Source organism: Vidua chalybeata, chromosome 9, assembly GCF_026979565.1.
Source record: "Vidua chalybeata isolate OUT-0048 chromosome 9, bVidCha1 merged haplotype, whole genome shotgun sequence".
In the NCBI taxonomy this organism is placed as follows: domain Eukaryota; kingdom Metazoa; phylum Chordata; class Aves; order Passeriformes; family Viduidae; genus Vidua; species Vidua chalybeata.
In genome coordinates, this window is record NC_071538.1 from 14,688,905 (window position 1) to 15,176,082 (window position 487,178).

Here is a 487,178-nt window from a genome sequence, read left to right on the forward strand (position 1 = left end):
GTGGAGAAAACAGCAGTGACCACTGGTTATAAGTGTAAAACCCACTTGCTAATCAGCCTGCAAAGAAACGCGCTCATATGCAAGCACATGCACACCCCATACACAGCCACCAGATCTGCAAATCTTTTACTAAATGTTACTCAGAGTTCCTATTACTAAATCACCTCTCTGCTATCGATTAAAATAAATAAAACACACCACTCTGGTTTCTACAACAGGTTGCATTTTTGTGGTCTCTCAACCATTTCCAAATGCTAGAGATTAAAGTAATGGGGCAAATTAACGTCTTTCTCCCTCCAGGAAAAAAAAAAAAAAAGAAAAAAAAAGTTTTCTTGGGGAAAAAATTAATTAACAAGCTATAGGGGAGGAAAAAAGATTAAAACATTAGGAAATCCAGGAAAATTGATGATGCATGTAAATTAGGAAACACCCAGGAAAAAAAAATTCCCAGTATCCATTTACATTAAAAAGTTTTTCCCCATAAATGTCAAATAGGAATTTAGAAATATGCTCTGCGCAGAAAAGCCAAAGATTATAAAACAAAATAATGCCAGCTGTTTGGGGATTTAAGTGCTCAAATGGATTATATATTTGAACCAAACTGGATTTCCTTATAATAAATAAAACAAATGCAAGCTAGAAAGCCAACAAAGGATAGCTCTCATCACTGGATTAAGATACAAAGGAAAAACAGTTAATTTTTTTCCCAACGCGTGAAATATGCCAACTGCAGCCGCACACACGGACAGCTGCCGTGGAAACCGGTTTAAGGGGGAAAGGAAAAAAAATTAGGAGCTCTGTGAGCGGAGGAGGCGGCGGCGGGGCCGGGCGGAGTGGCTCCGGTCCCGGTGCCGGTGCCGGTGCCGGTCCCGGCCCTGGACTGCGCCCCGCTTCTGTTTGGCTGTAAACTTCTTCTTCAAAAATTATATAGAAAAAAAAATATAAACCCTTTTTATTTTGATTTTTTTTTTTAGGAAAAAAAAAACGCGGGGAAAAGCCCCCGGGCCTGGAGGGCGCTCCCGCGGCGGCGGCTGCCGGAGGGAGGAAGCGCCGGGGGTTTGGGAAGAGGAAAACAGCGAAAGAAGAAAAAAAATCCCAACCCACAGCCTACCCATGGGTTTGCTGCCGCTTTGCCCCCGGTCCGCATTCCCGGCCCCGCTCCCGACTTCGCGAAATCCGAACGAAAACCGCGGGCAGCGTCGCTCCGGGGGCAGCCCCGCTCCGCCGGGCAGCGCGGGCGGCGGGCGCGCCCCGGCCCCGGGCACCGGCCCCTCACGGCCCCTCACGCCCCCCGCGGCCGGCCAAGCGGGCTGGCACCCGCCCGCCGCCCCCGGTTTTTCTCTCCCGCCCGAGGAGATTGTTCAGTAAACCCAAATAAAATAAAATCCGTCGGGGGTGAGCCCCGGGCTGGAGCCTACCAACATCGCCAAGCGCCGCCGCTCCGCGCTCCCCGCCGGCGCACTAAACAGGTGTTTGGCGGGGCCGGGGCTGAGGGCCCGGCCCGACCCGGCCCGGTTCGGCTCGGCTCGCTCCCGCCCGGCCCCGCGGGTCCCGCCGGGAAGCCGCGATCGGGACGTAGCCGGGGCCGCTTCTCTGCTGCCGCCTCGGGAATTATTCACTCCCGGGGAGGGCAGCGGGAGGGGGCACCGCCAGCCCTGTCCGTACACAGCCCGTTAAGTCGCCTTTCCACCCCTCCACTTTTTCTTCCTTTTTAAAACCCGAGTTACAAAGATCATCAAACGCGAAGATGCCCAGAGTTGTTTGGATTTATTGCAACAATCACTTACCATACACATTTCCTGTGTGGAAGGATAAGCATTCAATACAACTCTTTAAGTAGACAGTTCCTAATGATTTCATTGTGGTCAACCAGATGTTTTTTATGTATTTAGATCTGAAGGTGAAGAATTATTTTCCATGCTTCCAACCTATTTACAGACTTCCCTGGTCTAGAGCTGGGGTTGTTGGTTAAAAGAAAGAAAATCCTGCAATTTCTCGATCGCATCGCTGGATGATCCAGAAAGTTTTCTAAAGAACCTAAAGCAAAAACAGGGATAATTCCTTTCACCTCTTCTGGCTTTCCAGTTCATTCATATGAGGAGTAATTTTAGCTCATTCGTTGAATAACGCTGCCAATTTAAACCGCCTCTCTACCTTTGTTTTATCTGCAATAATAAAACCAGAACAACACCGCATGTGAGATCCAGGCACTTGGTTCCTACCTGGAAGCAGCCAGGGGCAAGGGCGGCAATCTTTTAGAGATGAAGGACCCGAAGAGGGGCGAGGATGTTGGACAAACTTCAGCCGCGTCCAAAATAGAGCTAAGTACGACTTAACGAGTGGTCAAAAAAAAAATATTATCGGTCTTTGAGCGGGGATCGCGCATTTTGGGGACGGCTTAAAACTAAAGTTTACCCGGGGACTGCACGATCGCAAAAATGAAAGCTTCGGAGTAAATAAAATTACTGTCTGGGCAGTGTTGTTTGAACGCACAGAAACCCTGGCGGGTGTTTTGGATTTTGGTTGGTTTTTAGATTTTGTATTCCCCCCCCCCCCGATACTTTTATTGCAAAATAAAAGACTAAGTTTGTATGTTTTAAAGGAAAAGAAAAAACCACAAACAAACAAAAAAAAAAAAAAAAAAAAAAAAAAAAAAATCCCAAACCAACGAAGCCCTGGGTGGGTGCGTGGATCTGTTTATTTCCTTTGAAAAAAGTTTTTGTTTTGCAGCTGCTGTGAAATGAAATTGTCGCTGCCCAGAGCGACCGCGGAGACAGCAAGCGCCGGGAGCAGCGGAGGGAAGCGAGGAAATAACTGCCTGACTTGCCCCACCGAAAAATATGGAAGAAAAAGGAAAAGGGAAAAATAAAAAAGAGTTTAAAAATGCTATATATTTGGGAGCGAGGGATCAGTGCCGTTCTCCGGGTCCGGCCGGGCTCCCCCTCGCCGTGCGCGGTCCCCAGCCGGGCTGCCGCGGCGGTCCCCGGCACCTGATCCCCCTGGTGGCTACCGGTCCCCCTCGGAAAGCCACCGGGGGGGGAGGATCCGGGCAGCTCGGGGCTCGCCGAGGGTGCGGGGGGGGGCCCCTTTTATCTGCCTTTCCCCTCGGCATTACCATGCCGATCCCCACCCACCCGGCCCTCCCCGCGGCCGGCGCGGCTCCCTGCCGCCGCCGAGCTGCCCGGCTTCCCCGGCGCTGGGGAGGGAGAAGGAGGAAGAGGGAAAGGGCGCGGGGGCTGGGATAGAGGTAGGAGAGGGGGGTTGAAACTTGCCCTGCAAAGTTTGCGTGTGGCCGGGCGGGCGCGGTGGCCGGTACTCACGGTGCGGCTGGCGGCGGGCGCTGCGCGGAGCTGGCGGCGTGCGGGGAGCGGGGCAGTCCCGGGCGTGCTGGCCCCGCTGCCCGCCCGCCGCTCGCATGAAGCAGCGCGGGAGGCGGCGGGGGTGCGAGGGAAGGAGCAGTGCTGCCTCTCAGTGCCGGCTCTCATCAGTGAATGAGCCTCCACTCTCCGAGGGGCTCCCGCCGCACACACACACGCACACACGCGCACACACACACACGCACACATACACTCTCACACACACGGAGCCGGGCTGAGCACTGCATACATTAGGGCACTCGGGCAGTATGGGAAATGCAGTCCAGGACCGGCGCCCACCCGCCGGCTGCCCGCCAGCCGTGGGCCCCCGGAGTTGCCCAAACGAGGCGTCGGGAGCTGCTCCTCTCCCAGGGGCGCCGCTTCTCCTCCCAGCCCCGCCGTGCTGGCTTCGCCCACCCGCCTGGCATCGGTTGTATTTTCCACCGGGCAGCTCCCTCCCAAATTGCAGCGGGACGCTGCTGGGCCCCCTGAGCGGCAGCTTCCCCGCTTCGGGGCAGCCCCGTACCCTTCCTGCCCTGAGGCAGCCGACTCCCCTCGGGATGCCCATGGGGACGCAGCCTTCCCTCACGTACCCTGCGGCATCTTCTGGCATGGGATGGGCATGATTTCCAGGGGTGGTCATCATCCCCAAACTTGCCTTAGACAGCCACAGCAGAGCCAGAGAGCAAATTAGGGACTTAACACTCCTAGTGTTTCCCAACTGCGGCACGCACGCACGGCACTCACACTGCTATTTTAATGTTTCCTGGATGCATGTCGCAGCTCTGCACAAACCCTTCTGCACACACGCTCCACCTCGGCCACAGGCAACTTCCCTGCCAATCCTAGGAGTGTCCAGAGCAAAAACTGCCTGTCATAGGAAATGGAAGAGCCAGTTTTAGATGGGGACTCAAAAGAAACACTTGTCTCATTGTTTCTTGTGAAGTACACCAAACATTGATCCAAGAGACTTATTTATTTAGCTCAAGAGCAAAATGGTTTGTGTTTTTTTCTTCAACTGCTAAATAATTTCAAGTTGTTCTTAAAAATAGTAGGGGTAGCATTTTATGGCTCTTCTCTAACTCTGCACTGGCATTCTCAAAATACGATTGTGCTATGTGACATACACTGAAAAAAGAAGTCCTGTCTGTCAGCATCATCAACCACTTGGGCTGTATTCTGTGTATGACAGCAAGAGGGATCACATGCTTGTGTCATCCAACAATTTTTGTGTAAGCAGTGACTCATCACTAAAGTATATGGGCTGGCTTTACCTGTTACTCCAGGATCACTGAATGTACCAGCCCCTATAAAAACATCCACAGGCACAACATGAAGAGTGTCCTCAGGCCTTAACTGGGCGCAGACCGTGATGGTTTGCTCCTTGCTGCACTGAAACTCACCCATCTTTCCTGTAGCATTTCAGAGACAGGTCTTACACACAGTGCTTGCATGACTTTTGAATGATAAAATTTTTGGAAATAATAATAATAATAATAATAATAATAATAATAATAATAATAATAATAATAGTAGTAACAACAACAACACCAACAATAAAGAACTTCCTTATTGTCACACTTATTTCAAAATAAAACAATGTGGATTTCAAGCTTCTGAACTCAGGAAGAAAGCACCTGGGTGAAGGAGCTTAATGTACTTTCTTGACACAATCACCAGAAGCCCTGTTCCTTGCCCTTGCCTGCAGCTCAGCCACTCAGAGGCTGATGATACCCACCAAAAAGAGCCTGCTTCCCTTCAATGCATCTACTCCACTGTTGCATTCCTGCACGCCATTTACAAGAGCAAGGAGGATGGCAAAGCAGGCAGCAAGTGCTGCCTTCTCCCATGGATCAGCCATGGCGCAATGGTAAATGTGGGCTCAGATTCCAGAACTCCTTTTCTGCTTTGTGTAAAAACTGGCATTTGGATAGTCCAGGTAAAAATCTCTCACAAATGGGAGCCAACATTATGGTACATGTATTTTGCTCATCAATAACACCTTGTAGTTACCCTCTGATTGACCAAAGTTACAATTTTTTTTGCACTGGTGATTTCAAACAGCTCTCTGGATACAGCTACCCCACAGGCCGTGCATAAAGACATGTCTCAACACCTGAGTCCTGCCATTTTGTCTGGGGACCCTGAATTAGTTGGCACCACACACATTTCCAAGACACTCATCCTGCAGCATGCTTCTCACCAAAATCATCAACAGTTAGGACTTCAGTAAATATTCCACAGGGTAGTGTAGATGAGCCACATTTTAAATAACATCAGAGTTTGACACACTTCAGGAAGCCACATTAAAAACCATCCTTTATCTCCCAGGGATCCTGGAGAAAACATTCAGTCACAGCCCAGCTTGTGCTGCAGCTTCACCATCAAAATTACAGAATTCCAGGGGAAAGAAAGTGCTCTTATTATAAAGCTGTGTTTTCAGTACTTACAACATCATGAAAAATGATCCTTCAGATTTAAACTTCTTTCTTTTGTTCTTAGCCAAAAAGCTTTTTTTTTTTTTTTTTTTTTACTCTTTCAGTTTCTTAGTATGGAAAAAGGGATCTGAATCCTGCACCAGTGTCCAATTTATGCTAGCTGAGAACCAAGCTCCGTGTTTTGAGGCTTGGAAAAAAGAGGCAGCTTTATTTAACTTTATGTTACTGCATCGTCACACACACACTTAATACGGCTTGGATTCAGGGAACAAATCTGGCATTTAGCTAGCTTCTGTGAGCAATGTCTTCAGAGGAAAATAAGAAGATACACTCAAGTTATTTATATTTGTAATTACCATTAATCTGTATTACTAATGAGGATTTTGATCCTGAAAATGGATCCATAAACATGGACTCCTGCACCACTATGGAGCTGTGATATGCACAGAGGCCCATAGGAAAAATTTCCACTGAAATATATATGCTACACTGATTACTTGGACCTTAAAATAACTTTGAACATCTGATTTAACTTTTACTGTAAGAGTAATCATCTCTAAGAGTAATGGGGTACACCTCCAGTTGTGGTTTTTTTTTCACTTAATATTAAAACAAAATTTGAGATTGTTACAGACTATCACAGTGCTGTCCCTTCCCATTGCAAACACTGTTCTAAATACTGAAATCTAAATTAATATATACAATTCTGAACCTACAGGGTTGATTGGATGCACTTAACTTTATGCATACAGATTTCAGTAGGATTACTAATAATACATATAGTCAAGTACACATGTAAATTCTACCATGAACAGTGCCTTGACTGGAAGTCTGCTGTATTCTTACAGTACCAAGGTGCATTCTTAAAACAAGAGACCCCCTCACCCATCGTTATCTCCTCTAGCTGCTACTGTATAAAATAAGATTGAGAAATGTGATAAACTGTAGCAGCAGCTGCAGAAAGCAAGGGGCAGACTGTGTTGCCTGTGTACCTGCAGCACATTGGGATCCTATGACAGGGAGCTGTGTTGGGAGCTGCCCTGTTGTGTGCCCTATTCAATCCCCCAAAAAGTGACACCTCAAGAAAGTGCTGAAATTCTCCAGTTGTGGAACTACGTCCTGAAGTCACTGGCACCATCACCACCGACAGCTAGACCCAGATCATTCCTTGCATCCCTTCATCTGCAGTACGGGTGGAAGATGGAAAGATGGCAAACGAATTACTTAACTAATTAAAACTAAACTTTTTCTCGCAATTAGTCTCGGAGGCGGCAGCCGCTCCCAGCGGGGTGTGGGTGGCTGGCTGCCGTGTGTAATGTCCATGCCCTCTGCTGGCTACAGCCAGCGCGTCTCAGCTGCGTGCCACCGCCACCCTGCCCTCGCCGCTGCGACAGCGGCCACTCCGGGGAGGAGGTGCTGGCCGGGGCTGCCAGTGCCAGAAGTCCCTGCTGTCCAAATGATTTTATCCCCTGGTTTTGTCAGAGCTGTGGCCCTGGTTTAAGCATCCCTAAGCTGGTGGCTACACTCCAGGAGGACAGGAGCTTGGAGGCTCTGCACTTAGCCATGTCTCACTCAGATGCTATTAGCAAGGACATCTGAGATGAAGATTGACCTATGAGTTTGGGAGCATTATTCTGGTCTTAGCAGCTGATCTGGGCTTTACTCTAGTGGTTGGTGTAAGGATTGTCCCCGAGCTCAGGAGAGCTAATATGGGATCTCTTCATCTTCTGAGCCATCTGTGGCTGCCCTCTGCCAGAGCCCTCTCTCTTCATAGGAAGAATCTGGCAGAGGCAGGGCTGAAATCATACTATCTGCCAGAAAATGGAAATTTAGAGCTGGCGCACTCTCAGTGACTAGTCTTCCCAGAATGAGAAAACAGTCCTTTAAATGACTTGTTGACTCATATGACTAGTAGTAAGAAAATTTTCTTCAGCCTACAAAAATTTTCTATGGCTGAGAGATAAACTAATTGACTTGTTCTTCTTAATCATAATCATCATCACCATTGTCATTATCAGCATCACTATCTTCACCATCACCTAGATCTCTTCCAAAGTCTGCTGACTAACACAGAAGAACCTCTTGTTTTTGCTTTTCATAACACGCTGCAAGATCTCAGTATAATTTTAAACTTTGCTCATCACCGAATCTCTACATTGGAATGGAGACCACACCTGGGATTTTAAAAACAAGTACGATGTATTCTTTATATATCATTGTCCTGCAGTATCACTTCCTATACAACCTTTCCCTTGGAAAATTCCTTCACCAAAAAAGATGTTGTACACTGGATGGCAGATGTCAGACAAGTAACTGTATCAACTGTTTGAGGAAGACTGCTCTTATGTGAACATCAACCACATTATCATTTCTACAGCTGAAGCCTAATACAGCTAGAGCCCTAAAAGAGGCACTTCTGGGACCTGGGCTCCTGAGGAAAGTTCTCTCCAAAACTCTGGTAGCCACGGTGTGTGATTTGAGCACATGCATGCAAAAACACCCTTTTCTATCAACTGTTTCTAAAATTTGATTACAGCACTGGACACTTGTTTTCTGTACAAGCATCCACTCTTTTTTTCAGGGCTTTTTAAAATCCCTCTCTGAGTGATATCCTGTAGCTAGGAGTTCCACAGGCTAATGGTGTGGAAAAATATTTCCCTGTGAGAAGAGCTACACCTGTCCAACCCCCCTTCTGTGCACCATCCATCACACTGACAGCATAGGTAACTTGCCCGGGATCATGTCAAAGCGTGAAATAGCTATAAAGGCAACGCATATGTGTTTGTCATTTTTACCTTTAATGGGATCAAGCAAAACTAAGGCAGAGCTATTGAACTGTGCCACAGAAGCCAGGGGAAGCTGGAGCCATGTCCGAGAGCAGTTCAGAGTGGTGGCTCCTGCTTTGGCCCACGAAAAGTGCAGAGGGTGAGCAACACTTTGATCTTCTTATTTATTTGTGTTTGATGTGACTGTACTTCAGGAAGAATGTGGGGTTCGTTTTTAGAGCCCAAACAAGCTACATAGCCTGGGGCAGGGGAGCACTACCTCCACAGCCTGGACCTGTGGCTCCAGGCTCCTCCTCCTCCCTTCCCAGTTCAGCAGGGAAGCCCAGTTCAGCAGAGGATGGGAAAAAATACCCACCTCCCCTTTTAGCCAGGCAAGCAAACCTGAGCAGGACAGATCTAGTGAGCTTTTAAGGCAGCTCTCTACTGTGATTAGTTAGAGCTTAACATGAGATAAAATCAATTGGAAACTTGTGTGAGTTAGGGCTGCTCTCATCAGTCAGAGTTTGCAGCAGCCAAGTGCAGCATGATTGTTATTAATATCTACTACAGATGTATAAGCTGAAATGGGGCTTTACAGTAAAAAGGAAGACAAGTTGCTCTTTCCCAAGAACATACAGATTGTGAGTGTAATTCAGGGCTGTGGTGAGCACCCTTAACATCTGTAGTGGTGGGAACTGCCTGTTCTTAGGAGAAAATACACTGGTATCTTATATGCATGTGCATTCTCTCACGAACTGCATAACACACAAGGATGTTGTTTAGGAGTTTAAAGCCCTGAGTATTACGATGTTTGTAGTCCATCCCAGTAGCTGCATTAGATGTGAGGCAGCCCACACACCATGGGTGACTTCAATCCTGTGCTTTGTGCCTGCCTTCTTTCAAAGGAAAAATGCTTTCTGCCAATGCAGTAAGTAATTCTGTATAAGGCTGGACCTCAGCATCAGCTGTAGTGCTCACTACTGTGACTGCTGTGATAATTCCCATGCTGTCACATGAATGGGATTGCACCATAAACTCACACACCTTAGCCGTGCTGATGGCCAAGCCTACATAATGGTCCAATGCATTGGTGCTAATGATCCAGTGTTTATGGTGGCCCACAGCACCGTTGTCATGCCAACGAGATAGTATTCCTCTCTAGAAAAAACAGTAATAACCAAATAAATAAATACTTTCTTTCTCTAGACTGATCTGTCTGTTTAATAGGAGTTGGAGATTAAAGCTGAAGGGAGAAAAATCCTGGCTGAAATACAAACCAGTCTCTGTTTAGATGAGAGCAGAGCAAAACATCTTTCTCCCTCTCCATCCCCTCTGTGCTGTGCAGAACACTCTGTTCAAAGCTTTCTCTCCAGCGAAGCAAACCCCTCCTGTGGCAGGACAGGGGAGCAGGAATTTCTGCCTAACCAGTCCCTCTCTGGGGATTTGAGTCAGGCTCAGGACTTCCATGCTGAGCTCCCCTATCCTTGTCTCACAGCAGTGTGGCCCCAGCAGGGATATGGCACGAGGAAAGCCCATCCCTATGGCTGCCACACTGCCCATGACACCCAGCCTGCCTAACCTGCCTTCCACTCCGCCCCAGCACATGTGGTGCCTCAGCTCTGAAGCAGAGTACTCGCAGTAAGGAAGGGTGATGCTACAGACCCAGCTGAGCATTGCTCCTCAGGATCATCCCTTCCCTCTCTGGGAGGCTGATGTGCTTCAGAGCTTCAGCTCTTGCTTACCTCAGTCACCAAACCTGGCTCCAGTGCCCATTTTCACAATCTCTTCTTAAAATTTTGGATATGTTGTTTGTTTTTTTTTTTTTTTTAATTTCATACAGAAATAAACTCCTGCTGCTGAATTCCAGGACTGGTGCCTGGCTCTCACTATTCCCCTCCCAGGAAGTTATCCATCTTCCTCTGAGAAATATCTGTCTTCTTTCTACCAGTCTTTTTCACAAGCCACTTCTCACATGCATTTCCCATTCTGTTTTCTTGCTCCTCTCTTGTCCTTTAATCCAGCTCACATTACTCTAGCAGTAAATTATTTAAAGCAGGCAAATACGTGCAACAAGCCAGCTTTCTGTCAGACACGAGCCTGTTCAGAAACTGATACACTCAAAATTTCTTTATCTTGGCCCAGCTTTATCTTGAGCTAGCCTTTTCTGCCATCCAGTTCAAATGCCTCGTATCCCATCACACAGTCCCCGTGCCCTACATATCATGGCCCTTCAGATTCCTGCCTTGATTGTTGGAGGAACATCTTATTGCTTCTGCAGTTTTCCTCATGGAGACTCAACCCCTCCATGGGATCAATAAGGTAGAACTTACTGTAATTCAGAAAATTATTCAGATAACAAGAATAGCTTGAATTTTAAGAGCAAATAACAACAATTAAACTTGGAAGAGGCATAAGCCCTTACAGTACAGGTAGAACCAGCAGCTGGTGTGAAGAGGAAACTGGCACAGGGAATGTCTTATCCTGCCAGTGTAGTTTTCCCTTGCAAAGTTTCTTGCATGGCTGCTGTGCCCTCTGCCACCAGGGGTAAGAAGACATGGATTAGGTGAGCTCTAGGTCTGGTCCATCTCCACACTCCTGCATTTTTTACTCTAGTAAAAATTCAAAAATGTGATGGCAACACCCCAAATTGGGCATCTCACAGCTGAGAGCCTTCACCTGCACTCACCATGTCAGCCACTTTCCTTTGTTAGCAGTGAGACAGTGAGTTGGTTAAGGCAAATGCACAAATTTTCTGGTGCCTGCAATGCATCATGTATATCCAGTCAGGCTGCATGTAGTAATTTCTCCCTGTTGTATGTGAAATATGTGAAAGGTCACTTCTTCCAGTCCTGTGTTCTAGGCTGGTTTTCAGGAGACTCCTTTGCATCCACCTTCTAGCAGTTCATCAAGCCACCCAGGCACAGCACTGTTCTCCCTCCATAGGCTGTGACAGTGAGAGACAGTGGGAAGGTTTGACCAAAAGGTGTTAAATAGACCTGACAATTTGTGTGCTTTTGTAGAAAATCTTGAACTTCAGTAGCATCTGGGTCTTTCTCCAGTTATGTTCTTGAAGCTGTCATGTTTGAATTGTCCTGGAGATGTTCAGTGTCTCTCTCTTATGTCTTCAGAGCGTGTGGGTAGTTGACCCTGTTGAGTAATGTCATCTCATTAGACAGAAACACATGTTCATTGAGATAAGGATGAGCTGTCTCCCATAAGGTTTAGAATCAGATCTCAGTTGGTCTTTCTGTTACACATCCAACTGGCATGATTCCTCCCTTCACTGAAATCCTGCAGGGATATATTTCAGTGGGCTAATTATAAATTCCTTCTGTCTTGCAATAGCTGGATACAGCATGCCTGGTGGCATGAACCTCCCCTCTTTCATTTGTGTTGTGCACCTCTCTTGCTGCAGGCAAAAGTAATTTCCCCAGCCTGGAAATGTGATTTAATTTGACCTTGTTCACACAGGTTCTGCATCTTTTACATTCCCACCCCCAATAATAAAACAGGATCAGAGGAAATTGCAATGATTCACAGTGATGCTCTGCCTCAGCCTCCAATTCTTCTTGTTCCTTCCTCTCACTGCCATCTCTGCTCTGCCTACCCATTACAGCTACAAGGTACTTCTGACGTAGGTGGAGGATGTAAGAAGGATGTAAAGATGTGAAACCACATGCTTGTGTCATATCTCCTCTGTCAGGAGAGGCAAATTGCATGTCCTTACTTATGAGACACTTCAGAAGTGAAAGGAAAAGAAATGGAGAGCCAGAGTTAAGAGGGAATATTAGCAGAAACAAGGGGAGTGCTCTAGCACTCTGTTTGTCAACTGTTTCTCTAGCAGATCCTTACTTGCAGTTCCTGCCTGCCTGGATCCACTCCTTCAGCCACCCTCTGCCTGCCTCAAGGCTGCTGTCCTAAACTGCAGAGTTTTACTGTCCAGTGGCTGCTGTCCCCAGTCTCCTCACTTACTCTTCCTTGACATGGTAAGAATAAATTGTCCAACTTAAATACCTCAACCCTGGACTCCTAGTGGCCCTGTTTAGAGGAACATCTATGGAAATCTTTGTGCTCCCCCTGGTTCAGAAGGTCTTGTTCGTGGGATTCTCTCTCCCTTGTCTTTAATTTGATGCTCAGCAGTGAGATGTAATGGTGACCTTCTCTAGAAGACAGTCTGTCTAGCTGTGCCTGAGGAGTGTTAACAATACACTTGCTACTTTGCAGAGTCCCAAAGCATACAAGATGGTTGGAGAGGCACATTCTGGCTGTGCAGTGACTGCCTCCACCAGTAAACTTGGGCTCAGCAAGCCTTTTTACACCAGCTCACAGAAGCTGTAAGCCATGACAAGAAACTGGCTATCCAAAGAAATAAGCTGCCGAGCATTAGGGAAGCATGCTTACAGGATTTTTCCAGTAATAGGGATGGCATCAATTGTCAGCAAAGCAGACAATCTGGCTGCATGTGTCATTCAGACTCGTTAATGCTCTGTTTCTCACCTGCTGCCTTTCCCTTTTGTGCTGAACTGTTACCAGAGCCCAGGGAAACCTGCTGTGTCCAGTGCCAAATTGTGTAGATCCTTTCCCTCCAAACACAGATTTTTGTCTCATTTTAGTTGTGTAAGACTGCTATTCTTACAGGAAGTTTCTGAAGGGGATGAGAAATGTTTGAGATCCCTTAAGAGATCAGGGCTACACTTAATATTACAATAGCTTTACTTAGCGAAGCTCATACTTGCTCTTTCTGTTTATACCTCACTTCAGCAATTCACATCAAATGGAATATGATCTAAAAAGGTATTTTCTAACCCTAGGTTGTAGTGGGGAATCTTGGGTCAGATGGGAAGGACCACAAGTGGTCTCTAAACTGTTGGTAGCTGCAAGTGTTCAATATTGAGCTTTTGCACTAAGAAGAGAGTGGGAAGGGGCAGGATGGAGGAGAAGGAGAGTATGTCCTCTCATCAGCCCTCTGTGAAGCTGGGAAACAGCTGCCGGAGCTGGACACCACAGTGGATAAAGGACAAAGCACTTGCATGTTTTGCAGCCAGTTGGTACAGACTGATAAAGAGTAGGAGGATTTTGACCTGGAGTGAGTTCCTCCAGGGTGTAGACTTTAAGGCCCAAAGGTTCAATTCTGAGCATGGGGTGGGTTGTCTGCATATCAGTGGGCTGACCAGTGAATCAGTCCAGGGGATGGAGCAGTTTTATTGCTCTCCATCGTCTCTGTCAACCGAAGCAAGATGCCTTGCTCCCTGGAGCCACCAAAATGATGGCTTGCATCTCTCACATGAAGAAAAATGTTCACACAGAGTAGCCTGGTCTAAAAACCCACAGCCTGACTTAAAGAAGTGGCAGTAGGTGCTCATTCCCAGTGAACTGGATGTTGTTTGCAGGGCACAGGGCAAGGCTCAGTGAGATCCAAGCACTGCCCACTGCCGAGTAATGTTGTTTTGAGCAAGAGACTCATATAAACCATCCATGGTTTCTGTTCATTTTCTACCACTCCCCTCCCAGGCAGCTTGTGTGAGGTTGAGCAAGTCGCTTGCTCTTTTTGGCTGCAACTAAACTTATCATCATTATTGCACATTTTGGCTCACTTTTATCCTCTTCTATCGTGAGGAGTTTGTCTCCAACCCTGATCTTCAAGCAGGGATGAGCATGCTGATGCTCCTTTCATCCTCTCACAGTCTCATGTCTATTTAAACTGTAATGTTTTAGGAGCAGGGACATTAACCCTCATCTAGATTAGCATTGCTCTAATGTAAATAATATTAGTTACATTATAGATGTTTCTGTAATTAGAGTTCCTGTTTCTATAGGCATTTAAACACCCGTCTCCTCATTTGACAGTTATGTTATTTGATTTGTGTTCTCCTGATGTGGAGATCAGTACAGAAACCCTTTTATCTCTTCTGATGAGCGGGTTTAGACTATGATTGGATTTGATTTTTTTAGAACCGTGTGTAGGGAGGAGCCCACAGATACCAGGTATGATGTGTGTAAGGTGAGATACAGCCACGGAATTTAAATGGAGGTTAAATAACATGGCAAGAAGCAGGGCTTTAATCAGTAGAGTTTTTTCAAGGAGCATGAGGTAAGGACAAACCTTTTCAAAAGGAGGGGAGGGAAAAAAGAGCTGGCCTAGGTGGCAAACCCTTGGAAAAATTGGCCTCCCTGTCTCCATTTGCCTGCATTTTAAGTGGGACACAACAGTATTTGCTTGCACTCTGAGGGAAGCCCACTCATGAAAAGGTTTACCAGAGATTATTTTATCAGAGACGCTTGCCTCAGCAGGTGTCTGTATGCTTTAAATTTAAACAGAGAGGCATAAATAGTAGAAAAGAAAAGAGGGTAATAAGAAAAATATTAAACTGCCCAGTGCAAATCCTTGGGGAACTTCTATTGCAATAACTGACCTCCCATATAGCACCATTTATTTCATACGCTGGCAGCTTTATAGGTGCTTGTACAGCTACAGACGAACACCAATTTGCCAGTGCAGTTTGTTTTGATAACTGTTGTTTTCAATAAATCTATATTAAAATCAAAGGGAAAATTAAATAGACTGAAGTCAGTGGCACTAGAGATAAGGTAGCACATTACTACACTGGTCTCTTCAGCTGGAGGAGCTTTCCCTACCATCCAGTGTGGGTCACAGGTGTGAAAGATTTCAGTGGTCTCAGCTGTGCTTTCTGATGGCAGCCAGCATGAGTGAGAATTTTGGTGGGGGAAAGGAATTTGGATATTTCCAAGGCCAGTTACTTTCGGGGCTGTAACAAAGGAGGAGGTTGGGGGAGGATGCACCACTCACTTTCACAGGCTCTTTCTCTTGGGTTTCAAAGGACAATTGCAAGCACACAGGTCAAGGTCTCCAGCCTTTGAACTCTATGCTGTGTCTCCCAGGACCCCTTAGGTGTTCCCACTCCTGTGTGACACTCCACACAGCTGATACCTGTGCACTGAAAGCAGCAGCAGAAGCAGGATCTGTGAAGGGTCCCCTGGCAAACAGGATGTCTGTGTCTCAGATTTTTCTGGACATGGCATGTCCTTCTCCTCTCCACCCCTGTCAGTCTAGATACCTCCTGCAGCATTAGGGGAAGTCCTGATGGAAGAGAGGGAGGAGAGAAGAGAGAATAGAAACTCCAGGGAGAGTGCCGAGAAGGAAGGAAAGAAGAAAGAAAGGAAGGAAGGAGTGAGCTAGGGGAAATGATGGGAGGAAGAGAGAGGCTGGAAAAGGAAAGAGGGTCTGCAAACACTGCAGACGAAAGACAAAGAGGCAGAAAATAGAATAAACAGAGGGGGAGATAGTGGGGAAATTAAAACAGTGTAGGCAGAAGGTATGTGAGAGCAAGGGTCTGACTCCCAGACCAGGCAGCAACCCTCTACTCCCCTCCCTGGTGAATTTAGCTATCCATTGGAGGTGTGTGTTTCTGGAGACAAGGGTGAGACATAAGTTTGGTGAAAGGAGCTGCATTGGTCAGGAGTTTAGAACTACTTCAACAACACAGCTCTGGACACTTGGAGTAGCAGGGGCTAAAGGTATCCAAGTAATTATTTAGTTTCAATGGAGCAGTTTAGACCAATGTTGAATCCAGAAAGTTTTCCATAGCACAAAGTATCACAACTGAGTCCAAATAAATAATGAACTTTAGAGATTTCATGGTAGAGTAAGTAATTTTTTTTCCTAGTTCCCAGTTACTCCAATCAGTGTTTTCTGGTAGAAAATTTGTCTTTTTCTACCAGAAAACACTAATTGGAGTAACTGGGAACATTTACTAGATTGTATCAACATTATCCAAGCTTTTGCTGCGAAATTATTAAAAATATTAATATGTGCAGGTTTCCCTTTTTTTCCCCTTCATCTCCTTCTGACAGTATTGTTTTATTCCTGTTCTACATTTATACCAAATTTGGTCCAAGCATTTGGCCTAAAACATGGGATCTCCTGAGCTGGGGGGAAACCAGGTGCTCTCTGGGTAAAATATTTTTCCTTTGTGAAGTTTTGCTTCCCTGCCCACAGCAAAAAAAAAAAGACAAACCATGAGCAATAACAGGCTTGTGCCAGGCCCTTTGCCTGCCAGCCTCAGACCAAGAGCTAGTTCAGGTTTTTCAGGAACAATCATGTTCCCTGGGGTTGTTCAGACTGTGCCAGGCACTTCTCCCCCTGCTCCAGTCTCTTATGTCCATCTTTTAAAGGCACATTTGAAAAAATAATTGTTAAAATCCACTGTTGCCCCAGCTTAGGGCAGGGATCCTTGTTGTTTCTGATATTGAGTTTCACAAAGACATTTAGCTGGTTTAATAGGAATCTTAAAAAAGGGTGGGGATTATGCCTGTCAATGTAATGTACAGTATGAGGAAAGGAAACATTGTGGTGTAATGGATGGTTTGGGCTTCTAGAATGATGTAAAAATAAAACAAAAGAAATGTCAAAGTGGTAAAGTGAAAATAAATACACTTTTGTATTTGGGAATGTGTCATTAAACAACAACAAAAAAAAAAATCCAAGCACTAAACTGTTTCTCCCAACTTAGGTCAAAAATCATAATTTTGAAACCTCAGAATTTCCCAAGGGACACAAATTCCTCTGTTATTATTTTTGGCCAGCTGTCTTCCATATGACTACCCGTGAAAAGTATTTTATCTCAAAATCCCACACATAAAAATGTCTCTCTACCTTCCAGCAGGTGTTGCTTGTCCTATGGGAAGATTTGCTTTATCAGCAATGTGTTCCTCCAGGAGAAATGCTTAATTTTAGATGTTTTTTCCATTTACACTTAGAGTTCAAGACACTTGAGGAGTGGCTCAGTATTGGGTGGCCTGAGCAGGCGTCAGAACCCTTCCTTTATACACTGCAACCCTATTAGCTAAAATACTGGCAAAGACATTTTGGTGAAGTGGTTGGTTTTTTTTTTTTTTTTTTTTTTTTTTTTTTAATCACATTAAAAATGTTTAAAATGTTTTAAAATTTCCCATTTCACTGCTGTTGATGCCCTCACTTTGAAATACAGCTTTCCCATGACAACATAGCTGTAAAACACACTCAATTTTTTTTTCCTTTTTTCTTTCTTTTTCTTTTTTTACTGGTTAGCAGTGGAGTTTTGCTATAGCTATTAAAATATAAAGAATAAACTGCACCCAATTGCACAATATTTTTTTCCAGGGTTAAGCCTGAATTTCTTTGTGGATGGCATTGGAATATCAAGATTAAGTATACAGTGCGAGCACAAGGGTTTTACGACATACAATAATGTAGAAAAGCTTGTATTTCTTTAGCAAATTGACATCACTGTTTGCCCTTCTTTCTTTGTACTTGTTGGGTCTGATTTTTAGGAGCAAGAGTTGGAAAAGGCATGGTCGATGATTCAGTGCAGCTCCCTTGAACTGAAGTCACGCTGGCACCAATGGGACATTTTACAGTGCTGTAAGTGGCTGGTTTCATGGTTCCCACCGCTCCTCTCGGAAGGTGATCCCACAGTTTAATGCATCATAGCCTTAGGAAATGTCTCCTGATGTTCAGCCTATGTTTTCCTTTGGTCAAATATCTTGGGGAAATCCTTTGCTGATGGGTCATTTTATTTTGTGTTTTGGTGCTGATGCCTTCCTGACACCCAGTTCTTCTGCTCATCCCACGTACAAAGTGGGAGTGAGGGGCAAAAACTGGATTCACTGGGACCCACACAAAGGGCAAGAGCACTGATCTACAGCCCGAGCAACACAGTTGTTTATGTTTGCTTTGCATTTCACTGCATCCTCTTGCACTCGTGGTTGAAGTGGGATTTCTTGGAGACCAGCCTGTCTGACTAGCATTGTGTGCTCAGTCAATATAAGGTCCACCAGGGACCATTCTGACCATTCCAGCACAGCACACACTAGAGAAATAAAATGCTCACATTCATCAAACCCCAGAAGTTTGCTCAAATCCAAGCAGATCTCCTATGGAGACATCCCATCCTGATGTGAAATGTCCAAGACTCCCTTGTCCTCTGTTAACATAGCCCAGTCAATAGCCACTTTCTGCTGTCCTGCAATGTTTTTCTAATGCACTTTATTTCCTAGCCTGCCAAAGGCTGTCCCTCTCACCTCTGTTTTAACTGGAAAAGGATTTCCACCCCATGGCCCTGATTCTGGCTGAATTAATGGTTTTCAAACTGAATCAGCACATTTGAAGTTAAAACAGATCCCCACTGAGTCTGTACATTTTTATTACTGCGCAAGGAGTGCTTAGGAAAATAAAAGGAACGAGAAAGCCCTGAGAGTGGACCACCCTGTTGAGGGGGAAATGTAGAAATCAAGCATGTTTATATGAGTGATATTTATAGGGTCAAGTGACATATATTGTACGAGGCCTTGGAGCCCAGCTCAGGAATACCACATACCAGTCTGGGCACTCATGCTCAAGAAAATTTAATTGAAATTGAAGCAGGTGCAGAGGAGGTCTACTAAGATGGAGTGGGAAATGGAAAGATAAGATACTAAGGAGACATGAGAAAAAATGGCTTGTTTAGGCCACCGAAGCAAGGATGGCAAAATGGCTGGGATCTGAGAGCTGCCTATGAATACACCAGGAGAGGGGAAGAAACCAACAAGCTAAATCAAAGGATCATTTTTCCAGAATAAATTAGAGTAAACTAGCTATAATTACATTTTGTCGGGGAATTAGAGGTTTTTCCATCTATCAGGTAGAGAAATGCTGAAGAAGCCTTCTACTTGGGTTAGCATGGGAAAGTAAAAAGACATATTTGAAGATGGAGGCTGATAAATTGGGATGTTGGAGAGGAAATTATATTACAAGATGGAGGAGAATGGTTCAGTATCCCTGGGACTTCTTTCCTGACCAGTACTCCTACCTGTGGATTGTTTTTATCATCTGAAATACTCTTTTGCCTTTTCTTTGCTGAGGACATCAGCACCTTTAAAATATCCTGTCATTGTCATCCAAGAGCCTCGTGCTGCATCTGCAAAGCTCTGAGCCCCACAGAACTGCTGTTGCTCCCAAATTCATCAAGGGGGTCACTGTCAGACAATGAGACACACTTGCTCCCACAGGGTTTGAATGAGCTGCTTTCTTTCAAAACACCCTTTAATTGACAGCTAGAAATAGCTTTCCATGATGACAGGCTGTCATTAATATCATTCACCAGAATGATACCCCAGTGATAGTCTCTGTGTTTAGAGGAAAAGAGAGAGAGAAATCCTCTGCAAACAAATGTTTCAACAGAATACATGAACTGAGCCGTGGTTTCAAGAATGACAACATGAATATAAAAATGTACATTGTGAATATTAGTATTCCCTTAAATATGTACTCACGTCGGTTAATGAGTCCCACCGGTGGCGTTAGTAACTGAAGGATTTGGGTTGGCACGTTATTAACTTGTTAAGTAGAAAACAGTGATACAAAACTACTTGTCATGTGTATTATAAGACATTTAAAAGTTTCACTCAGCATAAGCAGCTTAACAGTATTAACAGAGTTGCCTTTAAAATGATGTGATGTCTCTTTGTGCCATAATAATGTAAAATCCTATTGCTTTAAAAGGAGCTGTGCTCCATGGACCCTTGGGAGGGAGGCACTGGGAGAAGAGCTGGGGAATGTTCCTCCTTCTCTGTGCTGACCCAGCAGCAGGCAGAGACCTGACAGTTGACCTTGGGTTAGGATAAGCTCAGCCCTGTCTTCGCACAGAGGATCCCTTGCAGCTGCCACATGGGGCCAGGGGGGGTTATTCTGTATTTTCTGCCTTGCCCTGCCTCACTGGTTTACTACTTTCTAATCAAGCTCTGTCCATCCATCAGCCCAGTGGTGGCTTAACATCTGTGCTGAATTAAATGATGCCTTGCAAAGAAACTTTTGGGGCTTTAAAACAAATAAAACTTCAGGTAACTGTAGACCAGGTTGCTGCATCTGCTGGCAGCAGCAGAGGGATCCAGCCATAGGAGAGAAGGTCACAGCTGGGATCTGAGCTGATTTCCACCCAAGGTTTGAAGATAGTCTTTCATGTAAATTAGGTCAGAGCAGACACTGGCCCAGCATGGACCCTATTTCCTATGGGCTTCTTCTAGCCATCTCAAAATCTGTAAAGTAGGGCAAGCAATTAAGACACCAGAGTGACTCCTGAAACATGCTCACTTGCTCTCAGATAGAGCTGGTTCTCAGGCAATGGGGTCACGGGACTGACTGGCTGTGCTACCTGGAATAAATAAGGTGGCCCTAACGAGCAACTATCAGCTTTTGACCACTGTTCCCCACCTGCATGACCCAGTTTGTCAGCATTCCTTGCCTAGGGCCCCATGGCAATTGACTGCCTTTACTGGCAGAGTCCCTTGGGGAGGGGAGCTGTTCCCAGTGAGGATGCTACAGGGGCCATGTGCATTGAAGGGCACGCCACAGGATATCTATCGATCACCCTCATTTATTTTTTCAGAAGCCTGGAGTGAGCCTGATTAATCTGTAGGTGACATTTTCAATGGCCTGCAGTGCTCATTTGAGGCATAAGACAGGCTCAGACATGAACAATACAGAAACAGTGACAATATTTCATAAAACATGGCTCTCTTTGAACTGATTTGGGTGCTGATAGTTGTGCCAGAAAAAAGGCCCTCTGAAAGTGCAGTTGCTGAAGGGAATCTCATTGCTGTCCTGCAGTCTTTGGTGGACAACTTGTGTGGATCTCACAGGGGTCATAGAGGCTGGCAGAAGCCAGGTGTGGCCCTGGTTACTGCAGATAACTCAGCTGGAAAAAGGGGTTTTCCCCAAAGAACTGGGCAGGAGGAAATCCGCCTGCTGTACTGCCTGGGAAACCTGGGAAACAGCACAAGGCTTGGCTGATGAAAAAAGGATATGCACACATCCATGAGCCATTCATCGTTTGTCTAGACCAAGGAATTTTTACTGCAAGATGCAGAGGTCAGCAGAGGAAAGGCCTCTTCTCTTTCATCCTCTTCGAAACACAGGCAGGCTGTGAGCCCTAAATTTCAAGCTTTGGGACTGCAGTGTAATTTCAGCCAGTTTCCATCCCTGCTAAGGGAGGGCCAGGGACAGATTGCTCAAGGAACACCACAGTGCAAAGGCCTTCAATTCAGTATCCTGGGCTCCTCGCAAACCATACATCAGTCACCAATGACTTGACAAATCGCAGCAACATAGCTAAGCTTAGAAGTAAAATTTCACATTATCCTTGCTTATGTGGGTGGGAAGCTGAGAGATGCCAAATCTAAGAAGGCTTAAAGGAACTCTTACTATTATTAAATGGTTTGCTGTTGGTATTTTTATAGTTCTGACATGATACTTTCATGGTTCAGGCCTCTCAAGTTCAAGGCCGCATACAAACAGAGTAAAGGATAAATCCAGCCTGAAAATCCAGCAACTCAATTGAAGGCAGGAGAACAAGGCAGATTCAGTCAGGCAGCCAGCCTACCTTGCACAGAGCATCAGTCAGTGATCTCTGCATTCTGGTACTTATCTTTGTCAAGTATTTTAAGACATGGAGCCAGAGAAAGGCTTAAGGAATGATTTGAAGAGGAGAGCAAGATGACAGGTAGGATTGCTCCTGCCTGCAGGCAAAGGATGGGTAAGGCGGCCTCTAGAATCCCTCACAGTCCTATTTGCATGAGTCAGTGCTCTGAGTTTGTTCATCACACATATGAGGAGTATCAGGGGTGTGCAAAGGAGCTGCTGGCTTGAAGTGTGGAGGTGTGAGTTAATGTGAGAAGTGGGGAAGGAAGCAATGTATAGCAGGGAATGACCCCAGCTAGAACACTTGTCATCGCAGCTGAGATTCCTCGCAAGAGTTATGGATGCGTCAGTAGGCTAAAGATTAGGTATCACTGCAGGTAAATTCAGAGAATCACAGAACTGTTAGGGTTGGAAGGGATCCCTGGAGATCATCCAGTCCAATCCCCTTGCCAAGGCAGGGTCACCAGGGCAGGTGACAGAGGAACGCTTCCAGGTAGGTGTTGAATGTCTCCAGAGAGGGACAATCCATGACCTCCCTGGGCAGCCCGTTCCGTATTCCTTGCCGTGCTGTCCGGTGGCAGCGCAGCACCGGCTGCTGTTCCCTGCGCAGTTGGCAGGGATGGGGGCTCAGAACCCTTGCAGAGTGTGACAGCCAGTGAGATCTGACACACCCTGGCTCAGGGTGCCAGCCGTGTGAGTGGGGAGGAGGTGCCACAGCTCAGGGGTGTCAAGCAAAGACCACGCACGGTTCAGACACAGGTTTCGGCTAAGAGACACGAGTGAACACAGAAGCGTGGAGGCATCAGGAGCTGGAGGAGGTGTCCTGGCGACACGGCGGGATGGCCCTTGAGGACACAAGGCGGGTAAGTGGTGGCCCCGGGGCAGACGAGGAGTCGGCTCTGCGGGGAGAGGATGAGATTCCGCCGGGCACGGGTGGGAATCAGCGCCCGGGGACCCGGCGCGGCGTCGAGGCGCGGCCACGCGGCGGGGCCGGCCGGAGAGAACTACGACCCCCAGCGTGCCCCGCGGGGCGGCGCGAGGCACGCGCCTGCGCGAGGGGGCGCGGCGGGTCGGAAGCCCCGCCCCCGGCGGCGGCGGGCGGCGCTGCGGTTGGGCGGCGGCGCTGCCGCTCAGCGCGGGGTCGGGGGTCAGAGTGCGGGCGGTGAGTGGCGGTGCCGGGCACTCGTGGTGCGGAGTGCGGGGCGCGGGGCCCGGCCGGGCCGGGGCGGCTCCTCCGCGGGGGTGGTGCGGAAGGCGGGCGGCGGCTCGGCCCAGCCCTCCGGGGCCCGGCCGGCGCGGGGGGCCCCGCAGGCCTGGCGGAGACGTGGGGCCGCCGTGGCCCTGGGGCGGGGGGTAAAGGCCCGGCGCGGAGCGGGGCCGCGGCCCGGCCCCCCGCGGCCGTGGGGCTCGAACCGGGGGCGTGGGGCTGCGGGCCGGGCCGGGCCGGGCGGGGCGGAACGGAGCGGAGCAGGGCGGGGGTGCCGGTGAGGACCGGGGCCGGCCCCGGCCCGAGAGGAGGGCGCGGGGTGGCGGCGCCTCGTCCGCTCGACGCCGGGGTTGCCGGGCCCTCCGCGCCCCGGTGCGGCCCTGAGGGGAGGTCTTGGGGGTGGCTGTGGCAGCAGCCCCCCGGATCCCAGCTGGAGCGGGATCAGTTGCTTTCAGGGCTTGAGGAAGAGAAAACAGCCCGTCTGCCCAGGGGATGGGCACGGGCTGAGCTGGAGGCAGCAGCAGCAAGGATTTTTTTTTTAATGTTTTGGGATGTGGAGGTTCATAGGTGGAGGTAATGAGGGAGTAGGAGGTTTGTTTTGGTGTTGGGTTTTTTTATATTTTTTACACTGTGAGATTGAACTATTCACCTGTTTCAGATCTGGAGAGTGAAGTAAACTTGAGGAAGCTTAGGAGTACCGTCTGTTTACTTGTTTCCTCATTGGCAGTAGGAATTTCTTCTCCTTTTCTTTTCTTGCTGCTATACTGTTAGAGGTATTTCTTCCAAACTGAGGTGTATGAAGAGGTGTTGTCATTTACTGCTTATGTTCTGTCTTTTACAAGTCCTGTGTCTGGTGGATTTACGTAGTCATTGCTGGCCTGTTTGCTAATAAGTGTGACATTTGTTTTGCCACTTCTTTACCTACCTATTTTCTTTATTGAGCTTTTGGTTCCAGAGATGGTAGATTGGCAGTTGCTATTTAGTCTAAACTCTTGATATTCTTTCAGCTGTGATGCAAGGGGACCAGCAAGTTTTCTAATATGTTAATGCTTGCACTGTGTCTCAGGAAGGATGAGGTATACAGGGTTCCAGAAAGGTACATCTCCAAAGCACTTGTCCCATCAGATGCTGTTAACAGCTGTTTGATGATTTTACCTGATTTCTTTCTAATGGTAACTTGAATCGATTTTGTCCTGTAGTGTCTTTTTGCAACATTGTAGCATCTCATATAGCTTGATATTAAAGTTGGCATCTGAACTTTTATCCAAGAATGAATTATACTGAAATTCAGTAGTATGTTAAAAGTCTAGTTGGTTAGTCCCCACTGTGTAGGCTTGGGAAATTTGATTTCAGATGGTGTTTTTTATTTCAGATACTTTTGTTTCCATTTTGAAGCACTGAATTCTGCCCTTTGCAACTGAATTTTCACATTAATTTACAATGTGGACTAAATATTTGCTTTGTTTCAAAGAGTGGCCCTGTGGCCCTTTTATGCATTCTTGTTCCTCTCAAACTTTGGGTTGCTCTAACATGAATAGTGTGTGTGGTTTGATTTTTTTTTTGTAAAGTTAGCGTGTCTAAACAGATTTGAGTGGTACCAAAATCCAAAAGAAGAAAGTGATTAAAGCCTTTTAAAAAATGCCTATGTCCCTGATGCTAAGTAAAGAAGACCTTGGATTGAATAAACACTGATAGGACCTAAAGTTTCTGTTCTACACTTGAGAGATGCGAGATGCTTCAGTTTGGTTTCTTTAGAGGGCCTGATTACAGCTGGTTATGTACTTATCCTGTTTTGATTCTGTTGACTTTGGTAGGCCTTGATTTTATTTTTTTTTTTAACCCCCTTAAATTTTGGAAATAGAGTTCTGGAAGATACTTAAATGTGTGAAGTATTTGCATTTCACCCTGTCTCTGTGTCAGTCCTGTGGCCACCTGCAGTGGAGGGCCCAAGGCTGTAGAGTGCAGGTATGGTGACATCCAGGTAAATGGTGCAGGACTGCCCACTGTGCCTGGGCTTACAGGAGAGCACGTAAGGCTGTAAGCAACTGTGCTTTTGCTACGAGTCTGTATTGAATCTGAAGCAGGTATATTTGCTAGAAATGGTCCTGCTGAGGCACCTGGTGTTTCACTCTAGTAGTGATGAGCTAACACACCAGTATGGTGCCATGGCAAGCAGGGGAATAAGGGAAGAACTGGACGAGTTCAGGCTGTCAAGACATAACCTAGAGCAGAGGTGCTGGCTGTGCTAGGGGCCATTTGGACCATTTCCCTGCCCTAAGAGAAGTGATCTCAGCTGGCCTGAGGCCAGCTGAAAAGTTATGTTCTCCCTAGATGTGTTGTAAAGATACTTCTCTTCTAACCAAAAAAAAAAAAAAAATTAAAATTTCAACTCTATTTGTTACAATCATTATTTTTTTTTCTGTGGTTAAATGTTAGGGTCAACATCTTCCTTGGCAGATTTTCTGGGCTGAGACTGGGTTGTGTGGAAACCATGCCCCACTGTAGCTGCTACCCTGCTTGGAGCCTTTGCCAGTGTACCAGGACAGAGCTTTGCCAGGGTACCGGCTTTCTTTTAACACTTTTGGAGCGCATTTGTGAAGATCAAAAGTTACCAGTGTACTGAGCAATGCAAATCTTCTTTTCCCGAATCCAGGCTGAGATTCATTTGGCACTCTCAGGTATTAAGCTTCATTTTTCTGATAATGAAGGTGTGTAGCTGTATAAGTGGTTTGAACAACTGTGGCATTCATGTGTATGAAAATGAAGTAATTATGCGTGCCAGATACCATTAAACAAAGGGCAGCCTGCTATGTCTCCACTAAATTAGGCCAATGTGCAATAGTGGCTTTTACTGACTAGATGTGTAGTAGCTACAAATCTCTAGCTCCTGGCACTGGGAGCTGTGCTGAGCATTGAGAGCACTGAAGTGCCATAAATTTCAAAACTTATCTCAAAGACCAGGGCTGGGAAAGTTTGCATGAAAACTAAGATGTGTTATTTTTTGACAGCGAATGGATTGACCATTGGAACGAGCTGTCTGAAGGTAGAGGGGAACCTCCATTCTTCATGCTGCAATTCAAGGCCAGAAACTTTTCTGAAAGACGTTCAAGCCTTTGGGCTCGACTAAGGAAATGGAAACTTTAGGGCCAGCATTACATGAGGTTCAGGCAGGATGGTCTGATGGGCTTTGTGAATTCAAGTTTAATGTGTCTGTGTTGCTAGAGCCAAGATAACTTCTCCATTCTCTGCAAAGTGCCATGCCATCCCAGGTGTCTCTGTCCTGGTCTGAGTACATGGTTTGGTGAGTGGCTGAGCTGACCAACAGCCCCAGTGGCTCATCTCGTTCCTGCTTCTGCCAGTGTGGGCTCATCCTCTTCTTTAAACTTTGTTACTCATCCAGTCTGGCCCTGAGCGAATTTGTCTCACTAAACTAGCCAGAAACTATCTTGTTTTAATTGTGTTCTATTCTGGCCGTGTTAGTCCTTTTATAGGTTCTTGTGGTTGAATCGGCTCACAGAAGGGCCAGGCAAGCTCTGGAACTGGTGTAATGTAATCAGCAGGAGAGTAAGACTAAGAGGGAAGGACAGGCCTGCCTCCTTTTGTCCTCCCAGAACTGTTGGCTTGGTTAACCTCATTTTGTGTAGTTTCACACTGGTGCATTTTCTTATGGTTCCCAGGCAGAGGCAGAAAACTGGACTAGAGGATTTTTGGTCTGATCCTGTGCAACTGTTCTTTTCCTTAATAGCAAATCTGTTCTTCCTCTTTGGCTTTTGCTGTATGTGTCCCTGTTATTGCTTCTTTGTTTTAATTTTTGTTCTTTCCTTTCTCTACATTTCTTCTAAGTGACCAGTCCTTTGCTGTGTGGAACTACTTCAGACTCCAGCTTAGACCCGTTTGCTCATCTGCAGTTACTCTTGGAGAAGGTTTAAAAATACACAGCAAAGCCTGTCTTAGGAGACCAGTCAAGGAGCTGACGAAAGTGGGTTGCCTAGCAGAGGTGGCCTAATAAAATTGGAGTGGAATTGTACTGTGCATCTTTGGGACGGCTTCTGGGTGGTCTGTTCAGACAAATTTGTGTCCTGCTGGTGTGGAGTCTCATGTGGGTTTCACTGTGTTGTCAAGTGAACTGAGATGTGTTTGTTTCCCAGCTTTGTAGGGTGCCATAGCTCCAGCAAGCGCTTCTCTAAGTAATCAGCGCCTTCGGCCTTGCACATTGTGATCTCACAAGCCATCGCGTCTGTGATGTCACAATGGAAGAGATTCTGGTGCTCTGACATGTGTGGGGCGTGCCTTTGACAAATCAGCCAAGGAACCCAGCGGCAAGAATGAGCTCAAGAAATGGGAGAGACCTTCCTTAACCCAAGAGTGCCCTCCGTCCTTTAGTCAGCCTTTTCCATGTTCACTTATTTCTTCCATAATGACCATACAGAGGGAAACCAGTGCCTGTATAGGGTGAATTACTTTTTTCAGTTGACCTACCAAGATGCATGTTTCTCCCAGATGAGCAGTTGCCCAACTCTCCTCCTGTACCCCTCATTCTTTTCTGTTGTTCCCCTCACTTGTATTGCTTCTAATTTTAGACTGTAAGTTCTTGAGAACAGGGACCTCCTCATCTGTAGTGGGAAGAGCCTGGGTGTGATTGTGGAGTACTGTAAAAACAAAATGATGAATGCCAAGTTGTATCTGAGCTGAGTGATGATGGGGCAGCATACAAATGTGCCATGACATTATAAATTTTCCAAAACACAGGCGTGGTTGTCTAGCAGTGCTGGAGACAAACCCAGCCAAACACGAAGGGAGTGCAGCCATGAAGTGTACTGTTCTCATGTTCAAGTGATGATACTGTGAGGTTAACAAATTAAAGAAAGAAGCAAATCTACCTGTCTAAAATTGTGTTACTTTATTAAACAGTTCTAAAAGCTTTGTCTTTTGTTATTTGTTTTACTTTATGTTGGTTTTTTTTTTTTTTGCCAGTTTGAGTGGTGAGAGTGGATAAGTTGGTCTTGTTCATAGTCTCTTGTTTCCTGCCTCACAGGCTAGCCAGGTGCTGTCATTTTTGTACTGTAGTTCATCTAATGAAATATTTGGGTTTAGATTAAGGTTGATTAAAAAACACCCTGAGTTATCTCTATTGTTCTTCAGTTATATTTTCACACAAGTGAAATATGGGCTCACATATGACCTCTGAGTATGCATTTGAACAGCTACCAAAATTGAAGTCCTGCATTTTTTTGTTATACTGTGTTCCAGGTGTTGCTAAATGTGTGCAATTTTGTTCTACAGAAAGCATCTCTATTACCCTAACTTTTTTTTCCTCCATAATTCAATAAAATAGAGAAACCTGACTTACTTTTTTGATTGGTTTTCGTTGCTCTAGCCTTGAGTTCAGTTGTCTGTTGGAGGCCAGGAGTCACAGTTGCCCCTACCCAGGTTTTGCACAAATAATAAACTGAAGCATTTTACTCCCAGAGCTTGCTTGCTTTTATTATTTAATTTCAGTTTCTCTTATAGATTAGGTTAGTGGGGGTTTTCTTGTTTGTTTGTTTTGTAATATGGTGGAGGGCTGTCTTGTAATAACAAAGTAATTTAATATGTAAGTGAAGGCTCTCATAAAATGTAATTTCTTGGGTCACCCCACCAATGTGAAGTTAGGTGTTGTCCTCCTGCCCCTTCCCTACTCAGCTCATCAAACTGGAAAGTAAAAGGGAATATTTTGGGCTCAAAGGCAAACTGTAATTTTAATTAGATGTAGTTGTAAAAAGTTCCTATTTATCTTATGTACCAGGAGTCAGTAAGCTCAAGTTCTTAGTAGGCTAATTTGTCCTGCCATTGATGAATTTGACTCCTCTGGAGCTTGTGTGGTGCACATCTCTCTCTGGCTTTGGGGCTGCCCTGCAGGGAGGGGACGGCATTTGTGCTGCCCTGCTGGCTCTTGTCACCAGCATTCTTCACGTGGCAGGAGTTCCCTGTCTTGTTCCTTGCCGCTTTGGTTGTCCCTAAGCAACTTTCCCAGTAGGAAGCCTGGCGTGCAACAGGCGCCAGTGCAGATTCTCCACTTCACACTCAGTGGGGCCTCTGGCAAAGCTGATGGCTACAGCTGACACTTGCTTTTCTCTTGGCTTTCCTTCCTTACTGGTGATCAAACTGTTGTGCTTTAGTACCATGTGCTTGGACTGCTAAAGAAGCAAGAGCTGTGGTCTGAACTTGTCTTGGTACCTGCAGCTGATGTCCAGAGAACATTTTTTTCTTAATTTAGTTTTAAAATTTAGATGCTGTTTTTAGCCAGTACTGTCATATGGGACACACAGTGTTACACAGCACAGAACACAAACTATGTTCCAGTTGAAACCCACCACATATGGCCATTTCCCATCTTACTGGGTGTAGCAAATGTAAAGTGCTGTCACATTTTCCTAGGTCTGTGTACAATCTGTCAAAATAATTCCTGAGGTCCAACCTCAGTTCATGGTCCCATTACATTTCATACGTATCTGTGTGAGGAATTTGAGCTGTGTGATATGAAATATTAACCTAGTAGGGTTGACTGCCAGATGTGACAGCTTGCACTGTCTGAGATTATAATCTGATCCTGTGTGTATAAGAAATATATATATGGTGTTTTATGTAGGTTTGGAAATGGAATCACTGAACATGTGGATTTATATGGCTAGAGCTGGGTTTTTAATTTTTGAAGCTGCGTTGCTTGCATCGTTTTCTCTTGGAAAAAAGTACAGGATAATTACTAGTGCTTTGCATTGTCATAGCCATTATAAATGCTTTACATGACATCTAATAAAGTGTGTTTGCTCACCAGCTATCTTGTGCTCTAAGGCACTCTGACCTTGCCAAAGAAGATGATGTGAGGTCTTCCCAGGGCACCCAGCACAGTGGCTGGGTAAACATACCGTTAAAACTTCATTTGGCTGAAGATGCGGAGTTTGCAGTGGGGTTGCCCTTGTTTGTATGCTGCCTGTGTAGGGAAATCCACATGCAATACCCCACTCACACACCTTTGTTCAGAGCACTGCTCCCTCTGCTACAGGAGAGTGAGGAAGGCTGCTTTTAGGATGGGAAGCCTGATCCTGCTGCTAGATGTGGACCACTGCAGAAACTGTTAGAGTAAACAGGCACTGGATATTGGCTGTTAATTTCCTCCACGGATGTCACGTGGTACTTTTGTGACCCTGACCTGCCATGCCAGGGTCTGGCATGGTGCTGCTGTGTCTGCGTGGGGACATGCCTGAATCCTGCCAAGGCGGCTGGTTTACTTTTGCCCTGGACTCAGTGGCTTGGAAACCTCTGGACCACTGTGTGTAGTGCAACCCAGCCTGAAGATTCATGGGGTCCATGTCAGATACCCTGGTCTTGCCAGTTAAGATGCATTAGAGAAGAGATCTTGCTGTGGGTGGGTGGATAATGCACGTTTTATTGCTGTGTTTGATATAGGGGTTGAAGCCTGTCTGCCTCCCCCACTCCAACTGTATGTTTTATTTGATGCAGTAGGCTAAAGACCAGGTTTTCCTGCAATTAACTTACAAGCTGCTTTATTCTGAGAGATATTTGTTGTGATGGGCCTTTAGACTCATAGTAGTTAGAAGATTTAAAGCATTAAATATCTTTTATCTGGCACATGTTAGAAGAAAATATCAGTAACATCTATTTGGCTGTAATGCGTTTATGAATGACAGCCAAAGCTGTAGATGAAAAGGCAATAGGTAGAACTGAGCCCATTTAAGATAAATGCTACGTTGGGTTCTTCATTTTTGGTTTTGCAACTTGACTTTTCAGTTTTTGAGGTACCTGCTGTCTGGTGCAATGCTTTGATGAAGCAAACAGCTTCAAAACATGAAAGCCTTGAGGCAGGGGCAATGCATATATGCCATGGAATTGGCAGTGTGGGGACTGGCTTGGTCTTAAACATTTCAACTTCTTTGATTTTTGCCTTTCACTCAAAAGCTTGGAAAGGGAAGGTTACCAAATGCATGTTTACTCAAAGCACACAACCTGCTTAGCTGCAATTATCTCCTAATCTGGTCCTTCCGAGTTTCACTGGTCTCGCAGGTAAATACAGATTTAGCCGTTATTCAAGGCATATTATTTACCTCATTAAGTGTGTGTTTTGGCACGTGCATTATTTACCTGATGGACTAACGGATGGGAAAGAGCAAATGCTGTCTTTTGTGCAAACAGTGACTTTGTTCATGAGCAGCAAGTCCCGTTTTGCTGTGGCCACTTTGTCTCATGGTGGGTGCTTCCATCCCTTCATGGCAGAGCAAAAAGTCAGCACAGGTGTGGGGGGGCCATGCTCATAAAGGGGCAGGTGGGTGGCATGTCAAGTGATGGAGTTCTTCCATGAGCAGTGGGACCAGCTGTGGGGATAGATTTAAATATCTTATGTAGCATTATGTGTATGTATATATATATATATATATGCATACACAATTAGAGGGGGTACTCCTATCCTTGTTCAGGAGGACTGAGTTGGTGCTATTTGCTTGTTTAGCTATCAGTCCCTGTACCCACCCATGTAACACCATGAACTGGTCTTGAATTCTCAGCCCTGAGGCTGACACATCCTGCGTAGTGACAATCCTGGCAGCTTTTTCCTGCAAAGTTTTAGAAGAAAAGTAGCAGGAGGCGAAATCCAGGTAGTCTCCACACGGATAATGCCATTTATTTAATAGTGTTTGTTAGATGAAAGTATCAGAAGGTGATGGCTGAATGAGATATTTCTTTGGGAGGAAGACTAGCCTATAGAGTCCTGCTTGCATTTTACACTTCCTGCAGTCCCTGCATGTGATTAGTTGAACTGATAGCCTCCTCTGAGAGAAATACCTGAAATCAGAAGTGGAGTGTAGCACTAAAATCACATAGCTGAGAAACCTTGTATACAGAGCAAACAAGAACTTTCCTGGGGAGGAGTCTTCCAGTCACCAGCCACCTGGATTTGTAATGGAAGTGCCATGTTTTGATGCAACTGGCAGACGTTTCAGGGTCAAGCTATTTGGATAAGTTGTAGTGTTGGTATGTGCATTGCTGTGTTTAATTTTTACCATGTATCAGAAACTGCATTGTATATGAACAGATAAAAGGCCTCAGAAATTTCAACAGGGCTTAGATTGGATATTCTGTGTTTTAGTTGGTTTGTGTTGGTTTTTTGTTCTGCTATAATGAGGTTAAGCAGTGGGGTGTCATCTGGTGCCTGGAGCCATGACTGTTGTTTATCTCATAGTTCTTAATTTAGAGTCGTTTGCAGAGGTTAATTTTCAGTTGCCTGTGATTCTGGACACCTTAAGCTCAATCCAAATGTCATCTGTTGTGCTTAGAGCAGGTTACTGTATTATTTCAGGTTTGTGATGCTGGAACCTCTACTGGGAAGCACAAAGGGAATCCCTGTCAGAGGAGGATAGCGAACAGATACCAGTAAAGATAAGATGTATGTGTGCATGAGTAACATGAGTCTCTCTTCAGTTTCAGATGCCTCTGGATGTTCAATGATAGCACTTCTCCATACTGGAGCAGCAAAGTTTCCCCCAAACTTACTTTCAAGGTCAAGACAAGCTGTGTCCCCCCTCTTCCCATCTGGTGTTCTCGAAGGGTTCCACTCCATCCTAAGCAGGAAACTGGCGTCCCACGGCTTTGGAGCTTCCATGGCAGCAATGTCATCCTTCCCTCCACAGAGATATCACTACTTCTTAGTGCTGGATTTTGAGGCTACATGTGATAAACCGCAGATTCATCCTCAGGTAAATAGTTAATCCTGTTAATTATTGCCTTGCAAGTTGCTGCTGCTCTTCTGAGAGGTAAAAGGAAAAAACACAGTGCTGGCTCACTAACTTTTTCTGGTTTATCCCACCTCCTTTCTATTGCTGGTTCTCCAGGGCTCTTGCCAGTCACCTGCTGTCTCAGGAGCAATGCCAGGACTGTTTGGTGGGAATGAATAAAGGAGTCTGATTTCCATCAAGGAAGTGACAGTTCATGTGTTATTGAAAACAACTTTAAGTCATGAATACTTGTAATTTGTCTGAACTGGGAAGGGTCTAGAAATTTTTGGCTGGAAACTTGCATTAATAGATGGCAGCCGTGTTTGATTCTGCAAGGAAAAATTCTACTGTTGGTAGCAAACAGCTTTAGGAAAAGAATATTTTGAATGATGGGAATATGTGCAACATAATGGTATTTTTAAGTAGAGAAGAAATTGTAGATAATTTCAGCAAGATCAGATATCTTGCCTGGGTTTTAACTCTGGAGTGTAATGAGAGGAAGAGTTCAGCTTCAGAGAGATCTTCCAGTGCTCTACCGCTTGAGACATACAGAGATCCAGATGAAGTACAGAACTTTTCTGCAAACAGTTCTTCCACAGTACTGTAGAGCAGATTAGTAAAAATATTCACAGTTGTCATCAGGATGGGCCTAGGTTTTTAACTGGAAAACAGTACTAAAAAGAAAAAAACCCCTGATATTAGGTTGGTTGCGAACAAACAGAATTTCTGGGTCAAAAGTGGACTCAACCTCCTCTGCCAAGTAATTGGTCTGGATGTGTTGGTAATACCTGCATTGGGTCACAACAACTTCCTTTTGCTTTGTTTCAACTATATGAAAGGCTTAAGCAGTTTTCAGCATCGTGTCTCATTACTGAAGTGACTCAATGCAGCATTTCCCAGTGCCGCTGTGGTATCCCTTGCACTTGTCCTAACAAAGGGTTGCTGCAAGTTGGGATTAAACTTCCCCACTAGTGCCTTGGTGTGGTGCTGCCTGTTCTTCCTGTTTCTTGAAGAATGGATAGCAAATTCCCTGCTCTTTTGCTGGCTCTTTGTGGGAGGCTGTTGTGGCTCTGCATCCAGTTCTACTAGCAGGCTCTTAACCGCTCCCCAAGTGAGATATCAGGCTATTTCCTGCATGCTCCGCCTCGGGTGCACAGACCTGTCAAAGCTGTAAATTGGATCTACCTTGTCCCTTTGGATATGGGCTTGGTCTGTGCACATTTTGATGCAAAACCATGATGCATGTGGAGCTAGTTTACAGCTGGCAGTAAAAAGGAGCATGAGTGGAATATGATTACTACTGTTTTAAGGAGCTTTGTCCCCAAGTCCTTGCCAGGGAAAGTAATGGTCTGGGCCAATGCAGATCTGCTATATATTTTGTTGGTGAGATAGCACCTTTAAGGTGGAGATGTTCTTCAGTGTTGTTTTTCCAGTCTGCTGTGTTCAGTGCCTGTCTGCATCATATAATGTCTTGAAAGGGCTGTCAGTCCCTCACATCCCCTCACCAACAAATTAGTTTGACAAATAAAGAAATTACTTTTGCTACATGGGTCTCAGTGTAGCTGTAAAGGCTGAAGATGCCTGCCAAAATCTGGAAACTTTATAAAATGAGACTTCAGTTGATGCCCTTACTTACCTCTTATGTCTTTGCTGACCAGCATGGCTTTTGTCCTCTTCACTGCTAGGCTGTATGTCATGATGAGCAAACTGTGCCATGCATTTCAGTGATGTTTTCTGCAAAGTTTTAGTGACAAGCTCTTTCTCTGCAGGATTGATAGACAGGTTTTGGAGGTTTGGTCAGAGCTAGGAGCTAGAAATGGTCACGTGCTGATCTTCACTGTGATACTGATAATTTTTTTGCTTTTCTTTTAATACCTGCCTAGATACAATGAAATTCAAGTGCAGTGGGATTTGATGAGAAGGCAGCGTATACAGAGCTAAGCTAAGCTGTGATCCACATTACTTTAAGTGGATAGGCATAGCTGTAAGTTTAGCCAATTCAGCCTAAAAATCTTGCAAGAGTTCACTTGCCACCATACAGCACATTTCATGTTTCTCACTCACTGTTCTTCAAAATATTCTGGCTTCTTACAACAAACTACTGAAAGAGCTATCTTTTTATGTACACTAAGATATGTGACTGCCACATCTGCTCCCCCCTCCCGTTGTATTTAGTTGTGCTCCTCTGTAACTGGCAGCCTTGCTGGCTTTATCCCTGGGGAAGTTCTTCATGCTTATTCGTGAGCCTTGAAGACCCCTTCATTTCCATTCCCTTTCACGTTGCCCGATCTCTCTCTGAGGTCTCGTGGTATGGCCTCTGTAATGGGGATCAAGGAGGGTCAAGGACAGTGGTATTCCCCTGGGAAGCCATCTGCATCGTGGCTCCGGTGGCCGAGACTGCTGGCTGAGTGCCTTGTGGCTGCTGCCCTGTGCTTTACCACTCACTCCTGTGTCAGGCATCGAGGGTCCTTCATGTTCCCTGCCCTATACCCACAAAGGAATGGGAACATCCTTGCAGCCCTGACTTCTGACTGTTTTCAGAAGATATGACCCTCCATCAGAGTGCTTGTTTATATACGCACAGAAACCGCTTAGCTTTATTGGTTTTCTGGATGTATGCATGAATAATGGGACCATCCCAGAGAGGAAATAAGGTGTGGGGGGTTTTAACTGCACAGTCTGTGTCATGTAGTGTTTTAGCCAGCCAAAGGTCATTAGAGGTTGGCAGTAAGAGATGTTTATGGCTGGCCTCTTGCATCTCTTTAAAGCTTACCTTGTGCCTTTGGAATGTGATCCGAAGCCCAGTGGGGTCAGCTGGGAGCTGTCATTCTGCGGAGGTCGGTGGACCCTGAACGGTGGTGGTGTATTTCATTTTTCAGCTCTCAGTTTTTTCTTTTACTGTCTGGTAAGAGTTTATAAGTACCTGCTTTTATACATTGTCAGCCCATAGAGCTGGATGCATATGGAGCTTTAGCTTCATTAATAAGTGAGAGTCTTGCTCTTTTGTCCCTTTGTCCTTGTAGACACCAATGTTTATGATGGTCAGTGCTTTCAATGTCTGTGTTAAGCAGCTCCACAGACTCAGATCTGTGGCTGCCTTTATTAATGCAGTAAGAAGGTGTGCCTCTTTCAGTCAGCAAGCCAAGAATCTTGCCTTCAACTTCAGCCGAGTGGATGAAAATAAATTATTTGTTTCAAATATAAAAAGTCTGAAGGTAGAAATCAGATCGGTTCAAAGCTGAATTTGAAATTAGCCTTCTATATATGATGTTAATCTCTAATCTATTAAAGCCACTTAAACGAAAATCAAATAAAATTCAAGCTCTGTATGTCTGCTGCCTGGAAGTGTAGAAGAGCATCAGATCTCTGACCTGGTAGAAGGAGCTGGATCTAGGAGTAGCTGAGCTGCTAAATGAGCTTTTGGTAATGATAAAGCTGCATTTTTTCATGTCAGTTTTTTCAGGTGTTCATTGTCTCAGATTCACTCAAATTGGTAATCATTTGGGAGGTAGTAATTTGCCTCTTTCAAACTCTCTGTAAAGGGAAAATACTAAATGTTCAGATCTTCTCATTGCTGAAGAAGGTTGTGACTAGAAGCAGAAGAATAGTTTAAGACAATGTTTTCTGTGTCCTCCTAAACAGTACTTTTAAAATGCAAAAATAACTTGATACTTTTTGTTAGTGTATCCTAGATACTTCAACTCTGTTTAGCATGCATTTAGATTGTTATTTTGGGAGAATTTTTAATTATAATTCCTGACAAATGAAACTGGGTATACTAATAAATATAAAACATCACTCACCATTTCAACATAAAACCATAAACACTGACACAGACTAAGCAGATGTTCAGTTACTAATTTATTTTTAGGTGTTCAAACAAATCTGGATGATCATAGTACATATTGTGATGGGCAAAAGTGTATTAACAAATAGGAGCCAGTCTTTCTGTAAGATGATATTACATACAAATGCAGGAGAAGGTTATATCAGATTCAGTCTGTATTTCCTTGAGTGCTGCTGTAAAAGAGTATTACATGTGTTTTCCCTTGACCATCCATCTCACAGTCATCCAGCTCACAGTCATGGGCGGGTACAGCTGGAGTGGCTGTGGTGATCTGTACAGCTGCCTGTCCTGCTCTGTCCGTGATCTTGTTACCTCAGCAGGGACAGCTGAGTCGTGTGTCTCTGCTCCTGCGCTGCTGTGATTTATAGACTGACTTTGTAATGGGAATGGATGTTGATTTCCACCAAATTTAAGCCATATCAACAGATGTGCAGTCCCTGCCAAGCTCTCTGCATAGGGTGACTAGATAGAGGACAGGGAAGCTGCCTTGGGAGCCATAGCTGAAGCTACTTTGTAGGAGGAATATGTTCTTGAAATCTCAAACTTGCTGCAGGAGGAGGCAGTGGAGGGATCGCTGGGGAGGGGGCTGCAAGGTACCTTCTGTGTGCTTTCTGCATCATTTTCTGTGGAGACTGCATCAAGGCAATCCCAGCTGAAGGCCAGGATGGGAGTGCAGGTGTTTCACACAGTAACAGACATTGTTACAATCCTACCCAGAAGCGGATGAAGGATGCGTGTGCATCTGTGCCTGCCTGTTCTATCTAGACATATCCACATAGCAGCTTTCTTCTTGCACTGTTTTTGTGTGGCTGTTAAGCTCAATGCATTAGAAATCACCTGCCAAAATCTTTATTGAGGATGATTATGAGTTGCTGAAAAATAAAGAAATTCAGGTTTGTTTCCCATGGCAACTTTAACTCAGCATAAGTATTACAGTGGAATATTAATCTGCAATTACTGATGTTCATGCATCTTAGGCTTGGGTGTAGTTTTAATTACCTACTTCTCAATTCAGCTTCTTACAATGCTGTTTCTAGAGAAATGCTGTTAAAATGCATGTAACTAAGTGACTTAAAAGTATTTTTTTTCCTTTTTACTACAAGTAAGTAAATATATATATATTTATCATCCCTTTGCTAGTTATGGCTATTATGCCATTGTTCTTACATCAGAATGCTTTAAATTCCTAGAGTGGCAGGAAACAGTTCATATAAGAGCTCTTTTAAATAGATTTTCCTGTTTGCATTGAGTTTTTGAACAAACTTCTTTAGGCCTTGTAGCTTTAGAAGGTTACACTGCACCTGGTGTCTCAGACCTGCCCTCACTTTGCCTTGGAGACCTCCCTCATTCTCCCAGTAAGTGGGAACAGCCTTGCTGTGACCCATATCAATCTGACAGGGTGGGTTATGACTTCAGGCAACAGAATGAGCTGTATTTATTTTAAACCTGATGAGCTAGAGCACATGAACAGTTATTGAACCCAAATCTCCTGGAGAGCACAACCATGAGACCACCAGGCAAGACATCTGATGTACGAAAAAAAAATCAAAGCAATTTTTAATTTAAAGATATAAATCCAGCATTATTATAGCAACAAGTCTAAAATACCAAGGCACTCGGGTGGCCAATGGCTGCAGTCCTAACCTGACCTAACCTGCTCAGCTTTTGGCTGGTTATTGACAGTCTGATGAGATGACTGCTTTAAAGCAATCAGTCACGTTGCCCTTTCCCTCACAGTGTGCTGACACCCCACATCAGTTATGCATCCCGGCGTGCAGTTTCCCACCTGTGCTGTTTGAACACTGTATCCTTAGCTGTGCAAACATTACACATCGTTTAGGTGACAAGTTGCAAAGTTAAGTAGACTTGTTGTTACAGCAGAAAGTAGTTGAGCGGCAGTCACCCTGAAAAGAAAAGATCCAGGCTAGCTCAGGAATGTGCAAGTCTGCTGGATTGTTTGCCTCTCCATAAAGCCACTGATGAGGGCTATGTGTGCTCCTTGAAATACTCCCATCATGTGCATTTCTGAAGTGAAGGGGATGGGTGTCCCAGGTTTGTATATTTGCTGTGCTTGTCCTGCCATGTGCGTGGCCCCGTGTGGTTGTCGATGATCGGTGTGTGCCTGCTGCTCTTTTGCAGCCTCTGAGGTACGGGAAGTATTTTGCATTGCTCCCAGCATAATGTTTTAAAACTAGGCAGTATTCTTTCATGGCATGGTGCCCAGCTAGTGCTACTTGGGAATGGTGCTTTTCAAGCTGCTGTGGTTCCTGGGAAATAGTCTTTGCTGTGTTAAAGTGGTCTTGTCTTAGCTTTGAACAAAACCTTCCTGATAAAGAAGCAATGCAACTCAGCTCTTTTAGTGAGAAGGACATGGAACATGCCTAAATCTTGTGGGCTTTTTCGCCTTTATGCCAAGCTTGCTGTGCAACCATCCCTGTGTTGTCTTTGTTGGTCTGTGCACTTGTTAGCTGGCAAAATAATTCTTCGTAACATTATTTTAATTCCTCTCTGTCAGGCAAAAATGTGCTGTCATCAGCAGCTAGTTGTGATGTCTGTAAAACCCTGGGTATTCATTTACATGCACTAATGTGCCCTTTCTACCCATCCCAGATGTTTTAGTGTCGTTGGGAACATTGATCATTTGTCCTGCTCAATATCAGGTGAAGAGGTTGGGACTTGAAATGATCTGATAATTCTGCAACAGGGACTGCACGGACTGTTTGTCTGCCATAGAGAGGAGTGGATGTGAAAAAGGATATAGTGTAGTTGCCATCTTGTAGTGGAAAGGTAATACTTGGAAATGTGTGTGTGTGCTTTTTTTAACTTGGTCTGAGTGCTAAACTTCCCCCAAACTGTCAAGCTTAAGTTGTTGTTGGCTGTGTCAGTAGAGTGTTCTGGGTGGTTAAATATATGTCAATAGTGCTTAAAGAAACACATTGAAGTGTTGATGCCTGATGGTCTATATTTCTCATCCCATGTGTGAAAAGAGGGAGATTCTTCCTTATTCTTGATTATTTTCACTAAAGCTAAATAGCTTTAGTGGGTTTTGGCAGGGAGAGATGATGCTGGTCGTGAGAGGTAGGAACCAGCCTGGGAAGAAACTGAAAGTTTTGTTAAGAATGGCAGGACAAGGGTTGTGAGCCTGCTGTCAAGATTTTAGGTGCAATGGCAGGCATGAAAACCTCCCAAGGACCACAGTGGTAAGTTTAGGAGAAAAGTGTCATCTGTGAGACATGGATCCTCCTTTTGTTGGCCCTGTAAGAAGGGACTTGAGCTGATGAAGTACTTAACTTTGTATTCCATACTATTTAGAAGAAGAAAAAGATACTATTTCAAGGGAGTGAATAAGAGAATCAGTGAGTGTGACCAGCTGTGAGTGCAGGCTGGATGGTATTGGGGTTGTGTTTAATGCAGTGATGAGAGGTGTATATAAGATGAGGTCTTTGTTACAAAAATGAGAAAGGCAATGTTCTGGCCTGTGTCTGCTGTGGGTAAGAAGAGCAGACGGGAATTTAAACAACAGCAAGGGAAATTCAGATTAGACATTAGGAAAAACTTTCCAATGATAAGACTAATGAAACAGGAGGATAGAGTGAGTGCCTGGGGAGTATGTGAGTCTCTCTTATTGGAGTCGGTAAAAACAGCCTAGACAAAGTCAGAAATTATTTAGGGGGTGATGATGCTGCCCTCAGGCAGGTGCATGGACTAGATGTCTCTTTTAAAGCTGAAGCTCCTGGAGGCATGTGATTAGATGGGGATTTCAGCTTCTATTAAAGAAAGAGAAATGGTCCCTCACCCTCAGAGTTGTAAGGCAACACTGGGAAATAAGAGCCACGTTTGATGTCAGTGCAGAACCCAAAATGCAACTCAAACTTTATCTTTGAGGAAATCCAGCTTTTGACATGGGGCTTCAGTGCCTGAATGTTGGGGGTAGGCAGTGTGATTCACCTGAGAGCAGGGGGAAGAAGAAACATTGGATAATCAATGGTCAGGCAGCAGAATTTTTCTTCATGTCATCTTATCCCAGTGTTTCATGATCTTCCCATATTCCTTCCAGTTCTCTTGTGTTTTGTTTTTGATGTGTATTTCCCTTCATGCTTTTCTAGGATATAGTAATACTTTTAAATGTATCAAATTGTTAGGTGTGTGCTTATGTGTATTTTAAGCTAGGTAGTGATGGAAAAAAGAAATTTGGAGGTCAGCTGCTTCCCCAAAGACCTTTTGATAGGTTTAATCAGTACACAGAGTAACTTAGCCAGGACTGAGGCGCTGAGAGGCAGGCAGACATCCTTTGGAAAACCAGCATAGCCCTGATTCAGCAGAAGTCCTGCTGTTCTGCACTGGAGAGGTGTTGCCTTTATGGTACTTGTTTTGGTTAGTTTAATAAAAATTTAGAAGTGGGGAAAAGACCTATGAGGTCATCTTGGTTACTGCCCCTGAGGGCCAGTGCAAGGCTGCTCACTTGGAAATGGCTTTAGTTAAAATAATAATTAAGGCAGAGGATGGAAACTGGGGAGGCAGATCTGTTAGGCTAGTGCTGTCCTTACTATGTCCCTTTTCGATTTTAATTGCCTTGGAAAAAAAAAGAAAATCACAAGGCTTTAAAAGCTCTGATTCTCTCTGCTCTTCAACGCCCCCACACCCTCTCCCCGATCTTGGAGGCATCAACTCTCATCTGTCAAAGTGTAAATCAGCAATTAAAACACAAACAGCGAAATGCCAAAGATGACCCGAAGCACAAAGCAACTGACAAACAAGTCCGGACAAATCGGCGGATAATTTATAAGCATTGCCCTAAAATCTAATTATTTGGCAATTCGAATTTGCAGCCGGCCAGGGCTGTGCAATAAATTTAACCCGCCATAAATTATTTAGGAGCAGCCCGTGGTGTAAATCAAAAACACGAGTGTTTGTTTAAGAAATAAGCTCCTTGTGCATAAAATGACTTTTTTTTTCTTTAAAGAGGAGGGGGGTAAAAACCGTCCCTGAACAAAATAAGCTGGTGCTGAAGCTCTGTCCCTCCACAGACACTCCCTTGCCTTTTCTGCCTTTACTTTTTTGAAGGTGTAAACAGTTCTTTTGGTAAGAAGTTTTATGCTTTTCCTTATCAGACAAAATCCGTTTCTCTCAACAGCCTCTGCTTGTTTTTATTGCATTTTGAACAGTCAGCTCTGATTTTTATGGGCATCTTTTATTCTTGTGTTTATTAAACTTCTTCACATGGGGGTTAGAGTGAGGGATAATTTATTCTCTGGTAGTTTTTGAACTGAAGAGGCCATACGGTCTTCCTCAAATATATAACTCTGTGTCCTGAAGCGTGCCCTGTCCACTTGGTACATAGGTGTCTGGATTAAAAGGTTTTGAGAGCTGGGAAGTGTTTGCTGGGCACTTTGTTCTTTCTCTATAATGGTAAGCAAAAAGGATAAGCAAAAAGATTCCTCTATGGGAATTAAGATAATTTCAGGTGCTTTCTTCTCTGACCAGAAATTGTTTAGCAAGTATAGTCTTGTGCTTGTTCATTTCTTTTATTAGCAAGAAGATCAAGACAGCTAAATTGGTGCATCCCTGCTCAGGTGTCAAAGGGAAGGGAGTTTTCTGTAGGACAACTGGGTAGGGAAAGGCTGGGTTTATAGCAGTGGTTTCACATGCCATTAAGAATTTTTCGAATCCCTCTTAGAAGAAAGTCCCTAGCCATTCCACAGTTACCCTGCTGCTGCTCAACCCACTGGCTGGGGACAGCCAGGTTGCACAGGAGACTTCTACCTGGAACTTTTTTTTAAACCCTTGATTTTTCAGAAAGACAAAAGTTCTGAGGAAGCTGTCACATAGATTTGCTTGGAGTACCTTGAAATAGTAAATGTCGGAGTGTTATAAAGAGTGGACTTGGTAATGGATCTGTATAAGCCTCTGGCTCTGTAGGTTCCTATTGTTACTGTGTTTGGGGGCACAGCTGAGGGGAGGGATAGGGTGCCGATGTTTTTTTCTTTAAGTGTGTTAATATTGATTTTAGAAGCTCTGTGTTCCAACAATATAAATGCAAATGCCTGTAATTGGGAGCCTTGTGCAGAATTTCTCAACAGAAAACATGTTCAACTTCTCTGACAATGAAAGGAAAATAAAAAGCCGCTTATTTATTGGTGTTGGTTTGAATCCTGGATTTCCTTTCAAGTTACTTTGCAGTGCTAAATAAAATACCTAATTGCAGTGCTCACAAAATTCAAATGAGTACATTTGTTCTTCTGGTAGCTTGCGGCTATTTGCAGCCGCTGGACACCCTCAGCATTATTTTAGCACATCCATAACTCCTGGTTGTGCTATAAGGAAAAGCTGGCGCTGGGGGCAGAGGGAAGGCTTAGAAGCCCCAAATGCTGCCAGCACAAATCACTGCCAAAGTTGGAACATTTACTCGGTGTTGGAGTGGATACATGTGGGGATCTCAAGGTAACACTTAGGGATGATCAGGCTCTGATGGAAGAAAAGAAGTATCAGTGAATCTCTGCCCTGAACTCCCTCCTGCTGCTTTCCTCCACCTTTCCTGCCTGGGAAGAAGCAGTGAATGTCCTTGAATGGTGGAGATAGAGCTGAGCATGTTGAGCTCAGTGGGCTGCTGTGAAACATGAGAGAGCACCCGGCTGCCTTCCTGCATCACAGTCTCTTGGGGGGTTGTGTGTATGAGTGTCTAAGTGCTCACCGTTTCATAATAATTACTAATGAAATTCTAGATCTGTAATAACATTTCAGATATCTAAAACAAACCATATGCTTGTTAAAAAAAAAAGAGAGAGAAAAGAAGTGGAAACAGATCTACTTTAAGCCATAAATTCTTGGTAATAGAGGCCTCTTTTCTCCCCCCTTTCTGTTTATGTTTGATAGATATTTTTGTTTCTGCAGGAATGTCAACTCTTAATTTCATGATGTATCATGGGCTTAAGAAAATTGAATTTAATAAAGGCAAAAGATGAATGGCACCTTTAAAGGTCCCAACACTTGTCTTTATTAGCAGGACAAACTGCAGGGTCTCCAAACACTGCTTCTCTCCAAATGAAAGTTTAAATGAAAAGTACAGCAGTGTCACAGGTTAAATTTCATTGCAGGACTGGCTAACGTCGTTAGTGAGGAGTGGGGCTGATTTCATGGGGCTGGTATCTGTTGCCTTAGATACCAGTGGAGCAAACACTGCCAGAGACTGGAAAAGTCTCTGCTATAGGAAGCGTGCAGATAAACAGCCTTTTGGGAAAGGTTCTTTACCACTTGCTTCAAAAACTGACCCAACAAGCCCAAGAGAGTGGCTGCACTTTCTCCTGAGACACTCTAGTTGCCTCTGGGGCTCCACCCTGCTCCTGGCCATGCACTTCCCACAGACCTACAGTAATTCTGGATATTGTTACATTTTCCACATTTTTTAAGTATGGCTTTTTATTTCCTCCGTCTGTCTTAATCTGACCCTCCTGAAAGTGCTTTTTGCCTTTGGATCTGGAAGGCGAGCATGCCTTTGTGTATCAGATCAGCAGCAGGCTGTCTTTCAGTCTCACTTTGCATCCAGCCAGCTGATGGCCCCTGAGGATGTTTGTGGTTCCTTAGGGCACATCCCAGGATTGCAACACAGCCCTGCTATGAAATCCAGCCGGTGTGTGTCCTGCTCTGGAAAGGGAAATGTTTGTCTTGCCTTGCCATGAGCTTGCCTGATTCTATGATCACCCTCTGACCCTAAGGGTCAGTGAGATGCCCCAGACCAGTTTGAAAGATAGAATGGTGTTATTCCGAGGTTAAGCCTGGCTCTGTTATGGCAGCCTGTCCATTGACTTCAAACTTTGCAGTCTGTTTTCCTTCTGAACAGAAGTTTGGTGCTTTCAGAGCCTGTCTGTGGTAGCCCTTTTGAGGAGAGGATCATCTGTATCCAGCATTTCTTACTCTCTTGGGTTTCCATGGGTTCTTCTGGGTTGCTGAAGCTGGTGAATTTGGGCTGCACAACAACAGGCAATCTGGCTAATACTCAAGTGTTTGGCATGTGTCTTCCCCTTCCCTTAGAACCCCTGGGTCAAGTTTGCTCTCTTTCCTGGGAAAACTTGGTGACTCCCAGTGGGGTGGTATGGCAGTAGGGAAGGATGTGCCCAGCCATCTGCTCGGCCTCATCCAGCACAGCATGCACAGGGAGTGGCACAGCGGACCACAAGGAAATGCTTAAGCCATGCGTCCTGTGCAGCTTCACTGCTCAATGTCTACACCTGGGCACTTCCACACTGTTAACACTTTATTTGATTTTTACATTTTTTTCTCAATTTCCATCTCAGCAGCATGCTGCTGTGCCCCTGCTGCACTGGGGAGCTGCTCTGCTCTGTCTCTGGGCTGTGCCCACCATGGAAATTGGGTGTTTCTCCTGGCTATTTAAATTATCTGTTGTTTCCATTTACCCACCCAGCTTCTTGCCCTCCCGCTGCCTAGTGGGGTGGTGATGTCATCAGCTCATATGTGTAACCTCACGATAATTTCCGCCTGCAGGTCATGAGGGTTGCAACCCTGGTTCAAAAAAGTGTGTTAGTTCCTCTGCAGCGGCTGCATTTTTCACATGCTAATTTTACTCACAGGAGTTGGATTTTTTTTTCATTTTTTATTATTTCTTATTTGTCTCTTCCAGATGTTTTCAGGCAGTTTTTTTGTTGTTAAACTAATTCCGTTCATGTTTTAAAAATTTATGAAAGCACTAATAAAAATGTCAAAGTGGTAAAAATGTTAGCTTTTGCTCTGCTTTGATTAAATTTTGCAAACTGTTTTTGAATATTAAAAAGCAATATTTTTTTTATTCTCTCTCCCTCTCTGTGTTTTTCTCCAGAAGTGATTTGAGAGGCTTGTTGCATGGATATCACTCAGCAGGCTCATTTGCACTCCAGAACCTTGGTGCCATGGATCTCTATTAAATAACATAGACAAATTATTCTTTAAAGACACCAAACAAATTGTCACTTCTCCTCTTACATTAAACTAGAAGGAAGAAAGGGAGTGGAGAAGGAGGGGGGTGAACACAAAGGATTTTATCGCTTTTATTCAGTGGGCGGCTTTTTTAATTTCATGTATATTTTTTAATAATTGAGAAATCCATCGCAACTGGATTTGTTTAAACTTTTTATTAACAGGTTCATGTAAATTTTTGATTGCTGATTATTCAAATAATTGAACATTCTTCTGATGAAGGAATGTTTTTATTTCCCTATCAGCATAAATTGGCTACAAAGAGGAAAATGAAGCAGGGCTTGCTACTGTGCTGTATCCCATAGGGATGGATTTGGAGGGAGCTTTCAGCTCCTCTTCTCAGTCTGTTGGAGGAGGGCAGTCCTCCTCAGCCTCTCCAGAGAAGGAAGTGCTTCATGCAGTAGTCCCTGTTGTCTGTGTGATGGTGTCTTCTAAAAGGATGGTGGCTGGAAAGGTTGAGACTGGTCTTGGGGAGGGCACATCCTCTGCGATGTCCTTGCTAAACAGCTGTGAGCCCATTGCAAGTACAGCTTCATATTCCCCGGGTAGCACATGGGAGTGGTGTGAGACCACCTCCCTTAGGTTCAGCTTCGGCAGCTGCAGTGCTGAGCACAGAGACTTCCTTGCAGCCTGTCCTGGCTGTGATGAGCATCAGCACCATCCTCATCTGTTCTGGGAGTGTTGGATGTGCTCTGTGCTGTGGCATCACCTTCCCACTTCTGCAGAGCTTTGTGTTGAGTTTATTTTTGTTTGGGACTATCAGGCCACCTTGCTAGATGGGATAATTTCCAGCTTCATTTCTTGTTTGTTTTAAATGAACAGCTGCTTTTCTTTTTGCCCTATTCAGGAAATCATCGAATTCCCTATCCTGAAGCTGAATGGCAGGACGATGGAGATCGAATCCACCTTTCACATGTATGTTCAGCCTGTGGTGCATCCCCAGCTTACGCCCTTCTGTACAGAGGTAAAGTGCAAAGGTTCCCTGGTGCTCCAAGAGTCTCTCTGGGAAGCAGGTTTCCATTGCACCGGGGACTCAGGTCGCCTCTTCATGGTGCAGCTGCAAGGCAGCGTGTCATGCCAGCCTTGAGTTAATGACAAAGAGAATAATTTTTTGTTACTGCAGTAGTGTGTAAAGGCCTCAGTTTGGATTCATAAATAACTCTAGCTGTGATCTGCTAACTAAGATAATTGTATTTACAGCTAACAGATGTCTCCATTGGGTGACCACCAAATGAACACACTCATGTTAGCTGATGTTCAAAATCTTGTAACCTCTTTATGAGCTCTTGCGATTTGGCTGTTCTCCTCTGTGGTGGGGAAGGTTGAAGAGAGCATGGACTGAGGAAAAACAGTGCTGTGCAGATGTGTGGTTCAGAGGCAGTAAATGACTCTCCTGTGGGCCTGCATTTTAGGATTTGGGGAGTCCTTCAGAGTGGTAGGATAATTCATGTTTGTATTTTTAAGACTTTCTTTTTGATGTTGTAATTGTGGGCCACTTGAAACGATTGATGGAGAAGAAATGATTGCTCTTTACTTGCTTACTCTGCTGAGGACAGCTGCTCTTGAGCTGTGTCCACCTTTCCCCAGATATGGAATGAAGGTGGTAAATGCAATCCCTGAGGGTTCAGAGGAGTTGAGGAGCAGGGGTTTGGTTTTGTTGTTGATTTGTGGGGGTTTTTTTAGGTATTTTTTAATTCAACCCAAAAAGTTAACTGTTTTTCCAAGTGTGTTTTCCCTCCTTGCCATAATCATCCAAAGAAACTTTAAGTACCTTTTGCTTTGAGCTTTTTTTTCCTGTCAGTCCACTGGTTCAATTTTGGCCAGCTCAATGACTAAAATACTGACTGTGAGAATCAGTGTATTCAAGTTCTTCATTCTGTCCTTGTCTTGTCATCAACACTATGGTGTGTTTTCCCCTACCTCTATGGCTACAGGCTTAAGCCCATGGAAGGCTTGTCCCACCTGTACTAGCCTGATGAAAAATGACTCCTCTGTGTTAGGTGGAGTCCCCTCCAGAACCAACCAGCCCCTTCCATATTTTCACATTGTAAAAACAAACACTTATTTTTATTCTCCTGTAACTCAAAACCATCTGAAGGTATTTTATTTAAACTTAAAAAAAAAAAAAAGACTAAGCACAGAAAACGTTATTCCCCAGAGAAGAGCTTTCAGAAAGCTATAAATGTGTGAGAACAGAGGGTTATAATGGAAATGGTTTTGCAACCTTAGTGCTAGAAGGCTGGGCAACTACTTTGGCTGTCCTTATCCCCATGAGACTTGCTGGACATATGCTTTTACAAATGTGATAAATCTCACAGTTTGCACCTGATCTTTGCTAAAGACAACGTCATCTTCTAGAGCTGAGCCCAAAATGTTGGCCTTGCAAGTCACCTAAATTCTGGAGAGAAGCTGTCTCATTAACTCGCACCAAACCTCCTTTTTCTGGAAATCTCTCCATTGCGTCCTTTCCCCTGTTTCTAAAGACTGCACTTCTGTTCTTGCCCAAGAGCCTGCATGACTTGCTTGGTGCATACTTGTGGTTCAGCTTCGTGAGCTGAACAGAGCCTCCAGCTTGCTGCAATCTGGGGATATTCAGAGGTTCTGTAGATGATGACCTTGTGACCAACAGTCAGCCCATCTAATTCTTCTGTACTGCAGTGGTGGTTTCTTCGTTTTCTCTTGCTCCAGGGGGTCTGGAACAGATGTTTGTGCTTCCTGTGTGGAACCTTGAAGCAAGTGAAGCTGAGCGTGTCTGTGTGTTTGTAATGGCTCTGCTTTTGCAGGATGGGCACAGGTGTCCCAGATCAGCATTCTGCTGCAGACTCTGCTGTGTACCTCGGTCTGGCATCATGTCCAGAGTTGGGTGAAAATGGGCAGTATTGAGGCCAGCAGGCAAAATGATTGCAGAATCCCCCCCAGGGGATTGCAGTCCCCTGGCCTGTTGCAGGGGGCTGCCAAGAGGTCCAAGAGTGGGATCATGGCTGGAGGTTTAACTTGACTTGTTCCTGGGGCCTGTGTATGGGGCTGAGTTTGAAACCCTACCCTGAGAGCCACTGGTGAACATTACTAAACAGTGGGGTGCTGCTAGGTAGGTGCAGAGATCATCCCTGTGCCACTGGTGTAGGTTCGCTTTAGACCCCAGGGACACAGCCAGGATGTGCTCTTGCAGAGCTGCTGCCTGAACTGCTCCAGCACTTGTTATCGACTTTCTGCAGGTTTATGTTTTTTGAAAAATACTAATTTTGCTAAATGCCAGTAAAGGGCTTTGTCTAGACACCTCTACTTACAAAGGTTGAGATTTATTGGCCTCTTTGTCTACAAAGAAAGACCAGGCCTGATTATCAGATGGTACACCAGAGACAAGTGCTTAGGTAATCAGAAAACTGTCTTGGAGTAGAAATACAATGATTTTCTAGATAAACTCTCTAGGAAAAGCACTGGTGTTGACATTACATAGGAGCCTGTCTGCTGTGCTGCTGATTTCCCCTCTTTCCTCTGCCTTTGCTAAGCAGTAGAACTGCTTGGTGTAGACTCTGTGTTGGAAGGGTTACTGGCGTTGTTTGACATTACTCCTTGGGTTTGGATTACCTCTTCCATCCCTCTTCCTTCTTGGAGACAAGCGTGGGAAGGTGCCTGGAAGGGTGGAGAGCTTGTTGCCTCCCTCAAGACATCGCTTTGCTGACCTTTTGGTGTGTCTGTGCTCTCCCCTGGCTGTAGGATGTTTCTCCAACTCCCCACATCAATGGCCAGGAGCTGTCTTCCAGTGCTGGCTCACTCTGAGACCTCATCTTGTCCCCTTTCTCCTGACCTGCTTCTGTAAAACAACAGGTCGTGAACCTTGGTTATTGTGAGGGGTGAGCTGAATGCTTAGGCAGAGAAGTTGTTAAAAGCTGTTATTAGGTGTATAAAGCTCATCATGCCTTTTTGGAAGATGCAGATGATTTTTCTGGTGCCCAAGAAAATTCTTGCCAGGAGTTTAAGGAGAGGTTCCCTCTATATGCAAGGTGCTTGTACAGATCTTTTCACAATACTTTGCTCTCTTTTTATGACTAATTTTTATTGATTTTTTCCCTGAAGGAATAGCCAATAAAAATACAAAAAGATAAAGGCATTATAGCTTTCTATGTTCCCAAGTACCTCATGCTTCTTGGGATAACCAGTGAAATTTACAATTGTGCAGTTTTATATTTTCATACTTTTTCAAAGCTGCAAGACCAGATAATGCTGCAGAGATCCAATGCACTAGGTTGGATGTGGCAGATGGACATAACTGATAGCAAAAAATATCAGAAAGAATGAGAGAGTAGAAATCTGATCCAGTTTGAGTACTCTGACCTGTATTGAAATGTACCTATGGAACAAATACATTCCTTTGTATTCATGTGTGTGATTTCTGCAACATGAATCTTGTGCGTGTATGCTTGGTGATGTGTCCTTGTACAGACAGGCTGGTACTTTGCTTGGCCTGGCAGGGAAGGACAGAAGGAGTTTTGGGCAAGAATAAGCAGTGACTCTTGGTGGCACCTCTGCATCCACCTTCATATCCCTCCCTCCTCCTGATGGGAAATGTCTGGATGAGGCCATTATACCCTCTCCTCCCATGGCATCAAGGGTGCAGTGCTCCACAGATACAGTCCTGAGGGTGCCTGGAACAGCAGAAATCATTTGCATCAGCACTGGCTGAGATAGTGAAAGGTTGCCTGTCATACTTAGCACAGAAAAGACTTGGACATCTTGAAACAGGTTCAGAGGAGGGCCATGAAGATGAGCAGAGGGATGAAACACCTCTTCTGTGAGGAAAGGCTGAGAGCTTTGGAGTTGTTCAGCTTGGAGAAGAGAAGACTCCTAAGAGACTTTATTGTGACCTTTTAGTACTTAAGAGGGCCTATAAGATAGACTTTTCAGCTTGGCCCCATTGTGACAGGACAAGGAATAATGACTTTAAACTAGTCAACTAAGTGTACAAAAAAAGATTTTTACATTGAGGGTGGAGAAACAGTGGCACAGGTTGCCAAAGAGGTAACATTCAAGGTCAGGTTGGATGGGGCTGTGAGCAGCCTGATCTAGTTGAAGATGTCACTGCTGACTTGCGAGGGAGGTTGGACTGGATGAACTTTAAAAGTCCCTGCAAAAACAAACTATTCTATGATTTTGTGTTCCTTTCCAAACACACCTTTCAGTCACTTCCAAAAATTTGGGTTGAGCTGCTGCCTGAAAGGCAGAAAGCAATAGGTGAGCTGTCCACCTGTGCCAGAAGAATACATGGAGAGAAAGATGGCAAGAAAAGCAAAAACCATGTCAGTGAGCTTTAAAAACTGCTGTAAAGAGCCATGCATTAGTTCCTCAAATCTATTTGCTTCTCAGAGTATGGAAGTCTGTAGGTAGCAGCTGTTAACCCAATTAAAATAGAGATTAATATAAAAACAATTTCTGAAATATAAGAGAGTGTCTGTGTCCCTCCACTTTCCTAAAATTCCACTTCATAATGGCTTGATGAAGTTGAGAAACACACCTAGAGGAGCTCTACATTCTTAAAATTAAAATACTTTCCCTAAAAGGTATGTATTGCCATTTCATGGGAGTCACTATGAGAAAATAATTTTTCCACTTACAGTTTATTCAGTGAGTCAGGTATTTGGTATTCATTAAATGTAATTACAGTTTAATTGGAGTTAAATGTAATTTCTTTTTCTATCCTCCAAGTTCAGTGCTGTAAGCCAAGCAGTCAAAGAAACAGAGATAGAAACCATTTAGCTTCCTTCAGTTGCCACATACTTAATAAAGCAGAGCCCTCTGGTTTGTGAGAGGACTTATGTTGTACGAGTAGGGGTTGAGCTGGTCTGTGTGGAAGAGTTACTCCTGGGTGATGGTGGGGCCATCAGTATCTCTCAGCTGGGTGTTATAGCTTCCAGAGGCATGGATGCTTCTAGGTTGTGCTTGACCTTTATTTTATGAAAACGTGTGAGACGTGTAGCTTCAGGAAAGTGCCATATGAAGTGAAATCCCATAGTGTGCAGTTGTTTTAATAATGATTTTTTTAATTACTTGGGTGCATTGATGGCAAGCTACTGAACTACGATATTCAATATGTTAAAAGACAGTTTTGTCACTTGGAAGGCAGACAGAAAAATTATCTGTTTTCCATGTGCCTCAAGCTCTCCTGGGCAGACACAGGCAGAGGCCCATGAGACTGCATCTTTTAATGCATGTGTTTAGCTTTGAACAGCTGAGCAGTCTAGGAGCAGTCAGTAGGAGTATCTATTGGCAGGATCTCTTTTAAGGAACCTACTGGAAAGCAGACTAGACAGGGCTCTGGAAGAAAGTGCTTTTCTTCAGATTTCATTCCATTATTTTAAATACAATTTTGAACTGCTGAGGAATGCTGTGATGGACTATGGGAACATGCACTTGCTGTCTGCCCAGCTCAGGGGAGGATGACTGGGTCCACTCCAGGTCTCACTTACTAATACTTCTCTGTTTGGTTCATCTAACACTGAAATTTTGGTGTCACTGTGATAGCAGAGGAATGTTCAGAGACCTTGGTAGTTACTGCTGCCTGTGTACATCGAGGCAACACCAAAATTGCTGAAGGGCATGTTGAAAAAGGGCTGGTACATGACACTGCTCCCCAAGTGGACCCTTCCATGCTGAGAATTTGCAGTTTTGTGGTGTGGGTAGGAGCCCTGCTACATTTCTGTGTTTGAGATGAAGCTGTGCCCTTGCCTGTGGCTGGGGAGCTACCAGGGTCACTTTGCTGTGGCTGGTTCCTCATCAACACCCATATGGGTCACAGGAGCATGTTTTGGTTGCAGAAAGATGGACAGGAGAGTAGACCTCTCTAATGATCTTTTGAGTGCTGCTCTGGTGACTGCTTTCCATTTGTCTCTGTTTCAGCTGACTGGGATTATTCAAGGCATGGTGGATGGGCAGCCAAGCCTCCAGCAAGTGCTTGAGGTAAGCAGAGTAACCTTTAGTTCTCAAACTCTGACCTCTGGTCTTGTAGTCCCCTCTTCATCTCTTTCCCTGCACCCTCCCCTTGCTGAGAATCGAACCGCGTAATTTGACTATGATTACAGCTTCATTAGAATAACATTTGCTGTCACACTGGTGACACACTGCTGAGATTATTGAACCATTGATCTGTCATCTCCAGCTGTTCATGTCAAGGGTGCTGACAAGATATCCAAACTCCTGCCAGTAGATAGGAGAAGAGGCGATTCTTTCTTGAGCCAGTTTTAAAGCATCAAGACATTGCTCAAGACCACTGCTCCTGGAGATTCTGCTTTCATTTCTTTTCCCCTCCCATAGCATTTATTAAATTATTTTTTCTACCTATTTAAATGCTAAATAATATGCTATAGAAAGAAAATGCCTCTGAAATCTAATCTAAAGGATGTGTGAATGCAGTACAGCCCTAATAATACCTTCTGTTTAATGTGGAATTCCTAGAGCATTTAAGGCTTAATTAGCTTGGAAGTATTTCTCCATCAATAGCTTTCATTGGTAGTCAGATAGTGAAGGAAACCTCCTCAAGCAGAGCCTGCTTGGGCTGCTGGTTGGTATTTGATGCGTTGTCTCTGTCAGTATTTCCATGGCTCTGTTGCCTAATTGTTCCTAATCAGAAAAATTGCAACAATTGTTTATCTGAGGAAATCAAATTAAAGGTGTTAAAATCCTCCATGGAGACAGCACTTGACGGGCATTCACATCAGGGAGTTTAGAAAGCTTACCACTGCTGTCCCCAACTCCAGGCAGGTTCATGTGAGACTGACTGGGAGATCCTGTCAGCCAAAGGGAGTGTGGCTGAGATGCTGGATGCTGCTTTTCTGGGGAGTTTTACTCAGAGGGAAGTTGTACAATCAGTCACAGGAAGAAGCATCGACCCCTGGCAGGAAAGGCTGTGTCAGTGACATGAGGGTGAAGATGGTGCTCTGCAGAGGTGGTGCCTCACATCCGTGCAAACCCCCAGCTATCCAGGGAGCATATAGCAGTCTTGCTTGTCCATAAACATATGGATGCATGTACCTGTTCTCCCCAGGAGGGAGAGCCCTCTTTTCCTGGGTGAATGTAGATCACCACTGGAGTATTCCAGAAAATTACTCATTCTGTTTCTATGGAAGCTTCTTAGAGTGTGGAAACAGTTATGTAGATTTTTTTTTTTTTTTTTTGGACAGAAAAGGTGTTCATACAGCAGCATGTTTCTAGGTTAAAATGAGATTCAGGTCAGGCAGCTTCTGAGGCATGCTGGTTTACTCAGGAGTCAAAGGTGTCAAGCAAGGGAAAAGAGGAGGGATTTCTGGGAAAATGCTGCTAGTGAAGTTGCTTAATAACAGTTGATTGCCTGCCACTGCAAGCTTTTGGGCATGCCATTTGCTAGTTTTAGCTGGAATAAGTGTCTATGCAGGGCTTCTAGTCTAGGTTAGTTTCTTAATCCCTGAGGAGGATTGCATCCTCCAGGTTAACATGGCCCAGGACCCAAAACATCTGTGGGAAGTTGATCAGGAATAGTGGATCCACTTTAAATGCACACTACTCTGAACAAGCACTTCTTCAGAACTGTAAGAAGGAAGGAAGGATCCAGCCTGGAGAGGAAGGGGACACCTGGCTTTGCTTGTTTCTGCCACACAGTGCCTGTGTGTGCCCAGCCCTTCCATTTTTTTCCCCTTCCCATATCCCCCTGGTTCTGTATGAATTAGTGTGTGTGAGAAATGCTGTAGGGGAAGGATGCCATCTCAATATACCTGTCTTTTCTCCTCGCTGGAGGGGACAAAAGTTGTGTTTCCTACGAGCCTCTTTGGTACAGGGAGAGGAGAAATGCCAGGTAGCAGCACAGTTGTATAGTCCCATTAACGCTGCACAACTTTCATCCCTCCACAAGCAGAGCTGCTGCGGTGTCTGATAAGATCATCTCTCCTCTGGTTGCCTGATGTCTCCTATCAGAAATCTTCAAAGGTCCAAACGTGCTGTTGTTGAGATGGCAAGCAAAGAGAGAAGAGAGAGAGAGAGGTTGGATAAGATCACAATTTTCTTCTCTCTTGATTGCAAGCAGCTTATCTGAGTTTAACTCTTGTGGCTCGGCCTGTCTCTGCAAAACTCATCCCCTTTTCTTGCCTTCTTTCAGAGGGTTGACGAGTGGATGGCAAAGGAAGGCCTCTTAGATCCCAGCGTCAAGTCGATTTTTGTGACCTGTGGAGACTGGGATTTGAAAGTGATGTGAGTATGGGAGGGGAGGGAGATTTTCCTGGGCTTTATTGCTCCATGCTTGCTTGTAGTGCATATGTCTTTGTCCTTGCAAGCCTCCAACTGTCCCTAGTCATTGTTTCTTAGTGAAATTGTTGTTTGCCATGCATAATTGGGAGAGGAGAGATGTTTCAGAAGACAGGTAGGTGCTGGGCATGGTGCAAGATCACTGCCTAGGATATTCCCTATAGTGAGTGAAGCCTTCCAGAACCCCAAGAAAAGTATAAACTGGAGCTTTGTGATGTTTTGCCTTTTACCCAATATACTTTCCAAAGGGCTGGATATTTCTGAGTGCATACGTGGATGATCAAGTGATGATCCGTACCTGACTTCCTGCATTTAAGAGTTTTGCTGTCATCTTGGCACGGTAATTCAATGTGAATCACAGAGTAGTCTTTGGAACAGAATACAAGCAGAATACAAGCCAGGTCTGGCATGCTCCAGTGGTGTTCTTATCGTTAAGGTCATCTTCATCAGCTGGGTGAATATCTGGCAAGTGCCAGGTGGGGTCCTGCACTGGGATCTGCAAATGTTAGTGTATGTGCATGTTTTGTTAGAAAAATAGCTGGGCCACAACCTAGAAATGTTACCGTAAGAATGGAACTAAATGTCCAAAAATTAAGTTAGTTCAATCTCCAAAATGTTTGTAGATCAGTGTCTTATAGAGCTGAATTCCCTTGGATTTGTATAATCTTGCTTCAGCTTTTCATTTCCCTGTGGTGCTGGATAAAGATTCCTGTTGTTATCACACCAGTAAAGCATGGGCTTGACACATCCCATCCTAAACTGACAGCCACAACTCGTTAGTAGTGTTACTTGGTTTTCACTGTGACATTGGTTTCCCCAAGCTGGAAGCCTAAATAACTACACATAGTCTAGGAGCAATCAGCACCAGTTCTTCCCTGACAAGTAGTCTTTGCAGAGTGGCAGCTCCTTGCCTTTTCTTTGTGTAATTAGTGAAACATGAAATATGGGGTCCAAAGCTCAGCACAAGCACTAGTGGTGATGAGAAATTGGCTCCAGACAGAAACAGAGGGGTGGTATTTGAATTTTTGAGTCAGGATCTCAGTCTTTGCTCAGGCTGTGTCCAAGGCTCATACATATTGCAAGTTCCTGTGTTAGTTGCTTAAATTAGGAGTGAGTTATTTTTCATTATATATCATGTTTAAGCTTCTGTTAGAGACCAGTTGCTGTGCTAAACTTCTGTTTCTCATGTGTTCTATTTTCTCTGTTCTTCACTCCTGTATTGCTGTTGTGAGAATCCAATTTACCACTTTGTTGAGGGTTGTGAGAAACAGTTATCTTTGCTCCAAGCCCATCTTTCCATCGCTTTCACAGTGGGCTGACAAGATTCCCAGGTAATGACATCCTAACTTGGTGTTCATATGGAAAGAACAACCTGGATGTGTTGGGTGGCTTTTTATTTTTTTTTTTCTTCAGAGCTCTACAGCGGGCAAATAGAGGTAAAGATGAGCCCCATTTGTGGTGAGCCACAGGGGTTGTGAGGTGAGCTGGCTCAGAGGGACATGCTGTTCTGAAGTGGAGATACACTCACTATTCACCGTTTGCAGTGGTCTCCCGCATGGATTGTCCCTCACTAGTCAGCTGGAAAAGAAGACTCCACTCCTGACCATGAGGTTGTTGAGAGTGGTTCATTTCTCCCTCTTCCTTTTAAATTTTTTTTTTTAAACCATTAACTCCAGAATTCAATCCTGAAGCATCTTCAGGGCAAAGCAGAAAATACATTCTGTGTTTCCAAGCACATGGGTAGCAGGAGTCTGGCTGCAGCCGCCTGGTGAGTAACAGCACATCGTGCTGCTCCATCGCCGATTGGGTGCTGCAGCGTGCAGCATCACATCTGATTAGCACCATGCCAGTGGATGAGGCTCGAGTGAGGACTCCCTGCCAGCTCTGACTTGTCTCATTTCCCATTACTTTTATCCGTCACCACAAATGCCGAGTCTCCCTCCTGAACTAATTAAGTTTGCGTGTGTTTAGACACATTGCCAAATAGGGTTTAGCAAAGCAGAACTGAGCATCTCTTTTTAAAGAGAGAAAGCAGAGAGCTGAAACAAGGCTGCTCAGACAGGGAGACAGAGCCTCAGAGACATGGAACATCCATGAGGTATTCCAGGGATTCACTCCATGCTTCTCTACAAGACCTGTGGTGTATCTGATGCCCTTTGCTACCACGTTGAGACCACACACTGGTACAAAAGGCACTAGGAAGGGAGGTGGTGCTGTTTGTCCACATTTGGAGGAGTGTTGTTGGAACATTGCATGGTAGAAACCTGGCTGGGTTCCAGAGGAATGAGGACACTGAGGTGAGTGCAGTGCTTCCTGGCTTAAGGAGCCACAACTTGTGACAAGTTTATTCCTAACTCTACCCTTTCTTTTCTCAGCTTCCTTAGTAATGACAGCTGCTTGCATAGCTGCAGTCCTCTTACCCAGATCTTGAGTAGTTTGGAGTTCTTGTCTTCCACTGTCCTTAGCTTGGCTGGTAAACCATGCACCTTTGTTCCTGACTTCTCCAGCAGTGACCTGGGCATTTAGTTTGGCTTCTGTCTACATGTGCTGTTCTAGAGCTGAGATATGGTGTCTTCTGAACTGGTCTGTCTACTGTGAGGACTTCTAGTAGATACCACTGGTAGGTGCCAGGGAGGCACAGTGGAATGAGCAAGCTGGATGTGAGGAAGTGGCTGTAACAAGGAGGAGGAATCTTCAAGCCTGTCAGTGTTGGATATAGGGATAAGGTGGGGAAATAGCCCTGCCTAAGCCAGGAGTTGCAATGTGTGTAGCATTCCTAGCTCAAAAAAAAAAAAAACACCAGAGAAATGGTGATTATCAGGGTGCTGCTCTCTGCTGATGGTGACTGGCACTGCTGAGTCTGCAGGATTCAAGATGTAAACTCAGCTGCTAAAGGATCCGTAAAGCTTCTGCTTGGCTCAGGGATCTTCAGGAAATGAGGCACTGTGTGGCTACAGACTTGATTGCTCTGGAACACTGGAGCTTTCTTGGCAGACCACAGAGCTGTTTGTCTGTCTTCTCTCAGACAACAGGGAGCACTAGTCACAAGGAGCTGGGTGCCCAGAACAGGAAGCTCTTCTACCAAAGGCTTTGTCATGGGTGTGGTGCACCATCAGAAGGTGCACCTGTTGGAGGGATTTGGTTGCTGCTGGAGAGAGTCCATTGTGTGAGAGGGCTCCTAAATGGAGCGCTGATCCTCTGCTGGCTGTGCTTGGATCAACCTGCTTTCAGTTCTTGGTGTGTGTGAATCAGGCTGGAGTTGGGGAGACAGCAGCTCTCCTGCCAGCCCTCCCCTTCCCTCTTGTTAAGATGCAATTTCTTTAATGAGGAAAACCTCTTGAGTAGGAACATCACCTTTCTTGAAGGCTTGTCCTGACAAGGCAGTTCAAGCCGACAGAGTCGCATATCAACTTCAGCAAATATCAGTCACTCATTACAGAGACTCTTCTCCCCCCCACCCCCCAGCAACACCCTCATTCCCAGACAAGGGAATGAATCACACTTCTGCTCTTGAATACATCATGACAAGTCATGGTTCTAATGAGAGAGGGCCATTCATTCTGGGTGGAAAGTTCCCTGTGTCGACTCAGAAATGTTATTAATTAAAGAGAGCTACCTGAAGCAAAAGATGAAAGGAGCACCAGACCTGCCAAGCTAAAATACGAGTGGGGATACAGCCTTGTTATACACACGGTCCTCAGGCCTCTGCATGCTCAGTGGGAGGATTCCTTTAGCCTGTTGCAAGGAGCTATAGTCCAAGTTTAACAGCTCCAGGGATGGATTTAGATACCTGATGTCGTCTGCTTTAGTGCTTGGACCTCATTCTGCACCTAGGTTGGAACTGACACTAGTCATTAAGCAAATAGCATTGATGTGGCATTGGGTGGCGAGGGTAACGTGCCTCTGAAGGGGCTGAGGGAGCTGCTGACTGCAGGAGACGGGTTTAGTGGAAAAGAGGGTACTTAGTATCTGCCAGAGTTGAGCCCTTGTAATATAAGCTCTTTAGTGTAGTTTATCTCTGCTGAAATGTCAAATTGCTTTCCCCTGTGTGTGGAACCAGTTTGTGGGCTCTTAAACACAATGTGAATTAATCTTGGCAATGAAAGAGGCATTTTTACCATGTGTTCATAGATACAGAGTTGAAATACAGTGAGGTTAAGTGAAATGCCTGTGGCTGTGCAGGCAGGCAGAGGCAGAGCTGAAGTCTTATGTCCCAAATCTCAGATGTCCCAAATCTGCACCATAATGTCAGAAGCATCAGTTAATCCTTCTCCTTCCAGATTTGGATTATTCTGTAAATGTACTGAGCATAGCCAAAAGTACATGTAGGCTTTGGTCTATATAACTCTGACATGAAGGTGCTTTAACTGCACTTACTGTGGCTGATCAGAGCATGCTAATTTATGTCTCCACAGGAAACTACTGCTCAGAAGTTTTTTATTTTCTTAAATAAGTGTTAAAAGGCAAGTACTCTCTAATATAGTGATAAAACATAGTGAAGTGTCTTGAAATGTTTATAGCCCTTGGTGCTCTTCCTAGGTTGGATATTAGTAAATTCTGAGCAGTAAATTATACCATTGCTTAATTTTGTCTTACTGTTTTAATTCTTTCTTGCAAGTTACACAGACTGGGAGGATTCTTGTCTTCTCCAACCAGCTCCAAATGTGTCAATGGGTTGCTCTTTCCAGGCTTCTGTCCTGGATGTTTTTGAGATCAGAATTAGGTCATGAATAGAAAAGAATTGTTGGTGTTAGTGTCCTCTGTATATGCTGTTCTTTATCACAGGACCAGGAGGGGGCCAGTAGCCTCTATCTCAGAGAGAAATTGCAGATGGCCACTGACTGGAGTGAGTGGGAACACTTGGGTAGTCATGAGGAAAGGCAGGAGAAGGTGTGGGGTGGGCTGGCTGTGTGGCAGCAGGGCAAGAGGTATGTTCAGAGTTGAGAGTAACAAGAAAGATCTGGTAACTGAAAGATAATGTAGTCATCTGCATTTAAAGCTGATAAAACAATTACTTTCCAACTAAGATCTTTAGATTAGCTTGGTGGTGTTTTTTTTAGTTTTTTAGTTTTGGGGATCATTTTGCTGAACAAGCCTATGCTGTATCTCTTCACATTGGCTGAACAAAGACTGTGGTGTGAACTACAGTGAAGGGATGGGACTGAATATCCAGGGTCAGGAACCTTTTGAGTCAGCTTTGCTGATGGAGTTGTTCATGTAATTACATCCTAAAGTGCTTTGCCAGAGGTAAGCAAGGGAGCCTTGTGAGCACTTACAGGGAATAGCACTGACCCCATTCACTTCTGTGACCCTGCAGTCCAGCTTTTTGTTTTTAAAGAAAATGATATCACTTATGCAAAAAAAATTTGGATTTTAAGATTCCCTCTCTGTACACTCTTATTTAAAATTAATATACCAGACTTGACTTTTGTTATCCTTATGTGCCAGTTACCCTGGCTGACTCCTGTTCTTGTCTTTATTTGAAATAATTGGTAACTTGCTTCTGCAAGTTACATTGTCCTAGATGCCTGGGAATGTCTTTGGGTTAAGTTTTGGATATTAAATCTTTGCATAGGGATCATCGTGCAATGGACTGTCACGTTCAGGTCTATTCCTTATCTGGCACATCATAGCAAAGACATTTGCCAGAGTCAGGGCCGTAGTGGCTACAGATTTACTGAGCTGTGGTGCCCAGTGGACTCTGGTGAGCAGGACTCTTCTACCTGGGAATTAAGACTAAAGAAGCTGGAAGCAGCATGAAAGACGCTGGAGAAACTTAGAAATAAATTTACAGTGTAGGGGAGAGTGAGACAGGCATTGCATCATGTACTTTATTTCCAGCACTGAACCTTTGGGATGGAGTAATAAGTGGGTAGAATTTTTACCCCTGGGTAACTTAACTCAAGCTGTTTGAAAACAGTCACACTGAACTGGATGTAAATCAATGGTCTCAATGTCATCTACTCACAGAGTAGGGAACCATAATTCCCTCTGCACCAGGAATCACTAGGGTGAATTCTGTGTCCAGGGTTTTAGTGAATTCAGGCAAAATGGTTTCAAAATCAATGGATCTATAATGGGTACTTGGTAAATGGGTACCTAGCCTCTGTCTGTATGAGAGCCCTCTAATAGCAGTTCAGGATTGTGGTGATTCTGTGCCTTGGGGAGTTGATAAGCTGGTTGTCTTGGGACTGCAGAGGACGATCACTGGAGGGCTGGAGGGCTATTTGCCATCTGAATTTTGTTGTTGGTGGCATGTGTGAAAAACAGGATTAGCTCCACAAAATGTTCATTTCCTCTTAAAATAGCTTAATTTTTCTAGTGTTAGACAGCCATAGGGTTTCCTTCTGGGTCTGAAATGTCAGCTTCCTTTGGATCCCAGCTCTTCTTACTTTGCAGCTGAAGCAAAGCAGTTGTGTGTTGGCACCAGTGCTGCCCTCTCAGTGGCTTGGCTGGGAGGGATGTGCTTATGGCTTCTTTGCCTAGAGAGCTCTGCTTGAAGAATACTACCGGCCTGGGAACAGCATCCTTCCTCTTTCACTTGCTCTACTGTGTGAATCTATAGCTTTCTTGAAAATGTTTTATTTTGTTGGAATGTTTGTTTCCTGTTGGGAGCCATTTTCCTGGATGGGTTCAGTCCCTTTCCTCTTGAAGCTCCTGGCTGGCAAAGACCTACTGGGCCATCTTGAGGTCATCCCTGGTATTTTTCCTTCAGCATATTCTCATGTGCCTTGTCCAGTGACACTCTCTATCCTCAGGAGTGGATGATGGGGTCTGTGCAGGACTTGGGAGGACAGTGGAGCTGCAGACTAACTTTTTGAGCTGAATCTATTTCATGTGGGAATCATCTTTTTCCGTGTTTGGCCCAGGTGCTGCCGTCGGCAGCCTGGCACCCCAAAGGCAGTGTCACGTGCTCAGACACTGATGTGGACCAGGTGTTAGTAATGATGTGAGGCATATGGAGGTGGTAGTAGAAGAAAGCAGAATAGAGAAGTCTGTGGGAAGAAGACAGAGGAAGCAGGGCGATGTCCTGTCAGGGTTGTGTCCGGGAAGCTCATACTGCCCAGGACTTCATCCTGCCAAGGTTCTACCTAGCTTTTCCTCTCTTGGAGCAAGAATTTCTCCTTCTCTCTGCCTGGCACCTACACTCTGGGACACCCTTTGTTTTTCCTCTGTAGGTGTGTCTTGGTCAGCTCTAATTTCCTTGCTTCCTTTTTTCCATGTGAATGTTGAACCAGGTCTCAGTGTTGACTGTTGGCCAGCATGCCCAAGGTGCCTGGGCACCGGCTGAGTTCAGTTCCTCATCCCTGCCTGGAGTCAAGTCTGTCCCTGCAAACCGGGTGGATGGTGTAGGCTGGTGGGAGCTTGCCAAGACCTCTCCTCCAGCTCACAATGCTCCCAGCTCTGAAGAGAACTTTTACATTTTATGGACCATTTAGCTTCCCAATGGTGATCCTAATTCTTCACAGCATGTATATGCCATTTCTTGGTTATTAAAAGGACCCCTGAAAAGGAGCTGCCCTCTGAGTCAGAGCTCTTCCATGCAGTTAATTGCAGGAAGGTTTTCCTTAGACTGTGAGGCTTAATATCTCCAAACTCTCCCTATGCTAAGAGGGTGAATTAGTACCCAGGTTTCCCCACGGCTGCAGACCCTTGTGCACCATCAGTAAGCAGGCACAGGAAGAACACTTATGCTGGGAGTAGTTCAGACTTGAAATTGCTATGGAGGAAGTTCACTTGATTTCTGCACAAAGCTCAAGATTGCTTTAAAGGTTGTCTGGACAGGTGTCTCAGTCTTCCATCTCTATATCCTTATTTCGTGTGACACTTCAGGTGCCAAAGTAGCCTCCATTCCTTGGGAGCCCAAGCAAGCACCATGTTTACTGAGAAAGGAGTGATTACCTTGGACTGACTGACAGGTCAGGCAAAGGATGGATGGATGGATGGATGGATGGATGGATGGATGGATGGATGGATGGATGGATGGATGGATGGATGGACGGATGGACTGGAGGTGATTCAAGCAGGGAAGTTCTTTGTCAAGTCACTGTGCTGTGTATGAGAAAACAGAGGCAGCAAGCCATTTGACTGTGTATTTCAGGTGTGAGGAAGCTTCTGAGGTCTCCTGGCATTGTGAAATGCCAAGTGAAAGCACAGCAGTGTGTTGTAATTAATGAGTGGTGTAGGAAGAGCACATGTGAACAGTCTGGAGGGTTAATGTGTGAGGATGATAGACTTAGGCAGGGGTTTGTCATCAGGATTGCTGTGTTTAGGAAGCACGTTCTAATGGCAAGACCACATAAAAAGAAATTGAGACTTGCAAGGAGAGCACTAAAAGTCATCAATTGCCAAAGTTGTTTTGCATCTGCTGCAGGCCTGAAGCAAATTGCTGGCTTAAGGGGCTCTGAGCACCTGGGTCTTGCACTGGATTTACAGGTATGGTGAAATTGAGAAGGGGCTAAGTAATTAATTCCTCTTCCTGTGACCAGGATGGGAGATGGTTCTGACTTGCCACTTCTGCTCAGAAGTTGCTTCAGAAGCTAGTAAGGACTCTGGTTGTGAAACCCAGGAAGCAAAGAGGATCCCTGGGTGCCTGACAATTGCTTTTCTCTGTTGGTTCTTTCTTGCAGGCAGCCTCAGGCTGCCTGTCTCTTTGTTAAGAGAGTGACAGCAATGTGACACCGTGAAAATAATTACTAACAAATCACGGTGGTGACTGCAAACAGCTCGCTGTCTTCAGAGGCATGTCAGGGAGCATTAGAGCAGGGCCGTGGGAGCAGCAGAGCGGCTAGGGGCTCTTTCTGTGCTCTAGGCTGAAGGAAGATCTTCGGAGACCTTTGGCGCCTGCCACCCCCACATCATTCCTTCCTCGTTGGCTCTTTCTTTCCTCCTTTCCCTGCATTTGCCATCAATAATTAAGCCCATTAATTGCACAGTGAGTTTAGAAAAGCTGCTAATGTTAAGACAGGGCTTCTGCCTTCCCTTGATTCAGCAACCAGACACAGAACAATGAAAAAAAATTCTGGAGAGGTATCATGGGCAGTAACACATCCAAGCTGTGTTTTCCATCTTGTAGCTCTCATGTGTTGCCCTGGGCAGTAATGTTTATTAGCAACATGGCCCTAGGAATTCATGGGCTGCTGGTACAGTTGGAGAATGGCCCATGTCCTTGTCCTCAGGAGCCTTCAGTCTTGATGAATCTGAGATAGGTGTGTATTTGTGCAGAACATCACAGCAAATGTGCAATTACCTGGCATGTCCAGCAAAAAAGTGGGCAGAAGAATGAGGATGTTCCAGGATACAGTAGAGATGGTGTCGTTCAGTGTGACTGAAGCTGCAGGTGAAGACAATCCTTCAGGGAATAAGGAGTGAACAGGTCACATTGTGAGGAAGGTGGCTGGTACCAAATAGAGCATCTGGGGGAGTTTCTGCAGGTATGAGCCCCTGTGGCTGTGTTGGAGTGGGGACCCTTCTGCAGGTCTGCACAGAATCTGAGGGAAGCTCCCTCTAAAGCCTCTCATTATATGGATAAAAAGCTCCTTCCAAAGGGCGGGTCTAACAGAGGTACTGATAGGAAACTGGAAGGCAGCTGCTGGCTGAAGTGTCCTTCAGCAGCATTGATAATCAAACCCCTGGGCAAGCTCTGAGAGGGAGCTCACAGCCTCCCTTCCCCTCCCCTCCCCTCCTTGTTCCTGGTGGTTTGTCATGCACCAGTTTGAGAACAGGCCGTGCCGTTTGGCAGGGCTGTAAGGGGAAGCAGAAGGTGCGGATGGGAGCCTGCTCCCAGGCGTCTGCTCTACTGTGCAGTCTTCATTCCCATTCCCTTAGTTACTAAAGTGATTTTCCTGACTGTCACATCTGTAAATAATGTTGCTGGCGTATCTAGCTGGATACAGAGTGGCGATGGATGGGGGAGGGCTGGCGCTGAGGGTGGCCTTAACAGCCCCTCTCCCCGACTCATACAATATTAATGCAGGGCTGGGAGTCGGCGGCACTGACCTCTGGGTCGTGCTGTTAAACAGCTCCCGCAGCCCCTGCATCCTAATTGCTGCACTTGTCCTTTGCTCTGGAGGATTCGCTGCTCCTTCTCTCCGGCGAAGCAAATACTAATGGCAGCTTGTGCTTGGAGGTGGGAGCGGTCTCTTCCCCACAAGGAAGACACAAACTCGTTTTCCCCTGTGCATGTGTAATTTGCACAGAAACCTGTGCTCAGACCCTGTAACCCTGCATGCCAGCCTCCCCAGTGCTGACAGCATGAGAGCCCATGAAGCTGCTGTGTGTGCAGTTTTGGGTTGTGTATCATCAGAGGGCAGAGGAAAGCAGTTTACCCCATCCCACTGGCTCCTATTAGGATTTCTCTCTTCCCTTTAGTGAGGAATGGGAAGAAGAAGCAATCTCAGAAGTCAGTTGAGAGAGTAGAACTGGGTGATGTGGTGCCAGAAGAAGACAGAGATGATGCCAGGAAAGAAGAGGGGTTCAAACAGAGTCACAAAACAGAATGGCATCTTTTCTTGTAGATAAATGGTCTACTTCAGTGAGTGGAAAGAGAGGTGATGCAGAAGGCTGGAGGCTCCCTCTGTGGATGAGGGGCTCTTCCCCTTGCAAGTGGTACAACCTTGGCTGAAGGTGGAGACAGACCTGGCAGACAGGTTTTCAGCTGATTCGAGTGATTCAAGAAAGCACAAAAGACAAAATTTTTGATTGCTAGAGCTGCCATGGTTTTCCCCCGTGCCTTCTGGCCAGACTCTGTCCTGCTTGGGATTTCATGTCAGGTGTCTGCAAGTCCAGTGACCTGACTGACCACCCACGTCCCTTATCCTGCCTTCCTGGGTTGGCAGGTCTGGAAAAGTGCTGTTTAGACTGGAGACTAATGGCCTTTAAGTGACATGATTGTATTATGTTAAGCGTCTATAGGCTTTACCATTAGGCACTAACCAGTTTATGACTCATAGCAGAGAAGCCCTTTTCCTAAAGAGTTCATACGCTAAATGGTCCAGACAGACAAGGCTTGGAAGAGGCAAGGTTTCCTCCTGCCTGTTGGAGAGCAGATCTAAGGAAGGCCTGGCACAGGACATGTCTTCTTAGTTTAGAGAAGCACCTTGGCTCTAGGTCTTGCATGTTCAGGTTTCCTGGGGAGAAGTACTTCTGCAATGGGATTTGTACAGTGGGAGGAGAATCATACTTAATTTTAGCTTCGTTTTTGTGCATGTTTTGGTTTTAAGGGGACTTAGACACGATGTGTTGTGGGTACATCCGTTTCATCAGATATATTCCCTTACTCAGTGCATAATTGCAGTATTCTGCAGCAGGAGTCTGAATGCTCCCTCTTAAAGCAGCTTGTATGCAGAGAACCAGTTCATACAGACACTGCATTAGTGTCTGTATGAAAAGCTTATTAAGAGACCCTGTAGTCAGAGAAAGGACACATGCTATGTGTAATCAGGATCTGCTGGAACATGATTCACAGAATAATTTAAATAGAGATTTCTAATCCAATCACCTGTTCAAAGTAGAGCTAACTTCAAACTTAGATTGGGTTGCTCTGGGTCTTCTCCATAAGAGTTTGAATGTCTCCAGGGGAGGAGATTTTTCCACCAATCTATTCCAGAGCTTTATTACCTGCATAGTGAAGAGTTTTTCCTGATGACAAATTGGACGTTCACCTGCTGCAGCCTGTGGTCGTGATGCATGACTTTCACTGAGAACACAGTATGCAATTTTGTATACTTCTCTTCATAAGATGCTGTATAATGTCATGTTTAATAAGCAGACAGACTCTCCCACCAAGGTTATGTGTAAATATGTGTTTCATAGGGTCCGGTTCCCAAGGCTGAGGAGGTGACCTCAGCCTTGGGGACTTTGCAGTTTCTCTTTTCTTGGGAGCAGTGTCATACATTTCTGATGTCAAAGGGAAGTCCACCTAATTGTTCTCCATGTCTGGAAGGGATGGTGAGAGCATTTGCTCTACCCCTCCACCAATCGGGAGTAGTGCAAATCTTCCACCTGCTGCATTTCTAATCTCAGCTGAACCATGGAGCCAGCAAGCTCTGGTTTCCTGCATGGTAATTAAGTACTTACTTAAAAATCGAGAAGCTCAGTTCTGATCCTACTATCCCTGGCTGTTTACAAACTCCAGGTAGAGTTACTCTAGATTTACTCCCACATGCCTAGCAGCGGAATCAGGCCCAGTAAATAGAGCTATGAATCTTTTTAAGAGAAGCTGTTAAGAAGTAGCACACAGATTTATTGTAGCATCATGTGTGTGCAATTGTTGATGAACATCTTCTGTTGGAGGCTGAATACCTGCTGTGTTACAGCCTTGCTTTTAATGTTGAGATAGCATCTCTGCCAGCATCTTGCTGATGCACAGACAGATACCCATAAAAGGGTCAGATCTCGCTTGGTGTTAAATGCCTTCATGTTTCATTAAGGTTGATGGCAGTGGAAGGCACACAGTGCTTTGCAGGACGAGCGAGTCACAACGAGCCACTTGCCCTATGTGCTTTTTGTGGCAGAATTATGTCCCTAGTGTATACATTGCTCTGGCTGTCTGGCTGCAAAAGGCTAACACCCTTTTCCATTCACCGGCTAGTGGCCTGGAAAGCAAGGGTCTTGAGGTTCTCTCAAATTTCTTAGTACCCAGCAAAAATTTAGAGATTAGGGATCACACTGTTAGCATGTGATGGGTGTTCTGATATTTCAGCCAATGCTGCTATGAGTCTCAAGTGTTAAGGCTTGCAGTTTGCCTTTTAGGCTTCCTAGGCAGGAATTTGTCTGTTAGAGGGAAAATGCGGGTCTGTCCAGAATTGGCATCACAGAAAAAGAAAAGATCTGGAAGTGCCAGGTATTAGCCTTGCTGCTTAGCCTGTGTTTTTTGGGCTCATTACACTAATCCAATTAAAGGTTGATGGGAAAAGATAACGCACACTCCAGTGAAGGGGTTTGTGTGGCAACTGCTTTCCTTCCTGGGCATCTGGAGTGGCCTAAGTCATGTTGTGCATCACCACACCTCCTCAGGCCCTGCAGACCCACTGGTGCCTCCATGTGCCGTGGTGTGTGCTCTTCTCCTGCACTGTGTCTCTCTTATTACTAATGGAGCATGGATGCATTTTAGCTGCTGGTCAGCCCTCATTAATATCCAGAGATGACAGGTTGACATTTGTAAAGAAGACTTGCATTGACCTTCATGTTGTGCATCGGTGCGGTTGCCATACAGTGCCCTGTGCTGGATGCTTCTCCCTGTGCTGCCTCGGGACTGCATTTGTGTTAGCAAAGGGACAGACTGCTCTGTAACCCTTTGCTGCTGTCAGGAGTGCAGGCAGTGTGTCTGGATGTCTCTGCATCCCTCTGCCCATTCCAGGACTGGTTGCTGTAGAGCCTCTATCCATCCCAGTGAACAGGACTGGAGGGTGTTGGGGTTGCACTTGTGGCTCCTTGTGGAGGTTTGTTATTTGGGTACTGGGGCCTTAATGGAAGACGGCTTTATGCCAATAGCAATGACCCGTCTTCTTCCTTTTCCTGGCTCTTGTCTGGGGAAGCAGTAGAAGAAAAGGCTGTGCTGCCCAGGCATCCTGAGTGCTGTCAGTTGCCTGTCTCTCCCCCAGCCCACGCCGTCCTGGCTTGAGGACTGCTGCAGCCTGCTCGACAATGACATTTATTAACAGAGGGGGCTTTGAAAAAAGGCAGGCTGCTCCTGCAAAGGCTTCTCGCTGTAACTCTGTCTCCTCTCACCAGCCCGTCTCAGGCAATGGCTGCTGGTGTTGAAATTCATTAGTGTTACCTGACAGGCGATGGAGGCTTGCTCTGTCTGTTCCCACTTCCCTGCTCTCATGTCCCTGCTTCTTGCATGCTGATATTTAAAGCTGATGTGTGGCTCATAGGCTTGTTGCACTGTGACAAGTCTGGGGGTGGTTGAGAGAACTGAGAGGGTGGAAGGAAAGCAAAGAGGGAGGGAGATGGGACCTGTCTCAGGGTTTCTGTGAAAGCCCAGGGCTTTTCAGACCCTCTCCAGATGTACTGTCTTTCCACAACTACTTTTTGTAAATTTTAAGAACAGCCATGCAGGTGTGGTTTGTCCGGCACTGATGGGGGTAGAGAGAGATGGCACTGTGTGTGCTTGGTGAGGGCTTATCTGGTGGAAAGCAAGAGCAGGTGGGCTCCTCTGGCCTCTTGGCTGGCCTGTGGGGCTGAGAAGTTGTGAGTGGAGAGCCAGAGGTCTGGCACGGGGTTTGTACTTCATTTTGGACAGAAGCATGTTTGCATTAGTGGCAAAGAGACTCCAGCACTGAGGAGGAGACACCTCCCTGCCAAAGCTTTTGGATATACAGGAAAGTTGCCCCAGTCTAACCTGAATTACTGGGATGAGGGAGTTGGGGTTTGGGGATTTTTGTGGAGGTGTATGTCAGCATGCTTCAGTTTTTGTAGGCTGTGGTATGGCTTGGGCTGTTCTTTGTGCATGGGCCACTCTACTGTGTGTGGGTGCTGTGACATCACCCTGACAGAGGTCTCCTGGTTTGGCACTGTGGTTTCGTCAGTCTGCAGCTGCCTCTTTGGGAGGGTATGGATCTACCTAAACTGCTTTGAATTCCTAGCTTGGCCCCATGTCATGTTAGTGCAGGTCAAGTGCAGACAAGTGCAGCTTTGCCTGTTACAGTGCTGTTTCTCTGCTAAATCAGATCAGGTGCCTTAGCATAGGATGTTATTCCCTTGCTAGCTTGTGCTGTTGGGAGAGGACACCTAAGCTTTCCTCTTGGCTGGGCAGACATGCCACTCTACAACAAAACAGAGGAGCACCTCTGAGCTGTGTGGTCCAGAGTGTTGACCAGCCTTGCTTTGAATGAAGGGGCCCAGCTGAGGTGGCTTGACTGCTCCTGTCTTTCACCATGGTGCTGTTGTGTGCTTCAGCATCCAAGCAGCTTCCTTCATCAGTGAAGGATTCCCAGGGCAGGATCCTGCCAGTGCTCTCCTTTGCAGCCCAATGCACAAGTGTTGGCCAGGACACAATTAAAATGTTCTGCATCTCTTACAATGCAAGGTCTCCAGGGAATTAATTTTTTTGGAAGGTTAAGATCAGGTCTATAAACCCCAAGATTTAATGTCCCTTTATCTTCCCACAGAGGAACTTGTTCTTTTAACTGCCTCGATATCAATACCCTGTGTGTAGCAAGTGGCCCAATTTCTTTGTCTCCTGACATCCTGAACCCAGAAGCAGATGGACGTTAACCAGCTCTGATTAGTTGGGAGAATCAAGCATTAATTTTTTATATGCCAGAACCACCTGAGTGACGGAAATCAATTATGGCTGCCCCTCCCCCTTCCATATTAATGTGTTGGCTCTGAGCAGAGATGGAGGGACCTGTTGAAACGAGAAACCCCTATTTCTTCATTTGACCCTCTAGATAATTAGGGTTAAATTGATATGCTATCGCACTGGTGACACATTTTATCTGCCTCTGTTTGTACAAGAGGATACAATAGTGGAGGAAGGACCAATTTGTGCCCTGCTTTAGCTAACCAGACTGAGATAAAAGGTGTCACTAGTATGATAACATTCTTGCCTCATGCTCCTTTATTGTTGCTCAATTTGCCTTTTTTTTTTTCTTTTTTTTAATCTTGTTCTTTTTCTTTCAGTACCCTTGGTCATATTTTAACTCCATGCCATCGCATAATGACGCCCTGCTAAATGTGTGTGGAGATAGGCAACTCTGGCTGACAGCCTTCCCTGATAACCGAATTCCAGCCCATCCATCACTAGGCTGCTCTCCTTAACTTAAGGAAAGTGATAACTAAAGCAAGGCCGTTTATCACCGCCGAGCTGTGCGCTTCTTGCTGCCTTGGAGAGAGCTGGCTTCAACAGCAGAAATGCAGCCATGTCTCCTCACCTCCTATTTGCATCCCGTTCATCTCCAGGCTCCATTTACCCTGCAGGATGGTGAAGCAGAGCTGGATGGAAGTCAAGCCTGGGGTGGTGAAAGCTCTCTGAAAATGGTGCAGAGTTGCCACTGCTGACCATGGCTTAAGAACGACTTAGATGTGCTTAGCTGGTGGAGGAGAGTTTGCTACCTGATGTCACTTGCTCTTCTGAGCAAAGGTGATCTGCATTTTGGGAGTAGGCAGAAGTTATGCACTCCCATGTCTGCTTCTGGGAGGACAGAGCACCAGAGCTGCATTGGAGGCTGGAAAATCCCCAGCCATTTTCAAGTTTCTCTATATTGAATGCAGTTTGGCTGATGGGGTGGTTTTTGAAAGCCAGCTTTCTTCCCAAGGAGTGAGAAATTCAGTGTTTGGGAAGTCAGACCTCATTAAAAAACTGGAAGGATCATGGGATGTTGAATGCAGCAAAATATGCCATAATTTCTCCCTTACCTGAGGGAGGGCCAAATCCTGAGCTCTCTGCTAAAGCAAAGCTGCCCTCAGTGAGCAAGTTTGGCTCTGGCAAGAGGAAGAAGCCATACTGAGCATAAAAGCTTATTTTTCAAATAAGTGAATGCTCAAGTGAATGGTGGCTCTGATAAAGAGACATACTTCCTTACAGCCCATGGTACTTCTGTTCCCCAGGACAGCCGCAGATGTGCCTTATTCAGTCCAGCCTGGAAAAGATGGTGGAGAAACTCCTGCCTGGTCACCAGGCTGAAGAGTAGGGGGGACCACTCTAGGTGACAGTCTTGGAGCTGGGGAAAAGATTTTGAAAGGGTATTTTCCTCCTCGTAGCTATGGGGAAACCTTGGTCCTGTGCAGCGAAAGCCCCTGGTTCCCTGTGCCAGGAGTGCTGTATATTCAGACTAGACCAGACCCATATAGCAATCTTTTGCTAATCCTTGCTCAGTGGCTGTGACCCCAGTGGCCTGGAGCCACCAGGTCTGCATCTTTCAGCTCAGGGATGGACTTATGTTTTGATCTGTGCTGCTGACAGCTCGCCCAGGTTATAACGTGAGTGTTGGCCTCCTGGTGCTTGAAAAACTTGAAGCCCCTCTGCTGCTGACAAGAAATGAGGGGAGCACAAGCTTGGAGGGGGAGGGGGAATGTCCTGAGGTCACAGCTTCACAGGCAGTTTCTGGGGTTGTTACTTGTTTGCAAAAATGTGTCATTTATTTAGTTGACATATTTATTTGGAGCATTTATTTTCTCCAATTAAAGACCCACTGTCCAGCGCCCAGGGCACACTGCCATCAGTCTCAGGGTGAAAATAGAGCCAAACTGTCCAGTTTGCTGGGCCTTTTGGTCCCACAGGGATGGCAGTGCTTTAGATGTCATTCGTTGCAGTGGGTGGTTTGCTGTCAATTCCTGTGGCTAACAAGAACAATGCTGCTCTCACTTCTTCTGGGCCCTATCCAGAAGTTAGGTGAATGGATAATTTTTCTTCTAAATGGAGCTAAGCTGAGACCTGTATTAATGAAAGCCTCTTGGGTTTGGAGGAGAAACTAATTTTGTGTAACATACCTTTTGCTAACTTCTGTTATCATCTTTTCTAGCTAAATGTGAGCAGACTGAAAGAGGTTATCAAGTGCCTATATGTGGACCAGTTGTTTGTTTTAGATGGTTCCCTTTTTTGTGATCTTTCTTGATTTGGGCACCAGCAAAAAGCAGCTTTCCTGGAGAAAGAGCTTTCTCAGCATGCTGCTTGGGGCTTGTTGGGTCTGTTCGACTGAGGGACGTCATGGACATCTGCGTAATGGTTGTAAAGTGCATGGGCCAGGCTGCTGTTTGTGTGGCAGTGTGCAAGTGTGAAGAGTGACTCCAGGTGCTTTATTTCAGCACAGTGGCATCAGATGAGCTGTGCCCAGGGATTGGACTGTGCTGTCAACTTGCACTACTTGCCCTGCAAATCACTGTGGCCCTGCTCCTTTTGACAGCCTTCCTGCTTTCAAAGAGATTCCTCTGGACATTCTTATTCAAATGTGTTTGTATGACTTAAATGATCGGTCCTAAATCATCACATGTACAGCTCAGGACCAGGCATTTGACTTTGGCATAGGAAGTCTATTATTCTCTTAGCCTAAGCAGGACAAAGAGAGTACACAGGTGGGTCCCAGTGTGTGCTAGTTCTGTTGGCAATATATTCCCAGGAGATTCCTCTGGATATGTTTCCCAGCTTCCTTCCTTTTCTTTGCATAGACATGGAGGAGTCACCAAGACCAGACTGCTCTGGTACTGCACAATCCTTGGTATCACATTATCTGCAAGTGCATTATCTGTGTTGCTCCTTCATGTCCTTACTTGGGGAAATATCTGGAGAGATGTTTCCCTGTTCACCAAAGGGTTTGGAGCTGGGCTGACCACTCAGGTACTGCCTGGGATACTGATGGTGCACCTTGGGGTGTTTACCTTGTATCCACGTCTCACCAGAGCTTGTTCCTGTATTTCAGTCTTGAGTCTGAAGGCTAGTCTGGTCACTCTTTCCTCCTTGGAGAGCAAGAGAAGACTTTCTCCCTGGACATGGTGGTCTGTGTTCAGATGTTTGAGCAGCTGATGGCTGGCACTTCTAGCTCTTCCTCCTCCCCTACAATCTCCTCCTACAACCCCCATGTGCCTGAGGAAGTTGGGAGATTCCCCACCCTCTCTGTTTGCAAAAGCTGATTTCTGGGGTTGTGACTTTTAACATGCACAAACAGCACTAATTTAGTCATTTATTTAGTTGACATATTTATTTGGGATGTTCCTTTGCTTCACTTAAAGATCCTGTGGCCAGTGCCCCAGGCATGCTCAGCAGTATGTGAATGAACAAGATCCATCAATTACTCTTGATCAGATCAAAGTGGCCAGGAAATACTCACATAACTCATGTCCCTGCACTGGCTTGTCTGGAGCCACACAGTTTGCGACTCAGTGTTCCCTGGCTGAGGGGCACGTCCTCGCTCCCCTGCAAACACACTGGCATCAGTACAGTGTGGGAGAAGCAGATTTCCTGAGGTGTTGCTGTCCCTTTGGGCAAGCCGCCTCCCTTACTGGTGCTGTTTTGTTTTGAGCCCTATTCTATCGGCTTGTTGTAGGAAGGGGGCAAATCAATACATGTGCTCACAGCTCTGGCTGCTGTGCTCACATCCCTAGTGAGACAGTGTGCACCACCTTGTATCTTAAGAGTTGTGTCTGCTCTCTTTTTCCAAGCACCTGCTTGGAAAACAGCCTCTGCTTTCTTAGCCCTGCAGCATTGCTGTCTGAAAAATGAACACTTTGGTCCCTCCTTCCCTCCTTCATATCTCTTTTGATGTTTTAACCATAAAGGCCAAATGGAGAAGCACCAGGGCATGACAGGTGAATTGTCAGTCCTTCTGTCTGCCCTGTAAGCTACTGGCAGAGCAGGATGGTTTTGCAGGGATTTGTGATGCGTTTACTTAGCCAAGGAGAACCTGGATACTCCAGTTGTGTTTGTGTGTTACCAGTGTGGAGAAGAGCTGAGTGCTGCTCAGTACACAGCTGTTCAAAATGTTTAGTCTGAAAGGTTTCAGCAGCCTGGATATGCCTGGATGTATGTAAGTCTTAAGCCAAGCTGTACTCTCATGAGTTTTTTTTTGCCAAGAGCTATAGTGTTTCTGATGTGCAGCATGATGTTACAGCAGACTTGAGAGTCTTTTCCATCTCTGAACAAAATGCACTTAAGAAAACAGAGTTTGTGTTGTCAAGGCACTGATCGAATCAAACTTGCTTTCTTCTCTCTTACAGGTTACCAGGACAATGCCAGTACTTAGGGCTGCCGGTTGCTGATTACTTCAAACAGTGGATTAATCTGAAAAAGGTACTTCTGTGCAAACTGCCATGGTCCCTATCTCCCTGTCTCCCTCCTCCCCTTGTCCTTCACTTTTCCTCTTTAAGGAGATGTCAAATAACTACTGCTGTTTTGCATTGAAATGAGTTATTTTCTCAGAAGCTGGGCTGAGCGAGTCCTCCAGCTCCCTATTGTATCTCCTCTAATAGAGTCTTACTGTACTTGATGGGATGTGTTCTGCAGCTGGGGAGAATCCCATTGTGGCAGGCACAGTGCGATATCTGCATAATATTGGGACACTGTGATACCCCTTTTCAGTGAAGGTTGTGTTGTTGCCAGTATTGCTGACTTTGTTTTGTTTTGCAGCCATATAAGGCTCCTAGGAGCATGGTTCCCGTCAGATGAAATTCCGGTTAATAAATGTGGAAATACTCCAGTATAAAAATCAGCATTTCTCTTTGTGATGTGGGGAAAGGGAGCTGTCTCAGCAGCACATCAACCTAAGAGATCAGTGATCACTTTGCTAAGCAAAATGCCTTGGACTGAGTGCTGTCTGGTGCCTTGTCTTTTGCTGCACACTTTCACTGGGTGGTTAAGGAGCCGCATGCTGTGCATCCACAAGGACTCCTGGCACAGCTGCTTCATCTGCTCAGAAAAACATGGTGATTCCATAAGTCACAAACCAAAGTGGGAAGAAAAGAACAAGTGTGATTACAAGCAGGAGCAGGGTGAGGGAGGAGACTGTGGTCTGTGCACAAGAGAAATTGGGGTGGCCCTCCTGGTTAAACCTTCAGATAAGTAAGATTCCCTTCCCCCATCCAATTTAGTGCTTTATTTGGGTTTCTATGCCTTTTCCTGGTAATTAAGGGTCTCAGTAAGCGGATTTTCTTATAAACAGCTCATTGTTCTTGTGGGCTTTGCTTTTGTTCTTTTATTTATTTATTGTTTTAAATGGAAGCGTGAGTGACAGGCTGAGCAGCCGCAGAAGGACAATTTGCATGATCTGTTCCATCAAATAGGGTAGAACATGAACTTAACAAGGGATGCTGGCAGCACATTCCTGGCTGAACTTGTCAAAGGGTCTTGTATTTCCCTGCTGTCAGAGCAAATCTTTTGGCTGATTGCTGGTCCTTGGTAAATGAAATCTGAAAGCACATTGGGGCATTCTGCAGTTCAGTGACCATTAATGATCGCCATTTGAAGTTCACTAAACTTCCGGTGAATGGATAGCAGCTATATAACCAGCAGGTTGATGGCTGCAGAATAATAATACTCAAAAAAAAAAAAAAATCCCTGTGTACTGTGATGTTTGCTAAGAGGTAGGTTGATCCAGCCATGCTCCTCCTCTGGGCTTCAGGATGAAAGACTTATGGCACTTTCCCATAGTTCAAGGTTTCTGGATTTAGTATGTTAGGGGATTCCTCATTATGTAGATGTCCAGGCAAGTGTCTCTTCTTCAAGGTGAGCATTCATGTATTGCATGTCAGCAAATACTGTGATACTAAGCTGAGGACTGCTAAGCATCCATGAAGCCCCAAGCACAGAGCTAAAGGCAGGGGCAGGAGGGAAGTTGTTACAGTGAAATGTTCCCCTATCCAGCTCCCTGAAAGGGTCACATGCTGAGCATGTAGGATGGGGGCACGTGGGTTGGGTTGTCCTCCTCTGCAGATGTGTTACTTGGAAAGTAAAGCTTCAACCTCCTTCAGATTGTGCAGGAAAGGGAATGTGAGAGAGAAATGTTGATCTTCTTCCAGCCCCTCTAATCCTTTAAAAACAATGAAGTTTTTCTCTAATACCTGACACCTCTGAACACAGAATAGTTCCAGGGACCCTGTGTCCCTCTGGGAAGTGACTCATGTTGCAGAGAAGAGCAGGGGCCTCTCCTGTCTTGTGGCTAAGAGCTGCTTCTCCTGGGACTTGCTCTTACCCTGGGGTGGTGATCTTTCTATGCCATGCACTGCTTTCAGGTGCTTCTGGGGTAACTGCCTCTGTGTTTGCACAAGAGAGAATTTCCTGCCTAGATAACTAATTCTGTCAAAGCAGATGGACCCAGTGGAGACTCAGTCTCTATTGAATGAGCTCCGAGTGGACAGGTAACTAGCCCCTCCATTCCTCCCTGCATAGTTCAGGTGGCCCTTTTTCCCCTCCCTCTGGCACACTCCTGACTTAGAAATACCTCCTAGGCTGAATCTGCCTCTGACCTGATCCATGAAGTAAGTGAAGGTGTTGGAGGGTGGGTGGGGCTTGCAGTGTGAAACCGATGATTTCTAGGTCATGGATAATGCAGAGACTTGAATGTTTCAGATCTCAAGAAAACAGGCACATATGACAGAGAGCAGTTTCCTGAAGGATGGCCCCACCTGCACTTGCTGTATCTTCTTTGAGTCTTTTCTTATGAGCAGTGATAACAAGAGGACCTGTTTGAATTAGGGAGCTCCTGTTGCAACTACCTGGCAACATTGAAGAAGGATTGCACACAGACAAGTTTGTGTACCTATGTGTATGGCAGTAGCAACAAAATACATTCCAGATTCCTCTGCCAAAGCACACAAAGCTTCAGGTCCTCCTTGTCTCTGTTTTGTATCATTTTAAAAAACAGTCCTTGTCTGGACTCCTTCTGCCAGAGCGTGGGATGCTCCAGAGCTCAGCAGATCTTCTTCCTGCAGTGGTAAGAGAGTTTTTCTCAGAGTTCATTTGCCAATAAACGTCCCTTTTCACTGCTGTGCTGCAGGAACAGTTGAAGTGAGAATTTTGTGCCCGCAGGCAGCTTTCACAATTTCCAAGACCTGCCTCTTGGGCAAGCTGGAAACAGGAATTGCCCCCAGTAGCTGTCATGATTACTTTGCCTCAGGCAAACCTTGTGGGATTGATCTGGCCATTCAGATGGTGGTGAGCTCCACATTTGACTGCTGCAATGGTGGCCACAGTGTCTTGGGATCTGTAAAAAAGCCCTCTGTGGAGGAGATGGGGGGGAAAAGCTGCCGGTGCACTTGACCATGTTTGCTGAAGTTTTATTTTGCCCTGTGCCCCCCCAGCCTGCTAATGCATCCCTTCCGTCAAGCCTGGTCGGTGTTTGCTGACATTTTTAATGTCACTGAGCGATCTTGTATCTCTACTGAACTGTCAGTGTAGAGCTGACTCGGGGCAGAGAGTTTATCATGTTCTTCACTTCGATTAGTTCAGCCTTGTGGGAGGAGAGCAGAAAGCAGAGGAGGCTTTCTTTGAATGCTGCAACATTTCAGATATCCCCCTAAACCATCTCAATAGAGAGCCACCATCCCATCTGCCAGTTCTCCTTAGGGACCTGTCACGTTGATCTGTAGAGGCCCCGTGAGTTAGGACTGAGGTGCAGAACCTGAGCTACATCAGTGGAGCTGGATGCTCAGGGTGGAAATAACAGAGAGGGCTTCATGTCAGGAGAGAGGGGCACCAGTGGAGTAATGTGTGCAGAAAGCAGGAGGCCATGAGTCAAGATTTATGCAAAAAGGAAAGCTGCTGCAGCTAGCAAGATACAACCAAGCTGCTGCCCAAAGAGTATCCTCAGGTAGCCTGGGTAAACCCATTAGTGCTTATTCTAACACCAGGATGAGCTCTCACTTGTGTTCCCTCTGCTCTTTCAGGAGCCTCTGTGGTTTGTTTTCCAGGTCCCACTAGAGTTAGCAGCATGGTTGGTCCTGTGATGAATCCTCACCCCTGGGGCTGGAACCAGTGCTATATTAGGCTGAGGACACAGTGCCCACAATCACAAGGAGTCCAAGAGCTTGGGAATAGGAAACCCAGCAGGCAGTAGGAGTTGTCAGCACCATTGGGCTGGGAGTATATCACTGAAGGGAGAGCCATTTAAAGGAGGGAGGAGGTGGAAGAAGAGGGGTGAAGATAGATTTTCTTACAACGAGCTTGTGCAAGAAGAATGTTAGAAAGATCATGAGGTTATCAAAATGGCCAGACCAAATATATAACCCAGATTATCTTTATGCTGATGCTTGCAGGTGTAACAGGGAGAGAGCATGGCTTGAGTCAGCTTTCTCTGATCCCCAGCAATTGTCTCCTCCAGAACTCAGAGCTATCCCTGGACCACTGTATCTAGCACCCCCTCTTTTTACCATGTCTATCTACCAGAAACTTGTGCACCCTTTTCTGAATCTGCTCATGCTTTCAGTTTCTACAGCATCCTGCGGCAATGACTTTTGCTATTTAATTATGCATCAATTATACTCTGTTTACTCATACATTATGTGAAGATGCAGGTCCTTTTGTTTCTTTTAAACCTATTGTCAGATTATTTTCTTTGACCTAGGTCTTGCATTTTGTGAAAGAACACGTTTCTAGTTCTTCTTAATGGTGTTACTCTTGATTTGAGACCTCAGTCATATTCTTGCTCAATTGTCTTTTCCAGCACAGCAAAATTTGTTGGAGGGCTTGCACAAAGGCACTTGTGGGCTCTGTGACTCTAGAGCTTGTGGCTTGTGGAATTCTTAACATATGTGCACTATCCTTCCTGATCCTCCATTTATTCTCTGTATGTTTTGCAGTTAAAAGATAAGAGGAGTGTTTTATGTATCCACTAAGGGTTTGTTTTATTCCTTGTTTTTCAAATTATATTTAATTTATTTTTTTAAAAGAAGACAGTCTTCATACCCATCACAGAGCTGTCCCTTTCTCCGCTATCCTGGCATCTTTGACCATCTTTGATTTCTGTTCAGAGGGTGCAGCATGTCTTTGAATACAGTAATAGTGGCTGCTTTAGGAGTGAGAGAAAACTGGTCTTAGTTTGACATCCTCCTGAAATTCAGGGGAGTTTATATGAAAGGCAAGAGTTGAATGATGTGTGTGAAGGAATGCAACTTTCCCTCCTGAGGACATGATGAAACAGGCTTGACAGAGCCTTGGGGGCAGAACGTGACCATGCTGGGGTGCTGTGGCTGTGCACAGAGCTGGCCTTTCCAGGGTCAGCCTTTACTGATCTGTAGATATTCCTGTTTGGAAGTGAACTGTTAATACACATCCACAAATGTTTTAAGGTCACCTACTTGCATTGTGAAATCTGTCAGAGGAAGCATGTAATAGGATGTTTTTGTTAATATTTGGCTACTAGAAATAAACACATCTTAAACAAACAAAGATTTGCTAACAGCTTTCTGTCTCCTCTGAATTAACAATTCTTTCTGCCTTTGGGGTGGGAGGCGGGGCTGTGAGTACTTCTCAGGCACTTGGTGCTGAAGTGTCTTGAGTGCTTTAGATGAAGATCGTTGAAATGGGTGAGAAATGGTTTATGTGTTAACCCATATATTTGGAAGTTGTTTTTGTGATGTTTAACTTCTTGAGAACTTAGACTGATTGTTATCAATTTCTTGTTTATTGAGTTACTGGCTGCAGGGAATATAAAATGCCTGGTAAGATTAGAAATGCCAGAGGAGGATTCCTCAGGCAAAGTGCTTCATGGCCAAAGCATCAAGCACATGAATGAATGTTGTCTCCTAACTGCGAAGAACTGTGCCCAGGGCTTTGCTGGTTTGCAGCATGGGTGCCTGTTCTGAGACCCTGTCAAACCTTCCTTCAGTGGGACCTGGGCTTGCTTGGTTCCTCAGCCCATGGGTGAAGCTCTTGGCTTTGGAAAGTCTCAGAGGGCAGAAATGGGAGAGGTTGTGAAAGGAAACACAAGGAGAAGTGTGACTCCAGGGCTAGGGAAATAAGGGTATCTCTTTCAAGGAGATGAGGAAAGGAAAGTGTCTGTGGAATGGCATTGGTTCATAGTTGGAAGGAAATGGAAGGAATTGCTTATAACAGCAAAATGACTGTGTTTAATAAATACTTTGCTCTGTATTTACAGAAAGGCAGAGGTTGCCATGTTGCTGAGCAAGAGGTTTGCTGTTACAACACAATTTTCTGATAAAAGTCAAGTGGTGAATTGGTTGGCATTTTGCATAGCTGCTTTACAGGAGTTTTAAAGAGCTGGCTGAGATGCCCTGGACTATTAATAAGTCTTTCAACATGGGGGAAGTTCTAGAGGACTGGAAGAAAGCTAATGTTGTACCAGTAATTTAGAAGGGCAAATGGGATGACCGATGAAGTAATTATAGCCCTATCATCTTGACATTAATTCTGGGCAAAGTAATGAAAAGCCAGATATCATCGTTGATTAATAAAGAATGAAAAGAGGGTAATATAATGCCAATCAATGTGGATTTATGGAAACTAGATCTTTTTCAAACTAACTTGATATTTTTTTTATGAGAATACATGTTTGGTTGATAAAGGTAACCATGTCAATGTAATATACTTCTGGAAGGCATTTGACTTGGTACCTTATGACATTTTGATTAAGAAACAAGAGTGATACAAAATCAACATGGCACACATTACATTGATTAAGAAAGAGCAAACTGACAGCTCCTAGCATTTAATTGTAAATGGATAATCATCATGGAGTGCATGTCTTCCTAGTGGGGTCCCATAGGGACCTATTTCTCAGACCTCTTGTATTTAACACTTCTGTCAATGCCCTGAAAGAAAACATAAAAATCATTTTTGGTAATATGTGCAGATACTGTATGTAGAAGGTGGCTGCTGTTCGATTTATAAACAGGCAATGGTGAGGAGGAGCAAAGGGGCTGGATCATTTCTTTCTCTGGGTTTGGTTTGACCAGTATGGGATGTTGGATCCCATCTGCATCAGAAAGAATTCTAGAAACCTGAAGACTGGATGAGAACTGCAAGACCAGAGGAGCATTTGCCATGCAGTAACAACCCTGGGAGCCGTTTAGGGTACCAGAGAAGGGTAAGGGCTGTAGTTGCCAAATATCTAAAGGGAGAGCCAAGATGTGACAAGAGGTTCCTTCATGGACGCAGACAAAAGCATAAGCAGTTCCAGTTCCTGGAAGCCAAAGCAAGGTAATTCGGATGCAGATCTTTACAGTGTGGGGTAATTAACTGTTGGAACAACTTACCGAGGACTGTGGTGGATAATCCAGCTCAGAAAGGAAGGCTTTTTTCCTAAAAATGTCAGCTGTGGTTCAGACAGGAATTTGGGGCAGTGCTGTGGTTTGTGCAGGTCAAGCCAGCCGGTCATGGCTGTTTCATTTACTGTGATGATCTTTGCCTGTCCGTCTCGCACAGCTCTGGCTGCTCTGTTCCCTTGCAGTGAGAGCACTCTCGAGGGCTCCTGGCTTGAGGAGCACAGACAGCACGAACAACACAAGGCTGGGAATGGAGGGGGAAGCATGCTGGGGAACATGGCACCTCTGGCACGGTCAGAGGAGCCCTCTTGCTCCGGGGCTGGAGCACAGCAGCTGTCCACGACTTCTCCTTTAAATCTGTCGTGCAGCTGTCTGAACTCTGAAATTTCTTTCACTCTCTCCCTTGCCTTGTTAACATGTGTTGCCTTTGGGGTAATCAGGGAAAAAATATTATGTCCTTTTACAATTACCGGGTTTTGGAATATTAAAATGTCTCTCTGCATCGGCAGTGTTATTTTGATTGGTATTCTAACCTTTGACTAGCCCATAAAGCGAGCCGCTCTTCAAGCCAATATTGCGGGACTGAAATTTAATTCCGAAATGATTCCAGATAATAGGGAGACAGATAATATATGCATGAAGGATATTATGTTTGGACTAAATGCAGCAGGGCCAGGGCTTGGGAGTTGAATAATAGCCCAGAGTGAGTTATAATCTGTGGGACAGAAATACCTTACTGTCAGGGACAGGAGAGGAACTCTTAAATCAAAGGGAGGGAGATGAGGAGGGAGTTGAGGATAGTCATCTCAACGGGAAAGGGCATCCAGGAGAGGCCTTAAAGGAGCAGCCCTTTCCGTCCTTCTGCAGAGCAACCTCTCCTTTCTTTGTTACTTAATAAGGAGTGCTGAGTAAAAATGTACTTCCAAGGAAAACCAATAGGCAGGGCATTCTGGAAGTTCTTGGCAGTCTTTTCTCTTTTGTCTTCCTGGATTCATTAGAAGAATGTACAGCATGGGTTGATGTCTCAGTTTCTCTACAAGTTGTAACCAAATTGACCAAGAAGCTCTGCAATACATGCTAAGGTACAGTGCTCACATAATACAGAGTAATCATCAGGGTTGATTTTGACATCCTCTTTCACATAAAACAAAGCACAGGCATGGCATGTGGGCTACATGGACAGTAGTTGTTGCTCAGGGCTCTGCCCCTGACGTTTTCAGCCTGGGACTCACTGCCAGGCAAGGCTGTCTTCCTCCCTCAGAGTTGCTGCCTAAGCTGGTGACTGGAGACACAGAGTAGAAGTATCTTCTGTGACAGCAGAGGTACAAATTCAGTGACTTTTAAACATTGGAGGCTTTAAGAAACAAGACCTCCCTCTGGGCTCTCTGTATCAGGGAAGGGAACTTAAGGTTTTTGCTATTTACTCCTCTACAAGTGGCACTTTGTGCTTTGCCAGCAGCTTCCAAACGTGATGGAGTAGTCAGCAGGATACTCTCCACTCTGCAGTAGCTCAGTCCTATAACTTAACCTGCTGGGCAAGGTGTTGGGAGCTTTCTGTAGCTGGACTCTGCAGAGCATTGTGGATGACCGTGCTGCCAGCTGTCTTGGGAGGAGGAGAACTGAACAGGCAGAGATGGAGAATGATGTCTGCTGCTGGGTGACACAAACCCATGTCTTTATAACAGGCTTTGGCTCAGTGGCACAAACTTATAGTTTCACAGTAATGATCCCAGCCTCACATTTCATTTCCTTTCCTTGCAGTCTCAGGAGCTGGTCTTGCTACAGCTGAGAGGGGCTCTAGATGCAGCCTGGCGGCTTCACTAGTTTTGGATAACTTGAATGATATCATACATGCCCATCTCAGGAGAGCAGAAATAGAGTGTCCATTATTGCCTAAATCAAATGGTTTTGTGTTTCCCTCTCCTTTGGTTTTGGTTTTGGGTTTTTTTTTATAAATTATATCATCAAAACACAGGAGCAATTTTCTGTGGAACTTGTGTCTGTACAAATAGTTTGGAGAGACAGGAAAGATGTGATCCCCTGAGGGTTCATGTAAGTTATATGGAAGCTACTTAGATCTACTCCAGGGTAAAGGGGACACCTTAGTATTTTGGTCCTATTAACAACAAGCTCTTCCTGGAACATCCTTCCATCCTTCTGTCCTTCTCATAGCTATGCTGCATGTTTTCTCATGGCATCTCACACACACATTAACTTCTTTACCATCAGGGGTTCTCCTACATTCTCTTTTGATAATGCATACTAAAATGTGCTAGGTGCATGTTAAAGTTCACCTCTTTTCCTAGGCAGGGTGTTTTGCAGCCTGGTCTTAGCCTTTGGAACAAAAGAGTTTCACATTCTGCATTCAGGGAGTACCTGCCACAGGTAGAAAAACCCAGAGCGGAATAGAAGGATCAGAGAACTGGAAGACATGACCTCCAGAGAAAGAATGAGGGATTTAGAGGACAAAGCCTCCAGCTGCACCAGGGGACATTTAAGTTGGACATTATGAAGAATTTCTTCAAAGAAAGGGTGATCAGATACTGGAATGGGCTGCCCAAGGAGGTGGTGGGGTAACCGTCCTTGGAGGTGTTTGAGGAAAGATTGGATGTGGCAGTCAGTGCCATGGTCTGGTTGACAAGGTGGTGTTAGGTCATAGGTTAGACTCCATGATCTCAGAGGTCTTTTCCAACCTAATTGCTTCTATGATCTGGGATGTTCAGCCTAGAGAAGACTAAGCAGAAAAATTTTTTGAAGAATGAAAGTGCTCAGTTTCTGACTGGTTGTGGTGTATGGCTCTCAATCACATCCTTACCAGCTGCAGGAATATCAGTAAGCAGTCTCCATGGATAAGAGGAGGAATATGGGACCTCTAGCTCTTGTGAGTTCAGAAGAATGTGGTGGGGATGGTTTGGGTAGAGTTGGTCATGCCTTGAAGCAGACAGTCAGTCATCACTTCTCCCCTCCTGTTTGCCCTGTGTGCTATGATACTACTTCCTTTGCCCTTGCACTGGGGCATGGGCTGTGTGCATTCCTTGGGACACATCACTGAAACTCAAGAGTACGTGAGCAGGGAAAGAAGGGATATTTCCCTTGGATGCCATGTACAGTCTCCACTCCCCTCCTGATTCTGTCTGCCCAAATCCCAGATGTTTGAACTGGGAAAATCCCAAGGCAGACTTTATTATTTGGCAGTGCCTTTGGGCTTCAAGTAAGAACAAGGGCCTCCTGTAGCCACATGTGATACAGAGAGCTCTCAGGTAAGGTCAGAAGGTATTGATTCAAGAGAAACTGAGAAGCACAATTATGTTCCTTGGCCCCATGTAGCCTGCAGCTACTGGACAAAGCAGAGAGGAAAATTTGTTGCCTTTGAGCTTTTTTTTTAACCAGGGCAAAAGATTTGCCTTTTAAGTGAAATTCTGAGCAGCAGTTTGCTGAGCACAATGCCATGGTCACTTTACCGAAAGCATCCTTGTCTATGCAAGTGGCTGGAGGCAGGTTGGCATTTCTGATTCTTTCTATGCACATTGGTTTAGCTGCAGGCAAAAGGCAGAGGGCCAGCTGCTCAGACCTTGTGTGCTGCTCTTCCTGCTGAGTGCCATATTGCTCGGCTGCACCTCACTGTGCCTGCATTCCCCATGCTGGGGGATTTGAACATCTGTCCCCTATACCGAGGAGCCTCCTGGTTTCCATCTGGCTGTGTTTGTCTGCTGCTGTTGAGGTTAAACATACTGCTCAGACCTTTGTTCCATGGGTCTGGCTGCTGCTTGCAGGTTGAGGAAGGGGCTGGGAGTTGAAGGCACAAATATATGAAAAATGGCCTTTCCTAGAGTCCCATGGGAAAGGCAAGGGACAGAGCATCCCTGCATCCCAGCCATTCATCTAGAGCTTTACTTGAGTACCAGCACAGCTGCCTAGTGCCTGGGAGAAGAGGTTTTCTTAGCATTTATTTGAAACACAGGAGCTCCATGTAGGAGCATGAAAATAGGCTTTTGCAGTTCTCCAGGAAGGCATGATGGGCTCTCAGATTCTCTAGCCTTGGGGATTAAAACATTACCTGTTTTGGTCCTCATTTTCCTACCAAGCCAACACAGCTACAAAAGGGAGAGTGACTGCTTGCCATTACCACCAGCAACAGCAGGCTGGTTTATGGTAGCCATTGGCTTACCTGAAAGTGGGAGGAACAGATTTTTTTTTTTTTTCTTTTGTATGAGATGTTCCCAGTGCCCTGTGTTGTGTGTGATGCACTGTCCTACTGAAAGGATTGGGACTTTGCTACTGGTGTCTGGGAAAGTGTGGGTGTGCAGCCTCTGCCCCATTGTGCAGAAGCATACCAGGGCTTGGCTTTGGCTTCTCGTGGGCTCAGTATAAAGCAGCCAGAGATGGTGAGCAGTGAGATGGGAGAATTTGTATATTAATAACTTGCAGTACTTCACACTCATTAAATTAATTAATTAAATCCCTAAGAACCCCAAGGCTACTAAGGAAGTTGATTTCAGAGTTAGGATTAAAAGTCTCCTGTCACCCTTCCCCCATGCTGGCACAGCGCTTCTGGCTTCATCCTGGCTTTTGCTCTTTCACTTGCAGGTTTCCGTGCTTGAACTCTGCCTGCAGCCCAAGGATTGAATCTATCAAAGTGGCTTTTCTAAGAACTGGCTGAAAAGTCTACAGATATGATCCACTTTTGTTTAGAAAACAACCCATCTTTTGCCTGTGTTTGGGCATAAACTTCTCTTATTTTGTGCCCTCCTGCTGGGGAGGGGAGCTCTCATCACTCTGAAGCATGAGCCCAGCCAGGGTCTATCCCACAGTGGCTGGTTTTCCCAGTTTCCTAGGCACTGTCTCCTACAGACCAGGACCATTTTCTCCTTGGGTGCTCTGACATGAGTGCTGCTGCCATCTTTTTATAGGGCATCAAAGCTCCTGAGCAAATGGCCATTCCTAAGCTTGTTCAGTACCCATCAAGCTCTCAGCAGTCCCTTCTGGGTATCAGTAGGTGTGGTAGGGCAAGATGCTTTTATTTACTGACAAACATGCACCTTTCCTTCCTTGTGTTCAATGTTGTGTTGCAAAAGCTCATAATCATGTTGTTTGATACTTTCCTGGACATCCTATCCACAGCTGAAATTGTAGGTCTCACTCATGAGATCAGCTGATGGATCAGCTCCATCCACCTCACCTTTCTTTGAGCCAGGACACTGGCATTTCAACACTGCACTCAAAATACCTTAAAGCAAATGACTTACATTGAGCCGTGCAGGATGGAGTGTAGTTGAGCTGTTGTCTCTCCTCCAGGCATTGGTTGACATCCCAAATGGTTTGAGTGGTGTGGAGATGAAATGTCAGTGTACTGTTCTGCCAGTGCTCCTCCTGCATGCATCCTGCAGATGTGTTTTTAAACAAACTGTAGATATTTAGTGTATGGTTTTGTGCCAATTTCAGGAAAGCCTGTTCTCTGTGCTCTGCCAGTGTGGTAACCTCTGTCAGCCCTCTGACTGATGCTGTTAATATTTGAGAGATTATTTGGGATCTCTGCCTTGGCTGCACTACTCACTCAGGGAAGAGCTGTCCTGTGTGGATGCTGCAGCTGCCAGAGGAGTGCACTTCTTGCCTGACAGTGTATTTTGGAGGAGGCAGGTCTACCTTGACTAAGGATAGGACAAAACTTTCAAATAGCTAATTGCTAGCCTCCAGCAGGTCCTTCTGTAGGTGAAGATCTTTCAGCCTCCCTGGGACATGACATTGTGTTCTTGGCCACTGCAATGGAGGGGTATCCCTACACCTCTGCTCAGCCCTTCCAGGCTTGTCTTCCTTGTCTTGGCAGAGCTGCGAAACCAGAAACAGCTCTGAGTCTCTCCTGTGTTTTGGGTCGCCCTTTGCCATTGTACCACGTCTGTTTTGCCCGTGGAGCTCGTTCTGCTGCACCATTCCTTCCCCTGTGGGGACAGTCTGTGCAGATCAGGAGGTGACTGATCCTCTACTGGTAACTCTGCCACACGCAGTTTCCCCCAACCTCCCAGGAGCTGCACATGGACTGTCTGCTCTAAGCAGTGGAGGTGCATGGTCATTCCTCTTGGTTCAGGAGAGTTCTAGTGATACACTCCTTGCTCAGCCTTCCCTATGGGGCCCAGCTAAATCCAGTTGTAAGAATGTGGCTGATGTGCTATGGGGATAGGGGCTCTGACAGATCCAGGAGACAGGAAAGCCATGTGACTGAATACCAGACTGTGTTTGCTCTGCCTAATTATCAAAAGTATGAGTTTGTTCTGCTAGGTGCACATTATGCCTTTATTGTGCTGTAATTATGCCAGCTGCCTATGTTTAGTGTCATAAAAAGGAATAAAATGCCCATTACCCGCCTAAAGAATTCTTCTTGTGGTTTTTTTTTATTTTTATTGCTCTGGAGTACACAGTGGGGATATCTTTGGTCGGCAATTCTCCATGCAAAATAGCTAGTGAAATACTGTGCCTTTCAGAGAGCTCCTCCAGCCAGCAGCCTGCAAAGGCAGCTGGCCCACGAGCCTCACCTGGCGCTGCCTCTGTTGCTTTCTGCCAGCCCGATCTGGTAGTCAAAATGGTGAAGCCACCACAATGCCTTCCTCTGCAGGAGCTCGACTGCTTTCCAGCAGCATTTTCCTGCTGCCATCCAGGTCCCAAAGCTCCCTCCTCCTGCTGACACAGCACGTGAGAGGTGCAGGATGCTTTCCAAGCCTGGGAAAAGATGCAGCCTCTTTACCTGCTGACCTGCCCAGGAAGACACAATGGTGCCTAGGCCTGGCTGAGGTATTTTTTGGGCAGAATGCTGTGTTAAGGTGTCCCATGCCATGGGGAAGCACTTAAGGCTGTCGAGGGAGCAGCTCAGAGAGATGTGCGGGTGGGAACCATGCGTTCCTTTGCCCTGCCTTGTCTGGAAACACAAACCAAGTGTCATGAACCTGCCAACAGTCTGGTGGTGCTCCTGCAAGAGAAGGGATACCAAGCATCATACCCCAGCCAGCCCACAGCCCCTGCAATTGGGTTTTGGCTGCTTTGAGGTTTCCTGTGGTGTCTAAATATCTGAGGCCATGTTTCTGTGGTGCTGAGAGATGCCTCAAAGGAGCCACATCCTCCAAGAGCTGAGGTTCTGTGCAAACATCAATTACTGAAACACATACCCTGCCAGGGAACAGCAGCGGGGGGGCTTGCTTTGTGTGTGTAAATCCTAGGGGTATTTTGGTGATATTAAATAATTTCTGATGGAAAAAAAAACATAAAGAAAGCCCCATATCCAAATCCCACATCTTCAGAGGTTTTTAAAAGCTGCCTCTCTGCCTTTTCTTCTTCTAGTATTTCAGTCTCTAATTGGAAACTGACTTTATTAGCCTCATTAGGAATGGTTAGTGCTGGCTATAGATAGCTCTTAAATACATGGTTTTGGTGGATGTTAAATCTCTTGGGTTAGTTGGCTTATTTTTCAACTCGATGTTATGTTCAGCAGGTCCCTGATCCCTCCAGCCCAGCTGTGCCACAGATACCTCGCACAATGTCCCTTTTAATTCCCTCCACTTATTTTTTACGTCAGGTGTTCCTTGAAGTGGCCTTCACAGTTCTCCACCCTTTCAGCCAATGACTACGTCAGGGGAAGATGGACTTGTGCCTCCCCGCAGCTTCATTGCATATGCACACGCTGTCTGCCCCGGCGGCACGATTGCCTTGGTGAAGAATCCAAGGGGCTGCTGATAGCAATCATTGATTAAGAGGGTAATTGTCCTGAAAATTCAGATTGATCAAAAGGCAGAAATGATAACTTGTGTAACTGTGTTTAAAACCACGTCCTGTCAATAGGGGAGACTCAGACGTGGTGAGCAGAAAGCAGGGAGAATTGGATGTGCAAGCAGGTGAGTGTGCCTGTGGTTCAGGGAGGAGGGGGAGCCATTCTTCCTTGGGGTCCATAGCAGGATGTTTCTTGTCACTGACGCTGGGCTATTGGAGATTCAATCACTTTTATCATCCCCTCTCTCTCAATCCAAATGCCTTTTCATATTAGAAAATTAGAATCAGCTCTGCTCATGCAAGATTTATTAGCTCTGCTGAGCAATACCACAGAAGAGTAAATGATGTCGCATTTCAGGGGCTTTTTACACATTATGACCAAACTTGCAACTTCTTAAGTATTTTCCATTGAGCCACTACAGGATGTTAAAGGGATGGGGAGACAAACTTCTCTCTGGAAATAGTTCTGCACCAGTTCAGATGTGTTTTCTTTATTATCAGAATGATTAGATTTGGATTCTAATACAGATCTTTTCTTTGGGGTCAGTTTCTGTGCTTATTACTCTGGAAATCAAACTCTGAGAACTGAGCCTGTTTATCACATTTTTTTCTTGGGTCCCTTTGTAGAAACTCTTTTTGGTGCTAAAATGGGTGTCTTTGGAGCTCTGCTGCTAGCTGGCACTCATTTACATCTGAAGAAGGCAAATCTTGTTTCCTGCTCACTTTTATTCCATTGTGTTTTGCACTGGGTGGCTTCTTTTTAAAATGCCTTCTGACCTTGTGCTGTACACAGCTCATGTTTTGCGTAGTGATGGTCCTTTGGTCTTCAGGTAGTAGATGTTAAAGCTCTTTAAAGACATGAATGAATTTAGGCTCATACCACTCAACAGACATTATTGTGGAGATACTGAGGCATGGGGGATTGGGTGACTTTCCTGTGAATCCATATCAGAGATTGAAACAGAAATTAGGTCTCATCTCTCCTGCCTCTGGACTTCAGCCACAAGGCTTGTTTGTGAGGCTTTTCACTTTCAAATTGCTTTGCAGGCATTAAATCCATGCAGCATCCTCATGGGCTGGCTGCACAGGAGGGTCGCTCAGCCACAAAAGTCAGAACAACCAGTTGCTGGGAGCCTCTGCCTGAGCTGCTGTTCAGTTTTTCTCCCCATCTCAAAAATTAAAGCACTTGAGATACACAGTATTTCACTGGTGCTACCTACACAAATCCCTAGTGCTCTGCAGCATTTCACCCCTCTCAGAATGGGCATTTTGTATGTAGCCCCTACACAAAAATGGCTGTTGCCAAGGTAAACACCATTTTTCTGCTAGATCTGGTTTGGAATACTCTCAAAAAGGGAGCTATTTTTTCTCCAGCCATCATTATTTAGGAAAGTAGACAGCACCACACAGGGATACTGATGCCACTGCTCAAGTGTCTCACACCAAAACCAGCATTAAACAACAGAAGCTGGAATCAAGCTGTGGAAGGCAATAGCTCATTCATAGCTATTCATTCATTCATTCATATCATTATGGTGTGGTGGAGCCCAGCACGTGCATCTGAGCTTCTGCCAGTCTTTTGTCTATTTGGGTCTGACTTTTTCTTGACATGGCTGAGCTGCTGGGAGTGGGAGGATTGCAGTGCAGACAGGGTGGAGGAGAGGTTTGGGCAGCCTCGTGGTTGAGGCTCCAAATGCTCAGCAGCGTCCTCTGCTTGGCAGTTGTAAAGGGACTTTATTAACAGGCAGTACTGATTACATTTAAAATTACACCATATTTGGACCTGTCCAAGTTCCAGCCTAACTTGGTGCAAAGTTTTGCCATTCATTCAGCAAAAGCCATTTCTGAAGAGCTGCTTAGAACTGTGTGTGGCTGGCAGGGAGGTTTCTCATCAGGTGTCGGTGCTTGGGAGGCAGATACACTTGACAGGCAGAAGGACTTGACTTCTTCTCCTTCCATGTGCAAGCACTATGTATTATTCAGGGTCTTCTTAAGTCAATGCTGGGTTATTAATCGGTCGTTTCTCTGCATATGAAATTTGCCTACTAATTTTGAGGCTCTGGAAGAAGACTGTGGGTATGAGATTGCATAGTGTTTTCTTTCCCTCTGTGAATCTCTGAACACCCGTATGTGCAACCTGTGGCTGCTGCACCCCCTTGCTTTGAGTTCAGATGACATAGTTCTGCCTGTGCAGCAGCTGCATGGAGAGGTGAGGTCCAGGTTATTGATGTAATGTTCCTGTTTCGAGATAGTCACAGATGATGGGGGGAGCAGGGCCAGGGCTGGAGCAATAAAAGCCTTGTTAAACCTTGAGGGACCAAGCAAGACCCCCACACACCATTTCCTAAGGACTAAGGATGCTACAGTCTCACGTGTCATTCTGGTGTGGTGTCCAGGTGTGGGGCAGGCATTGTACACAGGCCAGGAAGGGTTTGATCCATGACGTAGATGCTATCCACCTCCCCTTGGCTCCTGCTCTGCTTGCAGACTGATGTAATGAGTTATTTGCAGCTGGTTTGGAGACAGCCTCTTGTCTTGGGACTCTCTCTCCCCTGTACCCCAGCCAGACTTTATGCTCTGGTCTCCTCTCCCTCCATAAGCTCTGGCGGTGCCGCCTGTGGTAGGCAAGGCACGTGGGCCAGTAGCGCCTGCACGTTCCAGGAATCACGTCAGCTGTCATTACTTACATTACCTTGATTGGGAACAGTCAGTTATGTCACCGTTCATCATCGCCTCTCTCCCAGGAGAGCCTGAGGAAGGAGGAGAGGAGCAGGAATTATAAAGCGCTTCTGCAGTGCTCTGCCAATCCCACTGCTCCGTTGGCTGAACATCTGTCATCAGGCAGCTTGAAGAGAAGGTGCTTTGTCTGATGGATCTTCCCATTGTAGCCCCACAGGGAGGAGCCTTCTGCAACACCAGGACTGCCCCACAGGAAGAGCACTGGGGACTCTTACAGAGTTTAATATGAAGGGAATAATGCTGCTGCCTGGGAAGCTCGGTGGGGTACTGCAGTAGAGCATGCTGGGCAGCTGGGGCTGCAGGATGGGCTCTCCTGGCTGAGGGCTGCTTTGAGCCAGGTAGTTACCAAAACTGTCTCCAGTCCAAATGAGTTAGAGCTTGGACTTGGACGTTGTCCCCAAGTGTGACTGTGGAGGATTTCTGCCCATGTCTCAGGTGGAATTTCATCCTCCCTTTGGCCAGGAGCTCCAAATTCCGCAGATGAGAATGAGATCTGGGTTTTGATGAAGGAAAGTTCTTCTTTCTAATGGAGAATTATCTGGAAAGTTTCCAGTCCTCTGCCCCAACTGATTTGGGAATTTGATTCCAGTTCCAGCAACAAGTCTCTTTGACTCTGGTCCCCATGGCAGGCTGGGGGACAACATGTGGCAGTAGCTGTGTCCATCTCTGGTGGCAGAACCCATGATGTCATGTATGGTGACGAAGACAGTTTGTCTGTCCAGCAGTCTCCTGTGAATGAATTTGTGACTGAACTCAGGGAAGGTTTGAGAGGGTAAGAAGAAATAGTTCTGTGGCTGTAGCCAGGAGGTGCTCCAGGGCTGTAAGGCCAGGTTCCCCAAGGCTTGTGTGACAAGGTTGTCAAGGCTGAAAGCAGGAAGGGTTCAAGAAGCACATGTAGTCCAGCAGGACACACTGGGAGGTGGGGAAGGCAGTAGTGCCTGCCTCCTTGTGTTTCATGCTATGTGTATTGGTCCTGGCACTATGACATGAGAGAAACACTTATCTGTCAAGCACAGTGCTCACATTTTAACTGCTGTTAAAGCGGAGAGCAGGGGTGGCTTGGCAGCAGCTGGACCTCAGTGAGTCCCAGTATGTGGGTATTCAACCCAGCCTGGGACCTGGCAGTGCCTCTCTGGAGATCAAGCCAGTGAAGGGGAGGAAAGCCAGGACAGGAGAGGTCTGTACCCAGGGTCCAAAGTGGGGAAGGAAAATAAGTTCTGTGTGTCTGTATGTTTCTCCTTGGAACAGCTGCATCACAGGCAAGAAGATTGTTCAAAGGGGAGTGTTAAAACAAAATGGAGGAACTGGCTGCACCAGCAGTGGCACATGGGTGCTGCACATGGGGGGTGTGTGGGTAGGTCATGGGTGGCTGAAGCAGCCTGGTCTCAGCCTGTGCAAGGCATCTTGTGGAAGTAGAACCAGCAAGGTCTGACCTGTCATCCATCCTGTCATTTAAAGAACTTGCACTCTACAGAAGTGATGCTTTCTGTGTGCCAGGGCCACCACTGCAGTTTCTCTTAGCTGAGTTTGAAGAGCTCTTGCTGTCCCCAGTTTTAGGTGTAGGTGGTGTTGTGCTGGATAGCCCAGGTGCATGGAGTTTGCTAGGCAAGGAAGAGATTGAAAAGGGTACATGGAGCAGAGGAGAATTGTTCTTGAGGAAAGGTGGGTTTCCATGGTGGGTGGATAGCTATTGAAGTGAGTAAATACTTGCTATAAACATGTTCAGAGCATCTCTGTGTGAAGAACCCAGCACAGCTTTTCCAAGTGAATAGAAAGAGAGCCTGGGTTCAGTTCATATGTCTGTTTTCATTTATTTTCTTCTTCTGGTCAACTGTGGCTGTAGATAAGAGTTTTCTATTTGAAGTTCAGAAGGGAAGGGAAACCCATTGTTAGAAGGGGAGACATTTTTTTGCTTGATATCTATCTCCAGCGACACAGCGGAGAAGGAAAAGATTTGCTATGATAAAGGTAGGTTTAAGGAGAAAAAAAAAATAGGCACATTGAGTGTTGCTTTTCTCTGTACTTCAAAGCCTGGAGTAATATGGAACAGTATAAAAGAAGAGAGGTAAAAAAAAACAACCTAGCCCAGCCTCTGCACAGGGGCTGAGAGTGCCATAATAGAGCACCATCCTGGCCAGAAATCCAGAGCTGTGCCTGAGCTGTTCGTCTGGGCTTGGCATGGTGGTGCTCAGTATGCACAGCACCTGCCAGGAGTCCACAGGGATGGGCTGCAAGGGGGATGGATGTTCCTTATGGGGAAAGCAGGGGAAATGTTTTGCAGGTATGCATCCTGTGGAAGGACTGAACCAAGGGAAGTCACTCACTGGAAAACAAATCAGGCAAATGTGGAAGCAGTACGGGAAAAATGTGCCAATAAACATTTAATTATTAAAATAACTTGGAGAGTGTATGGAGTGTTCAATACAGCGTGGTAGAGTGAAAAAGCTGAACAGCACAGCTCTGGTGAAGGCTGTGGGTGGGAAATAGCTAAATATCTCTGTCCATGTGCCTCAGGGCCAGTGGGATTGGCTTTCTGGGGCCCTGGGCTGTAGGATCAGCATTTCCCAGGGCTCAGTTGATTCTGAACAAATACGAGTAGAGGAGTGCTGGGGATGGGGTACTTGTGAGTGCCATTCCCTTGCTTGGAGCAGGCATGAGCATACAGGGGGACTGCAGCTCCACAATCATCAGCGGGACTCCAGTGCCCTAAATGTGGATTTGGGATGTGCAAGACAGGCAGGGTTAGGAGCTCCCTCCCAGGGAACAAGGCAGGGGACAGAGAAATGTAGCCTGGAGAGCTGGGGCTTGTGACACCCCCACTGCAGTTCTGCTCTGTTCATGCAGACGTCCCCTTTCCTCTGGCCCTCCAGCCAGACTGATGGCATGATGCTCCATGTCATCATGGTTTTGGTCTTCATCCCCATCCCAAGCTCCATCTAGCTTCTGGAACAGCCCTTATTATGTCAGCCCACTGCTGCTCTGCCGGCCTGTTTTGGGCTTGCTGAGCTGCTGGGACACCCCTGGAACAGACACCATCCAAGGCCTCCTGTTCCCCTCCAGGAAGCTGGTGCCTTAAATAAAGGAGAGAACAAGCCTGTGCTGGAGGCTTTGCCTCTGTGGGAGTCTGGGAAGGAGCAGAACAAGAAACCAACAAACTCATTTTCAGTGCTGACCTGAGCAGAGGTTGGAAGTAAAAAGATTTCCAGCAAACCTGGGCTGGTCAGGGTTGCTAACGAGCCTTTCCTTTGAGCAATGTTTTACATTCTTTAAGGATGGCAGGGTGCTTTTGGGGAGAATCTGCTAAAGTAAATGGCAGAGTCAAGTGTGCCGGCTTCTTTCTTTCCCTTTTCTTTTCCCTTTTTTTTTTCCTTTCCCCTTTCTTGGTTCTCTTTATTATGTGGAGTTGCTCTGGCTCTTTCTCTCACTTCTGTTTCTCCTTTTGTTCTCTCTTTGTCTATTTATCACACTGTGAAGGTTGAAAGAGATGTTATTAATCTGGGAGAATGAAGGCAGGATTAGTGGTATGAATCGGATTTTGAGAGCTGTAATGATGGAAAGACTCGCTCTGCTGGCGGGCTGCGTGAGTTTGATAAATGGGGAGCACTCCAAACTGACTCGCGCCTTCCTCCGCACTGCTCGCTTTGCCCGCTGGGGCGTGCCATGCTCTCAGATCTGCCAGCCATCCCACACCGCTCCTACCTGAACCAGAGCAAAAAGCCAAGGGTAAATCAGAGACAAATATCTCCCATTGCACTTAAAGAGATCATTTCTTTCAACATCTTTTTCAAACGGAGTCCTGTCAAGTTCTTGGACAGCCTTGTGTGGAGGTAAGATCCTTCCTTGGAGTGTGGCTTGGAGCCATGGCCGTGTGTTATTGTCTCCTGCCGTGGCTTTGCGGAGAGCAGTGACGAGTTAGTGTGGCTGCAGCAGAGCTCCCATCCTGCAAGGCACAAAGAAGCAGGATCATCTTCATAGGGCTGCACCCTGCTCTGTTTGCCTCCTGAGGACTGCGCCAGGCTTCAAAGCCCTTGTGGAGCTGGAAGAAAGCAAGGGCTATTTCATCAGAAGTTGCTTTGGAGTCTTTGCCCTGAAATCTCCTGAGTGAGGGGTTCTCCCCTTGCATAACATGAGCCAGGTTCCCTGTTACAACCTTGGGGTGGGGCAAAGTAGGCTCTGGGAATAGCCACAGAGAGTAACAGCCCGGAGCTATGGGCCAAACCAGGACTCTCTGGACAGCATCTTTAGTGAGTAGGGTTCTTTTCTGGGATTACCCATCACTGCATACTCACCCACTTGAACCCTTCTTCAACCCCACCTTTGGGTATGTGGTGGCCCACATTGCACCCTGCAGAGCCAGAAAAGTTAGGGACAAACTCATAGGTTTAGGTTATGTTGCACTTTGAAGCAAGGACAGAACTTGCTGAAGTTGTGCCACCAGGTATTCATATGTGGAGACTCTGTCTGGGACCCTTGTCCCAGGGTCCTTCATGGGAGTCCTTACTCCACTCTCTAGTATGGCCTCTGTGCACATTTTGGGCTCACTGCTTGGTCATGGCTGGGCTTGGGTCCACCTGAGAGCATGCATTTGCTGAAGTGAGATGTGGTTATGGGAAGGCCATGTGCAATATGTTGGGAAGGTTTGGGTTCTTCAGTGCCCCTTGCCCCAGAGGCTGTGGGCATAGACTTGGCCCTACAAGTCCCCATCCAGGGGGATGTACCTGATGGTGGTTGCAGGACAACCCATCACTGCAAGGTTTGCACCTTGCCTGGGTTAAGCAGGGGGCTATTGCTCAGTAGAGGAGGGGGAACAGCAGTGTGCAGGAGCAATCCTGCTTCCAAGGGGGAGTCAGACCACCAGGCATCCCAGAGCTGTCAGTGTCCCTTTAACTACAAGGTAATGGACTCCCCCATGCTCAGGCTGAGCTCTGCTCCTGCCTTGGCAGGAACAGTAATGATTGTCAAGGTAGAGCTAATGAGACGTGCACATCTTTAAAGGATCGTGGCTTCCAAGACAAAATTAAAAGGAAAAAAAAAAGAGAAATGAGGGAAGGAGAGAAAGTCCAACTGCACTGCCTTGGCCAGCAAGGTGTGCATCCATCTGTCTTGCCTGCCCTTGGCAGGATCACCCCTAAATGACTAGCACGGCCTCTTTGCTTGTTGCTGCAACTCCTGTTTGGCCCTGAGAGCTCCTTCACCTCCCTGTGACCTTCCCCCCATCCTCTCTGCAGCCTCTGGGCCCAGTGGGGAGAGAGCAGGGCATTGCTGGGTGTCACACACCTTCTGGTGTGGCTTGGCTGTGGGGACAATGGAGCTGAAAAGTGGGATAGCAGGAAGACATACAATGAGATTAAGAACACAGGACTATCCTGTCCTGGGTCAGTTGAAGATGTGGGGATGGTGGTGCTGTCATCCTGGCTCATCCCTCTTTTCATCCTTTTCTCCCAGGTCTGGGATTGATGCAGTTGGCATTTCCAAGCATACATAAAGGTACGGTCTGGATACCAGGGTTTTAATGATCTCCCAAATGCCTGTCCCATTGTGGGTAGGGAGGAAGACATGTCTCCACTTTAGTGTTGGGAAATGCTCCATGGCCACTCCTGGCACTGAAGAAGGCTGTGTCAATCAGCCTGAGCCAGGATGTGACCCTTTGGGAAGAGCTGGCAGGGGAGCTGGGACACTGTGTGCAGTGTTTGGTGTGACTGCCTGCCCACACTTTTCCTCCTGTTCTCACTATTTCAACTTCACAGGTTGAATTGGTTCAGAGCAGCCAAACTAAATGAGGAGAGAAATGATCAGTCAAATTTTTCTTAAATCCTGTCTTTAAGAGATAAGTGCTTGGCTGGAACTTTAAGGTAGGTAATGAGGCTCTCTTCAGATCAGCTTGTGATGTGGAAAGTCCTAGATTGACCAGGCTGCAACTGGAAGAAAGCTCTGTCACAGCCGGGGACGGTGCGGCACGGGACTCCCCACACTCCGGCACTCTGCACCAGCTGCCGCCCGCTGCTCCCTGCTGCCTTTGCCTTCATCCTGCAAGGAGCAGAATACAGCTAGGAGCTGTGGGGAGCAGCTTACTCACACAAAACTGACTCCCTTCCACACAAGGAATGTCAGTCAGTGCCTTGGACCCCAGCCCCAGTTTGCTCCAGCCATTCAGGCAAGAGCTTGAGTGGAGGTGGTGAGCCAGAGGACCACTGTCCCTCCAAAGGACTCTCACCAGTTTTCAGTTTTAAGCTGACAGATTTGTTTTGCTAAATAAATCAGAGTCACTTCAAGCCTTGCAAGTGCCTCTGTGAGGTGGGGTTCTCTCAATCACATCTCAAGCTGGTGCAAGGGGAGAAGGATATTGATGTCATTCTTCCAGCAGCCTGGTAAGAATGTATTGGTAGGATCATCCTTCCTTTTCAAGACACTGTCCTTCCCTCTGCAGTGGGGCACCAGCAGTGCTTGTCTGCCTCAGCATGACACCTTCACAAGGCACTTACCAGAGAAGAGGAGCTGGTTTGTTGGAGGAAAAGTGGCAGTGCAGGAGCAGCAGAAGAGAAGGGAGCAATGTTGTGCAAGATGGGATGTACAAGTGTCTCTTCTTAGTTCCAAAATACTTTCTTCTCCTTCATTCTGTGACTGGTAAAGAATCTGGCCTTACCTGCATGCTCTGCATGACAGTGCTGGTGCCAGACTCCTGTGCACTTGCTCCCTTGTGCCATGCCCACCGGGCAGCACCTTGCCATCTTGCTCTTCTCTAGGGCTCTCCTAGGCAGGAGCTGGGCACCCTCTGATCTTTCTGGTTTGTATCCAGGATTTTTAGGCCTTCTGTTGTTAATTATTGAGATGTAATAATGTGATTAGTGCACTATTAAAAAAATCGCTGATATGATTACCATGGATTTAATATCACATGATATATCATTACATTGTTACATGGTGACAGATGTAATTGAAATACACTTATTGGAGCCTGGGGTTGTGTTTCATTCAATCACAGCAGCACCTCCGGGAGGCAGAGCAGAAATGGCTAAAAAAAATAAAAAGGCATCAGGATTGGAATTTGTAATGAAAACAAAGAAACTTGCAGCCTGTTCAAGTGTGGGGCAACTGCTGCTTTGGCATTTTCTCTGTAGGAATTTAGAAAGGTACAAGTTTGGAGGATCACCTGGAGATTGGTCAGTTGAGTTGAACCTTTTTGCTCAGGGGACCTGCAGGGAGGACCTGTGCCCAGAAGGCTTCCAGCCATCTTGCAGCACATGAGCCTGGCACTGTGGACACTCTACCACTGACCTCTTGGTCCCTCGTGGCTCCTTTTTAAAAGGCAAGTGGACCCAAAGATGGTATTCACTGTGCTGTGAGAAAGCCACTCCCCGCCTTCTGCCTAACACATTTTTGGAGTCAGGGATAACTCAGTTGCCTCGTGTGTGGCTCAGGCTGTGCCACAGAGGAAGGGTAGGCAGTGGTGAGCTCACCTGCACAACTGGGTCATGTTTCCCTCCATGTCAGTGAGAAGAGGTGACATCTGTCTCTGCCACATTATCCTCGAGGGGATCTGCACATGGGCTTTGGGCAGCTGGAGTGAGGAGAGGAGCAGTTCTCATGTACCTTCTGCAGGGGCAGCCAACTAAAATGGAGCCTGGGCAGGGAAGGGACTGGGCTTTCACTGCCCATGGAGCAAGGCCTGAGCTGGAGAAATTTACCTGCAAGAGAAGCACAAAGAACCTGCCTGCTGCTGGCTCAAACCTGCAACTTCTCACAATGGTGGTCAATAAGAAACTGGTGGTGAATACAGAGGTCTCCTTTTCCTTCATCTTCTCCCCTTCCCAGGGTCACCCACCGTCCCAGTCACCCACAAGGCAAGTTTGGGGTGTTGCCTTGGACAGGATCAGAGCTGTGGCAAGACCTCAGAGATACAATACAGCATAGTTAATGCACTTTAATTGCTCTTATCATCATCATGTACTAAATTTCATCCCATAAAGGGGGCAGAGACGTGATTTTGTCTCAGGTACACGTGTTCCCACCTCTACTGCAGGTCCCAGGGCTATTTTATCTTTGCAACAGACAGTGTTTAGGTGACTGTGAAACTGAAGGGTATGTGTTTAATCTTGCCCTCATCCAAAACAAAGGAAAGAGGAAGAATTTGTGGATAGAGTGAAGGCGACTTTTCCACCAAGATGGGAATGGCAGTGTGGTGAGCTTGAGACATCTGGATGTTTGCATAATGATGTAGCAGCATCTGGCCCTGGTCACTAGCTCAGCATTCACATGTTCAGCACAGCATCACCCCCTACTCCAATGTGCCCCAAAAAACAAACCTTGCTGATGCTTGAGGGATCACGTCTATTTTAGGCTTTTGATTCTATGTCCTCCCCCAAAAAGTGCTCCCACCCCTCTTTTGTGGAGGCAGCATATCCTTGTTTTGCTGGGAGCTGTGGAAATTAATTTCCAACTGGCATGGGAGCTTTCTGGCTGGGAAGACTCTGGCAAGCATCTTTCTTTTGAGGTTAAAAACATAATTTCAGTCTGACCTCTGTGTTTTGGAGCTTTTGTTGGTTTTCTCCACCCCCAGATGGTTTTTGTGTGTGATTTTAAAATAGCCTTCTTCTCTTGGCTGAAGCTAGCTGATGCGTCCACTTCTCATTCGAGGATTGTTGTGTTTTATTAATGCTGTTATTATTCCATTACTGTCATTGTGCTCTTTTATAGCAAATAGCTTAATTTAGTTGAGATACACAGATGCTGAGAGTTTAAGTGAAATCTTCAGCACTTGGTATGCTGGGCACTGAGCAGATATTCCCTAAGCACTTCAGTATAAACCTTTCACTTAAAAACAAATAGGCTGCTGGGGCAGTGCTGGGTGACAGGAGTTTGGAAGAGGGGACAAGGGGCAGGGACTACCTGCTCAGCACTATACAGAGGACCTCATAGTTAAACGTGACTATAGGTGCTGAGGAATGAAGCTCCCACTGAGGATTTCACCCCCAAGATGGGCTGTGATGGGTCCCTCTTCCCTACCAATGCTGCAGGACAGGGGGAATTATGGCACCAGCATTGCTGGGTGCTTTGGGTTGAGATTTTTAGGGGTGTGGGGGCAAAGTGTACTGTAATTTATTCAACTGAAGCTGCCTGGCTACTGGGAGAGGGAGATGAGGACTGGACATGCTGCCACCCTGGGGTGGAAGGTACAGTGCCAGTGAAACCCAGTGAATGTTTGAAGAAAAATGTGGCTGCTGGAAAGCTGTACTGTGCTGCAAGTAGATCTTGGAGTAGAGAAGTTGAGAAATAACATTGGTGCCCAGATGACTTAAGTGCCAGGGCCCTACTGTTAGAAATTACTTGGGTGCTTAAACCTCCTGGGAAGCTGGTGCAATCCAGGCTTTGAAGTACCTTAGCTACTCCTGAAATTTTACCACTTGCTGTTGACAGATGTTTGTCTGAAATGGATGCTTCTCGCTCGGTGCCTCTGGGCATTCATTAATACTAGTGATAACAATTTCAGATTGTCTCCTACACCTCTTTCCCTCCCTCCATTCCTTGAAAATTACAAAGGTAAAGCTTGTTAGTGTCATATTATTTGTGCACTTAACTCTTACTGTCTTGGCAAAACTTGCTGATTTTGGTGCTGCCGGTGCCAAAATTTCTTTATGTGGGGCAGGGAAAGCCAAGAAGAGAGTAAAGTAAAATGGAGCAGGCATGTTGCCATACAGGTTGAGGTGGTGCTGATGGCAGTGTTGGCTCAAGTTGTCCTCTACACCTGGCCATGGCATGAAGGGTGCCATGTCCCTGCCAGGTGGTCCTTTGGGGAGCAGCAACTTTGCCTTCCCTCTCTACTACCCATAGCTCTAGGACACCCCAGTCTTCCTGGGGAGGGCTCTGTTCCTCTCTCAAGCCCCCGAGGGGCAGCTTCTTTGGGGGTGCAGGTAGCAAAGACATGCTTCCCCCCTTTATTCTGTGGCCAAGCGAGAGGAGCAGCTCCCTGTGGTCAGGCACAGTTTGGGGAGAAGAAGAGCTAACCCATGCTATCTGTCCCCAGTGTGCACTCATAATAGCTTGGGGGTCCATGGGGAGTTGCTGGGATTATTTTTATTCCCTGCTTTGTGGCAGCTTTGTGACTTTATCTGGCTTTTGAGGCATCTGGGGTAGCTAACAACATGCATGGAGCATCCTCTGCGGAGGAGGCCTGGTGCCTGGGTTTGCTAGAGGTCTGCTTTACCACTTAAGAGAAACGAGTTAACCTGCCTTTGATCTCAGTTCACAGCTAACCCTTTAACAAAGTCCGGGATGTGCAAGGAAATCAATACTCAAGGCATTGAATTTAACACCAGCCATCAACTCAAGCGTAACACACACACTGACTGACTCCGATTACAAGGAGCAGTCTGGTTTGAAGCTTGTTTGCCAGCTCTCTGGGGTGGTGCGGGGCAGCAGTGGGGAGGGCAGGCAGGCTTACATGGCTTGCTGTCATTCAGGGAGGGAGTCAGAGGGACCTGATGTACTCTGCCATGTCCTCCTGATCAGCTCTGCCTTCTGGTGCCCCATGTCTCCCTATACCTCTGATTTGCAGTCCCAGCAGCTGTTCCCTGACACTGGAGCAGAGTGCTTGGATGCTGTGTGTGATCACTGAATGCCTGTTTGTGTACACATGTAATTGTGCTTTGCTGGTGAGAAGCAATAGGACCCAAGGCAGGGCAGGTTCTGCTGAGCCAGACAAAAATCAGTACTGCAGGTTAAAAGTCTGAAAAATAAAATGCTGCAGGCGGGAGAGGTTGAGTGTCTGGTCAAGGGAGCAGCTGTGTCATTTTGCCAGCTCTAGTCCTCCCCACAGAGATCTAATTAGATTAGTGGTGAACTAATTGGGACACCTTGTTCCATACCAGCTTCTTACTCTTTGCTGGCACACTGGCAGTGGGCAGGCTGCTTGCCATGGTTCCTCATTGGGAAAGCCAAGTGGTCCACAGCCAAGTGCTTTCTGGACAGCCCATGGACCTACTCATCACATCTCAGCCCTCCAACCCCCAGCTGCAGACCAGCTCTTCTCTGGGGACATTTGTTCCTACTTGCTTTTCATCTTTCCACCACACACAGCCAGAGCCGAGACAGCACATGTAGGTTAGGGATGGGTTCAGAGGGCAGCTGAAGGATGCTGAGGGAGTGGGATGAGCATTCCATGACCCCACAGCTCTGTTCTTCTGCCACAGCTGTATGGAGGCTATTCCTCTGCTACGCATGCTCAGTGACATTGGACAGAGATCCTGGGACGTGCTCCTGAGCTCTTGTATCACCAGCAGGCAGCAAGGCAAATCCTACTAGCATTTCCCAGGCTTGCTGGCCACAAAGTGCCAGCCACGCCATAGAATCTGGGCCTCAGCAGTGGCATGCAGTGATGGCACCTTCCACAGGGAGCAGGAGCCAGGGGCATCCACGTGTCGGGGTGTCACAGCCCTCCTCAGCGCCTTACACGTGAATTGCACACACGGTTAAAAGCCACAACCAGAGAGTGTCCCAGCTTGCCCAGTAAGAAGACCCTGCTTGGCTGGCTGCAGGTGGCTCCCTGTGTCCTTGCAGGGGCCCAGTCTGGCTGGAGGTCAGTGAAGCCTGGTGGTACCAAAGAATTGTGGAGGTTCCTTAAGCTCTCTTGGAAGACATGAATTGAAGGACCCAAAGCCCTTCATTTCTGTCAACTGTGACATGATCTTCTCTGTCACCTTCTCAGGACTGTAACATGGTGCTGGTGCCCCCTTTCCAGTCCAGTTAGCCAGTCCTGCCCCAAACTCCTGCCTAGCTGTAGCTTCTGTGGTTCATCCCCCCATGCCTCCTTTAATAACCTCTTCTCAGGACCTTGGCATGTTCTCCTTGCAGGTCCCTTTATTGTCTGCTTTCATAACCTCTCTCCAAATTGATTCTCTCATGAAGTGTTGTCCAGCCCCTCAGACCATCTCCTTCTGTTTGTTCTTCCATTGAAATTGGGAAACCTCAATTTTGCCACTGGTTCCCCAGCAGGCTCTGCTAGCTGGGCTGTTTGCCTGGTGTTTGCATCCATCACAGCTCTTAGAGGCGCCTCTGCTTTAACCTCCTCAGTCTTAACCCTGACCTGAGTCAATAATCACGAGGAAGAGCTGATGCTTAGATGATCCAGTGTAAACTCTACCTTTGATTAGACAGGTATCATCCCTAGGCACTGGCGCAGCAGCACCTTGTTAGCTTTCCTTGGTGTTCCTTTACTGCAGCCATGAGAGCCTCCAATGCGGGCAGGGGACGGGCTGCTGCCCTAGTAATCTTTATTGATCTTTTCCCTGATGTCTCATGCATTGTATTTCTTGCCTTTCTCTCATTTTTCCAGCTGCCTCTCCTTTGAGCAGCTTTGCATCTTGTGGGAGTGCAGAGAAACTCTGTTTTTTTCAATTCTTGCAGAGCAGCAGCACTCAGAGACTCCAACAGCTGTTAGATTGTTGCTCTGCAATGAAAACTTGGGTTTTGCTCCTGCATGTTTGCTGTCTAGGAGGAGGAGGTAAGAAGGAGCAGGGTAGGTATCTTCCATGCCCCTCTTGTCTGTGTATGGATCAGTTTCTCTGCATTGTGCCAGAGGTGTTTTAGAGACCCCATCTCTGAGTCAAAAAAACCCTTAATCCAACAAAAGTCTGTCCCAAGAAGACCTGACCTGGTGAATGTGAAAATAGAAGGGATTGTAGGATGTGAGATGAGGGAGAGGTGTGTGATAAGACATGCACGATAGAAGTGGTGAGAAGGTCCTGAAGGATCACTCTGATTTCTTTCCCATCTTCCAGGGCCTGGGTTTTCCAAACAGATTATCAAACTGAGATGTGAACATGCTGGTCACCCAGCATCCCTCCCTTGCTGCCACCTTGCAAGCACCTAACCTTGGCAATGACAGGTAGTGGAAACCAGACAGTTGAACTGCCTTATCTGGCACCTGCACTGTGAATGGATGTGCAGCTGTACATCATCTCCCCTGTGCTCTTCTCTTGGTAACCTGTCCGTGGGTCTCTGCCCTCTATGGTCCCATCATCCCCATCTGGTATGTTTGTGCACAGCAGCTGAACCATCACCAGAGGCATCCTTGCCAAAAATGTCCAGACCACCGTATGCTGAAACATGCTCTGTGTGGTGCAAAGGGGCAGTGTGTCTGCTCTGGACAAATGGCTTTGTTTTGCACTGGGAAAACTGGAGTCAAAATGTCAAAGCAGTGTTTTGCACAGGAATAGATTGTTCCTTTCCAAAGGGCAACAGTTCTGTCACTGGCTTTTACTTTGTGGTTCCCAAGCAGAACTGTTCCCACACTGTGAAACAAGCCAATATTTTGGCTTTTCCATCCTGGCTTAGGATGAAAGGTAATGTCTTCAGTCTTTCAGTGGGGTGGACACAGTTTCCCAGCCTGTTACAGCAAGAGCACACTCCCTGCCAAGGATGTGTTGCTTCTGCTTTCAGCACGTTTGATCCAGCCCGTCTCTTTCAAGGTGTGTGGAAATGAGCTACAATCTCATCATTCCTGCGGAGGCTTCTCGGAGGAGATAGCAGAAGGGTCACAGCGCCTCTGGAAATCTCCCTTCAGGTGATGTGCCGTCGCATTTCACAGCAGACAGACAGAATAACCTTTAGGGCATGGTAAGAGGCAGCATTTTGAACTCTGAGCTGGGGAGCTCAAGAGCTCATTTCTCTGACACATCATCTGTGTCCCTGCTGGTTCCTGCATCCCCCTGAAATATCTTTGTCCTAATCCATCACTTCCTTAGCTAGAATTTAAAAAAAAAATAAGCTGGGCAGTTGGCCCCTTGTGTGCTGGCCACACAAAAGCTAGTCTCTCCTGCAGAAATGCACCCAGACCCTCTGCTGTGGCCGATTTTGCCTTAATTTGAGCTGGTCTCAGTCTGTGTGGAAGTGGGGGGCTGCCCCATCAGGCCAGCTCCTGGCAGCAGAATGGCTCTCGTGCATTCTCTCGCCTTTCCTGCATTGCACCCTCAGTATGTGGGTCCTGAGTTGGGCTTTTTGCCCACAGATTTATCTTTAGTGGGGAGATGAGCGGGCTGGAGCAAGGTGAGCTGGGGTACATGCAGGCTGGCACAGGCTGCCCCTACGAACCAGAAGCTGGGAACAGTGGGAGGAAATTGCTGGTTCTCCCTCCTTCCCGCTCTGGAGTAAATAATGGTACTTTTTATTTAGCTATTATTTCCCAGTGGCAGATATCTCCTCCGCTGTCTGTTTAACTATCTTTATCTCACCCTCCTTCTCTGTTTGATATAGTTATAGATAAACAGATAGCTACCTTATTAAATAACATGTTTTAAGAGACCAGTGGTATGGTTAACATAAAGCAGCAGCTGTTGATTTGTCTTTCACTGTTGGTTTGCTTTTTGTTTTTTTTTTTTTCTTAAGGAAATGCTTTAAATAAGGGATACTTCATCTATTAAAAAAAATACACTTGTAGCAGCTGCTAAGCCCATCCATAAGCCTGCTTTACGTTGTATTTGTGATGGGACTGACAGTGCATGGAGGAGCCTGATTATACACAATTCCATTTTAGCAAGCCCTGCGATGTAATTTCACAGGGCGATCAGTGTTTGAATGTAATAGCAGCCTGTGCTAAGGTGTCAGAATATTAAAGGCGCTAATGGAAAAGCTCCCTGGTACACAAGGGGGACAGCATTACAGGAGACGTCGCAGATGGCTGGGCACTAAACTAATGGGGCAGGATCCAAAAAGGGAAAAAAAAACCTAGAGAAGGGAGAGCTCACGGGAGCACGGGCACCTGCTTCCCTCTCACACGGAAATTAAACAGCGAGCAAGGGAGAGGCGAGCGTGTGTGTCTGTAAAGATAGAAATTGAGGGGGGAAAATACCCCCTCTTGAATGGCTTGAAGGTTTTGACAGCAAGCCCGATGCCAGCTTTGCTTGGGAAAGGTTTGGGGTTAGATTAAAGGGGTGTGTGGGGAGGTCTGAGCATCACAGCCATGGTCTGATCCTGGAAAAAGAAGAGTAATGTATGGATACTGTTACCCACCCTATTGTAATATGGCAAAACTGCAGCTCTTTGGTGGTTGTTCATCTCCAGTTAAATCCAAGGAGGGTGAGATGTATCCACTTTGCAGTTGCCCTGACATCTCAGTTCTGCAGCAAGGTGCATCTGCAGAGCCATCATGCTCATTTCTGTCTTCATGTATACAGGGGCTGATGCTGGATCTGATTACGGGGCAGTGTCAACATTTTCCTGTTTTCCAGCACAGTTAGAGGCATCTTCTCCCTCCCCATGAACTCCCAGATTCCCCAGGAGCAGCCAGAATTGGACCGATCCATTCCTGTCTGTATGGAGAGGCTTCTGTGCCTGTGGTGAATCATCCATGAAGTGTGCTTGTGGGTTTTCCTTGGTATCATACCCAGCTTCCCGCTCTGCTGGCCACAAAGCTGCAGTAGGGAAAGGCTTAGTGCTGCTTTCCTGCTTGAATTGGCCCCACAGGGGCTGGGGTGGTCAGGGGATAGCACTGCAGGATGTGAGCCTGTCCTTCCAGGGCTGGAAGGGTAAATCAGCCACATGTAGGTACTCCCTGGAAGCTGTCTGCCATGTCGTCATGTGTATCTGCCTTTCAGGCACTAATCAGGAGCTGCTTGTGTATCTTAGTGCTGGGAGCCAATTGCATACATCAGAATAACCCAGCTTGGGTCTGTCACCCTGCAGTGCCGCCAGGAACACAGGGACACCATGAGAAGTCAGCCCTGTCACTTCAGTGCCTGGGAAAGGCACTGGGCATGTGTCTCCCAGACCCTCTGATCGTGCTAGGAGCCCCCCTCCTTGGGCTGCTTTCTTAGTGGTTTATGGCTCTGCTTGTCCCCTCTCCTGGGCCACCACTGGTTTGTGCACACCCCAGCTCTATTTGCCAGCCCTCCAGGAACCCAGACCTGTAGTTTTTATTTTGCTTGTGACCAAACCCAGGGCTTTGACCCAGATCTCCACGGCATTAACCTAGTGTGTCGCCAGCCGCAGAGCACACAGCAGTCAAGAACATTTTATCCAGGATAATCCGTAGCCTGGGAGCAAGGCAAAGACTGTTCTTGTTCAAACACAGGGAAATGTGAAGCCTAAACCGCTTGGCACTTTGACACCCTGGAGTCAGGCACACCAGCGTGTTTCTATTGCAGCCTAAGCCAGGGCACATGCTAAACCTGCACAACAGCAGGGACACCTTCCTGCTGCCTGATGGGACCACAGCATCCAAATGCACCCTAGAGAGGAGCTCTTGGTGGCTGCAGGGTCCCTTCTGCCCCTCCTGAAGTTCAGACAAGTTTTAGCAGTGAATTTGTACAGCTGTGGCTGAGTTGAGATATTGCCAGGACACAAGCAGGATGAGGCTGCTCGGATGTGTCTGAATGGGAATAGGCAAGGCAAGAGATCACAGCATGCCTCAGTTTCCCTTTTGCAGAGCTCCTATGTACAGAACTCTGATGGCATGGGCTGCTTATTTTCGTAAGGAGAAAGCACATACAATTATGCTGCATCCTCTGCATCTTCTCTGACGTCTTGGCGCCTTCCCTTAAGATTGGCCTGTCCTCCTCTCATGGTCTGGGGGCACGTTGCCCTCTGTAAAGCATTTCCCAATGGTGGGCACAGCCAGGCAGCTCCTGTGTGCCCAGCGCTCACCTTTCAAAAGACAGACCATCCGTATTTTTATTTGTTTAAATTACTCCTTGATGTGACGCATAAAGTGGTTTCTGTTCTAACAAGCAGCTTTGCACATGGACTGAAGTGGACACCAGCTGGGCTTGCCAAAGGCTCCCTGCATCCAGGACATGAGGGAAGCTGGCTGTGTGGCACTGATCTGTGAAAAGCCCTTGTGTGAAGAGGGCAGTGTACCAGGCAAAGCCTCAGCACCTTAGAGGATTTTGTCCAAATCTCATTCTCTCACTGACAGGAATTTCCAATTTTCCCTTACTTCCACTCAAGTGGGGACAGACCCCATGCATGGTGTCTTCTTTTTCAGTGTGTCAGCTGCTCTCCTTCCCCCATAGCTCTCGGAGCGTTTGTGCTCTGGAGAGTGATGTTCCCTGGGAAAGGGCACTGCTCACTTCTTCCCCAGCATCCTCTCATGTCCAAACCCCAGCCAAACCATGTCCTGCAGTGGCACTGCAGATATATTTGGCAAAGGACAAAATGCTTTTGTCACCCCCACCCAGTAATGATTGGCACATATGTTTAATTCAAGGCTTAGCTTCACAGGTGCTACGTTGGTCAAAAGTTGTTTTTGTACACCCTTTACCACTCATGAGTGTTCTCAGTGCATTGAGAGAAACTAATTAAACATGAGTGGTGTTGATGCTGTACCTGGTCAGTCTGGAGACCCCTCTCGCCACTCTGTTTGTAAAAATTAAATGCCTCTTGTTAGTGGTGCAGCAGGGATCTCTAATATGCGCGGACAGAAAGGCAGGGATGGATGGAGTTGGTGTCAGGGCAGCAATTGCTTATCGTGCCTTATCTGGGAATATGAAACTGTATTGCATGACATCCAGAGGCAGGCTGAATAGATATGCCAATTCATCTCGAGCCTGGGCTTTGACAAGCTAGACTGCCCTTGTTGAAAGGCATCAGTCAAACAAGAGCTGCTGGCTGCTTTTCCCTTTTTTATACTTTCTCTCGCTCCCGCGCACCCTCTCCGTCTCTCACCACCTCCCCTCCCTCCACCTCTTTTTTCTAAGCTTTTTCCACACAAAATTGAAAAGCTTTGGAAATAATAATAATAAAAGCCCCCCAAACTAATACCATTTTAAGTACACCCCCCTCCCTCCCCAAATGGGATTGATAAGGAACCCCAGTGTATGAAGGCATGTTTAGATAACATTGAGAATATTATAGCGAGTGAGAGAAAGTAGGGAGAAAAGCTTCCTGCCGCGTCTAAGCCGGGAAAGGCGACGGCACCCTGGCTAATACGAGTGTTTAATATTTGATGTGTTGGGATAAAGCAGGATCACCTTCGAATTGAATTGAGTGTCAGAATGAGAATCTATTACTGAAATTCTTGTGTGATTTGACAGCAAAGCAGACGATGTTATTCTTCACTAGTTACCGCAATCTTCTCCCCTACATCACTTAAATATTTTTTTCTTTGCTTGAGTAAACACACATTATCCTTTTTTTCCACCTCCCTTTCCTTTTTTGTCTCCCTCTTTTATACTTATTTTTTTATTTATTTTCTTCTTAAATCAAACCTGCCTTTCACAGGGCTGATGGAGTAGATTGTTATTTCTTTATTTGTCCTATTAAATGGAATTCCTGATCATTTAATCCCGCTTTTGTAAGTGATTTAAAAATACTTGAAAAGCTGTGAATGTGGCAACACTTCTGACTAAACTGCTTAAAAGGAACACGTTACACCTGGGCTTAGCTCCTGCCTCCTGACAGCCAGTGAGGGTAGCAGGCTCCAGCACTGCAGGAGCCATCCCAGGCTCCATGCCTCCATCCTGCCAGGCAAGCTTTCCTCTGTGCCTTCCCTATGACAGAGGAGTTCTGCTGTTGTCAGCTGTGGCTTGGCAAGCTTATTCATTACCTGACTCTTCTTTAATTGCATTCAGCCCTGTTCAGGAGCCTCTAACTAAATGATTTGGCAGTGGGGTCAGCGCCTCAATGGTGCTACATTTGCCTCATATTCTGCTGGTAAATTTGCATGGCAAGAAATCCCGGCAAGAAATCCCAGCAAGAAACGTCCACCTCCCATTCCTGGACTGGCATGCAATTAAAATGAGAACACTCCGGAACCTCCAGTGTCCTGAGTGCTGTTCAGGGGTGTCCTGCAATACAGTTCCAGCCCCAAAACCTTATAGTCGCTAAAAACATTTCAAACTATGTTTAAATGCCCACTTAGTCATAGACATGACCTCTTTTTTCTTCCCACCATACAAGGTAATATAAAACCTTGACACCTCATTGTGGCAGCAGTGGAATAAGGGCAGTTAGATGGGAAATGCTTATTTTGGGTGGATGCAGTGCACAGTTGACATGACAGGAGGAGGAAGATGATTTTGTTGTTCCAAAGACATTTTCTCCATTGCAGAAATGTCAGGGGGTTCACCTTCAATTGTTAGGCAGCTATGCCCAGCCTCGTCCTGGGGGAGCACAGCTGGTACCTGCTGCTTGCCTAAGCTAAGGGCAGCTGGGAGTTCTCACACCTTCTTTCTGTGTATTTTAAACCATGTATATTTCATGTGTCATTTTGAAATTCTTAATGGAGATTTTCAGCAAAACCGACTACTTTTCATATTCCTTAGTACCCACCCTTCAGCATCTTCTCAGACTGCTTAAGCCCCTTTGCTCCTGGGAGGATTTTTTCCGAAAGGAAATATTTTCTCCCTTCCTGAAAGTGTCTGTATTAATATTAAAATTACAATTAGCAGATGAAACATAGCATTTAAAACCTCTTGGTAGGACATGTAAAATGAAATGATAGAGTTTCCCAGCTGGTCAGGGCAGGACACTCTGCCAGTCCTGGCAGTTCTTGCTGCTGTGGTTTGTGAACATGCTCATGCCCTTGCAAAGCGCAAAGGTCCACTTCCCTCCTGCCCTTCAGCTAAAGCATCCAGTGATGCAATGCCAGCAGCTGTAGGGGAGGGCAGAGGGGCCAGGAGCTGGCCAGCAGGTCACAGCATGGACACGTGTGGAAAGAACAAGGCTGGATCTGCCGACATCAGCGCTTTGCCCTAGCAGAGCTCCGGCAGCTCTGTGAGGACCAGCTCTGTTCCTCCCTCTGCATGTGGGGAGGATTTGTGGCGCTCCCTTATTCTGACTTTTGAACAGGTGGCTGTTTATACACTGATTAGTTTTGCCTTAATTTGACTGCCGAATACCAATTTTTGTGACGTGTGCTGGGCACTTCCCCATAAATAAATGATGGAGCATTATTCAGTCCACTTAGATCAATACATCAGCTTGACAAGTCCCAATTCTGGGAATTTTCTGACCCCCTAGAACATCTTCTCTGCAGCTGTGCTGCTTATAATCCATGGTATGCAGCCTAAACAAACTCCAGAGAGCAGCATGTCAGGACCCAGCTGTGTTGGTGCTGTTGCCTTGCCGGCCGCAGCGTTGCTGGGGATGGGTGCTGACGTGCACTGGATTGCAGCAAGGGCAGGTGAGCCAAACTCCATGCCAAACTGCACAAGAACCGCCACCATGGGATTGCCCAGCCTCACTGGCACACCCTCTGTCCCAGCACAGGGGACCATCTTTGTACCCCAGTGCTGTCAGAAATAGGAGACAGAGCTCTTGTTTCAGTCTCTTTGCGATCTGAGGCAGATGTGTCATAGCTACTGGGAAGGTTTGTGACCTGGTACAACAGGAGGTTGGTTTCAGACCTTTTTTTGCTCTGTTATAAAGCCAGCCTCAGATGCTGTGATTCTGCGCATGCATCATCTCCATGCCCCATGTTTTATCCCCACTTCTGGTTTTGGGATTTTTTGCAGGATATGTGGGCTGCAGATTACCTAATGACCTACCTGCCCACACCAGCACTTGTTTAACAAGGTGTGGATTATCCGTGGTGCTTGCTCTATGCATGGAAACACAGTATGTTCCTAATCTCCTGCTGCTATTAGCTCACATTTATCACAGGAATATCTGCTTACCTTTGATTCGAGATCCCTCCATCAGGGACCCAGGGTGGTATTTGTCTGTGAACTGCTGTGTATGCCTATGGGATTGCATAAGTAAATAAATAAAATTAATAATCATCTGACTTCGGAACAGCATTGGCAGGGAGGTAAATGTAGCCTTCATAGGATTACAAACAAAATCAGGAAAAAAGGAAAACCTTTCTAGGAGATGTTATGAATTAAAATAATTGTATTCAGGCTGCTTGAAAATTATTCTGTAAACAGTGTTCAAGTGGTTTTTAGCAGATCAGAAACATTGAGTTTCTCTCTAAATTGGAATTTTGGCCAGAACCACTTAAAACCAGATTTTTAAAAATATGTCTGCGTTTTTATCAATTAAAATGCAGATAAAAATAAAAAATCCACAGGGTATTGGCCCTGCTTCAGTGTCTGACCTAAAAGGGAGCAACCCAATGTCTTCAACACTAAGGCTGAACCAGAGGGAGGTATGAAGCAATGCAATTTCCTCACAGGAAGGGTTTCATGGCTTTTTAAAAAATCCTTTGGCTTACAGGCGAACCAGGGGAATCTCAGACTTTCTCACAGTTTGCCACAGGGATGAGCACTGAAGGGACAGGGGTCTGTGCCGCTGCTGGTGGCTGTGTGGTCACAGAGCTGGCAGGAAAGTGGTTGACACCAGTGTCCCAGCAGCTCCAGTGAGCCAGCAGCCACAGCCACCCCTGCAGGCTGGGTACCTCTGCAGGCTGGGGAGCCACCAGTGCTTTCTGCCTCGCTTTAACAGTCAGAGGAAGAACTTTCCTGTTTAAAGATTAAACGTTGTCTTTAAATATTAAACAGCAAAGCTTCTTGCTCTTGATTGTGTGGCTGCTGCCAGCAGGCGGCTCAAAATTGCCACTTTTAATTAAAAAACTTTATTTTCCAGCGCAGCCCAGCAGTGACTCCTCCTCTCGGCCAGCGGTGGCTGACCTCTCCCCTGCCTTCATCCCTTCATCATCGCTGCCTGCACTTCCCTCCACCTGCAGCAGTGATGGTCCCTGCCAGCCCCTGAGTGTGAGCAGCCTTGTCTGGGACTGATCAATGCCCCTGGCACTTCCTTCCAAAACCCCAGGAAAAACAATTAAAACCGGATCGATCCTGCAGGCAGCTTTGAATATGCATAAGTGCACACTTGACCTTCAGTGGTCAGGCCAACTTCCACCCCAGCTGCTTAGGTAGTTTGCTCAGGTATTGCGGCTGTACCGAATGACCTTGATCAGGAAAGCAGAACGCGATGCAGAGATGGGCCCAGTGCTGATCCGGGGGCTGGGGCACGTGTGCCAGCTCCCTGCTGCTGCTGCTGCAGAGCCAGGGGAGGCAGGCTGAGCCTGGCAGTAGCACCCAGCTGCCAGGAGCTTTCCAAAGCTGTCCCCGTGGCTTTCCCAGGTCCTGCCAGCATCCTGCTTTGCTCCCTCAGTTGCTTCTGGCCAGAGTCCAAGGGATGTCTGGGCTGGGAATGCAGCCTGCGATACGGTAGCTCCCTGGGCAGGGAACACCTCTGGTCCTTCTCCATCTGGGGATACCGCTTCCCCAGGGATGGCCCCCACTGCTATCGATCCACTGGAGCTGAGCATGGGAGCCTTCCTATGTTCTGCCAGGGTTTGCTCTGTGGGATGGAGCCCAGGAGAGGGAACAACATGTGGAACCACTTCTGCCACCCAGCAGCTGGGTGGCAGGGTCCCATCCTGCACCACAACCTCTGGCTCCCCCCACTCCGTGGCTGGCTGGCCTGCATCGTGATCATGGCAGGGAACATACCGGAGCGTGTTTGTCAAAGGCGAAGGAAATCTCCCCGTTGTGTACACAAAGTGTAATTTCAGTGAATTATGCATAGACTTAATTAGGAGTTTTAATTGCTAATCATCTCCCAACAGGATTAGCAATGCTGTCTATTAATTATCTGTGGAGCCCTCTGTTTTGCTAAGGCAGGAGTAACAAAGCAGCATGAATGGCTACATGGGCCACTAATAAATTAACTCCCCCAAGCCCCATGGTTCCCAGGGGGCTGACAGCAGAAGGGGCTGCACGGGGGCTGGACCTGCCCACTCTAGACAGAGCAGCAGGTAGCAGGAAAGAGGGGCTGGCAGGAGGTCCTAGCAGCAGGCAGGCGGCTGGTGGGGGACACCTCTCAGCTTTGGTAACCCAGTTCATCCCCATTCCTGCTGCAGAGAGCATCTCCCTGGCATTTGCAGCCTGCGGAGGGTGTTGGCAATGCCTGCCACACTGTGGCTGCAGTTAGCGATGATCCCCCGCTGCAGGAGGGAGATAGGGGCTGCTGGATTGACCTGATCTCATCTGGGGACAATGGCCCTCACGGCAGCAAAGATAGCGCCAGCATGAGCGACGCTAAGCCCACGCACCCTTCTTACTGCTCACAATGCGTTCTGAGCTTAATTCCTCAAGATGAAGAAGATACGTGGCTGTCAGGCTGTAATTACAGCTGTGTGTGTGACACGGAGGCCTGGCTGCTTTTATGTTTGCATTGTCCAGTGGGTTTTTGTGCTGCTGGGGCTCCCTGGAAGCCCTGCCAGGGGATGCTGTGGGTATGAAGCAGGCTCCCTCCAGCCAGGCTGCAGGCTCTGTGCAGTGGGGTGAGCAGTGCTCCCAGTAGGATTTGTCCCAGTCATGGAGGGAATCGAGGCAACTGGGGCCTGGGGGTGGAAAGGAGAGGGAACTGGGAGGGCTGTGCTTGCCAGAAGAGAAGGAGCCTGCTGGCCAGGCCAGCCTGGGAATGAGCATCCCTTTCCAAACTCCCTGACCCCTGTTGGTGACCCTGTTATGGCAGGAATGGGTGGATGTTTTTGGAGCAACTAAGGGACATAGGGGATGAGCTTATAGTCCCTGGCTTGCCCCCCACAGCATGGCAAAGGTGGCCTTGAGTGATGCAAACCCCTCTGTCACAAGGGTTGTCATGTGTACAGGACACCACCAGAGGCTCTGAACACCCTAAGGAGAATCAGGTGGGACAGGGCAGGCTGAGAGCACTTTGTGTGGGCAATTCCAGAAGAGCTGTGGCGAGGGTGATGTGCGGGTCCACACTGAACACGGTGAACACAGACCCACTCCAGCCCCAGGAGCAGTCAGACCTGGGCAAGTACAGATCATGCCTTCACATGGGCTGTGTCTGACCCTCTGCTTCTCTCTTCCAGGCGTACAGCTTTGCCATGGGGAGTTGGCCAAAGAACGGGCTCTTAGACATGAACAAAGGACTGAACCTACAGCACATAGGGAGGCCTCACAGCGGGATAGGTGAGTGATGCTGCCCCGTGCCATTTCCATCTCCACAGCTGCCACCCTGAGTGTGTGGGACGTGCCTCAGCTGTAAGACATTGTCCAGTCTGGAGTGCTGGGAACAAGCCAAAGGACTGAAGAGTCCCCAGCTGGTGGAAGGGATGAAGATGTGTCAGGGCAGAATGGGCACATGGATGATTTCTCTGTCCCTTGGACATGCCGGTGTGCCAGACATACCTGCCTGTCCCTCTGGCTGGGGAGCTGCTTCTCTCCTAGACTGCTCTAGCAGTGCTTGGGTTAAGGTTGGATGTGGTCAGCACTAGGTGCCTGGAGCACAGCGCAAGGGTCCCCAGGCTGGGTGGGATGCTCTCCCTGTTGGACCAATCCTCCAGTTGCTCTGGATACTGCAGTCATTGGAAAGGAGGCTGTGCTGCTTAGCTTGGGAAGTGGCTGGAAAAACACTGCAGAGTGAAGATGCGTGTTCCCAGCTGGAGAACTGAATCATTGTCCTGTTTGTTAGGACATATGACGAGTTTCATGGTCCTACAGCATGCTCCAAGATAAAGTGATCAACAGTGCTCTGAGGTAAACAGTGGCAGAGTTCCATGTATCCCCCAACTCCTCTGCACCAGGGATCAAAGTGATATGAGGGAGACCTGGCCCAGGACACTGAGGCCATATATCTGCCTGCTGCTTAACACTGGGGATGGAAGCTGGTACAGCAGCAGGCTGTGGTACAGGCAGGAGCTCAGATTTACTGGGCTGTAGACAGGGCTGTGACTCAGGGCTGCATCACTCTTGTCTGTCTTGTTTCTCTGTGGAGCAGTAGATCACCTCTTGGAGACCAGTGGTCAGGTATTTTCTCTGCCTCCCAGCCCTTCATCCACAGTGACTTTTGAGCATTAAAGTTTGCAAGGAGGTAAGATTTACTTGGAAAAGTCATTGGCTACCTGGGCCTTGAAGAGGCTGTTTAATATTGTTTCAAGACTCTAACCATTAAACTCTCCAATCAATCCAAGTTAAGGAGATGAATTATTTAAAGCTCACCAGCTTTTAATTAGCAGGGTCCTTTTGAACTATGGATCTGGTTGCATTATTGACAGAGGTAGCATTAAAATTTGCTTCCCTGCCTGGGAGCAGATTTGCCTGGATTGTGTGCCATTGTCGGGAGGATCATGGGGAGGGAGCAGGAACTGCAGGAGTTGTGTGTGCATGTCCTGCTCTGGGGACTTGCGCTTTTTCTGATGTTTTCCTAGTAGATGCAGAGTTGGTTTCTGCCTCATCATTCCTCATTTTATTTATGTGATGAGTTCTCTTGTTGCTGTCATCCCTTACTCCAACAAAGTGTCCTCATTCTCTGGAGTATCATCTGTCTGCTTTTGGTTTCTGCCCCTTTATCTCAGCACTGTTGTCTTGCAGAGGTGTGACTCCTCTGCCTGACAGAGTTCAGAGATTTGCTGTTCATGTCCTTCACCATTCCAGTCCTTTAGGAGAGTTTTGCCAAACTCCCTCTGTGGAGGAGCTCTCCAGTACAGAGTGAGCCATGGGCTAATTGCCCATGGAAAGCGAGGCCCAGCACCCAAGCTCCCTTCTTGCAGCACTCCATCCCAATGGCAAACCTGCCTTTCCCACACTGCTTGGAAGGGGTTTACATCCTCCCTGCGAAGGATGCCAGGCCAGCAGTGTGACAGTCTCCATCTCCTTGGTACTGCCAGTGGTGCACACGTGCCCTGTGTGTTACAGCCTGCTGGCTGCTCCATTTGGGCTGGCACCGTGTGCCTGGTAGCTTTACCGCAGGCTGAGTACCCCAGAGTGAGCTGGAGCTGGGGAGAAGAACTCCTCCTCCCAGCCAGCTTGGCACCACCAGGCACAGTTACTGTCAGGGCTGCTGGCTTCATGGCTTGTTGCCCCATGTCCCTCTGGGAGAAGGCTTGGGGCAATGCTGGTGTCTTGCCTGGCATTTTTCAAAGGAACAGCTTCCTGGCTTTTAGGCCACTTCATTTCCCATCCTGGCCTAGGCATGGATCAGGTGTGAGTTCTAGTGACAGCCCAAGAGGTTCCCAAGGCAAGGGCTGAGGAGGGACTACTCACTGCAGAGACAGCCTGGCTTGCTTGGGTCCAACATTGCTGCCTCATCCTGGAGAAAGTGTCTGTCCTCCACAGCCAAATCCTTCCATATTGGCCACTGGGATTGGGCATAGTCATCCCAATTGCTGATGGTCACCCTGCAGCCTCAACAGTCCTTATCTCTCTCTTCTTCATGCTTTTGACTGCTCATGCATCAGGAGCCATCCATCCCTTTCTCTGCTCAGGGCTGCCTTTCCTTTCCCTCTCTGACTGTAAGGGGCCTTGATCCCAACACAGCCCTACTTCCCAGCTGAATAAAGGACTGCAGCCTCTTGCTGCCCATAGTGAGACAAGGAGCTGGCTGTGGATCTGGGGATGGGCCCATGCCATCCAGAGCCTCCCTTCTCTTCGTGTTCAGCCTTGGCGTGCAGTCGTGTTGAGGGAATGTTCGGGAGCTGAGAGGAGTCTTCCTGGGTCGTCTAAGGGGGGGTCAGCCTCTGATTTTCATGGCCCTCATGGGTCACTGATGGCCAAAAACCTGCAAACCAAAGAGGACTGAGAAGGGAGCAGCAAGGAGATTTGAGAGCCAGTCTCCACAGTTTCACAGGTAGCATGAAGTGTAAGAGTGTCTGTGCAGCTCCTTTCCTGGCAGTCTGGGGAGCCTCAGCATGCTTATGCAGGAATGCACAACACGGATGTTTCCCTTCAAATCTGACAGAAAAATTGCAGTGGATAGCCACTTGTTTTTGCAAACAATTTGCAAGGAATTTTGCCATCTTGCCTGATGGATTCTGTATTGCTTTGTTTTCAGATCACTCTCTGTTTCACTGTCTCAGCAGGTATCTGTTCCAAATCCCTGTACTTGACATGTTCTGGGACCAGTCCTGCTCTATGCTTCATCTTCTTTCCTCCACTGTGTTCAATATCTGCAGAGTTCAGGGTGCTTGACACCCTGCAGAGCCAAGGCCAGATTCTGGATGGGAACCACCTTTAGCATGCAGTGGATACAGGCAGGATGGGCTCATGCTGGAGCACAGTGGACTCTGCCTACATCCCCTGGAACACACAGCTGCACATACAGCAAGCTGCTGTACGGAGCTCATGTTCTAGCTTTTGTCTGGTTTCTATTCATGAGCAAGTGAGCTGCAAAGCTTATTGAGAGGTTAGAAGAGTGATTTGTGTTCCCAAATACACCAAAATGTATCTGCATACACTGCAAATACAGCTGTCTTGGGGTGGGATGGGTGCAGGTCTGGTGCCATTGTGTTCTTGAGAGGGAAAAAGGAATGGAAGGGGGAAAATGTAAATATTTCAGGATAAGGAGATAGAAAAGTCCTGCTCCAGAGAGTGAGGATGCAGGAATTCCTTGGGAGATCAGAAAAGAGCAAAAGGGGTATGAAGCCTATTCTTTCATGCCCTTTCTCAGTTTGATGTTCCAGCTCTAAGGATTCCTTCTGGGCTGAATGTGTCCCTGGAGACTAGAGAGGAAATTTTTATGCAATTTCCATCTCTTCTCTAACACAGGTTAGATATGTGTCAGTTCTAGTGTGGGCTGTAGAATCTTGGGCTGAGGAACTTCTCTTTGTCTTCTGTTTTCTTGGCCCTCAGCAAAATGAAGTTGAGTCTTGCCAAGAAGTTACTCAGTCTTACATATATGGGGACATTGCCATTCTTAACACATGTGTTTGAGGCGGTGCTTGCCAAAAACAAGCTGCAGCTTTTAATGGGAATCTTGGCGCTCGCACGCAAAGAGCAGCATTCACAGCCTCCACACCAGTGGAGCTGGGTACCTGTGTTGGGGTGTCTCTGCTGAGATTCAGAGACTCATACAAATCAGAAGGATTAAAATCTCAGGTTTTAGATGTGATTTAAATCAGACAGCAGATCACCTACATTTAGAAATTGATTTTCTTCTGGTTTTGCTTTTTTTAAAATGTGTTTCCCTGAAAAAAAGGTCAAATTTTACTGAACAGCACCTATCAAACCAAATGCAGCTTTCCTTACTACTGCCCAATTGTTAAATCTGGTTATTCTTTTACTCCTCCAATACTTTATTTTTGCTACATTTATTTTTATTGATTATGTAACATAATATGCCTTCAGTCTTAGTTTTTAAATATTTTTTACAATAGAAAAATGGCGAATTACTGTTTGTTCTTGAAGAGTTGGTGATTAAATTATTACTCATGATTGCTCTTTTGGATGAAAACTGTAATACCATGCTAAAGTACCTCAGCAGTAGTTTGGATTGATTTTATTAGGAAAATCCTCTTTCCCTTGGAAATATTTACTATGGAAGGAAATGTAAATTTCAGAATATTTTTTAGGTAAAAAAAAAAAAAAAACCAAAAAAACCCTGGTACATGAAACCAGAGCAAGAAGTGATCAGTGAGCTGGAGGAGTGTTTCTGGAAACCAGCCTTTCAAGGTGTTAGAATGTGTACATCTCATCCTCTCTCACCTTAGTTGGTTGGTTTGTTTATCTTCACTGATTATGGAAAGATAAAAGACAAACCTTTTTTATTTTCAATCCTTTGTTGTTTCTTAGCTCTGAACTAGCCAGTTCTTGAACTGAAAATACACCAAAACCAGCAAAAAATTTCCTAAACTGCAAAAGTAGCAGCTCCTGCTAGGAAAGTTTTATTCTCCTTTGTCAGCTCTGCTTCCCTCTCCAGTGCATTGACTGTCTTTAAAACATGACATTACTCCTTGCTACTGATCTTTTTTGAATCTAATTGAATGTAATTGAATCTTTAAAGTTTAAGTTTTAGCACATACATTACTGTGATTTTAGATTTAGATGTAAATGTCTGGTTTGGGGTTTGTTTGGTTTTTACTTTTTAGGGGAAAGACAGTAACTAGGCTGCTGTGGCTCTTGCTAGTGAGCCCTCAGTACCCATCCCAGGTGAGCAGGAGTTCTGGTCCCATAGTAGCACCCATTGTGACATGGTGCCCTCACTGGGCTGTTTTACACCAGCTGTCATAACCCTGTGAGCTCTGAGCCTGTGCACAGATGGCTTCACCATCTTCCCTGTTGCACAGTTCCCTTGCCGGGGCGGTGCCGTGCTCCCTCTGTGGGGGGATCTCTGCCCATGCCAAACAGAAAAGCCCCACCTGCCTGGGCAGGTCAGCAGCCCATGCGGTGAGCGACGCAGCAAGTCACCGTGCCTTCCTGCCTCCATCTCTCTCTTTTCATTTACTGATTGGAAATCTCGGAAGGTTAGGGTGTGATATTGTTCCTGATCCAGAGCATTAATTAGGCCTCGGAAAGAAGAAGAGGAATTGCGTGTTTTTAACAGTGAGGTTAATGGGATGCTCGCAGAGTAGACAGTTTTAATGAGCTTCAACTCGATGTGCAGTGAGTTTACTCTTTGTGTTAAAAGGGTCACACTGCAGTAGTTTGATGTGGATTGTCTCCTGGCCCCCAATGTCATAGGTGAGCGTCTGTCAGAGTCCAGTCAGAGCGCATTTACTTAGTGACACGATTCTAATTAACTACCTCGAGCTGCCACCACCGCAGGGAGCCGGGGCAGCGCCTGCCAGGGTGCCTCCTGCCCGGCGGAGCCATCGCTCTCTCCGCCGCTCTGGCTCGGTGGCGCTGGACTGCTCCCTGCGCCGACACCGAAGGAGAGGGCGGCAAGGGCCGGGCGCGGTGGCAGGTGACGGGCCACCCGCCCTAATGGGGGCCTCGGGCTGTCAGCGCCTGCTCTCCCCCCTGGAGCTTGGCGGGGGCGGATGAGGCTGTGCATCACCCTGCGAGGTGCTGGAGGTGTGTGGTCCTGGCAGCTCGCTGGCCTTTTTTCCGCCTGCTCTCACTCTTCCCTGTTTTTCTTTCCTGTCTTTCCTGCCTCTCCCAGCATCTGTGGGATCCTCGGTCATCCTTGGTGCCCACCTGCCTCCCCTGCATCAGGGCAAGGGGAGCAAGGAGGTGGACAACGTTTTGTAGAACTTCATGTTTTTGACTATTTTTCGTCCCACCCCATGTGGCAGTGCCAGTCCCACTATCCTGGTCTGTCCCAGAGTGTGGCACAAGCCCCAGAGAACCTTGTGCTCCCCCAGAGCAGGCATACCCCATTCCTTTTGAGCTCTTTGCTTCACAGCAGAAGTGACACTTGCACAGCACCATCCTTCTGCTGAGGGATCCTGAGAGGGAGAGCTGAGAACGGAGCTCACTCCTGTGGAATGGGGCACTGCCCTGCACGCAGTGGCCCCTGCTCAAGGCAGAAGGGGAAGGACTCTGAATTAAATAATTAAAGGAGACTTAAGTAAAAATCAACAGAAATGTCACCAAATGAGCAGTGTCATTTTAAATTAGCACTCATAAAGGTCAGGCAGATCCAGAACAGGTGGAGCGCTGCGTGCTGGGTGTCGCGGCCAGGCGGCGTGTCCCGGCACCCAGGCAGGATGCAGGGACCGGCACAGCCACCCCTTGGGCCATGGGCACAGGGACAGCGCGGCTGGCGGGTGGTGAGGGGTCCTGCTGCAAGCACCGGGCCCCAAATCCCTGAGGAGCGGCGGGGAGGGAGGGCTGGCCGGGGCAGCCAGTTAGAGGACGAGCAACTGTCAGAGTCCAGTCAGAGCACATTAACGCGGTGACATGATTCTAATTAACTACCGTGAGAGGTGTCACAGCTGGAAAAGCAGTGAGCAGAGACAAGCTTTTAAAAAAAGAAAAAAGCAATGTGACAGTCTTTTTTTTTTCTCTTTCTTTTTCTTTTCTTTCCCGTTTTTTTATATATATATATTTTTTTTTTTTTTTTTTTTTTTTACTCTTGTGTGCTCTCTCCCCTCCATGTGGGAGTGGATCTAAAGATAATTAGGATGTCTGGCTGCCTGGGAACCTGAGCCGGGGCTCTTTTGCTTTCAGTCATTTAAGTTTTCGACATCTCTCTGAAGGGACTTGGTGGCGCAGTGGATTACTGCGCGCCAGAGTGACAGAACACTCTTCTAATCGTAAACCCTTTTTAGAAAGGATTCTGCTCTCCCTTTTTCCCCCGGAGCAGCAGGGGGTATGTTCTGATCACTGCAGCTCTGTTCCCATACATGCTACAATGGGAAACTCAAGGTCTTTCAGCTGTTTCCTGCAGTTAACAAAGGAGGCACAGAAGAAAGAAAGGAAGGATGATTGAGTGTTTGTGTTGACTGCTCTCACCCCTCCATCCTACTCTGCCAAAAGTTGGTCGTGTGCCCATCTGACCCCTGACTGCCTGACAGAGGTGTGATGGGTTTGTCACACCTTGCCCTTGGCTGAGGGCTCGAGGTCCCCAGAGAGCAGCCTTTGGAGGAAGTATGACGGCTGCAGGGACCTCAACTGCCTGAGAAAAGTCAGGGTGCTTCCATGTGCTTCTCCCAGCCCACAGGCAGGCAGTGGCAGTGCCTGCTCCCTGGGGATGTGTGGAAGGTATGCTCGAGTCCCTCTCTTCTGGCTGGAAGCAATTGTTACCAGCACCAGTGTTAGACTGAAGATTTAAGAGGGATTTCTGGATTGTTTGCTGTGCTGCAGTGCCTGGGAGGCCCAGCTGCAAACCGGGGCAAGTCTGTCTCAAGCCTGGATCTTGAGATCTGGATGATCCCCAGCATTGCCATCATCTCGGAACTGCCCTTTGATACAGCAGCGGCTCTACCCTCTTCCTCTGGCTTCTGGTTTTAGGAGTAGCAGTGGGGACTATCTCCCTTGGCAAGATTTGCTGTCCTTCCCTTCCTCCCTTCTACCCATGCCAGTTGTGATCCTCAGCTCAACACCTGGCCCAGTTTCTGTCCCCAGTGACAGATGAAAAATCTTTCAAATATATTTTTCATATCACTCTCAACAGTTTTAATGGGAGCACTGGGAGAGGCTGATGGTTTGTATTATATTTGTATTATATCTGCTCTGTTTTAGTGATCCGCCAGTCCCAAAAGCAGGAGTGTGCAGACCTGAACTGATTTGTGCTGTACTGACCCTTGCACTGCCATGTACCCATTGCACTCCTGGCTATTTGTCCAGTCTTTGTAGTTGTCTGTGGCTGAGCCTTGGAAAATGTCCCCCTCTCGCACTACTGGAACAACCCTTGCACTGCCCAAGCCCTGTCCAATATTGTGCTGGGCAGGTAGAACATCTTTGTTGGCATTTGTTGTCCCACCCCTGTAACAGACAGCACTTCCTAAGCACCATGATGCACCCTCTGATACAGTGAGATGTGTTAGGTGAGAAGCCTTGGAAGATCATTAACTTTCTACAGAGCTTTTTCTGTAGAAAGTAGCAACGTAAAACACCGAGTGACATTTTGATTTCCTGTAGATTCTTTTGGTGCCTTGGTGTCTCTGCAGTATGTCCCAGACGAGGCTAAATGGTAGCATGTCTTCCCTTACCTGTGAGGAGGGAAAGAGTTTCCTGTTAATGAACATAAACATCTCAGTTAATGGCACGGATTGCCTGCCCTGCTCCACACTGGACTTTGGTGGAAGGTGTCTTTTAATGTCCTACTGTCCTGCAACAGTAGTGTCCCCAAATCTGCCTTTACATGACTGCATCCGGGGGGATCACAGGCATGCTGTTGTCCCTTTCAGATTAGCCCTTGTCTCGAGTTTGGGCATCTATGTTGTCCCCTCTCTGTCCTCTCTAGAGTGTACAGGACTGGTGAGCACTGTGGTCAGCCTTTGCGAGGAGGAGAGAGACTCCTGACGAAGTTTAGTAAGGATCTACCTTTAAGGAGAGTGATGCCAGAGGTGCAGAGGGAAGGCTGTGTCAGCAAGGGACGCCAGGTTTAGAGCTGCCCCGCTTCACCTAATGAGAACCGATTGCAAGGTGCAGGAGGGCAGGGGGTAGCAGTCAGCTAGAGAGACTCCACTGCAATTTAACAAGTTTTCATTCCCCTGAGTTCCCTGATAAGACCCCCCTCGAAGTCTGTACAGGAATTCATAAGAATAGGATAATTAGGATGTTTCAAAGCTGCGACCCTCTGAGGAGTCCTTGGATTAATCTGTTTTTTCGCTTAAAGACATCTGTAACTACAATCTTTGTTTCTCTCCTCTTCTTTCCCCCCTCCTTCTTTTCCCTTCTTGTCTGTCTCTGTATCTCCTGTCAAACCGTGGCAGACGTAAATGACAAAGAAATCAGAAAGAGAGATCAATGCAGTCCAAATTAGCACTTGGAGATAGACTGTGCTGGAGATGTCAGAGCGTGACCCCAGTTGATCTGCCAGCCTCCACTGGTGATATTATGCAAATTGCATCCATCTGGCAGAGCCCAGTAAAGGACTAATGGGGCAGGGAGGGGGCCAGGACCAGGCACCTTTGGGAAGGGGAGAGAGATGGGGGTCTTTGGGGAGGGGGGCCCACGATCGACAAGGGAGATAAGGTACAGCATTGCCTTCCTTTGCACTCCTGGGTGGATTAAAAGCCAAACCCCAGATAAGAGATAACCAAACTTCATTTTGCTTTTTATTTTATTCCTTATTGCTCCCCCCACGCAACCTAGTACCAAAAAGAAGGGGGGGAAAAAAGGTGGTTCTTGGCGCTCGTTTCCTGCACGTCATTACCACTAATGGCAGTTTGAGGGGAGAGACAAAGTCAGGGAAAGAAAGCAAAAAAAAAAAGCTGTCTGCTTAAAAGACTGTTGTAATAGGAGCATGGATAATAGAAATCTCAAATTACGGTGATCGCCTTGTTAAGAAGTTTGAAAATACAGCCAGATTGTCTTTAATGAGAGAAATATGGCTGTTAGTTAGTGAAGGAGGAGGGAATGGACCTTGTTTCAAGATCTATAGCTCGCCCATCAAAGAGGCACTGTCTGTTTCATTTCAAAATCCTGCTCCTCTGCCTGATATTAAAAATAGTTGTTAAAGGCTTTGACTAGCAAGACGATTCTCTTTGACTTCCTACTCTCTTTCCACCTCCCCCAAAAGACTTCGCTAAGATAACTTCTGCTTTTAAAAAACAGCTAAGCAAGGAAAGAAAGAAAGACGAAAGTTTTGGGGGCTGCAGGATGATACTGCCCCTGGCACTCCAGGGTGCCTGGAGCCTTAAGCCTGAGCACTGCCAGCACCATGGCCATGCCCACCACGGCAGAGGGGAGCCTCCTCCATGCCAAGTGCTGCTCTGCCGGGATGAGTGCTGAGATGTGGTAGCACCACTGCTTTCCTCTTGGAAGCCCTGACCCAGGCACAGGGCAGCAGTGGCTTTTTTGGCATCTGGACCCCCATTAAGTGCCATGATGCTTCTTTCCTTTGCTCTACCCCGAGCCTGGGAAGTGGCGCCAGGCCAGGGTTGAGGATGCAGAGAAGGGCTCTGACAGAAGCCAGGTCTGGCAGCTGCCTGCCACCCCCACCTCTTGTGAAGAGCTAAGGGGCACCTCTGTGCTGTTAGGCTCTGACCCGTAACTCCTGCCTCGCTGTGGTGCTGACAGTCCCCTCTTCATTCTCCCCTGATATCAAAGGATCACATTAATTGGTTTCAGGATCGTGGCCCCATGTCCTGAGTGGCCTGTTTAAGATAACGAACTCGGAGTGTGTTAATAGCTGCTATAGCTCAGCAGAGGATCTAGGGATAAGGCCTGGATGGGGAAGATGCTGCTGGGTGGGGAAGATGAGCATTGACACATAAAGGTCTATCCAATACGGGTTTTTTCTCTGTCCTTTCGCAAATCAGTGTAATTCCCTCACTCCCAAGTTGCTTACAGTTTGAAATCCCAGGGCAAAAGGCACTGGCCAGAGGGGAGAGCTGCACCAGCCAAACTGTTGCCCTTTTCCAACATGGCCTTGCTCTTTTCATGGGTCTGCAGTGGGATCAGAGGGGATCTGCTCATATCCTCCATACCTTGAGGCTCTTCCCAAAGGCAAAGCTGCCACTGCACAGGTTGATCCCAGCTGTGCCATTAATCACCCAAGTTCTGGTTTGTTCCTGATTCTGCAGGAGAGACCCGCAGTGAGCTGCACTGTGATGACAGTGTTTCCATCTGTTCCTGAGAGTCATAAGCAATCCTGCTCCAGCTTGGAAGCTGCATTCTTCTAACACAGAAGAGCACAAGCAGCTTCTCCCAGCCTGGGCCCTGAACTGGGCTGCGAGTGTACAGGACCTGGAGGGGAGGCAGGAGGGGAGGGTCATGGTCACTGCTAAGGGTGGGTGTACTAGTCCATGCTACTGGGACCAAGATTCCATGTTCAGTACTGTAGTCTGACATGTCTGCCCTGTGTCCTTGGAGGTCTCTGAAGAGATGGCATGAAGGAAGGGCTCAAGAGCTCCTATGAGTTTTTGGCCAGTTGATGGCCCAGGGATGCAGCAGAATCAGCTGGCTGGGCTGTCATGCCGGGTGGGCTGTTGAGCTGTCCTTCCTCATCCCCCCATGGCACAGAGCTGATTTTTAACCATGGAATACCCCTACCCAGAGATGCAATCCAAACCCCACAGTGATGGAGAGTGCCTGGTAGTCCTGGGTCACTTTTCCCACTATAATTAGCCTCACTGTTAATTACTTGCAGGCCTGTGATGTGCAGGGGTAGCATCCATGCAGCCAGAAGGGCTGCCTCTGCACAGACCCTCCTGCAGTGCACCAACCCTGCATTGCCCTTTGTCTCCTGCCCACTTCAGCAGCAGCAGGCATGGCACTGGTGCTGCTGGTTGCCTTGGCTTCTCAAGGCATGCATCTCTCTGCCTGCTGCCACCTCTCAGCCAGGCTCCAGAGGGAAGGGGACCTGTGCCCTGGCAATGCCACCTCAGGAGCCTTTCTCCCATGTCTCTGTGGATGGGGTGAGCCTGCAGACAGCAGGACTCCCAGCCCTTTGCCCCAAGGAGGGCACAGCAGCACCACCTTACCAGGAAGCCCACTCCAGCCCTTCACTGCCAACTGCCCAGTGCTGGGGGTGTCTGGGCTGGGTCCCCTCTCCCATGCTGTGTGCTTTCAGCCAAGAACCACTGATTTGGCTCTATGTGCATGTCCAGGAATCTTAGGGCTTGGCAGCTGGGTCATCTCCAGCACCCACAAAGACCCCTGCTTATGCTCTCCCCCTCTGAAAGTACATACATAACAGCTGAGAGGCAGAGGGGGAGAGAAAAGGAGAGACGCCAGCTTTGCCTCTGCGCTCCCATCCAGAGCAATCTCCTAATGAGAAGAATATGGCTGCTAGTTAGCAGAGGGGTGTGTCCTGTAGGCTAAAATGAGATAGTTACACTGCACTGATTGAAGGTTGAGGTTAGAGGGCAGCACAATTATGTTCAGGAGATTCAAGGGCTCTGTTTGATGCAGCAGTTCTAAGCTCCCAGCCAGTGTCAGTAGTTTAGCTCAGGGTTTCTTTTTTTTTTTTTTTTTTTTTTTTTTTTTTTTTTTTGTGGGCTAAAGACAGGAAGGATAAAAACTATGGGAATGAGTTGTTTCTATTATTATAAAGTGGTGTGAGTTTTCTTTTTTTCAAACCACCAGTTCACCCCCCTTTTGCTTAACTGTTTCCTGATCATTATATTTTAAGCTGCTCAGAGGGAAGAAGAGCGCATCCCTTTCCCCCTGGAGAGTGGCTCTGAATTTCCCCCAGACAGGGAACGTGATTTTCTGTGTCCACTTCTGCTCAGTTCACTGACTACGGATCAGGAAAGCAATTAGCAGTTCAAATTATGCCAGCACAAAATTCTTTGTCTCAAAATCATGGGTTAAGAGTTGCAAAAGAACCTTAATTGTCTGGTGCTGAACTAGATGTTTTTTCTGAAAGTATTTCCAGTGCTTAGGGCTGTATGTGGGGGGAGCCTCTTGTGTTTCGAAAACTGTGGATCCTTCTCCCAGAGCCTGCAGCAGTGTTCAGGCACTGCAGCAGCATCTCTGGCCTCTCCAGCCTGTCTCCCATCAGCAGGCTAGCTGCCTTGCAGGCAGCCATGCATCCATCTCAAGATGATCCTAGTTGCTGTCACCCATCTCCACTGTCCTCTAACCCACGTGTAGCTCGCGGGTTGCTGCACACTGCATGCACTGCAGGGAGATGAGGACCAAAGGGACTGCTGGCCTGCAGCAGCAGCACATGGCAGCCCCGTGCTGCCCATGGAAGGAGGCTGTTGCTCTCTTGGTGACAGCACCCAGCCCTGCTGGGCTGAACACGAGGTGCTGGCCTGCCCATCTCATCCACCCCATCCTTAAGGATGAACGAAGAGTTGCCTGCCCCTTTCTCTCCTTGCCTGCTCCCCAGGGCCCGTTTTGTCCCAAGCCCACACTTTGCATTGCCTTTTGATCTGAGTGACAGCCTGGTTTATTTACTCTAATGGTTCTCAGTTTTAAATGTTAATTCCTCCCTGAAGAAAATGTCTTTTCAGGATGAGTTGCCCATCAGCAGAGACATGGAGGGTGTGTTGGCATCCCCGGCCTCTGTGCGGTGCCAGGCCTTCACCCAACAGGCAAGAGCCTGGAAGGTGATGCCCAGGGAATACATCAGTCCCTGTCACCACTGTGGCTGGGCTGTCCCAGGGATGCCTCATTGCTGGGCAGATCTAGGTGGGACGGAGGCATCCCTAGCATCGCAGTTCGTCCCTGTGCAGCCCATTTGGCACAGTGCCACACACCACTGTCACAGCCCCCCATAATCCCAGCTGCAATTAGGGGTTGATGGATTGTCCCCGGGCCAGGGTCTCAGTACAGCCCCCTAAAAGGGACAAGGCACATGCAGAGATGGGCAGGGGCCTGCTGGGCTGCTGCCATCCAACAACAATTTCTAATCTTGATTGGAGAGGAGGATGGTGGACTGGGGGGGGAAGAATCAGAGATAAATGTTAGCTCATTTCTTAAGTAATTAGTTACCTCCTCATCCCCATGTTGTAATTGTGAACAAGCTGTAATGTTTAATTAGTGTGTAAATGAAACCCCAATTTCATAATGGCTGCGGTGACAGCGCTAAGTGAGACAGGCACAGAAGGGGCCGCATTGTTTCAGCAGGAGATGAAGCTGTCGCCCAGCAAGCCAAGCGTCTCTGGGAGAAAATGGAAATGATAAACGAAGTGAGGCTAATTAGCAAAATCCTACAGGCCCCACTGATGGTTCTCATCAAGGGGAGGTAATGAAGCGGGCGGGCCAAGCTGAGGGGGGATTAATTGGAGCTGATTGCTGCACATGCAGGCACTGTAGAGCAGTGCATGTGGGGATGCAAACTTTCCTGCTTTTCTCCTCTTGCCTTTCCCCATGACCCAGCTGTGAGTAGAGCCTGTTGGGAGGACACAGGTGAGAGTCTGGTCCTGGAGCAGGCAGAACACAGATGCAGATGAATGTTCCCTGCCTGCAGGTGTCTGGGCAGAGGTATGTGGGCACCCATCCCACATGAAAAGAGTAGTATGAAGGATCTGAAACACTGGAGAGCTGCTGCAGGGCTAGTTTATAGCACAAGGAGGATTATAGCTCTTCGACAGCCCCTTTCAAGTCCCTCCTCCTGTGCTGACTGTATTTTGAGTGTAGACATTTGGAGAGTAAATAAAGCACCTCTGCATGATGGGTGCTAGGGATGGGATGGGTCCTCCGTGCTCCCCCTCTGGGTGAGAGTTTCTGCAGACCTGATACCTGTGGCAGCACAGTGTGGCAGCCGAGCCAGAGCTCGCTGTGGTGGGGGAACCTGGGGCATTGTGGAGCTGAACTTTATCCTTTCAAGCTGTGTAAGAAATGCCCTTTCTACAGCTGTTGGCACACAACCCTGATCACATTGCATTACTTAGTGACATTTCAGGGAGCACATGGAGCCCTGCTGCTAGTGGCTCGGTCCCAAATGTCCCATCCCTGCTGCGGATGGGGTTCAGCTGCCTGCAGGCCAGGTTGCCCCACAACCTGCTCTTTACCTGCTGCCAACTCAATATCAGAAGTGAGCAAAAGCCTTGCCAAGCAGAAGAGAGGACAGCAATACCTCTCTGAGCTTGCATGCATTAGTCTGTCCAAGCAAGTTATTCATGGCTGCATGTGGAACCATAGGACCATGAGCAGGTCTTTTCAGTGTCTCGGCCTCCTTTTCTGACAGAAAATGAGAGAGTGAGTTGTCTGCTTGACAAGTGCCCATACCTGGCATGTCCAGTGCCTGCCCAGAGTCATTGCATCCCTTCCTCATGGCATCTCCAAGCCCCCTGCTGCCTCTCTTGCTGAGTAATGAGAGATTTCCCTGGGCCTCCGAGGGCTCTAAAGAGGGGCTGAGCAATATTATTTATTCAGTTGTTTACAGAAGCGTTTGATCGGGAATAGTTCTTCACTGCCAGCCTGTTGTGTATTATTCATTGCAATAATCTCTGCAGATTGTGATAAACTGTAACTGTGGCGGGGCAGCGCATAGCTGGGCTGTACTGCCACCGCTGCCTGCTCCGGCCTCTAAAATATCGGCAGCTGCAATCATAAATCTCAATTTACAAGTGGGACTATTGCACGGGGAGTTATAGTTATACTAATGATTACTTCTCTGTCTTATTTTTCATGTTGCAACAGAGTAATAAATTTTTAAAAACAGCCTGGGCAAAGCGTCAGCAAAGGCTGTGCGTCCTCTCAACCGCGCTGTCACAGCAGAGAGGGGCATTCCTGTTCTCCAGCAAGCATCTCGCTGGTGAAGAGAGCTCAGCTCCCTGCATTGCTTTCCCTGCTGAGAATGGGGACTGAGCCCTTCATTTGTTGCTGACCTAGCCTTTCTCAGTCAGACTTAGGAAATCCTGGGGTTGATGGGGCCAAGAGGTGGGGATCTGATGACTGAGAGTGGAGCTGGCGTTTGAAGGGTGTATCTTATTCCTAGAGCTCACCACCCTCCCAGCACCGGGGCTTTCCCAGACAGAGAGTTGGAAGCTGCCTTTTTGCAGACAGTGTGCCCACAGTGTGGAAATGGGGTGGTGGCTTGGATGGTCCCACCTGAAGGAAAGCCCCCCTTCCTGGAGGACAGTAAGGGTCAGAAGAAAAGGCTTTGGGTTAGAGGAACTCAGACCTTGCTCCCATCCCCATCTGGGAGCAGTGACTCAGGAACACCCAGTGGCATCCCTCCAGGAGGAGTCACTATGGGGGCACCCCCCAAAGACCAAGTCTCTTGCCCAGAAGGCAGCAGTGGGATACGGGGTTCAGCGAGCATTTCCCAAGTGTTTATCACAGCTCCGAGGTCTGTGATGTGAGGCCTCTGATGGATGCCTCCGTTCACAGACTTGACATAATGATGTACAGGGAGCCTAGAGTTATATAGATTTTCAAAGTGGCCACTTTGAGCATAATTATAAATATCCAGCCTCTTTACATAGTGAATTATTGCCAGGAAAAGAAGGACCCAGGAGCTTTGAAATTTGGCATCTAGGATTTCTTGAGAAAGGAGCCTTGCCACCCATTTTGGGGCCAGGAAGGTGTGGGTGTTAAGGGGTGATGCTTTTCCCATCCTGAACCCCCCTGGCAGGTCCCCCCCGCTATTCCTCATGGTGCTGGCAGTGTCTCTCTGCAAGGAACATCTCCAAGGCACTGTCTTGGACCCTCACCTCCCCTGCTTGTCTGCACCAGCACACTGTAATATGATTTTAACTGCTTCCGAGTGGCTGGCTCCCCTTCCAGATCACGGCACAGAGCACCAGGGGCATAACGGAGCTGGGATCAGGTGCTCCTGGTCTCTGTGCCTGATCCATGGCCCCAGAGACACAGCAGAGGAGAGATACTCCCCTAGCTCATGGCTGGCTCATCTCCTTACACTAGCCTTTGGAGCATCCCAGCCCACAGAGGGCTGGGGCTCAGGACAAATGGATCAGTTTTCAGGTGACCAAAAGATCCCCCAGCTGGATGGGTGCTGGATGCAAAACCAGCAGCTGAGACTTGGGCACAGTCAGGAGCACTGCCGCGTGCCCTCCTTGGATTCACAGGCTCCTAGAAAAAAAAGGCAGCTGTCCTTTCTAGGAAACCATCTGGAAGTCCCCTTATCATGCTTTTCTCTTGCCATTTGGATGATATCAGAGCATCACCACTTCCATTTCCATGCTGGAGCTGGGGTGAGTGTGCCCTGGGGAAGGTCTCTGCAGGCACCTGTGTGCCCATCCCTGTGTGTGAGTGTCTAGGCTCAAACAGGCACCGGTTATCGCCTTCCCCACCCTGGGACTGGGGCATGCTGGAATATTGCAGGGAAAAATGAAGAGAATGTTTGAGGATTTGTGTTCTGTTTGCGAGCAGGGTCTGGAGGAGAGAAGGTCAAAGAAGAAAATTGGAGCTGAATTTAAATCAATGGCAGGTAGAGATTAGAGCAGTGGCCCAATTAACTGCAGCAAGACAGGTGGAGGCTGGGGGAAGGCTCCAGCTCTTGAGGTTAGGACCCCTCCTTGGACCCCGGTTCTGGTCCATGGAGATGTGAATGCACCAGACAAAACAGGGAGCATGGCCAAGGACTTGGGATGGAGACTTTGTGCCAAGGACTTGCTGGTGGGCAAGGGCTGGAGTAGCTGGAGGCTGGGGATGGTAGCAGGAGACCTAGGTGGTTTGGTGTTAGATTGAATCCCACTCCCTCCTTCCTTCTCTGCACATTTTGCCAAGCTCAATCTGCCTCTCCATCCACATACCAGCTCTTTGTCCTTGTTTTCTTGTCCCAATCCCTTCCCCCATGTCCAGCTATCATCTCAGCTGCTCCCACCACCAGCCCCACTAGCTCCCCATCACTGTTTCCTCCTGCTTGTCTGTGCCTTGACTCCAGCTCTTGTTGGTGCAAGTGTTTCAATGAAACAGTTTCCTCCCTCGCACTTCCTGGGGAAGTCATCGAGCACCGGGAAAGCTGGGTCCCCACTTCCCACGCAGGTGTGTAGGGTGGGTGCCAGGGCAGTTGCAGCAGCTGGAAGCAGGGGCCAGCACTGGGATGGGTGTCAGTGCACGTGCAGCTGCCCAGGGCCACACACAGCTGTCTTTGCCCAAAGTTGGCTTCATTCTGATGGGAAATCCAAAACATTCTGGGTTCCCAAAATCACCTTCCCAACAGATGTCAAGGCTTTGTTCTGAAACATCATGGCAAATACAAATAAACCTTGCACTGGCAAGTAACTGGAATTTAAGGGAAATAGTGAGATTCTTGTCATTCTTGTTGATGGCAATGTATTAATGGTTCAGGCTGGAATTTCCTGGGAAAAGAATTCAGTGTGAGTTGAACATCCAGTATGGAATGTCTCAGATGAATCATTAAATTTTGGGGGGAAATCACTGTAGGTCACATCAGAGCAAGTGGAAGCCACCAGCCCTTCCTTGTTCCCAACACACATCCCCCATGTGCTCCTGGGGTCGGGGCAGCCAGGAATGTAGCTCCCATGTCTTTGGGCCTACAAGGGGTCGGGCTTTGCTGTCTCCAGCAACCCTATGCACTGCAGCATGTTGCACATTACCCAAGGAACATTAATTAACATTGCTGGAAGATCTCAGGAAAGGTGCAATTTGAATGATCTGGCACCACAGTCATTCGGATGCTGAGTTAATTCAATCCTTGCACACAGTACTCCTACAGATTGTTGGCTTTAAACAAACAGCGGTGACAGATTTGTTGCTGCGGAAATGTGGTCATTAAGTCAGGAGCGTGTGTTTGACCTGAAAGCGATTGAGTGATGGATGCAAGTCATTTTAAAGCTGCAGCAGCCAAAGGATGCTCCTTTTGGAGAGCAATCTTGCATCTAAGGAGTGTAAATAATTTAAACAAACAAATAAAGTAAGGTGAAAGCACTGCGTGTTGTGGCACCAAATGCAAAGCAGGGCAGTGCTGCCAGTCCTGTGGTGAAGGAGAGCTCCTTTGCACAGCGCTGTCATAAAGAGGTGCAAGGTACCAGCTTAGGGGCTGTCTGTGGGGATAAATGGTACCAACCAGGCTCCCATCACTTCATAGTCACCCATGGGAGCTGTGCATCTGCCGCACTTTAAGTGTGAGCAGTGCAATCACTGTGGGATCCCCAAAAAACAGTAATCAAAGTGGATTGGTGGAGATCACCTTCATGTCGTGGAAGAGCAGGACTCTCATGTCCTGCAGTGGGGCACTGTGCCATTCCAGCTGCTCCTCTTGTCAAGCTGAAGGAGGCTGATACTCCCTTGGCTTCCAGACAAGGTCTGGCTTGTCTTGTCCAACAAGGAAGGTTTGGTGAACCAGGAGCTTGGCATGCTGCTGCTCCATACCAGCCTTGCTTGGAGCCATCCTCTCATTGCTGTTGAAGATCCTCTCACCAACAATGTGAGCAAGGAGGGCGCTTTTGATCCGCACCGGTCACGTCACACGGGTCTGCGCATTCTGCCGCTGGATGTGGCGTCCCCATAATGAGGCTGGTAGTTACTGTGCATTAGAAGCAGCCATCGCTTAAGCCTCAATATCTCGGCCATTTAATTTAATGGGGTTTTTTAAATACCAAAAGCAATTAAGTTCACATTTTGAGCTAATCACCTACAAAATTTCATTTCAAAGATGCTCAGACTGTTTGTGAGAGAATTGCTGGAAAGCAGCCCAAATATGCCACCACGTCTGTCTGTGTGTCTTTCTTTGCATTCCCTCTTTCCCAACCATAGTTAAGCTGACTTCTCAAAAGGAAATAACCACATTCTCAGTTCCTTGATTTTTCTGATAGTTTTTCTCTGGTGTGAGTTTTGCATGTCTAAGTTAAATGCCAGTGATTGGTGATGATTATAGTTCTCATCTTGTACTGCAAGAGTGGAAAACAGGGGTTTGAGGTCTGGATGATGGGCAAGAGCCAGATAGCTGTTGTTGGGAGTGAGTGGGCACACAGCTGTGTACCCAGGCCAGGAGTATATGGTGGGAGCTCTGATATTAGCTTGCGTCACCACTGCCTTGAGGCCATGTGTCTGTGCTACTGTCCCTGGGGGTGTAAGAGGTGCCTGAGCAGTAACACCCAGACCTTGCACAAGCCCTTCTCCTTTGCAAAAGTGTTCTGGGTGAGCTGTTTCAGCATGTCCACCATGTCCCATGGTGGCTTTCCCCACGTGCCTGCCTTCCTAATCTTCCTCCTGCCTTAGCAGCTCCAGCCCACGGCATTCATCCCTGGCAGTCCCTGCAAGGACCAGCTTGCCTGTAGGCTGCAAGGCTTTATCAGATCAGAGAAGAGCCAGAGGTCTTTGTCAGAGATTACTTGTTCTCCTAAACAGTCATGTTACTGAATATGGAATAATCCCCCCTCAACATCCAGCTGGGAGTTTTGTTTCCTTCACTGTGGGCTATCATGTTAACACTCTCTCCTTAAAGCACCTTTGCCAGCTGAGTCACCCACGTGATGCCTGTCACTTGACCAGCACAGTGGGCAGGTGCACACTCCACACCACTGCCCACCAAGCTGCCTGCCCCCAGTGTGTTTGGCTGAGCCATGCATGGCTGCCATCCCATTTTGGCTGTGCTGTTGCCTTCTCCATACTCCCACTGCCATCCCCCCCAGCTGGTTTCCCTGGATGGCAGTGGGGAGGTGATTTATGGAGTCCCACATGCACCTGGTGAGTCCAGCTCTCTGCTGTTTCAGGGAGATCCATCGCACAGGGAGGGGAGGTCACTGCGTTGCAGGTTTGCTAACCTTGCCCGCTTATTAAAAATGGTAAAAGCCTCCCTCAGGACTCGTGAAGTATAGATCCAAAGAGCTCCATATGCTGTTCCCCTTAATGAGATGTCTGCCTGAAGAGCAATAGCAAAACACACCATCCAGTGCAGGGTCCCTATAGCTAGATGGCCTGGCTGTAAACAGAGCCGTCCGTCTTAATGGGCTATCGTGTAAAAACTTCTCCCAGTCAATAAATCAAAGGGGCTCCATTTATATCATGTGCTGCCTTCGCTATTAGGCTGCCTCTGGATGGCATGTTCTGATACAGAGCTCCCTGGGCCTGCCAGACAAGGCCAGAGGCTCTAATAGGCATTTAATTCAGTCTTCCCCTTGCTGATACCCACGCAGAGTTCAGCATCTGGGACTCAGCAGGGGCTCCCTCGTGGTTTGGGGTCGCCCTGCTGTGCAGGAAAGGGCACCCGTGGATCGGAACCTGGCAGGCATCACCTCCCCTGCCCTGCTGGGTAGGAGCCTCTGGTGTACAGGGAACCAGACCCTCTCTGTGAAGGGGTGTGTGGGTTTGACGAGCACCCCTACTCGGTTGGGAGCAGCAGCCACAGCTTGGCGCGGTTATTTATTTTTCATCCCCTCCCTTGTGCTGCTCAGATGCCACCGGAGGAAGTTCCGCTTCAGCCACCATCCCAGGCAGAGATATTAGTCCTCATTACTAATTAAAGGAAGCAGGAGTAATTGACGGATGGTGGATGGCAGGGGAGTCAGTGTGATGAACAGCCCCTGTCCCTGTGCCGGGGACGCATGCTGAGCGCTACCTGTTAGCTACAAATAAACAAACCTGATAAATAATAAATACTTTGAGAAGAGTGGGAAAGCATTATTTAAATTAATAGGGATTAGAGGGAGAGGTCTGAAAGAGCATTCCTCCAGATGAGCTATCTCTGGACAGACAGGGACTCATTTGTTGCAGACTGGAGTAAACAAGGAGAAGGGGAGGATTCATCACAGCAGGCCCTCGCAGTGCTTCTAGGGCTGGTAGCAGCATGGCTGTACTTCTCCTGGCCCCCCCTGCATCAGGGCTCCCCTGTGTCCCTGCTGCCTCACTGGTGTCACTGTGCTGTCACACCTCTGGTGCCAGGCTGGGGCACTGGGTGCTCTGAGGGAGTCAGGGTGCTGCAGCAGAGCAGTGGGGAGCGGATGCTGGGCTCTGGCTTTTGGCAGGGTCCCACACCACGACAGGGCACCTACAAGTTTTCCCAGACAGCTTGATGGCTACCTGCAGCCTGCCTCCATCCAGGCACTCACTGTCAGCCACGGGTTGGTCCCAGCCAGCGAATCTGGCTGCAGGGGGGTCTCTCCTCACTCCCTGGCATTGGGATAGCACCCTGCCTGCTCAGGGCAGGGGGCTGGGGGTGGTGGAGGAAGGAGGAGTGCTGCGGGAGGCGAGGGAAAGAGGGGAGGACAGACGCTCTGCTCGCTATCACATCTACTCCATCTTATCACCACAGTAATTTGATGATAAAAAATAATCCGAGGCTGGAAAGGAAACATGTGTAGTGGAGTAAAGATTGAATGTAGGTGGATTGTACCCTGGGGCGGCGGCTGGGAGATAGAAGGAAATGTCCTTCTGTTTGACATACTGCCGAGTGGCAGCCGTGCCCTCGCCCTGCCCGAGGCACGGGGAGCCCGCGGGCCATGTGCCGGGCAGGACGGTGCCTGTTGCGGCCCCTCGACACCTCCTACCCCTCCGCCTGCACCTCCTGCGACCCCCAGTACCCTGTGGGGTGCTGCCCCCCACCCTTCCACCCCACAGCTCGCTCCCAGCACACTTCTGGTTATTTTTTCCCCTTTGGTTATGCTTCACAACTCATTTTATCAGCTGTCAGTAACCAAATGTCTTTTTTAAGGAGTGGGTTATAGCCACTAATGTACTGAATGCTATTGCACTGGCTGCAGTTAGTGTTCCACGGCTAAATTACTATAATTAATGTTCCACTAGAACTGTTTGTAACAGGCGGCTGCGGGAGCCCCAGGTCCGGGCTTTCACAGCCACTGAATTATCTCTCCTCCCCGGAGAAAGCGCCTCTCACAAAGGGGAGGGGTGAGGTCAGCCCTGGGACAGGCAGGCGCTAGCCGAGCAAACTCCAGCAGATGAGTGGGCCGGGAGCTGTTCCCGGGGTACAGAGTCCCTGTGTCACCCCATCTCGGCTGCTGTGCCCCGTGGGACTGCGGCAGGGAGTGCGGTGGGATTCCCGCTGGGATTGTCAGGGCGCTGCTGCATCGCCAGGGCTTCGCCTGTCGCCCTCCGCGATTGCGTTTTAAAGATAGAACACAGTGCCTAGAGAAAGGCTTTCAAAACTCGCTAAGGGCAGTCAGCAGAGATGTTTCCCTGTGCCAGGCATGGTACTTCAGCCCATATTCCACACCCAAATCTGCACCCAAAACCATCCCTGCTCTTGCCTCTCAGTGAGGCCGGAGGTGCAGGGGGAAAAAATTTGCTCGGCAGGCACACACACCCCTTGTTTCGCTAAATGCATTGTTCAATACCTGCAACAAACAGATTAGCCGAGGCTTTATCAGGGACAAGAGAAGGGAGAGCAGTGTGATAATGGTTTTCAGCAAATCCTCGGGCTGTCACAGATTAGAGCCGCGGCAGGAGCATTATCAGCCCTTTCCTCCTCTCCCCATCACCTCCCCCTTTGTCTCTTCTCACCATCGGATTTCTCGAGCCAATCTATCCCTGAGAGAGCCGGGCAGATACAAGAAGAAGTCGGTTTCCATCTGATCTGCAATTGGTTTTTCTCGGCAGCCGATCCGTGTCGCAGCATTGATCCGTGGGCCCCCCAGCGCTTGTCACCTTGCGTGTCTGGAGAGGAAGGTGGCCAAAGGAGGGGGGGCTGGGGTGGGGATGCTTTAAACTTGCTGTGTGCCATTGATCTGCAGGCGGGAGCATGGCCAGGCCAGCCCTGCCAGGCAGGAGGGCACAAGACACCATCCCTCATCAGAGGAGTTTAAATGGCTGTGACCTTCTTATTAAAGGAGAGGAATCTCTTTGGAAGGCCAGCGGAAGGAGGGGGCCAACCCCAGGCCCTGGGGCAGGTGGTTGGGAGCTGCCCAGCCCTTACCATCTCACCAAGGGACAGCTCGATGAGACTGGCACTGGGGTGCTGGGAGCCTGCAGGGCACCCTCCTCTCTCAGAGGGGTCACCCACTGCACCCACATCCCCATTTCTGCTCCGCACCTCTCCGTGCCACACTGCAGCATGGCCAGGCATGAGTGGGCACCCCTGTCTTGGCTCTGCAGCTTGTCCAAACCTGTGGGAGAGAAGCTGCCAGATGGGAGCTGTTGGGTTAACCCCAGTGGGTGGGCAGCTTTCTCAGGAGACTTGAAGCTGCAGAAAGTTGTTTTTTTCTTCTAAATGTGGGACACAAGGCTGTCTTTTGTCCCAATTACTGCAGCCAGGGTCTGCAGGCCCGATCAGGTAGGGGTTTGTTGAAATACCTGGATGCTCAGGAGCCATGGCCCAACAGGCAGGGCAGCAATGCTGTACCAGGCAGGACCCAGCATCTTTGGAGTCGGGCTGGGACATCCCGTCTGTGCAAGCTGCCCCACCCCTTACCCTTCTGCCAGGTTCCTGCTAGGGTAGAGCTGTGGCAGCTCTGCCTTGTCTCGCCTTTTCTGGCTGACCTGAGGGATGGTATGCAGGTGGGTGGGAGGGCAAGAGGGGATATAACAAGTAATGGCCCCAAGTGTGGAAACAGTGTTAATAAAGTGTATTTCACTTTTAATTTTGGCATATAATGTAATGATCTTTTTTAAGGCCCTATCATATTATCTGCATGACTAGATTATTGAGTCTTCATCATCTCCAGATAAATTTATGACCAGGATGATGTTTGGAATTTATTATCAGTCAATAGAGCTCAATACTGTAACAAGGCGTGTAATAAGATATACATATTTAATGATCCGGAGTAAAACAGCCCTGCTAATGGGCAGGATGAGACGGAGGCGGGAGCGTTAATTTCCATCCCCTGCCCCTTTCCAAGGGAGCCTGCACCATTCAGATGGGATGCAGCCCCAGGGTCCTGTGTGTTGCCTGAGGTCAGGAGCAGGGACTGGCTCGAGGGGGATACAGAGAAGCACAGCCCTCATGCTGCTGTGGCTGTGAGCACGTGGCTGCTGCACGTATGCACTTGTGCGAAGGCACATGTGCCGCCCGTCCCTGCAGAGATGTGCAGCTCTGTCTCACACAGCTCACGACTCTCTTACATGGCTTTGCAGGTCTGGCTGACATCCCTGCCTGTGCCAGGTACTGTCACACATCCACTTTGCAGGTGGCTCTATCCAGCCTAGCAGTCTGGGCAAGTCTTGCACAAAGCTACTACTCCAGCAGCTCCTGAGATGGCTGGAAAACCCACAGAGTACTTTTTATGTTCCAGGGGCAAGCCTGAAATCTTGCCTCTGGGACAGTGCAGGGCTCTCTGGCTCAACAAGGGGAGCAGAGATGGATGCACTCTGTCCACACCACATGAGGACATCTCTGGCCCAGCAAAGCCCTTGGTGGGGACACAGTCCCATGCGGCTTCACAGAGTCCCCCACACTCCAGCTCACCTGGCTGTCTCCCTGACAGGAGATCAGACAGCACCAGAGCGGGCACAGCCCAGGGAGGTAACAGTCTGTGTGCCCAAGCACCCTGGCCCTGTGTGCAGCTGCCCACAGACTGTCATGTTGAACAGGGGGCCATCTCCTTTGCCAGGTTATATTTTGAACTGCGAGTGCTGATTTTTCCAGCCTTTTGGGATGTTATTAAATTACTTTCCAAGGACTTTTAATAAGCACTTTTGATACCTTTGAACCGTGCAGCTTTGTGGGAAGATTACAGTCCCGCATCCATCTCGCTGGGAGAGAAACAATGGCAGCAGGGCTGGTGTTTGATCTCTCCTCCAGAAGGCGAGAGAGGGTTTGGGTTAGACAAAGAGGTGAGCTGCTGATTTAGAGCTAATGTTTAAAAATAGGTAGGTCTCCCTCCAAGATAGAGAGACCTGCCCTCCTCTGTGTAATCGCCTGCCTCTGCCTCGCCGGACTTGCAGAAACACAGCTCGCTTTATTTGAAGGCTTCGAGTGCAGCATCGCAGTTTGATTCTTACTCCTTTTAAAGCTATAACTAGGCCATCTGACCAAGCTTTAAAGAGCAGGAGAACTTTCCATTAGGACTTGCGACACACTCTTGGCAGCACTGGAATTGCATTCTTGCCTTTTATTTCCTTTCTCTGACATCTCATGTCACTCAGGCAGGAGAAACTCAGCTTTATAAACTCACTCATCTCTACCTTGAAATTTCTCCCTAATTAGGGTCCCAATCCCAGTGAAGGGACTGGATGTCAGGAGCTGGATGTGGAACAGAGCCAACAGCAGTGGTGGAGGTCAAACCAAACTGCTCCCTGCAGCCCAGGGACCACCCTGCCCCAGCAGCATCAGTCAGGGGCAGGGAGACAGCATCTCCCATGTCTGTGCCCACAGCTCCCACACAGGAGAAATAGAGCCACCATCCCTGCCATGCCAAGCATCTGCGTGTCTGGCCCCCGTGCTGCCTCAGGCAGGGACCATCAGATGAGTTACAACACCACGAGCACCCAGCTCCACCAGGCATGCCTTCACTGCAGGGAGAAAAGGTGTCAAGGGAGCCGAATTCCCTTTATCTGTGGATAACTACTGCTGCCTTTAACAGCCTGGAATAAACTAGCCATAAATATCATGATCATAAGTGCTTAGATATGGCAACTTTACAATGAACAGAGGTTTTAACCTTCCCTGCGGAGGCTATCCAGCTCTACATCACTGACTGTTTCCATTCAGCTGCACGGCCAAAGACAAGCTCTTGATGAGCTGCTCAGAGCAGCTGCACCAGCTACTGGCCACCTCTCAGCCCAGTCTAACTCCAGTCCTTACCCCAGTTTTGGGGTAGGACCTCCCTCCTGCTTTCAGGGCCAGACAAGAGTCCTGCTGCCCTCTCCCCCCTGACAGCATTCTTTCCTCCTCTAAGGAATCACCAGCATTGGAGCCCTTTACTGGGCTCCTCTGGGGCTTCATCTTCCATTCTCATTCCCACCCACAAGGAGGGTCTGAGCCACCAACTTCTGCAGCAACTTGTCACCATCACCTTGTCCCTGAGCCAGGCCAGGGGTCCTGTATCAGCAAGAAGGCAGTTTGCATCCTCCCTGCACCTTGCCAGTGCCCTGCCGTGACTTTATTTTGCATGGCGACTTTGAGGGGAGCTGTAAAACACTCAGACGAGTTAAATAATACACGACAGTGTACGGTATAAATTACAGGAAGCCAGCGGTGGAGCGACATTGTATGCTGAATAAATTAAAGGCTGCGTGACTTACAGGCAGGATTGATCTGCCGAGCATTTTGTTTAGTGACGTGCTTGTCATAAGGGAGAGCTAATTACAGGCGTGGAGGCGCTCAGCTCCGGCGCTGGGGAGCACAGAGCAAACTGGGCTCACCAATGTCAGCGGGGTCCCTGCACTTCCAGGATTTGCTCTTTCTGAGGCCAGCCTCATGCCAGGCCCCGTTAGCTGGATGCCTGCTGTTTTCCCAGGGCCATCCAGCACTGTCACAGGCTGGGAAAAGCACTGTGCTGCCACAGGGAGCTGCCACAATCTGGAAGTGGGTGTGCTGGTGTGGGGGACACAGGCAGCTGGTGGCTCTGGGGTCTGCCCTGGGCAAGGGCTGGTGTTGGGGCTGCCTCAGCAGCTTAAGGGAAATGGACATATTCTATCCTGAGCCCAGTCTTAATGGAGCAGAGCCATATAGGAGTGCATCCTTTGCTCCTGTGGCATTACTGAGCCCAGCACTGCTCACAAGGGTACCCAGGGCTGGCTGAGCAGCAAAGCTGAGAGCTGCGGGGGCTGATTTGGGGACTGAAGAGTGCAAAAAGGGAAGCACAATTCCGAAATTAGGTGGGGATGCTGTAATAGCAGGATGCTGCCATGAGCCACCAAAGGAGGGGGCAGTCTTCTTCAGATCACAGTTTGGACTGGATAATTTTAGGGAAGATGTGCTTTACCCACAAGGTTGTGGGAGACTGCTGAGAGGCTTGGATTCAGCTGGGTGACTTTAACCACCAAACTTGGGGCTGAGTTTGGAGGCTTGTCCTGCTGGGCTTCGGAGCAGGGATGGCTCCTGTGCCAGGAAGTCTGTCCCCGTTGCCTGCACAGCTGAGCCATGCCATGCAGGCTGTGGGCAGCTCTCGAGGTCACGGCAGAGGCTCTGCCATGGGGCTGGTGGAACGGGGACCTCCCTGGCCTGCCACAAGGGCGCCGGTGGCTGGAGACCGTGCTCCGGAGCGGGCCGGCCATCGGGATGTGCTCCCCTCCGGCTCGGCCGGCTCGGCGGTTGTCTGTCACTCGGTGGGATTATGAGTAGTGAGTGTAATGCATCGGCGTATGAATAGGGTTGTCTGGCTGATGGTGATGTATCGTTTTTCATTACTGCCTCTCAAGCCCTCCCTGCTTCACGTGTGGAAATTCTATTTATTCCCTAATTTGTAAAAATTCCCTCCTTATCTGATACCAATCAGGGAGGGGTAATTGGCTCTCCAGGGCTAGCGGCTGGGGTCCTGATGAAGAGATATGTGTGTCTGCTCTGGCTGTCCAGGCACCCTGCCCTGCTGCACCAGCGACACAGGCCACAATTAATAATGATTTGCAAATGGCAGACAAGCAATAACGCAGAAAGATGTCCAGCCAGCCTCCTGCCCGCCCCTTAATTTCCTTCTGTAATATAAATGGCACGGGAACGAAAATCCAGCGCTATAAATTCTAAAATTAGTTATTCACCGTAATAAATGGTTCCCTTTTTGGTGCACTGTTCTCCCCATCCTTCTCCCCTGACCCCCCCCACTTCCTCCTCCCCTCCCAGCCCCCTTGCCTGCTACCTACTTCATTTGAGTCCTCATATGCAAATGCTGTAATTTAACGGGATGGTGAAGTTGATTTTCATGTTAACTTAATTACTTTGATTTATGAAGGGCTGGGATGTAGACACAGCTCCATCCTTGCCCACCTCCCACCCTCACCCCTCTGCAGTCCTGCTGACCCGCTGCCTCTCTTTCTTCCCTTGGCTCAGTCCTCTTTTCCTCCACTTCCCAAGTTTAGTGTTTTATTAGCTGCCTTTAAGTGGACATAAGTCCTCGCGACAATTGCATGATGCGGAGGACAAATTCCCCGTCCTGCCTTGTTTAATCGTGCCTGGATAATGGATGTATAATTGACTCATTTGAATGCTTTTGCCTACAGGAGTGCAGAGCATTAAATGTTTGATTGCCTTAATTTCCAAACAGATCATTATCCCCTTCTTACCCGCTCTTAATAAACACTTTATGAGGATTTTTTTTGTAAAGGAAAAAAATCTCCACTCCTCGTACTTCTCTGAAGTGATAAACTCTAATTAAGTCTAATATTTAAAAATATGGTAATGGTGACTTGTTTGAATAAGTGGCCTGCATTTCCATAATTTCATTATTACGTAAAACACGCTAATTATTTGAAGTGTGCTTATTACTAAAAGAGAAATCTCCTTCTAATAAAGATGAAATTGGCTTTTTTCCCTGTATTGCTGTGCACGCCGCTCCCCTTCTCTCCTGGACGGTGAGTGGCCACAGCCAGGAGCAGGGTGATGGCAGCATTCGCTTTGTTTGCTCAGGGAAGGCTGCCAGTCAGGGGATGCTGGATATGCAGGAATAGGCACAGAAGCTGAAGGACAAGCTGAGGTCTCTGTACACCCTGGGTCACCCTTGGTCCCAGCAACATTGGTGCCCTTTGGGCTCACGAGCTCCAGGAGTTGTTGGGAACATTGCAAGCTCAGCCCCTGCTGCCCATTCCCTCCAGCAGGGATGCCCCTGCTGTCATGGTTTGCCCTAATGGCATCGCCTGTGCCAGGCTATCCAGCAGCCTGTGGGGCTGGAAGGTGTCTCAGCAGCTGGGTGTCTTGCAGTGCAGAGGCCCCAGCCACACAGGTCTGCCCTGGGAGGGGGCCAGCATGATGGGTGCGTGATGGGAAGAGTGGTTCCCAGTGCAGAGGATGGGAGAAAGCATCCTGTCTCCCACAGGGTGACAGTGGCCAGCCTTGGTGGCAGAAAGAAAGTGCCCAAGGCAGCAGGTTGATGGTCAAGACTGGTCCCCTTTTGCTGCTCTTCCTACTGACCTGGGAACTGCCAGAGATGGGCCCTCCCTGCTCCAGTGTCCCTGCTGGGATAAACTGGATTTGGAGGTTTTGCTGACCCCAGTGTGCAGGGAGTGGGACAGGCATCATGTCCCTCTGGGACAGACACAGGTTGAGGGAGGATGAGTATGAATTGTGTCCAACCCCTCTTCAGAGCCTGTGCGGGCGCTCTGTGGCGGGGCAGGCAGGGAGGCACTGGGATGAAGTCAATATAAAACTAATTTTCTTTTCTTCATGAAGAAATGAGGTGTGTGGCAGTAACGTAATTGCAGATAATGAGGTAAGTTATTCTTAATATTCTGCACGTCGCTGTCAGCTCCACCTAATATACCTGCCGGCTGTGCGGGACACACACAGCCCCTTGCCCCATGCACAGGATTATGAGGCCATTAATTTGGGAGCAGCTCGGCAGGACCATCCCTGGCATCCCTGTGGATCCCTGGGAACTGGGAGCACTTGGTTCTGACATGTCCTTGTCACCACTATGGTGGGCGTCCTGGTGTCCCCACCTTGCCCAGCATGTCATGGTGGGGATGGATTCAGATCAGACACAAACTCCCCCTAGCTCCAGTGTGGACACGGTGAGTGACACAAGAGCCTGGCTCTGTGTGCTGGGAAAATGCTGTCACTCCCTGCCCCGACAGTGACATTCCTGCTCACAGGGAGCAGCACAGCGCACTGGGGGGGAACACAGCACCCAGTGCTCCCATTCATGATTGCTGGGAACACCAGCAGCAGTGCCAGACTTCGTGAGATCTCTGAGGTCCATACAGCTGCCGCAGCTCACAAGGCCACCTGCTGTCACCCAGGGGCGGCAGTGGGGAGGCTCCGGGTGGCGGTGGCCGGGCGGGCCTGTTTCCACTTTGCAGGGAGCTGTTATACAAAGGCAGCAGTGATATTATTCATTAACAGTAATCTGCCATTAGAACATTGACAAATGGCCCCTCGGCGCCTGAGCATCAGTTCTGGTACAGCCCATAAAGCATGGGGACAGTTTAAATATGGACCTGCTCAGCTCGGGCTGGGGGTGATCTGTCTTCCCGGCCATAGCACAGGTGCAGTGGGGTTGCCTCCAAATGAGCACGTTTGGGGGGGCCCTGCAGTCCCTGACCACCCACAGCCCACCGGGGCAGCTGCTGGGATGGAAAAGCGCTCTCCTTGCTCCGGAAGCGTCTCGGCCCAGTGCACGGCAGTTGCAGCAGCGCTCAGCCCCCTGAGCCCCCGTGGTGGAGGTGTCTGTGTGGTTCGATCCTGTGGGAGAGGTGGGAGAAATGCTGGCAGGGCAGCACACATAGCCCCTACCCTTCTCCCCAGTGCCTGGGCTGGGTGTGGAGGTGATGCTGCTCCTGGCAGCCCAATCCAGCAGCACAGACTCCTGCTGATGGAATCCTTGAGCTCATGCTGGGTTCACAGCAGTGCTGCCGTGCAGTGGCTGGTGGGAGGGCACACACCAGGCAGTCAGCCCAGTGCCATGGGCTGGGGGTTTTCTGCCTCCATCTCAGCAGAGGAGTGCAATGGGAATGTCTGTGCCCCTCCAAGAACAAGGCAGCCATTGATGCTGAACGACCACAAACTCCAGCCTAAACTTAGGAGAGCGTTCTGCTGCCCCATGTGCATGCATGTGTCAATGTCCTTGGCTGTCACTGCAGTGAGAGCTTGGCAGGACATGGAGAGGGCTGAAATGAAGGTGTTGGCCCAGTGTGATGTTATAGTGGGCAATGCTGAAACACATGGGGCAGGAGTGTTAAAACCTGGTGGGCTAAGCCAGCCAGGGTGACTGGAGGCTGGGGTGTCACATTACCCCACACTGCACTGGCAGCTGGACCAAAGGAGAGTCCTGGAGGTACCAGCCCCAGAACCCAGCACCTCAGGGCAAGCTCAACCCCAGCTGTCCTGGGCCACTGTATGGGGACATGGGGCGATGCTTGGAAGCAGCATAGCAAGGTGAGGGGCACGGAGGCAGGGCAGAGCCACTGCTCTGTTTGCATGATAACCCCGGGCTCACCCCTTTCACACATACTGCACAACACCCCTAAATCAATTGCATCTTATTATTACAATATCAATATACAATATTCCTACAATAACACCATTGATTTTCTACTCAGAGGCTGCACCTAAGTCTGTTTTAAAGAGGAGGGAGTTAATAGTGCCCTCATTAAAAATCTATAGATTACCCCCCACCCCAAAAAAAAGAAAAAGCAGTTTATATTCATTAGGGCTATTGAATATAAAGTAATATGTTTGTGTAGGACATTGGAGTAATGTGATAATCCGTCCGCATATCAGGGAGAAATCCACTTAGCAACCCTGTCAGCTTGACAAGAAAAATGTGCCCATAAAGTCGGGAATACATTGAGGGAGTGAGCGGGAGGAGAGCGGGGGTGTGTGTGCATGTGTGCGCCTGTGCAGAGCCATGCTGCCCATCAGTGTGGGACCACCTTCACCCCATCACCCTGCTCAGCCCTGGGACACAGGTGGGCACCCCTCAGGCCCCTGGAGGTGTCTGGGGCTGGGACACTCAAAGTGTGCCAGGATGGGGATCAAGCTGGGGGCTCCGCAACCTGCCAGTCTCCCCGGCCCCAGGTAGGGTCACCAGATGGGACAGGTTGGTGGGTGCCAGCCTGGGTGCTGGGGCAGCACCGCCACAGCCATGTGCCCCCCAGGGAGAGCTGGGCTGGGTGGGGGCTACAGGGTGGGCAGGGCTGCCTGTGCCCTCCTGCCAGCCTCAGACTCTGCTTGTCCCCTGCCCCGTGGTCACCTTTGCGATGGATTAAGCACTGAAAAGCAGCAGAGCAATCCCGGTCGCGCTCTCTTGGGCTGTCAATTGCCATTTTTGTAATAGAAATTCCTTTCACAAGGTAACGATGGCCAGATTTAGAGGATTTCATATTGTTAATAATTCCCCAAACAGCCATCTGACTGTGTTGTTTTAAAAGCCGCTTAGTTTTTTGCTTTGGAGTTTATGAAAATCTCCCACTCTAATATCCCGAGAGCCAGCCTATAATTGTGTTATTAAATCAATCGGAGCGGATTACATTGTAAAATCAATAGATGGCTGTAATTGCATATTAGAAAGTTGTTCTGCTGTTGTTGATTTTTTTTTACATGGATAATTATAATAAGCGTGTTTACCTTAGCGCTGATTTGGAATGAGTCTCACTAAATGATGTATGACGAGCTTGGCACGCTCGCTGCCAGGGGCTGTGTCATCATTTGGGACAGCAAGGACAGCACTGGCAGCATGGGCGTGTGGGTGGCATTGACCCAACAGGGTCCCACCAGTTTTGCAGGGTGACAGCTCAGAGTTCAGGGTGTCTCCCAGCGCTGGCACCTGGCAACAGAGCACACTGGGATTTTGGGGAGGCAAATGATGGGGTGCAGGAAGCAGACAGGTGGGTCACAGATGGTATCCCCAGGGACCAGCTTGGGAGTCCCAGGACGTGCCATGGAGTCTCGCTGCCTGTCTGGCAGCTGCCCAGATCTCTGTGCAGTTCCCCCTCACCAATATGGAGCAACAGTCAAGTCCCAGTGCCCACTCAGGGCAATGCTGCAGGCTGTTAGGTTGGCAGTGGGACACCTGGGACTGTGCTTTCACATCCAAACTGCTCACTTGCCACCCACCTGCCACAGCTCCAGGATTTGCTTTGCTGTTACTTTTTGGGGGTACCAGGCCAGGGCTGGCTGGGTGGGGGTACTTTGGCCACAGACAGTTGAACTCCTCTTACCTCCGCTTCAAGCCACTGTTACCCTGTTAGATCCCACTGGCAGCTGGCTCCAAGGGCTGAGAGTTTTCCAAGGGGCTCAGTTGTCTGGGGGATGAGATGGAGCAGGTGATCCTAAGGACAGTGAGGGGATTGCTTGAGTGGGAACAAGTGACAGCAGCGGGAGCCGGCATTGTGGCTTGGCTGGGCAGGACACCTGTCACCTCCAGGGGCCTTATGCAGCAATCAGTGTCACCTTGGGCAGCAGAGAGGACAAAGGCACAGAGAGATGGGCTCACCTCTGCTCCCACACCAGCCAGTGGGCTGGGGACCCCCCTCCTTTTTTCGGCTGTCCTCATGCCCAGCTGCTGTCCCGTCTGGCACACGAGTGACAGGAAGGAGTGCCATGAGAGGGTCTTGGGGGTCACTCCAGAGGCTCATGGCACTGATGGGGACGTTACCTTTTTCACTGCCAACCATCAGCTGGGAGGGTCCTCCCTGGCAGCTCATGGCAGCCCCTTGGGGAGCTGTGCATGGGGAAAATCCTGAACCTCCAGCAGACACTGCGGAACAGGTGATGGCTTTGCCAGCGGGTCACTGGGCACAGCAGGGCTGGGCAGTGCTGCTGGTCTGTCAGGGAGCATCCAGGAGGCCGGGCAGCCCCATCCCTGCAGGCAGATGCCTGGCAGCAGGACAGTGCTGCCCGTCTGCGGGGGGCCCTCAATCCGGCACGCGGCACTGTCAGCAGGCAGCCTGCTGTCTCCTAGACAGTGAAATATGGCCACAATTAGCCCGGATACAGTTCAATTATGATAAACAGCGTTTGCACCCTTTAAGCTGTGATTAAAAGGCCTCCTCCCGTTGATAGAGAGACCTAATTTCACATTATTATCGCTGTAGCTTGATTATAAAGCACTCCCTGGATTTACAGTTGGGAGATGGATGTGGAGGCTTCTTTATCATTTACACATCAGTAATGATGCAGCCTTCCCTCCACCACAACATCCATCCAGCAGCGGCGGGGAGAGGGGGGCCTTGCCTGCACCCCCCTCCCGGGGCACCCTCTCCCCGTGTCAGCCAGGCCCCGCTGCCACACGCAAGTGGGCAAAGTCACCCTTACGGTAACAGCTTGATAAATGGGCGGGCGGTAATGAAATGGAGACATCAAGGCGTGGGGCGAGGAAGAAAGAGTGGTAATCGGAACGAGTGGAGCTGTCCCGAAACGGAGGGGAGCGGGAAGAAGGATCGCCTCTGCGCCGTGTGCTGTCAAGGGAGAAATTACACATTTACTCTTGCTTTTTCTTAAGGAGACGGCCCTCATAGATCAAAACATGGATTTACAAGCCAATTTTCAACATGAAATATAGACACTAGGAATCAATTTAAGCCCAGCTTCTATTTTAGCAAACGGTGCCTGAGTTTAGTCCCAGGTAAATAACACCAGAGCCTTCCCCTTTCCCATCTTGCTGCTCTGCCACGGCCCAGCACCAGGAGTGGCTATGGCTTGCCATCCCAGCCACCTGCCACTTGTCAAACTCTGGTCTGTGAGCATAGGGAGGCACCACAGGCTGGCTCTGATGGGGACATGGATGACCCCCGACCTTCAGGTCCAGGGCATGGATCCATCTCAGCTCAGCACTGGGTCATACTGGGATGCAGGTGGCCAGTGCTGGGACTGGGAACTCTGCAACCACACACATCACTGCAAGGTCCTTGGGACAGAGTACCTGGACTCGTGAGGACATAGGCCCAGCATGAGATTCGGAACTTGCTCCAGCACTTCTTGTTTGGATCATGCCTCTAACCCAGTATCTCTGTGCTTTCCTCTTAGATGACTGCAAGAACATTGCCAACATCATGAAGACACTGGCCCATAGAGGCTTCATCTTCAAGCAGACCTCCAAACCTTTTTGATCCCCGAGGCAAGCCAGGCAAGGGCTGCATGCGCCCGGTGCCGGCGAGGCGGGGAGGACGGGCTCCAGCATTAAAAAAAACCCCGGCAACCGAGGCCAGAGGAACCGACACAAAAAAAAATCTCAATTTCAGCTGTTAACTCCAGTAGAGGTTGTATATATGGGAAGGCAAATCTGTGTAGACCTGATGTGACTCCCTCTCTGGGCTGCTCCGGACATTATGCCATGCTAGCGGACAGCCGCGTAGGGCGCTTGCACCACATTTTAGACTTGTAGTTCGTTTTTTTCTTTGGCTCCTGATTTCCGTCCCTCCCTCCATATCCCACCCTGTTCTCCCTCTCCCACCCCGTAGCCAGAGCATCCCCCATCTCCACCCTGGCATGGGCCATACCCACCTTCCCTTCTTCTTTCTCTTCTCTGGTTTTATGTTTTCAGGCCTTGACGGCTGCTGCAGCGATGCCGGTGTGTGCCTGCACTCGGGCAGCACTCACGGAGGCTCAGTGTCGAGACGGCCCCTCGCCCTCCCCGCCAGCTCCCCCCGCCTCTCCCCTGAGCGCCTTTTCCCCTTTTTGAGTCAACACTAACCCCTCTCTGACTCCTGTATGTGACAAACGCGATCCGTCTCTTTATGTTCAAGGTGAAGTGCCTGTATTCTCCGCTGCAGAGCCCCTGGCAGCCCCACCGTGGGCTGCAGGGTCCCGGAGGGCTCCCTTCAGTGAGGCAGGGGCCCAGCGGACAGGCGGGCGGCAGGAGGGAGGTGACAGTGTCCGCATGGAGCCCCGTCCCGTCCCCGTTCCGTCTGCTTGTGCCTCTTGCGGGGCTGGGTGGGATGCCCAGCCCTGCCTCGTCCCTGCCGATCAATTCCAGCTCCATGGGGGACAGGCCCGCCACAGCACCGTGTCCGTGTCCGGTGGTGGACGTGCCAGCACGCGCTGGCCCCCGGCCCACAGGTACCTGAGCAGGGGAGCTGCAAATTGCCCCAGGCCCCTGAGCGTGCTCCCCACCAACCTCCCTCGGTTCCGAGCTGAGGCTCAGCCCCCCACGTGCTGTGCCCCTCACAGGTCCCCGCGGACGCTCAGCAGCAGCTGGCTTGTTGCCTGAGAGAGTTGCCGAGCACATCCCCTCCGGCTGGGTGGGCTCCCGGCTGGCCAGGGCGGTTGGGGGGAGCCGTGGGGCGGGCTGAGGGCGCACGTCCTCTCAGTGTCACCCAGCCCCAGGGCCCTGCTGAATGGAGCCCTCGTCCGGGCACTGACCTGCAGGGAGGCTGCAGCCCCAGGCCCGTGCATGCATGGCCTGGAGCGAAGCCGGTGACGGCAGCCAGAAGGGCAATACAGGCACTGAACTTGGCGGTACATGACTGCATGGTGTGTGGTGTTCCAGTTAAACCAACCGATAATGCAACCCCAGCATTTTCATTGTCTAGTTATTCCAATCCTTGCTGTAAATGTGCCACATGAATAAAGTTTGGGGGTAAAGGAGCCCGGGCTGTGCCCATGCACGTGCAAGTTTATATGGGGGGCAGAGGGAGGGAAGTGCCACCTGGATATGTGGGAGTAGAGTGCTCCTTGGGGTATGGCACATCCATGCTCCCCATGTTTTGGCTGTGAAAGGGCGGTCAAAGTTCCCTGCTGCTGGGAGCACTGCCCCACGCTCCAGCATGGGCACTGTGGGTGGGCACCAGCCCCACCACCACCTCGGGTTTGCCTGTACCCCAAGGCAGCTCTGCCCTGAGGATCCCACCAGTCCATCACAGCTGGGCCTTATTCATGGGTGCACCTCCTGCAGTTTTCTGCCCAGGACAGGGTGACAGCCACCACTACATCCCACTGGCACCTGTCACTCCACCCTGTAGCCTGGCACACCGTACCCACACAGCTGCCACTGCATTTGGAGCATCTTGGCTACAGAATGGAACCAATGTGGCTCTGCTGGGCCCTGGGGCACCTGCTCTGCCCCACAAGTGCAACGCTGTGGGGTGCAGGAGCCATACCCAGCTGTGCAGGAACCACCACTGCATCCGGGTGCCCAAGGAACCTGCCCTGTGCCAGAGTGCCACTGGGCGACAGGGATGCAAGTATCCAGCTAGCACCGAGTGGGTAGCTCCCAGAGGGCAGGGGCAGTCCAGCCCACTTGCTCCATGCAAAGGTCACAGGGGTTTTACCAGTTCCATCTGTGCAGCCTCTGATCAGCTTTATTGACCCTTTTTCGATGGGAGTCGTCTAATTAGTTTTTTATGAAAACTAAGAACTTGGCCTTTGCCCTCTACTCCTGCAGGCGAGAATGTGACTCAGAGAACATTGTCACGGTGGATCGATGATGGAAGGCAGGTGTAGGGGACACAGGGTGGGCAGGTGGACATCAGCCCAGGGCAGGGCACACAGCCAGGGCCACCAGTGCCCACAGTGGGCAGCACATAAGCCCAGGATCCCATTGCGATGCCTCAGCCCCTCCCACCACAGACTGAAGCCTTGGTCAGGGCAGCAGGAGGATGAACTCTACTGACAGTCAGTGCTGGGGACAACACAAGTGTTTCCAGCAGGGGCAGCCCCTTACGAAGGTAAGGCAGCACTTGCAGGTGTTGGGCACGCAAGAGTTACTGGAAGAGAGCAATTACACAAGGGCTGGGCACGTGGGATGCTGGAAGGAGCTCTCCAGCCTGGTGTGGGCAGCACAGGAGCAGCCTGGCTCAGGACATGGTAGCCTCAAAGGCAGCAGGGGCTGCAGCAACTCCAGCTGTCACCTGATGACTGAGGCAGATGGGCTCCCAACAGGGTCTGTGGCACCCAGCCTGCCTGGGATGGGGATGAGACAGCTCCATGCACCAAGGCTAGTGGTCACAGGGCAGCCATGGGTGGCTTGGGGCAGAGACTTGCACATCCCTGGGGCAGCTCTCCAGCACCTGCCACAAGTGCCTGGAGATTGCACTGCTCCAGAGGTCAGAGAGGGTCAGGACTATGGCACTGGGCAGGGGATAGCTCCCACTTTTCTCTGGAGCACTGCAGTGTTTGCCCCAGCAAGGCCCCTGTCCTGTCCCATGGCTGCAAGCTGTCCCTAGGGGCTCCAGGACAGCCAGCACTGCTCCTGCACCTCCTCATCCTCACCCTGCACAGAGTGCTCGTGGCTTCTTCACCCTCTTGATGGAGAAGGAGCTGGAGGCCAACTCCCTGCAATTTCTCTGCTTCAAAAGGGAGACAGGAAAGAAGAAAAACCCCAGGAACAGCAGGTGGAAGCACTTGGGTTGTGGCAAATACATCCACCTGTCTCGGAGCTAGCCCCAGGGCTTCAGCAGCACTCCCGGCAGTGCCAAATGGACTACGCTGCCTGGCTGAAGGCAGAGCCAGATCTTTGCATGACAGGAGGGACAGAGCTAATCCAGCAGTGACAAGGGCACCCCCACAGGGGATGTTACCTTCCTGACATGAACATGGCTTGAGAATGGTCAGGAGGAAGGGAGCTCTGTAAGAACTCGGTGGCCCCAGGAGCCCTGACCAAGCAAGCCAGCATGCACCAAGCCCTAAGGAGTAGGACACTCAGAGAGGGGCAGAACAGCTCTGTGCTATGGGCAGCTGTGCCAGGGAGGTTTGACATGGGACAGGGCAGAGCCTGGAAATGCTCCTCTGCCATCCAGACCTGCTGTGATGTGGCCCAGGAGCAGATCAGGAGGCTGACAGAAAACCAGGGCTCCTTAAAAAACCTACCCCTTGTCTGGGCAGTGCACTCCAATACGCCCAAACGAGGCTGGCAAGTTCAGGGGAACTCCCCTTCACAGAGAAGGTTCACCCAGCCCTAGGAAAGCCAGGGCCATTGCCACCAAGGGGGACATTCCCCAGCCCCAGCACTGCACTGAGACTGTGCCAGGTGCCACACGGACCCTCTGCCCACAGCCATGGTAGGGTCAGCACCCAGAGCTGGGCTGTGTGTGTGGGATGCCCCAGACACAGCACAGCTACCAGGTACCGTGTGCTGGCTGCTGCAGGGACACGAGGTGCCAGAGCCCCAGGTCCCTACGGCACAAGGCACCGCAGGCAGTGGCACAGGCCAGCGCTGCACTGGCACAGTGACTGCAGTCTGGTGCCTGCTGTGCCCAGCCCCACAGCCCTCTCCTGTCCCAGGCCTGCAGAGCCACTGCCCCAGCCCGCAAGCGCTCAGGGGACGGACAAGGCAGCAGGGACCCGGAACGAGGCAGGCCTGCCCATCCCTGCTCCTGTCTGCTCCCGGCCATCGTGGGAGGCCCCGCTGCCTCCCCTGGTGGGAAGCGGCCCCCAGTTCCCGCCGGGCAGACGGCAAACAGAGCATGGAATTTGCACGGCTGAAAGTTAAATACAACACACACACGGATTTCGTCAGAGGCCCTGGCACCGCTGCCTTCGTGGGATCCGATTAACGGGGAAATAAAAGGGCCAGAGAACCCACACAGCAGAGTGAGCAGATGCCCTATAAAAATCAAATACAGGGTAATCAAGGGGACCAAAAGGTACATTTAAAAAAACAAAAACCCACCCTGGAAACAAAGGAGCTGGGCTTTGTGGCTTTCCTGGGAGGGCTGCAGAATTAATGGGGAAGAGCACATGTGTTTGATAATCTTTATATGGCAAAAGACCCATCTTTCAAATATGTCACAAATTCATATTAATCACCTTCCTATTGCCTTCCGTGGCACAGCTATTGCAGTTGCCTCGGGCAAAATTGGGAACTGTCTGGTTAAAAAAAATGTTTTACATTATAATTTACAAGAGCTTACAAGTCTAGTTTCTTTTAATGGAAAGAACGATTAAAAAAAAGAGAAGAATATATATACACCCTGGTATATATACACTATATATATTAAAATATATATATAAAAGACAGATATTGTAACTCCATCTGGAAAGAGAGAATGTTTGATCTTAACAATGTAACTTCTAGCTTTCAAACAGGCTCAGAAAACAAGAAGTCAGCAGGAGTTCAGATAAAGGAAGCTTAAAAGTCAAATAATTCTGACTCTGAACCCGAGACTTCTTAGACTCAAGGTCCTTTCCTTTACCCATTAATGGGCTGACTTGTGAGCTCAGGAACAAAGTGCTGCAATGTGAGGATTTCTGAGAGTCACTCATTACAGATCACTGAGTGGAGTCTGAGTTGCGGAAATCAAAGGATCCAATCTGGAGTAACTGGCTGAACTTCTGCTTGGAACTAATTTGTTCCGAGTTCGGCTCACCTTTCACCTCCCAAAGGCCCCGAGTAAAGTCCCTACCGGGGTCAGCCTCAAACAGCACTGGGGGGATCCCAGCTCAGCTTTAATGGTCAGCAATGGGCACTGCAGTCCCTGGGAGAGCATGGACAGGTAGCCAGGATAGGAGAAAAGTGGTGGACACAGCAGGGCAGGACAGCACCAGGCTTCCCACTGCCCCACAGGCTCTAAGACAGATGCCTCTCCCAGCCTGGCTAACACACCCTGCTGACATGTCCTCCATCCCCACTGCTGGCCAAGACAGCAGACAGCTGCTGACAAAACCAGTATCTTGAAGGACCCTGGTGTGCCTTTGCCCATTCATTCCAGTTCCTGGGAAGGAATCCAGACATGCCAGGCAGCGCTCAGGAGTCAGGACTCCTAGTCCTATTCCTGGCTTCGCCACTCACTCCCTCCAACATCTGGAGCAAGATCTTTCTCTCCAGGGAAACAAATCTGGCTTCAGGGGAGCAGCTGGTTTGGAGGCTGAACTAATGCATGCTTAATCCAACATGTAGAGTGCCATGGACAGGCAGTGCTAGACAGCACAAAGGGATTCTCCAACTCAGAGGAATTTCAAGGAGGGAGATTAAATTATTCCCCCAAAAGCCCTGGCAGCTCAGTGACAAAGCACACACTTGAACTCTGGAGTTCAAGGCTGGTGTGGCGGGGTTAAACCACTGCAGCAGGACAAGGGCAGGTGTCATGGCCAAGCACCCACAGCTGCAGGAGGCAAGGGAAGGAATGGCCATCAAAAAGCACCGCTGTGCTCTAGAGCTGCTTGTTCCCACCACCAGCCACACTGCTGCCCTGCTGCCCATGCTATGGAGCAGGAAGAAAGCGCTGTGCTTCCACAGGCTGGTTCCTCAGCACTGTGGCCTGGCCCTGCTGTCCCCACCATGCCCTGGGACACCTTGGGGCCATCGGTGGGGACACATGCATGCACCCACTAGCCATCCCCCTTCTCAGTGCTGACCGAGCCCAACAATCTTCCAGAGGTAAATTTCAGCCATGATGCTGGACAAGAGGCACCAGAGCTACATCTGCCAGCTCTGGGCAGGGCAGGGAGGATCACCAGGACATGACCTCTACTCAGCTCAGCCTGTCTTGGGAAAAGCTGGCTGTGGGCTGCAGGGTGTTGATCTCTCTCTCCCACCACCACATAGCCCAACAACCATAGAAAGGTTCAGGGCAAGCACACTGCCAGGCCCTGCCTGACTCTCCAAACATATCTGAACCAGGCAGAACATGGTACAGCAGCCCCATTCTCTTTCTCTCCAAAATACCCCTCCAGCTGGGATGTAATTTCCCCCCCACCTCAAAAGGTAGCAAAAAATGGTCACAGTGTGAATGTGCTTGACCTTTTGTCTTGGACTAATCTAATTGTGTCGTCTTTGTGTAATCAGCCGGTAAAGGTCAGTGCTGTATTTAACATGGGGGCCCTTTAGGTACTGAATTTGCCTTGCAGTGAATTAACTTGATTATATTTCTTTCAAATATGTCAGAGACCAGGTCAGTTTAACTCTCTCTGTTCTGCCTGGGCCCATGTCTTTGTTTCCAATTCCAGGAGGTGGGACCAAGGAACAATGTGGTCAGAAATACACACATGGGCTCCCTCCTCCTACAGGTATGGCCACCACCACCATCTCTCCCACCTTCCCAACTGGCCAGTTCTCAAGGGAAACCAACTGTACTGTAAATCAGCCCGAAAAGTTTGCAAACCAGGACACTCCAGACCGCAGGGAGGGAGGGGGTGAGATTCCAGATTGAATGCAGTAGGGAAAAAAAAAATAATAATTCGAAAGACTCCTTTACAAACATGAACCTGTCTCAGTGGAACTCTTCCTTACGACTCAACATTGTCACAATCAAATAGGACATTACTCAAGTCCAGGTTAACGTGTCGCCTCTGCCGTTGACAGATAAGGTGTTCTCAATATCCTGCAATACATTATACATTTTAGAAAGTAAAGGTCTGTGCCGCTACCAGGGGCAGTGCGTCGGAGGCGTCGGGGATGCCACGGTGTGGAGATGGGCAGCTTTCATCAGGCAGTTCAGCTCAGCTGTGCCAGGGGACTGCACAGAGGGGAAAGCAGCCTCAGCTGATCCCCAGGCTTACCCTTGGCCCTGAGGCAGTGGTGAGGGGCTGGGCAACCTGCCCTCCTGGAGGCAGGGAGGAGAGGCCGGTGATTCACATCCTGCAGAGGTACATGCACAGGACATTGCCACAGGGCTCGCACTGGAAGAAGCCCTAGGCCAGGCTTTTCTTTCTTGGCACTGGAAATAGGGTATAAAAACCCTCCTTTGCTCTTCAAACACCTCTGTCCTTCCCAAGCCTCCTGCTCCAGGCAGGGCCACTGCTTGACTCCAGGGTCTTGGGCAGGTCATGTCTCATCACCTGAAGACTGCTTTCCCCACCTGCTTCCCTCTGCTGAGCAACCCTTACAAGGCTGTGTCTAGAGGGAAAATGCCTCAGGTTTGCAGCTGTACTGTTGCTGCCTTAGAACAAGCTCTCATCACCCAAAGCCTCACCGCTTTGGTCCACAGTGGCACCCACACCAAGCCATCTGCCTGCATGCAGGATGTAGAAAGCCCTGCTGACCCCACCTGTAGCACCAAGAACACTGTCCAGCACAGGAGACAAGCCCAGAGAGCAGCACTGGGACTTGGGGGGGAACAGGCGTGTTCTGCTCCCTTGGATGCGCATGCCTGGAAGGAGAGCAGGGCAGCATCCCCAGCGCTTGTCAGGGCATCTGCGTCGGAGACCTGAGTGCGCCCTGTTCTGCCCCCCCGACCTTCCTTCTCACCGAGTTGGGGGTCAGTGGTGCTCCTACTACATCAATGATCTGGTCCTTGGTATCTCCCTTGCCCTCCTCGATGCCGAGCCCTGTCTGGCCATCTGGATGGGCACCTTCCACGCTGAGGGGGCCGATGCTCCCAGCTTTAGCCAGGGCCTCGTAGCGGTGCCGTAACATCTGCAGCTCATACTCGCAGTTGGCAAAGGCTTGTTTCAGCTCGTACAGCAGCACCAGGTCGCTCCGCAGCTCGTTGAACATCTGTACAATCTCCTCTGTGGGCATAGGGTTAAGATCTAGGGAGAAAAACACCCCCTGTTAAATACCCAGACCTACAACCCTCCAATGAAAAATCCCTATAAAGGTCTCAACTGATCTTTCATTCCCACAAAGATACGCCAGGAGCCTCGCTCCAATAACATGGATCAGTAGCAAATGGTATCCCTAAGGGCTGCACTCCTATTTTTCAGGCTGTCCTTTGGTTCTGACCAAGGACTAAGGGTAAACCTGCAAAGTCCAGGACTCAGCAAGTGAAGGATGATGGAAGACCACATAACTGAATCTTGCCACCCACCACGTCACATGAAGGGAGTTCTGTCTTGCAGAGAGATTGGATCCACACTGCTGCAAAGGGCAAAAGAGCTCCTGCTGCTCCCTACACCTTCACCAACAACAGGTGGAGGGGCTGAGCTCTATTGCCTCTCTTACTGCTCCTCCCAGGGCAGGTCCAAAGCAGAGAACTGCTCTGCTGCTGTGTTACAGATCTGTTTGTAGCAGCAACTATCAGATCACCTCCCCACACCTTGCATTCTGCTGCACCCACCATGCACACACACAGAGCCAGGAAGAGCTGCAAGTTCTGCAGAAGGAAAGGATGAAGCTCTGCATGTTTGCTCTGATACACAGCAGTGGCCCCTGTCTGCAGGGCTGCCCACATGACCTCCTTCCTGCTGGCACTGTGTTCACCCCCACAAAGCCCAGGTGTGGTTCTGCACTCTTGCGAAGCCACAAGAGACCCTCAAGATATGTGAGTTCTGTGAGGCAGGAGTGGGGAGTCAGGAACCCCTCCTTACACTCATGGAAAGTGAGCTCCAAGAAGCACTCACATGCTTCCCTCAGGCTTCCCTAGCAAGCACAAACAGCAATTCCCTTAGTTCTACAGCAGAAAGAGGAAACCATCCTGGCTGAGACACTTTCACCAGCCACAGGAGCTTAGTTCCCTTAGTTCTACAGCAGAAAGAGGAAACCATCCTGGCTGAGACACTTTCACCAGCCACAGGAGCCGTTCAGAATGGCACAGTCTCCGATACAACATATCGAGCCATAAACCAGTTGGCCCAAAAAACTAACAAGACTTAACAGAAGTCAGTGGTGGGAACAGGCTCAGTAATCTCTTGTAAATCATTAATAAGGTTTCTATTTTTCTTTCTATTTTTCTCTTTTCCTACCTTTAAATGTCTCTCCAGACACAGTGGGGGGGAAAGGGATCATCAGGTGTCTAATCAAGAGACTGCATGCTGGGACCTGTAATACCTGCAAACTGTCCCCACTGCATGGAGAGCAGCCGCTGGCCATAGGCTGCACTTCTCCCCCTCTAGCCACAAGCAGGTATTGTACATGTTAAGTGAACCCTTCTTTCAGCTGCTAAGACACTCGAGTTCAAGAGTGAGGGATGTGTGTTTATTCGCCTTTCAGCAGAGATGCTCCAGATTTTCACACAGCATGCAACCTATAAAGGGGGGATGAACAGTCCCAGATGCATTTTGGACTTGCCACCGTGAGCAGTAAATTAAGAGGAAATGAAGCTTAAAAGAAAGACAGGGCAGCCCTGAACAATGCGCGTGCCGTGGTCACTAACACACTTAGAAGTACCTCTCCTGGCAAGGCTGAGATTTGCCTTCCTAATACTGCGCTGCCTCTCTTGATAGTTAAAAAGGCCCAAACAAGAGAGAAACAAAGGCTCTTTTAAAAGATTTTTCTACTGGGAGGAAAAAAAAAAAACCCTGTGCATCTTGTTCTGGCTTTTACCCTCTCTTTTTTTTTTTAACACATAAAATATTTTAAAAACCATTCACATACTGTTATTCAAGAAACTGGCTGTATTACTAGGGGAAAAAATAGCCCATCTCGAGAACAAAGGCTAGCTCTGTGTGTCTCTTTCTCTCTCGCGTGCCCCCTTTACTCACCTACTCCGAGTTCCATCAGCATCTGCTCCAGGGCTTTAATCTTCTTCTGTCCCACCGAGCTTGGCAGTTTCATCTGGAACACAAAGGTAACAGAGCCACACAGCTCAGAGATAGCCCTCACTCACAGCCGTCTAGTTCAAAAGGCAAGAGAGCTTTTCTTTTTATAGTGCAGGGGGAACAAAAAAAAGAAAGGGAGAGAAAGGAAAATCAAGTGGTAAGAGAGGGAGACAGGGGCTGAAAGTTTTCAGACTAGGTCTGAGGGCAGGTATTGAAAAGCTCGGTCGTGAGGGCTTTTATTTTCTCTCTCGTGTGTGTGCAAGACACGCTGTTTTACAGTTTCCATGTGTCACTGAATTAACAACAAAAGTTCTTCTTGGCTTCAAACCCTCTCCCGCGGTGCCCAGCCCATCAAAGGACTCATTTACACAGCGGCTAATGTGCAATGCTGCCCTACTTTATACGCTTTAGCCGGCCTGATTAGACTCATGCGCTAACAGACTCACTTCTCCTTTTACCTGCTGAGCCCCAGACCTGTGGGATTCATTTACAGAGCAGGCTTTGTAACAAAAGGGAGAGACAGAGAGAGCACAGTTACTTGACTGGCGGAAGTGTGCACACACATTTACATCGGAGCTGAGGGGCTAGGTGAGAGAGGAAGCATCAGATGTGAGCTATGAAAGGGAATTGGAGCTGGCCAGGAGAGGAAGAATCCACACACTTAGCAGGGTCCTTCCTCTGCATTCATTTGGGCTCTAGCAGGAGTGCTAGCTGCTCAGACCAAGCATTTATTAGATTACCAGCAGCACAAACGCAGCTGGCACAATATGGCAGGGAGAACAGGTTCCCAAGCCCTGCGGACATATTCAAGAAAAATTTAAAGCTCTTGGCTATGCTAGAAGATGCACCAGGAAAGAAATGGTTCTCAATACTGCATTGACAAACACCCTTCTGCACAGGCACGGGCTGCCCTTCCATATCCAACCTTGGAAAGGTGACCTCACGCCTCAACATGGGGATCCCAATCACCAACCCAAGTTGCCTGGCAGGCCATTGAGCAGCCAGGAAGCAAGAGCATCCTGCAGCCATCCTGCACCCAGCACTTACTGACCAGGGGCCCAAACCTCAGCCATGAGTCCACCAACCACGAGTCTGCAACATGGCTGGCAATGACCTGAAGGAAGAAACATTATTCACTCCACTTTAGAACTGGCCTCTGAGGAGAGCTCACTGGGAGGGCCTGTGGTCACCTTACTTCCCACAGGCTGAAGTTGCCCGAAGCAGGCAGCCCAACATCAGTCTCCCAGATTAGACCCACTGCTTTCAGTGTTTGCTGCTCCAACACAAAAATGCCAAGAGGCTCCACCTGGAACTTCCTAATTCCTCTGAATGCAGGAGCACTGCATGCACAGACACATCCCCAAATGGTGAGATCTCTAACCTTAACTCAGCTATGGCTGTGTCCCATCAGGTTGCTCCACAACACCAGTGCAGGACCTGTGTAGGACCAGAAGGATCCTGCCTTCTCCATAACACCACTTCAGCCAAGAAACCAGAGTATGGATGCCACAGAGCACCCCAGGGGAATGGGCCTTTCACGGTATATGCTGAGAAGCACCAGGACCTTTTTGACAGATATTAGCACCACAAAAAAAGACTCCAGCAAAGGACCAATAGGACTATTAGGGGAGGATTTCTAAGAAACCAGCCTGACCCAGGGAATCCAACAGGAGCACTAGAGATAAAACAAACACACACCTTCATGCAAACAGCACGGGTAAGGACTATAGGATGCCTCTGCCTTTTTTTTTTTTACCCCAAAGGTCTTTGGCTTAGTGCTGGGATTTCTGCACAGCAGTCAATTTCATACTTCTTTCCTACTTGTAAAGAAACCAATTCTTTGCAGTTCACCACAAAATTATTGTTTTAGCAGAAGAAAAGTTGTCAAAGTTATCACGTATCTGGATTTCAGTCAAGTCTTCAGCCCAGAGTCTCAACTTGAGCAGAAACTCACTAAAAAAGGTCTTCTGAGGAGCTCTGCTTCACAGACTACCTGCACAGGCTCTCCTGAAAAAGGAGAGGATAGAGCACTAAGATAAGGCAGCCCAGAGCACTGGGACAGGAGATGTTCTGTTTATTCCATGGGTGCCATGCTGCAGCTAGCAGCAGGATGCCAAGGAAGGAAAGGTCACTTTGCACAGCTTAGCAGAAGACTGAGCAGTCAGTCTAGAACATCAGGAAGTTATCCCTGAAAGCAAGAGGATTCAGCCCAAAGAACTGTTCTGCGCCATGAGGAATCATACAGAACATTTAAATTGGTGACAAACCCAGCTCTGCCACAGCTTGGGGATGTATGGACTGACCTAGTCAGAAGGTACTTCCCTTAATTTGGGGGACACAATGAGCCCAGCATCTCCCCACTGAAGAGTTCGTGGGCACAGAATACTTGTGTGACTATCACAGCCCTGAGAGTGTCTTCACTCCTGCCCCAACACCAGACATTGAAGCCTTTTTAGCCAAAGGCAGGACTACCTTCTGGCAAAAGCACGGTGGGCACCAAGCCAGCTTCAGGAACAAAGGACAAGAAAAGTTCATCCCTGGCTAGGCTAGGTAGACAGACAGGAGGTCTTGGTTTGTTGGTTAGAGGAAGAGCACAAGCTTTCCTCCTGGGAGGCCTTCACTAGTTCAAGCAACTGCTGGTAACACAAACAACCTGGCAAAGCCTTCAACTGTGATGTTGTGCACATCTGGATCACGTCCCACAGGAGTCCGGTCTTCACTGACACTCTTGAAGATTAGAGGATGGAACAGGGAGAGGTAGGACAAATTAATTTAACTTCAAAGAAAGGAACACTTAAGATGCTGAGGAAGAGTGGGACTGAGTTTAGTTTAAAACCACATCAATTAAGCTTCCCTTTAATTCAGGCAGGAGGATCTGGCCTGCAAACAGGAAGGCTTCATTGGTTTCTCAAAGCAAGAGTATATTTTAATTTTACCATCATTAAGAAAATGTTATGATTTATGTGGCTGCTGTCGGACTAATATCTTTAGAATTTAGCTGGCTAAGCCAATTCATCTCTAAGACTGATGAAGGCTGATTGCTCTCTATGCAAAATGTATTAAAACTAAATGAGCAGTCTATTACTCAAATGCTGCTGATAATCTGTTAGCCAAGGTCCGTTAGCTGGGCTGCCTTGTTGCAAGAGAGAAGTCTTCATGCTCTGTACAGCTCTGATAAGACCAAGCTAACTTCAGGAAGCCCTTCTTTGTTTTGGCCTTTCAAGCAGATACCCACAGAAGCAGCATAGTGCTGGAAGTGGTGCTCCCTTGCCCCTCATTCCCAAAGAATGAAGCAATCTGCAGAGGCCACAAGTCCCAGCCAGCAGCCCAGAGAAGAGCTCTCTGGCTCATGGTGTCTGCACTGGGATATGTGGTTTCTGTGGGCCATATCTCTGCATTAATGAAAACACCCCTTCAGGCAACCTTACTGCTGACACCACAGCTCCTGGGATGTTCTTGGTGTTGTCATGGATGGAGGCCTCCACAGGGGCTGAGGAAAATTATGTTCCTCAGAGAACTCCAGTGAGCAACCACAGCTTCTGAGGTGAATGGCATTTGCCCTTTTCTTTCCTTCCTCATAGTAGACTATTATTGTTATTTATTAGCTTTAAAGTCCCCATATAATAATAATACCTGGGAAACAGATTGCTCCCATCAGAAAACTGATTAGCTGGGATTTTTGAGGTTACTATATTTTGGATGCTCTTCTCCTTTGACAGCCTCTCCCTACAGCCCTCTTTGCAGCACCAGCCTGTGCTTATAATTATACCAACATCACTTTTGATTTAAGGACTGTAATCCTTTGTCCTTGCTATAAACAACCTGCATTAAACACATGAACTGCGTGTACCAAGAGAAAAATAAAGAGCTACAGAAAATTGTGAGTCAACACCACAAAGCCATAGTACCAGAGCCTGTCTGTGCAGAAAGAAGCCTGGGATACACAGCCTCTGCTGGAATGCACTTGGTCTGGGGGACATGGAATACAGGGCACTGCCCTGCCCTGCTCTCCCCTGAAGGAAGAGGACATTGCTCCAAAGCTGGGTCATGCAGTTTAAAAAGATCAGAACAGAGCACCCACCACACCTTCACAGCAAGGGCTGGAACTGGGGTGGATCCTCTGCAGTTCAATTTCTGTACAGGATCTCACCATGGAGTACCCTTGAGGTTTTGCATGATACAGGGTTTTTATTTAATGTTCGAGGCATTCTGCCAACAAAACCTTGCTAATTCACACTAATGACTAGGAGACCTACTGCAAATTAATTGCTAATTGGCAAAATTCATTAAATTAACAAACAGGATAAGAAATAACTGAAGATATAGCCTCCCCAAACAGACTTGGTTCATTTATTTTTGTGTTCCATTCAGTTTTCATGATTTATGCTAATACTTTTAAGCATAGTTATAAATGTATTTGAATCTATTTTAGTAGAGTAATGAAGTCAAAATAATATCAGAGCTTGCAACACAGTCCTATTATGTCTCACAGCATCACCACCTGGCAGGTAGAGGCTGTCATGGGGATCTGCAGTAGGAATGGAAGAGGTCTGCAGGATCTACAGATTCAGTCAGGGCCCTTGAGTGATTGCATTTGTGTGGTCATCTTAAATATCCTGCTCTCAATCCATCACTTTCTGATGCTCCCAACTTCCCACTCCTCCTCTAAAAATCTTCTTTTGTGCTGAAACCTTTTGTTTGGTCTACCAACAAAATACGAGGTTTTTAAAATTAATCAGTGGTTATTTAAATTTTGCGCATGTACCCTCCCTGATGCTGCACTTCATTTTAATTCAATTTTAAGGTAAGCTTTTTCTTAAAATCAGCCTTCCCCCACCCTAAAATAGAACTGTCCTAAAAACAGTAATCGTAAAATCTCCACACATCTGACTTGTGCCTGTACAGCCTGTACGGCTGTACCTGTGGCTTTATGCACCAGCACCAGTATTGTTCAGCATTATAATACAGCTCACTGACATTGAAAACCACCTTCCTTATGGATTTCAGCAGCAAGAAAACTTTCTCATTAGGCACTTTCTTCATGGATATCTTTAGAGTACTGAATGGTTTAGTGGATTTCCAGGAAGGAGTGCTAAAGTTTCAGATGAATAATGTTTTTTGCATTTTTTGCCTGAAGGTCAAGCATTCCTGAGTTCCATGGATCTACTCTGCAGGAGCAGAGAGCCTTCACTCCTGTACAGTTTTAAGACTCAAGGAAGGGAAGAACCATATTAAGCTCTGGAATTTGAAAAACCTCAGCTAAAAAATTCAGTTTTAGATATGAATTTGCACATTTCTGAAATTCTGAAGTGCTTCACTGCATGGAACTGAAGTGCTGCAGAAGAAAGAACTGCACAGGACATTTTTACTGGGGGTATTTTATGCTAAAAGCACATTACCAGAATGACATTACAGTAGTTTGCTTTAAGCAGATCTGCAGATCCCCAGATAGTCCTACCCCTGCCTCTCACTACAGGCATGAAGACCAAGCTGAGACCTGCAGAAAATGGAAATGGCTGTAGCCTCTAAGCTGCATCTGACAGAAACAAATCAAGAGCACAGCAGTGTGTGCTGTGATTGCAGGGAGGACCCTAAGACTGGCCACAGGAGGGGGAATTCCAAGGATACTCTACCATAGTACAAGAACATCATGTAAACATCCAGATCAGACACAGCAAAGTGTAGCAACACATGCATTTAGTCTTGAATTGATGTTGCTTTTCTCTTAAATAATTTAACTGAATCTCCACTTACACAAATACAAACAACCACAGTGACTAATTACAGTCCAATCATTATATTGGTTACACTAATGAAAGAAAAAAGTGATATATATATGGAGCTCTGCACGTGTTACACACAATAAAACTGGCTGATGAATGACACTCCAGACTGTGTCACTACAGGCACACAAAGGTGCTAAAAGCTTCTCAAATCCAGGACTGACAAAGGTCCCTGAGGCCTCATACTGCATGGACGCTGTTTGGTACTGGATGATTCAATAGAAGCAGCAAAATGGAGTGTCCTTTCCAGAGCTGCAATTTATTTTAAAGATCCCATTCCTGCACCCAGAGTGATCCCACTCCTGTACCCAGAGTGCTCTCCTTATACCCGAGAACCTACTATGGCTTTGGTCCAGATGCTCTCCCACATCAATTACCTCCACAAAAAAAGGTGATGGATGGATTTTCTTTCAGCAATTTAACATTAAGTGCCTTTTGGTTTAGCTAAAAACAAGAATGGAGGAAAAGATGTGTTGGATTCACCTTCTCTAGTTCATTCAAGATTTTGTATCCTTTACAGTTCTCTGTAGAAATAAATACACCAATATTTTCATCTTATTTCATTCTCTACAGACAGGAGTTTGATTAGGAAATGCACCAGCACTCTCTTGGCCCTAATTAAAGGGCATATAGTACAACAAATAGATGGCAATGCCACAACATTAATTCGATCCAGCCAGCATCATTTCTTCATAAGTTTTATTCACAGAAATGAGAGAACTACTTCCCTTCTACACCTGTCAGACTCCCTGTGGAAATTACTCCCAGCCACTCTTTTGAAGAGTGCAAAACATACAACTTCACTAATGAAAAATTGCTAGCAGAAGCAACAAGCACATCTCAGCTAACTAATCCATGGGATGTTCAGACCTGGAAACATAAACTTTCCCCACCTAATAAGGGTGTGCTGATCTCCATGAGATTGATGTCAGAACGCCTTAGAGTGCAATCAATACAAAGCAAATAAATAATTAATTGCTTCAAGTAATTAAATTTATCAAATCCAAATAAGAATAACTGGTATTTTATGGAACAGCTTCCAAAAGCTGAACCTCTGAAGGGACAGTATTGATCACAAGAGGACAGACAGATGTGTCACATGTTCACTGCCAATGAAGCCTGGGTTTGCATTAATGACAGAGCAGGAACAGAGCCAGCAGCCTCCAATGCAGGGTAAACAGCCAGTGTGCTTGGCCATGTAATTATTGGTCAGATCAAATACAGAGAATAAACATGTCTAAATACATACAAACAAGCCCATCTTCCTCGTTCACCTTGGACTTGGAGGAAGCACTTAGTTTGCACTCCAAGAAAAAAAATGGAAGAACTCAAACACATGCTTCCCCACACATCCACAGTAAATTCTTATTTATTAATCAGTGCTAAAAAAGTGCTCAGAAGCCTACTAAACATTTAAAAGCTGACGAGTGTGAATATTTGAATCTATGGGTACTAAAGTTCTACTTGTAATTTTCCATCCTTTACTTCTTTCTTAATTTGTTCAACTGGCAAATTGTCTACAAAATCCCAGTTAAGCAGATGAAGTCAGGCTGCTGGCTGGAAGCCTCTTCTGAGGGGAGGAGGCCAGCTTTGAATGACTAAGCTGGAACATCCCTTAGTCCTTTCTGAAGACTGAGAATTCTACAAACATCATTGATCATCTCTCATCACAAGGTTTTGTTTTGTTTCCAGATGAGACACCACTCAATAAATTCTCTTCCAGTTCCTTTGCTTCCAAACCCATGACAAGTGAGCAAGGACACAGACACACACCTCAACATGCAGGAGTGGGTACAAACATCCACCCTTTTCCATGCATCATCTTCTTTCCTAAAAGCACTGCTGCAACAATTCAACAGCATTACCAGAATCGAAAGTTAAAATCCACAGACAGGGCTGAGAGAGAACTTAAAACACACTGCAGAGATGTTAAGTATGCCAAAGTCAACAGCTCTGAACACAACAAAGTCAGAGGTTAAATTTAAAAGAAAGCTGAACATACGTGGTACAGAAACACTGTGGTGAAATCAGAACAAACTCAGTTCTGCCTTGCTGAAGCAACATCATGCCCAGATCACAAACATGTGGTTACTGTTTGTTTGTCTGGATCCTGGAAAAGATCCAAGTCCAAGCTCCCATTTTCCTTTCCTTCAGGCAGATCCACAGCAAAGCATTCCTTCCTCAGAGCTCCCTGCTTTCCCTTTAGTCTTTTCTTCACCTTTCCCTGTTCAAATTCCCTATGCATCTCTCTTTTCCTCTGGCTCTTTGGCAGTCTGACCTCCCAGCTGAGCAGAGCTGGTATAACAGGAAGTTTTCCAGAAGTAATGCTTAGGATTAATAATACACTTCTGATGTTATTTTCATAACACTGTTTTACTAACATCAAATACAAAGGTCTAAAATTCTTTTCAAGAAACTCTTAGAAGGCTCACCCCTTTCCAAACATCTGCTACTGCCTCCTGTTCTCAGTGGCACCAAGGCAATTCACTGCCTTGAATTAAGAGGAAGCTTTTCATAATGCCCAGCTTCCCACTGCTTAGAGAAACTTGCAGTCTGTGCTGTCAGGAGGCAGAGGGAAATCCCATGCAGAGCAAGGGCACAGGGGCTGTGGCCTTCTTTGCCTGTGGCCACAGTCCCATGGAGAACAATGGGAGACTGAGGCCAGTCTGAGAGAAGCCAGCTTGTGGAAGTCACTGCAGAAGATTACTCTTCAGCGTCTGCTGAAGGAGAAACTTTTGGTTATGAAGAATAATGGCTGTAAGTGACCATTAATCCTCACAGGAGGAAAAAAAGCCAGTCTTCAAATTCAGCCTGTCCATAAGATTGTGTAAGCTGTAATGACAGGGGGAATTTGAAGAGCCATGGCTATTGTCATAAAACCTACTGGGAACAAATTAAGTTGAATACGGATTCCTAACTTTTTCTTCAAGGACTCATTTCTATAAATTAATTTTAACTCAGATTTCAGACTAATTGTAAATCCTCAGGAAAAAAAAAATCTCTAATCAAAGAGTAAGTGCTATTATCCTGGGGATGATATGGTACATTTTTCACACATGACAGAGGTTGAGCCCTGATCTCACTGCAAAATCCAACTTCACCTAACCACGAAGGCATAAAGCACAGTAGCAAAGTATGAAATAAAGGAGGACAACAGAAGCCTTTAGGTGAGGAACTTTTTAGGTCTTCAGGCAAAAGAACTTACTGCAGGACAGCACAAGCTTTAGAAATCATTTTTCAATGTGCTAAGGGCAAAACATCTTATGCTGGATGTTGCCAGAGTATGAATTTCCAGCACTTCATTCCAATTCCTCACTTAGTTCTAGTATGCCTCCACCCTGATCAATTCCACATCACTGGAGATCAGAGGGTTTGCCATATAAATCCCACAAGTAAAATAATTTGGATTAGCATGGACTGTCAACTCCATAACACTTGGCACTTCAGCACCTCTTGCCAGTTCAAAATGCCTATACTGACCTCATCATGCATCTGTGAAGCAAGTGATTCTAATAGCTCCCGTTTTAAAAACAGAGAAGGCTTGGATAAGGAAGCCAGGTGACTGGCTAAAAGCCACAAACTAATTAGTTTTTCTGGGTTAGAGGTAGGTTTCACATTTCCAAACAGCAAAGTGTAGTTTTTTCACCTAGATCAGTGATAAACCATCTTTTTAATTCACAAACCACTGGTAATTCTAAGAACAGCATTTATCTCCTTAAAAATTTCAAGAACATAGGAAATTGCTCTAGGTCACTCCAGGAGCTTGGATACTGCAGGCTAAAAGTTGCTGAATCAGACTGCCATGCCTCAACTTAACACTGCATCTTGTGAGCATTAAAGGGAACAGATAAAAGCATGTAGCACCCATTTTCATGAAGGCTGGGATTTGAATTGCCTGTTTGGCGCACAAAAAGGCTGCTGGCTTTGCCAGACGGTTCCATCACCGATACATTATTGCTCAGCTTCTCTTCCAGAGAGAGTAAAAAAAAGAGAAAAGATCAACCATTACTTATTAGTTTCCAAAATCCAAATCAATCTCCATAAATTACTCTATTTATCTTAGTGCCAGAGAACACATCTGCCACATCTCAATACATCTCAACACCTGCACTGCAATCTTGCTTGTCTCTGGACTGTGATTTCCTCAAGGCTGTAGCCCCTCACTCAAACACGTATCCTGCGGATGGTGGCACTGGTACACTGAAGGGGCCCCTCAGCAGTGACCCTGCTGAGGCATCCTGCCTCTATCTAACACACACATGCACCAGTACATCAAAGCAGCATTATCCCAAACACATTTCTATTAACAGCCAGCAAGATCTGAAACCAGTCTGATATCAAAAGAACATTCCATAAAAACAGTCTTTTAAATTTACTATGCCAAGCAAGGATGCCAGGCAAGCAATGTACTTATCCAACTTTGCTATAATAAAGCAATTTTTTTTTTTTTTTTTTTTTTTTTTTTTTTTTTTTTTTTAGCTAGGGAAAAAAGCAAAAATAATTGTATGGGCACACAGGATTTTGCTATCAAAACTTCTCTGAAAACATTCAGCTGACCAAGCAGGTTTAAGTTACTTGATATCTCAAAACCTGTGGCTAAGAGGCAGGTGTCAAGTCCTGCTGATATAAGAAAGCAATACAAGAACAGCAAGAAAGTTCTTTACTCAGGAGAATCTCTGCAACAGACTGAACACAGGGGCTTTTCAAAAAAATATCTTCTAAGATAATGTAAATAGAAAGGCTAAAAATTCAATGTGTTTATGTGTTTCTGTTTTTTTTCAAGACACAACCTGAACATCCAGTTCTTAATCACCTTAACTAGATGATTTTTAAGGTCCTTTCCAGCCTAAACCACTCCAAAAGAACCTCTCAGCTAGTAACACACATGCTCCAAGGGGCTTATTAGATCTGGCTGTGAGCTCTGTTTGGACTAGACAGCTCCATTTGGTTCTGTTAGAGGTGTCTAACAACAGAGCAGGCACACTAGTGACAAACAGCAGCAACTTCAGGTGCCTCTGCAAGGCAATGAGTTGGCTTCCACAGAGCCAGCATTCCAGGTTCCTGAGTCTCCACATTTGTGGAATTCCTTTCTTATTTTAGAGGCAAGAACTTGACTTTCTTTAGCTATAAAAGGACGAGGAGAGAGCCAGGCAAAGTGAAAGACATTAACACAGGTCCCACGGGAACAGGACAAGAGCCTACCCTCTGGCTCCGCAGCGTGACACCTGCAGATTTGAAGTCAGGAAACTTGATGCCAGCAGTCTCAGGAACAGCCTGAAAGAGATTGAAACAGGATGTGTTGATGGAGGAAACACAAGAAACACAACATTTCATATAGAGACTATCTGAAGGGGAAACACCATTTCCTATGACAGAGAACCACCTGCCACAGCCACATGTCAGAGCTGAGGCAAGAGGAAAATCCCAGTCAATGGGATTCAGTGGTAAAATCCCAACCAATTCATTGAGAAAAATACTCCAGTTCAAGGCATCTTTGGAAAGCTCAAACATTTTTGGTCAGTTGGTTTAAATGCACTGCTCTGCACAGTGCATCTTACATCCACACACACCAAAACCCTGACCCTACAAGGTATTTATACATATTTTCACAGTATCATCTTTATCCAACTTTGACCCATTTCACTGATCAAAACAGCCCAGGACTTCCCTAAATCTTGCCTTTTGACTGTAAACTTTCGAAGGAATGAGCTGAGAAACCTCTGATCTGTACAGACATGAGGCCACTAATGAGGATGCAAGGACTGCCCCCTCCCAGGGAGGCCTGCTGTTCATACATGTTTTGTCATTTGTCCACTCATTAGACAGTTTTCTTTCTTACTTCTTATTTTAAGCACAGCATTAAAATGCAGCAAACTTTCATGTTTCTGCTGCTAACAGTAGAGCATATAGTTGCATTGCAATGAAATGGAAAAAAATAAATACAATCCCTTAAAAATCTATGCTGATGAGCAAAGCAAAAGGTGAACAGACTTTTAAACTATTAAACCAGGCTACCTGTGCACTGAATGGTTTGGGTTCCCCTGAATGGGTCAGCAATACTTGTGATTCAAGCTGAGAATAGCCACAACCTCTGCAAAACACATGCACAATTGTGTTTTTCCAAAACTAAGCCACCTCAAATCTCCCCATTTCTTTGGAGACAGCATTTGCCTTGCTGTTCCCAGATTTCTCTGCAGAGAGGCTCTGCAGCTTGCTCCTTCTTTGTTCCAGACAGGGCTGAGACAGCCAGGGCTGCCCCAAGATCATAAGAGATGCTGAAGGACAGTGACTCAATTTCTCAAGTTCCCTGCCAATAACTCTCACATCCCTATCAGTTATCTCTAGGTCTTGGTCTTGAGGTGGCACCCTGCAAACCACTCTGCATGGCCAGGCATTAAGATTATTTCAGTTATCTGCTGTCTGTCCAATAAACAGAGGACCCGGAAAAAGATTCCTAAACATGACCCTGAAGGAAAAAGTATTCTCTAACTACCAACAGGGCTAATGAACTTGTAGAGATCACTTTGATCTTTGGTAGGATATAGCCCCCCTGCTTGCCTTATTAGAGACAAACAAGGCTGCAATCAAAAACCAATCCTCTCTGCTTCTTTTGAATGAAGGCTGGTTTCCAAACTCCCTGAACTCTGTCCCTCAGCCTGTTGCTGAACACCCTGACACAAGCAGCGTGGGGAAATCAGCATCACTGCCTCAGCCAAGCCAACTCTGACTTGCATTCAGCAATAAGCAATTAAATGGGTTCTTTTGCCTCATGTGCCTGTACAGCCTGTACATGCTGTAAACGCTTCAACCTCAATTGACTCTTTGCTAAATGATTTTCCTTTGTTGAAATGATGCTGATGCAGCTCCCGATTCAAATTCTTAGTTAAAATGCAATTTTTTTCTTAACATTTCCTGGCTATAGTTGGTAATTGACTCCTAATGGACTCGGTCATGGTTGAAATGATGCTAGTGCAACAACAGAAACTGCTTCTCTGCCCACCCTGGTGTGCCTATGCACTACATGCCTGCAGACAGACCCCAGCCAACATTTAGGGGTGGATTCCCTTGCCTTGGCACCCTCAGCATCTTTCCAGCCCTGTTCTCTAGCCCTCTTTTTTTCATTCCCACCAGTGACAAACTGCTTTCTTCATAGGGAGATATACCAGCCATAGCTGAGCTTTCCCTTTAGGGAATTCAATGCACAAGGTGCCCAGTGATATTATACTCATCACACAGCAGGGACACACATGGGACACGACACACCAAAAGAGTGTTTAGAGGAAGTGGTGGCCATTAGGCACACTTCAAGCAATAACTGTCTAGAATTCACTGCTTCTCCCCCCCTCTCTGTACAGAATCTTTTGGAGAAAAATTACTCAAGTGCTCTCTGTTCACAAGGTGGAGGGACAGGAATTCCCAGGGACTCACTGGAAACATCTGAGATTTTTTAACAGCCCTTTCCTACTAAAGGTGCTGAATTTAGATCAGTCCATGCTGTCCTCCTCTTTCCAGAAAGGGAAACTGAGGTAGCACCAAAAGTGAACTGAAAGTTGTGTTCTGGGCTCCTTAGACTGCAGCTCAGCTCATGGAGAAATAGCTATAGCTCACAGAATACAAGAGTCCCACAGCAGGGCTGCTCTGATCACAGCTGAGGACCAGGAGAGGGGCATGTACTGAGCATGGGGAGATGCTGCTGAGATCCAGGAGCTGGGGAGGAAAGGAAAACTTGAACTAGAAAAATAAGGCAGGTGAAAGACAATGGGTTTGTGGGCCAACCCTACACAGCAGTAACAGAATACACTTGGAAGAAACAGGGAGACAGATGCTTCTCCTTGCCATGATGCATTAACAGTTGGCATTATTTCATCCCTTTTCTCAGGCAGAGAAAGAGAAACAGGATTTAAACCAGCATTTTTCACATGGGGGAGAGACCAAGAGCACACCAGGGGACTCTGACAATGGCTGCCTTACACCAATCTGCCTTCCAAAGATGTAACCAAAAAACATCTCCCAGAAGGCAGCCAGCAGTTACTCCCCCCACCCTAAAAAGGCCTGATCCCCATAGGACTGCTGCAGAAAACATGTTACCCAGCCAGAGCATAAATAGGGTAAAGGGAAAAAAAAAGAAAGATAAATGTTTACAGGCTTCTCTGTCTCCTTCTTCTGTGGCAGCTTCTTCTTGGGAGCCTTGCGCTCAGCACGCCTCTGCTCAGTGGTGGTGTCAGCAGCTGTGATGAGCTTCTGCAGGTCTTGGGTTCTCTTTTCTCTCTCTTTCTTCCTGGTTTCAATTTTACGGAGCTCCTGGATGAGGTATTCTTCTTCTGCCACCTGCAGACCAGAGCACGTCAGGGCAGTCAAAGAGCAGAGGAAGCCTGGCAAGGCAAGGGGGCCATCTACCGATAGCAGCTCTGCCCTGGGCCAGCCCGGGAATGATTTTATGCTCCTGCCTAAATTCTTGGATTTGTAGAGCATGTTACACTCTATAACCCTACCCTGCACCCACGGCAATGCCACTCTACAATCTGGTAGGTACTGTATCACAATATTTATGATGCACTCTTCAACAATCCATAAATTACTAATCCCCTCTTCCAGAGACCAAAAGCACAGACAGAAGGGTTGAAAAGCCCAAATATGCTGTAGTTGCAAATACAATGTTGTGAAAAGACAAAAACTCCCCTCACATATGAACTTGTCCTTGGAGGGAACTAAGTGAAAAGGATGCTCTCCCCCAGCCTATGGAGGACACACTTTCTTAATCTCTAAACTGTAGGACCATTATATAGCTTCAACATAGAGAAGAAATAAGCATGTAGATTTAGTCTTTGATGCTTTCTGGAAAGATTTTTACTCTCAAATAAATAATACTCTCTCCACGAGACTCTGGTACCCATAACATTGAGAATTTGCTTCCATCAGAGGACTAATACAGTCAGTGTCACTGAGAAGATCCTGGCAGTTACCAGAGACCATTACTCTGCTCATGTAGGCCTTTCTCCTGGATAGTCAGATTTCTCAATTATTGTCCTTTTAAACTCCTTAAAGGGAAATTAATCCAACAAAAGCTGTACTCAGGTGTTGCTTTTTTCTTGTCCAGCCCTTCTTTACCTTTCCCACCCTCTGGCCTGCATCATACACCTCCTGATTCAACTTATCAATCTTCTGGAGAAGTGATGCTCTCTTCCAAAGTTACCTGCTCTGGTGTCCTATTGTAAAGCCTTTCCAGCTGTTCCTTCCTTCGTCTCTCATGGCCAGCATCAAACACTGGGATTTTTAAGTCTGTGCCCGGAGCTGCACGAATGTTTGCCAGCTTGGCACAAATGTGGTAATACCGTTCCTTCAGATCCTCCACTGACCTTTTCTGTGGAAGACATCACAGGATGACAACATTCTGGAAGAACTAAGCAAAACCTTGTGCAGTAGCCACCTAAGGACCACAAGGATGTCACATACAGTACAAGAGACAGTGCCTGGGAGGAAGGCCTAGCAGAGACCCTTCCTCCCAGTTTCTCAGTGAGCTGCATGAATTAACTGCCACGGGTTCACAGCTACTGCTTTAAAAATACCCACCAAAAGATCCAGCAGTGCTGAGGGTTTAGAGACAATACAGCAGGGAAGCATCCCGAGCAGTGAAGATAAAAGGATGCAATAAGAGTTGAGAGGAGAAAGACTGCAAGCAGGAAACTGCAACAAATGCACAGGTCTCCAAGTTGCTCCAGACAATGGTCATTCAAGTCACAGCCAAGGTATCAGCTGCATCAATTCACTGCCCATGATTTCATGAAGTCTGAGCTGTGGTCCATTAACCCAAGCACAAAAGATGTTTGGGCTGCTCAGCTGGGCATACCCTTGTTATTTTACTTTGCTCTTCATGTGAGCATTTCAGAGGATAACAAGGAGCTGTTCTGTAGATGTCACATCATTCCCTATGTCACCAGGAGGCATGGAACCAGTATAGTAGATCATCAATCATGACACCAGGGTTGCAATTTCAAATCACTGATGGTCCCTGTTTCACAGCAGAGATGATGGAAACCTGTACCATCTCAAACCACAAGTCAGGAGCAGCACCAGGGAGAAGTCCCAGCTCCAAGGGTTCATTGACAGATCCTTCTCCAAGGGCCTAGACTGAAATCCAGAACACCTAGCCTGCTCAAACAAACTCCCCAGCTGCCTTATCTTCAAAGGAACAAGAAGCTGTTTTCCTGGCAGGTGCAAACCTAACTTTCTAATAAAACACAACAGGGAATGAGAACAAGTCACAGTGCATTTAATTACAAACAAAGCAAACAGCAGTGCCTTGTGCTGGAAATTCAATACTCCTTGATGCCAATAATTCATTATTTTCCCCTAATTAAGTTGATATAAGGGTAATTTGGTCTTTCAAGCGCAGAAAACCCTGCACATGCCATAGAAGCAGGTTGCTAGCAGCAACTTGGCCCCCAGGACTCACCTTGAACTGCTGGTGATCGTAGCGGTCATGAATGACTACAAAGCGCAGATCAAACCGCCGAGCCAGGTCAAAGAGATGGTCTGTCTCAGCTTTGGTCCACGCATCATCGTGGAGATACATCTGGTACTCCTGCTCTGAGTAGACAGGAACCTGCACTGTCTGTGGAGAGAAGAGAAAACCATGGTAGCTCTCCTGCAGCACTGCCCTCCTCACTGCCAAGATACCTGAGCCAAGAGCATGAGCACAGCACTGACAGGAGGGGGCTGCCAGGACCCGGAGCAACGCGTCCTGATAGGAAACTTGATGAGCAGGGAGAGGACTTGATATGGAGCAATGTGTGATTCCAAGGCCAAAATGTGACATTCAGGGAAGCCTACCAGGAACTACTGCCTAGGAGGCTGAAACCTATTTCAGATGGTTTACACAGGCAGAGGTCAGCAACCCACATCCTGACTCTGGGTTTCAAAATTTCAGGCTAACATGACAGTGAAACCAAGATTCAGCCAGCCTCCCTGCATTCCTCCCATACAGCAAAACCAATACCTTGGCACAAAGTACTCTGACAGTTGACTCTTTACTTGGATTGGGACATGCTCACTTGTACAGGAAGAACAGGAAAGACAAGGAGCAGTAATCCCCAGCCTTTAGCACACCTTCTGCTTTGATACTTAGACTATTTCTTTTATGTTTGGTGCAGACAGCATCATGAAGATCTGAAAGACTGTGTACTGTACAACTGAAGGCCATAAACTTGGCAAATAACTTTGTCCCTCCCTTCCCCAACAAATAACTTTGTCCCTCCCTTCCCCAGATCTTTTCCCCAGCAGAATGACAGAGCCAAATGAAAATCCAACTCTCACAGTGTCCCAGGTGCCTAAAGGACCAAGCCCACAGTACTGTCCCCAGACTGGGATTGCTCTGCAAGGGCTCTATCCAGAACACAAGTGTCACATGAGTACTAATGAAACAGCAAAAATACTTACTATATTAGGGGAAATCCTAGCATGTGGTAAAGCAAGTGTAAATAAGCCTGTGCTTTCCTCCCTTATTCCCCCTCACTCCCTTCCTCCTGCAGCAAAACTTTGCTCAGCCTGAGGAGATCCTGCCTCCAGAAGAAAACAGTGTGCATGCAAGCAGATGTGCTTCAACACCTCTGTGGTCCTGTCACCAGGAAACTCATCCTCATGAACTCCATACAGCTTGGAGGAGCATTTCTGAGCCTTCAAACAACACCTTCTTTAGGTCTACTGCCTTTCCTCTATCACTTAGACACAGAAACTCAAAGGTGAAGCAGATCTCTTGGGAATGCACTGAACCTCAACCTTCAAGTACCACTTCCACCAGGAGCAAAGCCATCTTACCAAACACTGTAAGGATGTCTCATGCATATCATGAAACAAAATTTCTAGAGGAGCACACACACATGGAGAAGAGCCAGCCAGGCTCTCTGCAGTGGATGGAAGGGAAGGTGGCAGATGCCTCATCAGACAAGAGAATGTGACAAGAGCAAAGGCAGTTCCAAAATACTTCCTCAGCCCCGTTCATGGCTGCTCAGGTGAGAACCCCTGAAAGAAATCAGAAGGTGGGAACAGATGGAAAGCTTGAGCCAACCACAGGTTGACTATACATTCAAATGCAACATAACCATGAAAAGGCAAATATGATCCCCAGAGAGGGATTTCCAGCAGAAACTGGCAGTGTTTCAACTGCACAACAAGAGTACTGGCAGGAATACCAACTACAACACTACTGATCCCTGGTCAGGAAAGATGCACTGAAATGGAAACAAGTACAGAGAAGAGCATGAGTAATGGGGTGGTGAGCCTGTCTTCCTACAGCAGACTGGAAGAGAACACAGCCTAGCAAAGGAAGTCTGAAGGAGAATCTGACTGCAGGCTTCAAGTACGCTAGATGAAATGAAAGGAATACTCACGGGAAGAAAAGAACAACTGAAATAAGAACAAAGAAATTGACTTGCAAAGAAATGCCAATTTAACACGGAAAATTTAACCTGGAAATGAAATGAAGCAAAGACAGTCTAGAAGAGCTTCCCAAGGAAGCACAGGGGCAGGATAAGCCAAGTGCTTTTCAAAAGGAACTTGATTAGTTTATGAAAAGGACTGGATTGTGGGAGGACCTGAAAGAGCCAAGAGGAGGATTCAATGGCCCAGAAAACCTCTCTCAGTCCAACATTTCACACTATAAACTCACAAAATTATGAGTATTAAATTAGCTGAACTGCTCAGGATCCTGGAGCCACAAGACAGCTCTGTGAAAACATCAGCACAATGCCTAAAGAGGTAAAAATTCAACCCAAACAGTAAAAATTATGAGGGAAATAGAGAAAAAGAGCCCACATAAATCCACCATGCTTTCATAAGTGGAACATTCACTCTTAGTCCACACATTTCAAAAGAAAGGATATTTGAGAACAAGAGAGTGCACAGGAGGGCATGTCACACTACAGAGAACACAGTACACAGCAAGGAAAATTTACTACATCATGTAACACAAGATCTCAGAGGGACTAAACCTCAAGGCAGCAGTTTGAAATGAGCAGAGGAAAGCACCTTTGCATACCACACAAAATTAACCTGAAGAACTCATTAGCATGAGTTACTCATGAAGCAGCTTTCTGCCCTGAATGTACCTAGCAAGAATTATTAAACACAGATTTCAAATTAAGAAATCCTTAAGCCAAAGACCATCAGAAAGTAGGAAAATATGTATTTGCCCCATTCTCATACTCCTTCGCCAAGCCTTTACTGATGGTAGCCAAAAAAAACAGTATTGGCTGAGAGAGGGCTTTGCTCTAACACCAGCAAAGCTGCTTTTATACTCCTATTTCACACCCTGAAACGAGGCCCAGTGTACATGGTGAAACCCAAGTTCACATTTTGGATCTCACAACAAAGAGGAGGGAATTGTATTGGAAGGAAGCACAGAGAAAAGGGAAAGCAACTGAGCAGTGACCCAGGAGCTTGGTTAAAGAGCTTGAGCAACCAACAGGACAGACTACACAGGAAAACAGGCTCATGCCAAGGGGAGGGAAAGATTCAGGCAGAGGCAGCAAGTATGTGAGCAGAAACCCACGAAAAAGCCTGGAAAAGTAAGTAAATTTCCTCTGATAAAGCAAATATCCGCAAAACTCTTCATCAGTGCCTTCAACTTTCTCAACTACAGCACCACAAGGATAACAACTTGCTCCTGATATTATGTAATTGTGCATTTGCAGATGGCAGAGGTCTGTACCACTAATCTAAAGGTTACAGCCTTCTGCCTGTCAGTTCACAGTACCTGATAATGTTAAGGCAACGAGAATCATATAATTAGAACACCCAGACGTGATGTGTGGCCCCCTCTGATAAACTCAGTTGAACTCAGCCAAAACCAGTTCCAGCAGTAGAGTCTTAGAGACAATTAGCCTCACAAAGTTTCACTCAGAGAGCTAGGTAGGTGCCTCGACTAAGTGAGTCATACTTCAGACTTCCACCCCAGACATCAGAGAAGAGATACCACAGGAGGCTCTTACCAATGTCCCAGCTACAGGAAAAGCATCAGTCAGAGCCTGAGCCTTCTAACATGTAAGGTCAACCAACCACTTAACTCTGCAGGAAGCCAAGCTTTGTTAGAGCTGATGCTCTGTGGGTTACAAACTTAAAATATTGTATACGGTTACACACAAGCAGAGCTTTTGTGGAATCACGTTTTCTCACTCTTTCATATTTGCATCATGAAGGGAGTTAAATTACATTATGGAAGCACCATAACTCCGCTCCTTCCTAACTTTGGAGGTCCTGACTTTGAAGTATAAATCTTGATGTAGTTTTCTTTGTGCATACACATAAAAGGCACAGCCACTCAAAGCAGATACATCTGGGACAAAAGACAGCAGGAGATTACAACAACACATTGTGACAATTTAATGTAAGATGCAAAGAACAGGGGACTGCACCACACTGATACCACGAGAGCAATTTCAGAGGGAACGCAAAGTAATTCAGCATCTGTGCTGGAATCTGGCCAAGAGGTTGCTAGCCACCTTTTTGGCCATCAAGCTCAAGCCATTTTTTTCATAATGAGCAAAATAGCAGAATTTCTGACTTTTATGACTCACTCAGAATAGAATACCTTTTACAACCCTGAGTCTGTAATCAGGGGGAGGGTGCTGGTCAGGAACAGAGGTAGGTATCACGAGTTCTCCTCACCAAATCCATGACTGCACACCTGAAACACCGGGGTCTGTACCAAGCTCTGACCATATACAAAGCCTGCTTTGCCTGAATGATTTGGAGACATCAGTCCATGGTCACATGGCTGTAGGTCACGCTGCAATTCAAAATGCAATTACCAAATCTAACTCAGCCTTCACGTGTTGAAAGAATCAGCTTCCTGTCTGGACAGCCAAGAAACTGACTGAAGGGTATTTTCCAGCTGCTGTATATATGCTTTTGTTTGCAAGTGCTCCCACTTACTTTATTAAATCTGGCAAAAGGGTAATCCTTCCCTTCCTCTGCTGCCCTCCTCCAGTGGTAGAACATTGCTCCATCTTTCCTTGCTGGGTTGGTGAAAGGCATCCACTTCCAAGGCCGGACTTTCTTGGAGCCCAGTTTTGCTTTGACTGTTCGATAACCCTGAGTTGTATCACTTGGCAGCAGCGGAGGTGCATCCCTGTGGTGGAGAAAAGTGCTGGTAATGAGAAGCAAGGAGCAGTCCAAGACAAACCCAAAGAGATTCCAGGCTCAGAGCTCTTTTTGCAGATACAAAAGCAGGCGCTATTCCCAGCTGAGATTAAGAAAGATACAAAGGCTAAGAGCACTGGTTTGTCTGCATTAGACTGTTTTTCCTGTATCACATTAATTTCCTAGATCAAGCAAACCCCTCAAATTTAGAAGAGAGAAAACAGACACTGTCCATGACTAAGAGAAGGGCACAAGCATGGGCTGAGCACAACAGGGTATCAATCTAAGAAGTGAGACTGCCCCTGGCTTCAATAGGATGCTGCCCTGCCACCAAAAGCCCAGGCCAACCCACAACCTGCCCAGATGACCACGTGCTCTTACTTTTTGTCAGAATAGAGAAGTGCATAAACTTCTCGGTGCATTCCTTCTGGCCTCTTAAACGTCAATGTCTCTGAAGATTTCTTGGATTTTTTCTGAAACAAAAAAATTGCACTTTAGATTCAGAGGTAGAAATTCCTCAGGGAACATTAAAATTGTATAACTTGATGCCCTGTGATGGTTTTTAATTTTATCTGGTTTTAGACACCTTGAATTTCTCCAAGAAAGTGCCTATTCCTGGTGGAAGATGCTGACAGACAAAATGTACCCACTTTCAGTGATAGGGCTCACCAGTACCCACATTTGCTCTTGCTGATAACACACTTAAATTCCAAGCTGAACATCTGGCTGTAGATTGCAGGGGCTGGTGCACTAAGTCTTTTCTTACTAGGCAAGCACTGTCCTCCCTCAGAGATATTAATGCATTTAATAAAGTGATTCTCTACATTTCGAGTAAGAAATGTCTTCCCAGTTTTTTACAGTTTTTGTCACTTTGTTCTGCAGCAGCTTCAGTTTTTACCATCTGTGATTACACCCTTGCAGTAGCCCCTTGGCAAAACCCCCAGTGTCACCTACCAAAGTTCTCTGGTCCCAGCTGTGCTCTCCCATTTACACAGCAAACAATTTTTTGACAGTTTCTTCATAAGAGGAATTCAGTGTACACAACTCAGCTTGGCCCCTAAACCCTTGACAGAATTGATGGTTTCTAAGACACAGTCCAAGTCATACCCATATACAAGTTTATCAGTAATCAACTGTATCAGGTGATCAGCTTTGGATTCAGGTAAGTACAGTAACAGCCACACTAAGAAGTTACACTTTATTTAAGAGGGAAAAGTTTACTGAGCATTTGGTTTAACTGTACCATCTTTATAACTACTACCCCAGACACTACTATTATGTACTTGCTTACTATATCACTACCAAATTTTAAATCAGAATATTTTTCAGTAGTAAAACTAACATTGCATCATAAATTGTGCTTAAATCCATACAGTCACCTTTATCAAGCAAATTCAAGATTCCACTGAAAAAATAAGTCACTATCATCTTGGACTACAACTACTTTCCATAAAACTTCATGACAGACACGCATTATATCAGCACCTTTTCATCCCCAGTCAAGCACCTTTCTCCTAGTGTGCCCATCACTTTGCCCAGCAGCAATGTAAGGCCAACCAAGGCAGTTACCCGCAGGTCACCACACACCCTGTATGAACACAGGCTTCTGGAATTCCCCCAAAGTTCCCAGATTTATTAAAAGTTAATATCAGCAGGCCAGAGATCAGCTCAGCCAGCTCTTTTAGGAGTTGAGAACAAATTACTTGGTCATGCTGATTTAAATGTTTTTATGCCTAGTAATTTTTATTTTAACATTCTCAGTCACTAATGGACTGGAAAGTACTTCATGGTTCTCTTGTGATTTCAAGACATCAATCTGTTTCTTTTCTAATTGAGAACAGATCTATTTCCTGAGTGAGAGCTGCACTGTTATTAGCAACTTTGCACTCTCCATGTGATAACAGCTTACACCTTTGGTTTGGCTTCGTTTCTGTACTTTGTAGAAATTCAGAATGTTTCGTTCAAGTGGCCTCCTGCACACCTCCCAGAACTTTTCCCTGCACCTTCCCTTCCTCTCCCTTCCCATTACAGTAAACTTGAGGAGAAAACCATCTCAGTCCCTGCTCCAAAGAGACAGCCAGCAACCAGTACTCCTCTGGCTCTCTGCTGCCCAACACACAAACACATTTAAATCAAAGAACTCACAACTCCAAACACTCAGTGGCAACACTGCAGGCTGAATCCAGCCATCAGGCTGCTCACCAGACACTGTTCACCAACACAGTCCATAACCAGCAGTTTAACATTTCAGCCTTTACATGACTGAAACTCAGTGGTTTTCCATTACCTCAATTATACTGTGTGCCCTAGCAAGGCAGTGAAACCACAGTGTTTCTCCTCGGAGACAACGTTTCAGTGGAGGCAAGCAATGACAGCCAGAAGGTGCTTTTAGGGATGGGGTGGTTGTGTATGTTTAGTTTTGTTTTGATTTTTACCCCAAATACACAGGCTTTACTTCAAATCAGACCATCTCTGTACCAGAGAGCTCCCTTGGGCTCATTTCAAAGCACCTCCACATCTCATAACTACTCCTGAATTGACCGTCCCAACACCTTGCAAAACACGGGACACCCATGACCTTGCCCAAATTTAAAACACAGAAGACAACAAGATACTGTAGCACATCACCACACAGAATGCAGCACATTATGTCACACAGCCTTAACAGAGCTTACTAACTTGCCACATTCCCCATTCCCGCAGGCAATGCATCCCAGTTGTCCCAAACCCCACCCTCACACCTTCCCCACACAGGTTGGAAGACTTCTGTCATTCATTCGAGTCAGACAATATTTTCTTTCTTCTAAAACAAGACTGTTATATTATTTCCATTTGCTTTGGGGCTAGATACTTCATAAAATGAGAGTTTTGGACACAGCTGAGAATGTCCTGGGGCCAGGCCCAGCTCAGCAGGACACGGCTTACACAGCTCCAGCTTAAATCCCACACCAGATGCCACGGCACAGGTAACTAAGAAGGTACACGCTTAATTCCATCTTTTCTTCCAACATTCACCCCAAACACCACATGCAAGGTCAGTGAGCGCCCAGAAATCACGCCGCAGCCCCTCAGGGCACTGCAGTTCACCTTATCCGAGTTGATAATGTCCTTTTTGTTGATGGTGCCCGTGTTCTCTGACTCCACGCCTCCCAGCTCCAGGATGTCCCGTACATCTGCCCCCGTCGCCATGGCTCCGCCTGCCCTCTGGCCTTCTCTGCGCCGTCCCGTCCGTCCCCTCCAGCTCTGGGAGGGCGGGAAACCGGGGGTCGGGGGTTAACTCCCGCGGGGGTATCCCGGACTCGTACAAACACGCGTAGGTGCGCGTGTATACACATACACGCACGTATATCTGCGCACACACACGCATATACATGCACACGCACACTCACACACTTATATCTACATAGACACACACCCCCCTCGGCCGCCTCCCATCCCCCCGCCAGGCCCAACAACGGGGCCTTGCACCCGGCGGGTCCCGGGGGTTCCGCACGCCGCGCCCGCGGCCCGCAGCCCCGCGGGGGGATCCCGGGAGGCCTGCGGGAGGGCGTGCGAGACGCGGCGCTCCCCGCGCGGCCGCGGCCGCCCCGCTCCGAGCGGGACCCGCGCACCCACCGGCGCCGGCTCCGCGGCCACCGGGACGTGCGGCGCATACGGCGGCCCGGGCAGCGCCGCTTCCGCTCCCGCCAAGAGGCGCCCGGAAGTGCCCGGAGCGCTTTGGGGGACGCACCACGCGGGGGTGAGGGCGAAGGATTGCGGGTTCGAGTCCCGCTCCTGGCAGTCGTGGCCGCCCGGCCCGAGGCCGCCGGCGCCGCTTTCCCCACGGCCCCGTGGCAGCGCCCGGCCCCGGCCGGGTCCCGGCACCCCTCGCCCCGCTCAGGGCGCACAGCCCGCTGCAGACGCAGCTCGCTCCCGCGCCAGGAGGTGGCAGCACCGCCGCGCCCGACGGCGCCTCCGAGCCCGGCCCGCGCGGCGGGGAGGGGGCGCCGCGAATGCGCTCGTCGCGCCCACCCGTGACCCCCAGCTGCCGTGACCCCCTTCCCTCGGGGACTCTATGATGGGTCGCCGCTCTCCCGGGGTCCCGGGGCTGACCCTAATTTTCCGCAGAGCTCATCAGGAGTTTTCCCGTCTCCTTTCCCGAGGCGCTCGCTGGCGGCTTTGCCCTGTCCCGTTCTCCCCGCCAGCCGTGCCGGGGGCCAGCCCGGTGCCAGGCACGCCTCACGGCACACTCGGGCTGCTCGGCCCGGCTTCGTGTGCCACAGCGTGTGCCCCTCGCCCTCATGCTCTATGCTCCAGGGCTGCAGCGCTCACATGAGGCAGCCCGGAATGAGAGTTTTACTAATAAGACTGTTCTGTTTCCTCTTCCCTGTGGGAAGAGATGGAGGAACGAGGAAAGGGGAGAAAACAGTGGTGCGGTGCCAGGAGAGACTTCGAGAAATCACCTTCCTGCGGGATTGAGGCAGAGCAAGGCTGCCTGGCAGAGGTTTGCCTGAAGCAGATGGTTTCTGCACAGGGCACAGAGATAACACTGGGACCTGCCAGCCACCTTGGATAGCCCAGGAGAGGGGCTGCCTCTGAGGGGAATCTCTTCTCCTTGCAACCTTGGGATGAGCTGAACCCACTTGCTGTTGCACGGAATCCCTCAATGCCAGCCAGGCTGTGCTGAAGTTACCACCATCCCCATCCTGCTGGTGAGCCCTTCCCATGACGATTGACACATCACCTCTGTATCAGGGCCCCAACAATGCCCGTGTGCCGCAATGGGAACCGGTGACACCCCCAGAGTACCATCTGTTGTCCCCAGAAATAATTGAATCCCTTTTCTGCTCCTTTCCACACTACCAGCCATGGCTTTTAGCACCCTTCCCACAAGGACAGAGCTGATCCTGAGGTTTTTCCCTGCCCTATTTGCTCTAAGCTCTGCCTTATCTAACCAAGTCCTCCTCCATCAGTCTGTCTGGACATTGCTAATAATTTCTAGCACATTTCCTTGCTCTCTTTCCACAGCTGGCCTGGAAGCGGGGTCCACACTCTCCCAATGTGGGCTTGCAGAAGGAGACAAGGCTTTCCCAGCTTTTGCAGTCTCTGCCTGCCTGGCAAGCCTGGCACAGTGGCTCCATGGAGAGCTTTGTAAGAACAAAAAAGGGGCCTCTCTTTTTGCCACTCGTGGCGGATTGTTCGGTTGTTCGCAGTCCGTTTATCCCGTTAAACGGCACTTAAAGAAAACAAAAACCAGTTCCAAAAATAAAGCCTTGAGACAGATGGGACCATTCAGTGCGTTTTTTTGATTATATCTCCCACTTGTTGGCCTGCCTCCCCCACACCTCTGTGAGCCTCTGTGTCCCACCTAGAGCTGTATGGACCTGCAGGTGAAACACATTAGCTGGGCGCTTCCGCTAATGGGCTCATCAGCGGAGCAATTAACACTGCTTCAGGGGGGGCTGCAGTTCCTGTTTCTGGCCTGGAGTTATTGTTAATGGCCACTGCATCCCAAAGCTAGCACAGAACAAAGGGGAAAGGCTGCAAAGCTGAGTCACGTACCTGGCCCACCATTGAGAGTCCAGTAGTGGGACTGTGCCCAGATCTGACCACCTGGGTCCTGCCTCGCCAGGGCACAGGGAGTATCGGGGGAACGCAGGGAATCAGGGAAAGCCAGCAGTGACGGGGAGCCCTGTGTTTCTGTGCCGTGTAACTCTGGCATCACTGTCCTGTCACTGCAACACCATCACCCACCTCCAGCTATACTGGATACCAGGGATGTCCAGGGTACCAAGCCTGGGTGATCTGCCACCAAGCAGCTGGGGGGGGAGATGTGCCCCCAGATTTAGCCCTGGCAGGAAGGCCCCCTCCAGGCCAGCTCCTCACCCACCTCAGGATGCTGGGGAAGGATGCACTTCAGGCCCTTTACCCATGCCCTGGCTGCCAGGCATGACCAAAGGTGACCCCAGGTCAGGGGTGTGCGTGCCTTCCGACCAGGGCTCAGGGTGTGTGTGTCTCCCAGCCTGGCACCAGCGGAGGAGGACAAGTGCAAACACTGTGGCCAGTGGGGCAGGAGAAGGTTATCTGGGGCCCGGCAGTGGAAACACTCTCTGTGTGTGACTAAGGCACAACAGCGCCAGGTGTGGGTCCAGGCAGGGCAAGCGAGCCGGGAGTTATCACTTCCCCGTGGGTTCAAGTGCCTGAAGCCAAATGTTTCCTAAGGGTGCGGTGACAGCCACAGCCCCGTTATCGTGGCACCTGGCCCACCCCAAGCAGCATGGACACAGGGACTGGTTGCTGGACCTTCCCGCCATGGCAGGGATGGGACACTTCGACTGCTTCTCTGATGGAAGACTCAAGCCCTGGGAGCATACTTCAGCAGGGACACCTTGGTCCTGGGGACCCAAGCTCCGACCTCACGGCGAGGAATGGTCTGTGTCAGCTTGTCCAAGCACGCCCAAACTATCCTCCCACCCTGGAGTACCCAGGTTGCATCCCACCCCCAGAACTTTTATCCCCTCCCCAGCTCTATGCTGTCCCCATGGACCACAGCATCCTGAAGGTCAAGCCCTGCCTAAGGAACCCTCAGATCTGCAACACTCCTTCTCCCTATGAATCAATAATCCCAGACCAGCTGTGGGACCTGTCAACTGTAGCATGGGGGATCCCCATGAGCTCGGTCATCCCCAGACAACAGAAACCCACTCAAGCTTCTCTTTCAGCTCCAGCTCTGAAGACCCCTCTCCAGCTCTGGAGACCCCAGGGCCCTGCTCCAACTGGCAGGCACCAGGCCCTACTGTGGCCATGACTCACACTTCTGCTGGGAGGTGTTTCTCCATACCTTACTGCTTCCTTTACTCCCTTGCCTCCTCATTGGACCAGGTCAGCTGTACCCCAAAACCATGGGGCTTAAGAGTTACAGAGGTTTCAGGGACCTCTGCACAGTTCCTGGGGTCCTTTTTGATAGGAAGTGACCAAGGTGGAAAAGGAAGGGAGTGAGACATGGCCTACCTAGCTTAGGGTTCTCCAGCTGACTGCAGGTGCAGACACCACAGGGGTTGCACCCCAGCCATGCCTCCCTCAGTGCTGCCAAAGGTGTTTTCTTGCTGCCTTCATCAATTTGCAGGGCAGGTTTGGCTGGGGACAGGACTGGCCTCCCTCCTCCAATGGAGAGTGTGTCCTGGCCCAGGCAATTGGAAGAGGGTGTTTTTTATTAACAACAAATTAACTGTAATTGTCTTTTCCACTACAGCTGCTCCTCCCCAGCCATGCTGGTCCATTTGACTGCCATGCCCCATTATGTGCCTGAAGGGAGTGCCTTGCCCCAGGCACAGGGGAGCAAACCGGGAGCAGCTCTGTTTGGAGGAGCCAAAGCACCTTCCCCTGCTCTTGTCTCCCTGTGGAGGTAGTGGCAGCAGAGCTGGACCTCACTCCTGCCCTGGCACAGCAATGATGAAAGGCGAGAAAGAACTGGTTTGTGCTCTGATCTCAGAGCTGAACCTCAAAACAGCCGTGAACTGTCACTCCAGCTCCCAGGATGCTTAGGGAGGACAGGACAGCAGAGCCAGCCTTTCCAGTGGGACAGGATGGTTGGAGAAATTCATCGTTCCCCTGGAAATAAAAATAATAATCATAATAAAAACACAAAGCCAGAGATTACTTATACGCACACAAACAGGCAGGCACGCACTCTCCCCATCTGGCTTTGCCAGCCTGACTCATCGCTAATTCAAACAGCCCACACCTTTCCCTCTCCCTCCATGTGACGTTTTGAACAAGTTTCCAGGGAAGAGGCAGAAGTTTTGCCCCAGCTATCCCCTGGCACTGTAGCCTTGTCCTTGGGTTCTGGTGGTCCCAGGAACAAGATATCCCCAGTACCTCATCACAGGCCACATGTGTCCCAGCACAGTCACCCCTGCACAAGCACCTCTCAGAAATTGGGGCAAGCAGAGGGTGGAGGCAGCGGTGAAACGCACAAGTGATTGAGCCTGATGGATCTGTGATACCTGTGGATGCAGCACCACGGTCCTGATCTCAGGCCTACAGGCAGAACACGAAGTCCCAAGCTGCTGCCACCCTGCCTGGAATCACCCACACATTTGTACCTGCTCAAGGGCAGACCACAAGGGTGAGTGCTGGTCCCAGAACGAAGAGCCCAACACCAAAATATTAGCCACACCTCAGGGGAACATCAGACCTGCTCTGCCATTCCCATCTGAGCGGGAAAGAGTGGGATCAGCCCATCTACATCCCACTTCCACTTGCAGGGCAAGCAGCCCCAGGGCACCCTCCAGCCCTGACCAGCCACTGGGAGTTGCAGAGATGAGCACAGGAGGAGGGAGCCACTGCCACCACCACCACCCTGTGCCAGGGCATCATACAGCTTGTGTGCTCCCTGCACTGCCAGCATGGTGTCAGGTCTGGACAAGTTCCTGCCTTCAGAGGGATTCGTGCATCACAGGTAATCAGCTGTGGGAGGGAGGGAGGGAGGGATGGAGCCAGACCTGCTTGCTGAGCTCCGGGACCTGCCAGCATACTTGTGCTGAGTCACCACCTATTAACGCAGGGAAACCTCAGCACCTGAACCCCGCCAAGCTGCCGGGCCATCCCCAGGAGGACAGCAGAGACAGCACCCAGGAGCAGGCAGCTGACACCAATTTCCCTCCTGGTTGTGACCACAAGGCCAGTACTGCAGAGCTTCCACTGTGAGGCACAGCGGGACAGGACTGCTCAGGAAGAATTCAGGACCAACAAGGCTCTCAGTTGAGTTTCGGCTGCCATTCTCCTTGGAGATGACTCACCGCAGGACCAGTCACACCATCCCAGTGCCGCAATTGCCCCATCTGCAGATTAGGGAAACTGAGGCACAGGGAAGTGGGGTGACTCAAGAGCTGTTGCACAGGAGATGCTACTCAGATGCCGAGGCTTGGGCGTTCCCCATCGATCCTCCGCAGCTAACTTAAGCAGAAATGAACATCGATGTAAATATTTACTGACAAACAAGCTCAGCCTCACCCTCTCCTCTTAGAAGAAACCTTTAAAGTAAACTCTCCTGGCTCTTTCATGTTTACATCTTGTTTATTTATTATACAGCAGATCACAATATTTCAACAGTTTGCATATAAAGAAAAGTAACATTTCAGAGTGCAAGAGACCTAACGTGCCCAAGCAGAGAAATGTTAATTAACAATATACACAGACGGGAACAGTGCACTTCCCAAAGCTGAGACTCATCTGTGTTCCCAGCTGGAAGAAAATATATTAAAAAAAAACCAGAAACATTATATATTACTGCTTTGTTTAATTTACAACTTGCTTTGCAGAAGCTGCACATTAAAAGACTCATTTTCTTTTGAGCTTTCTTTTTTGTCCCTCCCTCTACAAAAATTTCAAGTATAGCAGAGACCTGGGCATTCATAGCTGGACTCACTGTCCTTTACATACTAAATTTTAAAAAGCAGCATGGGGAAGGCAGCTGCAGCAGTACCTGGTGTCATCCTGAGGGGAAGAACAAGACAAAATAAAGCAGACAAGAGCCAGGAGAGACATTTTGGCTCGAGTGGAAAACTGGGAATGGCCAGGGCTGGACTGCCCAGAGGGGTCCCAGGCTGGTGACAGGATCATCCCTGTCCTCTGTGCAAGGTGACACTGTGCTGCCAACACCTGCAAACCTTTATAGCCATGAGCCAGTGAAATCCCACCCTCGCCCCATCCACTCTGGGCTTTGGGTCAGGAGGTTTGTTCTGATAATCACAACCGAGACAACCAGCAACCCATTTCCCAGCACCACAACCAACATGCCCAAATGGCATGGCTCTCCAGCCAAAAAGCAGCCAGAGTCAGCCACCATAGCCCCTAGAGCCAGGGGTGTGCCAGAATCTGGGGGAAGAAGGTTAAGCTGATGCCAAATACAAGCCAGGAGTTCTGGGTACAGATCCCTTATGCACCAGTTCCCCCACTCACTGGGTACCTGGCTGTGGGGAACCCTCCAGGCATGGGGAGCTGAGTGGTGATGCCTGGGCAGATGATTCTTGCAGCTTTGCTCCCCACATACATCCCCAAAGCAGCCCTTCCCCACCACTTGGCTGGGCCAGCTCTCACAGGAGCAGGAGGAGAAAACTAGTTATCAACTACAAGCAGACAGGGCTGGGTGGCCAGGCTGCTTCCCCACTGCCATCCCTGGCCCGACACTATTTACACCGTGAGCTGGCTTCGGGGACATCGAGTCCGGCCGCAGACACTGCTCACATGTGCCGCTTCATGTGGAGAGCGAGGTGGTCTGAGCGAGAGAAAGCCCGCTCGCAGAGGTGGCACTGGAACGGCCGGTGCCCCGTGTGCTTGCGGTAGTGGCGGGTCAGCTCATCGGAGCGGGCAAATTTCCAGCCACATCCTTCCCAGGTGCAGTGGTAGGGCTTCTCGCCTGCAGAGGAGAGGGGGTGTCAGTGGCCTTGTAGATTCTCACTCTCCCTATGCCTTTAGTTCTGTGCTACCCTATCCAGCACCCCCTTTTCAAGGGGATGGGAGGTCCATTGGCATCTCTGCCTGCCCAACTTTCCCCTTCTGTCCCCTATTTTTCTGCCCTTCCCCACATGCAAAGATCTGTTTTCTGGGCATCCCTGTCCCATTACAGCACCCCTCCTATGTGCCCCTGCTTCACTTTAAACTGTGGGTTGTCCCCTGCTCATCCTTGCTGTGGGGTGGCACCATGTGCCCTGTCCCATCTCGGCCAGAGAGTCTCACCATACAATCCCCAATCTGTCTCCCTATCCTGTTTGTCCCTAGCCCAAGTGGAGGGTTTCGCCATGTCCCCTAAGTCCTACCACCTCAGGCTCCCCCGGGCCCCAAAACCAGCAACTGGAGGTGCCACAAGAGTGGTCTCGCTACATGCCTAGGCCCTTAGGTGTCCCTGCCCAGCCCCACCACGGGGGTCCTTCTGAGCACTTCGGGGGCCATGCCCATTGCCCCCTGCGCTACACGCAGAACGCCTCCACGCGGGCTATCTCTGGGTGCCCTCACACAGCCCCACTATGGCGACCCACTGCACTCCCTGACATACCGCAGGGGTCTTCCTCAAGCGACACACGCCCCCTCCTCCTCCCCCCGTGTCACCTCTCGCGACGCCCCTTCACACCCCCGGAACCACGCTCGGAGGTCTCACCACGTGCCGCGGTTCCCCCACCCGGGACCCTCTGTGCGTGTCCCCGCCCCGGCGCACCCTTACCCGTGTGGGTCCGCATGTGCGCCTTGAGGTGGGAGCTCTTGGTGTAGGTCTTGCCGCAGCCCGGGTATTCACAGTTGTGCGTGGCCGTTCGCTTGCGCGCCCACGAGCGGCGGCCGCGCTTGGGCTTGCAGTCCTCGGGGGGAGCCCCGGTCGGGAAGTACTCCAGCACCGGGGAGTTGGGCGGCGTGACCAGCAGCCCGGGCAGCCCCGCCGGGCCCGGGCCTGGCGCCTTCAGGGGCTCCCTGAAAACACTGAAATGTCCATGAAACTGCGGTGGCGGCTGGGGGGCGAAGTGGGGCGCATAGCGGTGCGGGGCCACGGCGTAGTGGGGCGGCAGGTCGGCCAAGAGGTGGGGATCGGCGCCAGGCAGCGGCTCCTCAGGGGGCCCCAAGCGGCCGTGGGGAAAGCCCGGGTAGGACAGCGGCGGCCCCGGCACCAGTCCCGGCCCGGGACCCGGCGCCACGCGTGGCTTGTGCTCGCCGCCGCCCGGTCCCAGGTACTCGGCGGCAGACATCCCCAGCATGCAGGCGCGCTCCTCCGGCTGCTCCTTCTTGATACGGGGCCCGAAGGACTGCGCGGGGTCCAGGGGCAGTGGGCGGGCTAGGGCCGGGTGGAGGGGCGGGTGGTGATGGGGGTGAGGGTGGTGGTGGGGGCCGCCGGGCACCCGCAGCTCCGTGTACTCCCTCCGCTGTAGGTCGTAGTGGCCGGGCAGGTCCGGGGTGAGCAACTCAGCCACGTAGCTGTGGCCCTGGCCCTCGGGGTAAGGCGCCGGGAACTTGCCCGGCGTGGAGTACGAGCCGTCGCTGTCGTACGTGGTGCCACAGCTCTCGGGGGTCTCGGGCAGGGGGTAGTTGGGGCCGGTCGGCCCCTGCCCGCCACTGCTGGTGTGCGCCAGGATGAAGTCCAAGTCCACGAACTTGCCCAAGTCGTCCTCCTCCCGCTTGACGGCAGCGGGTCCATCCTGCTGTAGCATCCTCTGCGGGAAAACGAAGCGTCAGGATCGGCGGGGAGACGGTTGCGGCGGCACCCGCCGCCCCAACACCGCGGCCCGCGCCTCCTGCTCGGGGCGGCGGCTCCCCCCAACCCGTCCGACGGGTCGGCACCACTCCTGCTGCGCTGCGCCGCCCTCGGGGCGCCCTCCGACGGCGAGAAGGCGGCCCGCCCCCCACTCCATGGCCGGGCTGAGCCGCAGCCCGGGACACTCTGTCCCGTACCCACCTTGCCACCCTTTCCCCAGTGCCAGGTGCTTACGTGGAGCATGTCGGCGGGCCGCTCGTCTAGCGGCATCAAGTTGGCGAAAGTGGAGATAGAGGGCAGGGCGCTCTCGTCCACGGCCGCCGCCATGGCGAGCCGGGCCGAGGCAGCGGGGCCGGGGCGGGCTGGGGGAGCGCGGTGCGCGGAGCCCGGCACCGCTCCGCTCCCCGTGGCAGCAGCGCTGCTCTGCGCCGCCCCGCGCCCCTAAGCTGTTAACAGCATGGCTGCGCCCCGATTGGTCCGGCCCGCATTGATATTCACCGCCGCCGCTTGCCATTGGCTCTGCTGTGGCCCGAGCCACGCCCCCTCTGGCGGGGCTGCCCCGGCGGGCGGGGGTCGGCGTTTGCCGCTGCCCCGACCGCGCTCGGAGCCCGAGCGGGACGGGAGAGGACGGGGCAGAGCGGCGGGGTCTCCACGTCCGGCTTTGCCCTGCTCTGTGAGACTATGCCACGGGGGAGGACAGACAAGGGTGCTGCTGTGGATCGCGGAGGCCAGAATCCTGCCCGCGACGTGAACGGGGCAGCGGCGCCCTTAAGGCTTGCCCACACGACGAGCGGGGAGGGGGGCTGTAGGTGGCAGAGCCGGAGATCCCCCCGTACCGTGTCCCGAGTGGGGCAGGGGCAATGTCTCTGTCACATGCACCCTGTGTGGACGCAGAGGGTGCCGGAGAGGTCTGGCGCGGGGTACGGGTAAAAGCATTTCAGCCAGTGTGCCGGGCACTACGCTCGCCACGGGGGCCACCGAGCGCGTCAGCGAGCGAAGGTGCAGTCTCAAAAAGGGGCGTTTATGCCACCATAGGAGATGAACCAGATAGCCGAACCCTGGTGCCCCCACACCCCCACGCGATTCGTTTCATGTAAGCGCACCCGTGAAGCCGCGTCCTCCCGCGCCGCTGCTGTCGGTGAGGCAATCAGCAGCACAGAGCGTACCAGCTCGCATCTGGCTGCGTGCAGGGTGCGTGTGCGAGCCGAGATAACTGCTCGTCAACCCTGTAGGGGGCTGGCACCCTGCCGCCATCGCCTCATCAAGCCCCACAGCCCCCACAACACGTTTGTCTGCCCTCCCTAGGGACCAGTGCTGTGGCTGTCTCCGACCGCCCTGGCACAGGGGGACATGGGCCGGCTGTCCCACTATGCCCACCCTGAGCAGCCCTTGTGACATTGCTATCTTTCTGAGGGCTTCCCATGGCAGGGGACACAAGGACAGCAGGTTATCCTACTTTGCAGGAGACACTCAAGTCACCCACCCTATTCTGGCTAGTTGGAGACTCAGGGCATTGGGCAGGCCTCCCCAGGGGCTCTCTGCCTCCCTGTCCGGCTCACAGCAAGATCTTCTCCGTTTGGCCCCCATCCAGCCAGTACCAGGAATGGCCCTGCTGCTGTTGCGCTCAAGAAGTAATGTCCCTTATCTCTTGGAGCCTGTCTCCCTGCTTTCTGGAGCTGTCCATCTCCAGATACCTTTCTAAGAACTGAGGCTGCTGCCTGCTCTATTCAGAAGCAAGGAGTCAATTTAAAAAAAAACAAATATAAACACCAAAGGTGAGGTGTGCACACACACCACACGCACATGCCGCTTCTGAATCCAAAGCTACTCTACCAGTTGCTTTCATCACCGCGCTTTAATTATAAGGGTGGAGCATTGCAATAAATTATTTCAGTAATCCAGTGGAACAACAACAGTTCAGATCTTCCCCCTTTTACCAAGAATCCCTGCCCTGGTTTCCAGAGCACATGTTGGGCTGCTGCCTGGGTCCCATCTGCTTGTCTGGTGGCGAGGCAGCAGGTTTATTAACGGCACTTATTGGGTCAAAACACATGGGCTCCAAAGTCCTTCCCCAGAAAAAGTCACCTCCAAAGTGGCAAAGAAGCATGTGGGCATTACTTGAAATTACTTTTAGCTTGCCTACCAGAGTAGTTTATTAAAGTCACCAGTTAATCCCATTACTTGTTTCTTGGCCAAATTATAATTAATAGCAAGGTAGTTCCTGCCTCAAACTTTTACAGATAAGTGAGAGAAGATGCCATAGGAGACAAACACTAATTCCTCTTGGTTTTCCCCTTTTCCAGGCAGTTTTGGCATTTGCACCCATACTGACTTATTTTGAGAGGCGTCACCAACAGATCAGCTTAATTTTTACAGCCAATATTTCTTGAAAATGTGGGATATTCCCCAGGAAACTCTTTTTACTGATGCTCCGGTGGGAGGGCCGGCACGGCAGGGAGCGGCAGCATGCCAGGTACCGCAGCAACACGAGCACTGCCAGCGCTGAGTGTGCAGGGAGCCAGGAGTGCGTCATGGGCAGGGTTTTCCTGCTGTGAGCCATGGGGTGGGCACAGGGGGTCCCTGTCACAGCCTTGTCAGCCCCTTGGCCACTGAGGCCTCCTCTGAGGTGAGTGGGAGGCAAGCAGGAGCAGACAGGGCATGCACAGCCCACTGTTGACAGAAGCCCATTTAGGAAACATGTGTTATCTCCCACACCACTACAGCAGACTGTAAAGTCACTGGCATCCCAAGAGATCAAACAGCAGCCAGGCAAGAGAGCAAACAGAAAGTGGGAAGGGCCACCCACCCAGGTGATGGCTAAAGAGGAAAGGGTTAATGGTTATCCTTGCTTTTGGCACATCTGGCAGCAAAGGAATGAGGCGCGTGGCTTGCCCAGCATGGCGCGCCAGAGGTGGCCCCGTCAAAACAGCATTGTCAGCCCTGCCAACACTTCTGCAGTGCCATGGCACCCTCTCCAATGGCACACAGCACGGGTGGGATGGGCAGGGGTACAATGCTCTGTGGCACTGCCAGAGGTGGAATTGGTGCCCAGGTTGCTCAGCAGGGCTCCCAGGAGACCCAGAGGGGTCCCCACCCCACAAAACATTGGGGACTGAAAAACACCTGCACTGCATCCTTTTCTGTGCTGTCACCTGGAGTTGGGAGACTGGAGTAAACCCAAGGACTCTCCTTCAGAGCACCTCCAGTGCCCCCTCTCCAACACTACCTACAGCATCACAGCCCAGAGAGCTTCTGCTTCAGTGGGAGGCAAAACCCACGTCCCGAAAGCTCCACAGGGGATCCCATGAGAGGTGCCAAGGAGATCCATACTGCAGACTCTAAACAACTGTGACACTCCAGGGTTATCTCCCTGCGAGCAGAAAATGAATCTGGCTGGGTTTTACTCTCTGTCTTCCACTCTGCATGGTACTGGCCTGCCTAGAGAAGGGTCCAGGAGTCCCCAGACCGGCGTGTACCCCCAAAGCCCCCTTCCCCTCCTGAAAAGAAAAGGGGAACTGAAAATGAAATTAAAGCATAATTCAATCCGGAGCGGGTCCAGAGTAAAGTCATCTGCTCTTATCGTGTGCTGGCAGGCTCTTCCCGCTCCGCAACAAACACAATGTTATCAGGGCACAGAGGGCAGATTCGTTTGCACCGGCCGAGCAAGCTGCTGTGTCCGCCCTGCCTACCCTGGGGTCTGCGGAGCACCGGGATGCATGGCCAGGGACTGGGGCTGCCGGGGGCTCGGGGACACCCAAGGCAGCACCCTGGCAGCACCGTCAGGGAGCTCAGTCCCAGGACAGGGTGCTTTGGCTGGAGGCCATATCCAGCCTCCTTGCGCAGCTCTCTGGCCAGAGGAGACGGGTCAGGTTGCTCCCAGTGAATGTCAGCACAGAGTAAAGGCTACAGAGGAACAGGGTCCATGAGAGATGTCTTTGCCTGCGGGAATATACACAGCCTCATCTTCCATGGGTGCTGCCCAGCTGCTTGGCCAGGAGGCTGCCAAGATCTTGGCATCCCACTCCCTGGCAAAGCAGACCAGCGGTACCCCCAGACCCTGCACACAATCCCAGCCCCACTGCATCGCCTGGACCGCATCCTGCTTTGATCTCTGCCTGCTGCCTGGCTGTGCCCTGGTGGCTGCGGGGCCAGTGCAGCCCTCTCTGTCCTTCTTTATATACCCCTGTTATTTTTAACTCTGCCTACGCAAATCCCGAATCCGGAATGAGCAGCGGCCGGGGGCCAAGGGGAAATGGACATGGTGCAAATTTCCTGCCCTTTTTACCTCTCTTCCTCTATAACATACAGCAACGTTTTTCCTCCACTTCTTAACTTTCACTGGTACAGGAAAGCTGAAAGCTCCAGGCTCTGTATAGAGCCACAAGGTCCAGCACCACAGCGGACAGGGTATTCCACTCGGAAGAGACATCGCACTCAGCATGGTGCCAGGAGATAGATGTCCCTACCTGCAGCACACACCACAGGCTCCATCAGCAGTGCGATGTTCTGGAGGCATCTGGACAGCCCTCGCAGCAGCAGCCTCACGTGCAAACATGTGTGCTCACGTGCCAGCCCAGGGGCCCATCCTTCCTTCCCCCTGCCTCGGCAAGAGCCCTGGCCCCAGCCACAGCAGCTGGGACTGGACCACAGCCATGGGAGCCGTTCCTTTTTGCCACTCACAAAAGTGCTGGACAAAACCCGTGACATCCCAGCAACTCCAAGAGTAACAGCAGGAATTGCTGTTTTCCTTGTGAGCAACAAGGAGGAGGAACACAAGATATTCTTCCAACATCTCTGGTTTAATCTTTTAAAAAAAGCCACAATACAGAGTTCCACAGCAAGTTGCACAGGGAGTTTTGCAGAGGATATCATAGTATGGCTGCCGTGCTCACGGGATGTGCATGTTAGAACCCTTCTCTCACGTGCTGGAGATTAATAGCTGTACATCATGTAAAAGCAATTTATCTACAAAAGTTCAAAATTACCCAGGTATACATCTCTGTCACTCTTTTCCAAGCAGTGTCCATCCCTCCTCCCAGCTATACTCTAAGGTATTCAGTCTCCAATGAACCCGGATTCTCAGTGAGTGGGGAAAACCTCCTTTGCCATGTACAGAGGCAGGAAAAGTGTGGATGCTGAGGCCAGTACTGGTCAGACCTAATCCACTCAGATATACACCATTTCCCAGCCTGGAGAAAGCCTGGCTATCCCTGGAACCTGGGCACTGGTGTGGCTGCAATATGCAAGCACTGCTGAGCCAGTGGGGGAACAATTTTCCAATGGGAGCTGTGGGATAGGGTTGAGTGAACAGTCCTACACCATGAGTCACTGGTACCCATGGGGACACAGCTCGGTGTGAGGCAGTGGGGGACAGCCCAGGCAGCAGCAGAACAAGCAGGGAGCTGGAGAACTCTGTGTGGAAACTGTTTTCCAGGTAATTTGGTTTTGTTATTCCTCCCATGCAGCTATCTGCCCAGAGCCACCCTGCCAGTGTAAATCACACAGTAGCACATTGCATGGAAAACTCATCCTGCCACCATCCCATGCCCCTGGGACACTGCACCAAGGGCACCACTATAGCACAGGATGCTGGAATCAATCACAGTCAGCCACATGTGGCTGCTGCGGTGGTTTTACAGAAACAGCCCACAAAACTGCATCCTCCCACCCACGACACTCATGGGGTGTCTGGCAGGATCAGTGGCCACCCTGTATCGAGAGCAAACCCCTCTGCACTGGCATTACATAGGGTGCTTCATTCTGTTCCAGGAAGTGGCATTTAATTACCCAGCCTCCTGGTAGTAAATAGGTTTCCAACACATTACAAAAGGCTGTATTACATATTTTTTATCCCCAGCCTTGCTCATGCTCTGCGCCGGTGAGCTCATCCCCTGGGAATACCGTCTCCAAAATAGATTCACTCCCTTGTTGGAAATAATCAAATGGGAATCCAAGCTGCTGAGCCCAAGCCCAATTCCTCCCTTTGTTCTGGGGCTCTGGCAGTGAAGGGGTTCAGAGCAGGGTGACAGGAACTCGCCTTCTTTTAATTGACCTCCGATGATGAAACAATCAACCAAACGATTTAGAAATGTGCATCCAGTGAGATCATCAGGAAAACTTCTCCACAAAGGGGCCTGGGGAAAGGAAGGTGCAGTAATCCACCTGCCCCAGCCGCCTCGGCAGGCCTCACTGCGTGGCACAACGTGGCACAGCATGGCATGGTGTGTCACAGCCACTCAGTGCCTCTTGGGCTACCTTGCTGTGGCTTCATGCCAGAAGCTGCCTCGCTAGGTCCAACATGGGCAAAGAGTACAGCTAGACCTGTCCCAGTGAGGACATCTGCTCCCATGGTACATCTATCCTTGTTTCCAGCCCCAGCCCATCCTTAGCTACTGGGTACCCATTTATCCCAAGCCAGCACCAACTGGTAGTGCTGCCTGTCTCCACTTCCAGACTCACTGCAAGTACTGCCACCCGGATAGGCATTTTTAGGACAAGATTCCATGATGTTGTGGGGGAAAAACCCTCCCAGCCCCACGAGCAGTGCCTCCCTGGGGATTTCCATCTCTTGTACCCTTTCCCCAGCTTTTTGTAGCCTGGTGGGAGGGCAGCCACCCGGGAAGGGCTGGCATGGCTCCCTGGCCCCAGCTGCGCCACTGGGGCTGCCCTGGCTTCCCCAGCCCAGGTCAGTGCACGCTCCAGCTTGGCATGTGGCAGGCACTAATTTTGGCCCAAAGGGTTTCCCTTCAGTAGACTCTTCTGCCAGGGTGGTTTTGAAGACAATCTTAGCCAGAGTCTTCCTTCCTCGACTGCCAGCGAGCCGGAGCCAGGCTAGTGTGTTTGTGTTGTGTGTACATGTGTGTGTGTATCTCCAAACCGCAACAAATATTTCATATTCGTTTTCTTTCTTTCTCTTTTTTTTTCCCCCCTCCAAGCCCTTGGCTGTGGTATTTAAATAGTAGGTGTGGTCCCGGTGCTGTGTGCCAAAACCAACACCAGTTCCAGAGCAGATAACCCTGCGAGCAAACGCAGCAGCAAAACCACACTGAACTGCTGGGAGAGCTGTGCTGGGATGGGCAGTGCTGCTGGGTATGGCCACGGCGTGGCCCCGTGGGCAGGCGGGCAGCAAGCGGGCACAGTGGCCCGACACAAAAGCTCAGCCAAAGGGGCCAGTGAGGGGAAGAGATGGTGGAGTCAGCATGCCCAGCTGAAGAGCCATGCACTAGCTGCTCATTGTGTGCAGCCAGGAGTTGTTTGGGATGGACCCAGATGGTCTTTTGGGGTTTGTTTTTTTTTAATAAATCAAGGCAAAATGTGTTACTTAATCATCTATTTTCCATGTTATAAACAATCAAAAATATTTGTTTGTTAAAAAGGCTACATTTCTCCCCCAAAAACATAGAGTGTGAGCAAGTGGGAGGAGAAGTCCCTGCAGTGTTTTAAAAGCAGTTTGCAAAGTAACTTTCTTATGCTCTGATGTTTTTCTCATCCAAGCTGAAAGCCCTGAAATATGGTGAACGTCATGTATTTCAGCATGAGTCACCCAGAGAGAACCAGCTGCGTCACCTTCCCTGGCAGTGCTGGCTGTGCCTGTGTGTACTGGGGACAGTGAGGATGGAGGGGACCTCTGGGTGGTCTTCATCCAAGGATGGATAGAGATAAGTCAGTTCAGGCAGGAGAGGAATGAAGAAGGATTGCTGCAGACCCAGAGCTGGAATGCCACCCTCTCCTTCCCTGGGGCAACTGCCATTTTTGGGGATGGAGAGGGGTTGCCTTGGAGTAGCCATGAAGTTTTGAAGATTCATGGTGTGAGCATAATCCCCAGGAAGTCTGAAAACTCATCCACAGAGGAGTGTGCACACAGTGCCACAGGAAGTCAAGTGAGGGCCACAGCACCCCAGCTCCAGCAGAGCCTGTGCTGCTGGTGTCCCCCTAGAGCAGCATCCACATCCAAAAGGACAAAGGAAGATCCTTATTACAGCCTTCTATCCCCCAGCTTTCCACAGGGCTGGAAGGGCACCAGGTTTCTTGGAGGGCTGGTTCTCATAAGATTTTGCTCCAGATGGGCCCTATTTGCCTTCTGCAACCTGTGGGATAGTGGGCCAATGTCCTGGGACAGAGACTAGGAGAAGTCTGAGCTTTTCCAGACATGGCACTCACACTCCACTCTCCTCCTCACTCCCTGGGTGGCTCTGGTATGGCATACCCTGTTTGCTCCTGCCCTAAGCCAGTGCCTTGTGGGAAGTAGGCAGAAGGGGCAGTGCCATCCCACAATTGTGGTCCCAAGCAGAGACCACTCAGGCGAATGGTCCCTGGAACACTCATCTGCTGGGGACAAAATGCCAGGAGATGGGGATGCTCCTCTCCAGCCGAAGCCCAAGGCTCTGCGCAGAGGATGACCGGGGATGAGTGTCCCCTGGCTGGACAGTGCCTGGGGGTGGCCACAGGCTGCTTGTCCCTGAGCTGAGCTGGTGCATGGCCACGGCCAGGCGTGTGGCAGGCACAGCCAGCTCACCGCTCCCTGCCTCCCGGCCCCGCCGCAGCCACAGCTGGAGAGGAGCCGGCCAGGCGTGCAGCGCTTCTCCAGCAGCACAAGGGGCACAGCGGGGCGAGGATCCAGCCAGCCCGTGGCACAGTAGGAGGGTCCTTGGCAGACAAGGTTCTATTTGAAAATCCACAGCCAAGCCGGCTCCCTGCCCGACCTCAGCGCGTGTTCTGGCTACGGGCAATCAGCCTCGAGCCCAAACCCAACCTCTAGTGGCCTCCATTTTCCCGGCTCCATCTTCCCTGATGTGCTTCTGTCCCGCTTTGCCACTGCCTCCCACGTGTCAGCTCAGTGCGGTGTCCCATGGCTCCCCAGGGACCTCTTGGCCTTACTGGCACGTGTCTCAGCGTGGAAAGGAAAATAAAGTTCGGATGTCACCTCCCCAATCAAGAGTGGAAAAATCTTTCCCAAAAAACAACCTTTTAATCCCTCACTGATTGTACGCAATGTTGGAGTCCCCAGCCCCACAGACTCACAGCCAAACAGGGAATTTTCCACCTACATCAAAGCAGAACCACATGGTTTTACAGGAATGGACATGGAGGTTGTGTCCTGTGCACCTGCCCGCCTCTCTTCTTGTTTTGGAAAATTGCAGTGACCACGAGGCACTGTGCAGGATACTGAGGTTCTCTGCTCCACACCATGTTGTTTCAGCCCCTCCTGCCTCCCCCAGCATCCTAAGTACTGTGAGGTGTAGGGAGCCTGGGAGCTTTCCCAGTGATTACCCTAAATCCATCTCCCCTCCCAGACATGTAAAATGAATGAGGCATGACTAAACATGTGGCATATATGATGGTGAGGAGACTGCTCTGCCTACAGCATGTGAAGAATTGAAGGGGGTGGAGAGGGGATCTCAGTGGTTTAGAGCTGTAAGTCTATCCTGCCCCACTGCTGCTCCCCATGCATGACCCTGCATCCCTCCCTCTGCTCTGAAGGGGAAGATGCTGGGGGGCAGGGAGAGTTTCTAAGGGCCTGAAGTGAGGTTCTGTTGCACTGCAGACCTCTCTCCATGGAGCTGCAGGACTCCATAGGACTGTTTGTTGGGCTGTTCCTGGGTCAGCGGGCAGGGGATTACATGGGGAGAGCCCAGACCTGCATCCCAGGCTTTCCCCAACACCAAGCCCTTTGCAGAGCCTGCCCTCACAAACTTACAGCCCAGGGGTGGGGGATAGGATTCATAAGTTGGTGGGCAGCTCGCCCCCCACCCAAAGCTGCCACATCCTAGTGGCCCAGTCTTGCTCTTAGCCCTTGGGTGGATTTAGGAAGCCAGGATGCCCTAAAATTACTTGAACCCGGCTTTGCCCCAGTAAGCCTGTTCCGATTCACTTGGTGCACACGGGGCCACAACGGGCACAGGGACCTGGGGGCACCCGGCCATGCCTGGTTACCTCCCCCACACCCTGTGTGCCCTGGCAAGGGGTATCGCCTCCTCCAGCCCTCCGGTGTGGGTCAGGTGGCTGTACCTTCCCGCTAGCCCAATCTGATGCACTTCAAAGCCGGGGCAGGAGCAGGGCCGCCTGCCCCGGGGACATTAGTGTCAGGCAGGGGGACATGCAGGCAGCCCCGGCTGCCGCTGGGGATGGTAGGAGATTGGCCCGGGAATCTGCACTTCCCGTAAAGAGGCTGATTCCGGGAAGGAACCCCGGACCGGAGCCATCAGTGGGACCATTACGGGCCACTCCAGCCATCTGGATGTTTTAGTCTCCAGCCGGGTCTGCTTCCACGGACGGTGATGTGTGGGGGTTCTTCTGCCCTCCAAGTACACAATTGCAGGGTCATTTGCATCTAAAATGGGAGCTGGGCCCTTTAGCGGCTCCTCTGCTCCTGATAGGGGCTGGGAGCCTGCTCGGGCACTAAACCCGTTAATGCAATCAGCGGGGCCGGGGCTCTGCACATCAAAGATCCCCGGCTCCCTTATAGCAGCCTCCCGGTCACAAACCTCCCCTCGGCCACCTTTCACCACTGCCAGAGTGGCTGTCACCCTCTCCTGGGGAGCTGTGGCTGGGGGAAGTCCAAGGAACAGGGATGATGAAGGGCCACCGGGCCCTTGAGTGCAAGATGGGGCCACTGCTGCATCGTTGCCTGCACCCCTCTCATAGAATCATAAAATTATTTGGGTTGAAAGGGACCTTAAAGACCATCTAGTTCCAACCTGCCTGCCATAAGCAGGGATACCTTCCACTAGACCAGGCTGCTTAAAGCCCCATCCAGCATGGTCACTCCCCCACTGCTGTAGTTTCCTTCCCTACAGGACATTGTCCCTATTCATGCTGTGGAGGAACATGACCATAGAGAGACTGGGGAGGGGGCCACAGCCCCCACCACTGACCCGAGGGAGCCATGGGGCCAGCGCAGGACAGGAGCACCCACAAACACTGACTCATTAACAGGGTTACAAATAACATCTGAAAGGAAACTGGCTGAGGCAGCCCTGCCCCACATTCTCTGCACCAGGGAGTGGCACCATCTTCATCCCACTGCAAGGTGTCCCTAGAGAAAGGACTGACAGCCCTGGTGCCATGTACCAACAGGGAGAGAGCTGCTTGGCATCCATGTAACAGGGTGCTGGATGCTGGAGGCTCAGCTGGGTGGTTCAGCCAGCACCTCAGGGTGTCCTGGCTGGAGCTGCTACATTCCCCAAGGCGTGCTTGCAGACCAGCTAGCATCTCCTCCTCTTGGGAAAGTGCTTTCCTCCTTGTTCATCCTCTGCACCCCCAGGGTCACCACAGAGAACCTTCCCTGGGAGTAGAGAGGACACTGCCCAAGGTGGTATCACACTGCACCTGCAGGCAGGACAGACCTGAGCCGTCTCTGAATCCGGAGGCATGCACTGGGCACTGGGTACTCCCACACCATGGGCTGGTGGCCCTAATCCTCCTGCTCAGGCAGACCCTAGAGCCCCCTTGGTCACTGCATAATCCTTGCCACAGGCAGGTACTGGAGACCTCCCTGGATGGGCTTCTGGCTACAGCGCTCCTCGGGTCAACCTGCAGCAGGGTCTAGGTCTGCTGAAGGGACAGCACAGTGCTCCTGGAGGGACATGAGGACACCTACTCAAAGGCACAGGGGTGCTGGCTGCGCTGGCTCGGTGCCGGCCAGGGCGCTGGCCCACAGCTTCTGGCCAGCAGTCAGTGCTCATGGCAAACACAGCTGCTTCCCCATCCTTCTCCATGCCCGGCTCGTGGCGCCAGAGGCTGCTGCCATATGGTGCTGATGTGTACACAGAGCCTGGGTACACACAGTGTGCCAGGAGCGCTCGCACTGGGGTCGGCCTGGCCTCAGGGGGACACGGCACCCTCCAAATATCTGCACCTTTTGGCAAGGAGCGGGGTGGGGGCCCTCAAGTGCCTGTACAAGGGATGGGGATTCACCACTGGCCAAGCTGTGTCCGATCTGGCTTGCTGGAGATAGGGATGGGCTCCTGGCATGGTCAAGAGCTGCCCCCACCCCATGCTGGTGGGGAGCTCTTGGGGCACAGTGGTGTTTTTTCATGTTTTTTTTCACGCCTGCTGGTGGTTTGGTGCTCCCAGTGCAACCAGTGGGATGCCAGGTGGCTGTGGCAGTCCCACCCTGGCAGGGAAAGCTGGCAGTGACTCACTATCCTCACCAGCCCTGCCTGCTGGGTGACTCCTCCTGCAACCCATCCCACTGCTATTGCCAGCTCCTGGTCCCTCCATGGGCCCAGATCCTTAGGCCAGGCTGGCTGCCACCCATGGGGGATGACCCCTGAGCTTGGGGGACCCCACACCCCATGGTCAAGGCTGCACCATTGTCACCCTGTTCCTGTGCCCTGGCTTGATAGTGCCAGATTCAAGACAGGGGGAAAAGAAAGTCATCCTCCACTCCTTTTCCCCTGTTTTTCCACCCTGTCAAGGGGAATCCCCAATCTCTTCCACAGGGTCCCTCCATCCTCCTGCTCCCAACCAGTGCATGGGACAGGGAGAGGGGGAGCCCTGTTGGGACTGTTCTAGTTTCCAGAGCAGTACCTGGGGCTGAGCTGAGCCCTACTCAGCCAACACCTCACCCAGCTGCCCCAGGGCTTGCAGGGGTGTGTGCATCCTGGGGGAAGGATGCAGGCAACATTTGCATGCATCCAGGGAGAACGGAAAGTCACGTTGGCATGTGCCCCAGTTGTGAGTTGCCATTTTGGGAAAGGGGTTGTGGGTGTGGGAGGGGCAGATTGGCCCGGGTAGGGGTGAGTAGGGGTGAGGCAGTAGGCAGGAGGTGGGGAGGGGACTGGCTTTGGAGCCCTCCCCAGGAGGTTCTGTAGAGTTTAGCTCCCCTGCACAGCTGCTGTGGCAGCAAGTGGGTCCCTACAGAGCAACAGCCTCGTGCAGCGTGTGATGTGCTCTGGTCTTAACACATCCAGGGCAGCAGCAAGCCCAAGAGGAGCCCCTGAGTGTGCATGAGGCTTGGCCCCTGCACACTGATTGCAGCAGGGAGGACATGGGATGATGCCCAGGGTCTGGCAGGAGCAGGCTAGGGGCTGAGGCCAAGCCCTGCCGGACCCAACTGTCCTGCACAAGTCCTGCAGGCACGCAGCTCCAACCAAGACCCACAGGCTGCAGGAGCACTGATGAAAGACAAGAAAGCAGAGGCACCGATGCTCTGCTTCTCCCTGCACTCCCATGGCTGAAGATGCATTGCATGAACCAGTGCACAGAGCCAAGGACCCCAAAACCAGCGCTCCAGAGAAGTGTGGGGTGACAGCACAGGTGATGGCTGGGAGCTGCAGGAGACATTGTGATTCGTGGGAACTGGTGGGGTAGGCAGTGAGAGGTAGGAAGCTGGACATCAGCTCTGCTGGGTGGTGGTGATGGGGGGGGGGGTTACAGGGTGGTTTGCATTTTTGGGGGGGTCTCCCTGCAGCCCTGCTGGGAGGCTGGGCACAGAGAGGGGAGGAGTAGAGGGATCAAAGAGGTGGGGGGAGTGGAGAAGCTCGTGAGTTGGGTCATTATCTGCTATTAACATCTGTAATCTCCCAAGAGCAAACTGAGATTTACAGCCTGTTATTAGGCTGTTACTCAACCTGTTGTGCAACAGCTCAATTAAAAAAAAAAAAAAAAAAAACCCAACCTGAACGTGATTAATAGCCTGCTAATAAGGGGGAAATCTCTCCTATTTAATTCAAACAGCCTCTGCCTAGGAACTCCAGGAAGGTATGGGCTCTCAGCCCAGGTTCCCAGTCTGGCTGCTCGCCTCCTGCTGGGATTCCCCCAGGAACTGACACTGGATAGAGGTCTGGGGGGGTTGGTGGGTGCTGCTCCCCACTATAGATCTGGACTCTGGGTTCCCAAAGGCATTGGGGTGCAATAGCCACCTCCTCCCAACACTGCCTCCATGCAAAGGGGGTACCAAATAGTCCCTGGCCATTCTCTGTGGTCACCCTCTGGAAGAGGTGGAAACTCTGAGTCAGCTGCAGTTCTTATCCAAGCATCTCACCTTTTCTTTGGCCATGACTTGCACCTGAGTCACTTTGACCCCACAGCTTCCTGCCCTCCTGCCTTTCACTGCCTGTGGTCCAGAGGGTGCTCTCTGTCCCCAGATGTTCCTAACTGCTACAGCTTCACCTCTTGACTCTCATCCCCTTCTCCAGCCATCCAGACCAGTCTTCCCTGTAAACACCTCCATGCCCTTGAGACCATTCCTCTGGGAGTGCTCCCTGGTTCCTGAACTCCTCTGCTCCTGCATCTTTGTTTCTTCAAATGGTCCCTCCTTAGGAGAGGAGAAGCAGTGTCACATGGCTGTTCCCCTCATATCCAGTCTCTGGACAGTATGTGCACCCCACTGGGATCCCAAGGACTTGTCCCTTGTCCAAGATGGGGTCTTCAGCACAGGCTGAAGTAGAAGAGAAGATGCCAACAGACCCACTTACACTTTGCAGCCTGGATTCAGCCCATGCCACTAAGCAGCTGGCGTTTGACCCAGTGACTGAGCACCATGGTTAACTGGATTGCAGCCGGCCTCGTTCCTACCCCACCGCCAGCCCAAGTCCTGCCTGTGATCCTGGGATGCTTCAGGAAAGCCGCCATCCGGTCTGCAGCACTTTCCTCTCCCTGTGGCATTAAATCCCTTGGCCACTTCCCTTTGGACGTACACTGGCCCTGCCAGAGGGACTCACAAGCTCTATCCTAGGTGAAGAATTTGGCCACGCAGGAGCTGCTGCTGTCACCATCCCTGGCTGAAGGCAACATCACCTGCAAATGCCGGTGCTTCTGGTCTTGCCAGCAGCAGCTGCTCTCCAGGGCCATTCTTTGCCTGTCCTGGGGTGGTTGGAGGCAGCTGGGACCAGAGAACAGCCCGTGCCACCTCCAAATGACACCCAGGGAGGACTAAAGTGTCCCTGGGCAGCTTCTTCCAGCATCCTGATGTCTGTTTGGGAGCAAATACGCCTGGGGAGGGCTGGGCTGTGGTACCACAGGGCAGTGTGGACACAGACAGCATCCATGGGCACGAGGGCAGTGGCACATCACAGGGGGGACAAAAACATAGATCTGGGGTCACTACTCTCGACACCTGACCACCCTGCAAGGCCAGGCAGCATCTGTTCACCCAGCCCACCTGCTGGTGATCACCATTGGACCTGCTACCCACCACCACCTCCAGCACAGGGCTGCAGTGGCCAGGGCTTTGTTGGTGGCCCCTGGCCTCCCAAAGCATCCCGTCCAGCTGCTGCTGTGGGACGTGTGGGCAGCCACACTATGCCAGCTTCCCGCAGGCTTGCTCAACACTGCGGAGGAGGGTGAGCTGAGCCCGTCCTCGCGGCCCACGCGGGTAATGAGGGCCCTGGCGGTGCCTCGTCAGCAGGCGCCCTCTCTGCCCCGGCCGCGCAGCCATCACCCAGCACGGCGCACGCGGCGCTGCAGCCCAGCCGCTGGCAGGCCCAGCCCTGCCTGCTTCTCACGTGGCATTGCGGCCGGGCTGCATTTTCCACATTCTGCCCCACTCTGAGTCATCGACACCTCTGCTGCCAAAACCTGTACCTGTGCCTGGCTGTGCCAGCAGTCTGTGCTGGCTCCAGTGGCCGTGCACGGCTCCATGCAAGGTGAGGGCACCTATCCGTGTGTGTTCGCTCCAGGACACTCTCCCCTGCCTCAGAGATGAGCTTCCCACCCTTGGCCCCAGGAGAATTGCAGGAATGCTCCTGCCTTGCCCAGGGGAAGCTTTGGTGCTGGAGGTCCTGCGCTCCACAGGGAACACCCGCCTTTGTACCCTTTGCCCCAAGCATCCCAGGGAAGGGGTTTGCATCCTCTGCCACCATGCCCCAGCTCCCCAGCTCCAGGCACTGCATCACTAACCTCCTGCTGCCTCCTTCCCAGCTCACCGTGGTGCTTGACTCTTTCGAAGAGTGCAGCAGTGCCACCAGCAACCTCACCCTGCTGGCGGCCAGCCTGCCCCGGCCCCAGCCCCGGCTCAGCTCCATGTGTACTGTCCCATGTCCCCATCCAGACATGCCAGCAGTGAGTGCCACCCCCCAGCTCTGGGCCTGCAAAAGTAGCCATGACCAGGGCTCAGGCACACGGGAAGCATTTGACTAGGGGCACTGTGTGCTGGCTGTGGGGGTGGGGTGCAGAGGGAGAGATGTGTGGGGCTCCCACTCACAAAGCCCTGGCAGCACCTCGGCATGGCTCCCTGTCAGCAAGGACTGCACATGCCTCTCCCATCATCTGTCTCTTCAGTCCACTGTGGAGCCTGGCACAAGTATGCCAGGGATTGCCAAGACCCAGCACAAGAGTGATGTGTGACCCCAGCACGGGCGTGATTCCACCCACCGTGGGGCTTTTGGCTCACACCGGTACCAGTGTGTGCCGTGACTTTGCCAAGCCATGGCTGGGCCCAGGGCAGCGTGGCTGCATGGCTGCAGGAGTCCGGGTGATCAGCACACCATAGCACCCCACCAGCCCCACAGTGAGACAACGCCTGGGGGAGCAGCCAGGAGGGGAAGCAATCTAAGTGCTGCATGTACAGGAGAGTGGGGATGTGCAGCAGGAGTCTGTGTGGTCTGTGGGTGTCCATGCTGGTGGGCCATGCATGTGTATCCCAATGGGGTGTGCAGGCACAAGTGAGCCCAAACTGAGCCCATGTGGCTGGGGGCCAGGGAAGGAGTGAGGTGAAGGGGGCTGGTGAGTGGGCACATGGGGAATGTGAGGGGCATGGGGAATGTGGGGGGATACACGGTGTGGAGTCTGGGCTCACCCAGGCATGCATGGATATGGTGAGTGTGTATGTGATGTATGCATGTGTAGGGCATGTGTAGGCATGTATCGACATGTGCAGGTTGTGCATGAGTGTGAGGGGTGCACATGCATTCCCATGGGGGCATTTGTGTGGTGCAGATGTATGTGGGGGGTACTGATGTATGCACAGCATGGCTGGAGGGGTGTGGGGAGGCCCGTACAGGCCTGTGGGATCTATGTGCCTCACTCCTGGGGGGGGTGTGTGTGTACGTGGTATGTGCATTGCAAGGTGCACATGATGTCAGGTGTGTATCTGTCCACCTGTGCCACACGTAAACATGTGCAAATGTCCACAGCAGCAACTCCCAGTGCTCAGCAGTGTTCCAGGGAGCACCGCTGGCTCATTGGGTGCCAGCAGCCAGCCAGCTCTCGTGCAAGCAGGTGGCTGGGGAACAGCCCTGAGCCCTTCCTGGTGCCTCTCCCCACAGCGGTGGCTCCAAGCCGTGACACAGGGGCCAGGCTGTCTCTTTCCGGCTGTTTCCCAGCCTGTCAGGCCAGTCATGTTGGGTCTTGCTGCGATTTCCCGGATGGTTGCTTGGCACCTTCCTGTTCCCCATCCGGATGGACAAGTTCCTGGAGCATCAGGCTAGGGCAACACATCTCCTTGGCTCCTGCCCTGCCTTTCCACCTCCGTGCCCTAGCTTCAGAATCCCTCCCCAGTGCTGGCCAGCTCCCTGCCTGGGTGATTTGAGGGGGGTGGCGAGGCAGCGGGGCTGCGAGGCAGCGGGGCTGCGAGCGCTGGCTGCGGGCGGGCACTGAGTCACGGCAGGGCGGGAGGCACGGGGACAAAGCTGCCGCCTCTGCCGGGCGGTTGGGGCGGCCGGACTGGCTGGGCGAGTCGGGCTCGGGCGGGCAGCGCGGGCGCCGCTCGTTCGCCGCTGCGGCTGTAGGACGTGCCGGGAGGAGCAGCGCTGGTGGGCATGGGCACCTCCCGGTGCTGGAGCCTGGGGAGAGGTGCCCGGGGCTGGGCAGGAGGGCAAGGCCTGCCCGGGGTTGGGAGCTGGAGAGGCAGAGTTGGGCTGGGATGGCTCCAGTGAGCTCGGCTCTCCCTCCCACTGCGCTGGATGGTGCCGGCCATATGGGGATGCTCAGCCCTGGGGAGAAGCCAGATCTCACACAGCCCATGGAAAATCCCTTCCTTGCCCGGAGCCACTCGCAGCTCCGTGCCGGGGGTAAGGATGCCGTTTGGAGCAGAGGGTGTAGCCGTGGCCACAGGCAGGCTCGTGGAAGCTGCGGTGCCTTGCTGTCCCTGCAGCCTGCCCAAGGTCACTCTTGCCATGCCAGCACTCCTACCCTGGCAGCAGGACAGCTCACATGGCTACTCGCCCACCCCTCCTTCTGCACATGGGAAAAGTGAAGCAGAGAGTGTTGCAGAAAAGACATGTTTGGTTAAGCCCCAGAGAAGCTGTGGGCACTGAGCCATCAGCCCTGCCCAACCCCACACACTGCAAGAGCATCCTTTGGGGAGAGCTGGAATGTGCAGCTCAGGTACTGTGGTAATGCCAGATACATTTCAGTGTCCCCAACAGCCAAGGGACAGCCCTGGGCACATGCCCCTCAAGCCATGCTAAGCTGTGGTTCTGTGTACTCCTGGCCACACGGGCTCTTGGCTGGGGCAGGGGAAGTGCAGGCCCTCAGGCATTTGGACCTGTTCCATTTATTCCCACAACCTGTGATTAGCATTGCTGCCAGGGTCTGTAATTACCCACAGCTCTTCATGGCAGGAGCATGCTCCTGGTGGGACAATTCCCCTGCAGGGAGCCAGAGGGACCCCCAGGCTAGAAATCCCCTCTGATACCCTGCAAGACCCAGGGGCTGCATCCCCATTGGAGGGAAAAAGAGCTTTCTTCATTCCTGGTGTTTCCAGGAGCCCTTGGCTGTGGTGTCCCACCAGCCACTGCACAGGACACCAGGGGCAGAAGGCAAATGAAATGGGGATCACTGGCTCAGCCCAAGGGATGGAGGAGTGGGGCTGAGCAGTACTGCTGAGTGAGGGTCTCCTCCCTGGCAATCTAGGAGGGATAGAGCCCCTCAGTGCCCCAGGCTGGGCCACTGAGCTCTGCTCTCCATCCCTAATGAAGTCCTTCCCAGCCCTGCCATAGACATCTGGTTAATGAGCCCTGTAGTTCCTGCTGGGAAGGTGCTGGAACCTTGTCCTTCTGTGGTTGTAACCCTTCCCAGCCTGGGCTCCTACAGCCTGCCCTGTATCCTCTCCTGGCTGGCAACTGGAGGGTGAGGATGCACCAGCCATTGGGATCCCAGACTTCAGGACTATTGACAAGTCTGGGTGCCCTAGCAGAGCCAGGATATGTCCAGCTCTACAAGTATCCTGGGGGATGGTGGGGGGGGGGGGTCATGTTGGAGAGATGGTCCCAAAGGACCTTGTGGACCCCACAAGGCAGTAGGGGGGAGGTGCAGGGATGGGGCTGTGGTAAGGGCCAGGCTGCACCCTTGGTGCATATCTGGGGTGCAGGTCTGCCACCACAGCCAGTGGCAGGGCCTGCTGTGGTGTAAGGAAGCCGACTGCATTGCCCCAGAAGGGACAGCAGCAATTTTCATCACTGGGGGAACCTATTCCTGAGGGTGTCAGAGCCTGGCACACCTGTGCACAGGGCTGTACATGCCTGGCACACACATACAGGGTTCCCTGAAGATTCCCTGAAGCAGCATGTGGGCAGCTGCGACCCCTCTCCTGGCTCTTGTGTCATCAGATCAGCGTCCAGAGCAAGGGTGCTGGACACTAAGATGTAAACAAACTCACCATGTTCCTGTTGTCCCCCACATTGTCCCACCAGAGCCTTCACCCCATGAGTGATGCTTGCCCGGGGCCAGGACAGGTAGAGCAGGATCCCTCCTCTGGCCTGTCATTTTGTCTCTAATTGGATACCCTGCTGTTCCCCTTCGTCAGGAATGAATGAGGCTGGCTAATGAGGGGAATGTGATTAGCAGGGCAGGGGGCTGGCTCTGGGCACAGGAGGTTTCCCTGGGCCAGGTAATGACAGACTTTTGTCCCCTCTGGTCCTGCTCCCGATAGAGGCAGGGGGATGAGGATGCCTTGGGCAAGGAGTGGGTAGCAAAGGGGTGAACTCAGCAAGTCCTGGCTGTTCCCACTCCTCTGTACTGTCCTGCTAAGAGGATGCCTCAGCTGCTGGAGCCTGACTGGGGACCCAGAAGTCCTGGCTCCAGTTCAACTGCCCAGACCCAGTGTGTCAGCTGTGGGGACATCCCAGCACTGTCACCCCCAGGCCTGAGGATCCTGGTCCCAGCTGGGAAACTCATCTAGCTATCAGGTCCTGTCTTGGGACACCACATTTCTAGTGGCTAGGGTTTACCCAGGATGGGACAGATGCCTGGACAGCAGGCTCCAATTCACTTCAGCCCTGGGCCACAGTGCCACAGGTTGCAGAGGCACGTTGGGCCAGTTGTCCACTACGCTGCTCACCTGTGCAGGGGCCAGCATGGGGACACATCAGGCAGCACTGTTTGGGAGACACATTGGAGCCCATGGATGCTGGGAGCCAGGAACAGGGTCTGGTTCTTGTGTGGGCTGAGCTGGGTGTTGTACTTGGAAGAGGCCAGGACAGAACCAGGAGAAGAGTAGGACTGGCTCCCAATCCTGTGCATGCTGAGGGTGCTCTCAGGCCTTGGGGGAGGGAGGTGTGGGTCCCCACTTTAACCAAGGTCACACAGCCAGTGCTTGGTCATACTTCAGCCCTGCTGGGTCTTGCACCCTGTGAGGCTGCAAGGATGTGGGGAACCCAGGATGGACATGGTGTGCAGAGGCAGGACTCTGCAGTGGGATCCTGGTGCAGCCAGCACATGGGAGAGGTGCTGTGCCTGCAACCTGGCAAGTAGGAGAGTGGAGAGGCAGACAGATTGTGTGTGACAGGCCGAGAATAATTCACTGCTCCTGAGGAGAAAAACCTTCCACCTGGAAAGGAATCTGCCCCCCTCCACCCTCAGCTCAGGAGGCTGCAGGGCCCAGAGGGGCAGGGAGGGGTGTGCAGGTGGGCTGCTGCACTGTGAGCCTGGACAGGCAGGGCAGGCAGCACCCTGCACGGGGCAGGGCACCTGCAGCACTGCTGTATGTGCATGGGTCCCCTGTGCCCCACAGACACAAGTCCTGACTCTGGCGGGATGCTGAGAAGGAAGCTGGGGTTGGTGCCAGCTGCTCATCCACCCTGCAGCTGAACATTCACACCCATCACAGCCAGCACTGTCCCTGTGCTGGGTGCACATGCTGGAATGAGCTGGAGGGTGCTTCTTGATCCCACCAGCTACTGGCCATTGACAGCCTGGAACCAGCAGTTCCCGTCCTGGCATACGGGTGGGGGCATGATCCTGGTGGGGTGCTGAGAGGCCCCAACAAGGTGCAGTACAGGCACTACTTTGGAAAAAGGCTGTGCCAGGCAGTGCTGAGAGGGCTGGGAGCCAGAGCGGCTGGAGGGCTCATGGGGAGGGTATGGCCTGCGTGCCCCAGCCCATCACTGCTGTGTTAGGGAAGCCGGCTGCGTGGCAGGCCCTGGCATGAAGCAGCGTCTTTGCTGAACACCTCTCGTGTCTTAGCATCTCCCAGGAGAGGCAGCGTCTTCCTCTAAGGGTGTCCTGGCCTTCAGGCTGCTGAGTACACACAGACGTGTGTGTGTGTATGTGTGTGTGTGTGTGTGTGTGTGTACCTGTGTGCGTGTGTGTACACATGTGTCTTAGCATGAGCGTTCTGGCTGTGCATGTGACACATCTTCGGTCAGGGCTAATTAGGCAGTGAGCTGATCAGCAAATGACCCTGAAAGCATTGGCTTTCTGGGGACAGCAAAGGAGACAAAAGAGGGTCAGTGAAGACACATGCTCCCCCATAGCATCCCTCTCAGCCACACCTGAGCCACAAGCAGCCTCACACAAGGGTCTCCTGGGGGAGGATTTTCCCCACCTTCAGCCAGGTACATCCATCGCTGTTGTCCTTGTCTCCAGCTTTGCCTCGTTGGGAAATGGGCTGAGATGATGAGGACAACATGCCAGCAAGGATGCTGGAGCAGGCTGCTAGCATGGGGAAGGCTGGGCACCCATGGAGGTGGCTTTGGTTCCCCGGGGTGGACAAGCACACCAGGGGGACTCAGGGACACCGTGCTGAGCTGAGGGCACAGGTGGCCGTGCCAGGCACCCTGCCTGCAGTGGGCAGGACTGCAGCAGTGTGAGCAGTTCTTTACCCAGCGCTGTCACACTCCCCTGCTGGTCCCCGTGTCGCCTCGCCGTCCTGTCCCACACAAACATTCCCTCACTCCTGGCCATGGTAAATATTGTTACAGGGCAAACAGTGAATCAGCCCTCTTTGTTCGAGTGCTGCTGGCAGCCCCATCTTGTTCGACTGCTGTTTAATGGCCCTCCAGTTGTGTACCCTGGAGGTACTCATTAACCTTGGGCTGCAGATGGTGAGGAGGATGGATCTGAGCTAGCCAGGAATGGTTTGACAGTGCTGGGACCAGCTCTGGGCAAATTCTGGTGACCTTTTACCAGGAGCGGATGTGCCAGAGGTTTCCCCTCACACCTCTGCAAGGTGCGGCCAAGCTGCTGACAGCTCAGCATACCCACAGGTTGATGTTCTTATCACAACCCATGAGTTCTATTTTATTTTCTTTCCTGATTCTCCTCCCCATGCTGTTGGTGGAGGAATGGGAAGGGAAAGTGAGCAAGCAGTTGTATGGCAGCTGTGGTTAAACCGTGACAGCACCCCATGGTACAGCACAATGGGGCTTGACTTGAGCAGCATCCCCTTTAGAGCATCCCTCTTCAGCTCAGCCCATGTTCCTGGCATAGCTGTGTGCAGAGAAGATGCTGGCTCTTGTAGAGGGATGCTCCAGCCCCTGTGTGCTTCAGGAGGGTTTCAGAGGCCTCATGATGGGAGATGTGGGTAGGAAGGCTGTGCAGCGCAGCTTGGGAAGGTTGCTGAGGACCATGAAAGTGAACAGCGGGACATCCTGAGACATGCAGGACACAGGACAGGCGCTGGAAATGGGTAGTCAAGGAACAACTAGGAGAAACATAGTTGAGCCAACATGCTGAGCCTTCTGCCACTGCTGAGAAGCTGTTCCTGCCACTCTGCCTGGTCCTCACCTCCCATTCATGTGTTCCTGGCTCTCTGACACCACCTTGAACTCCATCCCACATTGTAGCCTGGTTCCTTCCTCCATTGTGGTCCAGGCCTCACCCCTAATGGTGGCAGTGGGTCTTGACCCACAGTGGTCCCATGGTGGTCAGTCTCCAAGGGGCAGTGCCAGCCCAGCCCAGGCACACTCCATGCACTAGCTCTGGAGCTAGACCCAGGATGCCACAGGATCCCCAGGGCTCCAGCACTGGTGGCACAGGTCCCTACAGTGGTGCTCACACCAGCAACAACAGGTGCCAGGATGCCAACCCCAGTGCCCCCACACAAACTTGTTCTTAGGGTGCCAGGAAAACAGGGCTGGTGGCAGGTGACAGCACAGGGTCTGGGGCCATCCCCACTCCCACTAGTGAACTGTAGGAGTCAGCATCCCCACAGGAGCAAGTGCCTGCTGGAACTTTACCGCTGAGGGCCTGATGGGATCAGAGCAGGGCCATGGTGTGGGGTAGGATCCTGAGACTGTGTCCCTCTAGGGCTGTGCAGGACCCAGCTGTGCTGCTGGCAGGGGGGACAGCCTGGGGAGGACCGCAGAGACTGTGTGGGGTGCCTGGCGTGTTGGATTGGGGCTGCCAGGAAGGCCCCGATAAACATCTAGCCTCTGTTTATTTATGACTGAGGATATTTATACCGCAAAGGCCTTTAAATTTAGCTGGGGACACACCCAAGCACCATCCAGTGCTGAGGGCCGTGGGGAGCTCCTGGTGCAGTCTGAGCTGGCATACCAACTCAGGCAGTGGGTACACATCAGCACCAGATGTGCCCTGGAACTGTCACCTCCAGGACTGATATCTACTGTGAGGGGTGAGGCACAGGAGCACGGCTGAGGGGACAGCAGCACTTCTCATGAAAACAGAGTGAGGCCGCACCCCAGAGGGACAGGGTCTCCAAAGATGATGGCACAAGTTCCGTGCCCATCCCTGCCCTCCATGCAGTGAGGACTCCAGTGCCACCAGGGCAGGTCCGTGTCTCCTCTGACACAAACTGGCACCTTCCTATCCCCGTGGTCAGTGCCATGTGAGGCTGGTTGTTGGGTCAGAAACAATCTTGGGGCTACATCCCGAAATTACAGCCCGGAGCTCAGCATGGTGGGCTCGGAGCAGCCCAGGGCCGTGGGGCACGCTCTGCCACCCGACTCAGCTGGCTGTGCCCCTGCGCTCCTGTCCCTCCTGCCACTGGTGCCGGGCCGGCGGGGCCGTGCGGAGCATCCCTCGCCGCCGCCGCGGTGTCTGCCTCCCTCTGCCGGCAGCGGGACACCCGGCGCTCCCCGCTGCCGCTCCCGGCTGCCGCTCCCGGCTGCCGCTCCCGGCTGTCGGGGCTCCGGGGTTTGCGGTCCCTCGGCGCCGAGGCAGCACGGTCCCCTGCCAGCCAGGCCCGCTCAACCCTTCTTCCCCTTCACCCAGCTTTGGGTTTTCCAGCTGCTCCACGTGTGGCTCTGTCCTGGTTGCTACAGCATGGTCTGGAGAGAAGAGGTTTGGCATTTCCCCTGCTCTGCAGTGAAGCACAGAGCAGCATCCAGGCACCCACAGGCCTGGCTGTCCCTTGTCCCATGTGCAGTGCCATGGACACTGAGCCGAGTCCTTTTGGCACTTGCAGCTTTGTGCTGTGTGGACGTGCCACCGTGCTCATCTTACCAGACTCCTTGCTGGTCTACTCAGTGCCTCTAACAAGTTAATTCCTTGTCTTGAAAAGGGTCTCAATAGTTTTGGATAGGCGAGGTCAAGTTTACACGAGGCAAAGGCAACGTGCATTAGGATTCCTACCCACTCAGTCTTTATTAATTAGATCCATCTCAAACTCTGCTGTTTCTCCAGGACAAATGCAATGCCCACCAGCCTGTGATTGTCCCTGACAGCTAAGACAGCCAGCCCCGTGTCTTTCCATAAATGTGCTGCTCTTCATTCTACTCTGACACCAAGCATTTTACCTCCAGCTTGTCCTAAAATCCCTGCCTCACAGATCAAAAGAAGTCCTGAACGACTCTGACCAGTGGGAGCTTAGGGCTGGCCAGCCTGCACAGTGCCTGCATGCCCATCTCTCCAGCACCTCACCCCTCCCCATGAGGACCAGGCTGGTCCCCAGGCCTGGGCCATCCTTCTCAGTCTTTTCCAGCTGTCCCCTCTGTCCCCTGCTTCCCTTACTGCTGCCAAGTCACATTAAGAGCTGCAAAGCTGCACAGTGGAGCTTGTTGGGGTGAGTGTCCCTAGGACAGGCAGCTCTGCATGGCAGAGCCTGGCCTTGCCTGGAGGCTGCTTATCCCTGTCCTCAGACATTCCAGAGCCTGTTTTCAGACTTGGGCACACTCTCGGCAGGGATAACTGGATTTTATCTGCTGTGATATCTGATTTTATCTGCTCTCCCTCCCTCCACCTTTACACACGGAGCTCCTACAAGCTCTCCACAGGGAGACATGAGCCGTTGTGGTTACAGGGGTGATGGGTGCTCGGCAGCACCGCCACACACCAGCGTGGGACACAACGCAGAGGGAGGCAACCCTCGTACCTGCCAGCAGCGAGGGCTAAGGCACCCCCGCCGGGCTGTGCCCGCCGCCTGTGGGGGACAGTATCCCTGAGAGAGCCGTAGGAGCCAGGCAGGATCGGGGTTCCGCTGGTTTGCCGGCGGCTGCAGTGAGCAGCAGCTGTCCGCAGAGGGAGCGCGGCTCCTTCCCGGCCCTCCTCCTCCTCCTTCTGCCGGCAGTTCCCCTTCAGGCCCCGGCATCTCTGCCCGTGAGTGTGAGTGCTCAGCATCCCCGGGGTCCCCTGCACTGATCGGGGCGAGCTGCGGGACAGGAGGGCAGAGAGGTGATCCTCACTGAGCAAGGCTGGGTCCCACCTGAGCTCTGTCCGTGCACCGTGGCTGCCTCCATCTCTCTGGATATGTGCTGGGGAGATCCTCCCCCCGCCCCCAGCTGCTTAGGGGGTCCCCAGCATTCAGGTCTGGACACGCCTGCTGGCAACAGCCATAGAACCCACTCATCTCTGCCAGCACCAGGAATTACATTTAAAAACACCTGTCCCGAGGTCCATGGGCTTCAACCATGGAGCTCTCTAGCCCCCTCACACTCTGGGACTCCCACTCCTAATGCAGTTAATGTCCTTTTTGCGCCAGAATGTGTTGGATTGTCGTTATTCCAGTGAGAAGGGCACTCAGATTCTTTAAGTGACATTTAAAATGCTATTTAATAGAGCTCACACTATACAGTGACTACTGTAGATAATCTTAGATCCCTTGATATGCAGGAACCCTAAGTGGCCCAGCATTGAAGAAACCTCCAGTCCACACACACAGAGCACACCATGTAGACCCTGTCAGTAGAAAGGGTTATGCCAGTTTAGTAATTTGAGCTATTATAGAATTTCCTTAGAAGAAAACAGCTCTATTCAGTATTTTACTGCCAAAAAGAAAGATGCTGATGTGGGAACTTCTTGCTGCTGTTTCAGATAAAGGCACAGATATGCACGTGGCAGGTACCAGCTATGATCTCCCTGCGGACTCCTGTCACAGGTTGGTTTCTAACCTGGATGAGCTTAGCCTGGAGCCAAGGGATGCCCACAGCATAGGTCCAGGCCTGTGCAGGCTTGCTGTTCCATGGGTCACTAACTCCTCCTGCCCAGGGCCACAGCAGCACCCTGGCTGTAGTCTGTCAGAGCTGCAGGGAATGGGCTGTTTCCTAGGGCTCCTGCCGACAGTGTCATTGTGTCCCTCCTCCACGGGGCTGATTTCCCTGAAGGGAATTTCAGCAGAAGTCAGAGGATGGGTGAGGAGAAACGTCATGGACATTCCCCAAAGGGAACTGAAACCCCTGTGTCATGCAGGGTGGAGGACTGCATGGTAAGCTGGGTGGACAGCACCTCATCCTCCTCACTTCCCTTGAGGATGCAATGGACATAGCCTTGGGGCCTCTCTCCAGGGACTTGCACAGGCAAATGTCATATGGGGCAAGTACTGGCTGCTGCTTGGCCAGGCTGCTGCAGCCATTGTCCCTTGTCCCTCAGCCCGTTCTCTGTGGGAGTGCCACTACCCCAGGGATGCTGCCCAGCCCAGCCTCAGCAGCCAGAAGTGATTTATGCCTGGGTCCGTGCCTGCCCACCACTCCCTAGGGAGGCAGCACCAGCCCCGGGCAGGGCCTCAAGGCCACCCCCTTTTGCCAGCACCCAAGAGCCAGCTGGTTAGGCTGGGGAGAGGAAGGTGCTTGAGGCAAAAGGGGAAGGGGATGGGGAAGGAGATGGGGGCTGGGAGATGGAGGGTGTGCACCCTGCAGCAGGTGGCTGGCTGCCAAGTTGCAACAGGAGATGGGAGCATTTCTGCGAGCCCTGCTGAGCTTCCAGGCACCAGCTATCCCTGTCTGGGAGGCAAAGGTGGGTTTGACAAGGCCCCGGGCTACAGCCACACACCCTCCCCAGGCAGAGTGCCCAAGTCTACACTGGGATGTGGCAAGAAGACAGGCCCTGTGGTGATGCTTGTCCCAGCCTAGGGTGCTCTGCAGCCTGTGGGTGGCAGGCTGAGCATTACAGTGATCACTTCCAGCTGGCTCCAGGTCCATGGGGCGCTGTCATGGGATAGCTTCCAGCGGCCAGGCCGTGGGGAACCAGGGACAGCTATTTTGGGCAGCCCAAGGCACCACAGCTGTCATGCTCTCTGCAGCACAGTGCACTGGGCAAGGACCTGGGCGCTGCCCTCGGAGAGGAGGACATGCTTCCCACGAGGGACCCAGCACCTTATTGCCCCCCACGCCTAGGGGAGATCCACATTCCAGGGATGAGGCAGCCCAGTGCAGGGCTGACCTGGGTGATGCTGAACCCATCCAGATGGCTCTGTGCCTCCCAGACAGGTGTCACCAGGGCAGAGGGAGGAACAACAGCCTCGGGACCTGAAGCCAAAGCATGAGCTCGCAGCAGTGAAATCCTTGTCTGTATCCAAGACTGTCCCCACCAGCCACACGTCACTGTGGTGTTAAACACAAGCTCTGTGTTGTCAGCTGGGTGCTGTGTGTGCCACCAAAGCTGCAGGGAGGGCACAATGGGGCAGTGTAGGAGCCTGGCTTCAACCCCTGTGGCTGCCCTCCCCTGGGCATCCACACCCATCTTGCTGCCCATCCAAGCCAGGGCTTCTCCCAGGCTGTCTGGGAGATACACAGATACTCTGTGAAGGAATTTTCCTAGGTCCTTAGCAGGCACGCAGGCACGGGAGTGGAAAGTCCCCAAGAGCTGTGGCTGCTGGGGATGCAGCTCCCTGTGACCACAAGCAATGATGCCTGTGGCATTTCCTCCCAATGTCACTTGCCTGTCCTGGCACTCGCCCAGGCTGTGAGAACTCAGTGGAAGCCTGGAGAGGCTGTGAGCTGCTGGTCATGCCTGGGGCAGGGCTGGGGGAAGGGCAGCCCCTGGCACAGCAGGGACAGGGGTGCCAGGATGCAGAGGGGTGCCAGAGCAGCATCATGACACTGCCCTCACAGCATTATAAACACACCAGGTCTATGCTGGGGAGCGAGGCAGCTCTCACGAGGTGGCTTCAAATTGCTGGCAAATCAGGGACAATTTGGGAGGTTTTCCAGGAGCTTTGATACTATAATGGTTGCTTTGGGGCAGGAGATGACATGCTGTCATAGAACAGTTCAGTCCCTCACATGTCAGGATGGAGAGGACATGCCAGAGGGAAAAGAAAGATGGGAAAGCTGGGAGGACAAAACACAAGCTAGTGGCTCTTCTGTGGCATTTCTGCTGCTGCTCTTGCAGCATCTTTCCTGATAATACAGGGCCAGATGTGAAATCACCAGAGTGGGCACAGCCAGCCTATGTAGGGACTTCTATCCCAATTCCTCCCATCCTGAAGGCAGAGGTTGTTCCCTGCCAGCTCACTTCCTTTCCAGGCTCCAGTGCACAATTGGAAATTTGAGGACTGAGATGACAGCCACTCCAGAGTGTATGGTCTCCCAGTCTCTGCAGCTCCTCAGGCAGCCTAATGCCTTTTGGGGCTGACCTGCAGCCTGGGGAGCTGTAAGCTGCCCCCAAGAAGTTTATTTAAAAGAAAATTGCTTGATTTTGGTGATGGACCATTGTGGCAGCAGCTCTCTAACCACAGAGAGCAGGCACAGACTTTCCCAGGCATTTTCCTGAGGAAGGCTCTGAGAAAACCAGAGGAAAGAATAAGAAACAATTCTTATCTCCACTTGTTACACCTGCTGTTGTGCACATGTAGAATGTGTCATGAAGATTTGTTTACCAAAGGGTGATTTCTTAATTGGGCACTAGATAGTGTTTAGATTGATTGACCAATTAGGTCAAAGCTGTATCGGACTGTCTGTAAGAGTTACTGAGTTTCTTAATAAGTATAGTATAATATAGTATAAGATGATATAATAAAACAATTAACCTTCTGCAGTCATAGAGTCAATACAAATTATTACCCAGCTGAAGGCCTGCAGCGACAGACCATCATAGCAAAGCTGAACTTAAACTTTCCCCTGCCTCCTACCCCAGGACACGTGCAAGCACTGGAGCTGTCATTCCAGGAGGGCTGAGTAGGGAGCCCCCACTTCTGCATGCAGCATTCCACCACAGGGAGACCTCAAGGCCAGTTCCAGACCCAGTAGCCCTGGGGAAGTGCTTGGGAAACAACTCCAGGGTCTGTCTGGGGAGGTGGAGAGCCAACCGCCATGTCAGGCATACAGCAGGGACAGCATTAAGTCCTGCTGCATTTGACGCACACCTGAACTCAAGGACAAGCCCTGGCCAACGTCAGGGCTTCAACCACTTGGGGATTATCACAAGCCTGTGCTGCAGGCCTGGTGCATGGGAAATCTTCAGAGACTGCTGGTGTTTCAACCAGCCCATCCCTCTCAAAGGTGCTGGAAGCTGGCATTTCCTCTCCACCCTTCAACCCTCTGGATCCCTGCCCGCATTTGCCCATGGTTTCCCTGGCAACAGCACCCGTGGAGATAGGAGGGGAGAGGCTGTGCTGCCTAGGCAGCCGTGCCACCTGCATGTTGACCCATGTCTCCCACAGAGATGGCACTGACGCCAGGAGGTCGCTGCACCTGCCCACAGAGGCGGAAGCTGCCAGCCTCGCAGATTTGAATGGCACTAGGATAGGGTTACCCCACCACCATGGGGGTGGTGATTTGGGGGACATTGTGACACTTGTCAGCCTGGGGTGGGGATAGTGAGGAAGGAAAGAGACAAGTGCTCCAAGATGGGGAATGGGGGGATGATTGCTACCAGATGGGGAGAGAGGGCTGAAGGGGGCACGAGTACAGGCTGGAGAACCTCTCCTAAACCCCTTTGGCACTGCAGCCTCCCACCCCACAGATCACATTTGGCCTCTGCTCCTGCTGCATCTCCGGGCACCAGGAGAGCCCAGGAAACTTCTGACTGACGTAGTAGGACCATGACCATGGGTGCACAAAGCAGCTAGGCTCCTGGGAAGGAGGTGTTTGCACCCAGGTGTATGTTGCTAGAAGACGCTGCAGCATTTGGGAGATTGCAGAGGAGAAGGAGCAGCCCCTTGCTGACCCACCTGGGGCTGCAGGGCCCCTCCTCCTCTTTCCCCATCTCCTGAGCTCCTATTGAGTGCACAGAGGAGATGCATAAAAAGTGAGAGATCCTGTGAAGGGTGTTTGAAAGCCACGAGTTTCATCCATGGAAATCCATCCCTTAAGGATCAAGTCCACAACTCCACAGCTGGCAACTCCTCTCCAAAGCTCAGACCCTGGGGCAGGGGTGTGGGTTGCAGCCACATTCTGGCTCTGACACAGGACCCTGGGTGTGGAATGCTGGTTTCAGGAAGCTGGGTGTGGGATGCTGGATTCAGGTTCTGGGTGCAGAATTTGGGCTGCAGGGTGAAGCATGAGGCCACACGCAGCCGGGAGCGAGGGTGCTAGTGAGCAACCTGGCTCCTTGTGCAGAGCAGCCATGCGTAGGTGCTGGGAGAGTGTGGGAGGACCTGAGCACCCGCCAGTTTCGCTGCTGCCTTCCCCTTCCTGCTGTGGGAGCCCTCACTCTGGCTTTACCACACTTGCAAAACGAAAGCAGTGTTGGTGCATGACTGTGCTCCCCTCCTGCAGCCCAGCACGCTGGTGAGACTGCTGCAGTGGGGCCTGGACAGACACAGCTGGGGCACCGCCCCATCCCTGCGGAGGATTTCCCTAACCAGGCAGCAATTCTCAGGGACAGAGCACGATCCGTGGAGACACAGGTAAGGGATGCTTCCCAAGTTGGTTGGAACACTGCGAGGTCAGCCCTGGGATGGTGTGCAGGGCTGTGGAGGTGGAAAGGATTCTCAGTGGGATGTGGGATGGGCTGTGCTGTTGCTGCACTTGGGGCGCTGTGCTGCAACCCTGCCACGCTCCCCTAAACAGCTCCTTCCTGAGGACGCGGGGTGCAGCGCCAAGGCCCTGGTGCAGGAACTGAAAGGGATTCAGGGAGCAGGGCAGGGTCCTGGAGAGCAGGCACACATCCCAGCACATGGGAAGCCCATCGGGATGGAGAGGGGAGGGAAGAGAGGCCTCGGCGAGAGGCCAAACAAGGGGTGGCCCCTGGCGCACTCGTCATGCATTACTGGAAACATCTGGCCTGGGATGTGGGGGCGTGCACTGGCTGCACACACATGTGTGCACAAGCATATGGGTATGGGGAGACATACACACATGTATGTATTTATGGGTACATGTGTATCAGTACATGTACACACGCCTGTGTACATGCATGCTCACGTGTACCCATACATGTGTACATATGTGCCTATACATGTACAGATACACATACACAGGCATAAGTGTTTGCACACACATGTAGATACCCCCAGACATGTGTGTGCATACAGATGTAAACATGTACAACTACATGTGTACACACCCCTAACCACATAGGGATAAGTGTACAGATTTGCATGCGTATATGTGTGAGTACATGTGCCAGCAAGCACACTTGCTGCAGCATGCACAGGCATGCACACAGCTGTGTGACACGCACGTGTGCAACAGACATCCTCACAATGCACACATGCACAATTGACAGAGTGACTTCACGCATCTTGGCTGGAGCCTGCGGCCATCCCACCGCCCGGGATTGCCATGGCACTGTGCCCTGGCAGCGTGCGCGCGCTGCGTGTGGCGCTTCCTCTGGGTGTGAAAATGCGTGTGGCAGGGATGTGTGTGTGCGGGGATGCATGCGTGCGGAGTGGGAGCCTCTGTGTGACCATACCTCCCATGTACATTCACATGTGCCACATGCCTGTGCAAGCCTGCATATGCCCCTCCACGTCCACATGCCTGTGGGATACCGGTGGCTATGTGTGCCAAGTATGCCATGTGCATGCCCAAGTGCGCCAAGTGCGGAGTGTGCCCGTGCATGTCCATGCGTGCAGCATGCCCGTGTGTGCCGCGTGTACCCGTGTGCCCACGCGTGTGTGTGCCTGCCATACGTAGCCCGTTTGCCCGGAGTACCGCGTGCGCTCTCGCCCTCCGCGGTGCCCACGGTGCCCCCGGTGCGGCGAGGCGCGGTGCGGGTGCCGAGGCGGGGCGCTGGGGAGCGCGGCGAAGCGGGGGGCGGAGCACGGCGGCGGGGGCGAGAGGCGGCGCCAGCCCCCACCGACCTCCAAACTTTCATTAACTCGGCAGCACCGGCGGCGGCGGCTCCGGGCCTGGTGGAGCACCGGCACTGACACGGACACCGGGCTGGGCGCGGCGGAGCGGCGCCCCCGCGGGCCCACCCGGCGCGGCGGGAGGGGCCGGGCGTCGGCATGGGCACGGTAAGGAGCGCGCACCTCCGCCGGCACCGAGTGCCCGGCCCTTCCAGCAGCCGTAGCAGCACTGGGGATGGGACGGGAGGAGGAGTGGGTGGGCTGCCGAAGAGGAATGAAAAGGGGACGAGGGCGGCAAGGGCCTCCGGAGAGGCGGGCTCGGGGACATCGGTAGCCGCACCGGGAGCGGCCACCCGTCAGGATGGTGTCGGGAGCGGAAGAGCGGGATAACGGGATGCGGGGCGGTCCCGCATCTGTTGCTCTCGCGGCGCGGTGCCGGGGGAGCGCGGGGGCGCGGCGCGCAGAGCGGGACCGCCGCCGCCGCTCCCGGGGACAGCGCCGGACACCGGGGCGGCCCGGCTCGGTGACGGCCGGGGGGGTTGGCGGTAATTTTCCACGGGCATGTGCCGGGGCGGGGCGGCGGAGCAGCCACCACGTGGCGGCTGATGTAACCGGGCCCCCCCCGCCACCGTACTGCACCGGGCGGCGGCGGCGGCGGGAGGGAGCCGCGCGGCGGGCGCTGCCCGCGGGGCCGGCGCCGGAGCCGCCGCCGCGGGGCGGCAGGGGAGCATGGCGGCGGCAGGCCGGCCCGCTTCCCCCCTTCCGCGGGCACCGGGGAATCCCGGTTGCGGTGGGCCCGGCGGATGCTGGCGGAAGAAATGGCCTCGCAGGTGGCAGCGGCTGTACCGGTGCGTCGGGCCGCCCTCCCGCCGGGCGAGAAGGGACGGGGGCTCCATCCTTAGGTCGGGCATCCGTGGCCTTCCGCTGGGTGCCGTGTGCTGCGTCCCCGCGCCGAGGTGTGACATGCTGTACGGGAGCCCCTGTGGGTGCCTAGGTGTCCCCATTTCCAGGGTGCCTGCCACCCGTGCCGGCTCTAGGTACGAGCTGCGCTGCCCTCTGGTCTGTCATGGCATCCCGCAGCTGTGGGAGAGCCACCCCGTGGCACCGGTGCTTTGCATCCTTGTCCCTGTTGGGCTGTCCCAGAGGACGCTGCAGCCTCGGGCATCCTTGCATCCGTCCCATTGCCACACCACCGCTGGCTTCGCGCTCGGTCCTTGTCAAGCTGGGAGCCAATACCAGCGGCATCTACGGTGCTCATGGAGGCTTATCAGCACCTGGCAGACCCCGAGGGGAGTGGCAGCCGTCCGGCCCCTTGGGCACTCCCCCTTCCCAGAGCACGGGATTAGTTCCCGGTGTGAATTCAGGGCCGCAGTGTGGGCAGCTTTTGGCTGGCTGGCAGTAGGTGTGTGACGGGAGGTCTGCTCACCGAGCCTGCACCTCCCACCTTTGAGAGGTCCCTGTGCCATGCGAGAAGCCAGGCTTGTGGCAGTGATGACATCTCAATTCCCCTGGAAATGCAGGGACTGCTGAGGAGGACATTGGCAGTGGGGTGCAGCATCTGCGGTATCTGCCGGCAGCAGCCTGTCTGCGCTGGAGGGGCTGGGGGTTCATGCCACAGCCCCTGGATTCCCGCCCCTTATCTACACTGCCCATGCTCCTTCCTTATGTCTTAAGGTCTCTGCTGATTGCTTCAGAGTCATGGCAGCCTGGGGATAGGCCCTGGGGTGTTTGCTGCTGGTGGTGGTCAGAGACCCTCAGTGCGGGTCAGGGGTCCTTCTTCAGCCGGCAAGGGTACTGAGCCCTGGTGTGGGATCTGCAAACACCAGTGCTTGTTGCACAGACAATCAAACTGGTGTTTTGCAAGAGCGTCTGTCCCTTCCAGTGAGGTCAGGCCTCAGTGTTCCCCTGGGGCCTCCGGCAGCCCCAGGCTGGGGCAGGGTGAGGGCCGGGAGACAGATGCCTGTGCCCGTGCACTGTCCAGCAGCACCTGGCACCCGGCAGAGCCCAGCGGCTCGGCCCCCCTGCGCTGCACGTGCATGCGATGCACCGGGGCAGAAGGCAATCGTTTCCCATCTGTGTCCTGCGCGGCAGCTGAGCCCTGCACTGGCCCCGCTCTGCGCCCAGTCCCGGCGCTGTCGTGTGCTGCAGCCACTTCAGCTTCATCTCTCGCTGGGGGAGAGCTCAAGGGGCCCCCGCTCCTGCCCGCGGCCCCTGACGCCCACCTGCCGGGGGGCCAGCAGCCAGCTGTCCGCAAGGTCGTCTGTCCACACCGGGTAAATCTTTAACTGCTTCTTGGGAAACACCTGGGAGCCGCCGCTCGTGTGGATGCCAGGGGGTTCAGAGACGCTGCAGGGGCTGGGAGCCAGCAGAAAGAGACCCCACCAACAACCCACCCAGCCCCAGGCCCTGCGTCCTCCCCCAGGAGTCTTGCTACCCAGTGGGCAGGTAGAGGGGATCGACTTGCCTGGCACAGCCCCCCAGTTGCTGGAGGGAGGGAGGGAGGGAGGGAGGGAGAGGCCTGGGGTGGGGATGTGCCCACCCCACCAGTCACATCTCTCTTGGTGTCTTCTCCCCTCTGCCCAGCTTGCTCTGCCAGTGGATTGAAGGACACTAGCGCTGGTGCCACAGGCAGCGTGACAGAGAGCGGGCAGGCAAAGGACCCTGCACTGGGCAGCCAGCACCGTGCTCCAGCCTCCAGGAATGGCCGATAAGTGCAGTGAGGGGCTGCTGGTAAGTGCAGGGGAGTGGGGAGCGGGCTGGTAGTGCACCACTGCCTCGGGGACCCAGAGAGCCTGGCGCAGGGAGCAAGACACTGGGGCTCCCGTAGGACTTGGTGTGCCCTCCCGGGATCTCCAGTTGGGGTTGTGGAACCATGGTGCTCTCCCAGCATGATGATTTTTGGGCTGATGCTCTCTCTCCATGAGCCTGTTGCCTGTGGGGCTCTTCGGGTGTGGTGTTTTGTTGTGCCTGGAGATGCTATCGCCTGTTTTCAGGCGCTCTGCCCAGCCTTATCACCCACCCCAGCTCTGCAGGCAGGCAATTCTACAGCCTGCTGTCGGCAAAGGGTCCAGGTGTTCCTCCAAGCCAGGTGGCTCCAGAGGGGCACATTGTGGGTGCTTCTCCTTGCCTTCACCCAGTGGGCTCTCTGAGACTGGGCTGCTAGGATGGTGCAGTGGCAGAGGAAGGTTTCTCTGGGCACTGGTGTGGTGCCTGACCTTCCATCCTCACGAGCCATGTGTTTCAGGGTGCTGTCAGCTGCCGTGCACTTGCCGTGCACCCCCTGGCACAGGGGTGGATTCGGTGTTCTGGGCAGATGTGGGATTTGCCCACTGCATGTCTTTGGAAGGCTGTGATGGCCCCATGCTTGTGGCAGCTCAGGTTCCTGTGACAGGCTGCTGTGCTGCCTTGGGCAGGTGAGCCCTCAGGCTAGGCTTGGCTGTTTCCCTTTTTCCCAAAAGATAGGAGCTGAATGCTGAAATTGACACGGTCACTGGGCCCTCCCCTTCCCGGGGGGCTTCCTGAAATAGCTGCACACTCCAGCTGGAGGGCTGGGAGCCAGCGTTTGCCTGGGAAGCCAAGAGCCAGGGGAGCGGCATGCTCCAGCAAGTGCTTCCAGCGCGCCCGCGTGCACACAGTTCCTCTGCTTGTGTGTCCCAGCATGGCCCTGCCGGCTGTGCCTGCAGCAGGGAGCCCAGCGCCCATCCTGCCCCCAGCAGAGAAGGGGCTGAGGCAGCTGGTGGGATAGGAAGGCAGATTTCTTCTGGAGAAACCCTGGGCTGGTAACAGGGAGGTGCTGAGGATATATCTGGGCACAGTCAGGGGTCTGTCCTGGCACTTCTGCACATGGCGCTTGCCATGACTCCATGCTGTTGATGTTTTCTTGCTATGACCAGAGCAGTCAGCATCGCACTGGGGCGAGGGCTGAGTCCAATACCCATGTCAGGAGCCAGACATTGGAGTGCCCACCCACTCCCCATAAATCTTTAACCCACTTCTGAGAAGTACCTGACCAGCCCACCCCAGGGTGAGGGTGTCACATGCAACAGGGCCTGACACGTGCTGTGATGGCTGCCCTGGCTCTCAGACCTCTTCCTGGGCCTCCCCTGGTTGCAGGGTGCAAGGATACTGCTGCAGGGGGCATTGCTGCTATGGGTTCTGTGGGGAGAAGGGTAGGTTCCCGTGAGAGCATCCCTGCTCCTGAAGCATCCCCATTCCTGCATCCTATGAGCACCAGGAGGAGCTGCAGTGGGCCAGGTTCTGACCACTGAGCTGCCCAAGTCCCTGGGAAAGGAACATAATCTCCTCGGCCTGCCTCCAGGGCCCTGCCAGTAACCTCGTAAAGTTTGGTTCCTGCCTGTCCTCTCATCCCTGCCTGCAGGTGCAGCTCCCACCCCCACCACCCCCAGTCCAGCTCGGCTCTCACCATGCAACCCCTGCCCAGCATTGTGTGCAGTGCCTGGGGCTGGACAAGTTTACAGTGCCTGCTGTGTCCCACCTGGGGAGGGACAGGAGTGATGGAGGCAGTAGGTGGGTAATGTCAGCTGTGCCTCAGTTTCCCCACCTGTCACCTGGGGCCTGGAGAACAAGGGTGATGTGTACTGCTTTTGCAGGATCTGTGTTTTTGGGTGCCCCTGTGAAGCTCTGAATGTTTACTCCAAAACAGAAGGCAGTTGGGAGGGGCTGTGCCCACCCTACTTCTCCCAAACCCCAGAAATGCTCTGACTGTGGATACCCAGTGGAGTGTGGGTCGGCTCCAGGGGCTGGATAAGCCCCTGTGTAGCTGGGCAGAGGGGCTCCCTGTGAGCCACAGGGGAGGGTCTGACTGCCTCTCCCTCCCAGGCCTTTAAGGACATTTTGTTTTGTTGTCCTTGGGGTGCTTTGTTCAGACTCCAACATTGCCAGTGGCTCCTGACTCCCAGGGCTGCCTTGCTGGCACGGCCAGGCAGCCTTTGGCTGCAGCTTGCCCAGCTCAGGTAGGTTCCTGCTGTCACCCAAGATCACCCTGATTACACACTGGGGCACTGCTCCCACTGCACTGCAAGGGGGGTAGGGGCCGGGGGGTCCCTTGTGTTCCAGACACCCCCAGCGGCGCAGTGCCACCGACCAGCGGCAAGAGCTGCGGAAGTGGCTTTTGGCTGCGGGAGCCCTTCCCGGAATACCAAGGGGCAGTGATGGGGGGGCTGGCGGGGGATTTTTCTGCCTGAACGCCCCGGGAGAATCATGTCTGCCCTGGTAGAATGGGGCCAGAGAAAGGCAGCCCTGTCGGGAAGCACTCAGCTAGGCGATAGTGGCACTGGAACAGGTCCCCGGGCATCATTCCTACCCCAGTCACCCTGCAGCCGTGTCAGGGGGCTGGAAGACCTGTGGACCACCCCCCATGCACCCATCGCCCCTGTCTCTCTAGTTCAGCCCCAGCACCACCAGCCAGCCAGGTTGGGGACCAGAATGCCAGGGTAGGTGAGGGTCCTTTGTTTCTAGCAGTGTGCCTCCATGCAGCTGGCTGTCTCCTCCATCTGCTGGCTGGGCTGCCAGGGAAGCAGCACTTTGCTCCCACAGGGCAAGGCTGGCACAGGGTCTGGCATCCCCAGGACAGGGCGGTGGGTCCTGCTGTGCTCACGCTGCTCTAAGGGGCAGGGGGACCAACGTGCCCAGGGCAAAACGTGGTGGTGGCACACAGGTGGCCCAGGCAAAGTGTTGCAGCTGAACTGGGTCATGGAGGGATGCCCACAAGGTGCCCACACACCTTGCAGGGTGTCTGGGCACAGAGCTGCCTGGCTGCGTGTAGGGCAGGGCTGGGGTCGCTGGGGCTGGCACAGCATGGGGTGGCTCTTGCCTTGCACGTCTTGGGGGGCACGGTTGAGTGCTGCCATCCCATGGGTAGGACATGGCGAGCTACTGGGTGGCTGGTGCAGAAGGGGACAGGAACAAGCACTGGGTGCTGGCATGTGCGAGGTTGAATGCCCACCCCGCACACGTGTGCTGTTCACGTGTGCGCCCTCGGCCGCTGCTGCCCGGACCCCAGATGGTTGCCCGAAAGCGCCGGCCCGTCCCCCCGCCCTCGGTGCATATCATGCGTCGCTGGCGCCTTGGCCACTCTCCCCAGCCAGGACGCAGGGCTGAGAGCAGCTGGGGCACCCCGAGCCTGGCTGCAGGGCACCCCCTGCCTGGCCTCCTATGGGACGCACCACCCCACCAGGGTCCCACCTCGCGCTGGCAAAGGGGTGAGCAGGGAGGCTGCGGGGTGCCTGGGCAGTGAAGGGGTCGTGGCATAGCCCTCCTGCCAGCCAGATGGTCCCCCTCGGGGCAGTGACCTTGTGAGGGTTGCCATGGAGGCCCCATGATGTCAGCAGTAGTATGACGTTGAGTGAAGTAGCATGGCACCAGGCTGGGGATGTGCCAGCAGACAGGCTTGTCCCTGTGCCCCTATCCCCAGGTAGGGCCATGCCCTGTTCCTGCAGCCCTTGAATGCCCAGGGTTCAGATTGGGCATGCAGGGCCAAGCTGCTGTGTGGATGATGGGCATGGGGGCAGGAATGCATGTGTAGGGCTTGGATGTTGAGGCATGGAAATAGAGGGCTCTGAGGGAATGTCATCTTCTGCTATGCTCCAAGAGCAGCTTCTGGCCCTGACCAGACGGGCAGCGGTGCCCGCAGGGAGGGCAGTGCTGCCCGCTGGAGCGTGCAGGGCTGTGAGCAGCTGGACCCCGCTAATGAGGCCTCATTAAGTGGGACAGGGCTGAGCCCGCTGTGCTGCCTGCTCTGCCTTGCCCTGCCTACACGAGCCAGGGAGGGCACCTGGCTCGTGGGGGTACAGCTCGTGGGGGGTAGCAGAGGCACGGCAGTGCCTGAGGGGCGGGCCAGGCAGGCATGGTGCCAGGGCAGGTGGCATGGTGGGGTGCCGGTGCTACATCGGGGCGGGCGACAGGGGGCCGAGCCTGGCTGGGAGGCAAGTGGGGAGCAGTGCCAAGCGCTGGAGGCAGTGGGCGGGGGAAGGCGGGAGGGCGGGTGGCTGCTGCTGCGCCGGAGCCCGAGGTGCCAATGAAGCTGGGGACTCACGGAGCCGTCCAGCCTGGGCCCCCGGATGGCAGCTGCGAGCAGCCAGGCCCCCTTGGACCCTCTCAGCAGGTCAGTGGGCAGGTGAGAGCAGGATCTGGGGGGCAGAGTTGGGGGTGGGCCAAGTGGAGTGGTGGCCATGCCAGCGCTGTCCCCCCACCACTCATGGGTCTCCAAAACCCTTTGTACTGTCTTTGGGGTGGTGGCTCTGCAGGGGGGAGCTGAAGCTGTAGATTTGTACCATGGCATGCTGGAGAGGTACCCACAAACCCTACAGCCTTTGATATGGGGTGCTGCAGGGAGGGAGGGCAGAGTATGGCACCAAACCCCTCCATGGCCTCAGTTGTGCTGGGAGCAAGAAGAGATTGCCTGACAGTTGTGTGTTTGGTATCCCTGGAATCTACTGATTTTGCAGAAGAGGTGCACAGCACCTGGGTTGCAACTCAGTGCTGCAGGGGCAGAATGTAGCAAAGACCCTCCTTTCCCCCCCCCCCCTTCCCTTTCATGGGCATCAGTGAGCAATGTCAAATTTGCCTCATTTCCCCCAGGGCAGTACTGGTGGCTCGCAGAGCATGCTCAGGGCTGTCACTGGGGCTAGACAGCCTTCTGCAATGAGGGGTGGTGAAGGCAGTGTAATGCTCCTGGGAGGTCCTGTGGTTTGGGTGTGCCCCTCATCACTGCATTACCCCAGCCCTGGGACTGTCCCCAGCACCGTGCCAGATGCCTTTTCTCCTGCAACATGTCTCTGCTACACTGGGATAGGGGCAAACATGGGGCTGGGCACCAAAGAGAGAGGGTAGGGAGAGTTAGGATGTGCTGGTGAGGCTGGCAGAGTCAGGATGCACAGGGCACAGCAACCTCAGATGCAGGGATGACACTTGTGGATTCATTACCCCATGTACCAGCGACAAGGAGTGCAGGGCCTGATTATAGGGCCCTCAGCACCCAGGATCAGTTGACAGTCAGCAAGGGTACCCAGGACACCCCCTCTCTAAGTGACCCCATCCCTCCATGCCTTGGGACTCCCACCTCAGGTTGGGGTTCATCTGCCTCCAGCATCCTGCACCCCACTTTCTTGCCCTGGAAGAGCCACTGTTGTGGCAAATGATGTAATTAGCATATTTTTCTATCTTTCAGCAGCCCCTGCCTAAAAAAGCTGTGAGTTTGTTGCCATTGCCATGGCAATGAGCAATGACATCAGGCTGATGACATCAGGGGTACTGGTACCCTCTGCTGGTGTTGCAGGAGCAGCCCCAGCAGCCCCCGAGTTGGAGGCTGCAGGGCACCCTCTGGAGAAATTGGGGCCCCTCACTGGTTCATGGGGGCTGGATAAGGTTTGTGCCCCACAGAGGGCTGGGCTGGCATACCCCCATGTGGACAGTTTGAATGGGGAAAAAAGAGGAGGGAGTTCGTGCTGGAGATGCCTCCCATGAGGACATCCCTTTCCAGTATTGACCCTGCCACCATCACAAGCTGACCAGCCATAAATCAGGGCCCCTTAGGGAAGTGGGGCGCATCCGGGCACCCCAGCCAAGCTGTCATTGTGTGAGTCGATGCTGCTTAGCATGAGAAAGACCTTGGTGCCAGGCAGGGTGATGGATGATGCCTGCTTTGCTGGGCTGGGGAAGTTTTGGCCGTGATGTATGGGGGGTTCCCTGGGGAAGGGGGAGGAAGGATACCCTGGGCACCCCGAATGTCCCCTTTTGGGATGTTTTGGACATTCCCTTTTGGAACTTCCCTTCTGGAGACATTTGGGGTGCCTGTGGCATCCTTCCTCCTCCCTGATGTTGTCACCCAAGCCAGGCATCCTTTGAAGCTGCATTGGGTTACATGCACAGAAAATCTGGGGCCTGGGAGCAGGACCTGGTCCCTCCAGAGACTGCACTGTTGCTGGGAGGCAGCTCTCCCTTTGCATTTCAGCTCTCTCCCTTTCCCATAGCAGGGAAGGGGGGGAGTTTCATCTTCCCAGACGTCTGGGTTCTCTCTATCCACCTCCTTTTTTATCATGTGGGGTTGGGAGGGTGGTTGATGAGTGTAAAGGACAGTATGACCTTTCTAGATTTGGGGGGGGGGGGGGCTTGTAGTGAGCTGATGGGTGAGCATGCAAGTGTTTGCGCACGTGTGCTCACTTGTGCATGCATGGACACACATGTGGCTGCCCCCTTATTGGGGACAAGTGCACCAAAGCCCAGTGCTGCAGGAAAGGAGGAGGGAGCAGCGCAGGCCTGACAGTTTCATGGCACTGGTGCCAGGCAACTCAAATTTGGGGTGCTCCATGAGGCTTGGAAGTGAAGCCGGGGGGTCACCTGAGCAGAGTGATGGCTTAGAACAGGGATGAGGTCCCCCGTGGGCACCAGGGCTCCTGGCTGAGCCAGGGCCATGTAGTGTATCTGGTCCCCTCACCAGACCTTTTGTCAGGGAGGCTGGAGCATTGCCCCCACTCCTGCTGGCTGTGCTGCTCATTAGGAGCCTTGTTAGTGCGAGCAGCTTAATCAGAGGCTTCCTGATCGGATCAGTCTGCTCGAGTGGGTAATGTGCCCTGGCATGGGGACACTGCCAGTGTCCTGTCCCCTGCTTTGGGGACCTCTGAGTCCTGCTCTTGCACAGCACCCCACAATAAGAACCTCTGCTGGAAGGGAGGTCCCCCAGCACCTGGAGCTGCTGTGAGTTTGTTTCTGATGGCCCCTTGGCTCACAGAGTCAGCTGGGGGCACTCCGGTCCCCCGGCTGGGCACGGCAGCGTATTGCCCCTACAGCCCTGCCCAAAGTGCCCTCCGATGCCCCCTCGCCCCTCTCTGCAGCCCTGCTCCCCTGCAGCCCCCCCGCAGCCCGCGGCGCGTGCGGGCCCCGCTCGCAGCAGATGGCTTTGTTTGGCAGCGCGGTGCCGGAGTCGCTGGGCATCACGTCCCGGCTGTGCCGGCCCTAATCAAATGATACGGTTAGGTGCACTGCGCCTGCTGCCCGCGCCCCGCCGGCGTGAGCAGATCCAAAGTGACGGCTCCCATTTGTGGCCCGCTCACTGCCGGGGTCAGCCGTTGTGGGGGGCAGCTGGGGGGAGAGGCATGAGGTGGGCATGGGCACTGGGGTGTCCGGGGTGGTGAGACCAGCACTGTGGAGTTCCAACAGGCTCCTAGCACCCTGTGCTGCTCCTGTAGGAGCATGGGTGCTGTGGGACTATGAACTGGCAACCAGCACCTTCACCCCATGCACCCATCCATCACCTGGCCTCAGGTGGGGAGGGGAGGGCTTGGGGCACCCCTGCATTGCAGAATGCCATCTACCTTCAGCCTAACCTGCCAGAGCTCCACACCATCCATGCAGGACATTAGTATGACCCCAGGGCTGTGCTGGGACAGAGCCATGGGGTGACGGGTGCCATCCCTGCTGGGGTGACAGGCACTCATCTCCTTTGTTGTTGTCCTCCTTGGTGTGAGCTCACATTGTGTGGCAGTCTACACAAAGTGCCCTTTCTTGCCCCCTTCTGTCCCCCTGCCCCCCCACTCCCCTGCAGTGAGAGACAGCTGGGCACTGGGGCTGTCCATTCAAGGGACCCAACTGCCTGAGACCCCCTGTGAGCTGCCCTAAGCATGGTGCCCTTGCTTAGTGCTGAGCTGGCAGCAGGACCCTGGCTGAAGCAGGGTGCTTTTTCCAGGGGGGCCTCTGCCAGTTCTAGTCACTGCACCTCACTTCCCATCGAGGGGGGCTTCTCCTTCAACGCGGGGGTCCTGCAGTTTCTCCCCTAGTCGTGGGCAGTGGCCACCCAGCAGGACCTCTCTCCCTGGGCGCAGGGAGGGGGGGCTTGAGAACAGAGGCCCCTTTGTGCTCTGGCGCCTGGACCTGCTTTGTATGAGTTGCAAGCTCTCCCTTTGCTGCAGCCGGGCTCTGGGCAGAGCCATTCATTGTGGGGGGGCGACACCGTTGCCCTCCCCCTCCTTGGCACTGGCTGTGCGTGGCGGGCGGCGGGGACAGGCAGGGGGGCGGTATGGGGAACGATGCCGGGGACCTCCCAGCCCTGCTCGGCGGCTGTCACCCTTCCAATGGGGCCAGCAGGGGGGTCCCCAATTGACACATCCCATGGCATCTCTCCGCAGAATGGCGCTGTGCCCGGGGAGCAGGGCAAGCAGGAGAAGAGCGTCAAGCGTGGCAACTGGGGCAACCAGATCGAGTTTGTGCTGACCAGCGTGGGCTATGCCGTGGGCCTAGGCAACGTCTGGCGCTTCCCATACCTCTGCTACCGCAATGGGGGAGGTGGGTGTCAGGGTGCCAGGGGAGTGGGGTTCCTCTGGGCAGGTGTGGGGGTGTGCACTCCAGCCCTGCGTGGTATTTCTTGGGGTAGTGCAGGGCATGGGAAGAACAGCTGTGCCTGGGGTTACTGCTCACTCATCCTCTGGTTCCTGCTCACTAGGTGCCTTCATGTTCCCCTATTTCATCATGCTTGTGTTCTGCGGCATCCCCCTGTTCTTCATGGAGCTCTCCTTTGGGCAGTTTGCCAGCCAGGGTTGCCTTGGCGTCTGGAGGGTCAGCCCCATGTTCAAAGGTAAGGAGATGCCTGTCCATACGGACACAGGCCAGCGTGGGACACCTGCTGTCACAGTGCCCGGCAGCTGGCGTGACCCTCACACACCTCTGGCATATCACATGGCCCAGTGCAGGCACCTGCACACACATGCCCTGCGCATAGATCACAGTCTGCATTGCCCTGGTCCCCTGTGCACATGGCCACCCTGGCTACGCTGCCCTGCACAGCCTGCCTGGCATCCCTTGCACGCATCACACGTGCCCCTGCACACACGTCGCATCTCCTGCGCAAACGCCAGCCCTGCACTGACGTCCACTGCAGGCATTACACACACATCCCTGCATATGCCACACGTGTCCCCAGCGCATCACTCTTGCAGAGGTCACTCAGGTCCCCTGAACACACTATGGCATGTCCAGCTCTGGGCCTGCTCCTGCAGTCATCTCCCTGGACCATAGGCAGAAGGTGCTGTGCCCACATGCTTGCCCTGCCATGGCTGGACCCTGCTCCAGATGCATCTCCTGGCTTACTGGTGTGCTCCTATGCTGCTGGCTCCCCTGGCTCACACCTGCAGGCTGCCTGCCAGGTGACATGCCCACAATGTCATGTCTGAGTGCAAGCAGCCCATGCACACACTTTTGTGTGCCCTGTACACTGGCATGCTGAGCCTGGGGTGCACTTCCCTGTGCTCATGTGGCCTGTCACATGCCACCAGATAACTGCAGGCCTAAAGTCACTGTAGCCAGGAGTGACCCCCATCCAGTTGTTTGCTTGGGCTGCAGACCCCAAGAGTTTGCCTGCAGTCTGTATGCATTGCCATGTGTCCAAGGGGACCCTCAGCACCACTAGGCTCGTTTGGAGTTAGAGGATCCCATGCACAGTGCTCCTCACATGTGTGGCTAAGCCAGACGCTGAGCCACAGCATGGCTGCAAGGCTTGTGACAGCATTGCATGCAGCCCACTCCTCCCATGCCACAACCCCTGGTGCTGTGCGCCGTGCCCGTGCCGCCGCACCCTGCCGCTCACCCCTCCCCGGTGCTGTTCCCAGGCGTGGGCTACGGGATGATGGTGGTGTCCACATACATCGGGATCTACTACAACGTGGTGATCTGTATTGCCTTCTACTACTTCTTTGTGTCCATGACGCGCGTGCTGCCCTGGACGTACTGCAGCAACCCCTGGAACACGCCTGACTGCGTGGGGGTGCTGGATGGGAACCTCTCCAGCCGTGCTGCCCTCAACATCACCCAGCTCCTCAACACCACCCAGAAGCGCACCAGCCCCAGCGAGGAGTACTGGAGGTACCAGGGCCTGGGATCAGGGATGGGGAAGTGACGATGGTTGGGCCCCACTGACGCTGCTGCCCCCTCCCCATACAGGAGGTATGTGCTGAACCTGTCGGATGACATCGGGAACCTGGGCGAGGTTCGGCTACCCCTCCTGGGCTGCCTTGGTGTCTCCTGGGTCGTTGTCTTCCTCTGCCTCATCAAGGGCGTGAAATCCTCGGGGAAGGTACCTGTGTGTTCCCTCTCCAGGCCCCTCCCTGGGGGTGTGGACATGCCTTCAGGATAGATGGCCATGTCCACTCTAGGCATAGCCCCACCCCTACTGGGAATGAACCTCCTGTTGTGGACATGTTCCCAATCCCTTCTGGGCACAGCTCCTCCTCTTTTAGCTTTGACCCTGCCCTCTGTGTGCTCCTCCCATTCTGGGAAAGGCCACACCCCTGTGACCTGGCCGCATCCCTTCTGGACATAGCTCCTCCCATGTGGCCATGGTCTCACCTCCTTCAGGATAGTCCCTTCTTTGGACCATATCTTCTCCTCCTGGTCTGTCACTCCACACTCTGGACCGTAACCCCAGTCTACAGCCACACCTTAGCCATACCTGCCTGTGTCCCCACCCCTGCCCCCATCCCCACCTCACTGAGGTGCTGCCCCACAGGTGGTGTATTTCACGGCCACCTTCCCCTATGTGGTGCTCACCATCCTCTTCGTGCGCGGCATCACGCTGGAGGGGGCCGTCACTGGCATCATGTACTACCTGACGCCCCAGTGGGACAAGATCCTCAATGCCAAGGTGAGCAGGGACAAAGGGTGGCAGGCAGCCAGGGCTGAGTGGGGCTGGGGGCACAGCATTGACCATCCCACTGCCACAGGTGTGGGGTGATGCGGCCTCACAGATCTTCTACTCGCTGGGCTGTGCCTGGGGCGGGCTCATCACCATGGCTTCCTACAACAAGTTCAACAACAACTGCTACCGGTAAGTGCTCGACCGCAGTCCCCCAGCCCTGCCACTGTCCTCGTGTCCACTGCCGGCCCTGACTCCTCTTCCCATAGGGACAGCATCATCATCAGCATCACCAACTGTGCTACCAGCGTCTATGCTGGCTTCGTCATCTTCTCCATCCTGGGCTTCATGGCCAACCACCTGGGTGTGGATGTCTCCAAGGTGGCTGACCACGGGCCAGGCCTGGCCTTTGTCGCCTACCCTGAGGCCCTCACCTTGCTCCCGATCTCACCACTGTGGTCCATTCTCTTCTTCTTTATGCTCATCCTCCTGGGGCTGGGTACACAGGTAGGTCGTGTTGGGGCCACCATGTTCAGATGGGGTGGCATGGTGGGGCCAAGGTGGTGACATGCTGCCCCCTCTGCCCCCTATGTAGTTCTGCCTGCTGGAGACTCTGGTCACGGCCATTGTGGATGAGGTGGGCAATGAGTGGATCATCCGCAAAAAGACCTTCGTAACGCTGGGAGTGGCTGTGGCTGGCTTCCTGCTGGGCGTCCCACTCACTACACAGGTAGGTGACCATGGGACTGTTGCTACAGGGTGCCATGGCCACTTTCATCAGCCACATCCACTGTGATGGTAGTGACAGCCAGGGCCTGGTCTTGCCATGCCAACACTGGGGACAGTACCCAGAATTAAGTGTCTCTCTGCTGACTGTGGCATCAGGCATTGCCATACCAGCTGTGGCAGTGGTATCTGAGCTGTGTGTTGCTGGCACAGTCACCATGGCTGTGCTGATGCCCTGCCAGCAGCAGTGGTACCGCAGGGGCAGCGGTGCCAATGCATCTGTCTTCCAGGCGGGCATCTACTGGCTCCTGCTAATGGACAACTACGCCGCCAGCTTCTCCCTGGTGGTCATCTCCTGCATCATGTGTGTGGCCATCATGTACATCTATGGTAGGTGCAGCTGCCCGCAGCCAATCAGACAGTAGGGCTGATGCAGCCACCCAATGGGGAAGGGTTTGCCCCAACAGCTGGCCAATCAGCAGTTTGCTCTGTTACATGGGGGAGGCTGTTGCCCAATCAGGAGCCGCGGCCTGGGGGGCTCATGGCTCCCACGACGATGGCGCTGGGGCTGGGTGGGTGGTGAGGGGGCTCAGGTCACCACCAGGGCTGATGGTCACTTTTCTCCCCAGGACACCGCAACTACTTCAAGGACATTGAGATGATGCTGGGCTTTCCTCCTCCACTCTTCTTCCAGATCTGCTGGCGCTTCATCTCACCTGCCATCATATTTGTGAGCATTGCAACTATGGGGCATTGGGCTGTGGGAGGAGGGAGTGAGGAGTTCACCTGGACACGGCACTCCCTGGAGAGGAGGATGCTGAGCTCAGGAGACCAGCAATAGGGCAGAGCAGGGAAGCTGTGGGGGCACAGAGCAAGCTGGCTGCTCCCCACTGGCTGATCCTGCCTATCCCTTCCCAGTTCATCCTGGTCTTCACTGTGATCCAGTACCGGCCCATCTCCTACAATGAGTATGTCTACCCCACTTGGGCCATCAGCATTGGCTTCCTCATGGCACTATCTTCCGTCATCTGCATCCCCATCTACGCCATCTACAAAGTGTGCCGTTCTGAGGGGGACACACTGCTTGAGGTGGGTGGCCAGGAGCTACACCCCTTTGTCTGTGTCCCACCTGGGGCTGTCCCTGATCTCACTGGAGCTGTCAGCAGTGGTTGTGTGCAGGCAGCGTGCATAGGGCACCACATGTTTGTGCATCCCTGGAAGGTGCTGGCATGTTGGTGCAGACTGGGGCAGGGGAGCATGGTGGGTGCTAATCTTGTCTCCATCCTTTCCCTTTCTAGCGCTTGAAAAATGCTACCAAGGCAAGCAAGGACTGGGGCCCAGCTCTGCCAGAGCACCGCAGCGGGCGCTACGCCCCGGCGTTCAGCCCTTCCACCGAGTCCCACCTGGAGGTGCAGCCCCTGCAGCCAGAGAAGGGCCAGAGTGAGGCAGCGGCTGCATCCCCCGTGCAGGGCAGTAACGGCTCAGCCCACAGCCAGGACTCCAGACTGTGACTCCCCACAATCCCCGCACCCCCTCTAACCCTTCTTGCACCTTCCGCTGGCGGAGCCTGGCTCCGGGCCGCACCGGACCATGGGGGCTCTCAGCACCCATCCCCGAGACCCCCTCACCTCCTCGCCGGTTAACCCCTCCCGCCCCTGCCCCCGTGGCGTTTGTTAACCCTCGTGTTTACGGTAACCTTTGTGCTCGACGCTGGGACAAGAGAGGAGGGGGCACAGCCCTGGGAGGCACTTTGCAGGAGCCTTGACCTGGGGGTATGCACAGGATGGGGGGGGTGGGATGCTCCCAGGCTCCCATCCCCCCTTCCCTAAGCCAGGCAGCCTGCCCTGCTATGGGGCACCCTCCTGACCTTCCCATGGGGAGGACATGGGGTGGGACCAGGGTTGGGCATGCCAGGATTGCCCGCGGCCTGTGTGTGCACAAGGCCATCATGGCAAGGGTTGGCACTGCAGGGATCCCCAGCCTGGGTCTCAGAGCCTACTGGGTCTCACAGGTGGTCATACCCAGGGGTGCTGCCAGGCACAAGGCCAGCACAGGGAGATGGGGACAAGCATGTTGCTTGCACCGGAAGGGGGATCTGATGGCACAAGACACAAGCACTTAGAGCACACGTGTGTACACGTGTGTGTCCTTCACAGACACAGCATGGGCACAGATGTGGCGTGCGTGGGCACGCACATATGCATGGTACGCCGGGGCTGTGCAGGCTGTGAGCTGGGATGCTCCCCTCCATGCACCCCTCCACCCTGTGGCCCCACTGGGGTCTGTGGGTGCCCTTCTGGGTGGCCAGGCATTGCCTACAAAGCTGGGCACAGCCACAAGCAGCCCAATGCTGCTGCCTGCCTCATGGTGGGGCAGGAGGCTGGGGAGTACTTAAGCCTGGCCAGGGGGTAACCAGACAGGGATGAGGTCCAGCTCTCTGTGGCAGCCCTAGCACTGGCAGGGGAGGACCCTCCGTGGTGCTAAGGGGGAGCAGGATGGACCGGCCTCCCCCAGCTGCTGCTTAGCAAGAGGTACCAGCGGAGACACGAAGGGCTGCACCAGCCCACTCGCTCCGAGCCATCTGGGGATGCTCAGTCCCCAGTCAGTATTAGTGGAACGGGATGCACTGGCAAAGGCCGGGCGGTTTTAAATCTGTCTTCCAGCTCCAGCCAAAGGGCTTGGAGCTTTTGATTTGGGGTGGATGGGATGAGATCCTCCCTACCCCAATTGCTACCCTCCCAGCCAGCACCCTGCGCTCCCTATGTTACAGCCCCGAGGCTGGCACAGGAACACGGCACAGCTTGGCACAGTGGCGGGAGGCAGTGGGCAGCGAGCCCCAGCAGGATGTTCCAGCTCCCCGTCCCGAGCCCCCCGTCGTGCCGCGGCGAGGGGCGCAGGTTCCCGCATGGTGCCCGTGCCCTGCCCCTCGAGTCACGCCGCTACTCTTCACCTCTAATTGTTAGCAATAACGCGCGCGTCCCTGGGCAGCGCTGCCTGTGCCAGTGTCCCTGGGCAGCGCTGCCTGTGCCAGTGTCTCTCCTGGTGTAGAGTTCTAAAGTATCCTAGATTTTAATGAGATTTATATTCCTGAGGTTGTGTCCTGCTGTGCCCTTCTTTGGGAACCATGTGAGGGGTGGGAGGGGTTGAAGAGTGGGGGACCACACTTAATGGGTGCAGCTCTTTTCCCCTCTGATGCCAGGTATTGGCACTCAACAGCCGGCCTCGGTCCTTTGCCCTACCTGGACGTACAAAACCAGCTGGAGGTAAGGCAGAGGATGGAGGACAGTAGTATCCCTGCAGGGGGAAAGCATTGTCCCCAGATGGACTGGAGGGCAGCAAATATCCATGGCACAGTAAGGGCAGCTGGCTTTGCCCTGTACACTTTGCCCTAGGTGGGCGCCTTGTTAGGCCCCCCTGCACTGCTGAGTGAGCGGGGGGTCCCCCAAGGGGTGGAGGGGATGAGTCAGGGGCTCTGCCTTCCAGCCAGCAGCTGGAGGTGGCAGACAGGACTTCCCCTCTGTACTCCACAATCCCACTTCCTCATCAGATGGTGTTTTCTCCCACCCCCACAAAGCCTCCCAACTTTTCAAACTTTTATTAAATACAAAACCCCCGGTCTCTACGACCGAACGCTGCATTCAACGTACGCTGAAAAAAGGGTCAGACATTCAAATGTACAAAAGTCGCCGGTGCCCCCCAGCCCTGGCAAGCTGCCCTGCTCCCAACCCCACTGCTCCTAGCCCCCATGGAGCATCAGGGGGTGCTGGGGCTCCCAGTCCCATGGAGGGGCACAGGGCTCCTGCCCTGCATGGTCCCGGCCACTCCTGCCTGCAGCCCCCCTGCCCCTGGCCTGGAAGCAGGAAGGCAGACAAGGGGAGACCTCAAGGAGAAGATTCCCTCCCTGCTGGAGGGTGCACCAGCCCCCACCAAGACGTGCTGGGGGGTTCAAATCAGCCCTATTTCCCCCACCAAAGGGGGGGAGGGCAGGTGAGGGCAGGCGCAGACAGGGGCTGCACACACACACAGCACCTGCCTTTGGGGAAGGGGGATGGGATACAGCTGCCATCCCCCCAGCCCTGGGGAAACTGAGGCACAGCGAGGGGCATTCACTAATCAGAGGTCTCTGTTTGGCAGAGCTGAGACAGGGCCCGGCTCTAAGCACCAGACTAAAGCAGAGGAAGACAGCAAGCCACGTCTGTGTGCCCAGCAGCATGGGCAGTGCCTGGCCAGGGCAGCAACCTCACCCTGATCCTGCCTGCCTGGGGGCCCCAGGCTGCTCCCATCCCCAGCTGGGGCAGCAGTGGCTCCAGCGCTGGTAAAGGGGGAAGCCTGCACCCCACTTCTCACAGCGCTGGTGGGGACCCTCCAGCTCTCACAGAGTAGTGGGATTTCACCCTCCCCACCCAGGGTGCAGCCAGGAGCTGGCATGGACTGGGGGCTCCTTGCCAGGCCTGGGCTTGCCCCCTCCCTCTGTGCCAGGAGCTGCTTGCAGGGCAGCTGGGCTCATCCACCAACACACCACGTATGGGGCAGGGGTCCTGCAAACACACTCGTGGGGATGGGGGAGATGGAGAAATCCTAGGGACCAAAGGGCCAGCTGGGGGGCAGCCGTCTCCAGAAGGCAGCAGAGTAGGCAGAAAACATCCCTGTCCAGTTCTGGCTCTTGAGCTGGGCAAAACTCGCCATGCCCAGCCAACCCCAGGCACAGGGGTTCCCAGTGACAGGAGCACTAGCCACGGGCCAGGCGGGGTGGTGGCCTGCCGATCTCCACTGTGATGTTGGTGTACATGGGCTGGCGGGAGATCTCCACCAGCCGGTACTGCAGCGAGCTGATCCCATCCCGCTTCATCGTCATTTTGGTGTTCTGGATCTTGGTGAATCTGGTGGAAAGAAGAGCAGGATGAGGATGGAGGGATGTCTTGTTGTAGTGCCAGCAGTGCTGGAGGGGTGAGCAGCCTAGTGATCGCCCAGTGTCCCAACTGCCCCAGCCCTGTGGCTCACTCACCTCTGCGGGTTGGGCTCGTTGTGTTTGTCGCGTTCATGCTTGATCATGCGGTACCTCCCAATGCGGATGTCGGGCCTCGACACCTTCATGCCATTCAGGGATATGCTGGGGGCCAGGAGAAGGGTGGGATCAGTGTGCGAGGACCAGGGTAGGACATTCCCCAGCCCAGAGACCTCCAGGGTCAGACCCCAGGCAAAATAAACCTGTCCCTGGTTAAACAAAGTTGTGCCAAGCCAAGATGAGCAAAGCCAGGTCCCATCCAGGTCAGTGTCATGACCTAGAGTGCCACATGCCCCATGGCAGTGTGCCCGAAGTGCCACTCCCATCCAGGGACCGGCAGCTGCATTCAGCCTGTGCCGCAAACAGGCAGCCGTCCATGTGCAGCCAGCCATCCCTCCCCTCCCTTCCTCCCTCCCTCTGCGGCCCCTGCCCTTTACATTCCCTGAATGCCGCTGCCTAGCCCTTCCCTTGGAGCCCTCCGCCCAGATCAAGGGCTGCCTGAAGCTCTTTCAGAACCCCACACACTTCTTGTCCCCCACCCTGAACCCACCTTGCATGGAAATCACAACTGTGCCACGTGTCCAGGACTCCTACAAGGGTGTTTTGCTAGTCTGGCTATTACAGGCTGGTTACACCCCACTGGCTGCACACTGCTTCCCTGGGCAGCACCATGGGGAAACCCATGGGAGGTGAGGTGGCCATTGTCCAGCTCTGCCACCCAAAGCAGGGTGTGGGGGAATTGGGCTTTGCTCAGCTTGCAGCTGTACTGCTGCCTGATGGCTGCTGGCAGGAATGACTCTGTGGCTGCTGCAGGGCCACCACTAAGATGCTTCCAAGTCTTTAACCTCAGCCCTGGACATATCCAAGTCTAGCATCCCAGCCCCTGTATGGAGCAGAGCCCACAGGCACACCATCCGGCGGATGCAGTGCATACCATGCCGCAGGCTTCAGCCACAAGAGAGGCAGAGGAGTGTCCTGCAGCCCCCAGCGCTCTGGGAAAGGCCAGTTTCATCCATGAGGGTAATCAGCCCCAAAGTTGGAGTGTAATTCAATCCCTCCCTGATATGTGACATAGCCCATGTACATCCCCCACAAAACTGGAAACACCAGTGCTGTAAGAGTGCTAATTCAGCACTTGGTGGGAAGCCTGGTACACCCCAACCAGTCAGTCCTAGTGAGGGGTTGGGCACCTACCGATTAAAGATGTCATCGTCCTCTCCTCCCCAGCCCCAGTACTCATTGGGAAAGCCATTGATCTTCAGGAACTGGGACTTGCTCAGCCCAGAGACACCGCCAAAGTATCCGGCATAGGGCAGCCTGCAGGTTGACAGCAAATGGGTCAGCCCCATTGACAGCAAATGGATCAGCCCCAGGAACAGGCAAAGATGGAGGTGAGCTCCATGGGGACCCCCAAGTACAAGTACTAACCCGTTCCTGTGTCACTCTCCTATCCAGGGCTCTGTGCCCTGGGTCCATCTCTACCATCTCAGGTCCACAATTTGAGCCATTGACCTTATGCCTGCCCCAGGTGGCAATCAAGGGTGGTTGCTCTGATGCCATCCCAGAGAGATATTCCCACCCTGCCTGGGCAGAAACACCCCAGCTCCCCAGGGCACCCACCTGAACCCGAATTTGTCCATGCCAACAGCAAAGTGCCGTGGCTGCTCGTAGCAGCGATAGAGGTTGCGATCGTCCATGGGGATGAGATCCACATCGCTGAAAATGAAGCAGTCATACTCCTCGTCGTCCTTGAGCGCCTCCATGAATCCCACGTTGAGCAGCTTGGCCCGGTTGAAGGTGTCTTCACCGAACTGCAGAGCAAAGCTTAGCAATGCCTGCTTGTCCACCCTAGCCCTGCCACCCCTTGCCCCTGCCCCCTCACCTGGTTGATGATGTAGATACCATAAGCCACCTTCTGCCGGCGCAGGATGGGGTGCAGGTAGTGCAGCCAGTACTTGAGGTGGTGCTCGCGGTGCCGGAAGGGGATGAGGATGGCCACCTTCTGCCGGGGCAGGCAGTCTGGGGGGGTGTACTTGCCACCCTGGCGCACATCAGGGTTCTCCCGCTGCACTCGCTCCATGCTCATGGGAGAGCTGAACTCGATGAGCAGGCGCCCAACTGTGAGAGGGAGGGCAGGGCAATGCCCACAGGACAGGACATGGTCAGGGTCATGGTCACCTGCCGCTCCTGCCCAGAGTGGTAAAGCAAACAGCGAGGGGGACCTGCAAGGGGGATCGGCACTGCTGAGGGCAGAGAGCACTCAGAACCTTTCCTAAACCGGGGCAGAGAGACTGGGCTAACAAAACCTGAAACCAGCTGTCCTTATACAGTTCCAGGCTGTGGTTTCTCTACTATTTCATGGGGAAGCCATGCCCACGGCCCAGGGGATAAGGATGTCAGCCATGAGCACCCACCTTAGCCCCATGTTCAGAGTCAGAGCCCAAATTCATCCCCAATGCTCACCCAGCATGTCTCACCTAAACCAGGAGGTGTCTCCTGGCAGGGCTGCAAGGGCTTCTCAGTGGCGGACTGGTTGGTGCTGGGCTTGGTGCTGGGGGATGGGGCCTCAGCACCGGCTGGCCCATAGCTGGGAACGGTGCCGTTGGGGCGGGAAGAGTTGGAGAAGGGGTGGGCGCGCGAGGCGTTCCTGGCGTTGAAACGGCTGAAGAAGTCCAGGTGCTGCGCGTAGACGTCAAAATAGAGGATCATGATGATGACGAAGTGGAGCAGGCAGAGCAGCAGCACGGCCTTGCAAATCCTTTCCAGGGTCACCCCCAAGAGCAGCCTGGTCATCTTCTGGGCACGGGCAGGCAGACATGTGCGCTTGGCGGGGCAGGGAGGCTGCTCCAGCCACGGTCCTGATCCTGCCAAGACACCTCACACTCAGGACACCACAAGCCTGAGCCCCCAACCCAGCCCAAATGACACTGGGACAGCAGGAGCAGCACAGGCCTGATGCAGACATGAAAGGCTTGCAGGCTGGTATGCCAGAGAGAACCTGCGGGGGAATGCTGCACCTGGATCCCTGCTCTGAAGGCACACCCATGAAGATATGAGAAGTCCTCAGCCCCACATAGCAAATCACCTCCTTGCTTTCCTAGGCCAAGACCAGAATAGGACAGATCCACTCCCCTTCCCTTTTTCCCACCCAGAGAGAATAGGCAGACACCTCCAGACATGCCACAAAGAGCCCCCACGAGGTTGAACCCTTGACAAAGGCTACGCTCTCCAAAAACATGGCCACCCTGGCATGTCCCAAGAGCACCACAGGTATTCTCACCAGCCACCCCTTTCTGAGGCACCCCACTTCCCTGCTCCCCATCCTGCTCCCTCCCCACAGAGCTACACCCCAGCAGCAGCACCAAAGCGGGGCAGCAATGACAGTCATGCTGGCAGGGGCCCTTCTCGAGGCACCCAGCGGGTGAGCAGCTGCACGGCAGACACCGAGCCAAGCCAAGCAGGACATCCCAGCCCCTCGGAATCAGGGCTCCCTGCCACATCCAGGGGGCTCTGGCGTACAGTCAGTGGTGCAGATCCTCTCCCCTCCTCCTGATGGTGAGGCCTCCTGAGACACTGGACTCTGGAAGTCAGGGTCCCCTTATCTCCCACATGACGCCTGGAGCCAGGCCAGAGCCCTGCTGGGAAGCCAGCTGGGAGAGTCACTAGAGAGTCCCAGAGAAGTCAAACCATTCAGCCCTTCCCAGCTCTGCCACTGCCAGGGCTCAGGCCACAGCACAGCCATGCACCCCAGTTCCTGCCCTGAGCCCTGCCCTGCTAGTCCCTGCTTTTAGGGAAGCTGCTAGAACATGGCAAAGCAATCACAAGGGACAGGCACCAGGGTTCACAAAGCCCTGAGGACCTGGGACAGGCCAGAGCTGCTGGGTGGTCCCTGGGGGGACCCTGGTGGCTGGGGGTCTGCAGCAGGACCCCCAGCAGGAGTGCAGGTAGCACCCAACAGTTACTGGCAGCTGCTAGTCCTGTCCAGTGGGGCTCCCCAGGAAGCCACATGGCACTGAGTCGGCAGTGATGGCCACACTGGATGGGTATGAGGATCAGAGCTGAGGTGTGAAGCAGGATCCTTCGCCCAACCCTGCTCTGGGGTGTCCTCTCCCAGTCACAGGACTGACCCTGGCAGGCAGATCCTGGAACCCACCACAGGCAGGAAGATGCTGGAAAAGGCTCTGAGCCCAACACCCCAACTATGTCTACCTTCCCTTTGCAGGATGCAGAGCATACCCCTGTGGATAGGGGTGTCCTGGCATGTGTCAGCAGCACAACTCCACATCCAGTTTTTGTCTAGAAAGTAGCCCTCTGAAGAAAAGCTAGCTTTGCTGTTATTGCTCAGACTTTTCCCCAATCACACTGCCTTGTCACCCCACACAGTCCATGATACAGGGACCTGTGTGCCCCAGCACCTGCCAGAAACCCTCCCCAAAAACCTGTGCAGTACATGGAGTGGTGGTGTCTCAACAGCCAGATGGGGATTCAATAGGGAAAAATCAGAGCTGGTTTTAGGGGCCCTTTGATAGAATGGTCCATGATGCAAGCAGAGAGTAACACTCAGCAAGAACAAAAGCAAAGCACTCCATCAAGCAGTGGCCACAGGACACCACCAACATGAGTGTGTTTAAACTGCTAAGGAGGGGGCTATGAAATATGATGTCATCTCCCCCGACCGCAGCAACTGTGCAGGGTGTGAGAGGCCAAAAGCACCCTGGGGGTGGGGAGCTGGTCCCCAGGGTTTCAAGCCAGTGCAGAATGTGCCATGGGGCTGGTGATGCTCAACCCCGTGCTCAATCCTTCTTCGCACAAGACATCCCAGGGCCGGGAGAAGGGAGGCGCGGTGGGAGCCGGTGGCCCCGATGCCCTAAAGGTGGCAACCTCCTGGCCAAAAGTGGGGCGAGGAGCCTCATTCAGCGCAACTAACACTCCCCCGCCCCCTAATTTTTCCCAGTCCCCGAGACATGCAAAAACTTGTTTTAAAAATGAGAAACAACCTCAGAATTAGGCTTTTTCCCGAGCCGGAGTGGTGCCGCCCATGAGTGACCGGGATCGCATCCCCCGGGTCGCATTCCGGGCCTCACCCGCCCGGCCAGGCCTGCCCGCGCCGCTTCACTCACCGCGGCCTCGGGGCTGCCGCGCCGCCCCGGCGCTGGTCAGCGGCCCCCGCCGCCGCTTCCTTCTCTTCCTCTTCCTTCTCTTCCTCCTCCAGCCCCGGCCGCCGGCCCGCGGGCTCCCATGCCCGGGGCTGCGGGGGGCCCAGCCGGCCGGGCCGCCGCACCGCCGAGAGCCGCAGGGAGACGGGGCCGCGCCCGCACGCCGGCTCCGCCCGCCGCCGCCGCACCGGGCGGGGCCGCCGCCGCCGCCCGCCCCGGAGCCAGGAGGGCAGTCCCGCAGGCACCGAGGCCCACGGATCCCACGGATGCAGACACAGCCGGGGGTGCGCGATGCCTCCGGCTCCACCACGGGATGCTCAGCCCTCGGCCCCAGGCGCGGCAGCGGGGACCCTCCGAGCACCTCCGGGACACAGGCACTGGATGTCGCGGCCTTTCTTCGTTCCCTTGCTGCTGGAAGGCAGCGCTTCCAGGGAGCCACCTGTGGCGACTCCCACGCTCCCGGCCGTTCGTGCTGGCTCAGCGTCCGTTGCAACCTATTTGTGGCTCCTTCCCCACCACCACCACCCTTTCCATGTTTCAGTGCGAGGAAACACTGGGAATCTCACTCTCCTTACCACAATGGCATCAGTGAAAGATCGTGGTTTGGTCCCACCACAAGTTTGGCCCGCCACAAGTAGTTTTTGCTCTGTCTGCAGCCTTTCCCTTCTGCCACCTGCTCAGCTCCCTTCCCCAGCACTTGTGCCTCTTTAGAGCAACCCTGTCCCCTGAGCACCCTCCTCCTCCCATGCCTGGCTACTCACCCAAGCCAGGGCTTTCCAGCTCCCTTCAGGAGCTCCCTTCAGCAGACAACCTTTCAGAAGAGAACTGAACGGCAGCTACCCAGCCCAGCCCTGTTCCACCCCTGCAAACAAGCCCTGCTGAAAGCAGTCCAACTTATGCCTCCAGCTCTTGGTTTGGCTCCTCAGCAGGTGCCATTTTTCTCATCAATACCTACACATGGTTACCAAAATATCTTTTAACTCCTGCTGCTGCTTCTAGGTGTAAGATCCTGGAGCCTTGTTTAAGCTTTTTTTCCTCTGCTTGAGCAGCAGGTGTTCAGCAGGTGTTTAGTCCAAGGCCTGGAACACAAGCGTGCACACCTAGAACCACAGGGCGTGCTCACCTTATCACTGCTGGCTATGGTAGGCAGGCTATGGGTCACCCTGAGAGTAGCCCTGATGGGTCTCATATCCTTGTAAGGAGCCTGTGGGCCCATTCCCCTGCCAAAGCTGTGATATACACAAGCAGGATTGAGAGAGTGGAAAAGTATCTCACCAATGCACATTTCTGACAGCAGATGCATTTCTAACTGGGCAGGGCAGGGCAGGGCAAGACCCATCCCTGAAAAACAAGTGGGTGAGTCTTTCAAGACAGCTGCTAACCAGGAAGATTATTAACCCATAAAGCAGCTTTTCTAACTCTAGCACAGCACAGCCTCTCCAGCCCCAGGCATCTCCTTCCTAAGCTTGGTGTGGGTCTGATGAAATGGCTCTGCAGCTCCCACACAGAATAGGCAAAGTCTGCTCACACCCGACGCTGTTTCTTCAAACCGGGCAGGGCCAGTTTGTGTCCTGCCACTATACAGATCTCACATTGCTCCTGTGAGAGCCTCTGGCCCCAGGGGACATCCAGCACAGCTAGCAGGGGCAGTGGCTTGGTTTTCCCCCCACAACTGTCATGCACCCAGGGCTGAAATATACACTGCAGCCCCAAAACTCATAGGACAATCTGGAACAGAGGCAGGAGAGCAGCAGATCTCAGAGGGGTCATGCAGAGGCAGCTGCCCTAGTTCAAGGGCAAGAATCAGCAGGCTCCAGTAGTGTCACTGTTGCCCCAGCCTGTAGCATCCTCATGGGAAGAGAGAAGGGCAGCTCTAAGCGAGCATCTGCTCTGAGACAGCACTGGAAGATCAGTGCTCTCTCTATGAAGGTATACTGGTAGCACAGTACGAGGGCCTTGTGTTGGATACAGCAGATGCAGCAGCCTCCAGGCTCTCTGCAGAGCACATGCAGAAGGACCTTGTTCTTTCCCTCCCCCAAGCAGCAGATGAGCTGCAGGTCCAGCTGTCTACAGCCAGCTTCTCCACACTATTCAGCACAGCCAGGGACAGGGAACAGAGCCAGCACAAAGCATCCCCACCTCTGCCTGGACAGAGGGGACACTGCAGACTGGAGCCCCAGCATGCAGCCAACAGTCACACCAGGGAGCTGCTGGCTGAAGGATGTCCTTTGAAGGGGCGAAATTTTCACTTGTCTGCCCTTCTGGTGCTCCCCAGCTGCACAATGGGGCTACGGACTGTGTACACCCTACACTAAACTATCTGGAAGGGAGGTGAAAGGCCCAAAGCAGCTTGTGTTGGGCTCACGTTGGGCTGCTAGGAGCCTCACAGAGGCAATTCAGAGCTGCCTGCTGCCTGTTCCAACAGCCTTGTACCTGCTCCAGGCAGCAAGGCACAGCTCTGCGCTCCCACAGCCCAAAGAGGGTGGCTCTTGCAGCCTGAGAAAGCAACAGAATTAACCCCACACAGTCAGGACACAACCAGGCTCCTGGAACAGGACAGGGATTTTGCCAGAGGCACAGAGAGGAATCTCTCAGCACTGGGGCAGCCCAAACCAGCACTTGCTCTCTGCAAACCTCCCTAGCATGCACAGGGAAGAGAAAGAGCTGGACAAGAACCATATTTATTTCACTGACACAGGATTGCACCGATGGTTGATCCTACACACTGGGGATAGGCAGCAGCAGGGTCCCACAAGCTGGGCCAGGCTGCTGGGGGCAGAATTCACACAGAGAAATTTGTTTCTTCCAAGGGGCCGACTGATCTGCAGGACGGGGCTCTACGTGGTCAGGCTCCTGCTGCCGATGCCAGGAATCTCCCACCCCATTCAAGTATAGAAACATTAAATAAGTATATACAGAACCTCTTGGGGTGGGCTGGAACAGGCTGAGTGCAAGAGGGCTCAGCCCATCTTTACTTTAGATGTCTAGAAAGAAAGAAGAGAGGTTAGGTTGTTGCCCACAAACCCCAGCTCACACCCCAGTCCCACCCAAGCACCCCAGGATCATCAAGAAGCTGCAGAGAGCTTATCAGTCCCACCGGTAAGACATGAGTGTCACACAAGGTGCACGCAAGGTGACACTCTCGGTGACAGAGGGGCCATCAGAAGGGTTCCCAATGTTGCAAATAGGCACAGTATGCTCTGGAAAGAGCTCTGCCACCCCAAACCTTGTAAGCAGCCTCCCCAACCCAATGAAGAAGATTGTGCTGAAACCCAGGTGTGTCTCCCTGGGGCTGGAAAGCATCCAGAGTGACAGCACCTTGTGCTCACTTAGGCCTGGTGGCCTCAGGAAGCAGGTACCTGCAGGATAGCAACGATGACCCCAAACAGCCCTATGGCACTGCCAAAGATTTCCACGATCAGGATCTTGACGAAGAGGCTGGCATTCTGGGCATCAGCCAGGGCAGCCCCGCTGCCCACGATGCCCACACAGACGCCACAGAAGAGATTGCATAAACCCACGGTCAGACCAGCTCCAAACATGGAGAAACCTGTGAGAGAGGAACGCTGCAAGAGCGGGATGTAACCTCCTTCCACCTGCACCCAGGACAAGCTGCAGAAGCTCTTTCTCAAGGTGACAGAAGACCAGGAGCTGCCAAGCCCCAGCAACACCCTATTTGGGGAGCAGGACTGCTCTGAGGTGTGCCTCAGCTCCCACAGTGCCAGGCCAATGCTCCGCCCAGGGGAGGAACAGTACTGCTGCTGGTCAGCACAGCCTGCTGGGTGCAGGGGGACCTCGAGAAGGTAAGTAAAAAGCTGCCTTTTGGCAGAAGAGTCACATGTCCTTAATACACCAGCAGCAGACCATGAGTGGGTCAGAGTGGGGGTCAGTGCTCACAGCGACTGCACCAGGGACCCAGAAGTCCTTACCTGCATGGTAGTTCCTGGCTCCAATCTCTTCTGGGGTGACTCCATTGAAAGGCTGAAAGCACAGGACCTGGGTTAGTGACAAGTCTGTGGTCTCTGGAAAAGGTACCTGTCCCTGATACAGCCAAAGGCAGCCTCATTTCGGCCAGAGCCAGTCCCTGATTCCACATCATGGCTTCATGGAATCTGCCTTGTGGGTGCTCTCCCAACCCTCTTCATCACAGGCAAGGATCACTACCAGCAGTCCAGGGGCTCCCAAAGGCACAACAGTGTTCCAAGTCCCCACAGGGCTACCCCTCACAATACTGGCCCATGACCAGCTGCCCATCCCCACCGTGGCCCCGAGGCCGGCGCAGGGATGGCACGGCAGCCATCCACTCTCCCATACCTCAGCCATGTTACTGATGACTATTGCCATGATGATCCCGTAAATGGCCACGGCCTCGCAGAAAATGATGCTGCGGGAGAAAGGCAAAGCCTGAGCACAGCGTCTCAGCCAGTCTGACCAGCAATCCAGGGGAAAGACCCCGCCCCAAGGAGCCCCTGCCACTTCATGCCCAGCCAGCCAGACCCCTCCATAGCCATATGGGAAGCTACCCACTGCTTTACTTTCAAGCTAGGGGGAGCTGCCAAACACAAAGGCTGGTTCTGTTGTGGCACCTGAGTAGGCTGCAAGGATCCTGTTGGAAGCAGGTCTAGGAAGCCTTGCCCTTCACCAGCCTGTTTCTGCTCCTTGTGGAAGGGTTGTGCAAGGAGAACCCTTGCCTAGGCAGGATGCATGATCTCAGGGTGTTTGTTTTGAACACACTGGGCTCATTCACAGTGTGATATCACACAGTGACCCTTCACAACAGCACTCTGGCTCCTTTAGGGCTCTTTGTTTTGAAAGCAAACAACATCAGCAGCTCAGCAAGGAACAGTCTGCCAGCAGCACCCAGCTAGAGAGCAGACAGAAGTCTCTTCACTGGGCTGTGACCTGCCCCACTCAGGTGCAGCACAAGAACTAACCCCAGGTCTGTGCTTACCTCACCAGATTCTTTGTTTTGATCCGCGGGGCTTTGACTCCACCACCAATGATGCTGGAACCCGTGATGTAAATCCCCCTGTAGCAGACAAGGGTGGTTGGTGGAAGGTCTGGCACTTGCAGGATTCTATACAGAAACCAGGATCTCTCAGCTGAGCAAAGAATCAGGCATGCAGCTGGGGGACACTGAGCACAGCCTAGTCACTCTCAGGGTACAAGTGGCCCCAGGCTGCACCACCTACACCAGCAGAACTGCTGGGGCACAAGAGCCACCATGGACAGCTGGGCTCAGGGGTACAGCTTCCAGAGACTTCCCTGTGGGCTGGTCCACCCAGACCCCCCAGCAGTCCAGCCCCACTGGTGTGGTGACCCACAATCCTACATGTATGCATTGTTCTACCCTGCTCTGCTGTGGGAAAACTGCAGTGTATACACAGCTACCAAGGTGGGACAGCAGGAGAATGCTGAAGAGCCTGTCCCACTCACCAGGCAGCTCCCACCACAGACAGGGAGATGGCCAAGCCAATGCCCAGGTTGGACCACATGTAGGGTGAGGTCTCTGTCAGAAACCTGGAGAGGAAGAAATGTCCTGAGTTAGCACAGAGGCTGAGCCCCCATAGTCACACCACACAACCTATCCCAAAACAGGTACCCCTCCACCAAATTATGAAGCCCAAGATGGGTTGGGCAGCCAGACAGCAGGACATGAGAACCTCTGTCTGCCAGCCAGAAACACAAGACCCTCACCTGCATGGATCAAGATCTTCCTCCCAAACCCTCACTGTGAAGCGGAAGCCTGGGCTCGGAGATGTGGAGGGCAGAGCAGCAATAGCTGCACCAGGACCTCGTACGGAGCCAGCCACAGGAACACAGGGGCTGCATCCATCCCACCTCCCAGGGAGCAGAGGCCCTGCTCACTGTAGCTCTTGTTCTCCTGCGAGGCAGTGACCGCTGCCCATCACTCAAAAGCAAGTGCTGCTCCTGGGAGGCACTGCCAGCACCACCTGCCTCCTCACACAGCCCTGAGGATGCCCGAGTTTACAGGGAACTCACCAAGCCACATCGAAGCGGAAGCCCAGGTCAAATATTGTGTAGCAGATCCCTGGAAAGCAAGAACAAGATGGAAACCTCCAGGGAGGCACCAGCTGGATCCAGCACTGCCAGTTCTCCCCCACCTGCTAAGCCTCGAGGCAAAGGCCCATGAAGGAGGGTTACTGGGAAGACTGGCATGCAGAGCTGTGGGGCAGGGTGTCCCCTCCCAATCATACCCCTGTGATCCCAACACTTCCACATCAGCACAGGACAAACAGCGTGGGTATGAGATACTGTCAGACCTCATCCCAGTCTTGCCCAGAAGATGGTCATGGTTGTTGTCACACCCATTTTCTATTCCCTGGCCCTGCTGAGCTACAGGGTCTCAAGGGCAATCCACAGCCCTGTGCCCCAGCACGGTCTCCACTGTGGCTCTCCAATGGCTGTTGGACAGCCACAGCTCCAGGGGACCAGCTGTGAGCTCTTCCCTGGCACAGGAGGGACAAGAGGAGCAAGGCTGTGCCCTGACTGACCATCACATGCTGCTACATCACCATCCCATCAGCATTTGTGTTGCTTCCCTGGAGCCCATCAACATGAGAAGCTCCAACTTTCCTCCAACTGTGGGTTCAAGACATGACTGTTGTTCTCAGCATCTCCCCCAGGGTAATTTCCAGATGTATTTATACTCCAGCACAAGTGGGAGACTCCAAAGCATCGTCCTAAGAAACTCAGAAAGCCCTACCTTTCCAAGGAGGGCTTGCCCTGCTGTGCTCATCTCCCACCAGGAACCATAGCCAAGAGTCACATTCCTGCACCGACCAGGCACATGCAGAGGTGCTTGCACCAAAACCCTGCCTTACTCTGAGCTCCTGAGTGGGAAACGTGGCTGCAGACCAGAAGAGACACTTGCTCTTTGCTGGAAAAGGAGGGTGACCCAGCCCTAAGGAACTGATAAGCACAGGCATCGTGGCACTGTGTGCTCCACGTGAGGCACAGAGGGTGAAGGGACAGCTCCACCATATCTGACTGTAACCAGTCAGTGGCCGTGTGACGCTGATCCCGCATAGAGTTGGGAAAAGAGGAAATGGGAGATTGGTGAAATGCTCGAATGCAGCAGAGGTCACTCTTCATTACGTGTCCCACTGCTCCCTTCCACCCCAGAGTAGCAGCCTGGAAGCAGGGGGTGATGGCAATCTGCCCAGCAGAACTATGGGGGCAGGACCATGCCCTTCCCTGAGCACAGCCAAGACCTGCAGGACAATTCTTCCCACTGGAAGGCCTCAGCACTGCAGGTCTCTTGCAGCAGGGATGTCCCCATTCTTGTGTGCTCACTCCTCCATGTACAGCTCAGGTCTCAGCACCCCACTCACCACCCTCAGGGGAGCACACAAGCCCTGTCAGGCAAGCCAGTGACCCCCATAATGTGAGGTGGCAATACTGATCACTCTTTCTGCCACAGATTTAGGGTGCCCCCCTCCCGTGTAACGACACACAAGAATGAAGAATGGTGCCAGCACAGCCAGGGAATACAGAGGAAAGCCTCAGCCCAGCCTGCAGGTCTGGCAATCTTCAAGGATGATCTCTAGTGCTGGGTCCAGCCAGTCTGTTACTTGTGTTTTGGCTTTGCTGCTTGGCTGTCAGAACAGGAACTGAACCCAGCCAGCCTCAGCTGCCTCCACTCCGCAGAAGTGGTAAAAGAAAGCTACAACCAGCTCAGGGCAGGTCCTCAGGGCACCTTTCACCTCTTCAAGAGTAGGTGTAAACTTAGATTTATATGCAAAAGAAACAGAGTAAAGGACACTCTCCTGTGAGCTCTTGCAGCCCTGAAGACAGAAGGACAGAAGATAGGGCAGCAGGACTGGAGGATCAAATCAGGGCTTAGGACAAAGACAGAAAACACAAAGAGACACTGCTGCAACACCACATGGAGCAAGACCACTTCCTGCTCGTGGTCTTCCTCAAAAAGGGACTGCAACAGGGCAGGGGAAGTTAAGAGTAACTGGGCTCAGCTCAGCAGGATTTTCCGACAGTCTCACCTCCAGAGGGTGAATCTGCACTGGTGTGAGCTACATGATTCAGAGAGCCCAGTGAGGCAGCCCTAGGCCCACGCTGGGTTCACCAGGCCCTGGAAACACGAGGGAGTGAGACACCCTTCACTCCGGACTCATTCTCTCCCCTCACCCAAACACTGAAGCGACGGCCAAGGTTTCCCCAGGCTCTGCCGCGTTTGTGGTCACTTCATTCTGTGCTAAGAGAAAATAACCACCAGACCCAGCACAAAATCTACCTGCTGGCCCTAGGGCATTAAATCCATCCTCCAAAAGCTCAACACCTTCAGCGGCAGTGCATGGGCTGCCATGAGCTGCAACGCGGCCGAGCAGCAGCTCCACCATCATCCAAACTTTGCACGTTCCCTCATGCTGCCACAGCTTGGCAAAGCAAGGCCATCTCTCCAGCCGAGAGACACCAACCACCAGAGCCTGAAGGACCAGGCTGCTCCTGCCTTTACCTCCCCCAGTCTACCAACCCCTGACCGGCACCAGCACCCTCCTGCTCTCGCACGCACACAGAAGCAAATCAACTGCCCAAGCCACAGGCTCAGAGCGCTGAAAGCTGCGCATCCAACAGCGACTGGGAGCTGCACGGCGCCGCCGGGGGCTCCGAGGGGGCAGCTCCGAGCCCCGAGGGGCGCTGCCCAGCCTGGGGAGCCCCACAGCAGCACGCTCGGTCGTGCCGTACACCACGGAGCAGCCCTAGAGAGCACCGCGGCAACCGGCCTGACAACACTGAATCCCTCAAAGCCCGGCTTCCTTTTCCACACCAAAGCAACCCTCCCAGCCCTCTGCAGCAAAGGAGCAGCCAGTACGGGCACAGGCAGGAACCGCAGCCTCCCCTCGGGCCCGGTAACCTCTCCTGTCCCACGGCTCATCCCGCAGCGCAGCCCCCGGACCCCCTTTCTCCGCGGCCCCGCGCCCTCCCCGGCCCCGGCGCTGACCGACGCCAAGCAGTGTGGTCCAGAAGGCGAGGCCGAGCCCCGAGTAGAGCAGGGCGAGCCCCGTCATGGCGGCGGCGGCACCGGGCGGCGCGGCGGGAGCAGATCGGGCCGGGTCACCTGACCCGCGCGCAGCACGTGACCGGAACTGCAGCGCCCGGACGGAAGTACCGGAACGCCGCCGCTGCCACCGCGCCCGGTTATTGGCTGCCTGGTTTGGCAGCGGCATAAGAACTACATACACCATAATGCAGTGCGACCAGCACGTATTTCTATTGGCTGCCGTCCCCTCTCCGCCCCGCTATGGGCGGGACCTCTGGGGGCGGGGAAGGCAGAGCCGAGCTTCCATTGGCCAGCGCCGCGCCGCAGCCCGGAAGCGGGCGCAGGGTCCCGCGTGCCGCCATGGCCACGGCCTTCAGCAGCGATGGGGAGGTTGCGCTGCGGCGGGAGCTGCGCTCGGCTGTGGCGGCGGCACCGCGGAGCGACCTCGACGGCTTCTACGAGATGGGCCGGGCCGCCGCCTTCGTACGGGATGGCGGGTTCCGCAAGGTGAGTGGGACCGAGGGTGGAGCCGGCGGAGGGCTGCGCGCCGCCCCCTCTCCCGATGCCTCACAGGATTGTTATTGTTGGGAGGCTGATCTGGAGATCATCCACTCCACCCCCCTTGCCAAGGCAGGGTCACCAGAGCAGGCTGCACAGCAACGCGCCCAGATGCGTTTGCAAGGTCTCCAGTGATGGAGACTCCACGACTTCCCTGGGCAGCTGTTCCAGTGCTCTGCCACCCACAGTGTAAAGAACTCGTTCCTCGTGTTAACATGAAACTTCTTTTGTCTTGGTTTATGGCCATTGCTCCTTCCTTTGTCCTGTTGCTGGACTCCACTTAAAAGAGTCTGGCACTGTCCTCTTGGCACCCATCTTTGAGATATTTATAGGCATTAATGAGATCCTGTCCTCGTTCCAGGCAGGAGAGGGTTAATTTCTGCAATAGCCAGGAATGGGCATGGCCACGACCCAGAGGTTATTCTACCACTTCCCATCATTTTTTGGGGACAGGGAAGGGGTCCTTCCCGGGTCCCGTGGTGTGGCATGGTCAGGTATTGTCAGAGCCCTGCGACAAGCACTCGCGTGTGACTCATTTGTCTCTTGTACATTGTTATTAATAGTGTTGCTGTTACCGTTGATTTGCTTATTTAATTTGCTATTTCCAGTAAACTGCTCTGATCTTGACCTGTGATCTTTACCCTTTGTGCCTCTGATTCTCCACTCCATCCCGCTGCAGGAAGAAGGGGAGGGGGGAGCGAATGGCAGCACAGATTGGAGAGGCTCAGAGGGAGCACTGGATCAGGGAGTACCATTCCTAAACCACAGCAGATCTCCTCTCACTCTCCTCTTGTCCCGACTAAATGATTTCTCTTCACAAGAAAGATGCTTCAGATCCCCATGTGGCCTCTGCTGGACCTTCTCCAGTAGCTCCTTGTCTTATACTGAGGAGCCCAGAACTGGAGACAGTACTCCTGACGTGCCTCACCAGGGCCAATAGAAGGGCGGGCTCATCACTCAACCTGCTGGCTACACTCTTGCCAATGTACTCCAGGATCCCATTGGCCCTCCTGGCTGTAAGGCCCTGCCAGTTCATGGTCAATTTGTCACCCACCAAGATCCCAGGTCCTTATCTGCAGAATTGCTCTCTAGTAGGTCAGCCCCCAGCCTGTGCTGGTATTTGGGGTTATTCCTCTCCCGGTGCAGTACCCTACACCTGCCCTTGTTGACCCTCATTAGGTTTCTCTCTGCTTAATTCTCCAGCCTGTCAAGGTCCTGCTGAATGGCACAGCCTTTCAGGAGCTTATCGGCCACTCCCCCCAATTTCCTATCAGCAAACTTGCTGAGGGTATATTCTATCCATTCTATCTCCTTCACCTCAGCCTCCCCAGTGCCTCATTCCCAGCTGCCTCATCCCTTGTTCCCGCCAGGTCGCCCTGCAGTTCCCTGACGAGCTCCTGGCAGACGCAGCGGAGGTGGCAGGCCGGCTGGAGGCAGCGAGCGGCGCCGGGATGTACGTGCTAGGAGACACCACGTACGGCAGGTCGGTGTGGGGCTGTGGAGGTGTCCTGGGGATCCCCTGCGGGCAGGAGTGGGGCGGTGCCTGGGAGGAGGGAGAGCTCTGTGCTGCAGAGCCTGTCTGACACCGGGTTCTCCTCGCAGCTGCTGCGTGGATGAAGTGGCTGCCGAGCACGTGGGTGCCGAGGCAGTGCTGCACTACGGCCCAGCCTGCCTCAGCCCCTGCAGAAAGCTCCCGGTGCTGCACATCTTCGGGCAGCAGCCCCTGGATGTCGGGCGCTGCACAGAGGTGTTCCGGGAGCTCTACCCCGAGCAGCAGAGCCGTGTGGTGGTGCTCAGCGATGTGGTGTACGCCCATGCGATGGGTGAGTGCTCTGGGGCAGGGAGGGGAGCTCTGGTACTGCTCTGAGCTCTGCAGAGCTGCCAGGGTCACACCAAGCAGGCATTCATTCCCCAGACATTGGCAGCTTTGATTTCTGTCTTGTCCCCTGATCTGTTGCACCTTCTCCGTGTCAGGACTATGGCCAAGTTTTGTTCTCGCTCCTCTCTTTCTTCAGGTGAGCTGGAGCAGCAATTACGTCCCGAATACCCCAATGTCATCTTCTCCAGGCTGGTGTGTGGAGATCCTCCTGGCCCCGCGGTTCCTGGCGAGGAACGCAAGTTTGGTCGCCAGTTCTTGGTGAAAGCTGCGGGAGGGCTTCAGGACTATGCCATGTTCTATGTGGGAGCTGAGGGCCTTGCTCTCACCAGCTTCATGCTGACCTGGAACTGCTGCCCTTTCAGCTCCTTCAACCCCATCACCGGCTGCGGCCGCCACGAGACCCTCAACGTCAACCGGGCCCTGATGCGCCGCCTGTACCTGGTGGAGCGGGCCCGGGATGCCAGTGTGGTGGGCATCCTGGTGGGCACCCTTGGCGTGGCGGGCTATCTGACCGTGCTGCAGCACCTCCGGGAGCTGCTGTGCCGGGCTGGCAAGCGCAGCTACACACTGGCTGTGGGGAAGCCCAACCCCGCCAAGCTGGCCAACTTCCTGGAGGTGGACATCTTCGTCCTGGTGGCCTGTGCTCAGAACTCCCTCCTGGACTCCAGTGACTTCTACCGACCTGTTGTGACCCCCTATGAGCTGGAGCTGGCCTGCAACCCAGCCCGTGAGTGGACGGGGAACTACCTCACAGACTTCCGAGACCTGCTGCCAGGTAACAGCTAGAGAGAGCTGTCCTCCCAGGCCACATTCCACGCAGCTGCCCTGGCTGTAAGCGGTGCTTGCTCCAGGGTAGATGGACCAGGCTAACGTTACCGTTTCCTGGCAGGTGCCTGTGCACATGTTGAGCTCCCACCGGCTGTTCCCGCAGCAGAGGCTGTTCCCGATGTCTCGCTGATCTCAGGGAAGATGCGTGCTACCCACCTCTGTGGCCCCCCAACCTCCCAGCTGCCCCCCAGCACTGCCCTGGCCTGCAGGGACCAGACACGGGCGCTCGCAGAGATCAGCCCTGCAGGTTTGTGTTGGTTTCATGGTGGGGCTGAGCCCTGGTACAGAGGCAGTGCCACCTTCTTGCTCTGGGTAACAATTCCCTTTCTCCTCCCAGCTTCCTTCCTGGAGTCCCGCAGCTGGCGGGGCCTGGAGCAGCAGCTGGGACAGACTCCCGTCTCCAAGGCTGTGCAGGGCCGACGAGGGATTGCCATTGCCTATGAGGATGAAGGGTGTGAGCAACCCTGATTCAGCAGCATTGGCACCCAGCCAGGAGCGGGGCTGTGTGGGGCCCCAGGCATTGCCTCCCACTGGGTGTTGGACCTGCTGGCAGCCAGCACCTTGCTGGATGTGGCCTTGGGTCAGTAATACTGCAGTGAGAGCAGTATTCCTGCACGTGTGTTCAGGAATGCCTGTGGCACACTGAGGCTCATGGCCAGGGCAGCAGCAGGACCAGGAGAGACAGCACTTGGCCCAGACCCAGTCTCTGAGGGCTCCTCATCCAGGGCAGCTTTGTCCCTACCTGGAAAGGTCACAGCTTTGCAAGAGCTGACAGTGCTGGGTCTTGGGGCTTTTGTGGACTACTGCTGCTAATTAAAGCTGAAGAGGATTTGTGATTGAACTGTTTTCTTAGAATAAAATATGGGCTGAGGAGCACAGATGTCCCAAAGTGATAAATGTATCGTGGTGCCCCCTGGGGAGCAAAGCCCTGTGTGTCAGCTACCAGCACCTGGAGGGAACAGAAAACCAGAACTAGGACCTCTGACAGTAAAAGCACAGCCTGGGCTGGGGTACTAGGGCAAGTGCAGGGGAACTCCAGGCATGAACAAGCCCCTCAGCTGCTCTTATGAATGGAATGCAAACATCCTGTGCTGCGGGAAGGACCCCGTGTTTGGCAAGGGTGGAGCCCAGCCCCTCTCACGTGAGGCAGGGCTATTTATGCTCCATGCTGGGCAAGCAGGAAAGACTGTTTTTTGCCATCCCTCCCAAAGCCAGGGAGACACTGGGGTGTCCCAGCCTTGATTTAACCCCCTCCACTCGGTTCTTCCCCAGAGGGAAGAGGCAGGCAAAGTCTGGGCACTGCAGTAATGACAGCCACAACATAGAAATATTCTTAATATAATTAGGTGCAGGGCCTCCCCCCTCCCAACCACACGTACAAATGAGCAGGGGGCAAACCCCCCCCGCCCAGCCAGCCACTGCTGCAGGCACAGGGTGGCCTCCCTGCTGCGGGGAAGGGCTGGGGAGGGGCTGGTAGCCCGGGGACGGGGCAGCTGTGCTGGGGCAGGTCTGCCCAGGCTTCCCCTGCCCCGCCACCGCCTCCTGCAGCCAGCACTCCAGTTCCCTGCGAGGAGGGAGCATGCTGGGGGAAACAAAGATGCTGACACCGAGATGCGGCCACCAAATCTAGCTGAGGAGCGTCCCGAGTGGGTTAATTCTAGGTGGAGGGTTATTCTATGAGCCGTACTGCAGCAGGGCAGGGAGGATGGGGGGGCTTTTCCTTGTGGGGAAGAGCTGGTCCAGGCAAATCGTCCGCGGTCCTGGCCAGGTGCTCAGTAGTCTGCTGTGTATTCTGTACCATGCAGCCCTCGGCACAACAAGGTGAATTCCTTCACCATCTCCTTCACTCGCCGCTTGTTCACACGCTCTCTGCTGAGACAGAAGGAGGGGACAAACATGAAGTAGGATGGCTGCACTGGGCCATGCAGGGGAGTCATTCCTGTGGGAAATGTGGGGCACAGCTGCCAGGGCAAGTGGCACGCAAACCTGAGGATCTGCTGGCTGAAGTTTTCCTTCTGCTCTGGAGTTACTCGGGCCGAGGGGAAGCCATCCTGCTGCATGGCCTCCTTGATCCAGACACTCAGGAGGCTGAAGCAGTGCTTGTTCAAGGCAAAGAGGATTTCTGCAAAGTGATCCATGAGGCTGCGGGAAGCCTGGCCACCGATGCCCTGCCACAGAGCAAACAACATGCTGAGCCCATACTGTCACTCTCCCTGCTCCCACCCACGCTGCTGGGCTCTCTGCCCCTGGTTCTGTAGGGATGCTACTCAGGAATAGAGCCCAGTGCTCCCTGGGGAGCCCGTGGCCCAGCATCTCTCACCTCCAGCACTGCCTGCAGCAGCGCTTTGCCATTCTCATGCACGACCTGTCCCACCGGGGCGATCTCTCCACAGCGGGGCAGCAGCTCCGTCTGCAACACAGAGGCCAGGCTTGCTCAGTGCCAGCACAGGCTCCACACTGCAGCACCCTGCCCAACCTCAGCCCCACTCCCAGCTCTCAGAGGATTCCACAATGGCATCATACTCACAAAAAAGCCACAGGATGCTTTGACTGTTGGGGCCTCAGGAAACTTGAGTGAAAGGACACCTGCAGGCAAAATTTACTCAGGTTAGCAGCCAGAAAACCCCCTGGTTATCCCAAATCAGCCCTGTGGTCCCCAACCCTTGGCTGTTTTGCACCCAGCTCTACAGGAGGAGCAGGCTGGCTTCTCCTCAGGGTGATCTGGAACACATGCCCATGCCCATGGTACTCACCACACTGAAACACTGCTTTGACATCCAGGTTGCTACACAGGAAGAGATCCGGCTTCCTTTTCAGAGCCTGCAAGGCACACAGACAGCAGCATGAACCCAGCGCTGCAGAGGCAGCCAGGAAGCCTCCAAGGAACCTGGTGCCCCAGACAGCCTCTGCCTGGACACACACTTACCTGAGCACACCCCCAGGAAAGGGCAGATTCACACAGTACAGCAGGAAACCATCACTTTACCCCTCCCCAAGAATATAATTCAAACAGCCAGGCAGTTTGCTATGCCCAGGATCTGCTGACCCCAGGACCTGAGGATAGGTGCTACAATGGTGTGCAAACACTCAGACACAGAGGGCTCCTGTCCCATCAGAGCAGATCAGGCAGCAGCACCGCTCCCAGGACAAGGACAGCCATGCAGGGCTCAGCAGAGACCAGCCACCTGTGTAGTTTGCTCCTCTCCTGAAGATGCTGGCATCCCTGGGGTCACAGCAACTGGTTCAAGCAGTAGCCCCGGACTGCACCAGATGATGAGATGCCAACATTTCTTAGCAGTTCCTGAGCAGCAAGTCTGAGATCAAGAAAGCTTGGTTTTTTTTAATGCCACACAATGATTCCACCAGCCTCTGTGCGGGTCAGGCACTGCTGCTGGAGACACCCTGAGCTGTGGTACCTTGTGCAATGACTTAGTCCCCCTGGTGCTGGCACCGAGCAGTTACTGGGTGGAAATGTTTCAGCCTGCACCCTCCACTCAATGGGAAGGGTTTCCAACCTGCCTCAGTGAGCCCTGCTGTATTAGGCAGCCACATCCATACCCTGACCACCATACCCACTGCTGCAGAAAAGCACTGGGAATGGCAGCCATGCCTCCTGCCCTGCTGTCACTGCAACACCAGGGACAGTAGCCATAGCACTAGAGCAGCCCCGCTGTGTGCCTGGAGCTCAGAGAGCAGCATTCCAGGGCAGGCAGCCCTTGGGCTGAGCTCTGTGTGAGGCCACTGCTGCCCTCTGAGCCTTTTCCCAGGGATAAAAGCAGGGACAGCTCTCAGTCAACAGCACCCAGGACACACAGCCATCTGCCCCTGTGGTCTCTCCTTGGTGCAAAAGAGACTTAATTCCCACCCCATCTTCTCCAGGGAGAGTCCAGAGCCATCTGCCCAGTGCAGATGCTGGAAAACAAGAAGCTGAGGAGCAGGTTTCAGTTACTCCATCTCTTTTCTGGCCTTTTCTATCACACACTGCAAAAGAGGATTCAGTTTTGGGCACCGAAGGCATCGCTGTACCAGGTGGAGAAGGCACGACTGCAGGTACCTCTCCCTGCTGGATACAAGCAGAGAGCTTCATGGGGCGACCAGGGGCCACGTTATACCTGTGTGTGTATATACAGGCTGTGCACCGTTGCTCCTGAGGCACTGGCACCAACATCAGAAGGTGAACTGCTGGCTGAGCAATGGTTTAGGAACATATTCACTCATCAAGGCTGCTGCTGTTCAGCTGGCCCCATACAGGACAAATGCTTGCAAGAGATGTTAAAGTTTTAGCCCTGGGACACTACCCCTGCTGGGGCCCTACTGTGATCTCCAGAGCATGGACTATGAGCCTTTCCCCCCAGCAGCATGTTGCTCAAGGGCAGCTGGCTCCCATGATAACTACCCAGCTGCAAGTTCCTCTACCCTGCCCGTCCATGGGTTTTAACCTGAGTCCTGCATGCTACAAGTGTTCCATTTGGCACGAGTCTTCCAGTGAGCTCAGGTTCCCACCTACCTGCAGGGTGCTTCTCCCAGCCAAACCAGACCCGCTGCAGGCAGAGCCCCCCGAGTTCTCCCGCAGATTCACTGCAGCATCTGCTCCTCACTCCATCAGTGCCATGGGGAAAAGCATGTCAGCATTGGGACAGCTCCTTCCCAAAGGACAGTTAGCAGAGTGCAAGCCCAATGCAGACCTGGGTACGTATACATATGTCTAATGTAAAGAGAGATGCTTTTTACCCCCACAAGATGGGGCCCTCTGGAGCTTCTCCCATAAGAAAACAGCACCAGGTACGTCTGACTGCTCTTTCCCAACACCAGGTATGTCCAGCTACTCTTTCCTAGCACCAGGAACCCTGCTCAAGCTCTAGGACCTCTTCTTGCCAGCTCATCTTCCCTGTCTCCTGCTAGAGCACCTCTGCTCATGTGGGGGTGGGTCTTAAAATGCTTTCAAATGTCCCCCTCAATATCCTCTGCATGAGCAGCCACTGCAGAGATAGGCACTCACTCTCCAAGAACTGTCCTGCAGGACAGCATTGAGGGAAGCATTGGGTTCTTCTCCACAGCAGCTCAGAGACCACCAGAGCAGGCTCTTCTGTGCCTATTTCTTCATAAGTAGACAGGCATGGAAGGGACACCCACTCCTCCAGCAGACAGAGGACAGTAGGGACTGCACCGCCAGTTTCTGCAGCTCTCTAGAACACACAGCCTTAGTGTGTTCTAGTATCCAGTATCTTCCCAGACCCCACACCTGGCAGAGCAGAGCCTCTTGCTTTGAAAAGGGCCCATAAGGCTGGCCAGGCAGGAGCAGTGAGCCTCAGCATGGGGATGCTGAACCCATGTCCTCCATAGGGTTCTCTGAGCCTGGCTGGAGCAGGTGAGGTGGAGAGCTCAATGACTGCTGCATGCAGCCTGGACCAGACCATGAAGGGAGGGAGGTGAGGGATGAAGCTGGCTGTGCGTGGCCAGGCACTGTCTGTGCCATCACAGGAGGTCAATCCTGCATCTTCTGCCCGGTGAGGCACCGCACACCCAGACTGCCCCAAAGATCTGTCAGGGAAGTCACCAAAATGCTCCCAAGGTCTGCAAGTGAGAAGCCCTGCTGGGGTGGGGTGGATGAGGTGGAAAAGCAGGCTGGAGAGTCCCAAAATCCTACCTGCAACCAGGAGCACACATGTGAGACCCACTGGTTCCCCAACTTCAGAACCTGCCTGGTTTTGCCAATGCAGACCTGGGTGCAAGGCCCAGCCACCACGGTCCTGGGCAGAGGCACTCCAGCTGCCTGGGTGGAACTGAGCCCCACGCCCTCCAGGTGGGCTGCTCACCCTGGGCACTGCAGCAGCAATGCTCTGCACTGATCCCAACATGCAGCAGAGGAAGGAGGGAGCAGCTGAGAAAGGAAGGAGGGAGCAGCTGAGAACAGGATGCTGGCACTGCTCTGTGCAGACTTATGGCAGACTGGTTATTTTATCCTTGAGTAGTGTGATACTTTGTCATTTGGTTTAAGCCAGCAGTTCCCTTGATCAGCCAGCCATCAAGATCATGACTGGACTGCCAATTGCCATCATCAAGAGTGGTTTGCCAATTAACATTGTGGCAAAAGGATCACCTGCAACAACTGGGCAGTTCCATGAGCTGCAACCAAGCCCAAAGATAAAGCCAGCAGGAATCCTGTGACAGAGATAGCTCCCTGTGTGCTGGTGACAGAGAGCTGATATGCAGGCCTTGTGAGCTTCTCCTGAGTTATCAGAAGGTGGGACAGTACTTGCTGGCAGAGAGGGCAGAAACAGTGCCTGCAAGGAGAAACCACACAAACTTGAAACAGAGAAGATGGTATTTCCACCAAGGCGATCAACCACAAAAACAGATGGTCAGGGAAGTGGGAAAATTTCCACCTTGACACACTCTTGTGTCCAAATTCACTGCTGCTCCAGAACATGCATTACTTTGCCAAGAGGTCTGCATGCAGAGCGGGCTGGGTGATAACATAGCTCTTGCCACACAAAAATCTGACCTGAACAGATCTGCAGTTCCCTCTGAATTTAATTCTCCAATCTACAAATCCTCAAAAGCATCACTGCAGAGTATGGTCCTCTGGAAGAGGACAGGCTGGACCCATCTCTGCCATCAGACAGCCCTCAAAGTCCTGAGAGCAACGAGTCAATCAGGGATGCTAAGGTCAATTCTTGATGGGTTTTAAAGCACCTCACTAGATCACCAGTCTTTGAGAAAGGTCAGGCCAAGAAAGAGGAAACTTTGAGTTTTGTGCATGAAAAGAAGACAAGGATGGGATCCTTTGGTCTCCATGGGGTTTCAGGAATACAAAGTCCAGGAAAACAACAGGTCTTGAGTGGGCGGTGTCAGGCTGGCAGAATGATGTCAGATGTCTCACAGTGATCCAAGATGGAGAAGACATGGAGGTAGGAGCCTCTGAGCTGCAGGAGTGACTCTGAAGGATATCTGGAGAACCACACACAATGCCAGCACATTGCCCCAGCACTGCCTGCAGTGCCCACAAGGACAGTGTGTAACAGATTCCCAGCACGCTGGATGGGTGGTGTTTGGTTTCACAGTAAACCCCACTGTGTGCAGCACAGAAGTGCAGCATGGTTGCACTTTTCTCTCCAAGAAAGCATAAATATTCTGTGTCCAGACACAGAGGAGGAACCCAAGCCAGAGAGAAATGCAATATTTCATTGCATATATTATTTCAATGCAAGAAACAAGTAGCCTTGGGAGACTCTTTCAGAGTCACCTAATCCCTTACACCCCGGCAGGATCACTTCTACCTACCCTCCAAGAGCAATGGGCTTGTTGGGTCCTTTCAAGAACTCCACGCAACAACAGCTCCCCACAGGATCTTCCAGTGCTTCCCTGCCCTCTTAGGAAGACTTTCTTCTGCCAGACCTGGATCCTTTACCATGATTTCCTCCCATTACTGTTTGTTCCACTCAAGGAGAACAGAAAAGGGTTTTTTACTGACAACTGGCACATTACCTTTTACACATTCCAAGACTCACTCAGCTCTTCAGTCTCCCATCAGCTTTTCCTCCCCACCACGTGTACAAGGTGGACATCTTCCCATATGCTTTTCTCTGTGGTCTCTGATACCAATCTACAGAAATGTTGTGCCCCAAACTAGGCACAGTGTTCAAATGGAGATCCTGCTAGCATTGAGGACACCACCAAGAACCTCAGGCACAGACCCCATTTACCACCCTCCCATGTTCAAAACCCTTGTTAGAAGGTCACAGCTTCCAAAACCGAAAGCAGAGCAGAAGTCTGATAGTCTTGATTATGTTACGTCTTTCATGGTGAAAAGGAGGGAGGAAGAGGCTGCAATATGGCTTTGAGATGCAATGGGTCTCAGCAGGCTCTCGGCATCAAGGTGAGAACTGTGAGGAGAAGACCCTGCCTAGGGGAGGTCAGGTGCGGCCCCCTTGCCCACTCCAACTCTCAAAACCTATGGGAGGATCAGAGGGGTCTGACAGCTTAGCACCAGGACATGCCATGCACCCTCCCAGGGCTGTCAGCAAGGGTAGGGTGATCACAGCTCTGGGAGGAGCCTGGGTGAATGTTCCTGCACAGCCACTGGTCCAGCATGTGTGGTTAGAGGTCTCCCCATCACAGAAACAGAGCAGAAAGCAACTCTGCCAGGCCCCTCCTCACCACAGACTCACCCTGTGGGTAGGTGGGCAGGGAACACATCTCTGACAGGGACACTGGGTACATCAAGGACATCAGGGCTTCTCCCTTAAGGGCCATGGGGGGCTGAGGAGCACACTGGGCAGGTGTATATACACACACAGCATAGCACTGGCCCTGCCTGCCCACTGCCACAGCAGTGACACAAGTGCCAGCCCACGTGCCAGCCCGCAGCCCCTGCCATGTCAACACAAACTGTCCCCATGCGCCGCTGAGCCAGCAGCTCCTGCACAGGAACTGCCACCACCCAGAGAGGCTGCTGGGGCAGGAGGCAATGTGGCATTTGCCAGATCCAGACGCCACCACAAGCACGTTGCTCAGAGCCAAACCCTGGCAGCTGCCTGCTCCTGAGGCCAGGGGCTTCCTCCCACTGGCCCACAGGCAGGGCAGCCAGCTCAGCCTGTCCCCACTCCAGAGGACCGGTAAATGGGTTGGAAAACATCCACTTAATGCTCTAATTTGTCTGTTACCCAAGGGTGACTGCAGCAGCAGCACCAAGCACCCCATGCCAGCTTCAGCCCAGCAAGGGGGTGGGAGCTGGAGCTGCCTGCAGAGGAGAGCACTGCCCTGGGGATGGTGTGAACCCAGAACTAAAGGAGAATGTTTTGTTTTCAACTTCCACGGAAACAGATGGAGAAACTCGATATTCAACTAAAAGGAAAAAAAAACGTTGTCAACAGAAAGCTAAAAATAGGTTTAAATTGAATCAAAAAGAGAAAGAGAGAGAACAGAAAGTGAATGAATAAGAAACTAAAACACACCTGTGCCAGGAGTTGCATAAATGAATCAACAATATCAGGATGATCCCTGGGCCCTAAAATATAATAAAGATGTAACTTAAGAGAAAAATCATACAAACAGCAACTCAACATCATATAGTTATGTGATACAGAAAGAATTTACAAGTGAAAACAGGAGTGTAAGGGAGGAGGGGTGTGTGGGGAAGGGGATGGGCAACATGAGCAGTTTGAAGCAAGTTAAAGAAACAAAACATACAAAAAATCATGAAACTTGGAGAACCCAAGAACAGAAAGAAACTGCAAAGGAAAGGGTCTAAAGCCCCAGGGTCTCCAGCTAGCACCTGGGTGCTGCAGAGCCAAGGAGGAGATCTTCGTTTCCTTGGGGGGGAAGAGAAGGAGGAGCAGGGGCTATCTGAGCACCATCTCCACAAGGAGAATTATAGCTTTTGCACTGTGGGGACTGAGCAGGTGTCTTCAGAGCACTGTTTGGTCCTGGAAGGTAACTGCAAGTGAACGACAACACCTCAGCAAATGCTTGACAGGCCTGGCTGGGCTCAGGCGTGCACATGCTTGTCACCAGCGTCAGCTGCTCAGGAGACCCTGGCACAGACACCCTCCCACCCCATTCCCAGATGCTCTCCAGGACAGCGAGTCCAGGACTCTCCTGGAGGTCTCCTCCAGCATTCTCCTGGGAGAGTGCAGCTCAGTGCCCAGAGATTTCTGTGCCAGCACCACTCAGCCTACCTTGGCATCTGACTGTGCACACTCACTTCTTGGCCCTCGTAGGCTCAGACATGCCCCCCTTCTCCTGCCACACGTGGGCTCAGAGCTGGCCCCCCACCCAAGGGGACAGTCCTGGGCACACACCAAGCTGAACAGCCACTTGCCTGAGCAAAGCTCGCATCCAAGTGTTGGCACAGCTCGGGCTCTGTCCCCTCCCTTTTGCTCCTGCAGACATGCCTGCTGCTGCCTGGAGGCATCACCAGCTCCCCAGCACCGAGGAAAAAGGGTTCCAGCACAGACACATCCACTCGCCACTGGCACGAGCGGGGACCTGATATCCGAGGAAGCCTGGCTTGCTTGTCACTGACCCCAGTGACACCTCAGCACAGTGGGATTTGCTTGGACCGTGATGTGATGATGAAGCAGGGCTCCTCATGTCTCTCCCCCCACCTCTCTAGAGAGCTCTGAGCCTTGAGCTGGGGGACAGCATCCTACCTGGCACCCAGCTGTGAGCAAAGGATAAGACCCCTTGAGGGCCGCATGTGGTAATGCTGAAGGACCAGATCAAGCAGCTCCAATGTACATTTGTCTCTGTCACAGGGCAGGTCACTAAGATGCTGAGGGGAGCCATGGTACAAAGGAGCCTGTTTTAACCCCATTTGCTTTTTGTAGGGTGGGCAGTGAGCCAAAGAGGGGCCCCTGCCCTGCAGGAGAACATCAGCATCCTCAGCATCACAGCAGGGACTCGGTGGCCACCAGTGACTCTGAAAAAGTAATCTCCCAGCTGTTCACACAGACATTCTCCTGCTCATATGAGGGCTTGATTTCAGGCCACTACAAGCAGCAGCGGACCACAGAGAAGCCCTGAGATCTTCCTGTGGGCATAGCCTCCCTGCCAAGCTGGACTGCAGCTCCAGATTGACCCTTGCTGCACATGATATGCAGCCTGGGTTGCTGTAACAGTACAGAGGCCCATGGCACCCAGGGGTTTCCTGCTTCTGTTGCCTGCAGGGAAGGTACCCACCTTCCAGGGGCTGGGATGAATCCAAGAAACAGAGATGGCCCCAATTAGCTTAGCTAGGAGTGAAAACAGCCATTCCTGGTAAGACGCCTCCAGACTCCATGCATGCAAAAGCCTGACAAGAGCCCCAGCACAGAGACCGGCTAATCCTACGTACCTTGCTGGAACAGGGTCAGTGTGACTGAGGTAACGAGCAAGAAGAGGGCCTTGATGGGAGGGAAGTGGGCAGGCTCATGGGCAAAGATGTGAACCAGCTGCAAAAGAGAGAAAAGGACTGAAGCTTCTGCTGGCCCTGCACATCCCCAGCCTCCCAAGCACAGTTCCATACCTGCCGCGTGAGTTCAATGGCAGAGACCTGGGGTATGGTGCTGTACATCTGCCCCAGCATCTCACACAGCTGAGGCACCATGGGGGCAAAATCATCTAGGAGGGTCTTCACAGACTTCTCAAATATGGCACAGACAGACTGTGGGAAAAGAGGGACTGCATGAGCAATGGGCATCAAGAGACCTCTCCCAGGGCTTAATGGATGGGTCCCAGGAGAGCAAAGAGCTGGCACTGGAGACAGGGACCAGCCAGGCAAAGGGCTCAGACTTGCTCTGATACTGGTGGCCTGCCCTGCAGCACAGGATGCTCTCAGTGACCAGGAAACACCCTTCCCACCACAGCAGGAAGGCTCCCCAAGGGCCGGGGAGAAATGGCTGGTGGGACATTGCACATGGGCATGACTGGACTGAACAAACTGGACAAGCACCAGATGATACAGGTCCAGCTCAGAACAGAGCTGTTCTCTTAGGGAACACAGGTTGGGTAGATCCCACCTCCCTGCTCATGGCAGGACCTCAGTTACTGGAGAGAAGCAGAGCTGGTGGAGGAACAAGACAGACAAGAATGACTTGATGTTGCTGGTGACAGCAAGCGGCATTGGTCCAGATAACCCAGCAAGACATCCCTCTCACAGGCCATCACCCATAGTTTGTCCTTTGCTGTCCCCCACTCAGGTCAGCAAGGACAGGCAGAGCTGCAGGCAGTATACAAGTGAAGCCTGGTTACCTCCACCACCTGGGCATCATTCAGCCACTTGCTGAGAACCTTCTGTATGAGCTGGAAGACTTGCTGCAGAACCACCACCACCTGTAAGGAATGAGAGACACTGAAGAGAATTGGCCCCCATGGCACTGGAAGCGGAGATTCAAGACTAAGCATGGACTGGACTGAAAGTTTCAGGCACCACCCCTCTCCAAAGCTGGACAGTTTTTTTCTGAAGCAGCCTGGCACTGCTCACAGTTGGCAGGTAGCACCCAGGCCATCCTCCAGAGCAGCACCTAACCAAGAGGCATCCAAGAGGCAAGTCACCTCTGTCCACCTCAGGAGTGGTGGGATGAGCTGAAGGAGCTATTTTAGCTGGAACAGACTAGTGCTACCATCTTGCTGGCACATGCTGCATTCTCCATTAACCCCCCTCTCCTGCAGTGAGTTGTGAGGCTTTGGGCAGAGAACTTGGAGCTATCACTCTACTCACTGGGTTGGGTCCTTGCTGCACTGGCAGTTTTTTGACCTCGGTGCTTTCGTGGTCGTCATCATGGTGGCTGATGTCTAGGGTGGTGAAGAGGTTGGAAAGCAGGCCCAGGATGTGGATGATGGCCAGCCTGTTGGAGGGATTGGGCTGCCAGGGAAAATAAAGCCAAAGTATGACACAGACTGCACTGCTCAATCATACTCATGTCTTTGGGATGCTGAGGAACTAGAACTGCAGAGGCAAAGTGCCAGAGAGGGGTTCCCTGCACTGCACTTTCACTTGAGCCCATGTTTAAGAGTGCTGCTTCAGCACAGCAGCCCCAGGGCTACAGCCAGCAGGAGAAACCACTTCTGGATGGAGGCAGCACACAGGCACTCACCGTTTCATCAGCCAGCTTTTCCAGCTGCTGGATGTAGGGGGTGATCAGGGAGTGCAGGTTCTTCAGGATCTCCTCCACTTGCAGTGCAGAAAGCAGGAAACCAAGAGCCTGCATCAGCCACATGCACTGGCTTGTCTGGGACAGAGAAGACACAACAGGGCAGGTCACTGGCTAGCCCACAGCCCATGCTCTGACAGCTGCCAGGGTCCCAGCTGGGTGTGCTGCAGCTGCTCTATCTGGGTCCCTCTAGGTGCATGTCACTGTAGGAGAGGGGAACAGCTCCCTAACAGCTTCTGTTCCCAGGGAACAGGAGCTCTGGCTTCAGCACACCTGGCCTCTTCCCAGTACCTGCCAAGGAAAGATCTGTTGGTGTCCAGAGATCTCCATGCTGGCATCACTCACCCTAACATGACACACCATTCTTTGCACAGCCTGTCACAGCCACCCCTAGTCACAGGCAAGGCTGGGGCTCAGTTCCTACACTTATCTCCCTTTTTCCTCTCGAAAACATGCCTGTCATCTTGGTGTCCTTGGGTTTGGAGAGACTGGGAACTCTCCTCCCTCTCTAGGGGACATCCCCTCCCAGCACAAGCCCAGCCTGTGTGGGTGAAGTGAAGCCCAGCAGTGCAGCGAGAGGCAGCCAGCAGGTTCTCCTGATCCTGCACACCATGGATGCAGTGCTGGGCTCTCCTCTGGGGACAGCTTTGTGTCTTCAGCTGAGCATGACTAAGGGGGCATGGGGGGCAAGGAGAACCAGCAGAGGTGTGAGTCAGCCTCTCTTACCTTGTGAATCTGCTTCATCAACACCTCCTGTCAAAGGGAAAGGGAGAGGAAAAGAGAAGGGTGAGTGCTGCAGAAAGGCCCTTCCCTTCCAGGCAGCAGGACTGACAACAGGAGGTAGGATTGACACAGGTCAAGACAACTAACACCAGTGTGGGCACAAACATTGTGTGCTTCCCACAACCTGCCACAGGCAAGAACTAAAATTCCTGTCCCCTGAGCCAGCCCACTCAGCCACCCAGCAAGGGGAGCTCCTGGCTTGGATGGGTTCTGCAGCAGGATTGCTCAAGAAGTTAACCTCAGCCAGGGTTTCCTTATTCCAGTGACAGTGTTCCCCAGGCTCTAAAAGCAGAGATGCTTTTAAGAGCCCTTCACCTCTCTCCTCCCATGTATGTCCTGGCAGTTTGCCCAAGTCCAGCCCTTCTCCTAGTGCCTCGGGACTCTGAGCCCCGTCTGCCCCAAATCTTGAGAGTCAAGAAGGAGCATGGGACAAGCTGTTCCAGCACTGCAGGGATCAGCTCAGGCTCCAAGGAGAGGCCTGAACATCAGGGCACTGTCCTCCAAGATGCCCAGCAGTGGCACTAGCAGCATGGCAGGTACACAGCTGTTCCCAACAAGGCAAATACAACCCTGGGGGGGGAAGGACAGACACCCACATACAACCCCAGCAGACCCCTGGGCAGTCGTGTCTGTCACTGGCTGCTATTTCTACATTCACAGCAGGACACAGGGCCTGCCACATGGGTTTACTAGCCTGTGAACAAAACAGGCAAGAAATGTACACCAAGCAAGATACCCTCAGCTGCTCCTTGGTCCCCCTGTCATGATCCTTACAAAGGAAAAGGTGTGCACAAAGCACATCCCAGGTCACCACCACACGTCCACCTGCATCCAGCTCCTACCTGTGACACAGCGACAATGTTGGCAGCATAAGGTGGCAGGTCGTATTTGCACTCTCGGCAGATCTTTTTCAGGGTGGAGACACTGGAGATGGAGAGCTCAGGGTTGCCCAAGGCTTGGAGCACCAGTGGTAACACGTTGTTTATCATGACAGGGTGATCAGCCAGCCACTCGGACAGGGATCCTGCATACAAGGATGGGGTCAGACTGCAGGACTGCACCACAGGTTCTTGCTCTCTGCATTCCGCGATGCCCAGCTTTGCTTTTCACCACTGGTATTGCTGGGCAGATGTGTTCTCAGGGGGCTTTCCCTCCCCAGCCCAGCCCACTCACCGATAGTGAACATGACGGTGTCGGCAAGCTGCACGTTGCTGATGCTGATGCGGGGAATGAGGCCGATCAGGCCGGGCACCACATCGGAGTAGTTTACGTCGATGGTCTCAGCAATGGACTGGAAGCCGTAGAGCAAGGCCTCCGTGTGCTGCCAGGGCGGGAGAAGCACTGTCAGAGCCATGCATTGACCCCTGATGCCCAACCCTGCCCCAGCTCCAGGCACCAGCTCAGCACCCCCACTGAAGAGGCTGATCCCTTGGCAGAACAAAGGACAGGGAGGCAGAAAATCTATTCCTCTCCACAGTAGACCCCAGAGAGACTGTGCGCTGGCAAGGTGCTCATGCTCCTCACCTCTGTCATGTCCCTTTGCTTTCAGTGCCCCATTGACAGTGAGGACAGGTCCCTGAGGGCTGGTAGCTGTCAGCCTGGCACCTGGGTCCCCTTGCTCACCTGCCACGTGGACGGCTGCTCCGTGTTGGTCAGGAGACGTCCCAGTTTGTCATAGAGGCTGCTCAGGAGCTCGGCACCCAGCATCTCATACACGTACATCAGCGTGTCAGAGATGTCCACCCTGCAGAGAACACGGGTGTCTCCAAACGCTGTCCCCAACCCATGCAGAGAGCTCCACGTGTGGACACATCACTTTCTCTCCAGGGCACAGGCACTGCTCATACAAGCACACTGTCCCAACCAATGGCGTGATCCTATGGCCTCTTGGGCAGAGTAACTGGTGCTGTGCCAAAATTTTGCCAAATGAGCCAAACAGCTCATTTTCGCATTACCACCACAGCCAAAACAGCTCTTGAGGGAAGGAATCTCCTCTGTGTCCCTCCTTGGTTCATATACAGCACTCAAGTCTCCAGAGTGGCAGAATGCTGCCCCTGCATCCTCACCTGCCTGACAAGCAAATCCAGATCTCTAACTTGTACCTGTATATCCGAAACTGCTCCTTCTCATCCGAAGACCAGAAGCCATACTCTTCATCGGAGGGGAACTGGGCTTTGTGCAGCAGCACGTCCACCAGCTGGAAGTAGACAGGCCTGTAGACCTGCTGGTACACTGCCTGTTTGTCTGGCTCAAAGGAGAGGATATCATCCTGGAGGCAGGAGGAGGAATAAGCACATCAGGTGTTGCAGGGAAAGGAAAATAGAGCTAATATACCTGCTGCATAGGGGACTCAGGTACATCTCCCAGGGCTGGTGGGACTTGTTACACCTTGGAAGGCTGCATTTCCAGCTCCCTAAGATTCACTTGATGCTGTGCCCTTCTGCAGTGGCAGCATTATCTGGAGGCAAGATGCCAGAAGCCCCAGAAGCTGGGTGGAATCTCAGACAGCATTGTTATAGGGGGTGGCAGTGTCTTGCCATGTCCTATCCTTGGGAGCACCCCTACACCAGGAGCATGCGTGCCTCAGACTGCTGTGAGAGAGCTGACTGAGCACAGCACCCTCCTGCATGCATCTGTAATCTCAGACCCATCTGGAGAAGCAGCAAGAGGTCATGGGAGCCTCAGCCTGGCCTCATGCAGCAGAGGAGCTGCTGGCACGGCACTGACTTCGCTCCCCTCCCTGCCCACGCTCAGCCAAGCCACACTGGATTGCAGAGGAACGGAGCTGAGGGATGAAAGAGAGCTAAAAATAGAGCACAGTGTGGCAGGGCTGCTCTGCTGATCCAGGGAACACTGACCCTGGGAGAGGGACCCCACACTGGGCAGCCAGCAGAGCTATGCTCTCATTCCTGCCTGCTGCAGGCATGCAGCAAGGAGCTAAACAACCAGGTCTGCTGCTGGGAAGAAAAAAAATAACATGAAATTTTAATTAGTTTTGTTAATGAGGCCCTTAAAGGATGGCTCACACTTCTAAGGAGGACTGGTGGCAGAAAGAGTCAGCCACGGGGCCAGCGTTTCCTAGGTATGTGCCCTGCCCTAGCTGCAAGTGCAGGCCAAGGAGTGGGGACATCAGAAATCCCTGGGACCAATTAAATCCAGGCCAGACCCAGTCTCCACGCACTGGTGCCTCTGGCCCTGCCTGGAGGCAGGCTGTCCACAACAGTCACTGACCTGCAGCGTGTACCAGAAGGTGAGGGTCAAGGAGCTGGTGGTTTCGTTGACGGGGTAGTGTCCAGGGATGCCAGTGCAGAACATGATCATGTTGACCAGGGCCAGGAAACTCTGCCAGTGCTCCACCTGGTCCAGGAGGGCTCTGGGAAGCAGAGAGCATGGTCAGAGTTTCCAGCTCCTCTGCCCTGACACATGTCACTGGGTGCAGGACAGGTCCTGGACAAAGCAGGATGTGGGAAGAGCAGGCTGCTCCAAGCTCACTCCCCCTCCTAGGGACCACCCCCAGCACTCACCGGGAATGGTTCTCCCCCAAGGCCACAGCGATGCGGCAGATTCCATGCGACGTCTCCATGTCCCCGCTCTGCACCGCCTGGCGCAGCTGCTCTTGGAGCCCCAGCACGGGCGGGATGAGCTTCAGGAGGGTGTTCACGTACCTGCAAGCACAGCCTGAATCAGTGCCAGGCATCACCTCCCTGGCATGGGCTGCCATGCCATCCATCCCTCCTGATGCTCTCCCAGGGCTCCTGCCCAGCTCTGCCTACTTGAAGGCTGCTTTGTGCAATGGGATGCATGCAGGAGCCCTTACTGCTTACATGAACTCTCCTTGCAGCCTGTGGCATTAGGACAAAAGCTGCAGCCCTTAGCATTGCTGCAGTGGAGCCTCTGCAAGTGAAGTGCTGAGCCAGTGGCCATCAGCTCTGGGCAAACCCCCTTGCACCACGGTGTGGACCCCTGCCTCTACTGACCCTCACCTGCCAGCACCTCCAACTTGCCAGTGACAAACCAGCTCTGAGTGAGCCATGCCTGCACACAGCAGCATCGATGTGGAGCAGAACAGCAGCGAGGGCAGACCTGTGGGCTCTTCCCACCACGCCCTCAGATGTGCACAGAGGCAGTCCAAGCTGCCCGTGGGAAACCACGCGACTCTCCAGCTTGGGCACGTCCAGACTGTGCACCAGTGTCTGGGATGAATTGGGCAGCCACCGCTGGGGAGTCCCACCCAGGGACCGCGCTGGTCCCCTGGCACATCCCGGGCTGCCACAGGCCAGTGCAGCACTGCTCTCCCACATCCCATCCTGCACGTCAGCCTCCCCTCCGCTGCCTGGAAGGGATGGTAACCAAGGCAACGAGAAGGAGGCAGCCAAGGTGAAAGGCAGCCCAGGGCCCCCGGAGAGAGGCCGTGCTGGAGGCTGATGAGCAGCCTGCCTTTTCCCTGCCATTTCCCTGCCCACCCAGGCGTGTTATCTGCAGCCACAGCCTGTGCTCTCTGCCCGCCCCCTACATGCAGGTGCGGGGCTAAGGATGCTTGGAGTGGGAGGCATACATGATTCCAGCTCTCTTGTGCCCACCCTGGGGAAGAGATGTGAGTGCTGACACCAGAACAGCCACACATCCACTCCGGAGTGGCAGGATGGCTTTTGCTATGGATGATTTAGGAGAGAACAAAGCCATTGATGCCACCAGTGCAGGGACAGAGTTGTGCTGGTGGTGGCAGCTTTCTCTCTGGGTCAGGACAAGAAGACAGAGGAAACAAGGTGTCTACAATCCCAGCTGTCATCCCAGCATTCCCTCTGTGCTGCTGGGGGTCACTCTCCTCTCACCCTCTCCCCCAGAGAAAATCACACGGCAAAGGGTTTATTTTTTTTCATAAACCATTTCCAAGCCTCTGATGCCCTGTGAGTTATGCATGTGGCAGCATGGGAACAATGTGATGATGGAGAATTTGGAAATTCAATAGCTACTTTCCCTGGGAACCAATGCTGCATGCAGGGTAGGCCCAAGGGAGCTAGGGCAGTGCCCTGACAAAAAGCCATAGGGAACCTTCCACTGCTCCAGGGTAAGGCAAAGCCAGGCTTCCTCCACAACACTGGGTTCATATTACTCTAGGGAGGTTTTTATGGCTTTGTGACTTTTATGACTTCTTCTGACAAGGATGCTGCTTCTGCTGGTTACCTTGAAATATTCACAGTCCCTGGAGCTAAACTGATCTTCTGGAATCCCTGCACAGCCAACAGAGATAACCACCTAGATTTGCTTCCATGCTGCAATCCCATATTACTGAAGACTTCTAGGAAATGTTGGATGAACCACATCTCCTGAGCACCACCTTGCTCTGCTAACTGTTCTGCAGACATAAGGGCATCCTAGATGCAAGGGTCCCTAGCCAGGAGGGAAATGCTTGCTCTAGATGAGTTATTTTAACCAGTCACCCAAGACCTGAGGTCAAGTCAGCCAGAGCTGAGCTGCTCTATTCCATATGCAGGAGCATTGAGCCCCAGGTCACTCTACCTGGTCAGTGCTGCCTTCCAGCCCAAGGGACCAGCTGATGCCACAACCCTGACCAGGTGCAGAGCTTGCCCCAGGAGGTGCTGCCAGCCACCATTTCCCACCCCCCGCACCACTGTCAGGCAGAAGAAGACAAAACAATCCCAGCTCAGAAGAGGCCCTGGATGCCCAGCTTGTTTCCAGCCCAAAAACTGTGAATGCCTGTGAAAGAGTATATGAACATGGCAGCCACATGGTGACTCTTGCCCATGCAGTTCCCTCCAGTGATTTGTCTTAGCCTTCCTGAGCAAGATTTGCTATCCTGGTATTTAGGAGCTGAGCAAATATTGCTTTCATGAGTTTGTCCAGTCCCTTCTCAAAGCCCAGGGAATTGCAGCATTCGCAGCTCCCTCTGTGGGACCAGCACCTACTCTTGCTCTTCCCACAACCCTCTGCAAACTGCACCAGTGTAGGGGACAACCTGTAGAGGGAAGATAAGGGCATTTGGGATCATCCTTCCTGATCCAAAATCTGAACCACATCTTGATGAGATAATAACCCAATCTTATTAAAAACCTGTTTCTAATGAAGATCTTGGAAAACTCAAGTGACATTCCTCTTCAAAAATTCAGCACCAGGTGCCAAGACCAGAAAGAGATGGCAGGCAAGACACCAGGCAACCCCCTACGGTCACCTGCAGTCCTGCCAGGTCCAGCACTGTAGCAACACCCTGCTGCTTTCAGAGAGGAGGCTCAGGGTCCAACATCCACGCCCTGTAACTCCCACATGGGCAAACACCACAAGGAGGTCCCTACCCCACTCTGATGCTACTCACTGCCCTACAGGATGGCCAAGTGGCCAAATACCACATGTCAGCTCTCCCCTTGCAGCACATGCTGCCAAGCTCTCTGACCCATTTAGCTGAGGGGACAATCCTCAAATGAGATGGAAAATACAGCCCAAGCCTCTCCTTTGTAAACGAGATGTAACAGCATCTCCATTCCTCCCCTCCCGCAACTCAGGAGCTTCCCACCACCTTCAAGAGCAGAGGTGTGCTCAGAGATGTTCCAGTTCCAGCTCCTGGCCCAGCCTCCAAGGTTTCTTCTCAGGAATGCCATGTCCTAACAGAGGAGCAGCATCAAGACTCCAGCAACATGCAGCACATCCTCTTCTCTGGGTTCACAGGGCTCCCACCCACCTGGCAGGTGTAGAGATCAAACACTTTGCACCTACACATCTCTGGTGCATCATTTCTAGTAACACCTCAGAGGCAGGAAACCACTCACTGCTCCTTGCAAGCAGGGAAATGGGAGCTGCCAGCACAAGTGACTTCCCCAAGAGTGAGGCAGCACCAGGGCCACGTGGACACAGGTACTGCAGCAGGAGAGCTGCCTTGCAAGGTGGTACTCCCCTGGGAAGATGACCAAGAAACTATCTAACCCTCAAAGTCAGAAGCCAAGTTCATGAGCCACTAGGACTTCTGCTGGTGGCAGAAGCACACCTGCATGATCACCTCTGCAGCAACGTCAGTGAAGACACCTGGGAGAGAGCAAAAGGGGAAAGACAGAGTGTAGAAGGCATTCAGGGAACCCATGGCAAAGTGGTGAGCCCCAAGACTAACCCTCTCATGGAGCAATGCCCTAATAAGCTCTGGAGAGGACCATGCCAGCAGCCCAGTGCCAAGAATGCTCCAAGCCTCCAGCCAAGGGCCTTGCAGAAACAAAGGCGAGAGACCAAGGAGGAAGAGAGCAGCTGAAAAGCAGCAGGGATCTCCCAGACTATCAACATAAGAGACAGAAAGGTCAGGAGACTCCCTGGGGGCTCTGGGAAAGAGCTGGATCCACTTTGGCTGAGTGACAAAGCCAGAGGGGTGGGACAGCTGGCACTAGGGGAAGCAGGAGGAAGAACACATTATAGTGGACACAAGAAACAAAGGGGAGGAGAGTGCCCACCAGGGCTGGGAAGCAGCCGACACCACACGCCGCCTGGCAGGGCATCCTGTGACAATGCCACCGCTGTCCCCACATGCCAGGGCAGGAGCTGCACCAGGCTCACACACTGCATAGCCTTTCAGGCCAGCTGCCTGCCCTGTCCTGGCCACTGCCTGCATGCCTACAGACAGGAGGGTGCTCTGCACGGATGATCCCTCCAGGAAGAAGGATGGAGAACAAGTAGTGAAAATTCTGTAAGGGAGCTGCCAGCATGGGTCTGAATGGGGACAAAAACTGCATGACAGAGTTAGCACAGAAGCAGAGAGGAAACCCCACTGTCAGTCACACCTCTCCACAATTCACTTTGAAAGCTCAACAGAAAACTTAGCCTTTTAATGCAATCAAAGAGCAGCACTGCAGGGCTAGGCATCTGCACAAAGGTATGGAATCACAGCCAAGGGACTTCTGAGACTCAAGGGAAATGGAAAGAGGAAGACAGAGTCCAACACTTCAGAATTGCAGGTGACCTTCTCAGACATTCTCACTTTCTGCCCCAGACCTGCTACAAGGGGCTGAGCAGGTTCACAGCCGTTGCCAGGCACAAGAAAAAACAGCTTCTGGTCACCTTCTAAACATTAGCAAATGAGGCAACCCCTCACCCCATCCAGCAACACATTAAAATCCTGATGGGTCCCTTTGTGCACCAGGATTTGCAGTCCACTCCTTGTCATTGAAAAGGACAGCCCCAGGCTGCCCTAGAGCTGGGGAATGTGCAGGCTGCCCCTGCCCTTAACCAAGAGGAGGACCAGGGCTCACAATTGCAGTGGCAGCATCATTCCCACCGCTGCAGAGAGTTGGAGCCTGCGCGATGTGCAGCGATGCACAGGGCATGCACAGTGGCAGCAGCTCAGCTCAGCCTTCAAGGAAACCCTCCTCTTCAGGGGAAGGTTGCTAAGCAGCCAGGAAGGGATGTGGCCACGGGAACTGGAGATGTACTGACCCTTCTGCAGGCATTGGTCCCAAGAGCTGACAGCAGCTCAGGCAATGCAGCCAAGCAGACAAGCTCAGAGCCCCACAGCGCAGCCCCAGCAGGACCAGTTCAGCTGCTCCCAGGGCAGCCATGGCCACAGACAAAGGATGAGTCCTTGGCTGGCACAAGCTGCTGGAGCCAAGAGGAGGGAAAAAAAATGACGGCTCTGGTTTTATTATCTCTGCATTTAATCGGCTCCTTGGCTGCACCAGCAGCACAAGGCAGAAGAAAGTCTCTGAGCTCCTGCTGGCAGGAGTCAGGCAGTTGCTCTCTGGTTGGCTGCTGCAAGATCTGACACGAGGAGCCAGAAGCATGTATCCTTGTCTGTCTCAGAGGCCAGTGTGGACATGGGCTGCAGCTGCCCAAGACTTCATGGTTCCTACAAGTCAACCATAGTGCAAAGCCTTCCAGGACCAACAATGAGAAACCAACAGCTTCCAAATGCTTTTGATACTCCCCCACTTCCAAACCTTGTCATCATTACCTTCAGAGCCAACGACAGCTAGAAAAAAAGCCTGAGATTTCTCCTTCCCACCCTGTTTCCCTGCTGATGTCCAGGAGCACCAGCCTGCAGCACACAGGAGAGGCTGCCCTTACCTCTGGGCATCGGGCTGGGAAATGGCATTGACCACAGCCTCCACTGCTGTGTCAAAGAGCTCTGGGTCCTGCAGAGAGGTGAAAGCTGCTTGGATGAGGTTCTCACAGTCCATCAGCGGGATCTCCAGCTGAACCCAGCTGGAGAAGCACTTCAGCACCTTCTGCTTGATGAAACCCGGGGAGTCCTGCTGCTGCAGCAGCTGCTCCAGCAAAGGGAAGACAGAGCCGCACTCCTGCGCCAGGACGCTGCGTACCTGGCCCTTGCGGTACTGCGGAAGGCGGCTGGTCTGAAACTCCTCAGGCAGCACGGTCAGCAGCTCCAGCAGCGCCAGGCACCGCGCCCGCCCGTCCACGTTGGAGTCCTCCGCCTGGAACATGCGCACCATGTCTGCCACAGCGCAGGGCCAGGCCTCTGGCATCATGCTGAGCGCCAGGGAGGCCAGCGCCACGCAGAGCCGGGTCAGCACGATCTTGGAGCCGCTGGCGAAGCGCGTGATGTGAGTGAAGAGCTGCGACTTGAGGCTCTCATACTGGTCAGCCGGGATGTCGTTCCAGTAACGGGAGATTTTAATGTGGAGCGCGCTGGCACCAAAGTACTGGATCTCAGGCACCTTGTCCATGTGGAGAAGCAGCCAGCTGAAGTGCCATGCCTGGGGGGACACCTGTGCCTGCATCAGCCATTTCTGAGCCAAGTTCTTGTTCTCGATGTTTGGGTCATAATACAGCTGATGGAGAGCCTGGAAGAGAGAGGGAAACACCCTAGAGCAGCTGAGGAGCACCACTGTGGCCTGCCCTGCCTGGGAAAGGCTTTACCAGGAAGGCTCACTAGGATGGAGCCCACTACCCAGGCTGCCCTGCACAGCCCCCCTCCCCAGCACAGCCTGTGTTAGCTGGCCTCCCTCTTCCCATTCTCAGTGAAGTGAGAGTGATCTGGCAGCAGTAGAGGACCTGCAAAGCATCCTTCCCCTCCTCTCATGCTTCACTCTAGAAATGTCTTTCCTTTAGTAATTTCCCATCTTCACCTTCACATGTGCTGAATCTGCCTGCTTCCCTGCTAATGTGCCATCACTGGGGTGGGCACAGGACCCTTCTTCCACATGAGGACTGTAAAGGACATGGCTGACCAGCAGTCCTGCCTTCCACTCACACCTGCTCTCTGAAAGGTGCCATGGTCCACAGCTTGCGTCCATGAGTCCATGAATGCAAGAGCCACTGCAGATCTTTGTCTGTCAGGTTATGCAGAGTCCTGAAAACCCACAGTCACTAAGTTCAGGGATTAATCTCTCCATAAGTGCCTTCAAAATATTCCCAAACCCACCCAGTTACAGCTGAACCAAGAGAGCTGGCATCCAGTCCTGCCTCTGCCACCACTTTCTGTGACAGTCCAGTGCTGCTTAGTCCATCTCTCCATACAGAGAAGGGAAACATCACTTACCTGCTCCTGCAGCTTTGTGAGATCTAATTACTGCTTTGCATAGCTCAGATCCACACGAACAGCTTCACACAGGCTACAAGGCTTTATTTGCAGAGGAATTTTATACAGATATGAAGCCCAACTTTAATTAGCTACTTATCCCGAGTGGGTACAGCCAGCAACCAGTGATGTCCTCGCACAAGGAGAGGAAGAATAACTACCCCTTGCCTGAACTCCATTTTCCAGCAGTGAGGATTTCTGCCTGGCACAGCACATTTAATTTCAAATTGCTGACTGCACACGCCAGGAGCAAGGAAAATCCATGGCACCTGTCGGGCAATCAGGCACCCGTAACACCCCATCAGCAAATCAGAGGATGACTGCAGCAGGTGCAGAGAATTTTTTTGTGTCCCCACCCTGGCTCCAGGTCTCAAATAGCCTCCCCCCCCCGCCACCCCCGCTAAAAAGCTCTATGAAATTCTTGTGGTTCCTGTACCCAGGAGAGGATTTAAACCCTATTTTTAAGCATGCAGAACTGGCAGCTTGGGGCACAGGAATAAGCTTCCCAAGCAAGCGCTTGTGCCTCCTGCTGCTTCCCAGCATGAGACCAAAGAGCAGGACAACATGGCAGGAACTTTACAGAGCTGGCATTGCCTGGGCCATAATTTGAATCACCGCTGTTCAAGACTTTGTGTCAGGGGAAAATGAGGATAATCTCTTTGTAAGAAAGATCTTTGTAAGAAAGAGGTTATGAAGTACGTATGAGATGGAGTCAGACAACATGGGCTGCAGAGGGACAGCGTCTGACCCACTAAAGCATCTATCCTGACACAGAAAAGGTTAACCCTACATAAGCAGGACATGGGAGAGAGAAATATATCCCAACAGAGCAAGCCAAGGGGAGACCATGAGCTCTCAGTAGTTAGCCAAACCTTTGCTCTGTTCCCAGTTATTTTGGACTTGGATGCAGGAAGCATCAATCAGCTGCTGGGGCAGAGGTAAGCACTGTCATCCCCTCCAAGCAAAGCACCGATTTACTTCACTATAGAGCAGCAGCTGCAGATGTGCTAAAAGCTCAGCTACTCCTGGGGGTAGGAACCTGGTTCCTACCCCTGCTGTTCTGCTAAGGACTGAGTCATCCTGCAGCAGGGCTGAAGCTGGAGCTCCCAACCATTACCAGCTCAGTCTCTTGCTCTCATCAGAGCTTGCTGCTTATTTTTCTTCCCAAATAAATCTCACTTGAGATTCCCAGAATGGTGACAGCCCACTCTTTCCCTTCCCTGCTTGCTGGGCACTGTCATAAGGTGAAACGAGCAGTGCCCTCTGCGTGCTTTCTAGCCCAGCATCCTTCCCCACCTCTTCCCAACCTCTATTTTTACATCTCCATGCACTTTCTAATGAATTTATTTCTTCTATTTTGAATGGTGTTACTGCTTACAAAATTGTGGGCTGAACAAAATCCCTATGCATCATATATTACAAGGCACAATGTGCACACAGGAGCCCTAACTGCTAAACCTGCACAAACTTTGTAAAACACAGACCTCACCATGTGTGCAGGATGGACACATCCCCTGGCCCACAGCGTTGGGTTCCTGACCCACAAGCTCCCCAGCTGCTCACCTGTGCTGGCCACGGAGCTGCTGCATGCCAGTCTCACATCAGGGAAACTGCTGGGCAAGGCATGGCACTGTGTACGCTCCAGGCACACCACAGTGAGCCCCAGGAGCAATGTACATGCAGGGCAAGACTTGCACAGCACCACAGGTGACTGGGACCATGGCAGGGCAGCAGAGCAGGGGTTGGCAAACACAGTCTGCCTGCTGGGAAGCAGCTGAGGGCTCATCCTCTGCCTGGCTGGGGCTGCCTGGCTTGGCCTGATCCTGCCAACAGGATCTGCTTCAAGCCAGCAGCCTCTGGTGCTGCCAGATCATCCAACTGAAGGGAGAAGAGAGAGCAATCAGGAAAAGCCCAACATGAAGCTGAGGTGCAAGCAGGTACCAGCCCTGCACACACCTCCAGCACACACACATATCCTGCACACACACCTCCAGCACACACACACATCCTGCACACACACACACATATCCTGCACACACACCTATCCTGCACATACCTCCAGCACACACACATATCCTGCACACACACACATCCTGCACACACCTCCAGCACACACACATATCCTGCACACACACCTATCCTGCACACACCTCCAGCACACACATATATCCTGCACACACACCTATCCTGCACACACCTCCAGCACACACACATATCCTGCACACACACACATCCTGCACACACTTCCAGCACACACACATCCTGCATGCAGCGCCATCAGAGACTCCAGCAGTGGCTCTGCTAAAAAATGCCGTCTGCTGCATTGTAACAACGGCAAAGAGGGAGCACTATCATAGCTGCTCCGCTCAACACTTGTGCTGGGGACATGTTACTACCCCTGCATTAAGAGGAACAGTGAGCAGTTGGCTGGGTTTCCCAGGCAGGGCCAGCTTTCTAGATACGTGGACAGCTCTCCCATCACCACCATTTCAGCACCTTGCCTGCATCCCTCACATTTCACCTGTGTGCACTCCTCACTGTCACATCCATGCCCAGCAACACCAGCTCAGAGCCCTGTTCCTCCTGCTCCTCCTGCAGGGAGTCTGGGGAGGTTTTCAGCAAAGGTCCCCAGAGAAATGCCCTCCACCATGTGTGAGAAGGTAAGTGGCAAGATGAAAAAGTCTACCAACTACACAAAAAAATTCAGAGGATGGAAGCAAAGTTAATGCCGAAAGCTCTTGCTACAAGCTGTTGGAAGTCAGATGAATATTCTGGAAAAAAGCAGCTGGTCACTATCTCAGCCCCCTTTTGCAAGCACTCTGCCTGGAAGGGGATCAGTTGTGCTGGCTCCTGAAAAAAGCACGGCTGTTCCTGCCTGCATGCACAACATCAGGTGGAAAGGCAGCACGTGCCCCAGCACACCCCATCCAGTACTCTACACAACATGGGAGACCCTTCCAGAAGACCTCCAAGGCATAAATACTGGGCCCATCCAAACTAAGCTCAAAGCAGCAGGAGAAACCCCTGGGAGCAGACTCCCTGGCCTACCACGCACATCAGCTGAGTACCATCCTCTGCTGAGAGCATGGGGCAGCAGACTGCAAGACCCCATGCCCTGCAGAATGGCATGTGAACACCCAGCATGCTCCTCCTCAGTGAGGAGACACTGCCCTCATGCCAGACCAGGCACCAGCATCGGCTGCTGTTGGACTTTAGTCTGACCACCCTGGCCAGCACCCTGGCCATTAGGAAGCACTGGAGATGACAAGGGGAACTCATTAGAGCCAAGAGGGAGAAGCAGAGGCATGAAATTGGGTGACATCTAACAGGGAGGCTTTGTGCATTCCAATTTGAACGGGTGGCTGACACCAGACCTGCCTTCTCCACAATTAGACCTGTAATGTGAGAGCTGGTAAACAGCCCGCTGTCAGCTATGCCCTTTGGCCAGGGAAGGAGCCTTCTCCAACATCAGCTCTGCTTGGCTGAAAATCCAGCTTATTAGGATGGCTCTTCCCTGCTCTAAAAAGCTGTGATCAAAGCCTCAGTCAGGCTTTAGCCACTGGAGAAACATCAGCCCCTCAGGTAAACGGCTCTGGTGCAGGGCAGCCTGCCCAAAAGACATGGGTCAGAGATCCCATGCTGGTTCCTTTGTCAGGTGGAATGGGAGCAGTCCAAGGAGAGTTACAGGCAAGCAGAGGCACCTGATCTTAGGCTGCACCCAGGTAGAGCAAGAGAAGCCCAGAGCCCCCAGCTCACCCTTCAGAGCTTCTGCAGAGAGCCCAGTGCCAGCAGGCTGTCTCCTTCACTGCACTGCGTAAATACATTAACACGGGATACCCTGCAGAGAGGTGTTGTGTCTATGCCATTATGGGGTGACAAGATGAGCCTCAGACACATGGCTCTGATCCCAGAGCAGGAGTGTTGTGCTGCCTCCTGTTCTTGGGGACTCCATGGGGAGACAGCTGCCCTCCAAGGGCCAGTCTGCTTGAGCACACAGAGCTGACAGCAGGTACAGCCCTGAGTGAGGTCTGCATCGCAGCTGGGGAAACAGAAAGCTGCAAAATATATTCCTGCTCTGCTCCTTGCAGCGTGCCCACAGCCACGGCATGGTGGGGGCAGCGGTGGCCACGGCCCCTTGGCAACCACCAGCCTCCTTCCAGCAGGACCCCCGGGATGTCTCCGCTGCAGTCTCTCGCTGTCCTTTCTACTTGAACGCACTCGCACCGTCAGTGCTCCAGGCCTGCAACAGCACAGCCATTACCCTGGCTCTGCCAAGTGAAGGGAACATCATCCCTGCCTCCCCCTGCCTGCAGCAGCTGGCCCCCCCAGCCCCAGTGGGGCAGGCTGAGCAGCCAGCGCCCTGGGAAGGCGGCAGCCTGCCGAGGATAGCAAATGGATGCAAAATAAAGCTGCCTGTGTGCCGCCAGGCATGCTGCTCCTGCTCAAGGACCCACATTTTGCCAGCAGTCCGAAAGAAAAGGGTTTTTCTCCCCTCTCCTAATAAAAGATTCTGCCATTCTGAAGCCCCTCTTTGAGCCCAGCTTGCCCACACCAAGTCCTCCGCTGTCCAGAATAGGCTGCAGCCCAGACACTGCTCAGCAGCTTTGGCATCACTCCCACTGCTCCAATGCCATCAACCCTCTGCAGAGCACGGGGTGGTCCCCAGCAGGGACAGGGGCTGTGGGACACACATATGCCCCCAGCAAGAGTGGGCAGGAGCCTGAAAATGCAAAAGGTGAGCAGAACCAGAGAGAAACCCTGCAGATGCAAAGCCCAGGATGAGTTACAAGGGTGAGCCAAACACACCTATCCACTATCCCTTGCTTCTATCCAACAGTTCCATGATGGAGTACACAAGCAATTTGAGAGAGGAATTTCTGCTGGAGCCCAGGTACCAATCCCATCCATTCCTGTGCCATAATACATTACAGCTGAGGTGAGGCTCCAGCGATGGCCCTTGTGGAGCTCAGACCAGCAGTGCACAACAAGATGCTGCCCTCTCATCCCATCACCACCACATCACAGGAAGGAGCCATGTGTTCAGCCAAGGTTGGCTCTGGCTGGAATCTGCTTCTGCAAGAACATTTGCTTAAACATGTAACAAGGTGACTCCCTGCTTCCCTCAGTTCGGGAGGAATGTCTCCTCCTAAGCTTACCATCCCCAGTGTGGCTGCCACATCTCACAGGTGCGGGCTGCCTCTAAGGACTGAGTAGTCGATCCACTACCAGACAGAGGATGCCATTCCCTCACGCTCGAGTATTTGTGATTCTCTTGATCAGGTTTCTGAAGACAGGCAATAGCCTTCCAAAGAAACCAGATGCACTTGATTTCTCCTCGCCATCCTCCTGGGCAGAAGGCAGCCCCAGCAGCTGCCACATCCCCGAGGCTCAGCATCTCGGAGGAGCAGTGATCAAAGCCATCCTTCTCCCATTGCGGTAGGCTCCGGATGTCAGCTCCATGACACCCCGCCTACCCATCCTGCCAGAGAGACTTTGTGCATTCATCAGGCATCTCCAGAGAGGCACACTGCAATCTGGAAGGCCCAGAGATGCCAGACCGCTAATGTACTAGGAAAAAGACGTCAGCGAATATTACAAACACCCCAGAGGATCAGAGGCAGGACAAGGGAGGAAAGACCTGGAAGGAATTAGACAAAAAAAGAGGGCGAGAGCCTGCACTTGGGAAATTCACGGAGGAATGTCACTGTCTTTTTTTCTTGTTTCAAAAAGGGCAATACTGCTGAAGCAGATTCAACTGCACTAAGAACATGTGAAGAGGGTCTTGCATTCTTCCTCTCCTGTCCAATTCTGCAGTATTAAGTGCTGAGGGAAACCAAGATTGCAGGGAACAAGTCCTGCTTGTGCACTGCTCCTCTGAGATAGACAGAGCAGCGTGGACTAAACATCTGCAATCCATCTTCATCATCACCCCAGCACCAAGCTGTCAGTCACACCAGGGACAGCTCCTGGGCATACAGAAGCACACGCAGGTCGCAAACCAGATTGCCCCATTTAGGCAATGAAAGGTTAAGCATTCTCACAGCCTGAAGCTCTTGGCTTTCCCAGCCTTCCCTTCCCTCCAACCCCTCCAAACACAGCAACAGAGCCCCACTCAGCAGCAGATGCAGGGGAAGCATCTCAGAGCTGCCGGACTCCCAGCACAGTGTGGCCATGCCAGCCAGCTCTAGCTGTGCTGAAGCCAGAGCAGCATCTAGGTCAGGCTCAGAAGAAAACAAAAAGCAGACAAGCAGCTGTCAGCTAGGACTGGGGGATGCTGACACAGTAACCCTATCAAAACAGCTCAGCCCCAGTGCAGCCCCCCTCCTTTCCTGTGCCACAGGAGAGCTTCCTATGGATAAACAGAGCAAAAAAATACAGGGAACAACTTTCAGATGGCTCCTGAAGTGCAGCACCTGAAACTGGCAGCTGTCCACAGGCTTTTAGACCTGTCAGCTGGCCTTGCCTCCAGCACCTGCACCCTCTTGCCTCCCTGAAACCCCTGTTCACAGCTGGAGGTGTCTCTCTCTGGCACTGGTTATGCACAAACACAAGCAATGATCTTTTTCAGCTACACAGGCAACCCAGAGCCCTGCAAAACCCCACTGCATAATAAACAACAGTAGGGGTACAAAAGGATTTTCCAGGGACAGAATCTTCTTCATTAAAACCATCAGAAAAGTGTGCCAGGCACAGTCTCACCAGACTGCCCTAGCTACAAGTGCCACACGTGATGACCTCCACTGCAGGGGACCTGGAAAGGCTTCAGCCCTCTGATTTATGACATAACCAGCTCCTCATGCTGTTCCTAACCCCAGCACTTATCACTGACTGACTCAGAATGGAGTCAAACCCTGACTTAAATCAGTATTCAGTATTATTAATAGAGCCATGCACAAAACCTGGCAGGTGGAAGAACTCAGGGCAGTAGGAGCATCACTCATCTGCCTGCATCACCACTGACAAAGCGGTTCTACCCACCTGGCTCCCACCAACCCTACTCCCAGCAAAGCCCATCCTTCCTTCACTTTGTACCCCACAGACCTTCCTGGAAAAGACTGACACAGGAATGCTCTAAGCTGCTGAATCTCTGTGTTTTTTTCTGATCCCACCTCATGCCTCTTCCCCTGTTCAGGGACTGTGCTGCTGCCCTCCACCAACAGCTCAGAGCCCCACTGCAGTCCACAGCTGCACCTTCAGAGGACACTACTGAGATGGCAAAGCCTGCAGAGATCAGGAGAGGCAGAGGCAGGCTGGGGGAAGGGAGATGAAGCATCCTAGAAGGCATCTCTGCCTCCTCCCAGGCACTGGGAGACTAAACCCCGAGCAGCTTGGCAAGGATGAGCTGCCTCCCGGCACAGCCACACCTCACCCAGCCTGCGCCGGGTGCCCCCCACCCTGGCACTGCCCACCCTTCCCGGGCAAGTGTGCGCCTCATTGTTGGGCAAACAAAGGAGCGGTTTGTGTCTGATGAAAAGAAAGGGAGTCAGAGGCATAATCATCCAGCAGCCCTGGATGTATGCAGATTAAGCTGCAGAAGGTTGCATGAACGTAGTATTTTCCAGACATCAGTTAATCCCCTGGCTGTGCTCTCTCTCCCTGGTAGAGGTGGGCTGTGTCTTACCTGCAGCCACAAAGACAACCAGCACCCAGTGACAAACCTGACATCCCTGATCTGACATCTCCTGTGAGGCCAGGCAAGCTACTGGGAAGGGTTGGGTGTGAAAAGCTTTCAGAAATGGCATAGTGGTGGGCTTAGCAGAGCTGCACTAACCATTGGACATGATGATCTGAGAGGTCTTTTCCAACCTAAATGATTCCATGATTCTATGTGCCCACCAGCACGCCCATGAGTATTGCTTTGGCAAGGATCTCAGTCTATTCTTATAGAGGAAAAATGAGGACACTGGGATTCCCACTAACTGTCTCAGGACCAAGCAATGGATGTCTGTTGGATGTCTGGCTACAGGGTAAGTGGAAGAGTGATGCACTTGCTGTTTGCCCTTCAGGGATGCATCCTCTGCTGCCCTGCCCCCATCACCTTCAAGGTGACTAAGGGAAGGTTTTTGTCCAGCTGCCCTCCTGGGTGTGCTCACTGAGGTGCCCTTTTAGTGTCTGTGATGAACCCCAGGTCACACATCAGCTGCTCAGAGCTCATCCCAGCAGCAGTGTGATGCCAGCAGGCCTTGGTTTGCCGTGGCCATTCCCTGGATCCCAGATTTCAGCAATCAGCCTCACTCCTGCTGCCCTGCAGATACTTTGAAAGACCTTGAGCTTCAGCAGGAACAAAGGGGTTGGATTCCTGGTTTAAAAAGGTATCAGTGGGCCATCCACGCACTGAAGGCTTTTCGCAACCGTAATACCCAATAATTCCCAGCACCTGGCAGAAGTTCCTTCCTTCCCTGTCTAATAGAGACACAGAAAATGGGCTTCACATTGATGCAGCTGGTTCAGTAGTCAGGATCAGACCCGTGGGCTCTCCCTGCCCAGCGCTGCAGCTGGCGACCTAGAGGACGCCAGTCAGAGACACACACTACCCCTCCCTTCTGCTCCCATTCCTGCCACATCATTTTCCCTCCCGAGCTGCCCCGGCGGCTCCCCCTCCAGCCCCACGTCCCGGACCCCGGCAGCGGCACGGCGGGCAGGCACAGGGGACGCCGCCCGCCGCCCTCGCCGGGCCCGGCACCGCCGAGCAGGTGCCCCCCCGCTCCCCGAGCCGCATCCCCCGCAGCACCGCGGCACCATCAGCATCCCGCCGCCGAGCCCCCCCCCGCCCCGCCACGGCCACGGCCACCGATGGGCCGGCGGCGTTCGCTCACCTTCTCCACGTTCTCCACGGTGAAGTCGAGGCCCTGCGGCGGCGGCGCCTCCGCCCTCCGCTCCATGGCTGCGGCGGCGCTCAGGAGGCGGCGGCGGGCGGGCGACAGCGGCGGCGCACGGGCAGCCGCATCGCGGCGGGACCCGCCTCCCCGCCTCGACGGGGGCGGCGGCACCGGGGCGGCGCGGCTCGGCGCGGCGGTCGGGCCGGGAGGCGCCCGCGGGACTCCCCGAGCAGCCCCAGCGCCCCGCTCCGCTTCTCTCCGGCCCCGCCTCGCCTCTCCCCCCGGCCCCGCAGGCGCGGCCGGGCAGCCCAGGACCTGCCGCAGCGCCGCGCCGCACGCCGGGAGCGGTAGTCCCGGCCCACGCGCGTCCCCTGCCGGGCACCGGGAACGGGTACCGGGAACGGGCACCGCGCACTGGCACCGCTCCCCGCGCGCGGGGCGGGCAGTGCCGGCGGGAGCCGCCCGCAGCACCGTTCCGCAACCTCCCGCTGCCACCTCAGGGGCGTCCCCGTCCCCGTCCCCATCACGGGCACACGCAGGGCTTGGACGCGCAGCCCATCGCTTTATTGCTACAGGAAAAGGCGACTGTACAAAAATAGAGATTATCCCTCAAATTTTACAAATAATAGAAAAAGGGTGCGGGGTGCACGGGGCGCTGCCCAGGGCTTCAGTGCAGCGCTGGGGTTAAATTACACCCGGCCGCTGGGGGCCCAAAGTCATAAATAGGAGCTGCCGCTCGAGAACAATAAATAAATAATTTAGAGTAATAAATAGTTTAGTGCCACAGCACCACGGAGCAGCGGGGGGACCCTGCCACTACCCTGGGAACCAAGCAGGGGTGGGGGTCCCAATGGGTGTCTATGACCGAACACCCTGCAGATACTAGGGGCTGCTGCTGGTCCGGGTGCAGACCCCCCACTCCACTCTGGTGCAAATTGGCCCCACTGCATCCCTGCCCTCAGGGACACCCCTTCCCTGCACCACTGACCCCAGGGTGCCCGAGGGGACAGGGAGGTTTTGCCCCCTCTGAAGCTTGGGTGATGCTTGTCCCCTGGAGCACAGGTGCAGGAGTGCTGTTGATGGACACTGGGCTGGCAGACCCTTGGGAGTGATACGGATGGTCCATACTCTCTTCAGCTCATCTCCCAGGGGTGAACCAGGGCACCTGGGCAGGACCCCATGTAGCTGCTGGCACCAGCTGCTTGGCACTGAGCAGGAGCGGGCTTGGCCACCCACACCTCAGTCATGACTCCATTTCACCTCAGTTTTTTGTGGCCACGTAATAACAGGGGCACCAGCCTCTGCCAAACCCTTGTTCTGAGCAACAGTGCCACTGCATGTGGCAAGCTGGAGTCTGTCGGCATGTGTCGAGTTGGAGCCAAGCCAGCGGCCCCCTCCTCAGCCAATACAGCTGCACTCAGCTGCTGAGAGCTTCTCCACTGTCTGCCATGTGTTCTCCACATCCATGAAGGAGACAGCCTCATAGCGGGTGGGTCGGCAGCAGGGGTGGCTGAGGACCCGCTCCTGTGGCCCCGGGGCGATGAGCTGCTGCCGCAGCAGGCTGCCCAGCGTCAGGTCATAGTTGCTGCGTGCCCGGTGGCAGGACCCGCTGCAGTACTTGAAGAGCACGATCTCGTCCGAGTTGAAGCCCAGGCCCAGGTCACGCACCTTCACCATCAGGTTGCGGATGTGGCAGTTGCGCCCACGGGTGCGCCGTGGGGGTTTCCCCCCGGCCTTTTTGGCTTTGCTGGCACCTGGCGGTGAGCGCTCAGCACGCAGCAGCAGGTCCTCCGCCAGCTCTCCGGTGCCTGGGATACCTGTTGTCGCGTTGTCCCCTGCACATGGAGATGGTGCTGTCATGACCTACCCTGCACCCATCGCCCTCCTTCTGAGCCTGCTGATCCCTGCTGTGACCTACAGATCCCTCCTGATCACCCACCATGGCGATGGCTGGTGCCTGAGAGGATGCATGAGTGTGTGGGAAGATCCTTCCAGCCAAGAATCTTCTCATCTTCTAATTTCTAGGGCTCTGCCACATGCCCAGCATGAAGCTCAGGGCCCCCTGTGTTGAGATCCCCTCAGCCCAGCCCTATAGTGCAGCCACAGCCCCACACAGGCTGGGGCTCCCCACAGTAGCTCCCAACCTGCCCATGCCCCACACACAGGACTACCATGCCCAGGTGGGGGGCCTGTCCCAAAACGCACCGTACAGCTGGCTCCAGGCAGCAGTAAGTGGTGCCTCCACACCATCCTCCACAGACAGGCTGGCAGTGGCCATGCCCCGTGGCGTGGGGGCTGCGTCCAGCGTCTCGTTGCAGTGTGGCGTTCGCAGGGTGCCTGTGGCCAGCCCAGCCAGCAGTGACAGGATGGCAAAGAATCCCCACAGTGTCCCCTCCTGCAATGAATCACAGCACAGCAGGGTCAGCCCCGACCAGGGTCCCCACACCAGGAATGAGGCTCCAGGAGCTGGGGATGGGTGGGGATGGGGTCATGTAGTCCTGGCCATTGCAGCCAGACAGACCTGGGCTCACCTTGGGCTGCAAGTGCGTGGCAGGTCCTGCAGGCCTTCGCTCTGGTGGCCCCTGTTGCTGGTCCATGCTAGCTGCAAGTACAGAGGTTGGGGTCAGGGCCCACACACGGTAGGTATAGAGCTGGCTGGCTGGCAGTTGGCACATGCCTCCTGCCCTGGCCAAGTATGCCACCCCCTCCTTCGCCCCCCAGAACCTCACAACACCTCCTGCACCCTGTTCACGGCCCACCCCTACCCCTCTCCTCTCCTGGCATAGCCAGGCATCCTCACCACACTGAACACCCAAGAGACTGGGCAGCTTGGGCAACCCAGCCTTTGTACAGCACGTCTCCTCAGGGGCAATACAGCCGTGTCCTTGTGTGAACAGCCTGGGATGCCAGGCTGGGCTGTGAGGCAGCGGCTGGGGCTGGGAGTGCTGCGCAGGGGGGCCCTTTCCCATGGCCCTTCCCTGGGAATGTTTTTCTTGCTCACAGTGGGAGCCTGACCTTGGAAACTCCAAATCCATTAGCACAGGGTCCTTGGGTGCAGCCACCCCTTGGCCCTACACTGGCTCCCCAGGCTGCTGCCTGTGCCAAGCTGGGATGTGCAACCCAGCAGCATCCAAGCAGCCTGGATGAGTGGGACTGCAAGGGGCAGGATGCTCAGACAGGTCTTGTGGGGACATAGCAGAGTATGGAGCACCATGCTGGGCTCACTGAGTCATTCACCCCAACACCACAGCTTGGCATCCACTGCCCTGGCATGCAGAAAGGCACTGCATCCTTCCTGTGCATGGTCCCAGCGAAGCAGCAAGCATGGTCTCAGGGGAGCAATGTTTCCCAGGAGGTGCTGGGGCAACTCCCATCTGCAGTCACATCTTTGCCTCCTTCCCCAGCTCCTCCCCACAGTGCAGGGGTGCCCCAGTGTCCAAAGCTAGGATACCCTGGCTTTGAAGGGCTTTAGAAGTGGTTCCAAAAGGGGTTGTAACTTCCTTGTCCCATCTGCTGCATATTCTGTCTCTCAGGATGGGACTGTCCCCTTGGAGCTTAGTGACATTCTGCATTCAGGAGTTCCTCCATCCCCTCTATGATTTCAGCTTTGCCCCAGCATGGCATGCCCTTTACCTTTCCGTGGCAAAGGAAGCAACAGGGGATGGGGACATGCTGAGGAGAGCGCTCCTGACCAAAAAAAAAAGTGAAAGCACATGTCTGGGCACTGCTGGGACAAGAAAAAATAATTTCTTCCAGTCCCTCTAGCATCTCAGGGGATGGTCCCCAAGTCCTAGTTGTGGAATCTGATGCCACCCTGCACTGGCCACCCTGTGACACGGGTCTGTAGTGGGCGCTGCCAGGCCCATGTGTCCCCTCTAGGGGCCGTGCACCAGGCGGGATGCGCCCCCGGTGCCGACAGGGCTCGCACCGGCCCCCCCGGCCGCACCAGCCGCCACAGCCTGGCCAAACACAGCCCACGCTGCACTTCGCTCCCGTGGTGGCCCGTGGCCCCACGCCAGCCGCTGCCGCCAGGTCATGGATTTCCCAGGCTGGCACCTCCGGCGGGGCCAGGCGAGGGTCCCGCGCCCTGCTGGAAAGGGACGGAGTCCCCTGTCCTCGCTTCCGCGACCGGCCGCCCCGCTAAGGTCCCTCGGCTCCAGCATCGGGGGGACGGGATAGGAAGAGGACGAGGGACGGGACGGGACGGGACGGGACGGGACGGGACGGGACGGGACGCATCAGCCGGTGCAATTCAGGCTTCTCCCGTCCGGCGGCAGCACGGCCCCGAACTCTGCAGCGGCGGCGCTGCCGGCGGGGCGCCGAACGAGGGCAGCCTCCCTTCGCCACCGGGAGCCCCAGAGCCGAAGCGACGGACTAACACAACCAGTGCCTTCTCAGAGTCGGGGCCCCGTCCACGGGGCAGCTCCTCGAGCGCGCAGGACCGCAGCCCACCCCACAGCCCCGCTCGGCATTGGCTTTCGTCCAGCGAGGGCAGGGCTGAGCTGAGCACCTGGGCACCCCACGGGGGTGCCAGACCTGCACACTCCACAGCAGATCCCCATGTCCCATACGGGGAAATCTGGCTGGATCTGCCCCATACACGGCTGCCAGAGCCCTGCCGGGCGATTCATAGACACAGGAGGGTTTTTTTCCCAGGGTCGGAACTGAGCCCATCCATGTGAGCACCTGTCTGGACCGCGCCACATGTGTCCCCCGCCCGGGGCTAAACAACAGCAATATTGATGCAATCCCTGAGCAAGCCACCTCACACTCACTCGTGCAGAGCCCGGCGAGAGCCCCGCTGCCTGCCCTGTGCACGGGACCCTGAGGGAGGATGTCCCGTGGCTGCAGCAGGCCCCCGGGGGAGGCAGCAGACACTCGCGAAGTGCATCCACGCGGGCCTAGCGGGTGCCCCAGGCCCGCGGTGCGCGGGCTCTCGGAGTAACCGTGTCAGCCCTGCAGGCGCGGGTCCCACCTGGAAGCACGGGGGGATGCCCAGAGACCCCTTCGGGCACCTGCGGGCATCGGCGGAGGCCCTGCATCCCTCCGTGCTGACCGTGGTAGAAGAAGTGATGGGGGTCAGAAATCACCCCCACGTATGATGAGGAGGGGGCACCCGTCCCGCAAAGCCTTAGAAGACTGGGCTCGGACACGCGGCAGAGACCAAACTCGGCCCCAACTCAGGGACAGCAGAGCCGGGGGACATAGGGTACCCCCGCCCCTTGCCTCTCGCCTGCCCACCGCCCGGGGAGCACACCTGTCCGACGTGCCCAACGGGCCGGGCGGCAGCCCAGGGAAGAGGCGGGAGAGTCCGTCCCCGTGCCCCTCGGGCGCCCGCAGCGGGGTGCCGCCTGTCCCCGCCCCGGCAAGGAACCCCGGCCCCGCCGCGGCCCCCAGCGCTTCCCGCCGCCGGGTCGGGCTCGGCACCCCGGTAGCCGAACGGGGAAGACTCGCCCGGAGGCGGCCCGAGACCCCTCACCGACCCGCGAGTATTGCCGGGAGGTGGGCGGCGAAGCGGGTTCCCCTCGTCCCCCCCGTAGTCCCGGTACGAGCCTCCGCCGAGAGTCGGGGCCGCCGGCAGGCTGGGGCGGGCGCTGTCGCCCGCCACCCCGGCCCGCACTCACCGTGCCCGCGGTGGGGACCATCCCCCGGGCCGCCGCTGCCCCGCATCGCCTCCGTTCCCCGCCGCCCCCCGCCGCCCGCCGCCGCTGCGCCGGGGCGGGGCGCTGGCGGGGGCCGGCGCTGCCCCGCCGGCACCGACTCCCGCCGCTGCTCCCGGTGCCGCTCCCGCTGCGCCTCGGGGTGCGGTGGCGGCGGCGGCAGGCGGACGCGCAGTGCGGGGCACCGGCGGCTCCATCCCGCTCCCGTCGTCGCTACCGGTGTCAAATTCCAGCCACCGTCACCTGACCGGCGGGGCGGGCACCGGCACCAGGACCCCGGCTCACACTGGCACCAGGATACCAACCGGCACCCCGATCCGCACGTAGTGGCACCGGGACTCCGACCCGCACGGGCGCCTGGACCGCACCGGGATCAGGAGGGCACCGGAATCCCGCCAGCAGCAGGAGCCACAGCCCAACTCGCTTCAGCACCGGCTCTTGCCGTGATCCGCACCGCCTCCGAGCTCCCGCGGAAACTCGCACCCGCCGGGAACAGCACCGGGACCCCCGCAGGCAGCCGACCCCCGCTACCGCCACCTGCCCGTCGGCCGACCCCCGGGCAGGCGGACCCGCAGCCTGGACGGACGGACGCCCCGTGATCGGTGCTTCCTGCCCCGACAGCCCGATCACAGCGCTACCAGGATGGACACACGGACACCCTCGGAAAAGGGTTCAGCCCTTCCCGGAGCGCTCCGGGAGCAGAGCCCCATGGGGACCCCACGTCCCGCGTCGGAGGGCAGAGCCTCGCGGGGAACCCCTTGCACACGTGGGGATCCGGCGGGGATGGGTTGTCGGGTAAGGTCAGGGCCATTCCGGCAGCGGCGGGACCGGCCGGCGTCCCAAGCATCCCGAGCTGACTCGGGTCACCGGTGTGCCTGGCGTTCGTGTCCGGCCGCGCCGGAGGAGGAGTCCGGTCTCCCGCCCGCCCGCGCCCCGCACCACGGGGCCACGGGGCCCCGCTCCTCGGCTGGGCCGCCCGCCACCGGGCTCCTTACCTCTGCCGCCGCCCTGCCTCCCTCCGCCGGGGCCGCCGCTGGCCCCGGGGACATGGGGGCTGGCTGGCGAGTCGAGCCGAGCCCGTGCGAGTCTTTACGTCACCGCCCGGGCCCCTCCGCGTCCATCCCGGGGCTCTCGAGTGCTCCTTGCGAACGTGCCAAATCCCGGGGCCGCCTCCGCTCGGCCCCGCTTCACACGTGCTCCCCTGGCCGGAGCTGATCGCCGGGGCGCGCCCTGGGCCAGGCGAACCCCCCCGGGTCCGGCCCTCATGGCTGCGGGGTCCGAGGGCGCCCGGGCGGGCTGCGTGCCCCGCTGTGCCGCCGGCCGTGTCACCTGCCCCGGCGGCGCTCCGCCGCCTCGGCGCTACTGCCCGGGCTTATGCAACTCCCTGGCTGGAGCGGGGCCAGCGGCTCGGTCGCCGGCCGAGCCACGGCTGCACGCCCAGGTCGCTCCGACCCCGGGCCACCCGCATGGCTTTAACCTCCTTCCCGCCGCCCGGCAGCCTGGGCCCCGCGGTCCTGCGGAAGGGTCGGATGGCCGCTCCTGCAGCCACCTGCGGAGCCGCCGCCTCGACTGCTCTCATCTCCTCGGATTATCCAGCGCGGGGGTGACAACTCCCGCGTCCTCCTGCGACATCACCTGCCAGGGAGTGTGAGGGCACAGGTGGCGCCCACTAAGCCGTCTCTGCCACCGTGAGCAGGGACAGCTTTACCTGTCCTGGAACGGCGGCGTGTGGCCTCGGCTCCCCCCTTTAACCCCCACTCCTGTCTTGGCACATGCATCTTGACCTAGTCTGTGGCTATAGGTGGCTCCCTGACTGCCAGCGGGACTGCGTGGGAGCACGGGCTCTGCCGTGGGACTGGTGCTCCACGGCCATGGCCTGGGGCTGCTCCCATCTCCCTGGCAGCTGAGATGTCCTACTGGCATCGGAGGCAGTTCCCGTGGATGCCTTGGCCCAGCAGAGTTTTGGAGGACCTGGTGCATCCCTGCTGTAGAGAAACAGGTGGAAGTGAGTGACAGGGAACAGGATCCTCTGCTTTGCAGGGCTACAGACTAATGTAGCTGCCTGCTTGGAAAATTTCAATGTGAGTGGCATGTCCTGTTCCAGGTTGCCTGGCTGTCCCCATGGAGATGGGTCTGGCCACAGCCTTGCCCATACTAGGGAAGCTGCCCAGGAAGAGAGGGCTGCCAATGAAGGGAAGGGCTGCCTCCCCCACTGATAACCCTCAGGGCTTGGAGACAGCCTCGGGTGCTGGCTCAGCAGAGGGGTTACCCCATCCCCTCCCACCTTCCCTAGTCTTCATGTCCGCAGGACACGGCCAGGAAGTTCTGAGGATGTGATGCTGGTCGTATGCAGGGAGCTATGTGGGGCATGGCACAGGGTATCCAGGGTACCCATACGGGTGAGCCCACAGTGTCCCCCGTCATGTGGAAGGGGTGGTTGTGCAAAGCCTGGCCTCTGTTCTCTTCCAGGTGTGCCCCTTCAAGGCTGCTATCCCAGACACCAGCTCCCTCCTCTGCCCTTTCTTCTTGTCTTTGGAGACATAAGCCTGCAGCTGCTGTCTGCCCCACTAATGTCCTACCAGCAGCACCTTCTCCCTGTCCTCCCACAGCCATGGTGGCAGGGGATGGTATGTCCCAGCTATGTGCCTCAATCCTAGCACTGCTCTCCCCTCTTGGGCTCCCATGAGTACTGGCTCTACCCTGGGGCATGCTGGGCATGGCTCAGGCTGCACAGGCTACTGGAGTGCAGGGCAGGGTTCCAGCCCCACAGGTCTCCAGACAGAGGGGTGGCCTGCTCCCTGACTGCTACTGGCACTGCCTGGTTTGATACCTCCCAGGGCACTGTCTGTGCCAGACTGTGCTCCTGCACCCCTGGGGCTGGGGTGCCCCCAGGTGCCTTGTCTGGTCTGGAATAAGCCCTGCTGAGCTGAGCCAGAACCTGCTGTGACATCTGTCCCTAAAGGTGCCACCCTTGCGTGTGGCAGGATGGGGGTGATGCAGACCAGCCAGATGGCAGGACCGAGCATGTTGTGACTGCTGTCTGAGGCCATGGCCGGGTGTGACAAAACATACGTGGGAGAGAGCTGTGACGCAGGCCACGTCCCATCTCAGCAGTGACATGGCTCTTTCAGGGATATCTCAGAACAAGTCTCTGTCTCAGATGACCTGAATGTCCTTGTGTGCCCTGCCCAGGCTCTGTGCTCTTTTCTTCCTCTGCCCTCCCACGGCCAGGACAGGGCATGGGCCATCCCTGGGGCTGGCTCAGCCAGATGGCAGTGGTGGCCCTGCTCTTTAAATGCTAGGAGAAGAGGAGGGATGGAAGGAGGATATAAGCTCCTCCAGCATCTCCTTGAAACCTGCAACCATGCATCAGGGAGGGCTGGGCAGTTGCTTCTCTGGTGCCCCATTGGTACTAACAACAAACCACCCCTTATTTAGAAGGTGGGAGGTCTGTCAGACCAGTCACTCACCTGGAAGTAGCCTTCCCGTGCCTCCAAGTGATGGAACTGTCTCCAACATATCCTGTGGCTCTGGGAGCCTGGTGGCATCACCAGGGCTTGCCTAAGGGGTTACACTCTTCCAGCTGGGACTTGGCAGGTATGAGAGCTGGACACAGCCTCGGTCCCTGGCTTCCTAGGCTTCCTAAACCATTTCCTTTTCCAGGACACTGTGGTGAGAAGGTCACTTGGCTGGACACCTGCCTTTGTCAGGGCCGCACCCAGCCCGATTGCTGCTGTGACCCTTGGCAGGAAGACATCCTGCTGGCAGGGAGTCCCCAGGAGAGCAGTAAGAGTCACAGGCAGCTTGTCACGGGCAGGACAAGCTCTGATGCCTGTGCCTTCCAACATTAAATGGAAGGCACTAAATGAACCCAACCCGCAATCCCCTCTCCCACCCCTCAAAGTCACCTGCAAGGAGGAGCACAGCCCTCTCCCAGCACCAGGCCAGTGGCATTGGCCAGCTGCAACTCCTGGCAGCTGGATCACTGTTCCAGAGGAGTCAGCAGTGAAATCAGGCAGGGGACAGCCCAACCAGGGGAATCCCTCTGCCTCCCATAAAAAAGGCCCAAGGCAGCAGAAGAAAGAGGCCAGCCAAGCTTGTTTGATAGCTTTATTGCTTCTGTGATATGACTGAATTGATGTGACATAAGCCGGCTTGGAGGAGCCTGCAAGACTCTTACCCTCCCTGCCTAGAGGGAAAATTAAAAAAAATGCAGAAACTAAAACTAATTTTAAAAACTCATTGAGTTCTTGCATCTTGGCTTGGTACAGTACCGGCAAATGCACTGGCCTTTTCAAGACCCTGTGCAGGCTGTGCAAGGAGCCAGAGCCCAGAGGGGCTGGGCTGTGACCCCAAAGGGCACTGAAGGACACATCTCTAATACTGCAAGTGACACACGCTCTGACCGAGAGCACACGCCATACTGGTGCCCATGGAGCTCGGCGTGGTGGCTGCCTCCCTGCCAAACGCTTGGGAAGCCCTTGCCTGTGTCCAGTTCTGCCCATACCCAGCCCAGCTGCATCCATTTGACACAGATGGCCCTGTCCTGACACCTTCCCCTGCTCCCAGCAGCGCTCACACAGCATGGCCAGGCAGGGCCTCTCCGCTTCTCCCTCCAAGGAAGGAGACACTGGAAGCCCAGAGACGATGGGATGAAGAATGCTGGGCTGGATCCCACTGCTGCCTTATGCTACCTTGCCATGGTGCTTACCTTTGGCACGTGTGAGCTCAAGGCCACAGCACGGCCAGGCCTAACAGGGTGAGCTGGTGGTGGGAGCCCAATGCCAGTGTGGTGGGCACTGACACAAATGCACAAGCAGCTCATGGTGTGGTCAGCACAGCAGCAGCAGCTCTCCAGCACCTCCTGTCCTCCAGAGCAGCACATGCAGGCTGCCCTGCAGCTCCCCAGACCTGCTCTCTGCACTAGCTGGAGCAAAACCCACTGTGGTCACTGGCCCCTGATCTCCCTGTGTTTCCCTGGGCTGTCTCTAGGCAGGTTCCCTGCCACCTGAGTGGCCTTTCTGCACCAAAGCGCATCAGAGGCACCAGGCAACCCTGCTCTATATTTAGGCTGTGGAGAATTCCCCTGGGCTCTCCCTTCCGATCTGACAAGGTGAGTCACTGCGAGGGAGAGGCCAAGACTCACATCCGTCCCACTGACCCTGCTCTGACCTGCGTGCACTGCTCCGAGCTGCCAGGACTGCAGCGATTCAAGGCGGGAGGTGGCTGCAGGTGCACGTGGGGAGGCAGCCAAAAGAATGACACCCAAGAGCAGAACCCAGTGCTGTGCACTGCTCCTGGAGCTGGGGCCCCATCACCTGGCCATGGGCTGCTCTGTGGTGTCAGTGAGCTAGAGGAGAGTCTTGGTCCCCAAACGCTCTTTCCTTCTACATGCCAGTGGTCCTGACCCACCGCAGTCACTCTGGGCCATGCACTCATCTATTCAACGTGGACTCTTCTGCCTGGAGACCCCTGTAGAGGGGAGGGCTTGGAGTCACCTCCCTGGTCTGTAGGAGCAACTTCCCATCAGGACCTGTTCATGGCTGTGGCGGAGAGCTGGGATGACAGGGAAGGCTGAGCAGTGGCCATGCTGTGTCCTTGGACCTGGAGCCAGTGAGTTGGAAGATAAAAGTGTCCTGGAGCTTTGTAGTGTTCAATAAACCAATTGAATAATCCTCTGTGGGGGTCCCAGCAGAGACACCAAAGGCTCTTCCCTCCTCCTTCGGGATGCAGCTGCCCGCTCTGCCATCTCGGCTCACTGCAGCCCATGGATACAGCCCTAGGGCTGTCATGGCAGCTGGTTAAAGCACCAAGACAGAGAGAGAGAGTGGGTGTCAACCCTTCCCCAGCCATAACCTCAGCCAGGTCCAGACCAAGCATTCCCACTGCCAGCATGGCTGGGACTCAGCAGAAGATGGTCACAAGTCCAGGCTGACACCCAGGAACTGCAAAGGGAGAGTTGCCTGGTGAGAGCCATGGAAATTCAGTCCCAGGGAGTCCTTAAGAAGGAAAAACAAACTGGGAGATACTTAAAAGGAGTATCTGCCACAGCATATGCTCAAAAACCTGCTGCAAACCTCACAGAGCATCCTGAAAGGAGGCATGTCCCTGGGGGAACAGGAACTGCCTGGCTGGGAGGCCAGAGCAGTGGGGATGGGATATGGGAAGGGTAGAGGGAAGGAGAGCCTTCCAGCATGCCTTCTGCAGCCCAAAAGCAGCAGGATCTTTGAGCTGCTCCCAGATGACAAGGGAAACAGCAGCCACAACAAGAAGCTGGGCAGGACTTGTCCCTGAGCAAGCTCCTTGGCTACAGGCACAGCAGGCCGGAGAGGCTCCTGAGGGAGGCATCCCACACTGGTCTGTAAGCAGCAGTCAGTGCCACGTCCTGGGAGCTGCCTCTGCCTGCAGCCTGATCTCAAACCATTCTGTACAGTTTGCTTGTCTGCCCCACGCCTGGGTCACTGCCTGCCCCTCCTGCACACCCCCTTGAGGGTCTCAGGTCCAAAGCCACAGTCCCTGCAAGTCAGCAGGTGCAGAGTTGGTCTAGGGGAGCCATGTGAGCCCTGCTCTGAGCATTCCTTGCACATGCCAGGGTCGTGCTCCCTTCAGTCCAGAGCAAGGCAGACTGCAATCCTTGGGCTGTGTCAGACACAGTGCCAGGACCCTGAGCCCAACCCATACCCCTCTGGGATCCCCCTCCACTGACCCCAGCACTGACTGGCTGTGCACCAGTACCTTGACACCCAGGTACTGGGACAGTGCCTGTGGGTGCACTCCAGCCTGCTCCAGGCTAGGAGAGCACAGGAGCCACTTTCCACATGTAATTGCTCATTCCCTTAGCAACCTCTCTTCTGCCCATGCTCTTCAGGTGGATGAGACCACCCTGCTGCCCTTGCACTTGGCCACGTTGATCAGTTTATTCCAGCTCCTCTGAAACACGTATACAAATCAAATGTGCAAATAGTGCATCTTGAGACCAAGTGGGCAAAGGAAGGACGTGCTCCTGAGAGAAGGAGGAGCAGCAGTGCTAGAGCAGCATGGGAGGAGCTTGGAAATGGAGTGAGCAGGGGCCAAGCAGAGGGTGAGAGTTCCCATCAGGTTTCATTATCATTGAGGTCACACGTCGCTTAAATAAGGAACATGATTGAGTCTGGAACGTCAAACAAACATCTTCAGCAGTCTGCTCTCAAACTGTAAAGCTTGAGATCTCTGCTCAAGATCTGACCTCCTTCCAAAGAATAAATTACTCCCCTCCCACACAAAACCAAAGCGAGATGCTGTCCAGAAACAGTGACACAAGTCTGCACGGACTCTTCAGGGGCCCTGCACAGCAGGCACAAACCAAGAGGCCTGGAAACCTTGAGCACAATGGAGCAGGCTCCTCTGCATCGTGACAGGCAGGAAGGTGGGGAGGGTCTGCTGTAGGTGGAGAAAGCCACCAGCTCCCTGCTCCACCTCGGGTTCAGGGCAGAGGCAGAGCAAATGGCTATGGAAAACACAGCCAAGTCAGTGGCTGCTGTTGCTGCCTCTGTGGAGGATACGAGGAAAAATGCAGAAAAACAAACCCATGTTCATCTCCATCCAGAAGCTCCAAGTGGAGAATGAGAGGAAGCCATTATTCTCCCTTCAAATCGTAGCAGCACCAATGACACTGAAGTTTTGGATGGATTTGTTTTCCTGGGGAAAGGTCAGAGGCTGGTGACAATGCAGATGGAGCATGAAGAGGCCAGGTTTTTCACAGGGCTGTGCGCAAGCAGACTTTGCCTTGTACCTTGGTATTTCTAGTATGGTTCCAGCAGAGTCTTTTAAAAAATAATACTTTGTACATTCAGGCTTTGCTGCCTTGGGGCAGCATCACCTCCCATTTGGCACTAATCATTTTATTCACAAACCTTTCTTCTCTCTCCTGAGTCTTTCCTGTCTAATTCAGGATGTAGAAGATCTGTCTGCGATGCAGAGTTCAAGAACTGTCCACTCAGCCCCTTGCCCACCTCCTGCCAGCTCTAGGCCTAGAGGTGGGAGATGTAACCCTCGTGCAGACTGGCAATGCAAGAGGGTCTTCCCAGAGCACCTGGGCATCTCTGTGTGTCTTCAGTGAGGTGGGATTCTTGCAGGGGGCTGCCAGTGCCTGCTCCCAGAGCTGCAGCGTGTCTTCGTCTCCTCCCTTGGATGCAGTGGCTGCAGCCACTCAAATCCCACTGGTTAGGTCAGTGATGACTCGGGCTTTCACCAGCTTTCTCAGAAATTCCTTCTCCCGCTGGATGTTGTGCGTCCAGGACTGAAAGAAAATGAGAGAGACTGGTCAGCAACTACCCTGGCCAAGCATGTTCCTGTCCCTCATGCCTGGGAGACTGTCAAAGACACAGATCCTGCTGTAGATCAGAACAGCTCTTGCACACCAAGGACCTTCTTTTATGTAAAGCTGACACAGTCAGCAGGGTCAGACCCGTGTACCTGAGGTAGAAAGCTTCCCCATGGGCTGGGGGAAGTCTTTTGGCATGGTAAGATCTGGGCAATCCTGGTCCCTTGGGCAGATGTGCCCTCCCAAACTACTGCACACAGGAGTCCAACAGCACAGCACTGGTGATGGTCTATGCCAGGGAACAGAGCTGGCAGAGGACACAATGGCAGGACATGTACCCACCCCACACAGCACCCTGCCAGGCCATGGCAGTACATGGGGGTACATGCAGCTGAAACACCCCAAGACCATCCCCATCAAAGCTGACTCTTGCCTCTGCTAGCCCTATCAAGGGGAAATTGCATGTTAAAGGTTACACTTATAGAATGTGAGGGGTGAAACGGCCACATCTCACAGCAGGCACTGCAGAGCAGTGATTGCTATAGCTGGTGTCAGCCCACCCAGATGTGTTCCTTGCAGCAGGCCTGAGCTGGGATCACAGCATCTGCCATCACTCGCCTGTGCTGGGACTATTGAAGCACTCAATGAAAGCAGGAACTGGTTTGCCACACCATGGAGCCCAAAGCAGAACAGGGAAAAGCAACTTTCCCCAAAATCTCCCAACAGGACAAGAATCACAGTACACGATTTCGGCACAGTGCTCTGGTCAGCAGGTAATCTCAGCTCTAAATACAATCTGGACCATGACAAAATCACTCTACAGGAGCCTTCCTGAAGTAGCCTCAAACCAACAAAGCATCAGCCCCATGAGCACACTGAGGGCACTCTGTCGTAGGTATTGAAATCCAGTTTACCCACTGCCAAACCATGGGCACCTGCCTGCAAGGCACTGGTTATATACATCATGCACAGTGTGCCTCTGGCTCTCCTGTCATCCTGCCCTGTCCTGTCTGGCATGAGCAGCTCTCAGCCATGACTGCTGTGTGGCACTGACAGCCCCAGGCATGACATGCACACAGTGGGCTGACAAGAGGTTCAAGGCACTGAAGGTCCCTCTCTAGATCTCCAGAACATTTTGGAAATATCTTTCTTACTGCTACTGCGCATTGACAAGCCACTTCCATCCCCTCAGTGCACAGGAATGACAACAGTTAAAGCTGCTAAAGAAACTTCAGGCAGGTATTGCCTTGTAATCTGTGTTCCAAAGAAGTCTTTGACTTCCTCTGCTTCCAGTGACACTGTTACCTGAACACTGGAAAGGCTACACCACTACTGAGAACAGGACCACACATGGAGAACTGTGCTGGTGCTCTTTGGGACCCTGGAAATGCATAAGGCCCTATCTCTAAACTGAAAAGATGCTGCCCTGAAACAACTCAGTGCTTGGCTTCAGCTAACATAAAAACAGAAACTCACAAGTGGCACTGGGAATAAGGATTACAAAGGCTTGTAAAAGGAAAAAAGCATCAGTTCCAGAAAGCAGCAGTGGGAACGATGGTGGCACAGAGAGGGCTGGGAGAGCAGGGCTGAGCATGCATTAGAGCCAGAGAGCCAGGATCCCCCAATGTGCTGGAAACAGTTCCACATGTGGCATGTCAGCTGGGGGCCCTGGGCTTGGCCCCTGCCATGCAGCAGTGTCACTTCTGCCAACACAGCCCCTTGCTAGGAAGGCTCAGCCCGGCAGAGGCGGCCGAGTGTGTGGGTGAGCTCCTGCCCACAGGCAGGCAGCACTGCCTGCGGGCACAGAGGCCACCCTGGGACGCCAAGTCTCAGTGCACTCACTTGCATCTGGCTGGGCTTGTTGTTGAAACCTGCCTGGAGCACCAGGAGCCTGATACCTCATAGCACAATCTTAGCCCTCCTCCACGCCTTTCAGCCTCATCACACCGTATGAGAAGCCAACTTGCTTCGTCCAGGACAGCCATTCGTGTTTGTGTTTTTTGTACAGATGAACTGGGGAGGCAGCCACTTGTAGGCAAACTCAAACCACCTAAAATGCCACCTCAGGCCATGTGCAAGTGCCTTATCTGATGGCAGGCGGAAATCTGCTTTGTGAAAAGTACAAGTGGAGCAGGAATTTAAGTTCAGGAGGTAGATAACAAAACTTTGGGTGATACAATTGCAGTCTCTCACATTACAGCTAGGTCTAGCTCCAGCACTCACTACAAAGCTGCTGGCAAGACCTACCAACCTGTGGTTGTTCAGCACCCAGGCTGCTTTATACCCCGGGCTCTGCCACTAGCTGCTTTTCACAAACAGACAGTCACATGAAAGGCAATTCAGCCTCCCACCTGATCCATGGATCTTAGTGATGCCCACATCAGTACTCTCTAATGTTTTGTGGTTAATGTAAGCCCACAGAGGAAGAGATTCCCTCGTAAGAACACACTTTCATCCCTCCCAAAGAGCACTATCAGGGCACTCAGTGTGGTGCTGCTCCCCCATCGCCCGACAGCAGCACGGGCAGGAGGGATGAGGCATGTCTTCAACACCAGCTCCGGTTACTGATTACAGGAGAGGGACTCACTCATCCCACTGACAGAGCAAGCTGATCAGACCAAGGAAGCTGCATTCCAGCACTAGCAGCGGCAGTGGGGACAAGAGCCAGAGCAGTTTTCTCAAAACTGACAGGAAAGCAGGCACCTCAGTCCCATTGCTCCAACAGAAAAAGGCAACAAAATACACCCTAAACCCCAGAAGTTTTCAGGGTGTACACACCTCAAATAGCACCATGGGTATGCACCTTAAATATCACACAGTGCCAGCAGAAAACTCCAGCTCTTTTCTTATCAATCTGCACCTCAAAGACAGTGATGGAGCAGTTTGGAGCATTTACTGTCACCTCCACCTTCCTGTCCCTGCATATCACCACCACTGCTGCAAGCTGGCAGACTGGCTCTGCCCTCTCTCTCCTCTGCTGCTCACATCCAGCGCAGCTTCCACTTGTGAAATCAAACAGGCTGCTTGCCTGAGCCTGTGGTTGGAGCAATGAACTTTGAGAGTTCCAACAGGAACATCCCAGGACGCTCCAGACCCCTTCTTGTTCTCCAGGGATCAGGCTAGGATTTCCTGTGCTTTGGGTCTGTCTCTGGGTAGAGGACGTTTGCTTTTTCCAGTGGAGAGCAAAGCAGAGAGAGCAGAGTTACTCTGACAGCACTGTTATGGCTGTTTATCCCAGGGAGGTGGCAGTGGCTCGAGTGCTTGGTCACAGTTATTAGATGAGAATTTATCATCAGTTAAAGCCACCTTTCAGGGTTATGCAAATGCAGCAGCCCCAAACCACCTATCCTTTTTATCTTGACAATTCCACAAAGAAGCACAAAACATCATCTGTCACTTCAAGAAAAGCCAAGTAGAATATTTTAAGCCTAAGCAAATGTTTCAGAGACAAACCCAGGAGGAAGGTAAGCTCCCCGTCTGTAATCAATTACAGTCGGGGAATGCCTCAGCTTCAGACCACATTAGTCTTATCAAGCATGCTGCAATTTAAATACAGGAACACTAAATTAGAGAGAGTGAGTCAAGGAGGAATGCATTCAAGAAAAAAGAGCAAGTTGTACAGAAGGAGTTCTCTCAGTTCTGTTACATCCTCTGTATTTCTGCATGTCAGCAGCACTTCTCCACAAAAACCTGCATAGAAACCAGAGCAGAGCAAGAAGTGCTACTTCACTGGCAACAGTTGTTTTTCAGTCTCCACCAGTGCTAATTTATCTTTGTCTTCACTGCCTTGTCTCTAGAGTTGCTTGATTTTCATCATCAGGCTGCCCCACTCTGCTTGAAACCGCTTGGGATTCACACGTACTGAAACAAAAGGGATGGCTGCGCACCCTCATCTTCTTGTCTTTAGGAGATTTACTCACAGCTCCTTTATGCCCAGTCATTCTTATATCAACTTTAAATTTCAAACAGCTGTTTTTGCTCCTGCTTACTCTTAACACATACACAGAGAGAGAAACTGTATTTCTTTCCAGTGTTCATTTTACCAAGTTAAACAAGCAACGTCTTTCTTCTACCAAAACAAGTTGTTCTTTAACACCATGAAAACAGGGAAATCTCACAGAATTATAGGAGCTCCCTCTGCCCCTATTTACTCCACATTTACTTCTCATGAGCTAGGAAAAAAGGCTCACCACTATCTCATGCAGAGGCAATTCTCTCACTTGACAAGAACTCCTTTCCTCTAGTCTTTCTAGAGCTCTATTTGTCTTTTTTCCCCCCAGTAACAGTCTGGCAGCCTGAATTATTCTGTGATTTATTTGTACCTATCTAAGCACTTTCCTCCTCTGCCATTGCTAAATAATGCTATCCCAGATTAGAGTCAAAGTGTCTGTTATTGCCCCAAATAGCATGACCTTCCATTCATACTCTTAGGTTTCATGTCACCCAGTTCTCTTCTGTTCTCAAGGTGCTCATGGCCTTCCTGGATGGTATTTTGATCCTCCCTTGTATTGACCACACCTGGTTTTGTCTCATCACAAATTCCACTTGCACACCATTGCCTTCTGTGCCAAAAATCATGAAAGCAAACACTAAACATGACCTCCTGCAGAGGAACTCCCAGCTGTCCATTCAGTGCTGCTTTTTGTGTTCTCTCTTAGAGAGACTATTCATGTACAGGTGTTGCATCAAACCCTGGCTTCTGAAGCTTAACTAATAATAATATCTCACAAGGCACAGGATTGCATGCTTAACTGAGCTTCTGACAGGTGGGACTGCTACACTTCCTCTGTCCCAGGAATTATTTTCTTTTTAATCAAATAAAGATATTAAATTAGTTTTTGTAGCCTGCCTTTGGTAAATCCATGTTGTGTTTGCTTCCAGGATTTAATTATTCTTCCATTTAAACTCTGCTCTGAAGTTCTGAATAATACCTCTGAGGTTGGTTTAAGAGTTCTGAATTTCACAGGATTATTTTCCTTGACTTGCTCCCATACCCCCCCACCGCCAAAAAAAAAAAAAAAAAAAAAAAAAAAAAGAAAAATAGGTATTATATCCACTGCAAGCTAATCTTGTGGAACTTGACAGATTTATTGTGGACCTTTTCCTCTGGACTTGCAGCTTAATTGGCTCAAAGTGGAAGAGAGATCTCTTAGGCTCTCACCCCTACTGCATTAGCTCCAAGAGCTTTTGCCTTCCAGTGCTGACCCAGTAATTTTCATTTTCTGTGAACTTCTCACCATAAGTGACCCTTTACCTCACATTCATCATATCATCCTGATAGAGGTAATATATATATTCATGTGGTTCCTACTTTAATCCTTCTGCTTCCTTCACCTCCCTGGATGTCAGTCCTGATAATTCTTTCATTGCTTCCTTATTAATTGTTTGTCAGTGACACTGTTCAGTATTTGCTAATTTTCCTTTGCAGTATCTAATTGAACTTGACTTTTGCCAGTTTCTACTTTATCTCTGTCCCACCAGCCATCAGGAGTAAAGTCTTTTGATGTTCTTCCTCACTCCTTTATTACTTCTAACACCACTTTGAAGCAATTCTTTATGAAGTTACATTTACAATCTTTTCCTGCCAGTTTTCCCCTTGCTGCAAATATGAATTGCAGATAATTATTGTACTGTTACAAACAAGACTTCAAGTCTACAAAGAGTCCATGAACTCTTCAGGAAATCTGCTTTTAGTAGCCCATTCTCCAAGGCTAGGCTAAATTCAGAGAGGTCAGAGTCTGCATGCATGCCCCAATTCCACTGAGCGCCCCGCCACCGCTGCTGAGTCTATATACAGCCCTGCTTATCAAGCTCCCTGCTTTTGGGAGCAAATTCTGAGTTATATCATCCCTTCTGTTGACTTTCCTTTTAATTTAACCATGAAGGCACTTGATCAAAGGCTATTTCCTAAAATGTCCCACTGCAAGCTCTTCATACATGCTAAAAACAGCTGTGAAAGGCCCACAGCTCTTCTCGTGCTCTCCTATCTGGTGAGAAGAGCTGTGCCAGCCACTGTGTCTGGGAATACCTGACACAGGTATTCCTCTCCTTTTGACAATCCTACTGTACATCCATCACAGTGCCATTTCTGGGGGCACCCAGCACCCCACAGACATCTCTGTTCAATGCTGGGGTCAGCAGCTGGGCTCTAACCCACCTCTGTAGATTTTTTACTTCCTTCTCCTACAGAGATCTTGTCCAAACCCCAATTCTGCTTTTGTCCACTCTACAGCCATACCTTCCTTGCTATTCTTAGTGCACAGTGATGTCCTGAGTGTCACAGCACTTCTGTCCTTCTGAACGAGGCAATACCTGTGCTCTGGTCAGGGCTGCTATTCCAACACTCTTGTCCAGATTTCTGTTATACAGACACACAGTCCTTATGCACAGGAACAGCATGTGAGGCCTTTGCTCAGCCCCAGTGCTGTCAAACAGGTGGCTTTTAAACAAAGACAAAAATGTATAAACTTCATCAGTCATCACTGCCGGCCCCAAGAAAAAGCACTGCCCTTTCAGAGGTGCCCCTGCCCCAGCCCCTAACCTCCCCCTCAAAAGCTGACCTCCATTTCAGTCTGCACCACTCCTTGTACTGCAATCACAATTCATCAGCCAGGCTCCAATAGCCATGTTTTCAGTCTATAAATCACCACGCCAGACATCTGCCCGGCTTTCAAAGGAGTTTTGTTCTTCTTGTTGGCTACCACAAACTTTAAGGTACTTGGAAGCCTGAAGCAGCCCTACCACCCCCTCCCAAGCAACTTGTGTTGATTTAAAATGCAAAAGGCGGCTCCACAGAGAGAGCCCAGATGATGATAAAGCACTATTGTTTGTGCCTTTATGGTTCAAGACTCCAAACTCGGTGTTTGCGGATTGTTCTGAGAGGTAGCTGCTGTCGGGGAGAGACAGAGACAAAGCTGTGTGTCACTGCATGCTGCAGGCCACCTCCCCTGGCCCTTGTGACAGCCCTCACACAGGCTGAATGAGAAGTGTTACAAGATGGTGTCCTTAGCATCCCACAAAGACCTTCTGGGGAAGGGGCCAGCGATCAGAAAGAAGCCATCAAAGGCTGCCACACCACCTCCCCCTCAGGTCAGGCAATGAGTCACTGAGGTGCTGGGCACAGCTGTATCAAAGGAGCTGACACCTCCAACAGCGGTGCTGGTGCTTGACCTGCTTCTCCAGTAAAAAGGAGACCCGCCAGCAGCTCCATTGGGACACAAACACTGCAGACAGGCTCTGGATGAGCAAGGGCGGCTTTTAACCATGAACTGCCCTTTCTACCACTCATAAGTGTGTGAGGCAGTCTGCAGCCAGCTGCTGAGCAGACAGCCCAGGATGTTCCCTGTGTGGCACCTGAGGTAACTCCTTGCTCACATTCTTGCCCCTGCAAGAAATGACCGGGGGACAGAAGCTCACCTCTGGATCATGAGGCTTGGGAAGAGTGTGTGCTGGGGCAGAGCACATGGAGGAGGGATGCTGGGAGCCTGTCTTGTGCTTCGTTCCCATGATTTAGCACAGCCCCCTGCTCTCTCTGTTTCATAAGCTCCTTATGGATCTGTTTTTACTATTCTAAACAGTCGCTTTCCCATCCTTAAATAATTTCTATTTCACTCTATTTTAAAATTATTCTTTTTCCTCACCACCATTTCCACATTTCCTTCGCTATGTTCCCAGTGGGTCTGACACTTCTACATTAATAGAAGACAGTGACCTGTGATAAAAATACATTTTTATGGAGTGCTTGGACAGGAAGCATTACAGGACCTGAGCAAGACATAAAAATACAATAAAGTATATGAAAATCCAGCTCCGATAGATTAATTGCCATGAAAACAGAAACAAGTGAGCAGACACTTTGGCAAAGACTCAATTTTTTGTACAGCATTCATGAAAGCAGGCAAGGGACAAAAGCTGTTGCAAAGTTATTTGGAATAGAGAAAATAGTAACTGAACAGAGATGACACACTTGGACATTCTGCATTTTGTAAGCTAAAACAAAGAGATGGGATAGGAGCTGAAAAATTACCTGTGAGAGTTTATACAGCAGCACTGGGTCTGTTGGGCAGTGGAGTCCCAGTAACAGATCAGAGAACAAAGTTTGTCTTGACACCACCCAGAAATCTCGTGCATCATTGCTGGTGTGCAGTCTGCACACCAGCAATGATGGGGAGCAGTTGAGAGACCAGGGGAGAAGGTCCTGGACAGAAGAACTGGCCTTGAGGTACAGTTTCATTGCATTGATCTTCCAGCTCACACCTGAAACCGAAAGCACCACCCCAGTGTGCTTCCAGCTCTCCAGAGCACACTGAGGAACAGAAAAGGGTCTCTTCCACCAGCTCTGACTGGATATTCCCTGGCCAGAGTACACTGAGCTACCCAGGAGAGAGGGTAAAGAAGCTATCCAGTACTAAACTGGAGAAATTAACTCTGACAAGCATTCCCAAGCACAGGAAAATCCATACATGTTTGCAGCCATTCTACCAGAGTCCCAAGACCATACACTTCTTGACTACTAACAGTGATCAAGCTCCAGGGCATCTCCCTCCTTGCAGAGCCTTTTCTTCTGGGGCAGGAAATGCCTGCTCAGCCCTCAGGAGTTGGAGATCCTAGAAGATTCAGTGCAGGCAGCTGGCTTCTATGCTAGCAATAGCAGCAAAATCTTGGACCTTGAGAGCTTTTACTCCTGTGGGGAAATCACAGGCTGAGCTAAACTATGGACTGGGTATGCCTGTTTCTCCTTTTGGAAATTCAGCTGCCAGTGCCACAGAGCAACAAGAAAAATCAGATTTATTTCCACAGAGATTTTATCACCTCAGTCTTGGCATGGGAGAGGTATCTCCACCCAGCTGTGAGCAAGTGAATGCATTTTGCTGGCTTTTTTTATATAATCAGAACAAATTCCTTGGAGATGACTCACAGGGTTTCAAGGGTGTCCAGAGAGATGTTAAGCAGCCTCAAGTGTAAATCAGTGACACACCTTGCTGAGAGGACTCTTGCTCACCAGGAGGCCCATTTCCCCTGCAGATAGCAGGCAAGGGAAGGGGCTAGAGGGATATTACCCAACAGGCTCCCACAATCCACACACGCACGTGTGGCATCTCCAGGCCCAGGACACTGCTGGTGTTTACATTTCCTCTGTAAAGACAGTGATGTTTTCAGGGTGGAGCTGGAGTGCTTCCCTGCAGCTGCTCTCTAAGCTTAAACACTGAAGATTTTCAGACATTCAGGCTGGAGGGGCTTGGCAGTCATTGAAGAGATTTGAACTTCAGAAATAGAGGTTCTGCCCCACCCAAGCCTGGTCAAACTGCAGGGGTTCCTACCTGGGGTGTTCATTGTGGTGGAACAGCTGTATCCCATTGCAATTATTTCAGGTATGTTATGTTAAGCAAACCTGTTCCATTCCCCTGCCCAGGAATGAATACTCCAGCCTCCACGGGTCTGCAGGCCAGAAGACAAAGATGATACTTGCATAATTTCAAGGTATAGCCTGCTTTAATGGCTCCTTTAGAGGCTCAAATGTAGAGGAAGACCAGGAAGAACTAGGCCTGGACACAATCCTAGAGGTCCAAAGTAACACTGAGAAAAATCCTGTGGATGCTCTTGGACCTTTGAGTGTCAGAGCAGATGGGACAGACAAATCCTTGATGGAGCTTGGCTCTGGGTCAGTCTTCTTTCCCTAATACCAAGGGCAAGGTTTGACACAAGGTGCCAGTGCAGGCCAGCCTCCCAATGTGCAAGCTGCATGCAAGTCTTCTGTCAAGCAGGTGCTTTCAGTCTGGAGTGGGGCAAATCTCTATTTCTGCATTCTTTGAAGGCAACTGCAGAAGACACAACCCGGCTATTCTGCCCTTCACCTTTCAACTTCACCCTCAGATGACTAACAATTACCAGCTACCATTAATATTAAAGAGGAGAGAAAGAAATGTGATCCTCTCTTTGCTCTTCACGTTCCACAATATCACAAACAATTTGTCATATTGTGAGGGGCAGAGGCAGGAGGAGCATTAATTATTGATACTTGGGAACAGATGGCTTTTCTTGTACCAGGGCAGTGAAATGTAAGAGGAGCCCATGGGTGAGGATGTGAGGATTAGATGGGCAGACATATATCAGGTAACCAGCCTTCAAGTGGAACAGGAACCTTCCTCCTAGAACCAGCTCCACAGGGCTGCAGAGCTCTCAGCAACAGCCCCGGCTGCAGAAACAAATCCACTGACATCTGAATTACTGAGGCTTCACCAGAACCTTTCAACACTCCCTCACCTCTGTACAGAACATGCTGGACACGATGACTGATGGCTTCCAGACAGCAGAGGCCTGGCAAATCAGGCACCAGCTGCTCTCTCTAGGAGACTTTACTGGTTGCATTTCATGCGTTCATCCTCATCTAACTGTCCTGTGCCACGCAAGGTCTATTCCTGAGACCACATGCAATGTTCAAGAGGGACCTCCTCCAGCCTTCCAGTGGCCTGGGATCCCATTTAGGCTGCTGGCCTCCAAAATCAGAGATCCAAGTGATGTGGACCTGCAACTTCAACCAGAGACTCTGTTACCCAACTGTTGTTGCCAAATTTTCCCATTGATTTATGTAAGGATGAAGAGCAAGGAGACTTCATTCTTGTCAGCTCCAGGGGTGTCCTTGAGGACAGAGACACATACCGGGCTGTAAAACAAACCTGGCAAGGACTCCTGCTGTGGGTGTCCCCATGTCTAAAAGCTGACCGTGGGACTGACATCCTCATGAGACAGGAGGAGCGACTGGGCAAGAGTGATTCTCCACCAAAGGCAGCTGATTCACCAGACTGAAAACAGTGACATCAAAAGCTTTTCCTGAAACCTTCTTGAAGAGTCTCTGTACTTGCTGCTGGATTCAGGCATCTGTAGCCATTTTCACTCTGGCCTAGCCATCTCTTTGCTGAAAGACTAAGGGACCAGCTGTACTGCCTCAGACCTGGGCCTGGGGGGCCCAGGGTCCTGTCTCTGGAAATGCTTATAAGCAGATGGTGATACCTCCTCTACTACTGCAAAACTTAGCTCTTTTCCATGCAGGGATTTCATAAGCCAGACATCACCTCAATTCAATTTATTTCTTTGGACATACCCCTTAAATCCTCAAATAGACACTCATTTTCCCAGCAAGGACTAATTAAATCCATGGTTACTCCACTGAGCTAAGCAGACTCTCTTGCCACCTCCACAGACCCAGAAGGTACCTCAGGACCACAATGTCAAATCCCTTGGGTATTGAGGACCTCCTCACAGCCTTTTCCTAAACTCTGTTCCCTTAGCCTCTGCTGAGAGCTTCATGCTTCAAAGTCTCATTACTCTGATAATTAGACACTCTTCTCATTTCTCAAGCTGACTAATCACTGATTTATAATTCCTCTCAGTCTGCCTAGGGTCATGCAGCCTGCAGCCTGTGAGAGTACTAAGACACGTACGGTCTTGTGATTTGGAAAAACACAACTTCCCAGCTTCCCTCCTGGTCTGAATCAGTGGTAAAGTCCTTGAGGTGAACAAATGCCAGGTGCCAGGAGACAGCTACTGTCCATGAACAATACAACTTTTCACAGTGTGGAGTAGGATAGAGAAGTTTCCCTACCCAGTGAAGAGGGAGAAGCAATCTTAGGAAGACCTGGGTCACATCTGTGCTGGGAAAAAAGGAGCTCTCCTATAAAAGCAGCAAACCTTCCCACTATAGAAGCTTTGACCAGTGTCCAAGTTTGCTCTAGTTTGGTACAGGAAATGGATAGACCTGATGGTATCTATACTGCTACATTATACCAATATGAGAGCTTTTGTTCCTCCAAAAATGCTGTTTGTCTCACTGTGATAGTAGCAGAAAATGTGTTTAATGTGGACCTGTCTTTACAGAGCAGTGTCCACAGAGCCCAGTGGTGTTTACACCAGCGAGGTGCAAACACTGAAAGTGTAAACTGCTGAACAGTCAGCTGAGAGCTCAGGTACACAGGCTGATCTCACCTCCCCCATGCTTCCCAGGGCCTGAGGAGGGGATCAGCTCACAAAAGAAGCCTATGGATTAGAGAGCAATCCAATGGATCAAAAAGCAGGAGAGGGCACATCTTTTCAACCCCAGAGCAGAACTACTCCCTTTCACACTTCTTGAGTTAACATTTATGTGAATCCTATCCCTGCCACTCAAAGAAGAAATTACATTATATACACATTCCAGAGAACCTTTCCCAGCAGTAATAACCATTTTTAACATACATTGAGCCTGGGAGAATGTCTAGAATTTTACAAGCAAATGCATGAGTGGAGCTGTGTTTTGATCCACACAGGACAGCTGGAAGTTGACATCACAATCCCAGTCAGGCTCTGGAGTCAAGGTGGCCAGTGGGCTTGGGAGGAGGACGTGCTTGGCAGGAGCTCCCTACCTCTTTGATGGCAGACATCTTGATGTTCTCATAGTAGTGCAGGGGTGCATTGGGTGAACTCATGTCGTAGCCGAAGCCAGCTACCGCCACCTCATCACAGTTGTGCAGCGCCATGGTTATTGCTACGCTTCCCAAGGTGGGGATGTTCTGAGAGGAGAGAAAGCAGGAATGGAAGTCATTAGCAGGTTGCCATTTTTATAATCAAAAAATTTCCTCTTATTGTCTCTGCTCACAGGGGCACTGCTGCTGCTAAGCAGAAAATCAGGAATGTGGTATTTGGCAATGTTCAACCTGCCAGCTCGCAGGGTTGATAGCCTTCCAACTTGTAAAGAAATTAATGCAAATGGTCAGACTCCCCTTCCACAGCTTTGCTGTCCTGAGAATAGGGCGGCAGATGAGCTGGAGGATGAATCACAGTGGATATATTAGCTTTCTGAAATTAAAACAGACGTAGACAGTGGATTACAATGTTAATGCACGTTACTGGCTTCCAGCTAGGCTAAGGAAAAATACTTTTCCCAAACAGGTCACCATACAGGAGCAAAAGTGAGGAACAGCACAAACACCTTATTTCACTGATGGCAAATGCAGTTTAAGGTTGCTAAACACCTCTGGGAGATGGCAAGGAGATCAGGCAGTGTGTTCCAAGACCCCTTCCTTTTCTCAGGGGCACTGTGCCATTCCCTCAGAACCACACACTGGGAAAACAAGGAGCAGTGGGAAGCCAGTCAGAGATGGGTGGTACCATCCAGGGTACACCACAACTGTCCTTTCCCATCTCCTAACCTGCAATTTGCACTGATGTCCAGCCTTAGCCCTTCCCATTTCACTGGGCTCTGGCACTGTGACAGCAGTGCTGTACAGCTATAACTCCTCCTGTGTGTTCTGCTGTGGGACAGCAAAGTGTTTCCAGGGTAAAATCCTAGCTCACTGACTTTTTTAGTGATAAGAAAAATCACTAGCCAGATAAATCCAGAGGCAACTTTGCCCCAGGGGCTAGGGAGAGGCTGAGAAATCCACCCACATCTTCATTTGTAGAGTATCCAACACCGGCCGTATTGGAAGTATCACAAATTCAGAGGACATGCTCAGACAGTCACCAAGGGTGACAGCTCTTAGCTGAGATGTAGAAACCAACTGCACTCTCATATTTTTCATTTACAATGGTTTACCCTGAACTGGTGAGCAATGCTATTGCATGTTCAAAAAGGTTGAGAACAATGTTTTGAGTTTTTGCTTCTCATTCAAAGGAACTGGTTTTTGTCGGCACATGACCTTGCTCACTTCTGATTACCTGACCAGTCTGAAGGAAAATGTTTTCCAAGCAAAGAATGCTACCCATATCCCAACCGAAATGTGCAGAGCTGGGAACACAATTTGTGTGCTATGTAGAACTCACTACAGTGCACTAGAATTATTCTAATCTGAAAACAAACAAGCAAAAACTGCTTATGGCTAAATCAATGATACATTAAGTTCAAACATTTGCAGCACAACAGTAACAGAGCACACCTGAAATGACAAGATCTTCCTACGTCCTCCTGTTCCAGTTCTAGAGGTGGGGAAAAGCAGCAGAGTAATTTTGTTCTCACCGCTTAATTTCAATTGATACTCACAAAAACAATACTGGTTTTATTCTAGTTACTTTAGTTAACTGTTAATTCACCAGTAGCCAAAAAATATCAAATAGGGGTTTCAAAAAAATGGAAAAAAGTTTATTAGGCAAGAATAAGAACATTGCCCCAAATTTCAAAATATCCAAGAACATCCTGTCTTTCCAGACATGACAGTTTAAATTCTGATTTCTCAGCTTTATGTTTTGCATAGACGATGACATTTGTATGTCACTGGAATTGCATCAGCTGGTAAGCGGACGTGCCACAAAACCCTTTCCCTCAGCAGAGCTGTAGTTACAGTGTCCAAAACACAGTGAGTAAATGGTTACATCCTTGAGAGGGTGTCGTCACTGGGAGCATGATGGTGTTAACACCACCCACACTTGCACTGGGCCCATTCCCACGGTACCGCTCAAGGGATACACGGGGTCTTTGCCTGGAGGGAATTTCACTGGCCAATTTAACATTTAAGAGCTAACTTTCTAATGTGAGTCTTGCAAACCACAGAGAATTAATCACATTACCCAACCTTATGGGAGGACTGCCAAACTTTCTTTCAGGCATACTCTGTTTGGAGAATAACAGTGGAGAGAAATCGAAAGTGAACTTTTGTTTGGTCGCCAAATATCTGTCTGACTTTATTCTTTCTATAATATATCCAATGGTATTTTTGGAAAAATAGGAGGTAATTTTCTCATCTGCTTCTGTTCTTCAGTAGTTCCTGACATGCCACTATCTTAGTACCACCTGCTCTGCTCTCAAAAATGATTAAAATACCAGAGACTACCTACCTTCCTAACCTCTTGAACTGTAGTAGATGTATCTGATTTGGCCTCTATAACTATCAGAAATTCACAGGATGTCCTTAGCAAATTGTTTTGCATTACCCTAAAACTCACATCTGGAAACTGATGATCTGATGAGCATTTCTTAATTATGCCTTATTGATGTTAGCACCCTCCAACACCTCAGTAGCTGTAGCTTAATATGTGTCCCCCTTGAAGGCAGAATTCTGCAGCCTTCAGTGGTGAGATGCAGCCTCAATCTCACTGCTGCACTCAGAATCCTGTGGGCTAGAGAAGTGCCTCTTGAAAATACTGTCAAAATGATCACCCCTGCTATTCACTGAGGGCAGTAACTATTAGGGCAGCACAGGGGTGCTTGCAGAACCCACCCATAGTAAATGGCGTGGATAACAGCACCTGCCCAAGAGAAGAACATGGTGCACCCACACATGCCCAGATCACACACACGTAACTGGGCACTTGCTCCAAAGTCCTTGTCTTCTTTAAAAGAGAAGCAACCATCAGAGGAATTAAGCAGTAATGGAGGAATTAGACAGTCTTGAAGAAAATGGAGCTGCCTTGAACCAAACTATAAAAAAAGTACAATTGTTGATTAACTAAGTGTCATTAGTAAGCCAATACAGTACTTTAGTCTTGATTTGGTTTAAGCTACAGAAACTGAGTCCTCTTCTCCTGTGGCAGCCTGCTGAGATTCTGCTACTCCTGCTGCCTGTTGAAAATGAAGCACTGCCTCATGCCCAGCTTGTGGCATGGGAAAGACAACACCTTGTAGGATGTAGGGACATGTCCCAGGCTGTGCTGCAGAGAATGCAACAGAGCAGCACTCTCAGGTCCAAGGGAAAGGGCTCTCCCCTCCTTTCCTCTTAGTAAAGAAGTGGCAAATAAGAGGAGACACATTATTAGAGAGGAAGTGGCTACAACTACTCCCTGGCTGCATCTACAGAGCTTCCAAGCTCTCCTGATTGTACATATAGATTCATTAGCTGCTAACCTCTAATCTGGACCTAATGGACTATATACAACCTATGGGGCAAGCTGGGGGACAAGTGACTCCAAAAGAAGTTAGGCATCATGGACATGGCTGTGCCAAATCTGGCTTGCTATGCCCTGCACAATGCGTCAGTGCTATCTCACCACACACACCCTTGTGCCGTGCCCCAAAGACATACCAAATCAACCACCACACCTCCTGTGCTGAGTTATGAAAATAGAGCTCTCTCAAACAACTGAGCAGGCCTCTTGTTATTTGAGGCTTTTGCTAAGACAAAACCCCCCAAATTCTACCATCTTGCCTCAGGAATAATCTAATGTTAGACCAGTTCGAAGCTTGTCTTCCTGCTCATGGCCCTCTGTGTGCTTGGGTGTTCCTGTATTACCAAGCAGTGCTGCTTTCAACCAAATGGTTGAAGAGCTACAGCCCCACAGCAGCCACTGCCAAGGCAGGAGCCTCTTGGGATACCTCCCAGCCACACAGAGACTTCCCAGTGCAGGTTAGACCTGGAAAGGCCCAACATGACCACTGCTGCAGATGTGGCCATGATGAGCCTCTGACCTGAACTGGTGCCCAGCAAGCAGTGTGAACTGGGAATGGCAAAGCCCAGAAATCATTGGCAGCCCTCTCCCCTTGTCAATTCTCTGCCACAAGTGTTGAGCTTGGCCTTGCAAGCTGTGTGTCAATGGTTTCTGTCCATGGAGGTACCAGCTTAGCATCCCCTCTCCAGCACCTGTAAACAACTACAAGGGCAACCTCACTGGATAACGTGTCCAGAACTGAAAGTCCACATTTTCAAGCCTGGCCTGCTTGTCTAAGACCAAACATATGGAAAATGTAATAGCCAACATAATGTTCCCCAGAGATCAGCCCTTTGCTTGGTCCCATTTGAGAGAACACAGCAGACTGACAGATGAGACAGGGATGACACTAAAAGGCCATGTGACAAACAGAAGCAGAAAACACAGCAGTGGTGAGTGACACATCACCACAGCAGTGCTGGGCAAAGCCTGCCTGAGCCTCTGGAGCACGGCTTCTTCCAGGGGTACCTGTCCTCCATGGGTAAGGTGAGCACACACATGGTGGATCCTGGTGAGAAAAGTGTAAAGGCAGGAGAGACAAAGATTTATGGTCTTGTGCTGTGTCAGGGACCACAGCAAGCTCTGTGCAGTGCTAACACACCCAGTTTGCACTACCAGATCAGGATACCAGAAATGCCTTCAGCAATACAGACATAGGGCAGGTTCTCCTAACTGCTCCTACACTGTTCTCTGCTGCAAGCAGGAAGACAAAAGGCTTCACCTCAAGACATGGATGTTTCATCTTCCATTCTGCCCCCTGAAGAGGCTTTAAAGACTGACTTCTACTCACATAAAGAAAGAAGTCAGTCAGCAGAAATGAACACTGGAACTCCTCTGGACTCTGTTGAGGCTGACCATTACCTCGTGGGCTTGTGCTGAAGATCCAGTGCTGGTGACTGGATCCAACCAGGGCTGGAACTGCTCTTTGCTTGGTGCATGTGAAAAGCTCTTGCTGCTTTTCATTCCATGCCTGGGTCATTCCTGTGTCACTGCCTGCTGGACTGGAAGGAAATGACTGCTGTAAATCTGTTTTTAGAAATATTTGACTCCCTTAATATGTTAAATGAATTCCAGTTATTTATGGGATTTTACTTAGTCCAGGGTAAGACTTATTGGATTGTTCAGACTATTCCAATTGTTACCTTTTTCAATAAAAGGGTAAGTGTTACTGAAGAATAAACTCCCTACAAACAATAATGCACCTGGATATTCAAATTGGTTTGACTACTATATTAAATAATTTGAGGAAAAAAATCAAAAAGTTTGCTTACCATGGAAAAATTCTTACCTTAGTTTTATCAGTTACAGACCTTACAGACCTGATCACCTAGTATCAATGAAGTTCTCAAAATAAAAGAAATCCAGAACAAAACTATAATAGTCATCTCAGCATACATGAACTACCACTTTTGTTTCTTTATGTCTGCATCAAAGCAACCCCAAACCTACCCTTTGTTTCCTTTAGCTGAAAAGTGTGGAAATATGGCATAGAAAACAATTTAGTATCATTCATTGTGAGCAGGCAAGTGCCTGGCATTCTGTGGAGTGGTCCCTGTCACAGGAGCACACTGCTGCTCCTAGAGCTACCTCCCATGCACAGAAACAGCTGCAATAGTGGCTTCAAAAGACACAGCAGAGCATCTCAGTGCCCTTCCTTCAACATCCCTGGCTATCCCTGTGAGTGGGACAGAGCCTGCAGGACTGGCTGTTGGCAGCTGAGCAAAGGGAAGGACCAGCAGCTGGTGGCTGGTGGCTGGAGCAGGCTCCCTTCTGCCACTTCCCTGCTGACTTCCTCTACACCTAGGCCCAGTCCAAGTATTTTTGACCACATCTAACCCGATATACAAGCTCTGATTCACCATTTGCCATAGAACAGATTCCTGTGCACTGCAGGGAGTATTTCTAAAGGACATAAGGACTTAGAAGGAGGCAAGCAAAGGCATGACTTTACTACACTCTGCCTGCTCTGTGATAAGCATATACACACTTACCCCATGCTAAATGGGAGTTCCTTGTCTACTCTTCACTGAGAAGCAAAACAAGAGGAGGCTGGTATGGAGCATTTATCTGCTCCCCAGCACCAGTTTGCCTGAGCATCCCTTACCCAGCAGCTCAGGGACTGATCCCACTGCAGTGGCAATGGATGGAACAGCCCAGCCCACAAAGCAGATGTGCTGCCATGCAAACCCAAAGCTTTACAGTTTTTTTAGTTTACTTTTACAGACTAAGTCTCTACATATAACTGACTGCAGTGGTCCCTCTACCTGCCTTAGAAGATGCCATCAGGGTGCAAAAAAGGGAGAACCACATAACTGGAAAGGATTAAGTGGAACACTGTTCTGCTCCTGCCATCCCCACCTCTCTTCTACTCCACAAAGACCCAACAGGTTCCAAGATACAGCCTTCACAAAGTCACAGTCCTGTAAGAACAGCCCAGGAGACAAAGTTTGCTGACACCTGGGCAACTTATGAGAGAAAAGGTCATGATGATGAGACAAGGGAGCTGAAAATTGCCTAAGGAGCAAAGGATCCCCACTGGCACCTCCAGAAAGGCTGTCTTCCCACAGGAAAAAACATCTAAGAGCTATGAGAAGCCGTGGCCAGGACGTGCTAACACTCCAGCATCAGAGGTTAATCCCTGAGATGTCAGCACTCTGCAGAGGTGCTAATCCATGGCTGGGTGCCTGAATCAGCCTGGTAACACCTCCTGCACATGGCTCCTCCTTCACCAGCTTAGTGCTGAGGCTGAGTGAAGTCCAAAGAAGGATGCTTTATCTTTTTAGTTTACAGATTCAACCATTTCCTGTACATGAACAAACAAAAGGCTCACAGAGTTGGGTTAAGTCATAAACAGATCCATGGATGCACAGCACCAGCACAGAAAGAGAAACAAACATTGCAGTCTGCACTGGAGTCCTCAGGCTTCTGATAATTTGTGTCACCTGAAGTGTTCTTCTTTCACCTCACACCAGGCTCAGGGCTCCCAGAGGAGCCAGAAAGACACTGCTCCCATGGCTCTGAGGGCTACTGACTGGACAGGACAATTCACTACACAGCCAAAGGCACCACAGCAGTGACCACCCCTAGGGGTGTCTGTGCCCCCAGCAGTGACACCTCTGAGCTGATGCTTGTGCTTGTCCCCCAGTAAACTGCCTGCAGTGTAAGGGGTGCTATTGCAAGCTTGAACCACCAGCTGCAATAACAGTGATGTCTGGTTTCAAGCCAAAGATCTGTAAAAACAAAACTTCCACCTGAACAAAAATCACATTTCCTAGTGAGAAAGCCAACCCTGCACCCACACATCAACAATTATTTTCCCCCAGACATTGCTAGGAGCCCAAAGTTTGTTCTGTATGATCAGCTTATTCCATGAAGCAGAAGTCCACATACAGTATGGAAGAGCTCTCCTACTCTTAAGACTTCAGTAGGACTGAAGAAAACTTCCAAAAAGCTTTACCAGTCCCAGAGAGAAGTCACTATTCATTGTGGGTGTGAGTTTTGCTCCTTGCTGAGGCTTTTGGCTACCACTGCCATGAGTGCAATCAAAATGCACATCTGAGTTGGATCATCTGGCCCAAATTATATTATCAAAGCAGAGGATGTTACTACATTTACCCTTTATTGAATCCTGGGAAAAACGCTTTGAGATCAGCCCCAAACTATTTTACTAGCTCTGCTCAACCTTGCTGGAAAAGCCCCCAAATTACAAAGTTAATTGGCAGCACATTGTTACCATATGTGGTGTGCAAGAGAAGCACTGAAGTTTATTTAGGCATCAGAACCAAAGGAGAGTGGAATATTACTGCTCTTTATGAGGATTTTGTGTTGGCCTTGATTATGAAGGCATCCCCAGCCTTGATCCTCCAGTGTGCAGCCTGCCCAGCACAGCACAGCCCGCTGCAGCACGGGGGCACCCGTCTGCCTCCAGCCCCATTTCCCAGGAGAAACTCTGGATACACTGCTTGCTGTGCTTTTGCTTACTAATCCTCAGCATTTTCCTTCTCCACGTTCATATGCTTCTCTCTAGAGTAAAGTTTTCCAGGCTATTTCTCATTGCTGAAGCACAACCCCAAGCCCAACCAGCCGTGCAGCTGCTGGGTCACACAGATGTGGAACAATCCTCCTTGCTGCCCCACTTGTCTGGCTGGATCACTCACAAATCTTCAGTGAGATCTGGATTCTTGGCCTACAGGCTCTGATTTTCACTCCTCCCATTTAAAACCTGAGCAAAAAATGTAGCAAATTTGTATTACCAGGGCCTTACTCAGACTCTTCCCTCTTTACCCTGACAGCAATAGCTCCTGTTGGAGCCTTTGCACTTACAAAACTCTACACTTTGCAGTGGTGCAGCAGAATTCACTAAAGTGTGAAGCCCCAGCAGTTCCATGACAGCAGTCCATAGCTGATGTTTGCAGTAAAATTGCAGCCACAGGCCATAAACTCTCTCTCTCTTTTGAAACACTGACAGATTCCCTGTATCAGTGTCCTTGCACAGACCGCCCCGGCTATACCGACATCGCAGCCCCACACAGGCACCTGCAGAGCTCCTGTTGTCCCATCTGGAGGAATAAACTACAATTCACACAGTCTGCTAGGGGTCACAGGCAAACACTGCTTGCCTTAAACAACCATAAGCTATTTTTAAATGCTCAAATAGACTTTTGTGAAGTGGAACATCAGGTTTCAATTAAGATGCCTTCATTTTCCAATCTGATGTGTGTTAAACAACCTATCAAAACCTCATAAACTTCAGTTCACAGCATTTTCATTTCCGGATTCTCTCTTCTCCTTTCAGTTTGAGCAATAACTTGTGTATTAAAATAACGTGTTTAAAAAGAAAAATAAATTGGGGGAAAATAAAGTATGATGATTTTTGTCCTTTATTGGGACAGCACTCCTGATTTTCTGGAAGACACATCAAGACCACATTGTTCTAAGGGTAAGTTCTGGAGAATGCAGAGAGATGAAGTAAGTTAATTCCTAGCTGACTGGAATATTTGCAATAAGATCCCTTCAGTGCACAGAACAAAAATCCAGAGTTCCCAGAATCCCATGACAGCTTCTGAACACAGCAGTGCATTTTTCAAAAGGCCCATTCCACGTGGCCGAATCTGTCTGCACATCTTGCATTTTGTATTTCGAGAAGGAAATATCTTATCTTGAGGCATCCACCCATCTGACTTGCACAAAGCAAAAGTCTCTAATATTCCAGAAGTCTTCATGATACAATTAGAGCATGGAAAATGAGGCACTATTCTGTCTAGTCCAAATCCCTGCTGTGACACAGCAAATCTCCTGCACTGATAGCAGTGGAAGGACAATGCCAGGGGCAGACCAAGCAGACCTTGTCCAGCAGAAGTGCTTCTCTCTGGGTTTGTCAGCTGTGCTAATGTGCCCAAAAATGTCACGTGTGGTCTCTATCAACAACTATATCACATGTGTACACGAGCAATTTACCCACCCAAGTAATACTTACTCTAATGGTTGATATATTACGTAGAGCAAATATAAATAGGTTCTGAGGACAGTGTTGCAATGTGAGATAATCCAGAAAACCGAAGTCACCACCTACTCCAACACTAACATTCCAAAAAGTTGCACTGGGTGTGAGAGCTACGAGAATGAGCATTAAGGAATTTTGTTAATAAATATGAGCTAAAACTGTGGTTTGCATTGCTTTCTTTTATGAGTTTTTACATACAAAACTTGTTGGGATAAGACCAGAATTTCTTACCAAGGGCCTCATAAAGCAAACCTTTACCCTCTTTTACTATTGGCCTGGGATGCAACTGCACAGTGGCTTTCAAGGCACTGCTGAAGTGCTGATGATCCCCCCCAAAATCCTTGGATCAGGAAGGTTCTTGCCTGGGTGTGAAGGAGTCTGAGAGCTGTCACTGTAACAGAGCCAAAGTCCTTCCCTTTCAATATCCAACAGTGGAGGCCCAAAGGGAAAATAAGAACAGTGTAAGCCTCCTCTGCTGCTCGGTCTCACATCCTTCTCAGAGGTTTTGCCCCCTTTGCTGTGTACCTACCCCTCTGCCCATCAGGCCGTTGTTGAAAGGCAGTCCGATGAAGCTGAAAGCTGCCTCCTGGATGAAGTAGGGATTCAGGATACGTATCTCATGAGGTTCCCTTGGGACACGGGTTGCCACTGACTTCCAAAAGCCATCAGAGGCACTCTGGTAACAAAAACAGAAACAAAAAGGAAAAAGAAAGATAAAACAACAAACAGAATTACATACAAAATACAGCAAATTTCTCTTATTTTATTTAAAAAATATATTATAATGCACTACTGCAGCAGTTCCCATTGTCTCTGCTCACTGCCACAGGGCAGTAGTATGACACTGTAGGGGACCTGTGTCTCTTGGAGAGGTGGCAGCAGCATGGACTGATGCAGTTGAGCCAATCTGGATTGTAACTGGGAGGGAGACAGACAGGCCAGGTCTTCAGCACAAATTACCCCCTTCCTGGTGCCATCTTTTCACTCCTATTGGCACTTCAGCTGGTTTGATCCATGGATTAAGCATTCCAGCACATCCTGTGATCCCTCCCACCTGCCTCCAAGGAGATACACCAGTGGATAGCAAATGCTTTTAAGAACATTCAAAAAGAAAAAAATGACTGTACAGCCCTACGTGCAGTGTGAGATACATGCTTCCCACTTTATCCTAGATTTGTCCTCCCCTGTTAGGTTTTATGTGAATTAAGCTGTAAGCTCATACAGAGCTCATCTTGTCTTGTGAACAGTCATGAATGTTCATAGTACAAGGGAAGAGACAACTAAGTATGTCTATTAATTTTACCCAATTCAAGTTTTCACTCTGCACACATGGAAGAACAGTGGCCTTGATGTGTGCTGCACTCCTAGACAGCCTTGCCTGGGGAGGGGCTGGTGCCACTCTGCCACGTGGCTTCCCATCCTTGCTCATTGATGGCTTTGCATCATTGCTTCCCATCATTGACACCTTTCCAGGTGTCAGCAGAGTGCCCCCAAAATAACCAGAGGCTCTGTGTTCACAGGACATAGGGAACAATTGTGTTCCAACATTTCACTTCTGTTTGGGTTAATTCAGAGCAAGGCACAGGGAGGATGGAAGGAATTTTAATCTGCTGACCAGCTTCTTGGGCAGGATAACCTGATTGAACACCTCCTTCTTGAAGCATTGAGCCATCTTCCCTGAGATCTCCATGACAAGAAACAGACACTGCACTACATAAAAAGGACACACTCTGGAATTCATTATATGCACCAGTTTTAGGTTGCTTGCAGCTTAGCAGTAACTTTACAGCTGCTCTCAGGGCACTGATGAAAATGTTGATTATCCACTGCAAAATCCTCAGGAGCTTCCTCTGCCCAGCAGTGATCACCCCTGCAATTACAGACTGGAATTCTGCCTCAGCCAATGCCTGCTGCATCTCACATGCTCCTTGTCCTGTGCTCAGCTCCTGTGAACTCTCACACCACATGTTGCTAAACACATTACAGAGTGTTTTTTATGGAACAATCCCATGGATATCTTTAGCTGCTGAATTTCGTACCCTGAAATTGAAACGTTGGCAGATGGCTCGTGCTACAAAAGGCATTAACAGAGCAAACCTGAGGAGGGTGCACTCTGTCATCCAAACCAACACTCTAAGAAAGCCAAATCCCATTGCTATCTGTGCCCCCTCAAAACTGCCCAAACATAATACACTTTTGACAACCAGGGCAAGCATCCCATGGGTTTAAGTTCACATTTCATCAATGGCCAAGTGCCCTTGGGACCCTAAATGGAAAAAATTCTTAATTATCACTCATGTTCTTTCATCATAGTAGAATTAGAAAGAATGCCCAGTGTCAAAGTAGTCTAACACTTTCCATTATAATAAGACATTTTCAGCCACTGAGTGATCCCAGCATTAAAAAAAAAAAAACAGAAAAAAAAACCTTTACAAATATTAATAAAGTACAGCACCCATTTGACCAAGGGATTTGAGGGATTTGGTATGCCAGCTGGGTTTTGCCTCCTTGTGAAAATTCATTAAAAATTGGATAAATATTAAACCTTTGGAATTTCCTAAGGGCATACGTAAAGTAGAGGCCTTTCAGTTCCAGGAAAGGAGAAAGAGGGGAAAAAAAAAAAAAAGGTCACAGACTCCACTTGCATTAAGCATGCTCCAGGTCTCACAAAAATGAAGATGATAAACAAAAATCGTGAACAGCTACTCATTCAGTGAAACCATCTTATCATGGGTTTAAGCAGGCACACCCTGGAAAAATAGCGTGTGACCTTGAAACTAAAATAAATTTATAAGTTCAATTACAATTTCACATACACCTCTAAATATGGCATTGCCCAAATTTTGTGAACAATTCAAGCCAAAGGTCTGAAAGCTATTTGAAGTGGACAGAAGATGCCTTTTGTTTGGACTTAGACTCCACAGGAGATTCTAAATAAGTTCTGGGATTTAAGTAGGTTTTACACACCTTTTACATTACACATAAAACATTAAATAGAAAGGAAAAAGAAGAAAAGTTAAAAACATTTGAGAGTTTTATTCCTTGCTGCTGCTGGAGCTGAAAGAACCAGACATACCACTGCTGTCCATTTCCCCAGCGCTGTGTGAACCACAAGGACTGCACCTGGGCTCTTCTCAGCTGGTTCAATCAAATAAATGTGGGTGCCTATCCCTAGCTGGAAATACAACCAGTCTGCTTTACTCCCTTCCATTTAACTGTTTTTCCTGCTGTTCTTCATGACTATTTCCCTAAGCATTTCCTTCAGCTATCACACTGCTCTGAGATTGCTCTGGCTTCTCCCTTCTGTCTCATTTCTATTTGCTCTGTGTTCTTCCCTGTAACTTCACTAGGCAGATCCCCTGAGATTAGTTTTGAAGGACACCTGGGGTAGACTTTCATTTGGTGCGTTTTCCCGCTGGAGTTTCTAAAACAATTATAGGGAGGAACACGGAGTCTCAGCAAGCAGCTCTCACTTCCACCTATACTGCAGGCAAAGCCCCGTGCAGTGCTAAAGAACCAAAAACTGTTTTCCTGGCTTATAATTACTGACATCCCAGCCTTGTGGTTTGGCTCTCCAAGCCCCGTAGCCCTGAGCTCCCTTCTCAGCGCTGTGGTTTTGTTCTGCAGCTCGTCACGGGCAGGCTGCAGAGCGCAGCACCAGCCCTGCAAGCGCCGGGGCTCCTCCGTGACCCAGCCCCGGCAGCGCAGCCCCCGCCCCGGCTCCGCGCTACCGCTGCTGCCGCGCCGGGGGCGGATGTTCCGCCCGATTGGACCCAGATGTTCAGAGAGGTTTCCAAAGCAATTGCTTCCCGTCGGGAAACGCTGTCCCTTTTTTTGGCTGGGAGGAGACCCGAGGAGCAGCAGGCATTAGGAGGGAGGGCACGGTTTTCCTGCCAGATTCGGGAGCTCAGACTCGCAGCTGGAGGCTGGGGGCAGCCACTGCCCTGTCCGCTGCAGTGGCTAAACCTGCAGTGCTTTAGGGTGGGCTTGTCACAATGAAATAACTCCTATCCTGATCAGCACAATGACAAACAGTCAGAAAATCAGTCTGAAAACTGCTTAGGCAATGTTCCTGCAGTGCTTCATCACCACTTTTCCAAGGTGGAAACCAGAAGATCCTTGTGTTAAGCTTCCATTGTTATTACTTGGTATTGCTGTGCACCCAGAGTCCCAGGCACAGATCAGTATTCACAGTACCAAAGGCTGCCAAAAGAAGCTTATCTGATACCAGCATAAAGAAACAAGCACCACAAACAGGCAGACAGGAGAACATGACTGAAGAACAAGCCTATGAGGGCCATAACATTTTTAAGCAATCTTGGAGTGTTTTCAAAATTGTATAATTGCAAAGGACAACACTAAAGGCTTTAGAGGAAATATTTTAAAAGTACAAAAGAATTTAGATAGGCCAGGGCTTTCAAGCCAGTCTCTTGTACAGTTCTCACCCAGCAAGAGAGGCAGAAAGAGACACCACCTCTATAGACACCACTCCAGGAATAAACTGGTACAGACATAACAGACCAAAGATAGCAGATTAGGAAGAAGGGATAAAAAATGTCAGGGCTCACCAAATACCTCCAGGGACAAGACAATCCAGCTGCAATCCCTCATTCTGTCCATTTGCAGAATACTGAAGGCTAATAGGCACAGCCAGTTGTAAACTATTTTTTGTCTCCATTCAGTTTTCCATCTCCTGTTCTCAGATTTACCAAGGCAAATCACTACATTCTCTAAAATAAGATATGGAAACTCAGAGCCTTAGCCAAGAAGCACCTCAGTGGAAAATACAAACCACTAGAAGTAAGCTAAGTCTCCCACAATAACAACATTTCTAATGTACTGAGCAAAGAGAGAGGTAATGCCATTGCGTCCTGATGATACAGATGCTGCCTCTTTTGTGCCTCTGTGACACTACTGGATTTAGGAGTACAAGCAGCATAGCTCATTGAGACTTCTAGCTCTGATGGCAAGGGGACAGGAGGATTGCAAAGGTCACTTACATGCAACATGAAGTCTGGGTATGCAATACTTTTGCTGCAAAGCAACCAAACGAAGAGACTGGAGAGGGAGCCTGTGGTAAACAGAGATTACTGCTCTTTTGAACTCTGCTAACACCAGAAATGGAGAGGAAGAAGGACATGAGGCAAAAAAAAAGAAAGTCAAGGGATGATGCACCAGTCACAAGACCTCACCATGCCTGTGAGCACATTGTTAATTGGAATCTCTGCCCCCACCGAGGCTGGAATGTGGTTTATTCTCTGCCCGTCACGCACAAGCTCTCACTGTCACACAAACAAGGTACAGCAAAACCACTGCAATCTATCTGCAGAGGCTTTTGAAAGGTTTCTGCTCAGGCATGACTGGATTAGACGTGGAAGGTGTGTTTCCACTAGAAAATAACCATCTTATCAGCCAATGCTGCATTTCTCAGCGGTCAAGTAGACACAGAGGCCTAGAAAATGCTCTTCTACAAGTGGTAATATAAATGAAGTTGCATCATTTGCACTGATTATCAAAGCAACAAGGAATTTTTAGCAACAAGAACAGAGGTGCTGAGAGCCTGCAGTCTGGGTTAATGGTCAATTGGCAGACCCACTAGCCCACACTTCAAGCATATTTACCCAACTTTCTCAAAGCTATGGAGAACCCCTCACCATCCTCTGCACATGGCTCTAATGGCCAGCATTTGTTCTGAATGAACCTATCTTCAGTTTCTGGAGCCTAGAAATGTTCTAGAGACTAGTTCCACTCTTATCTGCCCCACTGCAAAGCTCTTACTCTGCCTGAAGTAGGAGCATTGCTCAAGCCTTTCCCTCATCTTCTCTTTGTTCTGCTGTCAAAAGAGATGCAGCTTTTGGACTACCCAACAACATGATACTTCTAATTTTTTACCAGTTTTGTTTCTTCTCCCAAGGCACTCTCCCCCCGACCAAGTCTAAAATCAACTGGCTGTAACTTACCAGGCCATCCCCCTGTCAGTATACTCCATCTGCCAACTGCCTCACAGCACCTAGAAGAATTCCTGACAGGTTATAAAGCCCAGAAATTTAGTTTTACTAGTGTTTCTCAGTATGAAATGCAAATACATTTTATACCTAGCAAACAAAGGGCACAAAGCATGATGGAGACAAAAGCAGCTCAAAACATAGCACTAGTAGAGCTTTTTTCCTTTTTAAAGCAACAGTATTTTCTTCTTTGTTGATAGAGTTGAGCTAATAGTTCACTACATTGGCTAGAGATAAGTTTCTTTAGGCTTGATAACCAAGTCAAAAACCACAAAAGAAAGGAAGCTTATTCCAAGCAGCAGCTGCAAACTTTAAACACTGTGCCAGACATGTAACTTCACAGCACCCTGGCTACACATGAAACTGGAAGCTGTCCTGTGCACAGATACCGGCTCAGAAAGCAGCAACGCCAGTGGGGACAAAATCCACCTGGGACATGAGGGTGGCACTGGTGTGTCACACACCAGTTTGCTGTAACTCAGCAATGTGTTCCTGACATCCCATGGATGTCAGGAAGTTTCTGCCCTGTTTACCTGCAAACATATATTGTGAATAAGTGGATAAGCATATTCAAATAGACCTACTGAATTTCCAGCTTCGTTTGACCTACGTAACTGAGTGCCACAGCCAACCCAAATACACACACGTGGGCCTCCTGTGTGGCTGGTCTAATACCAGCTGCTGCCTTCTGATTCACAGGATTAAACAGCACAAGGCCAAGGCCAGCTCTAAGGAGTCAGGAGAACAAAGCTATTTTTATGACATGTTGTAAATGAAAAGGAATTCCTCTTAAAAAAAAAGTATTCTAATGGTTTTATCCATGTAACTGAGAGCAAAATGTGGTTCACAGTTGTAAGATAACAAAATGCTGTCAAAAAAGAGATTGTCCTGTGAAGAAAATGGAACTTGGAACATGCCAGAGGAGCTGCAGAAAAACTGAAGATTTTTCTGATGAATGCTGTCTCAGAAGTTGAAGCATAAATGATGGCTCACATACGGTGTGTCAGTAGATGTGTCTTCTATGTACAAACAGGGTGATGGATAGACTGTCCTACAGACTCTTTTGTTCAAAATGTAACCTGGAATTTGAGCCAAAATTTGAAGAAATATTCCTGTTCTGAAATGTCTTAGGAAACATGGAAGTTTTTAGTGAAAGGAATGGATTTAGATAACTTACGATTGCTTTGTGCTTTTTTGTCTGTGAATAATTATCCTTCAATGAAAAAATACCTAAAGTAGCAGAGTTTCAGAAAAATCCTGGAGAAGAATAGGCTCTATATCATCATTATATACAGGGTGTTTTATTTCCATAAAGGACCTGCTCCTTTACTTCGTTACTATTTTTATGACATAGTTTATTAAATGTCATGCTCATATAAAATCTATTAAAAGGATACCAGGGCTGAAAGGGTCAGGTCCACGTGTTAGTAATTGGTGAAGTAGGACTGCCTTGCAATTTCAGCTCAGGATTGCTGTTGAGAACACTGACTTTCCAACATTCTCACAAGATTTTTCTAATATCACCATGTATCTAAGGGTTTTACAAACCATACTTTCACATTTAGAGCATCTCTGGAATACTTGGCATGTTTAACATCTCCTCAAGAGGAATCCTCAGTGTCTGTAACCAGGAGACCAATCTTCCTCCTCGCATTTCCTCTCTGCTATCCACATGTTCTGCAGCTCCTACAACTACTCATACAAGGCTGAATGTCTTACATTACAGAAATTAGTCCAAATCTCAGTCTTCCCTCTCCACTAGATAGACAGCTGTGTTCTAAGCAAGCCAGGATATAATTAAGCAATTAAGGATAACATCTGCACAGGAGAACTGAATTAACATTGAAAATGCAATGTTATTTTTTTGCCTTTTTTAACTTTTGGCAGCCTGATTTCTGTAATCATACGGCACTTTAAAAATCTTAAAGTGCCAGTGTTTTAGGAGTTTCCTGCCAGTTATAAACCCTTCCTTTCTCTGCTGTCCCCATCACTGTTGCTCTTGCCATGTCCCAGACCAGGCTACTGCTCCTTCCCACTGCCCAGATGGCTGGGAGGAGGAAAAGGGGCTCCTGAGAGTCCAGGAGATGTTCCCTGCTCCCTGGTCTGCTGCCCTTGCCCCAGACTCTTTGTGGAGAAGTGACTGATGAGAAAATCCTACTTAGTTCTTACATCCCTGGAGATATTGCACCCCAAGTAACTGTGTGGGAGGACACCTGAGAGGCAGGACAGGGGACCCACAGTAGGACTGACAGCGTCTAACAGCCCCCATGGAACATCAGACCAAGCCCTGGGATGTCACAGAACAGCAGGAGCCACACCAGGCTGAAGAATTGGACAACCTCCGCAAAATAGGGTGGGAGACTTTTTTTTAAAACAGGGATACAATAGTACATTTTCAGTAGCCTCATCTTGAGACAGCTGAGTAATTTCAGCTGAACTTTCCGGCTGTGCCAAACATGTGGCACGGAAAACATCAGCTCAAAGATGCCAGTGTAAAAATAATAAAGCATTTTTCACATCACTTATAAGAGAAAATATGAGGTGATCCCAACTATGATCCTAACTACAAGCTCAGCTACCTGCTCCACTTACAACCATATGCCTGCTCAAAAGAAAAAAAATTGAAAAAAAAATTGAAAAGCTGTCTTTGCAGGCTTGGGTGACAAAGCACAAGGGCATCCTAGGACATCCATCAGCAAAGTCTTTTTTGGGGAGCTGAACTGGTTCATGAGGTTGAATACAAACAGCAACTCATTAAACAACACATATTTAGACTAAATTCTTGGCACATTACAACAAAAAAAGCTAAAGGATCACCACAGGAAGAATTACAGCCTAAAAGCCCTCATTGCTTTCTGAAGTTATCTCAAAGTAAGACTCCAGGGAAATTTTTACATTGTTTTTACAGCAAGAGTACACAGAAAATCCGACTTCTCCTATTTTGGCATCTTTGCTGAAATGAGAAGCCAAATCATTTGTATATTCACTGAGTGTTCATATAGAATATATACAAATTATTCAGTGTACTCTAAGAGGAGAAGGCAGAAAGGTCAAAATAACAAGAAACTGGGAAGGTGCCAGGAAGCTCCTGCCCTACTTTGTTTTCTAGACTTGCATTAATAATTAGTGTTTTACAGAAGAAGAGTTTTTAAGTAAGATTATTTAATATTCTTAAAAGATTAGAATTTAAATAAACCGTAATCCAAACAGAACATTTACATTTAAAGAGTTTTTTTTCCAAATAGCAGAAATGCTGATTGCTTGGGCCAGGCTCTGTATTTTCTGTCCTTGTCAGTTGTGGGTGAAGTTCATAAAATCAAAAATGGTCAGAATACAAGAGATGGTCAAGATGAGAGAAACTTCCAAGTAGGCCTACCAAGCTCTTGTGCACCCAACAATTTGGCCATTTTCCTCCAATTTTATGCCTCTGACTAAATAAACAAATAAAAATTAAGACACTAACAGTTTCACAAATCTGTCTTAATTAAGAAGAGAAGAAACACCCTCAGACACATGGCGTAAAATCACAACTGCAAGAATAGAAATACTACCAAAAAAAAAGTCAGGTCTTTCCTGAATCCCTCTTGCTTACTGCCTTCATATGGCTTGGTCTATTTTCACTGCTGTTGTCAGGACAAGTGTTTGTGTTAAATAGCTGTGAGTGTTGAGGCAGGGATGCTGCTCAGTCAGGAGGGGAAGGAGGTCAGGGATTTGCACACGGGAGCATCCTTCTCTCCTGCAGAAAGAAGCTGCCATTCCTCTTGGGTATAACCAGAAGCACCACACACAGCTGGAGCACAGGGGGAGAGATAAATTTAGGAAGATAAAAGCACACGGGGAGTTTAGTTACCTCAGTGTTTATTACAGCAGACTGAAGATAAAGGTCAACCCCCTGTCCCGGAGCCCTCAGTGCTTCGAGGCAGAGAAAATGTTACAAATTGCTCAGACAGCTCTAACTATGCAAGTAATCCATGGAGCCTGCCAAGGAACACATGTGTTTCAGGCATAAATCGTCCAATCTATTCCTTTCTGAATTAACATCTGTCATCATGACACCATGCAAAATGACTGAAGACTGGATCATATTAACAACCACACATATTGGATAAATATTTACTGTTCAGACTTTCTCCCCCTGCCCCCCCCCTTAAATTAAAAATGCAGATAGCAAAATTCCTGGAGCTGTGAAAGGGGAGTCTCTTTTCAGCCACTGACAGAAAGCATGTGATTTTATTTACAAAATCAAATCAGTGTTTTTCCCCTCCTCTGTGAGTCTTCATACCCCACACCGGTGAACTTACAGCATCCTGTGGTGTTGCAATGCTCTCCAAAGAGCTCTTCTGGGGAATTCTGTTATGCTGGAGGTTGCTCACCTCAGAGACTCCACAAAGCCTTCTCCCTCTGGATGCAGAAACAGATCTGGCTAATTGTGCCCCAAGAAGAGAAAAATTTGCTGTGACCCTTGCAAATAACTGGATAAAACAAATAACTTACTTCCATGACAAGCTGTCAGGTGTATTACTGGCTTGCTACCCTGCTCCCCATAGTCAACAAATGGGTCATGGAGAGTGAGGACAGGGGGTCCCAGAGTCACAGAACAGGAGGGTGGGAAGGCAACACAAGAGTGCAGCCCTGTCCTTTGTACTCCCAGCACACAGAATTTTCCCAGATACTGGATCAAGTCTGCATTACAGAAAAAAGATGTCAGCAGTCAGTACTTCCCTCTGCAAGTATGTCATCTGAGAATTGTAAGGACAGATTTCTAGGAAATTATGTGTGTTAAGACTGATTCTATCTAGTTGAGCTTCTAGCCACCACATTCTGCTACTTCTTCTCAGCATGGCTTGAGAGGCTGAAAGAAATCCTGCTGAAATCTTTCTGGATATTCTGCATAGCAGGGAGCAGTGCTCCTCCATCAGCAAGTTCTCCTTCCAGTCCTTTACTCTCACACTGTTTGAATGGAACTTGACCAAGATATCCAATCTTGATTTCAAGCCTGTAGGGCAGATGCAGCAAATATACTTATACTGATATAAATGTGCTGCCTTTTTTGGTCGTTTGCCTAGCTTTAGATACATTTCTTCCTACAAAATTAAAAAGTCTTGTGAGAAAAAATGTTCCCTCTAGGTACAGAGAGAGACTACAAGTAAATCCCCCCAAAATCTCATGCATAAGCTAAATAAATCGAGCTCCGTAACTAAATAAATTGAACTCAAATCTCTCAGACTAAGGGAGGCTTTGCAGACTTCAAATGATTCCTGTAGACCTTTACTGAAGTGTTAACACAGAACATCTTTATCCTACTAGCAGTTGCACGAATAGGCGACACCCTCTGGGTGACGTCTCAGTTTCACTGTTGGTGATGTCCTGGCACTTTTCCCATCTGCTGGATTCGCTGTGTGGAGGAACATCTGCTGCACATGTGGGCCATGCAATACCTCAGCAGGCATGGGCTGCACTGGTGGCAGAACTACCATGGCTGGCTGGGACAGAGACACACCTTGCTGCTGGAGAGGCCAGGTGGAGGTGAGGCCATGCAAGCAGTGGGAAAGTTGGGGGATATCCGAGAGCACTGTGGTGCGAAAGGGAGCACGACACAAATCCACAGGCAATCAGGCCATTTCATTAGCCCTGCTGTTTATGGAATTGTGTGTGTTTCATTAAGATCACCATCAGATTTACGTTCTTTACGTTGGCTCAGCTATTCCAATCAAGGCAGGCAACCTGAGTTTACAGGCACTGTGACCTTGAAATGCACCTATTGGGATTTGCATAATATTGGTGTCTCAATATTGCCAGGGCCTGCAAAACAGAGTGAGTGCAACATGAGCACCCTCCAGATGCTTTTTCAAGACAGCTGCACTAGCTCTTCAGCTAGCCCTCACACTGACTTTGAGATGTGGAAAAACTGCAACTCTAAATTGCCCATCTTTTTGACTTTGGTTGAGAAGGAAGGAGTGATCAAATATCTAGGTGAGAGCAGCAACTGTCACTTGTATGGCAACAGGCATCAGAAGAGATTAGATAGTGACAATATTAGAAAGAAATGGTCTCAGGATAAAGCAGGATGGGTAGGCAATCCCAGAGAGGATGTCTGGGGCAATGACACAGTCCTTTCAGGGGTAAATCCTGTTTGGGTCTCTTCATTTAAGAATGATGTACACGAATAGAAACTAAAGAAATAAAAATCTGACTGGAGCTCTCTGGTTTTCACATTACAGCTGGGATTACTGAGCCAGAAATGAAGATGATTCTGTCTTGGCAGATGTGGGATAAAGGTTCTTTAAGGACTGCTGATGCCTAGCATGGCTAAATACTTCTCCATTAATAAAAGTATAGGGTAAGGATGACTGATGTGGCAACAGCAAGCAAAGCAAGGGACAAAAAAAAAGGACAAAACCCATGCATAGTGTGGAAAAGACTAGAAGGGCAGACACATCAACAATTTTTCTTTTAATTTTAAAGAGAAATTGTCTAAAAATTGAGCAATCAATGATGTTATTCCTTTGCCAACTTTTGACACCTGGATTTTTTTTCATCCAGGAAATTGTGTGGTCATGGCTATTTTTTTAATTTCTTCATCTGCCCCATTAGCTTAGGTGAATGGTTACAAACTTGTAGATATTAATGGCTACCCAATCCAGGTGGACAAGTTTTATTGTCCAGGACACATCCACCTGGCAACATTGAATGCTATGAAGGCACATTGCAAAGGCACCAGAGCAGCCCCTGCCACCAGCTGATGCTTGACAGTGCACTTACAGACAGCACACCGTGCATGCCTGGGTAGGAGCAGCTCTCAGCTATGTAGTGACCTGCCTAATCTCATTAGGCTGTTGCATGCAGGTATGTATGAAGGGCAAGCTCCAGCCTGCACTTTCCATACCAACAACCTTCCTTTGGGAATCTGGCCAGGAAGTCTCCCCCAAGGCCCACGCTGCAAACTGGGTCATTTGCATACTGAGGTTCTTGTATGGTCCTCACCACAGTGCTGCCTGAAAGCTTGTTAAAAATCACAAAATACACAGCTAAAATTTTCTCCCTGTCTTGGTAACAGGGACAACATTTTATATAGGATATCTACATATTTTCCAGCCTCTCTTCTAACCATGACTGGAAAAAACTGGCTTACCTTCTCTCATAGGGCACCAGTGTTCATACTTCTCCTCAAATCTTCTGGAAATTGCTCTGATCTCCTAGGCCAGTCACAGAGAATGATTTCTTTTCATATGCAAGTCTTCCACGGTTCCCTTGGGCCATTCCCACCAATGCACTGTAATGGTGAAACAGCTCCTGACCATGGCAGCACAACCCCCCAGGCAGTATGGACTAGCCTTCTACAGAGCCAGAGAGATCAAAACCTAAAACAACCCAAACAACCATGTCAAGACAATCAGAGCAGAAGACAAGCTAACTTCCAGCTGCTCTCTGGCAAAGGAATATGGAATATTCTCCACAGAATGCACCTCATCTTCTCAATCAGAGATTTGGTAGGAGCCAGAAAAGTCTACCTCATGTTTTCACTTTCTTACAAAGCATTTTCTGTGCTTCAGCATTTAGTCATGGTTCAGTCACCTTGACTGAGGCACCGAGCGATCCTGATGATGCAGTACTGTATTCTCTGCTACAATTCCTCCTAGCATTCCCCCACACTCTGAGTAGAAATGGTTTTTAAACCATGTTCTAGGACAACCACCACTGAAAAGGCTTTCTTGCCTCTTCCTCACTGCAAGCCTCATCATGTCCCTTAAGCAGGCTGGCTGCCTCACCAGCCATGCCTTCTTAAATTATACTTCTGAAGGGATAAGTTATAAATAGCTATTTAGGTGAAAACTCAAATTTGTGAAAGAAATTAAACAACTCTTAAGCTGACTTCTCAGTTCAAAAGCTTTTCTTGTTTATGACAGAGCAGCTTCTGTTCCCTTTCAGCTGAGTCCAAGGAGAGCAGGACACAAGGCAATGCCCACCCAGGCACATCTCTAAGCAGAAGGGCTGAAGCTGTGTTTCAGCACAGGATGAGGCACCACAAATCTGTAATCAAGCTTTGTATTCACAATGCATTAAGAAAACTGAGAGTGGATTTACAGCTCCACCAAACCAGAATGCTGTCCCAGGAATCATCCCACATGTCTTTCTCACAGTCCATGAGAACCTGAGAAGACCCACTGTACACAAGACATTTAAACCACAAGCCCCTTGGAGGAGAAAAGGGAAAGAAAATATTCGCAATTCAAAAGTAAACTCTGGAGTGAATCTGCCAGTAGCAGTGACCACTCCATTTGTCACCAAAGGCAAGGGACAGAATTGGAAAAAGCAGATTCTCCCTCCCTAGTGCAGACCCAGAGAAACCACCTGCACAAGTTCCAGACAAGCTGAAAATACACACATATGAATGAAGCTTTCCTTGGGATGGGACATCAACAACAGATTCACAGCCTCGCTGCTCTCCTGAAGATGACAGGAGGGGCATTATGGCTCCTCAGGTTTGTTTTAGGATGTAAACCAGCCACAGGTAAGGCTATTTCATAATCTGAGGAATCCAGAGTGAACTACAGGGCTGTGACATTCACAGGCTGCTCTAGCAAACATGCAGCATGACAAGGTCATTAACTAATGGAAGAAGAGCTCTAAAGAAAGGCTCAGCAGACAGCACAAGTGCTGGCAGCAGTCTGGCCTTGGCTCCAGCACAGCAAAACTCACTGACTGTGCCAGGAAGGTATCATAAAACACATTTTACCACAACTAGGAGTATGCTAGTTGTTGGGTTAATACAATAATGTAGTTCCCCAATAAAAAGTTAAATAAAACCTTCCCCAGTGCCCCATCCACAAGGTCTCTGCAAGCAGCAGTCACATGCTGTGACACAGGAGCAGGGGTTATTGCCATGCTCACTGCTGGAGGATGATGGTTGTTGGGCACCACTGCTGTGTGCCAGTTGTCAGAGACATGTCCCTGCAAGGGACAGACAACCCAGCCTGGCCTCGCTCACAGGCAGGTGCTCACTTGCTCCTATGACTTTCACTATCAAAGAGAACTTCTAGGTGCCGTAGGCACTTTCTGCACAATGACTCCTCCTGGCAAAGGCTGCAGAGATTCCCACTGGAATCATCCACAGGCTCATTACCACATGAGCAGGAAGCTTGTGAGCTGCCAACTTCTAGCGGCACCTTTGCCCTCACTTGGCTGCTTTATTGCCATGTGCCAGATGTTCAGGGTTGTGAGCCCTAGTAAGCAAGAGAGCTCCCTCTAATTCACTAATGACAGCCAAGATACTGCTCTGGAACTGGCCTCAGTACCAGGCTGAGATGGCTGCTTTGCATATCTGGAGCTTGTAAATTCCTGTTTGTTTCAGGAAGCATCTACTCTCCATGCAACAGAGAAACTTTCAGCTCTTGACCATTATTTTAAGAAGCAATATATGACCAAGCCTCTATCCCTCTGCAATTCCTCTGGTACTTTGTGTATTCAGAAAGAGTTTCTGTCACTGAAAAACCCAGGCAGATGCAGGAGGGTACAAACACTGGGAAGTAGTGGAGTAGATCACAATATATATAGATTATATGTCTTGGCAAAAATAACAGTCCAGGAGAAAGTTTAACTGTTCTGAGTGACTGTCCATGAGTAATTCCCCTCTGGGGATGCATGGCAGCAGTTGTTTCATCAGCAAAGGGGTGCCTGGAAGTGTCACAGGCTCTTACAGCAAAGATTCCAAGTCAGCACTGCCAGACCAGTCACCACAGACGCACGAACAGCTCACATCTGTGACCCTTCTGCAACAGCCATGAGTTCATGGAACTGCAGGCTCTGGGACTCCAACCCATTTCCTTTCCACTTGTACACTGACTTATTAGACCAGCATGGTGCAATACTCCCCTCTGCTAACCATGTCACCTTTCTCCATCCCATACTCCTTTTTAGCTGCAACCAGTGCTATGATTTTCTCCTTTAGTTTATTCTACTGCTTGTCAAATGACTGAAATCAGGTTACCAGCATTTTAGTCACTCAGATTCACTCACTCTTCCCCTTATTAAAGGCAGGTCTACATTCTCTGGTGATACACTATGCCCTATCTTCCTACAAGACTTCAATCTGGAGTGCCAGCTCAGCCAGAACTCTGTGATGGAGACTACCTTTGTTTTGCTGCTGACAGTGAACATTTAGCCAAACCTGTCCTTCTTCTAGGTTAATGTTTTGTCTCAAGTTTTTACTTGCTTCCAGATATTTCTGATTTAGTGTGAAATAAAAAGCAGTTGAACTTTTACATTTCCTTAGGTCCATATTCCACTGCTCCTGCTTCTGGATACAGTGTCTCCCAGGGCACTAAGGCACCACACAAGTATCAGGGAGGCTGTTGCACCAGACTGTATGTAACACATAAAATCCCCTGCCCCACTGTTCTGCTAATGCTTCTGCATCACACTGATTCTTTTTCCTTATAACATCTCCTGAAAATCCTCCTCTCTACACAGCACTTATCCCTTTCTCAGTATGCAAGTGCTGCCAAAAGACTAACACAACACACAGCAAATCCCTCTCAGCTGCAGGGAGAATAAGCTTATCTGACCAATGACCCAGCAATAAATAGCCACTCGCCTTTCATTTACTCTTTCTCCAATAAGCTCCCTTTGATTTCACTTACTCGAGGACTAAGCAAGGACCCCAGTACCTGGCCTGGAATCTCTGGTCCAGCAGGTCCAAGCTGCTCCAGGTGCCTGAAGGAATTCAGAAGGTCTCATTACCCACCTGTGACTGTACCATGGACATGTGCGGTTGCCATCAACAGTCACAGACAAAGGAAACATCAGAGGGCAGAGATCAGCCCATTTCTTTGAGGAATGTATCGACTTCCACAGCAGTTGTGCTCTTTAGCAGAATGCCTCCATTTTCATTTTCTCCATCCTGAAGCCAGACTCCTGACTGTAACCACTGGTTTGCAGTGTGTCTGCACGAAGTCTTGCACGAAGATGGATGTGTCAGATAAGGAATAAGCAACAGTGGCATACAAAACTCTCAGGTCATGCAAGTGACTCTGCATAAATGCAGGAAAGGAAGAAACTCCCCTTTCTCTGGAAAATCAGCTGAGAGAGAAACAAACTCTTGACACACAGAGAGCACTGGGCAGGCATTTGTCATTTTGAACTTACCACACACTGATGAAAATACTAACACTCACTACCAGAACAAACAGACGCCTACGTGCTATTCCCACAGCACTGCTCGTCCTCCATTGGGTCATTCCTAAGAGACAGCAGTTTCTGCATTGGTTTCCTCTAGAAAAAGCAGCTGTGTGAGCCACCTGCTTGCAGCTAAAGCCAGTGACAGCAAGATCTCAGCCTCAAGTAGAGAGAAATCAGATGAAAGCACAAGAGAGCACAAGACAGATGTTTTCCAGCCACCTGGGCTGCTTCCTAAAGTACTCAATGAACTGGCTCAGCAGTCTCAAGAACTAGCATTTATTCCCTTTGGGGTGTCAAAACCCCCAAAAAAGGTAGGGGGTCAAAGGATTGAAAAATGGACAGAAGTAGTGCCTAGACTTAATAAGGGAAAAAAGGGAAGAGCTGAATTATTATTTCAATTCCCAGAATAGCAGGATTAATTATTTGTAAGCACCTGAAAAAAAAAATAACAGACTGAGTAGCAACCCAGGTGGATTTGTCAACAGTGAATTATTTAAAAAAAAAATTTATACAGACAAAAAATTATCACAGGGGAGAAGCAAGACATGAACTGGAATTCAGTAACACTTCTGACAGATCACTTTCACAAACATGCCAAAAGCATTATTGGCGATACAACTGTGATACAAGTTCAGAAGTGGCCAAAAAACTACCCAGGAGGCTCAGTGGGCTCACTCTAGGAATGGAAGGATGTTAATACTTTGGGGTCTGCCTAGGAACCAACACTGTTTAGTGTTTTTATTATCAACCTGGATGATGAAGTAAAAAGTATGTTTATTAAATTGCAGAGGACATGAATCTGGAAAGAATGGCATGTATGCTGGGAAGTCTGCCAAAGGAACTTGGCAAACTGGAGGAGTGTTCTGGAAGAAAGGATTGGTAGGGACAAGTGCACAGTGCTGCTCTTTGGCACGAGGAGCCAACGGCACAAGCACACGGTGTGGAGCGGGGGAAGTGGCTGCTCTCCAATTCTTCCCGAGACCTGGAGTGTCCAGGAACCCAACACCCACCTTCCGTTCCATGCCATTGTGGAAAAGGCCACAGAAACAGTGGATGTATAAAGAATGAGAACTGTGAGATTAATGAATTATCTATTTGCTCCTCTTTTTTGCTGTAGTCTGTACATTTTTGGGCACTGCTCATTAAGAAAAAGATTAATTAACTACAAACATTCAAAAGAGCAATAGGAATTAAGAGATCTGGAAAACATCACCTAAAAGAACTGAAAAAACCTCAGGGTGTTTATTCTGAAGAACTGAAGGATAAGGAGCCAATCACAAGAACACTGAAGTAATGCACAAAGCTGAAGTTCTTTCTGCTCTCTGCCAATCTGGGCACTGAAACACGCAGTTAAGAGAACTGCAATCACTCTCCCCAGTCTAGCAGGTTTTAACAGACTATTTACTGCATCTTTCCAAGAGCAGGGGATACCACACAAGAATTTACTGTTGATGACTTGACTGCAAGCATCAGGGAAAAATTACATTTGTTTTGAAGTAAACCCACCCATCCTTTGAGCTTCAAGCTAAACATTAGGAGTCCCTGCAACTGCATTTGGGTTGCAGGGCACTGACTCTGCCAGGGCTTTCCCTTTCCCTGAATGAGGAACAAGAGCCTGACATAAAGCAAAGAAAATTACTTTTGACTCAATTATTCATGTTACAAAAGCCCACTTGTGCTTGCCCAGAGGTTGACAGGTAACTTCATCTGTCTTGGTAGCAAGAAAATAATTGCAAGTTGGTGCCAGTGTTAGACAAGAGCAAAGTATGCACCCTTAAGGCCCTCTGTGTAACAACTGTATACAATGATATTCCCAGTCTGTTTTGTTATGTATGTGGTGAGCTGCCAACCTCTTCTCTCTGTCTCTAAACACACAGTATAATATGCCATCCCCTGAATGCTAATCCATTTGTCTTCTTATTTGCTGAAAAGTCATTAAGCAACATTTGAAAACAGATATATATATATATATATATATATATATAAAAGATTTGTAAAACAAGATTATTTATTTGGGATTTCCTGACAGACAAACCATTCACTGAATGAGACCTCATTGATCACAACCTGATTCCGTTCTGGGTAGGTGAATTAAAGAGAGCAACCCTGACTATTAACAGGTCCATGGTGCCTCAGAAGGGCACTCAAGCAAATGAGGGGTAAGATTTTTACATGGGGAAGCCAGCGTAGCCACCATTTCCGTGTTTTAAAATAAGACTTCATACTGTTGTTCTGGATGATACTGTAACCAAACACAAATCATGAATCTCAGTAACTGAGCAAAATATAATGGCTTGTGCTACTCAGGAAGTCACAGTAAGTCTGATTGTAGCCTTTTCAACAAGTTGTGCTGCTGCTGTCTCCTCCTCCCCTCCTGTGACATCACATCCTTGTCCCCAGACTCCCATTTCTTCCCTTTCCCATTGCTCTCTTCCTTCCTCTGCTCTTAAATCCTAGGAGTTCATAAAATCCATGCAAAAGCTGGTCCTTTTAAATATTCTTTACGATAATTAAAAATTAATTTCATTGTTTGTAGTGCACACTAACAATCTTGAATAGCAAGCCTCATCTGTGATGCAACACAGATTACAAAGAGAGATGTCTTTGTAAAACATATTTAATTAAAGCTGAAGTCCGTGTAGGTAAAGAAAATCTTCACTTAAATGCAGCAGGACAGAGTGGAACTCTCCTCAGACCAAAATGTGGCCGATATGATGGTGATACAATGTCTGCCCATCGTTACTAATTAGGTGACCTTCACAGTGTCAGCTGACAGCGTTCTTACCACTTTCTCCTTGTAAACAATGTATTTCAGCCACTTGAAATCCTGCCATTTGAATCCTGCCAGAACAAACAGGGAATCCTTCTCATACTGCTCCATTTTCTGGATTGCACCTTCAGGATATGTGATCCGCAGTGTTGTCTTGCCACCCACATCTTTTTCAAAGCCCTTCACTGGAGCCGAGTTCAGCCTGCAGGGCAACCAGAGAAAAGACACTGTCACGGATTCCCACTTACACTCAGATTCCCACTTACACTCCTGTGTGTTGATGACACAGCAATCACTGCTGGGCAAGAGCTCCCTGTAGCAGCTGCTACAGTAGCAAATTTTAATTCTTGCAGTTCTTCATCACAAACACTTATGGAGGGTTGTACCAAGCGACGACAGCTTAATTAGAAGTTACATAAATTCTATCATTGAATATAATGCAAACCATTGCTGCATATCAACTCAGTGATCTAAATAGGGTTGGAGGCTTTGGAAAAGGAAAGTGAAAATATTGTCCTTGCAAATTTAGAGTAACAAACTAAGCATTAATATTTTAACGGCCCATTGCTCCTTTGATGTGTTAGTTGGGTTCTGCAAGGTTGTGCTGAAAGAGATGATGAAGCTCCTCATCAGTTTAAACAAACTGAAAATGGTCTCATTTTCCAACCCCAGCACAGATCTTACACCACTCACCTGCAGTGAGGCTGCACAGGGAAATAGGCCACTTATAATTCTCAAAAAAATCCCATAGGATCAATCTACACCTCTTTAATTCCCCAAACTGGCCCATCAGGAGGGTGAGTTGCCTTGCAATGCCAGCACAAAGGAAGAGGTTGGGCTGGGACAAGGCTCAGCACCGCTGCAGTTTCATGGGCTCCAAGGAGTTTCTGCTGTGGAAGTGCATCCCACTCTGAAAACACTCAAGCAGTCACACAGCTTTGCTCTTGGAGACTCTGATTTCTAAGGAGATGCTACATATTTAGCTGTGCTTTTGTTAAAACATTTCTCAGGAACAAAGTTTTTTCCCTTGAAAAAGCAAACCGCTTTGGCATGAACAGCCATGATGACTTCCAAGACATTAAAGTTTTCAGAATTTCTATTCAAGACTAAAAACCCAAAGCTGAGGAAATTGCACGTAACTTGGAATACCAATCTTGCAGACAGCAAACAGCAGCCTCTGATGGCACAGGATTGCCTGCTTGAATTATTGCAGCATTCTTGACTTGGTGTTGTTCAATATACTGCAAAGTGCTTTGGACTGCAAATTTTGCCATGTACGAATGCTGTATTTGTCTTTTATAGCCTGGGTAAGCATTTTACATTGAAAAACTTTTAGTAGAATAAAAATCTCTATACAACCTGAAATTATATTCAAAATCTAGAGAAATACATTCTTAGGCATTTTTAGCAAAAATACTTATTTTATCACCAGGAATAAAATATTAAAGGCAAATCAAGAATCAGCACCACCACAATTAATACAGCGGATGAAGTCTTTTCCCATGGTTTATAAACCCATTGTAGCCTGACTTTGAGGAACTAGACCTGAGTACAATGCTCCCAGCCAGCCTGATACCTTGCTTTTTCCTCTGCTGCTGATGGCACATTCACACACCACTCACTTCTTCTGTGGGCAGTATTTAAACTTGAAGGTGTTGTGTCTCTTGGGGCAGATGACCTTTTACAAAGCAAAAGCATGTGGCTCTACAGGTAACAGAATACTACCAATACTCTCAATATTCTGCAAAGAAAGCAAGTTTTACATATTTTTCATCTGTCTTCTTTAGGATGAGGAAGTGTCTGCAGTTGTTTCAAACGTCACTGTGAAGCTCTTTGGCAGGTTTTTCCCATCCACAACTGCTGGGTTCACTGTTTTGCTGCTTACTTTGTTAACACTCTCAAAACTTGGGAGTCCTACTTTGTATCTAGACAGGAAATAAATCAAACCATTTCCTCAAGTGATATGAACTCAGGTCTCCAGCAAAGGGCCAGAGTGTGAGCTGCTGATGGAGCCACAGTGACAGAGCCAGCACCACCAAGGCCCGGGGGCAGTGCGGGCAATGGAGCAGGGAAAGTTCAGGCAGCCACAGCACCCAAAGCTGCAGACTCCACAGCCCAAACCCCTTCCCAGACTCCCCAGCTTATAAACACAGCTGAATCTTGGAAAACCTCAGTTAGGATGTCAGGCCTCCTTGTATTGCCCATGGACAGGCAGTTTTCTTCACAAGAAGTTCCAGAGTGTTTTTCTGTCTATGTTCGCTGATTACATATGGAGACACTAACTCCTAACCTTGGCACCATGAAGATCCTTTCACATATCACTCAAGTATCACCATCAGGTGAATCCCTATCTAGTTCTAATCAGGAATTTTTGATACACATTTATTTTTGCCCAGTCTGCAATCTATTCTAAGGAGATATTTCAGAGCACTGACTGACTGCTGCAAGAAGTCCTGCCAGGTAAATAGTGTGACAGCTGGGAAAAACATCTGCACTGAAATCTGATAATGTCTAGTTAAAGAAAAACAGTAACTCACTCCAAGCTCTTTTAGAACTGACAAAGCTGAATTGGACTATCTTCACTGCAAAGAACAAAATTTCTTGCTGCAATTAGCAATCCTCACATGGTAACACATGAGGCATCAAAGAACTCCACATATTGCTGGATCATACCTTTGTCCACAAATGTACCACATTTTTTCATTTAAAATACATTCCCTAGGTCCCAAATATCATCCTTCAAAGGAGTTCTGCAGTGTATGAAAAAGGATGTTATAATACATGGGACTTCCCCAGCTTCCACAGGAATAAAGCAAGCAGTTGGATACATATCCAAGCACCTGGCTTCATTTAACCTTTACAGTTGACTTCTCTCTCCTTTATCCATCCCACCGACAGCACAGGTGCTTAGCTGCCCTCTTATCCTCCCAGCTTGCAAACTGACATAGATTTACTGATGTGGAGAGAAAATGTTGAAGTTTTCATTTAGAAATTAAATAGTGGCCTTCCTGATGTAAATCTTAGTGGGTGGCTTAGACCAGATGGATTGAAACTGTTCTTTTGCTACTTTTTGAATAACCTGAGCCCAAGGAAAGGCTATAAACTGCATTTTAATTCAGCTGGAATAACTACAAGTCAGCCAACTATGATGAGGAGTAAGAGCTCTTTGTTATCAACTGATAGTGGGATGAACTAGGAGAAGGGCTGTAAAAATTTTGACCTGTTCTGAACAGCCATCCCTGTGTCCAGCATACTGATGGAGAAGCAGGGAACCATTCACAGGAACCAAAGACTGAAAGGGATCTTCTTGGTCTTTTTGTCCAGAGTTAGAGATTAGTTATTTTTCTCTGTATGTCCTATTCTTTCATTACACATGGGAGAGAATAGAGACCGTGCTAAATAACACCTGACTTAAATTCTTTTATTAATACCTTTCTTTCTGCTACCTTTAGCAAAGAATTCACTATTTGCCACCAGGTCTTAAAGTTGATTAAAGTTGAGAAAGATTATATCAGATGCATTTCTTTTAATACAAAATCAGTTATCTTACTAAGAAAAAAAACCAGATTATGTTAAACTAATTTTATAAACTTACATTGCAGTTTATCCCACTTTTATTATTTACCATAATAATATTTTGTTCCTCAAAACCTGATGGAAAACTGTTTTTTTTTTTTTTTCAGGCAGACTAATGGGTCTGTAGCTCCCTAGAGCACATTCTCCCTCACTCCTACACGCACTCTCTCACTCTCCATTAGTACAGGTATTATGTTTGTTAATCTCCAGTCACCCAGAACGCCCCCCTAACTTGACAGATTTATTACTAAGAGTTATGACTAGACCTGTGATTTCCCATATCAGCACGTTTTTCAAGCATTCTGAGATGGCAATGATCCAGGTCCTCAGCAAAAGCAAGACATCCTAACTCTGACTGTGGTCCTTGGCACTCCCACCACTCTGCTTCTGCTGCCTTATTCAACATTGTCATCTGCAGAGACACGGGGTCAAAGTACTGCCAGTTTCCAGGGCACACTTACAGGTGTTTAATCACTGCTGGGTCCTCTCTCATAGAGGCTTCCAGCTTCGTAACACCCTATGCTGCACCACTCTTAGTCCTGCCCATCCTAACTGTGAGATGCAGTTCCTGGGGAATGCTACACGTGTATGACCAATAAAGCTGTCCTGAGCTACCACAAAAATATATCTGGGAGCAGATCCAACAGTGTGAGTTACTGCTTGACCACCTAAGGGCGTCACAAAAGCAGCTTTTGGAAAGGAGCTATGAAGGGAAGGTTGAAGTGATATACAAGAGACCACATTCCCAAGAAGCTGTGGAAAACAGAAAGCTTGAGGAATGCCTTTACCCTTTGATGTGATCATCATTTATAACAAACCTTTTTAAGCTCATGTCTATTTTTACCCTCCCTGTAAGTTAATGCTTCCATACAAAGGGATACTGTCACTAGTACAGGTTAAAGTTTGTCTGCATAGCAAGTGAACTGATACAGAAACTGAATATGGGACAAGAACTGTAATGCCAAAGACTCACCTGACAACAACATCATAGTCATCAATTTTTAACCCCAATGACTTATTTGCAAGTACTCCACCATTTCCCACAATAATACATCGCCGGCAGCTGAGACTGTGGAAGAAACAGAGGAGAGAAGTGATTTTTGTAACAGAACTTCAAACACACAGAGAGCACATATTTAGTTTGCATGCATCTGAGAACTACAGGAAACCTCTGTAAATATGAAAAATTAAGAGGGGGACAGAGATACACTTGATCCCCAGCTCACCTCATCATGCCCAGGCATTACATGTGATACACTGCTTTCAACACCTCACACCACGTGTGGCATAATGAGATGAGCTGTCAGGACAAGCAGCTCCTCTCCCCCCACACCCCTGGTATGATGGGCTTGAATCAAACCCATCTGTTTACTTGAACCATCTCATTATTCATTCAGCACTGAAATAACAATAAACCAAAGGCTTAGTGAGGAAGTCTTCTCTCCAAGCAATTTTATGAGTGCAGGCAGATCCTGCCAGGTATCTGGGGTGTGCTCACCTTGCTGAGAGCAAAACTGCTGCTGTTATCATGAGACTTCAAGAGACAGAAAAACATTAAATTGAGAGAAAAAAAGACACCCTCCCACACGCCTGTCCAGTAGGAAACATATATGGAGACACAATAGGTGAGGAAAGGGAAGGAAAATAACCTTAATTAACAAAGAAACAGGAAAGAGAAGGAAGAGAACAGTTTCTCGTGGAACCCTGTGTCACGAGAACTTTGCAGCAGATGTTAAAAAGCGATTTTGTTTTGAAGACAGAGAAAGGACTTCTTTCCAGCCATCTAATCCCAAATGCAGCTGGCTCTTCTGGCAATGTGCCTCCATCTCTGGTAGTTCACTGAAGGAATACGTGTCTGCAGAGCCTTTTTCGGAAAGGGTCCAAGGCAATCAGTTGTTTGGAGCAGATCCTTGAACTAGGCAGCCTTCCTAGCCCCAGGCACAACTGGTCACTTCTAGGCTGTCCTCTCTGTGAAAAGTCTAAAGAGCCAGCATGAGGAAAGCTGTGTTTATGTGGGGTCCCTTTTTGCAGAGCAGGGCTGGAGGGCACTCAAAAGACTCAGCTAAACCACTGAAGGTCACTCTGCTGACAAAGATATTAGCTGGAGACACATGCAGAATTAACAGCACCAAGAAATGCTCCGGAACAGCTTCCCCTGCCCAGATAAAGTTCCACTGCAGATCCGAGCCCTTCCAAAAGAAAAAAACTCCCTTATGCAGATGGGCATATTAGCCCAGTATCCCCAAGGGCTGAAGAAGCATGTGTTTATGATAATCAAACCACAATAGAGAAAGAATTTTAGAGATGATGGCATACCAAAAAATCCCCAAACAAACCAGTTCTGGCAACAAGGAGAAATCAGACACAAGATCTGGTTCAAGCAGCATTTCGTGACAAAGAGGGAAAGGAGAGTCAACCCCTAGTACACCAAAAAGAGTGACAAAGATGGTAACAGCTTTGTCAAAACCTTTAAGGAAAAGGTGCTGTAGAAGGAAGAAAGAGACATAATTCAGTTCTGGCCAAGTGGTATTTCAGAAGGAAATACACACTTTTGATGATTATGACAGGAAAGTTTAACCTCCTAAAAAACAGACTGCTGGGTGAAATACTGTACCTTCTCTACTCAGCTGTCTCTCAGCTATGACTCCTTTGAGTTTTCTGTTTTGAAGAAGAATACAGTGCTAAAATCCAAAGGCTGTGAGCTCCAGGCACTCCACTCTATCCTCTTCCCACTTACTGTTAGGATGTTCTTACCAATTCTGAATACAGATCTGCTTGTTTCAACCTCAAACCACTTAATCGCTGTCTTCACTTTTCTGCTAAATTAAAGCACCATCTACTGTCAGCAGTCCCTTCCACATCTGCATGAGATCCACTTACTGAGAAAGCACTGTGTATAAACATCTGCCTCTCACAGGGCAGACTGGTGAGCATGAGCTGCTGCACATGAGATAGAAGAACCAGTTCCACCAGCCAAAGCTGTTCCAGCAGCTTCATGGCTCTGCTCCCACACAGGACTCAGAGACTGATCAAACCCCACTCCTAATCTTCTATTGACCATACAAACTGGAGTGAGCTCATGACATCTTGCACAGTATGGCAGCTCTTCTAGGTCTTGGCTCACACTTGCAGTACATCCCTCAACAATTCTCAACTTCTCCCCAGATCTCCAAAGTACTGATTCTGGAAGACCAGCATGCAGAGCTAATGCTGCTCAAGGCAGAGTGCCTTTTACACAGAGATTTTACTTACATCATTCCAATCCTCTTCTTACAGTCATTGGTTTGCAGAATATAATCCTCATCTTGTAAACATGACCTGGATTGTTGCCTCGGTGATGCCTGATTTTTGATTTGGCTCCAGTGAAGGATGCAACAAAATAGTCATGACTGACTTGGCCCTCCTGCCAATTACTTTCCCAGTCTTGGGTTCTGCAAATTTTCCTAGTGGAATTTCACATTTACTCCAAACTGGTTTTAGCCCCTGTGAACACCTGCCAACAGGATTACACTTAGAAGTGTCACTAAAGGATTAATTCTCCACACTGACAATAACTTTTTAAAGCCATGTAACATATCCTATTCCTAAAAAGGATACCTCTAAATGGTGTAGCATAGAAACAGAACATAAAGGACTGAGACAAATAACTAATGTGCGCCTCTAAAAGTTTACCATTCAAGCTTCTAGTTCATCTAAAAATATATCCTCTACATGGCAAGATTTAATTTTCACAAACCCAAAGTAACATAACATCAGTTATGCTGCCATCCTGGCTCTGTCTTCTGCAGGATTTTTCCTGCAAGACCAAACAAATCAACTTACAGCTACCTCTTTATTATCTCCTATATTTCTTCAGGAATGGCTGGAGATACAAATACAACATTTGCTGTTCTCTCAAACATTCCAAGAAGGGCTAAAAAGCAAACACTAATAACAACAAGAATTCTTTATTTAACTCTTCAGTGTTTACTGATTTTAAGTCATATAATTGTCATTTAATACCGTTGTAGTTACTAATAAAAGAATCATGAAATATTTAATTGTTGCTGTAAAATGAGACATCTTTCTATCTTTACCCCCAAAAATGAAACAAATACTTAACTGAATGGTTCTTCCTTTACTTATTGTAATTGATAGGTTAATCACTTTTGCCCAGCTTCATGTCTGAACCACTCTTCTACCCTCATGGTTCTGATATATTTAGATGCATTCTCCTTTTTCCTTAAGTCTGCAGATAAGATTTTTCATTAGTAACTTTCTGACCCTAAGGTCTCATCTTTGATCTTCTAACAGCTTAAATTTCTTTCAAATGTACTCTGTCTACTGATTGTGCCTGAGCATGGGAAACCTGCACAGTCATTGCTGGCTCCAGGCAAGTTTCTGGGTGAAGAAATACACAGTGCAGGCAGCATCAGTTACAGCTCAATTGTTTCTCCACAAAGAAGGGTGCAAACACCTTTGTGCTTGTTTACACAGTATGTCAAAGCCCTATTTCTTTTCCAGAAGATTTCAAGGATTGAGCACATCAGGCACAGCCCACGTTTCAGTTTGCTACCAGGGTGGTATGAAGGACAGTCATGGACTTCCCACAACAGATTCTCCCTAAAGCCCTAAGCTGGGAGCTGCAGCCAGATGTACAGCCTCTTGACACAGATACTCCAAGGTTCAGTTCATCTACACGAAAAGCAGGATTCATGCAGATTTTCTTGAACAATATAGAACTGTAAACGTGTGTATGCTTTGTAGCAATTCCTATTTCCTCTTCTCTCTTATCAAAGTGCTTTAGAGATTTGTCAGGGGAGAAAAACCACAAAGCCTTTCTTTACACAACTTTGGATCTGAAGGCTTTGAGGAAAGATATAACTATTCTGTTATGTCTTTAGGGTAGTTGGTGCATAAGGAGGCTTAGCATATTCTGGCTTGATCTGGCTGCTGTTACTTAAATGGGTGCTATCAACCTGAACCAGAGGGGGACACACACCTCTCTTGTTCTATCAAATCCCTTCCTCACTTGTTCAGGTAATACACTGCATTAGTAATGACTATGATAGTTCTAAGCTCAAACTTTCAGTATTCTTTCATTACTAGCTGGAGGCAATACAAAAAAACGTCAGTCAGGTTTTTATATTTATGCCTTTTCACAGGAAATTTACGTGTCATCACCCCAGAGATGTAACCTAAAAATCCACTGAAGTGCAGCCAGCAGATGGGCTGTGGAATTAATAACCAAGCCCTGATCCATTTGCAGAATGAGGGACAGGTCACTGGAGGAGACACTAAATCAAGCAATGAAAATCTCAGCAATATAAGTGGACCTGGAAAAGCCAATGGAGGGCAAGAAGTTTCAAAGATGAGGCCCACTGACATCTGTGTGAGGGAAAAAGACATGCCAGCTCAGAAGGAAGAGGTCAATGGTTCTAGAGAAAGTCCCCTGGATCTCCAAACTTTTCCAGACAAGCTCGGGGTGAGCTGTAACTCCCCTCCCAAACATCACTGCAGCTTTCCCTACCCCCTGCCCTGGAGCAGGAGCAGGTTACCATTCAGCACAACGGTGCTGTAATAAGGAGTCATGAAGAAAGCAGGGCACCATGTACACTGTTACAGGTGTGAACCACAGCCTTTGTTCACATGCCCTCCAGCTGCTGCTAGTTATAACACAATGGAGGGATTAGTGGAAGTGAGTTGGCAAAGCTGCTGTGGGATGATGAAAAGTGCACGCATACCCAGAAGGATCACGTTTGCCTCATTTCAGCACCATGTCAGTACATTGTGTCAGGAAAGGTGCATCAGGATGCCCTTTAGCACAGGAATAATCAAACAAACAAGTTCATTTCCAGGGCTTATGAGAGGCAAGTGAATGAAACTTCTCAAGGACCAGCTTTGTGAAGGAGGGCAGAAATGGAGAAGCTTGGGTAGGAACAAGACCAAAGATTTGCTGTAGAGATCCTCCACCACACAACTCTAATCCTCTCTTTCCTTTCTGTGCTCTCACGCACTGCTCTGACCTCACCTTTCCTGCCTCTCCCACCCTTCCCCTGGGAAAGCTGTATTCAGTGTATAGTTACATGAGCACTTACTCCAGTGGGCTGGGCAGTGCTCACCCTCCCCACCCATCCCAGCCTCTGCCTCTCCTGCTGCCATTTCAGCTCTGTGCCCACACAACTCTTCAGTGGGAGGGGAGCTCTGGAAATGAAGTCATTGGAATGACCTGGGTTGAGAGAAAAACTAATAAACTGGAATAATCTCACTGATCTACTTTGAAGTCCCCTTTCAAACAATAGCAGCAGCACAAGGAGAAGGGCAGCAGCAGTAGCAAATGGCTTCTTAGACCTGTTGCAAATATGGCTTCTTAGACCTGCCAACAGATAAAATGTTGGTGTAACTCCAGTCTGGAAAAGAGGGTGAACCTGGTGCCTTTTTCCTGCTTCTAGAATCAGCCCACTAGACTTCTGAGAGTTTACAAGATGAAGGGCCTACATAGAACCAAGAATGGTTTGGGTTGGAAGGGACCTTTCAAGGTCCCCTAACTCAGGCTTCCTCCAGTTGCCTCAAGGTGTTGAGCAAAGGGGAGAGGTCTGGACTTTCTCCTTGACCAGTGAGCAGGAAGGGAATAGCTAAAACCCAAGGCTCTACCACCAGCACACCAGTGCTGCCATGGAGGGGAACTGTTAGGATCTGCTTGAAGCTTGAGACAAGATGAGAAAGGAGCTAACCTTCATCCACCAGTCTTCTCCACAAACTTTTTAGGAATCCAAAATGGCAGATACCCGTTGCTGCCAGCACTGGAATTCAGTGATGATCACAGCTGAAAAACATTTCTGGAATGATACCCAAGTCTTCATCTGTGCCCTACTCACCAAGCTGGTTTAGCAGGCCAGCACTATGGCAGCCTTAACACCTCCCACAGTTCTCAAGCTCCTTCTCCTAATAACTCCTCTGTTGCAACTCCATCCACCTCCTCCTTTAGGCTCTCACTTTGCAGCTTGCTATCCCAAGCCTCCTTGAGTCCCTTTCTCTCATAAACACTTCTGTTTTAATCCTTCCTAAGACCTGCTCACTTGGAAGGGCTTTGGGAGGTATTTGATTGTGATGCATATGTACTACACCAACATCCACTGATAAGGATTTATCACAATTCCCAAGGAAACAGTACTGCCCCAAGATATCTGTGTGTTTACACACCACCAAACCTTGCTGCTGCAATGCCACAGAAATACATGTCTGGCTTATTCCTGAGGTCTCATTTGCACTTGGTATCTCATGGATTTTGCATACATTTCATGGGGCTTAAGTGTTAGATCTTTCCTATCTCTACACCAAACCCATTATAAAGAACCCAAACCAAAGTGAGCAGCTCATGCCAGAGTCGTTGTGTTTCAGAATCTCCTGCAAATTACTTTTAAAAAGCCTGAAACATTCTACTTCTCACAAAACAGGTGAGCAGCAAGGGTCACAATTACATTAACCTTCACTGCAAGAATCTTCCACCTGCCCTCTGTCATTAACACTAATTTCATATGAGCAACCTTCTGAAAGATTCTATATGTGGATTTTTCAACAGATTAAAATCTTAACTTGCCAACCAGAACTGAGATAAACCCCAGATGGATGAGACTAAGTTGTGTGCAAAATCTCTAAGAAGGTCACTTGTAAAATGGTTTTACCTTCTGGACATAATTTCTCCAATTACTCCAAAGTCTGAAGGCTAACCCTACCTGGCACTGCTGTGAGGCAGCAAACTTCAAAGAAACCTAAATTAACACATAGACTGTGCAAGACTAAGAATAAGCTTTCACACAGAGAGTAACTCCCAACTACAGCAGGCAAGTTCTACAATCAGCATGAGAGATGCAGAGACCTATGGAAAGGCTGGTTAAGCTTATGAACTTTGCCACGAAAAGTGGGCAGAAGGGGAGCTGGGCCAGAAAATAAAACCCCTGTCTTTAGAAAGCAGGAACCATGTTGTCAGCCTGGGTCAAGTACCACTGGAAAGAAATATTCAGGACTTTGAAAAGAGCCCAAGTCCCAGAGTAAAAACCTCTGACAGCTTCTGAAAAAAAACTATCCCTAATCTGGGAGGTGGCACTAAACCAAACCTGCAGGAAAAATGGAAGGAATGACAGAAAAGCAAGGACAGGAAGGACTAAAGGACTATCACTGGGAAGCTGATTATGAACATGGCAGTGAGTTTCAGAAACAACCTCTGCAACAGAACTGAAGAATCAAAGGAGCTTCTTCTAAGGTATCAGTTGAAATATCGCAGGACCCAGGAGACTGCTATCCTGTTCATCCTAGCACAGGCTTGGCCAACACAGCCAAACGTTCCTACTTTGAGAGTGAGGTATTAATTTCAAAAACATTGTTGAAATAAGCCAGTCCCTTCTTTCCTTCTAAAATTCCTTGTGATTCTGTTGCTTTGTCAGAAAGGCTGGAAAAGAGTAAAGTGTTTATTGAAAACCTGCTATTTACCTATTTGAAAATGGGGCAAAAGGATGTCTTGTAACAACATATGAAACAAATAATTAGGAAATAGTCAAAAGCTAAACGGTTTTTTCTACTTATGTTTGACTTGACAGAGGTCTCCAGAGTCTACAGATTTACTATAAAGAGGACTCAGTTTTCAGCTCCTGACTTACTCATCCACATCCAAATGTATTGGCAATAATTTCTGGCAAAAAACGTCTAACAAAATTTATATAGGACATATGGTAAAGAATCACTTCTACTTCTTCTGTCCTGAAGGTCTCATCTTACCTGTCAAGAGCTGGAGTTAGACGATAATCTTTGGTTGCTGACAGGATGGCTTTGATCAGATTATCTGGGGAGAAAGGAAGAAGACATTAGGAACAAGTTCTGACTTCTAACAGAAATAAGAAACAATGTGGAGTAAAGCATCTGAAGCAGTTACTTGAAGGAACTGAAAGGTTCTCATTAGGAATGAACACTAAATTGAATATTCCTACTTTCTCTGGACAATGACCTTCACACACAGCCTGCAAGACATGTTAAGTGCCAAATTCTGATGCAGTGTGTAATTGCCTTGCACGGAGAGTGTCACAGGGAACAAGCACCGTACATTTTATAGCAGTGATTTCATATCCCCAGCCCTGAGATGACAGTTTCACAAACACTTCAGACATGAAAAGGCCAGCATCACTGTCACTGCTTGCCCTCAGAAAAGCTTTTATGCAGCTGAGTGGTGAACTGGATGCAGGAACGGAACCAGGTTAAATGGATGCTTTTTATTCTGTAGGTTATTTTCAGTTTAGGTTCCTCAGTCTGTCTTTCTTCAATTAAAGCACCATAATTACATAAAGAAATGCCCATGGAACTGCAGCCTATACTGATACCTTGCAAATACAGCAGCAACCAGATGATGTAAGTTATGCAAGCATAGGCACACACACAAATTAAATGCATTAAGTTGCAGAAACACAGTGATTACATATAAATTATTCTATTGGCTATGGAAACTTTGGAGTCTGCTTCCCTCTAGATTTTGTCATTTGTCCCTAATTTTTCCACCTCTCTCCCCCAGAGAGGTCCAAACTCCTTTACCATGGCCCAACTAGGGCCAAGAAGCAGTTAGGCTCTGGCTAGTTTGTATTTACAACTGTACCAGTAACTTCAGAATGTCTGTACGAGTTTGACAAAAAGTCCATCTGCCTCCAAATCCTGACTCTAACTGTGGTCTTAAGCAGAAACCTAAGAGGAGAACAAAACCAAAGCAAACAGATGTATTTCCCTGAAATTCTCTTCTGCTATTTAACTGTTTTCAAATCAGGGATTTCATATGTCAGATATAGCTTCTTTGTATCTGGTAACTTGCAATGATTTCTATTCCATGAGCTCAGAATCTTCCTCAATCCATATAGACATTCAATCACTTCCCTTTGCAATTTTGAATATGGCTTCTCTGAGCTTCATTTATACTGGAAAAGATTGTGAACAATTAGTCCCCTTCCATCTTTGCTTGGGAGATTGCAAATAACTCTAATATCCTCAAATATATCAGTCAACTAGTTCAAAAGTTCTTTGGAAACACCAGTCAAAATAAACAAATAAGTCTCATTTCTTTACAAAAGACTAAAACCAGTACAGAAATATTAAGAAAACTGACAAGAAGTGATTTTTCACCTCAAACTTAAACAGCTTTCCTGACAGACACTAATTACTGCAATCAGCAGTTAGGGGAGACCCTTTCACATTAAGAATTCTGTTCTCCACTGCGTCCTTCCTCTGCAGCAACAGGACAAATGGGATAAACACAGGAGCTCAAGGCAGCCCACATACCAAAGAGCTTTGAACCTGACAACAAGCTGGCCAGACACACAAAGGTGATAAACAGAAACCTCTGACAATTACTTTGAGATTCGGGGAAGTTTTTGATATGGCAGCAGTGACAGCACCTGCCAACCTTACAAGCTGGGGAGTGTGATTACCTTCAGATCAGAGTTTGGAGTGGAGTAAAGGACGAGACAATTTATAAGGGTAAAAGCAACTTTGATAACAAAATAGTGGTGTTTAGTTTTCCTTCATCTCAAGAATTTCTTCTGATGCATAGGCAGCAGGCATCCCTGCCAACAGGAATGCTATTCCCCTAAATCTGCCATAACAGCAGTAGGTTGCTGTGACCTCTAATGGCATCATGCCACAATCCTCTCCTTGGCCTGCTTCACACCTTGGCTTTTGCTGGACAGCATACTTTACTGACGTTGTTTTCCCACATTCTCAGAGAAGAAAGACATCAAAGGGTTGCATGTCAAGGGCTCCAACCTCCCATCTACCAAGTTTTTGTTATGCCAGGTTTCCTCTACCACCCACAAGTTACACCCTGGACTGCTTGGAGACCATCCCATGGACTATTTTAGAAAAAAACATTAAAAGAATACAGCTGAGTGATGCACTCAAATTATTCTGGTTTACTCATCTTGCAAGATAATTAGCAATGCCTTCTTAGTGAATGCTCAGAAATTAAACAAAACTATAGGAGTGGATGTGGCAGCATTTGGAATGGAGATGCTTCCCAAACAAAAACAAAACAAATGACAATATTGAGCATTCAGTACAGATTATGAACAGACAAATAGGAAATAACTCTTCAGCAGACCCCACAGTCCAACAATACATGGCATCCAAAAGTTTTGGAAGTTGCACAAATCTCAGTGTTACTATTCAAAACTGCTGAATGAAGCTCAATAAAAGACAAAGAACTTCACTGTCAAGTGTTCACCTACAGCAGTGAACTGCTGTGGCACCAAGTTCATCTGGTCCAGCCCTCTTTTTGGAAGCCAGGAAAAGCTAATGGCTGGGACAGGGGACAGGCATTAGATCTTTCTGGTTGAGCTGGAACTCTACTACACTGTTCCACTTGCACTTTGACACTGGCACTAGAAAGGAAAGACCTCCTCCAGAAGGAGTTACTGTATTTTCTCTATTTTCCTGGAGAAAGGTTTTAAGGATCACCAGATGCTGCTGTGGCTGATATGCACAAGACCACAAAACACTGGCAGGATCTTTTAATACAGCTGGGGCAAGGTGGAGGATCACTTGCAATCACCACTGCAAAGACTGCTACCACAGATTTCTGATACCAGGGCTCACCTCCAGGCTGTGACTAAAGAACATTAGGCACCAGGAAAGCAGGTACATTATGTAAAGTCAATTGATGAGATGTGCTCTCTCCAGGGTAAGGAACTGAAGGGGTGATGAGCAGTCTGCCTTAGACACCTACGTACTGAGTGAAAGTAATGGGTGCAAGTACATGTAACAAATACTACAAAGAAAAATTCCTTCCTGCTTCAAGTAACAGGATTTGTGCACAGCCACTGCCTGGAAGTCAAGAAGTGAAAGAAATTTTACAAGGACAAAAGAAAGGCCAAGTTGTCTACATGAACACATCAGCAGGGCAAGCAATCAGCTGCAGTCTTCTGCAGCCATAGGCTGTTTATTATATTTTCTTTTTTTGTCATGGATAATTTAGATCATTGGGGAGAGTGGGAGATTATTTAACCCATTCATCTATCAACCACTATGCATGCACTCTTACTATGAAAACAAGGCAAGAAGCCTCTGCACATTTTTCTCCCATCTAGAGGAGGAGTTGACTACATTTATCTAAGAATCCAGAGTTATCTTGACATATTCTATCAACTTTGCCTTATAACATAAGAAGATTCAAAAGCCAGCTCAGTACTGGATGATTTATCTGAACACAAGTACATATTGACTTCAGGTTGACCCTGAAATTTTCAGACATTTGGAAAAACTAAATAGTTAGAAATTAGGCAGACAGTGACCACACAGTGAGAATCAGCCTAAGTCTCCATTCTAGCCTTTTTCTCTGTTATTTATGTGAAGGAATGGAGGAGACCTTCACTGTAAATGTCAACAACACTAAAAAATGGTTGTTTCTAATGCAGAAACTTCTTGCTTGTATCACCAAAAAAAGATAGGAGGCCTTTCCAGTCCACAGGGCTTACTGCAGGCATCTCACAGAGTCTACCTTCTGCCTGCCTTGAAAGCAGGCAAACTGGGATGTGTGTGCACTCTCAAGTGGCCAAGAGAAGAGGCAGTAATTTTTCAAGTTGTGTATACCAGCCACCTTCCTCAAAAGCCAGCACGCCTATGTGCCCCTGCTGGCAGCAGTAAGGGTGTGAACACCCTGCCTCAGGGTCAGGGGACAGCGTGCTGCTGCAGGGCTCTGTGTTTGCCCTGGGAGCCGTGGCCAGTGCCCATCTCCACTGGTGGTCACCCAGCTGCCACCCCTCCAGCCAGCACTTCTGCAGGTCCTGGGCATCAGCTCCAGCTTTTGGGAATAGATTGACTCGAGCGAGGTTGACTGACATTCTGTGAAGTCTGCCAGCAGCCTGCACATGGGTCCCTGTCCCACGGTAACAGAATGCCACGTGCGTGTCAGCTTTGTGGGGAGAGTAAACTAAACACTACCAATGCTATGGATTAAACAAATCACAGTATTTACAAACAAGTTCTTAGCACAAGCCAATGCATACACTTCTTTTCAATACACTACCCAAAAGTTCAGCTCTGTATAAAATTCTTCCTTCAGCATTTTTTTGCCTTAAGGTCTTGCTCCATATGGGAGCTGAGGAATGACCTTTAACAGAAACGTTTTTACATCTTTTGAAGAATGATCTTTACAGCAGGTCAAGGGATGGGATTCTTCCACTCTACTTAACCCTAGTGAGGTGGCATCTGGAGTGCTGTGTCCAGTTCTGGACTCCTCAGGACAGAAAATATGGAGCTCCTGGAGCAGGTCCAGTGGAGTTATGAGGAAATGATGAGGGAGCTGGGCCTGTTCAGAGGTGAAAGGAATAGACTGAGAAGGGACGTCATCAATATCTCTCAGTATCTGAAGGGAAGTGTCAGAGGATGGACCAGGTTCAGCACAGTGGTGCCGAGCAATGGTACAAGAGGAAGCAGGCAGAAACTGATTCCCAGGAAGTTCCATCTGAATATAAGGAAGAACTTCTCTGTGTAGGTGACCGAGCACAGGGACAGGCTGTGCAGGGCGTGTGGGACCTCCCTCATTGGGGATATCCCAGAGCCATCTGGATGCAATCCTGTGCAATGTGATTTGAGATGAGGCTGCTTGAGCAGGAAGGCTGGATCAGATGACCCAGTGTGGTCCCTTCCAACCTGACTCATTCTGTGATTTTCCACTCTGGTGCCCAGCACAAGGCCATGGACCCAAGTCCCACCATGTGTTCCATTCTCTCTTCCAGAAACACCATGTCCAGCTGTAGACAGTCAACATTTTTCATACATTTGTGAAGCTGGGAATCCAGTGGTTACAACAGGTATCACAATGTGTCTGAAATTTCCTGCACCACTTCCTTTTATCATTGATCAGCTGACTTTAGGAGGTCAATGCAGGAAAAAGCAGCTATGAAGAATTCCAGCATTTAGCAGTGCATTGCAAACATGTGAACTGGCTCTCAAAAACAGCTAACTACAAACTGAGGAATCTGTCCCCAGATCAAAACTCGTGTGTAAATACAAGAGAGTGGTTTCTTGTGGTCACTAGCTGTACCAGATTTAGGTGGTTTACTGGAGATACACTTTACTAACAAGAGGACTTTAAACTGCCACTCCTAGCAAGATCTCCATTGATGATTTTATGATTTTTAATGGCATTAAGACAAGAGGCATATACTGTTGCCTAGACACAAAGCAAAAGAAAAAAGAGACTGAATGTGCATGATATTCTCCCTAGCAATTTTAGAAGAACCTGGCATGCATTAAATGTAAGCTCTATTAAAGCCCTTAAGGCCTATTTTTATAACAAGATATAAATAAAATACATAACATTTAGACTCTTCATTTACATTGTCGTTTTGGAGCCTTCGGGGATTTTTTTTTTTCCAAGCTTTTCTTCACAACCAAGAGTTTATTTTTTCAGAATACAAGCTTAGTTCCCAACATAATCCCAGGGCTTGGAAAGTTGGAACATTAATCTAAAAAACAATTATGAAAAAAAATGGGCAACATTTTGCAATAACCATGCATTAACAATTCTGATCTAAACTTGAGTTCAATTCACAGGAAGCAATAAAGTCCATAGAAAGAGGCAAATTCACGCCAAATAAAAACAGTCCTTGAAAGATTCACAGTGTGCTGGTTAAAGACAAGCAGGAAAATAAATACAGTTGTTATAGAGGGCTCTACGTTTTTGATGACCCCTCACAAGTTGCCAGGCAATATCTTCAAGGCCAAAAAACTCAGTAACTACTACAGTGATTCCAATTCTTCTGACACTTGCAGAAGCATTAATAAATGGCACTTCAAAACACAACAGCCAGAGAATATCTGCTCTTCTTTTTAGGAGATAGAAAAGAGGAATAATATCATATCCATATTTCCATTGCAAATCAAGACTTCTGTGAAGAACTCCAATATGGAGTCATCCAATTAACTGAAAACTTAGGGTTTGCATCTCCCTTCTCAGTGAGTTGGGAGTGGGACTATTTTTTAGGCACACTTAACAGCAAAGCATCAGTTTTGATTGAAATAAGGGACTGCCCTGTTGTAATTTCATCATGAGAGTTCAATAATGAGAAGGGATTTAACTTCAAAATTCACAACATAACTCCCCTTTAGAAGTTATTCAGTAATGAAAAGTCAACCCTCTGCCTCTTCTGAAACGTTCAGCTTTTTTTTCCCTTCAAACCACTCATTTAATTTCTTTAGGCTATAAAATCTGCTAAATTCCCTGGGGAAACATCAACATTTTTATATCTATATTCCCACGTGATAATGGCAACTATTACCAATTTTGGTCAAATGCAAAATTCTAGTGGAATCTAGTTCAGAAATGTCTCCAACTCAGGAAGAAACTACAATCTTGTTAATACCAACTCCGAACAGAACTAATGGCTATACATGCTTGTGCTTCTGCTTTTTTGTTAGAGGAATAAGACATGAAGAACAAAAGAATACTTATAGTAGGAAAATCATCTGTACAACAAAGTACCACTAACAAAATGAGGATAAAGTTGGAGAATTAAAGCATAAGATGCCTCATTCAGACCTAGTCAAATGCAGCCAAGGTGACTGCATGTAGTACTGCAGTCTCTACAAAGAGCGAGATTAGGTTAGAAAATATCTACTTTTCTAATGTTTTTTTTTTCTTGAATCAGAAATTGTCATGTCCAACTGCCTATGTTTTCTCAGAGATTAAGTATTGCTCATGCCAAGAAAGCCAATGGAAAAGAAAAAAGCTATGCAAGAAAAGAGCATGCATGAAAAGAGAGGAGATTTTCTCCTAATAACATTGTGATATGCCAACTTTTGCAGGCCTTAAAACTCAACATTTTCACTGGAGATGAATGACCTCTAACCCATGAGACTACTGAACAACTGCTGAGCAGCACTGAACCATGGCTTTTCCCAGGAGCACTGACACAAAAGAAAACATCCAAATAAAACCAAGTACAAGAACAGTTAATCATTGCACAATACGTCCATTAGCATTGGTGGTCTGGACAAAGACTTAATTCCTTTGTCACTGAATGTGTCACCAGTTCCAGACATCCCTCCAGTATCAAGTGAAAATACAAAGTCTCCTGGCCAGTACTTCATACTACATTTGATAAATCTGTAACATTTCAAACATGTTCTTAATATTCTTTTATCACCCTGGGGAAGAAACTGCTTCTTAGCATCTTGATGGCAGGGAAATTCTGAGATGGTGACAACAGAATCACTCCCTAAAAAAATAACTATCACCTTCAAAGACACTGATTCGGGGCCAACAAGCAGCCTCTCTGCTCAAAACAACTGAGCAGGAACAAAGGTGGAAGTGAATACCTATAATTACTGCTAAGCAGTGACACAACTACTGACTAAATGCATAGAGGAGATATTACATTTATCACATCTGTTTAATTTTTAGTGTATGCTGTGCCATATGTTTTCACTTAAGTTAAAAAACAAAAAAACTGCAGCAACTCTCCTGTCCTCATTACACAGAGAGGATGCCAGATATTAGCTACTCTTTCCTCAGAAAGCCTTTTATATTCTTCAAACCACATGTACTGAGAAATTCTATTAATAGTCAGGTATTTCTCCAGTCTTGTTTGTTGCCCTTCTCCAAATAACTCTTTCCTTTTGCTTTAGCTACAGAGGTAAATTTGGGGAGGAGGTCCTCTGGGATTAATAATCTTACCAACACTATAAACAATTTTTCCATTGCTTATCCATTGACAAATTTAACCCTGTGAGCAGTGCACATGCTAGAGAATCTCTGCAACTACATGGACAGCATGGGCATATTCATTCCTCCATAATTACACTGATAGAAGCAGTGCTAGAAAAAGGTGCAAATCCAAAAGAAGAATTTTCAATTTAGAGTTTAAAAAAACTCCATCTAACTCGTTTAAGAGCCCAAGATTGCTGCAGTCTCCCTGCTCTTCACTGAAAAAAGTTGCAACAAGAGACTTGGTGAGTGCTGGGAAAGAATTCCTACAAGCAAATTATATCCTTGCAAATGGTGAAACATGGGAGGCACTCCAACATCCCAGTTAATGCCAAAACAATAGCCTGGGACGCAGGAGGGTGCTCAGTAGCTGGAGCTGTCCCCCACAGGAACCCTTGACATTTGGAGCTTTTAGAGTTCCAACATCTTGTTACAGTTTGATCTTCTCGACAACTGTTAGAGTTGACCAATTTCATCATGTTCCTCACTTTGGCTATAAACACACCAGTAAACAAATTGGCAGCAGGGCATGGGCCTGCACGGTCCTCCTTGAGTCCATACTAATAAAGTGTTAGCACAGTCCCAGATGTGCTCACCAGGGCCAACAAACATCCTCCTCTACAATTCTCACGCATTCACAGGCTAATACAGGCCAGTGACCTTTCTTGATAGGAAGCCTGGACATAGCCACTCTGTTTTTGTGGGGGGCAGGGAGTTAATCTGTTTGAACAATGAGCTCAACAGCGTTCACAACCACAGGACAACCACTTTATTTATTAATAGAGACGGAGTCATCGTTTCCAAGCACTGAGAGTGGCCCATCCCGTTTCCAGACTCTGTCAAATCCCACAGTAGGGGACAACAAGTTCAATGTGGTAGACAATCTCAGTTTCTAAAAGTAAATGCAGTCAAACGTGACACTGGCCTGTTTGTCAACACAGACATTCTTCATTTAGAAAATCTTGATCCAGATTCTGAAATATAATCCCATAAATTCACAGCCAGCTGCAGAAGTCACTGGGCAAAACCTAGAGCCACTGTTACATGAATGGCCAAACTAGGTACTGGTAGTGACCATTTATGTTGTAAAAACATAATCACACCTCTTCATACCTATTACTTCCCCTATTCTCTGCACACGGAAGAAGTCAGAGTTTCCACAAGGGCTATAGACACCTATGATAAATGCAACATCATCTTCAACCTGCTGGATCAGCTCCAACACTCCTGACAGCTCTTACCTCTGCTTTTGTCCCAGGTTGCTGGGCATTGTGATCAAGTAATTAGGACTAATCCTTGGTCCAGATCTTTGGTGAACAGACAACAACTAGAACATACTAAAACTCTACCCATTTAAGACAGGTTAAGAAAAAGGTAGAACAGCTGCTCTTAAGTTCCTCTTCATCTATTTCTAATACCTAGTCAAGGACTCTCAGAACCACATTCAAAGAGAGTTTGCACAAGACTTCATACCACACGCCTCATCTCCAAAAGCAGCAGGGTTGCCACCTGCTTGTTCTGTGCCTCTTTCACAGAATGCAAGCAATCACTAAGGCTGTTAAGTGACAATAGCAGCAGTTTCCCATCTGACACAGGATGTGCAGTATTCCTACTGCAATAGTCCATTTCACAACCAGCAGCATTCAGGGAAAGTCTAAAAACTTTCATATGCAGGACCATATTCACCTTGAGGGCTTCTACACACAAATACTCTTGCCAAGAATGGAGCACTCTCTCCATAAGACCTCCTTGCCTGGGCTGATGGCCAAATCAGAAAATAACCACTGGAGTGGAGGAGTGAGAAATCTTTCACAAAGAAGCACTGTTAAACTTTCTATGTTGTACTGAGTACTTTTAAGCATCTGGAGATAGGAGAGCTGTCTTTACAATCAGATTCTTATCAAAGAAAATAAAAATCTCTGATGGGCTGTGTCAAAATGATCAGCATACTGCCTTCTCTTTGATATGATAACCTTTAAAGAGCAGTAGTCCTGCCCTGAAAATTTCTGAGACATTTCTACTCTTTTACATGTAATTTACCGAGACGTGCTATTCCAAATTAGTGCAGCCCAGTTTTCCCCTAAATATTGCAAGACTCATTCTTGCAATCTTGGAACTGTCCCTTCTTGGACCAGTAAACACAAAGTGATGGATAAAAAAGGACTTAATTCAGCTTTTTTTCAGAGACAAAGCAAAGCAAAACTTAGGTAAGAATAGAAACTTTAACAAAAGAAAGTAGAAATGGTGGATTAGCTTCCAAGCTACTAAGAATCCCTTGGTTTCATAACTGTAGCATTTTCAAGCTACCACAGATTAGTTTCTAGAAGTTCCTTGGAACATGCAGCATCACTGAAAGTGAGCTCATCCTATAGCTCTACTTTAAACACAAAAAAATCAAACAAAAAAGACCCAAAAAGACCCAAACAAATAAAAAGCCATTTTGCACTTGGAACAGATCACAGTGACTTTAAAACAGCAGGTGATATTCACCACAGTTCTCAGCAAGGTCTTCCCATTTACCATCTCAGCTCAGTCGGTGTCTATAAACACCAACCACTCTTCCCAGCGTGGTGCACGTCGGAAATCCCAGCTGACAGTGTCACGGGGCTGCCTAACACCCAGAGCAGAGCTCCTGCCCCGTCTGCTTCCACACAGCCACATCTCTCTACACTTTCTCAGCCACCCTGACTACTCCTTTTCCCATGCACATCCCAGCTCTGACAGTCTTCACCTTGCACCAGCATGTGACTGAGCTCCATGCTGCCTGCCTGGATAATTTGTTTGGATATCATTAGATTGCCCTGACTGAAAGCCCTAATGAGGTGCTGATTCCATCATCCAATCAGTTGTCTGAGCCCAAATGCATCCCGTGGGACAGCCAGAAAAGACTGATGCAAGAATTCCAAGTGATGTGTAACATGAAAGGGCGCCATTCGCATCGCTAGGACTCACAGCCTGTCAGCGCGGCCATTAGAAATCCGGGGCTACACAGATTTATAATTCAACCCTCCCACACACAGAACTTGCTCTAGACTGAAACTTGGCACAAAATTCAGTCCCAGGAGGGTGTTAAAAAAATAACCTATTCAACGGTTTCCGTCCCATGGCTTCAGCTCACAGCCATTTAAATAATGGCAATTTCTCATTTCTCTTTTTAACTGAGGAAATCCAATATAAAACACCAGATTTACATAACATTGCAGTGGTGATACAAGCTGGCAACAAACCCAGAGAGAAGGCTGCCAGAGCCATTCTGTCATTCTCTTTTGGTGAATTTCTCCATTTGGATTCAGTTTAATGGACTGATTTTTATTAGGTCTAGCTGACATCACATGTGACCTGCAAATCCCATCTCCACACTGGCCAGGCATCTTGCCCTAGCTTTGTACACCTTGTGTGCTGGCTAGAAGGGGACAAGCCCTCCTGTGGTCACAGCAGCCTCCCACTTGTGCTGCCACTGTTAGTTCTTTGCTGCAAACTCTCCTGGCTGATTTAGAGGACAGTAATTAGCTTCCTATTGAGCTGCAAAAGACTGACTGGACAAGGAATGGACAAAACAAAGAAGGGAACTGATGCAAGCCAAAAGCAATTTGTCAGTAGAGCCTTTGATTTGATCAGAGATTGTTCCACAACTACCACACTTGCTTCCAGGGAGAGACAGAGCCAAGCTTTCTGTGGCTGCAGTTCTTTCTCTACCAGGTATTTAAATTCCTACAGGATTATCTGTAATCTTGAGTTTGTCAGTGGAAAAAAAAAATTCCAAGTTGATGCAATGCCACAAAAACTTATTAAATACACAGGACCTCAGATAGTCTGCAGCAAATCACTGCAGTGAGCACAAGCCTTCTGCTCCACCACCACTCGGACAGAGAGGCTGTGATTGCACATGTGGGACAAGTGGGAGCTTGTCACTCCAAAACAGATCATCTTCTGGGTGGCCTACTGGCTCCCATCTCATCTACCAACCACCACTCCTGCTTTCCCACAGCACACCTGAGACACAGCCCCTTCTTCCTTGCTCCATCTGGAGGATAGGGCCTATTAAAATTATCATCAAAGCATCTGAACATACTTTTCTTACTTGTTATATAAGTAAATAAGTAGACCAATTATAAAATTCTATGATAAGAAAATGAAGATTTGTATTAGTGGTCAAGCCCAAGGCATCTTTCCTGCTCCTTCGAGAATTACTGATTTAAAGGTACTTCAAACCAGTTTGAACCCTCTGCTGCTGTCAGCAAAGCTGCTACAAGGTCTTCTGGCAGCCAATGTCAAAATGCTTTTTCTAGAATGTGGTTGTTGGTCTAAATTGTCATTGTTGCACTGATTCTTCACATGTACTAAACCATCTTCCCTAAGGCCAGCCTCCAAGGTCCATGGTCCAGCTGTAAAAACCCTTCTGCATTTCTGAGAACTACACATGCAATAATTCTCTCAAACAGGGGAAATAAACTGAGCCCAAAAGACCACCTGAGTTTTCAAAACAGAAAAGAAAATGGGTCAGCATCTGCAGAACACCTTCTTCTCCAACAGCTGTAGTTTTCACATACCTTGTCCTTTAATTCCAAAGGGGGGGACAAAGTCCCTGATACGTGCCCACTTCCTGAAGGAATCATCCAAGAACATTGGTGCCGGCTTAGAGAACCTAAGAAAACCAAAATGAGAAAGATATTAACTCCTGAACTAGGAAGGATAAACTTCTGCAGGAATGTTGAGAGAATCCATACCTAAATGCTGAGTCTACATTGTCACTGGCAACAAAGTAATGTGGAAGATTTTATTTTTACCCAAAGATAACTGCAGTTAAACAAACCTGCCAGAATTTGTGCCACAAGGACACTCAAATCACTCAAGTCGTGAACCTAGCAATCACTTCCACTCAACAATTTAAAACTGCCCCAGTACTGTTTGGCTATTAATTTAGCTACAATAAATTGTAAATTGCAAGCAGGGTTTAGGCAGTTTGACTTCCAGCTTTGTGAGCCCAAGCCAGTTTATGCACTGTCTGTGTGAGTGTGTGAGGAATCTGCTTTGGCCTCACTCATGCACATAAACAGCAGCTATCACCACAGAGGCAAGAAAACAGTTCAGGAGATCATGAAGCAGCTTGTAGTTTACAGAGAAAGGAAACGGAAATTCAGTGCCTTCTTCAGCATTCATTAACACATAAATGAAAAAGAGAGTTTCCTGCCAAACCAAACAGTTATGATCTATCCAGAATCCCTTACAAAAGAGAGACCTAGTCCTTCTTAACCATGTCATTATGGAAATACATTATCCTAATTATACCCTCAACACACACACACAGCAGCTAGTAAAAATTTGACTCTTCTAGAAACGATTACTACAGTGGCCAGAGAAAAGGAAACAATTAGCAAATACAGAAACATTAACTTCCATATGGGACCATTTCTGAGTGTATCAAGTATACTAGAAAGCATGTTAATGCTATTAGAAATCTGTTCATTCAATCATATCAAAACAGTAGCAGAGATGTTCTGGATCAAAATCAATCCCACCATGAAAAGGAATGTATTACATGTTCAGAGTCAGAGAAAACATCTCCACTACGGAGCAAGGTACATGCCCCTGAAATAGATCCAACTTGGCCAACCTACACATGGGAGCAGGACAGATGTAACCCATGGGTTTAGCTCTCCCTTCAGGCTGTTTCTGTACCCAGCAAGCAACTCTTACTGCAGTCAGATAACCTTTGAACTACCTGATTTAGGATAAACTCATCTACACTATGCCACAGCCAGGTACAGAGCAACAATTTCAGACAGCAGCACAGTGAGGAAAAGATGGAATGAAATCCAAATTATAAACTGATCAAAGTGAAGTCCTATCATAGATGCCCAGTAAACCACAGATGGAGAAATCTGTGGAAAGGGGAAAGAGACCACAATAATTTAACAAAACAAGAAGACTCAGATTCACCCATGCATACTGCTTCACATCCACTCATGCATTCTTTAATAAGATCATCTATAACCATAAAAGCAAGATGCACACATGACATGGCTGATCTAGAAGGTAAGGAATGTTTTTTCCAGAGCTGAGAATAACAAAAGTATATATATAACTTTATCTGGGAAAAGGTGGGGGAAGTATGTTACATATATTAGAGCTTCTGAAGATTTTAAGTAAAAACAACCCACAAGCCTATTTAAAAACAAATACAGAACAATACAGTATTAACTGTAACGCATTTACTCTGAAAATATCCCAAAAACTTCAATAACCTGACAAATCAGGTCAATGTTTTCTCACACATCTTGGTACACCGACATATAATTATTATGCTTCCTGGGGGAGGTCTCCAGGGACTTACCTCCACTTCCTTCCAACATCAACAGGAGGAATCTTTGCAGGACTGTCACGCAATGCAAGAGCTTTTATAAGCTGAAGGGCTACAGCACCGATGCTCACAGCCCTTACTCTACAGCCACCCCTTGAACTCTCAGCAGAAGCCAGGTGCCACGGAGTGGTCCCCGTTCTCCCCATGCAGCAGCTGCAGTGAGGGATGACACCATTGCCTGGGGCTCACCAGCACCTTGGGGCTGCTTTGTAAGGTCACCAAGCTACTCTGGTTGCTGCTGTGACATGCAGTCTCCAGAAAAAGCTTGGATGCTTCAGAAAATGCATATATGAGCAGGTTTTATTCTCTTCTCAAGAAACAAGAGGATTCCAGAGGTGCAGTGTAAATAAAACCTTTGCCAGCTCAGTTCACCAGCTTCATGAGAAAGAAGGTACAGGCTATAAGGTCGTGCCTAACTCAGAAGCTAGTGTTATTTATACATGCAAATAACTGGCCTGTTTGCAAGTGATACATCTGGAAAAGACAATTTACAGCAGTCTGATGTGGAGTAAGGGAGTGCCTCTCCCTAATGCAGATTTCCATTTACAAAAGGTGCCTGGTAAAACCAGGAGGGAAGTCAGATCCTCCTAAGACTCCCTGGAGTCCCTAAAATCAGCTGAAGCTCAAGGCATGACTGATCTAATGTCCTATGGTATCACTTCTGCATGTGACAACCAAGACACCAAAGTGATGCCAAAGAAAGAGTGAAATGATTATTAGCCTTTTTATTGTATTTGCTACAAGTAAATGTAGGGATTTTTCTAGCAAAGAACACTATAGCTTTAGACTAGCTACTATTATTTGGCAATATTTAATACTCCTGTATACAGGGCCATAGAAATGGACTTTTAACTCATACTTTTGCTTCATTTAAGAAGGAGGAAAAACAGTTTTGGGGAAATATTATATCCATATGGGGGAAAAGGGAGCAAATTAGAAGATATTTTGCTCCCATAAATCTTGAAAGTAATTCGGTTTTGGAAATATTAAGAAATTATGAATGCTCTAAGCTCATGTGCTTTGCCACCTTAATAAATCAGAGCAAGCCGGAGCTGATGTCCAGCAGTGACAGGGAAATGCTGTCTGCCAGACTCTCCAGGAGCATGGCTGTTCTGTCTCAGCTCTGAACTGCATCTGGCCTATTCCAGGACCCTTCAGGAAATATTGGGATTTGCCTCAAACAGGCCATGGGAATACTCTCTGCAGAGCACCTAAAATACATTCCAAGGAATGCATGGGAGTTTGTCAAACAGAACAAGCCAATGTTTCTGAATGATGTTAAAACTCTGCATGTACTGAGCAGCTCAGTACTGGATGCTGCATTTTGCCTGTCACAGCTGCCTAAAGGCAGGTTGTCTTCACTGGCAACCACAGCTCCAGACCCAAAATGGGTTTTGTTCCCTCAGAAAATGGCACAGAAAGTGAAACTTTCGATTTTTCAGTTTTAAATTTTAAGCACTTCCTCTCTACCCCAAATTCCAGAACAGACATAATGCAATCTCATTGCACGTGACAGCCTGAAAAGTTGAGGAATTTGGCTGCTTGTGGCACACACTTATGACCTGTGTAATTTGAGAGAGAAATGCCAACATCTACAATCTCTAGTTTGAATGGCATACCCTGCAAAAACACAAATGACATCTAAATGGACTAAATGCTTGACATGATAATTGTGAGGTACAAAACAAATCTCTCCCAGTTCTCAAGTCTGAATTCCTCATACAAAGACAGTAATAAAATCTCTAACAATTTGTCACCATGCACAGCGAAAGGAAGCAAACGTTCTGCCAGAAACTGTTCTTAAACAGGAATCTATAATCACACAAAAATGTGATATATATTTGTGCCTATGGGACTCTGGCTTATGTGACAAAACATTACATTTCCAGTTCTTTCCTCCCTGACAAGAAGAGTTGTGACCCCAAAGCATTTCTGAAGGCTGAGCTAGCCTGCCAGAAGCTCCCCAGCCAAGTTTTTTAGCCATTCCATTTTGTCCCTGATACTGAGACCACTTCACAGCTACTCCTCTTTGATGAGCACTGCAGTACTCAGCATAAGCAGCACTAACTTCCCCAAGTATCCTGCAGTCTCTATGCCAGGTAGCTATGGGACCATTTCAGACATTGAATCTTGACTAGAATCTGCTCCCTACTCCTTATCTGCTGCTTTCCAGGCAATTAATACATAAATGTGTAGAAGAGAAAAAGCTACATCTCAGAGAAGGTAAAATAAATAAACTGATTTATGTGTCTTTGGTTTCAACAAGGAGGCATGAAGAAAAGGTCAAGTTCCTGAATGAGTAAAGGAGAGACAGCACCACATTTCTAAGGAACCACAACACCAAGGAAAAGCAGGCTGGCAGCCACTAAATTCCACTGTGAGCTTATATTTCAGATATTCCCTTTTTTAAAAAGATCCTCCTTTAAGCTGACTTGTGTTTTTGTTTATTCTTTAATTATGGAGAATCAGTAGTGCTGGAAAACTGAAAGCTGAAAGAAAAAAAAGCCCAAACAGTGCTAGAACCTAATGCTGTGCAGAACCTGTGCACACTGCATTTGTAAAGGGGCAGGAATGGCTTCTTTCTCTTTTTTTAAACCACACATAAATTATTTATTTGTTCTGGCATGACTTCTATCTTCTGTTTGCTGATGATCAAAAGCATCCATGTTTAGACAGAAGGCACAAAGTCTACCAATGTTATTAATTAAATACAAACTGAAGCCCTTGAGTGCTGAATCATTAGCCCTGACACAGGCATTTATGGAGAGAGAGAATCTAAACTAACCTTTTCCTTTTTTCCTTACTGAGACCTAGAGGTATGCTGTCTCCCTTGCCTCCCTTCTCTGGGGAGCAGCATGGTGTGACAGCATAGGAATGAGGAGGTTTGTGACATCCTGATTTTACATTTCTTATTGACATTAATCCTATGCCAAAAATCCAAGCAGCTCAAAGATTCCTCAAGAAGCTGAAGATTTCAGAAACCACATTAATAAGGATTAACCCCATCCTACAACCAACATACTACTTTTCCTATACCGGCAAACGAGCCCCTCAAAAAAAAGATGGCTGCAAGAAGAATATCTTTAACAGCACAAATCAGGCCAAAATTAAGTTGATCTTAACAAACTGCAAAAGTCTAAAATAAAATAATATGGTAGAGAGAACTTATCACTGAGGAATGGCTGGTCAGAACACCCTACCAGTGCCATTTGAGACCACCTAACTCTTTACAAGAGAGTGTGATCTTGTAAAGAGATCATCACAGATCCCCACTCATCTTCTCTCCTGCTCTCTCTGCCTACAGACCCTTGAGCGTATCTGCAGCTGTCTCAGGCTGCAAAGTTCTCAGCTACTTGGCCACTCCCCATACTGACACCATCGAATTACACAGCAGAACAGTGCTCTGCAGTAAATGTCACCACCACTCCAAAAAGATGACTTTGAACAGGCTTTATTCCATAAGCAAAGGAAAGGGCAGGTAAAATCAACTGAACCCAAACTCCACAGATCATGTAGCAGTTATCCCTGCCTACTTCCCTGTGAATGATTGCTCTGTACCTTTGAGGCACTCTGGAACATCTTCAGCCTTCTTGCCCTCTGCTCTCCATCACCTAGTAGGTTGTTTAAATTCATCAGTGCAGCCCTTTTCTCATTTTCTCATTGCTCTATTTAGAGCTGGACCAGCTGGTCTGAGATGTATCTTAAAAGGCTCCCATCCTCTACGCTGTGGCTCATACAAAGAACATTATTACACTCTTGCAGGAAAGATAAACATTCTATCATGAATGAAAAATGTAACTATTACAGCTGTAAAACCTGTTAAATAGTCTACTTTATTCAAGATCAGAAAGCATCAACTCAAGGACCATGTCCAATTCTGGGCCTCATGTGAGAAACATGAACAAACTGAAAAAAGGCCATAGGAGAGTCTGAAAAACATCTAAGGTCTAGAAAACATGATGTCTGAGGAAAGCTAGTAAAAAATTTTTTTTTGTTTAGTATAGAAAAAAATTGAAGAGTACATGATAAATATTACAAGGCTGCTGCAAAAGAGCAACAGATAAAATCTTTATATCCCTGGTAAAGAGAAGTAGTAACATGCAGCAAAGAAAACTTAATCATTAAAAAAATGTTTCTTATGCTTGGGATCATTACACATTGAAATCGACTGTCTGGACATGGATTACAGAACTCACATCAACTACACTGTTTTCTGATTTGATTGTGTTATTTTTAACAAGTTTATATCTATTAAACATCATTTAGCCATAGCCATGCCTACTTTTTAGAGGGAAATGCAAATAGATGATCTTTTCAAGTTCTGCACAGATCTATTTCATCTAAAACCACTTTCATACTGGGCTAACATTGCTAGGAGGTGACCAACTAGCCAAGCTACAGTCTGATGTAGCTGGGAATCAAGAGCTGCCCTTCAGACTTCTTGCACTTCTTAAGTATTTCTCTTCATATATGGTAATCAAATTTCAGTACAATCACTGCAGATAAGCAGCACATGGATTTTCCAGCCTGCTGCCTGCCAAGAGTGCTTTCTGTTTGTACCCCGCACCTTTGTGATAAACAGGAAGACACGTAAAGTTTAACCTTTCTGCAGTCATTAATGTCTTGGGCTTATGGCACCACCAAGGCACAAAATCAAAGAATGATTTAATATTGGCTCAGTCCCTCCTGCTCACTGACAGTGTTCTGACATGCATAAAGTCCAACAAAGTGTCCCAAGCAGCTTACCCGCATAATGCAATTAGTCATGGGGACTGGAAAAGTTTTCAGATAAACTAAATATTAAAGACAAAAAGAAATCAGTTTCCCCGCTCTGATGAAATCCTCACACTTTCCTCCTGATTCTCCAAACATTTCAGACATAAAAACACACATGCATGCACAAAAATAACAAGAAGCTTGGTTTAAAGGTTGGCTTCCTCTTGGGAAAAAAAAAAAAAAAAAAAAAACAACAAAAAAAAAAAAAAAAAAAAAAAAAAAAAAAAAAAAACTCTAAAATTCAGACCAGGCAGAAACTTTGTCCTGACCTGCCTCATGCAGCAGCTTATAAGACAACATGCAAAATTTGTCATTGTTCACAAAACTCTCTAATACCAAAACACAATTATGCAAGGGTGAAATGCTAACTTCTCAATAACACACGGTTCTGTTAGTTTAAAAACCAGTCTTCTAACATCATTTCAATGTCATAGCTTGTTTCTCATGTGTTATTGTCAATGATGCAAGATTGAATTACAGCTCATTCTTCCTACAAAAGGCCAGGTGGGAGGTTCAAGAACTCTGAGGGAGCACTGAGCCAAATAGAGGAGATTATGTGGTATTTGGAAACATGATGAAGGTGAGCAAAAGCAGACTGCAATTACTGCCTGGGTTTCCAAAGCCTTCTGTGCAAACAAAAAACGAGATGAAGAGGGAAGGTGAAAGGTCCAATACTTCTCCCAGGAAGAAAGAGTTAGCTCCCATAGAAGATGCCAGCCAGCAACTCTGCCAGTTGGCCAGACTTTAGCACAATTATGTTCCTGTTAATATTCTGCTGGAACAGGAAGGGGATTGTGCTTTCTAAGGAACCCCAGTTGGAGAGCAGTCATGTAGGGTCTGCTGCTGTGCAACACTGCACTCCCAAAAGGCAGGGTATCCAGGGAATCTCTTTTTTTCTGGTGAAGATCTAACACATTCCAAAAGACTGCAGAGGACAGGCACAGTTCCCAACACGGACCTGTTGTCTTTCATCACACTAATTAACCAGTCTGTTAAACACAGTGACTGCACATTACTTTTATAAAGCCAACTTAATGTTCTCTTTATCCTTCCTGCAGAGAGAACTTAATCCCTGTCATTGCCACTCACTGCTCATTCTTGTCCCACTGGCCATGTCTGACTGTCCTGAGCTGCCAGTAGTCTTATGGTGGAGCACAACAAATTGCACTTCTCTGTTTCAAAAGCCTCTGATTTCATTTTCTCCTCTCACATTATTTAATGTATATGCCTATCTTGAGTTTATCCTACTGTCTCAGATCAATCTTCAGATTTCAAATCACTGGAGGGAATAGTAAAATTTTGAGTGGCCTTCATTCATTACTTCACAAGTAATTATGTCGCTGCAGAAGGAGCCTGGAACACTCAATGCTGTAAAGAAATTGGTATATACATAGGGAACAGGACACTGATGAAAAAGAGCCTTCCTCCATCAGCTAAGCCAAAAATGCACATATTGCTCAGCACAGCCAAGCACAGAACTGATGTGACTGCTCTGCTGATGTACAGCACAGGGGATGTGGCACAGAAGGGAAAGAGCTGTTGAAGCTAATGAACAACTAAGCACAAAATGAGTGTGACTTGGTCCTGATACAACCAGCTAAAGACAAAAAAAAGGTCATCAAAGTTTAAAAAAATCCAGAACAGCTTTGTTATGGAAGCTAATGAAGACAGAAAAGCAAAAAACAAATTACTTGATGTGAAGCTTGGTCATTTTATGAAAGGGGTTTATGATTTGGTGTCTGCATAGACAGAAGACTGGACTTCATAATTAATTCCATTTCTGAATGCCTGATGCTCCTTCACCTCTGGCCCATTGCTCTTATCCAGGTCAAAAATCCACTTGGGGCAAAAGTTCCCTGCATAAGTCTTACAGGAGTGAGGATGCTGGAAGAAGAAATGTCAATGTTTCAATAATTGTAACTGAAACAGATGGGTTGATCTGAGTGAAAAGAGTCTTTAATTTTTTCAAGGCTTATACACTTCTGGAATGACCAATGCCATTTTAGAAGCTAGACAAAAAAATCCTATTAACATGATATGGAAATCATTAGTCTGTTGTGAAATACACATGGCATTAACAGAAGTATTGTGAGCTCTTCTGATTTTCTTACATGTAGGGCAATATTCTGAAAAGTTATGCACTACACAGTTCCTCATATCACACTCCTGGGAGAATCTCAGTCTTCATGTTAAAAAAATCCCACAGCAAATAAAAGAATATTTTTCTATACTTACAGTTGGAAAAGAGACCTCAATAACCAATAAATGCTCAGAAACCTGAGGAGGAATAAAAAGAAACCATTCTTTTTCAACTGTGTGAGTTTTCTGTCCTGACTCATTATTACTATTTGCGGGTTGCAATTCTCATCAGTGCAAGTCCCTACAGTGACTTTAAGGTGATCCAGAAAAGGTTTCCCCAATGAAAATGCAGGCAAGGGACAAGCTTGCTCTCACACACCAACAGGAAATGAGAGGAAAACAGTAACTGTGAGGGAAAAAAAGCCTGCAGAAACTATTGCTCTGACAGCTGCCTACAGCACACAAGACAGGCAGAAAATTAAATGCAAAGAAACAAAGACAAGAAGTGAATCTTCTTTGCACACCACAAATTGATGCTCAAAGACAATTATACAGATGTTTCTTACAATTTTTTGTCAGTTGTTTTCAAAAGATTTTATTTTTAAGTTACCACAATGTGCATTTCATGTGAAAAACTGGCATAGCAATGGCCATATCAAATCAGGTCTGCAGTTCATTTGAGAAAACAGGAAGATAAGAACTAGAAATGAGAACAAAATTTGCAGTGGAAACAAGAAAGGACTGAAAGCATAGGAGGTATTGGGTAAGCATAGGAGATGCTGGGCAAGCACAGTTCTCCCCAAACACCTTGAAATTGGACAATGCTTTTTGGCTGGAATCCACACCATGGCTTGCACCATTCAGCAGTTGGACATCCTAACTTAAAAAAAAAAAAACAGTGAGAGTGGAAATGTTCTCTATTGCACAAATTCCTAAGGCCTAAACAATTTAGCTTGTCATGCTCCTTCTTGTAGGAAGTTGTTCAAGGAGCAGTTATGTGATTTTCAAGCTTGCCAAGAAATCAAAGCAGCATCATTCATCCAACCAGAGAATAAGCTTTTTTCCTTCTATTAGGTGAAACAGGATAATGTAGCTTTAAGTGCCATCTCCTAGGTAGAGCCACCAGATGTCCATCTGTAGAATGTACACAAAAAAAAACCCCAAACATTACTATCAGAATAATTTCACTTGCTGAAAAACAATTGCAGATAGATCACAAAGCTGCTATTAATGAGATCCATATCAATCTCAACGGGAGAAATTCCAGATGCATTTCTGTTTCTCTGCTGCACAATAGACTTCACATTGTAGTGCAGGACAAAATGGGGGCAGCCAGTTGTTACTATTTAAGATTCAGACAGAGGCGTTTTTATTCCTTTAACCAGATGCAAAAACCTCCAAGGATTTAAAAAAAAAAAAACCAAAAAAAAGTCAAAAGCCCAAGTGGAAAGAGTGTTTTCAGAGGGACCTATCCCCCTAGGTGCCAGAAGGTACTTCTGTAACTGGAGATAACGCTTGATAGGGTTGACACAGACCTCATGTCCAGTTTAACATAATTTTCTGGCTCCTCTGTCACCTTATTAATTCCAGCCCTTAGCCTAAGAGTGGTGATCTGTAAAGCAACATGCAGTAAAACCTCCCAGATAACATCAGCACTATTTAATATATGCCTCTCCCCTTTGGTCCCCTGGCTCTAAAAATAAACAAGTATTTTAACAAATCAAGGGTAAGACTCTGAGCCTGTAAAATCTCTTTCTAGGTACTGTTTCCAAAGATAAGGCACAGAGACTGGACATGGAAGAGTTTCCATGCAAGAGGCCACCTGACAAAACCAAAAGGATTTACTGACTCACAGAGCAAGTGGGTGCTGTGGAGAAAGCTGCAAACAGTGCCAGCACAGACAGCTACATCCTTTCCTCATCATCCCCCACAGAAAGTGTCTGGCTTGAGTTGGAGATTAGGCAGGGAAAAGAGACTGGAGGTGAGACTTTACTCTGATGAAGTAAAGAACCACAAACATGTGGTCCTACCTGAAAAACAAGTGTGAAAAATAAGGCCTGTCCTTCCAGCCAGCAAACTCACTGGCCTCATCCAAGCAGGGCCCTCTGCTCTGCTGTGTCCCCATGTCCAAATTCATCACACATCTGGCAAGAGACAGTGCAGCAACAACAGTACCCACAGCAGTAACTTCAAAGGACTCTGCCAAGAGGCTTGATGGATACCTGAAGCACGAGACATGCTCTTAAAAGCCTACCCTCTAAAATGCTATAAATCTGGATATCCTCCCTGACTCACTAATCAAAGCAGAGACACCCTCCCAGTTCTTATTGCTTCACTTGAAGAATAGTACAACAGTCCTCTTCATTCCAGGAATGGAGTTTTTCAATGAGATAGTTCATTTCAACAATTTCCCACAAGAAAAAACTGCAGAAAAAAGGATACTGCTGGTTTATGCATTTGAGATTTATGTAAGTCACTGAAACAAATACTTTAGTATTATTAGCTACTAAAGGAAATGGTTATGGTGAAGATGAGGAGATAAAAACCTCACAAAAATATGCCTTCTCTTTCAGTATCCTTGATAGAGAAAGCACTTCTCCTACAGCTGTGGGAAAGAAAACGAGACACAACGGCTGAAGTTAAAATTACACATCTTTGGCTGTTATCAAAGGGAGCTCTAGCACATGGACAAAGTGCAGTCTGCGTGATTCAATTCCAAACCAAAGAAATGCTGCAGGCGTATTCATCATCAACATTTGTATTTGCTCCTGAATATTACAAAGAGCAGTGAACATTGCTGATCCACTACTTTTGTCCCAGTAACGACGTTTAATTGCGTCAAGCCCATTCAGCCTTTGTAGAAAGCATCAATAAATGCACTCCTACAATTGATACTCTTCCAGTGACCCCCTCAGGCAAACCAACATGAAGCAGCTCCAGCGTGCAGCACTGCCAGCTGACACAGAAATCCTGCCACACCCGGGAGTTTTCCATACCCTTAGAGTGTGGGTGGAACAAAGTACAGAGAGTAACTCAGCATCTCCATTAATCCACCGGGGAGACACAAAAGAATCATAGAATCATTTAGGTTGGAAAAGACCTCTAAGATCGAGTCCAACCATTAACTCACCCCTCCCAAGGCCACCACTAAACCATGTCCCCAAGTGCCACATCTAAATGTCCTTTAGCTCCCTCCAGGGATGGTGACTCCACTACTTTCCTAGGCAGCCTGTTCCACTGCTTGATTTTGGTGGAGAAATTTTCCTAATATCCAATCTAAACTTCACCTGGCACAACGTGACTCTATTTCCTCTTATACTGGAGAAGAGAAGGACACCCACCACCCTAGAACATCCTTTCAGTCTCTTGTCCTGTAGAGAGTGATGAGGTTCCCTTTGAGCCTTTTTTTCCTCTAGGCTAAATGCTCCCAGCTCCCTCAGCAGCTCTCACTGAACTTGTGCTCTAGAGCCTCCACCAGCTAGTCTCTGTCTCGGCCTGGAATTCAGTCTATTCACTGTATTTTCTTAACATCATCCAGTTTTGGGTTTTTTTTCTCATTCTTTTGTTTGCTCACTTATGTTTGTCTAACCACTTAGATGGCACTCTACAAACAATTACTCTCAATTTACATCTGTCATAGAGAAGGTGTTCTGTGTTTTCTTTCCACTTCTTAAAAGTATTAAACTTTTCACCACAGACGTTTTGGAAGCAGACACGCTTGGTGTGACAGCGCAAGAAATCTCTCCATTAAAATGACAAATTGTAGTCATTTTGTTCTCATTTAATCTTACTTTTAACAAAACAATCACCTTCTTAAGAAAAACTGAAAAAAGGCATGAAAACTCTCAGCCTGTAAAGTGAAAGCTTTGAAATGCACTGGCAAAGAAAACGAAGACCATAATATAAATGATGAGTAATCTTAATCACCAGCTATTTCTAGTATCTTTTTGTCTTAAGTACCTCTACCCTCCAATAAATCAACAAATGCTTAGTTGCTTTTTTGCACTTAGAGATGTACAATACAAGAAATAACAGGAAAGCTATGCTTCAACCCACTAAATAAATAAATAATGGCAATCAATAATAACAACTTTTTTCTAAAACTGTAAGAAAATCCTATAAAATGTTGTGACTGCCCTTCAAAATTTCTCCCAAATACTTATTTTTCTAAAAATAATTTCTCCATATAACTTAGAGTAGTTTAAAAAAAATTAAAGCTCACAACCCCATCTAACTCAGGATATTCTTAAATTTCCTTGTCTAAACAGAAAAGTTGAAGAACTACATTAGCCAAGTATCTGCTGATCCCAATGACAAGAGACATAGCAGATTTGCATCAGCCAGCAAAATAGCAATGCTGTTGGCCAAAAGGAGAACTTCCCATAAGTATTTATAGGTGCTCTTTGGGCAAGTGTTCAAACAGCCAGCTGTGGAGTGAGAAAACAGTACAGGATCATCCCACATTACTCTCCCTGCCTCTGAAATGTTCATGCTCAGCCCTCCTAATTTGTACCTTTCCAGTGGACATTTTGCTTTCCCTGAGCTGCAGACTAAGTGCACTTGGCTGTGACGTTCACAAGCAACACCACTATAAAACCTGCAGGTTCTCACATCAGCGCTGTGTAAATGTCACCATCTAAACCACAGGCTACAAGTGACTGAAGATTTTCAGAGACAATCAGCACTTTGCTGAATTCAAAAGCAACTGCGTAGTAACCAGTCTTCTCAACAAATCAGGTAACTCATGTTACCATCCTTGTCTTGTAGCAATTATTTCTGAGTATTCCCAGTTCATGTTTTCCCACCATGACAACCTGATACATGCTCTGCAGCAATGGTTTTCATTTTAATATCTTGGTCAGTCATGGAGTGAATCAAATTGACAGCCCCTCTGCTGATACCAAGCTTCAGAGGCAGCAGAAAAGGTCCGTCAATTTTTATCAGCTGAACTTTGAAAAATGGTGCCCCTAGTTAGAAGGATTAGTATCTCCCTGCAAACAAATATTAGGAATAAAAATACAAGAGCAGCTCTAGTAGAAATCAGAACAGGCTTATGTGCAGGAGTATCAACAAATTGCTTCCAAACCTGCCTGGGGCCAGCACAGCTTTGGAAAATCTGTAACACTTCGAGGGAGCTTTTGTTCCATGGCTACTTGCTTCTTTTGATACCAAGAGCATGCTAAATCTGTGCAAAGCACTAATCTGAACAAACTGCCTGCTCTACTCACAGTTACCACCCACTGAAAGCTATTGTGGATGCTTCTTGAAATGCACGTGAAGAGCCTGGACTGAAGGCAGTGACCTCGAGGCACTCGGCTGTGCCAGCGCCAGCCACCAACACCAACCCCAGGACAGGCACAGGGGTCAGAGCTGTGCTCTCCTGGTAATTACAGTTACTGTACCAGAACTAGTTGTCACTGAGGGAGGGGGGAAAAAAGGTGTTGCTTGATTTTTAGCTTGGGATTATTTTTTTAAGAATTCATCAGCTTGATTGCCCAGCAGTAAGGAAAATCCCACCTAACGATGCGAGTGAGACTGTGCTGGAACAGATCAGAGTTCAAAATCTCTTTCCCAAAAATGGCAATAAATGGATGTCCAAGGTAAAGCAAGAGCAGGGCAAAGAGATAAAATATTTCCTCCCTAACATTCACACAGCTTTCAAACATTTTCAGCTGAGTGGATTTCCTGAGCTTGATGTGGTTTGTCTAATCAGCAACCCCCCTTTCCCTCCCAGCAATGGATCCCTCCTCCAAATGTTTGTTCAGACTCCTCTGGAATTTGTACAGCCAATTTGCAGCTGTCATGTGCTTTGGCAAGGAATTGCCCAGGTATATGACCTGATGCACAGAGAACTGAATCTTTTTGTTCTGATGCATGTTAAGTAGAAACACATTATGCAGAAAGACTATATCAATGATTTTTCCCTTCTACCTTTTTTCCCTGTAGTAAAAGCCAAAGGTAAATTCAGTGCAGCTCAACCAGAAGACCCCCCATGTAAGATCGTATCTCCTTCCAGCTGCCTCAGCAATCACATTGTCCCCTACCTCCCAATCCCTCTTTGCCCTCAAGGTCTTCCCTTATTCTGCCTTTGGGATCTGACATTACCAAGCTTGAAGAAATTTTGTTTCATGCAGCTCTCATCTGGGAAGTACACTCCACCTCTGTACAACAGAAGTTTTTACATCAACTTATCATGTTCCTTATGTGTGTTCATACTGTATCTCCTAAAGCTTCCAACTGGCTCCCCTCATGTCTACCTCAAGCCACTTGCTCCTACCCATCAGGTGAGCACCTTCTCCTTTTTGGCCTGGCAGACCACTCAGCAACATTTAAACTGGCAAGAACTGCAGGTGGTATTGCCTCTCCCATCTCATAAGGAGTCCAGCTGCCTCCTGTGTTCACAGAGGACAGCTTTCCTAAGATGCTTCTGGCTGCTAAGATGGCTGGGAAGTTTCAGATTTATGGCCTATGACTGAAAAGCTCTCGCTGCACACTGCAGCTCCTGACCATTGCAAATTCCAGGGAAGGACATGGACTTGCTGGAGCGAGAGAAGGGCCACAAGGATGAGAGAGGGCTGGAGTGTTCAAGGATAGGTTGAATGGGGCTTGGATCAGCTTGGTCTAATGGAAGGTGTCCCTCCCCGAGGTCGGGGTGAGTGGACTAGATGATCTTTAAGGTCCCTTCCAACACAAACCCTTGTATGGTTCTGTGATCTGTATAGGACTGAAGGGCCTAAAGTAAACCCCAGCTGCTTTCTGGAAACCAGGCACATGCACAGAAAACATGGCACACTCAGGAAATGGTCTGGGCTTCCAGCTGGTGAAAAACATGAAGTCACTACATCCACAGACTGCACTGAATAAGAAACAGCAATTATGGCAGCTACCAACTGCTTCAAGAGATCCTCTCCTGCTCTTTTGAGAGGCCAATGTTCTTCAGCAGCTGCACACAAGGAGTCAAAAATCAGCTTTCAAAAAGACATATTTCATTAGGGGATGAGGTCTATCCAGACACAAATGACCAAGAGCCACATTCCTCCTCTTCAGCTTTAGCTAGCGTGGGAATGAAGCTCAGACACAAGAAAACCTCCTCTCTAGCAATGTCCTGCAGCTGTCAAAGAACTAGCACATGAACAAGTTAGGCACAGGAAGAGAAGTGCTACTACAACCCTGGCCAACTGAGCAACTTCAGAGTCTCAATCTGACAGGTTTTTTCTCTAGGTGACCATAGAGACACTCTTCCACTTTCTGTACAGCTTTGACTCAGACATTCACATGTTGTCCCTATGGACCTGCAGGAAGTACAGGAATACATATGCTTTGATCCAGCAGTAATTACTTAAAACACAGTCTTGTGTGGGAAGTGTTGACAAATTACCTCTGGTAGACACTGAAATCACTCAAACAATTAACTGAGATTAGATTAGCTGGTAGGTTTGGAAAAAGGCTATGAATAAGATGTGTACAGCTGCACATGTTTTTACTCAATTAGATGACAGTAGGACATGTATTACTTCAACCATCAAGGCTACACCAAATCAGATAAGCAATCCCACCTAAAACAAAAACCAGCAACATACTTCCCACAAATGTAAAATAACTTTGTGCTAAGCCATAGTGGAATAAACTTACCAGAGACACAGTTTCTTCCCAACCCCAATCAGCTTCAAAATCAAAGAGCAAGAATTCACATTCTTACTTTTTTTTTTTAATCTACTGTAACTATAGAAGTTTTATTACTTCTGTATTAGTATTAGTTTATGACGTTACATCCCTCTTTCAGATCCTGTCTTAATAAAGTGTATAACATGAGACTAATTTGAAACATGATCTATTTCAATTTAATTGAAAGCCAAGAAGATTTAATATTAATGCAAGTTACCACTTTTCTAAAATTCACTAAATTGTACACACCTATGGGATTTCCTCTGCAAAATAAATGCATCATATTTTTGTCCATACAAAACCTGTCCTTCTTAGACATGCTATGATTTTATTTTGAAGTAGATCAGAAATCAAATCTGAAGCAGATTTGCAGACACACAAGTGTTCTCTACCACTGCCTCTTCTTAGTACAGGGTAAGAGGAAGAGCACAGGACCAGCGCCTGAGCACTTTAGGCCTCCTTCTAAAGAAGGCTTTACAGAACTGGTGTGAAAGAGCTTCTGAAGGACCTGTGAAGGAGTGCAGTGAAAAAACACATTTTGAGAAGACCCAGCTTGACAGTGGTAAAGGCTGTTGGCTGAAGTAACCTAAAAGACCACCAGTTTTAATTTGTCACACTTCTTCCACCCCCTCCTGTAAAGTCACATCACATCAGCTCAGAAAACATCACCAGGAAGACATAACAAGAAAAGCCATAAACATAGGATTCCACAGACAATGGGATGGGCTTTCTGGTGACTTGGACTAGAGAGTTTACTTTTTAAAACCATATTTCAGAGTCACACTTCTACAATCTGCTTGGAACCCATCTGACAATACTCCTTGAAGCTTAGCAATGACACAAGTAAAAAGAAGATGGGGAGAACAAAACAGCTGCAAGTGCAAGGGGAAAAGCAGATACAAGGCAGTATAAGGAAAGAACAATGAATTGTCATAAGTGATGCAACAGTCACAGCAAAGAAAAGGGCACTGAGTTGTGAGATTTGAGCCACTACATATATAGCAAAACTTCAAGCAGGTTCACACTGCATCACATTGAATTACAGGAGTCATGCTGATCTGACATACCATGGTCACCTAGATGGTTAGAGGTCTATTTTTAGCATTCCTTTTAAAGAGTTTTCCTGGTAAAGCATATTTATTGTGCTGTGGTTTTTCAAGTCTATTGGGAAGTTTAGGTAATATATTTGTTTCTTTCATTCCTGCAGCTGAAAGTCTGATTTTAATGAGAGACTGCTCATTTTGGTTAGCAGCTCAATCTTTACATTCTTAAGCCTCTTTAAAATTCCTGAATATATACAGCCTAGGATGGGTGATTTAGCACTGATTAGTTTAGTGGTGTGAGAGAGACTAGAGACACTGCTCAGAGATATTTCACTGTTCTGAAGTTAGTTCCTCAGCATATGAGGCTTGAAAGCTGAAAAATAGGAGGGCAGCTTTACAAATTGCAACAGGGAGGAGAGCTAAAGCTTCAGTCAGATGCATTCTATCCTCCACCTTCCTTCCTGTCTGTACAAATGAAAACAAAATGCCTCTAACTAACAAAAAATACTTGCTATTATGGGCAGAAGCATGACGAAGAATCCACCCTCCAAGCAGTTTCAGTGACAGTTTCCGTGGTAGTCTACCTCGTGATCAATGGGGCTCTTTTTAAATGATTAGCAAGGGTGTAATTAAGGAAACTGAAGGAAGAAAGATAACTCAAAAGATGAATGAGGCCTTTATTCAAGGTATCACTGATATGGGGCACTGGCTGTATGACAAGCAAAGGTGAGGGTCCTGGTGGGCAAGATGAACACGAGCCAGGGTTGCGCCCTTGCGGCAAAGCCAGCCAACAGCTCCCAGGGTGGGGGACCCTTCCCCTGGCTCAGCACCACGGGGGCTCTGCTGCAGGGCTGGGGCACTGCTGGGCTCCCCTCTACAGAGAGACACACTGGAACAAGTCCAGCGAGCTAAGATGATTAAAGGATTGGAGCATCTGCCACGAGGGGAGGCTGAGAGAGCTGGGATTGCTCAGCCTTGAGCACAGAAGGCTCAGGGGGCTCTGATCAGTGTGCATAAACACCTCACAGGGGCAGTCAAGCAGGCAGAGAGACTCTTCTCTCAGGGAATGGGAAAAAACACACAGGGCAATGGGAAAAAAAACCTGAAATACAAGAAATTCCATTGGAAATAATAATACTACTAGGGTGGTCAAACAGGGAAACAGGCTGTGCAGAGAGGCTGTTCAAACACAACTGAGCAACCTGTTGCAGGTGACCCCACTTTGTGCAGGGGTTTGGATTAGATCACCTCCAGGGTCCCTGCCCAATCCACCTAGTCAGTGATGCTGTGATCCTTCTCCCCATGAAGCAAGGAACAATAAAGTTGCAAGAGCTCAATTCCTATCCAGGTCAAATCTCAGAAACAAGGGTCTGCTAAAAGCCCATTTTATATGAGTGCTGTAATTACTGCTGACCTCAATCAGCCTAATCAAGTGGTAAGATTACAAAATGAAAAAAAAAAGGGCTTTAATTTGATCATTACTCGTAGCTATTCTATTGACCTAATGCTTGGCCATGAAGAGCTCATGTAAACTGGATTAATGTGTAAAAATAGATGATTTCACCCTCTGGAAATCACAGTTGAAACCTGACATTCAGCAAGACTGGAAATCTGTAGCTTTAATGTCATCCCATTGGTAATGGCCATATTTACCTGGCATAAAACACACAAGAATAATTTGATTAATCAAGGTATTTGCAATTTAGTCAAAGCTCTCCTATGTATACAAACACCCAACACCATTCCACACCTTCACAATTTAAGTAAAGTGGTAGGACTGATAAATACGTTAGCACCAGAGCTGTGTGACACCACTGCCTGTGTCTGGAGACTCAGGGCTATGGTACAGCCAGCAGTGCTGCTGCAGGCAAGGACAAAAGGACAGCCACAGAGCAGAGATTAAAAGAACAAGAAAACCCAGCACATCCAGTGAGCGTGCACTTTATGGCATTGCTTAAAATGTTAACTTGTGTTGTAAAGGAAACAGATTGTAAAAGTGACAACTATTTCTTGCTAATGTTATGATTTTATATTTTTCTAAACTACTCTTCAGCACAGGCATCTGACAAACTACAGAACCATGCAACTAACATAAACTTATACAGCTAATAAGCACAAATAGGAAGGATGCTGCACTTTATGATTGAGTCAAATTCATAATTCAACAATCCCTGTATTAGTCAAGGCTCCCCAACAGCCTCATGGCAGAGAGGTCAGAAATTTGAAAATTATGTGCCCAGACACGTGATTTGGTTTCATAATTTATACTCATGAACCATCTTGGCCAGCACAAAACAGAATATTTCTTGAATACAAACACACCATGGGAGCAATAGGGACTTCAGTTTATCTGATCTGAGGCTTCTTTTCTACCTCATTTCTGCATCAATCCAGCTGATCTGACAGAAGGTATTAAGCAAGAGACTGGAGAACAGACAGCGCAGCCAGCACTTGGGTTATGCTGGCAGCTAGATGGCAGGTTTTGTTCTCCACAAGCATTATCAAAGCCTAAGTCCAAAAAGCACTTAGAGGCCAGAGCCTCCTAGGCATGAAATAGTCTGTGAACATCCAAAGAGTGGGTAGCTCACTTAGGACTATAACAATCCCAGACAGAATCCTTCTGATGAGGCCAAGGTTCCTGACAGCACAAACACCACAATTCAGTGATTTAGGAAAGGCTGGCAAACCCATGAATTACTCCCACTTCTGTAATTCACAGGGCACAGAACTGCCCTTCCTCCAGAGATTTGTCTCTCCTGCTTCCCAGCAGCCATCCTAGAGGGGGCCCTGATACCTTCTTCTGGAAGCACCTTAGACTCCTTAGCCCTCACTTCACTATGTTTCCCTACCCAGGAGAGGGAAGAAGAAAGCTGGACTTAATCCTTTGTCTGCCTGCAAAATAGGAACCAAGTAAATTTACTCATAAACTATCTATAACTAGGACTATTTTCTCTTGAATAATTCTATGCCAAGAGTGACTCAGAAATTATTTTGAGATAAGTTTTATCAAACTGTTCATAACCATTACCCCATTACACCATTTGAAGGGATGGTCAGCATGAAGAATGCCTTTCCATAACTGTGTGAAATTTTGTGCTTTAGCAGCTTTCAGTCATAGAGGTCAACATTTTCAAAATAGGCTATCGAGACTGCCATTTTCTAAGGCAATTTAAGTAAAATAAGTCTATAAAACTTTGGCCTAGATTTCTGAGGTATTGAATGCATTCGGCTCTCACAGCTCTATAGCATATATAGATAAAAAAAGAGACTAGGTTCATAAGACATGGATATAGACTGAACTTCAGAAATGTTGGTTTAAAGTCAAGGATCTGAAACTGATCACAAAAGAAACCAGAGTCAGCTTGTGAAAATATTTTCTATGCATTTTTTCTTAGCACATTTATGCCACAGCAGTATAAAGCATCATGCAGACAGCAAAGATTTATTGAGTTACACCTTCATTGGGCACATTCTTCTCTCTCTTTTAAAATAAATTTTAAAAACCAACATTAATATTACACTGCAGTGGGGTATCCATGCCCACAAATACCTCCTTTTTGAAGCATAATCCATAATGGACGTTTTTTAATAAACACCTCAGACACTGCGGAAATGTCACCAAAAGCACTAATGGACTATTGAATGTCTGCTATGAAATACACTGACTGCTTCCACAGAGCTCTGCTAATGCTTATTTTCCTACATAATTCCTAGTGCTTGCAGAAGTGAGACAACACTCTGACTATTGCTCTGGTACCTCAGCTGGCTTCCTTCCTCCTGTAAGTACATTTTACAGTATTAGCAGGAGATGTGTGCTTTAGGAAAAAATGAAATCTATACTTTTCCATGGCACAGGTCCCAGCAGACAGAGCTCTTATACTTGTAATTGAATTATTCTAGCTTCCCCTTCACTCTTCCAGATACCAAAGCACAGACATAACTACTGGGTTTTTTTTTTTTTTTATTACCTCCTCACTGTAGGCAAACCAAGACAGTAAATTCAGAGTTGCATCACTTAAACTCAGATGGTACAAGCACTGCAGAAAACATTGACATGACACATTAAATTAGCACCTTACAAGAATTTCCCTTACTGGTGTTTTCGTTTCTATGTTATGTTCTTAGTTCAAGGAGTAGAACACTACACTGAACCAAGAAAATTTCAGGCAAGAAGAAAATTTCTTCTCTTTCCCTCTGGTCAAGAAGTTTTGCTAGTTGTCTGCAAATTAAATGCAAGAAAGGTAAGGGATTCTCTTCCCTCCTAATCAATGTAATTCAGAGCACCTGAGAATGAAAATTCTAAGAAGAAATAGCAAAGGCAGCAAGGGATTCAACACTTACAAATTTCCCATGAGGCTGAACAGTAACTTTTATAGCCTCTATTCTATTAGTACCATGGTTGCTTTACAATTATTTCCATCACGATGTTGTGCACTTCTATTACTCATTAATAAAACATGGCTTTACTCTTCTGCAATGCCCTGACTTTTCCTTCAAGATGCTTACAATATATTAGATTCCACCTCCCTCTGATTAGTGAGGACAACTGAGAAATGCAACATAAAACCCAATGAATCCTGCAACCCACATCGCAGTCAGAGACCTCGCAGCACATCCGCATTACGTAACACAGAGCTGTGCTGCTGAGACAAGCTGGCACGCACAGCCACAGCGAGGCAGGAGCCTGCTCCCAAAAGCAGGAGAGACGTGTCAGAGAGAATAAAGCTACCCATGGGGCTTATGAGCTCTGGCACAAGAGCCACACATGAGCTTCCCCTCCTTTCAAAGGCAGGTTCATGCCTACCATTTCATGCTAAGTGTATGCATTACGTAGCACGCTGCTCAAACTTACCACATTCAAACTCGTAGGGTACTTTGTGGCAATATCTGGCAGACATAAAATATGCAATTCAAATCTAGTTTCTTTTTCCTTCAGTCACAGAGATGAGTTCTATTCTGCCTTATCTTGTTTTTTTCCCTAGTCTTAGGTACCCACATACAAGGATTAAATAATTCTGAATATTTTACAGGAAAGTATAATCTAATAATTTCTCTTTGCAATTAAATCCACTGTAGGCTTGCAAACAGCTTGTGTGAGCTGTCAGAACGTTCCCAGATTTCCTTGGAAAGACAAAAAGGTTTTACGTTTAACTCAGCTAACAATTAAGTGGTTGGCAGTAACTGTCCACAGAGTCCTGCAGAGGCCAATAAGCCTGGATTTAATAGAGTGGAAAAGAGGGAGTTAGTGAAAGGAGGCAGATCTTGTCACTGAAAATATGACAAATGAGAAGGATGAACTTAATAGCAGTTTTACGAGAGACTAAAAGGAGCGATACAAGTGTAAACAAGAGGGGAAAGCAGCACATTACTGTAATAATACTAAAAAGAGAAAGTCCCAGCTCAGGGTTCAGCTATGCGAAAAGAAGGCGGCTTGCTGGTTTTTTGTAGATCAGTTTTAGAGCAGAATCCCATGGGTTATGTCTCTACATGGCTATACTATTTGGGTTACATTTAGCAATCTGATCTTGTTATTTAGCAACACAGACTTGCTGATTCATACAAGCTAACTCAGAACAAAAAGTGTTTGGATTCTCTTTTCCTGTTAAAGTCTTTGTTATTTACTGCCTGCAAGATTGCACTGAAGTTCCAGCCAAAACTCATTTCTGCTGTTTCCAATGTACATTCCAAATACAAAAAACATGGCATCACATCAAATGTTAAAGTAAGATCATTATCATCCAGCTGCCAAATAGTTTCTACAGGTTCAGAGGCAGACAATTACAGAAATCATGAACAGTGGCTCAGCAGAATGAGCGGACAAGTGTTTTCATACTTGTAGTATCACACTGCAGTATCGCAGCATACCAGAAGACATGGTGGTCTAGAGAATAAACAGATTTTACCATGGAAGAAAAAGGATTGATAAGGCAGTGGCTCATAACCCCAGAGCTACCCAAAGAGCACAGTGTGCAAAACTGCAAAAACGGGCAGAAATACTTTGCACAGAAAGGGCAGAATAATCTTTTGCCAGCAGAATAACCCAGTAGCCTCCAGGAATGTTACTCACAATGTTCATCACTGCAGAGTCGAGGATGAAAGCTGAGGTCCTATTGTACTGTGCAGCATAAAACCATGGACCAGCCCATGCAAAAACATCTGTCATTCATTTGGACAGATAAGGCAAAGGCAACACAAATCTCACAGAGAAAGGGAACTGCACAATGGTAGTAGTTATTTTAGCTCTATAGTTGAGAAACAGGTTTAGATCAGAATGAAATGACACGGTGTAAAGAAACTAAGCAATACTACAAGGATAATTTTAATTAAACACTGTAATTGAAGAAAACCTGGAAAGTTCTAAGGCAGCTGTAGGAAATAAAGCCAGGAAGGCCTTAGAATACAGATGTAAATGAGTCATTTGGCAAATTTAAGGAAGTTCAGACTGAAAAGCTGAAAAGAATTCCACAATCTAACCACCTTCAGGATTTGTTTGAATTTCTTGTATCTATTTAGCCGTCGCAGTTCTTTAAACTCTCCTGAACCCAAGGTGACCTTTAAAAAAAAACAAAAAAAACCAGCACAACTCGAAAAATTTGCCAGCACATACAAACATATTCTAAAACATGCTGTCCAGAACAAAGAGTCTTCAGAACAGGGCACCAAATAGTCTCTATAATAAGCCATGAGCAATTAGTCTGCTGGGAAACAAATTAGCTCACTGCATTTCAGCAGAGTGAAGATGGCTGTCATGCCCCAGGGGTGATGTTAACTGTAGGGTCTTTTCCTGAGCAATGCCTACTGGAAACCCACCAGTTTATACCTGCTAGTGGGAACTGAGAGAATTTCCAGGGCCTGGGAGGCAAAGCTTTGCAGTGGCTCGCTACAAACCACCAAAGTACTGCTTGTGCTCCCTTGAGATGCCCCAGAGAGCCTGAACCCTCTGGTCCAGCAGCACATGCTCTCTTATTCTTCTCTGCTGCCTCTGAGTCTTCCCAATCCATCCAAAACTCCCCCCAAAAAACTGAAAAGAGAGATCTGTCACAAGATTTACAAACTGCCGTAGGAGCCTTAAAAGTGTTGTGAACAACAAAGGTTACCATCTTATTTAAACAAAAAAGTAAACAGAGATGTAGCCCAAAAGAGATAAAGGAGGGACGCAATCTATGTGATACAATCTCCATGCACACAAAAAGGCAGATGGAGCCAAAAGAAGAGCTCTGAGGGGAAAAATAGGAGAAGGAGGGAAATTATTGCCTTGCATGTGTGAGAAAACAGCCCAGGACTACGGCACAGAACAAATCCTGGAAGACAGAGAACAAGCATCTCCTTCCCTAGCACTGCAGTGAAAGGCAGCATTATGAAGTCAGAATATAGAAGAGTTGACACTTGGCTTCCACAGTCAAGACAAGTCTCCAAAATCTTCTAGCAGCAGATGAAATGAAGAGATTGATGCCAGGTATATTCAGAATTTTGCACTTGGCTAATTGTATGCTTTGTTTTGTATCAGTTTTCAACCCACTGATCAAGAATTTCAACTGGGATTTGCTGGAGAAATCAAGTTGGTTTTTTAAAATTTTGTTTAATGGTCTGACATAAGAGGGTGCACTGTAATCCACAAAAAAAACCTCAAACCAAACCCAAAATAAAATGTAGCAGACAAACCCTCTCAACACCTGCAAACTGGAAGAAGCTTGGAAACCTCCCCTCCTGTGTGTCTAACTCTCTAGCTGACATGCCACGTCTTGGGTATTAAAAGAAACATCTCAGTAGCAGCTGAAATTTTGTGCTATGCTAAAATATAACTTCAAGAAGCAAGAGATTCCCACAACTCTGGAAAAGTCTCAAGTGTTTAACACTGATTTTCCCACTTAATTTTTTACTTCTTAGCTGCAGTGGCCACTGTGAATAAGCTGTTGAGGGCTCCTTCTCAGCTGGATGTGTGGGATACTCAGGGTTCCTCTCCCCACCAAGGAAGAGGGGCTTGTCATTGATGGCTGCTCCAAGTTCTCCAGGTTCAGACAACTCGAATTATTACTCAGTTTACCAACTGCAGCCAACAGTGCCTGTGTGCTTCTAAAAAGGCCAAGCAAGTTGTTGAATACTGTTAGATCTATCTGTAGGAACCTTTTCCTCTTCCCTCATGCACCTCTCTCTGACTCTCATTGGGCTTTCTGCATCTTCAGGGAGCAGAATTTCTTTAGAATAGCTAAAGATAGGATTATCTCAGAATAAACTGCCCTCCTGGTATCACTTTATTTGAATTACTGGATCTTCTGTTTAACATAAGACAACATTCAAGTATTTTGAGATCTTAACTGAATAAAGACAGTTCTGTCAGTGAAAATATTTATGGTAACCTCACTAATTGAGACTGATTCCAGCTTCCTGAATCTCATTATGGTAAACTGGGCATTGTTGTGAAAGGGAAACAAAGAGGAGATGAATTAAAACAAACATGCAGAAACACAAACAACTGCTTCGAGTGATGTTAATCATTACAAAAAACCTGTCAAAAACATCCCTCTGACTGGCATCTGCTAAAACACCTCAGTAGTTCAGAATCACACAGCCACTGTTTAGATGGAGACAGAGGGTGCATCAGCCAGCACTGCACATCTCGTACAGCTCTGAATTTCTACATGAATTATTCTGTATCTTAGAGCACTCCAGACATGGCTTATTTCATAGGATTTCTCTCCTATTTCTCCTGGATGGCCTGGAACCATCATCATTACCATATCCTCAGAGAAGGTGTGGTGTCTGGCAGTTAATTAGACAGAATGAAGTGTTGTTTCCCCTCCATGTTTTCTGTCCAACAACCCACAAGAGATGGCAAAACACTGGAAATTAAGTCCTTTTAATATAAAGAGAAAAAAAACACCCAAACTATTAGCCCTGTTTTTTCACATTTCCTGTCTGGACATGGTTTAGGAGTCCTCCAGCAAATCCAAATCCTAATGCAGTACTGAAGAATGAAGAATCTGCTTCCCAGAGAAGAGATAGAGATCAGCATTTCAAACCCACCCCCTCCATTAGCAGCAGGTGCCAGAGCTGGAAGAATGAAGCAGAACAGTTCCTTCTTTACTTTTAGAAAATACATGATGACTACTTCTCTGCTAAAATACCTTCCTTACTGAGCACAGGTGGAATTTTTGGCTGAGCAGGACAGATCTTCCACCAGGCTACCATGGCAGAGCAAGAGCAACTACTTCTTTACAGATGTGTCTACTCAGACAAGTTTCTTCACCCTTGACAGATGAGGAAACCCCTATGTGAAATGAACAGTCACAGAGCAAAAGTAAACAAGCCTAGTGTTTATAAACTGTTTGGTATCCTGTTGTTCCATAAATAGTTATTATTACCCAGGAGATCAGATGTGCCTTAAGGAGAAGAAATGCCTGGTACATGTACTGACAAAAATCCCCAACAAGGGAAAAAAAAAACAGAGAAATGTTGTTGGTTTCCTTATTTTAGTTTTCTTTCCTTAAACCAGAACCTGTAAGCATATTTTGCCTCCTTCAAATTCTGGACATCCTTTCTCAGATGTTCCAAAAACAGCAGGAATAAGTCAGCAACAGTGGACTGAGAGCTGGCCTGTTTAATCAGACCCTTGGGACCAGCATCTTTCTCTGCAGATGCCTAAACTCCACAGACACTGTTTAAGAAACAAATCAAAAGCAAAGAAAGCTGGCCACCACTAGCTCTAAGAAGTTGCTTTTTTTGCTACAGGTTTCACTAAAACTATCTGGAGCTGTATCCATGCATGAGGTTACACATTTACAAACAAATTGTTAAAACATAAACACAACTCCCAGGACAGAGATATGCTGTGCTACTCATCCCTAATTCACTGCCTGGTGAAGCAGCTGGTGTGGCTTTGAACATCCTTGAGGCCATTCCAAAGCTGGTGTTTTCTTTCCAAACTGGAGGCAAGACTCTCCCACCACAACAGCTGCCATCCTATGGACTTGCTCATGCTGCAGGCCAGCCCAGGAGAGCACATCATGGAGCCAGGGATGGCTTCAGGGACAGGGAAACTCATTCTGTCACAAACAGCTTTGCCTTGCTTTTCAGTTTTAGGTGACTTAAAACTATTCCACTTTTCCTAAAGCATTCAGGGGAGCTGCTTGTATTTAGAACAGCTCAACCAAGGGCCAGTTTTCACTCTCAGTGTAAATTGTCTGTAGGGAAAAAGGAAAAAAAGAAAGACAAAAAAAAAGAGATCCAAGCCCAGAAACAAATACTTCTGGTGGCTAACAGAACATCACCTTCCATTAAAGGCAGCAGAGACTGAATCTTACTAACAGAGGCAAGCCCAAAGCAAATCAGATGCACAGACCTTTTCATCTAGGAGTAAAACCATTGTGGTTTTGTGCACTGGCATAGTTATATATTGTTCTGGTTTCAGGTGTTCCAAGATCTCACAGCATGTCACATATATTTTGATGTGTTTCATTCCAAGATAAATTAACTAACTTCTCTCAGCAATCTCTTTATCATACTGATATCACCAGTGTAAACATGAACCTAGGCTGGCACAGCTGAAAAACAGATAAGAAACATGCTAAAATCGGTGTGACACAAATATCAGTTTAGAAAGGGGAAACCATATAAACTTCAAATCTTCTTTTCTCTATTCCAAGAACTGTACAAGGTGTGTTACTTGAAATTTACATAATCCTGAAGCTTACCTCAGTTACTTAAGCTTGAAAGAAGAGCAAGTTAGCATAGCAGATGTAAGGATTTTCAGAAGAATAACAACTAAACATTTCTCAAGAAAGTTGGATGCAGTTTTTCTGGTTTTCAAGCTGGACACTGGAGTTAGCTACAGCCCTGACTTGCACAAAGGAAGTTCCTGTGCAAGTAACTCAAAGTGGTTCAGGAGAAAAAGGACACGATCATTCTTAAATGTACGGCAGATTACACAAAAAGGAAACAACTTTTACTGAATGCATGAATCTCCAGCATTTAGCAAGACAGAAGCAGAATAAGAACCCACAGTGAGTAATACAAGTGAAATCTGCTATCCCATTGCACCGCAGTGTGTGGCAATGCCCTTGCCCTGGTTTTCAGCATTGAGTTTGTTTTGGGTTGGGCAAACTTGGGAACCGACAGGAACTTCACCAAGCTACTGTGATCCCTGGCACTACTGCAACAGTTACAGCACTGCTATGATAGTATTGAGCAATTCATTTATGGATTTTATTTTGCTGCATACTTAGCTCAGAATTGTAGTAAAGGTACCAAGAAAATAGTTGCCAAAGGAGCTTTTGCTGTTCTCTCTGCAGTGGAGCCAGATTATCTGAACTCAGATTGTTCATTATCTGAACAATGTTCTCAAGTGACTTTTCAAATTGCTACAAAGAGAATTTATAATCTTTTCAGTTTTTACTTTCGTTTGCCTAATGTAGAGTTGGAGGGTTCCCCAGACTGTTTCTAATTTGGTCTAATAATCTTGCATAAATTATCAGGCTGCCTTTTCATCCATATTCTTAGCCAAAGTACACTGGCTCAGTGACAGCATTTACATGCACTGACACTCCTGAAATGTTTCAATAATGGAACAAAGTGAGCAGTAATAGAGGAAAGGGAAAGATAGAAGAGGAAAATAATTTGACTTGAAGTCTACCCAAAGATAGGAAATGTGATGAAAGCCACCAGTAGGGAGTTCAGAAGGAACAATTATCCACTCTTGAACATAATTCAGAAAACTTTGAGGGAAGCTGCTCACTTTTCTACAGCAAGAGGAAATCACCAGTGACATACAGAGTCTCAAAGATACCAAGGAACTTGTTGGGGCTCTGGGGAGATAATGGTCTGAGCCAATAAATATGAACCTTCAGAAAGTCAAAGTCAGAGTTTTAATGAAAAGAGATAAAAACAATTTCTTATGGGAATGTGAGGAAGAGAAAGAAGGTAAGACTTGTATATCAAAACTATAGTGATATTACAGGTTAACCTTCAAGGCTCACTGATATTTTTCATTTCTTGCATTCCATGCTCACTGATATCTCCCTTCATTCAGATGGATTTAGATCCTCAAGCAATCTTTCCTGCAAGATTTTCCTGGAAGTCAAACATTCTTACTGGTATAACTTTAAGAGCAGATGGGCCACAGCAACAGAGCCCAAACACACATACACAATAAAATATGCTCATTTGGTGGTATGAATTAAGTTTATTGCTTCTATTACAATCTTACATGCTCACGCAAATATGGTTATTTATTTGTACAATTGCAAAGCTGTCCTTCCATTTTTTTTGTTAACAGTCCACAATTTAGAAATAACTTCAGTATTCCTCAAAACAACATCAAGAAGCAAAAAAGAAAAAAACAAAAAAAAAACCCAAAAAAACCCACACCCTCAAAACAACCAAAGCTGTCTTGCTCCCACTCTAACATATGATGCAAGGTACTCATATTAAAGCAAGAACACATATGCTCTGCATCATTTTTGAAGCCAGAAAGGCACATACTCAGTAAAGTCCCTGTGTCCATGTTCCAGCTTTTATTTCATAGTCTCACTTAGTTCCGAAGTCACGAAAAAGACTCTGAAGACATACTTTTCAGTCACAAAGCCTGCACATCACATGGATTCACATACTTCATTTTGAACTCTTGAGAGAGGTCAAACATGATTTTAGCGGCAAAAATGGCTCCAATACAGAATCTACTGTCGTGGTCAGCATGTGGGAATTGCACGTATTACTATGCACATTTGTTTAAAGGTTAAAAAAATCAACACAGAATAGAAAGAACAACCTACATGAACTGAAGGTGAAACCACACTTGTGCTCCTGAGCATCAGCTCCCACATTCCTGTCCTGGTGCCCAGGCTGCTGAGGAAGTTTTTGCAGTGCCATCACCTCAGCTCTTCAATTCTCAAGCTGCACCCTTGGCAGGGTTTGTATAATGATATGGTAATTTCATAAACTGAATCGGTGAACCAGTCTGGATTAAAAATAATCTTGCACAAAATGAGTAGATGGATGGGGGAGGGAAAACTCATGTTCAGCTACAAGGATTACTTTACTTACCCAGTTCATTGCACTGTGCACAGGCAGCTCTGCTCACTCAGGTAATGGAGCAGCACAAACTCCTTATGCAAACAGTGGGGATGCAGAAACAAAAATAGAGCCTTTTCTTTTTCTCTTTCTTTTTTACATCTACTCTTATATTATGCCATGTCTACTTCAACCTGACTGCAGCAGCATGCACAACACCAGAAGTGAGGCAATGAGCTGCTGCCATTGAATTTTGTTTTGAAGTATGAGCTCCAGCTGGTCAATCAGTGCATGAATTTCAGAGCTAGCAGTGAAGTTATGTGTCAGGTTTCATCTGCTCCTCTCTGGAATTATGTTTCCAAGCACTGTTCTCTACAATATAAAATGAATGCAGGGAATCTGCCACAGAGAAGTTAAGTTATATGACCGCACTTTAAATAAAGCTTTAGTTACCACCACTTCAGTACCAGAGGTTTGCAACACTCTGGACATGAGTTAATAAATGCTGCTTCTTAATCTCAGCTTCCAGCTACAGACAAGGCAGGTGCAAGGGACTGAAACAGTCAGGGTGTTGTGAAGGGCAATCCAATTGGCCCAGTTATAAATAGGAACAAGAGCTCAGACAACAATCCTAGTTTGAACATTAAAAGCAAATGTCTCTTAACAGACTGTGCTGTATATTCACTAGAGCCAGCTTCAGCAAAAATATTTTGTGAGATAACATACTTGTCACCTTTAGGCGGAAGTATGATTGATTTAAATGAGTCCATGACAATAAAACAAACATAGAAATTTTGCCTGTTGTATACTCTGACTCTAACTGTCATTCAAAATCAACACTAATACATATTTTTGTTAATTATCCTCTTAGTAACTGCTTTCAAATTATATCTAATACCTGACACACTAAGTGCAGAGGTGAAAAAGCTGAGAAAGTTTTTCCAGAATCAATATATAAAGGAGAAAAAAGGCACCACTTCATAAAACTCACAAGAAAAGAAATGTAGGGAAGTGCAAAATATTCCCTTTGCCAGCAGTGACAGTGGAACACGCTGACTGCATGGGAAGATGTGTCACTGGAAAAGCCACAGAGTTCTGCGTGGGGAGGTGCTACCCAGACACCAGAAGTGATTTGAGAGGGTGTGTGTTTTGGCTTGAATGTTTGTTTAGCCTGGGATTTACAAAACACAGAATAAGGAGGTGACAGGAGGTAAGGGTGAGCAGCAGCAATCCCCTGGCACAGCATGGGCCAGGCATTTAACAGCCTGGAGCTTGGAGAAATGGGAAACCCTGACAGCTCAACTGACCAGGATGCCAACAACTTTTCTTTTAGCTTTCCTTTCCCCTCCTGCAAGTCTTGAACTCTTTCAGCTACAGTTAACCAAGAAAATGAAGGAAATTGATGATGTTCAGTACTGCCTAGAAGAAAAAACACCTGCATCAACCTGTTCCTTCAAATTCAAACCTCAATAATGCAACAATGATATTTTCCCAAACACCCTTTTGGGCACTGATACCTACAAAGTTCCTTCCAGAGCTGTGATTACAGCAGTTACTGAGATTCCAAATGTAACTGTGAGCTCTGAAACCATCTCTGTCACCATCACACACTATTCCTGGATGAATGCACAGGCACAGAACAAGAGATTTAAAGAAGGGACAGGGATTTGAATACTCCCCATTCCCAGAACAGCATCAATCCTGTTTTGAAGGAAAGCAGAAAACTCTTACAGTAGTGTTTGGAACACAGGACCCTGACTTCAGTGGAAGTCTTGAGATGTGTCCACTCTTTGTTGAACACAAGCTGCTTTCACAGCTCACATTAACAAAATGAACCTCCTCAGTCTGTTTCAAAATGAGATGTACATTATACTTAAACTTTGAAGACAAAAACCCCCTACTATCAATAACTAATTCAGCATTCATACATACATATATATACATATACATATACATATACATATACATATACATATACATATATATATATATATACACACACAATGCAGCAGATGCACCACACTACAGTCAGGCAACAGTTTTGAATCCCTGTAGCAATCCTCAGTGGCACATTAATTATCCAGCCTATTTCTTCATGAGCTCTCAGAAGCCACATGAAGCCACATGAAGCTGCCATCCTTTGCCTTCCTCTGCTCTCTTTAAATAGTTAATCACAGAGAAGCAGCCATCACCTGCACTGACAGCCCCCAAGCACTGAGCTCATGTTCTGTCACTTCAGCACAAGCCCATGCTGGGTATGGCAGTAATTCATTCTCCAAGGCATGGAGACAGTCAGACATGCATAAAGTCAGTTTCAAGCAGAGGGTTAAAAAATTCTCTTTCTGGAATATTTCTTTTCTGCATATCTAAACAACAAAGCAGAAACGTGTGGGATGGACAGTTGCTATTGTGTGCTTGTTATAAGAAGCACAGCTTCCTGAAAGGAGATATGGAAATGAATGTGGGAATACTTAGGATCAGAAGACCACATTTTTAAATTATCCTGACTCCTACTAAAGCCCTTGCTGAAGCTCCAGTTCCACCCGAAGTCCATATCCCCCACTTGCATATAAGAATGGGGTTTTTTCCTTAAAGTATAAAAACTGCAAAACCATATTTGTAAGAGAGAAATGGCAAAGAAATTTTTACCAAGCTCTGATGTGAAGGAGACAGGAGTCTACACTCCAAAGAAAGGCCTTCTGGTGCTGCCCCATCTATACTCCCCTAGCTTGTGGAAGTGAAGAAAGGCACAGGAGTCTATGACCTACAAAATCAAGGGGGAACTAAACATCAGAAAAAAAACACCCACGGAAGAATAACTTCAGAGAAAGCCACTGAAATTTCTGTGGCTGGCATAAATCCGTGTCATGCAGTCTCTGCTGATTTTTAAAAGCTTTAAAAGCTTTAAAAATTTTGAACTTTATGTACAAAGAAGTAATTCAGCATGAAAATATAAACCCAGAGGACTTTACAGGAGAGCTGTTTATCGTCTGAGTGACAAGCAGGCTACAGTATTGAAAAATAAGAGGGGGAAAAATATGACAGTACAGAAAATACCAATTGCTAATCAACAGAAGTTCACACCAGAATAATCAAACAAACCAAACTGATTTCTGAATTGACTTTAAAAGGTTTGTGATTAACATAAGGCTATTTCTTAGCAGCAATTGACTAGAAAATGCTTACAATAATATCCTTGGTGCAAAAATAGTCTTATGTATCTGAATCACAAATTATAAATTTACTCTTTTGGTCACAACACCAACAGATTTGTTGTATATTGAACTTCCCCATTCTCCCTTATTCTGAAATACTTTCAGATACTCTTTAAATAATTCTTTGCCACATTCCCCTACCAAACACAGATACACAAGTTTGCAGGCTGCAGACATTCCCTCTCCATTTACCGCCTCCTCTAATTTTTAGTATTAGCTGCCAAATTACAAGAGCTTGTGGTTGGAAAATTGCAGCTGAGTATTGAGTAGCTGAACTGTCCCAGGCTGGCATGTCAGCCACAAACCGTGGGCAGAGGTCTCTTTTCTCATTTGATAAAGAATAGGGCATAGAAAGAGCTCTACACAGGCAGCATCGTTTCCACAGCAAGGCCAGACATGCAGGAGACTGCAGTGTTACACTGCAAATACAAGTTAGTGCCTTCTACAAAAAGGTCAAAGCATTAACTCCAGACTCGTAGGTGACCTCAGACCAACTAAAATAGTGTAATTCACTGGACACAGTAGTCTAATTCACTGACCTACTGATGCCATTTTACCAAACTTGCCATTTTCTTCATATCATTCTGAAACCAGTAACCTCACTTCAGGCACTTTGAGCCTGCTGTTGGGAGATTTGCAAGAGGCAGAGCCTTATTGTCCTGGAAAATGAGAAATTAGACAGCTTCTTCACTTACAGTGAGCAGCAGATGTAGCCCAGCTGGCCAGACCTTACACCGAGATGCAGTACTGAGATCATGCACCCATTTCTCTTGCTATGGAGCCACTGTCGTGACTCAGACTACAGGATGTTTTTCTGAAACTATGTCACTCTGTCTTTAAGGCATAATCATTAAAAAACCCAGAAAAGAAAGAAAAAATCCCTTGGGTGCAAGGGATTAGACCAGACATCCATTTTACCCAGCACCTGATGTCTGTGTCCATGGGACAAGACTCCAGTAAAAAGCCTAATAAAGAGGGACTACGTCAAGCTACATGCTGCCCTCAACATCTCTTTATGATGCAACTTAGAGAGTTACATACCTGAATACTTAAGAGTGTAAATATTTTTTTTTAATCTTTTGCCCACTACGGAGCCCCTTCGCAGAAAAATAAAACTGGAAACAGCATGAAATAGCACTTACATTTATTTATTTTAAACCTAGAGCAGAAAATTTGCATTTAGTATCTCCAAATCTTGTCAAACTACATCATTCACTATGTTATACAGGCTTGTGAACACCCTCTGCTTGCTCCACTTCACAGAGTATAACTAAGGCACAACTAAGTCCCCCATACACCACAAACTGTCAGATCAGACTTCTCCACAAACACTCTCTTATCTCTATCAGAACTGAATCTGGCCTGCCATTTTCTTGCCCCACCACTTACCACTGTGAGATCCCTCTGACATTCCTCATGATCAGCTTTTGGTCTTACCACCTGGAAAAATGTGTTAGTGCTTTATTATTCATCCTCCATTCCAGGTAGTTTATGAGCACTTGGAACAGCAGAAATCCCAGCACACTTTCTTCCAGAAGACTCCAGGAGTAACATCCTTGTCCTGTCCAATCTTCTTATATTTTCCATGCAGTTTCCACTATTTACCTAGTCACTATCTAATCACTACAGAATTACACCAGTTTAACTTTCCAATGCAAATGTTTGGTTGTTTTTGGTTTTTCGGGCAGGGGTTTGTTTGCTTGGTTTTTTTTTTTTTTTTTTTTGTATGTGTGTATTATGGGTTTTTTTAAGAAATCCAGACATATTGCATTAGTTAAATCACCTTTATCAAGTGCTGATCCAGTCATTGAAACAACACAAGCAGATTTACAGGGCAGAAGTTCCTGCTGCAGAAGACGACTTGCCTCCTCCCTATCTGTGAACAAACACTAATTCTATTTTTTATTTTTAGGTTCTAAGAGGAGCCTGATACAGAAACCAGGCTTGCTCTTAGCTTCCACTTTCCCAAAGAATCCCCTGGACCCTTCTTGAAAAGCCCAGCACGTTTACTGCTTTTCATTCCTCCATGCTAAGGCCAATTTAAGCAATGATTACACACAATCGTGTGTAACTCGGCAACTTCAACACAGAGTTCCTCACAAAGTGAGAACTTTTCCTAGCAATTCTTTGTGTTGGAATTCACTCCAAAACGTCAAGCTTCTGTCACATTCCCCCAGCCTGTCCCCTGGAAATGAAGGGTCCACATGGGAACTGTTCTGCAGTGAATAGCAATGCAAATAACTTCTCTGCTGCAGCTTTACCTTCCCTCAGCTCACATGTAATATTATGAACCCCTATCAGCTCATCGAGATCTCTGACAGGCTTTCTGCCTTTGACAGTTAGACAAAAAGCTTTATTATTTTTTTAATGTCTCTACAAAGTTGTTCCTCAACATTTTTTTTGCTCTACCTCATTATGGTTTATATTTAACTTGACAAAGTTAATGCTCTTTCCTAGTCTCCTCATTTGGATAGAACTTCTGCTTCAGAATGATGACTTATTTCTAGGAGTCTTGTTTACTTTACTGTTTAAGCAAGTCATTCTTCATTTTTGTGGCTTTTCTTCCATCTCTTATTTCCCCTTCCTTCTCACACTCTACCATTGAAATTGGACAGAGTAGTCTAGAAATCTTGGATTATGATGGTTTGTATTTTAATTTTAAGTCAGTGTTTCAAACAAAATTCTCAACTTTTTTTTGTGCAAATATGAAATAGTACTTAAGAAATGGTATTTTGTTAAGGTGACATGAAGATTTCTCTGTCTGTTTCCAAGACAGAGGGGTTTTTTCTATCTTGAAGGTAAAATCTGCATTTGTTCCTCCCAGATGTTTTATTTCATGTTGGATATATTAACATATATTTTGTTGGACTGTGGCCATTTAAATCAGGCATTCCAGATTGTTCTCTAGAAACAACTGACCCTTTATTTAGTACTTAACAACCTAGGATTTTTTCCAGATAGGTTTATTGATGAAGGGATCAAGCATTGCTAAAATGAGAACTGATCAACTGAGGACCTCATTAAAGCAAACAAATAAACATATATTTAGTCTTTCCTTACCATTAACCACATTTTGGTATTTCTCAGGCCATTGCTCTTTAATCTATCCAGCACTTGCTTATGCTTGCTAAAGTCTGAATTCTCATTTTTACCAGTAAAAAAGCACTTACCAGGAAGAGCTACATCCTCTGAGAAATATTTATTCTATTTCAACTATTTCCACCATATTTTGCCTATTTACATTTTAAATTGCACTAAAAAGTCAGGAACTTTAAAATGGGAAAACATTTATTCATTTTATTCATGCTTGAAAACAGCCAAACCAACTTTATCCAAATATTAAAAACACCCAACAAAAACACACATTTTACCACAAAGACTGCACCTAAAAAATGTCAGTTGTAGAGATGATGGTTTCCTAATGACACAATCAACTGAAAACAAAAGCTAGAATAAAACAAATCATGCAGCTCGAATCTTTAAATGAACAGGCATGATAATTTGGCTTTAAGAGTTCTAAATATATTGAATACCTGGCTTGGTAATATTAACTTTGCATAGTTCTCTGAGTACAAGGAAAGTTGCAGAAGAGAAGGAATTTTAAGTGCAGCATGATTTTTTTTCAGATCTACTGGTCAGCCATCCTTACAGCAGTACTCAGTAAAATAATGAAATGTCCAACACTGAATTCAGTTGGTAAAGAAATCAAAGACACCACAGGAAAAAACGTCAACATCAGTTAAGTTTTAGGGTCCATGTTAAACAAGCACCTGAACATAAATACCTGGTGAGATGCTATCTTTAAAATTGTGAATACAATTTTTCAATGTATGAACAAGACAACAACCACTTGCTTTGACTAGAGACACGTTTGTACCTCTTTGCATGGAATTAGTTCAATGCAGTCAACTTCTGGGAGAAGGTGACTGAACAGAGATCTGTAAGCAGATGCTGAGGGAGAGAATAAATATCACTTCAGATTCTAGGAGGCTAAAAACCTCCTTCTCAAAGCCAAAGTCTTTTTAAAATTATAATAAGATTAATAGTTTTGTAATAATGAGTTCATCCTACTCTCTACTATTTACATTTAGTATGTATACAAACACAGATTTAAAAGCACTCACTTTCTGTTCTAGTATTTATATTCTATCCAGAGTTCCAAAATTCTCACAGAAGATAATACTGATAATCGTTTGGTTTACACTGGTGATGGAGTGTTTTGTTTTGTTTTTCAGGCTTGTCTGTAGTATCTACTGGTTACAAGGCAATGTTTTTTTTATTTTTAAAAATGCTTCCAGTCACCATGCTTGTCAACAAAAACAAGGACAGAATATACCACCTGTTCCAGGCTTGGCTTGAAGGCCATGATCACTCAACCTAACCTTTAGATGAACAGATCATGGAAATTCCCTCTTTAAAAGAAATAAAGTACCTCTTTTGGAAAAATGCCAATTATGTTAAGAAGTGCACAATCTCGTTTGCCAAAGAGATCATTGCACTGGAGCATCTCTTCCACGCGTACAAGCAGCTTGTACAATGGTCAAACAAGCATTTGGTCAAATTTTCCATTCAATGCACCAAACTGAAATCCTGGAGCCTCAACAGATTAATGTTCCTGCCAATCTATCTTCTGAACTGTCTCCCAGCAATTCTATAAACTCCAGGCACCTGAGGGATGCTTTACCCTCTTCTCCCAAGAACAAAAAAACCCAAAACGAACTACAACAAAACACCACACTTTACTATCTGCTCCAGATAATTTAATTATGACCAAAGCTTCCTAAGCATTGCATCATCTGGTACTAGCAGTGAGCCTGACCACATGTTTGTATCATGCACTGACAACATAATTTGTTTTATTACCCAACTCCCAGAAGTCTCTACTCTTTGAGCAAAGTCCTAGTCAGGCTGAAGTCAACTAAGCCATTGCCACTGACCACTCAAATTGTCCAGAATTTCAACACTGGTCTCGATGTGAACCAATCCAGTGACAAAGTAATGACACTTTTCAAGACAAACTCTGCCTATCACCCACCTTGAAGGATGAGAAGTCATTGGGGGAAGTGGGAAAAAAACTCCCACAGTGATTACTTACTTTGGGAAGATGACAGTCATGAGCGCTGATGCATAGCCTGGCTTGCACATTCCCTCAGAGAAATTGGCATACTTTGATGCCAGTTCTGGAGGCCTGTGAAAAAACAAGTACAGAATCAGGACTCTCCTGGCTATGAACTAGTTTTTGCAATCATCCAAGTAATTTTTCTCCTTATAGCTTTGCAGAAAACAGCCGCAGGGAGTAATTGCAAACACAGACCATTATTTATTTGCTGCACTGTGGCATCACAGAAGAACAACAAACAAAGGAGAGAGGTAAAGATATCTGAAATACCACTAAACCACGAGTTTTGCTGAAAGATTTTCATAGCTAGCAAGGTAAAGCTCATGGAAGAAAAATATCAATAATCATTTTATACTTCAACCTTTCAAAAGGAAAAAAGACATAAACAGCACTTTGCTCTGGCTATTTTTCTAAGTTATGATCAAAGTTAAAATTATAGAAAAGTATTATTTAGAAGATTACTTAAAGATAGTTTCAGGAATTTGAAACAAAGCTTGAAGCAGCACTGGCAGGGTATCATCAAGGGATGAGTGCTTTCAGTATTTGGGAGAGATGACATTGCTGCTGCTTTGTTGAGGTGTGTCTTAATTCAGCTTGGCTAGTGACTCTCGGGCCAAATTTAGAATATGTGGGTGTTTTTTCATTCAGTTTCTGTGCAGAAACAAGAGTAGCAACTCAGTTAAAGATATTTCACTCCTGCACATGCATTTACCATAGGTCTACTGAGTTACCTGAAAAAAACATTTAATTTTGTGTCCCTATTCATCACCTGCAAAACTTTTATGTTCATCCATTTCATTAAAGCATTACAAGGGTAATTAATTCACTTGTGCTTTCAAAGTAACATTAGATATCTTAGTGTCAGCCACAAGATGAGGATTGTTAATATTCCTTCAAAGAACAACAAAAAAAGCATTTACAGATCCATGCTCGACAGTCAGTGGAAGCTGCAAAGACTCATTGATAACACTGTCCTTACTGCATCATTATCAGCAACAGGCAAGTAATGAAAGGTTTCTTCCTCCAGTTCAACAGCAGCACTCAAATGAAGATGACAGTGCAGCTCCACAGAGTAGAATCACAAAATCAGTTCTGAAGAGCCTGTTATTATCCCAATCATGTTCTTTCCCAGGCATCACCATTATCCCTTAACCAGCAAACTACTACTAGCTGCAATGAATGTGGACTCAGAGTTTCAAAATTACATATAGGAAGGACAGTAACTCCATGCTGAACTGGGAGTAACTATTCTTCTTATACTGGTCCTGCATTACCTCTCAAGAGGCCAGTAGCCAGTTCCAACTGGATGGACAAGAGATGGACAGTTTTACAACTAGCTGCATAGAGTACAAAACCTCCTATAGCTCTTAAACTATAGGAGAATGGTCTCTCTGTATACATAAGCCTGCAATTCTGAATATATAGATAAAGAACCTCTGTGGCTCTTAAAGAATAAAATCTATTTCTGCTGAATAAAAATCTAAACCTTCAACAGCTGGAAGAGAAAATAAACTAGAGAAGATAAATAGTCACTGTAAGTATTTAATTTTGTAAGACCTTTCAAGCTGAAAAGTACCATAAAAAGCTTAAGAACATGGATCTATTTAATTCTTCCACAGATATTCTGCATGGTTATGGTCCAAATATACAGTATTTTTCTATCAAAATTTCTCATCTGTAGGATGGAAAAGCAATATATTTGGCCATTTACACTGTCAATTATTCACAATAAAGTAAATATCTCTAAAGATATCTCTAAATATATGATATAGACATGGAGAGAAAGACACAGGTGTAACATTATCCAGCACAATCCAAATCCATGAGTTTCGTTTCCATAGGTGATGATGTGATATCACAATACATTTCTTTTCATGAGAGAGATAAGAAAACATCTAAGAAATGAGCATCCAAAATCATTTGAGTTCTTATGCCAGTCAGGACCTCTTTATAAATGGGCACATGAAGGACTGAAAAACCAAAAGGTTTTAATGATGCTGAAGTGTATTTATCCCCTTCTGACACAGTCAAAAGGGACTGCAGGATGTATTGATCATAGCTTGCTGAATATATTCTTCAGATATGAAGAAATGTGGGAAATTTTAACTTTTTTCAAGCAAACTTAAACTTGCTAGAATTTTAATCTTTAGGCAACATACAGAAACCCCTAATACCCAAACCTCCAAAAACAAGTAGAAAGAAACTGGAATTCATCTGCAGCCACCACAGTAGTGAGTCATTGCTGGCAAACTTGTATAACTATTTCAACAGCAGGCCTGTCTCAAATGACCTCACTGGTCACACAAAATATCTTGTACCACAAACACAGGCATTTTCCTCTTTTCTGATTTAATGGTGCTTTCATTATCAAATTAAAACGTCACTCAGATGCCCATCATGGTGTTTCTGCACAAGAATAGCAGGCTGAGACCCTCCTGCATGTGAGCCCCCCGCATGCCAATCGCTGCATGCTGACAGAGGGGAGCTGTCAGTACAAACCCACAAAGACACTCAGAGCTGCTAAAGCCCCCAGGCCGAGCTGTTAACATTTCTCAGATGTGATGAAGTTCATGATCCAAAGTGCCAGAGGCAGAATAGTTCTCGAAGCCAACCATAGCTGCCATCTCATATCATTCAACATTTGCTTATCTCCTTTCTTGGTGCCGCATTTTGAGTCAGCAAGCTACAGAAAACTAGAAAGGGGCACTCTACATTTTAAATCCATCTAGGGACATGTTTTATTTGTTCAATCTCTTTGAAATAGGCATTGCATGCTGTCACTATCAACATGTTCATAATGATAAGCCCCTAGTAGGTGTAACCCAGAGCAAATTTAGAGTAAGGCTGGGTACTGCCTTGCTGTTTACCATTCTGCTACCACATGAAGCTATCCAAGTTAACATCATTTTAGATACATACATTTGCTTTTTGGGTATTTTTTCCTGCAAGATCCATAAATCTTGCAGAGATCATTGTTCCATAAATCAGGGTGTAAAACATCCTGCATGAAACATCCGATAGAGAACTACACATCTTTCAAACTAATCCAGCTTGGAAAAATCACACACAGCAACTGTTTGTAGCTACGTGGTCCCGTAATAAAAGAACTGTACAGAACTGAAGTCTACAAATGAGCATCTCCTTTGCATTTGATGACAATGTATCTACTACACTGCTGGCTATATAAGTGCCTTTTTAACAATGCTTTTATTTCCAAATAGGAAAGCCGAACACTTTTACTTTCTTAGTGCTTTAGAAGCTAGTAAATAGCTTAATCTCACTAGCTTCATTACTGTGCCTGGACTCCAAGGCCATCCTAACAAGGCAGCCAGCCAGGAGCATCATGACACTTATGACAGAAGAGTGCAAATCTCCTCTACATCTTCCAGGTCCAGATACATTATTCCAGCTCTTGATTCTTATGCTCATGCTGGGCTGAGGTAGTTAAAGAGCTAGTGGAGACAGCAGAAAGAATGTAATTAGATGACACTGTGGACCCTTTAAATTTTGCTCAGATTTTGTGCAGGAAAAACCCAGTAAAGTAAAAAATTCCTCCAGAATAAATGAGAAAAACAAGTCACAGTCAGTAACTGTAAACATCTGCTGTTTTAAAACAAGTGCCTGCATGAGGGTGAAGTTAAAAGGAAGTAATTGGCTTATTCCACTGAAGAGAAAATGCACTCTTGCTTTTTTTCTGCATTTTCTCTTATGAGACCAGCACATATCCTGAATTCTTATGATATTCTGTGGTTCTCTACACTATTATATGGACAACAATCTCAACAAAAATTCACAATTTGGATAAGTTAAAAATCCAGCTGCTTTCAGAGGATTTAGAAAAAGTAACAAGATTTTTCCTTCTTGCTTGATTTGGCAGATGTGTGTCTTCTTTTAATCTCAAATATGAAAACGTCACCATGGTTAAATCCTTCATCGTGTCCTGATCAGGGACAGCATGTCATCCTCATAGACTGGAATCTAAATCCTTTTAAAAAAAAAATTAATAATACAACACAGGGTTTGGATTACTAAAAAAATGGCCACAACTAAGCTCATGTAATTGAATATTACAAAATCTACTTGAAGAGACAGATTTTGCTGCTTTGCCTTTCACATGGAATTTAAATTGCGGATTGTAAAAATCAAAAAACTTCATCTACTTGAGAACATCTTATTTGAGGACTGATGTCTCTTGCTGTTACTCTTGCACACAAAATATATGAACTGACACATGTCTGAAACAAGGAAAAGCAGTCCTTGGCAATGTACTTGCTAGGCTGATCCTTCTCCTTGGGGTTTCTTTCTCTTCGGTTCACAATAACCTGAGTCTTCTGCCTACACAGCAGCTATACAAAGCTTATGTCATGATACATGAAGAATTAATAGGAGATGGACTGAGAACATGAAATGAAGACATATAAAACACAGTGAGGTATTATGGAACAATAATGAAATATTAGCATATAATTTGGCAGATCACTAAATCAAAGCAGTTAATGCTGAGACCCCATAGCTATACCTTGTAAGATTCAGAGCATTTTAATTTAGGTAGAACTCCCTGGATCAGACATATCCACCATATACAGTCATGGCTCAGTGTTGGCCAAAGGACAATTTTGCAGACTTCTGGAATAAAACTTTCAGTTCAGTTTTCCTCAAATAAGCTCAGGACTACATTTCAATCAGCATACAGTAAGAACTAGTTACAAGATTTGCTTCAAAATTGCAGGACTGCTAAAAAAATACACTACTAAAGACACAAGCAGAATGGTTAGGATGTGCATTTATATGTATCTCATTTAATATCAAAAGGTCACAGATAATCAAATGGTATTTGTTTTATGCACTTATAGTCTAATAAATAGACAGCTTCCAGTCCTCCATATTCTTTTTCATAATATCATATATACTTGTAAGGCAACAAATTCCATTTCATGGGGAAATCCCCAGAAACAACTATAAACCAGCCCTTCCTTCCTGCCCAACTGGCAAGGAATTCTATTAGAGAGGTGAAAAAGTAAGTGCTCTGTCAACTCTGCCCTTCATTACAGACTGCCAGGCTCACAGCAAATACAACCAGTTAACTTAAAGGCAGGGGAGGACACCTTCAGCAGGTTTGGTGATGCAGCTCCTCAATTACGGCTACTCAGCCTGAGGAAGAGAAGTCATTTACATTCTCCTACAGAGCTGTTAATCCCATACACCAGGGCACTGAAAAATGCATCTCCACCTCTACCTTCATAAGTAGAGTCATGACCATCATGTCACTCTGGTGGAATCTCCTTGAGTGGAAGACACCTCCACAAAACCCTCCCCTGGGTACATGGCTGGAGATCCACATTCACCAGTGTGGGTTGGGAAACACTGAACTAGAATTTTAAGAAGCTCCAATTACAGTTCTTACAAGTTTGCAGACTTGGGTTCAAAGCATTACGCAGCCTGATCATTTGATATTTGCTATTTTCCAGCTGAGGAAAAAGTAAACAAATGAAAGGAATGAGTAGATAGAAAGAAGAGGAAAAGCAAAATGCTTACACTGAAAGAGATGGGAACTGCATCTATTGCCCTATAGCCAGCAAAATAAATGTAAATATTTTCAAATGTTACTCCAGTATGTAAGCAAATTCCCCAGGGAGGTTGTATGGCCAAATACAAGGAAAGATGATCCAAATCCCTGTTTCTAAAATGACATGATGAATGGTTAATTCTGCTTCTCTACCAAGAGCTGTGTCTTCTCATGAAATTAATTTACAATGACAATCAACACATAGTTCTATTTATTTATTTGGACTACTCAAGAACAGCAGCTGAAGAAGATTAGGTTACATTAAATTGGCCCAGGAAAACAAAGTTTTTAAGACATTCCACCAAAACCCACGACCTACCTTCACAGCCCTGAAGGAAGTGGTGACACAAAGCCAGTTCTAGCCTTGGGAAGCGCAGGGCAGGCAGAGGGGCAGGGACAGCTCAGAGCAGTGACACTGCAATGCCACTCACCCTCTGAAAAGCCATCTTTGCACAAACACACTGAAAGGGCTTCCACCCACAAAAAAGTCATGAAGAGCCTCCTTCCTTACTAAATTCCATTCCTAGTCTTTGCAATAGTAGAAATTAGACCACTAGGCAGAAGAAGTAATTTCAGATTAGCCTCAGCCGTGCTAAACACATAAACATCTTTTGCTGGCAGCTTAGATAGAATTGATTCATTGCTTGGTTTGTTAAGTGCAAACAAAGTCAAGAACTTATGTTTGGTGCCTTTAAAAGGGCCAGTTTCCTGAAGCTGGAAGTAATTATGAATCAAACCATGTGGGAAAAGCATGTAAAGCAAGAAATATGAATGACTGGGCATTGTTTAGAGCAGTTTTATACAGTTTGCCCCAAAAGTTAAGTTTCATAAGAAAGAAATGCTCATGGAAAAATAGTTTTATTAAGAGTATAAGGGGAGACAGTGATAATGTATTTATAGAAAGGGTAGAAGTGTACAATAAATACAGAGTTTTATTCTGCTTGGATGGGGGAAAAATATTCTCCTTAATATCACCAATAAAATTTCAAGCAGTAGATACCTAAGTTTATGTGCTTTAGAATTGGTATGTCTGGATAAGATTCTTGAAAGAACTTCTGAAGTAGCAGAGGACTTTTTGGACTACTAGAGATTATTAATAAATCTTCAAACACTAGGGGTTCTCCATAGCCTTGGCAGAAAGTTGAAGTACAAATGTTTTAAAAGCAAAAGGGAATAACTTATAAGCTTTTCAACCCATTTTTGATTTTGTGAACAATAGCATATTTGCCAATATGAGTTTCCACAGAGAAAGAAGAAGTAATACCTATTGTTCCAGTTATTGTGCTTACTAAAATATGACATGGGCTTGTTCTTCATGTGAGTATCCATAATGGTGCCTGCTATGTGTGAGATTGATTTCTTCTTTGATATGTTCGTCTCAGGACTAAGTTTGTACATTTTGTGTTCTTCTAACCAGCCAGATGAGTTGCATAAAATTGGGAAATCTCAGTTCTTTTTTCCCTCTTTGTATGTGTAAGGTGGAATGCTTACTATGCTTGTAGCTCTTCACCATAAGTAGCATTAACCTAATTAAATATTTATTTGTTTTCCTGGACTGAATATGGTTACAACTCGTTACAAGTTTCTACTATTGTTGTTCTACTACTGTTGCTCATGAAAAAAATTTTTACAGTTGTTACATTCACAGAAGGCTAAATTTGCTTTAGTAGCAAAACTCTGTTCAGGGAATATCTAATAGCTCATAAATGGCATGGGGGTCATCATGCTCCTTTGTTTTCTTGAAAGGAGAATGCATTAAAAGTTACACTTCATATTCTTCCTTCAGAAATCTGTTCTAAAACTCAGAGACAAAATATCTTCCTAGAAAGACCTTCTTGTTCCCTGAATAACTTTAAAAAATTGAATTAATTGGGCTATATAAGCATTGGTTAGTCCCAAAACTTCAGTTAAAGAGATTTTGGTTTTGATAGGAATTTATGTTAAAACACTAGCATTCATCATTTTATTCTTGATCTGGGTCATAAAGAGCAAAGCACCAGCACACATTGTGGAAGCAGATGATTTGTTGCTGCTTGTATTGAATCAAAGCAGTTGTAAGCTTATCCTTAAACTGATGCAAGAGCTTCCTCTCTTTAAAATCCTGGAGGTGTGTGTGTGATCACCAAGCATCAACTCTTCTGTGCCTGCCTGCAAGGCCAGCAATGTTCCACCTCCAGAGGGAAACCTACTTCCCTTTTGTGTTCTCTTGGAAATGTTGTAGGGAACCCTCATCAGATGATTGAGTGAGAATCAAGTGTATTCCAGCAGGTGAACATTATCTGTTTTACCAAGCCTTCCTCTGAACCTTGTCGCTAACTCTGAAGAGCACACTTGCTACGGTATCCAGGCACAGCTCAGTTGTCAGCCTTTAATTTATAAGCTGGCTCTGAGGAGGTTTTGTAAATGGAGTGTATGGGAAGAAACAACTTAGTATACTCAGTCTGCCTCTAATTTTGTCTTCTGCGTTGCTATCATGTGACCAGAGACATCGAAGCTTTGCTGTCTGCCTCATTCTGCTAAGATTGCCATGCATAATTTTTAGAGTATGTAGTAGGTCATCAAGGCAGGAAAGAGTTTACTGGAACAAACACATACAGACTTCCTGTGTGCTGAAGAAGGACAGTAAAACCAAGACCTACTTTTAACAGCTATGATTAGCATCTGTTAGGCAAGAAAACAATATCTTATTATGCTGCAAGAAGGGAAGAAGCCTTATTGTTGTGCTTGAGAACTGTCTAGCAGAAGAGAGGAACGAAGGAGACTGAAGGAACCCTGTTCCTTCAGGGATATTTTATTTTACTTGTTCTGTTCCCAGTCTTAAGGCTGGAAACCTAATAGTAAATTGTGATGAGTAAAGACCTCTTTATTTTAGTTGTTCTAGGACTGAAGGACAAGGTAAGTTTTCATTAGGTTGATAGATTTAGGATATGCTTTTTCCTTCAGGAAGCATGATGTTGCTGCTAGCATCCTTGAGCAATCTGCACTGGAGAAGTACTCCAAAGGACCCCAGACCTGACTAGGAGTGGTGGAAGAGGTGATGGTGTGTGCAATAAACAAAACATGATGAAGGCTACTTTGCAGCAGGAAGGTTAATGGCAGCTGTGTCTGATGTGACGTGTTGGGGAAGGAGTCATATAGCAGTTGTTGCTGTAAGATGTTTTTTAGGTTATGGGTGTTTGAATTAAATTATGAGGCTGAAATGAGCTTTTCTCTATTTACTGTTGAGAAAACCAGGCAATTAAATTAATTTTAATGAAATACTTTTTACTCTAACATTACAGAGAAGCTTATGTGATTCTTTCCCAGTTCACAGCAGAAATGAAAACAGGCAGAAATGCTAGTGCTAACACTAGCTTGCAGCCCCACTCCTGCTCTAAGAAATGAGAATCAGGACCACAAAGGGAGGGACAGAAAACTGAGAACATGTATGTGCTGTTCCTGCCTTGTCTGCCATGCAATCTGTTCCAACTCATCGAAGAATAAACTGAAAAGCCAACAAACAGTGTTTTAAATTTCCATATTGAATGTGTTTGGATAATTCTGGTTGATTTCAGACTTCTAAATCCCTGCTTAAAAATATCTTCCCCCTGGCTCCTTAAAAGAGTTAATCTTGAAGACTTCAGAAGTGTGAGCAGTGTTCTGTACAGCTGCAAAATGTCAGCTGCCTTCCTCCTGTCCCCTTTCATCCTCTTTTAGTGCCCCGTTTTTATATCATTGAAGGCAGAAATTTCCAAAGGTGGTTGTGTAACTGGACTCTTTGAGTCAGGACTCTTGATCTGTACAGGAGTCAAAACTGTATTTTAACATCATGGAACTTGGCTCAGATGATTTTGTCAAGTGTTGCTATTTTGGTGAATTAACAAGGAGAGGATAGAATTTGTCATGTTAAAAAGGGAAACCTATGGCTCAGCCTTGGAGCTCTCCTTTAGCCTGTTCACCAAACAATTTGGAAAAAAATATTTCTCTCTCTGTCTCAGAGCCATGAATAACCATCTGATGTAGGGCTGGTATTCAGTGAAGTTATGATGATACAAGATGAAGGACAGTCTGATTAATTGGACTATTCACAGTTCTTTGAGACAAACTTCATTGAGTTCTCTGACTCATGGTGCTTACCTATGGCAGTTTGGGCAGTTGGTTGGGCAGCCTTTTCAGACAAATAGCTGCTCTTTGAAGCCAAGGAAGAAAAAAAAAAAGGCATTTATCTTAGCAGAAGAACATTCACTAGAACAATGTATGGAGTAAACAGGAGGGCTTTTTTGATCTTAGTGATTCTGCAGCTGTTCTTACTGTTAAAGGTTGCAGCTATTCTCTATTTTCCCTAAAGCAGTTTGGATTTTGTTTGGTTTTGTGAGGGCACTTTTAATCACAGTAACTGCAAGGGTTCTTCCAGGACAGGGTTGTGCTCTGTATTTACAGCAAAGTTTCTGGAGGAAACATTTTTCCTCCTGTACCATTCTTCTTCTTAAGGTTTCAGTGTGGTACTTACTAGATTAATTGAAGTCTGCTTGAATTCATGACATCTGTCTCTAATAAAGGTCAGTGGAGAGAGCCTTTTTTGGACTACTGCTTCAGAAAGAGGAGTGAGGAATATTCAAAACCTCATGACTATATACAGCATTTTGTAAAAGTACTGTTAAACCACATTCCCCAATTGTGAGGTCACCTCTGCATACCATCTAGAGCACTTTATTCACTGACCAGTGTTTTTTTTCTCTGAATTTCAGTCCAGTCTGGAGAGGGGGGGAAGCACCCTTGCCATATCAAGTTGACTTTTTCTTTTGTTTAAAAATGTTGTTATTTTTTCCCAGGCTGTCCAGACCTTCCAAAGAAGAGTTTAAAGGGCATCTTTTATCACCCTTAGCCCTGGAAAGTTACTGAAGAAACTGAAAAGGGAGGATGTTCTGAAGTGTTCATGTTAGATTTCCATCTCTGCCAGTTGCTGAGAGAGATCTTTCCAAGTGCAGTTTATTCCTCTAAGGTTTGGTGTCTTCCAGCTGTCTGTGCAATAGATCTGCTGCTGCAACAGAAAGCGCTGAACTTATTTTGTGGGAAAATAAAAATGGCCAGACAAAAGACTCACCTGCCTCCAATATCTTGTCTCAAAATGCTCCCCTAGTTTAGGGAAGGAGAAAAATACACAATTGTGACACTGTCCTTGCTCCAGTGTCTGCTCCCCAGCTTCTGAGGGGAGGAAGCTTTAGGGTTCCCAAGTTTGGGATGCTGTTAAACCTCTTAATAGCTTTTGATCCCATTTATATATCTGGTGTCTATAACATACTGATGTGAAGAAATCTGCTTATTAACTGCATGTTATACAAGTGCTTCCTTTTGTCTGTTTTACTATCTTCAGGGTAATTTTGCTTGATGTTTCAATGATATGGGAAATAGTGAATAAGAAATCATGGTTGACATTTTCCATATCATTCTGCTGTGCTCTACACCTAGCAAAATGCTGAGTCCATAGCCTGGTGCATTTTACAATGAAATGAATTACATTTTTCTGAAGGAAGATTTGGTGATTAAAACCTTAGTGTGATTGATGTTCTCAGCTGGCATTTAGAACTGCTAAGCACTGGATTTTGACACTCAAATCTACTAAAGTGTATTATCCACAGACATACAACTGTAATTTTGGCTATGCTGCTCCAGGAATTCTTAGTTTACCTTTTTTTTCCCCTACAGCTATAGGCTTTGGGTAAGTATCTTTGTTTTCAGATGTACTGATTCATGTGCAGAGGATTCCTGGATTCTAATTGGATTGAATTATTTATTCTCATCTCTTTAGCACTTGTTTGTCTCTCCTGGACCTACACTGCTGAGTTCATTATACTACAAGTAGAAGAACCCTGTTCCCTGTCCGAAGAAAGCATTGCCTATTTGTAGATGTAACAGATGAGGGTTGGTGAGGATGAATTATGGGTTACAGCAACAAAATTATGACACTGCAATTTATCTTCCTTCATTCCTTCGTTTGGCAAAAATGGGTGTGATAGGTGAGCATTTTATTTCCTACTGCGCTTGTAGTTGCTTCACAGTTTATGGCCATTGCACTAACAGTGGTTTTTGAGAGGCATTTAAATAGCTAATCACAGCATTTAATTTCTGCAGATTTTGAGAATCACATAGCCTAATATCAGGGAGCACTATAATTTCTGGCTTTGGAGAAACAGAGTTCATTTAGACATTCTTTAGAAGGTTCTTGAAAAAGGAGTTCAGCTAGGAATCCCAGCTGACTGCTGAGAGAGTTTTTATTTGGCTACTAACACATCCCATCTCCAAACAGTGTGGTTTTCCTCCATTAGGTTATCCTTGTCTCCTATCTGTAAAACCAGAATGCTGATACTTATCACTGAGGATGGAAACCCAGTAATTTTGGACTTATGAAAACTAGAATAGATAAAAGTCCACTAATGTACATGTTGATTGTCAGTAAGTTACTTCATCATTAAGTTCTATGTTTTTTTGTCCAAAGATTAGTAAATAATCAAAAACTCAGGGAGCAATCATCTTAATTTTTTTTTCTTCCTTTGGTAAACAGCTGCCTTCTGTGAAAATAAAATTTCTGGATTTCATGCCTTTTGTTTATTCTAATAATTGGTATTCTAGCCATTTGTTTTTTCCTTTCCATGTTTCTTTAAAATCACAAACAAACCTGAAATGGACTGTTGTCTTTGCTCCTCATCTGTGTCTATTTGAACACAATTCTGCTTTTTCTCTGGGTTACTAGTCTTGAAGGTAAGATGTAACCAAAACAGATTATTTTTTTAAAGGGAAAGTTTACAGAAACCAAAGGAGATCAGGAGATTGGAGATATTACTCAATCTTGGAGGAGTATGCAGCATGAGATCACATACAAAATGTGCCATGGACTTTGGTTGGATTTTTTATCTTCATCCTTTAAATCTGTTTTTTGTTAAACGCAGGATTTTGTTTCTTTATTTACTCACTTAAACAAATAAAAGCTGTCTATCTTGAAATTTTTTATTCTTTTTTCCACAAGAATCCCGACACTTTTTAAGGCATTGATAAAAGGTTATTAATTGAGAAGTTCCAGGCAGTGTCTTGGTCCTTGGAAGTATAAGGGATGGTACAATGAGATATTCCTTTCTGATAGAGAAATCACTTACAGCTGTATTTCTTAAGATGTTATTGCTTAAGATGAATTCTACAATTTTTATCTTCTTCATCATCTGAGACTGTGTCTAACACAGGAGTCCCAAAGTTACATAATAAAGACTCACATAAAAAATCCTTATCAGAATGCCAAAGGATCAAAATTGAAACAAACTGAAATGAATTAGGAAGAGCAAAACAAAACCAGGGATGGCAGTTACATCCCACCCAAATGTGGGAGAGGTTCAATGGATGAACAACATACAGCCAGGTAACTGAATTGCTATAAATAGCTTGGGTTAATTTTCTTAACTATTTCAAATGCTCAAACAATTAGTACAGAATGGAAGAGATTAGGTAGAAGAAGATGAAATAAAAATCTGAAATGAAAGAGAAATAAATAACTAATTGCCAGAAAAATACCAGTGTCATAAAGCATGCTAAGCCTTTAAATAATCTTTCAGAAAAAGCATCAGGAGACTCTTCATGTGATGGTCAGAATCCTTTCATTTAGCCTGTGAGAGACAATCTTAGCCTTGGACAGGACAGGATCTCATTGGGACTTCTCACTTCTTTTCTTTTGTGCCTCATTCAGGATTGCAGGAATACAAAAAGACAAACTGAAAAAAGAAACCCAGGGCAGAAAGAAATCCCACAGCACCAGGCATGGGGAAAGTCCAGCATTCCAACACGTTTACTGCTTATTTTTACAGTGTTTAATGGCAAAGTACCACACAAAGACACAAACAGTTTCAAAGCAGCCTCCCAGCCTAGAAAGAAAATGAGGGGAAGGGGCTCTGTTTCAGTTCTTCATTATTAAAGCTCTGAAGTAAAGAAATTTCAACAAACATAAGTAACCCAATCTGTGCATTTCCCTCGCTCAAACTCCCTCCATTTTTATGGTCTTTTTAAAGTCTAGATCAAGTTTCATTTGCGTTTGCAGGGTGAAGTTTGTTATTTCTGGTTTCCCCCCCAGCAAAGACGCAATTTCTTTGTCTTTTCTTTTTAACACAAAGTTGAAATCATCATGAATATTCAAAAAATCTTTGTTGCACCTTCCCAATCTATTCTATAATAATGAAGAAATATGTAAACACACAACATCACAAAATGTCTAGCAAGACACAAAGCCTATTGGAAAAAATATTCCTTCTTTTACTTGAGTTCTGCCTAAGGAGTCCCAAAGTACGCAATATAAAATATATATCATATAGTTAATAGAGTGCACTCATATATGTTAAGATTATGTTATTGTGATTAACCATAGTGATCTTATAACCATTTTTCCAGTTGAGAAGGGCAACAACTTTTTTTTTCCTAATCCTACCTTGAAAGAAAATGACAAGACCCCTTGTTTTAAGTGCAAAATGATTCCACAAAACTCACATGTATCTCCTAACATTTGTTAAACTTCATGAGGGACTGGTTCTTCCCCAGTCAAAGTCAAACCCTGGGAAGATTTTTCCATTAGTCATCAGCTGAGATTTTGACATCCAAGGTTTTGAACTGACTATGGCAGAAGGTGAAAAGATCTACTAAGTTCCTAAGGGGGACATTTCTCTGTTCAGAAGCAACAAACCCCCAGTGTACCTGCTGAAGTCTCTTTGAAAGTAGTTTCTGAAGGATGAGTTTGAAAGAGGAGCAGAAGCAGTCACTAAGCTTCCATCTCACTGAGGAAATGAGACACCAGCAGAGCAGGAAGGAAAGGTGGCACAGAGGCACAACACAAGAGAGAAGCCCCCAAATCACATTGGTCACAAAAAGGAACTTTTCATATGCTCAACACAAGTGAATCTACACTTGCAATCTGCCAAGGCAGACACAAAGCAGTCATTAAGGTGACTAAACCAAGCATTCAGAGAGCACTAAGTAACAAGAATAACAATACAACCTTCAGCTTGGCCCACTTAATAAGCATTAAATACAGTCTATAATTAACTCCACGTTCATGATCTTCCTTTGGAAATCTCATTTAATTCAATGCAAACATAGATTCTGCTTGGGGAATGATTCAGAATTTGTAGTGAATGAGACTCTTGTTTCTAAGACCTGGCCAGTCTCAAAGAACTACTACAATATAAATATTTAATAATAACAAAAGCATGCAACTCGTTGCCAAGCACAGATGTTAGAAGTGACTGCAAATCTTGGCGTTTGGTGGCACCCAGTAATCCACTGGCTGAGTCACTAAAGTGATTGATAGCCTTAAGTTGTTCAGGAACTATTGACCCCCCCCCCCCCCCCCGCCCAAGAATGAAAATCTGTGAGTTGTATCATAGTTTTTGTGTGTTTTTCTCTACACAACCAGCAAATGTCAGATGTTATCCTTACAGGTTTTGAAAAGGTTTCTCCTGCTTGGGAAAACTCTTTAGCAGGGAGCAACAGATGCAACTGGCCTGTTTCTATACTTAGTGCATATTTTGCTTTGATATTCTAATTCTGGTAATGATGTTATGGTCATTATAAACATAACTAAAATATAAACGCCTCTTGCAACAGATTTTTTTCACTAACCTGGTCCTAAGGAGACTTATGTCTTGTTTTGACTAAGGGAATAATTAATTCATAAACTGCATTGCCTATGGAAGTCCTCAGCTTTCCATTCACCCTGCATGTCATTAACAATCTCCACCTGGATATCATCCTGCCCTTTAAAGGTTCTTAGACTTTCTAAAGAAGATCTCTCCTAGGCACAGGCACCAGAAAGGGCACATCTTCCATCTTAATATTCTTCTTTCCAACAAGACTGACCAGAACCTGTCATTTCCATGAAGCCTGCATACAGGATCTTTAAAAGTGGCCATCCCCTTACAGGTGAGATTCCTGTCCATGCCAGCCTCTCTAATTACAGCAAGGCATTTATCAGCTCCCACTGAAAACACTACTCAAGTGCTTCTGACAGAATTCCTTCCAAAGTGAACAAATCTGGTTTCATTAGCATTTCCATGAATTCAGAGAGAACAAAACCATTACATTCCTGTAACAACAGCAGACTGTACTATATCTGAATAACAGACTCAGGATGTCTGCAGAGTAAAGGACATTAAAGTAGCAATGCATGAAAAAACTAAAGATGCAAAGTCAAATGGACACATTACTACTTACTGATGACAAATGTTTTCCTTCATATGACATTCAAAATGCAAGTCAGAGTACTTAAGGTGTAATGCAGATCTACCTTTGTAGAAAATGTTAGTCTTATGGGCCATTAGTTTCAATGACATCAACTGACATAGCCAGCAACAGGTTTTGAGCAAACAAAAGATTAAGAAAAAAAATCCTAAGAAAACTAATTGTTGCCCTAAGTGCTTCAAGTCACACAAGGTTCTCACATGCTGTCAATTAAGTGAACCCTATAAAGTTATGATTTATGGCAAGATTCCACCAGAATGATTATATCACAACAACAGACACAATTCAATTATTTCTGCCAATAAAGTAATCAGTGCAAAACATATTACCCCTTTCAACTCTAAACATTTTTTTAATCAGAAAGTGCTTCTATGATGGTACCATTTTGACTCAGTCACAGCAAGTATTTTAAACCACTAAATCCCACTGAATTCAGTCTGTACTTAGAAATTTGGTATCACAAAATTTCTGACCACAAAAAGTGAATTTGTAGAATGGTAGCAAAGTCCTCTAGACTATCAGCCATTTTTCTTCCAAAATTTATTTCCTATGTTTTATGGTATTTTCAGCCATTTTCTGTCTTCCATGCTATTAAAAAGAAAAACCAAAAAACCCAGAATAATTCAGACCAGAAGTGAAGTCTGCAGGTCATCAGCTCTATTCTCAAAGCAGGATCAGCTTTAATTCTACAGAAGAAGAAAATAAACCACAAAAACAAACAAACAAACAAAAAAACCTAAAAAACCTGCAGTTAAAAAAGAAAAGTTATTTCACCTATATATAGTACTTGCTTTCTTTTTCCTTAAGTTAACTTGAAGTATTTACCTTATCATGCTGATTCTGTTACAAGTGTTTCTAGAAGCTAACTTTATGACTTTGAAAAATAAACATGCATATTTAGAGTACTATATGAACATATATTTTTAAGTAGTCAACAAAATCCTTTTTTAATCAAACGAATGGAGAGGTTTTTATAATGGGTAGGTTTTAAGAAAATAAATCAGTGTTCTGGAAGCCCTCTAGCAGGTAAAAGCTTCACTTGGCCTCATGCTGAAGAATAAGAAAAAGCAGACTGTGCCTCGGAGAGCTGTAATCAAACAGGTAAGTCAGCAAAGAAGGGGGAAAAGAATGGAACAGAGGCCTGAGGGGAAGGAAGACTCAAGGGGATTTGCTAAAAGCAAAATGAAAAGGACAGTGCAAGTAGAAGGAGAAGGAAGAGGAAGACTGAAGCAGTGGTTTGGATGCAGCACAGACTGCAGGGATGACAACTGTGTGTGGACAGTCAGCGGGCGTGTTCAATAAATTGGACATTACAAAATACACAAAAATAGCCTGGAAAAAAACAATCAGTCTAGTTAAAAACTTAAAAAACATTTTCCCTCTCCAACACTCAGACATTCACTCAAAGGTTACTTTACCAACTTCACAATTTTGGATTCATCTCTTTGCTTTGACTTCTAGATGCATAAATTGAAGGTAATGTATCATGTGAATCTCATGCCACAGTGTTGTATGGGTACACATACTATTGTCTGTAAATCACTAGGATGTCCCAACACAGAAAATTTAACAAAGAAAATGGGTAACTGTGCCACCAGCATGGGTTCCAGACAGCATGCAACAAAAACTGTGTGGAACACTACATTGAATGAGACCAGAAAGAAACCTTGAGCTATTCACACAGTCAGCACTATCCTTCCTGACCACTGAGCGAGACACAGAGCCTTTGGAGGAAAATAAATAAACAAATAGTCAAAATTCCTTCTTTCTCATATTCATTCTGCAATCTTTTTGCTATATGTTACTATAAGTGAGTTTATGTACTCAGCTGCTTCTGCAAAAGAAGTTCCTACCTAGAGACTTTCTCATCTCCTGCAAGCAGCAGTTCCCAACATACTTAGGAGTGTGTTATTCCATTATGGAAGCTCACAGGCTCCTCATCATCACTAAACTGAATTGTTTCACCCTACAGGTAAAATGATATTTTCAAAACATTAAGAATGGGGCCTATATTGATATGACATGTTGTGCAGGGGATGCGTTCTCAAGTCATTCAAAGCCACGAGATTGGGCCCTTTTAAGTAGGCGGCTTTTCTACTTTTAGTAGTGTTTTTGCTCCCAGCACCAAAAAATTCCATCAGGTTGCTGACCCCAGAAACAGGTTCCTACTGACCCCTAGTGTTCGGCAACCCAGGCTCAATTCGACTGATTTAAGGCAAAAAGCATGAGAAGCATCTTCATCCTTCAGCACCGCAGCGTCCTTCTGACATAGCAAGAGGTCCCTGCCTTGTGCTGAGGTTCTTTCTGCTCTATTTTATCAACAAAAATAGTAGTATCAATTTTTAAAGGAACAAGAAGAAAGGAAATATAAATTCATAACCATCCCAGCAAATTGTAGATTCACACTTCTTCTTTCACATCTGTAATTAATTTTTCATTTGGAAGATTAAGAGAAGGATATCAAGAGCAGACTGACAGTTACGGCTTCAAGTGAGTATTTATAGACTCTTGATCAGTTATTAAGGAATTAATGACAGTGAACCACAATCCAAGCTGGCCTGCAAAGCCTAGTGCAAGGAAAGGAGTTGTAATTGCCAGGTTGCTGCAGGACTTGGCTGTCCCAGGAAGATGTGTAGAGTCTAGTGAGCCAGCTGCCCAGGTGACATAAAAGTTGCTTACAACAGAAAGCTGTAACTACAGAAATGATGAAGAATCCTACTGTTCTACTTACAATTTTGAGTCCAGGTTCAGGAGAAAGCCCAGTTTGTCATATTCTGGAAAACAAAAGCAAAGGACACTATATCATAAAAGTTGCAAGAGTTTCCTCTGCAAAAGGCACCAAAACCAAACAGCAGTAAGTCCTTATAGCAGCTGTTAATACAGATTATTGTTACTCCAAGGTATTCCTAAATTAACATTTCTCAATCTCCAGGAAATACCACAGCAAGAGAACACATGGGTAACCATTAATTTAGAAATCACTAGAATTAAGCAAACTATCCAGAGTGATAAAAAGTATTACTGAAACCACTTATGCAGTGATAAACAAAGCTTTCCTCCTTGCTGTACAAATAATTTTGACACTAAACTGTAAGAAAAACATTCCTCCTAAGTTCTGATGTGCAGAGCTTTGAAATTTTTCTTCATTTCTTGTCTATTCCAACCCAAAACTTCATAATCAAGCAGCTCTTCTTCAAGAGAAAGCAACTCATGGTGGCAAAAATGCTTCAAATTCAGGTGTTGTTCAGTAGGAAACTGCAAAGTCAGTTAATAGCATGAACACAGGATAGCTACAGAAAAAAAACTATCACTCAGAACATCTAACTTATGTACAAAATAAGCTTTTCATTCAGCATCTCTGAATATATTGTGATCTTGTAAATCTGGATAAAAAAAAACTATTAGAATTTACATGATATACACAAGGAAAAGGTGCAGTGTTCCCTGAGCTTAACCCAGCTGAAGGCCTCCTCACACTGAGGACCCCTGGGTCTCACAGCTATACAATAAAAAAAAAAAATACAAACAGAGAAGTAAAATAGATAACCCAATCAGAGATTAAAAGAAACAACAACAAGAAAAAAAATTTCTCATAAGCTTTTAGAAAGACCTCATTGGAAATACAAGATGACTTTTCTCATGAGACACCCCTAGAATTTCTGGTGCAGTACTTTACCTCTGAAGATTACAAGCTTTTCACACTCTCATTTACTGGCAGAACAGCCAAGCCTAAACATGTACCTTAGACACAATGACTGCAGCAGATAGGTCAATGTAAACTGTGCCATTGGTTTCAATCCCATTAAGATTTAATTCCTGAGCCAAGGGAAGTATTCTATTTGACATCACTTAGGTAACAGAAGCTGCAGAACACGTGCATGCTTGATGTTGGCACATACTGTCTGTTCCCTGCCAGCACTCGAGTGCCACCCACCATCCCCACTCCACCTGTGCATCTCTCCTCCACTCTCCACATACTGACAGTTCTGTTTCCCCCATGTGCTGCTTTCCTCATAATTTCTTCCCAGTTTATTCCTCCCACAAGAAATTATGTCCTGTACAACCTCACCTCCTCCGCCAGTAGGATTGTGCATAGGAAGGTATCCATTCCATAAGAAGAAACATGCCTTCAATTTTTATTAACCCTTCTGACTCCCAAAACTAACATCTGTACTAAGCAAACAGCCACAAAGATTTTTTTTCAATAACTCTTTTTTTAAAACCATCTATAGCCACTGACCCATCTGTCATTAGTCTTATCTCATTCAAACCAACATTCCCTTCTTCCCAACAGGAAATACAAAAAGAGGAAATGCAATAAGAGATATATCACCTCATAACTACAACAACATCCTGGACTTTCTATTAACTCAGCACTTCATCAGCTTTGCAACTAAAGCACCAGAACACTGACATGAGCTAAGCACTAAGGCTAGACCTCCACTGCAGTGTTTCGCAAGATTTCTCTTTTGTTTGTCACAAATGTTTCACCTTCCCCAGGCTTTAAGTTTTGATGTTCACTGATTATTACTGACAGAGATACAAAGTAATTTCTTAAAATTATATGTCAACTACCTTGCAACAGGCACTTTTCAAAAAAATGTATTACAAAACTACATTTCTGGTTCCAAGCCAGATGCAGGGGTATGTTCTTGATTTTCAGTAGGCTTTAAGTACAGTTTCAGGCTGTAACATCAAACCAGAAGCATCCACGCCCCTTCCTCTTGCTGGCAGGTGAGATGTGCAAACTACTGCAGGCAGAGAAATGCTGCTCTCACCACGGGCCATCTCACACCCATGGGCACTTTTGGAAGTTACCATTACTATTAGCTTGGAAATTAATCTCTATCACAGGCTGCTCCCCCAGGAAAGACACTAGGACTCTCCACAAGTACAGTCTGGAGAACTCCCTTCACATTTAAGCATGTTGGTAGGTCTGATCCAGCCCAGGCCATGTCTGGCCCACCAATTTCCAGACCAGACACTTCTATGGCTCTGTGGCACAGGATCTGCTTTTAAAGCAAAAAATGCGTAAAGGTAATAAAAAGCTTAGTTTGCACCCCCTGGAAGAACATCATGGAGTATTCTGAACAAGACTTTATATTATCAGCCCACAGAAGACTGAAAGGCCCATGAAAGATAGAAGTAACACTATTAGAAGAGCACAAGTCATTCTAAAGATCACAATCACCTGTGCTAAGGACCTACAGATCTCAGCTGACAATGTGGTACAGCAGTGCACAGAAGCACAAAAATGAACAAACATGGGAAATGAAGCTTCATCATGCACCATAAGAACAAGAGGTCATCTTAGGTCAAAACCAAAATGCATTTCTACATTTCCAGGAAGATCAGAACTGAATAAGAATCTAAGAACTGACAACTATTTCATAATAAAGCATGTAATTGGGATTACATGAACAGAAATAGAGCCAAGCATAGCAATTTCTATAAATTATGCAAATCCTGTGCCAAATTCAATGTTGGCATTAGCATGGAAATTCCTCCAAAGAATCCAACAGAAATCCAGCTACCAGGCTGCAAGTGAGAGATGCATTGTCTCATGACTGAAAAACTCCATGCAGCCCACCCAGGAAGCCATAAAGCCCAGTGTACAGTATCTAGCAAATACTCAAGTTGCCTTTTGCATCTGCAGCCAATATAGCTATATAGAAGCAAAATGGGCAAAAACTTCCCCTTATGTTACTAATCTGAAATCAACAGTCCAGGAATTAACTTGGCATAGTGGTTTTAGCCTTTCAAGCTAACTGTAACCAATTTCACTGATACTAACCCTTGAGTGCTAACCCTTTTAGCAGCCAGCTACTTAGAAGCACAGTACAAATAACTTTGCCTACAGAAATAGAAAATTAAACTTTTTTTTTAAAGATGGGCTATATGCAGTTCTAGCTCTGTGTTTAACTGGTAATTGCAAGAACAGGAGGGAAGGCACAAGATTCAATTTCGTTATTTTATTCAAAATGTTTGTGTTTGTCAAAGAAATCAGTATTATTCTCAAGAGTCAGAAGTCCTATCAAGGATGCTCAGACCACCCTGATACATTTCATCCTGTCCAGTGCAGTTTGGTCTCTGCAGAATTGAGGATCCAATTGAGCCAAGCCCTGGTCACTATTCACATGCAAGTTCTACATCTGCAGCAAAGGCCACAAGTAAAATAACTTATTCTGCAATGAAAAAGGCCAAACACATCACATTCACCTTGGACTAAGAAAACACATATGGACAGTTATAAAAGTTCAACAATGTAAATAATTCTGCTAGAACTCGAGAGACAAGAAAGAATTAATGAAAAAAAGTCATGTTAAATGGATCAGCTGAAAAGGACAAAAGAAATCTTTTATTCCAAAGTTTAAAAAAAGAGCAGTCAGGACTACTGAGCAACAATCAAAGTACTGGATAAACAAAGACTTAATGTTGCATCCTTTCCTTAGGATTTTTACTTTAACATCTTCAGTGATAGAATTTACTGATGAAAACATTATCTTCTATTTAAATAACCAGGGAATAAAAAAGACTGCGAAGGCAAGTTCAGGAGTGGTAAAGCTGAGGCCACCCGAGCTTCTCAGCCCAGCCCTGCATGGACTGCATGCAGGTCTGTGTTTCAGTTTCCTCCTCACCCCCACTCATGCTTTTGCATATGCATTTACCAGCCTTTTTCTCCAGGTTGCCAAGTGACATCAAGGAAAACACCAAGAAAACTGCTAAGACAAAGCCCAGTCCCTGGTGCCTTTCCCTGCTCTGTAACAATCACAGAAGGAGCAAAAGTGACAATTGTAAAGCTAAGTGCTCAGCCCTTGCAGCCCAGCACCAGAAGCTTACATCACCAATCTACACCTACACATCCTAATAAAACCATAGCAACCTCCAATGGTAGAAAAGCAACAACTGACTGCTTTAAGCTGAATTTAGGAAAGACTCCAATAAGAGGATGAAAAATTTCCTCCTCTGATATGCATGTGCCCTTTCACTTTCCCCAGGAAGTCATCAAGTTTCAAGCCTTTGCTAAACAGTTGTTCCATTTACTGCCATAAGTCCACTTGGCAAATGGAGTTAATTCTGCCCTACTGAGTCTCCCAACATACTCTTTATTCTATAAATTTTACTGTATTTCCTAATAAAAGTCAAGACCAATATTAACAAAACAGTAATCTATATTACTTTAGTGACTTACAAGATGTGCTGATTTGATGCAGAGATGTCACAAGGGAGAGAAAAATTACATTTAAATACTTTTAATTTGAATCATTTATTAAGCTACTTCTTGACATTTGCACCTCAGATCATTCACAGCTGTATTTTCAACTGGAGGAATAGAGCATTAATAAGAAGACATATGATGATACTGAACATGCTGGCAAAGTCACATAAGGACTATGAAACTGCTTCATGACAGTCACTGGCAAAGATTCAAGCAGCTCCCACAGTCTACACTCAGAAAAATAAAGAATGAAGTAGAACTTCATTAATCAAAAATGAAAAGGAAAAAGCATTTCTTCAGAAAAAAGCCACTAAAACCAGCAGAGAAAATACATGTATTTCCCTTTTTTCTTTCTGTCTTACAGGAATGAAGAAATATACAGCATAGTAAGTTCATCTCTCCTTTCACATCATTATCATATAGCACTAAGACAGAAATGCTATTTGGGTGAAAAACCCCAATACACTAGAACCACATCAGCTCCAAACATTAATTAAAGTTGCTTTCCTCAAACCAAGAACACCTAAAGTTAATTACCACTCACCTGAAAATCCAGGATATATCAGAGTTTGCAGCTGTAGACATTTGTACTATCAGAGTATCATTGAGAAATCAAATAAACAGCAAGGAATCTTCTGCAAGTCAATGTTTTTGTCTTATGCTAGGAATCTATCACTACTCTACCCATTTGATACCTCATTCAGTTGCATTTCTATTCCTGGCCTCCATCCTTACCACTCTCCATCCAAAATGTAGGCATGTAGTCATCAAATTCACTCTGGAGAACAGACAGAGGCTTATTCTCATCCTTCACAAAATGGTTATCTGAGCATCTCCAGCAGCTGAATGAAACAGAGAAAGTTTCCTTCATAGTTCTCACAGCTTTTCCCAAAATGGTTATGGACTTTGACTTAAGGAATCACTAACAGCAAACTCTAAAATAAGCACAGATTTAAATTCTCAGATGATTACTCCACTGTAAGTGTGAACTCAGCATTTGGAAACGTGGTCTTACATGTAGGCTTTCATAAGCACATGAGCTGCAGCAGATAGCTACTCTAAACCAAAGTTTGGAAATCCAGAAGAGTTAATACATGGAAACAAGTTGAGCAAGACCTAGATAACACTTGGCTGCTTGTAATGTTGGAACTAGAACCTTATAAGCCTGCAAATGAGAACATCTGCTATGAATCAGTGGTCAGTGCTGCAATCAAACATGTCTAACAAGAGCATAAGCCTACAGCCCAAAGGCATTCAGTATTTTCAGCAAGCACAGTAGCATCTGGGAAACTTGCACATCCAGTGAACTCCTATCCAAGTCTTACAGAAGAAAAATTTAGCTTGCTGTCAGACACAGGAGGTAGGAAAAAGTCTTGAACAAAAATAGCAGGGGTATAAATCTAACTTTCAAGGTCCAATGTTTGATTTGGTAGCAACAAAGTAAAACAAAGCAACTGGAGAGGAAAGAAAAAAAATAAAAGGAGCACTAGCTGTCTATGGGTGAATGAAATCTAGGTCTCCTCAAACAACCTGCGTCCTGATTATTTCCCCAACTTCAGAGCATGACACCCTTCTTTCTGAAATGCTTTCAGCTGAAACACTGGCCAAGACATAACATCAAACACTTATCTCAGCTGCCCAAGCTTTATCTTTTAAGGGAAGAGACAGCCATGAAGAGAATTACAAAAACATCTGGACTTGTGAAGGCTGGACTACAGCGTGAACCTCATGGTTCAGCCTCACTCAAAACACATTTGGCTTGCATGCCCTCTACTCAATAATCCCCTATGAAGCTCCATAGCCAGATGAGCTCCTGAGCACTCAGTTCAGAAAGTTTATCCAGAAAAACCTAGATGGTGTCATTAATCTGAGTTGCATAAGGACAGATATCCAGCATTTCTGAAAACTGAGACTTGCATATGGGACAAAGTTAAGGGGAAAGCCAAGGTAAGGACAAACAGTCAATTCAAGTATGATACAGAAGCTGCAACAAGACATTGCCCTTCACATGGCATGATTAACAAGTATTAAAAGGACTTCTAAGCCATTTAATATGCAAATATCAGTACCAGTTTTAAGCAGCATGAAATCTTGACAGGGACACTATTATTCTCAGCTGGTTTTGACTAATAAAGAAAAAGGTATATGTAATTTTATGTTTCAAAGCATATAACTTGATCTGAAACATCACCTACTGGGAATGGCTGGGCCTGGAGCTGCCATGGTTTCTGTGGGTTCTTTCTGGGCTCTGTCTTTTCCTGGGTCTGCAGCAAGGTGAGATGGGATGGACAGCGGAAGCACAATAGCCACAGTTTTTCTCTCTCTCCTTCCTGTTCAACAAGGAAAGCTATCCCTCAGTTGGACAGATATCACACATCTTGACATCTTATTACACATACCAGTTCAGAGCAAGGTGAAGTTTGCAGCACAGTAAGTGCAAAGTACTAAACACAAGAACAATAAGCGTACAGCTTTCTCGGACTTTTCTGAGCCTCCCTTCTCAAATATAATGAGTTTTCTTCATATTTCTTTAATGAAGGAAGTCAGTCTTGTTGCAGTGAAAGGGTTTACAAAAGATCAAGTCTTACTGTCTCAATTCCTAAGCAATCCAAGCTTGAGTTGTAAAATGCAAGCAGAACGAGGATCCAGGCAGTGCAATGGCTCGCATGAGCCTGTCTCCCACCCTCCATATTAACAGAACTCCAAAAGACACAGAGCAGTTGAACTGTTTTTCATCACTAAGTTTACTTTCCTATTGGTGGAAACATTTATGGTTAACTCCATAGACACAAAATCTGTGGTTAAAATTCAAGCAAGGGTATCTCAAACGTATGCAACTTCCTCCCTACTTCTGCAGACTGAAGAGACCACCACCCAATACAGGAGACAGGCAACAACACACTTCAGTTATGACACATTAATTAGTAAGAGAGAATTAATAGAGGGTTTCTTCCTCCCATACACACAACAACATATCCATTTGACACCCTAGGGATATTCCCACATCAGATCATGCACTAAGAATAGATCTGTTTCCAGATACAAGTTTTAGAGGAGATACAGGGACAGTAGAAAAAGTTTGAAGTGTTTTAAACAAAGTTACTACCACTAGTTCAGGGGTTAGTAAATCAGATGTGTGTTCAAGCTTCAATGTTAGTGTCAGGCAGCAGGCTGTCTTTCAAAGTGTGCAGGCAGAAGACAGGTGCTATGTTGGAAGGCAGCATGTTCCCCCTATCAACCTAAGAGGAAAGGCTGGCAAGCATGATAAAACAAACAAAAAAAAAAGCCAAGCAAAGGTTTTGTTTTTTGTGGAAGACAATAAATATCCCCATCTTTAAGTGTTAAGGGGTTTAAAGTTATAAAAGCAATTCTTAGCCTTTCCCTTGCACTTCATGTATCAATATATACACACTGTAAACTGAATTTCATCAAATATCATGCCCACTATGGTGTGCCTTGGCTGCAGCTTGCACATTACACACAGCCAAATGGAGAGTTACTGATCTAGTGAAGTGCTCCCAACACAAAAGAAATTTTGATTTCTGGTTCAATTTAATTGTAGGTCATGCTTAGGTTCCAAACAAAATGAGATTGGGAAGGATTTGCCCTGGGGTTCAATAATGCTGGTCAATCTCCACCAAAAAAAAAAAAAAAATTTCCAGCCCTATTGGTTTAGTTACGACACTTTCATCTTCTCCTTCCTGGAAGCATTCCTAGTGTCTTTCCCCAAATAACTCAACTGTTTGTTTAGCTGGGAAACTATCCTAGTAGCATGAAATAGTTTTTCTTCAGCTGGTAGGTGACATCATCTTAATGCCTTTCACATGAGAAGAGGAGCACAAACTGCATCATCAACACGTGTCCAGGTCGTTTCCTCACTGGGTAAGGGAAGAGTCCCACAGGTTAATCCTTGTGTCGTACTAAGGCTCACAGAACTCCCACTGCACTGGGAAAGGACCTATTTACCCTTTGGCTAGATGGTTGATTCCCACAGAAGTCTGACGCAGTGTCCTGCCTCCCAACATGGCTACCATGTCCAATTAAGTAGAAGCCTTGTCATGAGGTGGGAGATAGAGAAGAAGGCAATGTTGTACCTGAGCCTATTGTACGTCCAACGGAGTCAAAGGAAAGAACCACTGAATCTGTAACACAAGAGTACAAGTTCATTTTCCCCTTTCTTTCAGCAGCATTTCTTGCTGTAACATTTTTTGTTCTTTTGCTTAAGCAATTCCTTGTGCACCCTTCTGCCAGGAAGCAAAACAACTTCTTCACCAACCAGACAAAACAACAGGCACCTAGCAGAGGCAGAATATCGGAGTACGCAATAAATCACAGTCCCGTTAACCAATGAAGCAGCCTCAATTCATTGAAAATAATTTCTTTTTATGTCTAATAAGCCTGGTCAACTGAATTATAACATGCTTTGACTGTTGGCCTAGAGAGTTTTTTCTTATCAAATGCATTCCTAATATTGTCCCCACTTAGGGGACTCACCTGTTACAATTAGCTCTTCCCTGACACGGTTTGTTAAGCCAAGCACTTTGTGCTCCTTGTACTCCATGCTCACCACGTTTCCCACATCTTCACTCACAGTAGTGGCTTCCAACTCAGTGCATTTCAATTCATCAATATCTTCTCACCTTTGCACTATATGCAGCACATGTGCCAAGCATCAAGAAAATATAACCTCTCTACTTGATACCCTTTTATTTTTCTTTCTGGGAATCACAACAATGACTTTATCCATGACTGAAGTGGCAACTCATGCTCACAAGTTAATGCCTGACACTTTTAGTCACTGTTCCATATGATGGGGCACCCTCTGCCTCAAATGTGGTTTTAAGATCCTAGTTTTTATATATGCAACTTGACATTTGTCCACATAGAAACCCTTAGTGCCTGCTTGCACTCAGCTCACCCCATAATCCAGAGCCTTTATTAGTCATTCATTTTCCTCATATAGGACTCTTCCAGCCTAGAATCTGTTTGCAAAATTATCAGTAATAATTTGATATTCTGTTCCAAGTGGAGTTGCACTATGGGATCATCCTCAATAATGGGACTTTCTCCCAGCTTTATGCTTATTTGAGACAAACCAAGATTTATTTTGGTAATAAGCCTCCTGGTTTGCCATCAATTTTCATGGAAGTCCTAACTGAAGGAGAAAGACTACCAAATTCTATTCCCCTACCAGTGGAGCAAAATTGGACCCAGAACTTAGAGACAAATTGCCAGTAGGCAAAACACGAAAAAGAACAAACCACCACAATAGGATTAATAATTTTATGGCCTGAGAAGCTTTAAACTGACACAGCTGAACTGCCTATCATCTTCACGTAAATGAATAGACTGAATCCTTTGACATTTCTCTTTGTCACTCAGGTTTCAGATGTGATCAACTCATCACACATCCTTTGCAGCACCACAAAGGCTGCCAAGGTGCAAGCCCTCAGTGCAAGGCAAAAAGCTCAAGCACAAGAAGACTTAGCCTGCTGAAAAGAGTTTAACCTCCTGCTGCATCACTTGAAATTTAGGCAGGCTACAATCACAGGCAGTTACCATGTTAGAGCTGAAAATATCTTGACACAGGACTGAGACCTTGGGTTCTCTATATTTTACATTATCCTGATGCTTATTTTCAAACTCTTAAAAATGCAATAAGAAACTGTTAATTTTCAAAATAAACACTGTTGTTTTAATAAAGGACTGTTAATTTGTCTGGCTTTAAAAGAATTTAGAAAGAGAAGGTCTGTGCTGTCTTGGATCCAGCACTATGGTAGTAACATTAAAAAAATTAAAAAGTAGACATTACTAGTCTCAAAACTTACTCCAACAAAAATAAAAATCCATCTGGACTTAACAACTGTATTTCCTCTTTTGGGAATAAAATTCAGACATCATTATATTATTCTAAATAGCAAGGAGTTTAATTCATTTTAACTGCATTAACTTCATTTGCCATCAATTTTAAAGTATCTCTGTGGGGTCCTACTTTTAAAAAACTGTTGATATTTTTATCAACATAAAATACTGCTTTGTAGTTAATGTCAAATTTAAAAGCTGTTATTTTTTCTGAAATATATTTTGCATTCAAACACTGCACATGAAATATTAGGACTTATCTAAGAATGGCTGAAAAGCACTGCAAGTACCAAATTAATATTATCACAACTCACAAAAAGAGTACAATGTTTCATTCCCTTAACTGAGAACATTATCTTCCTCATATAAAAAAAGCAATTTACAAGCAGATTAAGAGCTCCCTTTTCCAAACCAGTCCTTCATGCTACTATTAGTTTCAATTAATCAAATTCACTGTGAATAACCTATTATAATCAACTCCCCCTCAACCTCCAGAATTTCCTAAACATGGATCTTTATTAAAACACTGTGTTTATTTCTGGTATTAGCACTCCAAAAGTGAAAAAACTATAAACCTGAAGAAAGCTGAGAAGTTGTCACCTTTCTTCTATCCAAAAAGCTACTCACATCCAAATTCAGAGCTACAGATTATTTCTGTCAGAAGTTGATGGAGATAAACATTTCTTTGAAGCAAGCCAGATTTACTTGCAAATACACTGAGTTCTGCTTCCACAAACATAAGGAGAAAAGTTTCTTTGCTTCTATTTTCAAATCTCTTCCAGTCATCGCTCAGTTCAAAATCCTCCTGACTTTCTAAGGGGTCTTTTTTGCTGAGACAAAGTGGCAGCTCTGTCTGTGCCCAGTGCCTTTCCCCAAGCCCCAGAGTGTGCTCTACCTTTCAAAGGCAATCTTCAAAGACTTTATCTTTCAAAATTCATTAAGACACAATGTAAAACATACCCACTTACATGCACCTTAGCTTTAGGTGTCAGGCCGTGTTCGTGCCTGAAGGAGCAGTCCCCAACCCTTCCTTCAGATACCTATTTCCATAAATAAGCTTAAATTTTTGTCCTCCTGCATTAACTGAAGGGCAGCCTTTATGCCTAAATCGTGAAATCCGACACACAGTAACTTGCCAATATGTACAGCTTAACGCTGCACACACCACAGTGCCAGTCTTTTACATCTGTTTTCATGTTAACTACAATCTTCTTTTTCAGTGGCTCTAGCAGCTTAAAAAAGAAAAGGGGAAAAAAAAAAAAAAAACCAAAACAACAAGATATAGCAAAATCCAAATGTAATTCTGGATCTTATCCAATCCATCAGAAGAAGCAAAGACAGCATAAGCACTCACTCAATTTAGAAGGCACTCAGTGCCAGGAATAATGATAGCTGAGACCTCACCAGCCAGATTGCAAAGTTGCTTTGGGTCACTTTGTGTCAACTTTGGGTTCAAGTTGCATTGGGAGCTATGCTCTGGGTCACTTTCCCCTCACTCCCACCATCCAGTTAGAGCATCATAAATTAGACCAAATATACAAATCTGCTTCCTCATCCCCCACAAAACAGTCCTGTGCTACCTGAATGCACTCCATCACAGCCCCTTTGGAGTATGGGGGAGTGTTGTATGACACCCTGTTCCACTGCTGTGAAACCAGCACAAGGATCCCATTTCATTCAGGAAAAAGGAGCTCAAAGACAGACTCTGCAAATACCCCCAGTGCTGCTCTGGGAACAAATTTAAACTCATACCCAACAACGCTCCATACAGGACCCAGAGCTAAATGTAGCTTCAAAGGAACACAATTGGACTTGCACAGATCTGTTCTGTAGTAAAAGAAAAAACAAAAACAAAACCAAAAACCAAACCCCAAAAAAACTCACCTGCAAGCAAATCTGTGATGACTCCATTTATTGCTGCACTTACGCCACACTCCAGCTAAGACATCCAGGTATGTGGACTGATTGTATTTCAAGGCAAGGGATGCACTTCAAGTGTTGCTAACCCCTTACCTTTCTCAGGGCCTGGATAACTGTGCACCACACTCCCCTGTCCCCAAGACAGGCAAATTAAATCATCCATCTTGCTGCATACATTGTGCACCTTAGCTCAGGGCATTTCTGGACAGCAGACTAGCATTCAACTGCTACTTGTAACACATTGCTGTATCTTTTCCAGTACTCTAGTTTCTGAACAGAAAAATAAATGAAGACTTGGATCTTCACAAATGAGTCATGATAATCCTCACCAACAAACTGCAGAATTGTAGGAGACAAACAAAGCCATGCTGAAAAACATCTGAAGTTTCATACTCCATGCATATCACTAGATAAACACTTAATATGGGTACCGCACTGAAGACATGTATGGAAACAGCTTTTAAAAGCCCAACTGTGTCAAGTTCTTAAAATCATGGAGGAGCAAATACACGGACTCATTTCCAATACAAATACTATCCTTACTTTGATTTCGTCATTGACAAAAATGCAATATGCAAACCAAAAAACAAGCAGTGGCAACACATAATGAGAACCACAAAAATCATACACATTCAAACAAGAACTGTATATAAACTGTATGTTTACCTAAGTGCTGTTTCAAAATTTCAGTTAAGATTTTTATAGTAAGTCCCTCCAAGAAGCCACTACCTTTTTATTGCTTTTTACAGATTCTCCCTGCAAGGATTTGTAGATATTTGTCTCAACCTATTGGAAACAAAAAAAAGCTGAATCAATAACTTATCTGGTTTTTGGCGGGGGATTGTTTAGGGTTAAAAAAAAAAAAGAAAAAAGCACAAGCAAAACCAGACTTCAGCAACAAAGTAACTTCCCCAAGAAAAACAACATGATTGCGTGCTGCTTTGGAAGTGGTCCTGAGAAACCACAAACCGTCAGTCCCACTGGAGTTATAAGAGTTTAATAATAAAGGCTTAACACAGCCTCAATACCACATACCATTACAGCAATACACTCCACAGGCCAAGCCAAACAGGGAATACAAGAACACATCACAACTTAATGCTGTGATTTGGCACATTCTTATTCAGATGCTCAAGCCCTGAGGTCTGTATTGCTTTCTTATATGCATAATCAATGTCTCTCATTCCATACACCCCTGTTCTCCAGATACCCTGATGGATTCCTACAGAACTATAACCTGTATTTAATAACATCTAATGTAATTTATACCTCCAGAGTTTGATCAGAGACCAGATATCCTGCACAGCTCCATCAGCTGGCCTGAGGATGGCAACTGCAGTAATATTACCCAACAAAATTTTGATTCAGAGTCAGAATGAAAATAAAAAAATTAGATGCTTCATTTTTATCACAGAATTAGAAGAACATCCTTAAGGGTCTGTCATTCACCTGTCTCTGTTTTCCTGCTGAGTACTGAAAAGTATAGGATCAAACATCCCAATAGCCATCAAAATTTATTTTCTATTTGAGATCAATATTCTGGAATGTGACATACCAGAGAAGGAATATCTAATGGATGAAACTCTTCATAACTTGCTGACAAAGAGATCATAACAACAAAAACTATTCTTATGTTTCACCTAGTCAGGAAATGAAGCACACAAAAGCACTCTCAAACACATTCTACTGTCGGGATTCATTTGGCAAGAACTTAGAACATCTCCTACCCCAAAGAAAAAATATTTTGAATAAGACCCTCTCTTATGATGACTATGCAACATACTGAATAATTCTTATATCCAAAGAACTGAAGGGAACTTAATAATTTCTGTTCTGTCTTAGAGATCTCACTTAGATAACTAAAGTATGAATATCCTTCCTCAGATTCAATAAAACATAACTGCCTGCACTTAAAAATTCCTTGACAGGGCAACCTTCACTTCCTAACACATTGTTTTGCATGCTGAATATGGATTTAGGGAAGGGCTAAGTAATTTACTCAGTTTAATGACAAATGCCATCCTACTAACTTATTAAGTATCCTACTTTTGCATTAATGTTGGGCTCCCTGCTCCCCCAGCTTGGTCTATTTTGCTTTACTAAGCTCTTTCTTCTATAGTGTCAAGGATTTTCTGACTTAACACCTTCTTTTCTGAACACAGTGAGATGGCTCTGTGTTAAGGGCACTGGTCACTACAATAACATCTTCTGTACCACAGTTCAAGGATGTTCCAAATGACTCATATTCATCGTTTAAAACTCAAGGCACTAATTATAAGACATCACCTAAGCTCCACTTCACACAGCATCAGTGAAGGTCAAAGGAAACACATATAATACCACTCTTACTGATAATCTCAGCTCCTACACACATAGTCTGTCAAAAACAATCAGTACTGCTCCCATGTTTAGACACCACAAGGAGTTATGATCTCAAGTGTATTATTTGAGCAGTATAATTCTAACATTTTCAATATTTAAGATGAGAAATGACATATAGTAAAGACACATACAGAGGACAGGCACACTTCCTAATCACAGATGTGAAAGCTAATAGCAGCAAATAGAGGGACTGCAAGTTTTGGCAAGCAAAACACATGCAGAGTTTCAGTCCAGTGCTGTCTGCAGCTGATAGGAGACCCAGGTTCAAAGTTCAAAACTTAGTCCCTTTATGGGAAAAGTCACTCAGCAACAGAACACATCTTCAGCAACAGGAAACATCTGATTGTAAAGAACATTTCCAATAAACTCTGGGTTTAATAAATTGTCTTAAAACAAGGCTGCACTAAATTTGAATGCCTGTCCTGTGTGGCAGGTACTTATTTTGGTACAGAGATGTGGGAATAGGACAATGCTTTTTTCACATAACATACCTGTGAGGGAAGATTCATCCTCATTTGAGAACACACATCATTGAGAGATATCAGAATAATGAAAATATCTCATTCTTAACAGTAATTCACTTATGCACTGTACAAATTAAAGTTTCTGCATTGTTGCTCTAGCCACTATCTCTTTAAATATAATGCCCATTTACAAAGCTGAAGAAGGTCCATATGTTCTCTCTCCACTTTTATGGCTGACCCAAAACACCCATTTTGTTGACAGCTGACTTCATAGTCAAACTTAGATCTGAATTCAAATTCCTTGGCCATTCATTCTGTGCAGACATGAGGTCCCTTTTGTGCTACAGCCTGGAGCCAGCCAGCTTCCACACCGGGAAACTTGACACGGAGCACTGAGCTCAGCACAAGCTCTGCTGCAGGGAGGGCAGGCACAGCTGGCTCTGAGTGAGTCTCTGCAAACTAAGCCACAGCCAACAGGGGTAATTTTGCCATAACCCATGCAGCCCTGAACAAGTCCTTTGATTAAATTGTTTCTCATCCATAAAAATAAACAATCTGATTGTTTCCAAAGACCCTTGGATAAAAGGCTTGAAAGCTAAGAATGGATATAGCAAAATATTATCACTTGTCTGGAGAATTTAATGTGGCATCAAGGTCTACTGGTTACACTGTAAACAGAAAAGTCATTCTCTATCACCTCTCAATTTCCTGTCACTTAATTGAAAATACAGCTCTCTTAGTGATACTGAACTTAAGAGATGTAGTAATATTTCTTTAGGCAATTTTTATGAATTTCATGGAAGCTAACCAACCTTTTTACACTTGTTGTTTTGTGCATTGCTCCTTTTTCATCAGGACATTTGTTATGAAGTGGTAAACGAACTGAACAAGAAACAACACTCATGTTCTGAACAGATGTATTTTTATAATGGTTTGAGCACACCAATTTTCTTTATTCTGCAATGAATGAATGGAATGAAAAGATGTGGTGTCCTGCGCCAGCTGGCAAATGCTTCAGAAGGACATTACATTGCTATTGTCTTCAGCAGTGCCCAAATAACTTTTGGTGGCAGGAAGGGCTGGTATGTTTTGCTCATAAGATCAGTATTTATTTGGATCTACTACATAACTTTGCAGAGCCATGATCAACATGGTGCTTCACTGAGCATCAGGGACATGCAGCTCCTCCATGTCCATCACAGCTCCCTGTTCCAGGGGAAGGCCAACAGCACCTGCTCCTTACCTTGCACTTTCCAGAAGGGAGGTGGTCAGTTCCAGAGACAAAGGACAAGGTGAGATCAAAGTGCTGCAGACATTCAGTGAAGATATACTTGGCTTTGAGGAACACAACTCCAGAGAAGGTACAGAACTACCATAAAGTCACAAAAACACCCAAGCCAAACTCTACCAATAAGGTTGGTATCCAAGAAGTTATTTTCTTGACAATGAGAAATCCTTTATAGCTAATCCCAAACAGATTCTCAGTATTTTAAGGAGTTCATTACCTCCTAAGACAAGCCTCATATTTTGGTTTCAATTATTATTGTAGCACAAAGTCAGTTATACTCCCAAATTCCATAGAGGAACATGCAATAAATTACAAAACAGTACAATTCCTCTCTTTGAAGATAATAATCTATGTGGCAAGACAGAAAATAGGTACCGGCAGTTGGAGAATTACACAGCACAGAGAAAATTAATTCTGTATTTTCATATTGCAAAAAAAAACATATATTGTTAGCTTAGATACTATAAAACACAAAGCATTTATAATTTGAAATAAATTGCTTTAGTCTTGCAGCATTTTTTCTAAACATGGACATGGGCCTTTACCTTAATAAAACACAGTTTGTGTCTCAAACTTACATATACTCACACAACTGTCAGAGAACTCTGAAAGGCTGATGCACAATATTTTCTGGTTTACATAAATGAAGATATTTACACACAATTAATGACAATCAGAACAACTATTTTAATAGACTGGTCTTGGTTTTATGCCTACTGAACCACTCAACTCTTTTTTCCTCCCTTTCCCTCACATGCAAAAACCTTGTTTTCCAAGCTAACTCTCAGGAACCCCTCCTTTCTCAAAAGCAGAAGTACAAATACTTCCATCAGGAAACTGACATTCTTGAGTTTGTTAGAAAATTATCTACAGCTTATGATATTTAGCCAGTGGTCAAAAGCTTCCCAAAACCTTAAAGCACGCAATATCTGGCCCAACTACCATAATAACTGCCAACAAGGTCCTATGTAGAGTTTTTACAGTGAGATTTGTCATCTCTCCTGTCTCTGCCTGGAGCACAAACAAATCACAGGAAGGAGTAAGGTATGAGGTATGAACCTAAAACACCCCCTGAATGCAAGTGTTTTAGAGGCATCTTGTCTAGAAAATGACCACACTTGAATTTCTTTTGCATAGCAAGGACCTCGATCATTTATTAACGTGAAAGGTGATGTTGAACAGAAAGTCTTCTGGATCCATTTTTCACTCACGTATTTTGCAGTTTGGGGCCAGGGGGAGGTTTGTGGGAATTCATTTAACTTTTAACAGCATCACCACAACTGATTCCAAAATTTGAAGATATTTCTGGCTCATCAAATCCTAAAACTTAGTAAGTTTCCAAAACATGCTGAGACTTCCAAACAAAAATTTTTATTTGTGAGATCCTATACAATATGTGATTTTATAGGTAGCAGACATACTCAGAGATATGGAGCATAAGTTCTTCCCAAGCTGACTGGCTTGAGGAGCAACTTGTCTTTACCTTACTGATACACTAACTACAAAGGGCATTATGTCTACACAAAAGCTTTCACATCCTAAACCAAACACTGACACAAGCAAATCTGAAATAAAGGTGTTCCCACAGTATCTGCTTGACTATGAAAGCACCCATATTCAGAGGGAAAAAAAAAAACAAAACAAAAAAAGCCTCCAAAACAAAAACCACAGTTATGGAACAGTACATATATTCTCATTTCCTATTATTTTCTTTTACAGAAATGTTTGATTTTAATTTTTAAAAAAAAGAGTTCATCAAAGCATAAGAAGAATAACCCAGGGATGCACTACATACTGTCAATAGTGTCTCATTTCCATGTGCAGAAATTGTAGGACAATGAAAAACTTATTGAAATAGCAGCTGCAGGAGTGGAAGTTGATCACCACATACACCACCCAGCCCCTGGACAAATACAGCTGGAGACAATCTAAAGAAAACTGTTCCTCCTATCACACCACATAGAAAAATACAATGAATCCCTTTAAATTAGCACTTGGCAGAGAAACAAGCCAGTGAGGGGAAAAAAAAGCAACCAACCAAATAAAGCATTAAAATAATTCCAAGGCACCCAGAAGGTTAAGTAAGAAGAAACATTGGTTGCAGTCTAGGATCAATGGAATTAAACTGCTGAGCACCTCCCTGAAGTGTTTTGGCCTTCTTTAAAAAAAAATATAGGGTTGTTTCCAAGGCAGCAGTGACTAAAAGTCAGCAGCCACTCTTCTAAGTGGGAAAAGGACATAAAAAGAAGATGCCAGTCTCACTTTCAGCTACAAGAACTTTTACTCACCATGGATAAAGTCTATCAAAAAGATCCTCATCAGTCAGACTGAAGGTTACAGTGACACAAGGCTTGTGTGCAAAACTGGAATAGGCAGCAAAATAGCAGAGAACTGCAGAGAACTACACTGCATTCAAACATACTGGGTGACCCTATTCAGGAAAGCCACAAAGTCTCTTGCATCTTTGCAATTAAAATGCCTCTGGAAAACAAAACTAAACAAGAAAACCCACCCCAAAACCAGAAAGAAAAAAAAAATCCCCATCAATGGACTACTTTAATGAAAATATCGAGACAAGGGATAGACTTGCTTGAAAACAGTAATCCAGCATCCAGCATAGCAGCATCACTGAAGCATCAATTTTTGTTGTTGTTGAAGATCCTGTGAAACTGCCAACTCTACTTCACTAAAAGTTGAAACTTCAGAAATAGAGAGATGCCAAGAACAACTCCCTTTCTAAGTCAATTTCCACAAAGAAAATCTACTGTAATCTCAGAAAGACAAAACTTCCACAGTGCTCCACAACAGACTCCATTCCTTATTAGCATTTCCAGCCACCTGCTGAAGTATACTTCCAGCCAGGATTTCACAGGCTCACTGCGATTCACAAATTTTAGAGTTTCACCAGTTCTGGATTACTCCACTAGCAGAACTCCTTATAAAAGGCAACAGTCATTTTATTAACCTTATTCTAAAACAGCTGCCTCATCTAACAGAACTTCATTTGACTGGCAAAAAAACCCAACAGCTTGATGTTGGCAGGTCTGGGATCAACTCAGAAATAGAAAAGGCCTTTTCTTGGTTTGTGACAAGTCATCAATGTTGGCAACTTTTTGGCCCTAAATTTGACTATGAAATTGCCTGCACAACTGAGCAGATGATAGGGAAAGAGAGGAGAGGATTAAGGGAAGGGAGATAGCAATGAGTAGGGCATTCTACAAAAAAAAGACTACTGCAGAAGCCTGAGAGAGCAATTCACAAAACACAAAGGCCTGCTGGTCACTCAGAAAAGGCAAACTGTGTTGAATGGCTTAAGCTGTTGGGTTTTAAAGTCAGAGACTGGTTGTAGAGGAAGAGGTTCTTAGGTTTTATAAGGTTTTTAAACTAATAAAAGAGTGACTTTCTCAGGCTGGATAACCTTGACATTCTTTTTAAACCATACTAAAACAAACATGCCCACCAACTCTCCCAAACCAAATCAAGAAATGGCAACACTAACCACAGTAGATGCTATCCGAGGCCATACACAAACCTCAGCATCGCAAGGCCAAGGACTCCATATGGAGAAACGCAAGCCAAAAGCAGGATTGAGGGCCAACTTCAAAATTGCACATATGTAAGAGAACTGCAACCACTTTAAGATCCTCACTGCATCCGAGAGGCTCCTTATCACCAGCCCCAGGCCCACAAGACTTCAGAGAAGGAAACAAAGTTATCAGTTGCAGCAGAGCACTTTCCCACAGCTGGTTTTAATTAAGCTAATTTGGCAGTAGTGAATGACAGCAAGCAGAGCCTTCCGAAATCACTTTGCAAGCACTTTTGCCAGCATTTCACCATCTGTCATAACCAGGGTACTTGATAATAACTAGGATCTGTCTGAGGTATAGCATTTTAGAACTCTGTATCCACTCTCCTTTAAAATCATCTGGTACAGCCACTGCTTACAGGTAACTGGAGCCACTGTTTACAGATAATAGGGTGTTGGGAGAAGATGCAGAACTTGAGGAAAGGTATTGGATAAATTCCACTGAGAAAACCACTCCTGAAAAAGCACATAGATTACTTGCCAGAATCCCATCATACCTTGGCCATACCCGTGGTACATGAAACTTATAAATGATCATATAGATATTGAAGAGATTTTGGAGCTGTAATAAACAGAACAGCCTATATAATTTCTAGGCTAGTTGTGTAGTTTTTTTTTTAATGCATACATGCAGGATAGGGCAGGTTTAGCATGAAGAAATTCTTTGGGTTATACCATGATGTCAGAACAATCCAGGGTATGGCCAGACTGTGCAAATTTAAGCCCATTAAGGGAATGAGAAAGGGTCTAGAAAAGGAGTCATTTTAATGACATCTAACTACATAGAATTTTTTTTCTAAGGTAAATCTGTGACCAGCAATTGGAGTGGGAGACACTAATGGTATCAGTACCAGCACTGGTACATGACACCAACACACATAAGGAACAGATGGATCAGTAAATATAATTCAAGAACATTAAAAAAAAAAAAAAAAAAAAAAAAAAAAAAAAAAAAAACAAACAGCCTTCTGCAGGAACACTTAGCACATATCCACACCTGGTCTGTCTGGTTCACTCAAAGTATGAATATCTGATACTGAAATACTAGCTCAGATTAAAACACTGACCTGGCCACCTCCAATAAATGCAGATTGCTGACACTAAAGCCAGGGAAGTTGCCAGGTACCTTAAATCTGAACCAAGGCAAAGGAAACAATAAGTATTGCGGGATCATAAATCTGGCTTCACAAGAGCAGAATTCAGGGACCAGCTTCAGAAAAACCCACAGGATTTGGGCGTTGGGAGAAGACTGGTGCAGGAGAGTTTGCTCATTTTGAAGAATGATCTTCACTATGTTCAAGAATCATAGAGCCAACGTGCAGAAAATCAAGCAACGGTACCAGGAGACCTACATGGATCAACATGGAGCTTTTGACAATACTCAAATATAAAAAGAATGCACACAAGAGGTGGGAGCGGGGTCAGGTGAGCAGGGACAAACGTCAAGACACTGCCCTAGTGTGCAAAGACAGACTTGGGAAGGTCAATCCTGCCTGGAGCTGAAAACAGTCAGGGACATGAAGTGCATCTACAAGTAACTGAGCAGTAAAAAGAAGACTAGAGAAAATATGGGCCTCCTGCCAAGAAAAAAATATGGAAAAGGTCTGGAGAAATGGGCAGGCAGATCTCATGAAGTTCAGCAAAGAAAAATGCAAAGTCTTGCTCCTGGAGAGGAATAACTATGCCCTACAGGCTGGGTGCCAACCTACTGGAAAACAGCTTTGCAGAGAAGAACCTGGGAATCCGGATGGAGCAGCTGAACCGAGCCAGCAGCATGCCCTGGTCACAAAGCCAGCCAACAGCTCCCAGGGTGGGGGACCCTTCCCCTGGCTCAGCACCACGGGGGCTCTGCTGCAGGGCTGGGGCACTGCTGGGCTCCCCTCTACAGAGAGACACACTGGAACAAGTCCAGCGAGCTAAGATGATTAAAGGATTGGAGCATCTGCCACGAGGGGAGGCTGAGAGAGCTGGGATTGCTCAGCCTTGAGCACAGAAGGCTCAGGGGGATCTCAGTAACATAACCTGATGGGAAGGATTAAAGAAGGCAGAGATGGGCTCAGAGGTGAGGTACGCAGTGAAAAGACAACAGGCAATGGGAACAAACTGAGAAGCAGGAAATTCTGTTTAAATCTAAGAAAAAACCCATATCTGTACTATGGGGGTGCCTCCTAGTTACAACTATTTTGTGACTCTGTGAAACACCCTTGTGTTCTAAATAAGTATTGCTCTTAGGATTTTAGTGCAAGTACTGCCCCTCAATTGAGACTGCTTCAGAAAAAATTAAATGCAGAGGAATCAAATGCAAAAAAAAAAAACCAAACCTTCCTTCCAGTCTGCTGGTAAGACGATGCCAGGCAAAAATTCTTAACAATGCCTTAAAAAAGTGAGAACTCAATTTATCCTGAATAGAGCACAGGGTAAATCTAATAACTACAAGGTTAGGGTTCACTTACAAAGAATTTCCTTCCCAGTATAATGAAATATATTGCTAATGGCTACTATTTGAGTCCAGGAGTGAAAATCCAACGATCCTGCTGAGGTCATGATTATTACCCATAAAAAACTGGTTTTACTACTGGCTTTCACAAGAGGAGCATCCAGTTAAATACAATGTGAACACTGGAGTGTTTTGGCCAGGAATTGAGTTTGAAGGATCTGGGCAGTTTCTCTAGAGTTGTTCAACATATTCAACATGACTGAAGTGTCCTGCACTGACAAATTCCCCCATCAAATTCCACCCTTCAGAAGATTTCAAGCAGCTGGATTATTAATGCCCTGCATTCTGCTAGTGAAAATTTACATAGTGATGCCACAGAAGGCACAGCTTCCCTCCACTGCCCCAAACAGCCCATTCCTCTAGGCCCCCTCCTTTGAGCCATCACAAGGCTGAAAGGTCAAACTGGCAAGATGCCTGTCCATTTTGGTTTTCTGCAGTAGGGTGGCATTGTTTGCCATGCCATCAGTCAAACACAAACAGCTGGCTCAAGGTAAGCTGTAGAAACAAAGGTGAGGGTTGAAGCACAAAGAATGCAAGTGATGTTTCAAAACACAGTTATAGCCAGTGCTGGCAGTGTTTCCTGCAGCCAAAGCCCAAAGGCACATTAATATCTTTCTACCCACTCCTCCCTCCACTGTAGCTCTACCCCTACCAGGCATCTCGTTTTCTGCTCCCAACAGATTCCACCACTAAAAGCTACCTACCATCCCAGAAACATGCAGAAGAATGAAGGACCATGAGGACAAACCATGATGAGAGGTAGACTCAGCACATGAAGTGCTTCAGTCAGTTTGCTACTATACCTACTATATCTTATACCTACAAGGGGTGTGTTCTGACATTGTGGCTTAGATCACTTTGCAAAGCAGAAAACCTCACTCACAAAGTAGTTTTTTTTGCCAACTTAATATCAAATAAGCCAATACCAGAATTCCATGGAATCACAGAATGTTTTGGTTTGGAAGGGATCTTAAAATCCATCTACTTCCAACCCCCTGCTCCACTAGACCAGGTTGCTCAAACCCCTGTCCAACATGGCCTTCAAAACTTCCAGGAATGAGGCAGCCACAGCTTCTCTGGGCACCCTCTTCTAGTGCCTCACCACCCTCACAGTAAATAATTCCTTCCTAATATTCAGTCTAAACCTACACTCTCAGTTTGAAACCATTTCCATAAGTACATTACAGTAGAGTCAGAATGTAGCAGTGACCAAACTGAAGGTGTCTCACTCCCATCAGGATTACCAATTCCAACCCCAAATTAACACCAAGCTCAAGGACACACAGGATACTTTCACAGCAAAGCAAAATTTAGGAGATTTTCACACCCTGTGTGGCCCAGCACACCCTGCAACTGCCCCTAGCACAGCTGTGCCATCACAACTGGTCACAGGGTGAGGGGAGGTGGTAAATTGGATCATTGAAAAAGTATGGGACAGAAGTCACCAAAAATAGTCCTTAAAAAAGTTACTATTAAGTAGTCAATTAGAGCAGATTTACCACAAAAATCAACACACTATGTAACTGTACTCTCAGAAACTTAGATTTGGAAAGCTCAGGTCCTTTCCATGGAACTGAAATGATCCCTGGCAAAATGGTAACATTCCTTAAAAGTGGGTCTTAAATAACAGCCCACCTGTTGACATTCAAATAAAACACAACTCTGGTGAACAGCAGCCAGAGACTGTGCAAGAATGTGGTAAATAAAACACAGGAGGAGAGAGTACGGCTGTCCAACAAGAGATGGAATAATTGCAACTTTGTCCCCAAACCTTTACTGGTTTTTTTATAGTTTATCTCCAGAAGAAAAACTCTCTGGAAAGTTCCAGTATAATCAACTCCTCAATCTAGAAGAAAGAAGGAACAGTCCTTCCTCAACACTGAAGGACAAAAAAGCTGTATTGGAATACACATCTTTGAAGCACTTTTTGTGACATCAAAACTAATGAGAAAACATTCATATTAATTGGGGGCTTCTCCACAAAACTACTTAGTAAATCCATAAATGCATGCTCTGAAGATGGGGCAGTGATCCAACAACAACTAATAACATGTCAACAGTTCCAATGAGTAACATATTAGGAGCAAAAAAAATTTCCAAACTCAGTGTGAAAAACCTCATTTTTTATCTTACACCAACAGTACCCTCTGCTGTTCCAAAGCTGCACTGCATAGGGTGACATCCAGCCCTGACCATCGGAATACTCCATCCATCAAAAGCACCTACCTAGCTTTATTCATTAATTATCTCACTTCCTGTAAAGATGTTCCAGATATGTTGGCTACTTCCTACTACAGAGCCAGGTTTTGGGTTGGTTATAATGTTAATATATTTATTGTCCCAAGACCTTCTTCTGTGATTAGAAAAATACAGTTTTAGCCTTAGAAATAATTTTTAAATTAATATTTTAAAATTAACAAAAAGAAAATAAATCTAAGGCTATTCTCTAAGAAAGACAAGACCCAGTCAACACCACAGTAATACTTTCTGGAACATTTCTGTAAAGCCAAAAGAGGGTTTTAGATTTTAAAATCAGTGTATTGTTCAACAGCCACACATCAGAGAAATCCAAAACCACAAGGTTTTTCAAAACGCAACTTGAAGGCTACATCCCATCTGGCAAATGGCCCTAGGGGAAACAACACAGGAAGACTCCTGTACTTCTGATATCCCCTGATAACCCAGCATGCCCATGCTGGAAGAAGGACCATCACACTGCAGATGCAGCACAGCAAGAGCAGAAACAGGGAGGTGAGGCAGAGAATCCCATGGGCCTCCCCTGTGATGAAGATTCCAGACCCATCCACGCAGGGTCACCATGAAGCTTCAGCAAAAGCCCTGAACCTGAGGAGACACCATCCTCACAGTGTCCAGCTGATTATCTTCATCAGCAGAGAAATTCAGAAACTGAGTGTACTGCTGTTCTTGTCCCATCATGTGGAAGGCAACATGAGGGAGGATAAGCACAAACCGTATGAGCACTACAGGGGAAAAAATGCCCCCAAGTGTGATGTGAAGCACAGGTATCTCACCACAGGCAGCCTGTGTGAACAAGCACAAGGAGCAAAAGACATACAAGAGCAAGGAACACTAACTAGATTACATGGTTAAAATGGCCATGCCAAAATTGAACTGTGAATGAATACACTGAAGTATAATCCAGAACTACAGAAAAAAACAAACAAACAAAACAGAAAATAGAACTCCTTCAGTACAGAGAAGAAGAACAACAAACTTGTACAACTTGCAATGGAAAAGAAACCACTACTGCATGATCTCAAAACTTTTCAGGGCAGGGTGACACATGACAGAAAATGTCTACAGAGCTTAAAACCAAAAGAAACTGAACAAAACATGTTGTCCTTAACTATATTGTCAATAAGACCCTTCCACCCTGTTCAGTGTCTTCTTCTGAAGCTATGGGAAACAGCAGTCAGTTGCCTTTGACCAAAGGACACAACTTTGAAGCTTCAAGGATGGTTTCATGTCTTTCCATCAAGAGCAGACTTAGAACCAAATTTTCATACATTTCACAGCAACTCGATTTCCAAATGTATGGCAAGTATACAAATATTTGATCTTGGCAAGGGAACAAAGTACTTCCAAGGGGACTCAATGGTGTTGTAATGAGTTATAGTGAACAGCAAGCTCATCTGAATTGGCACCACAACAATGAATCCCCCATGTCTTTGCACTGAAAAGCATCAACTACAGCACAACTGCAAACCACATTTTTCTATTCCACTCATTCCAAAGAAATATATGTTGGAGCACCACACTCCAAGAAACAGACACACAAGTTAGAGAGTATTTAGAAGTAACAATGTTGAATATTTTTTTAAAATTTCTCCACTAGAAAGATTATAAAGCCCAAATCTTAAGAAAATAAGACTGCAAGAAGCTTATCAGCTAATCAAAAACTCACAAACACAAGTTGAGGGTAGAAAAAAATCAAAACAAGAGAGAGTGAAAGTCAGAAAAGCTTGCAATTGACTTCACTGTGGTCAAAGTGATTTAGAGTAGACATCAGGAAAAATCTGTCTAGAGGGAAGAACAATTAAGCACTGGGACAGATTGTACCAGTTTCCTTGATTAGATTTTATAGAGTACTTATGACATATGTTGGAATAAAAAGGTATTAAAAATATTGCTTCTAAAAGCCCAGAGAAAGACCTGGGGTAGTTCTTTCCAGTGCTATTTGCTACAATTTCCTATGAAGGAAAACATTTTTAATGGCCATTATTAAAATATACAACCTCTAAACCAAGCAGTAATATTTAAGGTCAGATAATCAAGAAAACACACAGTACTAGAAATCAAGCTTATTAATCTACATTTTAAAAAAAGCATAGGACAATAATTTTTCAAATTAAATATTTACTGAAGTATCTTAGAAAGCACCTAAATGTTATACAGAAGGAAAGGAAACTGCCTTGTACTTCCAGCTCACTCCCTGTTGTTTCTAATGCCAGTGAGGTAGCTGGACTAAATGTCAGAGTGCCAGGAGTACAAAAATGCAAGGTAACAGCACTGAGGTACATAACATAAATATGAAAATACGTTTAAAATAAATACTAATTATGTTTTCAAAACTTACATAATTATTTTGGAACTTAACACCATCCCTTTCTTACCTACAGACTGACTGTTCAGAACTGATATTCTCACTTGCTGATATTATCTTGCTCCTGTCAGTGCTTAGAAAAAAAAGAAAATTAATTTGCAACCATTTTTAGCATTAGGACAGCAATAAGGAAGGCAGCTTCTGCTTTATGGCCAAAGAACCATTATTCTTCAATACTACCCAAGTCCTAAGAAGGTTACAATCACAACAATGTAACTTCTTTCTCTGTACAATTGACCAATATCCCTCTGGAAGTGTGAGACTGGTTCAAGTCTGTCCTTTGAAAGACGCCAAAAAACATTTGCCTTGATGAAGAAACAACACGGAAGAGAAGAGAAATTAAAAAATATTAACACAGATTTGCATCTGTCTTCAAGATGAAACTTGCAGTATGCAAGCACCTCCACATGTTTGTAATCCTGACAGAGCCCAACATTCAACACACAATTGCAAGGGATTTATACCCCAGGTGATTCCATGTAACTGCATTCCCCAAACACTTTATTGGACCAGACAAACATTCCAGAAGATGAGGCTTCACACTGTACAGGATGCAGGAAGGGAACCACCCAGCAATCTATGCAAAATGAAGCCTTCTGGAAACATTCATCCCACCAGCTCCCACTGGACACAAACAAAGGAAATACCACAAGTAATGCTTTTTAATTAAAATATGTTATAAAGTGTAAACAGGCACATGCTAGGAGGAAATTATAAAAATATTATAAGATAAAATATCTTAGAAAAGGAGTACACTTACTTCTCAACTCCTACTAAAAGAAAAGAAATTATGGTACTTGTTTTGGATTAGTAGCTTTAGAAATCTCACCTTTCAAGGACAGTAAGTGGAGCTGCTATGAGGAAGAGATAACCACTACTGTTGGTGCAGTCACTGCAGGCAGAAACACAGACAATTTTGTGCAATGGCTAAAAGGGCTCAAAAGGGAAATGAATTTGCAACATACAACACTATGGTTGCCAGCAGCATCTTACTGCACAATTAATGAAATACCTCCAGTGCTCCTATACCACAGAGTTTTGAATCAATGAAGCAATTCACGGGAGATATTTAAAGAGCTTAGTGTGGATGCCTGACTGAAAAAATAAACTACCTCAAAAATAGTTTGGAAAACAACATCTGTGCTACACCGGGAAGTGCAGAACTTGAAGAAAATTGAATTGAAGAAAGATGTGCAGAAAGTTGAAGCATGATCAAATAAGCAATACAAATGCTCAAAAGAATTAGAAAAACCAAACATAAGTACACAAGGGAGACTTTAAGGACACCACTCCTTTTGGATGCAACACGTTGCAGTCCCCAAATCCCTCTGAAACAGGTTGCAACCCCAAATGTATAGTCACTTCTATAATGAACAAACCTATGTTCAACACTCCAGGTATTTCCACATTTTTAGTCACAATCCAGACATGCCTATCATTAATAGCTGGCAGCAGCAGAAGTGGTTAAAACACAGCAGTGTTCACACCCAATCCAGCCATTTTCAGCAGCTCTGCCTTCTCCGGAGGGAGCCAGTTACAACATGCATGGCCCCCCTTGCAACCATCATCTTCTCACAAGCCCTCAGCTTCTGATTACACAGCAGTCAGTAACAGCCATTCTCTTTCAAACAGTTCTTTGTTATTCTGAGCTTACTAAACAGCTGTGTGTCAAGCACTCAGAGCCTGAAATAGAAGTATTGCACAAAGAGCCACTGCCTTTCCTCACTGACCTTCTCATCTGTTGAGTTCTGTAATTTCAAGAGACAGCCCTGATTATTTTGGTAATTACTTCTCACATTGTCTTCTGGTCTTCACTTTATACCTACAATTATGAACCAAAAAAAAAAAGTGTAGGCATATGGAACACATATTCAATTGTCACTCTATCCTGTAAGTCCTTCAGGGGAAGGAAGTGACAATGGCCACAAGTTACAGATTAGGATGTTCTGACTGGACATTAGGAAAAATGTCTCTACCAGAGCACAATGGAACAGGTTGCCCAGAGAGCATGCCTGGTACCTGAAGTATGTTTTTCTACTCATCACTCTGTTCCATACTCCCTTAAAAGTAACTGCTTTTGGACTCCTTGAGAAGCATAAGGCCTTTATGGCAGCAACATCAATACCTGCATTGTTATTGTATATTCAGTATTGTGCATTCCATGCTAAGCGTCCCTTCATTGACCTGACATTTCTTCAACCAACTCCAATACAACACCTCAAGTGCAACAAATGCATGATAAAGAGGTGTTTGAAATAGAAGGTGACATACCAAAAAGTATATAGAACTATTTAACTGATATAAAACAGCAAAAAAGTTTAGGACAAGAGGTACAGGAATACCCAAATACAAAAAAAACCCCAAACCACTCCAAATGACAGTGAACCCTCTGTTCTACTACGTCATGCCTGGTCCCTAGGGAAGGCTAGAGACAAACAAGGGATTGTGCAGGGATTGAGCAGATGATCAAACACCAGGGCACTGACACAAGGCCTGTGAGGAGAGACTGAGGCAATGAGCTTGTTTAGCCTGCAGAAGACAGCACCTGGGGGAGGCCAAAGGGCAGCCCTCCAGCACCTGCAGGAAGCTCCCCAGAAAAGGGAGCCTGGCTCCCAAAGTGCCGCATGGTGGGACGACGAGAGGCAGAGGGCACAAGGTAAAATGAGAGGTTTGGATTGTTGGGTGTAAAGAGAAATCTGCTCACCACAAAGATAGTGATGCACTGGAAAAGACTCTACAGATAGGTTGTGCAGTCTCCATTCTTGGAAGTTTTCAAAACCTAACTGGATAAAGACTTGGTCTCAGCTAATAATTGATGCTGCTTTGACCAGGAGGTTGGACTAGAAATTTAGTTGCATTCAATCCAATTAGTGTTATCCTCCAATTTTGCAAAGTCTTGCTCTATTCTTAAAAACAATTAAGATTTTTTAAAGGTATTTTAAACCTGAAAGAATTGAACATTAAAACTAATCCATGTAGATTTATTTTCCTCTAGCTTACCATACCTGGACACATAATATAAGATGGAAAGGGTTATTTTTCTCACTCTTTACACATTACACATGTAGGCACACAAATATGAGTGTACTACAGTCACCTTTAGTAAAAGAGCTCTTCTACTACTAAGCCTGCAACAATAATGGTTAAACAGAATCAGAGAGAAATATACAAATAACTCAGGTGAGAGAGCAAAAACATTCTGCTTTAAACAACAGAACAGAGATGGAAATTCTGAACATATTTCTATAAATATGTTTCATAATATTTCATAAATATTTCTTTTTATTAATACGGCTAATTCTGATATTTCCCATGACTAATTCGCAATCTCACCCTGCTTTGCTAGAATGAATCTACTTTCATCTTCAAGCTGATGTCATGTCAACAGTTATCATGTGCAAACCTAAGTAGTACAAAGATCAGTTGCTTTCAAAGGAATAACGTAGTATGTGCACCTAATCTTTCAGGTGCTTACAACATAGGAAACATTTGGAAAAGAACAGCTTCAATTATAATTTTTTTTTCCAAGCAAGTTTACATAAAGAAATTTAATATCTTGAAATATTATTCATTCTCCTTCCTAATCTGGCTTTCTACAATCTTGGTTAGTCACACATTCTTAGCCTTTCAAACCTCTACGTAGATGCTAAATTATTTTCTGAACTCAGGTAAATTCTTAAGAGTCTCATTGTAATTTCTACACAGAGTTAAACACTCACTACCCTGTCTTCTTAAATACCTTTTGAAAAGACATAAACAAACAGAATACGTTGCCATTCATTTAGGGCAATTTTATCAAGCATTTCTAGAAACATTAATTATCTCTCCATCTTTTTAACTCATTTATGTTTTAACTAGGCTTTAGGGGTGCTTTTTCAGACACCATTAGTCTGGGAAGCTCAATGCCATGTGAAGATGGTAACAGAAGCTCTCATATAGGTTTGCAAAGCAGTCAGTCAAGTTTATGTCTGAAAATCTTAACAGACACTATTATGTAAAAAGGTAACATATCTATCTCAGGAAACCAAAGGTCACACACTGCAGGAAGAATAGGATGGGAGAAAGAACAGTACCTGCTAACCCCCCTGTCAGTTTTCTGAGATGCTCTGCTGCTCGTGCCTCTGGCCTGAGCAGCCCCAGCCATCCTTACACGAGACTTACAGTGACAGAGGGGCACAACTTACCTACACAGACTTTGCCATGACACACATATACAACAGATGTGCTTCTTAACACAAACTTGTCTCCCAAAGCTTTTATTTTACTTCTTTCTTTAAAGTACGTGAAACTAAGAGCAGCAGTTGTTTTAATAATTATAAACATGCCATCATCACTTGTCAGAGGACTGCAGCATACTTTTATTTTCAGCTCCAATATCAATTCTACCTGATGGAAAACAATTCAAATTATAAAATGTGTCTTGATTCTCCTCCTGCTTCAACCTCTGCAGAAGGATCGGCAGGTTTTATGGACCTTCCAATTATTCAAGATTAAAAGCATCCAGATTTTCTCCACAGCAGCAACCCATGAGATTAGATTAAATAGTAACAACTTTTCTTCTCTCTCCTCAGCTGGCAGAAGTCCTTTAAATAGAATGAGCTGTTTTCTAAATAAATGAAGTAACAAAGTCTGACTTCCTAAAATTTTTAGATTTGTCTACATTTTCTTCTCCCTGCAATAATGCAAGGATGGTACTCAAAACCTTATATTCCCATGTGATCTCTCCAGATTCTTTGGGCAAATACAGAATTTCAACTAAATGCAAAAAAAAAAAAAAAAAAAGTCCATTAGGAAAGACCTTCTGAACACCAGTGTCAGGAGATAAAACCAGAAATTTGTCACAGGATGTCATCTGAATGATCAGATTATGAACATAGCTATAGGCAACAGTAATGGACTGTTAAATGTAAGTGGATATAAATAGCGAGGTTTCTCCGTATTGAGGTACAGTAAAACCAAATGACTCCACAGAAGGCTTTCTTAATTTTCACCCAGGGGAGGGCAGCTGCCATTCTTAACTGCGATGAAAATAAGGAAGCTCTGGGTTTTTGTTTGTGGGGTTTTCCGTGGGTTTTTTTAACCCAACATTTTTGCCGTGGCCGTGACGTGGCGTGGCAGGGCCTCTGCTGCCCCCGCGCGGTACCCGGGCGCCTCTGCAGGCCCGGCCGCCCATCCTTCCTCACCTGCGGGGCTCCGCGGAGCCACCGGGAGAACCCTGACGGTTCAGTAAAAACCCTGATGGTACCGTAAAAACCCTGATGCTACAGTAAAAACCCTGACGGTACCGTAAAAACCCTGATGGTACCGTAAAAACCCCGAGTTAAGCATGTCGCTCTGTCCAGGACGGATTTAAAATAACATTTCCTAAAGAGCTGAAGGGGGAAGGAAGAGAAAGTCCCTGTATTTTCATACAATATCAGTTCCCTGGACTAATTCACTACACAAACAAGTTTTTTAGATATCTGAACACAAGCCAGAGGAGCAGAAACTGCTTAGCCAGGAGCTCAGCAAAAACTTTCCAGTACAGAAATCCCATTTCACATCACCTACTTTGTCATGTTATTTAGTCTTTACAAAGACTGAAGTATTTGACTGGGGAAAAAAATTAACACAGAACCAGGCAAAAATCTTAATTCATTACCAAAAAAATGCATGCAACTTTCACTTCAAGCATGAGGCTTGATGTGCCTTAAAAAAAAAAAATCAATACTTATAGAAACAGACAAGTATAAAACATGAAAAAAATGCTCACATAGGAAGAAGTAAAAATTTATTATATAGCCATCTTAGACATTTTTATAAACAGGTCCTTGAAGAAATAAACCATCCCAAGATCAGTTTATACTGAATGGGGACAAGGATAAGTAAAGCTACTTATGGGGTAATTCCCTTCCTGCAAAGGCACAAACACACACACAACTGCTGAACAAAGTAAACTTACACTAGTACAAAATTATGTCAACACCAATAATTAATACACAACAGCCAAGATAGTTTAGGGGTTCTTTTTAAATCATTTGACCACATGATTGTACATTAAACAAAAACATAGTCCTAAATTCCTGAAATTACATTGAAGTCAGCAGTAAGAAATTCTTTTCTTAGCTCCTTTTAATGCTGTAATCACAAAGTTTTCTAGAAATGAATGAACTTACCAAGTTTTTTGCTCTTACCCTAATGGTTCTTCTCAATTGCCATTTCCTGAGGTCAGAGTTAATCTTTAAGAAGGAATTCTGCATCTGCATCAAGACTGTATCAGAAGAGTGGCAAATCCACTAAACAACAGAAAATTTCTCTAGTCCTTCATCCATCTATCCACCCACCCATCCTTTGACACAGGAAGTGTAATTTGCATAGGAGAGTACAACGTAAAGAATACTTAGCTTTAGTATACAAGCTATTTTTAATTCTTCTTGGAAAAAAACAAGTTTTAGTAACTACATCAAGAAACAAGGTGTTCAAAGGTCAAAAAACACCAGCCCAAAATCTCTTCAGATAATGGCACAGTTTCTATTCATAGAAGGACAATTTTTTATATAATACAATATGCTGTAATTATAAAAACAACTTTGTGGGAAATCAAATACACAGTGAGGAGAAGTAATATATTGTTATACAGTACTGAAGCTTTAATGTTTTTTTAATATGAATAAGGCCTCTTTTTCAATCACAGAATGGTTTGGGTTAGAAAGAACCTTACAAGATCATCTAGCTCCAATTCCTCCACTGTGGGCAGGGGGCACCTTACATTAGACCAGGTTGGTCAATGCCTCACCCAGCCTGGCCTTAAATACCTCCAGGGATGGGAGATTCACAACTTCTCTGGGCAACCTGTTCCAGTGTCTCACCATCCTCACAGTGAAGAATTCCTTCCTCATACCTAATTAAAATCAATGCATAAACCTGTACTTCAGAAGTTTAGAAATATTAAAACTATATTTGAAGCACTGTTAAATAAAAAGACAAAATTAGAAAATTCAATCAAAATTAACACATTTTTCTACTGTAATTCAATTTGCACTCTTTACATTGCATTAACTCAGGCTTTTGCTTTTAATGAAGTATCTGACCCAAACACAAAAGCTCCGGACTCAAATATAGGGAAAATAATATTAAAATGAATCATAATGAAAAATAATAAAAGCCCTTCCATTGTTCAGATAAGGTACCTTTAAACAGAGATTATAACAGCAGTGCTAACAGAAAAAAAAGCAGCATTACTAATTTCCTAGCAGTTTAATGGAGAACCACCCATGCTCTACTTGGAACCTGATAGAATTGTGTGGGGCAAGTCTCAAAAGGCTGAAAAGTCTTTGCAAGTAAATTCACAGTAATTAGGTTTCTAATTATACCCACAGCATTAGTGATTGCTGTGGTTAAAACAGCCTGAACTGTTTCGTTATTCCTCTCTTTGTGAAAGCTCAGTCTTTCATTGTTTGAGCAGAAATTCTAGAAGTTGAGTCTGCCTGAACATGTATTTTTCTTAGAGTTTAAACAGAAGAACAGAGAGTCCTGACCTTATGTATGGAGAGCAAAATTTAACTTTTCCACTATAAAAAAAAAAATTACTCCCTTACTCCCTGGTATTGAAGCAGCTAGAAAGCGTGAAGTACAGGGCCTTCGACGAGGCAAATCTGAAGGCTGAAAAGATCGGAATTCACAACATTTCAGGTTGTACACTTTGTTCTGAAGGCACTTGTACAGATGCATCTGAGGCAGCTTCTAGCAGCAACTCACAGTAGCCACATCATGCCCTAATTACAGTACCTACATCACTCCACCAGCACTGCCCATGCAGACCATGCTTTATTATCAGTACAGTACTCTGAAATACTGCACTTTCACAAGCATCCACAGGTGACCTCTCCCACAAGCAAGCAACTTCAACATATTGCTGCCCTCCTGAACTACAGACATAGAATGTGTAATTATAGGGCAGCGAGTCTCATTTGGCCAACTGGACTGAGATGAAAAACCTTGGGACCTTTATTCTATTCATAGCTCTGCCCTTGAGCTGCTGCATGACGTAGAAAAATTTGACTTTCCTGTGCCTCAGCTTCCTCTGCCTTTCTGAGTCAAGTCTATTCATCTCCCTTCATCCTAAGAAATGTGCCTCAGTACATTTTTTTATTAGAGTGTCTGAGCACAATTACAGCTAAGAAACAATATTTACGTAGTATTTTATAGCTACTCTGAGATTGATTAACTTGTAACAAAGACAAATAGATGCAATTGCACTTATAAATTATTAACATTGCAACAGTAAGGGTAAGCCTTCAGAAGCAGGAAGTCATCAGCTACTTAACTGTTGGGAAAACTCAGCTTTTATTAATTTCTGTGCCATCTTTTTTTCACTACTTCTTTTAAAGCATACATGCTTCTGTTCATAGTGCTTTGAAAGAAGATCCTCCTTGGAACATGCACACTCATTGTTGTTATAAAAGAGATCATTTAAACTTTGCTGTAGTTATTAACTCTTTTTGTTCTGTGAGTGATTAAGGGGTACACTTCCTGCACTGCTGCAGTTCTGATGACTCACATTTAATCAGTCTCCAAACACTGAAACTCACAGGGTAACAACTGTGAAAAAGTGACATGCTGTAACAGAACCGAGTTAAAGTAGGAGGGATCCCAGCAGGACATGAAAGAAGTTTAAAAAAATGCATGTTTATAAGCACTTAAAAATGGAAATAGCTGATTTTAACACATTCTGATTTTTTTTTTTTTTTTTTTTTTGGAACTGAGCAATGAATGCTAAATTCTGACCCTCAGAGATACACACTTCCTGGATTGTTGAGGCCTTTTGTTATGCAAAATACCAAGAACTGGTTAAGAAACATCCCCTAGTTTCTGTACCTGACTAGGATTTTGGCACTATCCTCACTCACTGTTACTCTCTCAGGAAAGCAATGAATACAAGAGCAATATAATCACCCAGTGCCATGAAGGAATAACCACTTGAAATCAGCTACCTCAGGTTCAAACATCTATTCAGGATATGCATGCACAGTACAAATTACTTTTTGCTTCGATGCAAAATTACATTCCTTCTGAAATGCAGAGTAGATACATAATTCATAGAGAGCTATACCTCATGACCTAAGTGTACTTGTCCTTGCAAGTCATACCCAGGTTGTTTGGCTGCTTTATTGCCTCAGCCTGACACTGTGATGCAAACCCAGACTGCAATGACAAAAAATGAGATGTTATAGTGATAATGTTGACAGAAGATAACAAACTAGGAAAAATCTCCTCTGAAAAACATCCCTAAGTGTCACAGGCACAGTCAGAATCAGTACCAAGGCCATGCTCAGATCACAGCAGCAGCAGCTGTCCAACTTGAGACAAATCACAAATTACATCCTTTGTCCCAATGTCAGCAGAACTGATGTGAAACAGAATTGAAATGAGCATGGAAGGTGCCCAAAGCCAGCCTGTCTGTATCAAAGTCAACAGAAAAAGTGCCATCTTTTCTATCAAATGAGTGGTGGGGGGAGCTCCCGTTGAGGTTGGCAATACCTTAATGACTAGAGCCAGTGCTGCAATGGTACAGGTGAGAGGTGGGGGATGCACGGTGAGGAGGAGAGGCAGAGAACCACTCACTAAGGATGACACAGCTCTCACAAGGAGGTATTGTTTCCAGCTGAACGCATTGCTAAGGGGTTCACAGTCAGCTGAGATGAATAAATCCTTTCACCTCTGAAAGCACTCAGCTGCAGAGCAATTGCTACCAGAGGTAAAGTGCTTTCACTGCAATGTACCTTTCCAGAATATGGAAAACTGCTCACTTTGACCTCTGGAAATCCATATCAGAGGACACAGCTTTGGCTGCATGTAAGACACTGAACACTGCTCCTTATGAACACTCTCCCAGTGCACCCATCCAAAGTCACAGGAACATACCCTTCCCAAAAATTTGTGGGGATAGCCAGGGAGAAAATGCACAAGTTGAGCAAGTGAAGCAAGTGAAACACTAAGTCAGGCGGAGGTCAGCTGAGTGAAACAAACAAAAATCACACTCTGTTTTAAACTGGGCAAGTTCCTCAACTGTACCCAGCACTAATAACACAAATGGAGAGAGGGGAAAATAGAAAGGGACTCAAACAGCATCAAAGAAGCAAGAGCAACTTACTTATTTCAAAATGCAAAACTAAGGCCCAGCTGTGAACAGAGAGATGGAGAAGTATTCTTGCACTTTACTTTTCCATCTTCCTAAAAAGTCAGCACTCGTCCAGAACTAAAACAGTAATCCAAAAAGCCCAAAATGAAGATAGTACAAGTACAGTGTTACAGCCACCCCTCGAGCCACAACATGCTTAGGGTGCTATGCCCTTAATGACCTTCATTAAACCTGCACCTTATATGCTCTTAAAGCCAGAAGAGTATTCAGGGAGTTTCCTCCTCTGGAGAAATCCCAAGGACAAGGCATGTTATACCTGCTCCCTCTCTCAACAGCTCTGTCATGCATCATTTCCCATTTTCCCTGCAGAGTTTTGTCCTGTACTGTTAATATTATAGCAGCACTCCAAATTCCTGGAGAGACAACTGGGTCATAAAGTAATGCTGTGTATTTCACTAAATAAGCAGTAACAGATGGGAAAAAGATGAAGCACGTTCATTCCCCTATGTTCCTTGTGTGTCCTGTGAAGTGCTGCCTTCTAAAAGACAGAGAGGCACTCCTGAATTTCTGATTTTTGTTTTGAAGTCTCATAAGCTCTAATTCACATTCACTGAGCAGACTATCTCTTCTGTCCTGGTGGCACACAGGCAGCTGCCCTGGGTGAGCTGGGCAGCACTCTGTGTGGTTACATTTAACAGCCGCAGCAAGAGCAATCAGGAACACACACGTCAGCTTCCAGCCAAGAGAGAAATAGCTGGCACAATTACAGCTGTGAAAGATACTACCACAACTGAGTGTCCTGGAGCTGCTGGAGTTCAAGTTCAGCCATGTTCCTTATTCTGGCAGACTAAGAGGGAGCACAAAAGTAACTTGAGCAGTGACAATTTCTGGGCACCAAATAAATTTTTTCCTGTGTTCTGCACAGATAAAAGAATTATCCACCACAGCTTTAAGTTTCAAGCTGAACATAAGTGGAATACTTCAGCCCAATATGAGAAAAAGTTAAGCTACTTTACCAGACAACCCTTGTTTTAACTTCTATTTTTACATCTTTGTTTCTAATATTCACTGCTGCCTCAATAACATTACTTGCTATTTTTAGCATTTCAAAAAAGCATCAATGTGATCCTCAAATCCCTAAAGCATCTGAAAACTAGTGGAGATCCATAAAACTTTAGCTGGATCCATGTTATAAGAACTTTCTAAACATTTGTTCTCAATTTTGGTGCAGAAAGTACAGCACTAAACACACACTACAGCTGAGTGGATGAAACAAACCTTGAAGTTACTAATAACTCAAACATTAAAGAATTCACAATAATCCATGTGAGTGCTGTACCCAGTCTCTTCCTACAAAGAAAAAAAAGAAAAAAAAAAAAAAAAAAAAAAAGCAACTGTTTCAGGAAGCTTAGAGTGCTGCACAATACTGCCAAAGCAGTCTTTTTTAAAAAAGTAATGTCCACAAGGTTAGTCTTCCAGGCTTTCCAGCCTGAGAAGCAGAGACAACAGCAATAAAGTCTACTTTAAAGAGTACACACACACCCCCTCCTAAAGCTAACGCCATAGATAGAGAGCAATTAAAATTGTTACCATCACCATTTGCTTGCTACCACTCACAACAGCACTGTGAGTGCCTTGCCAAAAAATATGCTCCCTCAACCACCTAACCATCAATTCAGCCATCCCAGCTCAAACAACTTTCATCAGATTTATGCTCCCAGTGCCAAGCTGAGCTGGCCTGGAGTTGTTATTTTTTGATAGGAGCACTCCTGCATTCACATCTTCTGGCAAAGGCAAGTAGGACAGTCACAGCAGAACACAAAATCATTACGTGACTCTCTCCACAAAGAGGACAAGTTTGTCTCCATGGCCTAGTTGCTCACACACCAAGTGAATGTCTTTTCATTGGTTCTTCACTAAACAAAGAATAGAAGGAAGTCAGATGTCAGTGTACGTAAGATCCACTCCCTTGACGCAGAACAAATAACACTCCCAGTAGCCCAAGACGCAACAGCTGTACCCATCCACCCTGGATACCACCACACATCCATGAGCCACCTCAGAAAGAGTAAACATTTTCCAAACCCTTGCAAGAAGATCCATTTCTTCAGTACATTGTTAGACCCTAATAGAAGAATTGACAAAAGTACCATTTCACTTTGAAAGAGATAAACCAGTATTTATATTGATAATCAAGGTTTGATTGCTTTTGATTAATTCAGCCTTTTTTGCTGCATGACTGGTTTCCATGGAAATGCAAGCAGATTAAAAACCTGCAACCAGAAGCGAATCAGTTTTGCCTGTTTATGTCTCCTCAGTTCCCTTGGAAACAGACATTAAAAAAAAAGGAGTAAAAAGAATAAGGGTCCTGAAATACCTTCGGAAAATCTCTTTCCAAAGCTTTATCTCTTTGGCTGCCTTGCCAGAATTAGAGTTGAAAATAACACAGAGCAACAGATGACAGTGACTTGATTTTTTTAAGGACATCAACAGAACATACCTGGAGATGTTTCAAAAACCACATTCAAACTGACAAGCTCAAATTGTATTAACATGGGTTTTGGCAAAAGTACTTCATGCAGAGTATATATTTCTTTAAATTAGTTCAGTGGTAATGTAGAAAGAAATACAACAGAGAACAAGAAAATAGCATCACACTGTACTTGTCCCAAGTATACTTCAATACTTTGAGAGAGAGGGGGAAAAAGTAAAAGCTGACTTGGGGGAATGAGTCCAATATTTCCATTGCCAGGATGCTTTGTAATGGAATCATTCCTTCCTTACAACACATTCATTTTGAAGTTGCAAAATCAGCTATACACATATCAGGTTAAGTAACTCCATCTCCCACCATACTTTTCAAAGAACAGTGCACCCTCCTATGAGCTGTATCTTCACACTGGTACAGACAACACCTTCCTTCCTCCTCAGAGCCAAATGCACCAGGGAAGGAATAGCATGGGAAGTTACTAGGAAAGAGGCTGCCTCAGACCTTCAAAGCCTGCTCCTATCACTACCATTACTATGCAAGAATTCCCCAACAACCAAGTGGCCAGAAACACAAAGAACAGCAGTACAATTATTTGCTCCTCTAAGTTCCTTCTAGAATGTTCAGGACATCTAAACCTGACTACAAACTATTTATTTCCTTGTTTGTCTCCCACATCACATTATCAGTTCTATGTGCTCAGCACACCTCTGTGCAACTCAACACTTCATCAGAGAGCTGTGGAATCCATTGTTATCGCCTGTCTGGGAAGAACGTGCAGGGACAGTGCACATCTCTTACCACTACTGTCAGAGACTGAAGCTGCATTACAAACATCAGGAAAGAGAAAAAGGAAATCTGTACTAAACCCTGCTCATGTACTACCAGCCATCACCAGAATTCAAGGGCCCTCCTGCATTCAGCATTACACCCCTTATTTTTGTACTTTGCTGCTGCTCTGAGAACTAACATTCTGACACCAACATGAAACAAGGCTTGGGGAAGAGTAGCCAGTCATGATACTCACTAAAAGGATGAGAGAAGGGTAGCAGTCACTGGAGGTTTGTTTTGAATAGGAGGAGGAGGAGTTGAACTTAATTAAATGTTAATTAGTTCACATTAGCCAAATTCAATCTATTCTCGTCACAGTAAAGATAAGCCTTTTAAAAAATTAATTATTTCCTATTCTCATTTGTATTTTGGCAAGGTGCAGAGTCACACAAGAAGGAGAATAATCTTGCAGTACTCACTGAGGCATCACTCAAGGAGGACAGATTTAACATTAAGTGGAGAACATTTAATGTTAAGGGAACATTAAGAGAAACATTGATGTGTATCTTTCAGTCTATTTCGAAGTTTAACCTCCTTTCTTGTAGAGGTCAGATGTACATATAAACAAAATAATTTAGCTATTAATTTACTTCAGCAGCTAAATACACAAATATCCAAGTGTCAGGAAGACTAGTTTACACAGTAAACCACTTTACAGTTACCATTCAAATTCATCCATGACAATGATAAGCACAGGCATCTTCTAAAACATTAACTAAACAAACCACACAAGCAGCAAATAAGCAGATCAAGTGTTTTCCACCATGCTCTCCAACAAATTTGTTTATTTCCATTATTAATCATAGGTGTCAAGTTTACTAAAGCCAGTCTCTGAAGAGATTGCAAGGGTGTCAGGTGCTGGGATCAGCTTAGTTTCATACCTCCTCTAGCACCAAGAACAGAACAAAGACAAATGTCACTGCTGAAGCTAGGAGTCACTATTAAACAGGTGAAAGGCACTGGTGACAAGAAAAATGAAAATAATTTAATAAGAAGATAATTCACACAAAATCAATAATCTTTGATTACTAAGGACCCCAAAATTAACACATCTGACTGAGTTTTGCCTTTGGGGACATCAGCATTATCATATCAATCTTGAGGAAATTTACAAGGTCACACACTGCAGTGTAATTCAGGAAATAAAACCACAACAGTTACGCACCACCTATCTGGGGCACTTAAGTAAGCAAGGCTCCCCTTCAGCAAATACAAAGTATAATTGCCCCATTATACATTGTATCATATTACACATCCTCAAGAAGGCCTAATCATAGTTAAATAAGTAATTAAATCTGTCAATTGTTAACTTCCAAATGCTGATTTATAGAACAATTTTTATTTAACATTAACTCTTCATATGAACTTTGCACAAGTTCCTCCTGTGTTAAATTACATGATAAATAAATTGGGGTTTGATGCATAAAAAAGTCCGAAGACCAACTGAAAACAGGGACCATCTTTACTGTTTCAAAAGGAACATCTGCCCCTTTACAATAGACTGCTGCTTATGCTAATATTTCAAGGAACTTCATCCAATATTTAAGACACAATCCACAAAAGTGTCTAGAAGGAATAACAGTACAGCTTAAATCAATTGTGGCAACTGATAAAGAACAGTAAGCTAAATCATCTCTTTGTACATGTTGAACAAGCTTAATGCAAGCACTGCAATTTCCAAGAATATATGAATGACACATTTTACACAAAAGATCAGAAAAAGGGAGACACACCAAACCAAAGGTCCATTATGTTGCCTCACAGTGCTCCTGTCAGAACATCCTGGGCACCCAAAAGCAACCAATGCACTCACAAGAAATCACTCTAACTAGGCTGCAACTCAGAGTCATCTTTCCAGGTAAAGGTGTTCCATTTATAGAAATCCACAGCATCTGCACACAGATTTGCAACACTGCAGTGCAAACCAAAGTTACCACAGAACTCCTCAGGAACTGATATTGTGTAAAATAACAAATAGCACACAAAGCTAAAGGCACAAAATCCAAAGAGGATTGCAGAAAGTTAGAACCCTCCCCCAGCACCAGCATAACACATAAACACATAGCTGCTTCTTCATTTGTAACAAAGATCACACACAAGTTGTGGCATGAAAGGTTTTTTTTTGCAGGCCTTGGGAAGTCCAACATGATTTCCTGGTGGCATGAAGGAAGTAAAGGATAGTAGGTGGTATCATTTCATAACAGATCATCATGCAATAGCAGATATGGATAAAATTTTATTTTAACCACAACTGTACTTATTTTCATGCAGGAAGGATTTTCTACACCTTGTCAACAAAACTGCTACTTTGCAGAAACACAGTCAAGATCTTTAACTCCCTCTCTGAAGCACAAATCTGAAGAAAAAAATCCCTGCTCAGAAAAACATTATGCATCTCCTTTTACAAATTTAGTCTTACAATATTTGTTCTAGTCCAAGGCACCTCAGTAGTCCCCCTGTCAAAATCAGTGCATCAGCACAAGTGACATATCCAAGTCATCATCTGTCATCATGCAAAACTTCTTAAGAGCACATAACAACAGATTTGGAGCGCACAGAGGTAGGAAAAAATGCAAAGTTTAAGAAGCATTGCAGCAGAAACCTCTATCAGCATGTACAAAAAACACAGTACAGCAAAGAAGACATTTGACCAGTGGCTTCTTGTCAGTTCTGGATCAGTGTTTCTCAGCTGCTGATCCAGGGAGGAACAGTCAGCTCTGAGACATCTGGAACTGCCTGTGGAACAGCTGCAAGGAAGGCTGGCTTGTGTTTTGAGCAGGAGGGGAGAGGAGGGAAATGTTTTCTTGTTTTTATATTTTCAATAAATAGTTCTTGCATGCAGGCAAAGTCAACACAAACAAAAATAAGAGCAGCAACTGAGCAATCAAACTTCAGCCTGATTTCATTGCAACTGTAACCTTTTATGGCCTTACTGCACAGTACAATCCTCAGATTGTATTCAATGAGGTCAGATGTCTCTTTGGGCTTAAAAAGGTTGAAAGACACCCTTTAGATGACAGATAGTTGGCAGATAATAACATGGAAGAGAAATGGAAGATGAGGATTTCTGAAGGACAAAGTAAGAGGATGAGATAACCAGCATATATGATTACAGAAAGAAATCAAAATTCACCAGAGGGAAAAAACCAAACTTATCTTAGATATCTTAAAATGCACAGAGGATTCAGGAAATAAAAACCTCAACATACCTCTTTATTTTGACAATTAGGAATCATAAACTAACAGAATATTCCAAGAACCGAGATCTCTAATACTAGATTTATAAAACATGAACCTGCTTTTGTACCCAGTAATAAAAGTAAAGCCATAAAGAGCATTAGGTAGTCAAATTCGACCCCTTAAGCATACTAAAAGCTCTAGCATCTGAGTGGGCTTAGTCACATCCCCGTAATACTACTAAATCAGCACCACCTCACCACTATTGCAACTATTTAACAGACGTTTTAGGGAGCCCAGGAACAGTTGCACCGCTCCCCTACTTACTTGAATCCTCCCATCTGAGAAGGTGCAACTTCCAAGCAGAATAGTACAGAAATCCCAGTACCAGAAAGAGGCAGAGGGCTAGCAGCAGGTTACGCATAAACACCAAGAGTCCCATCTTCACATTAAATCTGCTCTTCTACATGACCTGAGAAAGAAAAAGAGGTTGAGGCTGGAGCCACCTTCTCCAACGGGCATCCTCTCCAAAACATGCAATCCTATACCCATCATAACGCACAGATTCCAAACCGCGCTCCTCCACAAGATAAAACACACGCGTTCCCCAAAGCATATCAGCGAAACAAGAACCGCCCCAGACAGCCGCCTGTTCTGGCCGTCACAGAGTCAGCGCCGCGCTGTGACAGAGCATCAGCCCCGCTCCTGCCCACCTCACACAACCGAGCCCAGCACGGCCCTGGCCGCCGAGGCCTGGCGAGCACCGCGTCCTCCCGACACGCCACGGAGCAAACCCACAGCGCCGGGGTATCCTGCGGACGGGGGGAGCAGCCGGCGCAGCGCTGGCGCCGGCCGGAGCCCCGCGGAGTCTCGGGCACGCCGCGCTGCCCTAGAGGCGGTACCGGCACCTGGGGAGAGGGGCTCGCTGGGCCCGGGCAGGACGGTAGCTGTGCGCCAGCTGACAGCGGCCGGCTGGAGCCTAGGTTTGAACGGGCAGCGGCGTCGCCACCGCCGGGCTGCCCCCGCCTCGACGCGCTCCGCTACGGGCTACGCCGCGCCGCGCCCCGTCGGACCCCGCTCGGCGCGCCAGCCGCTGTGAGCGGCCCTGCACGGCCCTACACGCCCTCCCCCCCTCCCTTCCTCACCCGGCCGCCGCCGGCCCCGGGCGCTCGACCGCCGGCTGCGCCCCCCGGGCGCGGGGCTGCGGGCGCCGCCATGCCGGGCGCGCCCAGCGGGACCCGCCGCCGCCGGGGGGCGCCGCGGCCGCCAATGGCGCGCCTGGGCGGGGCGGGGCCCGCCCGCATAGCGGCCGCCGCCGACCAATGGAACGGCGCGGGAGGTCGCGCCTCGGCCAATCGCGGGAGGCGTCCGCAGCCAATGGCGCGCGGGCAGAGGGTCCCCGCCGGAGGAGCGCTGCGGCAGGGCGGCGGTGCGCGTGCGCAGAGCGCCCCCCAGAATCAGCGCGTGGCGGTGGCGCCGCGGGAAGCGGCCCGGCCCCGCTCCCCCCTCACGGCCGCTGCCTGGCATCGCTCCTCCTCCAGCTCCCGGCGCCGCTCCCTAGTCACGCCGTGGCACCTCCAGAGCACTGCGGTGCCTCCAGGCATGGCCCTGGGTGGCCCCTGCCAACGCCGTACTCGCTGTGAGGCTCCACATTGTCACCCCAGAGCGCTGCACCTTCCGCCAGCTGAGGCACCTCAGCTCCTGCCCGGCCGCTGCGCCCCTGCAGCGACACGGCATCGGCCGCCCTCCAGGCACTGCACTGAGTGCGCTGCGTCTCCCTTCAGGTGCTGCACTGCCCGACCGCCGAGCACAGCTGCGATGGCCTCTCAGCCCTGCCCCGCTCTGCCCAGCCAAGCTGCAGCCACGACACGGCAAAGCAGCCCTGGGTTTGCTTCCATCACTGCCCCACCCAGCACCTGTCCCTACTGCACCGTCCAGCCACTGCCTTCACACTGTCGTCTGGCTTCTGCAAACCCTTCCAGCACTGCACACCCAACAAGGTCCTGCCCAGCCCCTGCACGGCTCTGCGCCACCTCCCCGGTGTGGCACAGCCTCCACCACTGGACCAGATCAGGCCGGGTGGCATGGGCCGCCCCAGCTGGCCTTCCACTCCACAGCACAGCTCAGACAGTGCAGCTTCCAAACGCTTCCCGGTATGTTACAGTCTCCACCTTCTCACTGCACATCTGCCCTGGGACCAGCCTGCAATGCAATCTTCCCACAGTACTGCCCTCGTTCTTGCTGGCCCCAGCCTTCTAACGGTCCTTAGGCAGAAAGCAAGTGACAAACTCTAACATAACGCCTCTCAGGGATAGAAATGACAAAGGGAAATTATTATTCGTGAAGGGGAAAGTCATCTGAAAGGAAAGAAACAGTGAGGAATAAACCTACATCTTTAGTAACCAGCCCAGTGACCCTCCATTTGTCACTGATAACAGAAGGAAAACAAAAGGTCGTTTTAAGGGAATCTTAGTAAGATCATGTCCAGCATGGTAGCAGCTCCCACTGAGCTGAGCCCAAGTGCCGATGTTGAATGGCAGACGCTGCCTTCAACAGCACAGAGCTGGCTGAGCACTGTTGACAAAAGGCAAAGTTCCTGCTGGTCACAGGGAGAGTTGGTGGGTGCTCATACAGCCCCCTTTTCACAGCCAGAAACCCCACTTTGTGCTCTGCACAAATGAAGTCAGTGCAAGTTGGTTGCTAGTGTGGCACCCACGCAGCCAGGCTTCCAGAGCTACCACGCTCCTCTGCAGAGACACAAGGGAGACACATGTCACACTGATACACCATTAGGTTTTTTGAATGCCAACAACAACTTCTAGATACAGCACAAGAGACCAACAGACTCATGCAAGCACCTTGGTATCACTGGCACCAATATCCCCTTGAGGAGGTATGTGGAGAGGGGACACAACCACATTCATGCAGCCCTTTCTATCTGTAGATCTGCCCCCAAGCTACTGCCCCACCAACCCCCAGTTCGAAGGGCTGACCTGCTCAGGATGCTTGTTGCTCTGAGGCAGTTCCCTTCCCTCCAGCTTCACAGCGAGCTGGCAGCCACGGCTGATGCAGGCAGCCTTCTCCTATGGCCCCAGCTCTGCTGCCAGGCTCATTTCTTCCAGCAACTCCACCAACTTCTGTGCCACATCATGTCTGGCTGGAGCCCAGTTTTACTTTACAAACGCTTGCTTTATGCCTGCTCCTCTCTTCCCCTCTTCATCCCTCCATCTGTGTAAACTGGGTCTCGTCTCCCTGCTTCAACCGCCCTTGTCCCTGTGACACGGAGCTGCTGCACTGCCTGCTGTCACTGTGCCACATCTGCTCCAGCTGTCCCCAAGCTTCACCTAAACCGCCCCCGTACCGCATTTGAACCCCGCGGTGTGTGGGCACAGCAGGTGATCTGATTTCAGTGATGAGATAAGCCGGGACCTACAGCACGAAGCCAAATAGCAACAAGTCTGGGGCTTGCTCCTGAGCCCGTGTTTGTCACTCAGGAAACTCTAACCCTGTTATCAGGTGTCAGTGTGCTGCAAAGAGCCCAGGATGAAGTCACCCTTCTTGCCAGCCTGGAAAAAACTCAAAAGGCAAGCGCTGTGCATCTTGGAAAATCAGGTACCAGCGCCTGGCAGCTGTTTGATGGCCATGAGATGAATTAAAGCAATGATTAGTGGCGTGATTTGGTTCAAGTAGCAGGCCTTTAGTCTGAACATGTTCCTACTTAGCTTACACATTTCATTCGCAGGCAGATGTCAAGCTGGATGTTGCTAGGAGATAGACAGCAGGGGAATAATTAAGTCTGATTAAATCCTATCATATTGCTGTGCTGCTTTCCAGAATGCTCTGGAGTTTTTAAAGCCAAACTGACCAAATGATCAGGCAAGTGGTCTAGCCCATCCTGCTCAACAAAACGCACTTGCAGCAAACCAGCTGAGCCTATAGCTACCCATGTGTCTGCAGAGAATTTCCTACAGCAGCACTGGCCATGATCTGGAGAAAAAAGGCTCTGGCAGAGGGCACAGCTGGTGGCTGCATTAGCAGGTAGCATAAAACAGTTAGGGCTGGTCACTGCTTGGAGTAGGCAGTAAGGGGTCCTACCCTTGTGTCCCTGCATCAATGCTGCAGAGACACTCATGTTGGACTAAGCATGACTTGGACACACCAGCCTGACCATAAGCAAAGCTTCCTTCAGCCCTTTCAATTCATGCCAGAATTGCTCTGCAAATTTCCATCATGTGCATGAGGAGATGCTGAGCAGCATCTTCTCCCACAAGTAAATTAAGTTAGGCTGTAACTATCTGCATCAGATGCCAAATTCACCCATCAGCCTCCAGGCTTCCTTCATAGAGACTTCTAATCTCATTTTGTTTCTTTACCCTATAAAAATTGCTATTCTAATACTCACACTGTAATTCTTCTCCCCAAAGGAAATGTCATCAAATCAGACCCAATACTAATTAATGCAATATTTTATGATTAATTACATACCACTATATACCACAGCAAAGATCTCTTTCCGTAAGGGCTAGACAGAGATTACCTCTGCTGATGCACAGGCTCAAGGAATGCAATCTGGGCTGTAAGACACTTGTAGTTTGTCTTATCTCTCTGACCAAACTTGTTTCATCTCACACACTCATTATGTATTATTCTTAAATGCAGACTCTGAATGTGATCAGACTGTGGAGAACACTTTACATATCTGGTGCTCTGGCTACTCTAAGAACAGAAATGTTAAACAGCATCAGCACCAGGCCCACACAAAACAAGTTAAAACAATCTGAATTTGGCTCAAAAATTCTGCCACCCTCCAGATGTTTTCAACAGCAAAGAATCACACTTACCTCTTTGGGAGCAAGTAAACACCTGGAGCCTGGCTGATTGCCTCCCCAAGTGCTCTGCCTGACTGGACCAGTTTTCCAAGGATCTTCCTCAGATGAAATGACCCAATGGGCCTGCCTGGCAGGTGGCTGTGCGAGTACAAGCCCCTGGCCAGCACCCTGCTCAGCAGTTCATCTCCTTGCAGCAATTCCAATACACTATGTTTGGTTCACTCATAGTTTCCAAGAGAGGAGGTAGGCTTGAATTGAAGACTCCCACTTTTCTGGGTCTGTTTCAGGAGTCCCTCACCCTCACGTTCAGAAGAGCATCCCACCTCCTTCTGTCTGGCTTCAGCTTGTAGACATACCATTTTATTCTGCCTTCTGCTTGATTAAAGATCCTTTCAGAGCCTGGCATATTCTCTTTGTGACACTACACATATGCTGCAAGCAAACCCCCTCTCATCCGTCTTTCTGAAAAGCTAAATATACTGAGTCGCTTAATTCTCTTTCTGCCAGGCTTTTCCTCCCACCCTCAAGCCATTTTTTGCCTTTCTGCTCTATAGAGCCTCTCTGATTTTCCTGAATCCTTTTCAAGATATAGAATCCCACAATGAGCCTCCCTAATGCTTTGACACAGGGATTTAATCTGCTTTTCCTATTTTCTGTCTTAAAAGGCTGCATTAGTCCTTTCTACCATAGCATCAGGATAAACATTCAGGCAGGATCCTCTCAAATCTTTTCCAGACCCCCTGCTGGCAGGTTAGAACCACCTGTATCTCAGCTGCACATCCAGGAACTGATGAATGGAGTTTGCTGGTTGGAGACACCTCCACTCCCACACACCTCTCTCACTTACTCCCTTGTCCTAGAATCATGGATGTCATGGTTGCCACATTTTGGGGGGCTTAGGGAGCTGAGCTTGGCAGGCCTTAGGAAGATTTGCTGAGCTGTCCAGGAGAAAATGTCCTCCTCCCAGTAGGTTACTGCACCATGAAAGAGAGGAGAGCACAGAACCAAGCAGTGCCTGCTGGCATGCAGGCTGGTTTGAGTGTCTGGGAGATATTTTGCAATGCCTGTTAATATTTTACCCATTCTGTCCAGAGTGAAAATGGTCACTGTAGAATCTGTGCACTGACTAGCTACCAGGCTGTACACCATGAACACAGCCTCTTAAAAAATAATAGGCTAGGTGAAGATTCCATCTTTAATTCTACTCCTTAAGAAACCAGCTAAAATAACCTGCCACCCAGCAGCCTCCCCAGTGAAACCTACCTGAGATCTGGGAGTGAAATAGGGAGTCTTGCTCAGCCCAGGTGCCATCACTGGATATCACAGTGCATTTCTTCATGCCAGTGCTGCAGGAACTTTGAATGAGCCCAGCTCCAGCTGTGCCATGCTGCCTCTCTGAAGCCAGGAGTGCTGTCCTTGAGTTTCTGAGATGATTGCTGAATAAATGTGAATTTCAGAGACGCTTAGAACTGTGATGGCCATGAACCTCAATGGGTTCATCTTGAGCTCTCCAGACAGGCATTACTGCATTCCCATTCATACCATAAAAACACCTGAAAGAGTCAGGTGAGGCAGGCACCATCCAGCCACTGCCTCCTCTCAAAAGGGAATGGCAGGAGTGACTCCATCTCATGTGCTGTCACAGAGAGGAGGGAATTCGGCAAAGCAGTGGCACAAGAAGAGGCTGCAGCTCCCCAAACCAGCCACACTCATGCTACAGGCCCAGGTAATTTGCAAACAATTTGATTATTTAATCACAGACTCTCCCAAACATATGTGTTAATTTTTAATGAATGGTCAGCTGGTAGGAGGCCAGCATAATCTAAAGGGTCAAAGCAATGGGCAGAGAAATGGTAGAGAGCTCCAGACTACCACTGGGTAGGCGAAAGCACAGCTAAGGGCATCCCAAGGCTGTTACACAGGGAAACTCCTTCCTGGGCAAAAGGAAAGTTCTGGGTGCTGAGAGTAGGAGCATTTATAGAGAACACTTTGCCTTTTCCACTGCTTTCAGTAATGCTGCAGGATTTTAATTAAAAGTATGTATTATAAAGAATTAACGAGACTCAAGTAGATTAACAACTACACATATTAACAGATACATTCTGAGATCTGTCAGTGAGCCAAGGCTTAATGGGGAGACATCAACAACAGGAAGCCTACCTAGACCCGCAATGACCCTGGTCCAGTGCCATTTAGTAGGTCTTAATATCAATAATCTGGATGACAAGATGAAGGCTTACATTTGGGGCTGATTAAACACTGAATGCTGCTTGCTGCTACAGCATGAGCTGAATGGCTTGGGAAAATTATAACAGCCCCCAGCACAGTAATGGGCTGCAAAGGAAGGTTCTTGGGAATGGAGAAGACAGGCTGTACTGCAGGGTGGAGAATCTTCCTGAAAGTGGGGGTGGGAGGCGAAATTAAGGAAAAAAAGCTGCAAAAGAGCTGTCCCTACACATGACTATTGCCATGAGCCTGCAGCACAGTATCTTGGCTCTGAAAGCCATGAGTCAGAGGGGCATGGAGGGGATTTCCAAGCAGAGCTACACCTCTGGCAAAGCCAACTTGATGTCCAATCCAGCTACTCAAACTTCAGGCACAGAAATCCCAAGGAGCACTAACACCACCACAAAAAAAGGAGCCAAGGGTTGGAAATGTGACAAATAAGGCTGCATAGGATGTGAGGTGTACAAGCTACTTCACTGCCCCAGGAGAGGGTCTCCTCACTGCCAGAGGGAACGGAGTACTGGTACGGGCAGAAGGAAGTGCAGAAGCCAAAGGTGGGAAGTTGAAGATGGGAAAATCTCAAGCCTGGAATTAAATACAGCACAGTCACTGAAGGCTGCAGAGGCAGCCATCCTTACCATGAAGCAGCTTGCAAAATAAGTTTAGATCTCAACTAGATCTCAACAACTTTAAGGTCTCAACTTAAATTTTTTGACATCTGTGTCTCGGGCATGAAGAAGAGATGCTGCATGGACATGTTTGCTGTTTTGCCCTGACCTGTAAGCACCCCTTCTGATCTCCTGTTCAAACAGCTCCAGCAAAAAGGAGGCCAGGACTGATTCCTGCAAGCCAGAGAAGGCAGTAGAGAAGGTGTGGAGGGCTCTGCCTGAGGACAGTTGTGCTCACCTGCTCTTCCAGCTCATGCACATATCTTTCTAAAAACAGGTACTACAGCCTGAGCTGGCTCTGTGGCATTACACTACCTGCAGCAGTGCTCATTGCCAGCCCTTGACCCAGGGAATGCGTAATTTCCAGCCTGGAGCTTTAGTACTTAATTACTTGCACTAGAGCAATCCCTCGCGCACCTTAAGCTGGCCTGCTATGGTGATGGGGCCACTAGCCATGGGGTCCTCTTTTCATCCTGTTCAGCCTGAACCTCCTCTCCATTGCTCCATGGTGAACTGGAGCCTCTGAACCCAAGTAATGCACCAGCAACCTTCATACAACACAGCAACCATTACTCATACTTGTTTCTCCCATACATGCCGAAGTGAGCTGATGCCGAAACCCACAGCATATGCACCCCAGCACAAGTGCCCAAATCAGTGTCCACTTCAGGTTTTACAAACCTTCCCCATTTGTGTCACTCTGATCTCTTCCCCACATGCCCAAAGGAAATGGTCAGCAACGCTGCCTTTGGTAAGCAACTCCCAGGGCATGTCTTGTCTGCAGAGCCACAGGCTGCACCCCTGTGGGTGACTGCCCCTCTCAAAACCCCATGATGCACCAAGGGACAGCAACACCTCCCAGAGTGCAGGGCCATGAGCCCAGAGAGATGCTCTTGAAGCATCCCACCTCCTACACA

General features: G+C 48.1%; 10 protein-coding genes across 27 annotated transcripts; 3 read left to right on the forward strand and 7 right to left on the reverse strand.

The window, feature by feature from the left end:
- Positions 1-23,090: 23,090 nt before the first annotated feature.
- ERI3 (ERI1 exoribonuclease family member 3) lies at positions 23,091-152,906 on the forward strand. Of its 3 annotated transcripts, none has more exons than XM_053951065.1 (8): positions 23,091-23,174; positions 32,691-32,965; positions 46,645-46,761; positions 52,692-52,751; positions 54,919-55,010; positions 74,724-74,796; positions 115,993-116,092; positions 151,347-152,906. In XM_053951065.1, the coding sequence occupies exons 2-8, from the start codon at positions 32,714-32,716 to the stop codon at positions 151,427-151,429; spliced, it is 777 nt and encodes a 258-aa protein (XP_053807040.1). In that variant the 5' UTR covers positions 23,091-23,174; positions 32,691-32,713; the 3' UTR covers positions 151,430-152,906. The 3 variants fall into 3 exon arrangements, with proteins under 3 accessions (XP_053807040.1, XP_053807042.1, XP_053807041.1); XM_053951067.1 differs by having other exon boundaries at positions 23,116-23,174; positions 32,697-32,965; XM_053951066.1 differs by lacking the exon at positions 23,091-23,174 and adding an exon at positions 23,185-23,200.
- Positions 152,907-154,172: 1,266 nt separating this feature from the next.
- DMAP1 (DNA methyltransferase 1 associated protein 1) lies at positions 154,173-186,261 on the reverse strand. 2 transcript variants are annotated; one of them, XM_053951064.1, is made up of 10 exons: positions 185,681-186,120; positions 182,975-183,066; positions 182,387-182,582; positions 177,912-178,070; positions 176,652-176,819; positions 175,601-175,786; positions 172,661-172,732; positions 161,619-161,691; positions 159,445-159,728; positions 154,173-154,603 (listed from the first exon to the last, which is right to left on the reverse strand). In XM_053951064.1, exons 1-10 carry the CDS (start codon positions 185,780-185,782, stop codon positions 154,526-154,528), a joined length of 1,410 nt encoding a protein of 469 aa, XP_053807039.1. In that variant the 5' UTR covers positions 185,783-186,120; the 3' UTR covers positions 154,173-154,525. The 2 variants fall into 2 exon arrangements, with proteins under 2 accessions (XP_053807039.1, XP_053807038.1); XM_053951063.1 differs by lacking the exon at positions 154,173-154,603 and adding an exon at positions 186,209-186,261 and having other exon boundaries at positions 158,409-159,728; positions 185,681-185,836.
- Positions 186,262-191,631: 5,370 nt separating this feature from the next.
- On the reverse strand, positions 191,632-198,311 carry LOC128792161 (Krueppel-like factor 2). Of its 3 annotated transcripts, none has more exons than XM_053950347.1 (3): positions 195,914-198,311; positions 193,794-194,769; positions 191,632-192,992 (listed from the first exon to the last, which is right to left on the reverse strand). In XM_053950347.1, the coding sequence occupies exons 2-3, from the start codon at positions 194,764-194,766 to the stop codon at positions 192,817-192,819; spliced, it is 1,149 nt and encodes a 382-aa protein (XP_053806322.1). In that variant the 5' UTR covers positions 194,767-194,769; positions 195,914-198,311; the 3' UTR covers positions 191,632-192,816. The 3 variants fall into 3 exon arrangements, with proteins under 3 accessions (XP_053806322.1, XP_053806319.1, XP_053806321.1); XM_053950344.1 differs by lacking the exon at positions 195,914-198,311 and adding an exon at positions 195,045-195,236; XM_053950346.1 differs by lacking the exon at positions 195,914-198,311 and adding an exon at positions 195,012-195,044.
- Positions 198,312-227,340: 29,029 nt separating this feature from the next.
- Positions 227,341-244,781, forward strand: SLC6A9 (solute carrier family 6 member 9). Of its 6 annotated transcripts, none has more exons than XM_053950053.1 (14): positions 227,341-227,493; positions 229,909-230,055; positions 238,467-238,623; positions 238,781-238,912; positions 239,943-240,195; positions 240,274-240,406; positions 240,839-240,973; positions 241,053-241,156; positions 241,234-241,471; positions 241,560-241,694; positions 241,981-242,080; positions 242,320-242,420; positions 242,609-242,779; positions 242,989-244,781. In XM_053950053.1, exons 2-14 carry the CDS (start codon positions 230,026-230,028, stop codon positions 243,199-243,201), a joined length of 1,902 nt encoding a protein of 633 aa, XP_053806028.1. In that variant the 5' UTR covers positions 227,341-227,493; positions 229,909-230,025; the 3' UTR covers positions 243,202-244,781. The 6 variants fall into 6 exon arrangements, with proteins under 6 accessions (XP_053806028.1, XP_053806031.1, XP_053806030.1 ...); XM_053950055.1 differs by lacking the exon at positions 227,341-227,493 and adding an exon at positions 228,081-228,173; XM_053950054.1 differs by lacking the exon at positions 227,341-227,493 and adding an exon at positions 229,667-229,770.
- A 487-nt stretch (positions 244,782-245,268) lies between these two features.
- On the reverse strand, positions 245,269-251,977 carry B4GALT2 (beta-1,4-galactosyltransferase 2). Of its 2 annotated transcripts, none has more exons than XM_053950067.1 (7): positions 251,816-251,977; positions 249,173-249,559; positions 248,578-248,813; positions 248,316-248,506; positions 247,890-248,012; positions 246,696-246,800; positions 245,269-246,570 (listed from the first exon to the last, which is right to left on the reverse strand). In XM_053950067.1, the coding sequence occupies exons 2-7, from the start codon at positions 249,486-249,488 to the stop codon at positions 246,420-246,422; spliced, it is 1,122 nt and encodes a 373-aa protein (XP_053806042.1). In that variant the 5' UTR covers positions 249,489-249,559; positions 251,816-251,977; the 3' UTR covers positions 245,269-246,419. The 2 variants fall into 2 exon arrangements, with proteins under 2 accessions (XP_053806042.1, XP_053806041.1); XM_053950066.1 differs by lacking the exon at positions 251,816-251,977 and adding an exon at positions 251,693-251,713.
- A 2,744-nt stretch (positions 251,978-254,721) lies between these two features.
- On the reverse strand, positions 254,722-260,986 carry ATP6V0B (ATPase H+ transporting V0 subunit b). The gene is made up of 8 exons (XM_053950068.1): positions 260,832-260,986; positions 257,855-257,903; positions 257,288-257,371; positions 256,803-256,880; positions 256,166-256,235; positions 255,781-255,832; positions 255,211-255,401; positions 254,722-254,835 (listed from the first exon to the last, which is right to left on the reverse strand). The coding sequence occupies exons 1-8, from the start codon at positions 260,896-260,898 to the stop codon at positions 254,812-254,814; spliced, it is 615 nt and encodes a 204-aa protein (XP_053806043.1). The 5' UTR covers positions 260,899-260,986; the 3' UTR covers positions 254,722-254,811.
- A 50-nt stretch (positions 260,987-261,036) lies between these two features.
- On the forward strand, positions 261,037-264,971 carry DPH2 (diphthamide biosynthesis 2). The gene is made up of 6 exons (XM_053950057.1): positions 261,037-261,377; positions 262,799-262,911; positions 263,031-263,251; positions 263,444-264,082; positions 264,197-264,382; positions 264,473-264,971. Exons 1-6 carry the CDS (start codon positions 261,132-261,134, stop codon positions 264,601-264,603), a joined length of 1,536 nt encoding a protein of 511 aa, XP_053806032.1. The 5' UTR covers positions 261,037-261,131; the 3' UTR covers positions 264,604-264,971.
- Positions 264,972-265,457: 486 nt separating this feature from the next.
- Positions 265,458-297,047, reverse strand: IPO13 (importin 13). 2 transcript variants are annotated; one of them, XM_053950049.1, is made up of 20 exons: positions 296,898-297,047; positions 286,608-287,344; positions 281,078-281,218; positions 280,785-280,926; positions 279,656-279,822; positions 279,177-279,297; positions 278,727-278,874; positions 278,396-278,577; positions 277,497-277,523; positions 276,714-276,848; positions 276,338-276,481; positions 275,869-275,949; positions 275,144-275,281; positions 274,973-275,069; positions 273,093-273,145; positions 266,889-266,955; positions 266,663-266,721; positions 266,456-266,545; positions 266,122-266,303; positions 265,458-266,007 (listed from the first exon to the last, which is right to left on the reverse strand). In XM_053950049.1, the coding sequence occupies exons 1-20, from the start codon at positions 296,961-296,963 to the stop codon at positions 265,908-265,910; spliced, it is 2,877 nt and encodes a 958-aa protein (XP_053806024.1). In that variant the 5' UTR covers positions 296,964-297,047; the 3' UTR covers positions 265,458-265,907. The 2 variants fall into 2 exon arrangements, with proteins under 2 accessions (XP_053806024.1, XP_053806025.1); XM_053950050.1 differs by having other exon boundaries at positions 265,458-266,004; positions 296,898-297,045.
- Positions 297,048-297,467: 420 nt separating this feature from the next.
- ARTN (artemin) lies at positions 297,468-303,714 on the reverse strand. Its single transcript, XM_053950070.1, has 4 exons — positions 303,556-303,714; positions 299,432-299,502; positions 299,106-299,295; positions 297,468-298,735 (listed from the first exon to the last, which is right to left on the reverse strand). The coding sequence occupies exons 2-4, from the start codon at positions 299,495-299,497 to the stop codon at positions 298,299-298,301; spliced, it is 693 nt and encodes a 230-aa protein (XP_053806045.1). The 5' UTR covers positions 299,498-299,502; positions 303,556-303,714; the 3' UTR covers positions 297,468-298,298.
- Positions 303,715-306,657: 2,943 nt separating this feature from the next.
- Positions 306,658-479,771, reverse strand: ST3GAL3 (ST3 beta-galactoside alpha-2,3-sialyltransferase 3). Of its 6 annotated transcripts, none has more exons than XM_053950059.1 (13): positions 479,684-479,771; positions 478,866-479,010; positions 443,394-443,441; positions 441,495-441,629; positions 434,812-434,854; positions 416,243-416,335; positions 377,554-377,648; positions 365,041-365,104; positions 357,260-357,355; positions 352,726-352,912; positions 333,287-333,433; positions 323,261-323,407; positions 306,658-310,838 (listed from the first exon to the last, which is right to left on the reverse strand). In XM_053950059.1, the coding sequence occupies exons 2-13, from the start codon at positions 478,978-478,980 to the stop codon at positions 310,749-310,751; spliced, it is 1,260 nt and encodes a 419-aa protein (XP_053806034.1). In that variant the 5' UTR covers positions 478,981-479,010; positions 479,684-479,771; the 3' UTR covers positions 306,658-310,748. The 6 variants fall into 6 exon arrangements, with proteins under 6 accessions (XP_053806034.1, XP_053806036.1, XP_053806035.1 ...); XM_053950061.1 differs by lacking the exon at positions 479,684-479,771 and adding an exon at positions 479,252-479,292; XM_053950060.1 differs by lacking the exon at positions 479,684-479,771 and adding an exon at positions 479,101-479,227.
- Positions 479,772-487,178: the final 7,407 nt, after the last annotated feature.

Bases quoted from the DNA above. Each gene is read 5' to 3' on its own strand.
- ERI3 (XM_053951065.1), top strand. From the start codon at position 32,714: ATGATAGCACTTCTCCATACTGGAGCAGCAAAGTTTCCCCCAAACTTA. The intron at 52,752-54,918 runs GTAAGCAGAGTA...GCCTTCTTTCAG, and splicing joins GCCTCCAGCAAGTGCTTGAG to AGGGTTGACGAGTGGATGGC. The intron at 116,093-151,346 runs GTGAGTGATGCT...CTTTCCTCTTAG, and splicing joins GAGGCCTCACAGCGGGATAG to ATGACTGCAAGAACATTGCC.
- DMAP1 (XM_053951064.1), bottom strand. From the start codon at position 185,782: ATGGCGACGGGGGCAGATGTACGGGACATCCTGGAGCTGGGAGGCGTG. The intron at 182,583-182,974 runs GTAAGAGCACGT...TCTCCACCACAG, and splicing joins CTTCTCTATTCTGACAAAAA to GGATGCACCTCCGCTGCTGC. The intron at 161,692-172,660 runs GTAGGCTCTTGT...TTTGTGTTCCAG, and splicing joins TCACGCTGCGGAGCCAGAGG to ATGAAACTGCCAAGCTCGGT.
- LOC128792161 (XM_053950344.1), bottom strand. From the start codon at position 195,137: ATGGCGGCGGCCGTGGACGAGAGCGCCCTGCCCTCTATCTCCACTTTC. The intron at 194,770-195,044 runs GTAAGCACCTGG...GTTTTCCCGCAG, and splicing joins GGCCCGCCGACATGCTCCAC to AGGATGCTACAGCAGGATGG. The intron at 192,993-193,793 runs GTAAGGGTGCGC...TCTCCTCTGCAG, and splicing joins GCACATGCGGACCCACACGG to GCGAGAAGCCCTACCACTGC.
- SLC6A9 (XM_053950051.1), top strand. From the start codon at position 234,362: ATGAAGCTGGGGACTCACGGAGCCGTCCAGCCTGGGCCCCCGGATGGC. The intron at 238,624-238,780 runs GTGGGTGTCAGG...CCTGCTCACTAG, and splicing joins CTGCTACCGCAATGGGGGAG to GTGCCTTCATGTTCCCCTAT. The intron at 241,157-241,233 runs GTAAGTGCTCGA...CTCTTCCCATAG, and splicing joins TTCAACAACAACTGCTACCG to GGACAGCATCATCATCAGCA.
- B4GALT2 (XM_053950067.1), bottom strand. From the start codon at position 249,488: ATGACCAGGCTGCTCTTGGGGGTGACCCTGGAAAGGATTTGCAAGGCC. The intron at 248,507-248,577 runs GTGAGGGGGCAG...TTTGCTCTGCAG, and splicing joins GTATCTACATCATCAACCAG to TTCGGTGAAGACACCTTCAA. The intron at 246,571-246,695 runs GTGAGTGAGCCA...TCTTTCCACCAG, and splicing joins AACGAGCCCAACCCGCAGAG to ATTCACCAAGATCCAGAACA.
- ATP6V0B (XM_053950068.1), bottom strand. From the start codon at position 260,898: ATGACGGGGCTCGCCCTGCTCTACTCGGGGCTCGGCCTCGCCTTCTGG. The intron at 257,372-257,854 runs GTGAGTTCCCTG...CTTCCTCTCCAG, and splicing joins TTCCGCTTCGATGTGGCTTG to GTTTCTGACAGAGACCTCAC. The intron at 254,836-255,210 runs GTACCTGCTTCC...CTTTCTTTCTAG, and splicing joins TCATCGTTGCTATCCTGCAG to ACATCTAAAGTAAAGATGGG.
- DPH2 (XM_053950057.1), top strand. From the start codon at position 261,132: ATGGGCGGGACCTCTGGGGGCGGGGAAGGCAGAGCCGAGCTTCCATTG. The intron at 263,252-263,443 runs GTGAGTGCTCTG...CTCTTTCTTCAG, and splicing joins GGTGTACGCCCATGCGATGG to GTGAGCTGGAGCAGCAATTA. The intron at 264,083-264,196 runs GTAACAGCTAGA...GTTTCCTGGCAG, and splicing joins CTTCCGAGACCTGCTGCCAG to GTGCCTGTGCACATGTTGAG.
- IPO13 (XM_053950049.1), bottom strand. From the start codon at position 296,963: ATGGAGCGGAGGGCGGAGGCGCCGCCGCCGCAGGGCCTCGACTTCACC. The intron at 278,875-279,176 runs GTGAGCAAGGGG...CCGCCCTGGCAG, and splicing joins AGCAGCCGTCCACGTGGCAG to CACACGGAGGCCTTGCTCTA. The intron at 266,546-266,662 runs GTGAGTATGATG...TCTGTGTTGCAG, and splicing joins AAGCATCCTGTGGCTTTTTT to ACGGAGCTGCTGCCCCGCTG.
- ARTN (XM_053950070.1), bottom strand. From the start codon at position 299,497: ATGGACCAGCAACAGGGGCCACCAGAGCGAAGGCCTGCAGGACCTGCC. The intron at 299,296-299,431 runs GTGAGCCCAGGT...GATTCATTGCAG, and splicing joins CCACGCACTTGCAGCCCAAG to GAGGGGACACTGTGGGGATT. The intron at 298,736-299,105 runs GTGCGTTTTGGG...CTCCATGTGCAG, and splicing joins TGCCTGGAGCCAGCTGTACG to GGGACAACGCGACAACAGGT.
- ST3GAL3 (XM_053950059.1), bottom strand. From the start codon at position 478,980: ATGGGACTCTTGGTGTTTATGCGTAACCTGCTGCTAGCCCTCTGCCTC. The intron at 434,855-441,494 runs GTAGGTGATGTT...TTTGTTTTCCAG, and splicing joins TCCAGGCCCAGCCATTCCCA to AATATGACAAACTGGGCTTT. The intron at 357,356-365,040 runs GTAAGATGAGAC...TTTCTTCCACAG, and splicing joins CTAACTCCAGCTCTTGACAG to TCTCAGCTGCCGGCGATGTA.